We start from the raw sequence: 576,716 nt of genomic DNA on the forward strand, positions 1-576,716 counted from the left end.
GGAAGAGTTGAGCCTACAAGAGAAATCCTTACAAGTGCAGCAAGAAGTTGAGCTAAAGGGGGTCTGGACACCTTCTCATTCAGGATACATTCAGTGTCACTTTAAAGTGGTGTTGGTTGTCAAAACTGCAGGCATTCCTCACCCCAAATTTGCCTTTGGTCAAACAGAGCATAACCTCCCATTTTTAAATGCATCATGGAGTCGCCTGTCCTACAGTAGCTGCCTCGATATTCTTGACGACCAGATTTACACAAAATGTTTGGATCATCTCTGAATCATTAGTCTCATGAATTACTGGCACAAGGAGTTACGCGGGTTGCCTTTCTGGTTGCTCGTGATCAGTTGATACACGGAACAAACATTCCTTAAAGTTTTGAGCGAAACATGAACATCCTGTTGTGCATTGATGGGTTATGCAGAGAAGGCAGGCATTTCCTTTTTCTTGATCATTTGTTTTAATTGGCAAGTAAAAAAAACCAACAAAAAATAAGAACCGACAGATACAGAGTGATCCAGTCTAAGGGTGGCAAAAGGATACTGAAAGTTCTTTTTAGTGAGGCAAGACCTTTACTATTCGCTGGCAGAGTAATCCAGCATTACATTATTTTCACTCCAATTTTAAGGGCATAAGGGGACTTGGTAGATTACGTGGATGCTTCCACTAAGGGTGGCTCACAGAAAGACAACCACTCGCACTTAGAGAAACTGAAAATGTTGTGTGGGGGATATTAGCTTGATAATCCTTCCACTGGAGCACAAGGATACATGATTGCCCCCCCCCCCCCCCCCAGTGTTCGGTATACACAGATAGACACATATCCCAATGGCTAGCAGACATGACACCCTTGCCATGCAGCTCATGCACCACAGTTGCCTGTAAACACCCCCCCCCCCCCAATTAATCGGAATCTCGGCAGCACACTCCATTCCTGGTAAGAGACTCTCCAGGCAGCAAGATATTTGCCAATTTTGAACACAGGAAAAATGACTTTGGGCAATAAGGGGGGGGGGGGGGTGCAGTAGAAAAAGGCAACTGCTGGCTTGCACTATGTGTGGAACTCTTCTGGAGAAAAGCTTGTTCTTTTACATTTAGCATTCATTGTTTATAAGTTAAATAGAAAATAATGGTCTTTGAAATGTCCTGCTGGCCTACACACTATCCGGATTTTCTTAACATGCTGCTCTTGCAGAGAAATGGCCACTGCCATGTCCGAGTTAATGCAAGACTGACAGGGTGGAAGCTATCCTCACGCAAGGATGATTTCAACGTCAGAACCTGGATCAACCCAGAGGAGTTCTGGGGCAGATTGGCCCACCATGGCCTTCCTGGCTGGTGTACCTTCAATCTTACCTCAAAGGGCGTTTGATTTGAACTCTTCGCCAAGAGTGACTCTCAAGATGTGTGGATGGAAGTTCTAGGAGGGCAATTAAATGTGATAATCACAACCAATAAGCTTAAAGCTTGGAATCCTCTCTTGGTTCCAAGTGGGGTCATCAGTCCTAGATAAACCATTCCCGATTATAATGGGACAGTTGCATAGTTTAGGCTGATGTAAGAATGAACTCTCACTAGTCATGCACTAAAGATTTATTGCATTTTGTTTTCAATATAGTCAAGGTTTTCGGAATCCTCAGAGGTCCTTAATGAGAGGTTGATCATAATTGCAGATTCTTCCTCTATGAGGGGCTTAAATGCAGATAACACTCCCAAGGGAGGCTGCAGATCTGCCATGAAACCCCCCTCAACATTGGCTTGATTCAGTAAGAATATGGTGGAGCAGATATTTTGTAACCAAGAAAAGGCAACCGTCTACACTGATTTTTAAGTCTGAGTTTCCTACATTAAATAGGGCACGCAAAAAAGAGTGAAGGTTGTGAAACATTCCATCCTGTTCCCGAGTCTGACAACTGCTCAGAGTTGGGAGATGTTCCAACACAGCGACACACTATATATGTGCTTGTGTAGGGCTAGAAGACTACAGTTTTGAGTAGCAACTTCCTCATATTGGAGGAGCACCAGTAGACTGTAAGGTCCTGTTTAAGGGCAAATCTGCATCTGGCCCACGGAACAGTTAAGCAGAACTTTTGGCAAAATGTAGGTGAGCAGCGCTGCTAGCGCCTTATAAAGCAGAAGATCCTCGAGCATCAGAAGATGCGGTCGGGACACAGACATAATATGGGGCTCTTGAGCTTTAGCTTCGTCAGAGTAATGGGCTGCATGCATACAATGGAAACAGACTACATTAAACATTAAAATAGTTACATTTTGGGACAGCATCCATTTACATTGTTTTGTATGTTATTTAATATGCAATCTCTACATTTTAAAAGCCTACAGTAAAAATAGGAGCACACAAATGCACTGTACAAAAGACACATTCATTTTTATCAGAAGTAAAGACATCCAGTGTTTCAAATTCATCCAAGTATTTTGCAAGGAATAATCACTTGGTTGGAATGCAACATATCCAGTGTAATCAGTTGAATGGAATTCATTGAAGTAATACTATAGCTAAGCAGTTACCAACACAACACATATTGAAATATAAAAACAGTTTCCAGTCGATGAAATTTCACACACATTAAGGCACAAACGTAAAACGGCTTATTCAAGTAATTCTCCCGCTTCATTTTCTTTTTTTACAATTAAAACTGTACATAATGCTAAAAAAATAATAATTTGATATTTAAATATAAAAATACTGACAATGGTTCGTTGTTAACGTTGCACAAAGTCGTTAAGTAGTCAACTGATGCCTGGGTCCAGGTACTCCCCACATCCCTATGATGCCCAGGGTCTGGTTAACACTCAGAGTTCCGTTTTTCAGAGCAACTACATTCGAAAACTTCTAGTTCTATGAAAGGGTTGGAAAGGATTTTTCAGTGTAAAAAACATCAGCTGTGGTTTCAACTTGGCTTTTTCAGGGAAAAGTGCTGCCTCGCATTCTGGAGTTGGAAGCCGCTTCCTGTACACTTCAGGGTAGGATTTCTGAAACTGGAGAAAAGGTTACGTTAGAAACATTGAACTGGTAATATTACAGCTTCGAAGAAATAGGTGGCATGGTACATGCCTACACACAAGTAAGACGAGCCCATCTTAAACCAGATCCCTAGGGTAAATCGCGAGTTGAGGAAAAACAAGCATGAGCAAAGTCAATAGCTTTGGCGTTTGCATGTTGAAACGGTTTCTATGTTTAGAGGTTTTGGATTGTATGGACAGAAACAACCATTTGCATTATATGCCAGGGTAAGATCATCATATGCAAAGTTATCTCATTATACGCTCCGCTCCAAACAGCACATGATGGGTAGTGCTGGCATACCAGGCAATGCATTCATATAATCAATTTGCACCTGGGGAAGGGCCCTCAGCCAATCAGGTGGAAGGAACAGCGGGCGCTAACACCGCCTGCTGTATCCATCCAGGCACCCGAGACCCTTCACCGCGTTGCGCCATCTTGTTTGTGGGGAAGCAACAGAGCCTCTCGCCTGTTGCCTACCCAAGTCCCCCCAATCCTCTTCCACTTACCTGCTGGACTGGAGCTTTGTTCTCTAATCACGGCCCTCCTCCTGCACGCAGCCATAGTAATGAAAAAGGGACTAAGCGATCATACCACAGACAGGTTTTTTTTTTGTGGGGTGGGGGGGGGCTACAGACCGGTAACGGCCCGTAGCCCTTACGAGGTCCTCACTTAGCTCGGGCTGGTGGGCTGTTACTGGTGATGTACGCCGCCCCCCCCCTCGGACTGGGGTGCGTTTGCTACAGTATTCATACAATGGGGCAATTAACGCTATCATTTGCCAAATATGCTTGCATATCTTCCACTTTTTATCACATTTCCGCGATGTTGCTGTTGTAGGGAGAGGTACTTGTACCATTGGATAGATATTGCCAAAAACCTGTCCACTTATTCACACCATTTGCCAGGGTGAGTAAAAGTATTAAAATCACAGAACAATAAATACTGCTGCATGCATTAACAAATTGTTTAAGCTCCTATTAGACAGTAGATCATCCAAGCTTCAAAAAGGGCTTATTCCAGAACAAACAACTAGAATATCCCCTCACACATGACAGGCAGCAGAGAAGCAGGGAACTTCTGGGCTCCAGGGTTCGGTATTGCGAAAGTGCACGTTGACGCATACTATAGGCTACACAACACCGCAAGCACAACAAATGCCACACACACTATCGGATTTCCTAGGATCAGATAGGATGACTTATTCTAGGTATTGCAGGACCATAACATGGCACAAAGTCACCAGAATGCTCAAACGCAGCCCAGTGCACACAACTATAGGCAAGTTACTGTTTGCACGCACAAGCTACTCAAAAGGTTCACAAAACCCAATAGGATGTAAAAACGAGTCCAAGTAACATCTCATCACAATACCTACGCAATTCTATTTTTATTCCATATTGGACTATGTAGTAACCGTCCCTCACCACCCTAACTGGGACAGATACAAAGGGAAACCATTAACATGCACAGCTCCCCTTTACAGCTGCCAGATGGCGTTAGTGGCGCATGCTAGTCCAAAGCGGACTCATTCACTCTTTCTATCACTCTCAAATGGCACCTCTTCAAAATGGCTGCTCCTTGTGGCAGGAGCTTTGTTCCATATTTGTGGTCCTTGTTCCTGCCCTTAATCAGAAATAGCCTCATATTGCCATGCACCTTTGCAAAGCTTTGTGGGTCTGAACTGGGAATTTGGAGTTTCTGGTCCCTATCAACATTGTGTCCTGTTGCAGGGCAGATTGTGACTGGACATCCCCTATACCTTTGAATGTTGCAGGTCTCTTCCATTGGAGGGCTGGGGTGTACCCCAACTTGAAATTGGGATAAAAGCAGAAGATTGATAGACATTTAAATGGGCAACACCAGTATTCAAGCAACATAAGCCCAAGGACAGCCAGAGACCAACCGGAAAAATGCTGTTAGTAAGATTGGCTTAACCAATCACTTTGTTGCAAAGCTCTGCATTCATCTTGACTGGGGAGCCCCGAACCAAATTCCTCCATCCACAGGACTAGTGGGAGACATCTTGTCGGCAGTCCGACACTGCTTTTCTCACCCCTTTGAAGTCAGAAGTCTGCTACTGCCCTGCGCTGCTGCATGGACACCTATCCTTTGTTATGGAAATGTGGCTGGCATCCCTCTGCTCTTCTGGCACCATGCCAGCCTGCTGTTCCTCAGAAAGAGAAAAAGCCTGACTTGGACCGAGGTCTATCCGCTCTGCTCCCGAAAGCTTGCCTGGTCTCCACATCTGCTGCTCCCAAGTGGACCTTCTAGAATCTGAATGCAAGGAGTCTTCCAACTCTGTTGGGTCTCTATGGAGCCTGAAGGAAGCCTTGAACCAGGTAGTCTTCTGCATTCAAACCAATGTTGAGGCTTGTCCCCCATGATTTCCTGTGGCCTGCTATTGTACACAAGTCCTGGTTGGGGTCTCTGATTTCTTTTGTCGATTTAAGGGCCCTAACCCCATTGAAATACAGAGGTCATGAAGATTACCTCTTAGAAAAGCTAGGTAATCAGGCCAAAGGCAGGGGGACTCTGGGTCAGAAGTCCTTCCTAGAGTCTGTCAGGACTGAAGGATTGTTACTTTACATTTTCCTTTGCGGGAAACAGACTTTGGACATCTTACAATTTGAATACTACAGTTACTGGCTTTCAAGTCACTTGCTGTGCACTATTAGTGGAGCCGTAGCTGTGCGTGTGTGAAACACCCTATTTACTTGTGTAACTAGGGTTACTCGCTGGTAGCAAACTGGGAAGCGTAGTGCTGGATATAAGAATTGTTCCAAGTGTTCTGAGTGTCCTGTAAGATTAAACGCTTTTAATGTAAAGAATATCCATCTCCCACTTTATGAACTCTCCAGCATATATGCCTAGCGAACTGTGTTAATAATGAAAGTGGGATGGCACTCATTTTCGGTTACCGAACTGAGTGCATATAGGTTTTATGGTGATGTACTTACCATAGTAGAGTCTTTATCCTTATGCAGCCTGCTAACCAAGCAGAATTGATATTTTCCTGCGTGGGCCTCTGACACTTACCAGCCTTGGCAATTGTTATCTGAAATTCACACCAAGCCCTCTCCTCCAGCTTCTAAGTGTTACTGTTCTGCCACTCTGCCAATGAGAGTGATTAGATTTCAGCATAAACTTTGCTTGACCACTAAGTTGGTTTCCTAGAACCCCTCACCCGAGTAGTTTCTGACAAACCCTCTTCACACTAGGAAAACATATAAACTCTGTGGGTTCGATATAGAATCTGTGCGTTAATGACCACTTTAGATTTGAAAAGTGTTAGCGTTCTGGGCCGGCAGCGAACACCCTATTCCCCAAACACCACCCACTGGAGTTTGAAAATTGTGAAGAAAAATAAAAAAATTGGAAAGGGGGAATCGCGCTCAGGATGTTGTTTCTAAGCATTTAGTTATAAGATAGTTCAAATGGTATACGAATGACAAGTCAATCTGCTGGTGTGTAGGATTCTGCACTGTTAGCCAAAATGATTTCCCATTTGATGGGAATTGATAATTATTTCCATCAAATGGGAAATAGTTTTGGCTAACAGTGCAGATTATATACTGATCATCAGGATGTGATGATTCACCAAGAATGTCGAAGTTCCAAACATTGTTTCTTTTTTTTAATTATTTGATTCGTCTGTTTCCTTCCCTGCTTCTGACCTGAAATGTGGTGTGTTTGGTTTGTTTTACCTATACTTCCATCATTATGTTATCCACCCGATATGTTTTCTTATTGTCTCAATGCGTTATTTGGTGCAATGTTTTCCCCTAACTTTGCCTCTGAATGTAATCCTTTTATGTTACTTGTTAGGTAGCCTTGAGAATGACCAAGACGTCGAAACACGTGTCGGCTGTGCACACCATTTAATAAATCCTACACCCCAGCAGATTGACTGGTCATTTGTATACCATTTGAACTATCTTGATGATTACTAAATGCTTAGAAACAACATCCTGAGCGTGATTCGCCCTTCCCACTTTTTGAATTTTTCCGTCTTCACACTAGGCGATGTTCCTAATTCGTGCTATGTGCGCCCACAACTAATGCAGGATTATTATTTTTTTGGGTGCTTGGTCTACTTTGGAATCCACATTGAGCACCTTTTCCGAGGAGCTGCTTGTCTAGTCATTTCTTCCCCAAAATGGCTACACATGCCAAAGTAACAGTTTTCCTTATCCCACAATTCCAACCTTATGTTGTCTGTGCTCTTTATCTATGAATTGCTCACATATACATTTGTCATATTTATCTCTGAAATGACAGAGCTATGAGGCAAACAACAATCATCCAGCCTTTGCACATTTCCTGCACTCTAATGGCACTGTCTAGTATTACACTTTTCTTTGGTTTATAATGAAAGTAAAATTTTTTTCAATAATGCATCAGCCAATCAGTGTTTTCGCGCCCCCTCCCCTCCTTTATGCTGAGAGGTTAGGCAACCCCCATTCAATTTACCTGCTTTAGTTTTTTCTTTTTGTCCTTAGTTGATAATTTTTTGTTCATTATAATTTCCTCAAGCAATGTTGCAAGTGGTTCTTGAGCGTTGTTCACCTTTTGGTATTCAAATTCATCGGCACTGATTTGGCGGCAGAAGGAGTGCGTAGGAATGGTTGTATCCAAATCAGATCCCGGATATTTGATCTGAAAGAAAATAGTTACAATTTGTTTAACAATCGTTACAACTCATTTGCAATATGATCTGAACATGCCAGAGATACAGGGTCAATCAGAAATACTCTATGTGAAGGAACAAGTTACTTACCTGTAACGGTTGTTCTCCAGCATGGGTCTGGCATGGATTCACATGCTCATGAATATTCCCCGTCGTCAGGCTGGGAATCCTCGGTAAAGAAAAAACCAGTATCAGTTTAGTTTCTGATCTGTCTTTCGTAGTAATAACCAATCGCTGGTCTCTGCGTCATACTGACCACAGCCAATGACTGCCCTCTACCTAAGCACCGCCTCTGGCAGCCATCTTCAGATTTGGAAGCACGTGAAGTGGCAGTATGACCAAGTGAAGAGCCGCAGAGGGGTAGGCGGGAGGGTTCGCATGTGAATCCATGCCAGACCCATGCTGGAGAACAACAGTTACAGGTAAGTAACTTGTTCCTTCTCCAGCATGGGGTCTGGCATGGATTCACATGCTCATGAATAAAGAATACATAGCAGTACACACATGCACAACCACGGGAGGTGGCAAAGGCTCAACATTAAGCATCACATCAACTCAACATTAAGCATCTTACCTCCTCACCAGGCTCACCTCAGGCGAACAGGTTGCGCAGCACTGCTTGGCCGACCCTGGACTCCTCCCTGGAATCCCGGTCGACGCAGTAGAATTTCGTGAAGGTGTGCGTCGACCTCCACGTAGCAGCCCTGCATATGTCCAGCAGGGGCACACCAGATAGGAACGCCGTGGTAGCTGCGATCGCTCTGGTGGAATGGGCTCTCGGACGGCCAGGCAGCGGTCGGTTTGCCAACCGGTGACAGCACATGATACAGCCGGAGAGCCATCTGGAGATGGAAGCCTTCGAGAGAGCCTTCCCCTGATTGACAGGTCCAAAGTTCACAAAGAGTTGTGACGTCTTCCGAAAACCCTTCGTGCGGTCCACGTAGAACTTCAGCGCTCTAGCTACATCCAGCGAGTGCAAAGTCCTCTCAGCCGGCGACGAAGGCGACGGGAAGAACACAGGTAACACCAAGGGTTCGTTGAGATGGAAGTCCGACGGTACCTTGGGCATGAAGGAGGGGTGCGTCCTGAGCACTACCCTCGTGTCGTGGAAAGTCAAGTACGGGGCCTTGCAGGAAAGGGCCTGGATCTCTCCCACTCGTCGTGCGGAGGTGATGGCCACAAGAAAAGCTGTTTTCCACGATAGAAACTTCAACGGGGCCGAGTGCAGAGGCTCGAACGGAGGTCCCATGAGCTTGGTCAGCACCACGTTGAGCTCCCACGCCGGGGCCGGAGCCTTCACCGGCGGGAACGATCTGAACAGTCCCTTCATGAACTCTTTCACCAGACGATGAGACCACAAGGACGTCCGGCCCGTGGTTCTGGTGTATCGGGAGATCACAGCAAGATGAATCTTGATGGACGCATGTGCCAGACCAGCTTTGGCCAGCGTCAGCAGGTACGGCAGTACTTGGGGAGCCGTAATCCGTAGAGGGTTAATCTTCTGTACGTGGCACCAGACAGAGAACCTCTTCCATTTGTGTCCGTAGCATTTAAGAGTCGAGGACGCCCTGGCCTTTGCAAGAACCTCTCTGCAATCGGCCGGTATGTCGTATCCTCCAAACTCTAGTGCTGCAGGAGCCAGGCCTGCAAGTTCAGCGACTTCGGGTCGTGGTGGAGGATGGCGCCTCCTTCCCTGGAGAGTAGATCCGCGTCCGCCGGCAGCTTGATCGGCGGGGACGCTGACAAGTCCAGAAGGTCCGGGAACCATATCTGCCTCGGCCACGCAGGTGCGACGAGGATCATCCTGCACCGTGACCTCTTGAGCTGGTTGACGAGCCGGATTAGCAGAGGCAAGGGAGGGAACGCGTAGAGGAACAGGCCCTCCCAGGGGAACGAGAAAGCATCGCCCATGCTCCTCGTCTGGGGAAACCTGCTGGCGAACCTCCGGCACTTGGTGTTCGTCGCCGTCGCGAACAGGTCGATCTGGGGTGTGCCTCACCGTCGGAAGAGGCGATCCACCAGATCCTGCCGTAGTTCCCACTCGTGGCACGAGCGCAGCTCCCTGCTGAGTGAGTCGGCGATGGTGTTTTTTATCCCTGCCAGATGAAACGGCACCAGAAAAATCCCTTGGGCGACGGCCCAATGCCACAGGTCCTGCGCCTCCTTGGACAGCGCTGGGGACCTGGTTCCGCCCTGTTTCCTGATGTAAAACATGGTGGTGGTGTTGTCGGTGAAGATCCTCACCACCTTGCCCTTGAGGGACGGAAGGAAGGACCTGAGGGCCCAAAACACTGCACGGAGCTCCAGGACGTTGATATGTAGGGACTTCTCCGTCGGGAGCCAGAGTCCCCTTGCGTGCAGATTTTCGGTGTGCGCTCCCCACCCTTCCAGGGAGGCATCCGTGGTCACAGTCTCCTGGTGGGCTGGGGTCTGGAAGTCCATGCCCGCCGTCAGATGCGCGCGGGTGCCCCACCACCGTATCGCTTGTCGGAAACTCTCGTCGAGCTTGATCCTTTCCTCGAAGCTGCCCGTCGTCTGGATCCAGCGCGCATCCAGGAATTCTTGCAACGGGCGCATCCGGAGCCTGCACATGGGAATGAGGTAGATGCAGGAAGACATCATCCCGAGGAGGGACTTGATGGACCTCACTTTGGCCGCGTCGGCCACCAACATCCGTTGCACCTTGCCCAAGATGGTCCTGGTCCTCTCCTCCGACGGGGAGGCCAGAAGGGACACTGTGTCGAGCCTCGCTCCCAGAAACAGTGCGACTTGCGCGGGCACCAGGTGGGATTTGGCGTAGTTCACGGAGAATCCCAGGTCCGTGAGGAGTTGGACGGTCCTTGCCGTGTGGACCACGGCGAGCTCCCTCGTCTTGGCGCGGATGAGCCAGTCGTCCAGGTAGGGGTAGACGTGGATCCCCTCGCGGCGCAGCTGCGCCGCCACCGGTGCAAGGCACTTGGTGAATACCCTGGGTGCCGACCGTAGTCCGAAGGGAAGGGCTTTGAACTGGTAATGACGCCCTTGGACCACGAATCTGAGGAATTTGCGGTGCCCCTTTAGGATGGGAATGTGGAAGTAGGCATCCTCCAAATCCAACGACGATAGGAAGTCTCCTTCCTCCAGCTGACCCAGGACGTGCTGGAGGGTGACCATCCGGAACTTCTGCGCCTTGATGAACTTGTTCAGACGTCGCAGGTCCAGGATGGGGCGCCATCCTCCCGTCTTCTTCTTCACGAGGAAGTATCTCGAGTAGACTCCGGAGCCCCGAAGCCTCTTTGGGACGAGTTCGATGGCGCCCTTTCTGAGCATCGCCTTTACCTCCAGGAGAAGTTGAGGGACGTGAAGTTCTTTCCTGGCCACGGGGGGGACGCGCGGGCACCTTCTTTGAAACTCGAGCGCGTGGCCCCGGGCCAGGGCGTCCAGCACCCAACCGTCGGTGGAGATGGACTCCCACACGCTGACGAAGCCCGCCAGCCGGCCTCCCACCGGGGTGCTTCGGTGGGGGCCCGACCCCAAGGCCGGTTCAATCCTGCTTGGACGCGGCCTTGCCGCCTTGACCTCCTTGGCGGCGACGGCGGGGTCCGCTAGACTTGCCTCGTCCTCTGTAGGCCTCTTGCGACGACGAGCGGGCCGCTTGACGGTAGGAAGCGAAACCGCCGCCGGAACCTTTGGAGGCGCCCTTGCCTCCGCCGCTCCGAAAGGGCGTCCGTCGTTGCAGGACTCCAAGGGCCCGGGCCGTCTCAGTATCCGCCTTGATGGCCTGAAGGGAATCGTCCACTGTCTTCCCAAACAGGTTGTTCCCGTCGAAGGGCATGTCCAGGACTCTGGTCTGGACGTCCTGCCGGAAGTCCGTAGCTTTGAGCCATCCACGACGTCGAAGGCAAACACCGTTGCCCAGCTGGCGGAATCCAGTGTCGGCGATGTCCGTCGCCACGGTGATGGCGTGGTCCGAGGCCACCTCACCTTCCTGCAGGATCTCAAGGGCCTCCGCCCTCTTGTCGTCCGGCAGAAAATCCAGCAGGGGAGCCATCTTGTACCAGAGCTCCCTGTCGTAGCGGGCCACGATAGCCAAGGCGTTGGCCGCTTTAATCGTCGTCGCTGCCGACGAGATGACTCTACGCCCCATAGTATCCAATTTCTTTCCCTCGCCGTCCGGCGGGGAAGTCGATGTGGAGGCCGCACCCCCCCCCGCTTTCTTCCTGGCTGCCGCGGAGACGACGGAGTCCGGGGTAGGCTGCGCCCGGAGGCATAGGGGGGCCGTGTCCGGGACCCGGTACTTTTTCTCGTACCGGTCTCTTCTAGCTGGCGTCGTGGAAGGGTTCTTGAGGAGGGAAAGGCCCTCATCCCAAATGTCGTCCAACAGAGGCACTGCGAGGACCGTATTCCTCTTGGCCTCGCGCCGCTGATAAAGGAAGCCTTCCTTTTTCTTCTCCTCAGGGCAGAGTTGGAAAAGCTCGGAAGCCCTGGAGATCATGGAGTGGAAAGATCCGATCTCGTCGGGCGGAGAGGCCCTGGTGGGAGGCGACGACGGAAAATCCTCGTCGTATGCCTCGTCGTCCGTACCCGTCGCTGCCGTGTCAGTCCCCGTATCATCCCCTCGGGTGGACGGGGAGGAGGGCTGGAAGGGGCGCGACGGTTGAAAAGGAGGTGGTGGATGGATCCTTCTTTTCTTGGTAGGGGGAACACCAGAAGGTCCCGGTTCTGGATCCCCCGACGGGAGAGGTTCCTCCGTCGGTAACGGTAGCCTCGTCCTTATCTCGGAGCATAAGGACTGTATGGCCAACAAAATGGCCGCCGAGTTGTCTTGCGGCGCTGGCAGAGGGGAATCCGACGGGCGAGCAGGGGCCCCGTCGGTATCCTCGACGATGTCGTCGTCACCTGCGTCGGGGTCCATTCCGACGGGCTGGCCTTCTTCCACGCCTAGGCCGTGGCTTAAGACCTCGATCAGCTCCTCTTCTGAGGTTGAGGCCGACTCTACGACGACGCCCTGCCCCCCCTTCTTCTTCCCCACGGAGGGTTTCACGGGGTCCTATCGATGGGCACAAAGGAAGACTCCCTCCGAGGAGGCAGGGAGATTCTGGGCCCTGAGGTCGCCACCACTGGTGCAGCCACCACAGGCTGAGCCAGGGCCGCCGCGACCTTTTCGATAGAGGGCTTGGTCGGATGGATCAAGGCCTTCACCACCTTAGGTGCGCTCACCGCCTTATCCTTGAGGGAGGGGGCACTGCCACGCTCCTCCTCTGCCTTAGAGCTCTACCGGGGCCTCTCCAGGAGCTTCGCCGGGTGCTCGGCCTTCCTCTTACCCGACCCAGAGCGTTGGCTCGTGGTTGATGGTGCCGGGGAGGGTGCGCCCTGCCTGGCGCCCGTAGAGCCCGACCGTTCGGCGCTCCCGGTGCCAGCGGACTCGCGGTGCTTGGCCTTATGTTGGGCCCCCGTCGCCGGGGCGCCCTCAAAGGTCTTAGAAGACCGCTCGGATTTCTTCTTCTTCTCGCCAGACGGGCTCTTACCCTCCAGCCAGTTGGCGAGACGTTGATGGCGGTCCTTCATGGTCCGTTCCGACATGTTGCCGCAAAACGCACAGTCCTTCTCCACGTGCGTCTTGTCCTCATGAAGGCAGTAAAGGCAGAAAGAGTGTTCGTCCTCCTTGAAGACGTTCTGCAGCTGGCATCCAGGGCAGACCCTGAACAGCTTTCCGGGCGTCGAGCTTCCCTTCTCCTGGGCCATCTCCGAGACAGGGCCTGAGAAGCTTCTGGAGTCCTCCGAAGTGTAGCTCGACGAAATCTTCACCCTTGAGGGGCACAGATGAATCCGACACGGGTCCCCGTTGATCGGATGTAGGATCGGTGGAGCTTGAGGCTCTTTTGACCGAAAGAATCGAAGTTTTTTGTAAAAAGCGCAAAAAAATAGCACTAACGCTCGAGAGCAATAGCACGAGGATCCCAACACATGAACGTGCGGTAAAAATCTGAAGATGGCTGCCAGAGGCGGTGCTTAGGTAGAGGGCAGTCATTGGCTGTGGTCAGTATGACGCAGAGACCAGTGATTGGTTATTACTACGAAAGACAGATCAGAAACGAAACTGATACTGGTTTTTTCTTTACCGAGGATTCCCAGCCTGACGACGGGGAATATTCATGAGCATGTGAATCCATGCCAGACCCCATGCTGGAGAACAAAAGAAAGCCTGTCCAAATTTAGTATACAACAATTTTATCTACATTACACCTGTCTCTCCGAAGGAGTCAAGGATTATACTAATAAAATGTGCTAATTTTCTCATGACAGATGTACACGGTCATAGGCTTGGTTGAGGGGCTTCCAATGGTGGTCTGCTTTGCAGTCTCCTCTTCTTGGCTGAAGGATGCTGATGGGAGTTCGAGATAAAACCTTTGGGGATAAATGCACCCTTACAAAACAAGTGGTCATGCCGCCCAAGATTACTGCATATATGAATTGAGGCGGTATAGAGAACTAGAAAAGCCATCCAAAACACATTTGTTACTGCCTGGCCATGGTGAAATGTACAAACCTCTGAATTCTACAATGAAAATCCACAGCCAGTTGTTTGGCTGCAGAATTTCTCTCCACTGGGAAATCTTTTTTGCATATGTGTGTGAAAAATATATATATATATATTTCAATAAAAAAAAATTAAAGGGACGTTTTCGTAGAGGAGCAGGAGGGTGCCTCTTCTCTAGTCCCCACCCCTTCACCACGGTCCTATTGGAGTAGCAGATGAAGAGCTACAACTGGGAATTCATGCACAAGTTTGACATTTCCACTCAGCCAGCCATTCAAAAGACACCGTCCAGTTGAGGCAATGGAACAAAGATACCAAGAAGGATGACCACTGCCAAAGTGCCCGAATGCGACTATGGGAATCATTGACGAACTCTAGAAAAGGTTGACGACAGAAATGTGTCGTCATGAAAAAGAGATTAAGCTGAAATGATATGAAAAAAAACTCAAGAAGGACGATGTAACAGAAGGTTTAAGAGAAACAGGTACCAAAAGAAGAGGTTATCATGAGAGTAAGACGATTAAGTAACTTGTTGACCAACAACTGTAAATACGCTGTAACGCAAAGTAGAAAATGCACATATAAGCTTTCTAAAAAAAGAGGTATATTTATAACGGTTAGGACAGCCATTGAAAGAAAATGGACGAGAGCAGGTCTTAAAGAATTAACCCAGCTCCTCAAATGAAGAAGCTGTTTTCATGTTCAGAATAAAGAAGTATGTTGGTCGGAAGCCAAGGAAGCTATTTCGCTCTCAGAAGTAGAGTCTAGTCTCTGATGTGGCATGAGATGAAGACTCATCAGGTAAACCGAGTCAGTATATCTGTAACAACAACAACAAAAATCATAAAAAGGCTAGCTTTGCGCAAATGTGAAGTCTGACTTTCAGCAGCACAGCCACCACGAGGACATCTTCAAAATGGCCACCGATCCGAAAGCTACATCGGTTGCCTAGCAACGCCGAATCGAGTGAGCAGCTGATTCGCTCACCGGAGGTTTTTGACCCACAACCCCACACCGGAAGGCATAAGCCGGCACCCACCCAAAGGAACAAGTACCTGGCAGGTACCACCGTGGGAAGGTCATTTCCAGCAACAAGCATCGAAGCAGCAGGGTGGGCTGGAGCCCAGCCCATGACTCGCGCTCATAACGCGAGCATCAACACGGATCAGAGGCCCAAGCCGCAACGAGCTGCCGAGCACAGACACCTTTGCAACATCTACTCAAAGCAAGCTCCGGTACCTGCACTCTTCTGCACAGCTGTTTATGCCCACTACTCGTCCTGAGGCCGTGATTGCAGCCATTCCCCACCACGAGGACATCCTCAAAATGGCCGCTGATCCGAAAGCTACATCGGTTGCCTAGCAATGCCGACGCTGCATCGAGTGAGCAGCTGATTCGCTCACCAAAGGTTTTTGACCCACAACCCCACGCCGGAAGGCATAAGCCAGCACCCACCCTAAGGCACACATCACAAGGCACAGGTGACACCATGTCAGTGCCTGTCCGTGCATGGCCAGCATGCCGCATGCCAGGAAATTGGTTTCTTCAAGCCACAATACGCAAGTCCACCGCTATTTACAGCCTATTTGTGCCTGCATTGCTATATCTAAAGAGAACCTTACTACACCATGATGCACACTTGAGGCAACTCCACTATTTCACTATTACCTGCGTTCAAGCGCTCTGACAATCTCTTTCTCTGCCGACATAAAAAGCTTTCAATCCATGCAAGTCTTTTCCGGTCATACGGCGATCTTCATACCTTCACCACCTGTGCATTAGTCGCCAGTAATCTGCCTCGATTGAGTATGTAGTATTAAATTCAATACAGGCATTATACACGGGTATCTTTACATCCTGATGCTGCCACTACTCCATCACCCCTGTTTAAACCAGCACTAAGTCAAAGTTGGTATTTGTGCCTCTGTGTGGACTCCGCATTTAGATGCTGCCACCATCTTACTACTATTGAGTAACCTGCGCTAGGATTAATGACTTTACAAATAAGGATTAGCAAGAATGTCACCCCACCTACTACTTTTCTTAAGCCTCTATAATATCGCCTACGGCTCCAGCCCACCCAATTCAATGGACAACACAATCACGGTCCAACATTCGATCATGAACCACCAACAGTATCCCAACCTTGCACCTTGTATTAAGTTAGCAATGTCATGTAACCTACCTCCTTCAATAGATATCCCACCAACCATGTTCTTAAAACCTTGTGGTAATATGACTCCCCCATTTTACTGAACCCCCCCACTCATCACCAATCACATACACCACAACTCGCCACAGCTAAAATTAACAGCCTAAAACTACTCATAAGGCTCACCCCCATCGAAAATACCAACAGAGCCAACCACAGAAAACCCCACTGCCATCCCACTAAGAAGATTACCAACCCTTGCAACACTACACTACGGAATTGGAGTATAGGATCTAGAACACAACTGCGTTTAGCTTCTAAAACACATGAGAACTACAAAATAGAACACATTCACAAGACCACAGCAGACACACCGACAATTAAACCGACAATCAAAACTAAGTGCCTCACCTCTCCAAACAATGCGAAACCTAATAATCTCAAAGTAGGACTTTTATTAAATGTTAGATCCCTCCAAGCCCATGCACTGGACATATTCGATATGCTAATCGACAACGACCTAGATATCTTCGCACTAACAGAAACCTGGCTAAATCCTACATCAGGCCCAGCCTTAGCATTATCCCTATTTATTCCATCCTCCGAGCTGATAGACTCCAATCAATGCAAATGAGGTGGAGTAGCTATTATTTACAAAACTATGCTAGAACTAAGAATAACGAATAACAGTCACCTTCCATCAGCAGAACTACCGACGGTCAAATTTGCCACCTCTGCCACAACCACCATTACCATGCACCTGATCTACCGACCTCCAGGAGGTGCAACCAACTTTGAAAATGATATTTCACAGCTACTATCCGAAAACACCAAAAGTAAATCCCAAGAGATAGTCCTAGGCGATTTTAACCTAGGTCTTGACGATCCTAAAGATGGCAAAGCCTCCACACTCAAAGACACTATGTCAGAATTGGGGTTTACACATCATATAAATAAACCAACTCACAACAAGGGCCGTACTCTCGACTGGCTAGCAAATCTTAATTGCTCCATTAAGTTAGTGGGAAACACACTGTGCGCTTGGTCAGACCACCACTTAATTACCTTCGCCATTGAACAATCGGTCACCCGCACCTCCCCCGCAAAGACACCAGCTTCAATGCCAAGAAGTAAACGGAACCTCACCCTAGAAAAACTAATACCACTACTACACCCTCTCACGCAAACCAACCCTAGACATAAAGACCCATCTGACCTAGTGAAGTTATATAATGAAACTGACATCAATACACTTGCTCTTTTAAAACTACAGAAAGCTAAACCGCACGCCCATATAAACAAATGGAACACACCTCACCTAAAAACCCTCAGAAAAGAGAAAAGGGCAGCAGAATCAAATTGGAAAAAACACCCATCTGCCCAAAACAAAGATATATTCAGTGCAATCTCACTCAACTACAAATCAGCCATTATCCAAGCTAAGGAAAATAATTACAATGACCGTATAGCAAAAGCTAATTCAGATACAAAGGAATTATTCAATATACTAAAAGAACTTGAGTCTCCTGCCCCCATACCGGACCCATGCATAAAAGACACCCAATGGTGCATCAATATTCAAAATGCGCTCCAAAACAAAATTACAATGTTACTAGAGAAAATCAATACAAAAAAACCTCATCAACAATACTTTACCCTTGAATCTACCTTCGCCATTGTGGGCAACACTGCCACAATTCAACTTTCAACCTCTCTACAGTAAAGAAGTTGAACAGATCATACTTAAACTCAAACCTTAAAACTGCAAGGGCGATATCTGCCCACCCACCTTAGTCAAAGAAGCAGCCTCTGTGCTCTCCCCCTTCATAACAAAGTTCATCAACGCCTCATTTGCTACGGGTTCTGTACCTACGAGCCTTAAATATGCCTGGGTACTCCCACTATTGAAAAAGCCCACGCTAGACCCAAACAACCCATCTAACTACCGGTCGATCACCACAGAACCCTTTCTACTAAAAATACTGGATCGAGCCGCCTATCTACAAATACAGCATTACCTTGAAATTAACAATCTATTAGCCCTAAAACAATCTGGATTCAGACCCAGACATGGGACTGAGACTGCTCTTTTCGATCTCAAAAACCAAATTCAGGCATTAAAAGACAAAGGTAAATCGGCCTTGCTATTACTACTCGACTTATCGGCGGCTTTCGATCTAGTCAACCATGACATACTGTGCAAGCACTTGCCATCCGCTGCACACTTTTCCGACCAAGCTAACACGTGGATTAGATCATTCCTTAATAGATCCATGCGCGTCTTTGCCCCTTCAGCCTCAGCTGCACCATCACCAGTTTCCTGTGGAGTCCCCCAGGGATCATGCGTATAACCTACACTCTATAACGTTTTTACCAAGCCTTTATTCGGCCATCTGGGTGTCGTATACAAACTACGCTGATGACACCCAGATCCTTATTCCCATCACTGGGGACTACATAACAGACAGTAATACCCTGAACAATATCTACAGTATAATACAAGCCTGGATGGCTAATCATGGATTATGTCTAAACGATGACAAAACTGAACTCCTACTACTTGGTTCCCCCAACAAATTAGGCAAACTTGACACTGCCTTCAAAACTTATCGATGGTAACACCATTAATGTAGCACAAAGCGTGAAAACACTGGGTATTCACATCGACGCTGCATTATCCTTCAAGAAACAAACTAATGCACTTGCCTCAGCTACAGCTTATATCTGCAAGCTGATCACAGCATGTCGTCCATACCTATCCACAAACAACTGCCTATAAGTCGCAAGAGCATTAGTGCTATCCAAATTAGACTATTGCAACGCGCTTTACCTAGGCTCATCTAAACAAAACCTAAACAAAATGCAAGTAATGCAGAATAATGCAGTCAGATCAGCAAGCAATATCCTAAGGAATCAACATATTTCCACTATTAGACAAAACCTTAAATGGCCAAACATCAACCAAAGAATTGACCTTAAAGCCCTATCATTAACACACAAATCCCTACACAATCAAGCACCTTCCTACCTTTGCGACACTTTTACTAGGCACACTTCAGCCAGACCTATCGGAACAGCCCATACCCAATGCATAAATACTCTTAGATTCAATCTACAAAGTGCGGGCGGAGTCAGCTTCCCTGTCCTTGCTGCAAAAAAATGAACGCACTCCCCCTCATCAGAGCTGAGCCCTCCTTCATGATCTTTAGGAACAAGGTTAAGTCAGGCTTCTGGAACCAAAATCACATCTAGCCACCCTACCATCCTCTTGGTGCCCGTTTACGCACCTGTATATATGCATATGTTCTATGCTATAATTGCCGCCAGTCTGGCCACACAATACTGTAAATTGTAAATATCCTTATGTACAATGTCAATGTATGCATAACATGTTTGTAAGATATGCGCTCAGCTGCCCCAGGGCCCCGATGCGCAATACAAATAAATAAATAAAAAAAAAAAAGAAGACTGGTCCAATAGAAGAACTATTCGAAATTCAATATGTGAGAGTGTTTGCGAGAGAAGTGGGAATAGGATTTTGGTAGATCCTGAACTGAAGTTATTCATAGACCTTTGAGTAGAGCACGCATCATGTACGCTAAAGAAAAGGTAATTCGGTGCAAATTCTTACACCGGTCATGAATGACAAACCAAACTATACAACTGTCCCATCCAGATCCAATATATGCTCCACAAGCCTGCTGAGCTGTGTCTTGCTTCACAAGGCTTGGAACACAGATGTCTAGTTTAGCAATTTGCTAAATAAATGCACATAACTTCTGAATCAGTCTGCTTCAACCATATCTTCTAGGTATAGTTAAAAAACAAAACCTTAAGGTTGATCACGGTTTGATTTTCTAAAATCTAGCATTGACTTAACATTTTTTTCAACCACCTGGTTTCTTATCTGCATGTACTTGAACCAGTTTTGGACATGCAACCAACAAACCCATGGCATAAATGTCTACATATGCCAAAGTCTTTCAGGCATGTTAAATGACTGAATGCTGCAGGTTTACTATCTCCATTCTATTTGGGCTATCTGCCACTGGACAAAATTTAATAGTTTAATGGTGAAAGATCAATTTTCAGAATACTTAATGTCTTTAATGGCAATTACTACAAAGAATATTGGAGCGCACGTTTCATGCATGGATGTGAAGTGCTTTATTGCTCTGCTCATTCCTTGACACTACTTTATTTTGTTTAATATTTTATATAAAAAAGTTCAAAAAGGGAACTGCACGCAGACAAAAATAAAGGGGCAAACCTATGCACACAAAGTCACCAACGCAATCAATTTAATCTCCACAGGAAACAGGAACCACTTCTAACAGAACAGACTAATGTGTTCATGGGCCGTGAAAGGTATGCAAATTTACTATGTGCTTGGTTGAACTGTCGAACAGTCGAACATCGATCAACATGTGTTAGAAAATCCATCTCAAGTTAAACATAGCAAGTCAAATATTTTCCTCAGAGACTATATTATCAGCCATGTCAGGAAATTGCATTGCTTATCAAAGGCCAGAAAATATGAACATTACAGGGATTACCTGAACTCGTCGCAGATGGGCCACATGATCTTCTACAGCTGTCTGCAGTGAAACAGGAACTTTCAATATCTCTTGGTAATTGTCCATCATAAACGTCACCAGTCTACTAGCCAGGAGCTCATCCAAGTCCACCTCATCCCTTGAGCACAGGATGCAGCGAGAAAATGTCTGTACCATCTTTAAAAAAAAAAAAAGTCTCAATGTGTGAGTGGTATAAACTTATGAGCTGGTTTAAAATGTTTTTATTTATTCAAACGATTCAATCCAAAGAGGTAATATGAAGGAAAAAAAAAAAAACTTTAAAAAAATCGCTAATTATAGAGCAAAGTCAACAATTGGGGAGCAGGCGTGTTCTACAAGATAGGCGTAATTCAACTAAGACTAGTTTCGAGGACATTTCTGATGGAGGAACTTACAACCACAAGTGCACTAAACACTTGAGAACCACCCTTCCTCGTCTTTTGGGAGCTTTTGCTATTAGAAAGACTGTAGAGAATAGACCTTTTGGGCGACTACCAAATTCAAATCGCCATACAATAATGTTGAGAAAGTTCCAGGTAAAGGTAAATACAGAAATGTATCAACTAGGTGCCAAGTTAGGTGGCAATAGTAGCAAACAAAATTAAGATCTTTCTCTTGGAATGAAAATGTATCTGCTGCACCCACAGACCCTTCCTTTCTCCTCCATTCCTGAAATCTGCTGCTTCTTTCTCCCCTCCCCACCCCCATCTAATTTTTCTTTTTTAACTTTGCCATTTAATCACTCTCTCACATACAAACTGCCTTAGACACCACGTCCTTTGCTAGTGCCCTATCTCTTTACAATTTTCAATTATTTATAAGGCGTCAACAGTGAAACACATTCACATTGTGGCGCCACAAGTTGGGAGGGGAAAAAAAGACTTTTGAAGCCTTGGAACATTCAGGTACGGTCAAGTGCCTGTCTGGTGAATGCGGTCAGTAGAGGAGGGTACAATCAGGTAACCCAACATAACCATGGCAATACCACAAAAATAGCAGACATTCAATAAGCGGAAAGGCAAGGTACTCGGACGCAGAAGGTTATCACAGTAATAGAGATCCACATGCAATGGCATGTACCCTATAGCAGCAGGTTACCACAGAAAAGACAGTACAGAGAGTAAAGGATGTAAGGTCACGTACACAGTAGACAACTACCAATGCTGGGGCACAAACCTGAGGCAGGAAAAGCAAGCCAATGCCAACACGCATAAGTTACACTGCGCCTCAAAGTGGGCAAGAGGTCAGGAATAAGACCGTCCAGAAGACCAAGGTGCAGGAAAGGCCACAACCCAAGAGTCAAAGCAATCCTTGAAGAGGAGTCTCTAAAGACATTTACTAAAGTGACTGGCTCTTCTCATTCCTGAGGTGAGAAGAAAGGGCATTTCCCAAGTAAACCCCTGCAACCCCAAAGGTCCTGCTGCCAAAATCTTTACTCTTGGAATAACAGACAAGGAACTTGCAAGAGGATGCCCACAAGGCAGAGGTCTAGAGGATGCCCACAAGGCAGAGGTCTAGAGGATGCCCACAAGGCAGAGGTCTAGAGGATGCCCACAAGGCAGAGGTCTAGAGGATGCCCACAAGGCAGAGGTCTTCAAACTATGCGGCTGGCCACGGTTGAAAACCCAAAGGATGTCGTAAGGGTGCAGAAGTAAGGCTCGGACACAAAGGTGAAATTTTTGGGTAGAAACTTTAATTGCTCAAGAAAGGGATGGACAAATCCTCTTTCCATAATGCTAAGAGGTTTCCTTACCTCAAAGAAAACTAGGGAAATTGTCAGGATGTCCAAAACTAAAAAGTCTTGTCACTGTCGTGTCTCAAAAAGCCTACTTGCGTCACAAACGCTATTAACTTAAATCAAATGTGCAAGGATGGTCTCTTCCTAAAGTAAAGTGTTCATTATAGGTTCAACCAACAGGAAAGTTCCCCGTCTCTTAGGTAAACCAAAATCGATGAAAAAAAAACCATTTTCACAAATGTAACACTCCAAGGCTAGGGGTCTGTCCTTTCCCCTAGACTCCTAGTTCTGTTAGGCTATGTTATGTTAGGAGCACTTATAATGCGTACTTTCATCCGAAGGCATCTTGGCGCAAGGAAAGGTGGAAGTACAGGTCCCAGCAGTGACTAAAAAAAAAAACACAAAATAAAACATGAGGAGGAAAGAAAAGTAGGCAAGGATAGCGATTGGCTACTATCAGTGAGGAATGATGCAAACCAGCCAAGGGCGGACCCCCGAAAGGCCAGCAGTCTGCAGGCAGGATAGCAGGACGGCGTGGTTGACCGTGTCGAATGCCGCCAACAGATCTAATAAAATCAGGGCTCCCACTCCGCCCTGGTCAGCTAATATGGTGAGAACATCGACCACAGACACTAGGACACACTTGGTGCATCGACCTGGGCGAAATACCGATTGAAAGGGGTAAAAGAAAAAAAAAAAAAATTCTATTCCAGAAAGGAGGAAACTAGAGGGGCTATTGGAGACTCCAATAGCTTCATAGAAAAGGGAAGTAGAGAAATAGGATGAAAATTTGCCAACACAACGCTTCCAGTGAAGGCTTTTTAAGGAGCGGGATCACTGTGGCCTGCTTCAACTCAGTTGGCACCCAGCCAGACAGACAAACGGAAGGACAGCCTCCAGGACCCAGGGAAACATATCCGGCAGGATTGTTTTCAAAGTGGCCAGAGGAATGGGGTCCAATGGAGCGGCTGACTTCAGGCACTCCACTGCCTGAGAGACTTCAAAGGCTGAGAATTCAGGAAACCTGTTCCATCCCGTACCCTCAGCAGCCACTGTATCCCAGGAAGTAGTAGTAGCAGTCACCTGCTTACCTCCCGAGATGTTAGCATGGATATCAACTACTTTCCTTTCTTTTAGGCTCATGTGCCCATCATCATTTTAGGTTAATCTTACTGAGTAATTCCCCAAGGATATGCATCTCAGATTCACAGTTCATTGTCCCACCAACCTGACACACTTCCCTACCAAGCGTAGGATTCATTTGTAATTAGTCCTTTACACTTCCAGTATTCTTGACCCACTTATTCAAACACTATCATTATTTAGTCTCTGTGGGTGCAGATCCCAGACTCGCAATATTATGACCGGCTTGGTTTACTTGCCTGCCAAGCAACTGTCTCTCATAGACTGTTTCATTTAGGGCCCCAGACCCTCTTATTCTTCATAACTTTTTAGGCTTTTGTGTCAAACAGGTGCGGATCCTTGACTCGCAATGTAGGGTTGTACCAGCTTGGTTTAGTCCCCTGCCAAGCATACAACTCTTCCTTGTTTGTTTTACAGTAAGGGCCCATGATACTCTTATTTTCTCAGATTCTCATATGGGTGCAGGTCCCAGACTCACAATTCATTATCGTAACTGCTTAGTTCACTCTCCAACAAACATACAATTCCCCTTTCTCTATCTTGGTTATTTTCAGGGTCCCAGACGCTCTTATACTTTGATTTCCATATGGGTGCCAGTCCCCAGACTCACAATCTCTTTTCAGGGACCCGGCCCTTCTGTTCTACATACACTTTTGCTGACTGAATGATATTCACATTTTCTGGCATATAGGTTATCATATGTGTATTGTTTTGTTGAAGAATATCAAAGTCAACTAAAATAAACATGCTGTGGGGCAGTTAACTGTGTACATAAACATGTTATGGTGTTTTCTACATTCAAAGATGTATTTGTTTATCCAGTTGCCACTCTGGGGTCACTAACATGATGTGAGGTTGCCTGGGTAACCTAGAATCTACTAAGTTTCTGAAGCACAGTGTATATAAGTCTGATAACCGGTTTAAAGTCCAGACCCATCTTGGACATGCGGGCATCCTTTTGCATAAATACTTTGAACTTAAGATCCTTAATTAATAACGTATCATGCACGGATGGTATGCAGATTAACTCTTACACCAAATAATAAGATTGACTCAGGAGGTTTGGCAAAAGTCTCATCCGACTGTTTTAATATCAATTGTCTAAAACATGGATTTACAACAGACATCAACGTGCGTTTGCTTAAGTTCTCTGAAACGTTTTACATAAACAGCTTTATGCTAAAAATGCATCATAAGTGACATCATATTACGGGACAAATAAGAAAAACCTATGGGAAGTTGCGGTTGGACTAAGGGGAACATCCAAGTATACTTTCTATATAGGAACGGGTTGCGATTGATTCTCTATAGTCAGGTGGACAACGTATGCCCACCCCTAGTGCAATTCATCCTCAACAGTTAAGTACACAGTATATTATTGACTCTCATACTATTAGGCACTTCGTTATATGGCTCTCTACAATTGGTTGGCACGCCTGCACCCTTATGGAACATTCGATTCACTAGCAGCACGTAAGCTCAGACCCCAGGTGCTCTGCTCGGAGGTGGACTTGACCGTGTCTCCCCTCCCAATTAGCCCTACATCGTTCACCACTCATGCCTTCTGCCACGAAGATTGCCTTTGTACTCGGCCTTCAGTAATTTATCATCTCTGGGAATATAAAGGAATATGGGTACATGCTTATCAAAGTTCTGGTCTGCATGCCAAACTCCTATTTTCGTCATCGGTTCACGTGACAGGAGACCATACTTCAGCCTCATTTTCAGCATTCAATTGTCTCGAATTAATAAACTTGGCACTCATGGTGTTCTCTCTTTGCAACTTAACAATGAGCGATTCCACTTCTCAGGTTTACTGCCTTTGAGAATAGATAACCAGTTCTTGGCTGCCCCCAGCCCTCGACACCGGGCCAGATAGCCCTTCTGAGTCCTTACATGATTTTTAGCTGCTTTTGTTGCTTCGACAGCTTCAGCGCCTGATCCTTCTTTCTCTGTGGACTTGAGCTTACTAGTATTGTGACGAGGTCCAGCTTCTATATAATGGCGACACTGCCTGCAGTCTATTCACTACGTATAGCCAGCCTTTATTAGTCTACTTGCGTTGCTGCATCTGTACAGTTTTTAAATGGCTTGCACTTTCTGCAGAGCTCTTCACACGTGCAATCTTCTTTCCGCACATGAAGGCTTACTTGATTCTTTATTTTGTCATGCATCCTCTTCTTCAGCCAATCTTCTCAGTACGTCACCAGCTCTCTTTTTTCCCCATTTTCATATTCCTTCGGGGACTTCTTCCAAGAGATTGTCATCGCTGCAGGGGTACATCAGATAGGGTTTTCTTAATGGATACCTTCTCTTGAAGACTCAGTGGAATAGGCACAACTACTGCTGTCATGCATAGTACGACTTCTGCCTTCCAACATACAGGCACTAGAGGGGGGGTGGGACTTCCTGCAGGGGTATTTGGCTGCTCCTCTACACTCCCCCTCTGGTTGATACATCAAGCAAACCTTCACTGGTCTCCACATCTTGGAAATTTCTCTTGAAGAAGTGATATGATATGATTGTTTATTTATATAGCGCCTATACACAAGTGCTTTTTCGGTGTCCATATTTTCAGCACTCCTTTCAGGCATCCTGCTGATTTTATATGACTATCAACACTCCAGATCATTTAACTGCACTGTCCATTTGGATTACAACAGACCCATTGTCCAATGTACTTCTTATGGTTCTTTGGATATAGGAACTTTGTTCCTTCAGGTGCTATACTGGTGGCCTTTATGCATTCTCAGATTTCTTCATCAGTCAACTCCTTGGGTCCAAATCCTGATTCGACATCGATCATCATCTTAATTCCTACTGCTTTTTTGGCTGTCTTCTTGCACTGTGAGATTATTATCCTGATCACACAGAATCCAAACATTGTCATCACCAGTACTGCTTCAAGATGCTTGAAGATGTTCGCCATCCACTGTGGAACCCATGAGAAGATAGATGCACACCAACTGTCATCTGCAATATCCTCTATCTCATCATCCATTTTGTTATGGAAGCTTGTCAGCAACGTTATGGCCTCTGTCAAAGTCGCATTCTGATCATGATGAGAAGGTGTGAATGTGCAGCATGATAGGCCAATCTTAGTGTAAACTCCTCCATCCATTGCTGTAATCATATCAAGGACATATCTGTTCTGCAGGGTCATCAGTCTATGGCCCTCAATTCTTCCCCGATAGCATTGAATCCCTTTATGGTGGTGTTGATCGTCTGCAGGAGCTCCCAGTGAGTGATTTGCAACCCCTTCGCATTGGCCATCGTCTGGATCCCAGGCATAAATATAGTCGTGAAGATTGAAGCAGTTTTGCTGAACAGTCTATGCTCATACGGAATAGCATTAATGGCTTCAATTGATTTAGCTGAGAAACAGTTCTACCGCTTTGTTCGATTGAGGAATTCAAGCTATCTTCTCTTTCTCAAATGGGCATCCACTTTTGGAAATTCACCAATGTTCAGATCACTCTGAGGAATAACTAACGTTAGAACATGGATCAATACGAAGGAACACATTCCTCCCCAATCTTTTAGCAGCTTCATGTAGGATCAGGACCCACACACCCAATAATGATCTATTAGGATGGCTGTCCGTTCCTTAATGCCTGATGCATCAAAAATTCGGCCACACAGGTGATTCTCTCCAACCTTCCTTGTACCATTATTTCTGTGTCCCCCCTCTCCCCTTAAATGGTATAATGGGTTCCAGGGATTGCAGGGGTGTCCCCCGCATCCTTTACAGGATTTGGGTGGGATTTTAAGACATGGAACCTTTAGGAGGTAGTATCTGTAATGGTCCTCCTTTGTCGTTGTTCCTCTGATTTGCAAATAACCTCTTTCCCAGCATCTCTGTATCTCTTCTTTAATCTTGCCTTGACAATTTAGCATATTGTCATCATCTTCAACCTTGATTCCAGCTCCATTTGTTCCAGACTGTTCATATCGGATGCCTTGTTTCTGGCTTCTCTCTTGTCTTTAAATCTTGTACATAATTATCTTTTCTTTGAGATGTCTCTTTATGTATCCATACCAAGGATGCTGTTCTGCCTTGGAACTGTCCTCTTGTTTGGCAAAGTGCGAGATGCGTCAGGCAATTTGCTTTTATCACTGGTACTTCTGTAGCTATGAATATCTTGGAGGTTCCCATAGTATACAGTACCGGAATACACATAGCAACTCTCCTTGGATGTTTTCTCTCCTACCATTCTCGTGTGCTGGTACATGTTCTTACCCACGTGTACTGAATTGTCTAGATATGCATTTATCCCATCATTATCTTCTTCTGCACTTCTCCTGCATCTCCCTCTCAAAATGTTAGCAGCCAACTGAAAATTCTAAAGCAGCTCTACTTTGGGGAGATAACACAAAGGGTTTTGGCTCATTGGTAATGGGCAGATATGATATGATAGGTTATTTATAAACGCGCTTAATACCCGAAGGTTTCTAAGTGCGGACCCGGGGATTGAACCTGTGTTGCACCATGTCATCTTGCTTCCAAGGCGAGCACGTTGCCCCTGAGTTATCCTCCCAAGATCAACATTAGTTCCTGGAGTGGGGAGGATTAAAGGGACAGCCGTCTTATCTTGACCAATTAAATAAAGTGCGTGAATGAGGAGAAACAAAGTCAAACATAGAAATTGAGCATGCATATATTATACACCAGAATATTATCCTACGCCATTTATGGCATTATCAAATTTGTTCAGCCTGTCCATCCTCCAAAATCGCATTAACTTCAACATTCCTCACATTTACTGTTTTTCTTTAAGAAAGGAAAAACACTTATTCCTGCAGGTGTATCACCTCCTCTATTATTGCTATGAGCAATCTTTTGATTATAGAGCCATTCTTAGGATCTTGTAAAAAAGAGCAAATATCCACGTTTCTTCTGACAAGAGCAGTATAAGCTTGAATGATAAATACAAAAACAGCAAGCACAAGGTGATGCACATCCCCGTCGGTCAACACCATAGAGCTCAACCAAACAAATATTCAGTGAGAAACGAGTCAGGGTATTGCTCTCGCTTCCAATTATCGGACTCAAAATCCAAAATTGGCATATTCCTGATACATATATGTTTTGCTAAAGTTCATTTTTTTCCGAAAGATTCCTGTGACTCCTGGCAAAGATTACACGCCTGCTATAATGTCTATAACGAGTGTCCCAGTCCAAATGCAATCTGCATTGATCAACCAGTTGATTTATCGTCCTATGTCTGATCGAGTCTGCACACGCTGAAATTCTTCTTCTTGTCTTGCTTCTAAATCAATAGCTGGGGGTGCTGCGGTCTCGCTAGTGTAGCTTTATGTCATTCAAATGAATCCACGCTCATCTGCCTTGGACATTTACTGCTGAGCGAGTAACATTTTCTACAACAAAGGGCCAGTAAAATCTCGGCTTGTGCCACTTCCTAGTGAAGTTTCTTAGTAGCACGGTATCGCCATCAAATAGTCTAGGTACTGGTAGTAGTTCAGGAGATCCGGTTGCTGGATGGTTTTCATCTGTGTTCTGAGACTGAACCCCCCCCCACCCCCGGCGCTTGAGTTGATCTGAAATGAGCGAGGTGTTCTCATTCGCCTCACAGTCACTAGTTCATGGGGTATGAGGTGGTGGTCCAAACAAGGCAGATTTCTTAGGGCATATAAAGCTAAGGGCAGGCAATATAGCCATCCCTTTTTCAACACAGGCTTGAGCTTGGCAATCCTTTAAGGAGGCCGTTGAGAACCTCACATATTCCGTTTGCTTGCGGTGATACACATAACAAAACTTGTGCCTTATGCCAAAAAAAGCCCCATCTGCTCGAATACTTCATTGACAAAATGTGGACCATTACTGGATCTCAGCACTTCACACACAGCCCATCTTGGAAAGACTTTGCGCATTAGAAACTTTGCAGTGCAAGTGGCATCGGGGTGTGTGCACAGACCTGCTTTGATACACCTAGAGAAGGGACACACCACCACTATCAAATACCTGTATCCACTACACACCTGCAGCATATCAACATAGTCAATATGTAAATGCTGAAAAGGACCATTCAGTCGAGGAATACATTAATAGTTACTCACTGTAGTGATTAACGTACTATTAAGTCCATAGTCCCCATTCCTCGATACTGTATGGGCATCCCTCGCGAGGGACAGGAGACTGAACATTTTTCAGCAGAAATAATCTTCTTCCCATTTAAATTTCCAGGATATGATAGATGATATGATAGTTTATTTATATAGCCCCTATACACAATGCATTTTAAAGCGCTTCAAGGCAAGAAAGGGAACCAGGGAAAATACAACATTCTTACAGGCCATGAACAGTAAGGATGAGAAATTAACTATCGTACTCGGCCTGATGACATTTCAGATTGTACAAGTGCTAAAACATAGATAAGGAAGGGAGGGGGAGAGTGGGAAGGAAATAGAAACAGACAGGCGACTACAGTACTAGGCCTGACAACATTTCTGGTAGAGCTGGAGGAAAACAAAAGGTGAGGGAGAGGGGTGCAGAAAGGGAGGGGAGGAACAAAACAAGTGACTATTGTACTAGGCCTGACAACATTTCAGGTAGTGCTAGAGGGAGGGGGCAACAGTAAGGTGATAGGGGAGCGACAGACGAGGTTGCTATCATAGTAGGTCCAGGGACAATTCTGATAGAGTAAGTGCATACAAGAAAGTAAGGGGAGGAGGGGAGGAGATAGGAAAAGGGAGAGGGGAGGGGAGGAGAGAACAGAGAGTAAGCAGTCAGAAAGAGTGGAGAAGCAAGAGAGGAGAGCAAATACAATTGCAGAAGTCAGTAGTAACACATAATGTTGCAAGCCAGGATACAAGATGAAGATGGAACAGCATGATTCAGGGCCACCATGAGTACAAGATGCGAAGTCCAGCATGAGAGTTGAGCAAGGGTGACGCACCGTGAATCAATGAAGTCCATAAAAGTAAAATCCAGCATTGGCCACAAGACGGTGATGGTGAAACCAGAATGTATCAGGACAGACTCCTGTGTGAAGGAAGGGGGGGTGCACAAGGGAACAACATGGGGGACCAGAGAGGGTGGGGGATGGCCTGTTGGGACAGAGGGTGTAAACACATGTTGGTGCATGCTTACCTGCTGTTTTAGCAGGGGGTCGGACCCTGGATCCTCCTGGTCCGAACAGGTCCAAACAGCAATAGCCCTTTTCTTTGACTGCCCTTCACTTTGGATGCCCGGGCGAGAGACGCCCTATATCTAAGAGTTAAGAGCAGGAAGGAAGAGGCAGGGCTAAGAAGGTGGGCGGGGATTAGGCCAGGTGACCTAGATCCACTTACAATAGCTCCCCAGCTGCAAAGGAAACGAGGCTGGAGGGCTCCTCAAGTAGGGAAAAGAGCGGCAAGCAGGAAGGCACCAGGTGGATTGCAGGTCCACGGCCCTGGAAGCATGCGCTCACCTGACTCCGTCCACTGGTGCCAGTCCTCAGTCCCCATTGATGCTTCGACAATATTCAGAATTGCCCAACACCACCAGTATAATTAATGGGGAGGATGGTGGGACGTATGGAGGAAAGGGTGAGTAACTATAGTCACTACGGTGAGTAACTATTGATTACTCTTCCGTCCCGTCCCCTTTCCTCCATACTGTATGGGCGATTACAACTGAATGTAGCCCCAGGGTGGAGAGGAGCCCCTCCTTAAGAAAACATGTTTCTTAGAACCGTCTGACCTAGACGTGGTGTCTAAACAGTAGTATTTACAGAAAGCCGATTTGTGCTGCCCCTCATAGGCCTTCTTGATGGCTGCGACCATCCACCTTGGTATGGAGGCCTGATAACCGGGCCTTGACCCACCGAAAGTGATAACAAGGCGTCAGACTTGTGGAAGTCTGTGGTCCTGTCCAGGCAGTATATCAGCACGCATATGACATCCAGATGGTGCAAGACCCTCCGAGGCTCATCCTTAGGGTCAGCGTAGAAAGTGGGTAAGACTATTTCCTTATGGAGATGGAAGGAGGTGGTCACCTTGGGAAGGAAAGCAGGGTTCGTCCGCAGGACGACCTTGTCCTGGTGAAAAGTGGTAAGGGCTTCTGTGCTGAGGTGAGGCCCATGAGCAAGAGGCTGTCTTTATGGTGACCTGTCTGATGTCCGCGGACGCCCTTAGCTCAAAAGGTTTGTGAGCCAAGGCGCCCAATACAACATTAAGGTCCCACACAGGGTGTGACCTCATTATAGGCCGGTAAAGCCTGTGGAGGCCCGCCAGATGTCCCTTGACCACCTGGTTGGAGGTGGAGAAGAGGCCCTCCTCCGAATTCCTTTAAGCCCCTATGGCTGTCCGATAGGTGCGGCATGTATCTAACTTCACACCGGAGTCGGCGAGGTGTGCTGAAAAGGAAAGCACATTGTCCAAGGTGCACTTAAGAGGGTCGATCTCCCTAGAGCCGGCCCAAAGACAGCATCTAGACTAGTTACTCTAATATTGGCTCCTACTAGCCTTGTTTCGAGCACCCTGGATGCACCCTGGATGATCTCCAGGTTAGCCTGAAATAGGCTTAAGTGTCTCAGCGTGAGGAACAAAGCTGCGAGGGCTAGTTTGTGAGGTGTAGGGTAGAGTACTCTGCCGCCCTGCTGGGCCAGTAGAGGAGCTGGGGCCATCGGTAGGTGAATGGCTGGTCTGTCAGATAGGTTGAGAAGCTCGGAGAACCACGGTCTGGCCGGCCACCAGAGAGCCTTCAAAATGATGCTGAAGTGCAGGGACTTTCTATTCACAGTGACAACCCTGCAGTTATGGCTGGTGGCAGTTGACATATTCTACCAACTATTCCCCTATTTTTTTTTTTTACCCCATACTATATTCACAGTCCCGGTTGTGCACAATAGGGTCACCTATGTTCTAACATGGTGACTTTCCTTTTCTGACATTTCTCATGTGGTTGTTCTTTGTTAGCCCTTCTTCTACCATTCTGAAATCAGGTGGTCTGTGCAAGTGTTTTGCCTTTGGTGGGAACCCTTGGGTGTCCCGGTCAAGGCTCCAGTGTTTGTGCAAAGGCAGGAAGCAAGGAGGGTGGGGGCCGAGTTTAACACTCCCCTGTCCTTTGTCTGCCAGAGTGCCTGAATGGAACCAGTTACCACTGGTAGGCTGACTGTCCTGATTGGACAACCATCCGCACCCTTCTGTAAAATGCTGAGAGTTTATGGAGGAGTGAGTGGGAAATCCGAAAAATAAGCAAAGGTTCCTGAGGTAGAATGCAAGTCGACTACTGGAACAGAAGATCCGAAGCAGAAGACAATAGATGTCTGCAGACCGTGCCAGTAACCGTGAAGCAACCACTGCTGTCCGGATGCTGTTTTCTTATCAAGAGAGGAGCTCTGAAGAGAACGCCTTCCCTTTAGCTGGTGGACCAACCAGCCCCACGGCAAAGTACAAATCGAGCCATATCCCGAGGTGCTGTGACCTTCCAGGGCTGAAAACCGAGAATACCAGTAGACATCTGACCCTTTTGCAGTGAAACGTCTTGCCCTGGACAAATCTGCTCAGAACTTTGGTGAGCTCCAGAGGCAAGAACCCACTCATCCAAGTCCCGTCACCAGAGTGCAGAACTGAAGAACCAAGGAAGATCGACCAGGTGATAACAGTCTTTTGTTGGAGCTAATAAAAAGGTGCCAAATCTGCAGAAAGGCAATAGAGACCAAAGTAATCCAAGCGGAGGGCCCTTTCTCATGACTGCTACCATGACATCCCATTCAGAGTCCTTCCTTTCATCACCAGACAGAGGGATCAGGACACTGGTACTGTCGCTGCTGCACATGAAAGAATCCAGCTGCACTTCTTCTAACCAAAAGGTACTGTGGGACTAAAGGTAGAACTTCCCTTAAGCTGAAGAGTCGCTCCAGTGTGACTGGAGTGAGTTACACAGTGTTAGGGTGTCCCCTGTGAGAAACCTGAAGGTGTCTCCCTAGCTAGACCCTGGAGATCTGTCATCCAGGTGGCCAGGACATGGTCATCGCTATTGGATCCAGTTTTGGGGGTGAGAAGTATCCCCCTTCTTTCAACACCTTTTCCCCATCCTACCACATAGGGCATTCCATGACATTGCACCCCCCCTTTTTCCACACGAAAACTTTCATACAACACGAAAGACAACAGACTAACCAAGGCCGTTTCCCTGACGTGTCAATGCCAGGATCAGGCAAAATCAGACAATAGACCGGAATCACGCACACCTGACGGCCCTTTCCCTTCCCCACAGGGATAAAAGGTGGAGCATAAGAGCACGATACAAGCAAGGCAGTCTGCACGACTTAAGATAAATCAGCACGGCAGTTCAAGAAGAGGAGAAAGACGGCGCCGACCAAGGGGGTGACAAGGAGATAAATGACCTTTCCGTTTCTGAGCCAGGCCCATGAAACCATAGCAAACGGAAACATAAGACCGCAAACCAAGACCAACGTGTGTTGCAGCAGATTTCTACGGTGCGCGAGACCCTCGTCTGCTGATAACCAAGCCGAGGAAGGAAGTCGGTCTCAGTGGTACCAACCTTGACTCAAAGGATAGGCAGGCAGTTCATCACAGCCGGTGTATCGAGGGGAGAATCGATAAGAAACCGAACATGTCTTGAACGAAAAGTAGCCAACGGCTACATTTGTAATTTGAGAAGCTAAAGATGGGGGAAACCAGCAACAGAGGAGGCCGGCACCATGTGGGTGCTCAGGCAGGAAACTCTGGGTGATTACCCAATGATAAAAAGACTACCGTAACCGGAAGCCCTTGGGAAGAGGAAAAAGAAGTCAAAGTGGTCAGTACCGTCGAAAGTGCTTGACCGGCAGATGATTGTGAAAGCAAAGGGAAGCGAATCTTGCATGGTGAAAAGTTAATACATGAACTGTATATCGGAAAAAGTTGGCAAGAGTGAACCCGGCAGAGGCAAACCGACGAGGGGCAAAGCCCGAAACCCTGTTTAAAAAGACAGTAAGATTTGTGAAAGCAAGAAGTATTGCAAGACAAGGGGAAGGGAAGTGCCCTCCTTGTCATTTGGGATCAGAGCCCAGCCAAGGGAGATCTAGGGGTGGAAAACTATCATCAAAGTTCACTGAGAAGGGAACAATTACTGAGTGGTTTGCGCCCACAAGAGGGGGACCCAGGAGTAAAGCTGTCACCCAAAGTATACCCGAAGCAGAACTTTGTGTTTGTTTCTTGTGGAATACATCAGGGCCTCGAGGGAAAGAGACTTTTATTGACTTTACCATCGAAGAACCTGATAGCTGGAAAGGAACTGTCGGCTCGTGCTGAGAAAGCTAGAGCGTGTGCTGTGCCAGCTGAAGGGAACTGTCAACTCGTCCTGGGAAGGCTCGAGCGTGTGCTGTGCCACCGTTGCTCGCTCAGGAGGGTAGGAGCCGCCTGCATCAGCTGCTACTACCAGGAAGAAAGATTTCCAGCGCCGAACATGAAGTCCGGCATCCACTACCTAAGGGTAAGCGTGCCCTCACCTCACCCAGGCAATATCCCGCTGCCTGCATTTCCAGTTGACCCACCTGCCCATTTACCATTAACCAGCAGGCCAACCACACTGAAATCGACTTGCACGCCACGAGGATCTAGAAAATGGGAGCCGTGATATTTGTTTATTTGTTGCTAAGCAACATGCAGTGATCCCGATAGGCTTCACTGCTCTACTTCCGTGATACATGATCACCGGAAGGCGAGAGCCGGGCTCACCAGTGAGGGCTACAGCCTGTCTATGCCAGTTCGGGCCTCTACGGAACCCCAATCTGCCAGTTGTTTCCCCATCTCACGTCCCAATTATGACCAACGGTCCCCCTCCTACACAATCGATACGGATGAAAACAATCACCTCATGGACCTTGGAAACCTGCCTACTGCTTATCCGACCTGGTAAGCGTGCCACTTTGCAGGTACACCTACTAACTATGTTCTACTCTAAATACAATGTAACAAAGCCATAAAAGGACTATGATAATCGATATCCCCAAAGGATGGTACTTTTATTTGCTCATTCATCCTCACCTCAATCAACCATTGTGATTATATTATGCCATGTTAATATTTTACACGTATATCTTGTTGTCACTGATATTCCACTAATCAAACTGTACTGTGCCACACCTTGCTTTATATCGTTTAAAACATAGCCTGAGTTGTCCAGCTGCCCTCCTTTCTCTTTACAGTCACCATGTTATTTTGAATAGTACTACCATAATACTGTGTGCATAGATTATCTCACCTTTATCAAGTGCCTTCCAAATCTTGAAACCCGTTTCGCTTGTATGCCCGTCACCAATGTTAGCATCGTCATCAGATCTCCCTTGACATCTAACTTGCTAAAGCCTCGGATGGCTAGTGTTTAACTCGCAATTGCCTTATCCACGATTTGAAATTAGCAATAGTTACTGTGCCTCCCCGTTGTTCTTTCACACTCAACATTATATGCATTGCTCCCATTAGGCGTACCTATCCTTTGCTGAGACCATACTTGTTACTAGCTCCTTATCACTATTGCGGTTCCACCACTTTGATAGCCAGTTCCGTACTAGCACTCCAAAGGCATGGTACTAGCCCATCGGCTGCTCAAGGCCAGTACTTGTCCTGTGATATAGGATCGCTACCTACTGTGACTACACGGCTATCGTGTTACTTACGTACTAAATCAATTAGCCAAATTGCCACATCGCTGAATAGCACATCACTTAATGTTTAATTGTCCTATCTTACTAGATCTGCCGATTACTGCCTCTAGCCCTTCTAGGATACTGCCACTCGATGGCTCCCGCTTCTAACTGACATGACCAAGTAAAGCCTGTGCCACGTCATTTGTAAGTAATGCCTATAAGTAATGCCTGTGTCGCGGCAACTGTGTTACGTAATGCTATACTGAGAATACGGTTATACAGACCAGCACTATAAACCTAGATATACGGCTGCACCTAATTACATTACCTGAACCCAGTGATAACCATAGTACGTAGTTACGCTCTACCACCTCTCCTAGCCACTCTGGTCATCAGTGCAGTGATCACCATCTTACTGCACACTGCTAGCATTATGTATGCCTTTAAGTTCGTACTGGTAAAAATATTATATGCCTTACTAACGTTGAGATCAGATGTGTACACACCTACTCCAAATAATAGTGACTACCTAAAGACAGATAGAATAGGTAAAGATAACCATATCACTTTAGTAACGACGCCCACTAATCTGCATCCTCAGCTCATAGGTGGCTGCCCACCCCTTACCTTCCAACACCCTTACGCCCTACCTCTGCTGACCACTACCACACAGTCAGGAAACACCATTAGCCTGGTCTTTACCCACATCCCCCCTATCCTCACGACTTATCTACCTACTATTCAGTCAGGAACTCTAGACTCCGAGCCAGACTATCCAAGCTCCACGAACCACCATCTAAATCCACCATCCAAACCAACCACACCCTTAACAGCAACAATATCATAACAAAAACTCGCATCCACACAAAAAAAACTACCCACTTGCCACTCATATCCCTTCACCCAAAATATACCACGTTACTTCGCCTCCCACCACTATTGCTACCATCCACCCCCACACTAAAACACCATTGAACATCATACAGGAAGCTACCAAGCACCCAGACATTAAAGGTGCCCTAATTAATGCCATATCCCTAGTAGCACACCCTACAAAGATAGCAGATCTGATCACTGGTGAGGACTACGACTTCCTAGGTATAAACAAATCCTGGCTTCATGCTGCCCACCTCCTAGCTATAACAGACAATTATGAAATCATAAGTGCTGACAGAACCGACTCCAGAGGTGGCAGCATTGCTTTCATTGACAAATCTGACCTGGCCCCGAGAATCATACCGTCTCCTGCCACTAGCTTATGTGAACTACTCGCAGCTAAATTCCCAATCTCCGATAATTACACTTTAACAATCTATCTTGAGTGGAGCAATGGTATCAAGGGCTTTCTTCATGGCTTTACATAGGCATGTATTAAGTTGTCTGGACTAATTGAGTTGGCAAGTAGGTCAAAAGTTGGCAAGATAAGCGGAATCATCTGCAGTGATGTTCTTTTTATAGCTTGTGGGGAGGGATGGTGTGATGGGAATAACCTTAGGTTTAGAGGTAATGGCTGGCACAGTAAATTATATCAGACAGTGATCTGTCCAGGCTAGAGGTGATATCAATGTGATGGAGGCACGCAGTTGTAGTCTGCTACCCAGTCAAGGGTTCTCCCTTTGTTGTGAGTGGCTTGGGCCACTCTTTGGGTAAGCCCCTGTTCTGTTAGTACATTATCAATGGCCCAAGGCTTGGTGATCATTAGGGTCATTATATGCTAGATAAGTCTCCGAACAGGAGTATTTTGGAGGTCAGTTTGGTATTCTTGGAGAGGATGGCAGAGAGGTCCTCTTCAAATGATCCAATTGGTCCTCTCCAAAACCCTAGGATTATATCTAGACTCTGCCCTCATAGTTAGTCAGCGCCATGGCATCCGCCACAGCCTACACATGTAAACTGATTGGGGCATGCAGGCCATTCTTGTTGAAGGAAAGCTGCACTACCCTAGCGAGAGCACTTATCTTATCCAAGTTGGATTATTGTAATGCCATTTATCTAGGAGCCAACAAATGCCTCATCAAGAAAACCCAAACTTTGCAAAATAACGCCTTAAGAGCTGCTCTTGGTATACCCATGAGAGAACACATTTCACATCTGAGGAGACAGATCAAATGGCTCAATGCCAAAGATAAAATCATGCTCAAAACCTTATCCAACGCATAAATGCCTCAACCGTGCAGCCCCTACATAACTCTCTGAGAGAATCACTAAACAATCCTCGACCTGCCCTACTAGGACCATCAACTCGGCACGCCTAGCTGTGCCCAGATTTAAGCTAAATAAGGCAGGGGGAACTAGCTTCCCTGTCATGGCAGCCCAGGTTTAGAATGCCTTACCCACCTCACTGAGAGCAGACCAACCCTTCTATATGTTCAGGCGCAACATTATAAACTTGCTCATCACCAATGACATCCATGGTCAGCCTTGGTCATGTACATATTAGAACTAAGACTATCCGGTCGGATTCTAACCACCTTCCTAGGCTGACAATGAAGTTGTTGCCTCATTCTGTATAATGTCACCTTTAAAAAGTATTGTGAATAATTCCTGTGTGTTTCGGTTAGTCTGAAAGAGTATTTACTCGCCTGCCTTGTGTATATAAAATAAGTATGTTTTAATATAACTTTGTGTTTAAGAGTTTCCTTAGACTAGACTATTGCATTGACTGGGTTCAATGTACTTACTTACAAGCTCACATCCTCCTCATAAGATAAATCTACCTGCTCTGCCATTCTATCAAGATCTTTGGGTAGCACAGACCTATATTAAGAGTTGAGGACCTGTATGCCAAGGGATACTTTTATAGAGTCTTACCTCCAAGTGGACCTTAGGAAAACTCCTACAGCCATCTAGAGGTTCCAAAAGAAACATATTAGGGAAACATGCACAATGGACACGGCCAAAGGCTGTGGCCACGGTCCATGGCCATGGCTAGTAGCCTGGTAGTGTTTTAAAGTATACAGGAGGCCCTGGCTAGTGGGCTCGAAAGACATATATAGTGGTCACAGCCCGAAGGCCATAACCACCTAGTGGGTCCAAAAGCAAATCATATGGGGGAAGCGGGTACAGTGGACACGGCACACCGTCGATGGCCGAAGGCCATGGCTAGTGGCCCGTAAAAGAACAAGTTACTTAGCAACTGGTAACGTTCTTTCGATTGGATGTTCCTCCAATGTATTCCACATCTTTGATATGTAATGTCCACAGCTGTGTACTTCGGAAACTTTCAGCAGAGGGCGTCCTGCGTCGATGGCCTCGAGTCGATGTCCCTTGAAGGAGATGTCACCGGATGATATAAATAGGACGCATGGCGCCTGTTGCCTCAGTTTATGTTTTTCCCCCCATAACGTGTGGCACCAATTCAATGCCTGCTTGACTGCACATAGCCCTGCAGAAACGTAAGCTGTAATCGCATTGGAAAATTTCCAGAGGGGCAGGCTGGGAGGGCGATGTGGAATACGTTGAAGGAACATCCAATCGAAAGAACTTTACAAGTTGTCAAGTAATTTGTTCTTCGAATGGATTGTGTCCTCCAACATATTCCACATCTTTGACAGACTCCCAAAGCAGTACCAGAAAATGGAGTGGGAACAGAATTTAGAGTAATCAATCAGATGGCAGAATAAAGAACCGCCTTACCAAAGGCCATATCCTGACCATGGATCGTATCCAGGGAATAGTGTTTAACAAAGGTGTGGATATAAGCCCATGTGGCTGCATCACAAATATTCCTAATAGGACCTCCCCGTTTTAGGGCTGTGAAAGTAGCCACGCCCCTAGTGGAATGAGCTTGCAACCCTTCAGGAGGGTCCTTACCTGCCAATCGGTAACATTCAGTAATAGGGAGGATAATCCACCTGGACATGGTCTGTTTGGTAACTGCCTGGCCCAATTGGTGTCCAGCATATCCACCAAAGAGTTGATCATCCACTCTGACCCTGGACATCCTAGAGATATAAATGCTCAGCCCTCATAGGATCCAGCACATGGAGTCACTCGTCTTCCTTACCAGGATGAGGAGGATAGAAAGAAGGAAGAACCACATTCTGGCTCAAATGAAATTCAGAAACTACATTAGGTAGAAAGGAAGGATGTACCCTCAGTACAATCCTGTCCTTGTGGAACACAGTAAAGGGTGGCTTAGATGAAAGTGCCTGCAATTCACTCACTCTGCAAGCGGAAGTAACCGCAACCAAGAACACTGTCTTGAAGGACAATCTCAAAGGACAAGAGTGCAAAGGTTCAAACGGAGCACCCATTAGAAATTTCAAAACCAAATTCAAATCCCAAACCGGCACCTGGAAAGGGGATGGCGGGAACACAGTCAGACCTTTACGAAATTGAGAAATCAAGGGAATCTTAAAGTAAGAGCATTCTTCAGACGAGCACTTAAATATAGACAGCGCCGCCAGGTAACCTTTAATGGTACCTACTTGAAGGCCCTTGTGGGACAAAGAAAGTAAGAAAGACAAAACCATAGGAATGGAACACTGAAAAGGATCAACATTTGGTCCTCTGCACCAGTCGCGAAACTTACGGCAGCGGTACAGGGATTTTGTCGCTGGCCTTCTGGCTGAAGGCAACACCTCCATCACATCATCCGGGAGGTCCCAATCCTTACATCTCAACCTTTCAGATACCAAGCGTGAAGGTTGAGAGTCCTGACCTCTGGATGGAGAACCTGACCCCCCTCTCGCGAGAGCAGATCCTCTTATTAGGTCAGACAGCATGGAGGGCAGACGGAAATTTCTAGAAGGCCCGGGTACCACACTCTCCTGGCCCAATCCGGAGCAATGAGGATCATATGAGATCCGAACCCCCGTAACACTTGAGGAATGACGTGGACTGGAGGAAACACGTACAGCAGTGGAAATGACCAATCCACTACGAATGCGTCTAAGGCTCCTCTTGGAGGAAATTCCCTTGAGCAGAATCTCTCGCACTTCCGGTTGGTACTGCTTGCAGAGAGATCCACTTGTGGGGTTACCCAAAGGGCGAAGATCTCCAGAAGGACTTCCTGAGCCAACTCCCACTAGTGAGAGACTGTGCTCTGCCTGCTCAGAGCGTCCGCCGCCTTATTTTCATCTCCGGCCAGATGAACTGCCGAGATCAAAAATTCCCTACTGGATGGCCCAGAACTAGAGCTGCATTGCCTCTCTGCACAACGGGAGTTTTCCTACCCTCTCCCCTTTTAGTTGAGGTAATGCATGGCCACTGTGTTGTCTGTCTTGATCAGGACACTCTTCCCCCGCACAGACGGCAGGAAAGCCTTCAGGGCTAGCCTGAAGGCCCTCAGCTCTAACAGGTTGATGTGGCGTTCGGACTCTGACGGAGACCAATGACGGTCAAGTCATCTGCATGAGTGCCCCATCCTGTGAGGGAAGCATCCATCACTAAAGTCACCTCCGGCCATGGTTGCCAAACGGCTTCCCCTTCATCAGGTTCCCTTCGTTGGCCCACCACAGAAGATCCTGGGAGACCGAGAGTGGAATCTGAACTGGATCCAACATCTTGCCTAAGAACTGTGACTACTGCATCCTGAGGACCCATTGCAAGGATCTCATCCTCAGCCTGGCCTCTGAAAAATGCAGGAAGCCATGAGGCCCAGCAACCTTACGAATTCGAAAACCGGGATACTCTGTGCAGATGGTGGACAAGTTTCAACATGCACAATGTGATGAGCCCTCACCTTGGGAGGCGAGCACTTCCAATGACGTGTCCAACACAGACCCGATGTACTGGAGCTATTGGGAAGGTGTCAGATGCGACTTCTTGAAATTGAGGGAGAAGCCCTGCCTGTGGAGAGAGCGGCAGGTGAGACCGAGGTGATCCAATGCTTGCTTGGGAGAACGCGCACAGATCAGCCAGTCGTCCAGGTAAGGGTAGACGTGAACCCCCCCACCCTCGCCTGAGATATGCTGCCACCACCACCATTAGCTTTGTGAAGACCCTCGGGCGGAGGTCAATCCGAATGGCAGGACCCGAAACTGAAAGTGCAAGTCGCCAGCCGCAAACCTCAGGTACTTTCTGTGCTTGGGATGAATCGGCACATGAAAGTAAGCATCCTGTAGGTCCAGAGACACCAACCAATCCTGAAGTTGAAGGGCCTGGAGGACTTGAGAAAGAGTGACCATCTTGAACTTGTCCTTCCTGAGAAGTTTGTTCAACCAACGCAAGTCCAGGATGGGTCTCAATCCCCAGTCTTTCTTTGAGATCACAAAATAAGGGGAATACCATCCCTTTTTTCTCTCTGCTACAGGCACCAGATCTATAGTGCCTTTCTCTAGCAGGGTCAAGATTTCCTGCAAAAGGAGCGGATCCGGAAGCTTCAAAGAGAGATTCTCTGGTGGATTGTCATGAGGCCTCTTTAGGAAGGGTAAGGCAGTTGATGTGGGCGATTGTATCCAGCACCCACGCATCCGAAGTAATGGCTTGCCACTCTTCGAGATGCTGAGACAGTCTGCCCCCCCCCACCCCAACCAGCGAACCATGGGACACGGCCTCATGACTGTTTTGGAGCGGCTGCGGCAGTGCCTGAAGGCAAAGGCAGCTGCCTGAGCGACTTTGGCAACTCCATTTCCCTGACCATCACAGGTACTTTTACGCTGACCCCTTTGACTGGCGGCCCCTCTTGTTCTACCAAAGGAGGAGTAGTAACGAAAAGAACCTTTCCCCCAAGACCAAAAGGCGGAGGTTGATGCACAGCTGCACTCAAAGATTTAGCAGCAGCTTTTGTGGTCTGCACCCTCTCAAGGCTCTCGTCAGCCTTGCTGCCAAACAAATGTGCGCCAACAAAGGGCATGTTCAAAAGACGGCTTTGCACATCTGGAGCAAAACCCGACTTCCGGAAACATGCAAATCTGCGTATAACGGTCTCGCAGCCATGGACTGGCTAACACCGTCGGCCGTGTCCAAACCAAACTGAAGGGATTCACACATGGCATCCTTGCCATCTTGCACGAGAGCAAGGAACCCATCCCTTTCTTCCCCTTCGGGAATATGCCCAGCCGCTAGAGAAACACAATTCCACAGTGTGTGAAAAACTTGCCAAGGCGCAAGTGGAGTTGGCAGACTTCAACGCCATATTCCCCGCAGAAAACATCTTGCGTGCCCAACCGTTGAAGCGTTTGTCGCCCCTATCATGAGGGATAGAAGGGTACGCCGCCTGCCTCGAGGTGGCTGTAGCCACCTGAACCACCAAACTCTTGGGAGTGGGGTGAGACGAAAGGTAGCTGGCGTCGCTACCGGAAGGGCAGTATTTTTTGGATAACGATTTAACAGCCGGAAGAGATTCCAGTGACTGCCAAGCAGCCCCTTTTCTGTAAAGTCAGATGAAAAGGTAACAACGGTTCAGAACATGGACCTTGATCTAAAATGTGTTAGATCATCTTGCACAAAAACTTCGGGAGGACTGGACCAGCCCAGATACTCCGTGACCCTAGCAATGAGCCTCCTGTAGAACGACTCAGCATGAACCCCAGGCTCATGCCTACCAAATTCCACTTACGGAGAAGTGTCCAAACCAGTGGGATCATGAAGAGTTTGCCTCAACTCATCCAATTGACTGTCTCCAGAAAAGACAGGAGCCACATTAGGCTCAATATCAAAGTCTGACCATTCCTCCTCCTCATATGTCACCCAGAGGGAGGGAAAAGCCCTGCCTCGGGACAGATGAGGGTGTGGAGTCCACCAAAGGCCCCTCAGACTTATATGTAGCCTTCCTTGGAGGATCCACAGTATCAGGGATCTCCACCAGTACATTTGGGGCAAAAAGCCCCGAGGGCGTCGAAGGCTTTAGCGTCGAGAGCGCTGATGGCTTCAGCATCAAAAACGGTGCTGATGGCTGGAACGAAGGCAAAGCTTCGACGTCTGTATCCGACGGAAATGGCATCTACTCGGACCGAGACCTGGAAGCATGTCTCTTACGGCTATCCTGAGCCTTGTCCAAACAGGACCTCGAAGGTTCCCGATGAGCGTCGTGTTGAGGACCCGAGCCAGAAGGCGTGCGTACCACGGTACGAGACCGTTCCTTGTCGGCTTCATCAGAAGGCGCGGACAGAACTATGCCCTGCGATTGAAAAATCACTAACATCTGCTCTCGAAAGGCAGCCCATTCCTCCGAAGTCGAGGACTTCGTTGGGCAACCACTTCCCTCCCGGCTCCATCCTCCGAGGAGGCCTGGAAATGCAACCGGTGACGGTGCTTCCTAGAATGCTTAGATGAGGACGAAGAATGGCGGAAACCACTCCGGGACCGAGATCCCCGGGACTCCTCCCTTGAAATCCACTAAAAGAAATGTAGTGGCAGGGACATTAAGTTGACAAATGCTTTGTACCAAAACCTTTCAAATTCAGGGAAAAAAACTTTAGTTGCAGAGACATTAAGGTGAAAATGTAACAAAAACCTGAATTTCGGCTGACAATGTAGACAACGCCACCTTAACTTCACGCTCCCAGTTGCGCAGCAATGGACTACAAATATCCCTGAATATTTTGAAATTTTACCAGTTTTTATAGGTGTGACGTATAAAACCCCAGACGTAAAAAAATAAACCAGAATATGAAAATGTACGGGTTCTCATCCCGATTCCTGCTCCAAAAGGCATTTTTCTACTTTGTTTTCAGATAACCCCGAATATCACCCCGAGTATTCGTAAAAGTCTCTCGCATCAAACAAGACAAATGGAAACTTTATCCTTTCAGAAAAGCCTCTCTGCTGCAAAGCACCATGGGAGATATCCTTGAGAGAAGGGGTAACCCTCTTCTCCAGAATATTTTGTCTTGCGCACTTTCGTCGGAGTAAGTCTATGGAACTACATTTGTAGATTCCACTTTAGCAGGTCAAGTGGCACAGCGACTAGAGCGCTTGCTTTGACATCCCTTCAGAGACTGTTAACACAGGTTCGAATCCCGGCGGGGCCAAACTCAGCCTTTCATCCTTCCGAGGTCGATAAATGAACACCACACACCGTGGGTAATAATAAGCAGCGCTCAGATAGCTGAGGGTTCGTAGCGCTATATAAATGCCTAATTATTATTATTAAGATATAGGTTTACTTACTGTACATATATTCATGGGTGCAAGCTTTTGATTTTTGCTTTGGGGGCAAAAGTACCTGGGCATATGTTATTCTTGCACCCAGTCATTTTTTTCCCTGTTTCCATGCTGCTTAAATGTGCTTAGTTGGGGCTGTGTGATGTATCTCAACAGTCACCAAGAGACCGGCCAGAAAACAAGGGGCACAGGACAGGAAATTTCGGCACAGCCAGTTAGGCGCATGTGGTTATGGTGCAACCATTCGTTGCAGGTCCTGTTTGGGCGCGCCAGTTAGAGGCAGCCAGATGGGCACAGGGACCTCTCGGCGCAAGGATGTTTTGGCGCGAGAGGTCGCAATTGGCACTGCATGAACCTGGAAGCACTTTGCATTTTGTTATATGGATTTTGTAAAATGGATAAAATGTGAAAAACGTGAATTTACTGCAACATTATAAAACAGGATGGGACATGTATTACACAGTTATTGCAGCATTCAACAAGTATTAAACATGAAACATTTATTTACTGCAACATTATAAAACAGAATGGCACATGTATTACATAGTCTTTGGACAACATTATAAAACAGAAAAAACAAAATAAAAAGACATTTGTGGTGAACGCTGCCTCCAAGAACCCTGGCCTGCAGGAGTTTGAGACGCAGCACTTAGCCAGAATGCTACAATGATATTATTGTTTGGATTCTCAGAAGTTTCATACTTAGGCTTTCACAATTGGACACATTGAATTGCAAGCGAAATATGAAATGTATCCACCATGAAGCAATAAGCAATTGTGCTTAGAGGTTGAATGCTGGTCCTTACTCTGGCAGACCAGGGTTCAAGATTTTCCTTTTTTTAAATTTAAAACAGTATATTTTGATATTCCGGACTGTCTAGTTGTAACAGGCATGCCTTGGAACCATGTGGCCTTTTTGGAAATGTTAATCCAATCACCATGATTTTAAGAAGGTCTTTTGAGAGGCACTACCAATGTGTTAATAGTTGTGTGTCTTCCATTGCAGATGAGACAGCGCAAACAAGACTTCCTTGCAGCTCAAGGGAGGGGCTTGACACACAGTTCCATTATCCCCTTAATATATTGCGCTACTTTTAGACTTTGAAAACAGCCGGGGCAAGTAGACACTACTCCTCTCCAGCCCCTTATTCTCACTTTCCCCAGCTGAAAAAAACATTTTACTTTCCCTCCCACCTCTGATTCTACACTACGTACCTCCTCCAACAACTTAGATACCATACTGCCCTTCAACCCAAAGAAATAGAGGTGCATGACAAATCATGAATATAGCAAAGTTACATGTGTGGTATATACGGTTGTATGCCACACGTGCCTTGTTATTTGGAAGATGATCATTCAGATTTCCTTTACATTTTGAGACTTGTAGTACAGGACCCTTGATGGACAAACCACTACAAGTCACAAAATACAAAATAAACAACTGGATGGGCATCTTCCAAATTACATGTAGACATACAAACACACACTGAAAACTCACACTCTACGTATCACAATGCTCATATGCACACACGCGTGCGCACACACCAACACTCGCCATCACGGAGCAAATGCACACTGCACGCACAATCCCTCACACACACCTTCACACCACGTACACATCAAAAACACACACATTGCATGCACACCCTCCACACATTCCCGCCCTACACTGCACATTTATTCAAAAAGAGGACTAAATCGTCTCTGGGCAACATTATAAAAGAAACAAATGAAATGTAAAAAAAAGAAGGAAAGAAATACACTGTAATTGGAGAACCCTGGCCTGCAGGAGTTTCAGATGCATTAACCATTATGCTACAATTGTTATTGTTTGGATTCTTACACGTTTCATATTTAGCCTTTTATCATTGAACATGGAACAAGTTACTTACCTGTAAATGTTTTTCTCCAGCATGGGTCTGGCATGGATTCACATGCTCATTAATATTTCCTGTCAAGCTGAGAATCCTAGGTAAATAAAGACTGTCTTTCCCTTATAAACCAATCACTGAGCTCTTGCTCTTACTGCCCCCAGCCAATGACTGTCCTCTACCCAAGCCCCTCCTCTAGCAGCCATCTTCAGATTTGGTAGCACGTAAAGTGGCAGTGGGATCAAGAGAAAAGCAGCAGAGGGGCAGGCGGGAGGGTTTGCATGTGAATCCATGCCAGACCCATGCTGGAGAACAACATTTACAGGTAAGTAACTTGTTCCTTCTCCAGCATGGGGTCTGGCATGGATTCACATGCTCATGAATACATAATACATAGCAGTACATACATGCACAACCATGGGAGTTGGCAAGGCTCAACCGAAGCAATCTCTTACCTCCTCACCAGGCTAATCTTCAAGCTAACAGGTTGCACAGTAATGTTTGGCCGACTCCGGACTCCTCACTGGAATCCCTGTTGATGCAGTAGAATATTGTGAAGGTGTGCGTCAACCTCCACGGGGCAGCCCTGCAAATGCACAGCAGAAGCCCACCAAACAGGAACGCCATTGTAGCAGCGATCGCTCTGATAGAATGGGCTCGGACGGCCAGTCAACTGTCGGTTTGCCAACCTGTGACAGTGAGCGATACAGCCGGAGAGCCACCTGGAAATTGAAGCCTTGGACAGGGCCTTCCCATGGTTCACAAAAAGTTGAAAGGTTGTCCAGAAACTGTGTGGGCCACATAAAACGTCAGCGCACTAGCCACATCCAGCGAGTGCAAAGTCCTTTCAGCTGGCGACAAAGGTGTCGGAAAAAACACAGGAAACACCAAGGACTCGTTGAGATGAAATTCCGACGGCACCTTGGGCATGAAGGAGGGGTGCTTCCGCAGCACCACCCTGGTCTCGTGGAAAGTCAAGTAGGGCTGCTTGCATGACTGGGCCTTCATCTCACTCACTCGTCGCGCAGAGGTGATAGCCACGAGGAACGCTGTCTTCCATGACAGAAACTTGAGCGGGGCCAGGGTCTTCACCGGTGAGAACGAGCGGAACAGTCCCTTGAAGAACTCTTTGACTAGACGGTGCAATCACATCGACTACCGTCCTGGAGATCTGGTGTAGCGGGAGATAGCCGCCAGATGTACCTTGATGGACGTGTGAGCCAGTCCCGATTTGGCCAATGATGGTAAATACGGAAGTACTTGAGGGGCTGTGGCCCCGAGAGGGTTAATCTTCTGCGACCAACACCATGTTGCAAAGCGATTCCACTTGTGTCCGTAGCCATCAACTTAGACAAAGCCCTGGCCTTGGCAAGGACCTCCTTGCAGTCTGCCTGAAGATCGTAGACACCGAACTCTAATGCTGCAGGAGCTAGGCCTTCAGGTTCAGAGACCCCGGGTCGTGGTGAAGAATTGTGCCTCCTTCCCTGGCAAGAAGATCCGCGACCACTGGCAGCTTGACTGGAGGGGACGCTGACATGCTGAGAAGGTCTGGGTACCAGATCTGCCTTGGCCACGCTGGTGCGACGAGGATCATCCTGCACCAGTACCATCTGAGTTGACTGATGACTCGAAGTAGCAGCAGCAACGAAGGGAACGCATACAGAAACAGGCCTTCTCAAGGGAATGAGAATGCGTTCCCCATGCTCTCAGCTGGGGGAATCTGCTGGCGAACCTCGGGCACTTGGTGTTCAACGCTGTCGCAAACAGATTTGGAGTGCCCCATTTGAGGAAAAGATTGTCTACGTCATCCTGCCAGAGCTCCCACTCGTGGCACGAGCGCAGCTCTCTGCCGAGGGAGTCGGCGACGGTGTTCTTTACCCCTGACAGGTGAAACGGAGTGAGGAACATTCTCTCGGCGACGACCCAGGGCAACAAGTACTGCGCCTCCTTGGAGAGCGCTAGGGATCTGGTGCCCCCCTGTTTCCGGTTGTAAAACATTGTGGTGGTATTGTCCATGAAGAGGGAAGGCAGAAACTACTTGAGGGCCCAAAACACAGCCCATAGTTCCAATACGTTGATGTGTACAGTCTACTCCTCCGGCAGCCACAGGCCTCTTGCGTGAAGATGTCCGATGTGGGCTCCCCATCCTTACAGGGAAGCATCCGTTGTGACCGTTTCTTGGTACGGGTGGCTCTGGAAATCCGTGCCTTCTGTGATATTGGAGCACACTCCTAACAAACTCAAGAGAGACTAGAGGAGATATTTATCTGGACCTCGTTAACAGCCCTCTACAAAAACGTTACAATATATTCACAGGGTCACTTGCTTCCCCAGGACCATTCGGGTTTGCCCCTTTTGTGTGTATTCACATTCATTAAATTATCACATACAATTTAAATTTGTATCAAAAATATCAATTTATTTATTCTTTATATAAAGTGTTTATTGAAACTTTCTCATCTACAATTATATAGATTGTTTGTACACAATTCTAAAAACAAATATTTCACATTAGAACTCAATTCTACTGTAGACCAGCAATGTTATGTGGTACTCCAGTTTATCAACAATTCATATCACAAGAGTAACTTTTCAATTAGGATCTGCTGATTGCTACCCTCTATCATTAGAGAAGCACACCCCAGTCCATACAATTGTTAACTATCCGTGCTCATGTCACTCATTCCATCTCTCATACAATAGTCATACCATACCAGATTGGTTTCTTTCCTTTACACTGTCATGCTTATAGCTAATAAATTCTTCAGGTGTTATGTACCACATTCATTACAAATGTACACTTATGTTTTATCTTCTTTGGATTCGTTGGGGGTATAATTCGAACTGTCCTCCCTCTTAATCCTTTCTTCGGGCCAAATCTCTGAGCGGATATCTGTGGGAAGCAAGTACAGGATATTCGAATTTTAATTATCGAAAGATCCTCATTGTAGTTATTACAACTGGCTGAACTAAATGTCACAGCAGAAGGGAATCATTAACTTGGTAAACTCCATTTCATCTGCTTAAAAATCATTTTTCTTGGGACTTGGTTCACGTTTCACATGAACTAGTCGTTTAATATCTTTTAATCACCTTTCTGTTTTCAAGTGGATCTATTTTGACGAAGTATATTGAGGAAGGAATTTGTATGTTCGAACTGGGCAATGTCTCTTTACCTTAAATCAGTCTCTCAATTTCTTTTTCTTTCTTTGACCTGTTAATGTTCTGGCTACACCTCCAAGTCAGTGTAGTGGGCCATGTCTCCTCACAACGACTATCAGTCAGTGGAAACCGCCCCTGTGCAGAAAGTGTGTGCACGATGAAACTTTTGTCAATTTGGTTGTTTTAGCAATCATTGCATATAGCCTTAGTAAACTGTTCTATTAGGTCGTATTACCCAGGCTACAAAGATGCTATTTCCGGAGTTTCATTCAGCTGTTCTAATGGGCCCTTTCATCCTTACCACCAACAATTGCACCTTTCATCCTTACCACCAACTCAATGCCTGGTGGCTTGTTTCAATTCTGTCTACGGATCGCAAAATGTTCTTATACTGGCGTTCTGATACCCTCAGTTGATGGACTAGGTGGAGAGAAAATCCTACGCTCTGTCTGTAGGGGACAAAATATAGTGGCAAAAAAAAACTTAATCTCACCCTTCTCATTGTATCGGACTATGTCTGTTTGCCTGTCATGCTAAGCTTCAGCCTTCTCCAGTTGCCTGCCCTTCTAGTCTTACCTGGGGTTGCTTTTACAGGCATGCCTCTTCTGGGGTTCGGGTTGTCCTAATCCGACTCCTAACTTGATCATCCGAATACCACGCCATCTGCTGTTCCGCCTCTATCCTCGCCGGTCGCTTGTTTATCCATCGCTGAACTTGCTTTTTATTTGTTCGGACCGTCACATAACTACAATGTCACGTGATCCTCTCCCTCATCGGGTGCTTTTTTTCAAAAAAACTATTTCAGCCCAATTGGCCATGTCCTGCCTTCGGCCCACCCCGATGGTGCAGGACTCCACAAACACGCCGGCTGCGTACGGCAAAACAACGCGCCTCGGACCGCCATTGTTAACCGCACGTCCCGCATCTGGTGCACACTCCACCACCTTATCGCTTGACGGAACTCCTCACTGAGCGTGATCCTGTCATGGAAGCCTCCAGACACCTGGACCCAACGGGCGTCAAGGAATTCCTGAAGCATGCACATCTGCAACCGGCAGAGCCGAATCAGGTATATACACATGACAACATCATGCCGAGTAGAGAACCGACGGTGCTTACCGTGGCGATCTTCAGTGCTAACAGCCGTTGTTGCACTTTGCCCAGGATGGCCGATATCCGTTCCTCTAACGGTGACACCAGGCATGACGCTGTGTTGAGTCTGGATCCCAGGAATAGCGTGTCCTGCGGTGGAGCCAAGCAGGACTTTGCATAATTCACTGAGAACCCCAGTTCCGACAACAGCTGGACATTCCTTGCTGTGTGGTCGACGGGAATGTCCTTTGACCTGGCCCGGATGAGTCAGTTGTGCAGGTAAAGGTACACATGGATCCCTTGCAGTTGTAGATGGGCCGCCACTGGTGCCAAGCACTTGGTGAAGGCTCTGGGCACTGACTTCAGCCCAAGGGAAGAGCCTTGACCAACAAGCGCAGAAATATTCGATGTCCTTTGTGTATGGGGACGTGGAAATACGCGTCCTCTAGATCCAACGACGACAGAAAATACCCCTCCTCCAGCTGGCCGACCACGTGCTGCTGCGTGACCATACTGAATGTCTGGGGCTTTAATTGTTGAGTTGTTGTAGGTCGAGAATGGACTTCCAGCCCCCGGTCTTCTTTCTTAGGAGAAAGTATCTTAAGTAGACTCCAGAGCCCCGGAGTCGCCGTGGAACCAGATCTATTGTCCCTTTTCGTAACATGGCCCGAGCCTCCAGCAGCAGCTGAGGGATGAGATTTCCCTGGCAGGCCACATGTGGTATCATTGGAGATGGTCTACACACTGTGACGAAGTTCGCCAGCCGGCCTCCCACCGGGGTGAGTCGGTGGGGGCCTGACCTCCTGGCCGGTTCAATCTTGCTTGGAGGTCGGACCACCTTGGGGCCCTTGACGGCGGCGGCCACCTCTGAAGACCTTGGATCCTGGGTCAAAGATCAGGAGGGTTGGCTGTAAGAGGATGAGCCCCTGCTAAAACCCTTCGAAGACCTGCTGAACTTCACTCCTGAGGAATGAATGGACTGCCGGTGTTGCTGCAGGATGCCCAAAGCACGGCCGTCTCCGTGTCAGTCTTGATGGCCTGGAAAGATATCGATGGCCTTCCCGAACAGGTTGTCTGCGTCGAACGGCATGTCCAGGACCCTTGTCTGGACCTCCTGCCTGAAGTTGCTGGCTTTGAGCCAGCCACAACGGCGAAGGGAAACCCTGTTGCCCATCGGGCAGAAAAACCTGTGTCCGCAATGTCCAGTGCCACCTTGGAGGCATCTCCAAAGCCTCAACCTGCTTGTCATGAGGGAGGAACTCCAGGAGCAGAGCCATCTTGTACCAAAGTTCCCGGTCGTATCCGGCCACTAACGCCAGGGCGTTGGCCGCTTTCACCCTAGTTGCCGCCGAGTAGATTACCTTTCTACCCATGGAATCCAATTTCTTCCCCTCGTTGTCCGGGGGTACAGATGAAGACAAACTTGCCGTCTTCTTCCTGGCAGCTGCCGAGACCATTGAGTCCAGCAACGTTTGAGACCGCAAGACCTTGGGCGCATACTCCTGCGCCCAGTACTTTTTCTCAAGCCGGTTTCTCTTCGCTGGAGCTGAAGCTGGGTTCTTATGCAGACGCCAGCCCGTCATCCCAGACGTCCAGGAGCGGTACCGACAGGATAGTCTTCCTCTTCGCCTCCCGGCATTGGTACATGAAGCCCTTTTTCTCTGGGGTGAGCTGTCTGACGCCCGGGCAATCATGGAATGAAAAGATCCCACTACGTTCGGTGGAGAGGCTCTCGGCGCCAGCGATTCGGGGTCTCCCAGCCCTGCTTCATCATCCGTGTCAGTCGCTGCCATCCCCGCCGGGGGTGGAGGGGCAGCGGCGGTTAGAATGAAGGCATAGGGTGTCTCCTCCTCGTCTTCGCCAGTGGCTGCCCTGATGTCAATAGGGTCATCGGTGGTGCCATCGGCAATCTCCTCTGAATCTCAAACACCATCGCGTGGAGTGTTAAGAGGATGCCCTGCGGCAAATCCCTAGGGGACACCTGGAGAACAGGGTCACTGGGCCCCGCACCCATGCCATCCCTGTTGACAGTATAGACGTTGTCGTTGCCACCGGTCATCTCTTCAACGTTTCCATCGTCCTCATCCACCACCAAGGATGGGGTGGATGGAAAGAATCTCATCGGATGAAGAAATGTCCATGCCCTGCAGATCTTCACCCTCCCACCTCAGGAGTCGGTATCGGGCTGAGGTCCGGCATTCTCTTCTCCAGGGTCATTTCTATTGGCTTGAACGAAGACTCTCTCCTGGCCGGGAGAGAGACTCTAGCTGCCGTCGGGGAACCCTGGTCGGGGTCAGCCCCTTTTGCCTTCGAAAAGGAGGCCACGACCAACTCGATCGAGGAGGATGATGATGATTTGGCCTGGCCCACCTGATCCTTCACAGGCAGGCCGGCCATCTTGACTTCCTTCACGGGCAGCTCAGACCCCTTGTCCTGCTTGGCCTTCTCCTTCAAGGGCGTTTCGGACACTTTACCCAGTTTGGCCTTATCCAGCGTTTTCCTGCAGCTTCCCTGGGTTAGCTGACTTCCGCTTGGATGAAGAGATTGAGCAGTGGCTGGAAATGGAGGCCGATGGAGATGACGAATGCGTCCTGACTGCCGCAGGACCTGCTGGAGCAGCGACCCCAACGGGAGCGGACTTGCAGTGCTTGTCCTTGTGTTGAGCCTTCACGGATGGAGCGCCCTCAAAGGACTTGGAAGCCTGCTCAGGTTGGCTGGATCCAGGAGAGGCATGCCCCTGAGAATCACCTGGGGTAGAGGTCTTGGTGGTCTTGAGCCACGCCGCCAATCGGGTGTGTCGATCCTTCGTTGTGCGCTTGGTAAAGCCATGAAAGATCTCACAATCTTCTTTATGCGCCGGGTGTAGACAATACAGGCACTGGGAATGCTGGTCATCTGAAAAATCATTCCGCAAACCGCAGCTGGTGCACAGCTTGAAGAGGGAAACTCCGTCCTTCTCCTCCGACATGATCCGGTGCAGTGTTGGCTTGAAGACTTCTGGAAGTTCTGGAAGCTTCCAAGAAGAACACTTGACGATTTCTGCACTTGAGGGGCGATGAAAGATGTCAAAAAATGGGTCCCCGTTAATCGGAAGGATGAATGATGGAGCACAAGGGCTCGATTGAACGGAAAATAGAATCCTCTAGTACAAAAAGCAAAACACGCAGAAAAGCTCGAAGAACGTGCAGTAAAAATCTGAAGATGGCTGCTAGAGGAGGGGCTTAGGGTAGCGGGCAGTCATTGGCTGGGGGCAGTATGACCCAGAGCTCAGTGATTGGTTTATAGGAGAAAGTTTAGAAACTAAACAAACTGTTTTCTTTTACTGAGGATTCCCAGCCTGACAAGGAATATTCATGAGCATCACTGCCAGACCCCATGCTGGAGAAATTAAATAGGCCAAGCATGAAGTGTATGCCCTGTGAAGCAGCAAGTCATTGTGGCTAGTGTGTAAATGCTGGGCCTTGAACTCTGGCAGATCAGGGTTCAAGGCTGTTTTAAAAAAATGTTTTTACTTCACTAATTTAATTACAAGAAAAGCAAAGCAACTGAGAGGTGTAGTCCTGTGAGCTTATGTGGCCTGAGGGTGTTTAGACGTGGCTGCAATTTCAGCCGCGTCCAAACATCCTGTTCACCAAAAAAACAGTGTTGGAATGGCTTCCGTCCCAAAAAGGGTGCACCGAAATGGGCACTGCGGCAGAATGGCACTGCTTAATTGGCGCACAGCCAAATGACGGGTGCATGGCAAATAATTTAGCCTCACTGCGCATTTCCTAAAAACATTGTGAGTTCTGAAAACCAGCAATCCAAAGGCCATGGCTACTGGTCTGGTAGCATTTTAAAATGCACTGTGGGCACACTGACCATGGTTGAAGACCATGCTACTGGTCTGGAAGCATTCTAAAAATCTATGGAATAACAAAACCCTTGCAATTCAAGGAAAACACTTTAGTTGCAGGGACGCTAATGTGAGAATTTAAAAGCAACAATTCAGCTAAAGCCACCTTAACTTTGTGCACCCTGTTGCGCAGCCTATGAAGACAATGACACCACAGATGGCATCACTGATGCCATAACTAACAATAATGACAGACTATAACTGATTATATCAATAATGGAATTAGATATAACATTTATAAGTTAGTTCACGAAAAGGTGGCTTTAGCTGAATTTCAAGGGTTTTGTTGCCTTCAGTTCTCGCCTTAACATCCCTGCAACTAAAGTCTTTTCCATATATATATTGACAATGAGAATTTCCAAAGTTTAAAAGGTGATATATATCTAAACATTAACCTTTTTATATGTTCTTAAAGTACTTTACTTAAGGTTTGATCTCAGCTCATGGTGCACATACATGGGGCAATAAGCAGGCTTCAAACACTATTTGTATACATGAAGATACACTTCAATGTTATTAACATTTTCTGGTGATGCGGTTTCTTTCTTCCTTACTTTAGTTTCCCAGTATGTGCCTCTGATTTGTATGCATTGTGGGTTTTCAGATCCATAGTTTGTACTAGCACAAGTGTGTAGAAAAACTTGAGTTAGCTAGTTATTACTAGCATAACATTACTCAAAACTCTGATAAGGTAGCCTTAATTATTTTACTATCCAGAATTACAAGATTATAAAATATTTTATTTCTATGGTGCATGCTGCTGCCAGTGCCTATGTTTATGTACGAACAACACTCCCCATATAATGTTTTGTATAGAGGAGTACGTTATTTAATAGTAGTTAATGGTGGGTCTCCCGATCACCCCTGACATCTTGTTACCAACATTATAAACACAACCCCTTGTAGGGACTTGTCATCAAAATTAATTTCATATGTGACGTCATCAGTGATGTCCTCGATGCAGTACACAGTGGAGGCACGAGTTAGCTTACCATAACTGGTGAATTCGGTTTTACTTGTAACCATAACGTCCCTTTAACAAAGACTTTTCAGTGAATTTTATGGGTGTTTACTAGTGCATGCTAATTTCTTACAACTTACTAAATCTTATACATACCGCAATATAGCAACATTTCTCCAATGTACACATTTTCACCTTAAAACTTTGCCGTTTCCCACCTTTTAGCATCATTTTTAACACTTCAATACACTTTTTCCACAGTTTTTTCATCTGTCGATGTTCGCGAACGTCTCACTTCCTCGCAGAGCTTCCGGACAGTAACGTGACCATTCGCTCATTTGCGAAATGATTACGTGGCCACACTTCGCGATCGGGTCCATGTTTCATGGACAGTTCAGGACTGCACTTTCTACTGATCTAGGAACTTTCAAACTCCAAATGTTCCCCTTGCACAGCTCCCACACCTATTCATACTCATTACCCATGAACAATCAATCTAGTTAGTACACAGCACATACTTTGAGAAATATAAGCAAAACTGCTATTTATCAGCTATTGCCATCCCTCCTCCCCAAGAGCCACCACAAGTTGGAGGACCTACGTAACAAAAAAAGCAGAGTACTTCCAAAGACAATGAAGAGGACCAAGAAGATGAGGTAGAGTAATTGCTTACCTCTAGCACCTAGAGCGAATCATGGGTGTGGCAGTTCTTAACCACTGTTGTGAATATACCAAAGGCTAAAGCTACCAAAGTGAATGCACTGAGGGCACCATTTAACTCAGTCGCGGACTACCTGTACGGTACACCTACGGGACCACCTCAAAGCGCCACCACACCCAATCCAACCACTGCAATGCTCTCAGCAAGGCTGTTCCTTTCTTAGCAAGTAGTAGGCTGTCTTCCTCCAACTCATCTTCCTCAACCGGTACTGTAGTACTGTAACCACACAGCCTACTTCTGTGTGACACAAAATCGCACCAGCTACCTTCAAGCAATAAAGAGGCTGTTGATCCATATCTTTTATATATACTGCAACACAACACTCTGCAGGTGGAGCAATTTCGAAGTGCGTTTGAAGCTTTAATCAAGGAGCATGAGAAACACTGACCCCTACCTTAGATGAAACACTTGCGCAACATCTACCCCTGTCCACCTGCCCCTCTATATTATTGTTTAGTGCCTCTTGCCTCATTTCCCTCCCCACCTTATGTTCTAACCTCTCCGGCAAAAGAAAAAAAAGGATCCTTTAGAACCACCTTTCACAGGTAAAAAACTAAAACAAATATCTTAGACTCCATCTACTTTACATTTCTCAGTAAAGTACATAAACTCAATAAGATTGTCCAAAATTCCCATTAGCATTTCGGGTTATGCTAATGGAAATAATGTGGCGTTCATCCCCCGTTCCAGGGACTGGAACGCGGGATAACGGCCCGCTAACCCAAGTTATCAGCCCAAGCAAAGCGAGGGCGGATAACGAAGGCTCTGCACCGGTATCAACTGTTCCAGCCCTTGCAATGAGGGATGAAGGACATAAGCATTGCCAAAGTAGTAACCCGGGTGCTTAAAATAAATTTAAAAAAATTTAAAAAAGGATTTTTCTTCCTACACTGCAGCGTTCCACTGTAGGAAGGAAAATCCTTTTCCACAATGGCCACCATGGAAAGGGAAGGCAGGGCTCCGTACAGAGCCCCTCTTCCCTGTCCATGGCAGACTTCAGAAGGCAAAGAGACCTATATGACCATATTACCACAACCACATTTTTTCCCCCTTTCAAAACTATCCCAATTTCGAAAATCTTTACCACATAGCCGGTCCCTGGTGGACATGGCCACTTTATCCCCATTGGTCGTAGTCATGGCTAGTAGCCAGAATGTCTAGGTGATGACGTTATGCCATGACCCTGACAATCTGGCCACTGTCCATCACCACAGGCTATAGCTCAGTCATCAAAGGTCTATCACTATTTTTTGTAGCTCATTATGACTTGTCAAAAAATAAAACAGACCTATTTGCAAAACCATGCTTTCAGGACCTTGCCAATGCTCCATACACAAGTTTGCTGAAAATCCGCCCATGTTTTATTTTTTCAAAAGTGTCAAAATGTACATACAATAGTCATATAACTTAGTCCCTGCTTGACAAAATCCATTCAGACTTTTCACAAACATTCAAGGGTGGTTCTAGAATCTTTCTGAAAATGTCCACAGTTGTCAAACAGCAACAAAGTTATAAGCCATCTAAACAGTTTGCAAACTTTAGTGCAGATTTGTCAAATGGGACCACAGTTTCATTGAGTGGAGCCAAAGTTATAAGCCATCCAAAAACTGCTTTTCACCAACCCTGTAATGCACAAATAAGCATTGATGCCCCCGAACATCCAATATGTTCGCAGACATCACAGGACATCACAGGACTGCCCCCCAGGCTTTTTAATGCCATATCCCATCCCCTCCTCATCACCTCTCACCGCCTCAGAGATTGTTTCATTAGTTTGACAAGTGCAATGTTGTGTTTATTGTTTGTTACCACTATGTTGGCAGACTCTCCGCAAATACAGCGTGTGGGTGTTTTCAAAACTCTGACGCACCCCATGTTTTTTATTGACCAATCAGGTGTTGCATCCGATGTCCGCGGACAGCACGTCACCCTTTAGACCAATCGGATGCCCGTCCATGGACCCAACAGGGAAGTGAGTCCGCGGACCAAACCCAGATATCACTAATTTTTGTGTACCTACTTTTTGGTCGTATTTTTTTAAAAACTACTGGACGGATTTACACCAAATTTACAAAGACATGCTTTGGGGACCAAGCCGCCGCTCCTGCCGCATATTCGGTGAAAATCCATCCAGCAGTTTGCACACATTTCTTTTCCATTGTGTCTATGGGAAAAGCCACAAATTTTGGGACCCCCCCTATAACTTTGCCCCCCCCCCCTTAATGAAACCTCGCCAAACTTTGCAGGATCAATCTAACGGGCCATACACCGATTTTGCAACGTTTTTTGAGGATTCGTTCAGTGAGAGTTGGGGGGGGGGGGGGGGGGTGAAGTAATAAGCCACACTAAAAGTGCTCTTCATATGGGTTAAGCAGGCCCTGTTATATAAATGTGTGTGTTTTAAGTGCTTAATAAGTTAGTATATTTTTGTTCTTTGTGGACTCTTCTATTTGATTGAACTGCACTATTCCGATACGTCAACTTACTACTCATTCTAGATTGCCTGGATAGGGTTTGGCTAAACCAACTGTCAAATACTGTGTTCACTAGCTAGGATGGCCTTCCCACACCCTCCCACATGACCGTTTCTGGAAATCGATCTTTACAGTTATGTTCCACAAAAATACTGCAATCAGCATTGCACAATAGACAGAAGGCCACCTGGGTTTATTTATTTATTGTCATTTATAAAGCGCACAACAGCCCTCAGGAATCGTGGCGCTGTTACAGAATATTCACTTAGGTACATGTTACATAAATACAACTCTCACGGTTATGAGACAAAAAAACAGTATTCGTGTTCCATGGTTACAGGGGAACGGAAGTAAAGGAGCAGTTTAGTTGAATAGTTTCGTTTTCAGGGCTTTTCTGAAGGCCATAAGCAAGGTTTCTGTTCTGAGTTTGAGTGGTAGTGAGTTCCAAGCTTTTGGTGCTATCACTTTGAAACTGGACCCCCCCCACCCCGTTTACTGTTGAGCATTGCCAAATCCAATATCATGTGCGTCTTTACCCTTCTGCTAGACTGCCCACTGGGCCCATCTGTTGAGCATTGGCAAATCCACTAGCAAATGTATCTGTAGCCTCCAGTTGTATGGCCTTGACTGCAGGGTGCAAAATTCTAAACTTACCCCGGACCAGTAATGGGCCACGCTGCAACCATCAGACCAGCTGCTCCGGTGAGGTGCTGAGAAACCTGCAAATTAAAAAGGTGTTTGTACAGGAGATGGGCCACAATCCTGGGTTCCCGATATTCAATCATGCACAGTACACCGAAGGGGGAGTTTTTTGCCCTCACAGGCTTTTATATAAAAAAAAAAAGTATTTTGTTCAATACCTGCCACAGTTCAGATTCTCATTCAATGTTTGTTGATCCATTTATCAGAGTACTAGATACCTTAGCACAAACCCTGCTCTGTATGAACTTTAAGTTCCTATTCACCCATTTTTTGGGGCGCCATATTCTCAATCCCAACTAAATGCACTACTTCTCCCACTGCACATTCCATGATATTCTCCTCAATACTTTTGGCAGCTGCAGTCTGCCCTGACTGGTTAATTATCCACTTGTCAGTCAGGTTTACTAACTATCATGCCCGTAAAACACAGTACCTTACTATCAGGTGTGTTTATGTCAGTCCGAGTCCTTTGGCACTTGGCATATGCCCCTCTCTGTCGCGAGTGGCTGGCATGGCATGGACTGCCCCTCCAAAAGGGCAGTTTGCCAAGTATAAAGTTATTTTTTCCTGTGTGGCAGTGGGTTCATTAAAAGGGAGGTCAGCCCTGAGATTCTGGGGCTTATGTCAGCCCTGTTTATTTTCTCTGTGGCAGTGCCTACATTCTCGGGGCCTTGTGAGCACACCACTTTCCCTCCGTGGCAGTGCTCTGCCATTGTTTTCATGTTTTACAGCCTTGGGAGCCATTTGTTAATTTTCTCTGTGGCAGCACTTACTACTGGACGGGGAAGTACCTGTTGGGCTCCGCCCGTGTCCCGCCCACCTGGACAGAGCCTCCGATGACTACTGCACACACTGCGATGAGCTCAGGCAGCATACGACATATCTGGGTAAGTCCTCATTTGGTCCTTTGGTTGTGCTTCGGCTCCAGGGCATGCCGCTGGTGCCGTCAAGGTTTCATACTCTTCAACACCCGCCTTGTCTGACCGCAGGGCGGGTGGGCTTCTCCACCGGGTAATACTGGCTCCATCTGCACCACATGGCCCAGGACTGTCGCTCCTTTTGGTCCACCCGGACATGGACTGCCCATTTGGGCGGGACAAAGACCGATATGCAAATAGATATTTCCCATCTGTGAAAGGTACAGTGAGCTAAAGTGTGGCTGCGGACTCTCGAGTGGGTACCTTCCTAAAGAACAGGTCTGTGTTCGTTCTTGCAGAGGGGCTCCAATGGACTATTTCTTCATGTCAAAAGTAGTCACCAAGCATCTGAGCCAACACTGGACCCATTCTTTAACTCAAATGCAACATTTACAGCTAACTAAAGCCCAAAGAGCGCTGAACAAAATCAACGCCTCATAACCAAGAACAGAAATAATATCTAGTACATCCTTTAAACAACTAGGGTTTGTCAGTTGCACAGTATTAAGAGAACACAATCAAGACAAAGAATGAGATCACGTTTGTCTACATCTGGCTTAACAGCAGGTCATGTGGAGCATGGTGTCCAGGCAAAGCTTCCAGCTTGGAGGATGACCATGGGAGAGGCAGGGGCTGCAGGTGCCAAGTGTCTGATGGCGTTTTCCAAACCTTGTCCGATAGATCCAGAAAATGTTTGTGCATCCAGGAAATGTTACAGGGGTGAACATCATATTCTAATACAGCAAATTGTCTCACACCCACCACAGCTGCCATACAGTAGAAAGAATTCCACCTCTTATTCTAAGAATCATGTTGTATCGGTAAAGGTCACCAAGTTGAAACCTCCCAAAAAGCTCAGAGGTGTCACCCAAGTACTCAATTGCACAGAACAAGCAAACAAAAAGTAAAATGGCAAGGGCACAGTGGTAATGATAGTGGTCCAACACACTCACTGTCAGAACTCAGGCACTTCATAAGTCAAATATCAGTCCTCACATGATATGGTGTCCAGAGGCACATTCATTGAAAAGTAGTAAAGCAGTTTTAATTACAATTTGAGCTGTCCAAAAGCTGCAACTGTAGGCTCCTCTTACATTGACATTCCCTCCTGAAAAAGTAAAGTCAATACAATGTTTATATAGTATTAGTACCCGGCAGGGTGGTGCTGCCTCCCAGCCAATGAGGAGGCTCAGAATGTGGGTCAGGGGAGGGGAAATCCCCCCGCTCCAAGCCTCCTCACGGCTGGAAGACGCCATCTTCCGCTGCCCAGCAATCAAGTAAGTGTTCTGCTCCCCTCTCCCTACCACCTCCAACGATTTCCCTTCTGCCCCTCACTTACCTGCTTTTTGCTCCTCGCTGGGATCACTTCTGTCCCCAGAGCTTCCGCTCCCGATCTGCGACACGCTGCCATGGAAAGGAAGAAGGGACTTTTTGCCTTTCCATGGCAGCCATATTTTTAAATTTATTTTTACCATTTACAATGGCCTCAATAGAAACTGAGAACTGGCTATGTTTGCCCTTATTTGGCGCCCATTTTATTTACTTTGCTGCATAGAGTCCGAGCCAATGCTAGTCAGCAGATAATTACCAAGCACGCCAAAACAGGTGCCCACGTGGTCACCAAGCCACCCCTTGAATCATTACCCACCCTTATTTGCAACCCTAGTGGTGCAAGATATTGGGACTGGATGCTGGATTCATTTCCACAACCTTGCAGCAATGACTGGCCCACACTCCATATGCTTTAAGAAAGACTCTAGAGAGTCGAATTTTGCATCAGCTGACTTCTAACAAGAAATACAGCATCATGGTTTTGAAGACTGATTCATTACGACAACAGTTACTTATTGAACAACCCAGTGCTGAGGTGAACAGGGCTCACTCTCCTATTCGAAACCTAACACTTGAAGAAGGGCACCTTCACAAAAGAACCCCAGTAGCAGGGTAATCTGTTTAAAATGCTAGATGAAGTGCAGTTATCTACCCATTCCACTGCCCTGCAATTACTTGATAATCATGTATTCTGATTTGATTATTGTGGAATGCAGCATGGCTGAACCCTAGGTTTGAATGGGAAGAAATAATTGGCTTCGGCTACAGCCTGGAGTGCTGTACTGAATGACAACAAACCTGCATGAGGAGCATCAGCAAGGACCTGAAAGCATGGCTTTGCAAATGTTTTATTTTTCCAAAGTGTCCAAATGTAAGCACAAACAATAGTGATATAAGTTTGGTGCATGGACAATGGACTTGGTCCTCAGCAAGGACATGTCTACTCTGATTTGCCTATTGGGGTATGCTCAGCTGATAACGAATTGCAAAAAATATGTAAGTTAAAGGAGGTTTATAGTGCTTTCATATATGTTAAAAGAGTAATTATTAATACCATATATACAGTTGTTAAGCAAGATTGTGTGTAGTACCCTTTGGGTGCACTATAACAACCCTGTCCTCCTGGCAATAGGAACCCAACCTTTGGTATAAGTCTGTAGTACACAGGTTGGTAGCGTGTCGAGCAGCGAGGCTCATCTCAAGAGGGCTCAATGTGAGCTGTATGGGAGTTACATAGAGATTTACAGTGACAAGTATTCAAATAAACTTACACACAAGGTTTCTTGATTAAACAATTATTCATTAATGTAACAGTCAGTTTGAGTAAGCCTTCCTCAGAAGGGGCAACATAATAGTAACACACACATACATACACTCCAAAATACCCACTCTTAGTTTCTCTAAATCAGCAAATAGCCATTTGGGATGGCACACAGACAATTCCTACACCCTCAGGTGACAAATAACTAGGAAGAGTGGGTAGGCAAACCTTGCTGAGTAGTGGTGCTGGAGATTGGTTTTAACCATCGATTTCTTGCTTCTGGGTTGTTGAAATAAGGTTGTGACTTGATTTGTCATATTTGAAGGTTTAATGAAAGTTTAATGTTGTTCCAGTCAAACCAGTTGGCCTAGCAAGATGTGCTAGGTGCATGTGAGAAGGCTCCCTTACAACCAATCTCCAGCACCTCTACTCAACAAGGTTTGCCTACCCACCTTTCCTAAAACCATTTGGGAATCTTGGAGATTTTGGTTCACAGACAAACCATGTTATAGGCTGCAGGATATATCTTACCAACAAATCAACCACTAGATAGCGTAGGGGTCCACTTTTCCTCTAAAATCCAGCCAAACATATCTACTTAAAAAACTAGGATACTGTAGACATTAATATATCACTGTTGTATTTAGAGCAATACTTAGGAGTAGGTCAAATAAAAAGATTAGAATAAAACAAGAGATCTCACAAATGAAGCAGGTAAGTACTTTTGGTAACCCCCAATGCAAAGTAAGTTAACCCTTCCTGGAAGGAAGACAAAACACAATGTCAGAGGGAAGAAGAGTCATTCAGGGAGCCAGGCCAGGCCAAAATCACTTGGGCAAAAGTCTAGGTGAGCTGAAGCAATTCTTGTAGGTAGGTAAACGTCTTGCACAATGTTTTAGAAGTCTTTGTAGAAAAGAAGAAATCAAAGTAGGGCCACAAGCTGATTAGGCTTGTGAGGTAAAGAAGCTGTTAGCAACTCTACAGAAACAACCAAGATAAGTCTCCACTGAGAACAAGTGAGGTTACACAAGAGTTAAATTCTCTTAGACTTTACAGTACCTTTGGTTGGAAGAAAAACGGTTCCAGCTGGCTTCTGTTCCTGTGCAGCTCTGTAGATCCTGTGTTCCTGGGCCTCAGTCGTGAGGACAAGAGGGATGACTCCTGCACTGCAACGGGACGGTCGGCGACAGAAAAGGGCCAACTTCTATTCAGGTGCACGTTGTGTTTCAGCTCCTCACGTCACAGCAAATAGCACCACCGTGGACACTTGGCTGTTCAGATGGGCTTTCCTTGCATCTGGGGTCCAGCACTCTGTTGAGGTGGCTCAGGCTCGGTCAGTCCTGCTTCCTGGGAGTCCGGAGGATCTTCCTGGAGGTCTTGGCAAACTTAAAAGCAATGCACATGATCTGGTGTTCCTCTCCATGGCTCTTTGGTTTCCAGCAGCGACTGCACTGGAAATGCAACCAGCTTCGAGAGGATGTCCAGCTGACTTACTTTGGAGTTGATTGGTCCTACCAGCTCAAGGGGAAAAGTCGTCCTTGCAGGGCTTCTCTAGTGGAGGCGAATTCGAGCTTCAGCACAGCAGCAGGGCTTCACTAGGAAAACCAATGGTCCAGGAGTTGTAGTAGGCGTCTCTTCCAAGTTCTTCTTCAGATTCCTTCGTCCAGTGGTCGACTCTGCCTTCCAAGCCAAAAAGCCTTGCCTTTTATGCAGGTTTCTCCCATTCACTCCAGCCTAGCTGTCAGTCACCCAGCAGGGTGGCTGTCCTTGCCGCACAGCCAGCCGGCCAATCACCTAGGAGTGCATTCCTGTCTCCTAGGAGACTAAGCACAGAGTTTTCGGGCACCTTCCTCGCTTTCTGCCCCCGCCAGACACCCTGGAGCCAGAGGCAGGCTTCACATGTGAATCCCGCCAAAGACAAAACAAACAAAGGGCCCAAACCTGGTTTGGCACGCAGAGTAAATCTCAAGGACTTTTCTGCAAAGAATTGGCAAAAAAAAAAAAAGAGGACTGGGACCAATTTGACAAAAATGGCCCTCTTGGGTGCTTTACTGCAGCTGCAAACGCAGCCCGCGGTAAAAGCACATCACGGTAGTTAAAAGTAAACCACTGCCACCAGCCATTGATCGAGAAAAGGGTAACATAAAAACGTTACATAAGACGCCTGGACAAAGGGGATACTAAGTAACCCCTCCAGCACCCTATTGTAAGATTGTGTGTGCTGGGTCTAGAAAGTTACAAATGTAAGTAAAGTCAATTTCACTTCACTGCTCTTGGAAACAGTAGTTTATCCAAGAGAAGGTTTTTAAACTTTTGGGAAATCTGAAAGACTTCCCTGTGCCACTGCACTGAGGGTGCTGTGTGACACAATGTAAAGTGGATGCCTATGGAGTTTGTCAGACTCCATACTCGACAAAGAAACAGTTCAAATTACAAGTGGGGAAAAGGGTCTCAATCTCTCCAGGTTAAAAATTAAAAGTCCTAAAATCCAGCAAAGTTGCTGAGGGTCTCTATAAGTTAGAGTGGAATTAGCACATTTCTGAGAATTCTCCCCAACAGTGATTTAACATTATGAAACATTTTCACTTCTAAAAACCTATTCAATTGACACAAAATACTTAAGGGACGTTAGTTAAGTTGTACCCCACCCTTTGGACTCCTCTGCCCCAGCAGTTATCCAGGTTTTCTAGTAAGGCATGGGCTAGACGGGAATGCGGAGACTGGATAGTTCTAAACTGAAATGGATTACGGTATTTATTGTATGCTAGAGAAGAATTCGACAGAAATCTCTTTGTGCTTTTTTCTTTAGTATACAATTGTCCATTATTTGCATTAGCATAGTAGAATATGCTAAGGGAATGTTGGAGAATCTTATTGAATAGAACTACTTTACTGAAAAGTCTAAAATAGATGGTTAATAAGCTTTTTTTTTAATTCTGTTTTAACTGTGAAAGGTGGTTCATAAAAGAACCGTTTTTATGTCTATTCATTTTTATTATTTATTTTTTGCATGAGAGGCCAGAAAGTAAGGTGGGGGGTGAGGGAAGGGGCACCAACCACACATTTAGGGGCAGGTGGCAGGGGAAGATGTTGTGCGTGTGTTAAATCTAAGGTAGAGGGCTGTGTTTCTAATGCTCCTTGATTACAGCTTCAAAAACACTTCAAAATTGCTCCACCCTGCAGAGTACTGTTTTCTAAAGATATGGATCAACATCCTCTTATCGCTTGAAAGGTAGCTGGTGGGATTTTGTGTCCCACAGAAGTAGGCTGTGTGGTTACAGCACTGGTTAAGGGAGATAAGGTAGAGCTAGACAGCCTACTAAACGGGTGTCATTAGGCAATGTTAATCTTTTGTCGACATGTCTGTGGGGACTGAGGTGTGGCGCCGGAGGGCGGAGTGGCGTTGCATGGTGGTGGTCCCAACTGCACTAACATAGCCAGAGCCATCACTGGATCCAGGCTTGACTATTACAATGTACTCTTTCTAGGCACCTCCAACAGAAACCTAGAGAGGTTGCAAATCATTCAGAATAGTGCTCTCCGGGCAGCCCTAGGCATTGCCAAAAGGGAACACATCTCGGAGGCCAGAAAGCTAGCACACTGGCTCCCAATAAAAGAACGAATCATCTTCAAGACACTGACACTGACCCACAAGTGCATTCACCTCACTGCCCCTGACTACCTCTCCCAGAGGATCCACCCCGTCTCTTCCACGAGGCCAACCAGATCACCATATACTAACATGCTCTCTGTGCCATTAGTAAAAAAAGTCAGAGCGGGCGGATCCAGCTTCCCATATCTCGCACCCACGCACTGGAACGCCCTACCTCCCACAATCAGAGGCGAGTCCTCCCTCAGCACCTTCCGCAAAACCTTGAAAACAATCTTATTCACATAAGATGCGTTGCACCAGTCGAATACATCTCATATATTCCTAATGCATAAACTGTACTGTAATGACATACTGTACCAACCAAAATGTCAGCTCTATGCTTTGTCGAACTCATACTGTACCTATGAATGACTATATGCCTGTAACTAAGATTTTTGCAAGTAACAGCGCCTCAATGCCTGTGGGTTAGTTGCGCGCTATATAAATATAAATAAATAAATAAATAAATAGATAGGAGTACTGTCCAGGTTGTCCGCGACTGAGTACAACGTTGCACTCAGTGCATTTCACTTTGGTAGCTTTAGCTTTAAGTACATTTCCAAAAGGGGTAAAGAACTGCCACACCTGTGTTAGGGGAGTTTTCCTAAAGTCTTACTTGCAATGGTTTGTAGCTCCCCAACTCTTAGCAGAAGTCTGAACTAGCTCAGTATTGTGGCAGAGCAGTCAGGCTTACCTTAAAAGGAAGATGTGCGCTGCAGGTTAAGTACACTGAATCTTAGCTAGACAGGCACAACAAAAAAAGCACTTACACATTTATATAAAAAGGTATATATTTATTATATTTACACCAGAATCACGTTAAATACGTCAGACGTTTACAATAGAACACTTAGGAATACACTTCAAAATTTGTTCATGGTAACATTTGTACCAACGTTAGAAAGGGAAAAGGCAATTTCATCGTATTATCGGTTATTGCGCACTCATGAGGTTTTCAACAGGTTATACAGTAATATATTAACTCTGCAAACACATATAGAAAAGTCACTTAAAGGGAGGAAAAAAAAGTGGTTAGTGCAACATGAACTTAGTTCAAGGTTCTAGATTCTGTTTTACGTCTGGCAAGTCAAGTCCAAAAACACAACCCTAGCTAGAGGCATTTCAGAGAAGGCTTGAAGTCTTGACCAACAGCAAATTATGAAGAGTTCCTGTGGATTTCTTCCAGTGTCTAAAGTTATTGAAGCAGCATGTTAGCAGCTAACAAAGGAGACCTTAAAATGTGCACTCCAATGATCTGCAGCAACTTCTTGGATTCCGGTAAGCAATACCTTTATCCCCCACAGTACCTTTGGTTTGAAGACCGTGTTTGTGGTGGTTTATCTGCGATGTGGCAGTTCTGGACCAGACCTCCAGATTCCTTGGTCCGATGACAAAAGGCAGGACAATGGATTGTGTCTCTCAGCAGCAGTCTCAAGGGAGGAGCTGTAGCACGACTTTCAGCAACTTCTTGGTTCACTCTGCAGTTTGAGCCTTTTCAGCAGCACCAACAAAGGACACAGATTGCGGGTCAATCTTCTTTGCTTCCTGCAGTCCCACATTCTGGTGAGAGGGTCTGGCCGAGTTGGATCGGATCTCTGAAGTGTCCTTACGGGTTCAGCAAAGATTTGTATGGATTCGCCCTTTCCACGATGATGCACTCGAAATGGGCAGCAGGTCTCCTGGTATTGGGGTTCAGCAGCTCAGGAACCTTCTAGGACCTCGGGAGATGGCTCATTTCAAAGTTCCTCTTGGGACTGGTTGTTCCCACCAGTCAAAGGGAAGGAGTCTTCTTCGGCGCTCCTCTGTCGCATAAAAAACGGGGTCAGGATAGCAGTAGTCACTTCACGGTCTTGCAAAGGTTCTATGCTCGTCTTCTTCGGTTACTTATGTTTCCTGTGGTCAAAATTGCTTTACCCTCCAGAAGCCTCACCTTTTATACAGTTCCAGCACATACTACTCTGGAGCCTAGGCGGGGTTACATACTGGGAAAAAAAAAATACACACACTCGGCCTCCCAGAATGGCAGAGGAAAGGCTAACAAAGAACAACCATACTAGAAAAAAGAAGGGAGGTACTTGGGTGCCCCTATTCTGCACTACTGAGGCTATGGACATAGCCTGCGGTATTGAAAAAAAACACAATAGTTGGTAGAATACGTCCACTGCCACCAGCCGTAACTCGATTGCTCCTGTGACTTTTTTGGCACAGAGAGAAGGGGGATACAAAGTATCCGTTTGGCACGCCACTGAAGGTGGTGTGTACCAATCTCTCAGACTATAGTGTTGCGAGATTTACGAAGTATTTCTCTATCTTTAGGAACTGTAGTTAATTGAGGATATAGACATACGTTTCTCACCGTAGTGACTAATGTACTCTCAGTCATTAGTAGCCTTTCCTCCATAATGCAAGGGTGTCCCTTCCAAGGGACGGAAAACAGAACCTTTTTCACCAGACAAACTTCTTCCCCTTTAAATTTAGAGGCACGCAGGGGTGCGGCCCTGGGAGCATGCGCTGCCCCGACTCCGCTCTCCGGCGCCACACCTCAGTCCCCACAGACGTGTCGACAATAGATTAACATTGCCTAATGACACCAGTTTTATTAGGGGGGAGGCTGGTGGGATGTATGGAGGAAAGGGGACTAAAAGTATGTTAGTCACTATGGTGAGTAACTTGCCAGGGGACATGCCGCTGGAAAACGATGGCCGTTGCCTTGGCTCTAAATGCGTGGGTGTGCATGTTGGCCGGCAGTGGCTTGTGCTGTCCCTCGTAAGCTTCTTATTTGATGGCCGAGACCATCCAACGGGATATGGAGGCCTTAAAGGCCCGATACCCTGGTCTTGATTCGCCGAAGGTAACAAAAAGTGTGTCTGACTTGCAAAGCCCTTGGTCCTGTCCAAGTAGAATTTCAGGGCGCGCCTGACATCAAGGCAGTGCAGAACTCAGTGCCTAAATGCGGCAAGTGCCCACCTGCACGCCTGAGAGGGCGAGGTGCGCCGAGAAGGAGAGCACGCAGTCCAAGGTACATGGAAGGGGGTGGATACCCTTAGAGTCTGCCCAGTGGCAGAACATGGTCCACTTGCTCTTATACTGGGCCCTGGTAGACTTGCTCCTGGCGCCCTGTATGATCTCTAGGTTAGCCTGGGAAAGGCTGAGGTGACCTAGTGTGACCTATTCAGGAACCACGCTGTGAGGGCTAGTTTCTGTGGTGAGGGTTGGATGACCCTGCCCCCCTGCTGCGGCTAGAAGATGTGCTGGGTCCGTCGGGAGGCAAATGGGTGGCCTCTCCGAGAGGCTGACCAGCTCTGTTTCGGGGGAGGTGGGATCTGGTAGTTCCCGGCTTGTTGACATAGAACATGCTGGTCGAGTTGTCGGTCTCAATGAGGACGACCTTGCCCACGAAAACCAGAAGGAAGGCTCTGAGCGCCAGCCAGATAGCCTTCAGTTCCAGCCAACTGATGTGGTACTCCTGCTCCTGCCGGGTCCAGGTGCCATGGACGCAGTGGTTGACCAGTGGGCCACCAACCCTGGAGAGAGGAGACCGTGGTGATGATGACCTGCGGGGTAGGTTGCCGGAAAGGCTTGCCCAGCCGTAGATTGCAGTCCCTGGACCACAATGTGAGGTCCGGGTGAAGTGATGGAGGAACGTTGATCTCTGACTGAGAGCCTCGCTCCTAGTTCCAAGAGGCTGCAAAGTGCAGCTGCATCCTCCTCATCCCGAATCTCGTGTGGGGGACTGCCAAGAGGACTGCTGTCATGATACCCAGTAGGTGTTGGTACCACCAGGCCGAGGTCACTTCTCTGCTGAGGAAGTGCACGGTGGCCCTCTTGAGGGCTGTGATCTTGTCCTCGGAGTGAAAAACTGAGCATGTGTTCCAAATGAGACCCAAAAAGGTAAGTCTCTTTGTGGGCTGCAGCTGCTTCTTGGATGTGGAGTGAAAACCCCAGCTTGTGCAGTGTGTTCATAAAAGCATGGGAAGTATGGTGCACTGCTTCCGGAGAGGTCGCCCTGACGAGCCAGTCGTTGAGGTACGGGTAGATGTGGTGGCCCTGCGACCTGAGGAGGGCCGCCACTGTGTTCATCAGCCTGGTAAAGACCCTGGTAGCCCATGTGATGCCAAAAGGAAGCACCTTGTATTGGACATGGTAGCCTATGATCATGAATCGTAGAAAAGAATGAGGATGCTGCCAGATCGGGCCATGTGGGTACGCGCCCTTCAGATCCAGAGCGCACATCCAGTCCCCCATGCACAATGTCTTCGCTATCAAAGCTGGCGTAACCAGTTTGAATCTTTGTATAGGTAGGGAGAAGTTGGGGTGGAAAGGTCCAGCACAATTCTCAGGCACACCTGGTTCTTCTTCTGAATGGTGAAAATCCTGGAGTAAGAGCCCAAGCCTCGCTGCGAGGCTGGGACTTCTTCTGCTGCCTGGCTCTCGACGAGCGACTGGATCTCCGCCAGAAGAGTTGCTGTCCCAACCTGTGGGAGGGGAGGGGAGGCTGGGATAGGGAGTCAGTACCCAGTGGAGACTACAGAGGATCCAGGGGTCCGCGAAATTCTGCTGCCAGAAATATGCATTGAGAGCAAGCCTGCCCGCCGGCCCTCCCTACCCCCCCACTGGAAACACGTGGACCTTGAGGGGCGTGTCATGCCTTCTTTCCCTCTGAGGCCATTGCGGAGAAGTGGGACTGGAAAAAGCCGTTACTCCTCCAACCCCCTTTTTGTTGTTTACGCCAATGTTGAGTCAGCGAACGGTCAGGCTACCTGGACCTCCGGTCTTGGAAGCCGCAGAACCCTCCATATGTATGCCCCTTCTCCGAGCGATGCTGTGACTGGGTGTACGTTTTGGACGTGGTCTTTGTAAGGATGGATAAAGACTTGGCCGTTTGTGAGCTGTTTTTCTTTTTGTCCAGCTCCTCGTCCGTTGTGGCATGGAAGAGGTCACCCCCTTCGATCGGAAGATCTTGGATGCGTTCCAGGACATCCGGGCTGAATTTCGTAGCACAGAGCCAGGCCGTCCTTCTCATGTCCATGGCAATGCTGATGGCACAGCCAGAGTTGTAAATGAGGGCCACGATGGACTCAATGATGTCCTGTGCCACCATCTTGGCCTCTACCAATCCCGCCTTGAATCATGATTGGCTCTGTGCCGGAAGTTCTGGGAGGCAATCCGCAATTTCCCGCCAGAGCCTCTGGTTAACGGCTGCCAGCATGGCATCCGCGTTGGCTTGACGAAGGTGCACGGACGCGTTGAAACACAGCTTCTTCCCTACGCTTCTAAGATCATCTGCTCCTTGCCTAGCAGCGCCGCAGAGGAGGAGGACGACTGAGGCTTGGAGTATAGTGATGCCGCAGCGATCACTGATGACTGTATTTGAGGATAGGCCAATAGCAAGAGAGCAACCCCCCTCCATCTGCCTGTACTTGGCGTCCAGGCATTTATTGGTGGGAGCACGTCCCCGATGGTGTCCCTGAGGATGACCCCCATCCGAGGAGATTTCATGAGCCAGAGGAACCGTTCAAATAACCTGTCCTCGTAAGCCAGAGTGGTGGTAGGCGATATTGACGAGGTATCGACCATATGGACGCAGCAGGAACCTGCCTTGCGCGAAGGAAGGGTAAGCTGTAGGCCACATACCTGGTTGACACCAGTCCCACCTTGATACACGTTCCTCCACCTGCTGCCTTCCTTGGAGTGGCGTTGGCCGGATGTCTGGATTTTCTGGCACAGCAGCCATTTTGTCACGCTGCCTTCCACGTGTTTGCGTCGTGTTGCTCCGCTCACTGGGCGTGGATCATGAGGCCTACTCTGTTCCTCAGGCCGAGGCCCGGTAGGCATTGCACCCTCGGCGGATCTGCCGGTAGAACTGCATATACCGTACTAGGGCATAGCCCCTCGGGTGAAGACCTGGTAAAAGAACCTTCCGGTCCCTCAGCGCTGTCACCGGAAGGATCCCCCTCGCCCTGTCTGCCAGTAGCTTATTCAGCCTCGGTACTTGTGCTGTTACTAGGACCTGGGCAGTCCCTCCTGCACGGGCGAGTCCTTGGGAACGAGTCTCCCTTGCGGGGTGCAATGGAAAAGAACGGCCATACCGTGGGCCTGGATCGACGATAGACAAAATCCTTTAGGTCCTTTGGAGGCAATCTCTGAAAGAGCTCCCTGCGCATTGCACGCGGTACAAGCTTGCCAGCCGTGGTCTGGGCCAATGCACTGTAGGAGGATGGCGTCTTTAGTCAAGAAGAGCCTGTCACCGGATGGACACTGTCTGAACCCTGTAGAAGATAACATGCACCGGGGAGGAGCGCAACGCCTGATGACAGAGTACCTGAATGATAAAAAGACAGAAGAGAAGAAGTATCCGCGCGTGGAATTACATGGCCGAAGCTAAACCAGGAGCGCTGGTGAATTCGGCCCGTTCCAGTCGACGCGGAAAAGGGGACTGAGGTGTGGCGCTGGAGGGCGGAGTCAGGGATGCTCGTGGTCTCAGTGCCGCACCCCCACGCGCCTCTAAATTTAAAAGGGAAGAAAGTTTTTTCTTGTGAAAAAGGTTCCGTCTCCCGTCCCTTGGAAGGGACACCCTTGCAGTATAGAGGAGAGGGGATGGGACGTAAGAGTAAAAGAATCTTAAAGGAGGACCCTAAGGGTCCCTAGCAACACTGCCCATAAGGAGCTTTGTGCTGCTGCAGTAGTAAACCACAGATGCCTTTAAGAGCTATGGAGCAGACAGACACCATAGTACCGGTTGCATACAAAGAATAGAGTTCCAAAAGAGAGCCCACAAGAATGAATGTGTGGAAAAAGGCTCCACTCATTCAGGATTGAAAGAAAAGTTCCATAAGTCCAGCAAAAAGTGCTAGGGGTCTCACTAGGAGAGGGGATGGAGCATACAAATGATAAATCTCCCCAACCCCCCATGATTCTCTCTAGGTGCTAGAGGTAGGCACTTAAACTACTTAATCTTCCTGGTCTTCTTCATTGTCTTTTGAAGTATTGCGCTTCTTTTGTTGTGTAGGTCCTCCAGCTGGTGGTGGTGGCTCTTGGGGAGGAGGGATGGCTTTTAAGCTAAATAGCAGCAGTTTTCCTAATATTCTATTCTATATAATATTCCTAATATTCTACCAAGTATGGGCGGACGTCGGCGAACACAAAACAGTGGGAAAAGTTGAAAAGTGTATAGAAGTTTATAAATTATGCTAGAAGGTGGGGAATGGCAAGGTTTTAAGGTGAAACTTTTAAAATTGGAGAAAAATGTTGCTATATTGAGATAAGTATGTTATTAGTAAATTGTAGCAAATTAGGGTGCACTGGTAAAAACCCATGAAATTCCCTGAAAAAACATTAAAAAGGGACGTTATGGTTAAGTTGCACTAATAAAAAAGATATGAAATTCAATGAAAAACTATTAAAAAGGGACGTTCTGGTTACAGGTAATGCCAAAAAAAAAGAAAACGCCAGAAATGTGCCAGTTATGGTAAGCTAAGCAACCATAGCTCGCACCACCACCGTGCAATGCTAAGACAAACGCTCAGTACATGAAAGAGGACATCACAAATGTCATTGATTACCATATGGCATAGTACCATTGATGTCAAGCACCCGGTCAAGATCAGATTCCAGGAGATTTGTATAAAAGTGGACCTAATATTTGGACCCCTTTAACAAAATGATTATTAATCCCATCATAATCCGATTTTGTAAAAGGGAGATCACTCTGATCCAGCACGCCATCAACTAATTTCATTAATAAACTCCTCGTACGGCAAGGTGCTACTAGGTCAATTGATGATGTACAGGCTGGTTTTAGAAAAGTTATTTCTACAGCTGATCCCGTTTTTAGGTTATTTTATCAATTCAAAAATGTGTGGTGCTACAAACAAATTAGTATATTTATCAAATGTTATTGAATTTGGAACATACAACAAAATATACACAAATTAGGAAAGTGATATCCCTGTAAATTTAGAGAAAAAAAACACAAATGAGTAATGACCGAATTGTGTTGACAGAAAAACATTGTTTTAATTTTTTTTTTTAAATAATGCAGCGATGTCCGCTGCTCCCCAACCCCCTGAAACTCCCTACCCTAACGTATACCCTTACCCCACCTATTATTTACTATACATATACTAAAGTACCTACCATTTTCGGTCCCAAAAATGCAGTCATTTCTCCTTCGTTTTTTGCATTTGTTTATTTCTACAGATTCGTAGAAAAAGCAACAGAGACGACAAAACATATATAGCTAAAACTGTGACTAGTTCTCTTTAAGCTATTGCAATGCAACATCTATAAAACAGGACCAAATCTCTTCAAAGAGGTTCAATTTCTTACTCTTTTTCCACAGAACCCTCTTCATCAATGACATCCTGCACGTCTCCTACACCCAAGCAGATTAAGGGAGTTGTCTTCCAATGCCCCATGATCCTCATCCTCAATCTGAGAGGGTCCCCCTTAGGATTTGAGTCTCAAATGTTAACTCTATTGTCAGTCCTTAAAATATTGTTCATTGTTGCAGTGACATTCCTCCAGAAGGAACAAGTTACTTACCTGTAACTGTTGCTCTCCAGCATGGGTCTGGCATGGATTCACATGCTCATGAATATTCCCCGTCGTCAGGCTGGGAATGCTCGGTAAAGAAAAAAAAAAATCAGTATCAGTTTTGTTTCTGATCTGTCTTTCTCAGTAGTAACCAATCACTGGTCTCTGGGTCATACTTCCCCCAGCCAATGACTGCCCTCTCCCTAAGCCCCGCCTCTGGCAGCCATCCTCAGATTTGGTAGCACGTAAAGTGGTAGTATGACCAAGTGGAGAGCCGCAGAGGGGTAGGAGGGAGGGTTCGCATGTGAATCCATGCCAGACCCATGCTGGAGAACAACATTTACAGGTAAGTAACTTGTTCCTTTTCCAGCATGGGGTCTGGCATGGATTCACATGCTCATGAATATAAGAATACATAGCAGTACACACATGCACAAACACGGGAGGTGGCAAAGGCTCAACATTAAGCATTACATCAAAACTCAACATTAAGCATTTCTTACCTCCTCACCAGGCTCACCTTAAGCGAACAGGTTGCGCAGCACTGCTTGGCCGACCCCGGAAACCTCCCTGGAATCCCGGTCGACACAGTAGAATCTCGGGAAGGTGTGCTTCGACCTCCACGTAGCAGCCCTGCAGATGTCCAGCAGGGGCACACCAGACAGGAACGCCGCGGTAGCAGCGACCATTCTGGTCGAATGGGCTCTCGGACGGCCGGGCAACGGTCGGTTTGCCAACCGATGACAGTGCATGATGCAGCCGGAGAGCTATCTGGAAATGGAAGCCTTCGAGAGAGCCTTCCCTTGGTTCACAGGTCCAAAGTTCACAAACAGCTGTGACGTCCTCCGAAAACTCTTTGTTCGGTCCAAGTAGAACTTCAGCGCTCTAGCTACATCCAGCGAGTGCAAAGTCCTCTCGGCCGGCGACAAAGGCGACGAGAAAAAGACTGGTAGCACCAAGTGCTCGTTGAGATGGAAGTCCGACGGAACCTTGGGCATGAAGGAGGGGTGCGTCCTCAGCACTACCCTCGTATCGTGAAAAGTCAGGTATGGAGGTTTGCAGGATAGTGCCTGGATCTCTCCCACACGTCGTGCGGAGGTGATGGCCACCAGGAACGCTGTTTTCCACGACAGAAACTTCAACGGGGCCGAATGCAATGGTTCGAATGGCGGACCCATGAGCCTGGTCAGCACCACGTTGAGTTCCCACACCGGGGCTGGCGCCTTCACCGGCGGGAATGATCGAAACAGTCCCTTCATAAATTCCTTAACCAGGCGATGAGACCACAGGGATGACCGCCCTGTAGTCCTGGTGTATCGGGAAATCGCTGCCAGGTGTATCTTGATTGAAGCATGAGATAGTCCAGCTTTGGCTACCGACAGTAGGTATGGCAATACTTGAGGGGCCGTATTCGGCAGAGGGTTAATCTTCTGTGCCCGGCACCAGATAGAGAACCTCTTCCACCTATGTCCGTAGCACGAGAGTTGAGGAAGCCCTGGCCTTCGCAAGAACCTCTCTGCAGTCAGCCGGGATATCATATCCTCCAAACTCTAGTGCTGCAGAAGCCAGGCCTGCAAGTTCAGCGACTCTGGGACATGATGAAGATTTGCGCCTCCTTCTCTGGAGAGAAGATCTGCATCCGTCGACAGCTTGACTGGTGGGGACGCTGACAAGTCCAGAAGGTCCGGGAACCAGATCTGTCTTGGCCACGCCGGTGCGACGAGGATCCTTCTGAACCGGGACCTCTTGAGCTGGTTGATGAGTCAGAGCAGCAACGGGGGGGGGGGGGGGGGGGGAACGCATATAGGAACAGGCCGTCCCAGGGGAACGAGAAAGCATCGCCCATGCTCCTCGGTTGGGGAAACCTGCTGGCGAACCTCTGGCACTTGATTTGTCGCCGTCCCGAAGAGGTCGATCTGGGGTTTGCCCCATCACTGAGTCGGTCCACTTGATCCTGGCATAGTTCCCACTCGTGGCACGAGCGTAGCCCTCTGTTGAGTGAGTCGGCGATGGTGTTTTTTATCCCTGCCAGATGAAACGGCACGAGAAACATCCCTTGAGCAACGGCCCAATGCCACAGATCCTGGGCTTCCTTGGATAGGGCTGGGGATCTGGTTCCGCCCTGCTTCCGGATGTAAAACATTGTGGTGGTGTTGTCGGTGAAGATCCTCACTACCTTGCCCTTGAGGGATGGGAGAAAGGACCCGAGGGTCCAGAACACTGCCCGGAGCCCCAGTATGTTGATGTGGAGAGGCTTCTCCTCCGGGAGCCAAAGGCCTCTCGCGTGAAGATCTCCGGTATGCACACCCCCACCCCTCCAGGGAGGCATCCGTCGTCACCGTCACCTGGTGGGCGAGGGTCTGAAAGTCTGTTCCTGCCGCCAGATGAGCGCGGGTGCCCCACCACTGGATCACTCGACGAAAGGTCTCGTTGAGAGGGATCCTGTCTTCGAAGCTGCCCGTTGCTTGTATCCAGCGGGTGTCGAACTCCTGTAGAGGGCGCATCCGAAGCCTGGACAGGCGCACGAAATATATGCAAGAGGACATCATCCCGAGGAGGGACTTGATGGACCTCACCTTGGTCACGTCCGTGGACAGCAGACGCTGCACCTTGCCTAGGATGGCCTTTGTTCTCTCCTCCGACGGTGAGGCCAGAGGTGTCACAGTGTCGAGCTTGGCTCCAAGAAACAGTGCGACTTGCGAGGGGACCAGGTGGGACTTGGGGAAGTTGATGGAGAACCCCAGGTCCGTGAGTAGCTGGACGGTCTTCGCTGTATGTTCCACGGCGAGCTCCCTTGTCCTTGCGCGGATGAGCCAATCGTCCAGGTAGGGGTAGACGTGGATTCCCTGTAGGCGCAGCCACGCCGCCACTGGAGCGAGGCACTTGGTGAAAACCCTGGCTGCCAACTTCAGTCCGAACGGGAGGGCATTGAACTGGTAGTGCCGCCCTTGGACCACAAACCGGAGGAACTTTCGGTGTCCTTTTAAAATGGGGATGTGAAAGTATGCATCCTCCAAATCCAATGACGACAGGAAATCGCCCTCCTCCAGCTGTCCCAGCACATGCTGGAGGGTGACCATCTGGAACTTCTGTGCCTTGATGTACTTGTTCAGTCGTCGCAGGTCCAGGAAGGGTCACCATCCTCCGGTCTTCTTTTTCGCGAGGAAGTAGCTTGAGTATACTCCGGAGCCCCGGAGCCTCTTCGGGACGAGCTCGATGGCACCTTTCTTGTGCATCGCCCTTACCTCCAACAGCAGCTCAGGGACGTGATTTTCCTTCCTGACCACGGGTGGTATGCGGGGGCACTTTTTTTTTTTAGAAATTCGAGGGCGTGCCCCTGGCCCAGGGCATCCAGCACCCAACGGTCGGTGGAGATGGACTCCCACACGCTGACGAACTTCGCCAGCCGGCCTCCCACCGGGGTGCTTCAGTGGGGGCCTGTTGCCACGGTCGGTTCAATCTTGCTTGGAGGACGCCTTGCTGCCTTGGCCTCCCTGGCGACGATGGCGGGGTCCACCCGACTTGCCTCATCCTCTTATAGGCTTCTTGCGACGAGGAGCGGGCCGCTTGGCGGTACGTGGGAGGAGCCACCGCCGAATCCCTTGGAGGCACCCTGCTTGCCACCGGAGCTCCGATAGGACGGCCTTCGTTGCCGGAGAACGCCTAGGGCCTTAGCTGTCTCCGTGTCTGCCTGATGGCTTGGAGGGACTCATCCACTGTTTTCCCAAACAGGTTGTTCCCGTCGAACGGCATGTCCAAAACCTTGGCTTGTATGTCCTGGCAGAAATCCGTCGCCTTGAGCCACCCTCGTCGTCTAAGGCAAACGCTGTTGCCTAGCTGGCGGAAACCGGTGTCGGCAATGTCGGTTGCCACCGTTATGGCGTGGTCCGACGCCACCTCGCCTTCTTGCAAGATCTCCAGGGCCTCGGCCCTCTTGTCGTCCGGCAGGAAGTCCAACAGGGGGGCGATCCTGTACCATAACTCCCTGTCGTATCGGGCCACGATCGCGACGGCGTTGGCCGCCTTAATCGTTGTTGCCGCTGACGAGATAACTCGTCGTCCCATTGCGTCCAGCTTCTTTCCTTCGCCGTCCGGCGGGGAAGTTGACGTTAAGGCTGATGCCCCCCCACGCTTTCTTCTTGGCCGCCATTGAGACGACCGAGTCAGGGGTCGGTTGTGCCCTAAGGCACAAAGGGGCCGCGTCGGGGACCCAGTACTTCTTCTCGTACCGATCCCTCTTGGCAGGTGTCTTAGACGGGTTGTTGAGAAGGGTGAGACCCTCGTCCCAGATGTCATCCAGCAGAGGCACGGCAAGGACTGTCTTCCTCTTGGCCTTGCGTCGTTGGTAAAGGAAACCTTCTTTCTTCTCTTCGGGGCAGAGCTGAAAAAGCTTGGATGCCCTGGCGTTCATTGCATGGAAAGATCCGATCTCGTCGGGCGGGGAGGGCCGGGCTGGAGGCAATGGGAGCTCCATCCCGTCGTCACCGCCGCCGTCGTCGTCAGTACCCGTCGTGGCCGTGTCCGTTCCCGTGTCATCCCCAGGGACGGGGGACATGGGCAAAGGTTGAGTAGGCCGCGAGGGCTGAAAAGGCAGGGCTGGATGGGTCCGTCTTCTCTTGTTTGGGGGAATTCCCGACGGGCCTGGCTCTGGTTCCTCAGTCGGGCCTGGTTCCGGCTCCTCCGTCAGTGGTAGGGGCAATCTCGTCCTTATCTCCGATCATAAGGATTGTATTGCCAACAAAATTGCCGCCGAGTTGTCCTGCGGCTCCGGAAGCGACAGGCAACTAGTACCCTCCCTGGTACCGCCATCGCTCTCTTCGTCCTCTTAGTCGGGATCCCTCCCGTGGGACCGGGCCTCTTCGATGCCCTCGTCGAGGCCCTCCAAGACTTCAACCAGTTCCTCCTCGGAGGCTGTGTCGGTGTCCACAATAGAAACCGGCCCCCCCCTCTTTTTCCGCCGGGGTCTTCACAGGGGTCTTCTCGATGGGTCTGAAAGAGGCTTCCCTCCCTAGACGCTCCCCGAGGTAACCTCCACTAGTTTAGCCTCAACAGGCTGCACCAGGGCCACCACGACTTCCTCGATAGAGGCCTTGGCTGGGTGAATCAAGGCCTTTACCACCTTCTGTGGGCCTGTAGCCTTCACCTTGGGGGGAGGGTCACCGCCTCGCTCCCCCTCGGCCGGATCCTTCGAGCTCGACCGGGGCCTCTCCAGAAGCTTCGCCGGGTTCTCGGCCTTCCTCTTCCCTGAGCCAGAGCGTTGGCTTGTGGTCGATGGCGCTGGAGAGGATGCGCCCTGCTGGCAGCCGAGGAGCCCGACCGTTCGGCGCTCCCGGTGCCCGCGGACTTGCAGTGCTTTGCCTTCTGTTGGGGCCCCCGTCGCCGGGGCGCCCTCACAGGACTTACAAGACCGCTCGGACGACTTCTTCTCACCGGACAGGCTCTTTCCTTCTAGCCAGTTGGAGAGACGAAGGTGTCGGTCCTTGATGTCCGTTCCGACATGTTCCTGCAAAACGCACAGTCCTTCTCCACGTGCGTTTTGTCCTCATGAAGGCAGTAGAGACATTTCGAGTGCTCGTTCTCCTTGAACACATTCTGCAGCTGGCATCCAGGGCAAACCCTGAACAGCTTTCCGGGCGTCGAGCTTCCTTTCTCCTGGGCCATGTCCGGGTAGGCCGCAGAAACTCCTGGACTCCTCCAAGAAGTGTAACTCGACGAAATCCTCACCCTTGAGGGGTGTAGAAGAATCCGAAACGGATCCTCGTTAATCGGATGTAGAGACGGTGGCGCTCGAGGCTCTTTTTGACCAAAAAATGAGAAAATCTCTGAAAAAAGCGTGAAAACGCAGCAAAAGCTCGAGAGCTAAACACGAGGATTCCCAACACTTGAGCGTGCGGTAAAAATCCGAGGATGGCTGCCAGAGGGGGGGCTTAGGGAGAGGGCAGTCATTGGCTGGGGGCAGTATGACGCAGAGACCAGTGATTGGTTACTACTGAGAAAGACAGATTAGAAACGAAACTGATACCGATTTTTTTTTTACCGAGGATTCCCAGCCTGACGACAGGGAATATTCATGAGCATGTGAATCCATGCAAGACCCCATGCTGGAGAAAGGACTTAAACGCCTACATTCCCACAAAATATATTCAATTGTTCCCCGCCCTTGTCTGCAGTCCTAACAATCAGAGGTGCACATTCCTTTATCAGTCATACAAGCAGGTGTTCAGAAAACCCAGTTAAGTAACTTGAGCTGTATCGCTCCGTCGCCCCAGTTTAGTGATGAAAGCACTACAATCTTACAGTACTCACTCCACTCATCAGCAATTACTCTTTCCAGAACTTTAGACCATTGTTTAGCAAATTATTATTTCTTCCTCCTATGCGCTGAAATAGAGAATATGCCGCTTAGGCCACATGCCTATGTTTTTCCAACTATATCAATTAATCTTCCAAAGCATTGGTTTCACATTTACGCTTCAAAATTCTCAGCCTTTTAAATTATCCTTTTTAATATCTTCTAATCTTGGAATGTGCAATCCTCCAACTTCCTTTAACAAAAATGTGAAGGGAATCCAACTCCTGTCGGCTATCAAGTCATCAATACAATGTATCCCTGACATATGCCATGCAGGCCAGTACAGCGTCTTTATTACAATGAATCTGTGGACTGAACCAAATTGAGGCATAGCCCATCACATATGGGTCTGATGCTTATTTAAAAAACGACATCTCCTTTGAACACCATCTTAAATAATCTGTTGGTTCACCCAATTTATCCTTCCTTTTGGCGACTGTCGAAAATAATGCATGTGGTGCTAGAGGGCCCTAGTTTTTCAACATGGCTCTGACCCAGGGCGCTGTGTCTTCACCCAGGAAAGGCAAAAGGTGGAGGGGCAGAAAGGCTAGATGTTATGTCTCCAAGTTAGGCACATTCATCCCTACTTCTGTGTCAGCAGTTGAGTTTCCACAATGCCAATCTCGCTCGCTTCCCATCCAACAGGAATCATTTTATCATCCTGTCCATTTCTTTGAAAGGTCCTTGCGCAGGAAAGAATGATATCATTGAAAGAATGTAATTAATCTTGGGAACAGCAGCAGACATCTTAACAGCATTTACATTGCCAAAAAGCATTGATTTCAACTCTCCGGTTCTGATTTCTAACTAGATGTAGCCTTAGCTATATTGACCATCTCACTTGGATGGCTTGTGAGCCAAACAGAAAGATATTCCCTCCTAGCCACTAGTCTTTGTGCTAGCTACGGAACCTCTGGCAAAGTGATGAGAAAATACATGCCATTAGCTGTGGAGGAATGGAACAAAAAAATATGGTGGATGACTTACTACTGGTGTTCCAAGATCTGGCAAGTACCTTACCAGTTCTGATGGGGAAGATAAATGTATTCAGAGAAATAAAGTCAATAGGTCTAAATCTGTTACGCTTACCTGGCATCCACAGGGACGCCACCCAGCGGGGTTACTCACTGGCATACTTCTCAGCTTTGCCCAGATGTTGTCTGCGGGGAAGGTTCTGCCTTGTGGTAGAGTTAGGCGTGCTCTCCGTCCTGCCTTCTTTTCAGGGGCGCGTTGTCTTTTGTGGGCGTGTGCGGTCCAGTTACTTCACTGACGACGGCCCGTTTGATATTGTTCAGGTAGGTCTTATTGCTGTTCTTTAGTACTGTTGCTATCCTGCATGCCTTTCTTTGTTTAAAATGTCTCTTTTTCTCCCTTAGGTATGCAGAGCTTCAGGGTGGCGAACTGGCATGGTTGAGCCCCGCTGGTAAATGATGGCGCATTAAGAGCGCTATGATGCGGTAAGTAAGCGCTATGCGCAGCGCTGCAAAGTCTTGCCTTTGCTAACCTGCGTTTTCCTTCCTTCTAGGTCGCGGTGTTCTTCAGCACGAGTGGAATGTCCAGAGTGGTGGCAGCCGAGAGGCGACCAGCCAGGTAAAGCTTTTTGAGCAGTTCGTAATTTGCAAATGTCTCTACTGCTTTCTTTAATGTTGCCTCCATCTTCCTCTTTCAGGTCGTTCTGTCCGGGAGGCGTGCAGATTCGAGGAAGCTGTTCCCAGGAGCTGCGAGTGGATAAAGATGAAGACTGCAGGTAAGATGCTGCTGCTAATGATGTTCCTTTTGTCTCCTTGCAGGTTCTGCTTGTCCGAGGTTCGGGGGGGGAATAGCTGGACACGGTGAGCGTCACAGTGCAAGATGGAAAGTAACACGAAGCGTGTTGTCTTGCTTAGGTGTGGTTTAAATAGCCCCAACAAAATCGTCCAGGTTAAGTAGTCCCTAGGTTACCTACCACGTCCAAAACACTAGACCGCATAGCTTGGTTCCAAGGAACCAAACTATGTGGATGCCTCCATGTTGGCTGACAATAAAATAAAGCAGTTCCCAAGCACAGTGTTTTTCATGGTGTATGAGCCTGGCGCCATAGGCGCCAGTACTGGCCCCATGAGGGCTTTTGAAGAGGACGCCAGGCTCTAGAGGCCCAAGTCCTGACTCCACCTGGCCAATGGGTTTGCCAGAGGGGCTTTGGGCGAGGGTCGTGACAAATCAGAATCTCTGCCCCTTACAAACTTTTGCTGCAGTATATTTTGTTTATTGGCTTGAAGACCGCTTTTGACAGTGTCCATCGAATGTAAATGTGGAGAGAACAACAAGTTACTTACCAACTGGTAACGTTCTTTCGATTGGATGTTCCTCTAAAGTATTTCACATCTTTGACATGTAATGTCCATAGCTGTGTACTTCGGAAACTTTTTTGGCAGAGGGCGTCCTGTGTCAATGGTGTCAGGTCATGTCCCTCGAAGGCCTACGTCGAGGGCGACGTCACCAGATGTTATAAATAGGACGCACGGCGCCCATACCCTCAGTTTATGTAAGCTGCAATAGCATATGAAATTCTCCAGAGGGACAGGTGGGGAGGGCGATGTGGGGTACGTTGGAGGAACATCCAATCGAAAGAACGTTACCAGTTGATAAGTAACTTGTTCTTCGAATGGATTGTGTCCTCCAACGTATTCCACATCTTTGACAGACTCCCCAAGCAGTACAAGAAAATGGAGGAGGGTAAGGAATTTAGAGTACCCAATCAGATGGCAGAATAAAGAACCGCCTTACCAAAGGCCATATCATGACCATGGAGCGTATCCAGGCAGTAATGTTTGACAAAGGTGTGGATAGAAGCCTGTGTGGCTGCATCACAAATATTCCTAATAGGAACTCCCCTCTGCAGGGCTGTGGAAGTAGCCACGCCCGTAGTGGAAAAAGCTTGCAACCCTTCAGATGGGTCCTTGCCCGCCAATCGGTAACATTCAGTAATGGTGAGGATAATCCACCTGGACAAGGTCGGTTTGGTTACACCCTGGCCCAATCGGTGTCCAGCATACTCCACAAAGAGTTGATCGTCCACTCTGACCCTGGACATCCTAGAAATATAAAAGCTCAGATCTCTCCTCGGGTCCAACCTATGGAGTCGCTCCTCTTCCTTATCATGAGGAGGAGGAAGAGGATAGAAAGACGGAAGAACCACTTTCTGGCTCAAATGAAATTCAGACACTACCTTTGGTAGAAAGGAAGGACGTACCCTCAGCACAACCCTATCCTTGTGGAACATAGTAAAGGGCGGCTTAGATGAAAGTGCCTGCAATCCACTCACTCTGTGAGCGGAAGTAACCGCAACCAAGAACACCGTCTTGAAAGACAATAGTCACAAAGGACAAGAGTGCAAAGGTTCAAACTGAGCACCCATCAGGAATTTCAAGACCAAATTCAGATCCCAAACCGGCACCTGGAATGGGGATGGTGGGAACACATTAGTGAGCCCTAAGAACATTCCTCAGACGAGCGCTTGAAGATAGACAGCGCCGCCAGGTAACCCTAAATGTTACCTACTTGAAGGCCCCTGTGGGCCAAAGAAAGCAAGAAAGACTGAACCACGGGAATGGAACACTTCAAAAAAGGATCAACATTTTGTCCTATGCACCAGTTGCAAAACTTAAGCCAATGTCAGCAGTACAGGGATTTGGTTGCCGGCCGCCTGCCCGAAAGCAACACTTCCATCACGTCATCCTGGAAGTCCCAATCCCTATACTTCAACCTTTCAGATACCAAGCGTGAAGGTTGAGAGTTTTCACCTCTGGATGGAGAACCGAACCCCTCCCGCCCCCACACAGGCGCACGAGAACAGATCCTCTCAGTAAGGAAGACCGCATGGAGGGCAGATGGATGTTTCTAGAAGGTCCAGGTACCACGCTCGCTTGGCCTAATCCGGAGCAATGAGGATCATGTAGGAGCCGAACCTCCATAACCTCCTTAACACTGGAAGAATGACGGGGACCAAAGGAAACGTGTACAGAAGTGGGAATGACCAATCCACTACGAATGCATCACATAAGGCTCCCCTCTGAGAAAATTCCCTTTAGCAGAATCTCTTGCACTTCCGGTTGGCACTGGTGGAGAAGAGATCCACTTGTGGGGTTCCCCAACGGGCAAAGATCTCCAGAAGGACTTCCTGAGCCAACTCCACTTGTGAGAGATCATTCTCTGCCAGCTCAGAGCATCCGCCGCCGCATTGTCCTCTCCGGCCAGATGAACTGCCGAGAGATGAAATTCCCTTCTGGATTGCCCAGAACCAGAGCTGTATTGCCTCTCTGCACAACAGGAGTGACCCTACCCACCCCATCCCTTTTTTGTTGAGGTAATGCATGGCCACTGTGTTGTCCGTCAGGATCAGGACACACTTCCCCCGCACAGACGGCAGAACCTTCAGGGCCAGCCTGATGGCCCTCAGCTCTAACAGGTTGATGTGGAGTTTGGACTCAGATGGAGACCAACGACCACTGGCAGTCAAATCATTGGCATGAGCTCCCCATCCTGTGAGGGAAGCATCCGTCACTACAGTCGCCTCTGGCCACGGTTGCCAAAACGGCTCCCCCTTCATCAGGTTCCCCTCCTTGGCACACCACAGAAGATCCGAGATGATCCGTTGCTTGCTCGGGAGAACGCGCACGGATCAGCCAGTCGTCCAGGTACGGGTAGACTTGAATCCCCCATCGCCTGAGATACGCTGCCACCACCACCATGAGCTTGGTGAAGACCCTCGGGGTGGAGGTCAATCCGAATGGCAGGACCCGAAACTGAAAGTGCGAGCCGCCAGCTGCAAACCTCAGGTATGCTGTGCTTTGAATGAATCAGCAAATGAAAGTAAGCTTCCTGTAGGTCCAGAGACACCAACCAATCCTGGAGACGAAGGGCCTGGAGGACTTGAGAGAGTGACCATCTTGAACTTGTCCTTCCTGAGAAGTTTGTTCAACCAATGCAAGTCCAACATGGGTCTCAATCCCCTGTCCTTCTTGGGAATCAAAAAATATGGGGAATACCATCCCTTGTTCCTCCCCATTACAGGCACCAGTTCTATAGTGCCTTTCCCCAGCAGGGTGAGGATTGGGTGAGCACAAGCAGAAGATCTGGAAGCTTTAAAGAGATTCCCCGGTGGATTGTCATGAGGCCGCTTTAGGAAGGGAAGGCAGTAGCCATGGGCTATGGTATCCAGAACCGACACATCCAAAGTAATAGGTCGCCATTCTTCGAGATGCTGAGACAGTCTGCCACCAACCGGCGAACCATGGAACATGGCCTCATGACTGTTTTGGAGCATTGCGGCAGTGCCTGAAGGCAACAGGGCAGCTGCCCGAGCAGCTTTGGTACCCCTATTTCCCCGACCACCACGGGTACTTTTTTTTTCAATTACCCCTTTGACTGGCAGCTCCTCTCGTCCTACCAAAGGAGTAGCAACAAAAAGGAACCTCCCCTCCACTGCCGTCCCCTAGGACAAAAAGGCAGAGTGTGACGCACAGCTGCGCTCAAAGATTTCGGCGAAGCTTTTGAGGTCTGCAACCTCTAAAGGCTCTCGTCAGCCTTGTTGCCAAACAAATGCGCGCCATCAAAGGGCATGTTCAAAAGATGGGCTTGCACATCTGGAGCAAAACCAGACTTCCGCAACCACGCAAATCTGCGTGTAACGCTGCTCGCAGCCATTGACCGGCTAACACGGTCAGCTGTGTCCAAAACTGACTGAAGGGATTCACACATGGCATCCTTGCCATCTTGCACAAGAGCAAGGAACCCATCCCGGTCTTCCCCTTCGGGAATATGCTCAGTCACAAGAGAAACAATTCCAGAGTGTGTGAAAATCTTGCCAAGGCACAAGTGGAGTTGGCTGATTTCAGCGCCATACTTCCCGCAGAAAATACCTTACGTGCCCAACCGTCGAAGCGTTGGTCGTCCCCATCAGGAGGGATGGTAGGGTACGCCGCCTGCCTCGAGGTGGCTGTAGCCGCCAGAACCACCAAACTCTCGGGAGTGGGAAGAGATGAAAGGTAGCTGGAAGGGCAGTATTATTTTAGTTAATGATCTGTTAACTGCCGGAAGAGATTCCAGTGTCTGCCAAGCACCCGCCACCCTTTTTTTCAACGTCAAATGAAAAGGTAACACCGGGTCAGAGAACGGACCTTGATCCAAAATAACTTAAGTTATCCTGAATAAAAGCTTTAGGAAGACTGGATCAACCAAGATACTCAGTGACCCTAGCCATCAGTCTCCTGTAGGATGACACAGCATGAGCCCCAGGCTCAGGCCTGCCAAACTCCACCTCAGCAGAAGTGTCCCAGCCAGTGGCATCATGAAGCGATTGCCTTAACTCTTGCCATTGACTGTCCCTGGAGAAGACGGGAGCCAAATCAGGCTCAACAGGGTCAAAATCTACATCAGACCTTTCCTCATCCTCATAGATGTCATCAAGAGGGAGGTAAAAGCCCAGCCTCGGGACAAACAAGCGTCTGGATTCCTTAACAGGCCTCACAGACTTGGAAGTAGCCTTCCTAGGAGGATCCACAGTACCAGGGATCTCCATCTGCAAATTCCAGCCAAAAGGCCCTGAAGGCGTCGAGAGCGCAGATGGCTTTGGCGTCGACAACGGCGCCGAGGGCCGGTGCGAAGGAAAAACATCAACGTCCGTATCCATTGGACACAGCGCCGATGGATTCTAAGCCGACCCCAGGTTTCTGCGGTCTCGCTGGGGACAAGGAACGAGACCTGGAAGCAAGTCTCTTGCGACCATCCTGAGCCTTGTCCAAACGGGACCTCTAAGGTTCCCGATGAGAATTGCGCCGAGGACCCGAGCCCAAAGGCACATAAGCCACAGATTGAGACCGTTCCTTGCCAGCTTCTTCTGAAGGCATGGACGGAACTGTGCCCTGGGATTGGAAAATCATCAGCATCTGCTCCCTGAAGCCAGCCCATTCCTCAGGAGTCGAGGACTTAGTTGGACAAGCCACTTTCCTCGTGGCTCCATCCTCCGAGGAGGACGAGGAAGGCGACCAGTGACGGCACTTCCTGGAATGCTGAGACGAGAACGACGAATGGTGGGAACCACTCCGGGACTCGAATCGTCGGTGGACATCCCCTTAGAAGTTTCACGGGATTTACTGGGTTTAGAACCCCTACCTACCTGGAGCTTCCCCTTACGCTCCCGCAAGGCTTTAGCAGTCAGTGACTGGCATTTTGAACAGTCGTTTGTGTCATGACTCTCGCCCAGGCACCACAAACAAATGCGATGCGGGTCGGTAATCAACATCTTAGACTTTCAGTCCCGGCAAGTCTTGAAGCTACACCGTGGAGTCGGAGAAGACGACATTCACGAGGAATACACAGGGAGCGCCGAGTCTCCGAAGCAACACTTTTGTGGAAGAAACAGAACTGAGGCTACAGGTGCTGTGCGTCCTATTTATAACATCCGGTGACGTCGCCCTTGACGGAGGCCTTCGAGGGACATCGACCCGACGCCATAGATGCAGGACGCCCTCTGCCGAAAAAGTTTCCAAGGTACACAGCTGTGGACATTAGATGTCAAAGATGTGGAAAACGTTGGAGGACACAATACATTAGAAATAGCAGATCTGGGTGTCCCGTCTTCCCAGATATTGGCAGGACACGTTTAAAATGATCATACTGCCAGAGTTGAATTTAGTCCAGAAGTAGCGTATATGTAAACCTTTCAGGTGGAACAACGGGTCAGGCAGGGCAGTGTGCTGGCACGTTTTTTGTTTTTATTATATACAATATCCCTTGCTGAAGACAAATCTTCTGGCAGCTGAAAAGCCATATATTGAAGGAAAGAAAAACGTTATACTTTTATTTGCGGATGAGATTTTAATCTCTAAATCCCTGTCTGGCCTTCAAACACAGCTGAAGGTTTTTAAAAAGTGATGCAAGGAGAAAAGGTTGTTAATTTAGAAGTGGACTTGGTGAGGATCGATAAAGATTTCGCTGTCTGCAAGCCATTTTATTTTTTCTCTTATCGAGTTCCTTGTTCGTTGTCAAATGGAACCACCCCCACCCCCGCCTCGAAAGGCAGGTCAAGTATGCGTTCCTGCACATCTGAATTGAATTTTGTCGCCCTCAGCCAAGCAATCATGTCGGTGGCAATGCAAATGGCCCGAACTGAAGTGTCAATGAGGGCCGCTGTGGACTTCATTATGTCTGGTGCCAATATTTTGGCCTCAGCCACCCCAGCCTTGAAGCGAGCCTGGCTGTGGGTAGGGAGCTCAGGGAGGAAATCAGCGATCTCCTGCCATAGCTTCTAGTCGACAGCCACCAACAAGGCATCTGCGTTGGCCTGGTGCAGGTGGAGAGTGGTGTTGGAATAAATTTTCTACCCAAATGCCTCCAATATCCTTTCCTCCATGCCAAGGAGTGCAGAGGCCAAAGTCGCCAAAGATGATTGTGGCTTGGAGTACAATGATGCTGCCGTCATCACAGAGGAATGTGGTTGGGGGTGCGCTGACGATAAGAGGGGGGTCCCCGGCCATTTGCCTGTATTTAGCATTGAAACACCTATTGGTAGGCTGGGTAGAGTGTGGCTTGAGCCACCCTTTTTTGGCAAGCGCTACAGCGTCTTTCTAAAGTGGGATTCCTGTTCTAGCAGTAGGGCGTAGCGTGAACTTCAGCCAGTACCCCCCGTCTCCGTTTGTTCCACCTGTGGCTGCAGGATTCCTAGGTATTCAGTCAGGCCCCCGAGCTGCGCGTGAAAAGCTTTGGCTGAAGGTGGAGTATCCGGGTTGTCGTCCTCATCTGTGTCCACTGTTGTGTCCTGCAGATCGGTGGGAGCTGGAGAAATGCTGGGGGCAGGCAGCTGTGGCGTGCAGAGTATCAGTGCCAGAGGCTGCTGAGGTGGCACAGACGTGGCTGCTGTGACTGGTACAGGCCTGGGGGCCAGGGCAGCCATGAATGGTACAGGCATGGGCGCCAGGGACTGAGCTGGACTTCGGGGTGGTGTGTCCATGGGTGCTTGCAGTTGAGCAGGAGGGAACATGTCCCTGATCACGTCCCTGACGATAGTACCCATCTGTGGTGATCTCGTGAGTGCAAGGAACTTCTCGAAGAACCGGTCTTCACAGGCCGGAGGAGTGCCTGATGGTATAAGCATAGGGTTTGGGCCCTGCGGCTGTGTCCCAGGTGTGCCCTGTCTCACTGCATAGGTCAAAGTATGCCTGCCCTGAGAAGTGTGAGAAGTGGATTGATAGAATGAGAACCAAGTGACAGGGGTTGACCAATCCCACCTGGAAGCTCTTTCCCCTGCCTGGTCTCCGAAGGGAACAGGCTTCTGGTGACCTGCAATTTTGTCAGGCCCGGTGCCCATTTTGTTTTGCTCCATGCCATGTGCCTGCGTCGTGGAACTTACTGAGCTGGGACAGGCCTCCACCAGTACGCTGATCGGTGGTGGTGGAGGCCTACCCTGCACCTCAGGTCGGGGCCTGGTAGGCAGAGTGCCCTCAGCTGTGGTGCCGGTAGTGCTGTGGGCAGGCACCCCCTCAGACATGGGTCCGATGCTAGGGCATAGCCACTCAGGGTGGGACCCAGTAATGGAGCCTTGCAGCCCCTCAGCGGTAGCATTGGTAGGATCTTGCAACCCCCTCGGCCGGTAGCTGGTGCAGCCTCAGTTTTGTTGCTGGTCTTAGGACCCGATAGGTCCCTCCCGCTTGGGCACTTCTTTGGGAAAGAGTCACTCTTGCAGGGGGCGGAGGAGAAAAGGGCACCTACCTTGGGCCTGGTCTTCTGCTTCACAAACGCTTTGATGTCCCCTGGAGGCGATCTTCGGAAGAGCTCCTGCACCTGGCTTGTCGGTTCTTGAGCACCTGTGGAGTCAAGGCGGTGCACGCGGTACATCCGTACCAGCTGTGGTCTGGGCCAAGGCACCAGAGGCAGAGGGCGTGGGGGTCGGACGTTGGGAAGGGACCCTCGAAAGCTGGTCACCTTCTTAAGTCTGCCATCGTTGACATGCACTGGGGAGGAGCGTGGTGCCACAGGGCAAAGCAGTACCTGATAATTGAAAAGTAAAAAAGGGGGGCGCTGTTGAGCAGCCAGGAAGATGGCTGCCTAGTCTGGGAGCTCTGGCCCCACGCAATCCTTAATTCGAATGAATCCTGCAAATATCCACTATTCGGACGTTTCGATGGTTGCCGTGTGAATTGGAAGGCGTGTAGCACTTGCAGCCTGTGGGTGGAGTGAGGAGCGATGCCAAACTGAGCCGGCTCTAAGAGCGGCGAGGAGTAGGTGTCATACCCTTGTGTGCCATCTGCCTGAGCTACATGACTCCTTTCCAGGTGCTGCCAGAGGAGATCTACATGAGGGAAAGTGCCCGTGGCTGTGGCCGGTCAGTGATCCCTTCGTCAGCCTACACAGATTGTGACCCGGCTTGTGAGCTGCGGCTGGCGTAGAGGATGTGCCTCGGTCCCCCATCCAGAGCCTGCAGTCCTACCACCTGTGGCATCAGACTATGGCCGATATAGGAGTGATTCAGTTAATGCGGTCAGGGCCAGATATAACCCTGTAGAGGAATGCCCAGTCTGGGCGGTACGTGTAGCCCCGGCGGAAGCCGTAGCGCCTTATCCCACCAGGCCCCATGCTGCTGTGGGCCTCCCTTTCGGCCTGAATGTCCATCTGGTTGCTGCCTGATTAGAGGAAGAGATCCTGAAGCTGCCGCACCGAACCGGGGGTTACCCGTGTTATGTTGTATGCTTGTGACTGGCCTATGCTATGGAGTCACTGCCGTGGGCACTAGGAATACAATTGGACAAGCCAACATTGCTGACCGCCGTGGTACATTTCTGGTGGTTCCTACCCTGCTGCGATGTACCCTGTGTACTACGTGGACTGGAGATATAACATAAGGGACAACACCAAATCTACTTTGTTGACCTCCGTATTACGCCTGTGTGCGGACAGAGACCCAGCACCGTTTGTAACCCTCATTCCCTCAGCTGCCGGGCGGGGTGCATGCTGTTGTGGGGTCTGCCCGACCCCTCCCCCATCCTTTTTCTTCCTCATCTCTGGCGATAGGGCGACACCATCTGGTATAGGGGAGACGTCGAGTGGATCCCATTCCCCTCACCTGCAACGACTGGGGACGCCAGCTGCTGCAGTGAGTGACTGAGTGTGACACGCCACAACCCCCTTGTGCGACACTGCTGGCCTGGCCTTGGTAGGAGCTGCTTACATATTGGATTTGGAGGCCCTGCATAGTCACCTGCTATTCTGACTATGCCTCACAGCTGGGTGCCCATGGTACTCTGCAAGCAACTTACATTGCTTACAATCATCCATTAGCCTGACACTTGGGAATACGGCAGCATCGCTCACGGTGGCCGGTCCTGCTGTTGGCCCACTGCCTGCTCAGGAAGGGGCAACCACCTTGTACATATGCCAGTGGTGCAGAGAGATATTGGAGCAGCTTTAAATTCCTGGTATAGCACACCAATACCCACGCTGGGGCGTGCTGGTAACCTTACACGACTGGATTCTACATAGGCGTCCATTGTAACCCATACTGGGTCCAGAGGGTTTGCTGGTGTGCGCGGCTGTGGGCTATATACTGACGAAACTACATCATACTGGGCACTTCTGGCTGGCTGCTTGAGTGATTTTCAGGAGGCACCCTGTCCCGTATAACACCTCCCTCGGCCTTGAGAATCTAGCTATAAAGCTGTTCAGGCTCTAAATCAAACTCTGTGGAGTGAACAGTGCCTCCACTACTTGTGGGACTGACTGTGGGACTCCATCAATCACGCTCCAGTGGATATTGTGCCAAAGAAGTGGATAGGTTGACCTTCTACTGGTAGATAATTGCGTTATGACCACTCCCGACACAGATCCTTCTATAATTTCCTCCGGAACTCGCTATCGCCTCTGTCCATACAGTGCATCTCGCTCAGACTTCACAGGGAGGCAGAATGACGAAAGGCTATGAGAGCAAGAAAAAAGGTCCAATGGACTTCTACACTAACTCTCGCGCCAAATCCGCTGGAGTCGCTGAGCCGGTGGCCCTTGATGACCAGCCCTTGGCTTCCGTTGCTACTAGAGATAACCATTTGCTGGCGGCAATGCAAAATGGATGACGGTCAACATGAAACTGGACGATATCATATCCACAATTGGCTCCCCGAAATCTAAATTGGAGAAGGAGGGCGCGCGCATAACTGTGGCAGAGACGCAGATTGGCGACACAGAGGACAAGGTCGACTAGCATGATCGCGATATAGCTCAGTTGCAAGAAGAGGTCAACAAGATCTGCAATAAATGTGAAGACTTGGAATCACGCTCCAAGCGCAATATCCGCATTATCGGGATCCCAGAGGCAGCCTGCAAGGGCCCAATGGAACCCTTCATCGAAAAATTGCTGAAATCAATGCCTGAACCTTCAAAATTCTCCCAGCACTTCCTTGTGGAGAGGGCGCATCGTGTACTGGCTCCGGTTCCCAAGCTGGTGGCTCCCCCTCGCACTACCCTGGCTAAACTACTCAACTATCAGGACAGAGATCTCATCTTGCGCTTGGCCAGGGAAAAGGGTGCACTGCGATTCAAGTACTCCGATATACACATACCTGGACTTCTCAGCCAATGTGCAAGCTAAACGTAAATCGTGCGATCCAGTTAAAAGGCTGCTACGCATGAGACAAGTCCCCTACTACTGTATCCGGCCAAGCTGCGCATCCAACATGGTGGGCGCGAACACTTCCAGAATCCAGCAGATTCTACAACCTACATTAGAAGCCTCCATTTCATCTCCACTTCCGAGGCAGGAAGGTGGGGGTGGCCGCAGCCCCCCCATCCCCTACAAACAATGATCCTGATATAATGGACAATGACTGATTAACAAAGGCATTGTAATATTTGTAATATGCTTCATAGTGCTGAAAATGGATACACAATCCCCCTCTTTCCGGGGCCGGCTGTGGATACTGCAGCCTTCTGAATGGTAGCAGTGCCTGCTCAATGCGCAGCCCAAGTGATTTCAAACTAGTTTTTGTTTTCTAATGGAGGTCCATCCTCAAGTTGGGGGTGATGACGTGGGAAGTGGGATGGAAGTGTGTTGAGTTGGGGGGAAACGACACACAAGCAAGTCAACGGTTGCAGGGGTTCAAATGTTTTTTTTGTGCTATTATGTTCCTCACTAAAAATCAATGCAGACTGTCCCTCGATTGCACACCGCAGTATTATCCTTTGTTTTTCTTCATGTGTGTTTGGGCTTTCACTTAATACAATCATGTCGCTATAGACAATAAGATATCATTCATGACCTGGAACATCCGGGGCCTAAACCATCCTATTAAGTTGCGCAAGGTGGTTGCGTACATTAGCTGCCAGGCCCCAAAAGTGGTGATGCTCCAGGAGACACAGGCCCAAGGGACGCTTAATGAAAGGTTTGCCAGGAGCTGGGGATCGCAACGCTCTTATACCAACTACTCTTTGCATGCTAGAGGGGTGATGACATTGATACACTGCTCACTTCCCTTTCAGGATTCCAAGCGCTGCGCAGACCCACAAGGGAGGTACGTGATCTTATGGGGTAAATTGGCTGGCCTCGACACAACACTTGTCAATACATATGGCCCCAACCTAGATGACCGAGTTCTATGGCCAAGCGCTGGGCATCCTGATAGGGGGAGCTTCACTGCTCCAGAGCTACCCAGTGCGATTTGACGAACACTGGCCACACAATTCTGCATATTATGCAACAACTCAACCTGGTAGACGCATGGAGAGATAACTCTGGTACACGAGAATACACCTAATACTCGTCGGCACATGATGGCTCAGTTTAGGATTGACTATTGGCAGGTTCCGGCCATGCTCATGGCACAGGTGCAGGACTGTAGGATTCACCCTCGAAAAATCGGATCATTCTCCTGGTACACTGACAGTACTCTGGGATGGGCCTGGCTTCCCCCTCGTCCCCCCGACCGTCCATGGCGCATTCCCTCCACAGGTTTACTAGACTCTGTCTTTTTGGAAACACTCTGTAAAGGGGTCAAAGACTTTTTTTCATAGAAATGAGGTTTCTGTACGGCACCGTTCCACAGTTTGGGAGGCCTTTAAGGTGGGGGTTAAGAGGGGAGGTGATCTCTATAACCTCGGGTTCTCTGAAAGAAACAAGACGTAACTTGGGTAGGGTCGAGAAGGACCTGAGAAAACTGAAGAATGAATATGGCACCACACACAACAGAGCACTACTGGGTCCCACATAAGGAAACTTGCTGACATTTAGGGAACTGGCTGACAGGGAGGTTGCCTGATGTATTACCCCATTAAGTCAAGAAGTTCTGGGGAGGCGAATAGACAGGGACAGTTTCTTGCCGACACCATTAGACCTGAGAAAGGTGTGCAACATATCACAGGTATTAAGGGGCCGTCTGGACTTCTCATCGCTGCACCAGGAGCAATCAACAGTGAATTCCTTCAATACTACAAGACTCTATATTCTGCTTCCGATGGGTGCACTGGTGCGGAACTGGAGAGCTATGTGAACGAGATCCCACTCCCTATGGTGCCACAGGAAGCGCAACTGGCACTGAATCAACCTCTAACTCTTGAGGAGATCACTGAGGCAATCAAGGCACTCCCTTCTGGTAAGGCCCCTGGCTCTGGTGGTCTAGGCATTGAATTCTATGAGGAGCTCTGTGATATCCTCGCCCCCAGGCTACTGAAGGTGTGGGAGGAATCTCTCCAACTCGGTCGGCTACTCCTTTCGCTCTAAGAGGCAGTAATTACAGTATTACTAAAGCCCAACAGATTAGCCTCTTAGATGGCCTCATACAAATCATTATGCTTACTCAATTCGGACACCAAGATATTTGCTAAATTACTGTCCACCCGTCTCCTGCCCTGCAGGTCGTCCCTGGTCCACCCAGACGAGTCTAAGGGTGTATTCTCAGCCGCTCTATGGCATTCAATCTCCACAGGTTATTTAGCATTATCTCTTAAATTGACCCACATGCACAGGCCGTGGCTGCATCGCTTGATGCCGAGGAGGCTTTTAATTCAGTCTCCTGGCAGTTTCTCTTTGTGGCTTTCCAGCAGAGGCTATTAGGAGGTCTCTTTATACAGTTTATTCATCTGCTATATGCTTTCCCGGCTGCAAGGGTCCACACTGGCGGCAAACTCACCAATCTTTGTTACGAGTCATGATACACGACAGGGCTGCCCTCTGTCCCCTTTACCTTTCACGCTGACAATTGAGCCCCTGGAATGCATAATATGACTTAAAAACCCTCACAGAGGCTTTCATATAGCTCGCCCGCCACAAATAATCTCTTTATGCCAATGATACACTGTTGTATATTCGATTTCGAAATCCGGCACAAAATTTCCACGAGTACTCTATTCATTCAGGGTATCGAATTAGCAAATCTAAATCGGAACAGTTCCCGCTGACCAACGCCACCTGCACCAAGTCAGACCTGCTAGGATTTAGGTGGGTCCCACATAAATTTAAATATTTGTATATGTAGGTTTTGCGCACACATCGCTTTTTGCTGGCAAATAACCGTGAAGTATACTTATTGGCACTGGCGTACAAGCTGGGACTCTGGGCTAGATTCCCCCATCTCACTATATGGCAGACTCTTTCTATACTGAAGATGGAAGTGGTCCCTAAACTATTGTACTATTTCAACATCCCCGTCTGACCGGGACGCACGTTCTTTGATAAATTACGATCCTTGGCTATTTGTTGTGTGGGGGGAGCTGGAGCCCAGCGGATGAAGTGGGAGGGACTGACCAGGCCGTTCAAACAAGGTGGCCTACAAACCCCTGATTTTGAACTATACTAACTATACAAACTATATCCCGCTAACAGGCAATCACGAACAAGACTCACTACTCATCAACCAAATATACTCATTTATACAAAACTGGATGGCGAATAATCGCCTTTGCCTCAATGATGACAAAACACAGATACTCATAAAAGGTTCTACCTCCACAATCGACTTACTACAGCCCACTTATAAATCATTTATCATCGATGGCACATCAATCCCAGTACTCAAACAAGAAAAGACACTGGGTGTCTACTTAGACGCTTCCTTAACTATGTCTCAAGTAAACACACTAGCCTCCTCCACATCCAAACTCATCTCCCTAAGCCGTAAATTTCTCTCACCCAACAATTGCGTTACGTTAGCAAGAGCACTTATACTATCTAAGCTCGACTATTGTAACATCCTCTTCCTTGGCACCTCTAAAACCAACATAGCCAAACTTCAGCTCCTGCAGAACAAAGCCCTCCAAGCCGTTCTAGGTATTGAAAAATCTGAACACGACAATCACTGGCTCCCTATACAAGTTAGGATACTATTCAAAACGCTAAGCATCATGCACAAATGCATTGCCAACAAAGCTCCCAAATAACTTATCAACACAGTCAATAAGAAAGCTCAAACCAGACTTCTAAGATCTAATAACTCTCACCTCGATATCCCATGATATAAAAGAGAGAAAGCAGGGGGCAGCGGCTTCAAAGTCCTTGCGCCTAGAACCTGGAACTCATTACCCACCAACATCAAGACTGAAACCTCTTTTCCACAATTTAAAAAAGCATTGAAAACCTGGTTATTCAACCAATACTAAGATTAGCCTAGATCCCATCAGCCGCCTGTATATATACTGTAAATAATAATATCACTGTTTTCCTTTGTATTCCTATGTTTTATCATCATGTTTTATTATCAAAATGTAATTAACCACTGTCTGTAACTACACTGATACCTCTGGGTCTGGCCGTATAACAAATGTAATAAATAAAATAATATATTGTTTCGCAGGAACGGTTCGCCAGCCATTGTTATTCCTCTCAGGAGTTCCCGATCCATAGGGCCCTGGAGAGGTACAGTGCCTCCCCCTTGAGCCTGAAATCCATTGTCCTTGCTAACAAGCATGTTGATACTTGTATGTTTGATCCGGTCCGCATAACTGTCAACGCGTAGGCAAGATTATTTAAAAAACTGAGTGATAGCTCCATACTGTGGGGCACTTCCACTATGGAACTGCCCTGACCTTCCCCCAACGTATGCCAGGGACATTCAGAGAACATGGGCCCCAGGGGAGATGCCGACCTTACACAACCTTTTCCCAGATGGGTCTTGTCAGCCATTAGGTCTTCTCTTAAGAACTGGGCAACAACCCAATAAAGTTGTTGCAGTACTTCAGAATGAGAACAGCGGTCCAGAGGCGATGGCCCTCGTTCCCAGATAACTCCACAACTGTGAACCACTGGGGATGGTGGTGTCCAGCAGGGACCCCAGAAGGCTGGTATCCAGACTGTACAAGACATGTCAGGATGCTCAAACGTTTACTCACAATGCTAGAGGGAAATGGGAAACAGATTTCAATAGCGCAGTTGACGACAGAACATGGTTACGGTGGTGCCGACTGACGAGTGAGGTCTCAATAAATGCTAGGTTCAAGCCTATACAATTTAATGTACTAAATCAGCTACATTACACACTTGCACATGTGGTTAGGTTTGCACCCACATCCAATAGTGAATGCGCCAAAGGTGGTGCTGATGCAGCGGACTTTATACACATGTATAGAAGCTGCCCACGGATTGCCCAGTTTTGGCAATCAGTTGCAGGCACTTTGTATGAGATCACTGACATCCCCCTACACTCTCGCCCCCCAAATACCTGTTTGGAGACATTCGAAAGGTACTTGTTAAGATACGCTGCCTCTAATTCCGGTTGTCCGATTGCCAAAAAATGTATATTGAAAGATTGGAAATCGAAAGCTGCACCAGATATAACTGTATGGCTCAAAGAACTGACATACGCCAACGAAAGGGAGGAGGGCTACTTTTCATTGGTGATATCCAGCTGTATGCCCAAGGACATATGGGAACCATTCCGGGAGTATCAACGGAGGGTGAGGTCTGCTCAATAGCTGTACCATGAGATTATATGCCTAACATTTTATGTTGATTTTGCATAGCTTATTTGATTGCTTATTATTGTGCTCAAACGCGATTGTAACAAACTAGTATATTCATGTGATTCGAGGTTGTATGTCTGAAACTGCACTAAATAAAGTTTTAAAAAAGAAAAGAAAAAAGCCGACATGAATAGGGAAGAGCACGTGGGATTACTAGGCCAGAGGCCTAAGCCAGAATCGCAGGTGAAAGCGGTCCGTTCCCGTCGACGTGGAAGAGAGGACTGGGGAATGGCACCAGTGGGCGGAGTCTGGGGACTGCATGCTCCCAGGACCGCGCATCTAAATTTGAAGAGTAAGATGATTTTTCTTGTGAAAAAGATTACGTCTCCAGTCCCTAGCGAGGGACGACCATACAGTATGGAGGAAAGGGGACAGGACGTAGGAGTATGGATAGGACTCCCATTGCGTACAGGTTTAACCCCACAGCCAAGACCTATCTCACTGTGAATGCATGTGTATATTTCACAGCCAGGTTTTGGAGGGCCTGGATGCCCCCATCACCTTTGTACTCAGGACGTTGGGAGCCAGTGAGAATGATTAAATCACTGAAAAGGAGGCCTTAGCATGTTGCTGCACACCATGTACTTGAGGGCATTTGTGGAGGCCCCCCTTATGCTGTATACCACAGCCACAAGTTCTTTTTTTTTTTATCTTTATCTTCTCCCCATGCAGGAGTCAGGTTTAGCCACTACTGCATATCAAAGTGATTAGTGAGCATGTAGGAGAATAACCTTTCTGTGGTTAATGTGCCCGGGAAGCAGAATCCCTTGACAGATTGCTGATGCAGTCCCCTGATAGGAATGTTGAGCACTGCTATGATGTGAGGTAGCAATGGGAATCCGCTATTGTAAACAGGATGACTGGATGAACAAATTATCAAAAGATGATAAAGGAGGAGCTTGCCGAAATCTTGGGGTGTCTAAAGTGGTTGGCTCATTGAAAGCTTAGGGAATGTGAGCATTTGAGACAAAATCATGAACGTAGAATGGAGTTAAAGAAACGTATTCTTCAGGGAGAGTGTGAGCTTGGACAATGACCAACTGTGCTTTTTACAGGTACTGGCTTCCATATTAGTTTATAAACTTTGAGGAAGGAGACTTTGTTATCACAAATTAGAGAAACAGCACAATTTTAAGATTTCCCACGATTACAGGTATGTCCCTCAGAAGAGTGAAAGTGGTGATGTGCGAAAAGCAAGTAAACTGTATGAACGCTGGAAGCGCACCAAGTCCTGAAAAAGCTTGGCATACATTGAGAAGTAGCATATCGTGAGCAAATGTATACCAAACTGGATAATGTACAGACCAGCATCCGTGTTCCAACAGATTCACAGAGAGGTGGAATTTCTCGGTTTAAGCTGATCTTTGCCATCATTCTCATCAACAGCTGCAGCTTCCTTCGATTTTCCGGTGGCAAAAGAAGGCAGCAAACCTGAAGAGCTTCAACAGCTACTTGCTTTTTCTGTAGCAAACCTGTATCAAAATGTAGAATAAGTTTCAAATGCTTATATAATTGTGCATTTCATTTGTTTACTATTGCCAGCTACACTAGAGCAATTCAACTGAAAACCTAAGTACATTGACAGTATGTTTAAAATACACAATACATTTTCGTAACGTAAAACTCCAGATAGTGAAACGGCAGAGTGAATACAAAATGTAAATCAATGCACAGCATTACGTGCTATGAAAAGGCAGGGGTATGTTAAGGGGGTGAAGCATAAGCATATTATGAAGCTTTACTTGTTCTGCAAACTGAAGTTGGGACTGAAAAAGTTTCAAAGTGCCCAACCGAAGCAAACCGGCATCCAATGCATACGCAAATATGGGTTAATTGGTTGCCTGCACACGTATGCTGCGCCGTGGGAATAACGCCAAGTAAAGGGAGCCGAAGCATAAGAACGCAAAGAGCTACCAGTAAGCCCAGATAAACCAGATGGATTACCGGGTTGCCTGGCAGTGTGCCACCTCATGGAAACTGAACAAGAGATACAAAGGGAAAAGTTACAGTATTTTAAGAACCAACATATGAATGCGTTATTGAACCCATAAGAGTGAAAGCAACAAAGTGAAGTGCTCACGAAAAAGGGACAAAGAACCATTTGATGAAAAAGGTAGTGAATATTGAATAGAACTGTGTGAAACAAGAGTGGATAAGCCACAGATGGGCTAAAGTAATTTCATGCTTAAAAGGAAAATTCATAGCATAAAGTCCTAGCAGGAGAGTATACCAGGTGAAGCTGAAGCATGTGAACTGTTAATCTGGAAAAGAGAATCTCAAGGAAAACCATGCCCTTTAGATGGAGAACAGAGATTTGGAATGGATGTACAATTTAGTCATAAGATGGGTCTAGTGTATGTATACAAAAACAGCAAACATCAATGAAGACATGTCTCACCATATCTGCTAACAGGGTGTGACACTAGCTAGTGATAGATCCTATACATAGGATAAATGGGTGGCAAATTGGGGGGTGGACAAGGGAACCTAGACACAGTGAAACATTACATTAACAGTCATGATTGGTACCCACATTGCCAAAGAAACCATGAAAACAGTAGTATTGCCTCTTTCAGGAAGCACCTCAAGACCTTCCTCTTTTCTTCTGCCTTTGCTCCCCCTCTCCGCTGCTGATCTGTTCTCTCGGCATCGTGCACCTGGTCACCCTCTGTCCTCCGGGCCCAGGCACCTGCTCACCCTCTCGCACTGCCTCCGGGCCACCCCTTGCACTTGGATCTGCATCTGTACCCATACAGCAACCACCCTTTTCTTCCTGCACTTATCAGACCTACCCTGTCTGCTGCCCTAAAACTAGCACTTGCAAATCGATGGCTGCACTACCACTATTTATTGCCTATATTATTTATTTATTATTTATCTGTTTCTCCTTTGCTTTGCACTTTCCACTTCTCCCCCCTTCCAGGCACTTTTCCCCTCTCCCTCTCCCATCACTTGCGTGTTCTCAATGTCACTGGGCCTAGTAAGATCGCTATTTTGTTCTCCCCTGTTCCCCTACCTTGCCACGCTCTGAAACACTTGTGTATGAACGTCATAGAAACAAAATATCAATATCAATACTACAAAAGGTATACTCTTTACCACGTGCACACTACACAGTAAATATTTAGAGCAATAAGGGAGATAAAAACAGAAACAAGAATAGTTTAGATTTGCAGGACTCCTTGCGCTCCCTGGGAAGGCACAGATTGATGTAACTAGTGACAGGAGTGCCACACCAGGTCATAATAAAACCACCGGGTAGTGCTACTAACTAGGACGTATTCCACTCTTAGGGCAGACTGTAGCCACAAGAGTAAAAAAAGCATTTCCTAATACCATTCATTGAAAAATCCACCGCCATCAACACATTCATTGACAAAATCAGCAAGATCCTCCAGCACAGACACCAACTCTGCATCCACAGAATGACCTTGAGTCCCTCCTCGCAAAATCTCCACACACTGAACAACATTCAAGACACTCGACAGAGGACCTGGTAGAAACCCTAGCCACCGTCAAAGCCACATCGTATACAGATAACATCCTCCCAGCATACATCCTGAAGACCCTCCCCACAGAAGCTCTCCTTCCCTACATGGAGATCATCAACAGCTCCCTAACTCAAGGCACCCTCCCATAGAGCCTAAAAATAGGACATAACATCCCTCTACTAAAGAAAAGCACTTTGAATCCAAACAACCTAGCTAACTATCACCACCTCACCCATCTTCCCTACCTAGGAAAGATCGAGAAGCAGTAGCCACACAACTGCAGCAACACATCGACACCAACAATCTCCCCCAAACCTACCAACCTGAGTTCAGTCACCTTTGAAGTTCCACAGGGTTCCATACTCTCCCCAGTGATCTTCAATCTTTACATGGAGCTGCTGGGAGCCCCCCCCCCTATTCACACAACATCCACCAATACACTGATGTCCCACAGCTATACCTCAAAATTGACCTCCATAGACTCAAAACCAGCCTCGCTCTGATCCAGTCTTGGATGACCAGTGCATACTGGAAGCTCAACGTCTCCAAGACCGAATTCCAACTCCTCACCAACAACCCTCAACACGCAGACATGCATACATACATGCATGCATATCAACCACGAACTGGGCTTCGCACCAGAGCTCACCTCCTGCGCCAAATATCCCGGGATCCACAGACAAACACCTCTCCTTCAAGCTACACATAGCTAAGAAAAATCAGACAAACCCTTCCTCCTTCCTGACAGCTTTAGGTCCTATCCCGCCTGGATGGGGGCAATGCACTTCTCAAAGGCCTCCTGTCATCCTCCTTTGTACCCCTGAGAAGTTTCTTAAATGCAGCTGCCCGCCTCATTGAGGGTCTACGCAGATACAACATCAGCCCAGCCCTCATCAACCTTCACCGAATCCCACTGAAAGCATGAATCACCTTCAAATCTTGCTGCCTCATCTGTAAGGCACTCGCCCTCAAGTCACCCAGCTACCTAGCGTAGAAACTCAGCATCTCCGGCAGACAGCGCAGCACCAGAAGCCAGCAGACGTGCAGACTCGAAATCTGCTGTTGCAAAATGAAAGGAACAGTAAGCAAACCTTCTCTGCCTACGCCTCAAGACTATGGAACCTCCTACCTGTCAGCATCAGACGCGTCCCCATGCTCCTACAATTCAGAAACAAACAAGACCCACCTCTTCAAGGAATCTCTCCTCCTCAACACTAGGCCATCATGTTGTCCCTTGCACAACCTAACTAGCTATATGCCGGTACAGCTGTACCCCTCATTTGGGCCCCTCTGTATCCTACCCATGCTGTATATCTGTTCTGTTACCTCTAAAAAGCACTCCATTATGCATCTGTACTTTTGTATACACTTCTGTAAAGTGCTTAGTTGCTTCTCAAAGCTAGATACGCGCTCAAATTATAAAATAATAATAACTTAATGCAATGCAGGCATTTACAAATTGAGAGAAAGTCCAGAGCACCAGCTAACATTCCAATCTTTAGACCTAAACTCCAGAGACCAAGAGAGAACCCAGGAAAAATGTCACTGTCCAGTTAAGTACCTGTAGCAGTCACTTCCAGAAGTGTTTAATTCAAGTGTTTTAATGTGGCCAAGGAATACAGCACAAAGTCATTTAATCAGTAGGAGGTTTGGCCAGCTATGGTAGTGAAAAGCTAGGTAAATCCATTTCTCTCCACAGGTGCATAGATGGTGCCAAACAGGAGGCCCCAGTTAAGTTCCCAGTGAAGAGATCCAGGGCCAGGTGGGAAACCCAGAAGCCCCAAAACAAGATGCAGCACAGCAAGATTTGTTCCCCCCAATTTGAGTCAATGAGAAGAACAAGTTACTTACCAACTGGTAACGTTCTTTTGACTGGATGTTCCTCCAACGTATTCCTCATCTTTGACATGTAATGTCCACAGCTTGGCTGTTTCGGAAATATTTCTGCAGTGGGTGCCCTGCGTCGAGTCAATGTCCCTCAAAGGCCTCCGTCGAGGGTGACGTCATCGGATGTTATAAGTAGAACGCACGGCGCCCATTGCCTCAGTTCATGTTTTTCTCCACCTCCCACTCATGTGGGCCCAACCAGCGCAGACTGCATTCAGCCTTGTTGGAACACAAGCTGCAACAGCACAGGAAATTCTTCAGAGTGGTAGGCTGCGAGGGCGATAAGGAATACTTTGGAGGAACCTCTAGTCGAAAGAACGTTACCAGTTGGTAAGTAACTTGTTCTTCGAATGGATTGTGTCCTCCAATGAATTCCTCATCTTTGACAGACTCCCAAAGCAGTAACCAAAGGTGGAGGAGGCAGAAGAATGTAGAAATACCCAATTAAATGGCAGAGTAAAGCACAGCCTTCCCAAAGGCCACATCCTGAATGTGTGAAGTATCTAGGGAATAATGCTTAACAAACATGTGGATGGAAGACCACGTTGCAGTATCACAGATGTTCTTAACAGGAACACCCCTCTGTAGGGCTGTCGATGTAGCAATGCCCCTGGTGGAATGAGCCCTCAAGCGGGTCTTTGCCCGCAAGTCTACAGCACTCAGAAATCGTGAGGATGATCCACTGAGACAAGGTCTGTTTAGAAACAGCCTTGCCCAACCTGTGACCACTGTACCCCACAGAGAGCTGGTTGTCCACTCTTACCTTGGACGATCTGGAAAGATAGAAGCTTAACGCTCTCCTCAGGTCCAACCTATATAGCCGTTCCTCTTCCATACTAGGATGTGGAGGAGGATAGAAAGCAGGTAGCACAACCTTCTGACTTAAGTGAAAGTCAGAGACTACCTTAGGGAGGAAGGAAGGACGTACTCTCAATACAACTGTCCTTGTGGAACACAGTAAAGGGTGGCTTAGAAGACAGTGCCTGCAATTCGTTCACTCTTCTAGCAGATGTTATTGCAACCAAGAAAACAGTCTTAAAGGTCAACAACCTCAATGGACAGGAGTGCAAAGGTACAACTGGAGCACCCATCAAAAACTTTAAGACCAGATTAAGGTCCCAGACCAGCACCTGAAAAGGAGACCGCAACACTTCCATTACATCATCCGGAAAGTCCCAATCCTTATATCTCAACCTTCCAGCAACCATGCGTGAAGGTTGAGAGTCTTGTCCTCTGGTTGGAGAACATGACCATCCTCTCGCGAGAGAAGATCCACTGTTTGGGGAAGACTTATGAGAGGACAGATGGACATGTCTAGAAGGTCTGGGTAACGCGCTCGCTTTCCTGGCCCAATCCGGAACAATGAGGATCATGTGGGACCCGAACCTCCGTAACCTCCTTAGAACTTGAGGAACAACAGGGATCGGAGGAAACACTTACAGAAGCAGTAATGACCAATCCATGACAAACGTGTGTCCTAGAGCTCCTCTCTGAGGAAATTCACTTGAGCAGTAGCTCTGGCACTTCCAGTTGGCACTGGTCACGAACAGGTCCACCTGTGGGTTTTCCCAAAGGGCGCACATCTCCTGAAGGAATTCCCGAGCTATCGCCCACACGTGGGAAACCCTGCTCTGCCTGCTTAGAACGTCTGCCACCGTGTTCTCCTCTGCTGCTAGATACACTGCAACTAGGAGATTACCTCTTGTATTGCCCAGAACCAGAGCTGCATCACCTCTCTGCACAGTACCCTACACCACTGTTTTTGTTGAGGTAATGCATGGCCACCGTGTTGTCCGTCATCATCAGGACATTCTTCCCCGTACAGATGCCAGGAAAGCCTTCAGTGCTAGACTGATTGCTCTCAGCTCCAAAAGATTGATGTGTAGTTTGGCCTCTGATGGAAACCAACGCCCGCTGATGGTCAGATCGTTGGCGTGAACCCCCTCATCCCCCCCAACCAGTGAGGGAAGCGTCCATCACTACGGTTACCCTCTGGCCACGGTTGCCAAAAAGGTTCTCCTTTCATGAGAATTCCTTCGCAGGCCCATCACAGAAGATCCTGCGAGACCCGGAATGGAATCTGAATGAGATCCGACATCTTGCCTGAGAATTGAGACCATTGCATCCTGAGTGCCCATTGAAGGGACCTCATTCTCAGTCGGCCTCTGGCACCAGAAGCAGGACACCATGAGGCCGAGCAACCATAAGAATTGGAAAGCCAGAAGACACTGGGCATGTTGACATTTGGTGACCATCTGGAGAATATGTTGAGTCCTCACCTTGGGTGGCGAGCACTTCCCCAAGGAAGTGTCCAACACAGCCCTGATGCACTGGAGCTGTTGGGACGGTGTCATGTGACTTATTGAAATTGAGGGAGAAGCCCAGTTTGTGAAAGGAGTGGCAGGTAACGCTGAGATGATCCAAGGCCTGTTTGGGAGAACGTGCCCACGTGCCCTGATCAGCCAATCGTCCAGGTAGGGGTAGAATTAAATCCCCCCTCTCCTGAGATGCACTGCCACCATCATGAGCTTGAAGATGCTCAGGGGAGGTCAACCCGAATGGCAGGACCCGAAACCGATCGAGCGACCCGCCAACTGCAAACCTCAGGTATTTCCTGTGCTTGAGATGGATCCGCACATGAAAATAAGTATCCTGCCGGTCCAATGACGTAAACCAATTCTGAAGCTGGAGGGCCTGAAGGATCTGAGAGAGAGTGACCATCTTGAACATGTCTTCCTGAGGAACTTGTTCAAGCACTGTAAATCCAAGATGGGTCTCAGTCCTCTGTCCTTTTTGGGAATCAAAACACACAGGGAATACCAACCATTGTGCCTCTCCGCCACAGGCACTGGTTCTATGGCGTCTTTCTCCAGAAGGGTAAATATTTCCTGCACAAGGAGAGGATCCAGACTCTTCAAAGAGTGCTTCCCCGGGGGATTGTCATGAGGCTGTCGAAGAAAAGGTAGGCAGTAGCCGTGGGCAATTGTTTCCAGAGCCCACTCATCCGAAGTAATGGCTCGCTACTCTTCTACATACTGAGACAGCCTGCCCTCTACCGGTGAAGTGTGACTCAAGGCTTCAGAGTGGTTTTGAAGCGGCTGCTGCAATGCCTGATGGCTAAGAGGCTGCAGCTTGAGCGACTTTGGCATCCCTACCTCGTCCACCATGGGAAAACTTACATTGGCCCCTTAGAATGGCCATTCCTCTCACCCTTCCAATTGAGGAGTAGAAACGAAAGGAACAACCCCTCCACTGCTGTCCCCTAGGACGAAAAGGCTGAGGTTGCCTAACAACAGCACCCAAAGACTTGGCAGCTGGCTTCGAGGTCTGCAACTTCTCAAAGCTCTCGTCAGCCTTGGTGCCAAACAGATAAGACCCGTCAAAGGGCATGTTGAGAAGACGAGCCTGCACATCAGGTGCAAAACCAGACTTCCTCAACCACGTAAACCTGCGCATCATGGTGCTCGTAACCACGGACCTTCTCATGCTATCCACAGTATCCAACCCAGACTGAAGGGATTCACACATGGCATCCTTGTCATCCTGAATAGCCAAAAAAACCATCCCTTTCTTCCCCTTCGGGAATATGCATAGCCCCTAACGAAACGCAATTCCATAGAGAGTGTGAAAATATTGCTAAGGCACAAGTAGAGTTGGTCGATTTTAATTCCATAGTCCCAGCAGAAAAAACCTTGCATGCCCATCCATCCACATGCTTATCCTCCCCATCAGGAGGGATTGTAGATTACAACGCCTACTTGGAGGTAGCCGTAGCTTACTGGAGCACCAAACTCTACGGGGTGGCGTGAGTGGACAGGTAGCAGGGGTCACTACTGGATGGGGTATTTTTTCGTCAGAGACACATTCACCGCCAGAGTAGCTTCCAGGGTGCACCAATTTGCAGCCACCCTTTTCTGAAGAGCCATATGAAAAGGCAACACAGGGTTGGTATCAAGATATCCGTAAGGTCATCTAGCTCAAAGTGCACAGAATGCCTGGACCTAGACATGAGCCTGCGATATGAGGACTCGGCATGCTCGCCTGGATCCGGCTTGCCAAACTCCAGCTCAGGGGAAGCGTCAATACCACTGGCATTGTGCAAGGTTTGACAAAGATCCTCCATACGACTCTCCTCTGAAATGAGGCAGTCAGGAGAATTAGGGGTCCCATACTGGAGGCCAAACGGGACAACATCCTCATCAGACTGCTCCTCCTAAAAAGTCCTTCCTCGGGAGAGGAGTGAATCTCTTATCATCAGGTGTATGCCTTCCTTGGAGGGTCCACAAGCACAGGGACATTCACTGGTAAAATTGGCCCAGCCGGCACCGATGCCGTCGGAGCCATCAACACCATCGACAATGGCATTGAGGGCCTGACCGGGGTTGAGGACCCGACGGGCATGGCGCCGATGACTTCAAGGGCTTCGAGGGCGTCGAAGGCTTCGCCATTTTTGCCGGAGACGAAGACCATTACTTGGCACGAATCGGGTGACGTTTGCAGAAAAAACGGAACTGAGGGTACGGGCGCTCTGCGTGCTACTTATAACATCCGAAGAAGTCACCCTCAATGAAGGCCTTCGAGGGACATCGATCTGAAGAAATCAAAGCTGGGCGCTCTCTGCTGAAAAATTTCCAAAGCAGCTGAGCTGTGGACATTACATGTCTAAGAAAGATGAGGAATAAGTTGGAGAACACAATCCATTCAAAAGCATGGTTTGAAAATACCTGCAGAGAACTACCACAGCGACCTCTCACGAGGAGTATAAAGAATAAGCCACCAACAAAGGGCCCATCGGTAAGTACTCATGGAAATGAATCATGAAAATATGGTTCCAGTAAGGTAAAACAACCCGGTAAGATCAACTCTTCTTTTACAAGGTGAGATGAACAATCATGTCACCCAGGGACTTCAACAATGAGTAAACAACCCAGGCGGCCCAAAAGAACAACTGGTCTTCCTACTAGTTGGACCCACTATGTAGAAGACAAAGTAGCAACTTAAGTGGCTCCAGGAAGATGAAAGAACCAGACCAGGGTACATTCTCCTGGCATGTACAATGGAAGTCATCCTCCCAGCAGAAACAGTCCCAGCACAAAGACGATGCGGCAGATGACCCATGACAACTCAGCGGACCAGATGAGGCTTTGTGTTGAGGACATAAAACCCTTGCAAACAGGGTTAGCAACATCCAGCAGCAATGCAGGAAGCTCTAGCAGTAAGTGACAGCAGCAGTAAAGCAGCAGTAAAACAGCATAGACCACCATCCCAAGGTGTAAGGCATGGCCAAAGCAGATAAGGAGGACCAGGAAGGAACCCCAGCAGCCGGAACCCTGGACCAGAGATTAGCCCAGGATGCAGGGTCCAGATTTGGTCCTAGAAATTAAACAGCTGCACAAAAAGCAAAATAATTCTTCAGCCGGCCAAGTAAACCTGCTTTCCTTCTGAAAATCTGTTCAACCACTATAGAAGGTACATGGCTGGGCTCACAAATAGCCCACATGTTCATGCCTGCCTCGTGGTTTGACTGAACCAAGGAAGACCACAAAACTAAATTTGTGGGTATTTTGACGAATAAAAAAAAATAATACATTGGCACCCCAATGGCTACCATAAAGGAACATTAAACTATGCAGTAATTTGGCTTGTTCCCTTGGTGAAGCGAAGACTAAAGCATAGATGTCACAAGCCTACTCCGAAAACCAGCGTAGGGATATATGACGACATTTGAGCAGAAATAGGGTGCTTTAAAAGCATCGCTTGTCTCCAACGCTGTACCATATACTCAAAAAGGGGCGCAGTGTCAGGGGGACATCTACCGACCACAGAAATAGGTCAGAGATCCAAAAAAAAAATAATGCCCAGGAAAAAGCAAAACGTTTCGGGGACCTCAAAAAAGTCGGCAGACCACCATAAATAGAATTCTGCATTAACAAGGACAAATCTAGCATGAAGATCTATATACAAAGCGAAAATAAAAAGGTGTGAGTGTTGTAGGGAGGGGAGTGGAGTGGAAGAGGCCAAGAGAGAAAAAGAAAAAGAGCAAGAGATGTGCCACACTTCATTATAAAAGTCTAGTGACTTGCAGGGTCAAAGAAAACTTGGAAGCAAATATGGTATTATCCATTCCAATATAGGACAATTCAGTAATATATCTGCCTGCATAAGTGAACACCGATAATGCAGCCATTCACTCGCTACAATGTATTGCTACATGCTGCAGCTCAAAGGAAAAAGCAAACTGAATTGAAACCATTTACTGAGCAGACACACCGGTAAAGTCATTGTACAATCTTTCTTAGCAGCCTGTAAAGATTCTGCATTAGTTAAGATGGAAAAGCCAATAAAAGGCACATCGGAGAAGCAAATTGTTATCGAACTGGAGCATTCTTGTATTCTTTCGCCATACTGTAATGCAAAACACAAGTGGAAAAGACCTACACAGATGAGGCAGCATGTTAACAAAAGAAGCTCTGAAAAGCAACATTCAATAACATGTTCCCCAACTGACCGTTCACTAGCTTATACAAAATGGTTGGCACTAACAGAGTTGATCGACATTCTGTGGTGGTGGTTGATTGTAAAAGGGTGTTTTATGTGCGTCTTGGGTGTGGTGGAGAGTAGGTAGAGTGCTTGTAATTTGTGTGTGATTTTTGTGGCAGAGGTATGCGTCGGGTTTCTTCAGTGTTGGAGGGTGGGTATGCAGAGTGTGAGTTTTTAGAAGGATTCGTCAGCTGTCATTAGCCTTTATGTGCGCGTTGTGTTCATCTTATTTTACGGTGTTTGGGGTTGTTTTATTACTCCGGTTGATCCAGTTTCAGAGTTCTTTATTGTGATGTGTTGGTGTTTTTCCTTCAATGTTCCCTCTTTAGCTTGGTGAGGTAAAGAGCCATGTATTGTAACAGTTTCCTGAATTTTAGGTGATCTTCTGTTGTTCGTATTTCCTTTGGGAGCGAGTTCCAAAGTCTCACTGCTAAGCATGAAAATGCTGATCCCTGAATGTGTGTTATGTATCGTTTCAGTTAGATATAAAAAAGGGGAACTAGTCAGGGATGCCCTTTATACCCCTCCACCTTGTATTTTGGCAATGGAACCGATCGAAGTTGCAATCTAACAAAATTACCAGGTTACTTACCGTAGTGACCACCTTACTCCTAGTCCATAGTCCCCTTTCCTCCATACTTAATGGGACATCTCTCCATCCTGTGGGACGGGACCGGAGCACTTTCTAAAAAGCATCCACATTTTTTTCAAAAATGTGTCCCTCCTCTCTTTCCTGCGCGGGGCCCGGCACGCGGCCGTAACCCCGCCCACCTTGGCTCCGCCCCATGCATCGGCCATCAGTCCTTTTCTATCGCAGGGTCGGAGACCCATTAGCAATAACAGAGGAACCTTATTAGAGGGGACGGCGGGCGGGCGTATGGAGAAAAGGGGACTATGGACTAGGAGTAAGGTGGTCACTACGGTGAGTAACCTGGTAATACTCCTACATCCCGTCCCCTTTCCTCCATACTTATGGGAGATTCCCAAGCACTCCTTACAGGAACTATGGGTGGATGGAAATACCCCTTACTGAAACAGGTTCTTCAGCACAGCCACGCCGAACTGAGCATTGGCCCTAGAGCTCATATCGAGGCAGTAATGCTTACAGAAAGCAGATGGGGAGGCCCAGGTAGCCGCTCTAGCGATGGACTCCCAGGGTACATACATCTGAAAAGCAACCGCAGCTGCCTTGCCTCGCACCTGATGCGTATGAATACCCTTAGGTGGTTTCAGCTTTTGGCCGGTGAAAGATTCCGTGATACAGGCAGCAATCCATCTGGAAATGGATGCCTTAGACGCCGGCCTGCCCTGGGGTTTACAGAAGGTCACAGTTGGGAAGAGCTCCGAAGCTCGGCAGTCCTGTCCAGGTAGAACTTAAGAGCTCTTCGGACATCCAGGCAGTGTAGAACCCTTTCCACCACCGAGGCAGGGTTCGGAAAAAAGACCAGAAGGGAAATCGACTGATTCAGATGGAATTCAGGCACTACTTTTGGTAGGAAAGCTGGATTCGTCCGAAGGACCACCTTGTCCTTGTGAAAAACCAAGAAAGGATGCTCCACCGACAATGCCTGGAGCTCACTCACTCTCCTCGCTGACGTAACAGCGACCAGAAAGGACACTTTCCAGGACACGTACTTGAGGTCAACCATAGCCATTGGCTCGAAAGGTTTATGGCACAGCGCCATCAGGACTACGTTTAAGTCCCAGGGCGGGTGCAGAGTACGAACCGGAGGGTAGATGCATGTCAAACCAGCAAAATGTCTTCACCACCAGGTTAGTTAATGAATAAGAACACCGGCCTGTAGAGAGGTAGGCAGAAATCGCCGAGAGATAAGTCCTGCAGGACAAGACATGAACCCCAGACTCTGCTAGGGAGTAGACAAAGGACAGCACTGTGTCAATCGTCGCCACCCTCGGATCCAATTCTTTCTTCAAACACCAATGACAGAACCTGAGCCATTTATTCTTGTATTGGGATCTGGTTGAGGGTTTCCTGGCTGCCTGGATAATGCGCATGTTATCCGCAGACAAACCCAAAGGCTCTAGCGTCGTGAACTCAGGCACCACGCGCCAAGTTGAGCGATTGTGGGGAGGGGTGCCACATCTGCTGTTCCCCTTGGTGAAGAAGATCGGGAGTTACTGGTAACCTGATCGGCGGACATGTCGACAGGTGTTGAAGTTCTGAGAACCAAAACCTGGCTGGCCACCACAGAGCTATCAGTAGAAGTGCACAGTTGACAGAACTTTTCAACTTCCAAATTGCTGGATGAACCAAAAGAGGAAGCGGGAAGGCGTAAGCTCTCATGTTGTGCCATGGGATCTCGAGTGCGTCCCCCAGAGAGGAGGCTCCCAGCCCCCCTCTGGAGGCATACTGAGGAAGCTTCTTGTTCATCGCCGTGGCGAAGAGGTCCACCTCCGGTGCGCCCCAACGTGAGAAAATCCATGATAGGATCTCTGCCTTCAACTCCCACTCGTAGCTGACCACTGTCCGCCGGCTGAGGGCATCCGCGGTGACATTCAGCCGGCCCGGGATGTGCACTGCAAGCAGCCAGACCCCATGAAGCACGGCCTACTCCCAAATCTGAATGGCCAGATCCACGAGAGGGGGAGACTTTGTTCCCCCCTGCTTGTTTATGTAGTACATTGACATCACATTGTCCGTTCTTATGCGGACCACCTTGTTGACAATGCTCTCATTGTTGACAATGCTCTCGTCTGAACGCCTTGAGCGCCGGAAAAATCGCTAGAAGCTCCAATTGATTTATGTGCAGGAGCTTGTCCTTAGGTGACCAGAGGTCCGAGACCTGAAGAAGATCTAACGTCGCACCCCACCCGAAAAGGGAGGAGTCTGTCATGATCGTCACCATGGGGCTTGGGTCCTGGAACCCGACGCCCACTGACAGGTTGCTGAGAGAGGACCACCAGTCCAGGTCCACTCTCATGGAATCCGGAATCATTATCCGTTTGGAATCCGGATCCACAGCCTGACGCCAGGAACTCAAAAGAGACATCTGGGTCCGCCTCATTTTGAGACGAGCAAGAGGAAGAGCCAGCACACACGAGGCCATGAGGCCCAGAAGCCTTTGGAACCACCAGGCCGACATGCTCTCCGACTGCGTAAACATCTGACACGTGGCCAACAGATCTGCCATTCTGTCCCCGGTCAGATACACACAGCAGTCTATCGTGTTCCAACGAAAACCCAGGAAAGTCAGGTCCTGTGAGACCGTCATGGAGGATTTCCGCCAGTTCCCCGACAGCCCAAGATGGAACAGGAGCTGAAGGAGAGACTGGAGGTTGCCCGCTGCTGCCAACGGGCAAGGGCTGCTTAGAAGCCAGTCGTCCAAATAGGGATACACATGGATACCCTGGAGATGAAGATGGGCCGCGATCACCGACATCTTCCTGAAGACACGCAGCGCCGAACTGAGGCCAAAATGAAGCACCCGAAATTGGAAGTGCTCCTCTCCCAGAGAGAAACAGAGATGTCTCCTGTGTGGGTTCCAAATCAGGATATGCATGTACGCATCCTGAAGATCCACCACGCGGAGCCAATCGCCAGCCTGCAAAGAGGAGCGAATTTGGCTGGGCGTGATCATCTTGAATTTCTCTTGGGGTAGGGAAAGATTGAACTGGGAAAGGTCTAGGATGGTGCGCAGGCCAGCCTGGTTGGGTTTGGGCACCGTAAACAGCCGGGAGTAGAAGCCCTCCCGTCGCTCCCCGAGGGGAACGGGTTCCACAGCTCTGAGGAGCAGAAGTTTCTGAACCTCGGCCTTGAGGGAGGGTGAGCCCGACAGCTGAAAAGGAGGGTTGAGGGGTGGGGTAGGGGGTAAAGGTAAGTGGAAGCCCACTCGAGCGACTGACAAGACCCATCTGTCCTCTGTGATGGTCTGCCACGCCTCCCAATGAGACGCAATGCATCTTCCCACCGGGGTCTCGTGCGAGTGCTGAAAACCCTAATTTGGCAGGTTTATCGGTGGCGGTGCCACCTGAACCTGATGAGGAGGCTGAGGAGCGGGAGAAATACCGCGTACGCTGTTGTCTACGGCAGTTATCCCCCGCTGGAGTATCCACTCTGCGATGTTTGCGGTCGAGGAAGCCCCTAAAACCAGAGGAAGGTCGACATTGTGACAACGGCCTTTGAGTCTTGAAGGGAGGTTTAACCAGAACAGACAAAGATTTAGCCGTCTGAGTGCTGTCTTTGGTTTTGGTGAGCTCTACATCAGCAGAAGAGTGAAAAAGCTCCTTACCATCAAATGGAAGGTCCAGGACCTTGTCTTGCACCTCCTTCGAGAACTTAGTGGCATGCAGCCATGCTTGCCGCGAGGTATCAACCCCTAACATCAGACCCCGAGTCGAGGTGTCTACGTGATGAGCCGCAGCCTCCAGGAGATCCTGGGCCAAGACCCTGGCATCGGAAAGGCCTCCTCTGAAATCCTCCAGCTTCTCGACCGGGATATGCTCCTCAAACTCCGACAGACGTCTCCACATCCGCATGATAGCTCCCGCCAAAATCAATTTTGCAATGGCTGCCTGAGCTGCAAGGCCGAATTGGCAAAGATTTTCCTCCCTAGGGAGTCCAGGAGCTTGTCCTCCTTCCCAAAGACCTGAGTCGCCGTCGCGGAGGAGGAAGATGCAGGTCTGGATTGCAACGTGGCCACAGCCACCACTGTGGAGGAGGGAGGCGGACAAGACGACAAGGCCACTTCTTCCGAGGAATGTTGACTGTACCTCGCGTCAATCTTTTTATTGACAAAAAGTCCCGAGTGTGGCTTTTCCCAAACTTTTTGCACCTCGACCAGAACATCCTTCTGCAAGAACAGGCCGGTACGCTCCAAAGGAGACAAGGTGAATGCCCCAGAAAGCACACCCTCCTGCAGAGCAGGTGCCTCGGGCACCCGAACATCCAAGAAGCTCATGTCCAGCACCCGGTCATGGAAAGCTCTGGTAGAGCGGGGCAGGTCCTCGTTGTCCTGATCGCCTTGAGGGTCATCTGACAGGTCCGGCTCCTGCTGAGCAGAGTCAGGCACTGCCTTGTCCACTGGGGACAATGGGGACAATGGCGGCACAGGCGGAAGCGCAGGGGGAGGCGCCACGGGCAAGGGAGGCGCCGGAGGAACCACCGACGGAACGGTTGGAGCCGGAGGCGCGGGTGGACATATCTCCTTGAAAAGCCCCTTGAAATATTCCCTCATGGGGTCGGTGCGCATAAGCGCTTGAAACTTACCGAAAAAGGCGTCCTCAGAAGATTGTTTCGGAACCTGAGGAGGCCTCTCATGAGGTGGACAAATCCAGGGACGCAACGGGAAGAGCGCCACACAGGCCCCTCCGCCGACGTATCCACATAAATCAAGGGAGCCGCCCCTGCGGGCCACGAAACATTGTGCGGAAGAGGCATCCGGGCGTTCCAATCATAAACCGGCCAGTAAGGATGCGCACAAGGGACCTTAGGTTCACCCGAAGGACCAAACCCTACACCAGGGGCCGATGACGTAGTTGTAGGGGTAGTACCTAAAATGGCCGCCGTGGTCGTGGCGGGAACGGGCGCCATTTTGTCCTCATCTGAGGGGAACTGCGGCACGTGAGGAAGTGAGGCAGGGGTCCCTGTCGATGGATCAGGGGTCTTAATTTTTGCCTCAACGTAAGGAACCTCGGCAGAGCCGGTACTAAGAGGCCTGGAATATTTCTGCGACATGCCAACCGCCAACTGAGCCTTCGAAGGAAGAGCCTCGGCACTGCCGGTAAAAGAAGAAACTTTCTTCTTTGCCCCCTCAACAGATCTGGCGTCACCACAAGAGGGGGAACGGTGCGCTGTCACCGACAGTGCCGTGCCCGGCCCCTCAGAACTGTTGGTAGCCTTAGCCTCTGTACGAGGGACCTCGGACCTAGACCCGGTAGAAGCCTTATCGGCACGGGCCTCGAACATGCGTTCGGTAACCGCAAGCCCAGCCAAGACCTCGGGGCGTACCCCAGTTTTGTTTTTGAGGGAAGCCGAAAGAACGGCCTCAGAGCAAGCACCGGTACCCCACGACTCAGTGGAACTGGGTCTACACACAGCCCCCACAGGAGGGGCCTCGGAGTGTACTCCGGTGAACAGAGGCCCCTTACGGAGACCCTCGGAGAAAACTCCGGTAGAATTATTAGGCCCAACAGGCACCTCAGGGCGAACCCCGGTAACAGAGCGATCGACGCCCCTCCCGGCTCGAGAGGAACCCAGGAAGGTATCCCCGGCCCTTTTTTCTTCTCGTCGATGAACGCCTGAAAATGCGAAGGAGGAGTCCGACCGAATACCTCCTCCCACCGCTCCAACTGACGTTGAAGAGCCCGGACCGAAAGGGAGTCACAGTAAAAACAGGAGTCCCAATGGTGATCCGGACCCAAACACTCTAAACAGAGAGGATGGGGATCCGCCCTCGCAAAGCGACGGTGACACGATGAACAGTCTGGAAAATCTAGTTTAAAAGACATAGACAGACTAGTAAACGAACGCTAGCGAGAGCCAGAGAGGGAAAAACGGAAGAAAATCTTCCGAGGATGCAAGTGCGTCCGGCCCCGATCGTGCAGAGTAAAGGACTGATGGGCGATGCACGGGGCGGAGCCAAGGTGGGCGGGGTTACGGCCGCGTGCCAGGCCCCGCGCAGGAAAGAGAGGAGGGACACATTTTTGAAAAAAATGTGGATGCTTTTTACAAAGTGCTCTGGTCCCGTCCCACAGGACAGAGAGATGTCCAATAAGTATGGAGGAAAGGGGATGGGACGTAGGAGTATGTTCATATTCGAGGCATAATGCTTCAAAAGAGGAAGGTGAAAATAAAAGCACATGACAATATTTTTGTAATGCTTACTGAATATGCCAGTGGATACCTGCACTAATGCGGACGAGCAAACTAATTTTTCAGGATGTAAAATAAATTGGCAAAAATGTGAGCCAACCTCCTTTTTCAGTGCGACAACTGAAGTGAATATACATGGTTACCCACTAAGTGGCCCCACACATAATGCAATTCCTACGGATAAAATTGGCCGCCTGTCTATCCAATAAAGTTTGAGACAATGTATCCCCTTCTATAGAATGCACGTTCTGCAGATAAGTTTATCTATGTTTTTAGTACGCTTCAGTTAAAACTGGAAAAGTTATGGTCGTCTTTGGTTATCAAAGAGTAACAATTTTGTTTAGCTTTCCGTATGTCCTACGGTTAGCTTGGTTATGTTTTTTGCTAAGACTACTTCAGGAAGTAGGACATTACAGAATGTTCAACTATACATTTTATCCTTTCATATAGTACTATACACAACAATGTTTTCTGGGGCCAAATATAAAGTACAAAGGTTTAATACTGAAGCCCATGAGGATCCGATTCAACTAATATATGCAAAAACAATTACATAAAAGCAACCTTATGTTATCCTGCATCAGGGTTGGAAGAAAGCACATAAATAGCTAAGAAAAGATTCATAGTTACACAGCGAAACACTTCATGCCACAATCATAGGATGAGAATCGCGGGGTGCGCGGGGTGCGCGATTTACATGCAGGGTAGGGCAGTCAAGGGTATCAAATCTCAATGGAATGGTCTACATCCCAAATTTCTAGATACGGATGAATGGAGATACCTAGAATTATTAGTTTACAGTCAACAAGATCTCTTTTTGGAATGCTTACTTTGTCTAGACTACAGGATGCAAAAACTGTTTTTTTAGGAAATGTGTCAATTTTGTTGCTTAGCTTTTCTTTTCATGGCTGGTGTGCTGGATCAAGAGATATGTACACACTAGATGTTTAGGCCTCTAGTTAGGTTGTATTAGTTCCATTTTATTTTCTTATTTTTGCAACACGACTGGTTAGAGTATGCAGCCACGATTACTGGATGGTAAACTCAAGAGATCTACGAAGCAAAGAGAAATTATGTAATTTTGTCCAGTGCTTACCATTGACTGTTTTTACAATATAAACAATATGTTCCAGTAATTTCATGGATGGGATTTATTAAATTGCTGTAGTACTCCGCTTTGAGCTTTACTGCTATGAATACATGTTGGTATGTATGCCATTACAACTTCAATGCTGAATGTGCTAACAGTGAAGACTTACCAGTACTCATTGCAATTATGCAAGTTTATCAATATTGACCTAATTTTTGTTGATCTATGTAGAAGATGTTTCAATAAAAATGGAACATTAAAAACACGCAGTGAGTATCTTATTAGAACCCAGGGTGCATACAAATGATTCAGACTTGTGTGTCTAGGTCAAAGTCAACACTTTAGCTCAGACTAGTATACATTTTGGAAATCCGTATCCGGTTAAATCAAGGACAGAACTTGGTAAGAGAATGGGGGCGCGGTGGCAATTACACTTCCAATATAAATTTACTAAGCAACTGGTCAGGATTTGTTATTGGAGGTGCACAGTACTTACTTTTAAAAGTTGGTGCCAATTTAGATGGCATTTGAAAAAAAAGAAAACTTGAGAGGTTGTTAGCCCACTTGAAAATTATTCTGCATTCCGCAGTGGACTAAAAACACATTTGCCAAGGTTCATGTGTGCATTACATTATTCTATTGTGTCCAAATTATTGTTTGTGCGTGTACTGCTAAAGTGTCTTATCTCAACTGAGAAGGAGAGTGCCAGTTCTGCTGTCACTTTGCAAATGCTAAGGCATGGCATAGCAAAAGAGTGCTGGGTGCTCGGTTTACTTATTTTTTTTTATCTTCTAGGGCTTAATTTCCAAAGAGCCAGAAATGCAGGTAGATTTAGGCCTGGAACTCCCAAATTGACAATTTGCAACTTCTGCCATCAACTAGGTGAAACCTCAAGTAATTTTGAGGCAAAAGAGCAGTGTGCAATAAACCCATTTCAGTGAATTCCTCCATGAATCTCGGGTACCTTCTGTGAAACTGCCAGATTGGGGGAAGAAAAAAATAAAACTGCAAAACTATCTCAGAGTAAATGCTACAAGGTATGCAAAACTATCTATAAATGTTTCAGCAGGAGATGATATACAAAGTGTCTCGATCCTCCCAGTTCCCCCATCTCTGAGACAAACAGTACTACTGGTCCTAGGCACAGGCAGGTATCTACTTCCGTCAGAGCCCCTTACCTTTGTACAAAGAGTGGAAGAAGGGGACCATTAACGATCATCAAAAGGACATGCGTATTTTCATGTAAAAAAGTATGGTGGCAAAATACTTTGTCTCCATCCACATCTTGCTTTTCCCCAGCCCCTGTACTGATGCAAAACCAAAAGCCATACTATGTAAAGCCTGCAGAGGGTGAAGAGAAGTCTTTATCGAGTACTTGAGGGACATTGTTCTCAGAATGCTGAAAGTATTACAATTCCCCATCATTTCTGTGCGAGTTGGTGATTTGCAGATCTCCTCCGTATGTGAGAGTGTGCATCTCTGCCCTGGGAAGTTGGCTGTCTTTATGTGTGGCCAAACTACCCCCTTTTCCCACACTAGTCACAACCAAACTACATCTAGCCTCCACTATGTGCACTACACATAAGTTGCCCCCTGTGCCTATAGCCTCAACCGCCTCCCCTCCTGACATCTCTTAGCATAACGAGAGACTAACCAGCAGATTACTGTCCAGCAGGCACTCAGCAGTAGAACATACCCATAAGCTTATACGCTCAGATCGCCCTGGATGCTCCGTCAATCGCAGGCGCAAAAAGAAAAAGGTGTACAGCCCCACTGAACAACCCAGGGGACATTAGCCCCAGTCTACCAATGAAGATCCCACAAACACACCCCACTTACTGAATGTCAGGTCATTGGTAGCACACGCAACTGAGATTGCCGACATTATTGTGAACAATAACCTTGATTTCCTTGTAATGACAGAAACCTGGCTGCATGAGGCAGCAGGCCCTTCTATTGCCCTAGCCGTACCAGATAACTACTCCATTCTCCGTGTAGACAGACCCACGGCTCGCGGAGGAGGAATAGCCATTATCTTTAAAGCCACTCTCAATATAAGACTAGCCACACCTACGTCGCTGGCATCATGTGAACTCCTCTCAGTTAAGTTCCAAACCTCACCTAACAACACTATCACACTACACATCATTTACAGGCCTCCAGGACCCCCTGGCTCCTTCGAAGAAGATATCACAGCCCTAGCAGCTGACACCACTAACCCACGGCGCAAAATATCATCTTAGGGGATTTTAACCTCGGTTAGAAGGACACTAGCAACCCACATGCCATCTCTCTAGCCTCTGCACTACTAGAACAAGGCTATACTCAAATTAGCACCAAACCCACCCACGAAAAAGGAAGGATACTTGACTGGGTTGCGGTTCTCAATTGCACCATCACCCTACTAGATCCGACTCCACTAGTATGGTCAGACCACCACCTTATCACCTTTGAATTGCATATCAACAACTTGGAAAAGAAAAAGCCCATTATTGCCCCCCCCCCCGCCTCACAAGGAATAAACGTATCACAGATGATGCTCCAATTCCTTTGGTAGCCCCCCGACTCAATGCACTACCGGACACCAATGATCCTAACAGTCTAACATCTACAAAGAGACCACGACCAAAGCCATCGATGCTATTGCCCCGCTTAAACTACGAAAAAGCAAACCCACAGCCCATCTCAACTCGTGGTTCACTCCAGAGCTAAAAACACTCCGTACTGAAATAAGAAAATGGGAATCACGCTGGAAATCATCCCCTACACCTGAAAACAAAACTAACCTTGCCATTATCACTGCCACCTACAAAAATAAGATAATCCAGGCCAAAAAAGAAACGTATAATGACAGAATAGCCCAAGCCAGCTCCAGTACTAAATAATTATTCAACATTCTAAGAGAACTAGAAAACCCCAACCCACCTCCAGACACATGCACTAAGGATAAAGCCTGGTGCACCAGCATTCAAAATGCCCTCTCCAATAAAATTAAAGGACTGCAAACCAAAACAGCCGACAAAAGATCCCAACTAACAGTCATTACACCAGCACCTACCCCTACCCCTCACATTAACTCAGATTTCAAATTAAAAAAAAAAAGTCACCATTCCTGAAGTCCACAAAATCATTGCGTCTCTTAAACCATCTAACTGTAAGGGCGACAGCTGCCCAGCTCAGATTATAAAAGATGCAGCCAGAGACCTTGCCCCATTCATTACTAAACTTGTAAATGCCTCCTTCTCTTACAACTCGGTCCCAAGTAACCTCAAACAGTCCTGGGTTCTACCACTATTAAAAAAACAGACCGTTGACCCGGCTATACCCACTAACTACAGACCAATTACGACGGTCCCCCTTCTACTGAAAATTTTGGACAGAATAGCCTACTTGCAAATACAAGATTATCTTGAAGCTCACAAATTACTCGGTACCCGTCAATCTGGCTTCAGACCCCAGCATAGAACAGAAACCGCACTTGTCGACCTCAAAAGCCAGATCGATGAATTGAAAGACAAAGGAAAAATGGCCATCCTACTTCTACTCGACCTCTCCGCGGCTTTTGACCTGGTGGATCACTCCATACTTTGTAACCACCTATCCTCAGCGGCCCATTTCTCCAGTTCTGCAGTTGCCTGGATCCAATCTTTCCTCGCTAACAGACTATGCGTGTGTTCTCACCTTCAGCAGCTGCTGACCCCATCACCTGTGGAGTCCCTCAAGGATCCTGCGTCTCGACAACTTTGTACAACATTTTTACAAAGCCACCATTTGACAAACTGGACCGTCTGGGTGTCACCTGCACAAATTATGCGGGTGACGCCCAAATACTCCTATCCCTCTCAGGAACCTATGATATAGATGTTGCGCGGATTAACGAAGTCTACATCATCATTCAGGCATGGATGGCCACACTGGCCTCTGCCTGAATGATAAGACAGAATTACTCCTAGTCGGATCATCTAACAACCTTCTCAAACTAAGACCTCACTACACAAATATCCTCATCGATTGGGAACAGTATACCCATTGTCAAACATGTAAAAACTTTAGGTTTTTACCTCAATGCCCAGTCTAACTTAACTAAGCAGATTAACATGACCTCATCGGCCACAGCCTACACCGGCAAGTTGATCAGAGCCTGTAGACCTTTACTTTCCCCCACCAGCTGCCTCACTCTGGCGAGAGCGCTCATACAAACTAAATTGGATTATTGCAACAGCCTTTATCTAGGAGCAAACAAAACCATCTTAAATAAACGACAGATCATGCAAAACAACGCGCTCAGTGCAGCGTTGAATATTCCCAAAAGAGAGCACATATCAGAAACTAGAAGGCACCACAGGTGGCGCTCGATACATGACAAAATTGTCCTAAAAACTATCTCACTCACAAAGCGCTTAACTACCAAGCCCCACCCTATCTCACAGACAAATTCACATGGAAGGTATCCAATAGATTCACTAGATCATCCAACATACCATGTCTGGCACTGCCTAGCTACAATCTAAAAAGAGCCGGAGGTTCTAGCTTCCCGGTATTAGCCGCCCAGCTTTGGAACACTCTCCCTCAGAATATTCAAACTATTCAAACCTTGAACAAATTCAGAAGCCATGTTATCACATGGATACTGAACAAAAACAGCTCTTTATACCACTAACCGCTAGGTGGTCTGTACAACTAGCATACATTTCATCCATCCTATAATACTGCTATAACCCATTGTATAATATGTATAATGTTTAATATGCATATATGTACCATTGTAATTTTACCTTGAATGTTCAAACTGTATTCATGCACACAACTGTCTATACTATGCCATGTAACCATTACTATCCTCTAGCGCCCAATTACCTCTGGGTCAGGTGCGCGATATAAATAAAATAAACAAACCTCTTCCAGCCCCATCAGAGGTTTCTCTGGTTCATGACCAGGACACTGCATTGGGAGTACAGAGATTTCCCTTTGGGCAATACTTGGCACCGTGCAACTATAAAGAAAATAAATATTGTGGGAAGCTACCTGTGATGAGAAAGGATCCACTTCTATCCTTACTGAGACTAATGATGGCTTAGAAAAGGCCACCACAGGAATTAGAACCACAAGTCAACAGTCCAATCCTGGCATGCCCATAAACGAAGCCAAGCCTTCCCCAAATAGCATCAGAACTTGATTGTAATCCAAAATAAAATTCATTGGTAGGGACAAAATGTCTTGGCTCTGGATAAGTAGAGACCAGCCACCATTGTGTGGCATTTTTGGGGTCCACTTGAAGGTTTCCACAATGGTTTCGAAAGCAATTTATGGATAGATTGTTTCCACGCTTGATGGGAATGACAAGAACCCTACGTTGTGTCCACACAAAAAGGTGTCTAGATCTAGGAGGTGTGCCTGACCGAAAACTGGAATGAGGACACCAGACAGGGAGAGGGCCGACTATAGGCGACCGACAAGATGCAGCCTTTCCTCCATTCTTGAAGAAAGCATCATCCCACAGCGGAGTTAAAGGCAATATCCTTTGCCATCAAAGCCTAGAAGATGGCCCTGATACCATAGCAATGGTTCCATGTATATAAGCAGAATGTAGACCATTGCTTCTGTAGAGCAATGGGTTTTGTTTAGGAAAAAAGGCAAGGAGATACTTCAGGAAGACATCTGCTAGATAACTAGAATTTGGATCGACTAAATTATACTGTGTAAAGAAGCCAGTGTAACTGCTCGTCGGCAATGGGGATCAATGAGGCACGAAAGACACTAATAAATGCATCATCTATGTATCCAGGAGAAAAGACCATGTCAGAATTTGGGATGTCCTTCACCCAAAAGGGAAAGGGGTTACAAATGCTTTGCAATCTCATTTATTTCAAGGCATCAACAGCCCCACACAAACAATTGTTTGAACAGATGAAAAGTGGGTAACTAATCACTGAAAGAAAGTGCAATTGAAGCACTCATGCCTTTACAAATGTTAGCTTATAAGCAGATAACACTACTTACAGAGTAATAAACAGATGGTCATAGAGCAAAGAGGAGAGGACCACAACACACGACTAGAGGCTTGCACTTTGGCATCATCTAAAATCAAACAAACCTACTGTTTTGTTTTCATGGCCTCCCAGCGAGAGGGGTCATGTAGCTTCTCAAAATAGTTTTGAGAGAACATTTGAACAAGCCCAAGGACAAATACAATAGCAACATCATATGCACTCCGCCACCATATTCAGCCATAAGCAATGCCAGGAACATTACTTCCATGCACCCCGGCTGATCAGTAGCATATTCCTCATGCAATGCGCATGCCAGTTATTGCAAATTAGGTTTGTTTTATTTTTAAAATCTCCCCTCCAGCCAATAATTGCAGTTAAAGCTAAAGAAATTTTAAAGCAGATGATTTCAAGTAATCATCAGTAAAAGGGGACTTCTTACTTGGCATGCTGGAGCACTTGTGCATGGACTTAGATCCAGCATGTCGGTTCACGATATTCCTGTTGTCGAGGCTACCGACTGAAAAAGGATCCAGTGAAATTGTTCTGCCATCCTTAAGTGTGTTCTTCAAGGCATCGATCTGAAACTTATTTGGAACAATAGATCCAGAGTTAGAGACAGGTAATGGAGTCAAAGAGCCTGCTCTTTCAGAATGCCAGGAAGGGCACCGTTTGGCATGCCCAGTTGCAGAAGTGTCTGCATTTAAAGAAACCATGGACATGAACCCTCTGCAGTGATCCTCTTTGCAAGCCTTGCAATTAGAGGACGGGACTACAGAAGTTGGACTAGATATTTCGTGCAACGTTGGCAGGTAACGTGCAGACTGTGTCCTTTTCCATACTTCTGCAGAGGAACGAGCCTTGGCTTCGGCCTTCATCGGGAAGCTGCCAACAGAAGGAGAACGTAAAACATACTTTTGCTCTAGGTCATCTACTGCCGGAAGGTTATCAATTGAAAAATAACGGTAGGTTGAGACCCAAGGATTTGCTGTTGTACTTCTAAACTCTCTAAGACTTTGAAGACTACCACCAGGATGACTTTTACAAAATTCATTTTCCTTTCCACTTTCAGGTTCTGTTCCATCAGTACTGCATACAGGGAATTGTGCTGACTGATAGTGTCTTTCACGTTGCAGAGAACAAAATGGATGTGTTGACTTTGAAGGTGGGTGCAGACCTTTTGTTCCTCTTCTCTCCAAATGACCTTGGTTGGAACGTACTTGTGGGTGTAGGGATCTATCGGCTGGACGGCATACGTGTGATGTCTTGCTGGATAGACTTAGCATAAGATTTTCAATCGATGAAGTGGAACTTAGCAAGGATGCCGTTGTATTTCCATCGGGGATTTGCTGTATATGAGGAGCATGTTTTTTATTCAGATTCCTTTTTGAGGTTTGCAGTGGCATTGAAACAAAGCCTGAAAGTGCTGCATGAAGTAAATAAGATGAAAAGTAACAGTGAAAAACAGAACTGCCTGAGTTGAGAGAAAAAGCAGCCAAAAGTTGAAACCAAACACCAACGCAAGCATGCAATTGTCCAAATGTAAAGAAAAGGATGCACATTGGCCACTACAAATTAAAGTCTGGTCAAATCTAGACAAATACAACACTAGGTTGTACGTTTAACCATTGAGTAACTTTAGGCTTTCAAGTCTGAAAGCTTGACATACAAAGATGAGGTCTTACTTTAACGCTGCATGACAACAATGGGCCTTAATATACCTTGGCTTGTAGGACCATAAAAACTGCAGTGAGCAGTATGTCCGAGCACTGTGTGGCCGTACAGTGTTAGATTTACATGTTACTCACCATAGCAACTAATGTACTCCTAATCCGGTCTCCATTCCACTATACTTGTGGGACATTACGCTCTTTGCAGTCAGGACCAGAGCATGTAATGAAGCAGCATAATAGAAAAAGAATACCATGATGCCAAGGTCTGCATGTGTTCACACCCCTGTGTGGCGCCTTACTCGTACATGCTCCCAGTCTCCAACAGCCAGTCCTTTCATTAGCATGGTCCAACTGAAATTTTTAAGGGAGGTGGTAGGGAGGAATGAGGACTATGGACTCGAAGTACAGTAGCCAATTAAGTGGATAAAGTTTCAACTTTATACTAGGTTCAGGGAGGGCGTTGCTTTTCTTTCACATTCATCGGAGATTCTAAAGCTCCCATTAATTGGGAATATGGATCAACCCCTGAATATGCAGATCAAACGCTCACAAGGGAGTCGGGGGGGGGGGGGGAGGGAGGGAGGGGAGGAGCGCACCTACAAGCCAAGAGCAGTAACGCCAAAATCATCATGTAGGATGGCGTCACAACGCACGTATATTACACCTACATAACACAGTGCGCCACACATAAAGGAGCAGGGCACTGCGCAGGGAAGAACATATGTGAAAACACAGAACCTGTGTGTGCTTAACTAGTAGGTAACTAGGGATAGGTAAGAACGGCTGCCGCAAAGGTAAGTACATGTGCAGCACCAGTAATATTTGTAGGTCTTTCCTGGTTTGTTTCTTTTAGGGGCACAATTATGCACACTTGGTGTATGTGCAAACAGGTCTTTTTACAAGTTTTCTTTTCATTAGTATAGGTGGAGCAGAGCTGTTTTAAGGTTTTATTCATTATTTGTTTTAACGCACAACGGCAAATTGAATTACATTATTATATCGAGGTAGGGTTAGGAGTAACTTGGAAGTGTAATGCATTTAGGGATTAGATATATTAACAACAGTTTGGCAATAGTTCAGTAGGCCTAGGACAGACCAGACAGAAGCCATTATTACTTACTTGAAAGGCCACATCTCACAGTAGAATTGAAGTTTTGCTGTCTTGCAGAAACACTAGATTAGCTCACCAAGGGTGAGACACCACGAGGCCCACAGTATCTAAGTAAGTATTGCGTTAGGAAATGTTTTTCAAGGTAAGAGAACTGCAGCCAGACGCCAGGTGTAGTCCCACACAATAATTTGAAGGACATCATGCTGGGTACCAAGGGATCCCGAGGTGAGCACAGTAGAAAAAGTGAATTAAATAGTAGAAATTCTGTTTCATCAACAGTGTCATCCACAAGGGTCACTGACGTCCAAGGGATGTGGAGGGTGGTGTTTCAGAAAATATTTCTATGCAATCAGAACATGTAATGCATAAGATTGTATAGGGGACCCGCAACAACCTTCCAATTAAAACCGCAAAATTGAACAAATTGACAAATTATGCTAATAAGTGATTTTCTTATATAAATACTGTAGCCCTTCTGGGCTGCGTTTGAGAATGTATTACAGTTCAGGTCCACAGAGCCATTTGTTCTCCCAATCGACTGTTCAATAAATCTAGGGGGCTTTCTTGCATGGTGTACACTTCTTTTGGATTACTTCTGTATTTTTCTTGGATCGCCCAGAGGACTCCTGGTCTACAAACCATTAACCTGAATGCTGAATCTGAAAAGAAAGGGCTTACCAGAAATGTTTAAGAACTGCCTGCCCAAATTCAACATCAACCCTAGTGTTGGAGTCCACACAGTAATGTTTACAAGCATGGGACCTGGCCCATATCGCTACTTTGCAGATATCTTTGGGAAGTACAAGACTCGGTAGGTCACTGACCTTGCCTTGGTTCTCATCAAGTTAGCATGTAAAATGTTTGGGGTATCCCCTTTCTTTAAGCATAGTACTCTGGAGTCACAAGTCAACCAAACAAGAGAATGCACCTACCTTTGTTCATGAGAGAGAATCCACACAGTCTTCCTGATTGGACTGCCGAACATGTTTCTATGTCATCACATGAAACCTTTATATCAGGCATTGACATGAAAGACTGTTAAAGACGTTTATCCTGTACTGCTGTCCAGCCATTGGTGGCCTTTGAAAGTGTCCCTGGGATGCCACCAGGGGGCGCGGAGATGAAGTAGTCTCTGTGTTCAGCTCCGCTCCCAAGGGCTGTATAGTGGGTGGAGCCCCCACGCACAAAGCCCAAATTTGAGGAACCTCCCCTGCCCCCTCCCTGCAAAGGGTGTGTGAATCCCAGGAGCACCCTCCGGTCCAGCTCCCATGTCAATAGGTGCAGGGAAACCGGAGAAACGAGCAACGGGAGCTGCAGCGGGAAGTGCTGAGTCTCCGAGCTTCAGGAGGCTTAACGAGCAGAGCGCTGGCTGAAAGCAGCCTGGACAGTCAGTGCAGTTCACCAGGCTCACTGTATGGCTTAGACAAAAAAGTGGACAGTATGGATGATCACATACAAGAAATCAAAGCCAACTGGACATCTGTGGACCTAATTGAAACAGAAATTGACACGAGACTCAGTGTTGGAGAGGAGAGAGAAAACATGCTTTAAAAATTGACTATTTTGAAAATCGTGAGCGCCGCAATAACCCAAGGTTCTTCAGATTCCCAGAGCAAGAGGGAGAAACCCAGAATGACAACATCAATGCTATAAATGCAGTGGTCAGTAAGCTCTTTAACCAAGGCAAGACAAATGAACCTTCCATTGACAGAGCGGGGGAGAGTTCTAGGGGTCCAAGATCAATCTCCGCACGATTTCACTACTTCTCGGAGAAATCAAAGATTCTGGAATTGGCAAGGAAAAGGGGCTCGATAGAATGGGGCAACTCACAAATAATTGTATATCAGGACTCCGCCTTCACCCTGACAAGGAGGAGGCTTTGAGGACCTCTAACAAAGTGGCTCAGTGCCAAAGGAGATCGATACAGATGGGGATTCCCCTTTTCCCTCCCCTTAGAGTATGAGGGGTACAAATACAGCCTCATAACAGAGGACGACATCCACAGAGTGACCGAGGAGCTGTTGAGCCACCCCACTGTGCCGCCCCCTTCAGAGCCCCGAGGAGGAGAACTGAGTGAATCGCAGAAGACCAATGTATTTGTGGACAGGTGCCGGGTTTGAGGCCATAGGAAATTCAAGAAGCTAAACCCAGTGTCCCCGCCCATCCCGGTGTGGCGTGGGAGAATCCCTGGTAGCTTCTAAAGGGGGCAACACAGCTATCCACTTTTGGTTGTCCCGGAGGCCCTGTGCAGCGGAGATTACTCCCGAACCGGTAAAACAGAACTGTCAAGGCGGGCCTTGTGAGAGGCTGTGGTTCATCCAGGCCCCGGACTTTGACCCTGGTGGTGAGACGCTACCCCCAGGGGCTGTTCATCTCTTTTTGGTGAGGGCAATAATGCTCTGGTGAACCACAGAGGGGAGGGGGTGTTTGGGTATTTTTAGTATGATCGGGCTATCTATGGGGGCTCGGGGTGTTCTCTTGATTCATATAGGCCCAAAGGACGGAGTGGAAATTGGTGGCCTGTCCCAGCGACACGTTAAATGTCGCAAGTAGTCCAGGTGCCGCGGGGGATGGGGACGACTGTTAGGGGTTTTGTAATGTTTGGATGGGAATTTCAAGGTTTGCAAGCTACCACGGTCTTGCTCTGCTCATAACCTATTAGACTAGAGGGAACGAAGCCTGGGGTGGAGCGTACATTGGGGCGCTAACCCTGGGAGATATAAGAGGGACTCCCCCTCCTGATGGATGACACAACAACTACTGGTGTCGAGCAAGCTACCCTTCAACCTTAAGGCTCCTTTAAAGACCCAGATGGCAACTTTGTGATGGTGAAGGGGTTGATCATGGGGTCACATGTTCACAATGGTGTCCACTTACTGCCCAAATGATGCTCAGGCCCAGTACTGGGAAAACGGGTCATGGAAAAAATCCAAACCTTTGTGGAAGGCACACGGATAATAGGAAGTGACTTAATATAGTTTTGTATCCAGAGCATGACGGGAAGAGAGCAGGTCCCCACACCACATCCCACTCACAACAGAGGTTGCCTTCCTGCTTCTGGAAAGTTAACTTGGAGTTGGGAGTAGCAGACTCACATGAGGGAACAGGGTCGTGACCCCCTATTTAGACACTAATCAAAGGTGCATGGCACGTTTTCAAGGATAGACTATATCTTAGTTGATGCCCCCTTAATGTAACGTGTGAATCAGCAGTTGAGGTGATACCGTGGTCTGATCAGGATTTGGTGAATGCTAGAAGGGGTGTACCTCCCCCACACGCCAAACCACCGAGTGCAGCGCAACACTAGGTCGTCATGCAATGACCAATTGCTGCGGGATAAATAACTCACCCAGGTACTACGAAAACGATCACAATTCTTTGAGATTAAGGACAACGGGGAAGCTTTCAAGGCGACGATTAGGGGAGTCCTGATTGGAATAGACATAAGGAGAGGGGGGAAAGGGTGCTTCAGGAGAGCGATCTCAGGGGCGAGGGGGGGAAATTGAGTCCCTTAAGTTGGAGGGTGGGGGGGACTGAAAACCCAAATGTTCCCAAGGAAATGGGCCAAACTACAAGCATACAAAGCCAAGTTGAAAGCCCTTATGCTCGGCCAGACAGAGGAAACTGGCATTTTTAAAACAAAAATACATGGAAAGAGGGGAAAAAGCTGAAAAGATTCTGGCTTGGGGGCTTAGGGAACAGAGAAAAAGTAGAAGAGTGGAAGCGATCTGTCCGACAGGTGGTGAAAATCTCCTTGAGGACCAGGCAGCTGAGGAGTTTCGATTTTATGAAAAACTCTACACCTTAGAACATAGTGGGGACGAGTCGGATATAGACCAGTTCCTATCTTCCAGCAGGTAAGGTAGAACCCCTAGAAGCTCCCATTACTGCCCAGGAGGTGGTAGACACCGTTAGTGGTATGGAGGGGGCGGGGGGTACTACCCCGGGGGAAGATGGCTTTATGGTACTTTTCTATAAAAGATTCTGCTCTGCCCCCTTTTTCGGCCAAACTGTTCAACAATGCACTTGAGACGGGCTCCCTCCCTCAATCCAGGCTCGCGGCTTTGAGAGTAGTAATTCCGAAGGAAGGGAAGGACCCTGCCCAGTGCCAATCTTACAGACCCATCTCACTGCTGAACATAAACTTGAAAATAATGGCGAAATTGTTGGCCAACAGACTCGGTCTCCAGATGACGTCACTGGTCCATGGAGATCAGGTGGGATTTATCCCGGGTAGGCAGGGAGCAGATCTCTTTAGGCGTTGATCTCTGCTTTATACAATGGCCCCACAGCAAAAGTGGCAGTGAATGGCTCCATCTCTACCCACATCCATTTCACTACCGGGACGAGGCAGGGCTGTCCCATTTCCCCCTTTCTATATGCCCTGGCCATGGAGCCCCTGGCAATTGCTATCAGGGAAAACCAGGGAATAATGGATATCCGGTGTGGAGATGTAGACTTTAAGCTTTCCTTGTTTGCCGGTGACATCCTCTGTTATTTGATAAACCTCACAGATTACCTCTCCGAGCTGTTAACCTTATTGAGTCCTTCGGCAGGTTCTCAGGTGTGAAAATTAACCTCCCCAAATCCAGTGTGATGCCAATAGGGAAGGATGACGCTACATCCAGAGGCAAGAAGACAGTAGGTGGATTGAGGACTCGTTCTCGCCTTACCTGGGCATTCACTTCCCCAGAGACCCGACTAGATTAGTAGAGCTGAACTACGCGCCCATTCTAGACAAATTAAGGTCAGCTCTTCGCTGGGTGCCTCTCCTGGTGTGGACGAATGGTATCAGTGAAAATTAACATTCTTCCCCACCTCATGTATCTGAACACAATCCTTCACTCACCCCTGCCGGAGACTTTTTTTTTTTTTAAACGAAACTGCAGGCCATGGTAAACCAATTCATATAGAAAAGGAAGAGGCCTAGAATTAAATATGCCACATTGACGCTCCCCAGAGATTTCGGGGGTTTTGGCCTCCCAGACTTCAGATTATATTATAAGGAAGCCCAGCTCCGAGTTATGGTAGAACATTTGCAGGATGACATGGGCACTTACTGAACGTACGTTGAGGACATAAATACCCACCCTAAAAAAGTCAGAGACCTTATGTGGGAACACGCTAATGAGATCCTGCTACACGTCAGACTCCACCGTACTTTAGCAACTCTATGGGGCCTGTGGAAAAACAAAGCTAATACATGCCTATCCTCCTGGCACTCTCCCCTGAGCTTGCTGTGGGGCGCCCCGCTAGTCATGGGAAACTAGGGCTTCCGACATACGCAGCAGTGGTCAGACAAGGGCCTGGACAGAGTGGCTCAACTATTTATGGGGAATGGCTTTATTGAATGCGACGCTGTCTCAAGGGGCCTGGTAGCCAATACAATTAATATCCTTGAATACCTCCGCCTGAAGGGCATACTGACTGACCCCAAGTGGCACTCTCATACCTCCTGTGTCTTCACGTCCTTTCAGAAAATCCTCTAGGAATCATCTACGAGGAAGGGTGCACTCTAGCATATACAGGGTATTGGTTACAGCAGAACTGGAGAAAAGGCAAAATGTTAGGCAATGCTGGGAGGTATGGGAGGAGATAAAAGGACACATGGGGGAAACTATAAGTTAATGTGTGCTGGCAATCTTTACACGTCAGCCATGGAGCACAATTTTAAAATCCTTCACGACTGGCAACTGCCCCCTGTGAGACGGAACACAATGTTCATTTGATCCTCCCCTTCATGCCCAAGGGAATGTGGGCAACTGGGAACGTGGTACCATATGTGGTGGGAGTGTCCCTCTGTTCGAATATACTGGACCTAAGTCCTTAGTTGTATCAAAGACCTGGTCGGTGTGTTCCCTCACTGTGTCCCCTCCAGGTCTTGCTGGGTGTCCAAGACTCCAAACTCTGCCTCCCCCAGGCGTCCAAAATGTGTTGAAGCAATGCTAAGAGCGGGTAGGGTAGTGGTAGCCCAGAAATGGAAAGACAAAACTGCCCCATCGAAGAAAGAGCTGTCAACCAAGTTGTGGGACATCTTTACGTACGATAAGTTGACTGCGATGGTAAATAAGATGGGAATCTTTACGACCGAGTGGGGTACATTCTTGTTGAAAGAGGGATGTGAAAAGCTTAATCTATAAGCTGAAATGTATGAAGGGAGTTGAGGACCCGCTGGACAGTCCATTGGAGTGGGACAGCAGAGGTGCCCAAGCACAACACTCAGAACCTGCATCGCCACAAAAATTGAACTTACAAACCCAACCATTGACTGCAACGTCCCAATGGTGGATGGTCATGGCAGCACATGAGTTGGGTGGGTTAGACAGAGGGGGTGGTGGGTGGTAAGAAAGGTTTTTAATATTACTATGGTTGTATGTAAATGACTGCATTGCTTAACAAAAACATTATAAAATCAAAGTTGAAAAAGAAAGTGTGCCTGGAGGCCCGACACTTGGCAGATCTCTTCCTTGTGGGATTAGAACCTTGTTGCCTGCTGCAGATGCTCGTCACATAGAAGAGGGGCCTGCCTGTAGACAGAGTTCTAGTGTCTGCAAGATCAGAGCATGCTGGACCATGAAAAGGGTCAATCCACTAACTACCTGCACCTGCAAAATACTGGTGGAGGTCATCTGGAGTCTGTAGTCATCTTTCAACATAGTCTCTGGAGCCCAGGTTGTGGATCCATTAAACTGTACCTTATTCCAGACATCTGAACCGCTGCAAGCTAGACGAAAAACAGAAACCGAAAGACTTCTGTACCATGACCATTGCAAAACCGGCAGCTAGACCAAAGGCACAAGTACTTGGCCCCATCGATTCTTACTTACCTTGGTTGGTCTTTTCACAAACTTGAGTTCATGAACCGCGTGTACTGATCACATTTGGGCCACTCCAGCCCCCCAACTCCCTATAGAAATTCAATAGGCATAGCGTTCAATCCCTGTGACTATTCTTACCTAATCCGAGGCAGTGGAGTTCTGGTCAGGAAATACTTCCCGAGGACCCATCAGTGAGCTGCAATTGGGAACCTGTCCTCAGAAAAAGCGGTTTCCAGCTTAGTGTCTCTTTACTCTTTAAAAAAAAATGTACATGTTAACTTTAGCCATGTCTTGTTGCAGGGGGGCTTTTGGAATTACTTTTGGGCTATCCCGGTACTTACCGGTTGATTTACCAAATGAGAACATGGATACTTTTTTGTGTGCAATATAGTTAAAGATTGCAACATTTCCACAAAGATAAAAACAATGTACAGTACATATACATTTAAGAAATACTTTAAAAATCTCCAATACCATAATTAATAGAAATATTAAATAAATTATAAGTTTCTCAACATAGTGACTAACATACTCTTAGTCCTCCATACTGCATGGGTGTCCCTTCCAAGGGACGGGAGACGGAACCTTTTTCACTAGAAAAAAACCTTCCCTTTAAATTTAGAGGCGCGCAGGGGTGCAGCCCTCGGCGCCACACCACAGTCCCCATTGGCGCGTTGACAATAGATTTACCATCGTCTAATGGCACCAGTATTAGGGGGGAGGATGGTGGGACGTATGGAGGAAAGGGGACTAAGGACTAAGAGTACATTAGTCACTACGGTGAGCAACTTATAATTACTCTTACATCCCGTCCCCTTTCCTCCATACTGCATGGGCAATTACAACTGAATGTAGCCCAAAGGTGGAGAGGAAATTCTCTTTAAGCAAATAGGTTCCTGAGAACCGCCTGTCCGAAAAGCCGCATCAGATCTAGAGGCGGCATCCAAACAGTAATGCTTGCAGAAAGCTGAGAGAGTGGCCCAAGTGGCCGCCATGCTTATGACTTGCCAATGGACATGGCACTGGAATGCAATGGCCGTTGCCTTGGCCCTGACTGCGTGGGCGTGCATGTTGGCCGGAAGCGGCTTGTGCTTGCCCTCGTATGGCCGAGACCATCCAGCGGGATATGGAGGCCTTGGAGGCCCGATAGCCTGGTCTTGCGCCTCTGAAAGTGACCGAGTGTCCGATTTGCGGAAGCCCTTGGTCCTGTCCAAGTAGAATTTCAGGGCACGCCCGACATCCAGGTAGTGCAGCACTCTCTGTGCTTCGTCCTTAGGATCGGAAAAAGAACATAGGAAGGACTATTTCCTCGTTTAAGTGGAAAGCAGACGGCACCTTGGGAAGAAATGATGGGTGTGTCTGCAGGACTACTTTGTCCCTGTGGTGAAAGTTAGTATATGGTTCCGAGCCGACCAACGCCTGAATTTCGCTGACTCTGCGAGCGGGGAGGCCGACCAGTAAGGCCGTCTTGATGGTGACTAGCCTGATGTCCGCGGACACCATTGGCTCTAACGGCTTGTGCGCCTGTCAGCCAACAGGTTGGATTTCCCCGGCAGGTGGACTGCCGTGAGGTAGATGTTTTCCAGGGCCCATTCTCACATGCTGACTGCCAGTCAGCACAGCGGAGGGGACCTGCTTGTTGACATAGAACATGCTGGTCGAGTTGTCTGTCTGAATGAGGACGACAATTCGCCATCGATAACCGGAAGGAAGGCTCTGAGCGCTAGCCAGATAGCCCTCAGTTCCATCAAATTGATGTGGTATTCTTGCTCCTGCTGTGTCCAGTTGCCATGGACGCAATATTTGTCCAAGGTGGCCCCCCATCCCTCGCAAGAGGAGTCCGTGGTGATGGTGACCTGTGGGGTAGGGTACCAGAAGGGCTTGCCCGTCTGCTGGTTGCAGTCCTTGGACCACCAAGTGAGGTCCGGGTGAAGAGAAGGAGGAACGAATATCATCTCCGCCTGAGAGCTCCGTTCCTGGTTCCACAATGCCGCGAAGTGCAGCTGTACGAGTCAATTATCTTTGGCTGAATGCCATCTGTTAGGCAGAATCCTGTGCAGTTCCCTTAAGGAGCACTACAGAAGATTAAGACTACAGGTATGAGCAATAAATCCCCTTTGGTATCAGTCTGTACCACAAAGATTTAGTTGGTTGCTGTGGCTGAGCAGTCGGACTTACCTCAAGAGGGAAATGAGCAGTATTCAGGGTTTACACAATAGGACTACAGTACTATGGCACAAGGAAACACTGATCAAAGCTTTGTATTAAAAAGAATATATATTTATTTTACACACTTCTAGTTCAACACATTAATCACAGTTATTAAAGCAAGTTAAAATCAGTCAAGAAAAGTATACACAACTCCCTAGTTAAATTGTAGACAAGTTTGAGCAAGAGTGAAAACTGAGCAAAATGGCACAGTGAAAACCAAACAAATGGCACCATCAATTTCTCACAAGGGGGGGAAAGAACAAGTTATACAGGAATATACTCTTAGTCACCCTAGAAACACTTCCCAAAAAGACTGTAAACAAGTTTAGGCAAGGCAGGACTTTAGTATGTATAATACTTCTTAGGTGAAAACCGAGCAAAATGGCAATTCACAAGTTTAAAAAATGGGAAGAAAAAGGTGGTTATAAGAGTTAGGTGCACCAACACATTTCTAGGTGAGAAGCAATTTAGAGAAGGCAGTTGTAACAGATTTAGCCAGAGTCAATAGGCCTGTGCCAGAGTCAGTGGTACAGGGCAAAGTGCCCAGGAGCAAAATGTCCTTGTAGCTGCAGTCAAGTCTTTGTTAAACGATTAGAAAAGGTGGTTGCAGAGGTTAGGGGCCGCCAACTCAACAGGTAGGTAAAGGATTTAAAACACCTTTAGCAGTACCAAACGAAAAGGGCAGCCTGGCGGAACAAAGTACCTTAAGATGAAGAGGCTCCTGCGGTGGCGGTTGTTCCTGGCAGTTCCTGCAGTTCGGGAGATCCAGCAGAGGAAGAGAGACTCTCGTCTTGGAGGAAGGTTCGAGTTACTGCACTGCCCAGGGATGAATCCAGCTACGGTGCTGCCAAATGAAATAAAAGTTACGGTCCTTTAAATCGCGGTCCGGGTGGACGGGTGCCTGGCTATCCGGTCTCCGAGTGCAGGGCACTGGCGATTCGACCAAGGCAGACCTGGAAGGCGATTGGCAAACTGGTTGGCCCCACCAGCTCAAGGGAAGCAGGCTCTTGCAGATGAAGATCTTCTCTTGTTGTGTGGAGAAAAGTGGTGAGACGCAGCAGCAGGGCTTCACCGGTGGTTCAGTTGATGCAGATGTCTTTGGCTTCACTCCTCTTCGGCTTCTTAGTTCAAGTGGCAACGTCTTGCTCTTCCAATCCTCAGGACCCTGCTTTTATGCAAAAAGATCCCCATTCATACAGCCTAGCTGTAACTCACACAGGAGTGGTCATCCTGCCGGGGGACTCTTCAGCCTATCAGGGTAGAGTGCGACATGGGTTGCTGAGGCAACCCTGTCCAGAGGTCCTACTCCCCCCTCCCACACAATGGATCCACCCCAGACTCAGTGGCGCCAAAAGGAGGGCTTCTTGGCAGAAGCCCGCCAAAAGGACGAACAAAGGATCCCCGACCTGGGTTAGGATCTTAGAGAAAGACACAAGAAAGAATTTATATAAATGTTCTGGCAAATGAAATCTACCGGAGTAAAGTTAATATAAAAATAAACCAAGGATATGTTAAGAGGCTGTCAGTAAATGTGGTAGCCTCGAACAATGGGAAACTCCCATAGAAAAATATTTGCGGTCGAATATTTTTGGTAGTAACCACTGCCACCAGCCAGAAACTTTTGAGAGAGGGACTGTACGTTACCCTCAAGGAAAGGAACATAAGAGAAAAAATATTAACCCTTTCCAGTACCTCCATAGTAAGATGGGTTGTACTGGTTTTGTTCCTAAAGAAGGACTAGTAAAGTCAATGGGGACTTTACATGCCCTGGGAGACAGTAGTCAGTCCCAGGGTATGAAGTCTATGTTTGGGGTAGCTACGACACACCTGTGTCACTGCATGGAGGGTGCTGTTTAACACATGTGGATAAAAATGGTTCCTATGAGGGTGAGATAAACCCCCCTAGACATTAAACAAAAAAATATAGCCTAGAACACACGTAGCAAATATGCCTAAGAGTGGGAAAAAGAGTCTCACTCTTAGCAGGAGAAAAAAACAAAACCTTCAAATCCAGCAAAGCTAATGGGGGACTCTATAGGTAAGGGAAATTAGCCACAGAATGAGAATTCAACCTAACACCAGCAAGGCGGAGATCCTCCTCATCGGCACACCTTCACCATCCTTTCCCCTCACTCGCTGGCCAGCCGGCCTCCCTTGGCCCTCCTCCTATCGCCACCTGCGAGGCTAAGAACCTCGGGGTCATCTTTGACTCCACCCTTTCCTACTCCACCCACATCTCAGAGGTCTCTAAAAAGTCAAATTTCCTACTGCACCAACTCAGAGATACTCTTCCTTTCCTCTCCTTCCCCCAGAAGCTCATGGTATCCCAAGCTCTGGTTCTCTCTAGCTTGGACTATTGTAACAGCCTCTTTCTAAATCTACCTGCCTCTACCCTCCGCCCTCTGCAACTAATCCAGAACAGGACTTCGAGATTTGTCCTTCGCCTCAAGCCCTGGGATCATCTCTCCAGCTCTGAAATCTTTCCATTGGCTCCCAGTGGATGCAAGGATAAAATTCAAAACCCTCTGCATTGTCCACAAGGCTTGCTGGGGCCTGGGTCCAAAACACCTTCAGCTATCCCTCCACAAATACCTCCCCTCTCGAGCTCTTCGTTCCTCTACCTCCAACTCCCTCAGCGTCAGTCGTTTTTCAAAAAAACGAGCTTGGGGTAGATCTCCGTCTTCGGCTGGGGCCTCCCTCTGGAACAGCCTCCCTGCCACTAAAACTTGAGGAGAACCATCTCCGGTTCCGGAAGCACCTCAAGACCTTCCTCTTTTCTTCTGCCTTCGCTCCCCCTCTCCCCTGCTGATCGGTTCTCTCTTGGCCCGGGCACCTGGCCACCCTCTGTCCTGCGGGCACAGGTACCTGCTTTCCCTGCCACCCTCCCGCACTGCCTCCGGGCCACCCCTTGCACTGGGGTCTGTATCTGTACCCAGCCCTACAGGTGTGTATCTTGCCTTTATACGCATGTAATTATAGCCATTACGGAGCATTTAAATTTTCTTTTGCTTACCGTTTACGCTGTATTTATTTTCATTAAAAAGCATACTTTCCTCCAGTAGTTGGCATTAGAGGGCAATAATCTCCATATCTGAGTGTATTACACAACTTCTTTTATTAAATCACTGAAAGTACAGTGGGGTTAACTAGATTATTGGGACTTCTAGTTTACCATTCAGGCTTAAAATGTTGATATAAGGATTTACATGTTGCCTGTTCGGGAGAATTCTCTTATAAGGCTAATTTCCCAAACCTAGTGAGTCCCCCAGCAGGTTTGCTGGATTTTTGGGGTGTGTGTTTTTTCTCCTGCTAAGAGTGAGACTCTTTTCCTCCCACTCTTAGGCATAATTTGAGTTATGTCTTTGACTCTGTGTGTGCTTAGGGGCTATGGGGTTTTCTTTTTACTCCATAGGGTATCATCTATCTTTTATGTGTGTGTTACACAGCACCCTCAGTGCAGTAACATAGGGGTGTCATAGTGACCCCCAAACATAGACTCCATAACCTGCGACTGACTACTGTCTCCCAGTGCATGTAAAGTCACCATTGACTTTACTAGTCCTAAATTGTGAACAGAACCAGTACAAACCATCATATTGTGGAAGTACTGGAAGGGGTTAATTATATTGCCCCTGGATCTGTTTTCAAGGGGGCACTGTCCAGTCCCCCCTTGTCGAGTTTCTGGCTGGTGGCAGTGGTTACCACACGAAATATTCCACCAGAATATTCTCTATGGGATTTTCCCATAGATTTTCAACGCACCACTTTTTGGTGCAATGTTAAAGATACCGCCGGTTTATTTATTCAATATTAAATTAACGGTTCGGTCTTTTTGCCAGAACTCTTTTCTAAAATGGCGTTTGTGTCCGTCTCTGTAACTCTGACCAAGGTTGTGCCCTTTGTTCCACTTTTTGGCGGGCTTCTGCACAGAAGCCCTCCAAATGGTGCCACTCTGTCTGGGTTCCACAGGATGGGTGGGGAGGGGAATTGGCACCCTGGACTGAGTTGCCTTAGCAATACAAGTCGCACTCTATTCTGATTGGCCCAGTGGTGAGCCGCCCGGCTCACCACTTAGCATGTTTGAGTGACAGCTAGGCTGTTGAATGGGGGTTTTTCTGCATAAAAGCAGTGCCTTTGGGACTGGAACTTCAGAGGTCGCCACAGGACCTAAGAATCTGAAGAGGGAAGAAGCTGAGACATCTGCAACGACACCACCGGTGAAGCCCTGCTGCAACTACCTCACCACTTTCCCGATAACAAGAGAAGATCTTCTCCTGGACGAGTCTTCTTCCTCTGAGCTGGTGGGACCAACCAGTTCAACCCTTCGCCTTCCAAAGACGTCTCTTGGTCGAATCGCCCGTGCCAAGCACTCCGGCAGCCGGATAGCCAAGCCTCACCACTTTGACCGCAAATAAAAGGAACGCACTTTTTATTGACGAACTCTGTGTCTGGTTTCATCCCTGTGCAGTGCAACGACTCCACGTTTCCTCCTCGACGAGATCCTCTCTTCCCCTGGTCGGAACAACCAACTGCAACCACTGCCAGGAACAACTGCCACCGCTGGAGCTTCCTCTCTCTTTAAGGTACTGTGTCCTGCCTGGCCTCCCTTTCTTCGGTTTGCCCAAGGTGACCCTTAAATCCTTGGCTTTCCAACTGGGTTGCCCCCAGACCTTCTAACTTTACCTTCTTGAATCGCCCCAACCTCTTTTGAACATTCTGCAAAGACTTTTAGTGCATTTTAAACCGTGTGATCCTGGGCACATTTCGCTTTGCTCCATTTAAAGTGGGCCTAGCCTATGAACTTTGTCTCTACAGTATATACTGCCTTTATTCCCTTGCTGAGAACTCATAAAAGTGTTGGGACCTGTTTTATTTCTATGCTCTGCCTTTTTCTCTCCCTTTAACTGAACTATTGGAGTACCATCAGGTTAAACGCTCACATCTGTTTAACAAATCGTGGTGTTTTAACTCTGACTTGTCTAATAGTTATCAAGAGAGGTGTGTATACTTTACCTGACTGTTTTAATTTGCTTTTGATTTAGAGTGCTAGTATATTGCCTAAAGTGTGTTTTAAATAAATTATTATACACTTTTTATACAAAGCTCTGGTCAGTGTTTGTTTGCTCTACTGTGTTTTTAGCCCTATTGTGTATGCTCTATATACTGCCCTACTCTTCTTGAGAGAAGTCTGACTGCTCAGCCACAGCTACCAGGTAAATCTGGGTTGTGCAGACTGCTACCTATTGGGTTTACTGCTTACTCCTGTAGTCTTAATCTTTTTGCAGTGTTCGCCCAAGGGAACTGTACAGGATTCTGCCCAACATTGACATGTGGTGTTATTATGCAATTCGTGTTTTTGGAAGTAAACTCTTTAAGACATCATTACTGTAGGCCTTGAAATCCAAACTATTTGTACTGAGTAACGCTTGGAAGGTATGTGTTCAAATTTGCAGAGTGGATTAAAATCCCTGCTTCACTGTTCAGCCAAGGTTTGTGATCCTGGTCCCCTGTCCCCATACTCAACCCTGCCTCCCACCCCATCTGTCCGGCCATCCTACTCCCTCCTTTTTGGATGCAACCAGAGGACCACTAGTTCCTTTTTTCCACTTCGACCACTGATGTGATTAGCGGTCATGGGCTGAATTTGCTGTGGTGCGTGTTATGTCCGAGATGCTGATTCTTGGCTTTCTAGGAGGAAACCTATCGGGCAATCAAGACTGCTCTCCTAGGATGGAAGAAGGTACAGACAAGTCTTTAATACTCAAGGAGCTCATGTGAAGTTATATTAAACAAGCAGCAAGGAGTAAGTCAAGAGACAAACTGTCATGTGCATTATATAAATGGTCACTACTATTAATGCTACAGGTCGAACAGTGGAACAGAGGCCAGTCAGACTTTTTTTTAGTAGTAACTAGCTGGAAATAAATCACTTGTAGAAGCAATTTCTATTTTTGCTAAAAAAACAGTGGCAAAAGTATTTGTCCAGGATCACACACTTTAGTGTTGAAGTAGGGCTTTGGGACCAGTCTTCAACTTATGGACTTGCCTGCATTGCCTCCTAACTATAGTAGTTCTTAACAGAGTTTCTAGGCTCTAGAATTTTGAAAATGAAGCTGTGCAAGTACCAGGTACTTTTAAGTTATTTTATGGCAGAATATTTTCCACACGTGTAATAGAATGGTTAAAGCCAAGCCAACTTTGATCTACAACTCTTTTGGGCTACAGGTCTGATTTACGTATGCATTGGATGTATGTTGGATACTTTTTACTCTCTTGCAGAGGAGAAAACTCATTTTTACTCTCTTGAAATTGTATTTACGCTCTAATTTGAAAAATCATGCGTAAAAATCTTATCTGGAACACTGTCTGTACCCACACAGCACCCCCTTTTTCTTCCTGCCCTTATCAGACCTACCCTGTCTGCTGCCTTAAACCTAGCACTTGCAAATTGCTGGCTGCACTACCACGGTTTGTTACCTTCTGCTTTGCACTTTCCACTTCTCCCCGCTTCCATGCACTTTTCCCCTCCCCCTCTCCCATGCACTTGCGTGTTCTCAATGTCACTGGGCCTAGTAAGATCGCCGTTTTCTTCTCCCCTGTTCCCCTCCCTTGCCTTGTCGCTCTCTGTAACACTTGTGTACAAGTGCGATAGAAATAAAATATCAATATCAATGTATCGTCATCCTGAGTCTTGTGTGGGGGACAGCCAATAGGACCTCTGCCATGAAACCCAGTAGGTGTTGGTACCACCAGGCCGAAGTCACTTCTCTGCTGAGGAAGTGCGCATTGGCCCTCTTGATGGCCATGATCTTGTCCTCCGAAGGAAAAACTATCTCGGAGCCTGTGTCCCAGATGAGCCCCAAGAAGGTAAGAGTCTGCATAGGCTGCAGCTGCGTCTTCTTGAGATTGAGCGAAAAGCCCAGATCGTGAAGTGTGTTCATGGGGGTGTGAGGTGCGGTGCACCGCTTCCGGAGATGAAGACCTGATGAGCCAGTCGTCAAGGTACGGATAGATGTGGTGGCCCTGAGCCCTGTGGAGGGCCGCCACAGAATTTATCAGCCTGGTAAAGACTCTGGGGTATGAGTTGAGGCCAAAGGGAAGCACCTTGTATTGGAAATGGTAGCCCATGATCCTGAATCGTAGAAAAGAATGGTGTGGCTGCCAGATAGGGACGTGTGTACGCGTACTTCAGATCAAGGGAGCACATCAAGTCTCCCCTGCACAATGTCTCAGCTATTAAAGCTGGCATAACCATCTTGAATTTTTTTAGAGGTAGGGAGAGGTTGAGGATGGAAAGTTCCAGCACAACTCTCAGGCACACCTGATTCTTTTTCTGAATGGCGAAAATCCTGGAGTAGAAGCACAAGCCTCCCTGGGAGGCTGGGATTTCCTCCACTGCCTGGCTCTCGACGAGTGACCGGATCTCTTCTAAAATAAGTTGCTGTCCCAAACTGTGGGAGTGAAGGGGCAGAGGGAGGAGAGGCTGGGATGGGTAGGCGGTACCCCGTGGATACTACCGAGAAGATCCAGGGGTCTGCAAAATTCTGGTGCCAGAACTGTGCATGGAGAGCAAGCCTGCCCCCCCACTGGAGACACGTGGACCCGGAGGGACGTGTCATGCCTTCTTTCCCTGTGAGACTATTGCGGAGGAGGGGGACTGGAAAAAGCCCTTACTCCCCTCACCCCCTTTTTTGTTGTTTGCACCTATGTTGGATCGGCGAACTGTCTGGCTGCATGGACCTCCACTCTTGGAAGCTGTAGAACCCTCCATATGTACGCCCCTTGTCCGAGCGCTGTGAATGGGTGTATGTTTTGGGCGTGGTCTTTGTAAGGATGGATAAAGACTTGGCCGTTTGTGAGCGATTTATTTTTTGTCCAGCTCCTCGTCCATGGTGGAGTGGAAGAGGTCACCCCCTTCGAACGGAAGGTCTAATATGCGTTCCTGGACATCCGGGTTGAATTTAGTAACACAGAGCCAGGTTGTTCTTCTCATGTCTGTGGCAATGCAGATGGCCCGGGGGAGAGTTGTCAATGTGGGCCACGGTGGACTCCATGAGGTCTTGTGCCACCAACTTGGCCTCTCCCAATCCCTCCTTCAATCACGATTGGCTCTGCCCCGGAAGCTCTGGTGAGGAAATCGGCAATTTCCCACCAAAGCCTCTGGTTAACAGCTGCCAGCATGGCATCTGCGTTGGCTTGAAGATGCAGGGATGCATTCGAATACAGCTTCTTCCCATACGCCTCCAAGATCTTCTCCTCCTTGCCTAGCAGCGCGGCAGAGGAAGAGGCCGAGGACGACTGAGGCTAGGAGTATAGCGATGCCGCAGCGATCACCGAATAGCGCGGCTGAGGGTGGGCCGATAGCAAGAGTGTATCCACCTCCGTCTGCCTATACTTGGTGTCCAGGCGTCGATTGACCGGCTGAACAGAGTAGGGCTTGAGCCAGCCCTTTATGGCCAAGGCGACTACGTCCTTCTGCAAAGGGATCCCTGTTCTCACTGCGGGACATAGCGTGAGGACTTCGGCGGGGACCCCCTCTGATGGTTGCTCAACCTCAGGTTGAGGAAGGCCCAAGTACTCTGCAAGCCCCGCAAGACGTTCATATAAGGCCTTGGCTGATGAAGGCGTTTCGGGGTCCTCCTCCTCATCTGTGTCCATCTGAGGGTCCTGTTGGTCCAGCACCGGTGGAGGGTCCTTGGAGCAGAAGGCTGGGGACTGGAGACCGGAGGCTGGTACGGAACCACCTGCAATATCGGTTGGAGGGCCGGCAGAGGCTGAACAGGGACCAGGGCTGCCTGTACTGGGGCCTACGGCGCAGGAGCCATTCATGGGAGCATGTTCCTGATGGCGTCCTAGAGGATGACCCCCATCTGAGGGCATTTCATGAGCCATAGGAACCTCTCGAAAAACCGGTCCTCACAGGCCTGAGGGGTGGTAGGAGATACTGACGGGGTAGCGGGCGGCTGCTGGAGCCGTTGCGTATCCTGCCAATATGGATGCAGCGGAAACCTGCCCTGCGCAAAGGAAGGGTAGGCTGTAGGCCACATACCTGGTTGACATAAGTCCCACCTTGACACACGTTCCTCCACCTGCTCCCTGTCTTGGTGCAGTATCGGGCGGATGTCAGAAATGTCTTGCACAGCAGCCATTTTCTGGAGCCGCCTTCCGCGTGCCTGTGTCGTGTTGCTTGGCTCACTGGGGCCAGCCCCATCCAGGACTTTGAGTGTGGATCATGGTGCCTACCATGTTCCTCAGGCCGAGGCCTGGTAGGTGTTTTGCCCTTGGCAGATCTGCCGGTAGAACTGCATAAAGGTGCCCCCTGGGACATGTTGCCAGTGCTAGGGCGTGGCCCCTCGGGTAATGATCCAGTAAAAGAACCTTCCGGTCCCTCAGCAACTTCACCGGGAGAATCAACTGACCCCTCTGCCTGCCGGCTGGTAGCCGATAGAGCCTAGGTGCTCGCGCTGGTATGAGGACCCGAGAGGTCCCTCCCGTGTGGGCGATTCCTTGGTAAGGAGTCTCCCTTGCGTTGTGCGCTGGAAAAGCGCAGCCCTATCTTGGATCGATGATAGACGAAGTCCATTAGGTCCTCAGGAGGCGATCTCTGGAAGAGCTCCCTCCACCTGGCTAGTCTGTTCTTCAGAGACCTCGAGGAGAGCACGTTGCACGCGGTTCAAGCTTGCCAGCCGTGATCTGGGCCAAGGCAACGTAGGCAGAGGGCGTGAGGTCTTTAGTTGGAAAGAGCATGTCGCAGGAGGGACACCTGCTGAACCCTGTAAAAGTCGACATGCGCCGGGGAGGAGAGTGATGCCTGAGGACCGAGTACCTGAATGATATGAAGACAAAAAGACAGAAGAGAAGTATCCGCACGTGGAATTACATGGCCGAAGCCAAACCCAGGAGCTCTGGTGAATTCAGTCCGTTCCCGTCGATGCAGAAAAGGGGACTGATGTGTGGCGGCGGTGTCAAGGCAGAGCATGCTCCCAGGGCCGCAGCGCCGTTTCTTTATCAGTGGAGTGATCCAGGCTTGTTTGAAGGTCCTTAACCACAGAATCAATCAGTTTGACACTTGGTTTCTCGGGCTCCCTCAAAATGACAAAAAGCTCTTTGGAGTCTGACACAGCCCGACTAATACGGTTAATCAAATGTCTCTTTTTAGCTTGCATAACCAATCTCTTATAATTGCTAGCAATAAAGAGATAAGACTGTTTCAATTAGTGACTTTTGCCAAATTCGATATGCTTTATTTGTGTTAGACTGTAAATTCCTCAGTTCCTGTGTTTACCAGGTTTGCAGTGGCCATTCCACTTTGGTGGATTTACACATTTTTGATGGGCCAATAGCATGAAGAGCTAAATACAATTTCTGATTATAGTATGCTGCACGATCCTCGGGCAAAGAGCAGGAGCATGGGGAGTCATTGTGGACCTCCAGAAAAGGTTTAAGCGAGTATGGCGTTATTTTATGTAAGCTGTGCTTAATCACCACCTCCTACGGTTAAGACTGCGGTAGTAAGCTATAGGTACCCATCTTAAATAGGATAACGTGGTCAGACCATGGGCAAGCTAAGGCCTCGGGAGACTTGCCTGCAATACCAGAGGTACACAGCCAGTCCAGAGTGTGACCATCTTTTTGTTTAGGGGGGCGTGGCGGGCAGCCTGAATATGAGCACATAGCTCTCTGTAGCTCCTGATCTGCACGTAAACAAATCCTGCTTGAATCTGCTTTTTGAACCAATATTATTGACCAGAACTGAGCACTGACCTAGGAGACCATGGGGGCACGGTTTGGTCAGCTGGAGGCGCGAAAGGTACTCAGTAGAACCTCTGGCAATGAGTGCTGGGTCTCGCTGGTAATATGGGACGCAAGGCCACACATGGACAGCGGCACTGGGAGGTACTGAAGAGGCTTCCGATGTATAGCCCGTATCAGGTAACCACAGCAGTGAGGGATCCACCTTACAAGCGGAGCGGCAGAAAGATAAAACCCGCCGGGGGAGAAGGCGAGCAGTGCAATTGAGCCACAGGCTGCTGCGGCAGAGGAGACAGTGCGGAGCTGTACACCTGTTTAAGGTCTCGAGAGGGGAAAGTCGGGGCCTTATGACTAAACCACTGGGAGTAGGAAGGGATTGCAGCGGCTGCAGAGCTTCCGTCGCCTGGTCCGGACTGCTGGGTGGCAGCTGAAGAGACAGCTGACTGGCAGCCAGCTCAAGGAGACAGGCAAGTGCGGTGCTGCCCCAGGATAAGGGGGGTGAGGTAGCAGAGACGTGCCCGGTGTCGGCCGAAGTATCAAAGTGGTGCAGCAATATCAGGGGCATGGAGAGGAGGGCTGTGGATGTCTCGCCCCACCCCTGTGGAGTATTGGCTAACAGTAGGGACCGTGGCCAGTAAAGGGGATTAGCCATTGGATAGAAGCCATCAAGGCAGGCTGATGAGGCTGGTGCACGCGTGAAGGGGGCAGAAGCACACCAGCGGTGGTGAGGAGGCCCACTGGGGCACTCTGGAGTGAGGGTGTGCAGTGCCCTGGGGTGGATCCACCAAATACTACTATAAAGAGTGGGGACTGGAGATTGGAAAGAGTACATCCTGTTTGAAATCCACCATCTAAAAGGATCCCATAGATGCAGGGAGACATTTGGAACGTTAGCACCAGAGGAACAGCTGGGAAACCCAGGAAGTTTGAGGCCTGGGGGGCTGCACCAGATCAGGTGGGGTGAAGCTGTAGAGTGGAATGGTGCTCCTTCACAGGGGAACCCTGAAGTGTATTGTGCAATAGGCTCGGAGGAGTGTTGCTGGGCCACACAGCACCCACAGGATAGTGGAAGCCCAGAGAGAAAGGGGCCATTTGACACAGCGCTGAGGATGGAGGAGGAGAACCCTAAGAGGGTAGGGACATAGGCCTAGAGCCAAAAGAATAGAGACATGCCACGATGGTCTAAGGCCAAAAGAAAATTGACAAATACACAGAAACCAAAAGCAGGCAGCAGAAACATAAGGACGTGGGCCAAGTGTCCGAGGGAGTGACACTGGAAACTCTAATGGAGGCCCTTCAAGCTATGAAGCCCTCCCTGTAGGGGAGCATTAAAGAAGAAGTGGGTGGATGCATCCCTTGTAAAAGCGGACAAAAGGAAAGTGTGTGAAAGGGTCACGGAAGTGGAGCAGAGTGTAAGCACTGAGGAGGATGACCTGCAATATCTTAAAAACCAGGCAGCTGGCCTAATGGGGGCAACAAGGACATTGGAAACTAGGGCGGAGGACGCAGAAGGTGGATAATGGAGCTTCAATATCTGATTGGCGGGGTTCCCGGAGAGGGAGGAAGGGGAGGAGCTTTCTGTGGAAAGGCTTATTTTGAACACTGTCGTGAAGGGGCTCAAATTCTTTTTACAGTTGAGCGAGCACACATGGTGCTAGGCAGGGCCCCACCACCTGGGGCACAGCCGAGCCGAGAGTGATAGTGGCCAAGATTTTAAACTTTTAGGACATGGACGGTATCCTGCAGGAGTCCCCAAGGGTTGGCTACTACTGGTGGGTAATGCGAAACGCTGCATCTTCCCAGACTTCACGATGGAGCTGAAACGGCAGCAGAGGACCTATGATGAAGTGAGACGGTGCCTTTGAGAGCTGAACATGAAGTACATGATGTTTTTCCCAGCCAAGTTTAGGATCATAGCAGATGGCAAATCCTGGATTTATGCGTCAACCCCAGGAGGTGTGGAATTGGTTGAACTCGCCAGCAGGTGCAAGGGTTTTCTGAGACGACATGGGATCCAATTGGCCATGCTCCACAAAGCACATATGGTGCAGAAGGACCTGGACTCCCTTAGGAAGAGGTTTGGGGCTGGCGGGGGGTAATATTGAAAGGGAACATCATACTCCTTATTTGGGTTGCGGCAGGGGTACCAATCCAAGTGGATAAAGTTTTGCCAGATGATGTGGGAAGGACTTTGGTGCTGGTGGGTACACTTGAGGGGAGGCACATCTGTGTGGTTAATTCTTACGCACCAAATGCGTACCATAAAGACTATTTCCCCATTGGTGATAAGCCTGGCAGGGGAATACAGGGAAGGTATGTTTGTCTGGGGAGACGGGGGGGATTTTTATTGCCTCCTAGACCCACACCTAGATAGTACAGGGAGGTCTAATCACCCTAAACAGCAGGCAGCGAAATCCCAGAGGGAGGTGGTGGGGGACTTAGACCTGGTGGAATTGTGGCGGGAGTCGCACTGAGATTTTTTTTTCGGGGGTCCATGGATCCTATTCCCGGCTGGATTATAAGTTTGTGGGGGCGGAGGATTGTCATTCTTTTGAAATATTTGTGGAGTGTCATTTCAGACCATTGTTAGGCAGAATTATATGCAGTACTCTTTGGGAACACCACACACAATTAAGACTACAAGTGACAGTACAAATTCACCTTTGGTACAAGCCTGTACTACACAGTTAAAGTGGTAGTGATGGCTGAGCAGCCAGATTTATCTCAAGAGTAAGTGAGCAGTATCAAATAGTTACACAAAGGACAGCAATTACTATGATTCAAACAAACACTGACTCAAGGTTTTCAAGTAAAAGAATATACATTTATTTTACTCTTCAGTTGTATAACATTTCACTATAATAAAGCAGTTTAAAAAAAATCACACTCTTAATACACCACACCACTCCCAATATGTTCCAGATAAGTTAAGCTCATACAATGAAGTGGGAGCAAAATGGCACTCCAGCAATTTAAAAGGGAGGCAAAGACAAAATTAATAGAAATTGAACCACAACAATAGGTAAGTACTCAGGGCAATTGAGCAAGAGGAACTACAGTGATAGAATCAGGTAAAAAAGGCTTAGGGCCAAAGTCACTAGGTCAAAAGTATTTTGCTCAAGATCACACCGTTCAGGGTAGTTTGCGGTAAAGTTTGTGCCACGAGCTCCGGACGGAGTTGGTCAACAGAAAAGTTAGTTCAAAGAGAAGAGGAGGACAAGCCCTCGGATTGGAGAAAGATTTCACACACTTTCCCTGCGGCTGGACGAAACAACAACTGGATTTGCACAGTACCTTAAAATGGAGAAGGAGCTGTAGCTAAGGTGGACGTTCCTGGTAGTTCCTGCAGGCTCACGGTTCCTGAAGCGACTGTCGGACTGAAAAGAAGTAGGAAGACTGGAGGGTCCTGCACTACCCAGGGAAGAAACCAGCAGCAGAGCAAAGCAACGAATAAAAGGTGCGCTCCTTAAAACCCAAGCCTTCCTGGCTATCCGGCCCACTGTAGCTCCGTACAGCGAATTCGACCATGGGTATGGCTTAAAGTGTGAGCGAACTGGTTGGTCCCACCAGCTCAAGGGAAGAAGATTCCTGGAGGATCCTCTCTTGTCGTCGGATTGTGAAGATTCGGACCTGCAGCAGCGCTTCACCGGGCGGTTCAGTCTTTGTAGGGGTCCTCTTATGTCAGCTACTCGTCGGTTCTTTCGTTCCAGTGGCGACTCTGCCTTTCCAGTCCCAGAGACCTACTTTTTATGCAGTTTTCCCCCATTCATACAGCCTGGCTGTCAATCACACAGCAGGGTGGCTGTCCTGGCAAGGAGAGTCACCCAGCCAATCAAATAGGAGTGTGACTTGGGTTACCAAGGGAACCCATGGCAGGGGTCCTAAGACCCCTCCCTCACGTCCTGCCTACCCAGACTTTCAGGCGCCTTGAGGGCTTCTATGCAGAAGCCCGCGAAAAGACGGCGAACAAAGGGACCAAACCTGGTTTGGCGAGCAGAGAAAAACACGAGAAAGACTTACAAAAAGAAATGGCGAATAAACCCATCAGGAGCCGAAATGAAATATATTTGGTCAAGCGGGTTTATGTTCGAGGCTAATAAAATAGCCTAAAACAATCCCATGGTTATTTAAGATAACCGCGGTATAAAAAATAGGGTAGTTACCACTGCCACCAGCCAAGTCTTGAGGAAAAGGGAGCAAAACAGTGCTCCAAGAGAAACAGACAAAAAGGGATAAGAGTTAACCCTTTCCAATACGCCATGTATGATGGGGTGTACTGGGTCTGTGCTTTAAAGAGACAACATAAAGTTAATGGCAACTTTATATGTTTCTGGGAGACAGTAGTCAGTTCCAGAATAATGGAGTCAGTGGGAAGTCTGAAAGACAACCCTGTGTCACTGCACTGAAGGTGCTGTGTAACACAAAAAAAGGATGCCCATGGAGTAGGTGAGGCTCCAGAGCCCAAAATCACACAAATGGTAAAAACACACAGCAAAACACATGTAAAAGTGGGAAAAATGCTCAGACTCTTACCATGTGAAAAAAAGAAACCCTAGAAATCCAGCAAAGCTGCTGAGGGACTCCGTAGCTAAGGGAAATTAGCCATTTTGGAGAATTCTTCCTAACAACCATTCACCCTCGTCACGCAGCTGCAGGATTGACAGCAACTTCCACCAGTGAGGGTGTGGCAGCTATCTGCCGAGTCCCTGGAGGATGTGTTCACGGGTACACTACGGTTCTTTGAAGTTAATGAGGGGGTCAGTAGAATCAGTTTGGTTCTTTGAAGTTAATGAGGTCAGTGGAATCAGCTGGGACTTTGTGGGAGGCCTTTAAGGCAACAATCAGAGGGTCTGCATTTCCTAGATGACTGGGGAGCGACAGGTCCTACAAGATCAATTAAGAGAAACTGAGAGGGCGGTGTCTGTACTGGAGAAAAATCTGGCGGACGGCAAGCCGGTGGGGAAGGATCTGGCAGAGGGACTAGCTTCTCACCATGATAGGCAGTCTTGGCTGTCCCATTTTGATGGAAGAGGGCTGGATGTCTGGATCCAGGGGGAGGGTGGGTAAGGCTGGATGGCTATTGGCTCATCTGATCCAGCGGTAGCAGCCCCGTAGCACCATCAGGCAGGTCAGGCAGGAATCTGGAGAACTGATTAGTACCCAGGAAGTATCCAACTCTTTTACCAGTCCTTGTATACTAGCTAGGGTACCTATTGAAGGGGGATCTGGGAGAGGAGCCCACTGAAGAGAGACATGATAGGATATGGCATTTATAACGCACATATACACAAGTGTTTCAAGGCGCGACGAGGCAAGGGATGGGGAACAGAGGGAAGACAGGCAATCTTACTAGGCCAGGTGTCATTCAGATTGCGCAAGTGCATGGGAAGGGATAAAGGGAAAAGTGCAGGGGGGGTGGGAAGGAAAGTGCAGTACATGGGATAATAGAATAAATAAGTTTAATAACAAAACGGCCAACTGGTGGCAAGTGCAAGGTAAGTGCTGGTAGGGGAACTGTAGGGATACAGAAAACAGTCCCCAGGTGTAGGGGTTGCCAGGGAGGCAGTGCAGGTCTGAACTGGCGGGGCCTGGGCCCGAGTTCAGAAGGGTGGTCAGGTAACCAGTGCAGTTTCAGTTTCAGCCAGGAATTCAGCAGGGGAGAGGGGGAGCGAAAGCAGAAGCAAAGAGGAAGGTTTTAAGGTACTTCCAGAACCAGAGATGGCTCTCTTCCAAGTTTCAGGGAGGCAGGGAGGCTGTTCCAGAGGGAGGCCCCAGCCGAAGAGAGCGATCTACCACCAACTTGTTGCTTGGAGAAGCGACTGACCCAGAGGGAGTTGGAGGCAGATGAACGAAGAGCTCAAGAAGGAAGACATTTAGGAAGAGAGTTGAAGGTATTGAGGCCCCAGGCCCCGGAAGGCCTTGTGGACAATGCAGAGGGATTTGAACTTCATCATCCAAGATTTCAGTCCTGAAGAGATACGATCCCTGGGCCAATCTTGTTTTCAATGGCATTGGAACCTCTGGCGGGGTTTCTCGGGAAGGAGAAGGAAGAACCAGGGATACTCGCGGGGGGAGGGGAGGCATATGGTCTCCCTTTATGCAGATGACTTGCTACTCTGTGTAGCAAGTCCACTAGAGAATATGCCATGGTTGTTAGAGATTCTGGGTAATTTCTGCATGCTGTCAGGCTTTCACGTCAATAAAGTGACGTCTGTATTGCTCCCATTGGGGGCATGCGTGGCCCCGATTTACATACCCTCCGGGACAGCGGGGTTAAGAAGGGAGGGGGAAGAATTTAAATACTTGGGAATTACAGTTTTCCATGATGTGGAGGAGACATTTGTGTACAATACCGGAAGAGCACTGTCTGGGATCGGAGACTCTGTCCAATTTTGGAAAAAGTTGCCGATATCATTGATGGGGAGGGTGGCACTATGCAAAATGGTTATACTCCCAAGGCTTCCTTACTATTTCTCTATCATACCATATGGCATTAAGAAATTATTTTTTATAACGCTGAATGAGAAGGTGGGGAGCTGGTATGCGGTACAGGGAGGCGGAGAGTACCTGGCAACTTGAGACGCCCGTGGTTGGAGGGGGGCCTTACCTTGCGGATCATGAGCTCTTCATTTCGCAGTTGCAGGCATCATTGGTGTGGACATACCCAATGGGTGAAGCGCTGACAAGGTTGCTGGTGACCCTTCCGACTCACAGGAAGGGGACAGAGCTGCTGTGGGGCACGATAGGAGGGATGGGGCCACCAATGTATTCCAGGTGGTGTGAATGCTCTGGAGGAAGCTCCTGAGGAAATTTCCGATATCTGGTCTCTATAGTGCAGACTTACCATGATGTATGGACCCGGGACTCTTAGGGATGTCTGGCTTCGGACATAGACAATGGGGGACCAGTTTGAAGATGGGAGGTTAGGAATGGTGTAGCCACTATGGACTGGCGAAGGTTTTTTTTTTTTAAACATATGGTATGGTGACCAGGCACTGGGCCGCCATGTCGAGGGGGATCCCGGGTCTCTCGGATCTACCAGGTATTGGGAAGTACAGTCCCCACAAAGGAATTCGTGGTTCAGAGCAAATGGGAGGAAAGCATGGGTAGTCCGATTTCAGAGGGGGCACGGGCAAAAATCTGGCAGCAGGTTTGCAAAGTTTCGCGGAATGCAAGGTTCCAGCTAATCCAGTTTAATATCATCTATACAATGTACGTGCCTCCAGCCAAACTGCATAAGATGCATGGCGCTTAGAGTTGGGACTGGTCGTGTTGCGCGATGGGGCCGGCAGGGATATGGCACATGCTCTGGTAGTGTTCAGTTGTAGAACATTATTAGCAGGCAGTGATAGTGAAAATGTATTAACTACTTGGCTCTAGTTCACAGTACTCCCCAAGGGTGTGCTTGTGGGGTTTACTCCCATGGGTGGAACAAACGGAAAATGAGAAGTCGGATGGCCCAGTTTATGCTGGTACTAGCAAGGAGGAGAGCGGCCATTGCCTGGAAAAAAACCCAGAGTCCATCATTGATGCATTCGCAAGGGGGATATCCTCAGATGGGGGATGGCAGAGTTAGATATGCCGTGCAAGATCAGGGACCCCTGCGATGGAAGAAGGGGTGACGGTGGAATGGTGCCAGTTGTTAGAGGAATTACAGTTTTCTGCAAATTTGAACCCCACCCCCCCCCTCGATCCCAACCCCGAAAGAGCAGAATGAGTGGTCTGAATGTACGAGGCTGTGTATGTGTGGGATACTGGTGGGATTGGGAGGCCATCAAAGGGGGACGGCTGTTATGTGAGCTATTGTACCCTAATTTTACTGTTTGACAAGACACTACTGTTAACAGCCATGTATAAAGTGTTATATTGTTTTGTTTACAATAAAACTCAAACACTTTTTTTAAAAAAAACAATGGTCTTAAAACCAAGGGCAGTGAGGGATTGGTCCATAGAAGTAGCCCTATGATCCTGCAAGTCGTGTAACTATAACTTAAAATCTCCAAGAATACTGACCTTGGCAGCAGATTTAACAAACAAGTGTAATAGTAATACACATTATTCTTCAAAGATGGAAAAAATATCAGGCGATTTATACAACAGAATAAAACTATAGGGCATGCGAGGATTAACCAATAGTTTAACAAGGAGTAGTTGAGTACACTTTGGCACTTACACATCAACCTGTTGACTGTACAGTGATTCACGATAAATAGCAGCAGCTGCACCAAAAATTCTATCCACGTTAATAATTAAATATCTTGAATCCCATTTAGTACAAACCCAACTATTAGCACACAACACTAAGGACACCAGGCCAAACCAATACAGACATACGCTCCAGCTTCTGCTGCTTTGGAATTCTTTTCGACAGGGGACATTGTGTGCCAATCTCGTATAAGTATGGTAAATAGCGCACTCAGCGCCGTTGGCTTAAGTTCCGTTTTTCAGAGCGAATGCTTCGAGAGAATTACGGCACGCTTTGGTTCCTCTGTGAAATCTATAGTTCTTTTTGTTTGAAAAAAGGCTTCTTCGTCTGCACCATCAAAGCCTAAATCGGGCTTCAAAAAGTACCAAGACGGGATCGAAGATATCGATGACCGACCCCCACCGCGTAGGTCTATGGTGTCTTGGTTCCGAGCACCGTACCTCCGACTGTGGCTCCCGTCAGGCGATGACTGAAGAGGCTCTCTGGGAGCGTAAAGGTAAATTGGCGGTGGCGAGGTTGCCTTCAAAGAGTTCCAAAAAACCTGATGAGTCGAGGGATTCGACGTAAAAAAAAAATCTTTGTGGTCTCGATAAAGAAGTCGATCACGCCATTCTTTGTCTTCTTCGAATGCATCCAAGAAACTGCATCATAGGTCGCCTTCAATCGAATTCCTCAGCTAAGGTAATCAGGTGTCCAACTAAATCAGACTCACCTGCTAAATGGGATGCATTTCGTAGTGAAATGCCTAAAAATATTGATAATGCGGCCTTGACAAGCAGAAAGCCCATGCGCCCCTGTTGGTCTGCAGAAAGACGACAAAGGGAAGTCGAAGACAAAATCTTCGAAACCGAGCCTTAAACCTGTTCTACACCGAGGAACATCTCGATCCGATGAAAAATCGTCGAGGGCTTCGACGTGTCAGGAACCCAGCCATCAAAGGTTGCATCGAAGAAGCACAAGAAGTCAACAACGTTGACTCCTTCACTGACTCAGTCGGCGTCGTAGCCGACACTGGTATCGAAGTTGATGCCGGCTTATGCGATCCCAACTTCAAAGTAATTGTCGACAATTACTTTGAAAAGGTCGAAGCCAATGGTGGCCCAGGAAAAGGTTTTCAAACCCCAGCCTAAAAATGACTAAGTCTTTATCGGCCATCTATGAGGAAGATCAACCTTCTGATAACACACCACACCTTTTGGGCTACAAATCGGCACCCCTAATGTGCCAGAAGAGCACATTTCTGATGACTCCTGATTAACGGATTTATATGACAACATACAGTCAGCCAGTGGGTTAGATACCCCTCCAGAGATAGAGTTTGGCAAGCCAGATCCAACTGAACATGCCGACTCATCTTATAGTAAACTAATGGGTAAGGTTATAGACTTTTTAGGCTGGAGCAGGCCTACTCCCTCTTTTGAACAAGAGGACATGACCGACATCTTGAAACACGGTCCCCAGAAAGATCCAATTTTGCCTTGTTACACTGCATTACAGAAAGGGTCTCTGCAAATTGGGAGACACAAAAAACTGCGGCTGCGGTAAATAAAAATGTGGCCAAAAAATACAGACCATCCAGCAGCGACCCAGAATATCGGACTAAACCTGAAACACCAGAAAGTTAGGTTGTTCAGGCTGCTTACCCTTCCATCCCTCCTGATGGGGAGGATGCAGTTTCCCTGTGATTGCGGCTAAACAATGGAATGCACTGCCCTTAGCGATGAGATCAGATCCCTCCCTCTGGTCTTTCTGCAAAGGCCTCAAAATCTGGCTCTTCTCCCAAGACATCTAGAAGAACCATAGCCTTATTCAGAACTATGTACAAGCAATCCTCCTGTACTTGCATCATACCTTATCGACTAGGTCCTAACTTTTATGTATTTTACTGTATAACTGCTCTCTCATGCCATGTAACCTAATGTAACTTGTAACAACTTACCTAATGCAATATGTAACTACTGTAACCACCACTCTTATGGAACCAGCGCCCAGATGCCTCCGGGTTAGGTGCTCTCAACAAATGTCAAAATTAATAAATAAATGATGAGAGTGGATGCCTGGGCGAGAAGGGTTTTTACGGCTGGCAGTATGGGATTAAAATCAACTAATACAACTTGTACCTTGTCAAGGTTTACATGTACCCTGTGGGACTGCTTAGCTGTGGCGGCTGACCTCATCCAGGAAGGAGAGGAAAGACGGCTTCCTGGCAATCATCAAGGAGGGTAAGGAGGCAATGGGTGAAGGTCTCCAGTCAGGTCTGAAGACAGCATTATCAGATCCATGCCAGCTAGCACAGTGTTTCGCAGAGTTGCGTGGTTGAGGAAGTCCGGGTTTGCACCAGATGGTAATGTTCTTTCGATTGGCTGTTCCTCCCACGTATTCCTCATCGCCCGTCCCAGCCTACCCTGCTGTACAATTAACGTGTTCTTACACTTTACGTTTTAAGTGAGCCTGCAGTCTATAGTACGCCTAGCAATTCCTCTTCAGGAGGGGGGAAAAAACAGAACTGAAACCAACGGGCGCTGTGTGCGCTACTTATGCTGATGACGTTGAACGGAGGCCCTCGAGGGACATAGACTCGATGAGAACGGCACACAGCACCCCTGTTGAGCAGCCGGGGAGATGATCATCATAAGATGAGGAATAAATCGGAGGAACTGCAAGTTCCCTACGTGCGTTGGCGGTATTAAAGCATCAATTTGATAGTTGCTACGAGCTAAACACAATAAAAGCACAATACAGGCAGCGTGCTCACAAACACAAAATAACATCTCACATACTCCAAACGTGAACAAGTCACCAGAAACGAGCGTACACCTCTATAAACGCACCTGCTGGGCAAATATATACCAGCCCAGCCTAAATAGTTTGGGAAATGTAGTTTCTAGCAAATGTTACAAAAAAAAAAAATCACAATACACACACCTGCAAGTTCCATATGTGCAGTGGGGGTATGAAAGCATCAATGTGATAGTTGCTATGAGCTAAACACAAGGGCACAATACAGGCAGCGTCCTCTGATACACCAAGCAGCTCACAAACTCCAAACGCGACCAAAAGTAAAACCTTTAGTCAGATATTGTCACACTTACTATAAAACATATATACACACATTCACCATTAGAAGAAAAAGCATATACCTTAATAACCAGAGAGACACAGACAAGTACCTATATGCATGAAAGTCAGCAAAGACATTAGACTAACCACAGAATAGCTACCCAAGCCTTAATGAATCCAACCATAAGCTAGTTTGGGGGCTTGTGCCCTAAACACATCAGTTGCAAAGTGATACATCACAGGAAGGTTAATTAAGAGATTTGGACGATGCCAGTGGTTATGAGTAAACTAACTCAATCCCAGTCACTAGAATAGGACTAAGAAGGGATCGTTGACCAGGCCGCCACTGAACAAAGTCAAGAAAAAGTAGTTTAGGAACAGGACTTTAAGCCCATGTAACCCTATGGTGAATGGGGTGTAGGGGAGAAGAAACAGGTAGGTTAACTTATCACAACTCATTTCTCAATAGACCACTGTTGAGGTTCCAGAACCTGTTGGGGACATGGTCTACTGTGCTTGGTCTGGTCGAGGAAGGCCCAGGGGTAACTTTCAGACAAAGCATTTACTCTCTGTAGAACGCAGTGTTTAGGATTCAGTTCCAGACATCTTCCGGCTGAACACCAAAACGAAAGAAAGATTGATACTTCTGCAGTGCAGATGACTTTTGGACACCTCTAGGATGCGAAGACCACCAATTACCATGGGAGTCACCATGTTCAGGTACATCACATTGCATTTCTTTCTTCATACACCATATACCGTGAGCTTTATTACAGTTTTCGGCAAAGCTCTTCCCTTTTTGAAAGGCATTAAAAAAAGAAAACTGTCTGCCATGATGTAAATCCTAATGTGCTTAGGCCTGAGGGGCAAAGCATCGGAAAAAAAATGCATGCATTAAAAACATATGGTAATACAAATACTAGAGCAAGGGAAGGTTGCAGACTTGGGTCAACATAGTAGAACATATGTGAACTAAATAAACGGTGCAATTGATAAAGCAAAGCCACAAAGAAAGACTTCCAATCCTTCACTCAAAGGATTCTATCCTCGCCAAAATATAGGACATGCCCTCCAAAGGCAGCTGAACGCAGTGGTCGTATGCCTCTGATCCAGATCCTGATGTTCAAACCACCAGGCAGTCCCCCAAAAATAGCCAAATCAAAAATTGATCAGTTACCACACTTGAAGCATCATGTACCAGGGACTCATACCCCCTCACATAGGCATGAGTAAGCTTACTACAGCTAGTTAAAATGTGGCGACTAGACTCCACTTGTAAACCACAATCTACACATTCTATCCTTATATGGCAGACCACTCCAAGCACAGTCACTTCCATGGTTGGAAGATGGTTCAATCGCAGCCTAACCATAAAATCCTGTACATCTTTTCTTTTAGTAAACACCAAATATTTAAGTAGTAAAGTTGAAACCTTTCCCCAACATATTCTTCACATTTTATTTTAGAGGCAAGATAGTCAATGGTTCTACATTTGTCCCGTTCAAATGCCTTGGGACCAAGCTCTGATCGCAACACCTAGTATAATCAGGAGATCCATCTTAAAATCAATGGCCTTAACAAATTCTAGCACTTCATCTTGGAATTCAAATAGTGTTTTTTTTTCCTTCGTTTTTTGCCATAAGAGAAAAACAAGTTAATATTGTTATATCATGTGACATATTCAGCAGTTTGAAATAAGTTAACTTTGGTAATTTTTTTTTTTTCTGGTGAGCAGAGAAAGCAATCCCAATTCACACCTTATGGCTTCTATCGGAACACATTGAGGTAGTCCCAAAATAAAACACCAGATTTTACCCTCTAGTTTGGATAGCCATTTTACCTCTTTTTCGAAATAATGTTCCGGCCATACAGGATTACAGGTACCGTTCTTGCTTTGTAAAGCTTCACCATAGTAGGGATGGAGAAGCTACCTTCATGGGCTACAAAGGATCTAATCTCACACACTTTTTTTTTTTCTTTTTCCACTTTGTATTTATTGAAACTTTTCCAATGACAACAATACTATCGAGAGCAAAATAACCCACCACAACAAAATCAATTGCCACAAGAGCCCACCCCTCCTCCCCAACCAACCCACCCTCTACCCCCCCCAACCGAGAGCTACAGAGGAATCAACAACTGTTAAAGAAAGATTACAAGGTTACAAAAGTGCACAAGAGAAAGAGCCACAGCATTATACTAGCACAGGCTAACAGCAATCTCTTTCTGTCAGTGAGGTCCTCAACAACAGCGTAAACATATATCTCAACCACTGATTGACCCCCCCCTCCTCGGCTGTCGCACACATTTTTAAAGCTTTTACAAAGTACACGATCATGCAGTATATCCACTTGCAGTTTAGCATGAATTGGGACTCCTATGTATAAATATTTCTCTACCACTTCAGTAACATACCCTTCCATTCGCCATACAAACTTCTTAGTACCGCCACCTATTTGAGACCACTGTAATGTTCTCTGTCTTCGCAACATTAGTTATCAGACCATTCGAATATACAGCAAGTGGATCTAGGCTTCTCTAGGTTCCTCTGCAGCCCCACCACCGTAATATCAAAGAGACTGTCATTTGCACAAGCAAACTAGCTCAGTGGATTTATGACAATATTTGGAGGGGCATTGCTGCAATTCACAAAGCATTGGGGCATATCGGACACAAATAAATTGTATAAAAAAGGGGGCCAACACACCCCTGTTTTAGTCTACAATTTGTAACCAAACCTGTATGATGTAATCGTGAACATACATTTGTGTCACAGTAGAATTGCCTGACCGGATGTAAGATAGACCCATTACTATTACATCTGGCTTTCAACATTTTTCCCAACAATTTCTTGGACACTTTGTCGAATACCTTTTTGTAATCAATAAAGCACATATACAATTTACTTCCAGTTTCCTTAAGGCAATTTCTTATCATATATGGCAGTACAAATATATGAAATACTGCACCCATGCCACTTCTGAATCCTGTTTGTGGTGGGACAATATTGTAGATGCTTTTAACAAGGCATTCAATGTTTTAAGTAGACAAGTGGCAAACATTTTGGCAATTTGATCTGATGGTGCTAGCATCCTATAATTAATTGGATCTGCATAAGTTCCTTTTTTGAAAATGGGGACTACAATAGCCTTTTTCAATGAGGCTGAGATAATTCCACACTTAGCAACTTATTTAAATGGACAAAACAATATTGGGGCCCACAGTTCGTGTTTTTTAATTATCATATTTGGTATTCCATCAGGCCCAGGAGCTCTGGGCATTTTAAGGTTCTTCGTGATATATACTATGTCCTCCGCATCAAACGTGAACCAACTGTCTTTATAACCCAAATACAAGGATTCATTTAGTATTCCACCCTTGCACATATCATTGAAACTCAACATTTCTTTTTAAAGATCTAAGCCTTCCACTGGAGCAATCACATTAATTCTCCAAAATCGTGTTAATTTCACTAACTTTGTTCATATTTTTGCCATTTACCAGATACCAAAATGTCTTGCTATCATTAGAGAATAATGCCTCAGATATTACATTCCAATGGGCATTGAATTGGGATAATGTATAGGATTGAATCTAATTTTTGAATTTTTATGTTTTGGGGTCACTTTGGCAATCAATCCCCTCCATCAACAGGCTATCAACATTGTATTTCCAATGTTGACATCAAAATTATCCTTGAATACTTTAGTGACAGGATTACACCTGCCCCATCACCACTTACCCATTGCTTTGCCTTCTCTAAGCAGTCAATAACTGATACCCTTCTCCGGATTAAAGTGACAATTTACATAATGCAGGTCTGTTTTCTCCCAATATTTATACACACAGAAATTAAACCTCATAGTATTTCCAGGCGTCCACTTTAACCTGTTACCCTGTATATTGGTTGAAACATAGCCAAGTCCAGAATTATAACTAACACCCTGATACATCCTTAAGTTTACCTTCAACATTGCATGGTCACTAGCGTTAGTGAAAACAGTTTAATAGGCTTCCATTGACTCTGCCAAAGGTTGAGAAACAAATATATAGTCGATTCTGGATTTAGACTCACCCCTGAACCATGTGGCCAATTCTTTAGCATTTTCCATATTATCCTTCATATCTTCAAAGTCAATAAATTGCATATGCCAAGTATCAAGAAAGCAGGCCCAGGATCTAGCGTTCCCAGCTTTAGATCTCTCACCTCTATCAGCAGACGAACAAAATTTACAGCAGGTTTCATTGATGTCCCCCATAATCAAATAGTTTACCATTGTACTGGATTACCCAGTGGCTAATATTGTGTTATACAACTGGATTTCCTTGCTCATAACTCAACCTGGAGGATCATAAACATTGATCAACAGTAATTTGAATCTACAATCCTTAGTCCAATATTTCAGCTGGGATGCTAATGCATATTTTTCAAAGAGGGCAGATATTCTACCGGATTCAGATATGTTTTTATACCAGTTATAAGCCCTCATGAGGGAGCCCAATTACTATTGTGAGTGAGTACATAAAAGAGAAAGTAGTAAGACCTCCACGTTCATTCCACCCAAGCGGGGAGTAAGGGTGGTTGCATGTGAATCTAAGAAGATACGATCATCAGAAATGCTGTTACGGTGAGTAATGCATGCCTTCTGATGCTTGTTAATCTGCTTAGAATCACATGCTGTGCATAGACTAGCAAGCAGTACCCGGAGTTGGAGGTGGGTTGTGAGAAGGAACAGTAGTGAAAAGATGTCTTAATACAGCTTGTCCCACCTGAGAATCAGACCTAGAATGAGAGCCTAGGCAATAGTGTTTTGGAAAGGTTTGTACAGAACTCCAGGTTGCCGCTTTGCAAATGGACTCTAGGAAACATGTGCAATGAAAGCTATGGAAGCCCCAGTGCCTCGAGTAGAATGTGCACTAGGCTTGAAGGGCACTTCTCTCTTAGCAAGAATGTAACAGAGTGTGATGCATTAGACAATCCACCTTGAGATGGCCGATTTAGAGACAGGGTCCCCTTCTCTACCAGCTGCCACTGAAACGTAAAATGTGTTGGTTTTTCTCAGTGGTCTAGTTCTTTCCAGGTAAAACATGACTGCCCTGCGCACATCTAACGTGTGTAGGCTTCTTGAGGCCACGTTAGTGGGATTCTGGAAGAAAGTAAGCAGTTCTATCGATTGGTTCACATGGAAATAAATGTAGGTGCAAATCGAGGGCGAGTGCGCAGAACCACCTTATCTCTATGTACTGTAACGAAAGGGTCTAGAACTGAAAGGGCCTGTCGTTCACCAACTCTCTTTAGAGACGTGATAGTCACTAAGAAGGCTGTTTTATAGGTAAGATCTTTGAGAATTGCCTTTTGCATAGGCTCAAAAGGAGACCCCATATGTCTAGTCAAAACCACATTTAGGTCCAATCCGGGAGCCAGGTTAGAAATGGAGGGGGGTATATCCCTTTAACCCCTTCCATGAAAGCCTTAATAACTGGTATTTTCCACCACATCACCTTCTGTTGGGACGTAGTGTAAGCTGAGAGAGCAGTTAAGTGAACCTTAGGGGAATTAAAAACCAGGTATGAGTCTAGTAGGTGAGTCAGGTACAATACAATGTGAGTAGGAAAGCAGTCAATAGGATTGACGCCCTTTGAATTGCACCAGATAAAGCGCTTCCATTTACTGGAGTAGCAGTATCTGGTGTTAGATTTTCTCGCCTCCCTTAGTATGTCCATGCATCTGTGAAGGAGTCGTAGGTGCTCTAACTCTATGACATCAGGAGCTAAGCCGCTAAATTTAGGGTTTGCGGGCATGGATGAAGAGTCTCCCCCTTGTCTTGAGAGAACATGCCGTACAGGCAAGGCAGTTTCATTGGAGGAGCTAGGGACATCTCCATCAGATGGGAGAACCAGGGTTGGCGGGCCCACATGGGGGCCACCAATATTATGGCGACTGGTTCCTGGTGCACCTTGTGCACCATCTTGTTGAGTAGGGGGTTGGGGGTGTAGCGTAAATTAATTTCCCTAACCATGTTATCCAGAGACCGTTCCCCTTGGATCGGTTCTGGGGGTACCTGGAGGCATAATCTTGGCATTGAGCGTTCTCCAGAATTGCAAACAAGTCGATCTCTGGGAAACCAAATTGTGCGAAAACGTCAGAGACTACATCTTCGTGTAGTCGCCATTGGTACTCTACTGGCAGTGGGAAGTCTCTGCTGAGCATGTCCGCTAGAAGATCGAGTTCCCCTGGAACGCCATAATTCCCAACAGTCGCATGGCTTTGTGTACCATCACCTCTCGACCAGCTACATATTGAGGGATCTGAAAGAGCATGTTATGAACCCTCTCGTTGGAGGGGAAGACTAGGCCGTCATCGGTCTGAATTAGAGCCCCTTGGAACTGTTTGACCTGACTGGGGTCTAGGCTGGACCTCTTCTCGTTGATGGAGAATCCCAGGCTGAATAAGAGGTCTATCGTCTTTTGGGTGTTCAACAGGCATGTTCCATAGGAATCACCTGTTTTGAACCAGTTGTCACAGATTCTCTGCGCAGGTGCGCTGCTGCCACTGCCAGTACCTTCGTAAACACCCTTGGCGCTGAGGCAATGCCGAAGGGGATTACTTTGAACTGATGGTGTTTGCCCTCTATCATGAACCTTGGGTATTTTCTGTGTGCCAGCAACATTGCAATATGAAAGTATGCATCTTTCATATCCAGTGTTGCCATGTAATCCCCCCGTTTCAGCAGAGGGATTACCTCCTGCAATGTGACCATACAAAACTTTTGAGGTTTAAAAAATGTGTACGCTGGGCGCAAGTCAAGCACACGGGCATGGTGAGATCCTTTTTGGGTACAAGAAGTACACTGAATAAATACCCTTGTTTACCTGTAGAAGAGGGACGATTTCTATGGTGCCCTTTTCCTGCAGGATGCGTAGGTGTTCTGGCATCAGGCATCTTGATTTTGGCGGTCTGAATTGAGGTGGTTGGTAAAATTCTATGTAGTACCCATGGGCGACAGTCTTTAGCACCCACTGGTCTGTTATCCCCTCCGATGCATGAAGGAATGATGTTCGACATCCCCCAACCAGGGAGGCATGGAAGGGGACCTTGATTGGAGGGTCATTTCTGACTTGAGGCCGGGGAGCCTCTGGGAGTGGAATTCCAGCCTCTACCCTTTCTATGGCTTTGTCCTCTAGGTGGATACGTGGTGGTGGTGTTGTATCCTTGTCCTGAAGACCAGTCGTTTCCTGACCCATACTGGTTTTGAGGGGAGCGAGATTGCCCGCGAAAGGAGCGAGAAGTGCCACCTCTTTGTTGTGATGGCCTTTGGGTAATCTGGTTTAAGGTTTTGAGAGTCTCATGCTCCTTCTTAGCTGTCACAAGCGCTTCGTCCACGGCATTGCCAAACAAGTTGGTCTCCTCAACCGGCTCGTTTATTAAGGCTGCTTGGGTTTCAGGCTTAAAACCAGAGTTCCTCAACCAGGCATGCCAATTAAGTAGTGTACCCTGGGCCAAGGTCCTTCCCGCTGTTTCAGCAGCGTCCAAAGTGTTCTTCAGAAAGTTGATTTGCTTGCCTTCCGATACAATCACGAGCGGTTTAGCCCACATTGGTTCTGGAACCTCTTGAAGGCCCCCTTGAAATTCCACTGTACATCCGAGTAGGTAGCCAACAGAGTGGTTTGTTGACTATTCGGGTGGAGAATGCAGCAGCAGTCGTGACCCTTTATCCCAGTCCATACAACTTTTTGCCTTCTTAATCAGGTGGTGCATCCTCTGTAGACAGGACGACACCTGCCCTCTTTCTTGTAGTCGTAACTACCAGGGAATCTGGAGTGGCATGCCCTTTTGATTTAAAGGGGGTTGTTAGGAGAAGGGCGAAACTACTTCTCTACCCTGGGATTAACCGCCCTGGTCTGGGCTTAACAATAAAGGTACTAGGCATTTCTTAGAGTTCAGTAAGGGAATGGCCTGACTGGCAGAAGGCTTTTGCTTCGGTATGTCCTATACAAAATCCAAATCCTGCACAGCCACCTATGTCACGATTTGAAAATGTTCAGCCGCCTTTTTTACAATGGCGTTGAACGCCATTTGATCGTCCTCAGGTGAGGCCTGACGAACTGCAGTGGAATCCATAGATAGAACATCAGTCCCGGGGTAGGAGTAGGGGATGCCCAAGGTTGATCATCAACTGGATGGCTGTCTTTCCAGTTGTCCATGGGATCAGAAGGATCATCCATAGGGTCCCCATAGGTATCATCCCGTTTGTAGGATTTGATAGGCACCTCATCCGAAAGGTCACAAACATCCTGTTCGTGAGGATCCTCAAAAGGTCCTCTGAAACTTAGCAATAGGCATAAAAGGAAGTTCCTCACGAGGCCTCTTGGGAGCAAACCTCTCTGAAAATTCAACAAACTCCTCCAGCTCATTCATGCACCCCTCAAAATTCTCCCTGGTCGACGATGATGAACCATAGGAGTCCAGGGGTGGAAAGGGATCTTCTTGACAAATTTCCTCTTCAGAACGTCAAGATTTTCCTTCTAAGGTCATGGATAAAGAGAGAGGCCTCTCAGAGTACCCTTTTTGGGGCTCCGGGCATTGTGACGTGTCTTTAGACGCATCTTTAGGCCGCTCTTTCTGTTTTGACGTATGTTTCGACAGTTACCCGCCGAAGCAACCCTCTCGATACTATCGCTGATGCTCGGGGCTTCAGGGAGGTGTGGCGGTTGGGCCTGTGGCTGTGCGGTGCATTTTGGTGCCACTGGGGCCTTAAGCGGTGTCGGAGCCTTCTTCTGAAGCATCCCGACGGCCGCATGTGACTTGGTGCTAGCACCCTTACTTTTGGATTGCCCGGACGCATGCCACTGATGCGGTTGTGGGGAGGGCTGCTGATCAGCGGGCACCGCCGAAGTATCTGACGTGCCCATTGGCGCTTTGGAGCGCTTCGACTAGGACGCCGAAGCAGAACCGTGGGTTGTGTGCTTAGTGTGGGAATCAAGTGCGTCCCTGTCGCCGGGAAGTATCTTCCCCATAGCAGGACTCATGTCGTGCCTATCGGGCCGGGGACAGACGCTGCGGAACGAGAACTTTCTGCGGTAATGTAAAAGTATATTTTGCATGACTACCATCTGATAGTAAACATTGGCCTAAGCACATTCGCATCGCACTATAAAATCGCATTGGAATGAACCTGAAATAGGCGGATTACGCCGCCATTTTAAGTTATCCGCCATTTTGATTAACTCCTGCTCTCTGTTCCATGTTAGAATTTGTGTTTTCGGCTCCAGCAGAGCAAAATTAACTTTGTACTTTGTCAATGTAGATAAACATGCTGAAGCAGCTAAGGTGGATTGTTTGTCCTGCACTAAGGAAACCTTGGAGTTAAACAAGAGCCGAGCTAATCAGTAATTTAGATGCCATCTGTACTAACAGTGTTTTACCCGTTCAAATAGTGAAACGGGATGATGAATAGCTGAACATGTGCTTTTGTAGAAATCTTTGTTTTTGCACCTTGAAACTAAGCTGACTTTAAACTTAAGAACAAATGGTAGAGAAATATAAGTAAATGAAATGAGGACTGTCACCTTTGCGTCCAATGTTTGAAAAACACATGAAGTGTTTAACAGAAAACAACAAACTATTCAAAGAATGTTTATACATGTATTAGTTATGTGGAAAGGCTATGTACCTTAGCTAAATGTGTTACACGAAGAGGGGCTGGACGATATGTCCGGGATTGTGAGAAAAACGTATAAATACTCATGTTTTTGAAATGTCCAGCACTCTCTCATCTCACGGTGTCTGCTTACACACATTGCGGGGTGTTGAGCCGGACATCTATTCTGCTAAAATAAAGTGTACTTGTACCTTAGTACTCTTGACTGGCGTATTTCTATTATGTGGTATTAAGCCTCGATATTCTTTTAATCTTTCAGATGGCGCCAGAATAGGGACCCTCAGGATTGATGTCACATCGATAGACGAAGACGAGGCTGCTGGACCGGGATCGGAGAGTGCTGAGGACCCCTGCAAAGTGAGACTCAATACCTCCGCAGTAGGGCACGCCCGATCCCTGGACCGCAAGCAGCGTTTAGTAGGACATCACGACTAGGGTCCCCGTATCGAGGCCAGCCAACGACTATTTGTAATCCGATCGGAACCCTTTGAAATTTGAAATCAGGCGAGTCGTGCCCAAATTCTTAAAAGTCCAGATATTGGTTGCAGTTTTGCAAAAGATATATCCTCAGGATTTTCATACAGATGAGTTACTTAACAAATTACTGAATAAACGTAGAACTGTCAACTGCAACACCTCCTTATGTGACTCCTCTTCCGATTGTTGTTCCGCTTCCTCCCGTTGTTGTTCCCGTCCTCCTGCACCTCCACCCTTGCCGACAGTTGCCGTTCCCATAGCTCCGTCTGCAACACCAGCGGTATTGCCTCCAGTATCTTTGCCAGGGGGTTCTGCTCCACCTGTAGTGGTTGAAGGGAAGGAGCTGATCCAAGAATAGTGACTTGTGGCACAGTATCTAAAAGCAGAAAGAGAGAATTGTATACGTGGGCTAAAAAGTACATAGAAGAGGGTGATGAATAATCGGTTTTAGTTGCGATTCCTGACCAAGGGGGTATTCCTGAACAGAATATTTTGATAGAACGGATCGGAAAGTATTTGCTTGAGGGATGTTCTGACCCACTAGGCTCTGCCCTGCAACATCACTCTGTGCTGCTTTCATCAGAAACAACAGGATGGCCGCCAAAAAGCTCTATGCGCTAAAAATCTCTGAGAAGTGCGCAGGGAAACCTGAAAAATAGGCCGCCAATTCATTTTGCCTGCGTCAGTGGTGGAACCGGTGACCACACTACCAAAACCTGTCACAGGGCTGCCCAAAGAGTGAAATGGAATTATGTGAAAAGGCAGTGTTGCATTCCAAGGAAAACCCAGAAGTGTTTTAAAATCCGTTTTTCCTTGGCTGTTGAAAGTGCAAAATCATGGTTCCCAAACAGCAGAGAAGATCCAACATACTTTTTGGGTGTTAAACATCACTTTATTTAAAGAATCCACCTAAGCACAATGTCAGGAGAAGCACATTTTATCACAAGAAAATCCACATTCAAAAAGGTGCTTGCCTGGAAAAATCTGTCAGATATGGGCGCAGTACCGCCGCTCGCCTGTGTCAGAGCTGTCATTTACTTATACTGTTATATAAACTTGTACATTAAGATCAAATTGTGGAAAAGAAGAGACTGGTCATCAAAAGCAATATAGGTTGCTACAATTCAATCTCTATGTTTGAAAAAGACTGGAATTATGAGACCTGTGTGTATATCTGTTGAAAATGTAAAGTTTATTTTAGAAAAGACAATTTCGAACAGTGTTTTAAAAGTGAACTAATGTTAGCCACAGTACTTCAAAATGCACATTCCACAGTTTGCCCCAAACAAAGGCATCTTCCCCCTGCTCTCTGCGCAGGAACTGTCATTGAGTTGCTAATGGAGGTGGGAGGAGATTTTGGCCTGTTGCTCTGAGGAGAGACAAAAGACTCCCTTGATTGAAAAGATACACAGATTCACCCATCAACTGATTTACTGGTGAAGCGCTCTGCAGGAGAATCCAGATCAAAGACTCCAGAACTCGGAAAGCAGAGGGCCCAATTCCAAAGCTGAACCTTTCTCAGCTGGCCTTTAAAATCTTGAAACCTGATTTTAACCCCAGACTTCCAAGGTACACAACAAAAATTGAACAGCCTGGCTGTGCTGTTTCTGCTTCTTGCCAAGAACTCTTACTAGAGCCCAGAGACCCAAACCAGTAGAGCAGAGCTGTAACCAGATAGCTGTCCCCCAGAACAAACCTGTCAGATCCAGTTCAGAGGCTGTGCAGAGGCCAGAGTGCCGTGCTGAGTGCAGAACCTGGTGCGTGAATCCTGTCCGGTGGGCTAGCAGAATTTCAGTCCAAAACCTTTGACCAGATCTTTGACGGGCCCATTCCAAACCATAATTGTGAGTATCTAGCATAGAATTGTCCCTAGCCAATCTCTTATCTTAAGTAATCCAATCCAACCCATTCTATCATATCCAGAACTGCATTGTAGAACCTCTCTTGTTTTTTCTGAATCTTTCCCTCATCCATATAGTCCTTTGTTAATGGTAGTGATAAATACATCTTTGCACTAATATATTTGCTGAAGAAAGACAAGTGTCTTGGCGGGCAAAAGTCAGCAGAGGTGCCGCTGTTCTGGTGGCTGTCCGTTGGGTATCTAGCATCTTCATAGCCTCCCGAAGTGTAAAGAAAAATCCTTGTTTGTAATTTCAAAAGCGCATCCTTCATTTGAAAATCTTTACTCTTTCTGAGAAAAATCGACCTCTACTAAAACCCTCATAACGTCTGAACCGTACATGCTAGAAACTGCAATTTAAGTGTCAAATTGAAGCCAACATCTTCAGCTTTCAAACAAATCTAAAACCACATTCCAACTCCTTATAGTTCTTCTGTAATCGCAGTAAATCTGCATTTAGCTCAATTTCATTGCATGCAACCTCAGAATTCAGTTTCCAATCTGCTAGTCGTTCAACCATCATTGCTAGTGTTTACCTGAAGCAATACAAAGCAGCTCCCACTAGATTTGAATCCCATTTAGTGATGTAAATCAATTTTTCACTATTTTTCCCATTCATTACAAACCACATTCAAAAGCATTTGAACTGTTTTGAAATCATTCCCGTTTCTCTCTGCTTGCTGGGAGGAATTGGGATTGAACTGTATTTGTTGAGTGTATATTTCCTGAACCCTGTTTTCTCTCCCATCGCTATATTGCATATTAGGGGGGATTGAGTAGTATCAGGGGGAAAGAGTGACATTGCAACTGATTGAACCCATATCAAGTATTTTATGCTGCATTGTTTCCCTATCCATATCAAGTATTATTCTGTGCTGCATTATTTTCCTTATCCATACTCCTCCTTATTAAAGAGATTGTTGATTGTTGTGACATCACCCAATGGTGATCATTATATAAATAGTAATAGTGTGATATACATATTGTTCAAATTTATAAAAAAGTGAGATATATATCTTGTTCAAATTCATAAAAATAAATCTTAACTTTGCAAAACAGCCTGCTTCCTGGTTCAGTGAGACTGTGGCGATTCAAAGAGGGCATGTTATAAGGGTACATCATTCAGAAATAAAAGAACATAGACAAAAATATATAATGAAGGGTTCCAACTGTGCATCACACGCTAGGCATTGACTTAGGTGGAGTGCCGGGTTGAAATCACTTACATAGTTGATATATGGAGTAATTTAACAGACACAAATGTCCCACACCGGTTGAGGGATTTGAATGTCCTTGCCCGCTCAAGGGACACTGCAGAGAAAGTATGAGCATGTAGAGAAGGTATTTTGAGTTTAAAGGGGAGCTAGATCGATTACAAGAAGATGAAATGGATGGTAGTGAACGGCAAGCTTCATATGTGCAGAAGCAATTTCTTCCTCTACTGAAAGCAATGAGTGTAGAAATGCGAATTTGCCCAAGGGACGCTCTTAGATTCATTTCGGATGTTTCAATTTCTCCCATTGAAGTGCATGACATGTTTAGTCAGTATGTTCCGGCAATGCAAAGGAAAGTGTTACAGGTGATGGTAGAGTATCTACAAGATGAATTTATGAAGCGAAAGGAATGATGTCCCGCAGATTTGATGGTTATTTATAAAAGAGCATTTTCACCCGACACTGCGCTGACTACTTTGTCACTTGATTTAACCTTGTTGCTTAATACATGTTCGGATTTGCCTACTTTACAATTGCTAATGAGGGAGGTACCTCTGACATTTGTTCCAAAGGTAGAGATTCCAGCTAATGCTGCAGCAGGAACAACTGCAACTACTATTGAAGCACATTCTGTCTCACACTTTGTCCATGTTCCATTTTCTAGACAGGAAGTGAATACCATTAGGCAATCAATTCCAGATATTAGGAAGAATCCAAGAGGATTTTTAATAAAGAAATGGAATCTGTTTTGCATTTGTCCGTTTTCACGCTGGGTGATATAGATTTGTTGTTTCCTGTGATCCTTCCTGGTGATTTGTGGAAGCAGATTAGAACTGTAGACGATCAAGCAGGGATGGGCGATACATTGGATGCCTTAGTATGAGTAGATGGGGAAAGGAATGCTGGTGAGAAACTGCCACAGGCGATACTGATGTTGCTAGACACAATAGTGCCTAAATTGAAAACTCTGGATCCTGAAAAAAGAAACATACGGGATAAGCTTAGGGCTTGCATGCAATTGAAGTCAGAGGGTGCAACTGAGTATTTTAACAGATTTGAGCAAGTCTTTTTCGGATTTTAGTGGTCAAGACTAAAGTACAGAGCCAGGAAAGAGGCTGTTCGTTGATAAGTTTGTGCATGGATTGTTGCCTGAAATAAAATCACAGATCATGACTTCTGAGAGTACATGGCAAGCGAAATCACAATCTGAAGTGTTACACATGGCTCAGTACTATGAAAATAGGGTTAATACAGAGAAGGAGAAGGTGGAAAAGAAGAAGGGAGACCTGAAAACTAGAGTGGCATTGCAGCAAATAGCTAGAGGAGCCAGAGGTGGGAATACACAGTTCAGAGGCAAATTTACACCACAGGGTAGCGCACAACTGGGTCCTGTAGATATGAACCAGTGTGCATATTGTAGACAGGAGGGTCATTGGCGAGCACAATGTCTGATCCTTCAGCAGAGATCAAACAGCACATATGGTGCCATGGGTAGACGATCCAGAGGCTGTCCTGGGATAGGGGGTCCTGGTACAAGTCAGTCTGCACAGAATCAACAGACACCATCACAAGATAATCAGCAACAGAGTGTTAGTAGTGGGAATATTTTTGATAATTCTTCGATTGTCTATTTTTCTGATGATCTTGGACGATATACTGTTTCTTTTAGGACAGCCCGAAGCAGGGTCTGGAACGGATACCTATTCCCATCGAACAGAAAGGGCCCTACCTTGAAATGAAGGTGGGGAATCGGGAACATCTCTTTTTGATAAATAAAGTATCGCAGAAGTGTTCTATTGATCATTCACAGGTTCTAGATATTCCACTGTCGGGTCAGGACAACATTTCTGTAGGGTTCTCTGGTACACCAGTGGTAAGTCTGGTCTCTCTGCCGGTACCAATTTCACTGGGACCATTCACTGATTCTTGTCCATTTCTATCGACGACAAATTGTGGCGAAAATTTGTTGAGATTGCATTTATTAAAAGGAATTGAATGCTGTGATTTACTGTTCTCCAGATGGTGTACTTAACAATTTCCCCCCAACAAACTTCCGTTCCACAATTGTCATCTATGCCTTTACCAATTGAATAAGGTTCCAACATGTTTATGGGCAGTCAATGATAATTACGTTGGAATTTTACAAATTGAACCTGTTAAAATTGTTTTGAAAGCAGGAGTGGAATTGCAGCGTATTCCACAGTATAAGATTTCGGTTGAAGGTGAAAAGGCTTTGAAGAGTATTATTTCTGATTTTGTACACAGAGGTGTAATTGAGGAAATTGCAGGAAGTGTGTGTAATAGTCCGATTTTACCAGTTTACAAGAAAGGGGATAATGTGATTCCTTTTCGTTTTATTATTGATTTGCGTGCAATTAATAAGGTTGTTGCTCCACAGTTTCCGATTGTGCCTGATGTTATCACAATTCTGACTATGATTTCAGCCACGGCTACACATTTTAGTGTTGTGGATTTGAAAAACGCTTTCTTTAGTATCCCTTTGCATGTTGATAGCAGATATTTGTTCGCGTTCACCCTAGGGGGGACGGTCTTTCATATTAACTCATGTGCCCCAAGTGTACACTGAATTCAAGCATCTATAGTAGAGCATTGAAAGAACAGCTTGATACGTTTGAGTTACCTTCCACATGCACATTGTTGCAATATGTTGATGATCTGCTTCTAGCTGCTGATTCTGAAGTTGCTTGCAAAGAAGGCACAGTGTTGCTGCTTATTCATTTAGCAGAGTATGGGCATAATGCTTTGTTGAAGTTTCAATATTGTCGACAGGAGGTTGCCTATTGGGGCTATCTCCTGTCGAAGGAGGGAAGAAGACTGACACCTGAACGGATACAAAGCATCTCCGATATGTCTGTTCCAAATACACAGAAAGAGGGCAGAGCTTTAATAGGCATGTCCTCATATTGTAGAAAGTGGAACCAAATTTTTCTTTGTTGAGACTGACAAAGAAGGACATTTCTTTGCCTTTACCGTGGAACATGGATTGCCAGAACGCTTTTGATCTGCTTAAGGCTGCGCTGTGTTCAGCACCAGTTTTGGGCACACCAAATTACAAAAAAAAGGCTTTGTTTTGTATGTGAATGAACGTGATGGATGGGCTTTGGCTGTTTAGACACAGTAACATGGGGCAAGAATAGGCCGTGCAGCTATTTTTCCGCCACGTTAGACCCTGTTGCATGCGCTTTGCCAAGATGTTTGAGAGCTGTAGCTGCTGCATCCGTAAAACAAAGTGAGGGTATGGTTTTAGGTCATTCTTTAAACGTGATGGTACCCCACTCCATAGACGTTCTATTAAACAGAACGCAGACGCAACATCTCAATCCGGCCAAATTATTTCCTTCTCCACAAGAGAAGGATTGCAGTGACGAAATGTCACATGATTGCCTCTATTAAAGAAGAAACTAAGGGCAGAATTGATTTAATTGAACACCCTTAAAGAATCCGCAAGGGGAGCTATTCTGTGATGGCTCCCGTTTTAAACTTCCGGATGGTACATCCACCGCTGCTTTTGCAATCACCACATTAAGCACTATTGGGAGACTAAACAAATTCCACATAATTCTACGCAGGCAGCAGAGATTACTGCACTAACCAGAGCTTGTGAAATTTCTGAAGGGCATAGTGTAAATATATATACAGATAGTCAGTACGCATTTGGGGTGGTTCTTAATTTTGGTCGACTATGGGCTGAGCGAGGATTCTTGACCTCCCATGGAACAAAAATTTAACATGCCACTCCTAGTCCGGTTGCTGTCAGCACTTGGCTTCCTACTCAATTAGCAATAATGAAGTGTGCCGCACACCAGAAAGTGACGGACGATTTAGGAAAAGGGACTCCTTATGCTGACAGAATAGCCAAACAGACTGCTATTGATTTGCACTCAAAGATGTATGTGCTCGATCCAACAAGAAAAAATGTCAATGGCAAAGACCATGCTTAAGGAATATTTTCCTAGGTTTGGCTTGCCAAGACTAATTTGGGCCGATAATGGTCCACATTTTATCGCTGCTGTCATCCTGCAAGTATGTGCAGGATTACAGAAGGATAAACGGATCCACTCGGCCAGACATGCTCAGAGTGCTGGCCTTCTGGAACACCATAACGGAATTCTAAAGAACAAAACTGCAAAAATTGCCAATGCGTGTGCGCAAAGCAATCTGAAAGGACCTGACGCTTTGCCAGTAGCCTTACTATCAATGCGGACGACCGCACAATCAAAGACAGGGCTCTCCCCCAATGAGATTATCATGGGGAGACCAGTCAATGTATGGAATGCACCGAGGTCCAAGCAGTTGAAAGAATTTGAGTGCCCGCTTTTGTCTGACTATTGTTATCAGTTGACTCCATACTGGTGAAGAATTTCGAGAGGTGCACCTGCCTTGCACCTCGGTGGAAAGGACCACACCAGATCCTTTTGGCTACGCAAACCGCAGTACGAGTGACCAGAAAGAAAGACTGGATCCACGCGACACATGTGAAGTGGATTCCTTTTCCTCTGCCCTATAACGAAGGGGAGGAAAAGGGAATTGATGACACTGATGCTCACGACGAGCCTGCTTTGATCGACACCAAGGGTGTCCCGAAAGTCCTTCCAGAGCCTGTGGGCCCTGGGGAGATTGCCGATTCTTCATTTTCTTCTTCACCGATCGATCTGGTTTCTGCTTCATCTTCAGGAAACACTGCTTTGTTCACCGATCATTCAGTACCTGGAGTTGTAAGGTACAATCTGCGATCACGGAACAGGATGTAGATTTAGGGCCTACTGACATTAGATTAATGTAAATAGAACAGGAAAGTACAGCTAGGATTCTGTGCCCAAAAGAAACCACCATTGAGCCAGTCCCTCATCATTCCTCTGCTGCATACACAGGCAGGGATCGGCAAAGTTAACTTCAATCAACCACGTGGTCAAGTGCCACCCACAGATGAACCAAAAGAGCCCAATAGTGAGGCTTCTTAACGGACGCTGAGAAACTATGCCTATTTTAGGGACCACTCGTACTGAAAAGGATCATTATCATTTTGCTGATAATGAGTCTGCCCATTGAGGGTCATGGTCCCTGAGGACCAAATGGATACTGATCACAATAACAGCTTGTATTGTAATTACATTGACATTCTGGTTTTGGTATCTGGAGAGTGTACATCCGTTTGATGTTTTACTGCCAACTGCAAGTGTCTCCGCCATCTCTCCATCTTATGTGCATTTGCACACTCATCGTCTTCGAGACCTCCAGCATAGAGGGGGTTATAATAACAAACACCCTCTTGATGATCATGAATGCAACCCATGCCATTCTGAATAAGACCAATTGTTGGATATGTTCACATCTGCCACAACATGGGGAAAAGGGATTGAGTTGGTATATAAATCCTCTCCCTCTAACTACTGCACGGTATGCTTCGCTTAGCGCATTATTCTTTGGCTGATGGAACAATTATGTCACTGGGAATTTTGATGGGACTAATCTAAATGAGTTTGAAAAACGAGTTTTAGCACCTTTAGGATGTTCTCTGTTTGCGAATAGGAACAAGCTAAATGTTGCTTCCATTAGGACCTCCGATAGACTATCCAGACCTTTCCAGTGGCTCCCATAGGTAATAGGGATGCCATGCCTCCTTCCTATACTGTTAACCATAGTCTAAACTCTGTTCCATTTGCATACGAAAAGAGGATTCCCAACCAATGGGTACATTTGAGGGATGTACGAACGTTGCTGTGCTAACTAGTGAAGATAGACCTCTATATGTAGGAGATCCGGTTTACTTTGTTTGCGGTAATGAGGCAAATCCTTGGTTCCCAAGAGATTGGGAGGGTACTTGTTATTTAGGTATACTATTACCAGGCGTATATGTTGCCACCACTGCTGAAGTTTCTAGAACTCGTTCCAGGCGGGATGAGGATGGTGACACTACCTCACAGATTCTGGGTGGCGTTGCTAAATCCTTTGTGCCATTTTGGGGACAGATAATAAACTCCCAAGATATTAGAAAATTGGTGAGGGTTTTAGAGAAAACCCATCAATGAAACCACTGACGTCCTATACAACATGAAACTAGAGCAAAGGCTATTAGATCAGTGGCTCTTCAAAATAGAATGGTGCTAGACATCATTCTAGCCGAGCGTGTTGGGGTGTGCAAAATGGTGGGATCTGCACGTTGTATTTTTTTGTAGCAGATTCCTCCCCCACCATATTTAAGTAAATTAAGAAATTGCACACCTCAAGTACTGAAGTAAACATTCCAGAGGGAAACTGGGATATTGGCACATGGTTCTGGGACTTGTTACGATCTTCTGGTTGGAAAACTTTGCAGTTCTAATGGTGATCCTTGGCATGGTACTGTTTTGCTGCTGTTGCATACAGTGTCTTCCTGTAATTTGTTATATGATAGGGGGGAAGTTGTGCACAAGCGGTTGGTAAACTAGAACATAAGACACATATGCCTGGAAAGATTACGAATGCCTTGGTAATGCAGGACATCGCTATAAAGGAGTTAATGGCGATCAATGTTTTTGAGGATAGCGATTCAGGATGTTCCCACTATGATGCATGGTTTTCGGATGATCCTAATGCTCTCGGCTTAGGCCAACAGGAGGGTTTGTAAAAGTATATTTGCATGAATACCGTCTGATAGTACACACTGGCCTAAGCACATTCGCATCGCACTGTAAATCATATTGGAATGAACCTGAAATAAGCTGACTACGCCACCATATTAAGTTATCCGCCATTTTCTGTCCCATGTTAGAATTGGCGTTTTCGGCTCCAGCAGCGCAAAATTAACTTTGTACTGTGTCAACGTAGATCAACATGCTGAAGCTACTAAGGTCGATGGTTTGTCCTGCACTAAAGAAACCTTGAAGTTAAACAAGAGCCATGCTAATCAGTAATTTAGATGCCATCTGTACCAACAGTGTCTTCCCCGTTCAAATTGTGAAACAGAATGAATAGCTGAACATGTGCTTTTGCAGAAATCTTTATTTTCGCTCCTTGAAACTAAGCTGACTTTAAACTTAAGAACAAATGGTAGACAAGTATAAGTAAATGAAATGAGGACTGTTACCTTTGTGTCCAATGTTTGAAAAACATATGAAGTGTTTAACAGAAAACAACAAACTATTCAAAGAATGTTTAAACATGTATTAGTTATGTGGAAAGGCGATGTACCCTAGGTAAATGTGTTACACGAAGAGGGGCTGGACGATGTGCCCGGGCTGGATGATGTGTCAGGGAGTGTGAGAAAAATGTATAAATACTCATGTTTTTGAAATGTACAGCACTCACTCATCTCACAGTGTCTGCATGCACACATTGCGGGGTGTTGAGAGCCATACAGCTGTTCTGCTAAAATAAAGTGTACTTGTACCTTTGTACTCATGAATTGCGTATTTCGATTATGTGGTATTAAGCCTCGATAATTTTGTAATCTTTCAGTAAGGTCAATAGTCTCCGAAGTGGAGCCTTGGTCATCGCTAATCCCTTCGTCACACTCGGCGGCTGGGGAATTACTTTCGGCCTGCGACATACCGTATGCCACCCACCGCTTCAAACGGCGCTCCTTAAGAGGCTTAGGCCGTAGGAGTTTGCAGGCCGCCTCGTTGTGGTCGAGGGGAAGACAATTGGTGCACCGACGGTGCTAGTTTTTCCACGGGTATTTCGCCTTACAGTAAGGACAAAATCTAAATGGAGTCCTGTCCATAGCGCAGTATTGTGCTAGCGACAACAAACCCAAGGAAACAAAGAGGGGAAAAGGAAAGGCATTCTTGAAAAGAATATGACCACCCTGACCCCACTTCTCCCTACTGTAAAGGCCGGCCCGAAGGCCCGGCCACAAGGTCAGCAGCGCCGCCCGGATCAACACTCGTCGAAATTCTGTCGTCGGCAGTCTTCAGCGGTGGCAAAGGAATCTAAGGGAGGGACCATGAGAATAAACAACGAAAGGTCCCGAAATATAACAATAACGCAATGTTTTATGAAGAGTACTGCATTAAGGCGACCAGATAGCTGGGGGGAAAAAAAACAATCTGAGGGAGCTCGAACGCGTGAGGGATTTTGGTACACAAGTCACGTTAGGGATATTGTTACAGGCACGCCCATGTCGAAGTCCACCTTCGATTCTTGAAAGACAAGATGCAATACTCTGCAGTTACCACTGTATGTCGGACTATATGCACAGCATGTGATTCTAAGCAGATTAACAAGCATCAGAAAGGCCCTTATCGCAGAGAAATTAACAATATCCACGCAAATTGCAAGAAATAAATTAATTACTTATTTTTCTAATATCAAAAGTTCATTCACACAACTTCATTGTTTCAGAGACATATGTTTACCCAATGTGTCATCTAGTGCTATCTTAAAGGCCTCTAGCTTCAATTCCCATTGCAAAATATCTTTAACCAGGTCCATCTTCACTATCTCTAAATGACTTGGCTTTAATTCCCAATTGAAATCTGGTTCCATGTTAGCCATAATTGTCTGCATGGGGATTACCACAAAGCCATTAAGTTTAAACATTGCAGCCTGGGGCAACACCTATTCCACGAACAAAGGTGAAGAAAAGTACAATATGGACCAGTTTGGCTCTTCCACAATATCAGGTAGCTCAACCAGTAATGTATCACTGGACGAGATTAATGACAATTGTGCAATACTTTGTAAAGCCTTCAACACACTAATTCTATTCAGAAATGGGCTGAGGTTAGTTGCCTCATTTTCGAATATTTTAAGCTTGGAAACATCAAGTTTGTTGAGTTTAACTGAACCTACCACCATCTCGCTACTTACGCCAGTTCTTTTAATTTGTGTATCAGTAACAATTTCCTTACTGTCCTTAATCTCACTTGGCTATTTCACTATCTGGTAGTTTATCATAGCTATTATCTAAACATTGTACAATTATAGTCCCTGCAGCCTTATTACCCCCTCAGCATGGGGCTTCCTTAGTCAGGTTCTTTATACAGTCCGTTATCGCTGCATTGGGTACATTTTTCTTTGATGTCATAATTCCAACCTCATTATGTAGAACTGCATCTTCATCTTCTGTCAAGAAATGCTTTTCTGTTCGAAGCCCATTTCGCTTTCCCGTTCTTTGCAACCTCTTTTTTCCCCACTTTTCTTTTGGGATGTTCAAGTATAGTCAATGCTCTCCGTTTCAATAGCAGCGAGATTTCCTTTATTCAAATCCTTAGCCAAGTCTTTACGTTTGCTGGGGTCCAGAGATTCCAACTCAGGTTCCAGCAAAATAAGATCTGCTTCACCAGATTTCCAGTAGCTTCATTCAAATGTGTAGGGGTATGTAAGATAATTATAGTTTTGCCCTCAGGATTTGAGCCACTGTTAAGCTTTACAATATCAACTATTTTTCCAGAAATAAACAGCAGTTCCTTTTGGACTGCAGCCTTTTTTTGCAAAGTAGCATTAAAGCCTCACACTTTGGTGACAGCATGATTACTTCATTCTAAAGAGGCATAGTATTCTGCAAATGAATAAAGGATTCAAATCCGCTATGTACGCTAAACATATCTGTTTCTCTAATGCTTTCACTCGCATAGTTCTCCATTGTATGGGATTTAGACAGTCTGTCCTGTGTCACTAGAGGAGGAATACTCTGCAGTATGGGAACCTTATTTATTTCTGAAACACCCCCTTTCCCACATAAAGATTCCCTCTGCACTGTATAGCATAAATTGAGCAAGGATTTATCACCTATGGATTGTGAGGATACAGAACTAAAGTTTGTTAATTGTATAAAGCGCACTGGGGATGAAGAACAAACAATAGTACGTTTTGGAATGAGTTTGGGATCAGCAGCAGGTGGACAATCTGTCATTTTTGAAGGGAGACCATTAGTGCTCTTATTTGCCAATTGTGGAATCATTACAATTGGCGAGACCACTTTTTCAAACACCATATGGTTAACCGCCGTGTTCTTTACAGAATATGGCTTTGCTTGTTCTTTTCGCGTCACACTTTTTACACTGCCCTTTCTCGTTGTGACCGGCATTATAAAGAAAGATGTTGAGAGTAATTACCAGTGACGACTCACTTCGGGGGGGGGCGGTGGCTGGGGGGGGTTGCAAGTAAACAATACCTACACCTTCAACAGACACCAGAACAGTGAAACACTCAACGCACTGGTGCTTATATCGGTTTCCAGGGCGGGACTGGGTTTACATAGTATTCAGTGGGGTTAAGATGTTCAGCAGAGTTCTGAAATATATAAAAAAGGTATGGCGAAATAAGGTCAGTCTTTATCTTCAGAGATAACAATCCATGACTTCAGTACATTCACGTCTTAAGTACTTCAGGTCACAGGAAATGTTTCACCTCAGAAGGCACATCGAAACAGCACTCAGAGCACTCGTTCAATGGATCTCTTTTCCTTAAATCACTGAATTGCTGGCTTGAAATTTGATTTGGGCACTTTACTCATTTTAAAAGTCTGAGCGGGCACACTATTCAAGTCAAAATTCAGGGAAATTGATTTTTCTTTTATCAATGTTCAAAATGTAGGGCTGGCTCAACTACATAAACCTATAACACTAAAGTAACATCCAATCATGTTAGTTTCAGCCACATATGCATTATGTAGGCTTTATGCACACACATCAATAAACCTGCACGCGAGTATGAAATTTATAGCACCCAACTAACCATACTAAAAACTCAATATTCTGCATTCTCATAACCCTACCTCTACCGCACACACCTCACACCACTCAACATGAAACCAAACAAGCACACAAAACACCCATGCACAATCATACCCCAACACCAAATGAATGCTATCAACCAATTACACCCAAACGCAGTGACCAGTTTTTCAAAACTGAAGCCTCTCCATCACCTTAACAACCCTCCAAACCCCGCCCCCTTCCATTGCAGATCTGCCAGAGCGCCAAGAGACCACACAAGTGGCAGAATACAAGCACACAAGACCACATAAAGTACAATGCAAATTTACCACTAAAAAAGATGTAACCTGAGAATATGAGGTGAAGTCTTCATTTAGACAGACCAATGAATTAGCTGGTAAAGCTGTAGGCTGTACGCAGTTAGGTGTTGGCCTCAAACCCACGACACGCAAAATGCAATCAAAGTTTATGGCGGCAAAGAAGAGTTACTTTGCATGCAGAACCTTACCGAGAATGTTGACAAAGACATCAAATAGCTGGAACGTGAGAAGCGGTTCTTTCATTTCACTGTGGTAATCGGCTATTGTTTTAAAAACATCTTTTTCAAATCCCAAATACATGGGCCGATTTAAATCTGTGGAGCTGGGCCCTGAAAGACACACAAACATAAGATCAGCACATATATATCAAGCCGCTATATGAATACCAAATTATTATTTCAGATTGTCAAAAAATAAGTCAATAAAACATATCTGATTCAACAAGCATATGTATCATGCAGGGGTCTAATACAGGTTTAGTTCTACTGTACCTTATGATGACCTGTTTTGCTTTCATTTTCAACACTAAATTAGTATGTCTCCATGTAGGTCCACCAAACTTGGCCGGGCTTTTGTAGAGGGCATACAGGTACCCTTTTGCACTGCACCGGTTGACAGTGCACAAGGGCAAGGAGGCTACGACAACACCAGGATCACCACACTACGGACACCAAAAGGCTAGAATCAACTGACACTAGGCAACACTGATCATGGTAAAGGAAAACACAATTTCCGTTCCTTTAGCATAATGTTAGACTCTTAGTTCCTTTCTTGTAATAATGTTGTTTATAGGCTGCTCGTGGAAGGCTGGCCGAAACCTGTGATGTGTGTAAGGGTGTTGTGCAAGGCAAGGGACAGTTGCCCAAAGACCACTGGGCAGATCAAGCTTTATAATTGTTCTTTTATAACATGCTTAATACCGGTGACAAGTTTCTAAGCGAGAGGGTTGCTATACGTGGTCTCGTTTCCAAGACAAATGCCGAAATTGTGGGCTATGTTGATTTGATCTGGCTGGCCTACAGGGCCGTAGCCGGACAGGACACAGAATAAACGGTGCTAGCTGCTGCACAGTTAATAAAGGCACACAATTCTATTACAAGACCAGAGGCGAGCATTATGCTTTTACTTATTTAATTACTGCTCAACAGCAATTCAAAACTTACTTTTCAAACTTTTTTTTTTATTTTTTTTAATTTTTTTTTAGAACATGTGCCCAACTGGCTTAAAAAACAAACCTAAACAAAAACAAACAAAAGCATGAGGACAAGAACTATCCTTCCCAAGAATCCTAGGGACTCTGTAGTCCTAGCCTCCTTTCTGTCCACCAATGGTAGTCCTTTGTCTGGTATAAACTCCTCTGACTCTAGGTCCCTTCCTCTTCTTTTTTTGCTGGCTCGACAGTTAAGTGTTCCATTTATTTAGCTAAGCATTTCATGTTATGATAATGTGAGGTTTTCTATTAAGGCTAATGTGTTCACAGCTGACGTATTGTGTAGCGCGTAGGGTGCTTATTTGATACTGCGAGCGCAGCGTATTAAAACGAGTAGCGCGTAGGGTGTGTATTCGCGAGCGCAGCATATTAATACGAGCGCGGCCGTGTGCGTCGCGCATCAGCGCCCGATTTCGTGAGCGACAGGGCGCATTGAGGGAACGGGTATCCCGCGAGTGATCTTGCTCGCCTAAGGGAGGCCGTTCCCTCTGTGACGACTAAGGCGCGAAAAGCGCGTAGGTTCGCAGCCGCGGAACTGAAAGCAGGCACATTGGAGCTTCCGCGCATGCGCGCGAGGAGACCGCGGCTCTGGCAACGTTCCTTACTCGAACGTTCTGTGTGGTGAGTAGCGGTAGGACGGTCGAATACGCGGAGCATTTTGGTCTGATACGAGCGTACGGAGAGGAAAAAAAAAAAAAAAGATATTTAATCCACACGCTCGTGAGCTGCACTGTTACAAAGGCAGTTTAAGCTACCCATAAACAGCTCTTGACAAGACCTACCGTCAGACAGTGATGGCCTGTGACAGAGGAGAGGAGTACTGGGAAGAGTACTCAGAACATGAGCAGGAGTTAACTGAGGAAGAATTCAACCTCTCCCAGAGTTTCAAAAAGGTATTAGGGGATTCCCTTGTGAGAGCAGTAGCTCAAGGGGTCCAGCCTATTCAGGACAGATTACAAGTCCTTGAAGATATTTTGGGCACAAAAGCTGGCAGAGTTGAAGACCCAGGGGAGGGGACCTCCACCACTGAGCCTCTACATAAAGAAAAAGGGTGAGTAAAGCAGCCCAGAAGAGAAAGCACTCTTCTACCCCCCCGGGCTTAGACATGGGGAAGAGAGAGAAGTCCATAGAGGCAGCTGACGCCTTCGACAGGCTCAAGGACGCGTTCCTTTCCAGGTCAGCAGAGCCCAGCCTCGTACCCCCTACCCCAGGGGCAAAAAACATAGGGGTCACACCGTCTTCCTCAGATGAATATGAGGAACAGGAGGAAGACGCGAGAAGTCTGTCGGAGAGCATTGTAGAAAAAGAGAGACCGACGAGAAAAGATGCCAGCATGGTGGAAGGAAACCCCGAAGAGGACATGTCTGATATGTTTGAGCCTGATGCCATCAGGCATCCAAGGTCCACATATTGGGCGCCATCCCCAAGAGTGGCGCTATACATGTCCCAGAAACTCAGAAAGCCTCTGGAGAAGGAGATCAGGTTCAGATTAAAATCAGAGTGTCCCAGGCCAAAGCTCACGGGGAAGGTGGCGGAGACCCCGGAACTAGACCCCAAAATGTTGACCTTCATTACAAGGGCCGCTAAGGACACGCACAGAGGAATGGATCGCGCATGGGGGTCCTGTCAGGATAAAGTGTTGGATCTGACAGGCCCAATAGCAAAAATCATGGACCTCTCTGAGAGGGCCAAGGACAATGGGGAGCCAGTAGACCCGTACACGCTGGCTGGATGGGCTCAGAGAGCCGTTTGCCTCTTAGGAAACGCAAATACCGCGATTACGACAGACACGTAGGTCTGCACTGTTGAAAGTGGACAACAAATTGGGAGACCTAGCATCATACGAAGCGGAAGAAGGAGCATAGGGTCTCCTATTTGGCGACACGTTCGTCAAGGAGATGAACAGATTTGTAGGGACCTACACCGCTCTCGGGAGAGCCCAGGCATCAATCAGGAAGGTTTTCCCTTCTCGGGTTTTTGCAGGGGCCGGTCACAGCAGAGGTCGTTCGTCCGGCCCCCTCAACTCCAACAGAAGACCTCAAGGGCCCAGGGCCCAATGCTGGGAATCACGCCAACAGGATGCATTCTTCCCGAGCCGGGGAAGAGGTTCCAGAGGGCGCCGAGGACAAGGATACTTCAGGCACCAGAATAGCCCCACAGGTGAGAGTGGGAGCCGCAAGTTATCCCCCAGTGGGAGGGAGAACGCTGTTTTTTATAGACAACTGGCGCGACAGTCCAGGGTTTCCAACTAGATTTCATGCAGGAGCCATGGCCTCCCCAGCGCATGCATTCCTCGGCAGAAGAGAAAGTTCTCTTAGATGCAGAATTAGAGGCGCTAGCGCAGCAGCAAGCAATAGAGAGGGCACAGACTCAGGCGCAGGGATTTCTGAGCAACATGCTTTTGGTTCACTGCAAAGGGAAGGTAAGACCAGTTATCAATCTGAAGGAACTGAACGGATGGTTAGAGTACAGGCACTTCAAGTTGGAGGGGATACACTTATTGGGGGACCTCCTAAGGAAAGACGATTGACTAGCCCGTCTAGATTTGAAAGACGCATACCCGACAGTTCCAGTCGCTCCCCTGTTCAGGCGTTTTCTGCGTTTCAGGTGGAAAGAGAGGACCTGGCAGTTCAAGACCTTGCCGTTCGGACTGGCTTCAGCGCCTTGGGCGTTCACGAAACTGATGAGGCCGGTAGCCACCGCAATGCGAGAGCAAGGCATAAGGATGATCATATATTTGGACGACATCCTTCTGATGGCAGAGAGCAAGGAAAGACTGCAGAGACAGGTGCAGTGGTCGACCGTCTTCATCTCCAGCCTCGGTTTCTTGATCAGCGAGGAGAAGTCGGTGCTCGTCCCGAGCAGGAGCCTGGAGTTCCTAGGCTTCGACATAGATACAAGAAAGGCCACGCTAGCGCTCCCGCCCGCCAAAATAAAGTCCACCAAGAAGGAGCTGAGATCAGCTCTGGGGAGACAGCTTATTTCGCTTCGGAATCTAGCCAGGATAGTGGGTCTTCTGGCGGCCTCGATCCAGGCTCTCTTCCCCGGACCGTTACACTATCGAGCCCTTCAGAGGCTCAAGATCAAATACCTGCAGAAAGGATGGAGATACCATCATCAGGTCCCTTTGGACAAGGACAGCAGGTCAGAGCTTTGTTGGTGGCTGAGCAATATGGAAGCGTGGAACGGCAGAGCCATTTCCGGGGACAGACCAGAACTTATAATAGAGTCAGACGCCAGCAGGTCGGGCTGGGGAGCCAGGTGCGGAAGCACAAACAGGCGGAAAGTGGTCCCCAGAAGAGCTGGAACTGCATATCAATTGTTTGGAGCTCCTGGCAGGATCCTTCGCGGTGAGGGCGTTCGAGAGACAAAGCTCAATGCTGCATTCTGCTAGGCATGGACAATATCTCAGCGGTGAGATATATCAACAAGCTCGAGGGGACGAAGTCCAAGATGCTAGTGGAGATAGCCAATGACTTCTGGCACTTCTGCCTGAGCAGGAATATAGCGATCAAAGCGGAATATCTTCCGGTAGCAAAGAATTTTGTTGCCGATGGGAATTCTCGCTATCTAGTGGACTCCAGCGACTGGAGGCTACACGAATCAGTGTTCAACAATTTGCCACGCAAATGGGGGCCGCTGCATACGGATCTGTTCGCCTCCAGACTAAACGCGCACCTGCAGAATTACTTCAGCTGGAGGCTAGACCCCGAAGCGTTGGGGACGGACGCTTTCCTTCAGTGTTGGGGACAGAACGTCCATTACGCGTTTCCCCCCCTTCGCGATGATAGCCAGAACACTAGCAAAGGTGCGCAGAGACAAGGCCGAGCTAGTGATAGTAACTCCGGAATGGAGTTCTCAGGCCTGGTTCCCGATTCTGATGGAACTTTCCATGGATTTCCCTCAGAGGATCTCACACCGAGAGGATCTCCTACTAGATCCAGCAGGAGAGCCTCACCCTTTGGTCAGGGATCAGACCTTGAAGCTGTTGGCTTGCAGAATTTCAGGCGGAGATGGCGCTTGCCAGGGCTTTCAGAGGAAGCTACAGAGCTCATCGATGTATCATGGGCCCCCTCGACAGTTAGGAGCTATAATTCTGCTTGCCAGGCCTGGGAATTATGGTGCAGGGAGAGGAGTATTCCTCCCATTTCAGCTCCTATAACTCAAGTTATACATTTTCTAGCAGCACTAAGCGCGGAGGGTAAAGCTTTCAGGACGATAGGAGTGTACAGGTCGGCCATTTCGGCGGGCCATGATCTAGTGGAAGGAGTACCCGCGTGAGAACATCCAGCGGTGAAAAGACTCCTCAAGGGCATTAAGGTGAGCAAGCCTCCGCGGCCTAGATATTCAGTATTATGGGACGTTACAAAGGTACTGAGCATGCTAGAACAATGGCCAAGAAACGAGCTGCTGTCAGATAAGCACGTGTCTGGAAAGCTAGCTATGTTATTATGTTTAGTGTCATGCAGGCGCATTTCTGATGTTAAGGCTCTCGAGATTGACCGGAAGATTTTCTATCCGGAAGAAGTAGCGTTCAACATAGCCAAGCGTACCAAGACTAATTCCAAGATAATTACTTATCCGTATTTTCCAGGCAATACTAAGCTCTGCGTAGCACAATGCTTAAAGAGATATGAGACAGTGACAGCCGCTGTGAGACCTGCAGGAGTGACTCAGCACCTTATTGCGCGTAGAAAGCCATTTAAAGCAGTAGCAGTAGCGACCATAGCGAGATGAGTGAAAGAAGTCATGCAATTAGCAGGAATAGACATATCGAGTTTCGGGGCTCACTCAGCTAGGGGAGCCATGGCTTCAGGAGCTTTTGCAGCCGGAGCTCCACTGCAGGAGATCATGAAAGCCGCAGACTGGGCCAGTGATTCAGTATTTAGGACTTTCTACTTTAAGCCAGTCACTAATATTACAGCGGCAGTGATTCAAAGCTTTGAACAAGCATAATGCTCGCCTCCGGTCTTGTAATAGAATACAGATTGCCCATGCGATAAGCGCAGGAAGTCTTGATTCTATTAAAGACACGGAGGCGAGCATTATCCCGCCCATCTGAAGTTCAAATCATGTTCTACTGCATTGTATTTAAACTGTGTAAAAGATTTCCCGGCCCTGATGATGATGCCCTTATCTTTGTTTTAGGGGACGAGCAGAAAAATAACAGGGACTGATGGAAAGAAAGAGGTCTACACTGCGAAGCGCAGCAGAGTGATTACAATGGTTAAATTTGGATCTGTTTAGCAGTTACAAGACTAGACAGCGAGACAGGATGAAAAAAGAAGAGGAAGCAACCTAGATTCAGAGGAGTTTATACCAGACAAAGGACTACCATTGGTGGACAGAAAGGAGGCTAGGACTACAGAGTCTCTAGGATTCTTGGGAAAGATAGTTCTTGTCCTCATGCTTATGTTTAGGTTTGTTTTATAAGCCAGTTGGGCACATGTTCTAAAAAAATAAAAATAAAAAAACAGTTTGAAAAGTAAGTTTTGAATTGCTGTTGAGCAGTAATTAAAGAAGTAAAAGCATAATACTCGCCTCCATGTCTTTAATAGAATCAAGACTTCCTACCCTTATCGCATGGGCAATCTGTATTATTGATCTAAAGCCGTCACTGTTAGTACCTGCATTCGTATGCATATAGATTTTTAGGCAATTTTAATTGTCATGCGGTGTTAGCACTTGCTAAGTCAGGAGAGTGATTGGAAGGTAAGGGGGGCAGGAGACATCGCATTCTCACAGCAGCTCTTGTGTGGTTTCAGACGTGAAGGGGAGAGAGTTAACTGCGTGTAACATTGAAGTTGCACAAAGTTAATGCAACTATTAGTAAACACAGCAGTTCCAGGCGTGCTAACACTCTGCTCTTAGATAGGCTAATCTAGAATCGGTGGGGATGTGCTAGTCATTAGCAGACTTTCTTTTGTACTCTGTGGCTAAGGGCCCCAAGGCAAAAGGCAGCTCCAACAGAGACTGCCCCAGATCGTGTCTGCAGGGGAAACCAGAGGCCAGCCGTCAACCAGCAAAGACAAATAAGGTATAGGTCAGACAGGGTGAGGAGTAGAATAATCACTCTATTCTGGAAGCCCTCCCACATAACAAACCCACTTGCATTGTCACAGTAGCGGGATTAACAACATAGGCCATCTGTGTGTGTTTAGTCTTGTACACAAATTGCATTGTTAGGTAGCCGGGTTTAGTCTTGTACACAAATTGCATTGTCAGGTGTAGGCCTCTCTCCCACTATACAGGATTCTCAAATCTGGCCGTGTTCAGTCTTGTACACACATTAGACTAGACAGAAATTGTGTATTTGTGTTCAGCCATGTACAATAAATTGCATTTTTAGGTGTAGACCTCTCTTCCATTATACTGGACTCTCAAATCTAGCGCGGTTTAGTCTTGTACACCAATTGCATTGCTACGTAGCTGTGTTTAGTCTTGTACACAAATTGTCTTGTTAGGAGTAGCCCCTTTCCCACTACATAGTAATCACAAACCCTGGCAGTGTCTTGTTTCGCACACAAAAGGTAGGCCTGTTCTACCTTGCACGCAATCCTGCAAACTCAGTCCTCAATCGGTAACAGTCATCGAGGCACCATGTCACTCACCGGCCACAACCTTGCTGCTCACTGGCACACCACTAGCCCCACTGAAACCCTCAGTAGTCGCTCCCTATCCCCTCTACTACACAGTTCACTCTCCTTCCACAGCACACATCCAACTGTTATCGCTCCCCCCACCCTTTGCCCCGGCCCCTTTCTTACCCTCCTGCCTCAAACTGTAACTCTCTCCCCTACCCGTAGATCCTGATCTGCACAATTGAGAGCAGCAAGATGAAGAGACGGATCAGATGGCTCACAACCACGGAACACACAATCCCCGACACAGTCCACTCACATCCACCCCCAACCATCTACAGGCCCTGCCCAATTGCCACTTCCCCTCGCGCAGCAAGAGAAGCTCTAGCCAACACCCCCCTCACCAGCGAACCACCCACTCTCTCCCACATCGCCTTTACCGCATACAAGGCAAGGAAAGGGCGACACCGCAGTCGCCTAATGTGCCCCCTAGCATCTCCCATTCTCTGAGACAGTACTCAACCACTGCCACCCCAATACAGGAGTGAAACCTCACCTTCTGCCCCAACCCAGTCCTAGCTCTCGTCCCCTTCCTCCCACTTAACCAAACTACTCCTGCATCCCCACACTACACCCCTCCTTCCCCTCCACTGCCTCTCCCCAATACAGACCCCACTCTCGCCCCCATGGAACACCCACCCTCCACCCACAATGGCATCCCTCCAAATATCCCGCACCCTCATCAATGCCAGGTCTGTTTTAAAAAACAAACTGCACATCTACAACCTCATCACAGAAGAAAACCCAGACATCCTCTTCATTACTGAGACCTGGTTCTCGGATGACTATAAACCTCTCGCTCACGAGACCTTCCCACCTGGTTACACTCTCACCATTCGGAACAGATCTCGTAGGGGAGGTGGGCTAGCAATATTACACAAAGACCAAGCACCACCGCCCACAGCACACCTACAAACCCCACCCCGATCACATTCTTCTTTTGACTCCTCTCCCATCACACGCCAAGAATTTCTGTCGCTGGTAGTGGCCAGCTGCCAGTCAGGTTCGTCAGAAGACCCAGGCCTACCCACATTGCTCAAGAAAATACTAACTGCCACCTGCGCATGTAACGTCGCCCATGCAATCCTGAACCACTGACTCACCTCAGGATCCTTCCCGAAAGCCCTAAAAACATCCTACACCAACCACATCCTCAAAAAACCGACGCTTGACCCACTTCTTCCCCAAAACTACCAACCCATGTCCAATACGCATTTCAGCGCCAAACTGATTGATTGCATGGCCTACAAGCAGCTCAATTTGCTGAATCCAATAACCTTGAAGACCCAGCACAACAATCAGTTTTCCTACCACAAAGGGGAACAGAAGCCTCCATAGTCTCCATCTGGGATGACCTAAAAAGAACAGCTGATGCAGACAGTTGCGCTGTTCTCGTCCTTCTAGACCTCTCCACAGCTTTAGATACCATCAATCACATGATTCTCTGACAGATTACAAACACTAGGAATCACAAGCACAGCCCTCTCGTGGATCTCCTCCTTCATCTCTAAACGGTCCCAAATCATGCAACTTGACCAATTCACATCCATATCACGTCCAATTTGCAAAGGGTTCCCCCAAGGAGCATGCACGTCACTGCTAATTTTCAATTTCTACATACAACCCATCCCCGAAATCATCCATTCGTACAACCTTACCTGCTACACCTACGCAGATGATACCCAGATCATCCTTCAAATCCCAAATCCTGAAGGACCTGGACGCGTCATCATGCCGCTCCGATATTGATCACTGGATGACGACCAACCATCTCATCCTCAACCCTGGGAAAACCGAAATCCTACATAGTGGGAAAACATCTCTCATTCCCCAACCAATCCCGTGGCCCAATTCACTAGGACAAGCACCAGCACCATCTAACATGGTTAAAAATCTTGGATGTCAACTAGACTCAGATCTATCCCTCACCCAACACACCACCAGCGTATCCAAAACATGTTTCTTTCACTTACATATTCCCAGGAGGATTTTCCCATACCTCACCTATCCGCACCGTTTCTCGGCCATCAACTCCATCCTCCTCTCCCGCCTGGACTACACAAACTGGCTCTACCTAGGAGTCCTGCATCCCAACAACGGAAACTCGAAAGAATCCAAAACGCAGTAGCACGCCTTCTCATTAACCTGCCCGCAAGGGAGCACATCAGCTCTACTCAGTCCTCCACTGGCTCCCTATTGCTCGACGCACCACCTTCAAAGCCATGTATATCACCCATTGCGCAATCCACAACACGGGCCCTGAATTCCTACGAGACAAAATGGTCCCTTACCGACCTACCAAGAACCTCAGAACTCACAAAGCATTTCGTCTAGTGATTCCACTGCACAACTCGACAAGGCTTGGCAGCGTGTCCTTGTCTGTCCAAGCGCCAATCATCTGGAATTCCATCCCCTTACACATTCACAACATAAAAACAACTTGAAATTCAGGAAGGCCAATAAAACCTGGCTCTTATCAAATCCTCTAAGCCACTACACCCTGTGAATATACCATTAATAAAATCCACCGCTTTCGACCATATTTCAGGGGCTGGCAGCTTTTGCAGTGGTTTCACCTGACACCACCACCCGACGCTCAACAACATGCCTCCCTACTAGAACTCCAGGTACGCCAGCAGCTTTCGTTTGGCATTCCTGATCCATCACTTCTGCCTTCCTCCTCTGGACTTATGGGACTAACCAGTCTAAAGCCCTGCTCTGTATTAATCACTTTTTTTGAGGTCTGACTCATCACCAGCTGTGCATTTGGCCTGCACCTGCTTGGACCTGGACTGCACTACTGCACAGGCCACTCCCGGCCGCATCACTGGAACCTTACTAAAGTCCATTTTTTTCCACTTAGTAGTCCGTGCAATTTTGACTTGCTTTCCTGGTTTGGAAGAACAAGTTATTCTCTTACCTGGTAACGTTCTTTCGATGGGATGGTCCGACCACGTATTCCATATCTATGACAGTAATCACCACAGCTGTGCTGCTTCGGAAAATCTTCGGCGTCTGTGCCCTGCGTCGATGACATCGATATGCTGCCCGCGAGGACCTCCTCCGATGGCCGACGTCACTGGATGTTATAAGTAGGACGCACGACGCCCGTAGCCTCAGTTGTAGTTTTTTCCCTAGAACGTGTGCCACCAGTCTTCTGCCAGTCTGACACACAAAGCATTGCGGAAACGTAAATTGCAATCGCATAATAAATTCTGTAGCGGGGAGGGAGCGATATGTAATACGTCATCGGACCATCTCATCGAAAGAATCTTACCAGGTAAGAGAGTAACTTGTTCTTCGAGGAGATTGGGTCCTCCGACATATTCCATATCTATGACAGACTCCCAAAGCATTACCAATGCAAAGAGGTGGAAAAAGAATTTAGAAAACAGAAATTTAGCAGGCCCAATCAAATTGCGGAGTAAAGGACTGCCTTGCCAAAGTCCAGATCCTGCCCCCGGAAGGAATCGAGGGAATAGTTACATACAAAAAGTATGTACCGAAGCCCAGGTGGCTGCATCACAGATATTACAAATAGGAACACCCCTCTGCAGGGCAGTAGAGGCGCCCATACCCCTGGTAGAATGGGCCCATAAGCCGACCAGCGAGACAAAGTCTGTTTCGTCATAGCTTGTCCCAAACGCTTTCCAGCGTAACCAATGAAGAGCTGATCGTCCACCCTGACCCGGGACATGCGTGAAATATAAAAGCTTAACGCTCTGTTAGGATCAAGCCTAGGGAACCTCTCCTCTTACTTACAAAGATGTGGAGGAAAATAAAATGCCGGAAGAACAACCTTCTGGCCTAAATGAAATTCCGACACCACCTTCGGAAGAAAACAAGGACGAACTCTAAGGACAACCCTGTCGCAGAACTTCCTCCAACAGCAACGGTACAGGGACTTTGTTGCGGGCCTTCTGGCCAAAAGCAACACCACCATCACGTCTTCAGGGAGGTCCCAATCCTTATACCTCAACCTTTCAGAAACCAAGCGTGAAGGTTGAGGGATCTGACCTCTGGATGGAGAACCTGTCCCCCCTCCCGTGAGAGCAGATTGTCTCGGTAGGGAAGACGACGTGGAGGGCAGATGGACAAGTCGAGAAGGTCCAGGTACCTCATCCTCTGGGCCCAAGCCAGAGCAATGAGGATCATCCGGGAACCGAACCTCCGTAGTACTTGCGGGATGACGGAGACTGGAGGAAATGCGTACAGCAGCGGGAATGACCACTCCACCACGAACGTGTCTCCTAAGGCTTCGTTTGGAGGAAATTCCCACGAGCAGAACCTCTCGCACTTCCGGTTGACACTGGAGGCGAAAAGATCCACTTGAGGGGTCCCCCAAAGGGCGAAGATCTCCAGGAGAATCTCCTGAGCCAACTCCCACTCGTGAGAGATCGCACTCTGCCTGCTCAGAGCGTCCGCAGTCTCGTTTTCGTCTCCTGCCAGATGAACTGCCGAGATCGAAACTTCCTGCTGGATTGCCCAGAACCAGAGCTGCATCGCCTCCCTGCACTAAGGAAGTGACCCTGCCCCCCACCTCCTTTTTGTTGAGGTTGTACATGGCCACCGTGTTGTCCGTCAGGATCAGGACATTCTTTCCTCGCACGGTCGGCAGAAAAGCCTTCAGGGCTAGCCTGACGGCCCTGAGCTCCAACAGATCGATATGGAGTCTGGACTCCGACAGAGACCAACGACCGCTGATTGTCAACTCGTTGGTTTGAGCTCCCCATCCCGTGAGGGATGCATCCGTCACAATCGTCACCTCCGGCAAGGGCAGCCAAAATGGAGCCCCCCTCATCAGATTGCCTTTGTCGGCCCACCACAGAAGGTCCTGGGCGACCGAAGACTGCACCTGAACAGGGTCCGACATCCTGACAGAGGACAGACCACTGGAGCTTGAGTGCCCATTGCAAAGATCTCATCCGCAATCTGGCCTCTGGCACCAGAAGAATGAAGGATGCCATGAGGCCGAGCAGTCTCAAGAACTCGAACGCTGGGAGAGTCTGGGCAAGTTGAAATTTGTGCTCCATCTGCTGAATGTGATGAGCCCTCACCCGGGGAGGAAAAAACCCCCAGGGACGTGTCAAGCACTGCTCCGATGTACTGGAGTCTCTGAGTTGGTGTCAAATGAGACTTCTTTAAGTTGAGGGAGAAGCCCAGCTTGTGGAGGGAGTGGCAGGTGACTGACAGATGATCGCGCCCTGATCAACCAATCGTCCAGGTAGGGGTAGACATGAATCCCCCCTTTCCTGAGGTGCGCTGCCACCACTAGCATGAGCTTGGTGAAGACCCTCGGGGCGGTGGTCAATCCGAACGGTACGACCCGAAATTGAAAGTGCGAGTCGCCAACCGCGAACCTCGGGTACTTCTTGCGCTTTGGATGGATCGGCACATGAAAATAAGCGTCCTTGATGTCGAGAGACACCAACCAGTCCTGAAGTTGAAGGGCCTGGAGGACTTGAGAGAGAGTAACCATCTTGAACTTGTCCGTCCTGAGGAGTTTGTTCAAACCGCGCAAGTCCATGATGGGTCTCAATCCCCCGTCTTTCTTGGAAATCAAAAAATAAGGGGAATACTATCCCTTGTTGCTCTCTGCTACAGGCACCAGTTCTATGGTGCCTTTCTCCAGCAGGGATTGAATTTCCTGCGCAAGGAGCAGATCCGGACTCTTAAAAGAGAGATTTCCCGGTGGATTGTCTTGAGGCCTCTGCCGGAAAGGAAGACAGTAGTTGTGGGTTATGATCTCCAGAACCCACACATCTGAAGTAATGGCTCGTCACTCTGCAAGATGCTGCGCCAGCCTTGCCCCCAACCGGCGAACCATGGGACATGGCCTCATGACTGAGCTGAAGCGGCTGCGGAATTGCCTGAGGGCAAAGAGGCAACAGCCCGAGAGGCCTTGGCACCTCGAGCACCTTGTTTTCCACCTCTGGCACTCCTACGGTGGCCCCTTTGACTAGCAGCTCCTTTCGCTTTACCAAAGGATGAGTAATAACGAAAGGAACCTCCCCTCCTTTGCTGTCCCCTAGGACGAAAAGGCGGAGGTTGTCGAACTGCAGCACCCAACGACTTCGCTGCAGCCCTTGAGGTCTGCAACCTCTCAAGGCTCTTGTCAGCCTTGCTGCCAAAAAGATGTTCCCCGTCAAAGGGCATGTTGAGGAGCCGGGCCTGCACATCAGGAGCAAACCCCAACTTCCGCAACCACGCAAACCTGCGTATCACGTTGCTCGTCGCCATGGACCGGCTGACGCAATCTGCCATGTCCAAACCCGACTGAACGGCCTCTCACATGGAATATGTTCAGTCGCCAAGGAAACAGTTCCAGAGTGTGCGTGAAACGTGAAAAGGCACATATGGAGTTGGCCGCCTGAAGCGCCATACCACCTGAAGAAAACAGTTTCTTCGCCCAGCTGTCAAAACGCTTGTCGTCCCTATCAGGAGGGATGGTAGGGTACGAGGCCTGCTTTGCCGGGGCCGTAGCCGCCTGCACCACCAAACTCTCCGGAGTAGTGCTGGAACAAGTAGCAGTGGTCACTACTGGCTGGGCGGTATTTTCGCGGCAAAGACTTGCCCACTGCCGGGAGACTCTCCGGAGCAGTGCAAGCCGCCGCCACCCTCGCTGTAGAGCCATATGAAACGGCAGTACTGGGTCAGTTGGTGTGACCAATGTCGAGGATATCCGTACGGTCAACGTGAACAAACTCCCCCAGGAGAGCAGACCATCCTAAGTACTCAGTGACCCTTGACATAAGGCGCTGGTACGAAGAATCGGCATGAGTGCCAGGCTCAGGCCTACATAACTCCACCTCCGGAGAGGTGTCCAGCCCACTAGCATCATGCAGGGACTGCCTCAAGTCCTCAAACTGGCTATGGCCCGCGAGAATCTCGTCAGGCACCATATTAGGAACCATGCCATCATCAGAGCCTTCATCCACCTCTGAAATAAACTCAGGATGGCGGTATGAAGGCACAGAATTTGAACCAAAGCCATGCTTGACCTAGGCCAGAGCCTTTCCAGGTGGTTCCCCCGTCGACACAGCCTCGAAAGGTGTCGAGTGAATCGGCTTTCATGATGCCTACCCCCGGAGCACCAGGCCAGGCCCAGCACCCCTGGGAGCAGGCATCACGCCCCCGGGTAAAAGCCCAGCGGCCCTTTATAGGGGCTCTTTGGACTCTGTCCTGGCGCCATTGGCGCCAGGCTCATGTTGGACATCAGTCCTGGCGCCATAGGCGCCAGGCTCATAAGGGGAAGTGTTTGGTGCACTTACCTGAAGCAGACCATGCTGCACACTCACCTGATGCAGACCATGCTGCATGAAGAACCAAGCCAAATGAGGCTTAGGAGGGACTATTTTTCTTAAGGAACTATTTTGTTACTTGGGTGGGGCTGTGGAAGAATACTCACCTGAAACTTCTTCCAAGGCTATTTAAGCCACGCCCGGACAGCCACACGTGCTTCGCGTTGTTCTGCATCCCAGCAGCTGAACGCTCACCATGTCAGCTCCTGCATCTGGACTCCAGCCACGCCCCCCTCAAACCTGGAACACCTGTAAGGGGAATAAGAGAAGAGAAAGGTGAAAACCAAGAACTTATTCAACCTTCTTACCTGCATCCGGAATCTTCACGCCAGCATTCCTGAAGGAAGACTTCCATTTAAAAGCAACGCGTTGCTCGCTGCAGCGCCGCGCTTCACTCACCTGTTCCCGAGACGCCGCCCGGCTCCATCGCGGCTCTCAGCACCGGTCGCCACATCTCTGCACCTAGAGGAGAGAAGAAGAGACAAAAGGTGAGCAAGGGAACACAAGAGGAAAGCCGAATTTTCAGCCATATTACTTACCGGCTTTCCTTGGTGAACCATTCCACATTTCGGGTCGGCGCCGCATCTTTGGCAGGTACCGCACCCCGGCCCCTATGGGGAAAGGATAAAAGACATTACTGGGGAATTATAAAGACATTTAGAGGGGTCGCCCTCATCACTAACTCACCTGATTTTACCACCGGCAATTTAACCCCTCAACGCATCGCCTTCGTTCTGCACCTGAAATAAAGGACAGAAAAGACAACATAAAAGGAGGCTCACACTTCACTTTTGCATCTTCATACTTACGGCGTATCGCTCAGAAAAGTCAAGTGGATTTGCCAGCGCCATTCTGAAAACCAGTGAAGTAACTGGACTAATGCGCGCCCATGCACCAGAAGCAGGATGGAGAGTTCATCCTTCCAAACCATAAGAAGGATATTCCTACTGGCCAGACAAGCAAGATTTGGGGGTCCTGTTCAATCGGTGGTCCAAATTCTGCGCATCACGCTTGAAGAGGCCACAGCAACCCAGACCAGCGCCTCCGTGGGAGCCAGGTGAGCGTTACAGAACGCGAAGCCTTCCTACAAATTCCCACCCAGGCGCTATTGGAAACTTCCAAGATTGACCAGTTTGCCCAACTACTGGGGGAATTACGGGCCGAAGTACACGCCGCTCGTCAAGAGACTAATGCTCTCAGGAGGGAAGTGATTGTAACAAAGGAAAGAGCTGATGACCTGGCTAGACAGCTTTTGCAAGGTCAAGCTGGACAAACTCCTTTACCCGGTTCCGGAGGGAACCCTGCTCCTGTGCTTTCCAGTAACCCGGTGCAGATTAATCTACCTGGAAACATGCCGCTGGCCCCACCCGAACGCTTTGCGGGGGACCCCAAATGATTTGCCGTATTCATGAATCAGTGTCGTTTGCATTTCCTGTGCAGACCTGGGGCCTTCCCTAATGACCAGACCAAGGTAGCCTTTGTATTGTCATATCTCAGCGGCAGTGCTGCCGATTGGTCAGTTCCACTGGTAACTCAAGATGACCAGATTCTTCGTGATTTTCAAGGATTTCAAGCATGCATGGAAAGTTTATTTGCTCGTCACTCCCAGGGGCAGGCTCTAGATGACAAACTTCTATCTCTGCGACAGGGCAATCAAGACCTCCTTTCCTACATTGCAACCTTTAATAGACTAGTTGTGGAAACTGGGTGGCCAGAGGATAAAAGAATCACGTTATTTTATCGAGGTCTACGCGGAGAACTTAAAGATGTCCTGGCCCAAGTTGTAAATCCGCCCCAAGAATGCTCAGAATATATAGACTTAGTGGTCCAATTGGATCACAGACTGCAAAACAGAAAAGCAGATCGGTCCAAGTTTGAGACCCGGGTGTTAGTCAAGACCCACACTAACCTCAAGGGGGCTGAAGCCTCTGAGCCAATGCAAATCGGAGGAGTTAAAGGACCTTTAATGCAAAAGGAACGTGAAAGAAGACGGCAAATGCACTTATGTCTTTATTGTGGATCCTCTGGACACTTTCTATGAGATTGCCCGGCAAGGCCGCTCAGGAAGGTGGTAGGAGCCGCTGATAAAATCCATGAAACCTCTGTATCGGGAAACGACACCGCCCGACAAGTGTAGGGGTTCGCTTGCCGAGCTTGAAAACAAACTCTCAGACCTCGCATTTCACGGTGCCAATGGTCCTCGTAGACCCGGAACAGCAAAAGCGGTTGCATGCAATAAAGGCATACATCGATAGTGGGGCTATAGGAAACTACGTGGATCGTATATTGGTCTCCAGGATTAACCTTCCCCTGCGTCCTAAAACCAACAAAGATGTCATCACCACAGTTGATGGAACCGAAATTGCCTCGGGACCAGTAACGCATTCCACAGCGGAGGTGACACTTGTAGGTCCGGACGGCCATCGGGAGGCAGTTGTGTTTGATGTAATCAAGGCTCCACAGTTTCAGGTTATTCTCGGAATCCCTTGGTTAGAGACACATAATCCTCGAATTGATTGGCGAGCGAACAGAATAACCTTTCCGGAGTGTGCACGAACCTGCTACCCAGAAAATCTGAAGATCAGTCTAGCATCAGTAACCTCTGTCTCCATGCAACTACCTCCGGAATACCAAGATTTTCAGGACGTCTTCCAAAAGGAACAGGCCAACACGTTACCTCCTCACAGATCGTACCATTGCCAAATCGATCTGGTGCCCGGTGCACAACCCCCTTGTAGCAGGATTTATGCCCTTACTGAGCCGGAGAATCTGCATTTGAGACAATATTTAGATCAATACCTAGCCAATGGTTTCATTCGCCCGTCAAAGTCTCTGGCATCCTCGGCTTTGTTCTTCGTGCCAAAAAAAGAAGGCGACCTTAGAACTTGTATCGATTACCGCGCATTGAACCAAATAACTTAAAAATCGTTACCCTCTGCCTTTGATCCCTGAACTCCTTGACCAGGTGAAGGATGCTTGCATATACACCAAGTTGGATCTCCGGGGGGCTTATCATCTGGTACGAGTAAAAGAAGGCGACGAATGGAAAACGGCCTTCCGTACAAAATATGGACTATTTGAATACCAGGTGATGCCTTTCGGGTTGTGCAACGCGCCTGCTGCCTTCCAATTCTTCATGAACGATGTCCTTCGGGAACTCATCGATGTCTGTGTTGTCGTGTATATCGATGACATTCTGGTGTACTCCTCTTCGGAATCTGATCACAGAAAACATGTCAGGGCCGTCCTCGAGAAATTGCGCCAGCACAAACTGTTTGCAAAGCTGGAAAAATGCGTTTTCCATACCACCGAGGTTGAGTTTCTTGGATTCATCCTGACACCTAAAGGGGTCCGAATGGACTCACGGAAAGTGGATGCCATCCTCAAATGGCCATCACCTAGTTCGGTGAAAGGTGTCCAAAGCATGCTTGGTTTTGCCAATTTTTATCGCAGGTTTATCCCGGAAATTTTCACGGGTGGTGCAACCCATCACTGCACTCTTGCGGAAGAATAAACGTTTTGAATGGACCGAGGAAGCTGAACAGGCCTTTCAGGAATTAAAAGCTAAATTTACGTCCGCACCTATTTTGAAACACCTGCGTCCTGATCTCCCGTATATAGTCGAAAATGACGCATCCAGCTTAGCCATGGGAGCTGTCCTGTCTCAGAGAGACCCCGAAACCAACCAACTGCACCCCGTAGCATTTTGGTCCAGAAAATTTTCGCCGCCGGAGATAGATTATGCAATCACCGATAAGGAATTATTAGCCATTAAGTCCGCCTTTAAGGCTTGGCGGCATTATCTTCTTGGGAGCCAGGTGAGCGTTACATCGGCGTTGACAGCATCGACGGTGCCGACAGTCCTTGAGGCCGGGGCCCAGAGCGTGTCCTTCGACGGCCGGGACACCGATGGCGTCGACGACTTCTTCGAAGGCAAGCCTTCGAAAGAGTCCATCGATGACTTTGGCGCCATCGGCGTCTACGTCTTCTGTGAAGACACCACAGGTTCACACGGTCTCGAGCGCGTCGAGGACCGGGACCTGGACCGCGCATGCCGCGAATGATTCTTCTTGTCTGAGCGGGACCTTTCCCGCGAATCGTGATGACCGCCCGAAAGCATGCGAGCGGTGTTTCTCGGCTGATCACGACCGACCCCACTCGGAGGCACGGACGGACCAGTGCCCTGCGATTCGAGAATCGCCAACATTTTCTTCCCAAAGGAAGCCCATTCCTCCGTTGTCGCATGCTTGGTGGGGTAAGCGACCCGCCGACGGGCAGAGTCCTCGGATGAGGACGGGGAAGGTGACTGATGACGGCGCTTCCGGGAGTGCCTCGAAGAGGCAGAGGAGTGGCGAGACCGACTCCGGGACCGAGACCCACTGGACTTCCGACGACGACGCGGAGAGTCACCATCATCGCCGCAGGATGCAGACGCCGAAGATTTTCCGAAGCAGCACAGCTGTGGTGATTACTGTCATAGATATGGAATACGTTGGAGGACCCAATCAACAAATTTGTTTTTTCAGCCAGCCAGGATTAATCCAAAGCCAGAAAGTGTGGTGCTCTGGCTCCGCTTTAAGAGACTATGTCCTTATGACTTAAGGCAGCGGTACCCCCAAAAGTCAGACAGAGTCCCAGAAAAGAAACTCCTTCTCTATTAGACATGTGGCTAGACTGGTGGTGGATTTTCAACCTGTGTAAAATGGTTCCACTGACAGGGCCCTTTTCGGACCCCTTCCCACCATTCACAATAAATGAGTTAGTCTTGGTTTGCCTCGAAGACCCAAGGGGTCAAAGGACTATGCCTTGCACCTCTGTATGTGAGAGGAGGTGACTACTAAATGTGTATCTCAGGACTGTGGACTGTAGTTAACCTGAATCCAGTTCTGACTGGCATATACGGATGGCTGCTTGGGATATTAGAAGTTACTCACCGTAGTGACGAACGTACTTTTAGTCCATAGTCTCCTTTCCTCCATACTGCATGGGCGTCCCTTCCAAGGGACAGGAGACGGACCCTTTTTCACCAGAAAAAACCTTCCCCTTTAAATTTAGAGGCGCGCAGGGGTGCGGGCAAGGGAGCATGCGCTGCACTGACTCCGCCCTCCAGGACCACACCTCAGTCCCCGTTGATGCGTCGACAATAGATCTAACATTGCCTAATGACACCAGTATTATAGGGGGGAGGTTGGTGGGACGTATGGAGGAAAGGGGACTAAGAGTACGTTAGTCACTACAGTGAGTAACTTCTAATTACTCTTACGTCCCATCCCCTTTCCTCCATACTGCATGGGCCATTATGTAGCCCCAGGGTGGAGAGGTGACCCTCTTTAAGCAAATAGGTTCATGAGAACCACCTGTCCGAAAGCCGCATTAGATCTAGAGCCAGCATCCAAACAGTAAAGCTTGCAGAAAGCCGAGGGAGAGGCCCAAGTGGCCGCAATGCTTATGACTTGCCAAGGGACATGGCGCTGGAATGCGATGGCTGTTGCCTTGGCCCGAATGCGTGAGAATGCATGTTGGCCAGGAGCGGCTTGTGCTGGCCCTTATACGCTTCCTTGATGGCAGAGACCATCCAGCGGGATATGGAAGCCTTAGAGGCCCGATAGCCTGGTCTTGAGCCTCTGAAAGTGACAAACAGGGTGTCCGATTTGCAGAAGCCCTTGGTCTTGTCCGAGTAGAATTTCAGGGCACGCCTGATATCCAGGCAGTACAGCACTCTGTGCTTTGTCATTGGGATCAAGAAAAACATAGGAAGTACCATTTCCTTGTCAAGTGGAAAGCAGATGGGACCTTGGACAGAAATGTCAGGTGTATCCGCAGGACTACTTTGTCCTTGTGAAAGGTAGTATATGGTTCTGAGGCGACCAGCGCGTAGATTTCGCCGATTCGACGAGCCGAGGTGAGGCAGACTAGTAAGGCTGTCTTGATGGTGACCAGCCTGATGTCCAAGGACGCCATTGGCTCAAACTGTTTGTGCGCCTGAGGGCCCAAGACTATGTTAAAGTCCCACACATGGTGCAGTCTCTTGACGGACGGGTAGAGCCTTGCGAGTCCCGTCAGGTGTTTCTTGACGATACAATTGGAGGAGGAGAAGATGTCTTCCTCAAAGTTCCTGTAAGCCCCAATGGCTGCAAGGTATGTGTGTGGCAGGTGTCCAGGTGCGCCTAGAAGGAGCGCACGTCATCCAAGGTGCATGCCAGGAGATCGATTTGCTTGGAGTCTGCCCAGTGGCAGAATCTGGTCCATTTGCTTTTGTACTGGGATCTGGTAGCCTTGCTCCTGGCGCCATGTATGATATCCAGATTGTCCTGTGAGAGGCTGAGGTGCCGCAGCGTTACCTGCTCAGGTACCACTCTGAGGGCTAGTTTCCCTTGCGGAGGGTGGATGACTGCCCACCTGCTGAGCCAGACGATGTGCTGGGCCCATCGGAAGATGAATCGGGGGCACTTCCGAGAGACTGAGCAGCTCCGAAACCCATGGCCTGGCCGGCCACCATGGAGCTATTAGAATGATGGAGTTGGGGAGACTCCTTGATTTTGCAAATTACTCTGTGAATCAGAGGTGTGGGAGGAAAAGCAAAGGCTGTCATGCCGGTCGTCTGGAGGTGAAATGCGTCGCCCAGAGAGCCGGGGCCCTCACCTTACAACGATGCAAACTGGGGACACTTCTTGTTGTGCCAGGTGGCAAAGAGATCCACCTGGGGGTGACCCCACCTGTTGAAGATCTCCTGAATAACAAGGTCGTTTAGCTGCCACTCATAATTGTCCGCTCCCAGCCTGCTGAGCCTGTCCGCTTCCAGGTTGGATTCCCACAGGAGGTGGACTGCCGTGAGGTAAATGTCATTTTGCAGGGCCCATTCCCACATGCTGATCGCCAGTCTGTACAGAGGAGGGTACCTGGTGCCTCCGTTTGTTGACATAGTACATGCTGGTCGAGTTGTCCGTCTGGATAAGGACAGCCCTGCCCCTGAGAAGTGGTAGGAATGCCCTGAACGCCAGCCAGATGGCATTCAGATCTAGCCAATTGATGTGGTATCCCTGCTCCTGTCAAGTCCAGTTGCCATGGACAGAGAAATAGTCCAGGGTGGCTCCCCAGCCCTCGAAAGAGGAATCCGTGGCGACGGTGGCCTGCGGCGTAGGCGGTCGAAAGAGCTTGCCCGTCCGTAGTTTCCAGTTTCTGGACCATCAAGTTAGGTCTGGGTGGAGAAATGGAGGAACGTTGAACATCTCGGATTGAGATCCCTGCTCTTGGTTCAATGAGGCCGCAAAGTGCAGCTGAATCCTCCTCATGCTTAGTCTCGTGTGTGGGACGGCTAATAGGAACACTGCCATTAGACCCACGAGATGTTGGTACCACCATGCCGGGTCCACTTCTCTGTTGAGGAAGAGGGTGGTGGCCCACTTGATAACCAAGATTTTGTCCACCGAACGAAATTCCTTCTGGGAGCATGTGTCCCAGATGAGGCCCAAAAATGTCAGTCTGCGTGGGTTGCAGCTGCGACTTCTTCAGATTGAGCAAAAAGGCCAGATTGTGCTGAGTGTTCATAAGGGCATGGGAAGAGTGATGAACGGATTCCGGAGATGTAGCCCTGAAGAGCCAGTCATCGATGTATGGGTAGATGTGGCTGCCCTGCGCTCTGAGGGCGACCGCCACCGAATGAGTCTGGTAAAGACCCTGGGGGCCGAGTTGAGGGCAAAAGGGAGGACCTTGTATTGAAAATGGTAGCCCATGATCCTGAACCGTAGGAAAGAACGATGGCGCAGCCAAATAGGGACGTGTAGGTACGAGTCCTTCAGATCCAGGGAGCACAACCAGTCTCCCCTGTCCAATGTCTCCGCTATGAAAGCAGACGTAACCATCTTGAATTTTTGCAGGGGTAAGGGTGGAAAGGTCCAGCACAACTCTCAGGTTCGCCTGGTTCTTCTTCTGAATGGCAAAAATCCTGGCATAAAAGCCAAAGCCTCACCGGGAGGCTAGGACTTCCTCCACTGCCTGTCTCTCTACGAGCAACTGGATCTCTGCCAAAAGAGTTGCTGTCCTAACCTGTGGGAATGGAGGGGAGGAGGGAGGAGAGGCTGGGATAGGAAGGCGGTACACTGCCCCCCACCAGAGACACGTGGACCTGAAGGGGGGTGTCATGCCTTCTTTCCCTCGGAGGCTGTCGTGGAGGAGGGGGACTGGAAAAAGCCCTTAATCCCCCCCTTTTTGTTGCTTGCGCCAGTTCTGTGACGGCGAGTGGTCCGGCTGCCTGGATCTACGTTCCTGGAAGCCTCGGAACCCTCCATACGTACGACCCCTCTCAGAGCACTGCTGAGATTGGGTGTACGCTTTGGGCGTTGTCTTTGTAAGGATGGATAAAGACTTGGCCGTTTGTGATCCGTTTTTCTTTTTGTCCCGCAACTCGTACGTGGATGAGTGGAACTACCACACTCCCCCCTCGAACGGTATATCTAGTATGCGTTCCTGGACGTCTGGATTGAATTTTGTTGCCCGGAGCCAGGCTGTCCTTTTAATGTCCATGGCAATGCAGATGGCACTGCCAGAGGTGTCAATATAGGCCACTGTGGATTACATGAGATCATGCGCCACCAGTTTAGCCTCGGCTAGCCCCGCCTTAAAAACGTGATTGGCTCTGAGCGGGGAGTTCCGGAAGGAAGTCCACAATTTTTCCCGCCATAATCTTTAGTCGGCGGCAGCTAGCATGGCATCTGCGTTGGCCTGACGAAGATGCAAGGATGCGATGGAATAGTGTTTCTTGCTGAACGTCTCCAAGATCTTCTCCTCCTTGCCGAGCAGCGGCGCAAAGGAGGCGGCCGAGGACGACTGAGGCTTGGAGTACAGTGATGCTGCAGCGATCACTGAGGAGTGCAGGCTGAAGATGGGCCGAGAGCAAGAGTGTATCCCCATCCATCTGCCTGTACTTGGCGTTCAGGTGTCGATTGACCGGCTGGGCCGAGAGGGGTTTGAGCCAGCCCTTCTTGGCCAGGGAAACTACAATGATCCGCATAGGAATCCCCGATTTGGCGGAGGGGCGTTGTGTGAGGACTTCCACCAGAACCCCCCTCTGCCGGCTGCTCGACCTCAGGTTGGGGTAGGCCCAGATACTCTGCCAGACAAGCAAGACGTTCGTGGAAGGCCCTGGCTGAGGATGGCGTGTCCGGATCCTCCTCTCCTCATCCGTACCCTACGGATCTGGGTGATCCTGTGGTGGAGGAGGAGTAGTTGGCACTAGAGGCTGGGGTACAGGGACTGCGGCTGGAGGCTGAGTAAGCAGCTGAGGTTGAGGAGTCAGCTGGGAAGCTGGAGAAGGCAGCTGCGCCAGGACCTGGGGCGCCGACGGAGGAGTCTGTGGTGTCACTAGCATGGTGGGAATAACTTCCCTGATGCCGTCTTTGAGCCAAACGCCCATCCGAGGTGACTTCATGAGGCAGAGGAACCTCTCGAAGAAAACCTCACTGACTGAAGTGGTGGCAGGGGGTGCTGACGGGGTAGTGGGAGGCTGCTGTGGTCGCAGCATATCCTGTCCATACCGACGCAAATGGGATATGCCCTGCACATTAGAGGGGTAGGCTGTGAGCCACGTAGCTGGTTAAAGCCAGTCCCACCATGACACTCGTCTTCGCCGAATTCCGGGAATGGCACGGACGGGTGCCTCTTTCTGACGTGACAGCCATTTTGTTGGGCTGCCTGCCACGTGTTGCCCGGCCGGGCCTCCTCCAAGACTCTTGCGTCTGGATCACGCGGCTTACCCTGCTCCTCGGGCCTAGGCCCGGTAGGTGCGACACCCTCAACCCGGGGATCGGTAGAGCTGCATTTAGACACCCCCTCGGACATATTGCCGGTGTTAGGGCATAGCCCCTCGGCCATGGTGCCGGTATAAGGGCAGAGCCCCTCGGGTGAAGACCCGGTAAAATAACTTTTCGGTCCCTCAACACGAACACGGGAGGATCCACAGATCCCTCAGCCCAGGGGCCGGTAGCTGTAGCAGCCACAGTGACTGTGCTGATAGAAGGACCCGAGCGGTTCCTCCCGTGCAGGCGAGTCCCTGGGAAGGAGTCTCCCTTGTGGGGTGCGATGGAGAATATCAGCCCTAACTTAGGCCTGTTTCGATGGTTCACGAAGTTCTTGAAGTCATCTGGAGGCGATCTCTGGAAAAGCTCCCTCCACTTGGCTAGTCTGTTCTTCAGCGCTTTTGAGCACAGCGAGTCACACGCTGATCAAGATTGGCACCCGTGGTAGGCAGATGGTGTGGTGGTCTGAGGTAGGGAAGAGCCCGTCCCAGGATGGACACCTGCTAACCCTGGAGAAGTCGACATGCGCCGGGGAGGAGCGCGACACTTGAGGACCGAGGACCTAAATGATAAAAAGACAAAAAAAGACGACAAAGAAGTATCCGCACATGGAATTACATGGTCGAAGCCAAACCCAGGAGCGCTGGTGAATTCGGCCCGTTCCCGTCGACGCGGAAAAGGGGACTGAGGTGTGGCGCCGGAGGGCAGAGTCACGGCAGCGCATGCTCCCTGGGCCGCACCCCTGCGCGCCTCTAAATGTGAAGGGGAAGAAGGTTTTTTCTGGTGAAAAAGGTTCCGTCTCATGTCCCTTGGAAGGGACGCCCATGCACTATGGAGGAAAGGGTAAGGGACGTAAGAGTAAGTGCGGTTTCATTCCTTAGTGCAAGCAGCTCTTCCAGAATGCATTGATGTGCATAGAGGGATGAGCTACCATTAGCTGACCACTCCTCTCTCTGAATGATACTTGGTGTGCAATAGTGCGCTGTGTTCAATCACTCGCTTCTGACTGGATAGAAGACCGCCCTTATCCTCTCTAGATGACCAGAAGGAACCCTCTGCAGTGCTGCTGTCCTCAAATTCAGACAACTGGCTATCAGATCCTTCTCCCCCTATGTTCCGGACCGTGCATGCATCGTCAGACCAAGAAAGAGGTACCCTGTCCCTGCTAGGACTCCAATGACTCCATGCTGAACTGAACAGAGAATCTTTATCCCTGGACATCAGGCAAGCATCATACCTCCTGTTCATTCTAACATGGCTTGCTCCTCTACCGGGGGAATGCAACTTTTTGTTAATATTCTTTCTTCTATTAGCATGTATACAAGCCAACCCTATCAAAAGCAGAACCTTATGCCAGAGGGAAACTAGAACCAACAGCAGCAGACTAGTCTTTCCAACCCTCTGGATCTGACCCTCGACTAAAACTTCAATAAACATCATTCCAAAATGTCTTGGTAATCCCTCCTGCACCAGTATGTTTTCACTGCAACACTCAGTGGTTGAACAACATGCACAGCAACCGCCGGCTGCAGAAAGGTTTTTCAGCCTCGGGGTACAGCTCTCCTGACTACAGCACTACTAGCAAGCATTTCCTTCATCTCCGGGCCCTTTCTCATCAAGGATATTTTGTGGAACTCACTTCACTGGAACGTCACATGTGTCCCGTTGGGACACTTTAGCATGAAGTTAACTCTTTCCCGCCAAACACTGACTGAATCCGCAAAAGTGGTCTGTCTTGGTCTCTTCAAAATGTCTGCCCTAGTGAAGGCAAGTCTCTTTACGCTCATGCCAGAAATCATACAACCCTCAAGAGAAAAAAGGACAAGAGATTGCTTGCAAGGATAACAAGTTTTAATTGTACAAAAGACAAGGGTGTCAGCAGAGGACTCTGCTGCCCAAGAAAGTTCTGGTTGAATTATCATGAACAGTACATTATAAGTCTGCTGCAATGTGTTTAGGAGTAGTACAACTGCTCAAAAGCTGTGTGTGCTGCAGTTCCACAGGCGTAACCACTTTTCCAGTGCATTGTTGCCACCACAAGAGGTCAGTTGGAGACTGTATTCACCCATGCTTGAGGCCGATCTTGTGTTCTTCCTGCGGTGCCCTACAATGAAGCTCTATTATCTGCGCTATGGGCAATGCTGTGTATGGGTGTGTGCATGGCCTCGTGGTGGTGGCGGCTGTGATGACAGTCGGCAGGTGTGGGTACCGGGAGATCTGCTGCTGTGTCAGCGACTACGTTTCCCAATGAAATTTCATTTGTGTTATTCGTGTGGGATGCACATTTGACGACCGCTGCCACAGATGGCTGCCGTGGCGAAGACCAGGGTGTCAAGTAGTGCTGGTGAACCGTCTGAAGTCCCTTCTTTTCCAGCATGAAGGACTGAAATACCTGCATGCACAATTGCAGAGTCTGAATAAATGGTGGCATGATAGGATATATGATATGATAGTTTATTTATATAGGGCCTATACACAATGTGTTTCAAAGTGCTCCAAGGCAAGGGAGGGAACAATAACACCCTTTTGACGCCCGAAGCGCTTCAATTAGTGCTATGAGTTATGCCGCTTGTGTTGAGTAAGGCATGGGTAATGTTTTCATTATTAGCGTTTCATACTCACCCCCTGTGGTAAGAGTGGACTTGGTTTGTTCTATGGTAGCAAACACTGAGCGTTCAACATACGCCACTGAGCACCCCATCACAATTGTTGAGCTCATCTCAATGGCAAAGGCACCTGCAGCGAGGGCTATTTTGCAAACAAATTGTCCCTGCATCACTGAGTCTAGTGTTCCGCTAGAATAGGCCAGTGGTTTATGGCCCATTTGTTAGGGAGAACTCTCTGTATAGGCTAATTTCCCAAACCTTGTTTCTCCTGCTAAGAGTGAGACTCTTTTTCTCCCACTCTTAGACATGATTTGAGATATCCTTTGACTTTGTAATGTGTTTTATGGGCTATGGGGTCGTTTACTCCATAGGGCTTCATGTGTTTTTGGTATGTGTGTTGCACAGCACCCTCCGTGCAGTAACACAGGGGTGTCATAGTGACCCCAAAACATAGACTCCGCACCCTGGGACTGACTACCGTCTCCCAGGGCATGTAAAGTCACCATTGGCTTTACTAGTCCTAAATTGTGAACAGAACCAGTACAAACCATCATATTGTGGACATACTGGTAGGGGTAGGGGCAATTCGGTTACCCCTGGGTCTGTTGTTCGAGGGGGCACGGTCCAGTCCCCCCTGATCGAGTTTTGGCTGGTGGCCTTGGATACTACTTTTTATATTCGACCGCAAATATATTCCCATGGGATTTTCCCATTGTTCGAGGCTACCACTTTTTAGTATAGCCTCAAACATACAGCCGGTTTATTAAATTATTAATTCACTGGTTGGGATTTTTTGCCAGAACTCAGTGCCACAATGGCGTCCGTGTTCGCTTTTGTAACTCTAACCCAAGTCGAGCCCTTTGTTCCACTTTTTGGCTGGCTTCTGCACAGAAGCCACCAAAAGTGGTGCCACTCTGTCTGGGTCTACAGGATGTGTGGGAGGGGGGTTTAGGCACCCTGGACTGAGTTGCCTCGGCAACTCAATTCGCACTCTTGTGCGATTGGCCCAGTGGTGAGCCGCCTGGCTCACCACTTATCATGTTTGAGTGACAGCTAGGACTGATGAATGGGGGTTTTCTGCATAAAAGCAGGGCTTTGGGGACTGGAACTTCAGAAGTCGCCACAGGACCAAAGAATCCGAAGAGGGAGAAGCTGAGCCGACCTGCAACGATGACACCACCCGTGGAGCCCTGCTGAACCGCCTCACCACTTCCCGAAGACAGAGAAGATCTTCATCCAGGAGAGTCTTCTTCCTTTGAACTGGTGGGGATAACCAGTTCGCCCTCCTTTTTCGCCTTCCTGGATCGTCTCGTGGTCGAATCGCCCGTGCAAAGCACCCCGGCGGCCGGATAGCCACGCTTCACCACTACCGCGAATAAAAGGGTAGTAACCTTTTAACCGGGAAACTCCGCTGCTGGTCTCTTCCTTGGCAGTGCAACGACCTCCAGCTTTCCTCCACGTCGAGATCTTCTCTTCCCCTGGACGAAGCACCGACTTGCACCCGCTGCCAGGAACAACTGCCCCCGCTGGAGCTTTCTCACCATTCCAGGTACTGAGTCCCGCCTGGTCTCCCTTGCAACAGACTGTTCAAGGTGTCCTGTAAATCCTTGACTCTCTATCCTGGGGTGACCTAGGGCCTGTTAACTAACTTTTTCTGAATTGCTCCAACTCTTTTTGAACTATCTGCAAAGACTTTTAAAGTATCATTCAACTGAGTGATCTTGGACACATTCCGCCTTGCCCTCTCGAAGAGTGGGCCTGGCCTATGAACATTCTTGCTCTACAGTAGACTCTGCCTTTTCTGACTTGCTGTGGTTCTTCTAAAAGTGTTGGTATTGCGTGCTTTCCTAATTCTGCCTTTTCCCTCCCTTTTTAATTAACTTATTGGAGTGCCATCTTAGGTGAAGCGCTCACCTGTCTGCAAATAAGTGGTGTTTTAACTAAGACTTGTTCAAAAAGTAATCAGGGATGTATATATATTGATCGTGACTGTGTTTGAACTTGCTTGCCATATTAGTGTATTTTTATAAGTGTGTTTTTAAATAAATAATTATATACTTTTATACCAAAGCTCTGGTCAGTGTTTGCTTGTGCTACTGTATTTTGGTACCTATTTTGTATACTCTATATACTGTCTAACTCTTCTTGAGAGATGTCGGACTGCTCAGCCACAGCTACCAGGTAAATCTGGGTGGTGCAGACTGTTACCAATTGGGTTTACTGCCAACACCTGTAGTCCTAAGCCTTTTGCAGTGGTCCCCAAGGGAACTGCACAGGTTTCTGCCTAACACCATTGTGCTCTTTTGCGTCATACGTCTACTGCTGTCATAAATGGACCATATGAATGTGAAAATATGTAGCACTCCAGCATGTTGTTTGGGGTGGCAAGAACGAGGGCTGTTGAAATCACTCCTTTTAGAAAATTGAAACTGAAACATAGTTGCGGTTCACTCTACTTTACTGCTCTCCTTTTGTGCTTCCACAAGGCCCTGTAAGAGTGGCCTAGTGTATGCTGCATAGTGCAGAATCCAAGCCCTGCAATAGTTGTATAACCACAAGAATTTCTGCATGTCCTTTACTGTAACTGGTATGGGCGTGGCACGCACTGTCGCTACCCTGTCGGGGATAATTCTTTTGCCGTCCGCAGAAAGGAGCTGTCCTAGATAGATTACTTCATGCTGGCAGTACTGTAGCTTGGCCTTATCAAACTTGTACCCCTTACGGGCTAACAGTTGCAATAGGGCAATGGAGTCTCTGCAACAGTTCTGTTCACGGTCACTGCACAACAATAAATGGTCTACGTACTAAATTACTGTGCTGGGTACCTGAATGTTGCCTAAGTCTTTGTCCAGTATCCTGTTAAATATGCTGGGACTCTTGCAGTACCCTTGGGGAAAACAAGTATGTTCATGGCGCTTTCCGCCATGTGTGAATGCTGTGAGGTACTGTGAGTCTGGGTGCAGGGGTACCGAAAAGAAGGCATTCTTTAAAATCGACCACCGTGAAGTGAATTGTTTCCTTGGGGGTACTGCCCAAAATGGGGAACGGGATTGGAAGAAGTGGACATTTTTTCTGCACTACGTCATTGAGGAGGCAGATATCTTGGATCATCCTCCAACTGCCCCCAAAACATTTTTAATGGGGTATATGGCTGTATTGTATGGTGATGGAGGGTTCTATGATCCCTTGGTGTAGTAAGGCTTGTATCGTGTCTCTGATCCCCTCTGCCTCCCTGGATAATGGATATGGTTTCACCCGGGTAACACTGCCCACCCTTTAGTGTGATTCTTATTGGGGTCACTTCTTTCAGAATCCCTACATCGTGTGGGTTGGTTGTCCATAACTGTGTGGGGACCAAGTCTGCTTGGCTGAACGAGGCTAGCGTGACAACAGCCATTAGGGGACGCTGGACCCTTCGGTACCGTACCATGATTTCACAGGGGATGCATATTTTGAGTATTATTTCCCTGTCGTCATTGTTGTCCTCAAATAGTTCAGCATCTGTCAACTACTTGAGGGGTACAGTGGGATCAATGCATAAAACTGTGTGCCACTGGCATCCTTGAGTATCGTTAGGCAGACACCAGCACCCCTCTAGATCGAGGGATAGTATAATTCCTGCCACTACCGGCTGAAAAATGTAATCAGTTCGTACTCTCCAGCAAGTTTTGGTAATCTGGTGCATAGTTTCTGCGAGCACTGTAATGCCGTAAATGAACATGTCTGGGCTGACAGAGATGCCTCGTACCACCACTTCACGTGCAATGGCATGTATCGTGAGCATTGCCCTCATCGGGCACATGCCAGGTGTAGCGCAGATGATACCGTTGTCTGTGAATGAGATAGTCATGTTCAGCTTGCTAAGCAGATACCTGCGGAGCAAGTTCACAGGTGAGCTCTCAGAATACAAGAGGGGGCTCTTACAACCTCCCCCCACCTTAACAGCTAAATCTTTAGTGTAAGGAACCATTTAAACACCCCCAGAGAATCCCTGCATGTCGAGAGTTTTTCCGGATAACAGGAAGTCACCTTCGCTAATGCATGACATCTCGGCTCCTGAGTCCACCATAAAGATTGTTTGTTCCCCATCTCTGCCCCCACCAAGGGTTCCTCTTATGAGTTTAGGGTCATTGACAGGACTGGGCATGCAAGTGCTCTCTGTGGGCTGTCCTAGTCAGGGTATGTGTCTTCCGGGGAACGAAAAAGGGTTTCCCCCTACCACTGTAGCGCCTTGAAACATGGCCACTGCCATTGGGCGTGCTGCAGAAGGAGTTCATGTTCCCCACTTGCTGCATGTTGGGGTGGTGCAGATAATGATGTACTGCCTGTTGCGGGTGATGCAATGGAGGGGGGGGGGGTCGGGAATCTGTGGGGGATATCTGCGTGCAGGCTTGATGGATCCCATATGGTATTGAGTTCATCCTGGAGGGTGGCCCTAGGGGGGGTCCCTTGTGGTGGGGGGGGCATCATTGTGGTGATTGTAGTTATACCCCATACCAGTCTACTCCAACATTCTCTCAAAAAATATCCCCACCACCTGCATGTCCAACACTGCCCCATTCCTCCTCCTCCTCCTCCTCCTCCTCCTGGCCCAATCCCCCCCCCCCAAACCCACCTCCTCTCAATCTTCGAAACCCACCCCGGCCTCTTTGCTGTCCTCCTTGCCACTGTGGACCAGAGAATTGCAGGTTTCCGTTTCACTGTCCTTACCCTCCTTCAGCCCACACTGCAGCTATTCTTGCACTCGCAGCATTGGGGCATACCTTCCCTTCCTCTGCCTGTAGCCTCTGAATCGTTTCTTTTTCATGCTCTTTTATTCTTCTACAATGGTGAACTATAATGCTTTGAATTTCGGACCACACTTTCGCTTTGATTCCTGCTATTTTAGCGAGTGCTTCCTGTACTTCCTTGGGTAGGCCCTGTTTCACTATAAAATAGAATAAGGGGGTTGATTGGTCCCAGGCGTTGTACGTTTCTGCCCTTCACATCTCTTGGACCCCAAGAATAAAATTGTGCGGCGTCATTGTACATTGCATAATGGACTGTAAATCTGGGATGTCTGGAAAGCTTGCTGCAGCGCAGCCCATTCCCTGGCTCTAATCTTGTTCAACAAGGCTCCATTATGGGAGTTGTTACTCAGTGTTACTTCCAGGTACCCCGCTTTCAAGCACACATCTGCAGCTTGGTACCCAACTGTGGCCTCCAATAAGCTTTTAATGTCTCCTATTGCCAAGGGTACTCCTGCTGTATTATTTTCAAAAGCGTATATCCATTTCTCTGCACCCGCCGTGAGTGGCAGGAGTGCCTGAAGGAGGTTATTCTTGCCCATCTGTGCCCATGGTACATATTGTGGCCTCTCTGCTCCTTTGCGTATCAGTGGCATTTGCATTCTCATCTTGCTTTTTCCGCCCTTAGTTACACTTCCCTTTTTCCTTGCTAATGTTATTCTGATTAACCTCTCCCTCAATCTTCTGTCCCACAAACTTTCCACCCTAGGAGTGCGTTAAGGCGCCTGCTCTGCGTCCTTCCTCATCGTCCTCAAACTCATCAAATTCACTCCACTCTTCTTCCTCTCCCCTCCGTGCCGCTACATTCTAGTGACCCAAGCGGGCTCTCCATCAGGCTCTACGTGGACTGTTCTTATGGCTGCGTTGTCTATTCTAAATAAGAAGTATCCTGACTTCCTCTAATCCCCTGTTGGTTGCACTGGTGTGTCAGTCTTTGTTACGTCACATGCCACCCGTAGTCTGGCTGTTTGTGGCGATGCCAGTGCTACTTCTAGGTCTCTTGCGCTCACCCATTTGTGTGTAGTGACCTCCGAAGGAGAAACAGAAGGTGGAAGTGGGGCAGTAGCTGGTGTTGCTACAGTCGTGCCGGCCGATACATAGGTTGGGTTTGTGTACCCCTCCGAAGGGCATGTTGCTAGAGAATATTTTCCCTTTCTCCCCATTATGTCCTTCCCGTTCTCTTTCGGGCCTGTATCTTTATTACTGTTGCATGTCACCCCTCCCCCATTGGGATCCTCTGTATCCTCGAACATTTTGCAGAGGTTCAATACGTCCCTTCTATTCTGCAACAGTCTTCCCTAATACTTCACTGTAAGAAAGGTAGACGTATGTTCTAACAGACTTCTGTCAAAGGAGCCTTGATCTGGTCAGGAGCCTACCATCCCCAAGTCCCCTTGTCTCGATCACCCACTGGTTGTGATACTTCTTCTCCCAATACAATGGCAGGGCCTTGCACATATGTTCTTTGGGCGTCCCTCCCCCCCCATGGGCACGTCTCGCATGTGTCTAGTAGTAGGACTACTACCATGCTGCTGCGCTACAGTTAAATAGTTTGTCCACAAAACGCAGTTCACCTTCTTCAACAATGCAACTTAATGTCATCGGAAATCTCAGGTTCAATCCCCCCTCCCCTCTACTCCCCGTTAGGGCTTTTTATATACACACGCACACATCACGCTCTCCTCACATGCCCATACACAAATCACACCACCTCCTGTGCCGCCTCTCTACACCATAAAATACACTAATAAAACAAACTAAAATAAACTAAAACAACAACCACTACTATTCCCGAGCTCTCGACTTATACAGAGTTCCTATGTATTTCCTCTTTTCAAGTATTGTTTAAATAATAGTTGTAGCGCCACCTTTCTCCTCACTCGGGGAGATTCTCTCTTCAGTTTTCCTTTTCCTCCTTATCCTTAAAAAATGTATTAAAGAAACAAAGAACTAACATGCCACAGGCATGCCACACTCCCAATTTCAGTCGCTGCATGTTCAGACTGTTCCATCCTTCCAACCTCACTTCATTATCCCTTACAGGCCATACTCGCATGCCTGTGTTTACCCGAACTCCCCCGTACACAGGGTTCCAACACCAGCCTGCACCTCTCCTTGGGGCCGCACCCTGCTCCAAAGAGCAGGCAGGATCCTGCCAAGATGGCTCCTGCACGGCCCCTGGGGAATACGCGTTTTGGGGCTGGTCACTGTAGGTGGGTGCGGCCCTTCCGGAGAAGTCACCTGGATACCTCGGGGAGTAAGGAATACAACTATGCTGATCCACAATTTCTGTGCTCTGTCTATATCACACTCCTCGCACCTAAGGCTTCCACCCTCGTTTTGATCTAGAATGTATCCCTCCCTGTACTTCGTACTACAAAAGGTGTATTCATAGAAGAGGTGAAATTGTCATGCATGTTCAGAACTTTAATGACCATTGGTTTTATCGCTGGTGGGCTGGGGTAACTCACTATCGTGGAATACGGGGGGGGGGGGGTATTGGGCAGGGTCAGTGGTGGGCGTCATGACTCCTGGTGGGATGGGTGGGGGTTAGAGGTCTGCTGTTGGCCTGGCTGTGATTAACATGCTGAGAGGAGCCTGGCGCAGTCGCATGGCCTTGCAGGATGCATTCCTATCTGCGACCGCCCAAAGAAATGCAACCAAACGCTGCCTCATGCTGGGTGTGCGAGCAAAAGGAAATTGCTCATTAGAAATCTGTCTTTCTCCTGAGACTTTTAGAAAGAGGTTTTTTCACATAGAACCCTAGAGATGCTGTTTCCTTAAGGTATCTATACGATAGCGGTCTTACTCCGTTAATGAAGACCTAACATTTTCTTGATTTTCTATCAACATGGATTACAATGAATAACAATAAAATATACCACATATTAGTACCCGGCGAGGGAGAATCAGAATGAAAGAACCATTCTGATTGGCCCTCGCCGGGGCATTAACCAGCCAGGAATCCCTCGGATTAAGGCGCTCGCTTCGCTCGAGCCTATAACTATGGGCCCCGGGGCATTACCTGACTATGTAATGCCCCCGCCGCTCAAGGCACATTGCTTAAATATATTAACACTCTGAAAATGTCTTCCTTTACTCACTTTGGCCTGCATACACAGACTTTCACACTAGTATAAACATATTGAATGATGATGCATAATGGGAAAGTTGTTGAAGTTAGTCTTGCGTACGTAACTTCAATTGTGGTGCGCTGTCCACTCACCCCAGGCTCCCCAGTAAAAGCCTCTGCCTACTGGGTGATGCCCAACACCCAGGAGCTGGATTTCCCTCATGTTCTTCTAATCTTAATTTCTAATCATGGAACTCTACACAACTTTAATTGAAATACTGACTGACCTGATAAATTGTCTCATCTTTTGTTTCACAAAAGTAATTATGGATCTCTTTGCCTTTTCTTGTATAAAGATCTAAAAGTGTGTGAACGACTGAGTGTGTGTGTGTGTGCACGACTCTGGCTCAAATTTCCATCACCATCCAACCAAACCTCATATTTCTCTTACCATTCTCTTAATGACTCATGCCTTGCCTCTGCTAAACGTTCATATTACTCCAACCTCATCCACACTCAAGCCCCTCACCCTCGCTGCATTTTCCAAACCCTCTCTCGTCTTCTCTCCCCACCTACTCCTGACCCTTCAGCCTCTTCTACCCTTTCTCCTTCTGACTTTGCGAACTACTTCTCCTCCAAGATTCTTTCTCTTCGTCAAAAAATGTACTGCTCTTCCTACTCGCCCCCTTCCCCCTCCCTATTCCCCCTCATTATGCATGTCTGACTTTTCGCCTGTCTCCCATTCTGACGTCTCCCTTCTCCTGTCCAAAGCCCATCCTACGTCTGCCCCTTCTGACTCTCCCCTCCCTTTTTATCCCCAAGATCTACTCTCTTCTTATTCCTTACTTAACTTCCTTCTTCAACTCCTGCCTTTCCTCAGCCACCTTCCCCTCTGCATTTAAGCATGCCACTATCATCCCTATCCTGAAGAAACCTTCTGCTGATCCCCTTCTTACCTCTAACTTCTGTCCAATCTCTTCTCCCATTCCTCTCTAAACTAATTGAACGCCTTGCTTATTCCCAGCTCTCAGCCTTTGTCACCAATCTTTCTCTCCTACCCCCCTCTCAATCTGGTTTCAGACCTAAACACTCTCCCGAAACTGCCCTCACTTATATCCTTAACTCCCTTCTTTCCGCTCGATACTCTTAGCAATCCTCTGTCCCTATCCTCCATGACCTATCTGCTGCTTTTAATAATGTTGATCACCCCCCTACTTCTCAATACTCTGTCTTCCTTTGGTTTCAAAGGCTCTGTTCTTAACTGGCTCTCCTCTTACCTCTCCTCCCGCTCATTCACTGTCTCCTGGGGTGGCCGTTCCTCGCCTCCCCTCTCCTTGTAATACGGTGTACCCCAAGGTTCGGTTCTTGGCCCTTTCCTATCCTCTCTCTGCACCTCTCTCCTTGCCCCCATTATCTCTTCATTCGGTATCTCTCACCATTTATATGCTGATGACACCCAACTCTTCCTCTCTTTCTCTTCCTTCTCCTCTGATCTCCACCTTAAACTCTTCTGGTCTTACTGCCATTAAAAACTGGATGTCATCCCGTTTTCTTTCTCTCAATACTGATAAGACTGAAGTCCTGTTCTTTCCCTCCAATACTCTTCCCCCTCCCTCTCCTCCACATTTCATTCACTTTCCCCCCTCAAATCTTCCTATCTCTGCCCATGCTTGCAATCTAGGCATTCACTTGGACTATTTCCTCTCCTTTGCCCATCATATTTCTCTTACCTCTCGCAACCACCTCTTCAATATTCACAAGGTCTGCTCCTCTCACCTTCCACGCAACAAAACGTCTAATCTCCTCCCTTATCTTCTCTCGCCTCTTCTACTGCTCCTCCCTACTCTTTGGACTACCTACCTCTCATCTTGCTCCCTTCATATCTATCTACCACCCAGCTATCCGTCGGTCTCCTTGCCCCGCATGACTCCATTTCCTCTTCGCTCTCCTCTCTTGGCTGGCTTCCCTTTCACTCCCAACTTAAATTTAATTTCCTCTGTCTAGTCTTTAAATCTCTCCATGACCTGGCTCCCCCTTATTTCTCCTCTCTTGCTATAATCCCTCCCACTCCCTCCATTCAGCTGACCACGTCCTTCTCTCGGTTTCCCATTCCCCATGTGCCTCCTCCCGCTTCCGCTCCTTTCAGCTCCTAGCCCCCCCCTCCACTGGAACTCCTTACCTCTCTCGATCTGCTCCACACCCACCTTTTCCTCCTTTCGCAGTTCCCTGAAATCTCTCCTCCTCCATTTCCCGCCTTGAAACCTTCCCCACCCCTCATCCTCTCCCCTTCCCTCAAATCCTCCCTATGATCCTCTCCTCCCTCCCCCTTATCCTCACTCACTTCACCCTTATATCCCTTCTGTTCACCCACTCCCCCGTTCCCCTCCTCTCCCCTTCCCTCACTGATGAATTGCTCTTACTGTTTTTATTGGTTAGATTCATTGTACATTATTTGTTATGTTATAATGTTCTTTGTATTCTATTGTAATGTAAGCACTTTGGATGAAAGCGCTATATAAACAAATACAAACATTCAATCATTGGGTATGAATTAAAAGTATGTATTTTCTTATTTGTATATTGTTACAAAACAATGACAAAAATGAATTCCATTCCAAATTAATTACTTCAGCTTCATTAAACATTTTAAATTACGCCAAAGGAAAAAGGAAAAATGTAAAGTAAAATCACAGAGATAAAACACAATATACATTACTTAAAATTACTGTCTTAAAAAGGAGAATAACGCTCCACTCCAGAGGTTTTAATGTCTGCTTCTCAGTTTTCTCACATATTGCACACAATTTTTGAGCGACCTCCCACTCCCCACTCCCCCTCCCCCCCCAATTTGGAGAGCCCCTCTCCAGTGTGCACAAAATTCAAACGAATCCTAAGGAAATGTTGTCTAGCTCTCCAATCAGGGACTTTCTCAAGATATCTTGGAACACTCCCCCAACTTCTTGTCTAGCCCCGAGAACGAATTTGCCAGGGCAGCACTGTTAAGCAGAATCCTATGCAGTTCCCTTAGGGAGCACTACAGAAGATTAAGACTACAGGTATGAGCAAGAAAAAATCCCCTTTGGTATCAGTCCGTACCACAAAGATTTAGTTGGTAGCTGTGGCTAAGCAGTCATACTTATCTCAAGAGGGAGATGAGCAGTATTCAGGGTTTACACAATAGGTATCACAGTACTATGGCACAACGAAACACTGACCACAGCTTTGTATCAAAAAGAGAATATATATATTTATTTTATACACATCTAGTTCAACACCTAAATCACAGTTGATAAAACAAGTTAAGGTTAGTCAAGGAAAGTATATACAACTCCAAAATGGTAGACAAGTTTGCGGTAGAGTGAAAACTGAGCAAAAAACAGCACAGAGAAAACAAACTACAAATGGCACTCTAGCAATTTAGCGAAAGGGAGGGAAAGTACAAGTTAAACCGAAATATCTTCAGACACCCCCTAGCAACACTTCCCTGAAGTTTTGTGAACAAGTAATGCACAGTAATACTTTAGCAGAAAGATAAGTAATTGAAAACTGAGCAAAATGGCACTTCACAAGTTAAAACAGTAGGAAGGAAGAGGTGTTTAGAAGATTCAGGTGCATCAACACATTTCTCATTGAGAATCAATCTAGCGAGAGCAGATCTAACAAATCAGCCAGAGTCAATGGGCCTGAGCCAGAGTCAGTGGTACAGGACCAAGAGCTTAGGAGCAAAAATGTTCTTGTAGCTGCAGTCAAGTCTTTGGTTAACGAATATTGAAAAGGTAGATGCAAGACGAAAGACAATGTTAGACGAAAGGGGGGCCAACCCAACAAGTAGCTAAAGGATTTAAAACACCTTTAGGGCTACCGCGCAGAAAGGGAGGCCTGGCGGAACAAAGTACCTTTGTGAATGAAGAAGTGGCCCCTGCGGTGGCAGTTGTTCCTGGTAGTTCCTGCAGTTCGGGGGATCCAGGAGAGGAAGAGAGGCTCCCGTGGAGGAAGATTCGAGTTACTGCACTACCCAGGGATGAAACCAGCCACGGTGCTGCCCAACCAAAAAAAGGTACGCTCCTTTAAAATCGCGATCCGGGTCGATGGCTGCCTGGCTATCCGGCCTCCAAGTGCTGGGCACTGGCAATTCGACCAAGGCAGGTCTGAGGAAGCGATTGGTGAACTGGTTGGTCCCACCAGCTCAAGGGAAGAAGGCTCTTGCGAAGAAGATCTCCTCTCGTCGTGTGGAAGAAAAGTGGTGAGACGCTGCAGCAGGGCTTCACTGGTGGTGCAAGTGCTGAAGGTGTCAGTGGCTTCTCTCCCCTTCAGTTCCTTAGTTCCAGTGGCGATGTCTTGCCCTTCCAGTCCTCAAGACCCTGCTTTTATGCAAAAAGAACCCCATTCATACAGCCTAGCTGTCACTCACACAGTGGAGTGGCCATCTTGTTGGGAGACCCTCCAGCCTATCAGGATAGAGTGCGACATGGGTTGCAGAGGCAACCCTGTCCAGGGGGCCTACTCCCCCTCCCACACAATGGACCCACCCCAGACTCCGTGGCACCGAAAGGAGGGCTTCTTGGCAGAAGCCCGCCAAAAAGACAAACAAAGGATCCCCGACCTGGGTTAGGAGTTTAGAGTAAGACACGAGAAAGAATTTATATTAAAGTTCTGGCAAATAAAACCTACCGGAGTAAAGTTAATCATAAAATAAACCGGCGGTACGTTAAGAGGCTGTCAGAAAAAGTGGCAGCCTCGAACAATGGTAATATCCCATAGGAAAATATATGCGGTCGAATATTTATGGTAGTAACCACTGCCACCAGCCAGAAACTTGAGGGACTTAACGGTACCCCCTCGAAAATGAACCTAAGGGAAAAACTATTAACCATTTCCAGTACATCCATAGTAAGATGGGTTGTACTGGTTAAGTTCATAAGATTTGACTAGTAAAGTCAATGGGGACTTTACATGCCCTGTGAGACAGTAGTCTGTCCCATGGTATGGAGTCTTTGTTTTGGGGTCGCTACGACACTCCTGTGTCACTGCACTGAGGGTGCTGTGTAACATGTGAATAAAGATGGTTCCTATGGGGGAGAGAAAATCCCATAGGCATTAAACACAAAAATAGCCTAGAACACACATAGCAAAAGTGCCTAAGAGTGGGGAAAAAAGAGTCTCACTCTTAGCAGGAAAAAAGAAACAAACCCTTCAAATCCAGCAAAGCTGCTGGGGGACTCTATAGGTAAGGGAATGTAGCCATAGAATGAGAATTCTGCCTAACAAGCACCACGCATGGCTTTGATTGTTTTAATTCACTGCATCCATTCTAGTGTTTTTTTAGTTTAAGGGATTAGCAACCAGTGTCTCGAAATCTGTGTCTGCTCTCAAGAGAATCTCACTCACCCTCGAATCCTGATCAGTTATTATAATTGATTTGGAGTGTTCAAGATGGTCTTTAATGTCTGCATTTAATGTATGCGGTCGTGAATTCTTGATCAACCGAAAGAGAGAAACCAGCTTCCAATCTGCTAAGGATCCCAAAGGTTTCAACTCCAATTCATATCTTAAACAGGGACCTTGTGGAAGACCAAGGACCCTCTTCCAAATTAATCCCTCCAATTTTTGCCAGTTTGCCAGTTTGTCTTCCAGAGTAAGGGTGTATAGCCTCTAACCCGTACAAGATCACTGGGATTACCAAGGCCACATAATATTTAAATAATTAATATTTATTAAGGCGATTAATGAAAATTTGCAATATTTAGCAGAGACTTTTTTTCATTTGCATGATTTTTCCATCTACATCCATTTCCACTTTCCCAATTGATGGTGATGTGTACACTATATAGCCCAGGTAAACAACTTCCTCCACTCTTGGTATTATTTGACCATCCAATGACCATTACAAATAGTGCACCCTCCTCCTTGCTTGTCTGAACACCACTACTTTTGATTTCCCTGGGTTGATGGAAAGTCTGTTAAGCTTAGCACAATCGCCCAGTTTGTCCAATAGGCATTGAAACCCCACTGCTGTTTTGTCTAGTAAGACAAAATCATCAGCATAGGCCAACCAATATATTTTACTGTCATTCATTTTTGGGCTGGCCAATGCTGATGACTCAAATGATGTTCCCATGTCTGCCAAGTAAAGGTTAAAAAAAGGAGGGGCGCCCATACAACCTTTTCTAATGCCTCTTTCTACCTTAATAAAATCTGACATGTGGCCTTGTTTGTCTAGTCTCACTATTATTGGGGTGTCTCAATGTAGCTCTACTAGTATTGCCAGGATGTGCTCCGGAACCCCTCATCTTGATAACTTATTCCATTCCATAGGCGATCTCTATTTACCTGATCAAATGCTTTGGAGAGGTCTATCCAAGCCAAATACAATGGGGAATAACCCTTTCCCCTGGCTTTCTTGCTGATAACATTCAGATCTAACCCATTAAGCACAGTGGAGAGACCTCTCCTAAAGCATGTCTGGAGTTTGGACAAGATGTGTGCATCTTCAGGCCAGCTTTCCAGTTCTTTTAGCAGCAACTTCATAAATAGTTTATTCTTGATATTAAGTAGGGCGATGGGGCGATAATTTGACGGATTCACCCAATCCGCCCCAGCCCCTCTTGAAAAATGGGATATTTATAGCGGTTCTGCAGGAAGGGGGGGGGGGGGACACTTTCCTTCTCTGGATGTCCTTAAAGAGCCAATTTAGTAGCCTGGACCAAAGATCCACATTATTTTTTAGAACATGGTATGTCAGCCCATTTGAGCCGGCCGCTCTAGACAAAGATGTTTTGGTTATGAGTTGCGCTATTTCATGTTCATCAAAATTCAACAGCCAATGGGCGTCTACACACTTAGGTTTTAGTATAAGGATTCTCAAAATGGTGTGAAAGATATTCAATCCACTTAGATTCTGCCACTAGGTTGCATTGGATGCTGCAATGGTGTTCGATTAATGATTGCAAAAATAATTCGGTAGATTTTTGGGCAAACTGTGTTCAACATCAGCTCGCCATCTTTTTGGAGACGTATATACAGTACCCGCTAACCTCGCTCCACCCCGAGAATTAGGGCTGAACTGCTAGGCTACTACCATCCCTCAGAGAGCCTGGTGAGCTTAAAGGAATCACTAACAGTACCCAAGTACGGAATATAGATCTAAAGACACTGGACACTAAAACCACAGGACTTTCGAACACTTTGAAGGTATTCTCCGAGCCATGCTGGGGCCTCACCAACCTGCTGGTGTCATCTCACCACGAGAAAGGGCAAGCTAGCACACACAGTCGGACTGCACTGCTGAGAGCCTGTCGACACAGTCCTGGGTCCCAATCCAGCCTGCTGCTCCCGAGAGGTCCTCTGTGCTGCTTGAACCAAAATCCAGCAAAGTCTTCACACTGGCCAGGGATCTCTGCAAGGGCCTGACAACAGTTGAAGGTAGCCTTAAACCCCCAGCATCTGAAACTTCAGCTACTTTATCCACAGCAAGCCATATTGTCCCCACAACTAAAGTCCTGTGATATCGGACATCACAAGTGAGTCAGGATCGCTGACATCTATTTGCGCACCCCTTTCCATTGGGCCTAAAGCCCTCAATTGAAAAGTAGCTACCTTACCAAACTCTGGACGGTGGAGCTCGGGTCAGGTGACCTACCAGCCCCCAGCCACCCCTGATCCTAAAATGTTAATCAACCCTCTTCAAATCTGGATGTTTAACTTTGACTTTCTAGAGCGATGGTTTACACTACCCACCTGCATGTAACAACTGAACTCTGGAAATTGAGGGGTTGCTCTTCCTAAGCAACTTTCTTATATGTTAAGGTATTCGAACCATTTTTGGAGTTGTGAAACTACTCAGCCTGATTTCTCCCCCTACCACTTTAGCCATTTACAGGTTGCTTTTCTAGGCCTGTTCCATCCTAAAGTGTTTGGGAACTCAACTCTGGTTTTATATATGTTTTATGGCGTTTTCAGTTACCAGGAGTGTGTTCAACTTGATGTTTGCTTATGTTCAACAAAGAACATGTTTGTATTTGCCTGTTTGGGGCACTATTCCTTAACAGACGTGGCTCATAACTGTACAGCTCACCAAGCCTCCCTCCTGCCGAGTCCAAGGACGACTGCTCAAACTCCGCTATTGAGCGATTAGCGAAAGGTTAGTGTGAAACTGTTTGCACCTTCTCACTTCCCCTCACCAGAGTATGATATGATATGATATGATATGATATGGTATTTGTAACGCGCCTATACACAAGTGTTTCAAGGCGCGACGAGGCAGGGAGGGGGGGAAACGAGGGGAAGACAGACAAACGATCCTACTAGGCCAGGTGTCATTCAGATCGCGCAAGTGCAGAGGTAAGGGGAAAAGGAGAAAGTGCAGGGGGAGGAGGTGGGGGGGAAAGTGCAGTACAAGGTAAGTAGCGTAATAAAATAATAAATAATAATAAAAGGGCCAGCTGGTGGCAAGTGCGAGGTAAGTGCAGAGCAAGTGCTGGGAAGGGGGCTGTAGGGATGCAGTGACAGTCCCACAGTGCAGGGGGAGCCAGGGAGGCAGTGCAAGTGGAGAGTGGCTGGGCCCTGGACCGAGGTCACAGAGTGGCCCAGATGCAGGTTTAGTGCAAACTTCAGTGGGGAGTTTAGCAGGTTTAGCAGGGGAGAGGGAGAGAGAAGGCAGAAGCGAAGAGGAAGGTTTTGAGGTGCTTCCGGAACCGGAGATGGTTCTCCTCAAGTTTCAGGGAGGCAGGAAGGCTGTTCCAGAGGGAGGCCCCTGCTGCGGAGAGAGATCTACCCCCAGCTCGTTGCTTCGAGAAGCGGCTGACCATGAGGGAGTTGGAGACGGATGAGCGAAGGGCTCGTGAAGGCAGATATTTAGGAAGAGAGAGTTGAAGGTATTGTGGCCCCAGGCCCCAGAAGGCCTTGTGGACAATGCAGAGGGTTTTGAACTTAATCCTCGCAGCCACTGGGAGCCAGTGAAGTAGGTTCTGTAAATTCTGTAAATTCCTCTTAACCATTAGGGGTTTCCAAAAATCACTGCAGTGGCACCAGCCCTCTAATCATAACCCTGGCATCTTATTTTTTGCACTTTTGTATGGCGCCTATACACACACGTGTTTCCAGGCGTAATAAGACAAGATGGAGGAGTAGAGGGGCAGGGGAATCAAAATGTAAACACAAATAACAAAATGGTTGCGTTTGCCTTGTGACAATCCTACTGTGAAGTGCATGACAAAGTGGTAAGTGCAAGGGGCCTGGGTGGTGTTGGGGGGGGGGATACGAGGGTGTGTATAGGGAGAAGTGCAGGATTTGAGTAACCCTAAGGGTGGAGGCGGGCAAGGGCTGGGCAGGCCAAGGCTGCAAGTGCCAGGGTAGAGGGAAGGAAGGAGGGGAAGAGGGAGAGAGTGGAGGATGAGTGCGGGGCGTGGGGGCCAGGTTGGGATAGTCCCGGGAAGAAAGTCAGAGAGTCAGAGAGAAAGTGCTGGCAAAGGATGCTGGGAGGGGGGGGGGAATGGTAGGGGGTGGTCTGGCCCCTGTACGACTCTGAAGGGACCAGGCCCCAGTCACAGCGGCAGATGGAGAGTTAACAAGGGAGGGGGAGAGGCAAAGAAGAGGGGAAGAGGAAAGTCTTGAGAAGTTTACGGAATTTAAGAAGATCCGGCTCAAGACTGAAGGGGGAGGGTAGGTTAGGCCGTTCCAGAGGGAGTAGCCAGCCGAGGAAATGGATCTACCTCCCACTTTCTGCTTGGAGAAAAGTTTGACCTGCAGAGAGTTGGAGCCAGAGGACTGAAGGACGCTGGTCAGGAGGTATTTAGGGAGGGAAAGTGGATCTTCAACACATTTGGCAGGCTCCCAATCAGTGGGTGCTGTCTCACTTGTTTTGAAGGCAAAAACTAAGGGACATGCATTGAATTGTCTAGCAAGCTCTCACCCAGGTAGAACTAGATTCCATTCAGTCAGGCAAGACTGAGCTCTGACTCAGAACTCCCCTAAGTAACTGGCCAAAGATGTCATTCTTGCCATGAAACACTGAAGGACAACAAAAGGTAGCCCAATTAGGATGGCTATGCCACGGTGCAGCCTTTCCTAAAAACCAGGAGTGCAACTGCAATAGTAGACTTGAGGGCTTCTAAATAAAAAGCTCAAAAAGCATGAGTTGAACTCACGTGGGGAAAAATCTGGACAAATAAAAGCTTGCAAAGAAACGATGGGCTACCAAAATTTGTCAAAATGAATTTTTGACCCAACACACACACTCTTGCTTCTACGCGCTGTAATAACGTGAACGGTGCTCAGTCGTCTTCAGAAGGATGCACTCACTGGGCCCTGCAGTGCTCAAACGTGAAGGCTCGTCCCATCTATGAGAAAAGGTGATTCACTCGTAAACTATACACCAGGAGATGATGCAGTCGTGCGGTCTCCTCCCCCTTAGTGCGACTCTCGCATGACAGACAGCCGCTGCCTTGCGAGAGGGGTTGCCGCATCAGCTTCCATGCCTCTGGGTTAAGGCAGTAGTGACGGCCTATCCCTTCTAGAGCGCATCTTAATCCGCACTGCGGTCTGCCAATAAGCAAGCGGGCCGCCATGTGTGCGATCCTGAGTAATCACAATATTGGAGGGTCATTCACGTGTCAGCTATTTGACCTTAAGGGTATCTGAGTAAATACAAGCAAATGCAGTCAATAGTTAAAAAAAAACAAACGAGATAAAAAATACACGACGTGTAAAGGTAACTGGAAAATACAACTGGAAAGATTCCAAAAATAAACCCTACAACCATGAGCCTTACATAGAACCATAACAAAATCAACATGTACTTACAGTTTGCCAAGCACTTCATTGCTGACAGCACCCAATGAGGAAGCTCTTCTGCAGACAGAAAAATAAACATGTTAGTATTAGTATCCGAGGTCAGCTTCTGGCGCCTCCCAAACAGTATCGGGATAAAAGGTCAAAGCTCAACAGAGGTCCATGCCCCTTAGAAATAGACAGAAGGATAGGTTGGTCAAGAGGGTCGAACAGAACTTCTTTCCAAAACTTAACATGCTCCGTTTCCTCAAGTGAAATGCGCATGATAATCCTCAACATGGACAGAGTAGAACTACGCTCATGTTAGATCTACATTGTTCTTTGAGACCACGCTGGAGACCACAGGCAAGTTGTGGGTGTCTTTATTCCAGCTCTAGTTGTGTACTACATGTCCAAGTGTAAACACACAGACACATCCACACACCAAGCCAGCTACCCTCCAACTACCACTCGCAGAACACTCACTCTAACCAGACAGCAGCATTCCAAGCTACCATTCCATACATATATTCTGTAGCCCTAATGCCCTAGTAAGCACATTGGCACCCCTAGTAAGCACATTGGCACCCTGGCGGGGGGGGGGGGGGGGGTGCTAGCCAATCAGGTGGCTAGGAACGTGGGCTTGAGCCACCGGTGAAAGCCTGCGTTCCATGCTGCCAGACAGCCAGTTCACCCTGCCGCCACCTGATCCCATGACCCTCCCCCGCCCCCCCGCCCCCCCGCCCCAACACTCCGTCCCCTTTTTTGCCCCAAAGTACTTCTGGAGCAGCCTATGTCTTGGGTAGATGAAACAAATGAAGCTCACTCCAAGGGCCAAGCTAAAACTACGAAAAAGGCTGCCTTCCAGACAACCAGCACAATAATTCAAATGGTACAAAATTATTAATAGTGCTAAGCAGAAAATGCCCTCATCACGAGAATTCCCTCATCGCAAGAAAGCGTGAAGGGACTATAGAGTGTATTGTAATTGGTTATTTATAATGCGTTTAATACCCAAAGGTTTCTAAGCACGGACCCAGGGATCGAGCCTGTGTTGCTCTGCATCATCTTATTGCCAAGGCGAGCGCGTTGCCCCTCAGCTATCCTCCCCAGACAGATGGGTTATGAAAATAGTTTCTTTTTGAAGCCTTCCCCACATCTTTCATTGGTACACCCAGCAGATCTGCAGTAGGTTTGTTTGATGCTGGACATTTTCCAGGAAAAATGTGGAAAATGGAATTCCATCCGCTAAGGGGGAATCTCCTAATTCTAGGATCTTTAGTAATCGATTCTGCCATGAAAGGCAGATCGGCTAAATAGAGACTGCCTTTTAGACGACACGCTTTGTTTTACAAACTGCTGTTGGATTTGTACACAGATGTGCATGCTGACCATTGGGTTCATTATTGAACTCCTCAAAATCCATATACCAGACGCCCCACCTCCCTTTTACCTGCCTGCTCGTGGAATGAGGAACTGGCATGCCAGCAGCATGGTCAGCTGCAATGGGGCTCCTGTTTTAGAATGAGCCAAACCGGTTTGCTCACTAAAGGTGAATAACATTAATTGGGTTGCCAAATCTGCTACCAAAAGTGGCAGAAGTCAGTTTGGAGGGAGCATTCATGACTACACCATTAATATGTACTCAAAAGGATTGCTAGCTGGCATGTGTACCACTCGTTATATTCATTTTCTCAATTTATTTTTGCAAACAAAAACGAGACATCCCATGAAAGTAAATAACCAGTTCAAAACATATGCCACTTAATGGGCCCAGACGTCTGGTGGCAGATTAATTTAGAATTCTAAGCCATGACTGGTTTTAAAATGTTAACTGCTGGGATCATTATACAGCCACAATCAAGAGATGTCAAGTTATCATCAGCGTGGCTACTTGTGACCTTCCTGGTCAAGGGCTCCTGTGTATTCACTGCCTAGGGATGAGTTTCACTTCAGCTTCGCTGGGAAAGAGTTGTGACCTTCCAGGAAGACAAACTGCCCGCACTGGATAGTGCTTCAAATACCCTGCCAGGAGGAGGGGACCCACATTGGAGGACGGGCTTCCTCTGTGGCCGCGGCTCAATTGTGGAACAACCTGCCTCCCAAGATTAGCGCTATCTCCAACCACCTAGCCTTCAGAAAATCTGGGAAGACCTTGCTATTCTAACTCTGCATGGCCTTATTGGTTCCTCACTCTCTTCGTAGCGCCAAGATACCTTTGGTGAAAGTGCTCTTTAAAAAGTTTACAAAACATAACAGGGTAGTAATCGCTGAAGTCCTTTTGAGGAAGGTAGACCAAGGGAGGGGACAGACTCAGAGTAGCTGAGAACCACAATCCACAGAAGGGTCCACCATCTTGGATTTTGCTAGGGCTCCCAAACTTGCTGTCTCCCGCCCCATTTCCTGCAGACACAGCACTCTGGTTAGGCCATCACCAGGCAGATGATTCGGAACACAGCAGCCATGATTTGACTCATTGGAGACAGCTGGAAGGGAACCAATCTGCTACAATCTTTTGTGTCAAGAGGACGGATTGGGATAGGCCCTCCAATTCACAGAATCACCTTTGACCTTCTGAGGGAGGATTCACCTGGAGCCTGCTCAAGAGTTCAGTCTGCTCCAAAGTCCTCTACCATAAAGGTCAAGTCCTCTACCCTAAGAGCCGAAAACTCACACATGGCCTTCTGCAGAGCTGTCAAGACCCTACTCTTCACCTAATCACCACCATACGCTACCTGTATACAACGTTCTTATTACCTGCAATTTATAATGTATGCATCTAATCTGTATTCACTCCAAAGGCCACTCAGATGCTTCATGTAACTAATCACATGTAACAGCACCTCGATGCCCAAGGGCTGTTTGCGTGCTATATACATTTAAATAAATAAAAAGAAGCAGGTGAAGAATCTTCACTGAAGGGTCAAAGGCATTAGTACCTACTGCTCTTGCCTATTGGAATAGGCAGGCACTTAAGTGCTCTGGCAATATTCATGGCTAGGAAGGGCAGAATAAGGGCTCACCTTATCCTTTTGGACCCTGGGCTGGGTCTTGCAGCAACCCAGGGCCAAAGGAACATATATTCTATGGTTCCTACCTCGCACCGCTTGTTAGCCACACCAACACGTACATTGCCTGCCTGTCCCAAACCTAATGTGCAGTGCCATTGGCGCTTGTGAACCACACATTCGACCCAGCTCACCAACCCTGTGATGAATTACCCTGACTCCCAAATGAATGCTGTCGAACTCAAAGAACAAGAGTGAAAAGTATTTGAATTGTTTCATCCCCTGGCATGCCTTATATTGCCCTGGTGCCATTAGGACCAGACTCATTAACTTTTTAATGTATCTCTCAGTGTACTTGTACATTTCTACTGACATTCCTGCACGTTTGACCCATGTTTTTAAATGCAGTGTCCCTTCCAAAGTGTACATTCTCTGTATTTTCCACTACAGGGGTAGGCAATTAGTAATTTATTAGTTGATTATTTTTTGTTTAATTCAAGAATTGTATTTTATAGAAACTGGATTGGACATTCATGTTGGTATCACAGTGCTTTATGTGCTGGCTCACATCCCAGTGAGTATAGCCTGCCCTTGGCCCGTGCTACTCTAAGAGGTGAAGGAAGTATACCATTTATGGTGTGCCTGGTTTCACCTTTATGATTAGGTTAACTACTGGTTTAGTAGTAACTTAAGCCTGCCCCAACCCCCCTTGTAGGACTATGGTAAAGTATCAATAGATCCCATAGGGCTAATAGTGCAGGGGAAACTCTCCTCCCCTTTTCTACACCAGAAAGGCAGGTAACAGTGTGAGCTTATTTTTAAAATCACTTGAATTGCACTCCTGTGAACCATTTCTTTATTAGATCACCACAGCCGTTTCTGCAACAAGGTGCCCACAATGGCTGGCCGCGAGGTGTCCGCCCTGTCTTTGCATGGAAGCAATACAGCTATTGCGTCAGGTAAGTGCAGAGTTTGGATGTCCTGTTTTCCAGCATTGGAATCTTTCACAGATTCACATTCTGTGAATATTCCCTGTAGTTAGGCTGGGAATTCTCAGTAACCAAGCAGTTTAACATTAAACTGAAATTGCAAGTAACTTTTGTGCTCCAATGTGGTCACTTTTGGGTTATACTGCCCACAGATCATTGGAAAGGCTCCCTTACCTCCAGCCCTGGTGGCCATCTTCAGATTTTGGCAAAAGTCACGTAAGTGGAAGTTTGAGCCAAGAAGAAGAGCCAAGTGAGACACGGTATCCCCAGTTTTCATTATAAAGACCAATCTAACCCTTCACCGGCCTTTATAAGCAATTTGCAACACATCTCTCTACATTTACCAGAAGGGAAGCCTGTTTGTGAGGAGGCCTTCGATATGGGACGAGCAGGAGAGACAGGACGCCGGCAGAAGGAGACCCCAATGGACTGTGGAGCACAGGAGTCAAGGGGCTACGAGAGAAACCCAATTGGGGAGACTTCAATGGTCCAAGGTGCACTGCTGGAGCAGCGCGCATAGTGAGAGGAGGGTGAGTGACCGACGGCATCTGCGGAAGAACAGCAGAGCTGGCAGCCATGTGCAGAGCAATCCGAAGTCCGAGTTGGCTCACGAATGAAAAAAAACGTGCAGGCGGCAGCAAGGTACACAGCTACCCGGTGGAGTCACCAAGAACCAGTGAGTGCAGAGGAAAGCCACTTGAGCCGAGGCATGCCTGGAGCTGTAAGGAAAACCCGAAATGGAAGCTGAATGAATGAAATACATGCATATGAGAAACCTAAGCGAAGAATATATTAAAAGTCATTTAACCTGCAAGCGGCCGAGTGAAAGATTGTGTAGATTCAATATCCAACTAAATGAAAGCTTTTGGGCAAAACGATGAGTCTATGACAAATGCGTATGAACTACAGAGCCTGCCCATTTTTTTTATGAAAGCCAAATATAAAATTGTATGCAGTACGCAAGAAAGCAGAGATGGGGGATTGAAAGTGAACAGAAGAACAAAGTGGTAAAGAAACAATGTCACCATAAAGTGAAATGTAAGCAAGAATACAATGTGAAAAGGCCAAAGACTGGTACGGGAGTTGCAACACTGTTAGCCAAGAGGCTAACAAGGAGAACCTAGGGTTCCTGGTTGCCCGACCTGTAGTGGGTGGACCGTGCATTCTGACAACTGCCTCTAGACCAGGGAGCTCCAACTGTGAGAAGAAAAAGGGTAAGCGTGAATCCTGATACAGACACAAACACTGAAGAACCTATGTGGGCCAGACAGCCTAGGGCTCCTGGTTTTGCAACCTGTAGTGGGTGGAACATGCGGTCTGACAATTGCGCCTAGACCAAGGAGCCCCAACTGTGAAGAGCCAGTAGGTTGCTGAAACAAACCAAGGGAAAGCAACCTGATGAACTGGTAAGAAAACCAAAGCAGTATAAAGTTGATCTGGAACTAATCTTGAATTTAAGAGATTGAAAACAAGTACAAGGTGCCCGTTTGAACTTGGAAAAGGGAACTCCAAGGTGTCATGGAACTGTCTTGATCTTGGGGAAGGGAACCCTGAGGTCTTGTGGAACTGCTTGAAATACTGAGACGTTGATAGAACTTTCTTGAACTTGGGGAAGGGGAGCTGAAGATTAAGCCAGGAGCTAGAAAGAGCTCAGAACATTATTTTGAACACTTTCTTTCATCATTAACATTTTAACATCTCTACACATTGTTAATCTTTAGATGTGAGGGCAAGTATAGGTTTTGGACACGGACAGAATTCGGATGAACCTTCTGACTCAGACTTTCCTTAGTTTCTATATATATAGCGAAACCCCACCTTAGGATAGGGCAAGTTAGGCAAGTCCACCATCCGGACATTTGAGTTTATAAAACCTATTTGTTTGAATCTGAAACATGTTGTCTAGGTCTTCATGATGCTTTCACAAGATACACATAGTTATGTGCCAATAGGTCAATTACGTATGTTGAAAGACATTGCGTCTTTAAGGTGTAATTGGGTTTTGCTTTCCCTGCTTTGCTTGGTGCATTCTAAAATAGTTCATACTTATCAAGTAGAGTGAGGACCCTCCAGAAAGTATACGAGTTGTTTTACTAGCTATGAACGGAGTTCTAAAAAGTAATGTTGTAAGGTATATACTTGTAACCGGGTTAGTTGATTAAGTGATTTCATAACCTGCAGGGACAACTGCCCTTGAAATATGGATTGTATTCTAAAAGGTATATCTAACCAGGTTATATTAACCAAGAATGGTATATTATCACCCCTGATGATAGAGTTAAAGACAAACAGGCCTATACCCCCCCCCCCCCCCCCAATCATGGACATTGAATAGTCACTATCTCGGATTCCATGAATTTGTCGATCACATACAGGGTAAGACCACTGAATATTTTTAAATTAACTCTCCCACGGTCGATAACCCCACCGTCATATGGGAAGACTACAAAACGGTGCTACGGGGGGTGGGGGGGATTGGGGGGTGGTCAATGTTCTCCTGGACATCATCCAAAAAGAAGGAAGAATTACGGAAAGTGAAAGAAGCAGAGAAAATGGCAAATGACAGGGAGGCACGCTACATACTTCATGACACTCCAGACATACAATGATCCCTCCTGAAGGGTAAAGAATGTCTCCGGAACTTAGCGCTCAATAATGCCAGACATGCACACGAAGTGGTGAAGGTGCGCATGTACGAACAAGGAGACAAGGCAGGCAAGCTGCAGGACTGTCTGAAAAAGAGAGACGAGGGTAATAGACATATTAGGGGAATTAAAACTGCACAACATGCACTGGTACTCCAAGACTCTGAAATAGCGGAAGCATTCGCAGACTATGCAGCGCTCTACAGGGGTCCAACGGATCCGGTAGACCTCTCCATACTGAACAACATTGAGATCCCTCAGCTGTCAGACACAACAGATCCAATTGGACATAGATCTTACTGACTCTGAGATAGCGGACGCCATAGCCCAACTGCACTCCAGGAGCACGCCGGGCCCAAATGGCTTCCCGGTGGAAACCTGGAAGAGGCTGGGTGGAAGAAACGTGGCAATCCCCCTTCTGGAGATGTTTATACACAGCAGAGATCAAGCGGTCCTCCCCCTCCCGATCTGCGAAGAGCAGCATAGTGGTAATTCCGAAGCCAGGCAAACCCCAGAAACAGTGTGCCTCATATTGGCCAATCTCGCTGATTAATGGTGAAGCCAAAATCCTTGCAAAAATCCTGGCTACCAGATTGCAGGCAGTTATGCCCTTGTTGGTCCACCCCGACCACTGCGGTTTCATACTGGGTAAATCCACATACATGAACATACGGCGACTCCACCTGCACGGCCCCCGATCCTAGACACTCCCCTCGCCCTTCTGGCGATTGACTTCAAGAAGGCGTTTGATTCTGTAATCTGGTAGAGCGTCTGGGAGACCATGCGTAGGATGGGTTTCGAGGAGACCTTTCTAAACTGGGTGAAACTACTCTACAATGCCCCAAACGCTGAAGTTAGGGTCAATGGGTGGCCTTCTAGGTCCTTCCCACTGGGCAGGGGGATACGCCAGGGGTTCCCCTTGTCCCCACTCCTGTTCGCCCTAGCTATAGAGCCCCTGGCATGCTGGCTTTGTCAGACCGACAATTGGCGGGGGTTCTGCTGGCCGGAGGGAGGAGAGGACAAACTCTCCCTATACGCTGACAACCTCCTAATATATTTGAGCCACCCTGCCTGCTCTTGCCCGGTGGTCACGGACATGCTGGCACGTTTCTAAAAGTTTAGTCGAATGAGGGTCAATTGGGGGAAATCTATCTTCTTCCCGGTGAAAGGAGGAGAATATGCTGTGCCACCAGAATGCCCATACCTGATTGAGCGGGACAGCTTCCACTATCTGGGAATCCAGATCTCACAGGACATTGTGAATTATGTCCCCGATAACCTACACCAGATTGTCAACCGGTTTGTCAATGATGTCCGACAATGGATGCTTCTTCTATGACACGACTAGGTAGGGCAATGCTATTCAAAATCTGACGGCTCCCACGGTTCATATACAGCTTGCAAAACGCCCCGCCCTCAACTCGTTACAGAGGTCATATTTCACGGGGATCGAGAACTACCCCACATCAAAGCAGAAATGAGGGGACTAAAAAATATGACAGAGGGAATGGCCTCTCCAACCCCTCCCAAACCCCCCCCACCCACCCCGAACAATGGCAGTACACAAGTATGATATGGAAGAGGGCACATAAATATATCGGGTGGGAAGGAAGGGTGACACAGATGTAACCCTTGTGGAATTACATGAACCCCTCAGAATTTTGACAAATTGCTGAGGTGACCAAAATGGGCTGAGGCCCAGATTGCACTGATTGGGAACATCCTACTCGAGGGTGGCATAGTCCCTTTTGGAGACACTGCAGACAATATATAGGCTTCCAGACACTGAGCTGTACCACTACATGCAAATGACCCACGCACTGCACAGATACCTGTCCTCACTCACGGACGTGCCCCAGAATACTCCTCTGGAGTGTAATCTTTGGGTGGAGCGTGTACTCACTAAAGTCACATCCACTCTATACTCTGCAATCACGGCCTTCGCCACCCCGGAACTAACCAATCAGAAACTGAAATGGGAAATAGATGTGGGCAGTATCGAACCAGAGGATTGGGTATTAGCCTTAATGCACCCAGGGGTAATGGAGATTAGCTCCAGGCTCCGTATAATACAACTACAGATTTTGCACAGGGTATATTACCATAGGGTGGCATTACACAGGTGGAACCGTGACCCAGATCTGAACTGCTTGCGGTGTTGGATGGAAGAGGGCACCTTTATACACATCTTGTGGGAGTGTCCTAGGATCCAAGCCTTCTGGCAGCAATGATGTAAACAACTGACCGATATTATGGGGAAAATAGTGCCCTTGGACCCCAAGCTGCTGTTACTGGGTATCCCGGGCGAGGACCTCAATGCCCGCTGGGAAAAAAGTGTTTCTATCCACTGCAACGGACCTAATGAAACATAGCACAGCGATGGGGCTCGCCTGAGGGTCCGGCCTTGGCTCAATGGACTGCAGACATGGACATGTGTGCGGCAATGGCACATCGAATCTATGCCGCGCAGGGCTGCCCAGCCAAGGCCATAAAAATTTGGGGCAAGTGGGAGGAGGAAAACTGATCTACTGTGGACAATTTGAGAATGCTGCCATATGGGAAGTGTGCAATATTGTACTTTGACATGGAATGCATAAACGGCTGTCATGCCGCCGTCCCTAGGCGGGAGAGACAGTTGTAAGAAAGTGAATGCTGGGATATTCTTTGCTCTTGTGTTTGTATTTGTTCTTGTGTTTTTAAAAACAAAAAGATTTATTAAAACATTGAAAAAAAGAATGGTATATTACTATCCCGAATGTATAACCTTAGGTTTGACTCCGCTTGACTTGCTACTTGCTTCTCTACATAAGGTTATACCTTGGTTTACATACCATAGGTATTGAGTGGATTTTTAGGATTGTGTTAATATGATGATAGTGCTTACCTTTCCCAAGATTTATCTTAGTCTACTTGTACAGTCATCCACCAATCTAAGGAAATGTCAAGTGCTACAAAACAATTCAGTGCACATTGTTAATAAACTCACTAGATGGGAGAATGTCTCAACCCACAGAAGGAAACTACATTGGCTACCCATTCGGGATTGTATTAATTTCAAAGGAGGTTCCATAACCCACAAATGTGTGTATGGAGCTGCCCCCGACTACTTGAAAGCTCTGACACTGCTGTATTGTCCTACAACAGCTCCTCGGTCCACCATAAAAATGCAGATCATATGTCAGAAGTGCAAGCGTGAAAGCGGCTTGGGAAGATCTTTCAAAGTCAAAGCAGCCAAATTCTGGAATGCTCTTCCCATTTCAATGACATGGGAACACAATTCCAGTACCTTAAGAAAAGCCTTAAAAATCCTACTGTTCAAGTAACTCCCTCTCTCTGTAATTCTCTTTACTTGTCCCGTTTTTTTCGTTTTTTCCTTGTGTATGTTTTGCGCCCCGATGCCGGAAGGCTTTTGGTGCATTAGAAATAAAATGAATACATTCAAATAAACCCTTTATTTTTACAATACATGGTGTTTGAGTGTTTCTTTGTTCCCCATGTATGCTAGAATTTCTTTTTACCAAGCTACAGCCCTCACTACCGCCTAAGATAAGCCTGGCTGCTCTGTCTATGCTACCAAATGTTCTCGAGTGGTACGGCTACTAAGAGTGGATTTATGTACTGCCTCAGATGTATAGTTTTATGAAGCCCTTAGATTTTATAGAAATACGACCCATTACCTGCTGATATATGCCATTCTGTTTGTTCTTTCCTATCCCTTTCTAAAATGCATGAAAAGGTAACACTTTACTTAATGTGCAATGGTTGTATACAATGTGCTTATGCGAGAGGATTGAAGGGCACCTGCCTCGAGTTCCTTTGATGCCAACAAACCCAGTCAATCAATAATACCATAGTAGCAGATCATAAAATAGTATTCTACACAGTTGGATATTCGTCTTCTGGGGTCTGAGCCAAAAACCATTTGTTACTGTGTTGCATGAAAAGCTGTTAGGCCTTACGGTGGGGGGACCGGGGGAGGGAGCCTCCTCCCCTTTAAAGACCAGGATTCTTAAGTCTAGCCCGGAAGTTCTAAGGAACTCGCAAGAACCTGGCTGACTCTAGACTTTGCACCCGAATCCCTGTTGATTCAGTTAAACTTCTCCATGTCACTGCCCTGCAGATGTCCATAAGTGCGACGCCAGAAAGGAATGCCATAGCTGCAGCCACCAATCTGATGGAGTGAGCCCTTGTCCTGCCAGGGAGAGGCATGGCAGCTTTTTGATGGTAGAAAGAAATGCAGGAGGAAATCCGTTTAGCAAGGTTTAGACAGTGCTTTCCCAATTCCAGACAGACCAAACGTCACAAAAAGCTGTGAAGTCTGCTGCAAGGGTTTGGTGCGGGACACTTAGTATTTTAAAACTCGCTCAATGTCTAAAGTTTGCGAAGAGCGCTCTGCCGGGGTAGCTGGCGATCCAAAGAACACTGGCAACACCACAGGTTAATTGAGATGAAATGTGGATGGTAGCTCACAAACGAGGGGTTGTGGTGCATAGAACCACCATGGATTCGCACCACCTTAGTGTTGACTCTTGGAAGGAAAGACTTTAGCACCCAAAAGACCGCACGGCGCACCAAGAAATTGATATGCAGAGCTTTCTCTTCTGTACAAAGGACTTTTGCATGTAGGTTGTCCGAACGTGTGCCCCAGCACTCCAAGGAAGCATCCGTTGCGACTGGCTTGGTGAAGGGGAAGCCAAAAGGGGGCACCCTGGACCAGATGAGCCTTGCAGGGCCACCAGCAGAGATTTTCTGAAGCGTTGGGTCAGCTTCTTTTGACCCTGAAGCCTCCTTCCAGCAAGCATCGAGGAACTCCTGCAGGGACTGTATGTGGAGCCTGAAGTGAGGCAGGGATGCAGGAGAACATCATGCCCAACAAGCAATTGTAGCTGCGGACAGATTCTGCTGGTGATACCGAGAGGTGTTGTACTTGGGCAAGGAGGGTTAGCACCCTTTCCCTTGATTTGGGTCGCTTTGCAAGATAGTGGGTCGAGATGTGCACCCACGTACAGCACCTGCTGCGAGGGAACAAGGTAGGATTTTGGGTAGTTGACGGCAAAACACAGGGATTGCAGACAATGAATGGTCAGAGCAGTGCTGTGTGTCGCCTTGGTATAAGGTGTCCCCCTCACCAGGTAGGCGTGAGTGCCCACCTGGCGGAGATGTGCTACCACTGGTGCAAAGTATTTGGTAAAAGCCTGCAGGGCAGACTGCACTCCGAAGGGTAGAGCCTTGAACTGGTAATGTTGACCTGCTACTACAAAGCACAAGTAGCAACGGTGTGTCTGATGAATAGGAATGTGAAAATAGGTGTCTTCTAGATCTAGAGACGACAGGAAATCTCTGTGCTGCAGCTGTGATAATACCTGCTGTAGTGTGACCACCCCAAAAGTTTGAGCCTTTAGATATTTGTTTAACACTCCGATCACAAATAGGTCTCAGACCCTCTCCCACCCCCCCCTGTCTTTTTTCTTACCAGTACGGCCATGTGAACAGACGTGCTCGTTGTGGGGCTGCTGGGGATCCAACAATCATCCGTTGAAAAAGTGCAGTTGCACTGGCCTGGTGAACATGGAAACATAAGCATCAGCTTATGAAAACATAGGGAACACTCGTTGTTAGTCTGGAGCCTGCATGACTTTTGGAACAGCAGATAGAGGTGCGCGAAATCCAGGGGAGATTAAGACCTGAGGAATAAAAATTGCGACCTTCCGAGACAAAGAAGGAAAAATGGGCAGATTGATGGAGGCACCTACTGTGTGATTGACTCTGGGGCAAGCGGATCCTAGTGAACGTGCACCCTGCGGCGTGCCATCGACGCGCACAAGTGCTCCGGTCAGCTCTGAGTCGGGTGAAAAAGCCCTGGAGACAGCGCGAGGCGGAGGGGCGGCCGGCGCTAGGACCGCGCCAGAGTCGTGAAGAACAAAGCGGACCCCGCTCCGAACAGTAGAAGCGCCCTGAAGTATCTGGTGGGCAGGGGGGAGGGACGGGCTCCGACCCTAAGCGGACCGCTGGGAGCCAGGACTGTGGCGCTGGGATTGAGGCGCCCGCCCACGGGCTCTTTCCAGCCCATGTACTGGAGTTCATGTGGAGCAAAGGACCGTGACGGGCATCGGCCCAGTCGGATGGTGCAGAGCCTGCGTGTGGGGCACAATTAAGCAGCTGGGCAACAGAGTGGCCATAGCGCCCCACATCGTGAGTGGGAGGGCGGAGGGATCCGGCCGTATTAAGCTGCAGAGGCATATGTTGACATGAAATCAAATGGGCAGCGCACAGAATAAATGCACGCTTGCATGTAATAACTAGAATAAGCTGCATTCAGACGGCCACTATTGGGTCCGCGAATTGGACTATAGAAACCTGCACCGTATCATAATACCTCCTGGCACAACCACAGTACATTCAATGGTGCAAATGCTATGGCCAGATGCATGACCATCACTGGCATACTGGCACTGCCCCAACAGCAGTGAAGGGAGAGCAGACCAGCAGGCCACTGCAGGCCGCCCAATACAGGTTGAGGGGGAGGCTGGATGAGCCTTTGTGGTGCTGGTGTCCCCGTGCCTGGGTGGCGCTGGCGACATTGGCACTAAGTGTGCGTCCCCCCCACCCTGATGTGAAGCGAAGCGCGCTGGCCGGCCTGCAAGCCCAGTGGATGGTAGACTCAGGATGCAAATGGAGGCTGCAAGGCCCATGGGTATGGCCTGACAACTGAAATCGGGGACCTTCAATTGCAGTAGTCACCCGCTGGTGATCCAGACACGAATTATAGGGCATCCCCGAGGATGCACAGAGGAGGTGAAGAGGGGATCATACGGTTACGTGGGAGAGCACAATCCATTGCGGCGAACAAGAGCTAGGCTTGGGACACTTCTGAGGCGGCCCCTTTGAGCACGGGCAACTACAGCCGGTTGCCCCCGCTGGAACTGCAGACCACGAGTGGTGGGGCTGACCTACGACCTATAGCTGCAGCACCATGTCCAACAAACCTCCAAGACTGAAGGGCAAGCAGCCTATGCTTGACGAATACGCCAGGACACCACCTGGCCCGGAAAGTGCCAAGAGCAAGGACAGGCCCCCTGCTGGGAGCATGGCCGTCATGGGCACGAACCAGGCGGTCCTAGCTGCGATTGCAGACCGGAAGGTGGCTTGGGAGGCCAAGCTTGAACTGGCTGTGACTGAACTGAAAACAGCGTTGGACCTCAAGGTGGGAGAGGTGCAGGAAGAGGATGTAAGGTCACTGGCGGAGCGCACTGAACCTCGAGAAAGGTGAGCCCGAACACAGCGGACTGTGCTTCACACAAGTCGGAGCTACACGCCCTGGTGCAGCGTGTGGGCAATTTGCAGAATAGGGCAGAGGAAGCAGAAGGATGCGCCCCGAGGAATAATATCCGCATTGTTGGCTTGCCGGAGGGAGCATAGGGCCACAACCCCACAGAGTTTATTGAATCCATGTTGTTGCAGGAGATACCTGGAGGAGTTCTGTCTCAGGGGTTCGCGGTTGAAAGGGCGCATAGGGAAGCCGCCGCCGGGCAATCCACCTAGGCCAGTGATAGCCAAGATCCTTAACTACCGGGATCGAGAAAGGATATTGGAACACTTCCGCAAAGGTGGATGTTAGGCAGAAACCTCTGCAGTTCCCTTAGGGACCACTGCAAAAGATTTAGGACTACAGGTGGTTGGCAGTAAACCCAATTGGTAGCAATCTGTACCACCCAGATTTACCTGGAAGCTGTGGCTGAGCAGTCAGACTTCTCTCAAGATGAGTTAGGCAGTATATAGAGTATACACAATAGGTACAGAGATACAGTAGCACAAGCAAACACTGACCAGAGCTTTGGTTTAAAAGTATATAATTATTTAAAGACACACTTGTGATTTACACTAGCACAAAGAGGTAAATAAATTCAACACAGTCACTATTATATATATACAACCTTAATTACTTATTAGACAAGTCTTAGTGAGAAATACCACATATTTTCAGACAGAGGTGAGCGCTTAACATAAGATGGCACTCTAATAAGTTATTAAAAAGGGAGGGAAAAGGGCAGGGTTATATAAGCACACACATTTCAATACTTTTCAAAGAACCACAGTGAGGCAGATTAGGCAAAGTCTACTGGAGAGCAAGGAAGTTCAAATGCCAGACCCACTCTTAGAGAGAGCAAGCGAAATGTTTCCAGGATCACACAGTGGGGTTATGCCCAAAGAGTCTTTGTAGAAAGTTCACAAAAGATTGAGATCAAGTCAGGAAAAGTTAGTTAACAGGTCCCAGGCTAGCCCAGGTTAGAAAGTCGAGGATTTACTGTCACCCGAACGATCTGTCGCAAGGGAAGCCAGGCGGGACACAGTACCTGAGAGTGGGAAGAACGCTCCAGCAGGGGCAGTTGTTCCTGGCAGCGGGTGCAAGTCGGTGTTTAGTCCAGAGGAAGAGGAGGTCTCGACGTGGAGGAAAGCTTAAGGTCGTTGCACTGCCAGGGAAGAAACCAGCCGCAGAGTTTCACGGTTACAAGGTACCACCCTTTTCTTCGCGGTAGTGGTAAATCGTGGTATTCCGGTTGCTGGGGTGCTTGGCATGGGCAAGGCGGCCACGAGATGGTCCAGGGAGGCGAAAAGACGGGCAAACTGGTTATCCCCACCAGTCAAAGGAAGAAGACACTCCAGACTGGAGATCTCCTCTGTCGTCGGTAAAAGTGGTGAGACGGTTCAGCAGGGCTCCACCGGTGGTGTCGTCGTTCCAGGTCGGCTCAGCTTCTCCCTCGGATTCTTTAGGTCCTTTGGCGACTTCTGAAGTTCCAGTCCCCAAAGCCCTGCTTTTATGCAGAAAACCCCCATTCATTCAGCCTAACTGTCACTCAAACATGCTAAGTGGTGAGCCGGGCGGCTCACCACTTGGGCCAATCACACAAGAGTGCGACTTGAGTTGCCGAGGCAACTCAGTCCAGGGTGCCTAAAACCCCTCCCACACCCCCGTGGTACCCAAACAGAGTGGAACAACTTTTGGAGGCTTCTGTGGCGAAGCCTGCCAAAAAGTGGAACAAAGGGCTCGACTTGGGTTGGAGTCACAGAAGCGAACACAAACGCCATTTTGGAACCAAGTTTCGGCACAAAATACCAACCAGTGAATTTATATTAATTTAATAAACCGGCGGTATGTTCGAGGCTATGTTAAAAAGTGGTATCCTCGAACACTGGGAAAATCCCATAGGAATATATTAGCGCTCGAATATAAAAAGTAGTATCCACCGCCACCAGCCAAAACTCGGTCGGGGGGGGACTGGACAGTGCCCCCTCGAACAGCAGACCCCGGGGCAATCGAATTGCCCCGACCAGTAAGTCCATAATAGGATGGTTTGTACTGGTTCTGTTCACAATTTGAGACTAGTAAAGCCAATGGTGACTTTACATGCCCTGGGAGACAGTCAGTCCCAGGGTATGGAGTCTATGTTTGGGGGTCGCTACAACACCCCTGGGTTACGGCACGGAGGGTGCGGTGTAACCCACATACCAAAAACACATGAAGCCCTATGGGGTAAAGGACCCCATAGCCCATAAAACACATACAAAGTGAAAGGGACACCTCAAATCATGTCTAAGAGTGGGAGGAAAAGAGTCTCACTCTGAGCAGGAGAAAAAAAATAAACCCCAAAAATCCAGCAAAGCTGCTGGGGGACTCACTAGGTTTGGGAAATTAGCCTTTACAGAGATTTCTCCCTAACAGTGGAACAATTCAAAGGGGGACGGCAAATATAATGGCCTACCCGGACTATACCCAGATGGTGCAGCGGAGTCGAATTAACTTCTGGGCTGTCAAGAGGAGATTGCGGGAAGCAGGCCATAAGTATATGTTGCTTTACCCGGCGAAATTAAAAGACTTTCACAAAAATAGAACTTTGTTTTTTGAAACTCCAGAGGATGCCATGGGATGGCTCGACACGCAAGGCTTCCCCCAGGAGTCGGACATCCGGAGGAGATGGAGGCGAAGTAATGCGCAGTGGGGCACCTGAAGGTGGTGCGGCTTAGGACTATGGGACTTGACTATAGTCATTGATGCGGCCCGTGGGCCGGTAGGACCAGATTGGAAAAGAAAATGATGCGCAAGCACTGTGACTATTGCTTCATTAAGGAGCCTTGCAGAGCTAGTGTTTACACCCCCATCTAGAGTCTAGTTAGGTCACCAATAGTGTGGTGACACCCTGCTGGGGTCTTGGCCTGGGGTTCCAGGGTAGGTCCAAACGCGGGGGAGCCTGAGATCCAGGGATGGAGCTGGGCATTTTTTGGGGCAGGGCGAGTAGGGGGAGGGAAGGGGTTGTGTGCAGTGGTTTGTTGTAGTTGAGAAAAAGGAAGCAGAAGGGAGATGGGAAGGGGTGTTTGGAGTGTTTGTAGTTATAGGAAGTTTGAACTGGGAAACGAGCCTAGGTAGACTGAGACGGAAGTGGGATCTGCACTGCACCGCTGGGAGGAGGAAGGGAACTCTCATGGACCATGGGGGATCTTAAAATAATCACGTGGAATGTCAGGGGACTTAATAGTTATCTGAAAAGGAACAAGGTTATGTTGTACCTGCGCAGGCAAAAGATAGATATTGCACTGTTGCAGGAGACTCATCTGACACGGGAAAAGATGGAGATGATTGTGAAGATATGGAAAGCGGTTGTGGGGGGCTCAACATACTCTGCTTACGCTAGAGGGGTACTCATCTGGGTGGCACCGCACGTCCCGTTTCAACTGTTGCAGCAAGTGGCGGAAACGGATGGGAGGATGGTAATATTGCGGGGATTATTGGAGAATAAGGACATAAGTATTGTAAATACATATGCCCCCCATCAGAATATGGCAGCGTATTTCAGAACTCTATGCACCAACCTTAGCATGTGCGTGGGTAGTGCGGTGTTTTGGGGAGGGGATTTTAACTGTGTACTAAACCCCAGGGTAGATAGATTGGATGGCAAGTTTGATAGACCCGCCCCAGTGGCAAAAGCACTGCAGACACTGCTAGATGAATTTGGTGTGGCAGATGTATGGAGAACGAAACACCCCCAAGAAAGGCAATATTCACACTACTCCTCGCCGCAGCAGTTACATACGAGGCTGGACTATGTCTTTGCCACAACGGAGGTAATAACAGAGATTACTCAGGCAGAATATAAGGCGAAGGTCCTCTCAGGCCACTCGCCCCTGGTTCTCGGGTGGCAATATTGCCCTCCGAGAGCAAGGATTCCGACATGGCACCTCCGGGCAGAGGCGCTTAAGGATCCTGTTTTTAGGAAGGATATAAGGGAGGAGATTATAAATTACTTTGAGATGAATATGGGTAGCGTTGACTCGGCGAGCACATTATGGGACGCCTTCAAGGTAGTGATGTGAGGGGTAGCCACAGCTAAATCAAAAGGCCTGCAAGGTGGGATTGTGGCTGACCTACAAGAAACAGAAAGGGAACTAGAAAAGGCATTAAATAAAGAGGGCGAAGACATGGAGCTGATACTCAAACTGCAACAGAAATGTGCGGAACAATGGGAAAGACTGTGCAACCTCAACTATAAAAAAATATATAGAGAGACCGCATGCGCGAGGGGATAAAACAGGAAGGCTTTTGGCATGGTTATACAAGAGTGAAACCCCCAGACCCACGATAATTAGAGAAGATGGTAGTGTAGCGGAGGGAGGGAGTTAACCAGGAGTTCGCAGATTATTATAAATTGCTATATGGGGATGAGGAGGGAAGCAGTCATGGGGAAATAACTGAAACACTAGAAGACATAGGACTGCCTAGGATAAGTGTTGAGGAAAGAGAAGAGCTGGATGCAGCGATTACCTTGGAAGAGTTAGAAGAAGTGGTGAGGCAGCTGCCTACGAGTAAGACTCCGGGGGCGGACGGGTTCCCTAGCGAATTCTACAAAGTTTATAGGGAGGAAGTGCTCCCCCCAATGTTAGAAATGTTAAATGAGGCGTTTGAGGTGGGACGGTTGCCGGAGTCACTTAGAGAAGCGATCATAATACTGCTTCCCAAACCCAACAAGCCGGGGCATAGTTGTGGCTCTTACAGACTGTTGTCGATGTTGAACCAAGACACCAAGATATTGACGGCTGTTTTGGCAAACAGACTGCAGAGAGTTATTGACAAACTTATACACCCCGATCAGACGGGCTATGTCCCGAACAGAAATATAACAACCATAGACGACTCAATCGAGTTGTCGAGTGGGGAAGTAAGAACGAAGACGAAATGGCCATTGTGTCCCTAGACGCGGTAAAGGCTTTCGATTCGGTCAAGTGGCCATGGCTGCTGGCAGCCCTGGCGGGTTACGGAATGGGGCCTGGATACGTAAGGTGGGCGAAGATGCTATATAGTGAACCGCTGGCGAGAGTTAGAACAGGATCAGTGATATCCGAAAGATGGCAACTCAGTAGAGGCACCAGACAGGGGTGCCCATGGTCCCCAATGCTCTATATACTAGCCCTAGAGCCCCTAGCAATATACCTTAGACAGCAATACGACACTATAGGTATCGCGGTGGGAGGGGGAACGACACTTGATCTCCTTATATGCGGATGACTTGTTGCTGTACTTGAGGCACCCGGAGGAAAATCTCCAAAATATCCTGGAGGTGATGGAGAGATATGCGGGGCTGTCTGGGATAGCAGTGAATCCTCAAAAATCTAGTATTTTCCCATAAGGCAGTTATAAGGGAACCCCTGGGGGGCGGCTGCCGGTGCTACAAATACCATGGGCGGTTAGTACTTTTCGGTACCTTGGGATAGACGTGTACCATATGGTTGAGGAAGAACATAGGCACAATACTGAGGTAGCCATTGTGAAAATCTAGAAGTGTATGAAATTCTGGGCGAAGTTGCCTCTAGCAATGATGGGACGAGGGGCAATGCTGAAGATGGTGGTCCGACCTAGGCTCTTGCATTATTTTGGGAACATTCCATACCTGATACCCAAGAAGTTTTTCACTAAACTGAACAGCATGTGTAGGGATTTCCTGTGGCATGGTACCCAGAACAGGGTGGCGCTAAGGAAGCTGCAGAACTTTTACGAAAAAGGGGAATAAAACAGCCTAATTATGAGGTTTATTATGTAGCGAGCCAGCAGCAATATATTGCCAAATGGCTCTCGGATGAAGTGGCCCCCGAATCTAGGCTGTTTGGACATGATTGTGCCCTATTTTATTTAAGAGACATGATCTGGCTGCCCAAGACAGAAATGGGAGAGCGCCCTAAGATGATGATGCTTGGGTGGAAGATGTGGCGCCGGGCATGCCGGTGTCATGATCTCTGCTTCCAAAAGGTCAGGGTTTTCCCAACTCCCTTGGAAGCAGATCCATAACCCAGGTTCCGAGTGCCAACCAGTCCCAATTGGGACCTTTTGGACCCAGTCCTGGCGCCAGTGGCACCAGGCTCATAAATATGCCCAGTCCCAGCGCTGGAAGCGCCGGGCTCATAATGCTTGGGTGGACTTACCTGCAGCAGACCATGCTGCTTACTTGCCTGCCAGTTGAGCCTCTGATCCTCTTCTGTTTGGAACTACTTTTCCTGTTGGGTGGGGCAGGAGCCACTCCCTAGATTCAGAACACTGGAACTCTTCTGGAAAGCAGGAACTCTTTTCTTACCTAGGCGTGGCTGTGGAAGGAGAGACCTAAGCACTACAGGAGGCTATTTAAACCACACCCGATGGATGAATCTTGCTTTGCGTTATTCTGCATCCTCTGCAGCAGAACGTTCATCGTGTCTTCTGCATCTGATCCTGGGCCTAAGGAAAAAGGCTTACCATCCTGAATCCAGTCTTCAGCAACACCTAAAAAGACAACAGGTTAGCATTACGGTCTTCAGTGACAGCTCTTCACTTACCTGATCCATCGGCTGTCACCAACGCCTCGCGCTGCATTCCGGCATCTGAAAGACAAAAGCTTACCTACTCTTCGTGCGCTCCGGAGGTCTTCACACTGCATTCCGGCATCTGAAAGACAAAAGCTTACCAACTCTTCGCGCGCTCCGGAGGCCTTCGGCGCTGCATCCCGCATCTGAAAGACAAAACAAGGTGCGTTTAAAGACATTGGGGAACTTTAATACTCACGTGCCATTACTCCTTTCCACATCTAACCCAGTGGGTATTCCGGCACCCTGCAGCCGCTCCGAACTTGTACCTGCAAAATAAAAAGACAGTTAGAGCGCATCGTGAAGCAGGCAACAAGCGCTTACTTACGTGCTTCCAGGCGCTTCTATTCATCACACGGGCTCCATCTTCAACTCACTTCAGCCCGTCATCCGCCATCGCCGGAACCCTGCAAAACAAGAAACATCATTACTAAAGACTTTAAAGACATTAGAATTACTCGAAACTTACCGTTCGTGCAGTAAACGACGGACAGCAGTCCTCTGAAGTCAAGAGGCCTGCTCCCCTTATCCAGTGAAGAAACTGGTTACAGCACCCTGCCCCGAGGCAGATGGAGAGCACGGCGTTCACTTACCTAAGGTGAGAGCGTTAACCTTTGGGGTTCTACAGGAGAAGAGAAAGGGAAGAAGAGAGAGACATTCAATAACCCAGTTCCTTAATCCCATATTTTCTATCTGCAGACATCTTACCCTTCAAGTCAGACATACAGTGCACAGAGGTCCAGCCCAAAGAGCCAGCCGTGTGTTACACATCACCTTTGCAGATACGGTATACGCCCAGTCAAGACCGGCGCCTCTACGGGAATCAGGTGAGCGTTACAGAACGCAAAGCCTACCACAAAACTCCCGTCCAGGCGCTATGGAAACCTCGGATACCGACCAGCTAGCCCAGTTACTTGGGGAACTAAGGGCAGAAGTGCATGCAGCCCGTCAGGAAACGAACGCTCTAAGAAGGGAACTGATTATTTCCAAGGAGCGAACAGATGATCTCGCTAGACAATTGCTACAGTCACAAGCCGGACAGACCCCGTTACCCGCATCTGGGGGAAATCTTCCTTCTACATCCTCTATGAATCCAGTGCAGATCAACCTACCTGGGAATGTACCTCTGGCTCCGCCCGAACGATTTTCTGGTGACCCAAAGAGGTTTGCAGTATTTATCAATCAGTGCCGGTTGCATTTCTTATGCCGGCCAGCTGCCTTTCCAACTGATCAAGCTAAAGTAGCTTTCGTGCTTTCGTACCTTAGTGGCAATGCGGCAGACTGGTCGATCCCTCTAGTAAATCAAGATGATCCGGTCCTCCATGATTTTCAAGCTTTTCAGCTCAGTATGGAAAAACTGTTCACAAGACATTCACAGGGGCAGGCCTTGGACAATGAGCTTCTTTCGTTGCGACAAGGTAATCAAGACCTTTTGGCTTATATTGCGTCTTTCAACAGACTGATAGTGGAAACTCAATGGCCTGAGGACAAAAGGATTACGCTGTTTTATAGAGGTCTACGTGGAGAGCTCAAAGATGTGTTAGCCCAAGTAGTGAATCCCCCACAAGATTGTTCGGACTATATAGACTTTTTCGTTCAAATAGATCACAGACTGCAGAACAGGAAGGCCTATCGTTCCAAGTTTGATGCTCGAGTATTTTCCAAACCGCCAACTCCTTCCAAAGGAGTAGACCCCGGGGAACCCATGCAAATAGGGGGTCTGAAAGGTCCTCTAACACAAAAGGAGTGGGAAAGGAGAAAACAGTTGCAATTATGCCTCTATTGCGGAAACTCAGGGCACTTTCTTCGAGACTGTCCGGTGAAACCTGCCAAGAAGGCAGTAGGAGCTGCAGTTACCAAAGTTACAAACTCTGAGCAGGGAAACGACCTCGCCCGACAAGAATAGAGGTCCTCTTGCCGAGCGTGAAAACCAGTTCCGTGACCTCGCATTTCGTGATACCTATGGTCCTCATTAGCCCTGATAATCCGGATCGATTACATGCAATTGAAGCTTACGTCGACAGCGGTGCCATCGGCAATTATGTGGATCATGAAATGGTTTTGAGGATGAATCTAACTCTTTGTCCCAAGGCTGTAAAGGACGTCATTACTACGGTGGATGGTACGGAGATAGCCTCCGGGCCAGTAACGCATACCACTCAAGAGGTGACGCTAGTAAGTCAAGATGGACACCATGAGAAGATCGTGTTCGATGTGATCAAGGCCCCTCAGTTTCAGATTATACTAGGAATACCTTGGTTAGAGAAACACAATCCTCTGATCGATTGGCGAGCAAGAACGGTCCAGTTTCCAGAATGTGTCTCTACTTGTCACCCTCCACCTGGTGTTGCACTGGCAGCAATTTCTTCAGAGACTCCCCAGTTACCTCCCGAATACCTAGAATACCAAGATGTTTTCCGGAAGGATCAGGCTAACTCTCTACCTCCTCCTAGGTCTTATGACTGCCAGATAGACCTGATACCTGGATCTACTCCTCCTTGTAGTAGAATTTATGCCCTCACCGAGCCTGAGAACCTTCACCTTCGACAATACCTGGATCAATACCTGGCAAATGGGTTTATTCGTCCTTCCAAGTCCCCTGCTTCTTCAGCTTTGTTCTTCGTTCCAAAAAAGGAAGGAGACCTTAGAACTTGTATAGATTATCGCTCCCTGAACCAGATCACCGTTAAGAATAGATATCCGTTACCTTTGATCCCTGAACTCCTGGACCAAGTCAGAAAAGCATGCATATATACAAAGCTGGATCTTAGAGGAGCTTACCACTTGGTACGAGTAAAAGAGGGCGATGAATGGAAGACGGCCTTCCGCACCAAGTATGGACTATTTGAATATCAGGTCATGCCCTTCGGACTTTGCAATGCCCCGGCCGCCTTTCAATATTTTATGAACGATGTCCTCAGAGAGCTCATAGATGTGTGTGTTGTTGTTTACATTGACGACATCCTCGTTTATTCTTCATCGGAATCTGAACATCGGAAACACGTGAACATGGTCCTCGAAAGATTGCGTCAACACAAACTTTTCGCTAAGTTGGAAAAATGTGTTTTCAACGTGACTGAAGTTGAATTCTTGGGATTCATATTATCACCTGGCGGAGTGCGTATGGATTCAAAGAAGGTCGATGCAGTTCTCAAATGGCCATCACCATCCTCCGTAAAAGGTGTGCAAAGCATGTTAGGCTTCGCTAACTTTTACCGCAGGTTTATCCCCGAATTCTCTCGAATAGTCCAGCCCATCACTGCCTTGTTAAAGAAAAACAAACGTTTTGAATGGTCTACCGAGGCGGAACAAGCTTTCCAGGATTTGAAGACTAAATTTATCTCTGCACCAATCTTAAAACACCCTCGCCCCGAACTCCCCTACATCGTGGAAACTGATGCTTCAAGCCTTGCCATGGGGGCAGTTCTATCACAAAAGGACCCGGTAACCAATCAGTTGCATCCCGTGGCATTTTGGTCCCGCAAATTCTCGCCTCCTGAAATCAATTACACGATTACTGACAAGGAACTTCTGGCTATCAAGTCTGCCTTTAAGGCTTGGCGGCATTATCTGCTGGGGGCCCGACACACCGTTACTGTGATTACGGATCACCGAAACCTGCAATATTTGAAAACCGCAAAAGCCCAATCCTCTAGACAACTCCGTTGGGCACTATTCTTTGCCGAGTTTGACTTCATAATTACCTATCGACCTGGTACAAAGAACGGTAAAGCTGATGCCCTTTCTCGGATGGGAGTGGAAGAACACTTGATCAACCCTAAACCTGTACCAATCATTCCCGAACAAAGAATTCTGGGTGTAATCGCCACAGACTCCATAGAGGAAGTTAAGGATAAGGCCAGGCAACTTGTAACTCCAGAAGACATACAGAATTGGCATCTGCAGGGAAAGGACTTTGCAGTAAAGGACAACTTATTGTATTTCCAAGAACGATTATACCTACCCAGCACAGATTTACAGAAAAAAGTAATCTCTTGTTATCACGATTCTTTAATGGAAGGACATCCCGGTATGGCCAAGACCTCAGAAAAGATCAAGCGCTACTTCTGGTGGCCGTCTTGGAAAAAAGATATCAGAGACTTTATAATGTCCTGTGGAGTATGCGCCCAAAACAAGAGTCAAAAGGAAAGACCAGCAGGCCTCTTACGCCCTATTGACATCCCACCTCGCCCTTGGCATACGCTTTCTATGGACTTCATCACCGATCTACCTCCATGCTCCGGATACAATACGATTCTAGTAATCGTGGACTTATTCTCCAAGATGGCGCATTTCATTCCGCTCAAAGGCTTGCCAACAGCAGCAACTCTGGCCCGAGAATTTCTCGAAAACATCGTCCGACTGCACGGTTTTCCTTCGGTTCTAATTTCGGATCGAGGTAGTCAATTTATTTCGCATTTTTGGCGAAGTTGCTGTCGGTCGGCTCAAATTGATGTGAGACTATCGACCAGTCACCACCCTCAGACCGACGGACAAACCGAGAGGACCAATCAAACTCTGGAACAGTATTTACGCTGCATGCTGCAACAAACTGAAAAAACTTGGAAAGACATCCTTTGGATAGCCGAATATGCCTACAATAACTCTGTTCATTCGGGAACTGGGAAAACCCCGTTTTTTCTTTTGTACGGCAGTCACCCTCGAACCTCGGAGTTGGATCCCCTCCAAGATCTTGAAACACCAGCAGTAGACTACCTGCATTCTACAATCACCCAAGCCTTTAAGGAAGCTGTTTCTCACCTTCAAAGGGCTAAAGAACAATACAAGAAAGGAGCAGATCAACATTGGAAGGAAGCCCCTCAATATCAAGTAGGGGATCAAGTCTGGTTATCCACCAAATATCTACCTCTAAAAGGGCCACGCACATTCAACCCAAGATACCTTGGTCCCTATTCCATCACTACCATAGTAAACCCAGTAGCGGTCAAGTTGGACTTGCCCCCGCACATGAAGATACATCCGGTCTTCCACGTCTCTCTATTAAAACCCGTGCAACCTCAAACCCGACTAACTAAATCTCCAAAACCTATCCTAGTTGATGGAGAACTCGAGTTTGAAGTCAAAAGCATTCTGGACTCCAAGATCTCCAAATCTAAACTATTTTACCTAATTGACTGGAAAGGCTACGGCCCCCAAGAGAGATCCTGGGAACCTGCTGAATATGTCCACGCTCCTCGCCTAATCAAAAGATTTCACCGAACATTTCCTGACAAGCCAAAACCCCCGGAGAAGCCCGGTTTGGGAGGGGCCTTGAGGGGGGGTACTGTCATGATCTCTGCTTCCAAAAGGTCAGGGTTTTCCCAACTCCCTTGGAAGCAGATCCATAACCCAGGTTCCGAGTGCCAACCAGTCCCAATTGGGACCTTTTGGACCCAGTCCTGGCGCCAGTGGCACCAGGCTCATAAATATGCCCAGTCCCAGCGCTGGAAGCGCCGGGCTCATAATGCTTGGGTGAACTTACCTGCAGCAGACCATGCTGCTTACTTGCCTGCCAGTTGAGCCTCTGATCCTCTTCTGTTTGGAACTACTTTTCCTGTTGGGTGGGGCAGGAGCCACTCCCTAGATTCAGAACACTGGAACTCTTCTGGAAAGCAGGAACTCTTTTCTTACCTAGGCGTGGCTGTGGAAGGAGACACCTAAGCACTACAGGAGGCTATTTAAACCACACCCGATGGATGAATCTTGCTTTGCGTTATTCTGCATCCTCTGCAGCAGAACGTTCATCGTGTCTTCTGCATCTGATCCTGGGCCTAAGGAAAAAGGCTTACCATCCTGAATCCAGTCTTCAGCAACACCTAAAAAGACAAGAAAGAACAGGTTAGCATTACGGTCTTCAGTGACAGCTCTTCACTTACCTGATCCATCGGCTGTCACCAACGCCTCGCGCTGCATTCCGGCATCTGAAAGAAAGGCTTACCTACTCTTCGCGCGCTCCGGAGGCCTTCGGCGCTGCATCCCGCATCTGAAAGACAAAACAAGGTGCGTTTAAAGACATTGGGGAACTTTAATACTCACGTGCCATTACTCCTTTCCACATCTAACCCAGTGGGTATTCCGGCACCCTGCAGCCGCTCCGAACTTGTACCTGCAAAATAAAAAGACAGTTGGAGCGCATCGTGAAGCAGGCAACAAGCGCTTACTTACGTGCTTCCAGGCGCTTCTATTCATCACACGGGCTCCATCTTCAACTCACTTCAGCCCGTCATCCGCCATCGCCGGAACCCTGCAAAACAAGAAACATCATTACTAAAGACTTTAAAGACATTAGAATTACTCGAAACTTACCGTTCGTGCAGTAAACGACGGACAGCAGTCCTCTGAAGTCAAGAGGCCTGCTCCCCTTATCCAGTGAAGAAACTGGTTACAGCACCCTGCCCCGAGGCAGATGGAGAGCACGGCGTTCACTTACCTAAGGTGAGAGCGTTAACCTTTGGGGTTCTACAGGAGAAGAGAAAGGGAAGAAGAGAGAGACATTCAATAACCCAGTTCCTTAATCCCATATTTTCTATCTGCAGACATCTTACCCTTCAAGTCAGACATACAGTGCACAAAGGTCCAGCCCAAAGAGCCAGCCGTGTGTTACACATCACCTTTGCAGATACGGTATATGCCCAGTCAAGACCGGCGCCTCTACGGGAATCAGGTGAGCGTTACAGCCGGATGATGGAGAACCCATTCCCATGCTCCCTGCAGATGCCGCTAGCTACACTGGCAGGGGGAGATAAGCAATTAAGGATGATAATTAGGACCCATTGGGAATCGGTGGGGTTGGTAACAATGGGAGATATCTGGCGAGAGGGGACTATTATGGATTTTGAAGTGCTAGGGGAGGAGACGGGGTTACATACGGGCCAGTATATCACATATCACGGAATGGTGCAGAGAATTAGGAAAACATGGCCCGAAACAGTACTGGAAGAAGAACCAGATGCTATCATAGATGTAATATATGATATAACGGAAGGGGGACATGAGATTTCTAGACTGTACGAGATGATGATGTCTAAGGTCGGGAAAGAATTAACACAATTGAGACTAGACTGGGAAGCGGAAGTGGGGGCCTCGATAGAGGATGGGATGTGGGAGCGTGCCCTCGGATACCACAAGAAGGTGTCAAGGAATGCCAGACTGAAACAGATACAACTGTATATTACGCATAAGGCATATATGACACCTCAGAAAATATCTAGGTTTGATAACGCTGGACGACAGGCATGTCCCAAATGTGACGAAGAAAATGCTGACATGGTACACATGTTTTGGTCATGCCCAGTAATTTAGCGTTTCTGGGGTGAAGTAGCACAGAAACTAGCGGAAAAGGGGGTCACGATGATCAAAGATAAAGCCTGGGCCTGCTAGCTAGGGAGGGTTCCCCAGAGCACAGAAACTTAAGCATGTTAGTAAACTGAAAGATCTAGCATATGTGCTCGCAAAAAGAAAGATTGCCATGGGATGGAAGACATGTCACAAGCCACGGGTGGAAGTGTGGTGGAAAGAGCTGCAGAAGTGGGCGGAGGCAGAAACCATGGTCTGGCAAGAGGCAAGCAATGTAGGGGGAGATGAAGAGGCGGGATGCCTGATGGCGTGGAAATCATTAATAGCGGAATTTTTTGGAACGATACAAGATCTGACAGAATCCACGGAAAGTGTGACCCCACCACGTGCGGCAGATAGAGTGTGTGTGGAATAAATAGGCTCGTATATGGGGTGGGATATGGGGAGCAGTGACCAGAATCAAACGAACAATTGAACTGTTGATATATGCACTGCGTGTTTGGTTTGTATTGTTGTTGGTTTGAATAAATTAATACATTTTTTTTAAAAAGTATGTGGAGTACACTCCTTGGCCTCGATATGTGGGAGAAACTCTGTATGGCTCCATTGCACAGCAGCAATCAGACTTCCTGTTACAACAGATGATGGAACTTCTCTGCCTTTTTGACTGGAAGGCTGGCAGGTGGTCGCTTGATAAACTGAGGCGTATGGCCCTGCTGGATGAGGGATGGCACCCATTCCTCAGTGGTGCTGTTTCTCCACTCCTGGATGAATGGCAATAGTCTTACTCCCAGTGGGGTGCTGAAGTGGGAGGGTACTACCCTGTCCAGGAGAGAACATTTCTTGGCTTTGAACAAAGATTCTGATTGTCGGTAGTGCAGCCAAACCCAAGACACTGGGCCCTGAATATGAAGTATTCCAGGTTGGAGGATCTTGCATCCAGGTATCCAGCCACCTAAAAACACTTGGGAGTGATCTTTGACTGCAACCTCAACTTTAACAAGCACGTCGCCACTGTAAGCTCTAGCTGTACCTACACAACTGACTCACTTTGGCAGCTTCAACTGTATCTTTCAGAAGCCGATAGGATGGTAATAGCAACAGCAACTATCAATTCTAGGTTGGATTACTGTCACAGACTACTTGTTGGCGCGACAGCTGAAACCTAAAAAAGCTGCCGACAAACCAAAATGGGGCAGTCAGATCTGTAGGTGGTATGGGACGCACGTATCAAATGCCCGGAGGAATTTACATTGGCTCCCTGTCCAGCAAAGGGTCCAATTTAAGGCATCCTGCCTTGTATTTAAGTGCCTTGGTGGCACTGCTCTAAAGTATTTGCAATCACACATCAAGAAATTACCACAAAAACGAACACTACGATTGAATGATAAGGACCTTTTGTCCTTACCACGCTTTAAACTCAAGAAATATGGAGACTTAAGTTTCAGGGCATGGGAACGAAGGACTTGGGACAATCTCCCATTGCCCATCAGACAGCTGCCATCCGCTATCCAGTTTAGGAAGGCGCTTAAGACCAATCTGTTTGATGGAGGACGAATGTAGCTTCTTCTATGCTCTCCTCCATCGATACAGACTTCCTTTGATGCAGAGTATATCGTGCACCCAACCGCCTCTGGCGGCCTAGGTTTCCTGTCTGTACGTCATGTGAGCGCTCTGAGGCCTGCAGGCAAGTTGGCGCTATACAAAAAAGCTATAGAATAGAATACGGCTGTTTGGATGACTGGCCCCTGGACTGAGAGGAGCTATGCCGTTTTCCTCAGTAGGACTGGGATTTATTTCTTTAAGGGTCTGATGCGGCATAGGCTCGTGCATTGTAGGACAGCAACTGGTAGGCGAGGCAGTATTCCCGCAAAGTCCTCACGTCAGAGGGGTGGTCCTTCTTGGAGATCCTGGTGGCAGCCCTTAGGGCATTGTTTTGAACCAGTTGGAGCTTGGCAATGTTTTTGCCAGAGGTCCCTACAAGGATGGCATTACAGTAATCCAATCTTGATCAGATTATTGCCTTACCAATGGTGAGGCAGTTCTGTAGAGATAAGAATCGTCTTGCTGCATTAAGCAATTTGGAGTAGTAAGCCGAGGAGGAGGCAATGGCATTAACCGGTCTATTCATAGTCTGATTAGAGTCCAAATAGACACGCAGGGTATTGACTGTTGGGACACTGATATGTTTATCATCAATGGTGAAAGCTGTATTGTTCGTCCAAAATTACTCAGAGTGGTCAGTGATCCAATTAACAGAAGTTTGGTTTTCTCGCCGTTAAGGCTGTTTCACGTTTTGGTGGCCCTGTGAGCTTTGTTTTGAAAGTGTTAACCCCCTTATCCTCCAATGTATAGTACATACCACCAGGCAGTGGGCATGCATTTAGTTTAGAAGTGTAAAGCCTGGGGGTCTTTAGGGCCTTCACTTTTTTTAATACATACACTGTTAGTATGTGTTGTGTAACCCAAAGGTCTTATTTGGTCCAACAGACATAATGTGTGTGATTGTACAATAAAGTTGCTAAACATACAACACAATTCTGCTAGCTCGCCCTACGCTCCTAACCCCATAACTGTGGAATGTATGGACCCACTTTTGCTCTGTTATGCTGCATCACTGTTATGGTGGGGCCAGAAAAAGCAAAATAGCCGCAAACCCATTGTGCGTGCCAAAACCTCTGAAAATCACGCTTTTGAACGCACAAAAAGAGGGCTGCCCAATCTGCCACGCCTGTTGTCAGTGGTGAAACAGAGCTCTCACTACTGAAATGTGTCACTGGGCTCCACAACAATTGAAAGTGGAGTGCAGAAGGAAAAAGCAGTGCTTTGCTAAATGAAACTCCAATATGGCTTTAAATTACCTTTTCTTTGCTGCTGAAACTGCAGAATGCTGGTGCAGAACACCTTTCAAATATTCAAAATTCTCGCTGGATGCTACAATTCACTTAGTTTAAAGAATTACTGTGAACTTAAAAGGTCCTGAAAGGCTAAGAGCATAAAAGAAGATTTCCACAGCAAAAGTGGCATGTCTGTGAATCTGTAATAAAATCTGTGCAGCAGAGGGCTATCTGTGATGACGGCTGTCAGGGGCATTCTTGATTAAACTTTAACATGTTATAAACTGAAAGTCAAATCTTCGCAATATAAGAGGCCTGTTACTGATACTCACCCCATATTATAGTTGTGTCTTTGATCCCACAGGTTTAAAATCTTGAATGAGAATTCTATTTGTCATTTGATACAACAAGTTTGTTTTGTGCTAAGGAAAAGCCAAAAGAATTTAACAATTAAATTAAACCTGGCTGAAGCTGCAAAACCAGAATAGCAGGTTTTTCTCGCAGAAGGAAGGCCTTTCCTCAGCAGGAACTCACGGGGAAGTGTTAATTGCTAGGTTGGGACAGAATTTGGTCTACAAAGGGGAAAAAGAACAATGACAAGCTGCAGCTCAGGAACCTCAAAGTGTGAAGAGGGTCGTAAATGGCCTCTGCGAGGAACAAACAAGGAGGAGCCTGCTCCTGGACTGCAGGGAGACAAAAAGAGGCAGACCCAAACAACCATATGTGGCTGAACATTAACAAAGAACACTTGATAAAAGACTTATAACTTGCTAGTCAAAATGGTGAAAAATATAAAAATGACAGTTTTTCATTTAATTTCTGGCTGCACGTTTTAAGAGGCGGCAAAACCGCGTGGCATGTTCTGGAAAGGAATGGCAAGACATGTGATTTAACGCAAAATGCATGGCTGGTAGAATTGTGAAAATGTACATGCATGTCCCCATGTTAAACACGCATATTTGTGGAAAGTTGCAGAGAAATTGAAAAGTGTGTTCATAGTAAAAAGGGCAAAATTCTGTGGAGAGCGGAGACAAGATCCCACAGCTATGGGGTTTTGAGGAATAGCTGCTATGCAAAATATGGCATCTGTATGTGTCATTTGTATAAAAGTGAGTGACTAATGTAGAAATGTGTGTTTAAGGTCAAATCCAATTTTGAGACCAGTGGCTTAAGGGAGGTCTCTGAGGATTGTAAAGCAAATCATAAAACCTGCCTTGAGCCACTCACTCAAATTGCAAGGCGGAGATGAAGTATTTAGCCTATCCCAGCACAAAGGGGCAAGCTTAGATAAGCCGGCCCACAACCCCCTGTATGATGTCATTTCATAGCATAGAGACAGCTCACCAGACATAAGACAGACAGACAGATCCACTCACCCTCCTGATGCTGGCGGAGCACCCTGCTGCTGAAATCTACATCTTTGTTGTTCCAGACTCCAGAAACTTTGCAAAGCAAAGGCCAATTGCATAGCTGAACCATTCTCAGCTAGGCCCCAAATTCTAGAACAGAACCCCAAAAGCCTAGGGGAAGCATCATAGTACAGCCGGGCTATGCTGTTACTGCTTGCCTACTGAGTTGAAAAATCCTCAGCACCAGGAAGGGCAGATCCCGTCCAGTCCTGTGCCGTGCTGTGACCAGAGTGCCTTGCTGACCCTGCCCAGTCCGATGTGCCCAGCCGTCAGTCCCTGATAGGTCCAGAATCCTGACGGTCTCATTTAAAAACGTATCCAGTGAGTATAAATAGGAAGAACTGTGTCATATAGCGTATGTACTTTGCATAGTCTTATCACTAGTTTATACCCATCCTATCTTTCATTTAGAACCAGTATTGTCAGAACTATCTTTGCACAGACTCTTCTCTCACATGTGTTCCTAAACTCTAACTTCTTAATGATTAAGAAAATAATTCCCAAACCAAACAGAAAGCAGAGTATCACACCTGAACTGTTATGATCGGCCGTAAATGACCTTCCTGTGTGACATTCTACTTTGTGGTAGTCTTTAACATAGTGTAAGCAAACCCATTTGTCATTTTTAAAAGTGCATTTCCGTTTTCATTTTCGCATCTATTTTACAAAAAAAATGACCTTCACTAAAACCTCTATAACTCCCTCAGATTTTATGATAGCTACAAGTAGGAGTTGAAATTTTGTTTCCAACATCTGTACATATCCATAGAACTCAAAACCGTATTTCAGCTATGTGTGATTCTCCTGTTATCGCGAATATCGCACACTGAAAAGTTTGCCGTGAATTTTCATCTTGAGAAATTTTTACACGTGTAAAATAGCTCTAAACTGCTTGCAACTTGGATTTTAAGATTTCAAATGTTTTCTTTGCATTAAATCATTGCTTGCGTTTGCGTGCAACTATTCGAAGCGGCTCCCATAAGAATGTAGAGAAATTTAAGTATTTTAGACCATATTTGGTGTTTTTGCCCAGTCTATTCTAAAGATTTTAAAAGTCATTTCATAGTGAACTTTTTTCTTTCCACCATGTTCGATTTGTTCTGTGTTTAAATATGTGCACAGGCTTCAAGACCTAATGACAAGAAGAAAGTAACTCTCTCGTCACGGGTAATATAGCTCAGTGGCAATGCGCTTGTCTTGGAAGCAAGACGACTCAGCAACATGTTTCGAATCACGGGTCTGAGCTTGGAAACCTATTCTTCGGTAATAAGCACTTTAGTAAAAACTGGATACTTATAAGTGGTTTTTTAGGAGTGCTTTTTTAGGATACCACATTGAAGCTTAGTTGCACAAAAAGTAGATTTGTTTTGCAATCCCAATGGTGTTTTGTATACCTTCAAAAAACTTTATACCGAAAGCATAAGATTGCAATGTCTGGGGGAGTAACATCCAAAATATGTCTTGTGCAAATCTACAAATGGGTACAGGCAGGCACAGATAACTAGTTATCGGCAAGACAAGCTATGTAAACTGCAATGCCATGATGTTTTTCAAATTCTTCATTTGAGTCCGTTTAGCTATACTAACAGACATGAATGAATCTGAAACCAGCCTGTTGGTGAATCCAGAGCAGGTTAAAAGGATATTATACAATCTAGACTGGATAGAGACATTAAAGAGCAGGAGAAATTCGAAGATCTACGGGATCAATTTCCCAGACATACGGGCTAAGGGCACGGTTGCAACTTCTGTCAAGATTCCCTAGCAGGTACCTTTGTGCCCAATTCATGCGCTTAAGCAGATGCCAAACAGTTACGGAAGTAAGAAAGGAAAAAGAACTGCTAGATTTTTAACGTAGATTGTGTAAATCCAAAAAAGAGTCCTTGTTCCATCTAACACGGACAAGTCCTGGTCTGATCGATCCAAGGTCAAAGTGGCTGGTGAGGTTTTACCATTCCTCAACAATGCTTTCGGCAGAAGACTGGTGGACTCAATGCTAAAACGCATCTCCTTAACGCTGGCTTTATTAGCCTTTCTGAAAGAACCATTTGTGGTTATTATGGAGCTAAACTAGCGGCAACCAGAATCTGCTGGTGTATGACGGATTCCCAGCTGCAGCTCTGGTAAAGCCAATTTTGAAATATCATTACATGTGAGGCATGGGGGTTTCCCCAGCTTAATTGGTTTGCAAAGTGAGAATATCTTTAAAAATAAAAATAGTAAATTGTTTTGTAGTTAAAAGGTTTGATTTTAAAACCAAATGCTAAAAAAAGAAAAGAAAGGAACAAGTTACTTACCTGTAACTGTTGTTCTCCAGCATGGGTCTGGCATGGATTCACATGCTCATGAATATTCCCCGTCAGGCTGGGAATCCTCGGTAAAGAAAATATCAGTATCAGTTTAGTTTCTGATCTGTCTTTCGTAGTAGTAACCAATCATTAATCTCTGGTTCATACTGACCACAGCCAATGACTGCCATCTCCCTAAGACCCGCCTCTGGCAGCCATCTTCAGATTTGGTAGCACGTGAAGTGGCAGTATGACCAAGTGAAGAGCCGCAGAGGGGTAGGCGGGAGGGTTCGCATGTGAATCCATGCCAGACCCATGCTGGAGAACAACAGTTACAGGTAAGTAACTTGTTCCTTCTTCAGCATGGGGTCTGGCATGGATTCACATGCTCATGAATAAAAGAATACATAGCAGTACACACATGCACAACCACGGGAGGTGGCAAAGGCTCAACATTAAGCATTACATCCAAAACACAACATTAAGCAATTCTTACCGCCTCACCAGGCTCACCTTAGGCGAACAGGTTGCGCAGCACTGCTTGGCCGACCCTGGACTCCTCCCTGGAATCCCGATCGACGCAGTAGAATTTCGTGAAGGTGTGCGTCGACCTCCACGTAGCAGCCCTGCAGATGCCCAGCAAGGGAACACCAGATAGGAACGCCGTGGTAGCTGCGATCGCTCTGGTGGAATGGGCTCTCGGACGGCCAGGCAGCGGTCGGTTTGCCAACCGATGACAGTACATGATACAGCCGGAGAGCCATCTGGAAATGGAAGCCTTCGAGAGAGCCTTCCCCTGATCGACAGGTCCAAAGTTCACAAAAAGTTGTGACGTCTTCCGAAAACTCTTTGTGCGGTCCACGTAGAACTTCAGCGCTCTAGCCACATCCAGCGAGTGCAAAGTCCTTTCAGCCGGCGACGAAGGCGACGGGAAGAAAACAGGCAACACCAAGGGTTCGTTGAGGTGGAAGTCCGACGGCACCTTGGGCATGAAGGAGGGGTGCGTCCTGAGCACTACCCTCGTGTCATGAAAAGTCAAGTACGGGGGCTTGCAGGAAAGGGCCTGGATCTCTCCCACCCGTCGTGCGGAGGGGATGGCCACAAGAAACGCTGTTTTCCACGACAAGAACTTCAACGGAGCTGAGTGCAGAGGCTCGAACGGAAGTCCCATGAGCTTGGTCAGCACCACGTTGAGCTCCCACGCTGGGGCCGGGGCCTTCACCGGCGGGAACGATCTGAACAGTCCCTTCATGAATTCTTTCACCAGACGATGAGACCACAAAGACGTCCGTCCCGTGGTTCTGGTGTATCGGTAGATAGCAGCAAGATGAATCTTGATGGAAGCGTGCGCCAGTCCAGCCTTGGCCAGTGTCAGCAGGTACGGCAGTACTTGAGGAGCCGTAATCCGTAGAGGGTTAATCTTCTGTGCGTGGCACCAGACAGAGAACCTCTTCCATTTGTGTCCGTAGCATTTAAGAGTTGCGGACGCCCTGGCCTTTGCAAGAACCTCTCTGCAGTCGGCCGGTATGTCGTATCTTCCAAACTCTAACGCTGCAGGAGCCAGGCCTGCAAGTTCAGCGACTTCGGGTCGTGATGGAGGATGGCGCCTCCTTCCCTGGAGAGAAGATCGGCGTCCACTGGCAGCTTGATTGACTGGGACGCTGACAAGTCCAGAAGGTCCGGGAACCATATCTGCCTCGGCCACGCAGGTGCGACGAGGATCATCCTGCACCGTGACCTCTTGAGCTGGTTGATGAGCCGGATCAGCTGCGGCAAAGGAGGGAATGCATATAGGAACAGGCCCTCCAAGGGGAACGAGAAAGCATCGCCCATGCTCCTCGGCTGGGGAAACCTGCTGGCGAACCTCCGGCACTTGGAGTTCGTCGCCGTCGCGAACAGATCGATCTGGGGTGTGCCCCACCGTCGGAAGAGGCGGTCCACTAGATCCTGTCGTAGTTCCCACTCGTGGCACGAGCACAGCTCTCTGCTGAGCGAGTCGGCGATGGTGTTTTTTATTCCTGCCAGATGAAACGGCACCAGAAACATGGCTGGGGATCTGGTACCGCCCTGCTTCCTGATGTAGAACATGGTGGTGGTGTTGTCGGTGAAGATCCTCAACACCTTGCCCTTGAGGGACGGAAGAAAGGACCTGAGGACCCAAAACACTGCACGGAGTTCCAGGACGTTGATATGGAGGGACTTCTCCGTCGGCAGCCAAAGGCCCCTCGCGTGCAGATTTTCGGTGTGCGCTCCCCACCCTTCCAGGGAGGCATCCGTGGTCACTGTCTTCTGGTGTCCCAGGGTATGGAAGTCCATGCCTGCTCGTCGGAAGCTCTCGTCGAGTGTGATCCTGTCCTCGAAGCTGCCCGTCGTCTGGATCCAGCGAGCGTCCAGGAACTCCTGTAACTGGCGCATCCGAAACCTGCACAGGCGGATGAGAAATGCAAGAAGACATCATTCCGAGGAGGGACTTGATGGACCTCACCCTGGCCGCGTCCGCAACCAGCATCCGCTGCACCTTGCCCAAGATGGCCCTCGTCCTTTCCTCCGACGGAGAGGCTAGAAGCGCCACTGTGTCGAGCTTCGCTCCCAGAAACAGTGCGTCTTGCGCGGGAACCCGGTGGGACTTGGCGTCGTTTATGGAGAATCCCAGGTCCGTGAGTAGTTGGACGGTCCTCGCCGTGTGCTCCGCGGCGAGCTCCTTTGTCTTTGCTCGGATGAGCCAGTCGTCCAGGTAGGGGTAGACGTGGATCCCCTCCAGGCGCAGCCGCGCCGCCACCGGTGCGAGGCACTTGGTGAACACGCTGGGTGCCGACCTCAATCCGAAGGGAAGGGCTCTGAACTGGTAGTGACGCCCTTGGACCACGAATCGGAGAAACTTTCGGTGTCCCTTTAGGATGGGGATATGGAAGTAGGCATCCTCCAAATCCAACGACGACAGGAAATCGCCCTCCTCCAGTTGACCCAGGACGTGCTGGAGGGTGACCATCCAGAACTTCTGTGCCTTGATGAATTTGTTCAGTCGTCGTAGGTCCAGGATGGGACGCCATCCTCCCGTCTTCTTCTTCACGAGGAAGTATCTTGAGTAAACTCCGGAGTCCCGAAGCCTCTTTGGGACGAGCTCGATGGCGCCTTTCTTGAGCATCGCCTTTACCTCCAAGAGAAGTTGAGGGACGTGATGTGGCCACGGGGGGGGGGACGCGCGGGCACTTCTTTAGAAACTCGAGCGTGTGACCCTGGGCCAGAGCGTCCAGCACCCAACGGTCGGTGGAGATGGACTCCCACACGCTGACGAAGCTCGCCAGCCGGCCTCCCACCGGGGTGCTTCGGTGGGGGCCAGACCCCACGGCCGGTTCAGTCCTGCTTCGACGAGGCTTTGCCGCCTTGTCCTCCTTGGCGACTAGGGCGGGGTCCGCCCGACTTGCCTCGTCCTCTGTAGGCTTCCTGTGACAAGGAACGGGCCGCTTGACGATAGGTGGAAAATCCGCCGCCGGAACCTTTGGAGGCACCCTGCTTGCCTCCGCCGCTCCGAAAGGGCGGCCGTCGTTGCTGGAGAACACCAAGAGCCCGGGCCGTCTCTGTGTCCGTCTTGATGGTTTGTAGGGAATCGTCCACTGTTTTCCCAAACAGGTTGCCCCCGTCGAACGGCATGTCCAAGACTCTGGTCTGCACGTCCTGACGGAAGTCAGTTGCCTTGAGCCATCCACGCCGTCTAAGGCACACGCCGTTGCCCAACTGGTGAAATCCAGTGTCAGCGATGTCCGTCGCTATCGTAACGACGTGGTCCGACGCCACTACTCCTTCCTGCAAGATCTCTAGGGCTCCGCCCTCTTGTCGTCTGGTAAGAAGTCCAGCAGGGGGGCAATTTTGTACCACAACTCCCCGTCGTAGCGGGCTACGATAGCCAAGGCGTTGGCAGCCTTAATCGTCGTCGCTGCCGATGAGATGACTCTGCGTCCCATCGTGTCCAATTTCTTTCCCTCGCCGTCCGGCGGGGAGGTTGACGTAGAGGCCGAGGCCCCCCCCGCTTTCTTTCTGGCTGCCACGGAGACGACCAAGTCCAGGGTCGGCTGTGCCCGAAGGCACAAGGGGGCCGCGTCCGGGACCCGGTACTTCTTCTCGTACCGATCCCTTCTCGCAGGCGTTGTGGATGGGTTCTTGAGGAGGGCGAGACCCTCATCTCAGATATCGTCCGGTAGAGGTACAGCGAGGACCGTCTTCCTCTTGGTCTCACGCCGTTGATAAAGGAAACCTTCCTTCTTCTCTTCCGGGCAGAGCTGGAAAAGCTTGGATGCCCTGGCGATCATGGCATGAAACGATCCAATCTCGTCGGGCGGGGAAGCCCGGGGAGGAGGTGACGGGAGATCCTCGTCGTAAACCTCATCGTCTGTACCCGTCGCGGCCGTGTCAGTCCCCGTATCATCCCCACGGGTCGTGGACGGGCAGGAGGGCTGAGCAGGGCGCGATGGTTGAAAAGGAGGTGGAGGATGAATCCTCCTTCTCTTAGGAGGAGGGCTCCCAGAAGGGCCTGGCTCCGGGTCCCCCGTCGGGAGCGGTTCCTCCGTTGGTGGTAACGGCAATCTCGTCCTTATCTCCGAGCATAAGGACTGTATAGCCAACAAAATGGCCGCCGAGTTGTCTTGCGGCACTGGTTGAGGGGATTCCGACGGGCGGTCAGGAGCCCCGTCGGCACCCTCGATGTTCTCGTTGTCTCCTACGTCGGGGTCCCTCCCGACGGGCTGGTCTTCTTCCACGCCAACGCCGTGGCTTAAGACTTCGATCAGCTCCTCCTCAGAGATTGAGGCCGAATCCACGACGACCTCGTGCCCCCCCTTTTTCTTCTCCTTCGGAGGTTTCACGGGGGTCCTGTCGATGGGCATGAAAGAGGACTCCCTCCGCGGTGGCAGGGAGACTCTGGGCCCCGAGGTCGCCCCCACTGGTGCAGCCTCCACAGGCTGAGCCAGGGCCGCCGCAACTGTCTCGATAGAGGCCTTGGCCGGGTGTATCAAGGCTTTCACCACCTTAGGTGCGCTCACTGCCTTCTCCTTGGGGGGAGGGTCACCGCCTCGCTCCCCCTCCGATGGGGCCTTTGAGCTCGGCCTTCCTCTTACCGAGCCAGAGCGTTGGCTCGTGGTTGATGGCGCCGGGGAGGATGCGCCCTGCCTGGCACCCGTAGAGCCCGACCGTTCGGCGCTCCCGGTGCCAGCGGACTCGCGGTTCTTGGCCTTCTGTTGGACCCCCTTCGCCGGGGCGCCCTTAAAGGTCTTAGAAGACCGCTCGGACTTCTTCTTCTTCTCGCCTGACGGGCTCTTCCCTTCCCTTCCAGCCAGTTGGCGAGACGCAGACGGCAGTCCTTCATGGTCCGCTCCGACATATTGCCGCAAAACGCACAGTCCTTCTCCACGTGAGTCTTGTCCTCATGCAGGCAGTAGCGGCAAAGGGAGTGTTCGTCCTCCTTAAAGACATTCTGAAGCTGGCATCCAGGGCAGACCCTGAACAGCTTTCCGGGCGTCGAGCTTCCCTTCTCCTGGGCCATGATCGAGATGGGCCTGAGTAACTTCTGGAGTCCTCCAAAAGCGTGGCTCGACGAAATCTTCACCCTTGAGGGGCGTAGAAGAATCCGACACGGGTCCCCGTTGATTGGATAAAGAAACGGTGGAGCTTGAGGCTCTTTTGACCGAAAAAGAGAAAATGTTCCTAAGAAAAAGTGCGAAAAAAGCACTAAAGCTCGAGAGCAATAGCACGAGGATCCCAACACTTGAACGTGCGGTAAAAATCTGAAGATGGCTGCCAGAGGCGGGGCTTAGGGAGATGGCAGTCATTGGCTGTGGTCAGTATGACGCAGAGATCAGTGATTGGTTACTACTACGAAAGACAGATCAGAAACTAAACTGATACTGATTTTTCTTTACCGAGGATTCCCAGCCTGACGGCGGGGAATATTCATGAACATGTGAATCCATGCCAGACCCCATGCTGGAGAAAAAAAACCTTCACTTCATCTCTGCCTGAGGAAGTGGGGACATTCACGAAAGCTTGTAAAATGAATGACTGTTAGCCTAATTAAGGTATCGACTTGTTGTTTTCTTCTGGATCAGCATTCTATTCACCCCTTGGCTAACAGTACAAGCAAACTGAACTTTAAAAAAAAAATAATGATTTAGCTGATGGCTATGGTAGCAGTACTACTTCGGCTCTGAATCCTCCGGGGAAGCTCTTCACTACCCCTAGGCACCGTTCATAGGAATTCAAATTTCGTGAGCAGACCCAGCACATGGAGCCATCTTCCTTTTCTTTAGTAGGGGTTGGTGGGAAGAGGCTTCATTTCTATGACCTTGGGTTGTTTAAATTAGTTGTGCTGTGAGCCGTAGTTCTCTTTCAAGTTATGTGATCCTCATTTGAGGGTGGGTAGGAGGGGGGGGACAGAGGTAGGGTAAGAGTTGTACAACACAGATATTCTTGAGACTTTAGTGTGTGCAGTGTTCCACTTAAACAGGTTAGTGTTTGTGGGGGAAATTACTGAGCATCTTCAAGGAAAATACCTAGATCCTGCCTATGATTTTGACAGAATCTGGGAAGACTGTAGTAGGTTTAGGCTCCTCAATTAAAGATACTTGGAAGCCAATCCACTTTGTGGCTTGTCAGTCTGCTGAGGTTTCAATAGGTACGACTTCAACACCCACTAGTGCACTACTGAATAGTGGGTCCCTGGACTTCTACTTTTTGGACACTGAGCACCACAGGTTCATTTCCTGGTCTGCGCTTACAAACCTCTGGGTATTAAACGCATTATAAATAACCTATCATAGCCACACCACCCCTCAAACTGCTGCTATATACAGTGAGCCTCTTGATTATACCCATTCATGTTGGTGCCTCCCACTTCTCTGTACACTAAAGGCTACTACATCTAGTAGCCTCCTACGACTTTTCCTATGTGAACGATCAAGTGGAGTAGGGTGGTCGTAGTAAGAAGTCCAGACTTATCAGCTCACACATTAGTGCCCTGCATCGGAATCCCTTAACGGTAGTTCCTACAAGAGTGGCTTTACAATTAGTAAAGATGCTTAAAAGGGCTAATATTAGGTTTTGGTTTTTCCAGAAAATATGCCGTCAATGTCCCTTACTAATTGAAGAATTGCCATCCTTTGAGTTTTTATTCTTGGAGCTCTACTTGAGCCTTCCGCTGACTTTCACCTACTCCCCATCTCTCGCATGTGGACCATGCTCTAGCTGCTGTCTGATTCTTTTTCATTCTCGAAGTCGACCGAGGCAGCCTGATCAACATAGGGCTTGGTACATTTATCTAAGCATCTGCCCGCTGTGATGCAGGCTTCTGACCCTCCAGTTTGTAAGCAGTTCTTCCATCGGTCATATTTGCTGGTCTGAGGGAATTGGCAAATTCATAAGCTGTTCTGTTGATGTCTGTGAATCTGTAAAGATGAGGGTGTGGGTGATCAGTTGGGTAAACACTATTGTATGGCTGGTGGCACACCGGAAACCAGTTTGCTTCCAGCCCAGCTTAACATTTCTCCCAGAACACCAAACACTCTTGCAACCTCCTCAATTTGTTCTATGCATACGTTCAGACATGCACACAGACAGCTGCAATTGCATGCTGTCCCAGTATGCGTACACTGTCCTGATGGCCACCACACCATCCAATTCTTTAACAATAATGAAACACGGAATGAATACCAAGTCAAAGACCACCTTAACAATGAGAATAGAAAAGGATATATTCATGTTGCAAGGCGTAGTCTTTAAACTTGTCTGGAAGCCTCTGTATTCTGTGATGACTTGGTACAGCTCACGAAGTTTATTGCTTAATTGGCTTGTTCTCTGTGGTAGGAGACTCAGCTGGTGGAAGTGTAGGTGGGGTCTGGATGTTGCCTGGTGGGCGAGTGAAGGCCTGAGACATGGGTTGTAAACTAACCGTTGATCTTTCTGCTGACATTCAACATTAAATTAGCGCTTTAAACAACTTCAATCGGAAATTAATAACTTTTTCTGGCCTCCCCATTGTGGTAATCTGCAGAGCTGCTGGTCTGCGAGGTATAATTGATACCATGAATAGCTAACACCCATCAATTTCTGAATGTACAAATAGTGAAAGGAAACAGTAATTTGTGTTTGTATTAGGTGTATAAATCAATGAAAACAGAAACCTTGGAGCCCTAGTTATGAGATAAGGGAGGGTCCTTGAGAATAGCCCTCTGTGCCGTAGCTCCCACCCTGCAGCTCCTTCTTGGCCAGTGAAGCCATAACCAATAGTTGCTCTGCTCACACACTTGAAATTCCACCAGTGTTCATCCTGTACCTTCAAGCAATTAGTACCCGTGCCACTGAATTGTGACTTGCCATTGACAATAGAAGATGGCGGTATGATCTTAACAAGTATCCTACCTTTTGTGAGGTGACCATATGGGAAGATCGAATTAAGATCATGAAAGACAAATCAAAGTCTGATTACGATGACATGTCTAGTACCCCCTAGAACTCTGAGGCTTAAGACCGTCTATGCTCTCCTGGCAAACTACAGCCTCACAAGGATAATTTGTTCCTGGGCTTTCCTCCGAGCTTCAGCTCAAAGGCAGTGATGCCTGTTTGAGGGGCGAGTCCAAATCCTTTGCTGCACCTAGCGCAGGAAATTTGTATTCACAGCCTACTGCACACATTCATTTAGAACTGTCTCTAGATCTGACCCTTGGACTGAGGGTGGTAAATGGCATTCCTGCCGTGCTCCATACCGCAAAATTGGTGTCCATCTCCCCCTCCAGAGCTTGTATGGGTAGGAGTGGTGTATGCGGAGGCAGTTGGGACCAGTCTGATTGGCAGACTCTGCATCTAAGCAAGTGTTGGTGGATTTCCCTCTTTAGCTGCATGTTGGGAGACATTTCTTTTGGCACCTTTCCCTCCATAGTTTCTATGGACCCCCCCCGCAATCTTTTTGCTTTGTTTTGGATTGTTAGGGGGGAAGTGGAGCTGAAGTAAAGCCTTCAGCTTCACGTTTCCCTGCTTTTGCTCATTTATTATAGTGAAACTGGTCAGTCCTTCATACTATCAGTACTGGGAACCTATGTTTCTTTCTGTTTGTAACATTTTAACATTGCACACCGCATATTACAATGCAGTGCAATGGAGATACTTATGTATCGCCCTCGTTTTTTACACTTGGGATTTTGGTTACTTTAATATGTGCCTAAAGACAAGTTGGTGGCAGCAATTATATTTTGTCCTTTCTAGTGTGCACATTTGTGTTTACTGCATATGGCTACAAATTGTGGCTTATTGCCTAAAATTGCCATACCACAAGATTTTCATATGTTCTTTGGCCATATTGTTGTTTGGCCTGCTTCCTGCCTTGCCAGGTCAGGAAATGCCATGCATTTGCCCGAGAATCCTGCTGCTTTCGCGGGCTAGTGATGCCTTTGTGTTTGGCTTCAGAAGGAGGTGGGACGGTCTGGTCCCATTCCGTATTTCTGGAGCCAGAGAGTCTAGGTGTAGGGCATGAGTGAAACCAATAGTTGTCCCTGATTGGACAACTACTGTCTGTTTGAATGGTGCAGACCCACCATTGGCAGGCTGGCTTTTGGATAAGACTCCTGCAGTGATTTCTTTAGATCAGCTTTGGAGCCAAGAATTCCTCTTGGAAGGACTGAAGATCAGACTTCCGAAGAGGCCCGACATCCCTTCCTGCTTCTGGCCCAGTGAAGCTCTGTTGGATTACCTGATCTTCAAAGGCTCTATGGTGCTACCAGTCCAGGAGTTTGGGCACAGCAACCAGTCTCAAAGCGTTCGAGGATCCAGCCGTCCTGAGACTTTGGAAGTGTCCGTGGATCGCCCGGTGGACTGACTGGCGTCTCTGTTAAAGTGTGCCACAATAGGGTCGATGTGTTAAAGCTGAACTTAGAAAGTGCGCCCCTATAGCATTATTAAGCTTGCAGCAGATTGTGATTTCTTGTGATTGTTAGCATACGCCACTCTTGATTGGAATTGTGAATGTTAGCACGTCCCACTCTTGGCTGAACGGTGATTGATGGCATGCTCCACTCTTAGTTTAATTGTGAATGATAGCATGTGCCCCAATAGCGTCAATGTGTTAAAACTGAATCTAGAAAGTATGCCCTAATAGCATCACTGTGCCAATATGGAAGCTGGACAGTATTCCCAACATCATTGAGTGTGCCCAATGACAGTGTGTTAAAGTTGAATCAAGAAAGTGTCACCATGTGAAAGCTGAATCTAAAAGTGTGCCCTAATAGCGTCACAGTGTTAGAGCTGAACTTAGAAAGCGTACCTTAATTAGCGTCACTGTGTCAATGTTAAATCTAGAAGATATTCCCAACATCAATGTGTTTGCCCTAATAGCGTAATTATCTTAAAGTTGAATCTAGAAAGTGTGCCCTAATAGCGTCACTGTGTTAAAGCTGAACTTAGAAAGCGTGCACTTATGGCATCTCTGTGTTAATATTGAAGCTAGACGGTATTCCCAACATCATTGAGTGTGCCCCAATAGCGTCACCTTGTTAAAGTTGAATCTAATAAGTGTGCCTTAAAAATCGTCACTATGTTAATGTTGAATCTAGAGAGTGTGCCCTAATTGCGTCACTGTGTTAAAGTTGAACTTAGAAGGCATACCGAATAGCGTCGCTGTGTTAAAGTTGAACTTAGAAAGCATACCGTAATTAGCGTCACTGTGTCAATGTTGAATCTAGATGGTATTCCCAACATCATTGAGTGTGCCCGAATAGCATCGCTGTATTAAACTTGAACTTAGAAAGTGTACCCTAATTAGCGTCACTGTGCCAATGTTAAATCTAGAAGATATTCCCAACATCAATGTGTGTGCCCTAATAGCGTCATTATCTTAAAGTTGAATCTAGAAAGTGTACCTAATAGCGTCACTGTGTTAAAGTGGAACTTACAAAGCGCACCCTTGTAGCATCTCTGTGTTAATGGTGAACCTAGACGGTATTCCCAACTTCGAGTGTGCGCCATTAGCGTCACTGTGTTAAAGTTCAACCTAGAAGCATCCCCTATTAGAGTGACTGTATTAGAGTTTAATTAAGATAGTATCACCAACAACATTGAATGTACCCTAAAAGCGTCACTGTGATAAAAGTTACATTTGGTAGGTAATTGCATACACTTCACAGATTACCACAATATTACACTACTACGCTTACTCTCTCCTATACACCAGCATTCAACTCGAACACAGCAGTACTATGACACATTCTGTAAAGCTGTTCTCATACTAACATGACCCATCAAACCAACCATCATCCTAATAAATCACAGCTAGCTAGCACACACCGGCTAGCTTGGGCGTCTCCTCTGGCCTAACGCAGCCATAACTTAGTCTGGTGTCAACCCTCCAGACTGAACACATTCAACTGATCTCAGCACCACACCTACCTCTAAGAAGCAGCTATCATGCAACAACCACACCGGCTGCACACATACCTGATGCGCCCATGCACTTTATGACTCTCTCTCTCAACTGACTTGAACTGCGGTTCCCGAGGGCGTTCCACCTACCAGCGCCTTAAGATCATACCAATGGTACATAAGGCGCTATAAAAATGCAAAATAACATAATGTGGTGTATTTTATGATTAACTATTGGGAATATCTGTACTTCAATGGCAGCCTACCACCTCCCCTGCCTGCCATAGCTACTACTTTAGAGAGTTTGGAGGGCTTGTCTTTTTGGCTGGAAACCCTGCTATGGCTTTAGGTTAGATTGCGGAAACATCCTGCTAACAACAGTCTCATGAATATAAATTGTAAACAGCTACAGCGAGGGAGAAACAGGTTAAGAGTAGTTTCACAGGTCCAAAAAGGGCTAGTATGCCTTAATACATAACAACTATGCTTAGAATGTCGATCCCTACTATTTACAGAGTTCAATCCGTTCCAAACTAGGTATCTTCTCAAGTAGATTTTTTTATTAAATAGAAAAAGTAACTATAGAAAGGTCCCATTTTGTCTAATCTCTCAATAGATGGACTACCAGTCTCTAAGCCGTAGATGGCCAAAGGACTCCTGATCCAGGCTCAATCGCTGTAAGGCCAGAAATGTCGCTACTTTTTGGACAAGTGCTTTACACCAAATAGTAATATTGGCACATGAAATAGAAGTTATCTTGACCGCCCCCTCACACTTGAAACATTAGAGACCATGTTAAAGGGAATCGGTGGGAACAATAGGGCCTGCAACGGATTAATGGTCATAGGCTGCGTGTTTAACAATTCTTCAGACAGTTATGAATGGCCCTTGTAAAGAGCTGTGGCCAGATTGAAGAAGTCTCTATTTTGGTCCCAGGAGCAGCAGATATGGGAAGAGGCTGGTGCGACTCAAGGAAGGCTCTGAAGCAGAGCAGTCAGTCTTCATGTTTCAGCAGGCCCTTCCTCGTGCTGAGACGGCAGCAGCACCTTGGCGATTTCCCAACAGAGCTCAGAGGATGACTGGAAAATGTCCAAATACGTGAGAGAAAGGGGTCCGTGCAAAGCTGCAGTCCATTTCCAGGCATCTACAGACCAAATTCAGACACAGTGAGGACTCTGATCTTGGAAAGGAAACTAATGCAGTGATAGAACTTTAAAAAAGGGTTGCTAAAATAATTTCAAATGCTATCTGGGATTTAATGGATTACCAGGGGAAAAAAAAAAAGTCAAAATCCTGGGGCTTAGGCACTCACTTTGTGTCTATACCGACTATACACAAGGACACAATGACCTCAGACAGCTCTGTCAGGTAGGCTCTCACTCCAGTCTGTGCACCTGCTGCAAAATCCCCCTCATATAATCTAGTCCCACTTTGGGAAGGGCCTCTGCATGCAAGGCAATCTGAAAAAGGCCCTTATAAAAAGAATTCCCCCATCAGCTACAACCATCAGTTCACCAACTCCACCCATCACCTGTGGAATCTCCTAAAGGATCCATCCTGTCCCCTGTGATCCTCAATCTTTACATGGAGCTGGTTAGAACCCCCCTCGCTCCACACAACATCCACATTCACCAATATGGAGAGGACACACAGATCGACCTCAAGAAATCCTATATCAATGACAGCTACAGGCTAAAGGTCAGCCTCACATGGATCCAGTCTTGGATGTTAAGTGCTTACCAGAAGCTCAACCCCTCCAAGACTGAATTCCTACTGCTGACCAACACAGAACACCCCGACATTCACAAGAGAGGCTTCATGATTGGGCTCAAAGTAGCTCATATTTGCCCAGTGGCCATTTTAGGCTTAACCCAAAAAAAAATGAAAAAAAAAAAATGGCTGAGCAGTTAGAAACGATCCTTCGAAATTAGATTATTGCCTTATTCAAGCAGACGATGAAAATAGACTCGCATTGCATTTAAAATGAGCATCTCCTCCTAATACTCCTCCTACAACACATTAAGTAGTCGGTGCTGAGTTTGATTTTAAGTTAACAAATAATTACATTCCCATTACAAAATGAACAGATTAAACGTGCCGGTGCGGGAAGAAGGCTGTTCACAAAGTCAAGAAGCACAGAACAGCAAAGGCAAGCATAAAACACACAGTTTAGCCAATGTGGACCACCAGGTTGGTAACATGTCCATCATGTAGTAAAAATATACAGGAGCATGGAATTGTATCCTGTCGTCACCTGTTTCCAGTGTTGTACTGGAAAGTAGCATACAATGAAAATAAAAAGGGAATCAAGGTTTCTCTGCAGCATTCAGCTCTTAAATGGGATGCAGAGGACACCCTGTAGTGGCAGCTATCAGAATTTGCCACGACCCCCAAACAACTGAATTGAGCCACTGCGTGAATTTGAAAATCTGCACATATTCTAGGTGACTCGTCCCACTGAAATAGTTGGAAACGTTTCAACAAGGAAAGGTCCCATAAGAACGAGCATATAACGTTGCATTACTCTTCTGCTTTGTCCGGCTTGCATCATGTACAATAGCCAAGTTACCTACTTACTTGATTTTTCTTCTAAAACAACAACTCCCTGTTTGTTGGTGTTGTACACATTGTAGATGATATGCTTGGGGTTCACATACTTTGAATCCAGCACACCGTCCATGGAATGCAGGCCTAAGATTTTCTGTAAACTGTTGAGGGGAAAAAAAAAAAAAACACAAACATCTCAAACTTCGGAATACTACATCAAATTCTATACAGATTTTAGCCAAGTGTCAATTGATTTAAAAGGTGTACTGCTCAGCATCCAGAACCGCGCCTCCCATAAACGAACTGGACCACAAGCAGTCATGTGCAGTACGTGTCTCCATATTTAACCCATTCGCAGAACAACACAAGCGGAATTCCAGACATTTTTACTCCCTGAAAATCAGGCAAAAAACAAGCAAGGAGTAAAAAAAAAAAATAATAAAAAAATAACAAATTCATACAAAAAAATTTGAAATAACAAATAGTAACCCATCGCCTCTGCCAACACGGCTCCACAAATCAGCGGGAACATGCCTTAATATTACTGCCTGTTCAGAATAGGAACTTTAACAAAATGGTTAAATTAAACTTTTACAATGGCAAAAAAAGAAATTACAACAAGGTTTTATTATTAAATAGATATTTAAATCGCCCAAAGAATGCTGTTGGGAACGGGATCGATTTACTTCCTAAAAACATTTTTACATCAAACTGAATAAAGGGAGAACAGAACTCCCACTTCAAACCTTTTCCCACTTGTAAATGAACTTCTATTTCAAATCCATTGTTAGAAGCACAAATTATGGTTGCAATCATTATATGGAAACAGCAACTGACCAACACAAGTCCAACCACAAAAAACAATGGTCTGGAGGGTTGCCCAGAGCAGGGTCAGTGGCTATGAATGATTTGAAACCTTCCATCCATCACCTTTCTGTTTTGCTTATTTGATAAGTAACCCACCTTTTTTTTGTTAGATGGGAGATGGAGGCGAAGGATGTGCTGCAGGTCACAGTAATTTCAGGGTTTTTTTTTATTTTAAAATGTAAACAGCAGCTGCTCCATGACATCACCCCTAGGAAAGACCCATTTTATTATTTTCTTTGGTCTTTTATATATTGCTTAATGCCAACCTCCTCCAGCTTTGAAGAGTTACGCTCATGCAGTGCTGCTCTTGCCCATTCCCAGCTAGCTAGGCCTAGCCCCCATGCCCTTCCTGTTGCTACAGTATTGGGTATGAGCTGCACAGACAGCCCTGCCTCGGAATCCAAACATTCAGCATTCTTCACTAATGGACGCCAACCTGTTAGTGGTGGTTGCTTTATGGTTTTTCCAGCCGCTCTGTTATTTCTCCAGCTAACGAGATCTAGATTCCAGGTGAAAAAAAAAAAAGTAGTGGCACATTTAGGTGCATTACAACCGCCTTTTTCAGATACAACACAGATATCTGCTCTTGGCACTGCCTCTTTGTCCAGTGGCTTTATTAAAGGCTGAAAACCTCTAACACAAAAAACCCTCTCTCACTCGGTCAGAGGGTGACCTAACAGATGTATCAAAGGGGAGAAAGGGTATTCCAAACCAATTATCTGTTTACCCAATTAACTGATGTAAACTAGACTAGGTATGTGAAACTGGGCCTCACTATACTAATAGTCTTGAAAAAATAGACTAAGTATAACTCCAATGTTTCCAAAAAGTTTTTTTTATAAAAAAAAGATTTAATAATGGTTAAGAGAACACAATACTCATTAAGAACTACTTTCAGAAAAATAGATTTTTGACCCAAACATTACATACATGATGAAAGAAACGAGTATACACAAAGTAACTACACTTCAATTACAACATTGAAACAAAACAGTACAAAAGATACACTCATTGAGTATATCACTCAAATGACTTAAAACAATCCCGACATGTTTCAGTTCTTCCAGGCTGTCATTGCATGAACTTTCTTCAGGGGATTTTCTTGAAAAACATCATGCATTCCAGGGCCACATGTCGGTAATTCCACAACACGAAGCACACATTGCTCCTTGTTAGTAGTTAAGTTGCTGATGCCTTCAATTCATGCACCACTAGCTTCAAAATTCCTCTGCTCACTTTCCTTGTTGAACAGTGACTAATGTAGTAAGTGTATCCATATCTGCAATAACATCTGTCTGCCCTTCCAGCATCGATTTAGGTTTCTGTTGTAGCAAAAAACCTTTTTAAATCGCAATCTGCGTACAAAACTGTCCAGATCTAATCTTGTCTGCACATAATCATAGCCTGCCAGGGGACAGAAATTCAGTCCTAGTTTGAAAGTTTTTATATATTCTGGTGTCAGAACATGTTTGGATAGGTTGACAATTTGTTGCTCATTTAGACTTTGCTCAATGTTTTGATTCATTATGCAAGTCAGACATATGAAACAGATTAAAGGAAATGTTTAAACAGTGTATTTTATTAATAATGCCTCCTCTAGACCCCACTTCCAGGATGGGATCCCCTACTCTTATAAAAAATAAAAATGAGCGCTTTTCAGGACATTTTTACAAAGAAATATCTGGCTTCCATCAAATCCTATGCTATCCGAACATCTGCCCTACCACTATGAAAGGAAAAGACAAAATTAGTTTTAGCTTTGGATAGGGTTACTCTCCCTTAGGTAAATTATTGGTAGCTTGTTTTCTGATGCCACCCCCCCCCACCAAAGAGATCTACAAGTCTTGTCCAGCCTATTGTAGTAGTCCCCAAAAAATAAAAAAAAGGCACACAAAAAAGTCCCTCAGCTTTCATCTGAGCCAAACCAACGGCCTCGTCAGCCAGCACAAACAGTTCCTACTTTATGCCACCTTCTGGGATGCATTATCCTTGTTAGACATAACAGGTTCTCTGGTCCTGGTAGCTTGGCATTCACAGAAACCAAAGTTTATTTTCCCCTCTCATGGGGTAGTTATACTTTCAGCCTTGCGTGTGCTACAGGCCTGCTCGGCCGAGCCCAGCTTTGGTTGTCATTTCTTTCACCCCGCTCATGGGGCATTTAGATTCTAAGGCCGGCGCGAGATATGGTCTGCTCAGCCCTGTTTTGGTTCTTGCTTCGCTCACCCCCTTGTGGGATATTGGGATTCTCAGACGGGTGTGGCCTATGGGCCTTTTCAGCCCTGGTTTGGTTCTCGCTTCCATCACTCGCTTAAGGGATATTCAGATTTTTATCCTGACATGGGCTACATGACTGTTGTAACCTGGTTTTCTTGCTGCATCTTTCCCCCCTCATGGGGCATTCGCAATTTCAGACTAGCATGGGCTATGGGCCTTCATAGCCCTGTTTGGGTTGTTTCTTTTGTGGCGACAAGGAAGAGACTGACAAAGTGATGCCATGATGATTGCTTTAAACCTTTATTCAAAAGAAAGATGCGCCTATCTGTCCACAACTCTAATGAGATTTCCCTACCAAAACTAAAGAAACTCAGCTGCTCGTCAGGAAGTCGTTGCAAGTCCAAATCAAAAGTCACCATCCCGTTAAAAAAGGCTCTTATGTTATCCCTGCCACTACAATAAACAAAGTTCTGGTTCTGCTCGTGACCCGGGAGAATGACTCCCTTCTACTGGATCTAAAGTGTCCAAAGACAGCAAGTTCTCAAAATAAAAATTCCAGAAAGTTCTAGGCTTTTTGCGACACACAAACAAAACAGTTCTACTGGATCCTCGTAGGGCTAGAAGAATGACTCCCTACTCCTAGCTGTTTCCCCAATGTTCCATATAGTGCTCAGTAAAATTTATAATACTTTACAGAGGTCTCCACACATCCGTAATTCATTATTCTACCCCCACAGCGACGAAGAATATCTCCCTAGGTCCCGACACTCCAGTACCACACTATTGTGGAACTGTCCAGGGAATTGTGCTATAAAGTGATTCACTACGTAATCTACTGCTTCATGGCGTACAGTCTCAAATCTTCCCGCCCCCATCCCTGACATGTGTGTAGCGGTTACCTTTTCCCGGAGAACTGTTCACGGTTTTGCCACAAGACCACTTTCTCAACTTCAACAACTTCTTCCAGACTAATACTGCAGCCTGCTTCTCTCAATGACCAGTTACTGCTGGCGGTCTCGGCACAGTTGTTAGACCCTCTGTCCACTCACGACAGGTCACGCCATCAATGCAGTCTCTTGCACTCTCCACACATTTGCCTACTCATCTCTGCTGTAGACTACGGTAGGCGTTCTCGGGACAGTCATCGGACCGGATGGTCCACCCACTACAGGTCGCCACCACTTTTCTACCTCTCAGTTTTACTGTGCTGGTACCCCAACCGACTCGTCGAATGCTTCTCGGGCATCCCGCCGCTTGTCTCTTCAATGTTGTAGACATGCTTTGCCACAGAAGCTCAAGTTCAGCATTGTGGTTTTCGCTGCAAGACTCTCCCCCACGCCCCAGAGCTTGCCTGGTTCTCCTTCTGGATGTACAAAAGCTCTCTGCATACCAAAACCACACGAGCCACTGTCGGATGGGTAAGAATATTAAGACCACAGTCCATCTTTGCTGTTAAGTTTAAATAGCGGGGAGAGCCCCAGTGTAACGTCAGTCCAATTGACAGCAGTTCGAGAATTGGTCCCGCTACATTGTAGCATTCAAGCTCTTCCTTGTCCCTGACCTAGGATATCAAGATGGTTTGATATTTTGCAATACCAGTTTGACGTCCTTATCCCCAGAAGAGGATTCCCTCGCCATGAGGTCTTCCCGCAAGTTACCACACCTAGGGTGGCCATTGGTTAGCAGCCTCACCTCCCTAGTCTCATGGAAACGGGCTCCTGTCTGGGGAGAAGTGACCTTCTCTGAAGGATTGTCACTTCTCTGCCCCCTCAAGGGGTATTCAGATACTAAGCCCAGCATGGGCTATGGGCCTTCTCATCGCTGCTTTGGATGTCAGTTGTTTCAACTCTGGGTGGGGTATTCGGGTTTTCAGCCCCAACAAGGACTACAGCCCTGATCAGCCCAGCTTTGGTGATCAGATCCTTCCCCCTTTCGTGAGGTGTGGAGAAGTTCAGCCCAGCATCGGCTCGGTTGTGGCCTCAGAGCCCTCATTCAAGGTTGCCTACCTTCTGTCCTGTGGCAGTTGTAGTTAATGGGGGTGGTCTTTATTGGTCAGTGCTGAGTAAATTAAAATAAATAGTGATCTCACGGTTCAGTCCTGCCTCGCTTCCAGATTGTGTCCGCGGATGCCCCTGGACCAATAAGAGGGAATGTGCAATGTTTGTGGACATTGTGTAAAGGGACAGATGGTCAATTGAGACATTTGCCGTGAATCAATGGTACGGTTTCGTTAAGGGGGCCCAAAGTTATAGGTGGGTCCCAAAAATTTCAAAATTTGTATCGACCCAAGACATTTTTGTTGCACATATAGCCCAAACTGGACAGATTTTTCATCAAACTTGCACAAGCATTCTTTTGTAAATTTGGTGTTAAGTGCCCAAATGTACAAGAAACAGTGGTGCCTGTGGTATAGCTCTGGACACTGGCCATTGCGAACAGCGACTGGCTATGGGGGTTAAAGTGAGCACTGGGCCTGTCCTGTGAAAAGGCCCAATGCCTACTCGGAGATGCTTAGCGGGGCCTGCAATACGACTAAAGTACATGCCCTGGGAATTGTGGCAAATAGCCATGGCAGCTAGTCATGTACATGGCCAGCGGTCCCATTATGGGGGTATATTGGCCACTCAGCCAGACTGCAGGCCATGCCCAATGTTTACTTTCAGCTGATTCATGAGGCAGGAAACATGGCTGAATCTAATGCTCCTGGGAGTGTGGCCATTGCCCATTGCCACAAACCACGGACAGAGTCCTACAATAGGGTTATCGTAACCACCGGACCAGGTCACAGGCCAGGCACAATCTTTACTGTGGGTTGCTTCTCAGGGCCTGCAACATGGCTGAAGCCCATGCCCCAGTGCTTGTGGCCACGGTCACAAGAAAAGGACAGTGTCCCACCATCCCATTACCATATAGTGGGCACTGTACCAGGCTGCAGGCTAGATCCAGTCACTATTGTGGGTGGCTTGGTTGGGCCCCAAGACATGGCAAAAGCTCTTGCCCCAGGCACTTCAGCCATAACTTGCATCCCCAGCATGCACTGATTAAAGTGACACAAATCAATGTACATTGCCAAATCTATGTTAAAAGGAACTTTATAGTTGATATATCTATTTTATTTTTAAAACTTACACTTTGCTGGAACAGAATGAAAAATGTTCAGTTATAACAAAAAAAAAAACATAAAATTCACCAGAATCTTTTTTCATTTTATTTTAAAGGGGCATTCTAGTTAAGTTGCCCTACCCAATTTCTACTGCAGATTGGTTGTGGGGGGCCTGCAATATGGCTTAAAGTAATTCCCCAGGGATTGCAGATACTGGCCATGGCCCCAAACATAGACAGTCGCTCACAGCCCCACTATGCAGGGATGGGTGGGGTATAGTGGGCACAGGACCAAACCACAGACCAAGTCCAGTGAATATTTAGGGTGGTTTGGTTAGGACGCAGTCATGGCTGAGCCTTATGACAGAGGCAATTCAGCCATAACCTGCATCCCCAAAATGTGCTGCTCAAAGTAACTCACAATTATGCGCTGCATAAAAATAGGTTGTTAAAGGTGCATTATAGTTCTTTCACATATGTTAAGAGAAATTCCTAAAAACGTACATACAGTGCTCAGGGGCAGAGGCAGTTTGGGCTCCGATTCTTTAGGATGTCTCAGCAGCCTTTGAAACTGTTGACCACTCCCTCCTGCTTGGCCGCCTATCCGCCACCGAACTCTCTAGCTCTGTCCTGTGCTGGTTCACCCCTTTCCTGGCCGGTAGGGGCCAGGTTCCTGCACACTCTCTCTCCATTGTTTCTCTCAGATTCTTTCATATGGGGTCCCCCAGGGCTCGGCCTTGTCCCCATTGTTTACATTCAGCCCTTGGACCAACTCATCCATCCTTCGGATTGCGCTGCTACTCCTATGCTGATACACAAATCATTGTCCGGCTTAATTCATCTTCGCCCGACATGGTGTCTCAGTTTAGGGGCTGCTTGGTGGCTGTCAGATGGAGGAGTGGCAATTGGCTCAGATAGAATGGGGACAAGACCAACATACTGGTGGTTGGCTCCCCTCCGTCTCGTTTCTTCTTCTCTCTGAACCTCCTCTTTCTGGCCTCCGGAACTTGGACCCTTCACCCAATCCTATATCAGTGGTGAAAAGTCTTGGCTTTAAAATCTCTGCCTCTTTTTCCACCGAGGCGCAAGTCAGTTCCATCCACCAGGGCTGGTAATTTCAATTTTAAAGTTCTTCGAAAGGTCCTCTGTTTTCTTCCTTCCCACCTTTGCGCTCCAGTCATCGCTGCCATTGTTCTGAGTCGCATAGACTACTGTATTTGTTTCTTGTTCATCCTCTATCTTACCCAACGTCTTGTTAAGTATTTCAATCAGGCGATGATACAGCCTGGTCTCAGCCTAGTATGCAGCACGCAGCTGAAATGCTTATTTTATTATGTCTATAGGTTGAATATTCTGAGTGATATACCACTCATATCACACCCCTTCTCAAAATACCCCAGGTCACAATGGACCAGGAATCAGGCTGGTTGGTAAAGGTAATATGTATTTATTTATTTAAAATTCAAATTAAACAATACTTTGTAATAGGGAACAGCAATCACCAATGTGGTGGCAATAACAAATAAAAAGGTATGTAAGGCACTTAAATTCACTCTTTAGCACACAGAAGGAAAACACCAGAGAAAGGAACACTTTTGGCTTGTTTAGAATGATAGCACTTATGTTAGGATTTCCCCCTGCAACATTCCTCAACTCACAAATAAGCAATTCTAAATATATAAGGATGCAGCAAGTATTCAGGAATAAAGAACAGTAAACAGAATTTAGATACAACCGTCCCTCCCCAAACAAGAGAGAAAAACGGGTTGGACATCTTACACTTTTAAAATGACATTCGAAAATGGCTGTGTGAAACAATGAATGTGTGCAAAAGTTCTTAAATCAATACAAATTTCTATGGGAGCAACATTGACAAGATGCTACCAATCATGAGCTATAATCTGAGCAAAATTACTCACTTTGAATCTTAATGGAAGTTTGAAATTAATTGAAAATCACACGTGTAAAACTTTGCAGAAAAGCGGATTCCTGCCAAAAATTCACTAAACGGTTTTTAAGAAAAACGGGTGAAATATACCGATTTTAGTGTGTTGGGATGTAGCTACAGGTTTTATGTATATGCCAGAGTTGAAATGAAGTCTCCAGCAATTAAACTGAGGAAGATATGCATGGTTGAATGAGGGGAGTTTTTAGAAGAAAAATCGGGCAGTGAAAACAGAAAAGAACTCAGTTTGGACAAGAAAATATTTACTATATAGTGTTAGTCTATGACTAGAGCATTCCGGCTAGGATAACAAGGAGGGACAAAATAAGCTCTGGAGTCGATTCACGACTTCAACACCAAATCCCCAGTGTCCTCTCCTGGCGGAACCAGTCGGATCAGTTGAGGTAGGATGGATAACAAGATTTACACAAGATAAAAATGACTAAAGAAATGGCGCTTGGCACAATAAATCAATAATAGGACATCATCAGTAAGGATTCGGACAAGGTTACAAGTTATTAAGGTAATGATAGGGGGGTTTAGAGATTGGGATGGAACAAAACAAGGCATGCTATGATTTTTCTATGCTTCCTAATAATACTTGGTCAACTTTAATTTAGGATTTTGGACCGTCAAGGGTTCTGGTCATCACACGGATCAGTCCAACCAAGGACAGCAGGGCACATCTGGCGGGATAGGGTCAGCTGGGCGGTTCTGGTCACCTGGACTGCACTGGACTGGATTGGCCCTTCTGGTTACTGTACTGGTCACTGGAGAATGGGGGGGGAAATCAGTGGGATGGCGAGTTTGTGGCAGGCATGCATTTAGTAGTAGCAAGCCAAACTGGACCAAGATGCTTCCCTGGGGTTTTGGGATTGGTTTATGCATTTTGAGGCCTAGCTGAAAATGGGTTTAGCAATGCTTAAACCTTGGCTTGGCAATCAAAATCAGGAATCGGGAACAAAGATGAAGAAATTAGGAACCAGACGCCACGTAGAAATCAGGAGGAAGTCAGGAATCAGTGTGTCCTGTGTGCTGTCAGGTTCCCTTATTTATCATGCCAAATGACATCACTAAATTATATGCCAGTGGCAGTCTTCCTGTCCACACCCCTGATGCTAAGATGGGGCATGAGCATAGTTTTCACCTTCCTCTTTGCTGGTTTGATAACAGAAAAAGCTGTCATGTTGTATGGTGTTACTTTTACAATGTCTAGGAACCTCCCCTAGGTCCTAGAACCAAAATCTAATTTTCCCACAAATACATATTTATACATTTATGACCTCTGAGAAAATCAAATGCACAGGTTACATATTTTTTGGGTCACATTTCAATCCAAATCCCCAGTCTGTGGGACCTGGTTTAGGCTTGCAGCGTCATTTTGGCAATTTTAACCATGAACGATTTGGCCTAAAATTTCCCAATTCCGTACATAGATGTACATTTACCCCTATAATGTGTACAAAATGTCATGTGCGCAAATTGAACACTTTCCCCACAAACAGTTATTCTTCACAACCTCTGTTCCTTATGCAGTACTGGGTACAATCACATCTTCAAAGAAAGAGCATAAAATTAGATTTAAAACTTTCAACTTTCAGATTTTTCCTCATTCTTGTGGCAAAGTTAAATGTCTTTAAAGTTCAGTTACGAATAGGCATTTAAACAACAAATGTCCTTAGCAGGTTTTTTTTTTCTTTTCTTCCAACTGGCAGCATCTGTCAAATTCCTTTGAAACAGGATGAGGGGCCCCTTTCCTTTGATTGAAGTTTCCTGCCTTTCACACTTGACAGGTGAGTCTTAGCCTGCTATTGTCTCAGCCTTAGGCAAAGAAATGTCTGATGCACTGGGGAACACACATTGTACTGGAATTCAAAGCCCCCATGCTAGCAATTAGCATTTCCTGCTCCAGAGGTTTATGAGGGGTCACCCTTTCTCAGGGCTAGCACTCTGGGATAACAGTTTTTTTTCTTTGACATAGTTTGCCATTCAGCCTGGGTTTTTGCTTTGATATATACTTTTAAATCTTATCTTTTAAACATATAGAATTAAACAGTTTATATGTGTATTTCTAATAGTAGCAAATCCTTTTACATTCTTGAATAATCATGTCTTTACACAATAATATACTTTTAAAATAGGTGATTTTGCTCTTCATTCAGGAAAAAGCACATTTAACTTATTTATTTTAAATTCGGTTTTCCTCTGCAGCAAATACACACGTTGGGCAGCTCTAGTCCTTTCCTTGAGTGCTGTAGTTGTTTGCAGCCTGGATACATGTATCATGCCTTTGTTTAGAGTCTCTCTGGACAGCTGATTCTTGATACTTGTTGCAAAGAAATAGCTGCATTTCCCGTGAAAATGAACACCGTCCCTGGTTTGCTTTTAAAAAGATACTTTTTCCTGGAGCTGTCATTCAAATGAGGCCTGGTTCCTCAGACTCAAGACTGATCCTGGGCATCGCAGAGCCTTTTTGATCACAGTGGATTATGAGAAATTATTGTATTTAGCTCCAAAACAGCACTTTGATGGTTGAAAGGATGACATTTTAAAAGAGGCATTTTGGGTTTTCAGCACAATGATGCTGCCTCTTCCTTTTGCTCCATGTAAAATGTTCCAGAGCCCACTGGCTTGCTCCTGCAGGGAGGACTCTGTTTTCACCCCACCTGAAATGTGTGTGGCAGCGAAGAGCAGCCTTTTTCTGGTTGTGATAAAAACGCAATTTTAAAGATCTTGGCGGGCACAGGAGTCAGCGTGGTCATTTTGGGCTGTTTCTTTCACCATTGCAGTAAAGAGATGTAGTGAGGCACATCTGAGTGGGTCAAAATATCTCACAGTTTTCAACTGCTAAATTTGGCAGTATGTGTTGCTGCTCTTATTCCTTATGGTTTCCAGATGACATTCAGTTTCCGCTCACTGCACTGTTTGACATTTTCAAAGTGTATTTATAAAAGTATTTGCAGTATCTAATAAACTAATCCTGAACTTGTTCTGTTCAATACTGCCTACTAGTTAAGGTTTTGTTCCACTAGCTTAGCTTGAACAATTAATTCGTCTTCTCGTCTGTTCATTGGGGTTGCAGCACATGCAGAATGCCATTATGTAGTAATTCAATTGCATTGCATAGAATTTGAGGGCAATTTTAGCTCAATTTATATATGTATTATTGATGCACTGGTGATCTTAATTTGTATGGGATAAGGTTATGAAAATAGTTTGACTCAGACCACGTATTGCTATCGCTTTATTTTAGCCTGAAAGAGTACAGTATCCGTGGCTCAGTATTTTTAAGGAGACCATCAATGTCTTCGTAGTTCAGCCAGCTCACAAAGTGTGCTGCAGCAATAATTAATCGACAGCACTGTTTGTCTGCCATTTGGCTCTGGGAGGAGTCGGTTCCTGGAGGTGATCCTGTGTGCAAATCAAGTACTTTTACAAGTTTCTCCCACTACATGCATGTTGCTAGTATGGTGTACTAGTGCATTTAGGAGGACAATGGGTGACTGTGGAGGAGTTCTCTTTGAGCCCAATTATTGCACTACTAGTACTGCCATCTAAGCTTTTGCCTTGCATGGTAGCTATTCGCGATTTCAATCAATGTATATCTAATTTTTTAAAAAGGAAATTTGTGTTGGCTACCTCCTGCATTTAGTTGGACATTGGGGAGGAGAGACGGACTAAGTCGGCTCCTCAAGCCATCGGGTGTTCCCAAGGCAGTGCAAACATAATATAGCTATCTTTTTAAATCTATGCTATAGTGATTCTGAAATCTGTTATATGTTATAGATATTTTAATTATATTGCTTTCCTTCCCAGCCCGTATATTCTTTTTTAAAATCTTATTAGAGGCTGCAAGTTGAACTCTCCTCATTTTTCTTACTTGAGGGGAGCGCTCCCGTATAATTAAATTATTCAAATATGCCTGCACTTAGAAGCAGGTTTGAAACTGTTGAGAATCAAGAGAATAATATAGAAGTTCAAGCGGACTCTCCGATACAATGTGAGGCGCCTGTTAATATAGATGGAAAATAAGGCTGCTTCTAATGTATCTGCTGAAATTAACAATGAAAAGTCTAGTCACACAACGGAAGCGAGTGAGGTGGCACCACCCATTAACGATTCTGCAGCTTTGGAGATCCAAGCTCCTACGGGGGGAAATTTAGACATATTAGACATAGGGGGGACTGGGGCCCATGGGGAGATGTTGGATTTTAGACAGGAACTTACAGACGAAGAATGTCTTCAACAAAGTCTATTGAGTACTAAAAGGGTGGTAAGTTTTCATGCATCTACTCCACTTCAGAAGATGTTTTTAAATGGAAAAATGCAAGCAGGGGAAGTAACGGATCAGATTTATCCAAATTGAATATAATGGGAAATAACAAGGGTAAATACCCATTTGGCATTAAGCATTCCACCCACATCTCGCCAGCAGTGTATTTTTGGGAGGGGTGAACAGGACGAGATGCAATGTGCTACTAGCCCTACCCAGTCTAAATATGCCAATTGGGGAGAACAATTTAAAGGGACACCGATCTGTCCTAATCATAATCTTAATCTACCTATCGGGGGGGGCTTTGGATGATTCCTTTCTCCTTGTGGCAGATGCTACGGGTGACTTGCTCAAAGAAATTATTGATTTGGAGATACCGAAAGGCAGATTTTTATCCAAAGGAGGAGCCTATCTGAGGGGGCTCTGAGTGGTACTATTAGAGATACTACTATGATGGGGAATCAACAAGAGGGCAAGCAACTAACTCCTATTTTACCGGTAGTAAAGACACCTCAAACTTGTATACATAGGAAGACAGCCTGTACTCAAAACAGATAAGGAACGGTACCATCGACCTACAACAGTGGATAGTGCCACTGAACCCCATCAAACAATATTGGAAAGTCATTCTGTAGCTAAGGACAAATACGAAATACCCTCTTCGGGTAGGGAGGATAGAGTAGATTATCTTCTGCCCCTCCTATCTAACCTACATATTAGTCTAAATTTGGCTCTGAAAACTATGGGTGAGTCCCAAGAGATGCTCGGTGGCTCCATGGTAGGACAACAAGCTGGCTTTAACCAATTAGTCACTCGCTTGGCATTTTTTGGAGGGTCTAGTGGAGGGCAAGACCCATAATGATCACAAAAGTAAAGAACAGAATAATTACAATAAATATAGAGAGGAACAAGATCTTAGGTTACAAACTATGAATGCAAAAATCACCACTTTGTTGGAATTTATACTTTCAGGGGATCGCCCTACCTCTTCTGGTAAAGGGATAGTGGACCCTGACCTCATTGACCAAGGAGGCAAAAAATCCAACAATAATAAATATGGAAATGAATTGAGCGGTCCAGATAGTCCTTCTGTCCTTTTGATGCTATTGTAAGAGGAGCAGGGGGTCCTACTCAAGAACAGTTTTTGGAAAACTCTAGAGCCCAGGAACATGGGAGTGAACTATCTAAGGAGGGGGAATGTTTGAATATCAGTAGTGAAGAAGCAATAATTATTCAACTTACTCCACCTAAAAAGGGGAAAAAATTTGAACAAAACAAAAAACAGAGAAAAAAAACTAGCAGATCCAGCACTAGAAACGGGTGGAATGACGAACCCTGATGAAATAGGTCCCGATAACAACTTGGACTACGATATCAATGAGATACCCCAATCTCCAGTGTATAGACGTAAAAAAGCAAAACAGGCTAGGATGCCCAAAAAAATTAAAAATATGCCTAATACTAAAATAAAAGGCAGAAATTCCAATCTTAAAGCAATTAGGAATATCCCTGTTCAAGGAAAGTGTGACGATAGTGGGTTAATGAATAGCCCTAACAGGGAGGAGAGTAAGGGACGGAGGGAGGTTTCTAACAAAGGCTCTTCAGTCGGGGGAGAAAAAAATACCAACCTTAATATGGATGAGAGTAATTTACTGAAAATTGGACAAGACCGCCCCCAAACTAAACAAACTAAAATGACAGCCTTTGGTAAAATAACCAGCACCAAACATGCCAGAACATCAATAGGCACGCAACAAATTAAACTTGTCTCTGGGGCCCAAGTTATAACGCCGATAGCACGCTCCAATACTCCCTCCCCTAATGGGCCGATTGCCATGGCTGAGAGTGGGAGTGATTGTATTACTAATAATATGGGGGAAAGCCCCCTAGATACTCAGTCTGTTAACATCCAGGACTCTCAAGGAAATGCATTGCCTAAACCTACAGTTGATAACACAAAGATGCAATCTATTTTGGGCCAGCCCCGTTCAAAGATCCATACAGGTAAGATCCTGGGTTGGATTAATAATAATAAAACGGACTCTCAGGCTAGTTTAAATCGAACACATCTTTTAAATTTGTTCAAAAAAATTCCTCTATTGCGGGCTATAACAACAGACGATTTAGATGCTATCTCTTTACCCAATCATAATAACATCGCATGGTAAGTTGCTTCCACTCGGTGATGGTGGCAGACATGGAACGTGCCCAAGAAAAAAAATCTTAATTCCTTGGGATATGATTTAAAGACATTAGAAGATGATAAAGAGGCTGATAATTTCCTTCAATATAAGGAATTGATTAACATTCAAACGCAACAAATCGCACAAGTGGATAATAAAAAAGCAGAAAATTCAGATCCAGGGATGGCTATAATTTCCAGCCTTCTCAATAGTGGCCAAGATTGGTCACGGTTGCAACCAGTGCTTAAAACTTTAGAGACCCTTACACAAGGTTAGAGGTGCTCCTAACAGCTTTAATATAGATGTCATTTCCTGGAATTCATGTGGTGGACTACACTTGAATACATTCTTGACTAAAGGTAAAACTTACACCTGTCCCCGTATCCATTTCTTCCAGGAAACCATGATGTTGTCTGATATTTATATAGAAGGATTCTATACCTTCTCTTTAGCATCTAGGGGGCTAGCTGGTCGACCTAGTGGCAGTTTGATTACTGCTGTTGATCGTAATTTGGGGTTTCATGGCAATGTTATTTTTAGGAGTGATTGGCTTCTGGGTGTTGTCCTATCACCAGAGAATAATGTAGATCCGATACTCCTGTTGAACTTATATTGGAATCCATTAAAAGTTACCATCGATACAGTAGAAGACTCTCTTGGAGAAATTTTGGGAGGTTGGTTTGATAAGGGGTTTGGAAGGAACAAGTTACTTACCTGTAACTGTTGTTCTCCAGCATGGGTCTGGCATGGATTCACATGCTCATCAATATTCCCCGTCGTCAGGCTGGGAATCCTCGGTAAAGAAAAAATCAGTATCAGTTTCGTTTCTGATCTGTCTTTCGTAGTAGTAACCAATCACTGATCTCTGCCTCATACTGACCACAGCCAATGACTGCCATCTCCCTAAGACCCGCCTCTGGCAGCCATCTTCAGATTTGGTAGCACGTGAAGTGGCAGTATGACCAAGTGAAGAGCGGCAGAGGGGTAGGCGGGAGGGTTCGCATGTGAATCCATGCCAGACCCACGCTGGAGAACAACAGTTACAGGTAAGTAACTTGTTCCTTCTCCAGCATGGGGTCTGGCATGGATTCACATGCTCATGAATAAAAGAATACATAGCAGTACACACATGCACAACCACGGGAGGTGGCAACAGGCTCAACATTAAGCAATACAACAACTCAACATTAAGCATCTCTTACCTTCTCACCAGGCTCACCTTAGGCGAACAGGTTGCGCAGCACTGCTTAGCAGACCCTGGACTCCTCCCTGGAATCCCGGTCGACGCAGTAGAATTTCGTGAAGGTGTGCGTCGACCTCCACGTAGCAGCCCTGCAGATGTCCAGCAGGGGTACACCAGATAGGAACGCCGTGGTAGCTGCGATCGCTCTGGTGGAATGGGCTCTCGGACGGCCGGGCAGCGGTCGGTTTGCCAACCAATGACAGTACATGATACAGCCGGAGAGCCATCTGGAAATGGAAGCCTTTGAGAGAGCCTTCCCCCTGATTGACAGGCCCAAAGTTCACAAAAAGTTGTGCCGTCTTCCGAAAACTCTTCGTGCGGTCTACGTAGAACTTCAGCGCTCTAGCCACATCCAGCGAGTGCAAAGTCCTTTCAGCCGGCGACGAAGGCGACGGGAAGAAAACAGGCAACACCAAGGGTTCGTTGAGGTGGAAGTCCGACGGCACCTTGGGCATGAAGGAGGGGTGCGTCCTGAGCACCACCCTCGTGTCGTGAAAAGTCAAGTACGGGGGCTTGCAGGAAAGGGCCTGTATCTCTCCCACCCGTCGTGCAGAGGTGATGGCCACAAGAAATGCTGTTTTCCACGACAAGAACTTGAACGGAGCTGAGTGCAGAGGCTCGAACGGAGGTCCCATGAGCTTGGTCAGCACCACGTTGAGCTCCCAAGCCGGGGCCGGAGCCTTCACCGGCGGGAACGATCTGAACAGTCCCTCCATGAATTCTTTCACCAGACGATGAGACCACAAAGACGTCCGTCCCGTGGTTCTGGTGTATCGGGAGATCGCAGCAAGATGAATCTTGATGGAAGCGTGCGCCAGTCCAGCCTTGGCCAGCGTCAGAAGGTACGGCAGTACCTGGGGAGCCGTAATCCGTAGAGGGTTAATCTTCTGTGCGTGGCACCAGACAGAGAACCTCTTCCATTTGTGCCCGTAGCATTTAATAGTTGAGGACGCCCTGGCCGGTATGTCGTATCCTCCAAACTCTAACGCTGCAGGAGCCAGGCCTGCAAGTTCAGCGACTTCAGGTCGTGATGGAGGATGGCGCCTCCTTCCCTGGAGAGAAGATCCGCGTCCACTGGCAGCTTGATTGACGGGGACGCTGACAAGTCCAGAAGGTCCGGGAACCATATCTGCCTCGGCCACGCAGGTGCGACGAGGATCATCCTGCACCGTGACCTCTTGAGCTGGTTGATGAGCCGGATCAGCAACGGCAATGGGGGGGGGGAACGCATATAGAAACAGGCCCACCCAGGGGAACGAGAAAGCATCGCCCATGCTCCTCAGCTGGGGAAACCTGCTGGCGAACCTCCGGCACTTCGAGTTTGTCGCCGTCGCAAACAGATCGATCTGGGGTGTGCTCCGCCGTCGGAAGAGGCGGTCCACTAGATCCTGTCGTAGTTCCCACTCGTGGCACGAGCGCAGCTCTCTGCTGAGCGAGTCGGCGATGGTGTTTTTTATTCCTGCCAGATGAAACGGCACCAGAAACATCCCTTGGGCGACGGCCCAATGCCACAGATCCTGCGCCTCCTTGGACAGGGCTGGGGATCTGGTACCGCCCTGCTTCCTGATGTAGAACATGGTGGTGGTGTTGTCGGTGAAGATCCTCACCACCTTGCCCTTGAGGGACGGAAGAAAGGACCCGAGGGCCCAAAACACTGCACGGAGCTCCAGGATGTTGATATGGAGGGACTTCTCCGTCGGAAGCCAAAGGCCTCTCGCGTGCAGATTTTCGGTGTGCGCTCCCCACCCTTCCAGGGAGGCATCCGTGATCACGGTCTTCTGGTGGCCCGGGGTCTGGAAGTCCATGCCCGCTGTCAGATGCACGCGGGTGCCCCACCACCGGATTGCTCGTCGGAAGCTCTCGTCGAGTGTGATCCTGTCCTCGAAGCTGCCCGTCGTCTGGATCCAGTGAGCATCCAGGAACTCCTGTAACGGGCGCATCCGAAGCCTGCACAGTCGGATGAGATAAATGCAAGAAGACATCATTCCGAGGAGCATCTGCTGCACCTTGCCCAAGATGACTCTCGTCCTTTCCTCCGACGGAGAGGCCAGAAGCGCCACTGTGTCGAGTTTCGCTCCCAGAAACAGTGCGTCTTGCGCGGGCACCATGTGGGACTTGGCGTAGTTTATGGAGAATCCCAGGTCCGTGAGTAGTTGGACGCTCTGCGGCGAGCTCCCTTTGCCTTTGCTCGGATGAGCCAGTCGTCCAGGTAGGGGTAGACGTGGATCCCCTCCAGGCGCAGCCGCGCCGCCACGGGTGCGAGGCACTTGGTGAACACCCTGGGTGCCAACCTCAATCCGAAGGGAAGGGCTCTGAACTGGTAGTGACGCCCTTGGACCACGAACCTGAGAAACTTTCGGTGTCCCTTTAGGATGGGGATATGGAAGTAAGCCTCCTCCAAATCCAACGACGACAGGAAATCGCCCTCCTCCAGCTGACCCAGGACGTGCTGGAGGGTGACCATCCGGAACTTCTGTGCCTTGATGAATTTGTTCAGTCGTCGTAGGTCCAGGATGGGACGCCATCCTCCTGTCTACTTCTTCACGAGGAAGTATCTTGAGTAAACTCCGGAGCCCCGAAGCCTCTTGTGACGAGCTCGATGGCGCCTTTCTTGAGCATCGCCTTTACCTCCAAGAGAAGCTGAGGGATGTGATGTTCCTTCCTGGCCACGGGGAGGACGCGCGGGCACTTCTTTAGAAAATCGAGCGCGTGACCCTGGGCCAGGGTGTCCAGCACCCAACGGTCGGTGGAGATGGACTCCCACACGCTGACGAAGTTCGCCAGCCGGCCTCCCACCAGGATGCTTCGGTGGGGGCCTGACCCCACGGCCGGTTCAGTCCTGCTTCGACGAGGCTTTGCCACCTTGTCCTCCCTGGCGACGACGGCGGGGTCCACCCGACTTGCCTCGTCCCCTGTAGGCTTCCTGCGACGACGAACGGGCCGCTTGACGGTAGGTGGAATATCCGCCGCCGGAACCTTTGGAGGCACCCTGCTTGCCTCCGGCGCTCCGAAAGGGCGGCCGTCGCTGGAGAACACCAAAAGCCCGAGCCGTCTCCGTGTCCGTCTTGATGGCTTGTAGGGAATCGTCCACTGTTTTCCCAAACAGGTTGCTCCCGTCGAACGGCATGTCCAAAACTCTGGTCTGCACGTCCTGCCGGAAGTCCGTTGCCTTGAGCCATCTACGCCGTCTAAGGCACACGCCGTTGCCCAACTGGCGAAACCCAGTGTCAGCGATGTCCGTCGCTATCGTAATGGCGTGGTCCGACGCCACTTCTCCTTCCTGCAAGATCTCTAGGGCCTCCGCCCTCTTGTTATCCGGTAGGAAGTCCAGCAGGGGGCAATCTTGTACCACAACTCCCTGTTGTAGTGGGCTACGATAGCCAAGGCGTTGGCAGCCTTAATCGTCGTCGAGATGACTCTGCGTCCCATCGTGTCCAATTTCTTTCCCTCACCGTCCGGGGGGGAGGTTGACGTAGAGGCCAAAGCCTCCCCTGCTTTCTTCCTGGCCGCTGCGGAGACGACCGAGTCCGGGTGGGCTGTGCCCCGAAGGCACAAGGGGGCCGCGTCCGGGACCCGGTACTTCTTCTCGTACCGATCCCTTCTCGCAGGCGTTGTGGATGGGTTCTTGAGGAGGGCGAGACCCTCATCCCAGATATCGTCCAGTAGAGGTACAGCGAGGACCGTCTTCCTCTTGGTCTCGCGCCGCTGATAAAGGAAACCTTCCTTCTTCTCTTCCGGGCAGAGCTGGAAAAGCTCGGATGCCCTGGTGATCATGGCATGAAACGATCCAATCTCGTCGGGCGGGGAAGCCCGGGGAGGAGGTGACGACGGAAGATCCTCGTCCTAAACTTCGTCGTCTGTACCCGTCGCAGCCATGTCCGTCCCCGTATCATCCCCACGGGTCGTGGACGGGGAGGAGGGCTGAGCAGGGCGCGATGGTTGAAAAGGAGGTGGAGGATTAATCCTTCTTCTCTTAGGAGGAGGGCTCCCAGAAGGGCCTGGCTCCGGGTCCCCCTTCGGGAGCGATTCCTCCGTTGGTGGTAACGGCAATCTCATCCTTATCTCTGAGCATAAGGACTGTATAGCCAACGAAATGGCAGCAGAGTTGTCTTGCGGCACTGGTTGAGGGGATTCCGACGGGCTGTCAGGAGCCTCGTCGGCACCCTCGACGTTCTCGTCGTCTATGTCGGGGTCCTTCCTGACGGACTGGTCTTCCATGCCAATGCCGTGGCTTAAGACTTCGATCAGCTCCTCTTCAGAGGTTGAGGCCGAATCCATGACGACCTCCTGCCCCCCCTTGTTCTTCTCCGTCGGAGGTTTCACGGGGGTCCTGTCGATGGGCTTGAAAGAGGACTCCCTCCGCGGTGGCACGGAGACTCTGGGCCCAGAGGTCGCCTCCACTGGTGTAGCCTCCACAGGCTGAGCCAGGGCCGCCGCGACTGTCTCGATAGAGGCCTTGGCACGGTGGATCAAGGCTTTCACCACCTTAGGTGCGCTCACCACCTTCTCCTTGGGGGGGGGGGGGTCACCGCCTCGCTCCCCCTCCGATGGGGCCTTCAAGCTCAACCGGGGCCTCTCCAGAAGCTTTGCCGGGTGCTCGGACTTCCTCTTACCCGAGCCAGAGCGTTGGCTCATGGTTGATGGCGCCGGGGAGGTTGCTCCCTGCCTGGCAACCGAAGAGCCCGACCGTTCGGCGCTCCCGGTGTCAGCGGACTCGCGGTGCTTGGCCTTCAGTTGGGCCCCCGTCGCCGGGGCGCCCTCAAAGGTCTTAGAAGACCACTCGGACTTCTTCTTTTTCTCGCCCGACGGGCTCTTCTCTTCCAGCAGTTGGCGAGACGCAGATGGCGGTCCTTCATGGTCCGCTCCGACATGTTGCCGCAAAACGCACAGTCCTTCTCCACGTGCGTCTTGTCCTCATGCAGGCAGTAGAGGAAAAGGGAGTGTTCGTCCTCCTTAAAGACATTCTGAAGCTGGCATCCAGTGCAGACCCTGAACAGCTTTCCGGGCGTCGAGCTTCCCTTCTCCTGGGCCATGTACGAGATGGGCCTGAGTAACTTCTGGAGTCCTCCAAAAGCGTGGCTCGACGAAATCTTCACCCTTGAGGGGCGTAGAAGAATCCGACACGGGTCCCCGTTGATCGGATAAAGAAACGGTGGAGCTTGAGGCTCTTGACCGAAAGAGAATTTTCCTATGAAAAAGCGCGAAAACGCACTAAAGCTCGAGAGCAATAGCACGAGGATCCCAACACTTGAACGTGCGGTAAAAATCTGAAGATGGCTGCCAGAGGCAGGGCTTAGGGAGATGGCAGTCATTGTATGACACAGAGATCAGTGATTGGTTACTACTACGAAAGACAGATCAGAAACTAAACTGATACTGATTTTTCTTTACCGAGGATTCCCAGCCTGACGACGGGGAATATTCATGAGCATGTGAATCCATGCCAGACCCCATGCTGGAGAAATCGCATTATCTTGGGAGGTGATTTTAATTCGGCCTGTGCTGAGGGCTATATGCTAAATGAAAGAGGGGTGATCTTTAAACTGCTCCACCCTAGTCTTAAGAGAGATATATGGTGGGATAAGTTCCTTGACCATTGGGATTTGGGGCTTTTAGAACACGCCTCGGATTGGAATTTACCCAAAAATACCTGGAAAAGAGGAAGTAACAGCTCCAGAATCTATTTCTTCTATGTATCTAATAGTTGGATGCAAGCATGCAGAAAATTGACTCTCATGAAGGTAGAGTTGGGTGACCACATTCCCCTATGCTTTTCTTTATCAATTCCTAATTTTGGCAACAACATTAATTCTATGTTTTTTGGCCCAAAGGTGGCAAATAATGGACGAAGGATTATATGGAATAAGAAAACGATTAGGAAATTCAATACCTTGGTTATGGAGAACCTGACCCTATTGTCACATCAAATTAGTAGTGAAGAGGTTATTGTAGTGGGGGGATCTTACTACAATAATATTCTATTGTCATGTGTCTATAAAATCAGTAGGACAAGTAATGTGGAGGTGCGGAAATTTAGGGGTAAGGTTTGTGATTCCAGGATCCAAAAATCCAAGTGTACTAAATATAGGGATCTAAAAAATCTAAAGAAATTACCCATATCCTTTTCGGAATTTCAACTTAGAAAGAAAATAATTATCCTGAAACATAAAAATTTGATTAAGTCCCTGAGAATGGATCAATATCTAGAAGCAGACCAATTGATGATGTATAATCTCTGCAAGATGTATAATCTCTGCAAAGGCATAGATATTACATTTTGGGCTACAGTCAACAATACACTCACTCCAGTAAAAGATAGACTTGATTGCCCTATTCAAGCAAACGCATGGTGTGCCTATTACAAGGATAAATTTGCATTGCCTTCAGCATTCACTAGGGAACAGGATTTGGACTTAGGTCCTCCAGTGGTGGGTGATTGCTGGTGGGATATTGAAGATATCAAGTGGGCTATCAATAAACTTAAACCATCTAGAGCACCGGGCCCCGATGGCATGCCTCCCTTTGTCATAAAGGCGGCCCCTGAACTGTGGGCCGTGTTGCTAAAACCCATTTTTGATATCTTTAAAAATCATATCATACCTAAAACTTGGGCTCAAAGTAATATTGTACCAATATTTTAAAAAGGTGATGTACTCAACCCCCAGAATTATCGCCCCATAGCACTTTTAGATGCAGCTAGTAAGGTTTTCGGTATTCTACTTTTAAGGGATCTTAATAAAGTGATTAGAAGGAACGCTTGCTTTAGTAAATTCCAGGTGGGCTTTAGAGAGGGGTTGGGAACTGATTTGAATGGTTATATTTTGGCCCACTTAAGAGATACAGTCCATCAATCCAACATGGGTGAAGTCTTTATGGCCTCATTAGACCTCTCCAATGCTTTTGACGGGGTAATCAGAGCAAGATTGTGGACTAAAATGTTAGCAATGAACTTTCCGCGAAATATTGTCCAACTCTTGGCTCCGTTGCATACGAACACCTCTGTCAGGGTCCGCTTGACTCAGGAAGGCCTGCTTTCTGATGCCATTGACACTAAGGTTGGGGTCAAGCAGGGCTGTTCACTTGCACCCACGCCCTTCAACCTATACGTTAGCGATGTGGAGGACATGTGGCAGGGTCCTTCCATTGCCCCGGTTAGGTTGGGGAGTTTGGCTATTGAATGGATGGCCTTTGCTGATTTTATTTTATTTGACCGCACTCCACGTGGCCTTCGTAGAAAGATGGATATTTTCTTTCAATATGCAATGGTGAACAATCTCTCCCATAATGCTTCCAAATCTCAAACGATTGTGATTACTAAGAAAAGAATTAGTAAATCATATATTTGGAAGATGGGAGACGATTTGGTGGAACAGGTCCAGGCTATAACTTATTTAGGCTATAACTTTACTAATAAATCTAGCCTCAAGATGTGGAAACTGAGCCTAATAGAAAAAGTGTCTAAATTAAAGATTCAAGTGAAATTTTTGCAGGTTAGGTTATGTACATTTTCCCCTCTTACCGATCAGACACTTATCTTGCGAAATGTATGCCGGTTCTTCTGTATGGTCTAGACATTTGTACCTATGATATGAGTTCATACCCGAATGTGGTTCAGGGGAAAATGTGGTATTGGGCCTATCCATGGCAGTCCCCAACGCCATTATCCGCCATGAGTTGTGTCTAATTTCTCTGAAAGCAAGATACCTATGGAGACAATTATCTTTGTTTAGAAAGATGAATGATCCACTAGTAAACACCCTATATGAGTTGCTAAATAAGGTCGTCAAATCCAGGTCAGTAAAATCTATTCGAGGATTCTGTAATAAAATGAATCTTCTATTAGATACCCTAGGTCTTCGTTTAGAGGACCTGGTACAACGACCGGGATTAGTCAAGAGACTTCTATTTAAGGCAGATTGGGTGGACACAGTAAATGGCATAGAGTCTTACTCCTCTTAGAAGGAGTATGCTAAATTTGGACAAGCAAGGGAATGTATTCCCCTTTATATACAAAGATTCCCTTGTTATAGGGCGAGATTAACATTCATGCGTTTTAGACTGAGATGCCGACTTTGGAAAGGATTCGGCACTGGGGACATAAAGAAGAGGTGCCTAATCCAGTTCAAATTAGCTTCACATGTTGCTTCTGTGGAGGAGCGGACATGTTAGAAACACCCAAGCACCTGGTCTTAACTTGTACCCATTTTGAGTCTAAACGAGCGCTCTATTTTAAAGACAGATTTAACAGGGATCTTGAAATGTCTAGCCATCTGTTTTGGAGCCGCTGTATGTGGGGTGTAAATATTTCTTTAATTCTTGCATTGAATTTATTGCTTCAAAATATAATGGAGGAATTGGAAAAAAAGAACTTTATATGCAAGGTCTCTAAAGAGGAATAACAGGAAGGGAAAGAAAATGGAAAATAAATGGAATATTATTACATTACTAATTAAGGGCTGGGAGAGATATTTTAGGAAAAATGTTATGATGTTTGTGATGAAATTTCTACTTAATTTTATATGTAGTTTTATAATTTGTACTGTGTGCAAAATGTTGTATAAGGTTTAATGTAAACTAACAATGCAACAATAAAAAATAAAAAAAATAATAATCTGCCCTTTCAATTAGGGTTCAGTTTCTCATTACTATTGTCTGGTATTTCTAGAGGACAATGAAATGACTGCTAGCAATACAAAATGGAAGACCATATTAAACAGCACATTACAATAGGATGGGAACTTCAATCTTTAGCAAAAGTTCCCACTTTTTTTGGGTACATTTGAATATCAATTCCTTTAGGCTCTCATCTGTTAGTAAATGTTACAATAGGCAGGGTTGTTTTCTTTGGTATTCGATTGCGGGACACAGGGCCACTGGAAGAAACCAAGATGGACATGCAGATTACAGTGCTGAAAAACTTAGAAGACTACGATTGTCTCTACTCACCATTGTCAGTGTTATGCAACAAACAAAAACAGTCAAGTGGTAGTGCACAAGGTTTGGTCAATCATCACACCCTTTTTTCACTGCACCCATTGTACACCCGTCCTACCAGCCCCCACTCATCCATTGATCTATCCATCATTGTGCCCAGATAAGGATTATAATTCTGGCATCAACACTTCAGCAAAACAGTCGGATATTGGCCAAATCAGAGTCCATGTGCATCAAATCCGATAGATTCAGAGGCACCTGCACAACTGTGTTTACGTTGAGAAATCTGGGAAAAGAGTGTGTCTCTTACATTAACACATTACCCTTTTAAATTCTGAAATGCAAACTTAAGTTGTCAGTACTGTGAAGGCCTCATGAAGCAAGACACAGACAATAGATTCACTTTTCTTAAAGACCAATAAAGTATTTTTTTTATTGTCAGGCTGGCCTAATGCCTTACTCCTACGTCCCGTCCCCTTTCCTCCATACTGTATGGGCGTCCCTCACTAGGGACGGGAGACGGAACCTTTATCACCAGAAATAACATTGTCCCCTTTAAATTTAGATGCGTGCAGGGGCGCAGTACTGGGCGCCTGCGCTCCCCTGACTGCCCACCAGCGCCACTCCCCAGTTGTCTTTTCCACATCTACGGGAATGGACTGCTTTCACCAGTGCTCCAGAGTTAGGCCTTTGGCCTAGTAATTTCATGCAATCTTCTCCGGAGAAGAACTGGTCTTTTTCTTCTCTTTCAATCAGGTACCGCTCTGTCCTCTGGTGCCATGCTCCTCCCCGACGCAGGTGGACGTCTGCAGGCTTCAGCCGGTGTCCAGCCTGCGAGTGTCTCTTCCCTACGTCCGACACCCACGCTCTCTGCTTCTGCTGCCTTGGCACCCCTGACAACGGCTGGGAAGGCTGTACCGCGTGTGATGCGCTCACAACGCGCCTTCGGAAGAACAGATTAGCCAGGTGGAGAGAGCTCTTCGGGAAGTCGCCTCCAGAGGCCTAAAGGCGTTAGTTAAGCAGAAGACCAGGCCCAAGGTAGGTACACTGTTCTCCTCCGCACCCCTCAAAGGAGACTCCTTCCCCAGGAAGCGCACAAGCGGGAAAGACCTAGCAGGTCCTAGTACCAGCACACGTACCGATGCTGCTTCAGCCACCGGCCTCCAGGTCGCAGGATCCTACCGGTGAGTCAACCGAGGGATCGCAAGGTTCTATTAGTGGGTCTCAACCCGAAAACCGGACTGATACCTGAGGGGGCGCCTGTATGCAGCACTACCGGCACCACAGCCAAGGGCACTCCACCTACCAAGTCCCGTCCTGAGGTGCAGGGTAGGCCTCAACCTCCACCGCTCCGCATCCTGGAGGAAGCCGGGCCCAGCACGGCAAGCGCCACGACACATGCACGTGGAATGCAGCGGGACAAAATGGTGCATCGCCCGACACCATCGCCCTTTGGGGGCCAGGTAGGGGAACAAGTTTCCAGGTGGGACTTGTCATCGCCTGGCCCTTGGCCCATGGCATATCCATCAACGTCCCAAGGCAGATACACCTCGCCACAGACAGCAAGACAGGGTACACCCAGATCCCAGCAACCTCAGGGCCCCACGCTTATCCCGGCTCCACCAAGCACTCTTCCAGTCTGTGAAGACAGGTTCTTTGACAAGTTCCTTGATCTCATGAGGTCCCCGCAGATGGGCTTTATCCTTGGGTATGTTCTCAGGGACATGCTCTCTCTGGCACAGCCGCTAGCACACACCGCAACCCTACACTTGGGTCCAGCTCCTCTGAGTCCAACGCGGTCCCAGCAGCCCGCGCCAGTGCTTTCGACACCAGCTCCCATGCCTGTGCAAGTCACAGCAGCCTTTTATCCGCTTCCGCAGCAGCCTCTGACGCCTATCAGTACACAACAGCTCTCTGCCCCCAGCACTCCTCCAGCTACACCGGACCAGCAGGACACATTGGTGGACACAGATGAAGAGGAGGATCCCGACACCCCATCTTCGGCCAAGGCCTTTCACGAACCGCTAGCGGGCCTGGCGGAGTATTTGGGGATCCCACAACTAGAGATGGAGCAACCAGAGCTGGTGGTACTGGCAGAGGCTCACGCTACGCCCCATGGATAGAACGAAAATCCCAATGCAGAAGGACGTGATGGCGCATGCCAAAAAGGATGGCTCAAACCACACTCTACACAGCCTACCAAATGGGCACCTCAACGCCAAGAATAGTAGCGCAGGACATAACTGAGTCCACTGTGGCTCACAGACACCTCAGGGCATGCCAAATGTATTGCTACTGACATGAGGAGGACCTGGCTAAGGGCGACGAAGTTCAACCCTGATGTCCAGGAGCGTATTCTAGACCTTCCTTTCCAGGGGGGGCGATCTGTTCCATTCTACTACGGATGAGGAATTCGATTAAAAGAATAGTATGCAGACTGCCAAGTCCTTATCGATACTCACTAAGTCCACCCCCCAAGGCATATAGCCAGGCGCACCAGCGCTCAGACAAGGGTCGGTCCTTCAGAGGCTTAAGGGGCTTCCGGGAGAGACCGTACAGACAACCGGAAAGATCCCAGAGCCAGTACAGTCTCCGGTGGGAGGTAGGCTTGCCCTTCACACTCAAAGCTGGCAGACAAGGTTCAAGGACCTATGGTTCCTCTCGGTAGTATCCACAGGCTTCCATCTCCCTATCCCTCCTTCTCCTCTCTCCTCCACTCCCCCCTCCCCTCCGCTCCGCTCCCACAGATTGGTAAAGCAAATCTGTTGGCGGAAATTCGCTCGCTCATAGAGAGTCCAGCAGTGGAGGAAGTCCCAGCTTCTCAGCGGGGTCTGGGCTTCTATTCACAGATTTTCGCCATACAGAAGAAGAACCAGGCTGGCCTGAGAATTGTGTTGGACATTTCCCCCTTAAACCTTTCTGTTCCTCTTCAAATGTTCAGGATGGTTAGACAGCACTTATAGCAGAGCCATTGTGTTCATGAGACTGGGTGTGCTCCCTGGACCTAATGGATGACTACCTACACGTCCCGATCTGGCAACTCCATCAGTCGTTTCTGAGGTTCAGGTTCCAATACAAGGTTCTGTACTTTGGCCTCAATTCAGCCCCAGGACCTTTACAATACTGATGAATGCAGTGGCAGCCCTGCTCAAGGCTCAGGGTCACCACATCTACCCATACGTAGATGACTAGCTTGTCAGAGGGGAAGGTCTCTGGAGACAGTCCATCACACCACCTCCGCCCCCACGAATACACCGCACAAGCTGGGATTTTCCATCAATCTCAAAGTCACAGTTGGAGCCCATGCAGGTTCCAACCTTCCTGGGCCTTATCTGGAATACAAGCTCCGAGAGGATTTTCCCCTCAGAGGACAAGATCCCAGCCATCACGAGGGCCACAAGGCATTTTCTCAGCAGAGCGGTGACCTCTGCATGGTGGTACCAACACTTCATTGGCATCATGGCAGCATGTCTCCTAGCAGTGCTGCATATCAGGCACAAAATGAGGCGATTGCAGTTGCACTTCGGAGCCTCCTGGAGTCAGGAGAAGGGTTCCCAGACGGAGATGGTCAGTATCCCACATCATCTCCACCAGGACCTAGTCTGGTTAAGCATGGAGGACAACCTTCCGATAGGCAGGCCCTTATGTCACCTCACCATCACCACAGACTAATCCCTAGAGTGCTGGGGAGCTACCTTGGGCAGTCACAGTGTCCACAGAGTATGGTCCCGTCAGGGGCAGGCAGCCCACATGAACTGGCTCGACTTGATGGCCATCTGGCTCGCTCTCAATGCGTTCCTCCCGATGATCAGCAGCAGGGCTATCCTCATTCAGACAGACAGCTCCACCAGCATGTACTACAACAAGCAGGGTGGCACCAGGTCTCATCCCCTCTGCACTCTGGCAGTGACCATTTGGGGATGGGCTCTGCTAAACGAAATGCATCTGGCAGGAATACCCCTCCCGGGGGAGTCCAACCTGGAGGCGGACAGGCTCAGCAGGCTGGGTGCGGACAACTACGAATGGGAGCTTGGCATAAAAGTACTTTAGAGGATCTTCGACAGGTGGGGTCATACTCCGGTGGATCTCTTTGCCACCTTGTCCAACAGGAGGTGCCCCCAGTTTGCATCCTGACAGGGCAGGGGCTCGCTGGCCGACGCAACGCAGATCCAGTGGAACAACAGGAACGAGTGTGCCTCCCCCCCCACTCTCCTAGTGCACAGGGTAGTCTGCAAGATCAGAGAGGCCCGGCAGCTGCGGCTCATCCAGATAGCTCTGTGGTGGCCAGCAAGGCCATGATTCTTGGAACTACTCAACCTGTCGGATCAGGCCCCTGTGCACCTTCCGCTGGGCCCAGCACAACTACTCTCTCAGTAGGGCGGCATGGTCATCCACCACGCCCACCAGAAGTTAGCCCTTGCAGCATGGTTACTGAAAAGGTCACACAGATATCTGCATCTATCACAAGCTAATCTAGACATTAAACAAGGAGCTAGAAGCAAAGCTACCAGGAGCCAGTACAAAAGCAAGTGGACAAGATTTTGACACTGGGCAAAATCAAAAGGAGGTTGATCCTCCGACCTGCACGTTGAATGAAACGCGATCCTTTTCTGCGCACCTTGCACACTCGGGGTTGCAGGTAGACACATGCGGCACCTACCTAGCAGCCATTGGAGCCTACAGGAACTCTGAGGAGGAGGTATTCTCATCCTCTAATCCAGTGGTTAAAAGACACTTGGCAGGCCTGACTAGGCATCATCTGCCTATCAACTAACCACACACGGTGTTGGACCTAAATGTGGTCTTGGGCGCCATGGCGAATAAACCAGGCTAGACACCATTAAGACTGCCCTTCTGGTGGGCCTTTACTCAGCACGCCTGATCAGTGAAATCCAGGCGCTGTTGGCTTCAGAGCCATATACTACTTTTCATAGGGACAAGGTGGTGCTTACAACGCACCCCATATTCTTACTCAAAGTCGTCTCCTCTTTTCACCTAAATGAGGAGAATACTACCAACATTCTTTGCAGACTCCAAGGATGACGCTCAGAGGGTATTACACTGTCTGGACATCAGGCGTGCGTCGAGATACTACCGAGACAGGACCAAGAGCTTCCGATGCCACTTTTGTCACCTTTGGTGGATCAAAGCCTGGCTGTCAGGCCTCCAAATCCTCAATAGCATAATGGATGGTTGAGCCATCAAGAAGGCGTACAAGGGGCAGCACAAATCACTTCCGGCAAATATGCATGCCCACGCTATCAGAGCCAAAGCCACGGCTGTTGCTTTCCAGAGGCACATCCTGTGGCAGGTTATCAGCAGGGCGGCCACATGGGCCACGCCCTCGGCCTTCTGTAAGCACTACTGCTTGGATGCCGGGTACAAGGCGAAGGCAGCATTTGGTCAGGCAGTGTTAAGGAACTTCACCCTGGGGCTACATTCAGTTGTAATCGCCCATACAGTATGGAGGAAAGGGGACGGGACGTAGGAGTAATTATAAATTACTCACCGTTATGACTGACTTACTCCTAGTCCATAATCCCCTTTCCTCCATACATCCCACCATCCTCCCCCCTAATAAAACTGATGTCATTAGGCAATGTTAAAATGGTCGGCGCGTCAAAGGGGACTGCAGAGTGGCGCCGGTGGGTGGAGTTAGGGGAGCGCATGCTCACAGGGCCGCACCCAAGCGTGCATCTAAATTTAAAGAGGGGTGGGGGGGGTCGATGATTTTTCTGGTCAAAAAGGTACCGTCTCCCGTCCCTAGCGAGGGACGCCCATACTATATGGAGGAAAGGGGACTATGGGCTAGGAGTACATTAGTCACTTCAATCAGTAACTTATAATAACTTGCCCTAAACTGAGATGGGATCTCCTGATCTAAATAAACCAAGGGCAGTCTGTGTCATCAAGTTTAACTCAAAAACCTGTCTGAGTCCAAAACCTATACTTGCCCTCACAACTAAAGCTATACAATGTGCAAGGATGTTAGCACCAAAAGAAACAGTGTTCAAAGTAAAAGTTCTGAGCTTCTTCCAGCTCTGGCTTGTCTTCAATACCATCTTTCCTAAATTCAAAAATAGTTCCAAAAGGTCTCGGGGCTCCCTTCCCCATGTTCAACACAGTTCACAAAGTCTCAGGATTCAGTCAGAAGTCGGTATTACAATTTACCGGGACAACCTGTGGGACAATGATTTTGGAACCATTTTGTGGTTGAAATACTACTTGGCCACAAGAGCTGGCAAAAATGCTGAAGAGATCTGAAAAGAATCTACAATAGGACGGGCCCATCTCCAGAATATTGGTACCATTATCACTCTGCGAGGACTGTTAGACTCCAAAGGCTGGCCTGCGGCAATCTTCAGAACCAAGAGGCGATAGGCAAGCTTATCCAGCTAGATCTCTAGGCTTGCGAACTCACCTGATCGGATTTTGTTTTCTTCCTTAAAACAACCTATATGAGCATGAAAACATTGAGAAGAAAAACCCAAAACAGGCCCTAAGGCTCAGGGATGTGGTCCTCCTTTATCTTTTTCAATATTTTACTAAAAGCAGTTAGTTCAGTTACAAATGGCCCAGATACATATGAGGCCAAAAGTTTTTGTATTGATACCTTATAATTACGAATGATTATTTGTATTCTGATTCCTCCCATTTTACGGTGCGCTTTATGGTAAGCAGTGTAGATGGTGGGTGTGAGGGAGTTGATACAGACGCTCAGCAGGCTCACTCAAAGCGGCAGTACTGACATAGTCCCCCAGGTTTAACTCTCAGGAGGTGGAGTGGTTGAAAGGTACACAACACATTATTTAGCTAATACCAAGAAAGACTTCCCCCCACAATATATTTTCATAAAAATGCAATATGCCTGTAAGAAAAGAGTGAGAAATACACTCACTTTGAAAACCTTTCAAAACAGAGGAGGACACAATGTAGTGTATCCGTTTGTAAGTAAGTTTGTTAGAATCAATAGACAGTCCCGCCAAGTAATGAAAGTGCAGTTATAAATATGTAAACGCTTTCCTATATGGGCTGGTATGTTCAAACAAGACCAGTAGAGGGAATAGAGACCATCTTTGGCAGGAAAGTTTTACCTTTGTGGGAAAGCACCCCAAGGTTTTCCTGGATGATGAAGGGTAGGTCCAGTGTTTAAGAACTGTAGAGTGAAAACTCTCTCCAGAAATGGTGAGTCAAGATAGCCATACCATGGAAAAAAAAAAAAAGAAAAGCAGTTCCGCACTATCCGGTCAGTGGTTTCCTGGTGCTGTTGCTGTTCAGGAACAGACAAGAGTGCCTCTACAACACCAGTGGAGGAGAGATTCCCCCCTGGCCCTCCCCCGGGCCTTTGGGCAGATCAATTATTTGCGATCCAGTGTTTCCCTAGGTAGGGGTAGAGGAGCGGAGACGCAAGTATGCTCAAGTCAGTTGTAGTCGATGTGGGTTTCCCACAACCACCTCTAGCACAGGATTTGGCTGCAAAGAATTGGGTCGGCTTGGAAAGCCCTCCCTTTAGCCCAAAGTAAGAACGACTCAAGCCATGGAAGCAGGACTGATAAGGATAGTTTGGCGGGGTGGATGGAGGAACAGAAACGGGCCCCGGTAGCTTCCTACCAGGGGGAATGGAACCATGGAGCTTGCTTGATGCCCTGGTATAAATAATCTGTCAAATTTGCATAGAGAGACTTTGGAGCCCTATCAGCAAAGGAGCATCTGCTTAACTGTCTGTGATGCAGGCACAGTCAGAAGCTACAGGGAGACCAGGCCTTCCAACGGGAGCTGTGATCCAGTGGTCATTGCCAGACCACCGTAAAGGAGCGCTGCTGTGAGCTCCTTCTAGTCATGCTGGAGAGGCAGAGATCCACTGTTCGATTCTTCAGAATGTCAAATGATGCTGCAGCAGCTTCAGTTGTTCCTCAAGAAAGAGTTTGTAATTCTAGTTGTTAATGCAAGTGGGCAAGCAGTCTGATCTTCGACCCCTCGGGAGGCTGCGAGTGAACACAACACCAAACAACAAACCAAGTGGCCAGATGTCCCTGCCAGGTATGTTACCCTTGTAGCAAGGAAGGTTTAGCAATTTCTTAGACTGCATATCAGCTAATTAGTTGCCCAAGGAGGTCCCATTCTTTTTTTCCAATCGAATGAAGAGGAAAAAGACGACCACGTTTGTTTATTAGTGGTTTTCAATGTAAAGTCAACTCCTAGGGGTCAGCAACCTTTGGCCCTACCAAGTATAATACATGGTATGGGATAATAGACGCTATAGTTATTGTTATTGTTATTTTGCATTTGTATAGCGCCTTTTATACCATTGGTATGGTCTGAAGGCGCTGGTAGGTTGAACGCCCTTGGGAACCGAAGTTCGGGTCAGTGGAAAGATTAGAGAGAGTCCAAAGGTGCGTGTGCGCACCGGTATGTGTGCAGCTGGTGCAGAATTCATGTGGTAGCTGCTTCTTAGCGGTAGGTGTGGTGGTTGAGAGATCAGGGATATGTGTTCGGTCTGGCTGGAATTATCCAGACCGAGTGTGGCGGCGTTAGGCCTGAGGAGATACGCCTGGCTGGGGGTGTGAGACCAGCCATGTTTACTTAGAGTGATGGGGGGTGAGCGGCAGATGTTGATATGAGAACAGTTATACCGAATGGTGTCATAGTATCTCTGTGTTCTAGTTGAATGGTGGTGTAAGGAGAGAGTAAGCGTGGGGTGTGATATGCAGTATGCTCTTTCAAAGATTCTTTGCATTCCAAAACAAAATAAGCACGTCGCGCAATTCTGAGCGGTCAGGTCCGTTCTATCTTCACATCCGCTCTATGCACTATTCACCCATAACTCATTATTTCCATGCGTTCGTTCGTTCGCTCTCCGTACCCTCGGCCGCACTCCGTACCCTCGGCCGCACTCCGTACCCTCGGCCGCACTCCGTACATTCGGCCGCACTCCGTACATTCGGCCGCACTCCGTACATTCGGCCGCACTCCGTACATTCGGCCGCACTCCGTACATTCGGCCGCACTCCGTACATTCGGCCGCTCTCCACATTCGGCCGCTCTCCACATTCGGCCGCTCTCCACATTCGGCCGCTCTCCACATTCGGCCGCTCTGCACGCGCCTCCGCTCTGCACGCACCTCCGCTCTGCACGCGCCTCTGATCTGGACACTTCAGCTCTCCACGCTCCTCGCCTCTCTGCACTCAACCTCTCTCTTCACTCATGTGCTCTCCACATTCATCTGTCTTCCACATTCATTTGCTCTTCATATTCGTCCGCTCATTACTCTCAGCTAACCTCCACACTCATCCGCGCTCCACACTCGTCCGCTCATCTACACTCATCTATATTCATTCGGTCTCCTATTCAGCTCTCTCATCCTCCGCACTCATCCGCCCTCCTCATTTATCTGTTCTCGACACTCACCCGCTCTCGACACTCACCCGCTCTCGACACTCACCCGCTCTCGACACTCACCCGCTCTCGACACTCACCCGCTCTCGACACTCACCCGCTCTCGACACTCACCCGCTCTCGACACTCACCCGCTCTCGACACTTACCTGCCCTTGACATTCATCCGCTCTCATACTCATCCGCTCTCATACTCATCCGCTCTCCATACGCATCTGCTCTCTACATTCTTCCGCTTTCTGCACTCATCCGCTTTCTACACTCATCCGTTCCCCCCACTCAGTCGCTCCCCCACTTAGTCGCTCTCCCCACCGTTCTGCACACTCAACCGCTCTCCCCACTCAGTCGCTCTCCCCATTCAGTCGCTCCCCCCATTCAGTCGCTCTCATGCTTCTCTGCTCTCCACGCGCCTCCGCTATCTACACTCCTTCACTCTGCGCGTTCCTCCGCTCTGCACGCTCTTCCGTTCTCCACGTGCCTCCGCTCTCTGCACATAGCCGCTCTCCACACTCGACTGTTCTCTACACTCGACGGCTCTCCACACTCTTCCGTCCTCCACATTGATTTGCTCTTCAAATTCATCCGCTCTCCACACTCATCCGCCAATAGTATTCATCCTCCTACACTCTTCTACAACTCATCTATGCTTATCCACACTCATCCTTACTCATTCGCTCTCCCCACTCATCTGCTCACGTCCTCCACACTCATCCGCTCTCCACAGTCAGCCGCTCTCCACGCTTGTCGGGTCTCCACGCTCATCCGCTCTCCACGCTCCTCCGCTCTCTACACTCAACCGCTCTGTACATTCATGAGCTCTCAACATTCATCCGTCTTCCACATTCTTTTGCTCTTCGTCTTCGTCCGCTCTTTACACTCAACCGACCTACACACTCAGCTGCCCCCCACACTCACCCGCCGACAGCATTCATCCTCCACACTCATCTATACTCATCACAGTCATTCGTACTCCCCACTCGTCCAATCACGCCCTCCACACTCTTCTGCTCTCCACGCTCGTCCGGTCTCAAAGTTCATCCGCTCTCTGCACTTTCTACATTCCTAGTGATTTATTCCTATTGTCCACTTCGCTGTTTTCGATCTCCATTGCTCGTTTTAGTTCTGTTTGTCATTGTAGGTTACAGTCTGGTTAGTTTAGCTGTATTTTATTTATTTATTTATTTATTTTGTGGTTTGCTGGGTCGGTGTTATTGTGATGATTGGTGTTGCTGGTTTGGAACCGGTTGGTTTTAGGGAAAGAGCCAGGTTTTTAGTAGTTTGCGGAATGCCGTTAAGTCCTTAGTTAGGCGGATGTGGGGAGGGAGCGAGTTCCATAGGGTTGGGGCCAAGGCTGAGAATGATGCTCCGCCTAACCTGACTGAGTTTGTCTTGGGAATTACTAGGAGGCCGGCTGAGCTTGATCTAAGGGTGCGAGTGGGGTGATAAGGTATTAACTTCTCTTGAAGATATTGCGGTCCAGTTTTATGTAGTGCTCGATGGGTGAGGCATAAGGTTTTGAAGGCCACTCTACGGGCTACTGGAAGCCAGTGCAGTGTCTTGAGGGCTGGGGATACGTGGTCTCTTGGACCGAGCGCGAGTAGCACTTTGGCCGCCGCGTTTTGTGCTCTTTGGAGTTTATTCAGTTGGTAGGCATGAATTCCGAGGTATAGGGGGTTTCCGTAGTCCAGTCTTGATATGACGATTGATTGGACCGCGGAAACTCTGTTTGGAAATGAGAGATATGGAAAGATGCGCCTAAGGTTTTTGAGGTGGTAGTGGCAGGACTTTGAGACATTATTGACTTGGCGCGAGAGTGTTAGGTCGGAGTCAAGGGTGCATCCAAGATTTTTCACTGTGTTGGAGGGTGTCGGTGAGTTGCCCATGGCGGGTGGCCAGGGTAGTGGGTGCGGTAGAAGATCAGAGTTGCCGCAAACCATGATTTCTGTTTTGGATGGGTTTAACAAGAGGTGGCTTTGGGTCATCCAGCGTTCTATGTTCAGGAGGCAGGATGCAATATCCGGTCGGGAGTTGGGTTTTGCGTTCAGGATTTTTAGAATTAGTTGAGTGTCGTCGGCGTAATTGTAACACAGGATGTTGTGTGAACGAATTATTGGTGGGAGGGTGATCAGGTAGAGATTGAACAGGAGGGCGGATAGACATGCTCCTTGTGGGACTCCTGTGTCGACTGGTTGGGCTTGGGAGGTAAAGTCGGAGAGTGTCGTTATTTTGTGCCTGTCTTTGAGGAACGAAGCTATCCATTTAAGGGCGGTTCCACGTATCCCTAGGGAGTGGAGGCGGTCCAGGAGGATTGCGTGATTGATCGTGTCAAAGGCGGCCGATAGGTCGAGAAGGATTAGTGCGGCGCATCCCGCGGAGTCGGCTGTCATTTTAAGGTCATCCCAGATCGAGGTTAGGGTGGTTTCAGTTCCATGACGGGTTCTGAATCCTGATTGGGCGGGGTCCAGGAGATTGTTGGCTTCAACAAAGGCATTAAGTTGGGAGTAGGCGGTTCAGTCAATGAGTTTGGCAAGGAACCTTGTGTTTGAGATGGGGCGGTAGTTTTTGGGCTCGAGCGAAGGTTTTTTAATTAGAGGTTTGACGTGCACCAATTTGAATGCGTCTGGAAAGATACCGGCGGAATGGGAGGCATTTATGATAGATCTTGCGTGTTCTCCTGCGCAGGTGGAGGTAAAGATTTCTTTTAGGGTTGTGGCAGGGCAGGGGTCCAATACTGATCCAGATGGTTTGCGGGCGGATAGGAGTTTGAGAAATTGTTCTGGTGATATTGGACTGAAGGAATCGAACGTTGGTTGCGTAGAGGTCGCAGCTGATGGGCTGGCCGGTACGGGCGGAGGATTGCCAGGTGGCTGTAAGAGAGCCAGTTTGGTGGTTAGAGTATTTGTCCTTTTGATAGCCGTGGAGTAAAAGTGGAGGGAGAGAGAGTCACACAGTGATTGTGACGCGGTCGGGATAGTTGTGTTACAAGCCGGATTGGTGAATTCGGAGATAATTTTGTGAAGTTCTTTGCTTTGGTTTTTGCAGTTTAGGATTCGGGAGTTGGTTTTTTTTTTCCGGATTTCGGCTTTGTACCGATACAGGTGTCGGGCTAAGGAGGTCTTGCTCTCATGGGTTTTCTCTTTCTGCCATTTGCGTTCTAGGTATTTGTATTGTCGTTTAGTGGTCTTCAGCTCAGGGGTGAACCATCTGGGGAAAGGGCCACGGCGGGTTGATGGTTTGCACAAGGGGGTGAGCCGCATCAGAGATGCGTTGAGCCATGAATCAAAGGCCTCAGGGGTTAGTTGGTTGTTGAGATAGGTAGGTGGAGGAGACTGGAGGAGTGCCTCGGCTAGGTCTGGGATGATTATTAGTTTCTTCCAGCATTTGCGTATGTTTGGAGGTTCAGATGTGAGTACGGGAAGGGGTTCGGGTGAGTGGATGGCGAACGAGAGAATGAAGTGATCAGACCAGATGACAGGGGTGGGCGGCATTAGATGGGTCAGGGAGTTGGAGCTAAAGATGGCATCAAGGGTGTGTCCTTTATAGTGAGTCGGGCCGTTTGTGTGGGGTTGGAGATTAATTGCATCTAAACCGTCAATCAGGGAGTATGTCATAGGGTTGGTGGGGATGTCGAGCCATATGTTGAAGTCTCCAAGAAGGATGAGGTTGGGATGGTTTAGTTGGAGGGTGGCAATAGAATCGCAAAGGTTGTTTGCGAAGTGTCTATCGTAGCCAGGGGGGCTGTAGATTATTAGGAAGGTGTGTGAGAGCGACGGGGAGAGGGATAGTTTAACGAGGAGAGATTCGCAGGATGGAATGGAGGGTTGCTTGTCGATGATTGAGGCGCGGAAGAGAGATTTGAAGACGAATGCTATCCCCCGTCCCCTGGACGGACGGTTCAGTGGGATGAGGGAGTAGTCAGGCGGGAAGGCTTCATTAGCGATTGGGCCGAAGTCGTCAGAGAACCAGGTTTCAGTAATGAAAACTAGGTCTGGTTTGATTGAGGCGAGGAGATCAAAGATGCAATGTCTGTTTTTTGCCACAGATCGGGCGTTAAATAGGATGCAGTTCACATCGGCAGTCAAGGATGGTCTTGGTGCTGGAGCGGGATGGGGCGGTGGAGAAGAGGGTGGACGGAGGGGGGTAGGGTGGGTGATGATAGATGGGAATAGTGGGCGAGCAGAGAGATTGGCCGGCTTCGGGTGGGGTTGGAAGGCTGCGTGTGATAGGATGATCGGGTTTGGGTTGGGGGATTTGAAGGAGGGGTGTTGGCGGTTAGGGGTTTCAGTTGCAGGTGATGTGAAATCGAGGGAGAGGGGTTTCAGGCAGGGAGAAGCCATGGGGGAAGGAGGAGATTGCGGGATAGAGGTGATGGGTCGAGACAAGGGAGGTGAGGAGTGCTGAGAGATTGAAGGGGACAAGGAACGTTTCCTCTTTAGCTTCTTTGTTGCGACTGGTGTGTGGGAGAGAGTAGGGGGGTCGGAGGGGGGAGAGGGATGCAGCTTCAGTTCTTGCTAGGGCTAGGCGTGCAGTTTTTAGGGAGGGGAAAGGGTGTGGTTGGGGGGGCAGGGTGGCAGGGGTACGAGGGGAGGGTGGGAGGTGGGAGAATACAGGGTGGGGTGTGCCAGGAATTATAGTGAGGGGAGCGGGTATGGGTAATGCTGGTGGGTCGGGGGTGGGGTTCAGGGGATGAGTGGTCTTGGGGTGAGTGGCTCGCCATCGTGCCCCCCTGGCTTGGTGTTTGGAGAGGGGAAAGGCAGGGGGTGCGAAGGAGGTTGGAGAGATTTGGGAGGGGGGGGCGGCAGGGAAGACAGATCGGAGAGTGGGGGTGGTCCACTGGGTTCGTTTCTGGCTGACTCTTGAGGAGTGGGTGCACTCATGATTGGTGCGAGCTTTTAGGTTGATTTAGGAGGGCTTTCTGATTGTAGTTCTGAGGCGCGGTGGTGGTGATACGCTTTTAGGCACACCTTAGGTTCAATTGCTTGAAGATGATACTAGACTATTGGTGGTTTTCTAGATAGAATAGTAAACAGAGGTGATTTTAGTTTATTGGGTACACTTCTAAGTTCACCTGTACACAGAGAAGATATTCGGTCAGACTCTAGATTCAATTTGCTTAGAGGGGGTATTAGATTATTAGTGACAGTTTTGGATTCTATTACACAGATATACTGTTAGTTATACTGTTGGGATTGAATAGGGCACGGTAGTGGTGGACTTCTTTCAATTCACCTTTATACAAGGAGGGTATTAGGCATGGATCTAAATCAACTTTGTAGATAGATTATTAGTCACTGTTTTAGATTCTACATTACATAGCTATGCTGTTAGTTATTTCTAAATCAGAGTTTCACAGGGAGGTTGATTGGGCACAGATTTAGAATCTATATTACACAACTATGTTTTTAGTTATACTAATAGGATTGAATAGAGCATGGTGGTGGTGGACTTCTTTCAATTCATCTTTATGCAGGGAGGGTATTAGGCATGGATATAAATCAACTTTGTAGATTAGTCATCGATTTAGGTTCTACATTACACAGCTATACCGTTGGTTATTTCTAAATCTGAGTTTCACAGACAGGTTGTTGAGCACACTTCTAAATTCAACTATCACCGATAGTCAGTTGGGTTCACTTATAGATGAATAGATAGGCTATTGGGCACACTTCTAAATGTAACTTTCGGGGTGGGTAACTTTCTAAAGTCAACTTTCACAGAGAGGCAAGTTGGGCACACAACTAAACGGACTTCTCGCGTTCTGTTCACTTCTAAATGCAACTTCTAAATGCACTTCTGAATTCAACTTTCATATAGAGGCTATTGTGCATACTTCTAAATGAGTTTCTTAATTCAACTTTTCACAGAGAGGCTGTTGGGCACACTTCTAAATTCACAATTAGTCTATGGGTACACTTCTACTTTTGACTTTCCACAGGGAGGCTATTGGGCGCACTTCTAATGCAACTTCTAAATGCACTTCTTAATTCAACTTTTTACAGGTAGGGACTTGGGTACATTTCTAAATGCAGAGAGAGGCAATTGGGCACACTTCTAAGAGCACTTTTAAATTCAACTTTTCACAGAGGGGCAAATGGGTACAGTACTAAGTTCACAGCGAGGCTATTGGGAAGACTTCTAAGTGCACTTCTAAAATCAACTTTCACAGAGAGGCAATTGGGCACACTTCTAAATTTACGGCGCGGCTATTGGGCACACTTCTAGATTCAGCGAGGCTGTTGGGCACATTTCTAAATGCACCTCTTAATTCAACATTTCATAGAGAGGGAGATTGGGCACACTTCTAAATGGACTTCTCGCGTTCTGTTCACTTCTAAAATGCAACTTCTAAATGCACTTCTAAATTCAACTTTCACATAGAGGCAAATTGGGCACACTTCTAAATGCACTTCTTAATTCAACTTTTCACAGAGAGGCAACTTGGGCACACTTCTAATTGAGCTTCTTAATTCAACTTTTCACAGAGAGGCAAATTGGGCACACTTCTAAAAGCACTTCTAAATTCAACTTTCCACAGAGAGGCAAATTGGGTACACTTCTAAATGCACTTCTAAATTCAACTTTTCACAGAGGCAAATTGGGCACACTTCTAAATGCACTTCTAAATTCAACTTTCACATAGAGGCAAATTGGGCACACTTCTAAATGCACTTCTAAATTCAACTTTTCACAGAGAGGCAAATTGGGCACACTTCTAAATGCCCTTCTAAATTCAACTTTCACATAGGGGCTATTGGGCACACTTCTAAATGAACTTCTTAATTCAACTTTTCACAGGGAGGCAAATTGGGCACACTTCTAAATTCACAATTAGTCTATTGGGTACACTTCTGCTTTTGACTTTCCACAGGGAGGCTATTGGGCACACTTCTAATGCAACTTCTAAATGCACTTCCTAATTCAACTTTTTACAGGTAGAGGCTTGGGTACATTTCTAAATGCACAGAGAGGCAATTGGGCACACTTCTAGATTTAGCGAGGCAATTGGGCACACTTCTAAGAGCACTTTTAAATTCAATTTTTCATAGAGAGGCAAATGGGTACACTTCTAAGTTCACAGCGAGGCTATTGGAAAGACTTCTAAGTGCACTTCTAAAATCAACTTTCACAGAGAGGCAATTGGGCACACTTCTGAATTTACGGCGCGGCTATTGGGCACACTTCTAGATTCAGCGAGGCTGTTGGGCACATTTCTAAATGCACTTCTTAATTCAACATTTCATAGAGAGGGAAATTGGGCACACTTCTAAATGAACTTCTTAATTCAAACTTTTCACAGAGGAGAGGCAAATTGGGCACACTTCTAAATGCACTTCTAAATTCAACTTTCACATAGAGGCTATTGGGCACACTTCTAAATGGACTTCTAAATTCAACTTTTCACAGAGAGGCAAATTAGGCACACTTCTAAATGCCCTTCTAAATTCAACTTTCACATAGAGGCAAATTGGGCACACTTCTAAATGCACTTCTTAAATTCAACATTTCATTGAGAGGGAAATTGGGCACACTTCTAAATGAACTTCTTAATTCAAACTTTTCACAGAGAGGCAGGTTGGGCACACATCTAAATGGACTTCTCGCGTTCTTTTCACTTCTAAATGCACTTCTAAATTCAACTTTCACATAGAGGCTATTGGGCACACTTCTAAATGGACTTCTCGCGTTCTGTTCACTTCTAAAATGCAACTTCTAAATGCACTTCTAAATTCAACTTTTCACAGAGAGGCAGCTTGGGCACACTTCTAAATGGACTTCTCGCGTTCTGTTCACTTCTAAAATGCAACTTCTAAATGCACTTAGTCCAAAATATCTGGAGAGACGCAGGTTGTTGGCCTGTTTCAACCGATACCCCCTCCCCCCTGCCCCGCAGGGGTCCAACAACAGTCCGAGTCAGAGCTGTATTGCAGTGACTTTCATTCTACATCAGTGATGTTAAATGTTAAAGGTATTTGTGCCACGCACCATCACCAACGGAGTTGGTCCCCAAGCGCTCTGGCGGATCTGCAAGCAAGAAGGTGGGATGGGTTAGTAGGTGAAGCAGGAGTAGGATAGTGAGAGGAGTGGTGTTCTGTTGGCAGCTTCAACACAGTATACACCGGGTGGTGAGCTTTGGTGCGAATATCGGATCAATGTCAGTCCTCGTGTGCTGTTGGTGCGGCTTGTGTTGTTGCGGTGTTGTGAAGTGCGTGCGGGTTGTTGTGCGAAAGATTGTTGTGTGAGATTTTTGAGTGAGATAAGTCTGCAGAAATGCCGAGTTTGTTGTTAGTGGGTTATATGATTTTTAACATGTTACATTCAAAACTCGGTTCGAGTGTGGCGCTCACTAATCCTCCCAATCTCATCAGGATGGGCGAAGGGGTTACGCCTGGCAGGGTTTTAGATTTGTGTGAGGCGCTCCCAGTGCTGTTCTAACACACTCTGTAAGTGTTCCAATTCTGATGGAGGGGGTGTTGTGGATTGGGTTTCAGTTGGTGCAATGCGCTCGCCCTTCTATTCTAGCCAGCTCTGTAGGTGTTCTCATTCTGATGGATTGATTAATCTGGGTTGGGTGTCTATTCTCCTCCTTGGGTGTTGGAGAAGGTGTTGTGGTCTCCTCTTACAAACATTCTATCTAGATGTGTCTGCTGGGAGTTTGGCTATGGTACTGCCGGGTGGCACTGGATGAGTCATTTAAGGGCTTTCGTCTCGGTCTGATTTAAGTGATCAGTCTATTGTGACCTCCTTTTGTGGTTTCCCATAATATCTTATGGTCTGTTGTGGGGACCGTTCTTTGGGTTCTGTGTACGTCCATTTTGGGAGTGACCGAGGTTGGTGTTTTTATTCATCATTGTTTAACAGGGTGGGCATTCTTGTGCGCCGCTGTTGTAGTTACGCTGTGAAGAGCCATGATTTGAGGAGTTTCCTGAATGCTAGGTGGTTTGCTGTACTCCGTATTCAGTGATCAGTTTGCAATTGTGACCCTTTAAGCTAAAGGATGCAATGGTAAGTGTTAGGGGAGGTTTTCCTAAAGTCTACCTGCGGGAAGACTTTATAAAACTATCCCTTGGAATACAGGCCCCAACTTCTAGTACAAGTCTGTACTACTCAAGGTTCTGGGAGTATGGCAGAGCAGCCAGGCTCATTTTAGGAGGGAAATGTGGGCTGTAGGTAAGTACATTGAACTCAGTTAATACATGAGCCCAAAGAAACTCTCACACTTGTGATTACAGTTAAAATGTTATGTACTTTATATACACAAGGTTAAAGTTCAATCTCAGGTAAGTACGTTTCTATTTCAAACATAGTAACAATATCAATTCAAAGCAAGAGTAAACCATAAGTTAAGAATTATACAGGTAACTAAACACAGTTCAAATGCGAGTAAAATCACTTGTTATAGCAACTCAGAAAAGGTTCTGTTGCAGAAGAAAATGGATAAGAAACACAAGCAATAGTAGGTCAGTACTTTAACCCCTTAAGTGCCAAGGACAAGGTATCTCGTCCTTGACATTACCTCCGGGTTGCCAAGGACGACATAGCTTGTCCATTTTGGCACTTTGTTTTGAGCGATCCCTGAAAAGCAGGGATCGCTCAAAACAGTAATCCAACCCCCGGGCTATTTGAGAGGGAGGTCCATCCTCACTGCCCGGGGGATGGATTACCTTCAGTTTCCAGTCGGCGTACGTAACGCATGCAGACGTGAAAGTGAAAGCATTTTCACAGCGGCAGCCATTTTCGGCTGCCGCAGTGAAAACACAAGGCGAGTCTCCACCTTGCTCTGCCTGGATGTCTGGCTGTATTTCAAGCAAGGGGAGATTTTCCTTTTTCCAACGACACCTTTTGTGTAAGCATTGCTGGGCGCGGATCGGGTGCAGAGCGCTCAATCCGCGCTCAGCAATGCCACTAGACCACCAGGCCCCAAAGCATGGGGCCACATGTATGAGACCCCTGGGGCATATGGAAAAAATAAATCCCAAAAAATCAAATGCAATGGGAAGGTGGGAGGGGGTTGGGGACCACTAGCCACGACAGATTTTTTTTTAGGACATGAAAGGGTGGTGGCACTCTCCCTCCTACCTCAAGTGAAAAGGGGAGGGCCCTTGTCACCTTCCCTGGGGGGGCAGATTTCTCACCCCAGGGAGGAGTACATGAGGTGCCCCCCCATCCAATGGGGGGAGGGAAGGGCCACCAGGAAAGTGTGGGCAGGCCCCTCAAACGATGGGGCCTGCAGGGTAGGGCCCCCCCGGAGCAGATGGGAGCCCATCTGCCTCTAGGGAATGGAGGAATGGAGGTAAAGAAAAACCAAAACAAAGTCATGGCTGGTGTTGGGGGGAGTGTCACCCCCCATTACATTAGAAAATTAACTGGCTGTTTAGGGTGCCCCTCAGCCCCCTAAAGTGCAGTGTACCATTTTCGTTTTATTTCTGTGTACACCAAACTTCCCTTGGCACAGATGGGCACATTGGAGTGCCAATCTGCCCCCAGGGTGCCCAAACCCTACTGTCCCCATCCAATGGGGGGGCTATCCAGAATTTTGGGGTGGGCTTCTCCCCCACCCCAAATGGAGTGGGGGGGCACGTCATGCAGCCCTCCCTGGGGGCGGGCAGATATCTGCCTGTAGGAAGGGGCAAATGTGTTTTCACTGGGGGTGGTGGGGGGGGGGTAGTTCAGTAGACCACCAAGGACGGCTTGCAAGAGGAGGCATGCTTGGAAAGTATGAGTGTAGATTTGCTTTTGCTGGGGTGACCGTAGGTAACATGTTTTTTGTTTTGTTTACAGCTTTTTCGACACGAGCAGTAGCAACGTTATGAGAGTACTGTTTTTTATTATTCTATGGTTAGGGCCGAATGTCAGTGGGGTGGGTGAGACTGGGGCTGGATTGTTGGTGGTGTTGGTGGGAATGAGCCGTCTGGGCAGATATTTTGGTGGGCTGGGACACAATTGCAAAGGCAGGCCACAAATTTCCCCCCATGCCAGCAGAACATTGGCGTTTCCCTGGGAGCGGATGCCTCCCATGTGGGTTGTCCGTCTGCAAGCCCAGGCTGCACCTCTGGCTGTGCTACGTCACAGGTGTCACCTCCGGGGAGGAATGGGGATCCTGCCGGGTCTCCCTGGAGCTGCCGCTGTGCTTAGGGGACGGTACACCCACATGGTACATGGATGTCCAAGGCCGGGGACATCACCTCCAACCATCCTGGAGTTGCGGCTGGGCTGCATTACAGCTTTTCCCTTTGGGGAGGTATTGGCACACTGCCGGGACTCCCTGGTGGGGAGAAGCTGTAACGCAGCCGATCCAGAGCTCCAGCAAAGTCGGCGGCAATGTCCCTGGCCTTGCGCACCCTTCTCCCATGTGGGTCTTTGGCGGGGCTTGTGGGTAATACATTCTGGGGAGATTTGCACAAGTCGGACATCTTTGGATTCCCACGGGTGTCTTCTTTTCAGAAATGCATGGGGTTCCCCGTTTTCCTTGGTGGCTTGGACACCCTAGGTCCTTTTCTGTATGGTGTACACTTCTGAAAAAATCCTGAAATGCAGCGGTCGGAAAAGACTTGGGGTTAGCCGTGTTTTAGGCTTTCCCCCTTGGCTCCCAGGTAGGTGCACCCACACCTGTGAGGTACCGTTTTCGTCGCGACACCTGCTGGAACACGGGAAGGTATGACATTTGTTGGGTTTACGTGGTTTTCATAACGTTTCGACCCATTTGCTGGTGCCCTTTGTCACACAACCCTTTCATTTCCCAAATGGGCCCTACATTTAGTCGCTGCTTTAGGCACCATACACTTTTATAACCAGCACAAGTCACCTACTGTTGAAAAGGTCTGCTTGTGCTCTTTCAAAAAATGTATGCTGTCGTTCCTCACCACATTGGTTTTCCTGATTTACACATGCCAAGTACGTCTGTTCAGGCCGCAAGCATAAAATTCTTGTGTACCATGGCTCTGTTTTTGGCGTGTGGCATTGCTTGTTTTGTGCCCATTTCACTTAAAGGGTTAAAAAACTTATATTACTTTTCAGAGGCCTTAAGGCTATAGCGGTCCATCCTCATCTAGATAGGAGTTCAAAATCAGATTGGAGCTAAAGCAGATAAGGCAACGATGCAGAAAAGGTAAAGTTTCTAAGGATTCTTCAAAAATTAAAGTAAAGGGCTTTTTTTGTTCAAACAGATTATAGGGATCTTGGGAAAGGCTCCCTATGGGCGAACAAGCGTTAGGCCTGGGTGAACAGTATGGGCAAACACTCAAACACTGGAATCAGCACTCCAGCAACAAAGGAGCGACAGAATGACTCAAGGCATGTACTACCACGAGTCCCACAGTACCCAAGCAGTTATGAAGACGATTCTGCTAGATTATTAACGGGTGCGGCAGCGGCAAACCCGGTCCCCTGTTCCTTAGCCCTGGTGATGAAAGGAGGGACTCCGGAAGAGATGTTGCAGCAGCAGCCGAGAGAAAGGACTCTCAAAGGATTCTTCGTGCTCCAATGTCGGTCATCAGTTTTGGCACCTTTTCACAGGTTCCAAGGATGAACGTTTGATGTCTGGTCAATCTGCCTCGATTCTTCGGTCCAGCACTGTTGAGGAGGGGGATCCTGGCTCTGGAAGTCCAACAGGAGCCCACCAAAGTTCTGGGAGGATTCGGTCACAGGAAGACTATGCACTGTAATATGGTCAGAGGGCCCATGGTATTGGCGATTTGCAGCCCAGAAAGGTCACAGCACGGCGTGGAATGGCTGGTCTTGTAGGTCATCTTATGGCTGATTAGTCCCACAAGTGAAGGGAAGGAAGCGTCCTCTTCAGAGCTCCTCTGTCTATTAGAATACAGGGTCAGGACAGCAGTTGTCTCTTCCCTGTTGCCTGAGGGGGCTGCAGGCATCTCTGGTCGTCTTCGGTTCCAGTGGTCAACTTGTCTTTTGCCTCAGCATCCTCACCTTTCATCAATAACCCACACTCATCCTTTGCAAACTGTCACTGCAGGTTACAGAAAGGGGCAGGTGGCTGTCCAATTAGGACAGCCAGCCCTCCAGTGGGAACTGTTTTCCCTCAGACACACCAGAAGACAAAGGACAGCAGTGTTTCGGGATCCTTCCCCATTTCTTGTTCTCGCAGACCCAATTGGGCCTCGGCAGGCTTCACAAGGGATTCCCAACGAAGACAAAACTCAAATCCGGGCCTCCCTCACCGAGAATGGCAGAAGGAACAAGAACAGAGGGGACACAGGAAATGGTGATAAAAGAAAGAAGCCACCATTTTGGTTCAATGGTGACCCTTCTGTGCATAACCGCAGCTGTGGCGACAGCCTGCGAGTAGAAATTGCCCAAAAGTCGGTAGAACGCTTCCACTTCCACCAGCCATAAATGTATGCTCATCACGAACAGAAATGTTACAGGAAGGGTAGTGGGTGCCGATCTCACAAAAGGTAAAGCTAAGAAGGATAAAAAGTATCACTTTAACCTTTATAACAATAGTCTTATGGAAAATATAATAGAAAAAGGAGAGGCCAAAGGCCTCCCAGTAACACTGCACAAAAGGTGCTGTGTGCTCCAAAAGTGAAACCCAGATGCATTTAGAAAGTATGGAGGAAAACAAGACTCCATGAAACAAAGTAAAAACATAATGAACAGTGTTTCCCATGGTCGGAGCAAAAAGAATGACTGGGAAGAAAAAGCCCGTGCTCATTCAGGAGAACAAGAAATATGTCCAGCAAAAAGTGCTGGGGGTCTGAAGTAGAGGGGATTTGGCATTACAATTAAAACCCTCCCTAACAGAAAGGAAAGCCAATGCATTGCATAATACACAGAACAATTCCTGAGATATTCAACAGGAACACCTCACATTGCTTATGCTGTGCATCTCGGTTGCTTTTCACAAGTAACCGAGTTCAAAAGATCAAGTAACGCAAGGTAGCATTAGAACATGATAAAAAGGAGCAAATAACGTATTGGGAGCTGATAAAAAGAATGGCAAAAACAAATCACATACTGTGTCAAGGTCATGGTCTTCCATAGATCTTCCACATTAGCATCTGTTAATGCTCTGCGCTGTACAAGTCTGCATGCTGGCACTTCTCCGATAGCAATGCTATGGCGTTTATACCACATCTCCGAATTCTATAGGAAGGTAAACATTTGCATTTTGAGAATCGGTGACAAGAAACAAGTGGACAAAAATGCATATCACAGCAATAAACCACTGTTTAAAGGAACATGCATCAACCATGTTCATTACCAAAAGGGTAAAACATGCATCTGCACAAACCCAAAGACATTAACAGAATGTAGTATTCAGGGCCCATTAATAACCTGCAACGAAGTCCCCAGCCCCTGTGGGCGGGGTCGGATAGAGAGATCACGGGAGCATCTCCCACCAGGATACAGTAATCATCAAACGCATCATTACCTTGGACCTCTCCTCTATAGTTGGAATCGATCACCCAGCCTTTTACATCTATTAAGTGTAAGACGGCTAGGCTGGATTTTAGCGCCGTTCTCCTGTAAGTACGCGTGGGAGGATGTATCGCTAACATCAGTGTTAACACTCCTACCTCCCACCATAATTACCTTTCGTTCAATGCTATGTAGGCAAAGGCCCAGTGAGGCTTCAATCATCCTGGACAACTTCTCTCTCCAGGGTTGAACTGCTTCCATCCTGCCTTCCCCAATCCCTTTCTAGCTCATCATGGCCTTCCTCCTGGCATATTCATGCCCGCATTCTTCATTTCAGGGACAACCCCTTGTGTCACGGGAGTGTGGACATGCACATCTACTGCCCACTTTTTACAGTTGCTAGTGTGGGGCTCATTGACGGATATTGCCCGCATAGGGTATTCCCCCTTTCTGTTTTGAACACCAAGTACTGATTAATGAATGCCTAAGGACTCCAATTCCTCTCATTATTAGTTTATTGAAGGCTTTGTATTCAATTATTATTGTGGGACCTCCATTTCCTTTAATTAGGTCCAACAATGTTTCAAAGGTGCCCTTAGTGCCAACGTGGACCTCCTTGCACCAGGGTACATAGCTCTGTGGCACCCCGCAGTCTCTCTGCTCTGCCGGTGGTCATGCTGCAGAATGAGCTCTAGAGCACAAAGTCTGCCGTCCTTCCTTCCTTCACTTATCCATAGTATTAAAAACATTATTTTTCCTTTGAACCCTGCAGATTCCAGCAAGTAATTTCCTTCACAGTAACAATTTTTTATTTTAAATAGCGGACCTAGCTTGAGAGCAACAGGTTTTGTTGCACCAGTCCTCGGACAGGAGGAGCATGGATCCTCCAGGCCATTATCACAAAGTATTGCCTCTGTAACTGTTTACCTGAGCAAATAGTTTTACAGTGTAGGAGGTTGCAGGGATGACAAACTATTCCTTTGCTGGCATTTGTGGGTCAAGATTAGGACTGTAAATGCATTTTACTATTGTCTAAGGTCTCCTTTTACTCCCCAACCCTTTCGGTGCATGTATAAAGTTCACCGCTGGGCATAGGTCATACAGTTAGAATAGGAGTGCGATGGATCTGCCTAGGCACTGGTAGGCAAGAGTGCATGCAGTAACCCTACTACTGCGGGAGACTACACCAGTCTTGTCCTCTTGGTATTGGTTAACCAACCTATTGGTATAGGTCTGTACTACACAAGTTGGTAGACTAACTGAGCAGCCAGACTTTTCAATAAAGGTAAATGTGAGCTGTAGAGCTGTAGCATCGAAATCCACACATACAAGTATAACCACTGACACTCAAGGATTTCTAGTAAAAATTATTTATCCGTCAATTTTAAATGAGCCTTCTTTAAAAAGAGGCAATATGCAACAATAAAAATACACTTCACAACACTTCCTCAGATTTAGAATAAGCAAGTAGATACTCGTTAAAAATGCTAGTTGGTCCCACCAACCACAGGGAAGAATTAGTCCTTTCTGGGGCTTCTCTAGTCGATTAGGAGTTGGAGCTTCAGCACTGCAACAGGGCTGTTCAACGGTCCAGGAGGATGCAGCAAGCTTCTTTTCACGATTCCTTTGTTGGGTGTTTCGTCCAGTAGACAACCGTCTTGAGTCCAAGAAGCCTCACCTTTTATGCAGGTTTCTCCCATTCATGCAAAGCCTAACTGTCACTCACACAGCAGGGTGGCTGTCCAGCCAGCCAATCAGCACTGGGTGCATTCAGGTAACCAAGGAGACTAAAGACATGGAGTTTCGGGCACCTCCCTCACTTCCTGCCCTGCCAGACACACTGGAGCCAGAGGTGGGTTTCAGCACTGAAGCCTGCCAAAGGCAAAACTAACAAAAGTGTTAAACCTGGTTTGGCGCACAGAGTAAAACCCAAGAAAGACCTCACAGGCAGGAAATGGTGAGAAAAATAAGGCCGGCCATTTTGACAAAATGGGCACCCCATGGGTGCACTACTGCAGCTGAGGGTTCAGCCTGCGGTAGAAACACACAATGGTAGGAAAATAAAACCACTGCCACCAGCCATTAAACGTAGTAAGTGTAACATAAGACATGTTACATGAGTAGGTAGGAAAAGGGGCTAAGTAACCCCCAGCACTTACACATAAAATGGGGTGTACTGGACCTACATAGGAAACACAGGCAAGTAAAGCCAATTTCACTTCACTACTCTTGGGAACAGTAGTACACCCAAGAGAAGGTATTTAAACCTCATGAGAAATTCAAGGGACTTCTTGTGACACTGCACTGAAGCTGCTGTGCGTCACAATACAAAAGTAGATGCCCATCGAGTTAGTCAGACTTCAAAAACAAAGAAACACAGAGTCCAAATCAGATGAAAAATACATGAGTGTGAGAAAAAGGTCTCACTCCAGGATGAAAATTAAAAGTCCTAGTCCAGCAAAAGAGCTGCGGGTCTCCAAGGTTGAAGAGAATTATCACAGAAATTAGAATTCTCCCTAACAGGCCCTTTACTGTTTTTATATTGCACTAGTCTACCGTTTGTGTTCCGTCTAACCCAAAGCATGTATTTGAACTGATGGTTGCTTTATGTAATTCTAGGTTGATGTATGTGTAATACTAAATGGAGTATATTTTTCACCCTACCTGTGTAGTGTATTGGAGGGGTTTTCTTGGGACGACCCGTATCTATCCAAAAGTATTGTTTCCGCCATTGAGTGGTACCCGACTGATCTGCCATTGCTACACATAAGAGAAATGGTTTAACTTGTGGTTGGCCCCATAACTTTCCATTAGGATAAGAAATTTCACACAGCTCACCAGAGGGCTGTGGAAAAATCTCCCTTACAGTGACCTTGCCAACCAATGGCCTAATGTGCTTCTGTACTTTGTTAAGTTAATCAGATGTGGAGGAAGCTGTACTGTGAGATGACGTAGCTCCCACTGGCATCACAATCAAACACAAACTTCCAGAACACCTTAAATAAGGATAAGGCGGGCAGTATGTATTGCATGCATGCTCATTCTAATAGGGCAGAAACCGTCAGTAAACTGTTGTGTCTTGTGTTCCCTGCCTTGATCCTGCACGAATGCTTGAGAGAATGCCTGGTGGAATGCATGCTTGTGGAATGTTGTGGTGAGAGTGCCCCTGTAACTTCCATAAATATCAGTTGGAGTATAGCAACCTGTGAGAGTGGAGACCAGTGGATGTCTCTTGTGTACCTTCCTACTTACTTATTCTTGGACATACCTGATGTATATACATGGTCACTGGAACTTGAATAAAGAAGTTCACTTCCCTTACCTGCAGTACCAGACTTTCATTTCACTCTGCTACATAAACCGATAAACGCTATAAGAACAGATCACTCACCTGTGCTAGGGCATCTTCAGATCACAGTGGTAATATGAACCCCCACCCCAATTCCCCAACAATGTGATCAGGTATTCAGTGATTAAGAAGGCTGGAGAGCAGGCAGTGACAGACCATTAAACCAATGACACCAACCAAAAGAGGTCATGGTACTTCCCCCAAAGGTGGGGAGGACTGAGGGGTAACGGAAGGGAGAAAGGACAGCAGAAAGGCAGAAGCAGTGATGACCTGGATGAGGCACAAAGTAGGCAGTTTTGCAAGTCTTGAGGCGAGCTGGCGCTGAGTGCTATGAAGAGAGGCATTCCAACTTTGCGGTTGCTGGACCCAGGTGGAGAACTACAGAAGAGAAACCATTTTGTTGGAGGGGTTTTGAAACTTAAAACCAGTGGATGGAAGCTGATCGTCCAGTACAGAGTGTTGCCCAAATAGCCAGACACCGGAAACTCCACCCCAGCAGTGAGGAAATTCAGACATTACATGCATGACATTTGGAAAGAGAAAATGTGCTGCAACAAGACTATGAGAAGTAAATTGATGAGCTGCAGGGCTTAACAAAGGCGACGTTAAACAAACAGACATGGCTATGAATTGTAGGAAAGTTAGTGAAAATATCAAAAGCACCCAAACAATATTTTAAGAGTGGCAAGATGCAGCATCTTCTAAAAGAATCACCAAGAGAAGATCAAAAGAAGAGGCACTCTGAATGCATAAAGTTGCAAAAATAATTCCGTGTTCAGAGACTCTTTCATCGATATGCAGCGATTATAACGAATAACAAAATAACTAATCCCATTACAACGAACCGAAAATAACTAATTCCAAAACAACAAATTAGGAGAAAAACGGGTTGTTATTTCATTTATTGAGCGCCAAAGCCTGGGGGCATCCAGGCACTATACAGATAGAAAGCACACAATAACACAGCGTAGAGGTGCTTTCATTCGAACAGTCTAGTTTTTAACAATGTTCTAAAAACCAAGAGATCTTCCTCCTTGTGAAGACTCTCCGGCAGGTTGTTCCAAATCCTTGCTGCCTGAAACGGAAACGCCCGGCCATTTCTTTTTTTTTTTTTTTTTAATTCGGTCAACTTTGAGGTAGGAGGCCTGGGTCGATCGGAGATTTCTGTTTGGCTTGTGGGTACTTACCTTTTCTTTAAGGTATTGGGGGGCAAAGCCAAAGATGCATTTATGACAGACCGTCATAGGGGGACATAGTTGGGAGTGGGATTAGTGGTTTTGGGGGTGGGGAAGTATTCGGCACAAAATAAAGGGGGTGCTTGGGTCTGAGGTGAGGGGGACTGCCAAAAACTACGAAAACAATGTTATTTTGGAATTCGTTATTTTGGAATTCATTGTAATGGTATTAGTTAATTCCAATTCATTAACAATCACATGTAACCCGTGGCGCTGTTGCGCACGAGAGAAGATGGCGGCTCTCGTGTGAGCTCCAGCTAGACCCAGGGCCGCAAAGCCAGAAAAGACAATTTGCAGACTCCGGTTACCAGCGATTTTTGCAGAGGACGGGTAACAATATCTTCAGATAGCTCACACGAAATTTCAGACTGATCGGTGCGGGGGTTCCAGAGATAGAGGCCCGGATGATCTGCGGGTGGCCCAGAGGTCGGCGACCGGCCGGAAGAGAGAGGAGCCCCGCCCCGGCGGCATCGGGCCGCTCCTGCCATCCATCCAGCGTGAGGAAGCCGCGGCTGCCCCGGATATCGTGCACCGCCCGCTGGCCCCCCTGCCGCCTTCTTCGCATGGGAGCCTGAGAGGCCCGGACGGGTGAAGGCCTGCTCTGTGGTCGGACCACACTTGAAGAGGTAGGCCACCCTCGCCTCATAACCAGCACGCCACCCAGCTATCCCCGGCAAGCTCGGGGGACTGCGGGACAGGCGGTTAATAAATGTATCTTGTTGTGAGCCTGGTGCCTCGCATGCCCGCGGGCCGCGGAGGGGGCCTCCCCGCACCGCCTACGCAGGCCACCATCCCCCAGGGACGGATAACTGTATGTGCACCGAAACTAGCGCTCCATTCGTCCATATGACAGTGAGAAACGTCTGCCCCTTCTAATAAAGCTGCGACGGGGCACGGATTCCACCACCGCAGGCAGATATAGCGCAGAGCGAATCGTGGTGGAACCAACACGGCCTTCCCATTGAGCGCCTGGATAATCCACATCTCCCATTCCGTAGACGATGCCCAAGAACTTTGGCCCGAAGAAAGGCAGAGGAACCATCGACAAATTCACGACCGCGATGCAGAGGGAAGCAGGGCCCGAGACAGACCAGGAAACGCCGGTGCAGGAGAAGCAGGCGACCCCGGCTACAATGATGGACCCCCAGGCCGTTTTTCAGGAGATGCAACAGGGCTTCGCTACACTCGCGGACAAATTAGATGGGATCACGGCAAGTGTCGCCAATATTAAGACACAACTTGACAAGACAACCATGCGCATGACGGAGGCGGAATCTAGGATATCTGGCACTGAGTACGCTTTAGAGGCCCTGAAAACCACGGTATCCACAATGGCTATCGAACTTGGAACGGTGAAGTCCAAATGTGCAGATTTGGAGGCGAGATCTAGGAGAAACAACATCCGCATTATTGGCGTGCCAGAAGGCGCCATGAAAGGATCAATGGAGAAGGCAGTGGAAGATCTCCTCCGCACACTATTGGGTGATCCCGGATGGTCACCGATGTTCATAGTCGAGAGGGCGCACAGATCACTAGCCCTGAAACCGAAACCCGGGGCATACCCCAGGCCCATCATAGCGTGCATGTTAAACTACAGGGATAGAGATCTGATCCTTAAAACTGCCAGGGAAAAACAAGAGCTCAAATGGGAAGCAAATGTTATCCGCATCTTTCCGGACTTTACCCTGGCGGTCCAACAGGAAAGGAAGCTCTTTACAGGAGTCAAGCAAATGCTACGCGAACGGCAAGTTCAATACGCAATGCTCTACCCCGCCAGGCTCAAAATCCAGCATCAAAACAAGTCCTACTTTTTCACATTTCCCGAAGAAGCGGCAACCTTTATAGAAACGATTATCCCTCCGAACACGGGACAGACTTAAAGTGTGGGCGATTTGAACAAGACTGAGACCTAAATATTCTCATCCCGTTCTTGAAGTTAAAAGGAACAGCAACGTCTGAAGCCTCCACCCTGGAGGCCCACATCTGGGACACTAAAGTCGAATGTTCATGAACTAATCGGCTATAGAAACACCGTCCCAGAAGCCAGTAGGATGTGCGAGAGAAAACGTGCGTAAACCAGACACGATACCTATAAGTGAAGCTGGCTTGGGCTCTGGAGACGCTGCAGCCCCCCCCTGTAGCAGGTGCTTGAAATGTTGTTGGGTGGGGAGGGATGGATATCTAATGGCACAGTTGAAGTTTAGGGAACTGTGAGGGTGGGGGGGGAGAGACTTACATGGGAGTTGCAGGGTTTTGTTATAAAACAAAAAGCACACAGATGTCAGACATGTCGTATATTCCATCTCATAATGGCAGATTATAAGAAGCCACAAGGCTTTGAACACCCCATAGACAATGGCTAGCTTAGACAAAATCAATATGCTTAGCTGGAATGTAAGGGGCCTGGGATCTAGGATTAAGAGGAGGAAGATACTGGCCTACCTCAATAGACACGCGGCCAGAGTGATCTTCTTACAGGGAACGCATTCTGGTCCGCGACAAGGAGGACAATTGATGCCTAACTGGGGCTCACATCAGTATTTCACGACATACTCCAGCCGGGAAAGAGGGGTAGCAATTCTGATTCACAAAATACTGTCCTTTGAATGTATTGATGTTGAGTGTGACCCGGGGGGAAGATGTGTCATGCTTCATGGCAACCTATATGGTAAAGAATTTGTCTTTCTGAACGTGTACGGTCCGAACATCGACCAACCAGACTTTTATGCCTCAGTGTTTGAAAAAATTGGCAAGATACCCGACAGCCCGGGTGATTTGTGGCGGGGACTTTAACACAATATTAGATGTACATCTTGATCGCACATCTACGCAAGCTAGAACACTGACTAAAGCCGCGCAAGCAATACACCTACATATGGCTGATCTGCAACTAAAAGATGCCTGGAGAACCTTGAACCCGATCAGTAGGGAATACACCTATTACTCCACAGTCCATGACATGCACTCCAGGATAGATTTATGGCTCATAGATGGGGGCAGCATGGCATGGGTCACAGACTCCCATATACACCCAAGAACGTACTCAGACCACTCACCGATACAGCTAACACTAAGAATCCCTGGTCGGGTCCTCTCCAGACCACCTTGGAGATTCAAGCCGGCAGCCCTGAAAGATCTGGTTTATAACACCTCGATGAAACAATATATACAGGACAACTTCGATAACAACGAACACTCTGTCTCGACCCAGTCTATACTATGACAGGCGTTCAAAATCTGCATCAGAGGTCACTCAATATCCGTAGAGGGTGGAATCCTTAAAGACATTAGGAATAGGTTAATTAGGCTAGAATCTCAAATAGCATCCCTGCAATCACAGTATGCATCCTCCACGTCACCCCAAATCAGCTCTGAACTAAAGACCAAACTAGACGAATACACCGAGACCGCAGAACAAGAGGTCAGATACTTTGATCGACCAGCTGCAGCCCGTAGATATGGGGAAGGGGAACGCCCGGGGAAATTATTAGCTAGAACAGTACGCGTAGAGAATGGCCCCACAACCATACCATGCATACATATGCCTGATGGCGCGGTAACCACCGACCAGGACAAAATGAAGGAGACCTTCTATGCTTATTACAAAGACCTATACTCCCCGCAAAGCACTGCGACAGATGATGAGATTGAGAGCTACCTAGCCCAGATACCCACAACCCTTTTAGCGGATACCACTAGGGAATCACTTGAGCTACCCATCACTGAACCTGAAATACTCGATGCAATAAAAGCTCTCCCCAACAGGAAAGCGCCGGGTTCAGACGGGCTAAGTGCTGAGTTCTATAAAGAGTTTAGTAGTGACCTGGCTCCCAGGCTCCACGCTGTATGGATGGAGGCATTGGACACAGGGGAACTCCCCGAAACCACCAGGGGAGCTAGAATTACTCTCCTGCTGAAATCGGGGAAGCCCCCTGGGGACTGTAGGTCAGACCGACCTTTATCGCTAATAAACACTGATGCCAAAATCCTGGCCAAAATAATAGCAACTAGGCTTACACCACCGATGCCATATATGATACACGAAGATCAGGCTGGGTTTATATTAGGCAGATCTACGGCAACAAATATAAGGAGATGCCCCAAATCATTGCCACGATATTCCCAGAAACCCAAGGAATAGCGGTCTCCTTAGATATGAGGAAAGCATTTGACACCGTCTCATGGCCGTTCCTGTTCGGGGCGTTACGAAACTATGAATTTGGCCCAAACTTCATAAGGTGGATCCGAATACTTTACACGCGACCATACGCTAAGATCAGAATTAATGGATCTTTCACAGACATACTTGAACTACTGGGGGGCACTAGGCAGGGCTGCCCACTCTCCCCACTACTCTTCGCCCTGGTTATTGAACCCCTTGCGGACATACTCAGATTCCGTTATAGCACAATCGGGATATGGCTAGAAGGTAAGCCACATATTATAACGCTTTATGCGGATGATATCTTATACCTGAAAAACCCAGACCGCACATTGGGCAAGGTGCTGGCTGCAGTGAAAGAGTTCGGAGAATATTCAGGTCTTTGCCTAAATCCCAATAAATCGGAGATATTCCCGCTCACAGATGCCACCATGCAGCCCCAGAACCTCCACGGCCTTATATGGAGCCCATTACACATTGTTTATCTAGGTGCGGCAGTCGCCAGATCCACTCAACTCTCCCGAACACTAAACTACAGCTCATTGGCAGACACACTTTGCATCAAAATAAAGCGCTGGAATGCCCTTCCAATATCAATGATGGGTAGGATAGCATTAATTAAAATGATCATTCTGCCTAAGCTTTTCTATCTGTTCAGTACAGTACCGGTGTGGCCGGGTCGCACACTATTTTCCAAAATTAATAGTGCATGCATAGCGTTTGTATGGGGAGGCCACTCGAGGCTGAGCTGGAGGGTGCTAACACATACGTATCCCAGAGGCGGCCTAATGGCTCCCGACGTGGATTGTATTACCTGGCAGCGCAGGCACATTATGCTGCCGTCTGGGCTACATGCTTCCTCAACCCTGGCCCCCCACCCCGTCCCACGAGGGTACAGGAAGCGATACTTGCCCTACAGAAAATCACTAGACCCACACCTAAACGATATAACAGTATGCATCCATCCAATGTCACAATCACTGCATGGGCCAAAATAAATTATATGTTTGGAGCCGGCAAACTATACCACCCGAGCATGCCAATATGGGGCGACCCCCACACACCCTTCCCTTTAGACAGTGCGGTGGCAATGAACTGGACTGCCAAAGGACTGCCAAAGGAATCACACAATGGGGACAGATGTTTCTGGATAAACGATTTTTGGAGTGGGATGAGATTAAAGACAGGGTAGGAAACACAGACGCACATAGACAGCAATTCGACAAGGTTGCAACAACCACACAACGGATCTACCCATCATTCCCGAACGAACCCGAAATAAACATGGGTCTTGGTTACATATTCACGGGGGGTACTCAGAAGGTTACGGCCTCCACTCTCTACAAAACTATAATGCAAACACGCCCGAAAACACCCCACACCGCAAAGGCCGGTTGGGAGCGAGATCTGGACCAGCCGATAGAAGAACAGGATTGGTCCCAGATCTGTGTACCGGTTAAGCTGGTATCCTGCAACTCTAGATTCAAATTGATACACTATAAAATTATCCATAGAACCCACTACACGCCAGCGAAACTGAAGCGTCTATATCCTACTCTCTCTGGCAACTGCCCAAGATGCAATTCTGAAAATGCTATTATATACCATAGGCTGTGGGACTGTGTAGAACTAAGTCAATACTGGGCCGGGGTCTGTGGAGCTCTAGATAAGATGGCGGACCAACCGGTCGAATGGACACCGCAGTTGTGTATATTGGGGGCGATTGGGAAAATGAACCCAACTTGGCAAAAACTGCTCAATTTAAGTCTGCTGTTAGCAAAAAGGGTCATTCTGATGAGGTGGAAAAACGCTCGCCCGCCAACAGTAGAGGACTGGAACAGAGACATGTTGTGGGCTAATGACACCGAAGAACTGTATATAGACTCAGTAATGACCCCCTCTAGACACAGAAATATATGGACACGGTACAAACAGTATCTAGCAGAGCTACCACCCCCTGAGGTCGTAAATGTAATGTAAAATCGGCCAATACATGTATTATGATCACTGAAATTGATTGTCACAAATGTAACTGCTTAATCTGTGTGCAAAGTTAAATAAAGTTTTTTTTAAAAAAAACAATCACAAGTAACCCTTTCATTAGTTTCCCGCAAATGAACACTCCAAAAGGTGTGGTGCCTCCCATTTGGATGAAAACTAGAGGAACCATCATGCCGGTCCATGTAATTTAACTTTGCCTGCAGAGGTACCTATATCAGCATGAAGTTTCTTCACAATGTGAGCCTTACGAACGCTTTGTTTCTTTGCAACCTTTTGTGCTACATTTGTTTCTTATGCAGATCCGCCATTCCAAGATGGCCGTGTCCAAAGTCTGCACTTGAGTGCTGGGTATGGTGCTGCTTGGGGTCTGATTGGCTGTTACCTTCAACATCTGGGCCAATGGTAAGGCTGGTAGGCTTGGACGGCCCTCCTCACAAGGCCCACTCCTCAAGCCCCCGTCTGCTCCCGGTCCACTACAGGTACGCTTCCCATCCCACGTGATGTATTGCTGTATCCCCCCAACGCCCCCCTCTGGTCCCCTGTGATGTGTTGCTGTACCTCCCACCCCCCTCTGGTCCCCAGGTTTGCCTTGAGGAGCGCTCACCCCCCTGCTGTTCCTCGGTGCCCCCCGCCTTCTGCAGGAGCTATCTTGATATACTTTGGTCATCACTTTCAACTTTCATGCTGGACTTCCACTTCATCTCGTACTCATGGGGGCCTTGAATCATGCTGTGAAATTCCTGATCTGGGAATCCTGGTTTGCATTTGAGTATTCTCTTGCAATATTATGTGTTATTTCTGACTCCTGCAACTGTATTCTCTACCTCTTGTTTCTCCACCTCTCTCTACCCAACCCTCTTGTCCCCCGAGATGTCTCTGTGCCCCCCCCCTTCCCCCATTTGCTGGCATGGGATGTCTGCCGATTTGAATTCCCTCTTATTGTTTTCCTACCATCTCCCCCCCCCGCTTTATCCTTAGCACTTATGCTTTTCAAATAGGTCGCCTGAAAATCTGTATTTCTGAAACAATTTCATCTTTATCCTGTCTAATGTGATCCACTAAGGCTTTTAAGTGTACCAATTCTTGCTCACTGTCTTCAAACTGTTTCTTGCTTTTGGACAACTGAATATCAAAATCTCTGCATTTTAATTGCATGTCTTTTTGGCATCCTTCTAATTCTGTTCTTAACATCTCCTCTTTTTTACTTGCCCCATCTAAGTCAGTCTTTAACCTGTTAATTAGCTGGGTATCATTTTCTTGCATATACAGGGACCTATTCAAAATAAATCATATTTTGGCGCATAGCCGTATTAAACAGTCTTTCTCTGCACTTTTATCGGCTGCATTCAATAACCTTGTAAGGCAGACCTGAATTATGCTGCCTTCACTGTAGAAGAAAAATGCCAAACATTTGCAATGATTGACACTGACACACAGGTCGCAATTATGTCCAAGGAGCTGGTAAAGTGTATGAATGAAGGGAGATCCCCACGGAATCAAATCACAGTGAAGGAAAACCAAGGTCCAGTGCATAACTTTAATGGGGAGGAGGGGCCTATTATAGGTATAACTGAGGTTGATATAAAAATAGGAAAACACAGAATGAAACAAGGAGGTATTGATCACATCTATTTGTGAAATTCCATTTCTGATGGGGACAGATTGCCTGAAAAGATTGTCTCCTCTCATAGATGGGGTGAATGGAGTGCTGTGGTCCTTAACCAAAAAACCATTGAGACCTAAAATTAAAATCACAAAACAGCAACATAAATGAATGTCACACCGTTGCCAAAACAAATGATGCTGTGGAGGTATATCTCCAGAATAGCTGCATACCTAGTGTCACTGTTATATTAATGTGTCAAGACAAAATGCAGAGCGACAATGAAAAACTACCTGTACAAATATACTTGGACCCAAGGAAAAATTGACAGACCGCCATAGATGAGCACACATTACGTTTTTATTTAAAAGAAAAGATATGCAAACAAAATATTAATCCTAAAGCAGATTCAGAAAAACACATTACCACTCTTGCTGAAATACACATGGAAGATGAGCAACCATGGGTTCATGTTGGTATAAATGACTGTTTTAAAACAATAAAAGCCACTTTAGCGCTTGAGCAGGAGAGGAGCTTCATTAATGAGAAATTGTTGCAAATAATAATGGAGACGGAGGAAATCCCGAAGTTTAGGATTAAAAACCAATATGTTTCTGGGTTGGACAGTCCAGATTTTGAAAACCGAATTGCAGGCAGATGCATGCTTAAAATTAGCATTGGGCAGAAAACAATTTACCATAATGTATGGATAGTGAGTGGAGCACAAAATGATTTTTACATGGGCAATGACATAATGCACAGAATGTGTATGGTGTTAGATACTACTATTCCTGCATTTACAAAACAGTTTGAAATAACACTGAAATGCAAAAATGGACAGCAGATGAAAGACTCTGATGCATTTGTGTGCCTGAATGAATCCATAAAACAGCAAGGCCTGGATTATGAATACATTCCTTGGTAGATATTGGTGAAGGGCCTGTAAGAATGATGGTAAATAATAAGGGTTGTCAAGATATTCACTTAGAGGAAAACTCCCCATTAGGAATGGCCATACAAAAATCACATTATACTGCAGATCTAAATAACATGGCGATTGGAAATATCCCTGAAAAGTATGTAGATGCCAAGGGTGAGTTGCCAGAATACCTTGACTCTCAGCCCAAAGGAATATTTAAAATTCATTCTGTGTACCCTTATGATTCAAGTGAAACAGTGTGCTGTTATATCAAGAGAGTTGTATAACATTTGATTTAAGTGAAAATGAAATGGAAAATCAGCCCATTGAAATGGAAACTGACATGCCAAAACATTTAAAAGTGGCAGCTTTACAAAGAGAGACAGCCACACAGCGAGAGGAAAGAGCCGAGATTCCACTACCAGAACATTTTCCAGAATTTTCCAAAATGGTAGAAGAGCAGATCTCCTTAGCGGATGCGTGTGACAACGATGAGGATAGAAACGAATTGAGGAAGATATTTATGGAATTTAAAGATGTATTTGCCAAAGATGCCTATGATTGCGGGTTAACTAATTTACATGTGGCCACACTTCTGGAAGGGTGTAGCAGAAGTGCAGTATTTATACGCCAGTATAGACTACCGCTGGCATGTTCAGAATCATTGGCAGAGATTATTAAAAATTTAGAATCGTGAGGAATTATCAGGCCTATCCATAGCACATCCAATACGCCCATTTTAGGTGTGTTAAAGCCAAATGGTCAATGGCGGCTATGTGCAGATTTTAGGGAGTTAAATAAAAGAGTACCAGTGTCCAGATGGCCACTGCCATTCATTGATCAGGGCCTAGCTCAGGTACATGGTTCAAAAGTGTTTACCACATTAGATCTCACCTCTGGATATTGGTGCGTGCCATTGACAGAGGAGATACAGAATTTATTTTCCTTTACATATGACAGGACTCAATACGCATGGGTTAGAACTCCGTTCGGGTACGTTAATAGTGGGAGTGAATTTGGAATATTTTTGAGGAAGGCCATGCCTGATGCAGCGGAAAGAGGAACCATAGTTTATGTGGATGATGTCCTGATAAAAAATGAAAGCTTAAAAAACCATTTTGATGAAATAAGACATGTTCTTGGCCAATTGCCGAAAGCAGGCGCCAAAGTACCTTTACAAAAAGCACAATGGTGCAAGAAAAAAGTGAATTTTCTAGGCCATGAAATAACTGAACATGGACTAAATCCACAAAAGAATAAAATCGAGGCCATACAAAAACTAAAAGACCCTAAAAATGTGAAAGGGGTGAAAAGTTTATTAGGAATGACAGGCTATAACAGAAAGTTCATTGAAAATTATGATGAAATCACTCAACAATTGACTAAACTGCTAAAACTAAATACGACCTGGAAATTGGAGAAAGAGCAGTCTGAGGCAGTAGCCAAATTGAAGGAATGTCTTGTAAAGGCACCATGTTTAGAATACCCCATAAAGGACAGGGATTTCTTTATAGAAATAGGTTTCTCTGAACATTTTATGTCACCAGTGTTATCACAAAAACATGATGTGAATCACAAAACCATTGCCTATGCAAGTAAAGCATTTTCCCAAGTTGAAATGAAATTCAATGAATGTAAAAAGGCCCTATTAACCACTGTGTGGGTGCTACACCATTTCCGCCCCATTGTTCAGGGAGAAAAGATATTGAAACAAATCATCAACCTTTGCAATTCTTAGAGAGTAAAAGAATTAGGTCAGGTAATCTAGCACAGTCCAGAATCACTTCATGGACGCTAGCATTACAAGGTTTTCCTGTAGAAGTGAGATATGGCCAAAATAAAAAGAGCCCAATTGCTCAAGGTTTAGCAGATTTACATGACTGTGCAGCTGTAAAAGCATCAAACGAAATGGAAATAGAACCTAATTTACAGGAGTTTGAACAATCACCACACAAAGCTTTTGATGAAAAAACATGCAAGGACTTGCCAACTGTATATGTTGATGGTTGTGCTTTTCACATTGAAAATGACAGTAACAAACAATTAGTGTCAGGAATAGGAAATGTCTGGTTGAAATGTGAAGGCGTCCCCAGCATAGGGATGAGGATTGGAGCTAGGAGCAGTCAAGTAACGGAATTGGCAGCCATTTATAAAGCAATTGATAATAAATTCAGTGAAATTGTCCTGGTGACTGATTCTGACTATGCACGAAACAGCTTTGTGGAATATCTACCTGGCTGGAAAGCAAGAGGCATGATTACATACAACAAAAAGCCACTTAAGCATGGAAAAATGATACAAGCCATAGACAAACTAGTGTCAGAAAATAATTTGCCAATATACTGGAGAAAAATTTGTGGGCATTTAAAAACTCCAGGAGAGGATAAAGAGGGGAATGATAAGGCTGACCACCTGGCTAAAATTGGGGCTGTGATGGGAGAATTGCTACCTATTGAACATTTACTGGATGAAATACAGATTGATGCAGTAACACGTTCTAAAGCACCAAAGGAGACATAACAATCAGTGGTACAGTGGAGTTACAACACCCAGACCAAGATTTGATTGAGGCACAAAAGAATGATCGAATTTTGGGAATCTATTATAACCATTTGATAGATCCTGGACAAAACCCTTTACAGAAGAGGCACTGGTCTTCCTTCCGAGTGAGTACACCTAATTCTAACAGTATTAGTCTAAAAATTTAATCATGTTTGAGAACAAATCTCTACAATCCACTTTTGTACATTTTTATCATACAGATTGATCCCGGTTGTTGATACGTACACAGGAATGAGGTTAGTTTTACTTTTTCATTGAGAGCGACCTATGAAATCTCTCGACTGACATTAAAGTCTAATTAGGTTGTCCTTCCCTTTTGTAGGAATTAATGAACAATTTGAAACTTTAACACATCCCACCCTGAAGAAGGATTGTTGCGTAATCCGAAACGCGTCGGTAAACATGGTTGTGTTTAGGAGATTCGGAGCAGAAAGAATTGTACTGCCCAGATGGACAATTGTGTTAAATAATTCAATGTTTAAATGTGTTACTTCACGAATAATGTTTTGAGAACATTTGGATGTTTTTGAGGACTGGGATTCAGCTCAGAATATTGTCATTGTTCAAATGTATAACCACTTTTGTTTCTAATGATTACCACGCTATGAGTTAATAGTGTGGGTGTAATATTGGAACGCACTTTTTGTGAAATTGATTTGCCTATATATATAAAAATACTTTATCTGTCTAAAACTGTTTTGTGTCAGCTTGGTGGTGCTTCTCTGTAGACAAGCAGAGAGACAGATGCTACTTATATCTTGTTTATCATATGAACATTTTTTGAGTACAGTGAAGGCTTTCTTGCATTGTAATCTAATAGACAGTAGGGTCTCTCGTGACTTAAGACTTCTCCTTGTTGGAGTCGGATTGGGTTCACGTGATACTGAAAATAACCTTGGGGACTTGTCTCCCCATCAGGAGTGCAGCATAGGGTTATCAGCTGGCAACAGCTGGTGTGTGTTTGGTGTTTCAGATTTGCAAATAGACTATGTAGGGCCTTTAAAAAGGTTGAGCAGAGGAAACCGTTATATTTTGAGTGTGGTATGTTTGATGTCAAAGTGGATTGAATGTATTCCTGCACCAGATTGTAGTGCGCAAACAGCAGCCAAATTGCTAGTGAATCACGTGTTCTCAAGGTTTGGGTTGCCACAAAGAATTGAGTCAGACAGAGGAAGTCATTTCACAAGTGCTCTAATGAGCAAGGTATGGCAAATACTGGGTGTGAAAAGGAAACTACATATCGCATATCGGGCGGCTTCTTCAGGTGGAGTTGAACGGGGTAATAGGTCTGTTGTGGACATTTTAAAGAAATTTGTAGCTGAAGCAGGTTCCAGCTGGGATTTACGTTTACCGTTGGTTTTGATGGCAATCAGATCAACTCCTGCCAAAGCAACAGGTATTAGCCCACATGAGGTCTGGACAGGTAGGAAAATGGTGTTGCCGCAACACCTGCTATACAGAACACATGAGCAAACACTTGTAAGCGCATCTACAGTTCATGAATACATTGATGAGCTGAGGAAGCATTTACAACATGCATTTGCTTTTGTACAGAGAAATCTGGAAAGGGCTGCTGACGGTGCTAAAACATATGATAAAAACTCAACAGTAAAGGAATAGTGTGTAAGGGATCAGGTGTATAAATTTTATTTTGGAAAAAGTAAACAGAAAAATTCCAAATTCCTAGCAGCCTGGCAGGGGCCATTCGAATTATAGATAAAGTCTCTCCTGTAGTTTATAAAATTTTAAGGACTGAAGGTGAAACAGCAACAGAACAGTTTGTGCATGTAAACCAAATCAAGCCATGTCATCCAAGACATGAGATAAAAAATCTGGAGCGTGTAGAAACAGATAAAGTCCCTTGAACACAAAAAGGTAAAATAAATGGGTACAGTCAGGAGGCAGTGACAGAGAAGTTAAATAAAGATGGTTGATTATAATGGCACCTAAACACTAATATATATATATACATATATATATATATTATAAAAAAATAGAAGCTGAAGTTTATGGAGTTGGTGTGCAGAATGAAAATGTATTAAATATTGAATGCTGTTTTATGTATGATTGTTTTCTTTTTAACCTGTGCTTAATTTCAGAAGGCGAAAGAAAAAGGGCGAAATGTTTTACAAAGCATGTTTTATTTTTGGCAAAAGGGTGAAGTTAGTATTGTGCTATATACTTAATCTGTTTCTTTTCTATTTGGTTTAGAATATTAACATATTTGTACCGGAGGTCATGAGAGACGATGGAGTCCTGGAGTCCCCTGGATGAAGATCGAATGATGCCTGCCTCTGGGTGGAGGTGAAGACAAAATAACCGGAATGCCAAAGAAAAGATGACTTCTATAGAAAAGGATCCAAGAGTACCAAGATGGAAGAACACCCGAATGAACCAAATGATGTGACATCGCTGGTCCGGACATATCAGAGGCAGACAAGTGTCGTATGGAGTTCCACGTATTTATTATTTTAATTAATTATTTTAATCTGTTATGTTAATTCTTTGTTTTAGTTATTTGTTTTATCTTTTTGTTTTTGATTGACTTCAAGTATAAGATTGAAGCACTGGACTATGGACACTTCCATTGGGAAGGAACATATGGACCCAAAGATGAATTTTGATATTATGTTGGACAGTGGTTTTTCAATTTTTTTGTTTTTGGATATGAATATTCATTTTGTTGGATTGCTACATTTTAAAAGAAGGAAGGGAGCAAGTTGATTTTCCTCTAATTATGGCTTGGACTGCCAAATTCTCAGAAAAAAGGAGGGAATATGTAAGAGTATTTAGCATTTTTTTTTCATGCAGCACCACTGCATGGGTTTGGTGCATTGCTATAATGCGGTACAGCAAGGCATGTGTTGCCAGTGTGATATGGACATGTAAATGAAAACAGGCTATTCAGTCAAAAACGATTCTACATCTAAAATGCAAATAATTTTTTTCACAGTTAAAAGCATATATATTTTTTTTCTCATCTGAAATTCCTGTTGCAGGAGACACATTTGAGGATTAATGAACTAACCTCATTAACAATACTAACATGATTCCAACTCATTAATAATATAATGTGTTCTCCAGTGCAAAATGAGATGGAAAATGACAGGCTCTGAAAATCATTTTAAACATGCATCCAGATTTTTTCTCTTTACTTCTATCTGTGATCTGTCCACAGTATTTGCAGGAAGCAAAGACTCGAATAAGCAGGAATCAGTTTTGTTACAGTTGCAACTGTATAAGCCAAGCCATTGTTCGAGAGAAGGAGGGTAGGACATGATTGAATTTCATTGGTTGAACTCGTTTGGTAGGCTGTAACAGCTTTTCTAATGAACCTCGGGGAAGAAGAGAGGGAGAAGACATTTTTTTACACAGCTCGGAGAAAGACCGTTTCCTGATTGAAAAAGCAGATCCCAGTGCACTGCTGCATAGACTGGGAGTTCCAGTCAGTAAGCCCCAGTTTGAGTGACGGCAGATGCTCGTCCTTGCTGGGGTGATTTAAGAGGGAGCATTAAGCCACTTCCAGAAGGTGACCAGCTGAAGAATTTCACATGCTGGACAGGCTTGGTAATTATATTACAGTGTGTATGTGTGCGAAACTATTCAGTCAGAGTAGAAGAGGGAATTCCAGTGTTTTATCAACATGTTTAATGTTGCAAATTGAATATGTTCTCGCCGCTCTCTTCTCATTTTGTTACAGATAATGTTGTTACTGTGCAATTTCCATTTATTTCTGTAAAAAGATTAAGATCGTGTTGAAATACAATTTTTTATAATACACAAAAATATCAAGCAGATGGGTAGTGTGTTTTATTTTTCTCTTTTCTTTGTGCATCTACCATTACAGTACTGATAATATGGGGAGATGTTTAGACAGTGCAATTGTCATTTTTAAAGTAGCTAAAAATAAGACTTGGCGGTAGCTGTGTGCACGAGTCCATTCAGTATATACGTGTGCGTTTTCTGAACGGAACATAATAATAACAATGAAATAGCCTGCTGCTGGAGGTACATGGGTCAGCAGAAAGAGAGGCCCTGGACATAGTTCACTGATGTAGATAAGTTGGTGATGAATACCACATGTTAGCTCGCTGTCGTAGATAAGTCAGTGAGGACAGCCCATGGTGGCACTCCAAATGAAAATGTGGTGTTCCTGAAATGTAAGCCTGAGGCCTCTCTAGTGATCACACGAACAAACTAAACAAAAATAAGGGGTTCTGGATATTGGGGCCACATATAAAATAAAGAAATTATGCTCACCAGCAATACCACCAATAATGCCTACCAACATAAAGTATACCACTAAATGTATCTGTGTGCTGAAATAATGTATGTATACGGTAGTACTATATACCAAACCTAATCTGAATGCAAAGAGTGATTATTACTGAATTATTTTCATTTTGGCAGTAAGAAAATACCGCTAGGCCCCAAATCTATACAAAATACCAAACAGATGTCTGCCGATTTGAATTCCCTCTTCTTGTTTTCCAACCATCTCCTCCCCCCCCCGCTTTATCCTTAGCACTTATGCTTTTCAAGTAGGTCGCCTGACCTGTTTGGTTAGCTGCTTGTTCGTCCCCTTTCATGCCCCACCCCTATTTCTTTTCTCCTACCTTGCTCCCTCCAGCACCATTAGAAATGTCTTCAGGCCTAGTACAATAGTTGCTTTTTGTTATTCTCCTTCTCCAAGCCCCTCTACCCTCGCCCACCCCCCTCCTCTTGTTCAATTCCCGCACTACCTCAATTGTCGTCATGCATGGTAATGTAGCCGCTTGTCGGTCTCATTCTCCCTACCACACCCCCCCCTTCCCTCCTCATCACCGTCTACAGCACTTGTACTATCTGTGGGATGTATTTACCCATGCATCCGAGCCCTACCTCAAAACTGTGCAGTATTGACATGGAAAACATCATGATGGCCAGAGCTTCCCAGAAAATGCACAGGGAAATGCATGAAGAATAGGCTGCCACTCATTTTTGCCGATGTTATGGGCACAGAAGGACGCTGCCTAAAACCACCATTGGACTACCCACACAGTAGTCTGAAACCATTGGGAGTGGCAATGCTGATTGCCAAAAGCAAACCCATAACTGTTGGGAATTCATTTTCTTAAATCCCAAAAAGGGGTGCAGCAGTACCAGTACTCACCACTATCCAAAAGCCGGCGTTTTAAAACCACCAGATTTTGTAGAAAACTGAATAAATGAACCCAAAGAAAGACTTACTGAGAGGTGGATCCAATGTAAAGTTATATTCTGAAGTGACTTGAAGGTTTATAACAAGACTGGCTGAGCTGTGGATTTCAGCAGTTTAAGTAAATTTGGACTGAAAGACACTAAAAAATCTAAATGTTTAAATTGACTGAGTGACCTACTTTTGTGTGTCACATAGGTTTCAATTGTTTAAATGTCATAGTTTTAAACTTAGAATCAGCATCCTAGCTGCATATGTAAAAAAATGTCTTGACTTAAACTGGGGAACAGAAATGGCATGTAGCTAAAAACTGGCTTAAAGAGATGCCAATTTTGACTGGCAACTACCCCCCATCAGGAGTGAAACTTGAGTCACAGCTGTGTTCCCAGGCCTATCTGCCTTTTGCTGGCCACACTAAGGATATGCCATCTCTCTGATAATTGAATTAAGGGGAGCCCCCACAGAATACAGGAGCTCTGAACAAAGCCCTGTCCTGACTCAGGCAAATGTTTTATTGGCGGGAGTCGTAAATGGAGCTTCCTCTTGGCAGAAGCTGGGAGGGGCAGGGTCTCTGAGCTTGGCAGAAACTGGAAAGACTGGTTTCTGTACCATGTGACATGAAAAGACACACCTCTATAGCCAGAATATGGTTTTAGAAAAAGATGAATAACTCATAGAGCAGACTTGTGAAAATTATTTAAATGACACCATAATTCTTGTGATTTTTCTGCCCACATTTTAAGAGGTTTTTAGAACCGGTGGCATGTTCAGGGGGGTTTTAGCGGAAAAGAGGATATTACTCAAAATGTGTGCATGTGAAAAATCTGACACTTCATCAACTAATGTCCATACTCCTTGCGCACATGTGTGTAAATTTGGGGTAATGTCCGGTATTGCAAACCAGTTAAAAAGTGCAAAATATTGCCATTTCTGAATGCAAGCCCCCAGGAAGAGCAGAGTTTGAACAGGGTATACCTCCTGTGATATGTGATGGGTGCATGTAATTTCAAACCACTGTGTAGCTATGTATTTGGTTCAAATCTAGATTTGTGTGCAAGTTGACAGGAGGAGTGGACTTTCTGCAGGCTGTAAAATGACATCACTCTGACACAACTTAGCTCCCCCAATCAGGGGAGAAATGAAAGCTTGGCCAATGATAAGTGGAGAGGGGCTGGCTAGTGATGCTGCTCACACACACCCATTTTAAAAACACATAAAAGCAGAGAGACAGGACAGATAGGGACCTTCAAATCCATTTGCAGCTGGAAGCTCTGCCGGGAAAATCCATACTTTACCTCCATCAACCTTCAGAGAGCAGACAGAGACTTCAAATCCCTCAATCTCCAGAGAAAGTTGTGCAGAAAGACCCAGAGAAAGCAGAGCAGTATCCAAAACCAGAGAAAGCTGAACCGGAGTCCAGTCTAAAACCTGACCAGATCCGTGGCGAGGCCCATTTAACTCAAGAATAAACTGTGCAGAACCAATCTCTTAGTTAAAATAATATAATCCAAGCTATTTTAATCTAAGTAGAACTGCCTCCTAACTGTCACCTGTCATTTGTAAAGCTGTCACCTGTGATTTGCTAGTTGCAAGCTGCACTTGTCTTTTTGAACTTTAAAATTTCAAATCTGAAAAACGACCTTTATTTAATCGCTCATATCTCCGTGACCGTTTGTGCTAGAGACTTGCAGTAACTTTCATCTGGAAGCTGAGATCCTAGGCTTTTCTAGGACCCCAACACGATATTGCTAGCCCTTGTAGTTCCTCTGTAATCGCACCAGACGCATTCGCGAATTTTGCCGCGATTTGCAAATTTCTTCACGTGTAAAAATCTGCTGCTGCTTGCCTTCCATTTGCCAGAAATTCGTTTAACCTGCTAATTATCCCAGAATCATTGCTAGTGTGAGCCTGGACTAATATTAACTAGATACCACTCACCCTGAACCTCTAGAGGGAATTAAAAGCATTTTAACATATTTTCACTCCATTGCCAGCACATATCAAAGCATTTTGCCTGTGTTTTAAACTTCTGTAGTCTAAGTTGCTGGGTGAACTGAATTACATTTGAATTGCATTTCTGAGAATTGTGTGCCTTCCTTCCATTTCCCTGCATTGCATAAAAGGGGGGGGGGGTGAATTGTACAAGAAAGTGATTACATTGTCTTTGCTGAAATCCTATCAAGTTATTTTCTTTACTGCATTTCATTCCACATTGCATCCATTTGAAACCATAAAAGTATTGTTGCTATCTTATCCATTTCATGTCAACTCCTTAGTGATTATCAAGAAGTGTGCTAGTGCCAGATTCTCCGTTGTTAATCTTTATCATATCAGATTAAGTGTGCTATTCAATTATTAATTTATTCTAAAGTGTGATATATACCTATTGTTTAAACTATCAAATAAACCTTTTAACTTGCAAAACAGAACTACTTCTTGGCTCAGTGGGGTCAGGAGGATTCCAAGAGAGGGGTGTTATATAGGGGTAGTCATCCAGAACGCATGAACTGGACATAAAGATATATCAATAAGGGTTTTCATTCAGTATTATAGACTAGGCGTTGACTTAGCTGTAGTGTTGAATTGAATCCTCTTACAAATTGGGGGCTCGTGCCGGACGTTTGGATTAGATCTATCACTTGTGCAGATTAATACAGCGTGCCAGCTGACCAGATACACATATCCGGTCGGAGCACACGCTGTGTTACGCTGTAAAGCACTTCTCAAAGGAACGCTCTAAGAAAAAGGTCTGTTTTGCAAAAATAAAATACAAACTTCTGTAAGTCAGGACAGAGACCAATCTCTAGAATGACGACCTTAGTAGACATGAAAATAGCCAGAGAGCACTTCTTACATAAGTTATTTGTGAGAGGTGAGTGGACTCACCAGGACCAAACAGTCTGGTTGCAGGCCATCACACCCCAAATCACGGAAACAGGGTCAGATATATGGAGAGACCAGGGTCCCTTACATGTGGCCCTGAGTGAACTATATATGTCCTCTAAGGCCAAGGATGAGCACAACAAGATTGCCAGGGTAGCGGCATATTTATATTTACATATGGGAGCCATGCAGGACAAATCTGCTGAAGGCCAAGATTTGGTGAGTAGGCAACTGCTGGCATTACAGAAGGCCCAATCTGATCTGGACTCTTCTGAGCAGAGGCTGCAGAGGAGCCAGGAGTCAGAAAATGATAGTAGGCAGTATATCATTAAAATAAAAGAGGACATGGATATACTGCAACAGGAAAAGGCTGACCAGGATACTAGATTTCTGGCCCTGCAGAAGGAGCACCAAGACAGTTTGGACTCCTTACTGCAGAGCCAGAAAAAGCTGGAGCAACAATTAGACTTTAACAGGGCATGCACGGAGCAGGTAGCCACCCTGCAAAGTCATCTAGATAGAGTGAAGGTAGAGAGCAACAAGCTGATTATGAAAGACCTGGATACCCAGGCAGAGTTTGATGAAGAACGCCAGAAAGCTGGTGCCTTCCAAAGGCAAAGGGACGACCTGGCGGCACAAATGCAGGCTCTTAGTCAGGAAAGAGACGCCTTAGGCCAGGAAGTCTGCCATTTAAAAAGAAAAATGGAAGAAAATCACCTGGCCCACCAGGGACTGGGTGACCTCCAAAAAGAACACCAGAACTTGTTAGAGCACACCAGGAGGGTGGAGGATGCTCTAGCAAGAAAGGAGCAGGCCAATAGGGACACAGCTCAGGAGGTAACCCTCCTGCAGCAAAGACTGGCCCAGTGCTCCAGGACCAATCAGGAAACACAGAGAGAGAATGAGGCTCTCTGCCAGCACAATGATAGGCTCCAGCAACAGGTAGCGATGCAGGAGAGACTGATAGAGTCTAGTAAGGCCTTAACTGAGGAACTGAAGACACAAATGCCGGCTCTTGCATTGCAACAGGGAGCAGGGGCGGATAGAGATGAGGTTCGCTGGGAAAGGGAAGCTCCGGAGCATAACCTCAGGAGCCCTAGTACCAGAGGCCCTCCTCATACCTCTCAGTCACTGGACTCTGCCACCCCCATATTCCCTGGCGCACATGAGCACCGGGCCACAGGGATGGCAGACTACTATCCAGACAAAAGTATGGGGCTCATAGGCCAGTACCACCCAGGTATGGAGGGGCGGGCATCCGGGTGTGGGCACCCCAGCACAGTGCAATTTAATGGGGAACCCCAGGAGAGTAGGCCCATTAAGGGCATCCTGAAAACCTCTGCCCAGTTAGGTCAGTGGGGGGGGTACCCATCAAATCCTGGCAGCAAGGAGGAATCTGAAGACTCCTCTGAACTGCGCAGGACACAGGAGACCAGGTCCCCACATTCGGCCAGCCATTCCCAGGCTCGCAGAATCCGGGAAAACCTGGAAGAGCAGACAGGAACCTCTGGGAGCAGTGCCTCTGAGTCAGAGGATGAATGGACAAGGGTTACCCGAACCAAAAAGGCCAATAAGGCCTTGCTTAAGGACCCCTTAAAGCAGATTAAGGCGATCAGGAGCGTCATCACGCCTTACCATAAGAACGCTAAGTATTCTGTTTGGGAGCACTTAGAGTTGTTTGAGCAAATGATGGAGACTTTCCATTTGAAGGACAGCCAAAGCTGTATTCAATATGTAAAGTGGACCTTGTCCCCGGAATACTCCAGTTTCTTTGCGGGGCTGGAGGACCAAAATCATTTAAGATGGTCCACCTATAAGGCGGCCATCTTGAAACATTTTTCTGTTCACAGAAATCCTCAAGAGGCTCGCAAGGCAGCCTACAATTTGCAATGTGGGGAGGATCAGGCCCCACAAGAATTTGTGCAAGAACTGAAACGTGCTTTTGCGCAGACCACCAGAAGGGTGCGCACAGACAGTAGAGAATTCATTAATACATTTTTTCATGCCTTGCCCAAATACATAATGACCCAGCTCGTGAGGGATTTTCACGAGAAAAGATCTTTAGACTGGGTCATTAAACAGGCTACCCGGATCTATGAGGTGCAGAAACCGGTAGATAGCAAAAGTAATGCCCAGAAAAACCCCAAAGCCAACAGCACCCCTGCTGCTGCCAAGGTGGCAGAGGTAAAGGTCACCCCCGTTTTGGATTTGGAGATGGGGGGGCCTAAAAACCTACCTGCACCTAATAATGCTAGGCCCAGGATGTCCTCGGCCAGTCACAGACAGGGAGCCAGGGAGGCAGCCCCACAAATGGGGTCCCTCGCTCTCCTGATTATGTAAGTCCCCGTTACAAGGGAAATCGACCCATCCTGGGTTATGTGTGGACTCCTCCAGCCCAAGGGGGGGGATCCAGCCAAGCACCTAACCCAGGGAACTTCCCTCCCAACTTCCCACAGGAGGGCAGAAATTCTCCAAATCCTGGGCAGAACTTTTTCCCCAGGTATCCACCCAATTTCCAACCCCAAAATCATCCATCCTTCTTTCCCCAATTCCCTGAGCCCAGACAACCTTATCCGGGAGAGGGGAGGCCAAGGGTGGAGGGGTACCCAAATCTTCCCAATCCAGGGTATTACCAGAGAAGGGACAGCTACCCTTCCCGGGATCAGCCCAGGGGAGAAAACAGGGCCCCGTATCAGCCTGAGCGGGTTTCCCAGTTAGAGCGCCAGGTTCAAAACATGGCACGGGATCTGGGTCACATACTGAGGGCTCAGCAGAACCCCCAGATGGGCGTGCCGGCGCAGAACGCACCCAACTCTGGACCTGGTGCCCCAGAACATTGACGGGGGCAGCACCCCGATAACTCACCGGTTCCCAGGGAGGAGGCACAAAGGGAAGGGGGGTGTAAAGCCTTGGAGGAAGCTTCCTTCCTCACTTGTAAACAGCCCCTGGAAACCCAGGAACCGGAAACAAAATCTCTTGCCCCTGAAAGTCTGCCTCCTAAGGAGCAGAGGGGGGGTAGGAGAAACAAAAGACCCAAACAGACTCAGTTTGAGGAGGAGGTACAGATCTTCCAATTTGAGGGAGAGGGATCCTCAGAGGATCCTGGGAAAAGGATCTTCTCCTTCAGAGAGGGGGGAACTCCTCCCAAAGAAAAATGGGTCCCTAGGGATGCAAATCCAGACTGGGGAGATGTGGAGACTGAGCTACCGCCGCCCACCATCTCATCCCAGAACCAACAGCAAGAAAATCCCCTGGTTCAGACCCATCCTGGTGACTGCCTCCAAAAAGGGGGGGCGGCCCGGAACCGGAGCCAGGGGAACCCACAATGGCTCTGATCTCCAGTTGCCAACTTTTTCTTTCAGATTCCCAAGGCTCTCCACAGAATTCTGCCCAAATCTCTTCGCTAGCGATGTCCAAAACCAGAAAGTTAGCCCACCAGTGGTCCAAAAATGTGCATTATCTGTGCCCCCTTGAGGAGAAGGAGGGAAGATACTATGCCCCGGTACAAGTACAGGGGCAGGGTACAATTTTGGCACTGGTGGACACTGGATCTCAAGCTACCCTTCTGTCCAGAAGGGCCTTTGACAAACTGAATGCAGGAAGGGGAGAGAATTACCAAATTCCTCTCACCTCACTTCCTGGACAACTCCAGAACTTTAACGGGAAGGAAATTCCCGTTGAGGGGACTGCAGATTTGGACATTAAAATTGGGCGACACAAGTTGAAACACCCGGTCATAGTTGTGACCCCAGAGGGCACCCCTTGTTTACTGGGGAATGACCTCCTGAGAAGGTTGTCACCCCTAATAGATTGTGTAAACAAGGTCCTCTGGACCTAGACTAGCCGACCAATAAAATTAAAACAGAGTGTCAACCATGTTAGTTTAAACGGCACCTGCCACATGGTTGAACAAAAATCTGACCAAGTAGAATTTCACTTCAAGAATAGCCAAATTCCAGACGTGACAGTAATAGCAGTAGGACAACAGACTGGTGATGGGGGGTCCTCTCTATTTCTGAAAATCAACCTTCCTTCCAGTCTAAAGTGGTACTCCACGCTGGAAGGAAACACTGAGATTCTATACTAATCCACAATCAGAAACTCCCACTCCTATAGTCCAGGAAGATGTGAAATCAGCTCAGAGCCTGGCTGATATTCAGCAAATTGGAGAGCAGTTGTTCATCCCTGTTCAGTTAAATGATGGGAAGGACTCTGTTCTCGCTCGAGTGTGTGTGAACAACGGTAAGAGCTTCAACAGCGAAGCCATGTTCCGCCAACTCCCAAAAGATCCAGCCATTCCCACATTCAAACTGATAGACAAATGGGAAATGGACCTGGAAGCGCCTAATTCCAAACATCTCCTGCCAAGCAGGTGTATGCTCAAAATCTCCATTGGCAACAAGAGCATAGTCCATAACTGTTGGGTCGTGCGAGACGTCACTGCCGCCTTTTACTTAGGCAGTGACATTCTCAATCGCTTTGCCATTAGTTTGGACCTAATAAACTTCAAAGCTTGGTCCCGATTAGCGGATAATCCCATGGGCTTTGATGATCCAGAAAAAGCATTTAGGTCAGCTCAATTGCTACCTTATGCAGTTGAAATTCAGATTAAAGAGGAAGTCACCATCCCAGAAAGGACCCGACAATTCTCCCTGGAAGTGAAAGCTAAAAGAGGACAATATTTGCAAAACCCTGATGCTTACATACATCTAAACGCTTCTCTCCAACAGCAAGGGTTGGGGGTAAACCCAACTCCATTAGTCAACATAGAACATGACACCATTCTAATAGAGGTGGATAACAGCGACTTAAAGAGTATTACTCTAGCCGCAGGCACCATTATTGGAATGGCGGTTGATGACCGACATTTCTCCACTGATCTTGGAAATGAACTGTTAGGACCAATCCCCAAGGACTGTTTTGACAGTGACAGTAATGACAACGCAACACCAGACAGGATTTTTACCCGGCATGGGGGGAACCTCCTGGTGTACACTTCCTGCCCCTATGGTAAGGAAGATGTGACTTGTGACTTCAGGAGGGATGAGGTGATTTTCCAGGTCCATGAGGGCTGCCTTTCCCACCTGAAGCCTCCGGTCCAAATCAGCACTCTGACTAGGGACTTCTCCACCCAGCTGGAGGAGGCCGCGGAGATAGCCAAACCAGAAGTCTTTCCAGGCTTCAGGCAGATGGTGGAAGAGAGAGTCAACCTAGCCGACGCCTGTGTGACTCTGGAACAAAAGCAAAAGTTGAAACAAGTTTTCTTGGATTTCCAAGATCTCTTTGCGGTAGACTCATATGACTGTGGCCGCACCGACATCCACACAACAACAATCCCCACGGACCCTGGCATGACTCCTGTGTTTGTGAAGCAATATCGCTTGCCTCTCGCATCAATGGAGTCCCTTACTGAAATAATTAAGAACCTTGAGTCCAGGGGAATAATCCGTCCAGTCCACAGCACCTTCAATAATCCGGTGCTGGGAATATTGAAGCCAAACGGCCAGTGGAGACTCTGTGCTGACCTCAGGGAGCTCAACAAATGGGTCCATACTTCCCGATGGCCTCTGCCCTACATTGACCAAGGGCTGGCCCAGATCCAGGGGTCACAGGTATTCACAGCAATAGACCTGACCAATGGATACTGGACCGTGCCTGTCAGTAGGGAGGACCAATACAAGCTGGCTTTTACCTTTGGGGGCCAGCAGTATACATGGACCCTGACTCCCTTCTAATTATCCCTGAATCATTGCTAGTGTGAGCCTGGACTAATATTAACTAGATACCACTCACCCTGAACCTCTAGAGGGAATTAAAAGCATTTTAACATATTTTCACTCCATTGCCAGCACATATCAAAGCATTTTGCCTGCGTTTTAAACTTCTGTAGTCTAAGTTGCTGGGTGAACTGAATTACATTTGAATTGCATTTCTGAGAATTGTGTGCCTTCCTTCCATTTCCCTGCATTGCATAAAAGGGGGGGGGTGAATTGTACAAGAAAGTGATTACATTGTCTTTGCTGAAATCCTATCAAGTTATTTTCTTTACTGCATTTCATTCCACATTGCATCCATTTGAAACCATAAAAGTATTGTTGCTATCTTATCCATTTCATGTCAACTCCTTAGTGATTATCAAGAAGTGTGCTAGTGCCAGATTCTCCGTTGTTAATCTTTATCATATCAGATTAAGTGTGCTATTCAATTATTAATTTATTCTAAAGTGTGATATATACCTATTGTTTAAACTATCAAATAAACCTTTTAACTTGCAAAACAGAACTACTTCTTGGCTCAGTGGGGTCAGGAGGATTCCACGAGAGGGGTGTTATATAGGGGTAGTCATCCAGAACGCATGAACTGGACATAAAGATATATCAATAAGGGTTTTCATTCAGTATTATAGACTAGGCGTTGACTTAGCTGTAGTGTTGAATTGAATCCTCTTACATATCTGAAATGTCACCAGGCTGATGATAGTTAATTCTCTCATTCTGAATGTATCAATGACTTGTAAGAATGTCACTGTATTTTCTCCATGTTCCCTCCCTGCCTTGAAGAGCTTTGAAACACATTGTTTATTTATATAGCGCCTATGCACAATCAATCCTGTGTCCTGGCTTGAAATCCCCATAATCACATTTGTCAGATATTAACTAATCTTTTATAACACTGCTCATACCAGAGACTAGTCTCCAAGAGTGGGACCAGGATACAAACCTGTTTTGCTCTCTGCTGTCTTGCTTCTAAGACAAACGTGTTGCCCCGGAGCTATCCTCCCGGCCCATTGATATCTACATGGATGTTTGGTCATCCTTCTGGAGCAACTCCACGATGGCAGAAAGGACTTTCCACAAGTCTGCTACCCATCTATGGAGGGGTCAACAACTGTAGCTTGTTGAAATGAGAACTCAAAACTTTCCTCAAGCTTTGGAATGAGTTTGGTTCTCATCCGCTAGGCATGGCAGTGAACTTTCTAGACAAGACATGTGACATGAGCCGCAGTGTTCAATGTGACAAGCCACTGGCTGAAGACTATCATGCAGGAGTTGCTCCACTTCAGAGATGTATGTAAAGCAGTACTCGCTTATTAGTGGCTAGGTGTTCTGCAGTCATAAATGGCATCATATTACATGTAGCTATGGTAGCATCAACATTCGCTTGTCTTGGAACGCTACTCAGGCAGATTGTAGTCCCTGTGCCATCCATTTACTCCATTCCCATGGGATAGAAGGTAGCTGAAGAGGAGGAAGAATGCCCGACATTGGAATAAGGCTACAATTCCAGAGCAGACTGAGCCAGAGGATTTGACGGTGGAAATCTCATCCACCAGAGGACTGAACTATGCTATAACCTGCATCGTGAGAGGCGCTTCACACATTTCTTTCACCTCCCTGAATAGGTCTGGCTGTGAAAGTATGCCAAGCTTCTCTTCCTTGGAGAAAATCGCTCCTAGATGAAGCAAGTGTCAAGGAAGATCTGGGCACAGAACCGGAATGAAACCTCTCAATCTGGCCACACTTTTAAAGCAGCATTAGCAAAGCTTATTGACCGACCAACAAAATTGCAACTAGTTTATGGGGACATTAAAAGAGAAAAAGGGTTCCGAAAACCTACCAATAGGATTTTATAGCAACCTACTAAAAGCAATGCACACCATTTAGTTAAAATGACAACAATCTGCTCTTAAACCCTTACCATCACAATGGGTTTCATAGAGGTGTGCGGATTGGATGTTACCGCTTCATATTCACTCCAATCTGGAAATCTAATAACGTCAGCCCGATAATGCGGCCTTTTTGGATATGGCTTCAAAGGCGAGGTTGGAGGAAATCTAAAACGACCAAAAGATAAAAATGTGTAAGAACACTCCTTTGCATAGTTCTTTCAAGCAAAAATCATTAATTTGCATCAGGCATTCACGCAAGTTCGAACTCTGCAGATATACTGATCAACAACTAAAGATATTATGGGCAGGCGTTCTATGGCAAGTTCTACTTCTCCTGGCCCGTAAAGTCCACCCCCATGCTTTCCTCACAATTCCCTCTTTAAGGCTCTGTTCGGATTGTCATATTTTTCCCTCTCTCCCTCCCTCCCTCCCTCCACAGGTTTTCTTACTCCTCTGATCTCATATCTATCCGTCATTCCTATGCAGAGGACCCCGATCCTCCCATCTTTCTCCTCCTCCTTTGTTGGTTCACTCCACTCTTTTCAGATGCCTTTTTGAAGTTCAGACCTAACTGCACTTGCACTTTCTCCACCTGAACCCAACCAACACCAACGCTCATTTTCTTGCTTCAATTCCAAATCATATTTCTAACCCCTTTTGTGTCTTCTGTCCCACCCGGCATCCTATCTGGACATCTGCCTGGAATCTGGATGTCCTATTCAACTTATTCTTCACAATCTTCTTGCATCTGAAATACTGCCAGCACATGTTGCTTCTACATCATAAAGCCTGCCCCTTCCATCTTTCCATTAAGTTGATGCTTTCCATTTTGTTATGCCTTAGCTATGGTTTCGCCCATGACTTTCTGCCCGTGAACTCATGGCCCTTTATTATATATCAGTAGTATGGCTTCTCTTTCTCCAAGCACTTCCATTTACCTCTTCGTTCCATCTGTAGGCACCATTTAGATTCTCAGCTTTTGTTTCCCTTCCTTTGCATGGTCTTCAAAAGGCACTCATGTACTTGCACACACCCTACCGCTCCTCCTTGGTTTCATGTTACTTGCCCTTCTCGCACTCACTACCTCTTGCGCCCATTTTCTCCTCACAGCCCCTAAACCTCCCCATGCACAATCTTTCTCCTTTTCACTCCTGGAACGCTATTCCTTTTGGCATCCATGTTTCTCCTTCCATAGCTACTTTCGCTTAAGTCTTAAATCTTATCTTCTTTCTTGCCTGTTCCAACTAAAGCGTTGTATACTAAAGTGTTGTATTTTTCTGCCAATGTCCATCATACCTTTTGTACAGTATGTTAGGCAGAAACCTGTGCAGTTCCCTCTGGGACCACTGCAAAAGATTTAAGACTACAGGTAGTTGGCAGTAAACCCAATTGGTAGCAGTCTGTACCACCCAGATTTACCTGGTAGCTGTTGCTGAGCAGTCAGACTTCTCTCAAGAAGAGTTAGGCAGTATACAGAGTATTCACAATAGGTCAAAAGAACACAGTAGAACAAGCAAACACTGACCAGAGCTTGGTGTAAAAGAGATATAATTATTTATTTAAAAGCACATCTAATAAACACACTAAGTTTTAAGCAGTTCAGAAACACGGTCACTAAAAGATATACACTCCCTTCAACGATTAATAGACAACTATTAGTTAAAGCAACACTTATTTTCAGACAGCGGTGAGCGCTTAACGCAGATGACCCTCTATTCAATCAGTAAAAAAGGGAGAGAAAGGCAGAGCAAAGATAGAAAAAGATCCCAACACTTTTAGAAGAACAGTATAGGAGGCAAAGGCAGATTAAAACCGTAGAGTCAAAGTTCAAAAAGGCCAGACCCACTTTAAGAGGCTCCGGTCGAAATGTGTCCAAGGTCACACAGTTGAAAGTGCACAAAGAAGTCTCGCAAAAGGTTCATAAAAGAGTTGGACCAAAGAAAGGGAGCAGTTAGATGGTCAAGGCAGCCAGCCCAGTCCAGAAGGTTAAGAGATTATTATTACCATGTAGCAATCTTTAGAAAGGGAGGCCTTGCGGACACGGTACCTTAGAATGGTGAGAACGCTCCAGCGGGGGCAGTTGTTCCTGGCAGCAGGTGCAAGTCGGTGCTTCGTCCGGGGGAAGAGAGGATCTCGTCGTGCAGGAAAACAGGAGTCAGTTGCACTGCCAGGGAAGAAACCAGCCGCTGGTTCTCAATTAAAAGGAGTGGTCCTTTTATCCGCGGTACAGGGGTACGTAGCTATCCGGCTGCCGGGGTGCTTGGCACGGGCAATTCGACCACTGGACGTCCTGGGATGCGAAGAAGAAAGCAAACTGGTTGTGCCCACCAGTCAAGGGAAGAAGACTCTCCAGCAGGGAGATCTCCTCTGTTGTTGGGAAGTGGCGAGTCCATTCAGCAAGGCTCCACCGGTGGTGTCGTCGTAGCAGGTCGGCTCAGCTTCTCCCTCTTCGGATTATCAGGTCCTGTGGCGACTTCTGAAGTTCCAGTCCCCAAAGCCCTGATTTTATGCAGAAACCCCCAGTCATTCAGCCTAGCTGTCAATCAAACATGCTAAGTGGTGAGCGGGGTGGCTCACCACTTGGGCCAATCACACAAGAGTGTGACCCGAGTTGGCAAGGCAACCTGGTCCAAGGTGCCTCAACCCCCTCCCACACCCCCTGTGGTACCCAGACAGAGTGGCACCACTTTGGAGGGCTTCTGTGCAAAAGCTCGCCAAAAGTGGAACAAAAGGGATCGACCTTTGGTTTGGAGTTACAGAGGCGAACACAAAACGCCATTTTAAAACAGAGTTTTGGCAGAAAATACCAACCGGTGAATTAATATTAAATAAATAAACCAGCAGTATGTTAGCGGCTATGTTAAAAAGTATTAGCCTCGAACAATGGGAAAATCCCATAGAGATATATAAAAAGTAGTATCCACTGCCACCAGCCAAAACTCGACGAGGGGGGACGGGACAGTGCCCCCTCGAACAACAGACCCAGGGGCAATCGAATTGCCCCTACCAGTACGCCCACAATATGATGGTTTGTAATGGTTCTGTTAGTCATTTGGGACTAATAAAGCCAATGGTGACTTTACATACCCTGGGAGACAGTAGTCAGTCCGAGGGTATGGAGTCTATGGTGGGGGGTCACTATGACACCCCTGTGTTACTGCACAGAGGGCGCTGTGTAACACACATAGTAAAAACACATGAGACGCTATGGAGTAAAAGACCCCATAGCCCATAAAACACATTAACATTCAAAGGAACACCACAAATCATGTCCAAGAATGGGAGAAAAAGAGTCTCACTCTTGGCAGGAGAAAAAACACAAACTCCAGAAATCCAGCAAAGCTGCTGGGGAACTCATTAGGTTAGGAAATTCAGCCTAAACAGAGAATTCTCCCTAACAGCAATGCTTACACAGGGAAGACACAAATATTTTGCCCCTCCCCCCCAATTGGCTGGCCCTACAAATTGTCAAAGACTCAAGTCCACCCATGCAAGGCATGTACTGGGCGTGTCAGATGCAGAAAAACAGGTTAGGCAAGTTAAACCGCTTTTGAGAGTGCAGGGCTGGGCGCGGAGAAAGCCCACATCAGCACAATTGCGATTTAGGCCTGCCACGTCCAAAAGGATGGGACCACAAAAAAAAGAAACAGCCACGAGTAGGACCAAAAAAGAAATGCATTTCTACCCCAATGCATAAAAATTGCTGCGCCCTTGGCAAAGCCAAAGTTAAATTACAGTTGCCACCAACCTACTCCACAACTCACTTGTAAGATCAGCCCGGGGCCAAAAAGGGGTTGCTTAAAAAACACACCTTTCCCAGAGCTGTAGGAGAGTTAAAATGACAGGGAGGGCTTGTGTAGAGGTCTCCATGGTCAAATCATCAAGTGAAAGATTCAAGAAAACCAGCAGGCGAAAAACACAAATTCAGGGGTCTCCATAAAATGGGACAAGAGCACTCCAGGAACGAAATTCTGCCCCAATTTAGAAAGCACTGCCATCTTCCATAAACCCTTGCCCTCAAGAACTAATTAAAGAGCTTACACTCCCATGAGTGGATTCCAATTTCACGTTCCCCTGCACTTTCTTTGCTCATCACCACATTGGCAATATTGTTTGCAGAGTTGGCATCTTAAATTAATTGAATTAAATGCAAAAATCCAAAAAATAAACTACAGTGGAAAAAGTCTAACAAGGATGAGGGCAATCAGTTATTTGCAAAAAAAGTTAAAAGCTATCTGCAAATGATCATCCTGTGCAAAATCAAAACTGAATTATTAACTAAAAAGCAAGGATCGCAATTGGTGGGAGCTGTTTAGGTCCTGCTTGTAGCCAAGAGCAGTTTGGTTATATTAAGACCAACAGCAAGCAGCAGCTCTTGTCCAGGCTGCCACACATCTACCCAGGCAGCCAACAAATAGGCCTATACATTGCCAAAAGCAAAGACACCTGCACTGCTCCAAGGGGTCTTTATAACTAGGTGTGTGGGCTAGTCTCGTGCAACGAGATGCAACGGTCTACCTCTGGTGGCTCATGGCAAAAGCCACCAAGAGCAGGGAGGGAGGCTACCACAGGGACTGCAATTAGCAAGGAGGCAGTACGTGCGACCCCCAACGTGCGCACTGGAAACAAGAAAGCTCTGCATGAAAGTGGTGTGCTCAAGACTGAGCTTAGCATCGTTTGCCCGAGCTGCTGATCAAGTGAACTGTCCTGTACTTCAGCCCAGTGCAGAAAATCATGAGAGTCTGCAAGCTACAATGCAGGCGGTAAGATCAATCAGGTCACCGGTGCAGACACATAAGTGAAGCAAGTCATATGCACGGTGTGAAGAAAAACGAGCACGTGTCTTTTACCCGGGAATGCTAGGCGAAGGCAAAGACTGCGCATAGCCCAAGGCAAATCACGATTCTCTGCATGCTGCTGAACAGCGCACACTACACTCTAGTCAGAAGGGATGAAGCACATATTCCATTTAGGTGATCATGTTACAGACGTACACATGAAGTGTATGTGTGTGGCGTACACATCGAGGGAAAAGAGTATGCAACGTGGACGGTGTAATAACGCCTAACAGTAACAAAACAAGAGCAAACACAGAGCACAAATATCCAGTGAGCCAAATCAAGGGCATATTAAAAGAATTAGCACGTGTGAATAAGTGGCGAACAAACCAAAACCAAGCATTTGCGACTCAAACTGTAGATGCCAAAGCGGCCTCCAATGCCTTTCTTGCACTTCACAATACTATTTCACAACTACACCAACCCTCACTCGTTTTTTCTAAGCTACACCAACCCATCAATATCCGATGTGCGTTTGCATACTGTGCGATGACCAATAACAAAGCTTCACCTTTAACTCCTGCTCATCATATTTTATTTTGATGCTTACAAGTTGGTGGGGACATAGATATCACTAGACTAAACACGGTCGGGCACGAACTTAATCTGTCCCCCTTTCTTTTAACCAGGCGTGAAGGCCACACTTATGCAGTAATGTATTACAGAGAAGGCACTTATTTGAATAGCTGATAAAACACGTACTGACACCGAATACCAACAACTGATACTAAAGCAATTATGGGGTCACTGGATATTTTCGCCAAAAAATATTCCTGCAGAGAGCCATGTAAAAAATACCTGTACAAATAACCGTTGTCTTCAAAATCTTCGTGGCCCCACCGTCCTTTCACATCTTCAATGACATGATTTTTCTTAAATTTCTTTAGCAGCTGAATAGTTTGGTGGCGCGTTACATCTGGCCCAAAATTTTGGTTGTCTCTAAGCAAGTTATGCAAGCAGTCTATAGCTTCTAGGGCAGCAAAGCAGTTGTCATAAGTCTTGAAATGGATACGGTGTCTCCGCAATGGCATCCTTGCACGAAAAAGTTCAATTGTTTCATTCCACTAAAAAGAAAAGAAGAATACACATGTAAATGCAGTAATATAATCCTAGTAGCAGGTCAGTCAGCTAGAAATGAAAACATCAAACAACAATAACAAAACACTAAGTAACACATTACTAAAGATAAAGAATGTTCTTTCTGATGTATGTATCAACTTATGAAATCCAGCCCGACTGAATCTGCTTTGGAAATTGAATAGCCTTCAAGTGTTGCAGTGTGGCTCCAAGGTGAGCCTGGTCACAGCTGCTTGGCGCCTTGCACCAGAAACGACATCTCCCCTACACATGCACACTCTTAAGCCGCCATTGCCGTTTCCATCAGTTCCAACATTTTCTGATCCCGGCATTGGCAAGATGTCCATTTATTTAAACAAAAAAATAAAATAAAAAAGGCAAAAATCGCAGTTTGCAGACTGAATTTAGCAGGGTATGATGCGAGGTAGTTGAGGAATCTGTGGGAGGAATCAAGTTATCCATCAGAAGGAACATCACCGAAAGGAAGTAATTTCTTCTACTGATGGATGTATTGCTCCCATGGATTCCTCATCCGAGGAGGTGGAATGTTATGAGATCTTTACTTTTTTTTATCCAGTGAAATCCATAAGAGGTTGTTAGTGTAAACTATATTCTTTGGATCTCAAAACAAAAAATGGGAGTGCAGTGTTCGAAATAAGTTTTGATGAGCAGGATCTATAACCAGCTACTGGGCATCAGGTATCACCTAATAGGCAGGCGCTACCTTTGTGGAACCAGGAGGCAGTTTTCAGCGGACTGCAAATTTAACTTACATGCTTGATTCATTCTATTTAAATATGTACTATAATGTCCTAATTCTTCTTTACTTGCATTCGCGAATACTCCAATTTAATGTCATATATGCATGTATAAGAGGCACGGATTGGCCTGGGTAGTCAAAAACAGCTCCTGGTAGTTGTTTATTTCAAGCTAACCAGGCTCTACTAGGCTAGAAGCAGGAGCCAATAGCTCCCAGCTGCCCCCCATTTCAAACCCTGGAGTGCCTTACAAGGATGCAAGCTATAAAATCTCTCCACCACCTTGAATGAGAGAAAGGAGTTATAAGCTAGAAAATTGCTGGCGATGGGATTCCAAGACCATCTTGTAAGAACAGGATGGGCTTACTCGCAGAGTGACATTCTCCTTGGATAACTGCAAGATTGGTGGATAAAACGGACAAGGCATGCAACTCTGCTCTTTTCGCAGAACTAACAGCTATTAGAAAGGCAACCTTAAATGACAAAGCACTAGAGTGCATGGGCTCAAACAGAGCAACCATCAATTATATAAGCACCAAGTTACGATCCAACAACTAGGAGTGATGGGGGCCCCTTTTCTTACCCCACTACCCTCTGCCCCATCTTCCTATGTGTCTGGAAGGGCACGCCCTCGCCGGAGCAGTATCCAGGAAAGATGGCAAGTCATACAAGCTTTAAAGTCGGATTCAGGTGACACTTTTGAAAAAGAAAAACAAAACAAACCCACTGCAAAGGTTTCTGCTAATGAGGAAAAAACAGAGGGAAATGGCAACAAGTGTGTGTTGGGCAGAATCCTGTGCAGTTCCCTTGGGGAACACTGCAAAAAGATTAAGACTACAGCAGTAAGCAGTAAACCCAATTGGTAGCAGTCTGCACCACCCAGATTTACCTGGTAGCTGTGACTGAGCAGTCAGTCCTCTCTCAAGAAGAGTAGGGCAGTATATAGACGACATTTTTTGATCTGGAACGATTCACAAGAAACTTTAACTTGTTTTTGATATATATCAACTCAATTGACACCAGGATCCAATTCACGTTTGAGATTGGACATCCGAGTATACATTTTCTGGATGTTTTAGCGACCCCTCAAGTACCCACATTTAACACCAACGTATATCACAAACCAACGGACAAAAACAACCTTTTACATAGAAAGAGTTTTCATCCTCCGGCCACAATAAAAAGTTTACCATATAGCCAATTACTTCGGATAAAGAGAATCATTAACACAGATGGTCAATATGAACAAGAGAAAGAGACAATGCTGAACAAATTCAAACAACGTGGATACAAAGATGATGAACTAACAGCTGCATCAGACAAAGTAAGGGCGCAGGACAGATCTACTCTGCTGGCTACTAAAACTAAAACCACCACAGAAAATCCACTAGTATATGTGAGTAGATATAGCATCCAGTCTCCTAAAATCAAGAGAGTCATACTCAAAAATTGGCCCATATTGACTTGTGACGACAAGCTCCAAAATCTATTTGAAGAAAGACCGGTTTTTGCCAACAAAAGAAGTAGCAATTTAAGAGATTTGCTGGTCAAAACCAAACCAAAGAAAAATACAAGTTACATTTCAAAGAAGCAAGGAACTTTTCCCAGTATGTCATGCAGCAACTGCAATAATATCATTAAAGGCAACACTGTGACGTATCCCAGAACGGGACAAAAGATCAGCATCAAAAGCTATTCAACGTGCATGACAGAAAAGTTATATATTGCATTAAATGCCCCTGTGGCTTGTTGTACATTGGTCAAACAAGCAGAAAAGCGCGAGTTAGATGGAACAAGCATAAATCAAACATAAGAACCAAAAATCAGCAGTCTCCAGTTGCTAGACATTTCAATCAAGCAAACCACCAAGTTTCACAAATGCGTTTTCAAATTTTGGAAGCCATCGATGTTTCAAACAATGGGATAAGCATAACCAAGAAACTACAACAACGTGAAGCATATTGGAAAGAGAGACTAGACACAGTCTCCCCTCTGGGATTGAACGAAGAACTGGATCTTCATTGCTTTATTTAATTCACCTGGTGGAACAGGACTTGTATGCTATATGGTCAAAAGAAACAGGCAAAGTGCAACATGCCTGAGAGTGGACTTTAGCAGCACTGATTAGAATAACACTGCAGTATACGGATTTGTATTTTTGATACTTATTGTTGTTTTCATGAATTAGGTACAGCCATGTTTTGATACATGCTAACATAACTCATTTTTCTTGAGCAATGTAGGGTTGTAGTCGTTAGTCAATTTTGTAGCTGTGTGAAATAAACAGCAGAAAGTGAATGCACACGATTAATTTCACGCACTTTAAAGGTAAGCATGAGTAGACAATGTATTGAGGAGAGCGGTGTTTTCTACAAGTAATCATAAACATTCAAAAGTTTTTATAATTGTGCTTCTAAAGAATTGGTATGGACCTGTAGCCACACATTAATCAGTATTGCTTGACACGCATGATCATGCACTCTAAGCTCAACCTAGCCAATTAATTTGCTTATCATAGCAAATGATATTCTTTACCACCCATTCACGATCGCTTAAATGCTTTTTCACAGCGCATTGCTGCAGTGTTGTTGGAATTTCCGGACGACCTGCACTAGCGCTAACAGCACCCAGGTTGCCTTGGCAACCAGCAGCGTTGACCGCGTCACAACGCACACGTACGCTACGTTGCTTATATCTGCGTTACCTTGGTAACGCGTAGTTTTTGGAACTGCCGACATCGCGGCAACAGAACGCATTGAGACGCGCTACGCGTTGCAGCTGCAAGATACAGGTGAGCGATCACAGCAGAGTTAACTTTTATCTGGTCCCCCACAAATATTGATTGATCCGAGCACTAACTTATAGTCTTGTACAACGCAGGTCCCACATACATGAGAGCAGATGCGCCAGACACACGCTCTGCACTTCAAATCCACCACGGTTATCACCGCGCTACATAAACTTATGGTATAAGTTTAACTACTTTCATGACAAGGTATGAGGATACATTATTAGTATGCATATGTTTGAATCATCTAATCTGTTTACAGTTTAATGATACACCGTATGTATTGGGTAATTAGAAAGGAATTGTTTTCTAATTACTCCTGCAGAATTCGCAACTGTAAGGATAGTCACATGTAGACTGGATTTGATGAATGGGATCGCACCTTGGACTCCCTTAAGCAGGACAAAATTATCTTCAGTGGCCGCATCAAGAAACACTGCCCAAGTTCATCTATACGCAGGTACTGGTGCTACAATTAATCATATAGATTGCAAAATTGAACGTAAGGGTTTGGTTGAGCCAAGAGGCATGCACTAAGATTCAATATATGTGAATTAACATGTTTAACAACTTAAGATGTATGTGACTCAGTTACCAAAGCACAATGTATGTAATATTGCTATTGGATACACCCGTTGACTAAAATAGGTACTTTGTTTGTTTTTGTTAAATAGAATTCGCCCTGAAGAAGGACCAAAGGTTGGGTCCGAAATGCATTGGCAATTAGCATGAATTCTGCCTCCTCATTTTAAGATGAACCTCTAACATTAAAAGACATTAATTGCAGCATTGGCAAGTTATTTATTTAGCCAGTTGAATGGCAATCAATGGACTATTTTTTCAACAGTATATTACTTTGATTTAATTCTGCAGTAGTCTTTACTACACCATTGGCAACCCAAGGTCTTATGGAAGATTGTTCATTGGACATTATTTTTTTCTTTCAGTTTTCTCCAGTGTAAGTGTACACAGGTTGTGTTGGGTCTCGCCATTAACTTCCTAAGGAAAACTTAACTACATGTCTAACCTGAATTAACCAGCAGTGCCCGCCCACACCTCTTGATAGGGCAGTATATATAGCATACACAATAGGGCTAAAAACACAGTAGAGCAAACAAACACTGACCAGAGCTTTGTATAAAAAGTATATAATGATTTATTTAAAACACACTTTAGGCAATATACTAGCACTTTAAATCAAAAGCAAGTTAAAACACAGTCAGGTAAAGTATACACACCTCCCTGAATAACTATTAGACAAGTCAGAATTAAAACACCACAATTTGTTAAACAGATGTGAGCGCATAATCTGATGGCACTCCAATAGTTCAGTTAAAGGGAGAGAAAAAGGCAGAGCATAGAAATAAAATAGGTCTCAACACTTTTAGGAGTTCTCAGCGAGGGAATAAAGGCAGTACAGATTCTAGAGCCAAAGTTCATAGGACAGGCCAACTTTTAAGGGAGCGAAGCGAAATGTGCCCAGGATCACACGGTTTAAAATGCACTAAAATGTCTTTGCAGAATGTTCAAAAGAGGTTGGGGTGATTCAAGAAGGTACATTTAGAAGCTCTGGGGCCAACCCAGTTGGCAAGTAAAGGATTTAAGGGTCACCTTGGGCAAACCGAAGAAAGGGAGGCCAGGCAGGACACAGTACCTTGAACAGAGAGGAAGCTCCAGCGGTGGCAGTTGTTCCTGGCAGTGGTTGCAGTTCGTTGTTTCGACCAGGGGAAGAGAGGATCTCGTCGAGGAGGAAACGTGGAGTCGTTGCACTGCACAGGGATGAAACCAGCCGCGGAGTTAGTCAATAAAAGGAGCGTGGTGAAGCTTGGCTATCCGGCCGCCGGCTGCTTGGCACAGGTGATGCGACCAAGAGACTACTTTGGAAGGCGAAAAGGGCGAACTGGTTGGTCCCACCAGCTCAGAGGAAGAAGACTCGTCCAGCAGAAGATCTTCTCTCGTCGTCGGGAAAGTGGTGAGGTTGTTGCAGCAGGGCTCCACCAGTGGTGTCGTTGTTGCAGATGGCTCAGCTTCTTCCCTCTTCGGATACTTAGGCCCTGTGGCAACTTCTGAAGTTCCAGTCCCAAAGGCCCTGCTTTTATGCAGAGAAACCCCCACTCATCAGCCTACCTGTCAATCACACATGACAAGTGGTGAGCCGGGCGGCTCACCACTGGGCCAATTAGAGTAGAGTGTGACTTGGGTTGCCGAGGCAACACAGTCCATGTTGCCAACTCCCCCCTCCATCCCTCCTGTGGAACCCAGACAGAGTGGCACCATTTGGAGGGCTTCTGTGGAGAAGCCCGCCAAAATAGTGGAACAAAGGGCTCGACCTTGGTCAGAGTTACAGAGACGGACACAAACACCATTTTAGAAAAGAGTTCTGGCAAAAAGACCCAACCGGCGATTTAATATTAAATAAATATTCCAGCGGTATCTAACATTGCACCAAAAAGTGGTGCGTTTAAAATCACTGGGAAAATCCCATAGAAAATATTCTGGTGGAATATTTTGCGTGGTAACCACTGCCACCAGCCAGAAACTCGACAAGGGGGGACTGGACAGTGCCCCCTTGAAAACAGACCCAGGGGTAATATAATTAACCCCTTCCAGTACTTCCACAATATGATGGTTTGTACTGGTTCTGTTCACAATTTAGGACTAGTAAAGTCAATGGTGACTTTACATGCCCTGGGAGACAGTAGTCAGTCCCAGGGTATGGAGTCTATGTTTGGGGGTCACTATGACACCCCTGTGTTACTGCACTGAGGGTGCTGTGTAACACGTACACAAAAAATAGATGATACCCTATGGAGTAAAAAGAAAACCCCATAGCCCATAAGCACACAGAGTCAAAGACACTCAAATCATGCCTAAGAGTGGGAAAAAAAAAAAAGAGTCTCACTCCTAGCAGGAGAAAAAAACAAACCCCCAAAAAATCCAGCAAAGCTGCAGGGGGACTCACTAAGTTTGGGAAATTAGCCTTATAAGAGAATTCTCCCCAACAGTGTGTTTTCTTTTTGCCGCTTTCCTCCCTTAGGCTTCTATGGGACAACCTTTCTTTTTGCTTGGACTACACCCCTGACTTTGAGGTAAGTAGTGTTGGGGAGGAGCTAGCGCCTTCCTGCACCCTCAAGGGCTTTACAATTAGGCAAGACTTCTCTAAGCGCTATAGCACTGAGAAAGCTTTTTTCATGCAAAAATAATCACACACGGGCGTGGCCAGGCACTAAATGAAAATAGTTAGTATTTAAATAAGGTGCAAATAACTATTAGTTGAATGAATTTGTAAAAATGTTACATTGTATTTAGTTTTCTCAGAGCACGGTAAAGAGCAGAATCCTCTGTTCCAAAAGGAATGTAGCCTATGTTAATAGACAGTGGAGTAAAAAAACTTCTCTGGAACCACAGTCTGAGGCTTCTGAGCTGACTTGGACTTAGCCACTGCCTTCTTAGGCAGTTCCACCGGTGCCAGGGGCTGTGCCGGTAAAATTGGCCTCGACAGCGCTGATGGCATCAGCAACGGCTCAGAAGGCATTGAGGGTCTGATCGGGGTGGAGGGACCAACAGGCACTATAGGCAGACGTAGCGCCAAATGGTGTGGACGGCTTCGATGGAGACGAAGACCACACCCTCTCATCACGTCTCGAGCGATCCTTAAGAACCTTGTCAAAACGAGGCCTCGAAGGCTCCAGATGATCGAGCCATTTACCCGGGCTCGAGGGCGCGTGAGGATCCGATCGAGAACAGTCCCTGCCGGCTTCACCAGAAGGCGCGGACTGGGATTTGCCCAGTTTGTCGAAAATATAAAGCATTTTCACCCGGAAAGCTTCCCACTCTGCGGGCGTTTAACGTTTGGATGGGCAACTCACTCTCTCGGGGGTGCCACATGAAGCAAACGAGGAAGGCGACCGGCAGTGCCTTCTCCTCGAGTACTTAGATGAAGAGGAGTGGCGGGATCCACTCCTGGACCTTGAGCGCTTGGCCTTCTTCCTCTGAGGGGAGTCACCTCTCAATTCATCGGTCGAAGGCCCAGCAGGTCGTGACCTATGGGGCTTGGACACCTTGCCAACCTGGAGTTTCCCCTTTCGTTCCCTCAAGACCTTTCCAGTCATCGACTGGCACTTGGAGCACATATCAGTGTCATGGCCCCCGCCGAGGCACCATAGACAGACAATGCAAATCCGTGAGGGACATCTCGGATCCGCAGTCCCGGCAGTTCTTGACCTCGGACCGAGGTGTCGTCGGATTGGAAGACATATTGAAGAAAATCATCACAGCAACAGTAGAAAATACGAGGCACGCAGAGTTTCACGAAGCAAAAACATTTGCAGAAAAAACGGAACTGAGGCTAAGGGCGCCATGCTATAAAATCCTATGACGTCACCCTCGATGGAGGCCTTCGAGGGACATCGATCCGACGCCATCAACGCAGGGTGCCCTCTGCCGAAAAATGTCCAAAGCAGCGAGCTGTGGATAGGACATGTCAAAGATGAGGAATATGTTGGAGGATACAATCCATTCGGAATTTGAGTTCTGTGATGAATCTTCCGATGAGATCACTCCCTTCCGAGGAGTTATCGTGGAGGAGATACGCCGGACGAGACATGGTATGCCCCTTTCCCTTAGAATATGATGACCCCTCTAGCCAATACCACAGTCCTTTATGGCATATTGTAATGTTACCTTAGAACATCCAAGATTGACTAATAACCACATTTCTGCTTTTCCTTAGTTTAAAACATGGCAATTAAATGTGCCAAAGAAAAGGACTAGGAGCATAGTCATCACTTCTACAGGGACGGGTCAAGTCTTTCTCCCTCATTGACCGGCTGCAGGAAATAAAAAAAAATAAAAAAAAAGGGGCTGTGCAAAACCAAGAATTAGAGAAACCACATCCAGTAAAGTAGTAGGGGAGATGCAGAGCAGCCAAGCATGGAAGCCCAGCTGAGGACGCAGCGGACGGAGTCTGGCTGGAGCAAGAGCCGATCAAGGAGGCGGGCCGCCCTGAAACATTACCCAACCGTTAGGCAGTCCCATGTCTGGGCTACCACAAGAGAATTCCCATTCCGCAAAGAGGGCAGACCGAGAAGCCATCCATGAGAAAGGGAGATCAAATTAAGGGCAAGAGGCAAGGACAACGCCAGACACAAGCAGCACAGCGCGAGAAGGCATCCACACACCTGACGTACTCGGGGAAAGTTCTGTAGAGGCTGTAACCCAGAGATTGAACAGCTGAGGGAGCTGGAAAATCCACCAAGGACCGGGTGCCTGACAAAGAAGGCTGCTGAGTGGGGGGAGAACCGCAACTGACTGAGAAACATCCATACCGAGTAGGGGAGGTTGGAAACCCAGAAGAACTGGTGAGCCCACGGGAAGAGAGTTGGGACAGGCAAAGCCCGAAGGGCCCAACACAGGAACATGGCTGTGGGACGCACAGCATGATCCTGGAGAGAGCCTAAAGGAAGGCGACGACTCAAGGGAAGATCCATGCCCCATGATGGAGCGAACTGAATTTTGAAAGAGAGATACATGGTAAAGAGTCCAGGCAGGAGAGTATATTAGGCACTTGCGAGTCTGTGACCCTGCACCCAATTGAACATTCAATCAGAAAGCCCTGGCAGGAGAGTACACCAGGCAACGAGGTTGCGAGTCTGGGAGCTGCACCCAAATCCAAAGTGAACACAGAGGGACCAATAAAGCATGTATTTTTAAACCCTGTACGTACTCCCAGACGTTCTTCACACACAAAGTACAGGTAGAGCTTCCCGATTGGGTAAAATTACTACCAATTCATAGCCTATTTGGCCCTCCAACCGTTACTAACTTTCCCCACAGTGGTGTTCTATTCCTAGGCCTCAGTGATGTGCCGCCCGTCTCGGGTGAGGGGATAGAAGAAGGCTGACCACATTTTAAACTGTAATATGTACTCGTTAAAAAATCCAGAGAATCAAACAAGGAGTACCCGGATTAAGAGTTTAAGCAGGAAGAATATATTACTTTAATATTCCTGCTTTTGTAATTCAAATTTGGAATATTTAAAACCACAAACTAACAATACACTTAACTTGGAAAAGTGTCACCAGTTATTGGTTGGGCATCCATTCTTCTCCCTATGACCGGTTTCAATGGCTTATCTAGGTGTTGCCACTTTCTTCAGGACCTTAAAAAACATTCTGGTCATTCCCTCATCCTCAGGGTTTTTGCTACTCAGGATGGTTGGCTGTACTCAGACGAAGAGCAGGGTGGCATCATCGAATTCAGGATTACTCGATTCACCTCCGAAAATTGGGTCAGTTCACAGATACGGATGTGGACGTAAGCATCTGAAACTGCTGCGGCAGAGTATACCAGGCATGTGAAAGTTGCAAAAGCATGGCAGGGGACTACACCAGGCAATGTGAATGTACTGTTAGAATTGGAAGAGGAACAGTGACCTTTTAAGATTGTGAAAACTTTAGGGGGAAGGGAACCATACACTCCATGGACAAGAAACTTGAATACATTGTGTAAGCAAGGAGCGACAGGAAGATCCTTCAGTGGGTAAAATCCCGTGAAAGAGCCGTACCCCCTGGATTGGAGAACTGTATATGATATTTTATTTCTATTGCGCTCATAGACAAGTGTTTCAGAGCGCGGAAGGGGAACAGGGGAGAACAAAACAACAATCTTACTATACCCAGTGACATTGAGAACGCGCAACTGCATGGGGAAGGGAAAGAAGTGCTTGGAAAGGGGGAGAAAAGGAGAGTGCGGAGCAAGGAGAAAACAGATACATAATAAAAATTAATAAATAATAAAGGCAACAAACCGTGGTAGTGCAGCCAGCAAGTGGCAAGTGCTGGGTATAAGGCAGCACACTGGGTAGGTCTGATAAGTGCAGGAAGAAAAAGGGGGAATGGGGGGGGGGGGTCGGGGGAGGAGGAGACTGTATGGGTACAGATACAGACCCCAGTGCAAGCGGTGGCCTGGAGGCAGTGCAGGAGAGTGGCGGGGTGAGCAGGTACCTGGGCCCGGAGGACAGAGGGTGGCCAGGTGCACAGTGCCAAAGGAGAACAGAATCAGCAGGGGAGAGGGGGAGGTGAAGGCAGAAGCAAAGCAAAAGGTCATGAGGTGCTTAAGGAACCGGAGATGATGCTCCTCAAGTTTTAGAGTGGCAGAGAGGCTGTTCCAGAGGGAGGCCTCAGCCGAAGATAGATCTGCCCTCAGCTCATTTCTTTGAAAACCGGGTGACCCTGAGCGAGTTAGAGATAGAGGAGCAGAGAGCTCGAGAGGGGAGATATTTGCAGAGGGATAGCTGAAGGTATGTTGGACCGCGGCCCCAGAAAGCCTTGTGGACAATGCAGAGGGTTTTGAATGTAATCCTTGCATCCACTGGGAGCCAATAGAGAGATTTCTGGGCTGGAGAGATACGATCCCAGGGCTTGATGCCAAGGACAAGTCTTGCAGTCCTGTTCTGGATAAGTTACAAAGGGCAAAGAGTAGAGGCAGGTAGCTTTAAAAAAGGAGGCTTCTCAACCTAGAGAGAACCAGAGCTTTGGAGACAGTGAGCTTCTGGGGGAAGGAGAGGAAAGGCAGAGTACCTCTGATGAGGTGCAGTCGGAGGGCCAAGGGAGGCCAGCCATAGAGTGAGGGGAAAGGATGGTGATGGTGTGCCGATGGGGAGGATCTCAGTCTTGCTCTGCATTCAGACAAAGATAGTTGGCAGCACACCAATCTTGAATGGCAGCTAGGCAATCGGAGATGAGAGCGGTAGAGGAAGTGGCCAAGGGCAGCCTGAAAATGAGTCGAGTGTCCTCATAGCACTGGAAGTTTGAGCAGAAAATGGCAATGCAGTAGGCAAGAGTTGACATGCATTGGTTGAAAATCCAGGGCGAGTGGTTAGACCCCTGGGGACCACCACAGGTGGAGAGGAAGATGGATGATAGGAAGGACCCAAGTTGGACATGGGAGGGTTGATCCGAGAGGAAAGAGGCCAGCCAGGCCATAGCCTGATCAGCGATACCCAGGTTATCACAGAGACGTTTGAGCAGGATGGTATGGTGGATGGTATGGTTGACCGTGTCGAAGGCAGAGGAGGGAATGCTAGAGTCAAGGTTGGAGAGCAGATCCTCGCAGATGTTTTTGTGCTTCTACCAGCTCTGAAGCCAGACTGATGGTCATGGAGACAGCCAACAGAATCGGAATGAAGGTTACGCTGAGAGATGGCCAGTTTTTCCAGGAATTTGCCCAGAAAGGGAGTAATGGATATTGGCCGATAGTTGGCCGGACAAGCAGGATCAGCTGTGGGTTTCTTGAGAAGAGGATGCACAAAGGAGGGCTTAAGAGGGGAGGGGAAGGATCCTGAGGCAAAGGAGTGGTTGCACGTATCGGCAAGGTCCGGAGTGAGGGTTATCAATGTGGTCCTTAATAGCTTTAGAGGAGCAGGGATAGATGGACCTGTTTAGATGAGGCTTTCATAGATCAGACTTGCATCAGGGTAGAAAAGATGAAAGTAAGAGAAGGAGGGTGGGGGATGGCTGACGGAGGGTCAGCAAGTACAGACGGAGAGAGGAGAGGGAGGAAGGGATGTCCTGGGTTTTTTAGATAAAGTGAGAGGCAAGGGCATTGCAAAGAGCCTGGGAGGAAACAGGATGGGTAGAGACTGCAGCAGGGTTGGCTAGCTCCTTGTAGATTTTAAAGAGTTCGGCCGAGTGGTTAGATGCCGCAGAGACATAGGCTTGAATGTGGACTCTCTTTGTACGGACAGAGAGTCGATATTGCCTTTGGAGTAGGAGACAGGCCAATGTCATGATGCCTACTCCCAGGCATCCAGACCAAGTCCATCAACCCTGGAAGCAGGCATCATGTTACCTGTAGCAAACCCAGCAACCCCTGTTAGGGGCTATCTGGGTACAGTCCTGGTGCCTATGGCGCCAAGCTCATATGGGACATCAGTCCTGGCGCCATAGGCGCCGGGCTCATATGTTAAAACTTACCTGATGCAGACCATGCTGCAAGGGATCCAAGCATCCAAGGCCATGTGAGGCTTGAAGGGACTATTTTATCTTAGGGACTATTTTGTTACTCGGGTGTGGCTGTGGAGGAATACTTACTTGGGACTACTTTGAAGGCTATTTAAACCACGCCCGAAGAGCAGCACATGCTTCGCGTTATTCTGCATCCAGCAGCGTAACGCTCACTGTGTCTGCAGTCAGCATCCAGCATCCTGCCACGCCTGCCTCGAGTCCAGAGCGCCTAGAAAGAAGGGAAAGAAGAAGAAAGGTTAGAACAAGAACTTTACTGGATTACTTACCTGATTTCGGATTCAGCGCATCTTCGAACCAGAAACAGACTTCATTTTAAACGCTTTGCATGCCAGCAGCAGCGCCACGCCATACTCACCGTTCCTCGCAGCATCTCTACGATCCGCTGCTGTCTCCATCATCTGGTTGTCGCATTCCAGCGCCTAAGGGGGACAAGAAAACAACAAGGTGAGCCAAGGGAACAAACAAGGACAATCTCTTGCCACCATATGCTTACCTGATTTTACCGCAGGAGGTATTATCCACCAGCACGCCAAATCTTCCTACGCTGCACCTGCAAGAAAAGAGGAAGCAGCGAGTTAAACCTTGGCATCTTTTACCGGACAGTGTTACAAAAACCTGAACGCTTTCAGCTGCCACAAGACGATGATCTTTTGGGTCTAAGCTGCAAAAGAAACAAGGAATTGGACAAGAGTGATTAATCAGACATTTTGAACTCATTAGAACTATATACTTACAGCCTTTCGACCGGAGGTTTGGAGCCAAGATTTGTCCAGAACTCTTCCAATATCCTCAAGCCAGTGAAGTAACTGGCCATCAATGCGCCCCTGCATTCTTCGCAGGATGGAGAGCTATCACACAAAACTATAAGGAGACTACTTCTACGGGTCAAGCAGACGAAGCTAGGTGGGCCAGTCCAGTCAGTCATCTCTGCACTACGCATCACGTTGGTGGATACCGTGGCTGTCCAGTTCCGCTCGACACCCCTGTGGGAGCCAGGTGAGCGTAACAGCCAGTTTTTGTCGGAGGATGATCAGGAATCCCTCCATTTTCTCTCAGCCGCCCTACACTTACCTTAAAGTGTAGGTAGGTCGGGAGTCATACCAGGAATTTCACTTGGCTTTGGACTTCAAGCGGATCCTCATGACAGGGGCAAGAGTATCAGAAATAGAAGCGTAGAGAAGAGACAGGGCTGCGTCAGGGTGTGAGTCAGCCAGAGGATGTGGGGGGGGGGGGGGGCTGAGGAGGAGGTGGCAGAGAAGGCTGCAACTGACGTTCTGGCTGGACCCCTTTGCAATGGTGCAGACGGGCTAAAAAACGGTGGTGTGGAAGGTTGCCGAGAGTAATGCCAGTGGTCCAGATTAATTTAAACCAAAAAAGTGATGGGTGGAAGGTTTGGAGTTTGTCTGCCTATGTGAGAGAGGGTATGCTCAGACGTGGGTCCCTTGCTCGCTGCTCCATAGGGAACCAAGCTGCTCCTCACTGAGGAGGCCCAACAAGGCCGAAACATGGCTGGGGTTGCTTGTGTTTCCGTGCAGAGGGGACCTGGCCTAGCAGTTCGGGCAGGGCTGCTCCCATTGGTGGCAGTACCTGACTGATTTGCATATGGCTGGACCCCTTTGCAATGGCGCAGACGGGCTAAAAAACAGTGGTGTGGAAGGTTGCAGTGGTCCAGATTAATTCAAAACCTTCCACCTATTACTATTTTGGTTTCAGTGTTCTCCATTTCTACTCGTCTCAGTTAAATGGAGGTTTCTCCTTCGAGACAGATTCTCTTTCTGGTTTGTGATGACATTGTGGTTTTGTCTTCAGCTAAATCTCTAGATTTCATAATGTTCTTTATATCTAATAGTCCAATGTGTGCCATTTTTAGGGAGTTCTTGACAGGAACGGAGTCCTTGCCCCCAAAGGGGGAGTCTCTACTGGAAAGGTGGCACTTGCCTCTTCCCCTATGGAGGGTGTTGCAGAACAGGCTCACCTCCCTAGCCTCAACAAAGGGTCGGGGGGCTTCCCCCTGAGGAGAAGGGACACATTTCCTGGATTTGTCACACATCTTTGTAGACAATCACCAAGTATTTAGTCATGGACTTGCACTCTGACAAGGCCATAAAAAGGACTCCCAAAGCCATGTCACAGGTGGGAAAAGGACGAGTGTGTAATTAAAAATAAGAAACATTTTAGAACTGACCAAATCACCTTTGCATTCTCATCAGGTGACATGAGCTCTGGTCACCAACAGTCACTAGACTAAATTGTGTCAAGTTAATTGCTTTTATGGAATGGACTTTGGAAATTAAGTCAACCAATCGTAAAACTACCAAACTATTAAATTTCAGAACACAGTACACATCAGTAAATTTTCTCAAGAAACTGTTGCAGAATCTTCAACCAGAGTAGCAGTAGATTTCATAAAATTATTCAAAACCCAAGGAGTTTTCCCATCAAAGTGGTGAGGCAGAGAGATTTTTCAGTAAAGTAGCAGAAAAAGCTCTTAAACCGCAGTTACAGATAGCTGCATGGAAAAAAGATGGCCACAAATATTAGAGCATGAGAACATAGTTACTGGAGTAGCCTACTTTAACTGCAACAAATGAATATCTAGAACGTTCAACAGATCCCTCCCCTTATATTTTGCTCTCATCTGAGCAAGATGGATGAGACTGCTGAGGCTCAGGTGAAGGAGCCAGCACCCCAACTGGGAGGGCAGATCCTACCACGCCAGGAAATGGGAAAGAAAACAGATTGATTGATTGAGGAGCTCTGGGTGCCAATCTAGGGCAATCAAGGTCAAAGGTGAGGATGAGCAACCAGTGCTGGTAGAGCTTTCACTTGTGGGAGAACAAAGGCTTACTACTCAAGGCAGAAGCATACATATTCCCTGTCCATGCAAGAAAACAGCTAACCTACTGTCTCCAGTGCCCAGAACCGTAATTCATGGCCTGTTCATCACGGTCAGGACATTTGCCGCACATGGAAAGTATGAAAGTACGATGGCCCATAGTTCCAGCATCTGGAGAAGGTCCCTTGTTATGGCACTCAGTGTCTAATCACCATTAGACCATCATGGTGAGTACCCCAAACATTCAGGGAGGTTTGTGTGAAAATGGACATGCAAATGCCAAAATACTCAATTATCGCACTGTGTCCCAGGGCTCACCACAGGAGATGCTATGACACGGAGACCTCAAACAGATCATTTATATTTCTCTGAGACTGACAGCAAAGCAACAACTAAAGCAATTTAATGCACACTTAATGCACAAATTGCATTAAAAAGGTTATCCAAAGATCAAGAGAGGCAGAGACTGAACATAATGTGTATGGAAGACTTGTCCTATTGGCAATATGCTCGCCACCCCATACCTCAGTTGGGAAGGCCCTGCTTTAATGCATGCCTAGAAGCTTCCCTACGAACTGGAGCAGCTGTTAATGGGACTTAAAGTTCAGGAAAAAGCCCAAGGTGTGCAGGAGCACACCAGAACTGGGGTGGAATGCTGAATGAGTCAGTTGCCCGGGTAAGGCAAGACTTGAATCTTCACTCTCCAGAGATGTTTCATGTGGTGGATACACATCTTGTGAAAAACCCTTTGGGCAGATCACACCGAAGGGCAGGACCCTACACCAATAACAGACCAACTACGAACCTCTGGCGCTTACTGTGCTTTTGGAGGAACAACACAACATGGAAGCGGGAGTCCAGATAGTCGGGTAATAGCAGTCACCTGCAGTTCATAGGCCTGGTGAATTTGTGCCAAGGTAACTAACTTGAATTTGTACTTCTGTAGGTACAAATAGCCCTGTTGCCAGGCATCAAAGAGAGCATAGATTAATTATGGGTACCAAAAGAATAAAAGTGAGCACAAACCCTTTCCCCCTTTATAAGGAATAAAGCATGCTTGTTTTGACCTAGTCCCATCATTTAGCTGTGGCACACAGCTTTGTAAGGAAATACGGCTCTGACCCTTACCTAGCAGAGGCCAGAGAGACTGCACCCTTTTTAGGCCAAACTGCTGCACATTTTGAGGAATCAACACTACACCATCTTTTTGGATCCTTGTTTCATCAGGTCAAACCTCTTGCATGGTTGCAGCATCACTGATACCGAACTCCTGGTGCCGGGTCAGAATCTGGCAATTCTGGCCGAGGGACGGAGTGGATGAAATATGGGGCAGACATTTTTCATTTTGGACTATGTGAGAATAGTTTGGCGCTTATGGGAGACAGGAGGGTAGGCCTCTGGGAGAAACAAGCAGGGATTTTGGCCTAACCAACACCTGACAAACACCTTACCACAATGGTCCCTGCCTTAAACAGGAAAAAGTCCAAGCAGACCACAGATTACAGCACCTGAGCATGTGCGGTAAGAGTCATCTCTCAGCCTGCCAACCAACATAACAAAAGGTGAACTGGGTGTCTGCTGCCCTCACATTTCAAGCAGCCTTTCCTCTGAAGCAGAGGTTATTGCTTCCCATAACCATAAGCAGGTAGATCATGTTAATGTGTGTAGAATCCACACTGGCCCTTCCCCTTATCTGCCAACTTGAAGATGGAACAAGTTACTTACCTGGATTCACATGCTCATGAATATTCCCCGTCAGGCTGGTAATCATCAGTTAATAAATAAATAAATAATAAAAAATAAAAAAAACTTTGTTCCTAAACTGTCTTTCTCCTAAAAATCAATCACTGTCTGGGTCATACTGGCCCCAGCCAAGGACTGCCCTCTACCCAAGTCCATCCTCTGGCAGCCATCTTCAGATTTGGTAGCACGTAAAGTGGCAGTAGGACCAAGAGAAGAGCCGCAACGGGGCAGGCGGAAGTGTTCGCATGTGATTCCATGCAAGACCCATGCTGGAGAACAGTTACAGGTAAGTATCTTGTTCGTTCATTCTCCAGCATGAGGTTCTCGCATGGATTCACATGCTCATGAAGAATACACAGCAGTACATAATTACACTACCACGGGAGGTGGCAAGGCTCAACAGAAGCAATCTCTTACCTCCTCACCAGGCTCACCTTCAAGCAAACAGTTGCGCAGCACTGCTTGGTCGACTATGGACTCCTCGCTGGAATCCCGGTGAACGCAGTAGAATTTCATGAAGGTGTGCATCGACCTCCAAGTAGCAACCCTACAAATTTCCAGCAGGGGCACACCAGACGAACACCGTTGTTGCAGCGATCGCTCTGGTAGCCGAGAGATGAATATGCGGTCATCTTTTCCGGTGTGAAGCCTTATTACTGCCGGCATAAAGACCAGGAATGATCAAAATAACCAAGTGACATTAATGCTGGGGAATATATATGTTTTCTTTTTTTCAAACTCGGGAGGGTGGGGGTTTGAGGGTTGACGTGGGGGGGGGGGCGAGGAGCACACTCTGGTTCCCAGCTCAGTAACCTTCCACAGTCCAGGTGATCTTCTCCTTCAAGTGCATATGTCACCGGGGTGACATATGCCCCACTCTGGAGCCACACTGCTGCCCTCCGCCCCCCAACTGTGGGACTTGCACTGTGTAATTGGGGGGAGAGTTGGTTCAAGGCTACCTGCATGGACTCTGGCAACCAGACTCCCCTGAGGCCATATTTGGTACATATTTGGTACTAACAAGGAACACCTGAACAGACTGCCTCCCCGATGAGTGCAAGAGGCATGAACGCGCTTGGAGAAGACTGGACTGTGGAAGGTTACTGAGCTGATATGATAGGTTATTTAAAATGCACTTAATACCCAGAGGTTTCTAAGCGCAGACCCGGGGATCGAACCGGTGTTGCTCCATGACGTCTTGCTTCCAAGGCGAGAACCTTGCCCCTGAGCCATCCTCCCGAGGCAGCCAGAGGGCGCCCCCAGACCCGCTTGTTGATATATATATACACACACACACACACACACTCTTAATGCCTTTATTGTGGTGAACAATGCCTACCAACAGCCGGTGCTTGCTTATAGGGTTGAAGGCTAACCTTTCCAATGTCCAAAAAAGTTTTGCTAATTGCCACTGTAACTTGATCAAAAAACAGTTTTCTTAGCAAAAACAAACTCACAAAGCAGTCAATCCAACTATTTCAGTGCAAATAGCTTTATTATATTAAAAAATATCATCATTAATATATTGACCAGCATGGACTTTAAAAAAATTGGCATTTAAAAGTCAAAACACTCGTCTGTTTGCGCCACGCGTTCCACCCCAATGCACAGACTTCCTCAGGTGAAGGGAATCAATTTATTTGCTGCAAACCTTCTTATAATCTTTTTTGGGAACTCATGTGATCAAAGTCATGTGACTTATTTTGGAGATAAGCCTCTACCTAGCTGAAATGCTAGCGGCCATCTTGGAAATGTATAGTTATACTAATCCATATGGACAAACATGTGATATATATTCACTAACAAAAGCATTACGTTTCTTTAGCATAGCGATTTCTGTAAAGATTATAGGAATTTGGTACGGCAACATAACGTCCCGTTAACAAAGGTTTGTTACTGATTCCTTGGCTGCCCTCATCATAAACATGTGGAAAGGGCAAATGGTGTATGTATCCATTTGCGCTACCCCGTACTTTTCCGAATACTGTTGGTGTATCGTAGCAATTACAGATGTACATAGTCAACGTTGTTTAGTGTGTCAGTAGGCTCTCTTTTTTTTATTTTTATTAACAGTGCATTATAAATCTGTGCCGCACATTACTGGCCGAGATGACTACAGAGGAGCAATATGGATGTTTCCTAGGGAGACTGCACCTGGTTGGCGTTTGTGCAATCAGACTGCAAGTATTCGTAGGACTCCATTAGTGACCGCGGGTCAAACTAAGGTTTTATTAGGATTAGTTTACAACAACCTTCCATGATACCCAATTACCCCCAAAAATATTTCTACAGTAGGGCTGTGTTGGATTTGTCACAGAATTAGTTAAGTGCATTACGTGACATACAGTAGTGTGGAGAGGTGACGTAAAGTAGTGTGAAGAGGGTATCTCAAATGTGAAAGGCGAGTCAACTATGGCACGTCCTCTTTGGCCATCTGGGACAGTGAGGCATAGTGCATTCTGGGATATGCAGTTCTGAATGGACATCTCTGGGCATTGATATAAAGAGCATTCTGAACATGAAGCCCCTGCCCCTGCATAAGATCAGGCAGACAGCCGTGAGTGACTGTGAGGCAGGCATAATTATTGGGAATGAATGAGACATGTGGCGCATAAGGGCAAAATATTTCCAAGTGGCATATGATGGAAGCACCTAGGCATGCAAGACTGTGCCTAGCATGTGAAGGTGTATTTAGCATTTGAGCTGCACCTGGGTAGAGTAATCTGGCATGCAAGGCTGTGCACTTGGCCTATCACCGGCACCTGGACAAATGATGGCAATAAAAGGCATTTGGTGTTGGATCTGTTCTGCTGCATTATATCAGTACCAGCGCATTTGACACCGATGTGCCATATGATGGCAGTAACTGGTAATATGACGGCTGTCCCGGATACACAGAGGGGGCTAGATCTGGAGGGTATAGAGTTGGATGTGCTTTATCTGCACAGCACAGGGGTTAGAAAAGCGGATGGAGAGAGTACATTTTACAGGGGTTGAAGACTGGGACGACACCAGATCCAAATGGATTGCCACCAGTTGAATGCTATGTGCAATTCCAAGAACTTATGGTACTACCCTTCTGCACTGTATACAACAAGATAGACTGGGTTAAGCCAACCTTGATAGAGCAAGTCCTGATTTCAGGTATTCCAAGAGAGGATATGGACAAGGTTAAGTGTGGTAATTACCACCCAATGTTGCAATTCAACTGGGACATTAAAACCATGGCCAAAATCATGGCAGACCTCTCATGGGCAAACTGGTGCATCACATGTATACTGGATTTACTAAGGAAGAGAGGGGCCCTCCAATATCAAATCCTTTCTAGATCTACTAGAACTAAATGACAAAAGATGATGGTGGCTATACGCTTAGATGAGGAAAAGGAAAACTAGACCTTTTTAAAAGAAAATTCCAGTAAAGATCAGATTCGTCAACTCAGTCACAGATTTTGTAAATCCAACATATGCCAATCCAAGAGTGCAGGTGGTCACAAAGGGCCAGGTTTCTGCAGACACTAACGTACTGAGGGGTTAGGAGGAAGGGCTGTCCCGCTGTTCTATGGATTTCTCTCTCAAGTTGTTCCCGTTGGGGGCAGGTGCTGCAAGTTACTCGCCTATGCCGACAACACATTGTGGTGTTGTCAGACCCAGCAGGTTCTAAACAAAGACTTTTGAAAGCAATTTGAAGTAATGTGAAGGTATTGGGATACAAACTGAAGGTCAAAAAGACAACGGCCATGCCTGCATGTCAGATGTCAAAATGAGCAAATTGACTCGACGATTAAATAAAAATAAATAAAAACATATGGGGACTGATGGCATTGCACGATTATAAAACACTTCCATGAAACAGGCACATGGTGTGCATGAGGAGAATTGAGGGGGAAAGTGACTATTCCTGGCTGGTAGCTTGGAACTTGAAATCTTTACCTTATTGCTTCATCACTGGGGTTATCTGGAGGATTATTGATTACGGGGGTGCAACAATGGTCAATGCCTTGGGGTCAAACAGTGGCAAGAAAAGTAAATGGCGCAACACAACCGATATAGTGTCAGTGAGAAGGTGAAGGTATAATCTGTGAGATGGTCAGCGATCAATCTCAATCACTTGGGAGGGGGGGGGGGGACATGATAACCAGGGCAGTGCTGTGTGATGAATCCAGAGAATTCATCCTTCTCCTCAAGGTGGAGCCACGCCTTTTTAGGCAAGCCTGCTAATCTTCACATCCCCTAGGGAACAGGGCAAGCAAGATCCGACCTTATTGGACAAGCCTTGTATTCATCCTCCCTCATGTGAAAAGTCCCATTTACTGGTTGGCTATACGGCTGGGGTAGTTTCTGATTCTTTGGTACAACACTCTTTACTGGAACCACAGAATCACTGGCGCGACAGCAAGGGGAAAGGATAGAGAAGAGGAAATCCAGCTGAACCAGCGCAAAGAGAAGGAACTCCCGCAGACCGAGCAGTAGGACGAGACGCCCTATTGGAGGGTAGAGTCCAGAGACCACCCCTGGCACATGGCATGCAGAGCTCAGGAGCTCCAGGTCCCACGTAACGCTGCTCTCCCCTATGCGGTCTCCAGTCAGCGGAACTTGACTGTGCTTGGAGAGGGGACTCAACCACACAATAGGTGGTTTTCTGGTGCCTGCAACCGATGACACAGAGGACCCGTTGAGCACAGACAGGACGAGCAGAACCCGAAGGGACCCAAAAGGCCAAGGAGGAACCAGAGCCATGGTTCCGCATCCATCTAGTGGACTGCCTTATCAGAGGAAGGCTGCCAGAGCAACCAAGGTATGAGGTTATTGCAAGGAGCCTGGAAGAGGGCATTGAGGACTGGCCAAACCCCAAGCAGGGTAAAGAGAAAAGAAGCCCTAAGCCAGGATGAGAATCAAGCAGCCCCAAACCGGATTGAGGGAAGAGAACTCCCACAAGGGGGTAAGAAATTAAAAGCCCCAGCACCAAAACATGGAGAGAGAGGGAGCGAGTACCCCAAGCCAGGGTGGAAGCCCAGAGACCCAAAGATTTGTTGAGAAATACTTTACCCCAAGCGGAGGCCTGGGGGGGGGGGATTTGGGGAGAACCGCAGTAACCCAAGATGGACCATTGGAAAGCAAATCCCAAGACAGGGAGGAAGACAACGACCACAACACAAGGAATGGCACAAGACACCAAACCACAAGAATGAGAACTGAGGAACCCGAATCGGGAGCAAGAGTGACAATACCTAAAGCCTGGGGAAAACCACGCAATCACAAGTTTGGATGATAAACGGAGCCCACGAAGGGGTGAGAATCAAGAGCACCCAAGGGGGGAGATTCAGAGAAACAAAGAACGGGCAGGACGCAAGATATCAGTACCAGTGCATTTGACAGCAATGTGCCATATGATGGCTAACTGGTAATATGACAGCTGTCCCAGATACACAGAGGGGGCTAGATAAAATTGGGGTGCGAGAAGGCAAGGTGTGAACAAAAAGCCTCCCAGGGAGAAGGAATAGATACCCCATGACAGGATGAAAGACAATATAGTACAGGTCTGAGAAATGACAGGACAACCCACAGCAACAGATCTTGTTAGCAGAGGAGGAGAGAAATAATACAGAGACATTGGGCAAAACTGAAGTATGAACTGTACAACCTGGACGACTCTCTAGGAGAAGATGACATACATTACTCACCGTATTCGAATTTCTGGTGCTTGTATCGGCTCAGATTCACATGCTGTGAATATAGTCCAGGAAACCTTGCTTTGAGATTTAGTGTAAGCAGAAAGGGCAGCAAGGAGGGCCTTTATTGAGTTAAAAACGAGTTCTCAGTGTAAGAGGCACGTTCGATAAAGGACAATGTGGGTGCTTGAACAGTCAATTGGATTGATGTTGGGAGTACTGCACCAAATGACAAAGCATTCCCACTTAATAGAATAACAGTGGTTGGGACTAGGCTTCCGTGCCTCCCTAAGAATATCCACACACCTTTGAGGCAGCTAGATATTCCTAAACTCTATGGCTTCAGGAGCCATGCTGCCAGGATGAGAGTTTGAGGGCATGGGTGCAGTGTTGTCCCCTGACAGCATGTTGTAGGGGGCAAGGCAGCTTCACCAGAGAGCAAAAGGAGATTCTCACGAGATGCAAGAACCACAGCTAACAAGCCCACATTGGTGTTATCAGGATTAGTCTATCTTGTGAATTATCCTGTTGAGAAGAGGAAGTGGGGGATGAGCGTAGTCAAATCTCCCGACCTTGTGATCCAGAGACAGTTCCCTGTGGCATTTTTTGGGGATTCCTGGAGGCGTAGTTTGGGCATTGTACGTTCTCCGATGTTACAAAGAGGTTGATGTCTGAATGGCCGCATTCTGCCTGAGTTCTATGGGTAGCTGCATGTCTCTGCCGAGCACGTCTGCCAGAAGATTGTGTTCCCCTGGAACGTGTTGCGACAGGATGAACATGTTATGTTTGAGTGCCCATTTCCAAATGCTCTATGACAGATTGGACATCATTGGAGAGCGAGTGCCTCGCTGTTTGTTCAGGTAATACATGGCGGGGTGCTGCCTGTAGGAACCAGAACAGTCTTCCCTTTGAGTTGTGTCTCAAAGGCATTTAGGGCTTTGAATACAGCAACTAGCTCTAACAGTTTGATATGTTTGTTCACTTATTGTGACCACGTGCTGTGCACTGCCTGGTGTAGAAGGTGAGCTCACCACCCAGACAGGGATGCGTCCGTGGTGAGACGGACTTCCCACTGCGGGGGTGGGGAAGGGTTTTCCCATTAGAAGGTTTTCCTTCGACAACCACTGCAGAGACAGAATCAGGGCTTTCGAGACAACCACTAGCTAGTCCCACTGACTAGCTTGCATGACACCATTGGTTCAAGAGCCACTCATGCATAGGACGCATGGGCAGACGGGCGTGTGGAACCAGGAAAATGCAGGATGTAATCATTCCCAACAGCCACATGGCTTTCCGTATGTTTATCTGATGACCAGCTACATACTGAGGGATTTGCAAAAACATTATGGACCCCCTCTTTCGAGGGGAAGAACAACCAGTCTTTTGTCTGAATAAGCCACCCCATAAATTGTTTGACTTGGCAGGGGACAAGACTACCTTTCTCATTGATGGAGAACCCCAGTTGGAAAAGTAGGTCTATAGTCTTTTGGGTCTTCTCAAGCCACGCTTGATGCGTCTCTCCAGTTATGAGCTAGTTATCTAGATAGGGGTACACTGGAACGGACTGTCTGTGCAGGCGAGCTGCTGCCATTGCCAGTACCTTGGTAAAAACCCTCAGGGCTGAGGCAATGCCTTTGAATTGATGGGGAGTGTTCTCCATCTTGAACTTTAGGTACTTACTGTGTACTGGCCACATTGAAATATGAAAGTATGCATCCTTCATATCCAAGGTGGTCATGTAATCTCTGTGCTTGAGCAACGGAATTGCCTCCTGAGGAGCGTCATCCTGAACTTTTGCAGCTGGACATACTTGTTTGCAAGGCGCACGTCTAAAAAAGGGTGCATGGTTAGATCCTTTTTGGGTACAAGGAAGTATATTGAATAAATACCCTTGTCCGCCTGATGATCTGAGTTTGATCGCTCCCTTTTGCAGCAGGGTCTGCGCTTCTTCTTGATGGATGAGGAGACAGTCGTCTGTTCTTTGGCAGGTTGTATTGAGGTGTTTGAAGAAACTCAATGCAATAACAGTCATCTACAGGATTGAGCACCCACTCGTCTGAAGTAATCCCTTCCGATGCATAGGTGAAGCATGTTATCCCACCACCTACTGGAGAGGCATGGGAGGAGACCCGAATCGTAGACTCCTTTGCTGGCAGGGGGACGATGAGCCTTTGGATGTTGCATTTCTACCCGTTCCTTGGTCACACCGACATCCCCGCTGTTGAGGGGTCTGATAATCGAGGGACGTTCCTAGGCCAGAATACAAGGGCGATACGCTTGTTCCATATGAATCTTGAGCGTTGCGGGAGAAGGATTACCCACGAAAGGAGCAGTGGGTATTACATAACGCACGCTGCAATACGGCTTGCTAGAGTTTTGATTGAGAGATTTCAATGTCTCATGCCCTATCTTTGCCGCCTCAAGTGTGTCGTCCACTCCTTTTCCGAAGAGAGCAGACTCCTCAATGGGCTTGTTTATGAGAGGCCTGCATCTCAGGTTTAAACCCAGAGTTTTTAAGCCATGCATTGAGTTCCAAAAGAGTTCCCGCTGCTAACACTCTCACTGCCAAGTGACCCGATGTCCTTGTACAATCGCAAGTAGTTGTGATTTAGCTGGTTGGGGAGCATTTTGGAGGCCCTCCTGTACTAGGCCGCACTGGACATCACCAAAGCTGGCAAGCAAATGGCATTGTTTGCAATGTGAGTGCTGTAGGTCACAGAAGAAGTAATTATCTTGCCCATGGTGTAGAGTACACTACACCTCACAATAGGGATAGTATTACAGGCTTGATGTCCCTTTGAAGAAAAAAAATGCAATACTCTGCAATTACCACTATATGACAGAATGTATGTACAGCATGTGATTCTAAGCAGATTCACAAGCATCAAAAACAAAGATATTTGGGTGGGGGCCAGGATCAAGCACCAACAGGAGAAGGGGAGGACTAAAAGGACATTCTCAACTGTGTAATCAGGCACGTTATCCGACAGAGATTCGAGAGCTATTGGTTGGGGGTCAGCAACCAGCCACCAATACCAAAGTTAAGGGACAATAGCTTAGACATTTCTTGTTGAGTTGCATGTTACTTTTACATATTAGTGGTAGGGACGGACCATGGACAGATGAGTGAATTTGATTGCAAGACATCCTGACAAGCACCCTTTTCTAATGACAAGGCAAATTAACTATCATAGAGGCAGTAAACGGATTGTCCTAATTTATTTTGATAAATTTCAAGTTACACATATGACCTCTTGTCCAGCTCCCGAGTCTAATTTAGCAAGTTTGAGCATTCTTTATATGTTCAGGTGCATTTCAAACGGAGTAAGTAAATAATTGCTGAAGACGCTTCAGAAAGATGGTCTGCTTTCCATGTGAGGGTTCGGCGGGCAGGGGTAGAAAGACTACATGGTTGTGGTTGATTCCGAGGTTTAGTTTATTATTTGTAGAGCGCACCAAGCCCTGAGCTATCTGGGCGCTTGAGCTTAGTAAAATTGTTACAGGTACATACAGAGACAGTTGAGGGCACGTTTGTTGGCATAAGTTACAAGTTAGTCAACGAGCCAACATAAAAAAAATAGGTTGCAATAGTATAGGAGCAATTCACAAATATCAGTGGTGGAAGCGGTAGGAGTCAGATTTAATGTTGCGGAGCAAGGAGCCATGCTTTCACTTTAGATATAAAGTTCCAAAAATAAGGTTCAGCCCGGATGGCTTAGGTGAGAGTTCCAGCATTTTATGGCTAGCACAGGGAAACTGGACCCGCCTGTTTTCAATTTGTACATAGGGATGTTGAGACAGTGCGAGTAGAATTATCTTGTAGGTCTGGATGGTTGGTTCCTGGTGAATTTGTCAGCCAAATATTTAGGGTCCGTTTTTGAGAGGCATTTATGAGTGATGACTGAAGTATGCAGTGAGATTCTGTCCTGCACTGGGAGCCAGCGTACGTCCAGTCTAGTGGCAGAGATGTGATACGAGCGTGGAATATTTAAAGCAGATCTGAGCGCATTGTTCTGGAGAACTTGTAATTTATTCAGATTGCATTTGCAAGATTCTACGAATAATGTGTTGCAGTAGTCCAATTTGGATAAAATCAATGCCCTGGCGAGCGTAAGGCAACTATTAGTGGTCAAGTAATTAGAGATCAATGCGTTTTGGCTTTCCAGATGTCAAGCTATATCAAGAAGCCAGATTCCTGACACAGTGCACTAAAGAAACACTTTGCAAGAAAGTGATGAATCTCCGACACTGCTTCTCTTTAATAGAGGAATCCCTATATGGAAAAAATGCTCTTAACCTACAAAGAACAGCATTAGAACGTGGCTTGATATAGTGGGGATAGGCGTTAGAACAAATTGCTGAGACTCCTATATGGTTTTGGGTAATACATTTAAGATGAAATATTGGGCTGGATAAAAAAAAAAAGACTATGACCAAATGATAGTATTAAAAACAGGGGAGGCTGCACACTATTACAATTTGGAGGCCCCTACAATCCTGGTGTCGTTTTTCTATTTCTATTCAAGGTTTAGGTATGCAGCCTGTTGCCCCTTACTGCATAGAAAGAACACTTTTGAGAGATGGTAATGTATGTTTATATACATTGAACACCCTTTGACTACTTTATTTTTTGTACAAATGCATTGTAAAAATAAAGGTTTTAAAATAATTTCATGAAACTAACACTTGTTTCTCTCTAAGTGAACTTCATCAAGGCCTAATCTGTAACAATGTTAATGGCAATTGTTGCCACGGATCTAAATTATGAAAAGGGGTTTAAAACTGAAATAAAGTCTTTGAACATTAACCTCAGGTGCATTTTTGATGTGTGCAGCAACAAGAAAGAGAGACCATGTTTATATAAACCAACATTTCTGTGCATTTTACTTTTTCCAAATGCTGCGACACACCTATGCTACTAGCTAAGCCTAGTGCATGAAACATCCTTCCATTTAAACAATCACTACATTTGCAGGTTAACCTATCAAACCAGATGTTAGGACAGTTATGCCAAATTGTTTCAGCAGTGTCTGCTATTTGACTATTGTACTGTTTTAAGAAGGTTGAGGGCTGTGCCCATGTTGCTGCCGGCAGATGTCTCACATGTAGTGTCCTCAGTGTGCCCAATAAGCAGAAACTCCCTGGTGGGTCTTGCTTGAGTGGTTTCTTGCAGAACTGCGCAAGAAGATTTGAAGAATAGAGAAATTGCAAAATTGAGCTATCACGATTGGTTTATGGCCTGGACCAAAAAGGTGACAACCAAGTAGTTTAGTCTTTCTGAAAGAGTATTCAGTTGAGGTACATGGCTCTAGAAATGTCCTGTGTGGAAGTGAATTCACTCAGTGGTAGATGAAAGCAAACAGGAAGGATCACTTCTTGGGAACTGTCAAGGCATGACATTTTTTGGTATGAAATTATCAAGACGACCGACAACTTGCTGTTGAAAGAACTGGTGGTTTGAGACTTGGGTGGTGTGGGGGATGGGGGGGCGGAGGAGATGCAAGCCCAGCACACCTAACCGCCTTGTGAAAGGGATTGCAACAAGAACAAAAACTTGTCAACAAGCCCAAGTGGGCAGGGCGCAAGCCCACCTGGTGCCTTGCTGCTTGCCGCTCTTTTCTCTACTTAAGGAGCCCTCCAGCCTATTTTCCTTTGCAGCTGGGAAGCAGGTTTAAGTGGATCTAGGTCACCTAGCCTAAGCCCCGCCTACCTTCTTATCCCGGTCTCTTCCTTCCTGCTCTTAACCCTTGGATCAAGGGCATCTCTCGCCCAGGCATCCAAAGCGAAGGGCAGTCAAAGAAAAGGGCAACTCCTGTTCGGACCAGGAGGATCTAGGGTCGACCCCCTGTTAAGACAGCAGGTAAGCATGTACCAACATGTGTTTACACCCTCTGTCCCCAGAGGCCATCCCCACCCTCTCTGGTCCCCCCCCCCCCCGTGTTGTGTCCTTGTGCCCCCCCCCCCCCCCCCCCCACCCACACACAGGAGTCTGTCATGATACATTCGGGTTTCACCATAACCGTCTTGTGGCCAATGTTGGATTTTACTTTTATGGACTTAATTGATTCACGGTGCATCATCCTTTCTCAATTCTCATGCTGGACTTCCTTTGCATCTTGTACTCATGGTGACCCCGAATCATGCTGTTGCCATCTTCATTTTGTATCCTGGCTTACAACTGTTACTACTGACTTCTACAATTGTATTCGCTTCGCTCTCCCCTCTTGCTTCTCCACTCTTTTTGACTGTTTACTCTCTGTTCTCTCCTCCCCTCTCCCTTTTTCCTATCTCCTCCCCTTACTTTTTTCTATGCACTTACTCTATCAGAATTGTCCCTGAAACTAGTATGATAGCAACCTCGTCTGTCGCTCCCCCAGCCCCTTGCTGTCCCCCCCTCCCTCCTTCCCTCCCTCCTTCCCTCCCTCCCTCCCTCCCTCAAGCACTATCTGAAATGTCGCCAGGCCGAGTAAGATAGTTAATTTCACATCCTTACTGTTTATGGCCTGCAAGAATGTCGTATTTTCCCTCGTTTCCTCCCTTGCCTTGAAGCGCTTTGAAACACATTGTGTATAGGCGCTACTAAATAAACTATCATATCATAACAGATCTTTGAGGGGAAGGGTGCCCAGGATCTCAGAGGATGTCTTGCAGGGCCCTCAAAACCAAAACAAGATCCCAGAAAGGATCCAACTCTTAAGCCACACACTCTAGTCTGGAGATAGCAACGTTTTGGAGGGGCCCCATTGCCAACTTTCAAAAGTCCTCAAATCCACCTTTGCCCAGCTGAAACCTCCTCACCACTATCCCCTGCACCCAAAGCAGAATAGAGAGGCCCAACAAGAACCTCTTGAAGTAAGGGGATGATTTCGGATCATGAAGTGTATAGAGTATAGGTTTCCGATTGACCACCACTTAACAAATGTGATATGGTTTTTATTACTAACTACAGTGGGGCTCCTTCTCCTGGAAATCTATACTGTGCATGACATTAAAGGTGTAGCCTCAATACCCAGGCAGACAGGTGCAGACCGTGCAATTTTCATTTCTTCCCCTAAAGGGTTCCCGGTTTGGGCTGGAGACAGGTGGAAAGGAAGATGGCTTAGCATCAAGACAGAATTGGTGCAGAAGGAGAAACCACGTTCTCCTGTGCCAATAACAGCATTTACCCTCCTAGTAGTCAGTCTCTTAGTCTTCTCTAACCCCTTAAAAATCAGAAGTATGGAGGATCTTAGAGCGTCCCACCACCCAGGCCTTTGCATCCCTGTCTGATGCAATAGTGTCATCTTCCCTTTGCATAGGGGCAGTTCTATAGATAAGGAGCTTATTGGACACTTTTACACCCTACAAATAGGCAACTACTCCTGAAAAATAAAAATGGGGAGTAAAAATAATCCCAACAAAATATTTGTAAACAGACACGTAGAACCATGTGCTCCTGCTTTCACCCACACAGCTCAATGGTCAGGTTTGGACCAGTAGTGCATTTAGTACCACAGGAAGAAGTAACTATTATTGATGTATGATCGGAAGAAGTAAACATGCATCTTCGAATGTGCATGAATAGCCAGGTGCAAAGAAATCAGTTCAACCAAAACATTTCCGTTTTCCAGTTAAAATATATTTTGACTCACTTCTAAAATACTTTCATTGGGAATTGGACTTGCATTTCAACTTCCTAAAACATAATTTGACTGCCAATTTTCAAACATACAGAGTGCAATACTCCAACTTCCAATCTGTAACACTGCCTAGTGACAAAAGGAAATCCAACCACAGGAAACCCTGAACTGTTCGAACCATTTGGAATGCTTCCCGAGTAAGGACATGTCTTGAAAAACACACTGATTAGGGAATCGGCTGTCCTGCTCTCACTGCCTGGCAGATGTGGTGCCCTGAGGAGGATGCCACTGAATTAAGTTGATAGCACATGGGTGCCCCGTTTATGTGATGACATTTTCAGAAGGGCCAGGAATATTGCTCTCAGTTCACCCCAATTGAAATAACAGGATACTTCATTCCTCATTGCCCCCTGTGCAGTCATTTTCAGGTAAGGTGCATCACACCTTTTTAACCACCTAAATGTTGTGGATTACAATTTGTTTTCCATGCATATCATTTAAGCAGGATACCCACAGCAGACCCCCCCATAAATCATGTAGCGCACTTCCAACAACCAACTGGAATTAGTCATGATCTGTTTATAACACACTTCTCTGTTGAGAATCTACACGGAAAATACTTTTATATTGTTGGTAAAGTCGTAAACTGCTCAGTCTAAGAGAATGGAGATTGCCTGGCAATAAAAAGGGAATGTTGTCACCATTAAGGCATTTTCCATCACAAACATGCAGTTTGCATGCTTTAGGACAGTTTACTCGGAGGCTGCATTTGTTTTGTTTTCCTCTGTCATTTCCATTGTCTTAAAATAGGAGGCAGCTCAGTTGTAGCAAGATTATTTATTTATTTCATTTGTATAGCGCACAACCACCCTTGGGCATTGAGGCGCTGTTACTTGAGGGGGACTTGGTTACAGGGAGAGGACACATGGGGAGAAACCGATAAATAATGAGCAAGTTTCAAGAATACATTTGGATACATGTAATATACATATAGGCATAGGTGAGTCGCATTTATGTGGTAAACAGGTAGAATATGGCTGTAGATTGTGGCATATTTCAGGTGAAGAGCATCGTTTTCATGGCTTTGCGAAAGGTCATGAGGGAGGCCTCACCTCGTATAGTGGGAGGTAGGGCATTCCAATGTGCTGGTGCTAGGTAGGGGAAGCTGGAGCCACCTGCTCTCACTCTTCTTACCAAAGGCACACAGAGCATGTTGGCGTAGGGTGTCCTGGTTGGCCCTGTCGAGGAGGAGGGGTGAATCCTTTGCGAGAGGTATTGTCCAGGTTTGCAATGTACAAATTTGATGCAGGCTCCATAAAACAGTGAATTTCCATGGCCATTTCGGATTAAGTTTTCTCGGTTTTAAAAGCACACCTGTGTCATTTAATGGCTTGAGATTTTGGATGTTCTGGACTTCTGGGAGGACCGCTCAACAAGCAGCTGCTTTTAGCTTTTGTGATTAGGAAAAGCCTTTGGTGTCAAAAACAAAAAGATGGGTTTTGTATAGTTTGTGTGCATGAATGGGCAAGGTCAATCGTTAGTAGTCTCAGTAGACAGCAAAGAATGCCTGGAAATGTAATCTGAAGTCCCCCCAACCAAAGTATGGCACACAGGTAGGCAGTGTGAAAATCTACCAGCATTTATTTGATGGGCTTTCATACTTCTAATGGAACAGTAGCAACCTTTTGCATTAAGGCTGATAAGAAGTACTGGTGTGTAGCCTAACAGTGCAGCTATATATTTGGGCACAGCACGCTAATTTCTCAGGGTAGCTACCAACCCTTTTCATTGAACAATGTGAATGATTCACAGCAGAGCGAAAGGATATTATCCTGCATCAAACTCACATTTCTAAGCAGAATAGCTATTTTTGGACAGTATCTGAATTTCACAAAGCTTCTATAATTTCCCAGTGCAAACATGTTGCAACATGGGGTAAACGTTCTGAACAAGAGTCTGAGCTCTTCTCTCCATAACTAATGCGATACACACTGGTGGAGAGTGTGAGAAGAATGGATGGATTCAACCCATCCTAATCTCACGCTTTTCAAGAATTCTCCCTTTACCATGTCTGGCTGGTGTGGGACACTGCCAAACGCCTACCAAATTGTAGAGGCACCATCCTCATTATACATCTCCTGATTCACTTGGAGGTCAGTCTATTCAAACAGACAGGGATGGGATTAGCCAGTCAAACCAGGTAAGCCTTATAGGAAAAGGCCAGTGCCTCCACCGTTTAGGAACATTTAGAGTCAACAGCACGTCAGGGCATTTCGCTTAGTGAGTTAGGAACAAGTTACTTACCTGTAACTGTTGTTCTCCAGCATGGGTCTGGCATGGATTCACATGCTCATGAATATTCCCCGTCGTCAGGCTGGGAATCCTCGGTAAAGAAAAAAATCAGTATCAGTTTCGTTTCTGATCTGTCTTTCGTAGTAGTAACCAATCACTGATCTCTGCGTCATACTGACCACAGCCAATGACTGCCCTCTACCTAAGCCCCACCTCTGGCAGCCATCTTCAGATTTGGTAGCATGTGAAGTGGCAGTATGACCAAGTGAAGAGCCGCAGAGGGGTAGGCGGGAGGGTTCGCATGTGAATCCATGCCAGACCCATACTGGAGAACAACAGTTACAGGTAAGTAACTTTTTCCTTCTCCAGCATGGGGTCTGGCATGGATTCACATGCTCATGAATATAAGAATACATAGCAGTACACACATGCACAACCACGGGAGGTGGCAAAGGCTCAACATTAAGCATTACATCAAACTCAAAATTAAGCAATTCTTACCTCCTCACCAGGCTCACCTTAGGCGAACAGATTGCGCAGCACTGCTTGGCCGACCCTGGACTCCTCCCTGGAATCCCGATCGACGCAGTAGAATTTCGTGAAGGTGTGCGTCGACCTCCACGTAGCAGCCCTGCAGATGTCCAGCAAGGGCACACCAGATAGGAACGCCGTGGTAGCTGCGATCGCTCTGGTGGAATGGGCTCTCGGACGGCCAGGCAGCGGTCGGTTTGCCAACCGATGACAGTACATGATACAGCCGGAGAGCCATCTGGAAATGGAGGCCTTTGAGAGAGCCTTCCCCTGATTGACAGGTCCAAAGTTCACAAAAAGTTGTGACGTCTCCCGAAAACACTTTGTGCGGTCCACGTAAAACTTCAGCGCTCTAGCCACATCCAGCGAGTGCAAAGTCCTTTCGGCCGACGACGAAGGCGACGGGAAGAAAACAGGCAACACCAAGGGTTCGTTGAGGTGGAAGTCCGACGGCACCTTGGGTATGAAGGAGGGGTGCGTCCTGAGCACTACCCTCGTGTCGTGAAAAGTCAAGTACGGGGGTTTGCAGGAAAGGGCCTGGATCTCTCCCACTCTTCGTGCGGAGGTGATGGCCACAAGAAACGCTGTTTTCCACGACAAGAACTTCAACGGGGCCGAGTGCAGAGGCTCGAACGGAGGTCCCATGAGCTTGGTCAGCACCACGTTGAGCTCCCACGCCGGGGCCGGAGCCTTCACCGGCGGGAACGATCGGAACAGTCCCTTCATGAATTCTTTCACCAGACGATGAGACCACAAAGACGTCCGCCCCGTGGTTCTGGTGTATCGGGAGATCGCAGAAAGATGAATCCGTAGAGGTTAATCTTCTGTGCGTGGCACCAGACAGAGAACCTCTTCCATTTGTGTCCATAGCATTTAAGAGTTGAGGACGCCCTGGCCTTTGCAAGAACCTCTCTGCAGTCGGCCGGTATGTCGTATCTTCCAAACTCTAACGCTGCAGGAGCCAGGCCTGCAAGTTCAGCGACTTCGGGTTGTGATGGAGGATGGCGCCTCCTTCCCTGGAGAGAAGATCCGCGTCCACTGGCAGCTTGATTGACGGGGACGCTGACAAGTCCAGAAAGTCCGGGAACCATATCTGCCTCAGCCACGCAGGTGCGACAAGGATCATCCTGCACCGTGACCTCTTGAGCTGGTTGATGAGCGGATCAGCAATGGCAATGGAGGGAACGCGTATAGAAACAGGCCCTCCCAGGGGAACGAGAAAGCATCGCCCATGCTCCTCGGCTGGGGAAACCTGCTGGCGAACCTCCGGCACTTGGAGTTCATCGCCGTCGCGAACAGATCGATCTGGGGTGTGCCCCACCGTCGGAAGAGGCGGTCCACTAGATCCTGTCGTAGTTCCCACTCGTGGCACGAGCGCAGCTCTCTGCTGAGCGAGTCGGCGATAGTGTTTTTATCCCTGCCAGATGAAACAGCACCAGAAACATCCCTTGGGCGACGGCCCAATGCCACAGATCCTGCGCCTCCTTGGACAGGGCTGGGGATCTGGTACCGCCCTGCTTCCTGATGTAGAATATGGTGGTGTTGTCGGTGAAGATCCTCACCACCTTGCCCTTGAGGGACGGAAGAAAGGACCTGAGGGCCCAAAACACTGCACGGAGCTCCAGGACGTTGATATGGAGGGACTTCTCCGTCGGAAGCCAAAGGCCTCTCGCGTGCAGATTTTCGGTGTGCGCTCCCCACCCTTCCAGGGAGGCATCCGTGGTCACTGTCTCCTGGTGGCCGGGGGTCTGGAAGTCCATGCCCGCCATCAGATGCGCGCGGGTGCCCCACCACCGGATCGCTCGTCGGAAACTCTCGTCGAATGTGATCCTCTCCTCGAAGCTGCCCGTCGTCTGGATCCAGCGCGCATCCAGGAACTCCTGTAACGGGCGCATCCGGAGCCTGCACAGGCGGATGAGATAAATGCAAGAAGACATCATTCCGAGGAGGGACTTGATGGACCTCACCCTGGCCGCGTCAGCAACCAGCATCCGCTGCACCTTGCCCAAGATGGCCCTCGTCCTTTCCACTGACGGAGAGGCCAGAAGCAACACTGTGTCGAGCTTCGCTCCCAGAAACAGAGCGTCTTGCGCGGGCACCAGGTGGGACTTGGCGTAGTTTATGGAGAATCCCAGGTCCGTGAGTAGTTGGACGGTCCTTGCCGTGTGCTCCACGGCGAGCTCCTTCGTCTTTGCTCGGATGAGCCAGTCGTCCAGGTAGGGGTAGACGTGGATCCCCTCTCGGCGCAGCTGCGCCGCCACCGGTGCAAGACACTTGGTGAACACCCTGGGTGCCGACCTCAATCCGAAGGGAAGGGCTCTGAACTGGTAGTGACGCCCTTGGAACACGAACCTGAGAAACTTTCGGTGTCCCTTTAGGATGGGTATATGGAAGTAGGCATCCTCCAAACCCAACGACGACAGGAAATCGCCCTCCTCCAGTTGACCCAGGACGTGTTGGAGGGTGACCATCCGGAACTTCTGTGCCTTGATGAATTTGTTCAGTAGTCGTAGGTCCAGGATGGGACGCCATCCTCCCGTCGTCTTCTTCACGAGGAAGTATCTTGAGTAAACTCCGGAGCCCCGAAGCCTCTTTGGGACGAGCTCGATGGCGCCCTTCTTGAGCATCGCCTTTACCTCCAAGAGAAGTTGAGGGACGTGATGTTCTTTCCTGGCCACAGAGGGGGACGCGCGGGCACCTCTTTAGAAACTCGAGCACGTGACCCTGAGCTAGGGCGTCCAGCACCCAACGGTCAGTGGAGATGGACTCCCACACGCTGACGAAGCTCGCCAGCCGGCCTCCCACCGGGGTGCTTCGGTGGCGGCCCGACCCCAGGGCCGGTTCAGTCCTGCTTCGACGAGGCTTTGCCGCCTTGTCCTCCTTGGCGACGACGGCGGGGTCCGCCTGACTTGCCTAGTCCCCTGTAAGCTTCCTGTGACGACGAACGGGCCGCTTGACGGTAGGTGGAAAATCCGCTGCTGGAACCTTTGGAGGCACCCTGTTTGCCTCCGCCGCTCCGAAAGGGCGGCCGCTGTTGCTGGAGAACCCCAAGAGCCCGGGCCGCCTCCGTGTCCGCCTTGATGGCTTGAAGGGAATCGTCCACTGTTTTCCCAAACAGGTTGTTTCCGTCGAACGGCATGTCCAAGACTCTGGTTTGCACGTCCTGACGGAAGTCAGTAGCCTTGAGCCATCCACGCCGCCTAAGGCACACGCCGTTGCCCAACTGGCGAAATCCAGTGTCAGCGATGTCCGTCGCAATCGTAATGGCATGGTCCGACGCCACCTCTCCTTCCTGCAAGATCTCTAGGGCTTCCGCCCTCTTGTCTGGTAGGAAGTCCAGCAGGGGGGCGATTTTGTACCTCAACTCCCTGTCGTAGCGGGCTACGATAGCCAAGGCGTTGTCCGCCTTAATCGTCGTCGTTGCCAACGAGATGACTCTGCGTCCCATCGTGTCTAATTTCTTTCCCTCGCTGTCTGGCGGGGAGGTTGACGTAGAGGCCGCGCCCCCCGCTTTCTTCCTGGCCGCCACGGAGACGACCGAGTCCGGGGTCGGCTGTGCCCGAAGGCACAAGGGGGCCGCGTCCGGGAACCGGTACTTCTTCTCGTACCGATCCCTTCTAGCCGGCGTCGTGGATGGGTTCTTGAGGAGGGCGAGGCCCTCATCCCAAATATCGTCTAGTAGAGGTACAGCGAGGACCGTCTTTCTCTTGGTCTCGCGCCGTTGATAAAGGAAACCTTCCTTCTTCTCTTCCGGGCAGAGCTGGAAAAGCTCGGATGCCCTGGCGATCATGGAGTGAAACGATCCAATCTCGTTGGGCGGGGAAGCCCGGGTGGGAGGTGACGACGGGAGATCCTCATCGTAAACCTCGTCGTCCGTACCCGTCGCGGCCGTGTCAGTCCCCGTATCATCCCCACGTGTCGTGGACGGGGAGGAGGGCTGAACAGGGCGCGATGGCTGAAAAGGAGGTGGAGGATGAATCCTTCTCTTAGGGGGGAGGGCTCCCAGAAGGGCCTGGCTCCGGGTCCCCCATCGGGAGCGGTTCCTCCGTTGGTGGTAACGGCAGTCTCGTCCTTAACTCCGAGCATAAGGACTGTATAGCCAACAAAATGGCTGCCGAGTTGTCTTGCGGCACTGGTTGAGGGAGATCCGACGGACGATCAGGAGCCCCGTCGGCATCCTCGACGCCCTCGTCGTCTTCCACGTCGGGGTCCCTCCCGACAGGATGGCCTTCTTCCACGCCAGAGCCGTGGCCTAAGACTTCGATCAGCTCCTCCTCAGAGGTTGAGGCCGAGTCCACGACGACCTCCTGCCCCCCCCTTTTTCTTCTCTGTCGGAGGTTTCACGGGGGTCCTGTCGATGGGCATGAAAGAGGACTCCCTCCGCGGTGGCAGGGAGATTCTGGGCCCCGGGGTCGCCACCACTGGTGTAGCCTCCACAGGCTGAGCCAGGGCCGCCACGACTGTCTCGATAGAGGCCTTGGCTGGATGGATCAAGGCTTTCACCACCTTAGGTGCGCTCACCTCCTTCTCCTTGGGGGGAGGGTCACCACCTCGCTCCCCCTCCGATGGGGCCTGAGGGCACGACCGGGGTCTCTCCAGGATCGCCGGGTGCTCGGCCTTTCTCTTACCCGAGCCACAGCGTTGGCTCGTGCTTGATGGCGCCGGGGAGGATGCGCCCTGCCTGGCGCCCGTAGAGCCCGACCGTTCGGCGCTCCCGGTGCCAGCGGACTCGCGGTGCTTGGCCTTCTGTTGGACCCCCGTCGCCGGGGCGCCCTCAAAGGTCTTAGAAGACCGCTCGGAGTTCTTCTTCTTCTCGCCTGACGGGCTCTTTCCTTCCAGCCATTTGGCAAGACGTTGATGGCGGTCCTTCATGGTCCGCTCCGACATATTGCCGCAAAACGCACAGTCCTTCTCCACGTGCGCCTTGTCCTCATGTAGGCAGTAAAGGCAAAGGGAGTGTTCGTCCTCCTTAAAGACATTCTGAAGCTGGCATCCAGGGCAGACCCTGAACAGCTTTCCGGGCGTCGAGCTTCCTTTTTCCTGGGCCATGTTCGAGATGGGCCTGAGAAACTTCTGGAGTCCTCCAAAAGCGCGGCTCGACGAAATCTTCACCCTTGTGGGGCGTAGACGAATCCGACACGGGTCCCCGTTGATCGGATGAAGAAACGGTGGAGCTTGAGGCTCTTCTGACCGAAAAAAAGAGAAATGTTTCTGAGAAAAAAACATGAAAAATAGCACTAACGCTCGAGAGCAATAGCACGAGGATCCCAACACTTGAACGTGCAGTAAAAATCTGAAGATGGCTGCCAGAGGCGGGGCTTAGGTAGAGGGCAGTCATTGGCTGTGGTCAGTATGACGCAGAGATCAGTGATTGGTTACTACTACGAAAGACAGATCAGAAACGAAACTGATACTGATTTTTTTCTTTACCGAGGATTCCCAGCCTGACGACGGGGAATATTCATGAGCATGTGAATCCATGCCAGACCCCATGCTGGAGAAATAAACTTACTACATGGCTAGGTTTTGGGCCTGCTGGGTCCAATCGTGTTGAGTTGATAAAAGGACTGAAGAGATGCTGGGTTCAAAATCGCTGGGAGACATCTAGAGCCTAGGAGAACCTGGTTAGCTTAAAACCAGGAGCATCTCTTGGCTCCCGATGCCAACTGGTGCCTTCTAAAACATGCATATGAGACCTAATATTTGATTATGTAAATAAACAAGATTTAGAACACATTTATATAATGGATAATGCATAATCAGCAAACAGTTAAGTGTGGATCTTATGTGGTAGTTGCAGTTCGCTGTGTACTCGCTCCTGGTTTCCCAGAGGTAGCTCCCCTACTGGGTGATGCCCGACACGCAGGAGCACGTTTTTGACCCTGCTCATACAATCTTAATTTTGAACCGTGGAGAGGTCTTAGCAAACATTTCATCAAGGCTGCTACACTAGCAATGGCCTACACTGCAGGTAAAGTATCTGCATGGACACATGCAGTATGAGCTGGGACAAATATCGAATTGTTTAATTTCCAGGAGAGCTCCCAAAAGCAGGTTCAGACACATTTCAAAAGGACCCCTCAAATTTGAAGAGGATCTACATCTGTATAGGAAAAATGTGTTTTAATATGTTGTAATACGTATTATTGCCATGGCATAATCCAAATAGAAGATCATCATGAGGAAGAGCTACTCTGAACGTAAGAAAGGGGGGCAGCAAAACAGACCATGTAGTCAATGTGCTAAAACAGAAGGCAAACACCAAGGAGGGGAAAAAAGGGGGAGGGGGAACAGCAGCAGTAAGCGCGATGTATAGAAGCAGAGCATGAAAGAAAGGGCAATAGGAACCAGATCAATAGTGGGTAGGGGCAGTCCTCCACATAAGGTGCGTTCAAGGCCTTTTTTTTTTTTAAACGCCTGAAAAGTTTGTAAATACGACCCCTTTATTATTTTCCGGTGTACATTTACACACAAGTTTAGATCAGAGGGCAGTGCAAAGGTCTGGTTACTTGACAGAAACTAGAAAGCTTCTTTTGATTTTTATCTACACGAATGTAATTGCAAGCAATGAATAAAAGCCTCTGAAACAGAATGCATTTCTCTGTACCCTTTCAAAAAAAGAAACTGCACACTGATAAAGGAAGGGTTGAATTTCATTCAGCTTCAGCTCAGTTGTTGCTCCTGGAGCAAACAGAACCACTGTAAACATTTATTTTCCTAGCATTTCCGGACAAAAAAAAATTATATGGAAAACTAAGTTGCAATTGAGAATTAATATTTTGTAACCAATTATGCTTTTTTTCTCCACAGTGAAAGCAAACCAGTATTGCACAATTGTATTTTTCAGAGATCCTGTGCTGTGTGCATAATCATGCAGAAGCAGATATACACTTCTAATTTAATTCTCGAATTATAAAAACAGTGTGTACAATTAAGACTATGCACGGTCTAGTTTACATCCATTCAACCTTGCGGTCAATGGGGTACATTAGTATAAATGGTCAGTGGCAGCAGAGCCTTTGTTCAAGGGTGAGTGATTGTCATTACACCAATCACATGTGTTAGCCTCTCAAACCTTCAAGACTAAAATTAAAACATCTAAAACCTGACTCTCCAAGAAGTGCAAGCGCTGTTCAAAAACAAACAAATGAAAGTTACATTTGTAATTGAAATAGAAACTCAGCAAAAACTGTCCATGTGATAATCCAGATCGGTATTTAACTTTATGTAGCGCTTCATACATGGTTCATCCAACATCTAGGCACTGTGATTATTATACCTCAGACGATACTCTGTTAACCGACCTCTGAAGGATGTTGGCCAGTAAGAGAGCTCAGCCGGTTGAGCACTCGTTGCTGCGATCTGTGAATGATCTGTAGGTTAAAGTTTTGAATCCCGGCAAGGCCAACTCGGCCATTCATCCTTTTAAGGTCGATAAAGGAGTACCGATTTCGGTTTGGTGATAATTGTGATAAATATGTACTATTTACAGTGCTTTGCCAAAAACGCTATATAAATAACCATTTGACTCTGAGATTAGATATAGAATTTAGCATGGATCCCTTGCCCCTCTGCACTGTTGCATCATAACATTGGCATACCATTAGGTAGTAATGGCTGCAGGAAATTAGAACTTTCATTAAACATCAAAAGACAATTCAGCTATCGAACCTCAAAACAAAATTTATGCTTGCTTTACTATGTAATTGGCTAGGTTTTTGTGTTTTCAACATTTAACTATATACTGGAGAGATAGAATGGCCAGAATTTAGGGAAATCATGGAAGCTGTATTCTGTCACAATGCAGAAAGCTGCTGCATAGTAATGATTTCCCTACAGTTTATGCACACGTCGGCTGGATGTCACATACATTTTACTCTTGCAAAGGAGAAAAGACATTGCAACCAATTGGAAGATGGGCTATTAGCATGTATATAGGTGGCAGCCAGTGTGGATGAGGGATAAACACTGTATATAGAGTGCGTCATAAATGACGAGTTATACGTTTATAAGATCGCCTCCATTTTGGAGGGGCCAGAGCTCTGTGGCAGTGGATCTGTAATACCCTGTCGCCCATTCCTATTTGTATACAAAACAAAGCTCTCGTTCTTCTCGAAAAAGGGTGCAGCAAGTTTTTTTCCATAGTGGGTTGTTTTACTTGGTCTGGTTGTTGGAGTTAACCTACATTATTGGTGACCCGCAACATGACCCCCACACTCCCTCGATACGGCTGAGGATTCCTGGCAGCACATCCACCTGCAGCAACTAGTCCCCTTTGTGCACACCTTTGAGAGGTTTACAGGAGCCATGGTATCAGAATTCCTGTCTGTTCTTTGAAGCGGGGTGCTGTCCCTCAGACTGTGCAGGCCATTAACAGGACCCGTGACAGAAGACTTCGGGTGAGCACGCAGACGCAAGTGCACCTTCTTCGGAGAAAAACAAGTGGGGCTCGGGAAGGGAGTACAAGTGTGAGTGCGAAATGTCCATGTGTGCGAGTATTGAATCAATAGGTTGAAAATGTATATGGTGTTGATACATTAAGCAGTATATATATATATATATATATATATATATATATATATATATATATATATATATATATATATATATATATATGATTGTGGTGTAACGGGACCCTTTCATATGGTACATGGGAAGAAGACTGCTGTACAACAGAATAAAGGGCACTGATAAAGACCCAGTTTATGTAGTGGGTCTGGGATCTCTCTGCCCAGTATAAGAGGCGTGAGAATGAGAAGTAATTGTGGCAGAGACCTTTGCTCGCATGGGATCTCCTCACCCAATGTATGGTGGCGTTGGAACGAACATCAGATGTTTATCATGATTTTGTTGTAGGTCATTTTTTGTGGTGGTTAGTAGAGGCTGAGAGAAGTCCTATTGTGTTGAGAAATAGGATGTTTGCGAGAAGTGTGCGCGTGCGTGCAGGGGAAGTGTGAAAGGGAGGAAGTATTGAGGGGAGGGGTGGGTGTTGACTGGGGAAGAGTTTTAAAAAAACAGGGCGTTAGGGAGGAGTACAGGTTGGGGGATTGGGGCAAGGGTGTTGGTTGTACTGTAAAATAACGACACAGGGACGGTTATGATGGAGCTGGTAACCCCATTGGAATATATGTGTAAGGCCCTCCCTTCATTCCGAGACAACATTCTCAAGTATCATAAGGAATGGCTAGCGGCAATGAAGGGAGGAATATTTAAGCCATGACAAAAACAGGGGACAAATAATAGAGACATATTAAGTCATATGTACACATTTTTTGTCAGCCAAATATATTGGGAAAAAATTTTTAAAAAGAAAGGAAGCATTAGAATTATGGAAGATGTTGAAAGATTTGGAAGACGGGTCTGTAGATTTTCAAAGGATTTGTTAATTGCTCACTCTGCGCACCAAATACCACTGCGGTTACCGTTCCGAGTGCCCTTGTGGCCCCTACAGACACAGCCAATTGTCTCCCGTTTGGATATCATCCTACACGTGCAGCGTTGAGATCCACGAAACCTACATACATACATCCCCTTGCCTGCCACAGCTCCGCCACCACCAACACCGGCTCAATATCATAATCTCCCTAACCGCACAGCATCAAGGTATCAGAGGGAGATGACACGAAACCACAGAAGAAGTTGGTAGATGCATTAAAGAAGGTGGAAGGTGAATTTGCAGGATTCAAAATAGAAATGCGATATGGACAATGAATATCTGTAGGGACAGATGAATGGAGGATATTTTGTTTCAGATTGATAGTACGGCCATTAAAGATGTGCACATAAAAAAGGAAAGGGATGAACGAAGGAAGCAAGAGAGAAAGTATGGATTATGGTACGGTACAATCAGATGAATAGGACCGTACGCGAGGGGAAGAAAAGGAGTGGGATTCTGTAGACTAGGATGAGCAGCCCCATGTGATTTCCCCAGGAGTAGAACGTTTGTGCGGCCCTAGATTACAGAATAGGGTCAATGGCGGGAAGAAAGAAGGTGGGGAAAGGGATAGGAGCACAGTTTCCATTATTACACAAGGGACCAGGGATAACGCATGTGGCCCATGTGGATGAAAGAAAATCTTAAGGCACTCCAGTCTCTTACTGCTGGAGCGTGGATATATGCTTTTGAGAAACAAAAAGCTGGCACGTACTTGTCTGTAGGAGATTTGTTTCGAAACTGGGAGATCAGGCTGACAACATAGGTTAAAACTGGGTATGCAGGTGGGTGACGATCGTCATGATGGGGCACATTTTAATCTTATTGGGCCTCAAGTTTGGGGGGGTGCATATATCCAGACACACCTGACCTCCAATCGATTATGCAGAGGACAATGTGAGATGATGAGGATCCCGCTCAGTTTATATTACATATACAGGAGATGTGGAGGGTAGAAACAGGAGATTCTTGAGATCAATTGTGAGCAATTCCATTCTTCAATTTGTCAAAAGGGGACTTCCAAAATAAGTACAGAAAGCCCTCAATAAGTTAATGGTGACTGAGGCAAAGGACTGAGTGGAAATTCAGTCCATTATTATACACCATTGTAAACGGTTGAAAGAAAAGGAGACGGAAGCAACACAGCAGGCGCAAGCAGAGGAAGCAAAACTAGTTAAAAAGAAGTTAGGCAAGGTTGCGTTGAAGGGGTCTGTAGCAACAGTGCAGACCGAGGGACCAGCAGAGTTCCTGGCAGCTCAAACAGATGTGCGAACAGCACCAGTGTGTTGAGGTCAAAACAATTGGGCAGGTGGGTATCAACCTCAGTACCAGGGGGCGAGGGGAGAGGGATTCAGCAATGTCAAAGGGTCTTTTCGTGGCCACAGGGAGGACGCAGGGGTTTAGGAGGAATGGAGCCTCGGGGAGGAGGAGCAGGTCAGTGTTGGACATGCAGGCGAATGTGTCATTTTTCAAGAGTATAAAAGCAGACAATCATTTGCGTACCCCCAACAACAGATGTATCCATTTCCCCAGGGCGGTCCATCCTCATACCCTCAAAAGGTATGGGCAGCAACCCCCGGCAGTCTCTTATGGGGCGCCATTGCCTTTTGCCCTCCCTGCCGTCATTACCGCAGTTGTCAGCTCCAGATTCTAGCAACATGCCGCTGTATGCAGTACAGCAAGGGTTCCTAGTCATTGAATTGAATGCCAAACCATCGAATGCCATACCATAGAAATAAATGCATCGGGAAAAAAAAAATCATCAAATGCACCCCAAATACCCTTTTTTAACCTTTAAAACCCATTTTTATTAAACTAAACCCTTTACCATTTTTAAAAAAAATGCATTTGATGCTTTTTTTGGATGAATTTATTCTATGGTATGGCATTCCATGGTTTGGCATTCGATGCAATGACCAGATAGCACAGCAAGGGCAGCAGGAGGGTCCTCAGATACCAAATAGTAATGCGGTGGCGAAGGTACAGTGACGCATTACCAGGGGGCCAGAGAAACCCATTTGTAAACCAATTTGTTTCTCCAGGGACAAACGGATATCCAGATTAGGACAGCCCACAGAGAGCCTCACAGTGCCCAGTCCCATCGGTCACCGCCGACCCAGAAGAGAAACCCTTGGTGGAAGTGGAGACAGACCATTTATTTTCATGGTAGACACAGGTGTGACAAAATCATATATCAGCGAGGGAGGATTTCCCTTTTTCAGGCGAGGACATGGATTTGCAAGGCTTCTCTGGGGCAATTCACTCAGTTACTTTTAAAAAGAAATTACCCATTAAGGTAGGGGGCAGAGTGGAGTGGGCCCTCTTGTACTCACTTGCGACCCCAAACAATCTGTTGGGAACAGGGCATTCTCAACAAGCTCAACATGACCATTTCTTTCACTGAAAGGGTTATGGTAAGTTCGATGCCCGACATGTGTGCCATGAGGGCAATGTGGACTTTACACGCTTTGGGCATGGAGTCCACAGCCAGAGGAACACCAGCAGCCCCCGATTTGTGCATATATGGTATTACAATATTACTCCATGCAGTGCCACAAGTGACTAATAAATATTGGCGAGTATCTTCGGAATTTTTGTTCAGGCCTTCCCACCCTCAGGAAGTAGATGCAGCCGTTCGATATAAAAGGGTTTCTGGTGTCGGAGAACAGGATTGTGTTGTAGCAGTTGATTCGGATGAAAAGGGGAATGGCTTACAGTTTTCTGTATATGGACCTTACAATACCAATGAAAAATGTTTTAGACGAGGATCTTTGAGAACAGAGAAAATAAGGCAGAAATAATATTGGAAGTGTGTGTTCCTTGTGAGATTATGATACAATAAAGGCATGTGGACTTGTTCCATGTTATTGGCAGGGACTGCTCCCTCCTTTGCTTCAGAGGATTTGTCTCAGGTGCCCAACAAGCTGTGGACTAGTAATCCACATGAGCTTGGGATCTTGTGCAGTGTCGTGCCAATACGTTTCACCTTAACACCTGGCATTGTGTAGCCCCGAGTGAAGCAATATTCCTTGTCAAGGGCAGCGGAGGAAGTAATTTATGACACCATCATGGCCCTTGCGCATTAAGATATCATGGTGCCATCTAATTCACTGTGTAACACAGCCATTTACCCCGTGAAGAAATCGAAGGGGGCTAGTTGGAGGACGAGCCAGGATTTACGCCCACTAAATGATTTTGTACAGGCAGAATTTCGAGTGGTTCCAAACCCTGCTACACTATCATGTAACATACCTGTTGAGGAGACCCACTTCACTGTGATGGATTTGAAGACAGCCTTTTTCTCAGTGCCTACATCCATCAAAATATCTCACTGCATTTATGGTTGCCGGGATAACACACTAGGCTTCCCCAGGGGTATTGGGAGTCCCCAATTATCTTTACTAGAGTGTTACATGAAGATCTAGGAAACAGTTGTTCCCAATACCATCATTCAATATGTGGATGATTTGCTGGTGTGCAATATACTGAGGACTCTATTGCCTATTTGCAATTGTTGGCTGACAAAGGATACAAGGGTTGAAGACTGTTAGCAAGAAGTGTTATATTTTGGGTCAATTAATTTCGGTGAATGGTAAATAAGTGACTCCAGAATGCACTGTGGCAGTGCACGCTACCCTTCAGCCAGTGACGGACAAGGACATGCAGATCTATCTTGGTCTGTGTAATTATTGTAGCGCATGGATTTTTGATTAAATGTCATACTAAACCATTACTGTAGGCCCTTAATGGAAGCACAACGGACGTAAAATACTTATCTGGACTGAAGAAATGGTTACTAAGTTCCAGGAGCTTAAAGATGTGTTTTGCACTGCTCCTGCATCGGCAGCTCTGGTATACAAAAGAGTTTCATCGTTGTTTGCATTCTAATGGTCAGATGTTGACTGCTTTGTTGACACAGCACAGAACAATGGATCATAAACCGTCGGCCTATTACAGTGGCATGTTAGACACTGCCATGAAAAGACAGTTCCTGTGCAAACAAGTGTTGGCTGCTGTTGCCTTTGCTATTGAGAAATCTGCAACGATCGCCATGGGTGCTCATTGACACTAAGTGCAACATGCTGTTTTTGCGATATTAGTGAGATCCAATTCTACATTGACCACGCAAAGGGCTTCCACATATCAAACGATTCTCTCAAGCCCATCTAATCATATAGTTCGTCGTAAACAGTGAATCCAGCCACTTTTCTGACTGAGCCCATTATCGACGATGACTAGGTGCATTACTGTTACTTATGAATGCCAAGAGGACGACATTCCAATAGGCACGCGATTATGCTTTAGATGATGGAGAAACAGGTTTTGTTGATGGTTCCTCAACTATTGACTATCAGGATGAGCACATGGACCAGCATAAGTAAACGGAGGATAGCACAGGGGCAACATGCCGGTCTTGGAAGCAAGACCATGCAGAGCAACAAAGGTTTGCATCCCTGATCCCTGCTTAGAAACCGAACTAGGTAAGGTATTAGGCACTATAAAAAAAACAATTAAATAAAATTAAAAAACAACAATTGACGAGGAGACAGGCCAGCAACATACTGGGGCAGCAGTGGTGCGTCTAGCTGATGGGCAGCAGGAGGTTTTCCTGCAGTGTAGACTACCAGATCATTAGTCAGCACAGGCAGCAGAGTTGGTTGTGCTTATTGAAGCTCTCGAGGCAGCACAAGGGTGCCGAGTAACGATTTAGTCTGATTCGGCTTATGTTACGACAACAGTTCATTCAGAGTTGTCTAAATGGATGAGAAGAGGGTTTCATAGAGCAGATGGATTTCTGGGCGGTTTGATCCATGCTCGCTCACAACCTATGCTTGCCGCAGTCGTCAAGTGTGCCACCCACACAAGTGGTGCAGACTTGGTTTCTCTAGGCAACAAATCAGCGGACAGCAGCAAAACAGGTCGAATATTTGACAATACCAGATATTCCTAAGCATCCAGTGTTTGTAAACATGCAGTTACAGTTGCAGGTACCATATACAGCACTTCCTGTTGCTGAGATTGAGATACAAGGCCAAGTGCCACAAAGTGAGAAGCTGGTATTGCAGATAAGAGGGTGTGCGCAATCCCTGACTGATTTAGTGTTGAGACAAACAAATACAGGAAAAGTAGTGATGCCCCACGCTTTGGCTTTAGTGGCATTTGACCAGCTCCACTCCCCCACCCATGTGCCGAAACAGCATATCGCCGCAGACAAAGAAGAGGATTGGTATGTGCCCAATATCCAAGAATTGTCTATGTGTACGTCAAATTGTACAGTTTGCCAGACATACAGCACAGGGAAAACTCTGAAAACATTGAGGGGTACTCTGCCACATCCCACTTTGGGACCTCCATATCGACTTTGATGAGATGGTCGAGAGATGTAATTCATTCTGTTACCTCATAGTTGTGGTATGTCCCCTCTCCTGTTGATTGAGACTGGTCCAAGTGAACATCCTTGATGCCAAGTCGGCCACCAGGTTTTGTGGTGACTAAAGTGTTTCCCCGATGGGGGAGTATGCAAGATGCTTAAAAGTTATAACGCCCACACTTCCTAAATTAGCTGTTTAAGAAGAATGCAGCCCTTTTTGGAATAAAGCACAAGTTGGGCTCCATTTATCACCCTCGGGCCAACAGCGCTACAGAAAGGATGAATGGGTTGCTGAAAAATAAGTCGTCCACATTTTGTGCCACGCTGAAAAGTAAATGGGTGCACCGTCTCCCTTTGGCCTTGTTCAGCTTGAGGAGTCAGCCATGTAAGGATCATACCCTCTCTCAGCATGAAATAGTGATGGTGAGACTCATTCACACACCATTATCTCCGGTGCATAGTGCTCCTGATGCTCACAGGGCTGCGTCAATTTTGGGAAGACTAGTTTCATTCGTATTTGACTCATTTAACAAATAGTTTTAAATACCTTTCTCAACAGATTGCTCCACGATGGTCAGAAGAAGGTGAAAACAGTGCTGCACCAGAATCTGAGAGCTCGCCACCATTAAAATGTGTTCTTGGCGACAGGATTTATGTCAACAATTTTGTCCACAGGTGGAGCGAGTCTCGTTACAACTGTCCTTATACTGTGGTGTATGCTACTCCCCTTGCGGTCAAAGTAAAAGAATTCCGGTATTGGGTGCATTTATCTGATGTTAGGAAGGCACCACAAATTTTGCCTCTGGCAGTAACTATTTTACCATAATGTTTTTAATAGTGCGATTTCCATACCTGCAAAGAAAATGAAAAGAAAATAATTGCTTCATTTTATTGTATTTTGTTGTTGAGCATTTTTGCATTTTCTGGAATGTTTAGCGTTTTTGTTGTGCACGATTTTTAAAATAACTTAATATATATTTACAAAATGTTGCATTTCCTAGTAGTACTAATGGTATATGCATTAAGCAGTTTTGTAGAATAGTACTGGATCCTCATGTGTGGCTTTGCTTTTGGTTTATTTTTGTATGTTTCTAGTGAGTTTATATGGTTAGGTCATATCATTGTGTCCTGAATTCCTGAGGCACTGGAGCCCTGGAGCCCCCTGCCACTGCTGGAGCAGTGCCCCTGCTCTTCAGGTGAGGCCAGGGATATATCCCCTTGAAATCCATGCTGCTGATCATATTTCTACGAATTTCGCCATGCACAGAAAAATCGGAAATCTGTTTTATTGCCCATTGTGATTCCTGAATTGATCAGGTAAAGGGAAAGCCCTGTGTTGCCCCTCTGCCACCATCACAAGCCACGAGGTTTGTCCACTCAAAGATGGCTGCCCGCAACATTTTGCCTGCACCCAGTGCTTGATCCAGGCATAGATTGACGTGATTGGATGCAAGCTCCTATTTCCATCCAATCCCTTCGCCAGTAGGTGAACGCCATCCCACCCACTAAGGCACACACAACAAGAGAGCTTCCTGTCCTGAGCCTGTTCAGAGCTGACAGATGCCAGGGCCAGGATTTCTGCCCGTTCGGTTCACTATTTAATAAGCATGCCCACACTCAGGTTGCCTGGACTCCCTCTACGTGGTAAGCTTGCTGTTGGCTAATCAGCAGGTCTTTACTTGTAACGCTGAACTTACTGTTTAAAATCGTATCCTCATTAACATGAGCCTTAACGCCCACTTCTGCCTTAGCCTCATGGCACTGCCACATTATAAGTAGTTGCACATCATTGCTCAGGCCTGACCGTCATCGTACTCTGCGCCATTTCCTGTGCATACAAACTGTGTATACACGTTATATCTTGCCTGTTACTCATAGCACCCATATGATCTGTTCAAATATTGCCCTGTCTGATACTTGCACCTATATGCCTACATTGTTATTACCACCTGCCTAGCTCTGTAATTACACCGACCGCTACCCCTATTGTGCTTGATTCATGCTCCCAGCTCATAACGCGGCAGCAAAGTGCCCTCTGCATTCTGAAGGCCGATTTGTGTTACTGGCCGTTTACTTTTCCGCTTAAACTTATCTGAGACACTGTTTACCTCTGCATCTCTAGAAGCCATTTCATGCTTTTACCTATTTGCCTATCAGTGCAACTTGAATGCCCATTTGTGTCACTGCCTGACTACTGCTTTTCTAAACTCTAGCCTACAGCTCAAGTGGGCCCATTGCTTCAGCCAACAGTTGAAGTGTGCCCATTATTTTAGCTTACAGTTGAAGTGTGGCCACTGATTCTTATCCCTATCAAACATGCAAACCATCACCTACAGCTTGCACACTCTCACCACCTTATTCATTACTAGTCTCCTTGAGTATTTTGACTGGCTCCCTCCCCCTGGTGCTCTAGCTCCACCCAACATAACCATAATGTCATTAGATGCCCTCTTATCTGGGGCCAATCTAACTATTCAACTATATCAAGAATACATGCAAGCAGCCCTTGCACTATAAAATCATAGTAACTCTAGACTCCAATCTAGACTAACCAAACTGTATAAATCCCTCACGAGATCTCACCCCCTTATTAACAAGAGAATTAACAAGAAACTTTTCACCTGTGAGAAGGGCATTCATGCCAATATGGCCAACCACAACCACACTAGCCACACTATCTCTCCTATCTCGCATGAAACAGCATACTGTGCACAAACTAACTACCCCAATCCCTGCTTCAGTCACTATTGATGCTCACTGTATCAAAGGAGCCTTTATAAATGCTAAGTCCTTGATTGCCTATGCAACAGACATCGCTGACCTTATACTGGCAGATAAAAACTTGGACTTCCTGGCCCTCTCGGAATCATGGCTACATGATGCGGCAGGACCACTGTTATCGCCAGCTGTCCCAGACGGCTACACAATATCCAGACAGGACAGAGATAAAACACGAGGTGGAGTAATTGGCATTATATCTAAAACAAGCCTCGCTCCGAGACCTGCTCCCCCACAAATTATGCAATCTTGCTAAGTGCTTACCATTAAACTCCCTCTAATCAATTCTCAGTCCCTCACCATCCACCTAATCTATAGACCTCCTGGCCCATTGGGAACATTTTAGGACGAGTTCTACAATCTATATTTAATAATCTGAAAACGACCAAACAACTACTACTAGGCGACCTCAATATAGGATTTAATGACACTAGATAAACACGCCCTAAGCATAGCCAATACTCTGTCCGAACTTGGACTTTCCCAAGAAATTAAACAAACCTACCCACAACAAAGGGCAAACTCTTGATTGGGTGGCTGACTACAATTGTACAGCCAACATCACTTCCATCTCCCCCCCACCCCCCCAATTGTGGACAGACCACTTCTTCATGTCATTCACACTGTCCACCATTAGACCACTCCCGTTGGTCACTCTGATTGCCCCACCTTGTTTAACAAGGAACAAAAAGAATATTACAGTTGACAATGTGTTCCCAGCCATTCTGCCAACCCTTAACTCATTGGCAGACTACTTGGCTCCAAGTACATTGGTCAACGGGCATAATAGAGTTATGTTTACTTCACTTGACAAAATTGCTCCACTCAAACACAGACCTAGTAAGCCCAAACTTCACTTAAACAAGTGGTTTACCCGCCTTCCCCCAATTAAGGGGCCTACGATTATTAAAGAGGAACAGCGAAACCACCTGGAGACTACTCCCGTCAGAAGACAAGTCCAAACTAACCAAAATATCAGCCCAATACAAAAAGGAAATATGCCTGGTTAAACACAATTCTTACAACAAACGTATATCTAATGCAAATTCCAGTATGAAGGAATTGTTCACCATACTAAAGGAATTAGAATCACCTATTCCCAAACCTGATATCTGCATCAAAAACAATAATATGGTGCTCAGAAATCCAACAGGCATTGCCCAATAAAGAACCACTCTACAGAACAAAATAGCCAAAAGAAAAGCTTCCCTTAACTTATTACCAGAGCTGAATAACTCAGCCCCCTGCTCCATTGAGACACCACCTGACCAACTGGCTAGATTCTACTTTACTAAAACTACTACACTTGAGGTAGAAAAAGTTATTATATCGCTGAAGCCCTCCGATTGCCAGGGTGACCTTTGCCCAGCACAGATCATAAAAGACGCTGAAAGAGATCTTGCTCCTTTTATTTCCAAACCTGTCAATGCCTCCTTCTCCTCGGGCATCATTCCCACCAACTTAAAACAATCTTGGTTGCTCCCATTGCTAAAGGAGCAAACATTAGACCCTTTTTATTCCCACCAACAACCGTCCCATCACAATGGTACCCTTCTTGCTCAAAATATTGGATAAGACTGCCTAGACTCCGATCCAAAATTATTTGGAACTCCACAATCTCCCGGAGCAAGACAATCAGGCTTGCGCCCCCTGCATGGAACAGAAACCATCCTCATCGACTTGAAATCGCAGATTGATGAGCTAAGAGACAAAGGCAAAATGGCTCTCCTCCTATTACTAGACCCCTCAGCCGCATTCGACCTCGTGGACCATAAGGTTCTATGTGGACACCTGGACTCGGTGGCCCACTTTTCCACAGTGGCCACCAAATGGATAGAATCATTCCTGAGCAACAGAACCATGAGGGTCTTCTCCCCGTCAGCAGCGGCGGACCATATTTCCCATCAGGTGCGGTGTCCCCTAGGGCTCTTGTCTCCCCTACATTATACAATATATTCACCAAGCCCCCGTTTGATGATTCAGACCTTCTGGGTATCACCTACACTAACTATGCAGATGATACTCAGATTCTCCTCCCACTTTCTGGGAATTACAAAGGATTTGGCGTTGGTGAATGGAGTGCATCTCATCATCCAGGCATGGATGGCTACTCACAGTCTATGCCTGAATGATGACAAGACTAATCTCCTTACCTTGGGCACCCACTCCAACCTAAAGAAATTAGGCCAGGAGTATTCATCTTTCACTATTGATGGGAACCTCATCAAGGTGGCCAAGGAGGTAAAGACCCTCGGCTTCTACCTTGACTCTACCCTCTCCTTTGACAAACAGGTGAAGTCAATGTCCTCGGCCACCGCTTACACCTGTAAGCTCATTAGGACAGGCAAACCCTTTTTGTCGAACGACAATTGCATGATCTTAGCCAGAGCCTTGGTACTTTCTAGGCTAGATTATTGCAACGCCCTTTACATTGGTGCGAAAAAAAATCAATCATTCAGAGGATATAAATTCTCCAAAATAACGCCCCAAGAGCTGCACTTGTGTGACCAGAAGATCACATATCTCAGTGACTAGGCGCCAAAATAACTTGTTCTCGACACAAAACAAAATTCTCCTAAAAACTGCTTCCCGCACCCATAAAGCACTCAACAATGCTGCCCCCAGCTATCTCATGGATAGATTCCACAGGAGAACATCCATCAGACTGTTGAGACTTGGTAACAGGAACTGCCTCACCATTCCCAGATTCAGACTCACTAAAGTAGGTGGCAATAGCTTTCCTGTGAAAGCTGCCAAACTCTGGAACTCTCTGCCACATCCACTCAGGGAAGATCAACCATACCTGAATTTTTTTAGAGGCAACTACATCAACTGGCTCAAATCTAGCGACCTGTAGGCCTGGCTACTCCTCGGTATTCTAAATGTATAGTCAAATATCCTTACCCTAAGGTCTGCTGTATATAGATTTCTCTCTGTGTATAATCTGATCATTTGCCGTACTCTTGCCTATATCCTGTTCTATTGTTTAATTTGTACATATGTTGTAGGCTTGCCTATGTTTTGTAACAGATAATTTAAGCTTTGCATCTGTCGTAATATGCTACGCCCTGATACCCCTGGGTCTGGTGCGTATTAAAAATGAATAAACAAACATATGAAGGGGATGTAGTACAAGGGGATGTAAAAACAATCAATTTTCGGACACATTTTTTGAAGCCACACTACCAAGTGATGAATATATAACCACAGTAGTGAATTAAGAGAATGAGGATACAAGATACTGTATTGTGGAACTTCAAGATGCAGGTTAAAAGTGGTTTAGATGAAGATAACTAGTACAACCAGTGTAAAGGTGTAGTGTTTGATACAATGTCTGATGTGAACCACCCAGAATTTAACAACATGTGGTACATCCATATAAACTTGGTAGGGAAACAGATATAAATGCTAATACCCCAAGAAATATTGCCCTTAGAGGCCCAGTGTTTGGTACACTTAGTGCTGTGACTGGTCCGCAGTTTCTTCCAAGGCACAAGGTACAAGTTGTATTAGTGGAAAAGGATGGAGAGAAATGTGCAAAGGACAGTGCCCCAATGTAAGCCACGGCCCATGTTAGCATTGGATGGAATGTTGTTTGTGTCAAACAGGTGGGAGACGGTAGTGGTAAGCTGTGCAGCAGAGGGGTTGGCAGGGTTCGGAAAAGAAGTTATATGAACATCGAAAAGAAGGATATGGACTGCATAGATAATCAAATTAACATGGATTGCAGCACGTGAAATGGGATAAAAGTTCAGCAGGCATATGAATATCAGTTTTGCTTGAGGGCATGGGACCTTTCCTGTAGGCACAATACCAAGTTCAATAACACTATGTTCATTCCAGATCTTGCAAAAGAAAGAGCGGCAATGATGGATGTGCATTGGGTATGTTGCCAACACGCATACCTGCACCTTGCACTTTCCTGGTGAGGCACGTGTGCATCAACAGCATTGCACTCGGCTATCTTTATAGTACACTTGACAATAGCCTCTAAGCATGGGATTTTGCATTCTATCCCGGCCTCCATACAACACCCCAAAATAAGGAGGAAGAAGCGGTTGGTAAAGTTGAGAAGGAAGATTGAATTATCCAAACTGCTCAAAGCAATTCCAGAATCGGTTGTACACCCAGACAAAGTGTTTTTTTGCATCTCCTTTAACACCAGGCTCCAAGCTGCAGCGAACGCAAAGTATTGCAGATTGTTCGGTGGGAAGTGATCCAGTTGGCGAATGACACTGAAAAAGGTCTAAAAGCCATCAAGAGTGAGAGGAGGGTGATTCGGTTGATGATACTTCAAAAGCAGTATGTTTGGATCTCTGGATGGCGATTGAAGGGGGCATGTGCAAAAAGATAGGGTTGTCCTGCTGTACGTACATACCCCCAAATGATGCAGAGAATGGGCCCCTGACCCACATCATGAGGGGGCCCTACACAAGTTAAAGACTGGCATGGAAAGTGAAGCAGGCGTGCAGGCCTAAGATTGCTTTGATGCATTGTTTTTATGGGCGCCATCCTGGCTTGGGGCACTGGTGAAGATAGCAGTTCCGATCGTGGTGCTCCTGTTGGTGGTGTTTTGCATGTGCCAGATGATGAACAATGTTGTGCCAAAACTATTCCGAACAGTGCAAGAAATCATTCAGGTTACTATTGTGGCAGGAATGGCTCTCCCGGGCACAAAAGATGGGGAGGCTCAAAGTGAGGACCCAAATAAACCATGCATAGTCAGGATTGAACAACCTATCCACCCCACAGGGACATTAACTTCACCCCCACCAGATCCATAAAACTACACTGAGCACTGGGTAGACTTAGCGGGTGGTGGGGATTGCATAGATCTTACATGCACCCCAGAGAAGTATGCACAGGATGGGGATGTTTGCACCATATGTGCACGGAATGGGTTGGAAAATATTAAAATATAGAGAATGCGGAAAAGGGTGGTGTAGGGGGCAGGGGTGTGCTTTACGAGTGAAAGCATCTGATGCAAGTGGGAAGTTATATAGGACGGAACCAACCATTTGCTTTGCAATAGAGTTACGTAGAATATATTGCATATGCGCAGTAGCTATGATAAGAACCAATGCTGCAGTAGGCCCGAATCCTCGCAGGCCGTGTTGGAGACACAGAACAACGAGGCCACATCTATTGCCAGATCACCACATCTTGCTTCCCAGGCACAGCACGGAACACACATGTACACTCACACAAATGTATTCAGACAGGGCTTTGAACAATTAGGCAGGAATGTGTGCAACTGAAGAGGGGAGGGCCTGTGGCCCAGCACGAAGGTCATACTCTTGAGAGTCAAGGCAGGAGTCTAGGGTTGCCAAACATGAACTAAGATTCAAGATAATAGTACCTCCCAGAAGGATGGTCATTCTATTGGAACTACTAGATATATAGGAAAATGGGCCTTAAATCCTTCGTGAACTGGATTGATTAGTGGGACGGTAGGTTTACCTCTTGGGAGGAGAACCGATACAGGGGGGAGCAGAGAAATACATGATCTGTGATTTGTACCAGGTAGAGCCAAGGGTGAAGCCCATACAGTGGGGAGGCATGAAGGAGAAGACTGCGTGTCTGGGATGAGAAAATGATTGCTTTGTTCGCAAAGGACCAATCTGACCTCAAAGTTATCTGACGAGTTCATGTTGACAACCAGGTGCACAAAAAGTGACTAAGAAGAACGATAGGGTGGTGCCATTCGAGTCCGACCAATTGCCTTGTAGCACATCAAGATGGAAGAGGTTGTTACCCACGTGTAATGAAGATGGAGAAGACATTGCAACCAATTGGAAGATGGGCTATATGAAACAATTAGCATGGATATAGGCGGAAGCCAATGCGGGTGGTGGATGAACACTGTATATCTAGTGTGTCATGAATGACGAGTTGTACGTTTATTTTGGAGGAGGCCAGAACTCTGTAGCAGTGGATCTGTAATACCCTGTTGCCCATTCCTTTTTGTATACAAAATAAAGCTCTTGTTCTTCTCGAAAAAAGGTGCACAAAGGTTTGTACCCCTAGTGGGTTGTTCCTTGATCTGGTTGTTGGAGGGTTACCCTACAATAGTTATAACTATCTGCAGGAGTTGCTCGAAGTCATTTATCTTAAGAGGCATTCTGCTGACGCCTGACCCAGTCATTTTATGCGACAGAAGACTGGCGTGAGATCCTAGATGGATTGGTTTGTCTGTCGCCAGTCGAAGGCCACCCCCCCCCACCCCCCGAGAACCAGGTCTGTCTGGGCCAGTACGGGGCTACCAGGATTATGCTGCAGTGATATTTGGATATCATCTGTATTGTATTCCTGATGAGAGGGAATGCACTGCTTATTGCTCCGAGTTGTGACAAGGTCCAGAGGAGGATGGCGCCATGGCGAGAAGAGGGTTGTTGTGTAGTTGCCATTCGTGGGACTGTGTCTAATCCCCAACGAGTGTATTTGCTCGTTTGTTTTGTATTCCCTGGAGGTGAAATACTTTAAGCATAACCTTGTTGTGAATGGCCCAGTGCGAAATGGTCTGTGCTTCTTGGGACAGGGTGTTTGACTGCGTTCCACCTTCTTTTCTTGGATAAAACATTGTGCTTGTGGTGTCCGTGAGGACTCGTACGACAACATTTTTGATTAGAGGATGGACGTATTGCTTAGCCCAATCCTACGCCCGTAGTTCCACCACATTTATCTGAAGGACGGATTCTTCGGAAGTCCACAGGCCGACTTGGTGCTTGTCCAGGTGAGCTCCCGATCCCGCCAGGGAGGCGTCGGTCACAATCGTTAGATGGTCGTTGGGTTCCACAAGGGGCATCCCCTTTGCGATGCTGAAGGGGTCAGTCCACCATTTTAGCACAGTTGAGAGAGTCTGAGTGATGGCGATTTGGTCTGACCAGGACCCCTGGGTTTGGGACCATCTGGTGGCTAGAAACCTTTGCACTTGCTGCACATGTAAACAGCAATGGGGGATTAGGGGAATGTAGGAGGACATGGTCCCTAGCAGAGCCATGTATGTGTGCACTGTGATTCGCTGGTCTGAAGTGAAGGACTTTGCAAGGGTTATCAATTTATTTACCCTGTCTGAAGAGGGCCTAGTGGTCTGTGAGGAACTGAGCACCCAGAAACACCAAACTTTTTGAAGTAACTGTGCAAGATTTGGTGTAATTTATTGAAAATCCCAATTGTTGGAAAGAGCTTCTGTTTGTCACAGAGAAAAAAAAAATGGTCTGATGATATGTTGGACCTCAAACCAACCAGTCGTCTAGATATATGTGGGTAGGCGCGATGGCTCCGCTTTCTGAGAAAAGCTGCTACTGGTGCCAAGCATTTTGTGAACATCCTGGGTGCTGATTTTAGGCCGAATGGAAGTACTCGAAACTAATAGTGGCTTTTGCCGACCTTCAACCTGAGATACTTCTGGTGTCTTGGATGTATTGGAATGAGGAAATATGAATCCTTGAGGTCCAACGCCACCAGATATTCACAAAGTTGTATGGCCTTTATGACGTCCTGAAGTCTCACCATCTTGAACTTCAGCTTTTTGATGCTACTTCCCATCTGGCTTCTTGACGACGAAGTACCTGGAGTATACTCCTTTTCCCTTTGCCGAATGAGGTACCCTTTCGATTGCCTGTTTCTTTAACATCTGACGCAACTCCTTTTGTAGAATTTGAAGGTGCGGGTGACATACATTTATGGGAGGTAACAGGATTTGAGGGCGTTTGAATTACAACAAGTGGCTGTGCTGGATGGCATATAGCACCCACCTGTCCTTTGTTCTTGCTTGCCACTTGCTGAGGAAAAATGCCACATTTCACCCAACCCGTCTGCCCCTGAGGCAGCCATTGTTAGGACTTGTTCAGCCTACCTCTTTGAGATGTGGCTGATCTGCTTTGTTGTCCTTGGTGATACTCCATGCTGCGCTGGGAGGACTGAATTTTAATTGTAGCCCTGAGAATAGTATCCAGATCTGTTGTAATTCTTGTTCTCTGGAGGACGAGAATCTAGAATTACCTGAGGCTCCACAAAAGGACCAAAAGGACCACCTGCCCCGTAGGGAAGTAAGATCTAGGAGTGTCAGAGTCTGGTGAAAAGATTGATGAGGCCCTCAAAGCCATGAAAGCAAACCGATGTTCTCCTTCAAACATCATGTCGACCACCTTGTGCTGAACTTCTTGCCAAAAATCAGTGGAACGTAGCCATCCTTACCTTCGAAGACCAGCCCATTGCCAATTTGTTTAAACCCTGTTTCAGCAAGATCTACAGCGATAATGATGCTGTGGTTTGAGGCTTCTTCCCCTTCACGCACCACCGTCATGGTTTCCTTCCTCTGTTGCTCTAAGGGTTCTAATATAGGAGCCAACTGATGCCACATTTCTAGATTGCATCGAGCAACTATAGATAGGGCATTTGTTGCTTTGACAGTTCTTGTACCAATGGCGAGCACCTTTTTACTGAAGGCATCAATTTTCATGCCTTCATTGCCTGGGGGAGTGGTACATTTGTGCTGCGTACAAGCCTTGCGACTCGCTGCCGCTGTCACCACCGACTCTGGGGTGGGTTGTGAGGTGAGACATTTTGGTGTTGTTTCAAGTGCCTTATTTATCCAGTCTCGCTTTAATTGCCGGCTCTGTAAATGGATGTTTAAGTGTGCGAAGACCCTCCTGCCAAACATGATCCATGATGGGTTTGTAAAACACTGCCTTCCCATGTGGTCAAAAAAGGAAACAGTCTTTCTTCTTCAGGGATTAAGACAAATTCCTGGCACGCCTTAGAAACCATGGAGTGGAAAGCCCCAATGTCATCTGGAGGCCAGGGTTGAGCAGGACTACCCTGCATATCTTTGTCCGTGTCGGCTCTGCGAGGAGACGAAGAGGTGGTGGAGCCTTCCTCTTCTTGCTCGCGTATACGGGGAATATGTCCTCATGTAAGTGGAGGTCTAGGAGGGGATTGAGCTAGTAGAGGTTTGCCTTGGTACCTAGGAGGGATGGCTTGAATCCCGTTGATGCTGCTGCCCTGGTCTTTTCCACATACATGAACTAGCTTTGGTTGCGGGGGTGGAAGCCTGGCATTGAGCTGTCAATAGTGACTAGTATAGAAAGCACTTGCAGGGAGAGCAAGGATTGCGGTGTTCAGGAGGAGGTATTGCGGATTCATACCTCCCCTTCCCGATGGTGTGTAGGTGCGTCTTCTACTCTTGACGGTAGGCGAGCAGAGTGTTGGTCCTGGGAGGTTGGGAAGTAACCTCCTCCGGATCATTCAGTGTCAGTGACCCCTGTATGCTCTTTTGGGGGAGGCTGAAAATCAGAAGTGATTTCATGCTGTAAAATGTCCTCAGGCATGATGTCTGGGTAGTTTATCAGAGATATTGCTAAAGGAACATTCTCATGTTCTACTGTGTCCCTTGTCTGGGTTTTTAAATATACTCGTGGAGGACGATATATTGTCCTGTACAGTGGTCGACAGGGTTGAAGGTTGTGCCGGCTTACTCCCAGGCAATGTATGTTTTGGTCTTCGACGAGTGACGTCCTGTTGTCATCAGAGTTGATGACAATTTGGTCGTCGGTGGGTCCTCGAGGATGACTCTTGCCCAGGGGAGGCTTTGCGAGACTCGGAGCAAGAATGAGGTTTCTTTTTTGCAGACGACGAAGAGGAAGTCTTCGTGGCAGATTTGGATCCATGCTGGTCCGTCGTAAGAGAGGATCCTTGACGAAACAGACTTGGGTTTTGTCGACAGGTGTGAGCTTTTATTACCTCGGTTTTTTCTGATGGAGTCTTCATCTACGGGACCTTGGACAAGTGTTTAGATCCGGTATGGGACCCCTCACTGCTACCTGGTGTTTTCTTTAACCGAAGAAGAGTGTTTGGCCTTATCGTGACCCGTGGACGATTTTGGCTCACCTTTTTCTTTTGTTTTTTCACCAACGGTTCTTCAGACTTGATCTCGGACGTGATGGCGACCTTGTCAGAGGGAGTGGTAGCTCTCCCGCTCCTTGACAAGCTTTCTACGCCGGGTATGCTCCTTTATTGAGCCAACAAATTAGGTGACAGTTTCTGTCCTTAAAAGGAATGGTGTGCTCAGAAATGATAATTGGTAAAATGATTGGCAACAGTCTAAAACGTTTAGAGATATTTTGAATGGAAGTTCCTATGTAAACAATTTGAGAAAACGAGGCTCAAAGTTGGGAGCATCCATTTTGTGATTTCAGGCAGCCTCCTCAGCTCTGCCCTAGCGGCACTAAACAAGCAGCAAAAGCCCCCTACTGGGAGCTTTTGCTTACTGCAGCCTGAGCAGAGCTCAGGAGGCTGCCTTCACTTTTCATTTTACGTTTTCTGTGCTCCCCAAACCCAGGGAAGCACAGAAAATGTAAAATGAAGGCAAAAAGCTGAGGCGCACCAATTAAAAATATAACGTTGTTGTATTTGTGATTGCCCTGGTTGGAAAACCACAGTAATCACAGATACAACAACGTTGTTATTCTGACAGTGGCAGCTTTCGCGTAGTCTCCTGGGCTCCCGCAACCCCGAGTCCATCCAGGAGACTCCCAGCTTAAGCTGCCGCATTTCAGAATAACAACGTTTTTGGATTTGTAAATACTGCAGCACTTACAAATCCAAAAACGTATTTCTCACTGTGGCAGCTTTCGCTTGGATTCCCCTGGACTCCCTCAGGGTTGGGGGAGCCCAGGAGACTCCACGCGAAAGCTGCCGCAGTGAGAAGCACTGCACACCCGTGTTGTGTTTCTGCCTACAGCAGCTTTCACTTTGGAGCTCTCTGACTCCCCCCCGAGAGGCCCAAAGTGAAAGCTGCTGTAGGCAGAAACACAACCACGTTGCGTTTCTGCCTGCCTTGGCTTTCACTTTGGGTCTCCGGTGCTCCCCTTAGTGTTATCACACTAAGGGCCACTGATGCAAGAGGAGGATTTCAATTCAGTAACATTTTGCACGCATCAGCTGGATGTCACATTTGTACTCTGTTGCGAAGGGGAAAATAAATGTTTACTCCCTTGAAATTGCATTTACTTTCAAAGTCTAAAAATCGGGAGTAAGCCACTCCCACCATAATATCTTATCAGGAGCGCTGGAAGTTCTCGCTTTCGTGAAGTAATCCAAAACCACTACACAAGCTGCTGTATATGATTCCACACTACTTGACCAAAAGTAATCGAACTTGGATTGACAGCAAATTCACAAAACTTGTTTAACAGGGCAATGAAATCAAAGATTAGCAGCTAGGTGCAGGGTTTATAGGAAAGACAAGAGGGTATCTGCAACCATAGGAGTGGGCATCGAATCCCTGGGCATTAACATATGAAGCAGAAAATTGATGAAGACCTCTCTTGGCACTCTCGAACTTGATCCACACTGGAACATATACAGGCCTCAAAATGTGCACTCGACACTAGCCATAGATTAGTAGCAATTAACTTATCGCTAAAGCTAGCAAAGAAAAATATGGTGTGCTCTGTGTATTTACAGAACTGAGTGGGCCAAATGACTATATGCCTGGACAGCAGATTGCAACTTGAAAATGTTATCACCCAAAGACTCACCCACTGATGGGACCCATCCTTTTAGGTCCTAAACCGGATAATCTTTATTTCCATAGTAGTTGCCCACTTGCCATTGACAATTTATCTGCCTTGCACGCAAATAACGGCTTCTCTACATGCAAGGAAATGGACTAAAATGCTACATGTTTATTTCCAGGAACAAAATAGTTCCATTCCAAAAGTCTAAAACCATACACAGTATTGGGAAGGAATTGGCGGCAGAAAAAGAAGTGATCAAAAGGATCCTCCAATCTTCCACTCAACATCAGCACAGACCGGTTTGGGCAGCAGCCCAGCCAAGAAAGTGAAATCTAAGAAAATTGAGCCAATTACCATCTTTGGGACGCCGGATGCAGATGAATGATGGCTTGATACTTTTAATAGAAGAGTAATGACTCTTCTGCATCACATCGCATTTCTGCGCTCAATAACTACAGATGACATTCGAGTTGTTGAGTTTGTTAAAGAATCAAGGATGGACTGGGTGCTGCTGCACTTAAAAACAAGCCTAATAAAAAACACTGGGAGGCAGCCAATATGTTCCTGCCATTAGGGTATGGTGAGGAGGCTTTCTCGGAGTCGGATCCAAAAACAAGGATTGAGCTGTCTGCAGATCCTAGGCTAAAGATCGAATGGCCCAGTAATCTGCCTCAGACCTCCAATTCCCCCAAGCAAGGCAACTCCACCAGGTCCCAAGACCCAATTAATCACTATAGGAATGCTGGCCCACTGAGTCACCTTCTCAACGATAGGAGGGTTGAACACGCCCAAACTATGCCCGGGGTAAACAAAAAGGAGAAGATTAATCATGGATCCAGAAGGCCTTAGGGCCTAGGCAAAATGAATAGCGCAACGCCATGGATGAGAATAACCCTCTTCGGATTGGTTTATGGAACAAGGGGATTCACTCACCACCTCAACGACAAGAACATGAATTTGACAGCTTTTGACATTCTGTGTTTCCAAGAAACTTGGTTTAGACAGGTGCCGACATACGTGGACTATCTCCCGTTCCTAACACTAATAAAAACCTGTCAGGGAATGAAAATCCAAAATCATCGTTCTCCGAACCCATGAACTCAAAGGTTGGTGATTTTAATAGCCCATGGCAAAGCGGCCTTGAACTCCAGGCCAACTTAAAATTAGGTCCGGAGGAATTTATTACCCGTGTATTGGATCAGACAGCTCAAGGCCCGGGTACACTTCGCCAATCCCTCTATTATACTTTGCGGATACCTTAACATCAGGTGCATTGAGCTAGAAGACTCCCACTGCTAACCTTCACGGTGAGCCAGGCCCTCCTAAAGGGCTGCAAGCTTAGAGATGGAAGTGAGGGAATTCCTAATGCTTAATGATACGAGAGGTGATATCCCAGTCAAATTTTATTGGAAGGATAACCAATCTAAGGCCATTCTAGACTACTTCTTTGTCTCAGATAATGTCCATAGGGGAGTGAACTCTTTGGAGGTAATCGATAGGGAAGCCAGCGATCACAGGCTTCTGAAACTGGCCCGACAAGAGAAAAGCAGAACGGAAAGCGCATGGATGTTCAGATCTTCCAAGGTACCAATTCACTATGCATGGAGCTGGGGATGTATTAGATGTGGTGACGAACTTCAAGAACCAAGTGGAACAGAACGATTCGACATTAAACTATGTGCCCCTTCTAACTAAATTCCAGCAAGTGGATAAGAGTGGGGGGGGGGGGAACAGACTTTTTACCAAAGACATAGGTATAATAAAAAGCAGGTTGAAGAACACAAGTAGTAAGTTCAGGGCAGAAATTAAAGCTCTTAAAAATTTGTGCTGCAGGTATGCAAGAACAGGGGGAGGGCATGCTCAAAGTCCTTAACATGGGAATGGATTAATAAGGTGGGCACCCCATAAAAAGCCTTACAAACAGTTACGGTAGATGAGCAACAGTGGGTGGAATACGTTGGATCGCTCTTCAACCTTATAGAAGAACAAAAAAACTAATGCCGCCGTGTGGTCCTGGCAGATAGACTAGCAGGACATCCTGGACTCAATCCAAGTTAGGTACCTTTAGAGACCGAGTTCGGATGGCCTGTCGAACAACACTTTAAAGCAGGCCCCAGTAGAATGGGTTGACTTTGCTTATATGCTGGTTGCCTAAATTATGATGAGTCCCCTTGTCATGGAAGAAGGCCCCGATTATACCCATTTATAAGAAGGGAGTAAGAACTGACCAAGAATTATCGGCCGTCGCCCTACTAGATATCCTAGAGAAAGTGGTGGTCTCTCTTATCCTTAAACACATAAACTGGGTAATGGAATGAGGTCAGCAAGATCCCCGCCAGACAGGTTTTGTTAAGGGAATAGGTACCTCCCTCAATCTTTTCCTGTTGAATCTGCTTAAACTCCAGGCCACTTAAGAAAAAACAAAATTGCATATTGCATTCGTTGACCTGGAGCAAGCTTTTGACAGCGTCAGAGAACAATTGTGGTCAAAACTGAAGGAGTGGGAATGCCCCCTGCACCTTATTGAAGCTATGAGAGAATTATACACTGGGACAACTATGCTGGTCAGAATAAATCCACAGGGCTTGTTATCTGAAAGTATGAAGACCAATCAGGGACTACAGCAACACTGTTCCCTGGCGCCAATTCTATTTAATCTATACATTAACTCACACCTTGAAACACGTGTATAGGCACGTTATAAATGCCATATCGCATATCGGACCTAGCAGTATCCATAAACCGAGGGAGCGTCTTCCCTCCCAAGATCATTGGGACTCTGGTGCCTTGGATCTTGTATATAGTTCTAAAAGAACTTTTACTAAATATAATTCAGTTTATCTACCATTTCAAAATTTCAAATGTTGCAAATACAATTACATGATCGCTTTTAATTTCAGTTTTAACTTTAACCTTTAACACACAGTCATCATATTCTTCTAAATCATCCCAAAAGGGCCATACATAAGAAATTCACACTTAATAGTAGAGCTGAATCGTGACTGGGATCAAATCAATTTTTAAAAACACCAAATGTTGAAAGTCATATTGGGAAATATGTATACTAAATTTGGGTCCTTTCACAAGTGGCCTAGTACAGCTGGTCAGTCATAAAACTATCCATAAAAGAATAAATAAGGTACATAATTAAAAAAAAAACAAAAAAAAAAACACAAAATCTCTAAATTCACTTAATGGAACTACATTTCTAAAATCAAATTATTTAATCGGGTGGCATCCGTTCGCTTCTAGTGCACCATCATCGATAAAGTGTAGGTTGGAAGCGGATTAATTTGTAGGCATAATCGAAAGCACTGTACCGATAAATTTGGGTATTGTCCAAAATAGCTCTGAGGCTTTGGGTATTTGTGCACCACCACAGTTACTGAACAATGCCTTCTAATAGTAGCCAAGTGGGCATAGTTTTTAACCCAGTCCCACCGTTTAGTTTTGTACTTGACAATATGCTTTAAACATTGAAAGCTTGTCCCTCTAGAGAAATCTGGGCATCAACCAATATCCTCGCATATGCTGGTGTCCAGGGCATCAAACTGGCCTGCTCTGCCCCCGTGTAAAGAGTTGCCACCTGTCCCCAACAGTGAGAGGAGCCGGCATTTGGGGTGTGTATACATTTTAACATGAAGTATACCTCTTCTAATAAGCAACTCACTCTTGAGCGACATCAACCCCAGCTCTAACCCAGTATATTCCATAGGGGTAGATTTACTCATCTTCAATATACATTTCCAGAAAGCTCCTATTTGGCTCAGCCACCGTAGGTCTCTCATAGTCAACGCCTGTAGCCCATAAACGACGATGGAGCAAAAGTATTGTTTGTAGAGGGTAAGAGTTCCCTCCATGGAGAATCCCGCAGTGTTTCGTGCAGAATTACAGATTCGCTGGGTCATACGCACAGCTTTAGCATTCTTAGTGGGCACTATATATGCATAAATCCTACTACCACTCATGCCTAGTCCCAAATAGGGATAGGACAGAACATAGTCAACCTTAGCAAGAGTGGTCTGGAAATCAAGTAGTTTCACTTTTTTTAGATAAGACAACCAGTATCATGGTCTTCCCCATATTTATACACATCTCATTTACAGTAGCATAGCTAATCAAAGAGTCAAACATAGCTTTTGCTCCCATGTACTGTAAATACAGAAATACGACAGCATCCCTATGATGAGGTCCTGCAATCGGCCCTTCCGCGGAAGCTCTGTCTTGATTGCAATAAATGATTGTTAAACTCACTTGCGAGTGTGTTTATTTGACAGAGACCTCCGCCTGGTGAATTAAATTGGGCGAAAGTACTTGGCAGGCAAGCACCCCGTCCCAAATCCTAGAGATGGCCAAATATTACGAACGGCAGGAGGAAGAAGAAATGGAAGGTAAAAGACAGGCTGACAGGAATTTAAAAAACAAAGTGTCAATGCGACAATTGGTACAGACACCTTATAATAAACCAAAGGACCAGAGATCCCAGGTAAGAAACCCCACCGGTAACGCTCCGCAATGGACACCCCCACGAATAGATCAGTGCTCATTTTGCAGGCAGACAGGACATTGGAAAAACAATTGTCCCACATTAATGGCACGGGGTAGTCAAACGGCAGGTGGGAGAGGAAGAGGTCGAGGTGGACCCCCTGCGGGGCCACCCCAAGGACGAGGAAAGTTTATAAACCCTGAACATAATGTATTCTCAGCTGGCGCGGCGCAGCAACAAATGGTTTAAGTGAATGGCAATGGGTTTGTGGAAGACGAATTGAGTGGAATAATGTTTTTTGATAATACAGCAGCAATGAGTTGAAACACCCCTGGTGAACCCGAGGAGGTGGTGTCTGTTCCTATAGACCAGAAAGGACTGTATGTTACATTGCAAGTAGGACAGCACCCCACCGTTAAATGCTTGAATGATACCGGAGCAGGTAACAGCTCGGTTGATGCCAAGACCGTCCCCCCAGTTCCACTATCGGGTGAAAATAAGGTTTCTGTAGGGTTTGGCGGGGAACCCATATGTACTCCAGTGTCCCAGAGAGTTGAGACACCCATATGTGGAGTGAAATTGACAAACAAATGGTTACTCACCAACATGTGTCCTGAGAATCTTCTTGGGTTGGATCTTTTGAAATCTTTGAAAACAACTATTTATTGTTCCCCAACAGGTGTTCGCATGACTATATGTAAATCCACAATAGGTGGCTGTTATCTAGCTGAACCATTGCCACCAGAGTTACAGGTATTGCCCGCAGAGCTTTGAGCAGTTGGCAGTAATGATGTAGGTGTCCTGAACATTCCCCCTGTTGTGATCAAAGTGAAACATGGGGTCTCTCTACCCCGGACCCCGCAATACAGAATATCACCAGAAGGGGAAGCAGCATTGGTTAGGATTGTACAGGACTTGATACGACTTGGGGTTGTTGAGGAGTGTGATGACAGCCCATGTAACTCTCCATTGCTTCCAGGTCATAAGAAAGGAGATGAAGTGACCCCGTACAGCTTTCTTATTGATCTCAGAAGAATTAACAAGGTTGTGGACCCCAGGTATCCAGTTGTCCCCAGTGTGACCAGTATTCTCACTATGGTTCCCTCCCACAGCCACTTATTTTAGTGTCGTGGATTTGAAAAATGCTCTCTTTTCCATACCCATAGCTGAAGAATCTAGATACCTTTTCTCCTTTGTATTAGCACAACGACAATACAGGTTTTGTCGAGCACCCCAAGGTTACACAGAGAGCCCGGACATTTTTAGCCAAGCATTAAAACAATTGGATGAGATTCGGTTAACCCTTGGAGCGATGCTCATCCAGTACGTGGATGACATCCTCATTTGTGGAGATACCGAATGGAGTTTTAAAGAAGGTACCCCGATTGTGCTACAGCATTTGGCATGTCGTCGCCACAAAGTGTCACTTAAGAAAATGCAATATGTACAGCCAAAGGTTGATTATTTGGGATATGTCCTCACTGCAGAGGGTCGGTCACCGTCACCTGAAAGGGTACGGTTAATGCAAGATATGGCCTATCCCAGTACCTTTAAAGAATTGAAACGACTGTTGGGTATCACCTCATATTGCCGTCATTGGGTCCCAGAGTTCTCCTTGCTAGCTAAGCCCCTGCTACAATGTTTGAAAACAGAAAAAGATCAGATATCCTTCATTTGCACACAAGAAATGAGAGGCCTGCGACGCTCTGAAAAGTGCCTTGTGTAGCGCCCCGGGGCTTGGGAAACCCAATTACGGCAAACCATTTACCCTTTTTGTACATGAACAGAAAGGTTGTGCCCTATCTGTATTAACACAGGAACAAAATGGAAGGCAAAGGCCTTATGCTTATTTCTCTGGCACTTTGGACAGTGTGGCTGCAGCGCTTCCCCTATGTATGCGATCAGTTGCTGCAGCAGCGGTAGCTCTTAAACAAAGCGCTGGTTTGGTGTTGGGAACTGCCACAATTGTAAGAGTCCCCCATGCTGTGGATGTGTTGCTCAATAGAACTCAGACTCAGCATCTCACGGCAGCCCGCCTAACACAGTATGAATTGACATTGTTTGCACCAAATGTAACTATCTTGAGATATAACACTTTGCACCCAGCTTCCCTTTTGCCCTTGCCGAGTGAGGAGGGAGATCAAGACATGCACGATTGCCTAATACGCACTGATGAACAGACCCGAGGTAGGGTCGACCTGAGTGACCTTCCCTTGGAGGGAGGTGATGGAGTTCTATTTTGTGATGGCTCATGTTACAAATTGGAAAGTGGGGAGACAGTGGCTGGGTACGCGATAACAACTGAAAGTGAAATTGTCCACATGGAACGCATACCCGAGTTATCAGCGCAAGCTGCAGAATTAAGGTCATTAACAAAGTCTCTGGAATTAAGCAAGGACTTAGCTGTAACCATCTACACGGATTCAGCCTATGCACATGGTGTCCTTTAATTTTGGCCTGCTATGGAAAGAAAGAGGGTTTCTCACCTCACACGGTACCAAAATAAAACACAGTAATTTGATAGGTAAATTATTAGCAGCATTGGCTGAACCCGCTCAGGTGGCTATAGTGAAGTGCTCCGCCCATAAAAAGATAGATTTTGTGGGGCAGGGAAACGATTTAGCAGACCAGGTGGCTAAATATGCCGCGGAACACTGTAAATTGCCCCTTCCAGAATGCAACATGATACAGAGGGATGTGGAAGGGAAGGGGACTGGTGAACTGGGAAGAGAGATTGAAGAAGTAGTGAGAGACATTCAAAAAGAAGCAGCAGATTGCGAAGTTAAAGCATGGACTAAGGACAGAAAAAATGAACAAACTTCCAAGAGCGTGTGGTTGGACAGAATCAAAATGAGGTGGTTGCTCCCCGACAGTTATTTACCCATGGTAGTAGATATGGCACATGGGAATGCCCATGTTAATGCAAGTGCAATGGAGGATATTTTGAGCAAGGTGTGGAAGAACCGGAAAATTGGATCATACTGCAGGAGGTGGGCAGCACAGTGCGCCATCTGCCTCCAGCAAAATGTGGGTAAATCTGTAAAAGTTCCAGCAGGGTATAGCAGGCTCCCAACACAACCCTTCGAAGTGGTGTATATGGAATTTATACAAATGGAACCAGTTGCTAAATTAAAATATTGTCTTGTGATGAGGTGTGGGTTCTCCGGCTTGGCAGATGCCTACCCCGTGAGAGGTAACACTGCTATTTCCACAGCTAAATGTATTTTGAAGTACTGGGTGCCCCAGTACACTGTGCCCAGCCTCTTGTATTCCGACAACGGAGTGCAGGTTGTGAAATATTTTTGTACTGCTTTAGGAATCGATCAAAAATTCCATTCAATATATCATCCAAAGGCTGCCAGGATTTTTGAACGTGCTAATTCTGTGGTGAAAAACAAGCTGGCAAAGATCTGTGCCTCCACAAACCCGAAATGGCCAGATGCCCTTCCTTTGGCATTGCTTAGCACGAGGACCACTCGAAGAGGGACGCACAAATTGTCCCCTTTTGAAATTGTGATGGCCCCCCCCAACCCCCTGCCGCGCCCACCCCACGCCACCCCACCCCCCGCAACCTCCCCCGCCACCCCCATGCGCCACCCCCCCCGCCATCACCCCCCACCCCCAAGTGCCTGGTCTATCCCTAAACTGAAAGCTATTGGTAACATTGAGCAGCCACTGTTTAGGGATTACTGTGCTGAACTCGCGCATAAACTCTCTATTATCCATCAACACGTGAAAGAAGCAGCTCAGTCGGCCCTAGAAGGAGAGGACCATTCCATCAAACCTGGGGAGTATGTCCTCGTGAAGAGCTTTGACCGGACCAATTGCTTGCAGGCCCGATGGAAGGGGCCTTACTTGGTCCTATTGGCGACACAGACGGCAGTGAAGATAGCTGGTCAGAAGACTTGAAACCACGCAAATAATCTCAAGAAAGCGCCACCTCAGATAGTCCACCCCCCGACCAAGGACACAGACCACTTTGCAGCCGAACCAACAGAGGACACTCCAATGTATAATCTGCACCCTAGGAAGCAACATTGATTGCCTATGTTTGAACTCTGACACCTGGCTGAGAAAGGACTTGGTAAAGAGTCGGAACAAGCAAGGACAATTGAACATACAGACGAAGTGGCCTCAGCAGCCCCTCCTGGGTAGGAAGTAGCCCCACCGAGACGTGGCAAGGTAGGTGCCAGAAGCGGTGACAGCAGAACGGGTTATACTGTGCAACCCTTGCAATCTAGTGCATAAACGGACGGCACCGTTAGGGTAATTGTTAGGGATTTTGTACTTTTTGTGTAAATATATACTGTATGTAACGTGTGACATTTGACAGTCAAGTTCCGGAACTCAGCCATCTGGTATCAGACCTGAGCGAGGGAACAAAGCAGGTTGTTACAATGGATAACAAGGGTGCAGGACAAAAGCGTCCACGAGTTAAAAGGTATGCATGCACCCCAAAAGAGAAAATTACATCCATAGCTTGTATCTTTATAGCAGTGGGGTTCGCTATATTCTTTTGGTACCTTGAACACCACGATATTTATGTTGCTCGTAACCTGTTACCCGCCACAATGCAGCTCCCAACACCAGAACTGGTAACTATTCCCCACATAGATCAGGAGTATCGGAAGAAATACCCCAGGAATAGCATCCTGACATGGATGAATGATACATACCAGATCCTAAATAAGACCAACTGTTACATATGCACGTATGTTCCCCATAGCCACCAAAGCGGACCCGGCTGATGTGCAAGTCCCGCTAATGATACATGTGTGCCCCTATGAGATTTTATCTTGCGTTCCTCCAATAACCTTACCCAACCCTGTAGCGCACACCTAGTGCAATCCGGTTTATAAACAAATCCACTCCTTGCCCAGCCAAAGACACAGACATTAATCTGGGCATGCTTGATCTGTACATGGCACGACAGGGAGAAAGGGTGATACAAGAGAAATTACCACTCCCAATTCCAATCCCAGTACATAATATAGTCTGGAAGGCCCCCTTTTGCTATCAATGAAACAAAACGTATAACGAAAGCATGTTTCCTGAAAAAGGCAAAACTGGGATTATACCCCTATCTAATGTCGAATGGAAAAGCATGTTTATGGGTATACACAACTGTCAATTTACCATAGATCTGAATGATATGCCCAGCGCCTTCAGACCTCCAAAAGGGCAATGTTTATTTGTGGACAAAACACTTCTTTGGTTGCCCCGCTATTGGAAAGGCAGATGTACGGTTGGGTATATAATGTTAGGTTTGCATTATAAACCTTTGGAGGCAGTGAACTTAAAACAAGAAACAAGGAGAACAAAATTGAAGATAGGGAATTACGGGCGAAGGAAAAGAGGTGTTATTACTGAAGACACCACCTGGGACAAATGTTTTGATTTTCTAAAGCGTATAGCGATGCCAATGGGAATAGTTATGAACTCCTGGAGTATTAGGCATTTGGCTAGATTAGTGGAAAAGGAACTGAATGTGACCAGCGAACTACTCACTAATATTACCAAGGAAGTACAGGCAGTTTGGATGGTTGCACTACAAAATCGCCTGGTATTGGATACTATGCTGGCCAAGGTAGGAGGAGCTTGTAAAATAATTAGAACTTCCTGTTGTACCTTCATACCCGATTATAGCACCAACATCTTTAAAGGGATCGACGAAACGCATGAAATGGCAGCTCAAATACATTCTGAATTTGGGCACGGGTGTGGGACATCCTGGTTCTGGGATCTATTACGGAGCTGGGATTGGAAGCTTCTTACCCCTCTCCTTGTCATAGGAGGATTGATAGCTGCTTGCTGCTGTTGCATTCAGTGCTTTCCCTTATGTATATCTGTCAAAGGAGATTGTTGCAGGAAAATGATGGGGGCACTGGCATCCAAACCCACTAATGCCATGGCAACCAATGAGATAAATTTGGAAGAGGCAATAGAAGGGTTACAAAAGATTGATGCATCTGACAATGAAAGTAAAAAGAGGGAAACATTCAAGCCAAAATATGTAACGTATACTGAACCAACAGAGAGCCGCAGTTGGGCTCTGTCCAGTGCCCGACAGAGAGCCACAGCCAGCACCTATTAAAAGAATGAATAAATACTAGGCAAACCAAGTTGATTATTGATATAGTCTTGCTGACGCAAAAGGGTTGTTTGTAAATACAGAAATCATTTCTCCTAAAAGCTGGCATGTTAAGTTTGCTTCAGCAAGACTAAACCATTGTTCACATTATAGATTTACATGTTAAACCAACTGTTTTGTGTCCGCACGCAGCCCTGGTGTTTTGCCTTGAGCACATATTAGTCATACATTTAGGAATGTCCCCTTGCTCGCCTTTCCTGTAAATGCGTACATAATAGCATCTGTTAGCACTCTCGTTTCCCTTCCCACAGTGTGCGGCCTGCAACCCTTGGGACTCTTTCATGAATAATGATTGTTCAGCAGCTGCGCTCTTTCCCGCAAACATAAGCATAAACCCGTCTATCTTTGGAGTTTTTATTTCCTGGAATATGTGTAAAAAGGGAGTTTGTCAGACACTCGTGCGTCACCCTGTAGAATGTGTGTCCTGCTTTTGTTTAACAGCCCATAGAAGGACATTATTATTGCAGCCTTAGTAAAATATGCGTTGGTTTGCAAAATTCCCCACTGTATCAAGTTTGATGAGATGCTTGTTTTGCACGACCATGCATGTCAAAGGTCACTTCTGCATCCTGAGCGTATTATGACTTGCCCAGATAAGTCATATGAATAATAGCCATTAGCAATGTCTGGCCTTTGTGTCTCTCACCGAAATGTCTAGGATTGCAGCCAAAAGTGTTCTGGCAGGAAATTGTATGTCTGGAAGTGTCTTGTTTTCCTGCAAGCCATAGAGCTGAATGTTACCATTTTTCTATAAATTGTATCGATTCTGTAATGTCATCAGCTCACTCACGACAGCATCCCTATGATGATGTCCTGCAGTCGGCCCTTCCGCGGAAGCTTTGTCTTGATTGCAATAAATGATTGTTAAACTCACTTGCAAGTGCGTTTATTTGACGGAGACCTCCGCCTGGTGAATTTTAGAATTTACAGTATGTATAATTCAGCATCACCAAGTCATACACAGGCTTGAGGATTGAAATGCAATCCTCTCAACACATTAGCAATCCGTTCCCGCCAGCCACAGTCAATCAGCTTTTCCCACAGCATTGTACAGTTAACTCCGTCAAATGCTGCTTGGAAGTCCACAAACATGATATATAGCCCTCAACAATCCAAAGTCCCTATAATCAATGCGTCCAGTATTCTTAAATTATGGGTGGTACTGCAGCCAGGTCGAAACCCGGTCTGCATAAAGTGGAGTAAGTTAGCCTCATCTGCCCAGGACTGAAGCTCCCTTAACCAAGGTTGAGAAACTTTTCCCAGTAACATCTAATAGTGAAAGAAGCCTATAATTGTTGCACATAAGCCAGTAACCTTTCTTATACACCGGCAATAAGATGGACTGCTGCCACAGAATATTTTGTGTTAGGCACCAGTTCTTAGTAAGGATCATATATATTTGCTTATGAAACCTAAGTAACAAAGGCCATTCGCAAGGCAGGTGTATGGGATGGGAGGCCTGTGTGGTATGCCCACTTTGCCTTTTTAACATGATCCAGCCAATCAGCTTCTCGTATGGGATTTAATAAGCGTTTCCTTTTATTCGCTTTGGCCTTTGCTAGAATATCCCATATTTTCCTGTGGTCAGCAGTACCTAATGCAATGAACTTTTCCTGCCAACAGGCGTTGAGGGCAGAATGCTTCCATCTCCCAAGTCATCCTTGGTACTGGTTCTTGGTGATGTAAATGCGCCTGGCCAACAGTTGGGCAGTCAGCCCAGAGCTGTGTGCCAGACATATTTCCTTTCGGATGGCTCTCTTTGCATCTCTGATGGCAACGTCCCATGTTAATGTTAAAGGACATTTGTCCTGCGCAGTATCAGCACCTGAGTGGTCCCCTGGCGCTCTGGCGTATCTGAAATAAAGCCATTCGATTAGGCGTGTTAGTAGGACAAAGTTTGGAGAAGGGCAAGGGAGCTTTGAAGTACTGTTGGCAGCTTCAGTTTGGTTAACACACCGTATTGGTGTGGTATTCGGTTCAGAGTCCGTCGGGTGCGGTTGTGTGGAGGTATGTGTGGTGTGTGTATTTGTTGGTGTGGTGCAGTGCGTGCAGGTTGCTGCGGTTTTAAAAGGTGCTGTTGTGTTTGGTTAAAGTGCGAGAGGTGTGCGGAGTGGTGAGGTTTTATGGGGTGGTTAGTAGACTTGTTAGGAGAAATGCACACTCCAATTGTGTCTCCTTTGTGATTTAGAGAAGGTTGTTTCCTTTCGGTGATTAAGTTTCAGCGTGAGAAGGCCGTCTCATCTCTCTGTCATTATGCAAAGTCAGCTACTCTTCGTGTTTCCATCTTTGTATTTGGCCACCCATTTTCTCCCAGTTTGCCGTTGCTGCAACCTAGTCCTTTTGGATCGATTTACTTGTGAACTATGCCCATACCCTATGCCCTTTCTGAGTAGGTAAGGTTGTTGGTAGTGTTAGGCATCTTTGCTATTTTTCGGTCCTCATGGGGTGGTCGCTTGCGTTCTGTTCCACCTAGCATCGTCTCTCTTGTTCTTGTAGGAGTTTTCCCCTTGGTCGGTCCAAGGTGTTGTCTGTGACATCATATATTCTGTCAGTCTGTTCTTTGTGTTTCCAGTTTGGCTGTTTTAGGTTGTTTCAATTTGGTTCCGAGGTGCCAGGTTCTTAGAGGTTTTCTCAATTCTAGGTGTTTCTCATTTCTTTCGGGAGGTTGTTTCAGGTTTTTGCGGATAGGTGGGAGAAAGAGGAGCCCCCTAGTTTTTTTCCAGGCGTATAGTTTTGGTAACAGGCAGATTTCATTGCTTGATCTCAGGAGTCTCGTTGGCTTGTAGATTGTTATTTTCGTTTGTAGGAATTCTGCTCCCTGTCTGCTGATTGCCCTGTGTGTAATGCACATTGTTTTGAGCAGAATACGATGTTTGATTGGGGGCCAATGCAGTATTCTTAGTGCTGGAGTGGAGTGGTCTCTTCTGGATATTTTGAGGAGGAGTCTAGCTGCTGCATTTTGAATGTGTAATTTCTTCAAGTGGTGTTCAGGCATCCCGAGTTAAAGGCTGTTTGCGTAGTTTATTCTCGACATGATGATGGTGACGCTCGTCGGTGTTTTGTGGGTGAAGGAGAGGAAAGGTAGGATTCAGTGAAGGAGGAAGAAGCATATCTGAATTATCGTGTTTGTGGTTCTAAGGTTAGAGCGTTGTCCATTAGGACTCCCAGGTTTTTTACTACCTTAGATGGTGTGGGCGCGGTTCCCAGTTCCGTCGGTAGGGAATGTAGGGAATGTAGGTGTTCTCTTGGTTTTTGGATATAATCATGATTTATGTCTTTGCTGGGTTGATTTGTAAGTTGTTGGCATTCATGCACTCGTAGATTTCTTTTAGACATTCCGCTAGTGTTGAATGATCGGCTTGTGTATCTTCAATTTTGATTTTGTGTCGTCTGCGTAGTTGTAGCACGTAATGCTGCATTTCAAAATCCCAATTAACGGAGTCTGGTAGATGTTGAAGTAAAGTGGTGATAGTGAGGATCCTTGTGGTACTCCAATCGTTAACTTGTGGAGTAGATTTGAAGGGTTTTTATCCATACAGTTTCTGTTCTGTCTGCTAGGAATGATGTAATCCAGAGTAGTGTCATGTCTGTTATACGTATATCTTCTAATCTTTTGATTAGGGTATCATGGTTTACAGTGTCGAAAGCTGCCGAGACGTCGAGCAGAATCAGAGCCGAGGTTGTGTTGGAGTATGCATTTGTTTTTAGGTCGTCCTAGATGGATAGTAGTGCCGATTCTGTTCCTCTTGCCGGTCTGAAGCAGACTTGTGCTTGGTCTAGCAACTGGGGTTTGTCTACATGTTCTTGGTTCAGTTTCTATACGTATGTTTCTACGTTTTTTGCCAGGTAAGGAATGTTTGAAATCGGTCTGTAGTTTGAGAGGTCTTCCACGTCGCCACTTGTGTTTTTTAGAAGTGATTTAATATATGCCAATTTGAAGGATTGCGGTAAAGTCCGTGTTGCGAGCGACAGATTTAAGAGATTTCTGTAATATTCTAATGGCGTTCCTTGTGCGAGGATTGATTTGTAGATGTCAGCGGGGGGCAGGGATCCATGGGTAATCCTGCTTTCTTGCTGTGTTTTACCAGCTTGACTAATGTCTACTGATATTTCCGGGAAGTTTTGGAGTTTATGCTTTGGCTCCTCTTCAGGTCCGGTTGGTTGGTCTGTTTTGTATGATTTGTCGGATGTCGTTGATTTTGTTTTTTAAGTTGTCCGCCAAGTTGCTGCATAGTATCTGTGAGGGTACTGAAGTGTCCCAACCTGGAGGGTTTCTCATTTCGTTTATGATGTTGAACATTTCTTTTTGTGTGTTGGTGGCATTGCAGATTCTGTCATCATAATGCCTTTTCTTAGCCTTTTGAATTTCCTGCTTATATGATCGGATTTGTCTCAGGTACTGTGTTCTCTTATCTTAGTCGTATTCTTTCCTCCATTCTAATTCCAGCTTCTTCTTCTTTATGGTGCTTGGTAGTGGGGTGAACCATTTTGCCATTGCTCCTTTTCTTGAGGGGGTAAGTGGTTTTTCCGGACGAGATGTTTTCGATTGGATCAGCAATGCATTTGTGGAGTAGCTCCATTTTCCCATCTTGGTGCAGTTCTGCTGTTGAAGGTTTAGTCATCTACAGTTCTATTAGGTTGTTTGCTGACGGTTTTGTGGGGGTTGGGAGCTCGAGGGCCTGGGTGCTGACTTTGGTTGGCAGTGTGATCACGAATGGAAGGATGACATGGTCGCTCCAAAGTATTTGTATCGGTGGTGCAGTGGCGATACGTTTTTTCTTGGCGAATATTGCGTCATGGGTGTGTCCTGCAGAGTGTGTTGCCTCCTTGACCAGCTGTTGTAGTTTTGTGGTTGTTAGCTGCCCGATTAGCGAGTTAGAGTTGGCGTGTTTTTCTTCGGACCAAATGCTGAAGTCCCCCAGGATTATCAGATGCTCATGTTGGATGGCTATGTTGATGATGGCTTCTATTAAGTTGTCGACGAAGGTTGCATCGTAGGTCAGTGGTCTGTAAACCAGTATGAATTTAATGTTTGTTTTTGGATTTGCTGAGGTGTGTGAACATGGATTCGGAGTTCATGATGTTTAGAGGTTCGTCTGTTTTTACTTTCAGGTGGTCTTTGAATGCTATTATGAGGAGGCCTCCTTTTTTTTTTTTTATGTTTAACTGAAGGCATTTGAAGTTGGTGGGGAGGAAGCTTCGGAGTGTGATTTTGTAGTTCCATGTTTCTGTGATGAATAGGATGTCGATACCGTTGTCACAGAGACGGTCGAAGATCTATGTTGAGCGCTTTTGGAGCTTACATTTATTAAGCTGCAGTGGATTTTTAAAAGGTATAGCTTGGTTTGTGCTTTATTGTCACTGTGGTTTTCTGACTGGTGTTTGGGTTTCCTTCCAAGGTCGATCTCTAGTTGAGGTGTTGGAACAGTTGCGTCTGTCGTCGAAAAGCTCTTCTAGGTTCAGTCTTGGGATTTTGTTTTCGTCAGGTTCCTCTTCTAAAGTTTGTGGGTGATGGAGGGTCCTCTTGTTTTGGTGATATAAGAGGTTAGGGCATCGATTGTGTTCGTTACCTCTAGCTTTGTCCGTTCTTCTTCTGCGTGGTTGTGTTTGGTTGTTGGTCGTTCTTGATTTGTACGTTGGGTCGGTTTGTTCCGGTGAGTGGTTATTATGGTGTTAGGTATAGGGATTTCTCTCAGCGCTGGTTCGGTTATCGTTCTTGTCAGTGGGAGTCTGTTCTGTAGTTGGGAGTCTTCAGTGTGCAATGGCTGATCACATATAGGGCCCTGGCTTTCATTAATAACAACGGCCGTTTCAAATGTCAGTGTACTGATCCACTTTTCAATTTTGTCACTACACATTACTCCCAATGCAATATAGTCTTGGTCCCTCAATTCAGATAACCAATTGTCCATTTTCTGTAGATGCTTTGCTGTCCAACTAATACTATTACCAGGGTGGTTAATGTGGACATCAGTGCAGCTACTTTCAGTAAATCTGGTATGTTGAAGGTGGATACACAACAATACAATATTATGGTCACTGAAATCGATAGGAAGGAACCTTAATTCATTGGTCACAAGTAAACATGCGTTGTTTCCAAAACCCCTATTGGCTTGCAGAAGAGGTTAGACGCCCTACAAGCGTACACAAACAAAACGTGTCGTCAAAAAATATAAAATCATGGTACTGAATTCAAATAAAGGGAGCCAAAAATCTTACATTTAAATGGTTTGTGGGAAAAGAGCGATTGGAATCCATCTGCTCGATGATATACTTGGGGACTCTTGTCAACGAAAGTTCGGTGTATTCACGATGGGCCATATTGAGATCAAAAGTCAAAAACCTGGCTGCGAAAGGAACGATCCTGGAAATTGACAACGATTCCCCTGCTTACTTTCTATAGTCAGAAAGTTAGTCCCATCCTTTCGTATGGGGCGGAGGCGGGTCTTAACGTGCCGTGGAAAATATGGGAAATTCTAGCAAGGGCCTTCTGGAAGATTCTCTTGCGGCTTCCTAAAAGCTTACCGATGGCCTGCATTTCTTTTGAATTAGGGTTTCAATAGCTATATTCTGTATCATTATGGAAATTTGCTGACTTTAAGGAAATCCCTCATAGGCCATACCGCCCCACAATTGACCATCTTGGGCAATAGACCAGTAGCAGTAGGCGATGGTCTGTTAGACCTGTGGAAAGAGAAATGCTCTCTGTCTGGCGGGATTAGACTCTTCTGTGCATCTCCTGGTATCCAACCCCATGGCTGTGAAAAGGAAATTGCAGCAGCATGTTTGGATTGTGACCCAAGAGAAAAGCAAACAGGTATCCCTCCTGAAGGCCTATCGGGGTGAATGCAGAGCTATAAAAACAATTCCCAACTATTTGAGGATGTTCCCCAATCCTTCTCAGAGTGTCCTTTATTAGAGTACGCCTGAATCTCTAGCTGACTAAAGAGATCTTGGTTGCACGGACACACGTGAACAAGCAGTCTAGCACCTGCAGGCCCGGTTTGAAAGAAGGTGAAGTAACAACATTGAAGCACCCGATAATGTGTATTGGGCTAACAGCTCAGAGAATGTACTATCTAGGTGAATTTGTCGACAACGCAAACACCATCAGCTGACGACTGGTGGAGTCGGATTTTACTAGGTGGAAACCACTCGGTTTTCAGTGGTAACATTTTTAAATGAATTATTTTAAGATTTATATATGATTTGAGAACAGAGTGGAGGAGCTGTAAGTTAGTATAATGGCAGAAAAAGGGGCAAACTGACTCCTCTCTCCCTCCTCTTTTCATCAGTCCTTTTTATATTATGGATTGGAATGTCTGATGTGGAGGAATTATGTAATTTGTTAAAGGTTTGAAATAAACTGAAAAAAATCAAATTAAAAAGAAATGCTAATAAATATTGGTGAAGGATATACAATTAAACAAATGTAACCAAGTGCCATTCAAACAAAGCTGAGATGCCCCCCCCCCTCCGATCCCCCGCCTAGTCATACGAGCCAGGTGCTCAAATCCTAGATAGAGGATATGGCAAAGTACAAGGTGTACCAGATAACCGGAGTAGAAATACCCCCCAATAAATAAAATAGTCCACAGCAGACAGATGGAAGGATGTCTCTTGCTTCCAACCACAGCTCCACTGATTTATTCCCCCTGCCACAGGAAGGTGCCCCAATATTGGTACAGTCTCACCTGAAATGCAACTTTAAAGTCATACGAGTTTTTAACATATATGAATGACTAAAACCAATTAAGTTTTGATTACAAAAATATAGCCAGCCCCTTTGGGAATGGGAATGCATTGTGTTTTTTTTTTATCCAGGGTAAAAGAAACACCCACTTCAACACGTGAACTGGAGCACTGAGGGACACAAACTAAAAAAGGCACCACACAATTCAGAAAAGAGATGCAAAAATAAATAAATTGAAAACACAAACCTGGGTTATCACTTAGAGCAGCAGGCTTGCTAATATGTTAGATGAACACAAGTTCTCCTTCTAGTTAATATTTTACATGACAGTTTTGCCCATGGTTCAAACAAGTCCCAAAAGATGTGTGTGTGCCAAACTGCAGGCACTGTTCCTTCACATTGAAAGGCTGGCAGCTAGAAAATAGCTTGCAGTCAAAATAGCATGCTCAAATACCAGATGATGGTGACCCCTGCCCGAGTACCTCAGACTAAAGATAGAAAGAAACACATGTTAAGTATCCCCAGAACTAAAGATTGTAAGTCAGAGAGCACTAGCGAAACATATGTCGTCGCCTCTCTCCGCTCGAGTGCTTTGTCTGATGTCAATAAAATATGTGACTGTTATTCAGTGAAGGTGTCTCAATCTTTGTTTATGTTCCAGGTAGGAAAAACCTTTGAGGGGCTCACAGTCTTACTCCAATTTGCACCTTTGAGCAAACGGCACCATGCAGGTTGGACCTCGTCAGTAATAAATACAGATGGACAGTGTACCGCGGTTGAGAAAAGGCGACAGATGAATGACCATGAAGCGCACTGCAGCCATGGTCCAAGTCTGACCTCGCCAGATTTCCTGGCACTTCGATTTACCCTGGACAAGATCGTTGACTGGAACAGCATTTTGCTTTAGAGGCACCGGCACAGACTGGACGAACAAAAGGGAGAACTGCAAAATAACCAGTGAGAATGGTTCTGATTGAAGAAAATCGTAGGAATACATGCTATATATTTTTCTTCTACTTAGCCCTTAATGTATAAATGGACAATCTGCAACCCCCTTGAGCATTGAGTTGCTCAGATTCGACTTTGCCCACTACCCTGCAGCATTTGCAGCGCCTAAAGCATGAGGTTTGCCATTCGAAAATGGCCGCTCTCCCTCAGTAAGGTGCTCCTCACTGCTGAAGCCCAGTCTCTACAAGGCCGCCTAGGATTGGTCATCCCACTTCACTGTGATCCAATTCGCCGGCAGGCGAAAAGCCGGCCTGCCCCCGAAGGCATGACCTCCAAGGCTGTGCCACCTGTCCTGAGCCTGTCACGAGAGAGCAGAGCCCAGGGCCAATCTCCATGCCCAATACAAACTTACAAGGACCCATAACGCGCTTTCCGTATTGCCTAGCAAGGGACATGGTAAGTCAGCAAGATTGTATGACTGCTGCATTCCGACTACCCATTGACAACATGCCGTGTAGCTGAACTTCCTCTCCTTATAAGCTGCACTGGCTCCCTATCCCTACCATACCATACCTACCAACTAGTCATAAGGTTCACCTGGTGCACCTTATGGCACTGTGTATGCACTGCTAAATGCACTAGTAGCACTTGCTATCCTGAATGCATGAAATTCTATTGCCCTTAGACGTTAAACGGTAACCCCTGCCTTCGCCTTGCCCATGTCGTTGCCTGTGTTGCAGACATCGTACTTTTGCCGATTTCTGCCCACTGTGCCCATTTCAAATCTAGTCATTGCAGTCTACGCCTATGCCATTTGTAATTTAGACATTGTAGCCCACTGTGCCTATGCCATTTGAAATTTAGTCATTGCAGTCTATGCTATTTCGCAATTTAGTCATTGCAGCCTGTGCCTATGCTATTTGTAATTTAGTCATTGTAGCCCACTGTGCCAATACTACTTGAAGTCCAGTCATTGCAGTCTATGCCCATGCCATTTGAAATCTAGTCAGTGCAGTCTATGCCTATGCTATGTGGAATTTAGTCATTGTAGCCCACTGTGACTAGGTCAAATTCTGCCCGCTGCATCTATTCAAAATTAGTCATAGTACACAGCGTCTTTCCTGAATTTTGCCCACTGCGCCTTCTTGAAGGTCAGCCAGTGTAGCCCACTGTGCCTGCCTATGCTGAAACTCTATCCACGGTGTTTATGCTGTATTCTACTCACTGTGCCCATTTGAATTAGCATTCTCAGTTCACTGTGCCTACCTGATTTCAGCCTCTACATCATGAGTAGCACATCCTGTAGCCTGCTAATGTATTTACTTCTTCTAATCATCACCAACCAGAGAGCGTACAGTAGCCTCCCCACAGCGCTCACCAGAGTCCTAAACAAGTCCACCACTATCCCCCCCCCAGCCATTTGCTTCACTATGGAACACCCGGCTCTGAATCCCTCAATTGAATATCGAAGCAAGCCTTGTAGTCTACTCCTTAGAAACTCCAGACTCCGGGCAAGACTCACGAGTCTTCATGAACCTCTAACCAGAAGCCTACCTCCTACCAACAAAAGATCCAACATCCAGAAGACTAATATCCTGCACCTCAACAGCTTAAGACCTCTCTCCACCCGTACCAAAACGGAACCTATCCAACCCACTGCCCCCCCTCAAAGGAGGTTTAATAAATGTCAGATCCCTGACTGCACACGCCACAGATATCTGCGACCTGATACTGCTCGATAACTTGGACTTCCTCGCCATCACAGAGACATGGCTGCACGACGCAGCAGGACCCCTCCTCTCCCTAGCAATCCCAGAGGACTATAAACATATTTAGACAAGATAGGACTAATATGCGCGGAGGCGGCATTGCTATCATTGCTAAGACTAACTTAGGCATGAGAATTATGCCCAACATAGTATCCTAATCATGTGAAACGCTCACCATCAAACTGCCTCTAGCTTGCTCCCAAACACTGACCATCCACCTCATCTATATACCACCTGGACCTATAGGAACATTTGAGGAGGATATCAATAATTTACTTTCCAATAACCTTAAAACCTCATCCCAGCTACCTGTCGTAGGGGACTTCAATCTGGGTTTCAATGACCCTCCAGACAAGAATGCTACCACCATTGCCAACTCTCCCTCTGATCTGGGCAGAACACAAAACAATTCTAGAACCCACTCACAACAAAGGGAGAACCCTCGACTGGCTAGCAGAATACAAATGCACTGCCAACATCAAATCTATTGTCCCTCAACACTGGACAAACCACTTATTTTTGTCCTTTGAATTATCTACCTCCAGACCACCTCCGCAATTATCTACTCTGGCCCCACCACGCCTAACAAGAAATAAAAAGAGCATCACCAGAGATAAAGTGATCCCGGCGATCCTACCCACCCTTAACCGACTAGAGGATCATCTAGACCCCGAAACATTAGTCACCGAATATAACAAGATCATGTTAACCACCCTTGACAACGCCCCTCTGAAACTCAGACCAAGTAAACCTAAATCTCACCTAAACAAATGGTTTACCCCTGAACTAAAGGACTTGCGACTACTTAAGAGGAGTTGTGAAACAGCATGGAGGCTTACCCCCTCTGAAGATCACAAAATGAAACTAATAGAAATCTCCTCCCAATATAAAAAAGAAATTAACTTGGCCAAGCAGAACTCATTCAACAAGCGCACATCCAATGCCAATTCAAGTATGAGGGAATTGTTCACCATCCTCAAGGAACTAGAATCACCCACCCCCATTCTGGACACATGCTCCAAAGATAAAACTTAGTGCTCTGACATTCAACAAGCACTATCAAATAAAATTACCCTACTCCAAAAGAAAATAGCCAAGAAAAATGCCTCCCTCGTTCAAACTCCCCAGACCAACAAGTCGATTATAGACCGTGCTTCAGAGGAACAGCACCCAGTGGTACGATTTACGTTCTCCAAAACATCTATCCTGGAGGTGGAGAAAGTCATCCTCTCTCTCTCAAGCCCTCCAACTGCCAGGGCGACACCTGCCCAGCTCATAAAAAATGCCGCCAGGGATCTTTCCCCATTTATTTCTAAACTGGTCAATTCCTCATTCACATCCGGCATTGTGCCTACCAATTTAAAACAATCCTGGGTACTACCCCTGCTCAAAAAGCAAAGCTTAGACCCACTTATACCTACGAACTACCGGCCCATCACGACAGTTCCTTTTCTACTCAAAATCCTGGACAAGATGGTCTATAACCAAATCCAAAATTTTCTGGAACAACATAAGCTCTTAGGAGCACAGCAATCAGGATTCCGCCCCCAACACGGTACAGAGACTGCCCTCATTGACTTGAAGGTACAAATAGATGACCTAAGAGATAAGGGGAAAATGGCTCTCCTTTTACTGTTGGACCTCTCAGCGGCATTTGACCTTGTGGACCACGGGTACTCTGCAGCCACTTAGGTTCAGCCGCACACTCTAGAGAAGCAATATCCTGGATTGAATCCTTTCTCAGTGACAGGACCACGAGGGTGTTCTCCCCATCGGCAGCGGCTGACCCGATTCCCATCTTGCGTGGAGTCCCTCAGAGCTCCTGTGTCTCCCCTACCCTATACAACATATTTACCAAGCCCCTTTTCGACAATCTGGACCTTCTTGGTACCACCTACACTAACTATGCAGATGATACCCAGATTCTCCTCCCACTTTCTGGGGATTATCATAAGGATTTGGCCTTGGTGAATAGGGTGTATATCATCATCCAGGCATGGAGGCAACCCACGGTCTATGCCTGAATGATGATAAAACAGAGCTCATCATCCTAGGGACTCACTCCAACCTCAAGAAGTTAAGCCAGGACTACAACTCATTCGAGATTGATGGCAATAGCATCAAGGTGTCCAAGGAGGTGAAGAAGCTCGGCTTCTATCTGGACACCACCCTCTCTTTTGACAAACAGGTGAAGTCTCTGGCATCTGCCACCGCTTACACATGTAAGCTCATCAGAGCTGGCAAAACACTTCCTGTCTGACAATAACTGCCCTATCTTAGCGAGAGCCTTAAGCCTCTCGAGGCTCGACTATTTAACGCCCTCTACATTGGAGCCAATCAAGCCATCACCCGTCGTATTCAAATCCTACAAAATAATGCCCTGCGAGCTGCCCTTGGTGTGTCTAAAAGATTGAACATTTCAAAGATTAGGCGGCAAAACAACTGGCTGTCTACTGAAAATAAAATCCACTTAAAAGTGGCATCCCTTGTTCACGAAGCCTTGAACAATGCTGCTTCGAGCTATCTTGCAGACAAATTCATAAAAAGAAGCTCTGCACGTCCAGCTAGAACCTCTAATGCCAATAGCCTCATTATACCAAGATTTAGGCTAACTAAGGTGGGGGGAGGGGGGCAGCTTCAGGTCTGAGCGGCCCAATTATGTAACTCACTGCCTCACCCTCTACGCAAGGAGCAGCCCTTCCCAAAATTCAGATCCAACTACATTAACCTCCTAAAGTCTGCCTATGACTAGTCCTCTAGCTTAGACTCCTCCTCACGAGACCCGTAATTCTGACACGCTTCTGACCGGCCTATTTGTTGCTTTTGTGGACATTTTTACTCCGCCCATCTAACCAATCAGTTAATGTCCACTTAGTGCCTGTACACATACTATACTGTCCTTTTTGCATTGTATTGTGTATCCACTATGTATGTATGTAATGTACAATTGCCTTTCTATTTGTAAATATATTGTATTTCTATGTAACCTATGGCCCTACCCTGTAACTTAAGCCGCGCATTTTCTGTACTGCTGCGCCCGGATACCTTCGGGTCTGGTGCGCATTACAAGTGAATAAAACAAACAAACAGTATTGCAATATTTGGGGACCACTGTTTTAAATGAACGTAGACCTATTGTAACCTTGTGATGACGGTTGTATTGATGCACATGAAATATGGTGGATGCAATGACCAAATGTGGGTGTATAAAAACGCTTAAATAAACTTAAATAGCATGTTCCAACTCCCAAAGAAGGGACCCCAGGTTGGGAATTAATGGAGGAAAAAAAAAAAAAAGAAACTTGGGTGTTATTATTTTTGAAGGAATGGCACAGATGTACTACGGGCAATCTCAATTTACAAATTCCAGTGCATGAGACATTCGACTTTAAAATTAGGGTGCCTCAGGGAAAGGTGGTCAGCAAAGGGACCCAAGGAAATTAAAATACTTCAGTGGGAGTCTTATAAAATACATGGGAAGATTACGCCAGGCAGAAAGCAATGAGGGAAGCACAGCTAAACAGACTCAAAAAAAAGATACGGCTAGAGTATATGATCAAAAGACTGGCAACATGATGACAGAGAAACACTCATGCAAGAAAAAAAAAAAGGCTTAGGTTGTCCTCGTGCCACAGAAAGAGGCTTCTACACCCTACGAGTATTCAGAGGAAGACCCATTGTTGGAACATTTGACTAAACTACCTCTTTGGCCTCCATATAATATGGATAAGATCGACACAATGGTGAAGATGACAAGGGACCATCTACTCTGGTTTCCGTACTTCCAGAAACTCTGGCACAAACTGAATCATGGTTGGGAAGAATGGATTAGGGCAGGAATGAAGGGACCAGCCCTTGCCTCTAAAGTCATGAAACCTCAGTCCCTACAGACAAAGAATATTGTGCATGTGTTATCTGGACTAGTGTTTGAGAAATATAAAAAAAAACAAAGCAGGGATTGCAAAATCTACTAGCTCACTCGCATGGATGAGGAGATTTCTTGAAGGGCGAGTGCCCTCTGCAGGGTACTCCACCTTGCTGGCGAGTATGGGGATGTTCGAGAATATTTATTTTTTACTTTTATGGAAAACAAACTTTGTTTGTAGTAAATGACAAATAAAAGGTTTCACTGTGCATGCCTAGCCTTTGGGTGGCAGCATTACACCGAATTAGAAGTGTGCTTTTGGTGACAAGCAACCTTTCAAAGAAATCAGGAGGTCAATATTTTCTCAGCCATTGCCATGGGGCGAGTGAATTTCTCTTGGGGAGAGTATATAAATTAAGGAACTAGAAACGGAATTGCAGGTCTAGTGGGATGTTTAAGAATTTGCAAGGCCTGTAATGGCAGTCAGAACGTGTCTCTTGAGGAGTAGCCTTTGCATGCACCAGTGTGAAGATAAAGACTGCAAAAGTAAGTGCTTTAACTTAAGTGAATTGGAGTTGCATCTTACTTGAGTGGCTTGCAAAAGCACAGTCTCCACTCATCAGGCCCCTATGGGGCAGGTTCTGTGGTTTAGCCCAGACCATCCGACTCACCATGTACATGCCTTTTACCAAAGATTTTCCTCACATGAGACAGAACCCTTTATTATCAGACTAACAAAATTATACGCACAGGCCCATTAACATTAGAGGAGATTGACCAACTTTTTTCATGCATATTACCTCCCTGACATATGGAGACAGTGTAGGAAACAGAATAGTGAAGAACCGTCAATCAAGTGGGAGGGTTTGGAAATGAGGGAAGTAGCGAATTTAGATGGGAAGCAGGGCAATTGCATGAGGACATGTTGGCCCATCTCAGGGCTGCTATCAAAAGAATTTAGCAAATAGTCCCCGGAAACAAATGAACTAGGATAAATTAAATGATTGGCCTGTAGACAGAACAAAGGCGATGGAAGAACTGCTCCCACACTTAAGAAATTACATACAAACATGAATCAACATGCCCATGCAGACTGCGGGTCAAATTTTGAATATGGCCAGATATTATGCGAATAGGCATACAAAAAAAAAAGTGTGAAAAGGAAAGAAAATTAAAAGATAAAGTATTAATGCAGCAAGCATTTGCAGAACGAGGCAGAGGGAGAGGTATGTCAGAAGGAAGAGGAATGTATAGAGGGGTAAGTGCTCCTCCAGCATACAGGAGGAGGAATAGAGGATGATGGATGACATTGCAAGAGCCCAGATCATTGGATTCGGGAATGTCACACGTCGACTGGGGAAGAGGAAAGTCTATGGGACGAGGAATATTAAGAGGGAGCGAGAGTCATTTTGATGGTAACAATGCGGAAAATCATGGCCAAGGACAGTCCAATTATTATGATCCAAGGCAGGGACAGTAGTATTCTGCCAGGGACTATTATGAAAACCAACCATATCCAATTATGCAACCTAGGGTTGCCCAGGGGAGGGGAAAGGCAGTGTACATATGTGGAACTTTGCATTACTGTAAAGAAGCAGATGTTCCTTTTAGATACAGGAGCAAACAATACTTCTTCCCACAAACTAATGCCTACAATACCCTTCTCTGGGAAAATTAACACTTCGGAGTGGATCATTAGAAAATCCCACTGGAGTCCACTATCGGAGCACATTCGCTTTTAGATAGTACAAAATGAGCCATGCAGGATATTGGGCCCAACATATAAATGTGCTTTAAATCTTTCAGGCACAGCATTATTGAAATGCTTGAATGCAAATATTTACTGTTTGCTGAATGAAGTCTACCTCAGTTGCTCTGCTGAATCTTCGCTAAACGTTATGTTTCCAGGGGGGCGTGGCTAACTAGCCATGGTGTAGGACGTGCCTTAAAGAAGCTGCTCCCAATGATCTGCCATTGATCCAAAGATGCGCGCCAAAAAATGACCCACATACTCTATAAATGACAGTACAGACGTTGGAAGAGGTGCCCTATAATAACTGAAGGAGGCATGGTGATTGGAGGAGGCAGACCGGAGAATTAGAACTTTCAGGGCTGTGGCTCCGCGGGAGCGAAGGTATGCAAAATAGACAACAAAGGACCGAAGCTGCGACCATAGAAGCAGCCAAGCCGCACTGTGGAGATTGAGAGGGAGACTGGCCTCGGACACTCGCGCGGTGCCGCTCCTTGGTGCCTGATCAGTTTCAGTACTGTGAGCAATGTGTGCTTGAGGAACCCACCGCTGAGTTACATTGTAGAAAAATACAGGACCAGGCGCAGTGGATCGAACAGTGCAGCGGATACAGTAGCCGCGTTTAAGAACTTTGTGTTACAGCAGGCGGTGAGCCTCCAGATACGGATGGGAAGCTCTGGGTGACCGCAAAGCTGAAGAAAAGGACACAGTGCCGCTTCATACGAACGACAAAGGAGGAGCCGCGCTGTTTGTGGAGCCAGCGCGACTTGCTGTATACAAGCTTGCCTGCAATTACACACGGAGGCAAGACACTGAAGGAAACTGCTCCCAGCCATTGTCCACGAAAGCAATCCGCGGATTGACCCGTGCGACGGACGCAGTGGCTGTGCCAAGTGAACTTGCAGCCACATTAAATAGAAAACCCTCAGACACGGGCAGCATGCCCAAGACGATCGCAGAGTTAATGAGAGGGATACAGTGATATTACATACAAACAGCAGCGTAGGAACCGTGCCAAGGAAGAGGAGCCAGCGTGGCCCACTGGATACATTTTCACCCATAATTACGCATGCAACCTGTGGCGAGACACTGAATGTGACGGCTTCCAGCCACTGGGTCCGTCAAATAAGCACCCTCCACAAACTGAACCCTACTATGGTGCCCAAAGAACAAGGGTGCTAGATGCCAGGGAAGAAGAAAGGGTCTTCCCACTCTGCTGGAGACATATGCCTAAGTGGCTGCCCTAGGATGCCCTATAGAGTAAACAGGCGCATGGAGCCACGCACCACATGAACCTTGAGGCACAATGGAGGTAAAGTTAGAAATGCATCTAATGGCCCAAGGGAACGAATGCGCTGGCCATTGACTGTCACGGCTAGGGAAAGTGGCATGTGGGGTCGAACCAAATCACTGGTAGAACTTGCGAGACCTGTGTGACCATTCACACGAGCGTGCAGAGCTTAGCGCGCCCAGAATACAGATGCCCTGCCGGCAGTCAGGAGAGGCCTATAGGAAGTAATAGAAACGGCCATAGACGTGGGGGAACACAACCCACTTGAAAATACACCTGGACGCATATGAACACATACAGCAGCCCTTCAAGGGTAACGACCCCAGTCCTGGATTATGCCGAGGTGGCACGGAGGAGCAAGGGGACTGAACTGGCACACTATGAATAAGCCAAGACCAGACAGACGGGATTCCAGGATGTCGGTGAAAGGAGCTAGGGCCAAGAGTAAGAAACCCACGATGGAAGCCTTCGCTAAGACACAGCAGACTCCTACTGCAGCAGTACAAAGGGCTGCAACTGCATCAGTGGAAGACACTCCGGCAATAGAGAACCACTTGCTCCTAACGGCTATAACAGAGTTGAAAACCACATGGGAGATAACAATGGTGGAACTACGAACTTCCCTGGAGGCCAAAATAGATGCAGTGGGTATAGAGGTCACCCTGCTGCGACAAGATGTCAGGGCGATGGCAGACAGAATAAGCAGTCTTGAAAGTACAGTGAACACTAACACACAAACCCAGCACCAGTAACGCAAAAGGAGGTCCACATACCAAAGCAGCAGGTGGCTAACCTCGAGAACCGGGCAGAGGAAGCGGAAGGAAGGGCGAGACGGAACAACATCCGCGTGGTCGGCCTGCCGGAGGGGGAAGAAGGCCAGGACCCCACGGACTATGTGGAGAACATGATCCTGCAAGAAATAGGGGTTGACAAACTTTCACAAGGATTTACAGTGGAGCGAACACACAGGGCCCTGAAGAGGAAACCGCAAACCGGCCCCCCCCCCCCCTTCGAGCAATAATCGCAAAGAGTCTGAATTACAAAGACAGAGAGAAGATCTTGGAGTACTTTCGTAAAGGTGGAACAATAGAGAGGGCATCGGCGACCGTCACAGCGTATCCTGACTACACAATGCTAGTGCAGAGACAGCGTTACAACTATGTGGCGATCAAGAGAAGACTACGCACGGCAGGAATCAAATATATGCTTTTGTACCCCGCAAAGTTAAAAGTCTTGCACAAGAGCAGGGTGTTCTTCTTTGATATCCCAGAGGAAGCGGCGGCATGGTTGGACTTACAGGGCTGCCCGGAACGAGAGGAGGTGCAGGCCCACGAGAAGCACGATAAGTGATGGGGATATTTTATGCATAATGAAAGGATATATGGGGGGGGTATCCCAGTAGAGACTATGATATAGATAACAGTGGCAGGGAGCAGATGGCTAACGCCCGAAAACGCAAAATGTGTTGGACTAGAATATAGAGCATAAAGCACATAAGTAAATTGGGTAGCATTGGCTGTGGTGAATTTGAAACGAATAGGAGCAGCAGGACGAAGGCATCATACCCGAGAAGTAGTATCAAGACAGCCATTAGGGCGACTTTACCCTGCTGAGCTGCGAGTACAGGCTATTACCAGAAAGGGCTAGATGCGGGGGTGCCCGAGATCAGGGATGGAGCTGGGCATTGTTGGGGCAGGGAAAGAAAAGTGGGGGCAGGGGGCTGGGGTGTTTGATATGTTGTTAAGGGGGACTAGGGAGGGAAGGAGGGCAAGGGGAAGTTGAAGAGTTGGGGAGTGTGATGGGGCTGGGAAGGGAGGAGGGGGGGGGCGGGGAGTTGGGGTAGAGTTAGCAGTTGAGAGACGTTTGTATTGGGGAACAAGCCTACATAAAATAAAGGAATATCTGAGAGTCGATGGAACTGGAGGTTACCTGGGGAAGGAGATGAGACCCGAACATACTATGGGAGACCTTAAAGTAGTCGCCTGGAATGAGAGAGGGCTCAATAGCTACTTAAAAAGAAATAAGGTTATGATGTATTTGCGAAGATAGAAAGTAGACATAGCCTTACTGCAAGAGACGCACCTGACGAAAGATAAATTGGAAGGGGTCAGGAAGAAGTGGAGAGGGCCTGTGGTGGGGGCAACATACTCGGCGTATGCTAGGGGGGGTAATCACCTGGGTGGCGCCGCACGTACCGTTTCAACTATTGCAATCTACGGTAGAGGCAGACGAGAGTATGGTAATATTAAAGGGATTGGTGGAAAATAAAGAGATATGTGATTAACACCTATGCCCCGAATCAAGATACGGCAGCATACTTCAGAACCCTATACACTAAACTCAGCGCGAGCCTGGGAGGGGCGGTGATTTGGGGAGAAGATTTTAATTGCGTAATAGACCCAAGGATAGACGGATCAGACTCCAAAATAGATAGACCGACCCCTGCAGCTAGGATACTGAAGTCCTTGATAACAGACTTTAGGTTGGAGGGCGCATGGAGAACACACTATCCGCAAGATCGCCAATATTCGCATTATTCAGCTCCCCAGAATCTACACACTAGATTAGACTATGTGTTTGTCACACATGCGCTGACGACAGAGATAGCACAAATAGAATACAAGGCGAGGGTCCTATCGGACCATTCACCGCTTATACTGACATGGCAGTATCGACCTCCGAGAGCGAAAATACCGACATAGTGTCTCAGAGCGGAAGCGCTAGAGGACAACATTTTCAGGGAAGACATGAGGGAGGAATTAATAAGCTACTTTGAGATCAATACGGGTAGTGTGAAGTCGGCGGGGGTTCTCTGGGAAGCCTTTAAACTAGTAGTGAGAGGGATAGCAATAGCCAAGTCCAAAGGGCTACAAGGAGGGATAGTAGCGGACTTAGAAGAAGCTGAAAAGGAGCTAGAAGAAGCGTTGAAAGGGGGAGGTGGCACCAAAGATGATGATAAAGCAATGTTTAGGTTACAACAGAAATGCGCGGGATATTGGGAAAGACTGTGCAATCTGAACTATAAAAAAAATATATAGAGAGACAGCATGCGGGGGGAGATAAACCAGGAAGAGTTTTGGCATGGATATACAAAAATGAGACTCCCAGACCAGTAATCAGGACGATAGTGAAAGAAAATGGGAGTATAGCAGATACCCAGGAGAACGTGAATCTAGAATTTGAATCTAGAATTTTCAAACTATTACCATGCCTTGTATAGGGACGTGGAGGGAAGTGACAGTAAAGCAATAAGCACCATTTTAGAGGATATAGGATTGCCGTAGATCAGCGCTGAAGAACGAGAGAAGCTAGACGCGCCAATCACTCTAGAAGAACTGGAGGAGGTGGGGAGGCAGCTACCCACTTGTAAGACCCCCGGGGCTGACGGAATCCCCAGAGAATTCAACAAGATGTATAAAAATGAGGTGCTCCCACCACAACTGGAAATGCTCAACGAAATCATACGAAGTCGGAAAGTTCCCAGAATCCTTGAGGGAAGCGATAATTGTGCCGCTCCCGAAACCCAATAAGCCTTGTGGTGAGTGCAGATTCTATAGACCCCTGTCGATGCGGAATCAGGACAGAAAAGTACTGACGGCTGTCCTGGCAAACAGAATGAGGAGAGTTATTACAAAACTAATACATCCTGATCAAACTGGTTATGTCCCCGATAGGAACATATCCAACAATCTTAGGTGACTCCATCGAGTCATTGAATATGCTAACGAAGAGACAAATGAAATGGCAATTGTGTCACTGGAGGCAATTAAGGCCTTTGACTTGGTCAAATGGCCATGGTTGATTGCTGCCTTGACAAAACATGGAATAGGGCCGGGGTATTTGAGATGGGCCAAATTGCTATATAGTGAACCGCTGGCCAGAGTGAAGACAGCGTCAGTTATATCGGAGAGGTTGCAGCTTGGTAGGGGTACCAGACAGGGTTGCCCGTGGTCCCCCATGCTGTATATCCTGGCCTTAGAACCTTTGGCGATATATATTTGAGGCAGCAATATGACACAATAGGCATTGTCATTAAAGGAGAATTGCATTTAATGTCCCTATATGCTGATGACATGTTGCTGTACCCGCGCTACCCAGAAGAAAATCTACAGTATGTCCGGGAAGTGCTGTACCAATTTGCAGGGCTCTCAGGTATAGCAGTGAACCCCAAAAAGTCATGTGTGTTCCCATTGCGAAGGTATAAAGGAATCCCACTAGAGCAATTACCGATCCTTCAGATACCATGGGAGGTCAACACGTTTCGATACTTGGGAATAGACATATGCTATACGGTAGAAGTAGAGCACAGGCACAATACTGAGAAGGCTGTACGGAACATAGAAAATAGTATGAGCTTTTGGGTGAAACTCCCCCTGGCGATGATGGGCAGAGGGGCAATGCTTAAAATGGTGGTCCTGCCAAGACTGGTGCATTACTTTGTAAATATCCCATACTTGATATCCAAGAGATTCTTTGCTAGCAGGGGACAAGGAACCGGATGGCCCTTTGGTAACTGCAAAACTCATACGAGAGAAGGGAGGAATCAAACTACCCAATTATGAGATCTATTATATAGCAAGCCAACTCAGTACGTAGATAAATGGCTTTCTCGGAGACTAGGTTGTTCCGGCAAGATTGTGCCCCGTTCTTCCTTAAAGAGATGATGTGGTTACCCAAAGTAGACATGAAGGGACGCCCGAGGATGATGGTGCTTGGGTGGGAGATATGTCGAAGAGCTTATAAAATGATGGAGTACACTTATCCATGCTCCCTGCAGGTACCACTGGTTGCTTTGGCAGGAAAAGAAATACAACTCAGATTAATGATCAGGAGGCACTGGGAGTCTGTGGGGATAGCGACTTTGGGAGACATATGGCAAGAAGGGAATATAAAGGGACTTCGATGGGTTGGTGGAGGAAACAGGGGTACATGTAGGACAGTATATTACACATCATAGGGTGGTGCAGCGGATCAAAGAGACATGGTCAGAAGACAAACTATCGAATGAACCTGATGCCACCATAGACACGATATACAACATAGCAGAGGGGGGCCACGAAATATCAAGACTATATGAGCTGGTGATGACCAAGGTGGGGAGGGCAGTGGTACAACTTAGACAAGACTGGGAAGAAGAAGTGGGGACCCCAATGACTGATGGGATGTTGGAGCGTGCTCAACAGTATCACAAAAGTGACGAGAAATGCTAGGAAACAGCAGATACAGTTATATATCACTCATAGGGCGTATATGATGCCACAAATGATAGCTAAGTTTAGAAATGCAGGGAGACAAGCTTGTCCCAAATGTAATGAAGAAAATGCTGGAATGGTACACATGTTCTGGTCATGCCCAGAAATAGAATGTTTTGGGGGGGGAGGGCGAAGTAGCACACAGGATGGAAGTAAGTTAAAAGGATCAAGGTAGAGATAGACACAGCATGGGCATGCCTACTGGGAGGCTTTACTAGACCATACAAGCTAAAGCATGTGAGCAAACTGAAAGACCTGGTGTATGTACTAGCGAAGAGGAAAATTGTAATGAGATGGAAAGCATGTCACAGACCAAGAATAGAAATGTGGTGGAAGGATCTACAAAAATGGGCAGAGGCGGAAACAACAGTATGGCAAGAGGCGAGTAGTGTTTGGGGGGGGAGGGGAGGAAGCAGGAACCTTTATGGCCTGGAAACAACTAATTGCAGAATTATTTGGGCCCACAAATGACGGGGATAGTGACCGGGACCCACCAGAAGTAAACGACACAGAGATCCTACCACAGGATGAAGAAACGATACAGGAAGGAAAGTAGGCTTGAGGGGAGGGTGGAAAGGGGTGATAGTGGGCAAGACAAAAATGATGTGTATTAATATTGTTATGAACGCTGTAAGTTTGGTTTGTGTTGGTTGTTGAAATAAAATAAAAATTGTTTAAAAAAAATAAAAGAAAATGTAAAAAGTTTTGTTTCCACCACTAACACTTTACCACTCGAATTTGAGAAAATAGATAAAAGGGTGTGGGCATCAGGTAAAAATGATCTAGGATGTACAGCAGTAGATCCAATTCAAATTCACTTTCAGGCTAATGCCATACTGCCAAAGATACCCCAATACAAAATTTCCCAGGAAGTATTATGGGGAGTGATTCAAGTTTTACTAGCTAAAATGGATAGTTAAAGAAATAGCAGAAAGACCATGTCAACAAAACAATTTTGCCAGTTCAGAAAAAAGAGGTACGGCAAGGATGGCTCACTTATTGGAGAATGGTAGTTGATTTTTGCACTATGAATAAAATTGTGGTGCCCCAGTGCCCAGTTGTTCCAGATATGACATCACTTTTTACCATGGTACCTCCCTCCGCACAATACTTTACAGTTGTGGACCGAATGAACGTATTTTTCAGCATTCCAATACATGAGGACAGCCATTACCTTTTTGCCTTTACTATATGCGGTCCCGCTTACACATTTTGCAGAGCAACCCACAGATAGAGCACCCCAAAAATACAAAGAGAGACCAAGCATTTACAGCCAGGCATTAAAAACACAATTGAACACCATTACCCCATCTCCAGGCACTGTTATTGCTGTACGGCGATGTCCCACTTATACAGTTAGATAACAAGTGAGGGTGTGTTGACTGCACCACATGCATGCTAGAGTTTTTAGCTTCCATAGGACAGAAGGTTTGCTCAAATAAGCTACAATTTGGTCAGCAGCAGGGCACCTATCGGGGAGAGAGAAGATTGGATGCTCAACGAATACAAATGATACTTAACATGCCAGTACAAAGCAAGACGTTAGATGATTTTTGGGGAGGGCTTCATTCTGTAGACAATGGATTCTGAACTTTTCTTTGTTAGGTAAGCCCTTCCTGAAACGTGTGACTTAACACTACTCCTGTACCCCTCTCCTGGACTCTGTCGCATCAGTAAAGCTTGGAGGCACTCAAGTCTGTGCTTTGCAATTCTCCTGCGTTAGGAACACCAACTATTCTCGGTTTGTGCATGAACTAAAAAGGATGTGCCTTGTCCGTACCAACTCAACCGCAAAGGGAGAAAAAGAGGCCATGTGCCTATTTTTTGACCACTCTAGACCCAGTGGCTAAAGGGTAGCCAAATTGCTGCTGCTGCTGCCCTTTCTGTGAAACAAGCAGAAACCATAGTATTGGGTCATTCTTTAACTGTTGCCGTTCCCCATGCAATAGAGATAGTCTCCTGAACAAAACACGAATGCAGCATTTAACCAATGCAAGGCTCACTAGGTGGGAGTTGGCCCTGTTCACACGCAACATTACTTTGCGAAGATGTAATACCCTGAACCCTGCCACCTTGTTGCCCCTCCCTTCTAATGACCTTGATGTCTTGCATGATTGTATACTAATAACAGATGAGACGAGTTGATTTGACTGATGTTCCATTAGAAAAGCCTGACAGCATTTTATAGGTTGATGGCTCTTGTTTCAAACTACCTGATGGCTTGTCCACCGCAGTTTACGCCATAACTACGTTAAAAACAGTTGTGGAAAATTGTGAAATACCTCAGCATTCAGCACGAGCGGCTGAAATTATAGCGCTAACCAGGGCTCAACTCTGGACTTGCAGTGAACATTTACACTGATAGCCAGTATGCATTTGGGGTTTCGATCATTTTGGGAGGCTCTGGATGGAAGGCCAAATGGACCCCTCCATAAACCTCCCTCATCGTGGCATCCAGTTTCGATCCGTAGGGTCCCTAAGAGAATCGTCAGAGGCCAAGGACGACCACCTATCTACCAGAACCACCCGCGGCAGGGCCATCTCTTCCCCCTGCAAGATACAGCTGGGCAAGGAACCTGGGGACAGCTGACTTATCCAATCAACCCACTCCCTCAAAATCTCAGTCTTCATGTCTGAAAGAAGCGGGAGTCCCTTATGGGGAGTGCACTTGAACTGGAGCACAAGGGGTCAATCCCCTCCTCTCCCCCCAGCCAGAGCAGATTGGGGCTCGGAAACCCCACTTAAAGGGAGACCTGAAGAAGAACATCCGCTGTGGCTTCCTTATCCAGGTACTTGCCCTTGAAGTCAGTGGACCTCGGGGGAATCGTCCAGCTTGTTGTTAGAGGCGTCTGAGCAGGAGGAAGAGGAAGGGGGCTCCCCTTGCTATGATCAGCCTGGATCCCCCCCCTCCTGCAGGGCCTTCCTAAAAATGAGCATGTGCTTGTCCTCTGGCACCCTACTCCCCCCCCCCTCCGCCCCTTAGGAGGAAGGGAACAGGAAGAAGATGAAGAGGACGGCGAAGGAAAGGGAGGCTCCAAATTCCATGGAAGTGCGCCCCTCCCCACCTGCTTTCCTCCGTCCGAGGTGCGATCACGCTAGGCCATGGAAATTGCCAGGCGAGCCGCTGCGCAACGCACCCCAGACCCCGCCCACAACTGGGGCAGGCTTCCTCTACCACCACCCCCAGCTTTACCGTCAGCGGGAGGAGGGTCCGTCACCCCGCCCGACACTCATCAGGGGGTCCCGCTCAGCAGGGACCCTGCGCCCCCCCCAGAGAACATCCGCCAACCTGAGCGTGCCCCTACTCAGCAAGGGTCCCTTGAGGCAGAGGGAAAACAGAATGAATACCCTCTCCCCTGGTTGGGGGGGGTGGGATGAACAGAAGCGTACAGAGCCCTGCCCAAAGGCAGGAAAACAAACTAACTGTTGGGTCTTGGGGAAGGCGGGCTGTTATGCCCAGTGGCAGGAGGTGGAGGGGGCAGTCCAGAATTAATTAGAAGTAGATAGAGGGTTCCTGTGAATAGGTGATACACCTCATTGATAGGCATTGTGACGAGGAGCAGTGGATGTGGAGGTAATGCCCATCACATTACAAGACAAAAGGAGGGTAGGGTGGGGTCAAGAGCAGTATGAGCTCCAAGCAGGCAACAGAGCTGGTAAAAGCTGCTCGAGAACAACCACTCAAACTTAATCAACGGTCACCTGTGCAGGAACGTGCATTTGAAAGATGCGACAATGCGGATCTCGCCACCAGCCAGGTGCTAATTAGAGTGCTCTGAATGTTTTATTGCAGGTGCTCTGTACTGTACTGTACTAAATCACCACCATATCAGTCTGAGCTTGCGTGAATTGTGCCTTCGTTACAGGTTTCCAGAGCGTACTCCACAAGCAAAGATTATGGAGGGAGTAGTGGAAAATAAGCAGGGTAACAAAAGAAAACTAAGGAGGCAAATAGTAAGAACGCAGTGGGGTAACGTTTGCAAATGTTCTGGTGCATGATGCTCGAAGAAGCTTCGAACATGAAAAGAATTACGCAGAAAAATTAGGATAAACCTTTTTGTAAATGAGGGAGAACTTAATATAGAATAATACATTGCAGTCTATGGCTGCATGATGGAATCAAGTAGTACTCAAACTGCCCCTTGAAAGCTGGAGGCATTTGTGGTATGAGAATGCAATTCACGTCACAGACTAATTTCCTCACTAATAATACTGGGACTGGGACTGCCAAGCCGAGAGGCCAGGAGCAGCATGGTCCATGGTGGACTGTGTGAATGTCAATGGAAAAGAGCACTTTCTGGATGCAGTGAGCCTTAGCAAACAAATTGTGTGAAATGTTTCATGACACTAATATGTGGATCTTGCATTGGGTAGTCAAGTGAGGTAGGTTGACTAAAGAATACCCATATGGCGAGTATGACTGCTTTCTTTGTGGTCATGAAATTATTAATAACCACAAAGATGCGGGTGTAGGGGAGTAGTAGTCTTTGCAAGAGTTCCTGCTTGGAGGGAGAGCCATTCCGCTTCCCTCCAGTAAGATGAGGGACGCAATTATAGTTTGGGAAAACTTTCCGTACCCCCAAACATATAATTATGTAACTGGCCTCAAACCAAAATAGTAAATTGGATAATTTAAAGGATACAAAATCTACAAGCACATAAAAAGTGGAGTTTAAAGTTTCCCAAAACTGGCATAGGCTTCTAACTACACTAGTGATACAAGTCTCAAAGAAACGCACAGGCCCATCATGTGGCCTCATTGGACGAGGTGCCCTCCCATATCATTTGTTACACATTCATGCAAGGCAGATTCGTCCGAATGTGGTTTGAACTTTCCCCAACTATCGCCAATCACACATGAAAGCAGTAAAACATTAAAAAAAAGGAATAAGGTACTAAAACAGGTTGTTTATATAAAGCAGTATGCCGCACCCAAACGCTGTGTTGCCTAGTAATATGTATGGGCACATGTTACCTGGTCTGTATTTATTAACTAAGCTTGTAATATTGATTTCAACAAAAATGCAACAATCCTTAATATTTCAGAATTTGACTCGAGTGAAATTATGTAAACTGGCGCTTCAAACCAGTGCACGTCTGCCTATAGTTTCCCCTAATGATTAGCTGCAATCCCCGGTCCTAAAGCAAGCCTATACAAGTAGAATGCTCCCCATATTGGCTCAGCCACCACTCCACCAATGGTGGGGTGTGCTGCGTGTACATACGACAGCAGAGAAATGGTCCGCAGCTGCGTGGTGCGCAATACTCGGCCAAGCTATTCCCTGCGCACAGGGAGGTGTAGGGATAAAACAAAAAAAAAAGATAGACACATGGGCATTCTCTGACCTTGCACAGACGGTGCATTGCTTATATCCCACTATTTGTAAACACTGGATGTTAAACAAAACATTACCCATAGTTCTCAACTCACACGCTTTTGGCGGGTGTCACCCGCCTTGTAAGCAGCTGACTCACCCGCCAAGCCTCCTGCACGCCCATTCGTTTCGATGGGCCTCTCATGCGCCAAAAATAAAATTGGGCGTTTTCACCCGCCTTTGCGACATAAATGGTTGAGAGCTATGACATTACTATGTGAGCTGAATCCAAGGTTAAAGGTCAAAGTTCTGAGCAAGTTGTTGCCTTCTCCAACTGGCCCCATGCCCCGCTACCCCCTACAATTTACCAAGAGCTAAAGTTGCCACTGAAATGCCTAGTAAGAACGCCCCTTTCCTGTTCATCAGTTTATTCTATGTAACTTTGTTTACATGTTCCTTCCCGTTTGCCCTGTGGGCACTTCGAAACAATTTCTTGATATACAAGTGCCTTACAAGTGCACAATAAACGGAATAAATAAAACATAAAAGTTAACAGTTTAGGAACTCTTCCAGAGCCCCTTTCCCGTTTTCCTAGTAAAAAAAGCATATGGCAAGCATTGCCACAAACCACACAAAACGACACGTTCCTGCGACCTTTCAATGAAGGGCTCCTCGGCGGGGCCCCCCTTAGTGCCGACGCCCTCATGAGGCACAGCGGGAAGTGGAGTCTGGGGGGGTCGGAGCTAGGTAGGTTACCACCCAGAAGGGGGCAGGGGATGGGGCATGCCATTGTCACGAGCGACGCAAAGCAAACGCGCACCAGCCGGAGACACCTATATAAGGCCCCGCCACAAGGATATGGGCCTCTTCTCAGTCGACCCCTGGGAATTTTAACCTCCCACCCGCCCTTTTATTGTTTGTATTTATGTTTGATGTTTTTTCTTGCAGACACGCCCAGCGGATGTTACATGGTGTTCCCTGTTAGGTAAGCACTGGCAGATACCACAAGGGAACTGCAGAGCCATCGGTTTATTATGAACGGTGCCCAGGAGTAAGGGAAGAGCAGCGTTGGAAACAAAAATGGAGAGCAACAATGAAGTCAGCAAGGGGGCGGGGTGGGGGGGGAGAATTAAAGATTTTACAGTAAGCAGGGCTCTGGCAAAGTAGGTTGGGAAAACTGGGGGGGGCCCACGTGGGATTAGGGGTTGGTGGGGTGAGGTGGTAAGAGAAATGGGGCATTTGCGATTGACAGCTCAATGAGAACTGAAGAAACACTTGGGAGGGAGGTCCTTGGAACGCGGTGGGAAGTGGCCCGAGAGGAGCAGGGGGGTTAGTTGGGGAGGACCCCGTCGTGAAAAGCCTGTAGGCGCTTGCAGTAACCTGCACTTGCCTTAACCTACCGAGCTATCTTGCGTGTATTTAGAGCTTATTCGAAGCGTCGAGGAAAACGCTGAACCAGCCAGGCCTCTCGCACTGAGTGAGCCGGCATGCTTGCGAGGGGTTAACTGCGAAGGCCCTTCAAGACAAACATTTAGTTTTGCATGATGCCCTGCACAGCTTGTAGGAGCCAGGCACAGCCAGTCTCTTCTGCGCTCTGCGAAGTCAGGTGCACTGATAACACAGGACTGTAGAAAAGGCGCTTCCCACAACAACGTACACTTGAGCCGGAGACAGTAACTTTCCAGTGAAAAACATATTTTGCTGCCTCGAAGGTTGAGCCAAATAAAGATTCCCGAAGAGATGGTACGTCATAGTGATTGACGTGCAGCCCCTAATAAGAGAACTTTACCTGGGCCAGTTAGGGAGGACTCTTCCTGGGCTGTTCGTGAGACACGCACACAGAGAGAAACAGCGCCTGGACAACCAGCCGTGCACTAGAGGGCAGAGGCTCCTGACATCACATTCCCGCCTTGAGTGCAGGCCTTCGGGGGACTTGGTCAGTCCCTGAACGGCGCCAGGCATACTGAATGGCGTGGGTCCTGGGTGTGATTCAATCGTACCTCTATCTACAATTCCTTGGAGCGTAAGATTCATAATTGCATTTTCATCTGTGACTGATACTCTATTATTCAGCTTGCACTTTAATTCCCATATTACTGAAAACTGCTGCTTGTTTATAATTAGTGTATGTAGTAAATAAATGCAAGCATCAAATCTTCTGTGTGATTGGCTTTCCTCCAGACCGAGTTCATTGTGCTTCGCATAGATTCTTACTTGTGTGGGAGAGTGATTAGGAGTGATTTATTGCACCAAGGGCTGGCCCCAGGGGGGGGGGGGTGCGGGTTCCCCTTTTCACTACAACCACTCTTTAGCGATAGGTAAGGGGAGGATGATGGGGAAATTAAGGCTGTTGGTCTCTGGGGTGAAGGTAGCTTTGGATGGGGCTCTTGAGAACAGGAGGGTGCGAAGGGGAAGGAGGAGTCCGAGGGAATGGGACAACCAAGGCAGTGGGAGCTAAGGCAGCTCGGCGGAAGGGAGTGAGGGGGGAAGATTCCTGGCAGGACAGGCTAAGGGAAGATCTTTGGGGGAAGAGGGAAATTTGGCAAGGAATAGGGAGCAAACAAGGGGAAGTGGGAAGAAGAGAATCCAGGGGTAAAGGGAAGCAAAAGGGGGGATCGTGATGCATCCTTAAAATAAGGAGCCAAAGCGGACAATGGAGAATGAAAAGAAATTAAGACATTGAAAGAAAATGCACTTAAATAGAGATGGGAAAAGATGTAAAAGAAATGAAAAAAAAACACATCAAAAGAAAGTAATGGCCAAAGGGTAGAAAGGGACTGTTAAGGAGGGACGGGGCACGCAACGGGTCCACAAGGACCCGCAGGGGTGGGTGTGGGGGGGGAGGGGGAAAAAAATGCTATTGCTCAGCGCAGAATCCTGAGGGTAGCGGCGAAACAGAACACCTGTAAAATAACCCTGACTTTATGTATGTAATAAAGTTTGCTGTGGCAATTTTCTCCCACTCAATCAACTGGTCATGCCTTTCATTTGGGCTATAGGGGGGTTGGGCTCTGATGGAGGAGGGTAGCGGGTAAGTAATGGGGGCAGGACGGGGACGTTGGGAGCAGGGGATGAAGACGTGCCCCCACTGAGAGTGTTGGCGCTAAGAAACCAATGGTACGCTGGATGTTATTCAAGGGTTGGCGGGCCATACTGGGGGATAACATTAATCGACATTAAAAGCCGGTGCTAAACCTGCGTAACTTGGGGCGGAGGGTCGTTAACAGTTAGCACTTCCTGCCACTCTCAGCATTATTGCCAACATGGCCGCACAACAGAGCAGTGTCTCTATGCCCCCATGAAGATCCTAAAAGGTTGCACAAGGAATCCCACATGCTCCCAAGTGAAAAGAAACAGGCATTTTGCTGCCATGCAACCTTTTCCCTCAGCTGCTGCCTCTGCAAAACTCATCAGGCAGCCACATCAAGTGTTGGAAAGCACAACTGCAGTTCGAGACCGTGTCACACAAAACACACATGTACAGAAGCCTTCGTCAAATTGCGCAACCGGGTGGGTGTATGTTATTTGTGGCCTGAAGGGAGGCTTCAAGTGGCGTGCAAAAGACGGACCTTGCAGCAGGCGGTCTCCGTGGCTGCCTTCTGCAAAGTGCATCTTTTGCTTGCAGGGTTTAGACCCCAAACCAGAGAGTGTTGGTTCTTGCCGCAGGTCTCCTGAACCTCAAATCCTGTATTATTCACATTGTTCCCACATATGCACTTCTAATGGGCTGCAATGTGATTAATGTTAGAAGACGACAGTCAACATCCAAAGAGTATTCCATTCCTCTCAAAATATCAGCTTTGCTCAAGTGTTAACGTGGATTGTTTGACGTGCAGACGTTGCGCACATTATACATATCAGGATGCATGCCTTTGTCAAATGATGTACAGATATGTTTATCATAAAGGGGCCCGATTCATGGAATGATTTGCGCCAAAAAAATTGAGATTTGTGCGCCATTCTGCCCGCAAATCCCCATTTGTTAAACAGGGATTTGCGGGCAGAATGGCGCATAAATCCGTTTTTTTCGGCGCAAATAATTCCATGAATCAGCCCCAAAGTCTCTTCTGTGTTTGTCTAAGTCTTGAACTTATTAAGTCATATAGAACAGCTTGTGGAGATCTCAAGTTGTCCCAGTTCTGGTGTGAAATAATCAACCACTGCTGAATTACGTTGCATTTTGGTACTTGCAATCAAGTATTTCAGAAGTATACAAAACAGTCTATCAGTACAGATGACAAGAATAAAATGTTTAAAAACCATACAAATTACCAGGTCATAAAATATTTAGCAACCATACAAATCCTCAGGTTATACTCCTAAGCATACACTCTAATATAATGGGCGGATTTCAAAAAGGTTAGAAGAGACCAACTCGCACGTGGAGATTCCGCCCATAGTAAACAGAACAAGGCAGGCTGATATCGAGCAAAGCCCAGTTCACAAAACAAAGGTCGTAACACAGAGCCTCTAACTCTTACATACGCGGGACAAAGCAAATTTGTAATGGGCAAGAACCTCATATGGGGTGTCGCACAAAGGGCAAGACGGATTAGCACCATCCACAGATCGTACTGCCACCACCGCCCAGAGCAACACACAGTCAAACCATGCCCTTATGAGGAGGACACTGTCTGCTGGGGACCCCGCCCACAATAAATACTGTATGCCAGGAAGACATAATGGTCATTAGCCCTCTGTTCTTGGGTTTCAACATCTCTGTACTTGCGTTTAACGCAACATGATCTAAAAGTAGCTGTCACCTCGAGATAAGACATAAGGAGGTGAAAACAAATGTGTATTGTTAAATTCCATCATCTGTTGCCTAATGCGACACAGCCACGCAACCTTCCCACAGATATCGCTAGCAATCATTACGTTGATCAGCTAGTGGGTAACTATTGCTTTCTCGTTACCCCATAGCCTGAGCCAGTGAAGAGCGGGCTGCAAAGAGATCGCATCACCAATCAGCCTACAACCCAATTCTAAGTGTAAACCAAAATTCAGAGCAGAGGACTACAAGCCCCAAATGTTCTTGAAATTGATTAATGCACTGCTTGAATGGAGTTAACATTGGTGTATCCCCACAAGTCCATCCCAAATCTAGCGGCCGAGGCTACTTTGCCATTGTACAATTTCAGCAACAGGTCAATTGATGACCCCTCTCATTGCCTGCTTAAACCGGGCAGCCCGTTTGCTCACGTGGGAGGTAGGGCCGAAGTTAAAGGACAGTCTGACCACCAAATAGTCGACTCTGGGGAATCACAGCACTCTTACAGTAAATTTCACAGCAGGACATAAATTAGTTTTCAAAATTTGATAAGCAGAGTTAGCTAATTAATATTTTCTTGATTAGCAAACAAACCCATTTGATTAGCAATGTTGTACTAATATTTTTAATGTCCCCAGAAGGTTTTTGTAGCCAGGACAAATGGGCATCAATACAATACAGCATGTGTTTGTACCCCTGAGTTAAGACATAAGTGAGACGAGTCAGGCAAAATCTTTAGCATTCCACTAGACCTGCAGGTCGAGCAATTTAGTTTACCTACCCGACCTAAGAGAAATGCACTCGACCCATGGCAACGGATGACAAAATGTGCAAATGTGCTTTCTGTAAAATGGCGCATGTCACCACAAACCCACTTTGTTTGGCACTTTGCTGCCACCCAGAGGTCAGCCATGCACAGTGAAACCTTTATTTGACATTTACTTCAAAGTAAATGTTAAATTACATTTTCAAACATCCTCTGCAAATGGTGTTCGCCCCTCATAAAATCTACTCATCTAAGTAAGTGGGCAAGTAGACTTCACAAGCCCAGGATGAGTGTCTGCAAAATGTAAAAGGTTAGCTGCATGAATGGGCACAGATACGATAAAAGGCTCTGAAAACAGTTTAGCCAGCTCTCTCCCCACAGTGTTAATATATAATGCAATCACAATCATAAAGCAAAGAAAGCTCTGGAGGCCAACTACACTGTATAGTATTGCAGTAGATTTACAGACTGGATGGAACTATTGATCACTACTTTGCGCAAACATCTGGTTAGCGCTGTGCATTCATTATGCAAGAGGAGAGAAAGTAAGAGACTAATGAGAATGGATGGAGTAGCAGAACGAACTGGACAAACTAGGTAGAATATTGTAGTTTGCAGCCATCTCACTTTCAGGGTAGCTGGTATAAATCAACAGGGTGATAAGAGAGAATATCAAGGGGACTGGGTTCGGCTGATGGGTTGAGCACAAGTTGCGCACAAGTTGCACAGATGTATGCATTCAGCAGGTCACAGAACTAGGTTTGCCATCAAAAGAATTTGACTGTGTGATAATGTAAATTTTCAAAAGTGTTCACTCAATGGGATGCATCTTCCCCACCAAAACGAAACCTTGTTGCCACTGAGATTTGGATACACTAACCTAAACTTTACTGTAAAGCATGGAGACAATGCAGCGTTTTACAGTTGCAATACTGCAATTATGCATTATTTAAACAACTTAAATGTGTTGGACCGTTTCAAAAGAAAGTTAGCACATACTGGTCTTTGCCAAAAAGGATATAGTGTGCTTGATAAAATCATCATCCGTTTACTTCTGGTTTTCAAATTATTTGAAAAACAAAAACAAATTCGTACCTAGCATTCCCAAACAGGCCTTTGGGCAGTTTACAGTGGAGGAGAGGATTACTGCTGCACTCTCTCCATTAGCCCCATTGCACTGGCAATGAACAGAACGTGGAGAGAGCCCCAACAGAAAAATGGAATGCAGGGTGAGCTGTGCTTTCACTGAACATAGCAACTTAAAATAGCTAGCTTTGCTACAAAAGTGGCAATTTAAATAGCAAACCTACAGAATTGCCCTGCGACACTGCCTATTTCATGCCTTGCCCAGTGCGCCTCCCCCTACAGCTGGTCATCACAGCTGACTTCTCGGCATTTACCACCAGATGCAGGGTGACCATAATACAAAATCAAAAATGAGCCTCTGCAAAGCTCTCGGGTACACGCCATCAAAATTGTATCATGTGCATATATGAAGACGGGCCACCCATCCTAAGAACATCGGGTGATGATCTTAGTAGATGTTCATGCAAACCACTGATGCACAGACAGAAGAGAAGGGGGCCAGGACACGCCCTGGCACACCCCTAACTCCACTGCAAAAGGACCCGTGCAACACCCATTGGTGCCACTCCCGACACTGGCCCGTGTCGAGTCATGCAGTCTGGTCAGGAGACTCGTAAGAGCAGAGGGACAGTTCATGGATCTGAGTACGTTCGTAACTTGACACAGTGACCTTATCAAAAGCAGTGCTCAAATCCATGAGAGCCAAATGAATTGGCTCCTTTTTTATATAGATGGAATGAGCAATTACCAAATAGAGATCAAGGGAATGCTCAGTCGAACCCAGACACAGCTGAAATCCCAACTGCACCAATGAGAGAACTCCAGTGTCGCACCCCACTCCTCTAGCCTAGCAAGAAAAGCACGGCCAAAATTATGAAAACGGAGTCCAATAACTATACAGGCCTATATGAGGCAGGAGCTTCCTGTGGTCCTTTTTTATATATCGGCTAGATGATGGCACGAGACCAGGAAGAGGATACTGCACCCGCAGGAACAGGTAGCATTAAAACCCTGGGCCAGGACCAGGGACAACAGATCCGGAGTCATGACAGACAATTCAGCTGGAACATTGTTGGGTCCAGGTGCCCTGTTGCAGCGCTGACAGCTAGTGTCTTTAATTATTTCATCCACTGTGAAAAGAAATCCTTGCAGGGTAGCAGGGCTACAATACACTTTCCCACGACATACACAATATAGAGATGAGAAATGATCCAACCAAGCCTTATTCGATACATTGGAGACCAGGACTTTTAAATGTATAAAGCGGACCACGAGTCGCAATATCCCAGAAGAGTTTTGTGTCGTCATCCTTAGACGATCTAACCCATGTGTCCCATGCCTCATCTTCTATGGTCCCTTTTCCCCTGGCCAGGACCTTCTTATAAAGAGACCTAGCACAAGTGGCCAGTGCACTCCTCAATACAGACAGTACTAAGCTACATTGATGCAGCGAGTGAGGACATGTATTCTTACAGTGGCATGGCATTTTATACTGCAGGGTTCTAAATCGAGGGGAGCTGGGAGCCATTTAGCTACTGCTTCTAGCCTAAGGGAGCCTGGTTAGCCTGAAAGCAACAGCTGCCTGGAGCTACCTTTGGCACCCCAGGTCAGTTGGTGCCTTACAAGCATGCATAGGTGATAAAAGTATTTGAGAATGCTCAGAATTAGGATACATCTCCTACACATTTAAACACAATGAATCTACATTATGTGCAAAAAGTTAAATTCATTGTGCGCCGAGTACTCGCTCCTGGTTCCCCAGCGGTAGCTCCTGCCTCCTTGGTGATGCCCGATACCCAGGGGTTGGTTTTAGCTCCTGCTCATCATATCTCAATTTCGAACCCTGTACTGGCATGTGGGCATAGCCAACAGATGTGCTTGTGGAGATACTGGCATACATTGGCAGGGACATCTTATTATTGCACTATAGGCAAAGCAAACATGAATATGTTCTTATGTGAGAATGCACGCATACATTGGTGCAGCAGACATCATGCAAAGGTTTTTTACACTAGCATAAAACGGGCATATGTTGTGGGAAAATGTTCCTGTGCACAGTTGGTGACTTGGCATCTACTGGATTTATTAATGCGTTACCCTATAAAACCAATAGTAAACTGTGTGGATTTTTAGCCAGTTTTTCACTGGAAGTGTGCTGTAAAAATACACCATTTTAACCCATTATTTAACAATGTTACCAGGGAGAACTCCTTCCCCCCCTCCTTCGCTGTCAGACAGCACCCACATATTCATGGAAAAAGATCTACTCCCCTCCAATCAAAACAGTCAAGAGACACCACTGGTAGTTTTAGGTGAGGAAAGCGGGCAGTGGTATGTCAAGATTTTTTTTATTAGCTTTAGTGGGTTTTAGAATCCTCATATTGAGAAGTTGATTTGCACGTAGACATGTACATTACTTGTGTGTGGTTGGAATGAAAACAATTACCTCTTCTAACCAAGGGGGTTTATCCCATGGGGCCTGGTAAACGTATGTACAGGTTAGAATTCTATGTCAAGACCGGAGGCGAGCATTATGCTTCAACTTCTTTATTACTACTCTTCAGCAGTTTCAACAAAAATAACTGAAAATGATCTCTTTTACACATTCTCTTTTTACTATGTTTGAACTACATTTCCCTCGGTTCTCACTACTCCTGTAGTCCTTGGCCTTCCTGCCTTGTCCATATGTCACTTCCTGTCCTTCACTCCTCTTCGGCATCAGAGCATTGTCATGTGCATACAACATAGCATTTTAAGTTAGCTTAACAACGTAACACTAAGAAATGCAGTAACAAATTCATGTGTGTGCTTGGAGCTATGTTTAATTATGGAACGCGATGCCGGCATGCATATATACGCGATAAAGTAATCGCCTTACACACGATGGAGGGAAGACAGGCAGGGCGCAACGACAGGAGATGGCAGCCGTGTGAGTGACAGGAAAGAAGCAGAGGTAGACCAGGCAAGGGTTTAGCCAAAAGAGTTGCGTCACTCTGCGTGGCACGCGCAGCGCCTGACAGCAATCTCTGAGAGCTGTCAAAGAACCCAGGCAATGCAGTGAATGTAAGAACATATTTTGATAAACTCAAGCAACCGTATAACGCTGGGACAAATCAGCGGAACTTGCGAGCGACAACACAAGCTCAGCACGTAAACAGCAGCAGACAGGACTCCGATAAAGGAGTCGAGGGAGTACACATCACATAAATTCACACACACAGATCAAAGAAAAGCAAGGACCTACTGCCAAAAGCAACACACAAGAGGGAGCAACAAATCGCAGCAGTGGACATGCACTTCAGCCTGCTAGTTCAGGTATTGGCACAGAGCACCCAGACATTATATGAATGTCAGAGTATGAAGGGAGCAAAGAAGAGCAGGCGTAGGACCTGGCATACAGCTTCAAAGAGGTGCTAGGAAGCTCGTTGGTAGATGCAATGGCGCAAGGGTTGAAACCCTTACAAGACAGACTGGCTATATTAGAAGGCATCCTAAGCCAGGCACAGAAGAGCACCTAGAGGAATAAAAGCACTTCCACCAAGACCTCAGAGAGTGATCTTCAGGGGAGTAACTAGACCCGCAAGAGGAAGGCCTCTACTGACCCCCCGGGTCGCAACTACGGGGTACACAATGAAGCCCCAGAGGCGGATGACGCTTTTGGAAATGTGAGGAACGCTTTCCTACAGAAATCAGCTGTGCCAAGCCTCATGAGAGGGAGACCTGGACTCGGAAGAAGAGTCACCGGAAGTCACATTCTCCTCACAAGATGAAGATTGGGTGAAGCCCACCGGAGGCAAAAGAGCCGGAAGGAGGAACACCTAGAAGGTGATGGGGAAGAGATAACAGACATGGTTAACCCAGAGAATATCAGAAATCCCAGATCGTCAGACTGGCAGCCAGCCCCCAGAGTGTCCAAATACATGACAGAGACTTAGGAAGGCGCTAGACAGACACAAGACAGCGCATGAAGGCTGAATGCCCACGCCCAAACCCGCCAGGCAAAGTGGAAGATGTGCATGAATTAGATCCCAAAATGCTAGCATTCATCACCAAGATGGCTTAAGACCCTCGCAAAAGGTATTGACAGGTCTTGGAGAAGCTGTGAAGAGAAGGTGCTAGACCTCGCAGGCCCATTAGCAAAGATCATGGGCCTAGCGGAACGAGCCAAAGACACAGGAGAAAGGAAGACGCAGACACGTTAGCAAACTGGGCGCAGAGAGCAGTAGGTCTGCTCAGTAATGCAAACTGCGCAATAACATCAGAGAGGAGAGGACTCCTACTGAAAATAGACGCAAAGCTGGGTGACCTAGCCACCTACGAAGCAGGCGAGGCAGCGCAGAGTCTCCTCTTCGGAGAGACCTTCTGTAAGGAAATGGGGAGGTTTGTAGGGACCTACACATACCTTGAAAAAGCACAAGCCTCTATTAGGAAAATCTTCCCGAGCAGAGTTTTTGCCGGGACCAGCCATTACAGAGGTTGAGCAGCTGGTCGATTCAAAGCAGCGAGGAGGCCTCAGAACAGCAGAGCTCACTACTGGGAGAACAAATAGCAAGACTCCTTCCCCTCCACAGGACGATTCCCCAAAGGTCGCAGGAGCAGAGGCACAGGAAGAGCGCAAGCCCCTACTATCGGTGAGCCGTTATATATCCACCATTGGGAGGGAGAATGTTACAATGTTGCCAGAACTGGTGCACGCTTTCAGCGATGCTTGGGTGCTACAGACACCAGGGGGGCTGTAATTATAATGTATTCAAGAGCAAAAACAAGAGATCAAGCCACAGGAAATACTTATGTCCCTGACAGAGAGGGAAAAGCCTGTACAAAGAGCTGAGACAGCTAGACAGCTCAAGCAAAAAGAAGCTACCAAACTATGCACAGCAATCCCAAGATATATAAGCAATATGTTCCTGGTTCACAGAAAAGAGAAAGTGAGACCAGTTATACACTTGAAGGAATTAAACAGCTGGGTAGTATACTGCCACTTCAAGATGGAACGCAGCAGCAACGCTGGAACTGCCGATCGGAAAGATCCAAGACATCAAGAGAGAGATCAATGCATGTCTCAACAAACAAGTGATATATCTTTAAGAGCCCTAGCGAGAGTAGTAAGGCTTCTAGAGTAGTCAATTCAAGCCATATTTCCGGGGCCTCTACATTACCGGGCCCCACAGAGACTGAAAATCAGACACCTCCAGCAAGGGCTGAGATACCATCAGACAATGTCCTCAGACTGCGATTCGATCAGAGCTAGAATGTTGGTGGCAGAATATGGATACTAGGAATAGGCGAGTCATCTTCGGAGAGCGCGCCCCGAACTAGTGATAGAGTCAAATGCTGAGGTATACCTTAAAAGAAAGAGACTGGTTAACAAAGATTGGCCTAAAGAATGCCCCATCCAAGAACATTTCCAGACTTACCCAGCATTCATCTGGGACAAGCAGTTGGGGCAGTTCAAAACAATGCCATTCGGGCTAGCATCAGCGCCATGGGCTTTCACCAAGCTCATGAGACCAGTAGCAGCAGCAGCAGCAGCAGCAATCAGAGAGAAAGGAATACGCATGATCATATATTTAGATGACATACTGCTATTAGCAAATGCCAGAGAAACTCCGATCTATCAGACAATGTGGGTGAAGAAACTCCTCACAACCTTAGGATTCCAAGTGAACCAAGAGAAATCGGACATGACTCAGACGAGCACGATAGACTTTCTCGGCTTCATAGTAGACACCAGAGCAGCGACACTGGAACTGCTGACCAGAAAGATCCAAGACATTAAGAGAGAGATCAAAGCCTATCTCGACTAACAAGTGAGAGCCCTATTGAGAGAAGTAGGGTTTCTAGCATGGTCAATTCAAGCCATATTTCCGGGGCCTCTACATTACCAGGGCCTACAGAGACTGAAAATCAGACCCCTCCAGCAAGGGTTGAGATACCATCAGACAATCTCCTTTGACCACGATTCCCGAACTAGTGATAGAGTCAGGCGCCTGCAGAGTAGGCTGGGGAGCACAGCGTGGCTCGCTAAGAACAGGGGCAAATAAAGTACAGAGGAGTTACAGATGCCCATAAATTGTTTATAATGACTAGCTGGAACCTTTGTGATCAAAGCATTTATGAAAAGGCAAGGTGTACTTGTGCATTCTGCTGAAAACTGACAACATTTCAGCAATCAAGTACATCAATCACCTAGGAGGTTTGAAATCCAAACTCCTTGCGCAGCTAGGAAAGGTCTTTTGGCATTACTGCCTGCAATCAGAGACCTTGCTGAGCTCACTCATTGTGGTGGCAGACTGGAATTCCCAGTACCTAGCAGACTCCAGCTACTAGAAACAGGTGTTTCAGCAGCTGGAACTGCAATGCACACAGACGGGGTATCTGGTCATTGCATCTAATGCCATTCCATCTAGTTTTCGCCATCTAAATGCATGTTTTTGGGGGGTAAAGGGTTAATTTTTGGACAGGAGTATTTTAAAGGGTAAAAAAAAATAAACAGGGGTTTTGGGGGAGGAGGGGATTCCCACCCCCCGCCCCCAAAATAAAAATAAAATGCATTTGATGCATTGAATTTTTTCCATCTAAAAAATGTGCAACTGCATTTAGATGCAAGGAATTCGATGCAATGACCATAAACCGTTTGCGGCCAGGCTAAACGCACAGAAGAGCAGCTACTTCAGCTGGATACTAGATCCAACAGCCCAGGGCACAGATGCATTTCTCCAGGACTGGAGATGGGAATTGCACTATGCTTTCCCCCCCATTCATAATGCTGAGTAGAGTTCTGGCAAAGGCACACAGAGAGGTCGACACTTATTTAAGTGACCACGGTCTGGAAATTACAAATGTGGTTCCCGACTCTAATGGAGGTTGCCACAGATGTTCTGTGGATTCTCCCATCAGGAGAATACGTACTCACGGACCCAGCTGGGTCGTTTCATCCTCCGAGAGTGAAAGGGACTTTCCCGCTGATGGTGTGCAGGATATCAGGAAACATTGGGCACGGCCAGGCATTTCGAAACAAGCTGACAAGCTAATTGCAGAGTCCTGGGCACCTTCTACACGGATGAGCTATGACGCAGCTTGGAGTAAATGGTCGAGTTGGTGCAGAAGGAGACATTTTCATCCCGTTTCTGCCCCTGTAGTAGTCGTCCTCAATTTCCTAGCCTGTTACAAGACCGAAAAGCATTCAGGGCCGTAGAGGTTTCTAGATCAGCAATCTCAGCGGGCCACCTGCCCGTGGACTGAACACCGATAGAAGAAAACGTGGCGGTAATAAGACTCATAAAAAGGAGTTATGGAACGTCACAGTAGTGTTGCACTTCTTAACAAACTGGACTACCAACAAATACCTATCCTTGAAGCAATGGTCAGGTAAACTAGCTATGTTTCTATACCTAGTTTTGTGCAAATGTGTAGGCCCTAGATCCCACCAAGGCCCTAGATCTGAACAGAAAAGTAGTTGGACTGATTTTTCACACTCGCTAGGAGGACAAAGTGTAACTCTGCGTCTATCCCTTACCCCTATCTACCAGAGCACCGGAAATGGTGCCCATCAGCTTGTATAAGGGAGTATGAAAACATAACAGTGGCAATGAGTCCAGCAAGCGTTAATCAGCCCTTAATAGCACGTAGTAACAAATACAGAGGGGTAGCGACAGCCACCATTGCCAGATGTGTTCGGGAGATCATACAGTTAGCAGGGATTGACTTGAAGTTTGGGGTGCATTCAGTTAAAGGCGCTATGGCCTCGAAAGCGTTTGCAGCTGGAGTGACGCTACAGGATATCTTACAGGCAGCAGACTGGGCCAGCGATAGTGCATTTAAGACATTCTACTTTAAGTCGATTCAATCATTGGCGACAGCAATAGTGGGTAGCTTTGAACAAGCATAATGCTCGCCTCTGGTCTTGACATAGAATGAAGTTTACCGCTGCATGTTGCGCAAGGTGTCTTGGTCCCAACCTGTGCATGCATTATAATTGTGATGTAATGAACAGTGCAATTGCCCCCACTTGGGTGACAATTCCCTCGTCTGCTCCCCAGGAGAGGACCAGAAGACAGGTTGACCAAGGGATGAGAAAGGACTGCTACACAGCATGTCAAGAGCGGAAGCGCATGGAAAGCTAGCATTGTATCCAAGGAAGTTGGGAGGACAGAAAGTTGTAGGAATTCTTTCGTTTGGTTTAAAGTTACCGTTGAGGATCGGTTCCGAGCATGCAAAGAAGAGGCGTGAAGGACAGGAAGTGACATATGGACAAGGAAGGAAGGCCAAGGACTACCAGAGTAGTGGTAAAAGAGGGAAATGCAGTTCAAAGTTATGTTAAATGTTAAAGGACATTTGTACCGTGCACTATCACCACTGGAGTGGTTCTCTGGCGCTCTGAAAGAGGGGAGGTTGAGTTAGTGGGAGGAGGCAGGAAAAGTGCAAGAGAGCAGTGATGTGCTGTTGGCGGCCTCAGCCCGGTGGGTCCGTTGGCTGGGCCTGGGGTGTTTGCGGCCGGTAGTCGTCGTGTAATGTTGTGCATGACTATGTGTGTTTTTTGTTTTGTTGTTGAAATGTAGAGAAGTTTGTGTGGTTTATGTGCTGTAGATTTTGGTTGTGTTTGGAGTTTGAGAGGTGTATGCAGAAAGGGAAATTGTTAGTAGGGTTGGTTAGTTTGCATCTCTATCCTGAATTCAGGCGCTCGGCTTGCGCAGTCTCCCCTGGTGCGGCTCTGTCCTGACCTGGGTCCGACTGGCATACAAGGTTCCTTACTTCACTGGCCCCCACCTCTAACATGCTCTCTCATAGCTCCCCATATCCTCTCTTCATACTCCTGTGGCCAGTGCACCTGCCAATGTCAACCTCTCAGGTAGAGTGGTGATTGCCAATATCTCGACTATTCCACACCACTGTGGTACCTGGTGGTAACTAAGGGACGGGCGAAAGTGTTGGTGGGATTGTCTGGGGGAGTTGGCTCAATCTGTGTTCCAGTCTATCCGTTGTCACCCGTCCAGGTGTAAAAAAGAGAAAATGTGTAAAAGGGGTCATTTTCAGTTATGTCTTTACTTTTTGTTGAAACTGCTGAAAAGTAGTAATAAAGAAGTGGAACAGAATGCTTGCCTCCGTCTTTAATAGAATTTAGACTCACTGCACAACATGCAGGGGCAACCATTCTGGCAGGGTGGTCTCTGCACTTTCGTGATAATACCACCTACTGTTCTATAAAACAAGCGAATCATGTGATGCCTATTACAAATCAGAAGACTTTTACAGCATAAAAGCTAAAGATTCGGTATGTTCACTTTTTGTTTTTAAAGTCACCCCGTAGGATAAATCATAAATCGGCACCCCCGATTGCCAAAGAATGCGTCGATGCCAGCTGCATTACAATCAGCTGCAAATCACACAGGGGTCAATGACATATGGAACTGTACCCAGAAAACCATCTCCATATCAAGACAAAATATAAATCCGCTTTTTTTTGCCCTACATTCTTGGACTTTTAGTCCTAGATAAGCAGAAATAAAAGTACAAAAAATCGGGTGACAAAACCAGAACCGGGTCTTCTCGCAGCTAACATTAGACCATTTTACTTCAGGTAGGACCGCCAGATCCAAGCATGCAATGAGTCGAGCACTACTCACATCCTCGAATGCACATAGGAAGCAAGTGTATAGGTCGAAATACCAGCTTCCTCGTCATGCATCCGGGCGGATCGAAGCTGTCCCCTAACTGCTGCTCACCACTCACCAGCTTTGTAGCTCGGTAGGGTCCAGGGCCAATAATCTTATGCTCCATGGCTTGCCTCCGCTGTACGGACCCCTAATCCAGGCTACAGCTCCCCCTGTGCTTCCCATCAAACAGAACCCGTCGCCCCCGGAGACGGTCACGGGCACACAGCAGCAGTCACATTACCGCAGGAGTAATGCCAGTTAGTTTGAATCAAGTGCCCGCAGAATGCACTGCAGCAATTGGATGCTCTGATGTCCACGTGACCTACTCATTTCCATTCACAAAGGTGTTTTGCTCCAGGCTTAGCTGGAACACCGACGACACAGATTATCCCAGTCTTTCCTTTATTTCTACAGCTGTTTTTACGACAACTATGCAATGGGTTACATTTTTGCAAGGTGTGCCCGTGCCTTGCTGTGACTGTAAATCAGAGCCGGTACCATACTCTGCAGTGACTCCGCTGCGTTTGCTTTGGGGTAACGGTAACCCATTCGAGGAGTGGGGTGGGTGGAACATATTGCGTTAAACGGCAACAGTGTTTTCATTCATTTACGTGATGTTCGAAGAATTACTCTAATGTTTTGACGAAAACCTAATTTCCCCCACTGTTTTGATGGTTTGGTTTCGCTTTTTAAATGGAAACGTTTCTCAAAGATTTCTTTTTTACTGTAATTGTTCAGTTTATAGATGCATGTATAGTTTATGCAATGGCAAGAAAGTAACATTTTTATTTTTGGCTATTAGGTGCTGAAAAAGCGCCACCTATAAACCGAAATTATGCCATTGCAGAGTACAGTCCAGCTAGGATGGAGACGGGATATGAGGACAGGACTCACAGGAGGGACATAAACCCTGTCCGTGTTCACTGATGTTTGGCTATTCAGCCACCTATTGAGTGCCCCTGTGAATCCCTATAGCATTTCCCACTCACTTCACTTCCTGCCCCTCCCAGATGTTGCGTAGTACGCAATCTGTGTGAACATGCGCAAGCCTCATTCCGGCTCATGCATGCGCTTTGTTAATAAAGGAGGTCCTGGTCGCCAGCAACACGCGTCCCGTCTCGGTCATTGACTGGATGCGTGTGCTTGTGTGTGCGGGGGTCCTGGGGGTCACACGCCTCATCCAACACTGGCGACGAGGATCTGCCACGGAGGGGAACGCGACATTCCTCCGGCTGAGTTTGTTGGAGAAAGTGTTTCTCCCCACGCGGTCAAGGACCTATGCAGTTGGCCGGCGGCCATTTTAGAAGCATGCGGATCACAGCAGTTACGGCCCACATGGGTGCTCGTGCGCCGGCCGTGATCCAGCCTTCATAATTCAATTTTTGGACACTCCATGGCCCTAAAACAAAAGGGCCGTGGTTTTTCAACTTGGGAAAACCCAAAGGCTTCACCTGCTGCAGTTGCAAGCCCACTCCATCAGCAACCTGGGCCATCTGATCCTGTGCACCTCTCAAATTCCAGAGAAGGTTAGTGAGGAACATCCCTGGGCTGACCCTGCTGACACACTCTCACCCCAAACACCACCCTGGGTGAAGAGGATGGAGAAGAGGGGGCCCCCATGCCAGCCCCACCCAGGATGCACAGCACCTTGGCACCCATGCCTGAGTTTGACACTTCAGGTCCGCCATCCAAACTGGGGCCGAAGTGGCTACTGTGGGTGAAGAAACTGGAGATGTTCTTCAGGGCCTCAGGTGAGACTGATGATGATGCAAGGGTGGCCACGATGGTGTAATCAGCTAGCACAGAGGTCCACCGGATTTTTGACTTGCTAAACCTCCAGGTGGTCACCTACGATGCAGTGAAACAGGCCCTCCAGGAATACTTCCTCCCCATGGCGAATGTCGACTTCGACAGATTCGTGATGTGTGCCAAGAAGCAACAAGGGGAGGAATCTTTGGACCAGTTCTGTGCAAGGTTGAGGCACCTCGCAAGCACCTGCAGGTGGGCGAATGAGGAGGAGATGGTGCAGAACCAGTTAATACAGGGGTGCAGCTCCGGGAAATTGCAGAGGCAAGTGCTTGGGTAACCAGGCCTGACGCTGGCACAAATCCTGGACACTGGGCGCGCATATGAACTGGTGGAGTCTAGAGGCGCGAAGATGGACGCGGCGGTGCATCTTGGGAAAAGTGAGGATGCCTTTGCCATTGAGTGCTCTGCCCCAGGGAGGTTGCGGTGGGGTCCCAAGAGAGCGGACGGTCCCTCGACGCCCGGTAACCCGCAGTCCTGCCCATACTGTGGGTACGACCTGCCACATGCTGGGGATTGCCCTGCAAAGACAAGGGTCTACGCCAGGACACTACGCAAGGGTGTGTAGGGCCACGACCCCAGTAGCTGCATTTGGCCTGGCAAGAGCAGACAGGGGTAACCCCAGACGTTTGAGAAGTGTGTCTACGATCGAGTAAGGGGTGCAGGATTTGGACATTGCCGAAGAGGTGGAAGATGCAGAGGAAATCTTTTTCATCTCTAGCATTCCCACTGGAGCGAAGCAGAGCAGGCAACTGACATGGACAGTGAACATTGGAGATGTGCCCACTCCCGTCTTGATCGACACAGGAGCGTCGGTCTGGGTCCTAGCAGCTGAACACTACGAGGCTCTCCCAGGCCCCCCCAAGCTGGAAGAGTCCAAAGCTCAGATATACTCCTTTGGTGGGGACACGCCCCTGCCAATTCAGGGGGTCTTCGTGGCCCCAGTGTCACATGGGCTGAACAAAATCAAGGCCAGGTTCTTTGTGACTCATGTAAGCCTGCACTCCCTGCTGAGCTGCGCTGCCTTCGAAGCCCTGGACATTATACATTTCACTCTGGCAGTATACAATGCAGACATTGATCGCCTGCTGCATCGGTTCGAAAGCATCTTCGAGGGCATGGGCAAGTCGAAAGGCAACCCTATTAGGCTCCACATTGATGTATCAGTGAGGCTGACGGCCCTCAAGCACCGAAGGATTCCATTTCATCTGAGGGCGCAGGTGGAAAAGGAACTCCAATCACTCATTGACCTGGACATCATTGAGAGGGTGGAGGGCCCAACTCTGTGGGTCTCCCCCATAGTGGTGGCACCAAAGCCCAAGCAACCAGGGGCTGTCCGCATCTGTGTGGACATGAGACTGCCAAATGATGCCATAAAGAGGGAGCGTCACCTCACGCCTACGCTGGATGATATAGTGGGAGAGCTGCAGGAGGCAAAAGTCTTTTCCAAGCTTGATCTGAGGTCTGGGACTCCACCCGGAGTCACGTTACATTACTACATTTACGACCCACGAAGGGCTGTACCAGTTGAAAAGGCTCAGTTTTGGCGTCTCGTCAGCGGCAGAAGTCTTTAAGAATGTCAACCGTGGAGTCCCGTCAGGACTAAAAGGCATCATTAACATGTCTGATGACATTCTGGTCTTTGCCCAGTCGGAGTCTGAACACCTGAAGAAGCTGGAACGAGCGCTGGAAAGACTCAAAAGTCTAGGGCTGACACTACACCGAAAGAAATGTGAGTTCCTTAAGGACCGGATAGAGTTCTTCGGGTTTGTATTCCATGCAGGAGGCATCTTGCCCGACCCAGAGAAGGTGAGAGACATACGCGAGGCGGCCCCCCTGTAGTCACCGGCCGAGATAAGAAGCTTTCTTGGCATGGTGAACTACTGCGGGCGGTTCATTCGTGATTTGGCATCGCTGTCAGAGCCCTTGCGTGCACTGACTAGGAACGATGTGGCATGGGTTTGGACACTCAAGGAACAAAGGGCATTCGATGAGATCAAGAATGCTCTGTCGGGTCAGGAAACCATGGCATATTTTAGCCCGGACAGGGAGCCGGAGATAGTCGTGGATTCTAGCCCGGTCGGGCTAGGCGCAGTGCTGTGGCAGGCGGACTCACAAGGACTTATGCGCCCAATAGCGTATGCCAGCAAGGCGCTCACAGAAACGGAGAAAAGGTACGCGCAGATTGAGCGGGAGGCCCTGGCTATTCTGTGGGGCTGCAAGCACTTTAGGATATACATCTTAGGAAAGCCTGTTGTGGTAATCACTGACCACAAGCCACTCATTCCGATCATGGCGGGCGCCTCCTCCAAGCCACCTCCACGCATCGAACAGTGGATGCTGTCGCTGATTGAATATGGCGTCAAATTGCAGTATCGCCGGGGCACCCATAACCCGGCAGACTACGTGTCCAGACATCCAGGGGCCCGGCGCCCCAGGGACACCGCTGAAGAAGTGGACTGCATTGAGATGGTGCACAATGTTGTGGAGGCCGCCCTGGCACGCCAGGAAATTGTGGATGCTTCAAAAGAAGATGACATTTTCCTGGTTATCATGGAAGCAATGGACAGCGGTGAATAGGGAGAAGTGCTCGCCAACAACGCCAGACGGGAGGCCGGAGCTCAAAAGGACCTCCAAGCACTGTGGAAGGTGCGCAACGAGCTCTCGGTAACGGAGGACGGCCTTCTGTTGCGAGGCCGCCAGATCGTCATACCGAGAACATTGGTGACCAAGGTGCTACATTTGGCGCACAAGGGAAATCAGGGAGCCGCCAAGACTAAGGCGCGCCTAAGACTGAAGGTGTGGTTCCCTGACCTGGAGCAAAGGGTGGACGAATTTGTGCGCACATGCATTCCGTGCCAGGCAGCCAGTCCGGCGGAAAGGGGTCCACCAATCAGAGCCATGGAAAGGAGTGAGCAGCGGTGGGGGCATTGTGCATGACGACTTTGGCTCCATGGGTTGAGGCCTGTACTTTCTGGCGGTTGTGGACCAGTGGTCATGGTATCCAGAGGTCGAGCTGGTAGAGTCTACAGCTAGCAACCACACCATCTTGGCAATGGAGAAGATGTTTGCCACCAACGGGTTCCGCACAGAGTTATGCTCGGACAATGGCCCACCGTTCCGGGGGCAGCAGTTCGCCAGGTACTGTGAGGAGAGAGGGATCCAGCACCGGAAAGTTACTCTGCTCTGGCCCAGGGCGAACGGTGAGGCCGAGCGCTTCATGTGAACACTCAACAAGATCTTCAGAATCTCGCTGGATGGGGGAGGGGAACTGCGTCAGAACTTCTTTGAGTTCCTGCGTGAGTATCGGACAACCCCCCATCAGTCCACCGGGGTTGCGCCGGCCGAAACACTATTTAACCGATGCCCCAGAGGGCTGTTGCCTGAGGTAGAAGGGCGCTGCCCGGGGTGATCGACAACAATCGCGTACGCCAAGAGCGAAGGATCAAGAACGAATGGGAAAGTGCACGCCGTAACCTGCAGGAGAAGACGATCGAAGTAAGGGACACTGTACTGGTCCGAAACAAGCATCCGGAAGGGAAGCTATCCCTCACGTATGAGGCCCAGCCACTAGGAGTGACACATGTCAAAGGGTCGATGGTTACAGCGGCCAACGAGAGGGGAACGATCACGAGAAACATATCCTACTTCAAGAGGATCGAGGCAGCCCCGCAGGAGGCCCCACTAGGGGCGCAGCCAGGGGCGTCCTCCCCAGGGCCACGACCAGTGGCACCGCCCGCCGGTGGACTAAGGGCCTCCAGAGGTCCTGGGGACACCGAGACCACCTGGAGAGGACGGCAGAAGGTACCCGAGCCGGGAGGGGCGCCAGCGCCCATCGAGGTTCCAAGACTTCATCATGGACCCGTTCTCGTAAGAGGTCGAGAACTGTTTCTGTGCATCCAGGTTTTGTTTTTATTGTTATGGTTTAAACATGTTCATTGTTTGGGGGAAAAGGAGGGATGTTGCGTAGTAAGCAAACTGTGTGAGCATGTGTGAGCCTCGTTCCCGCTCGCGCCTGCGCTTTGTTTATAAAGGAGGTCCCGGTCGCCAGTTGCAGCCGGGACCCCGTACCAGCAACACGCGTCCCGTGTCTGTCCTTGACTGAATGCGTGTGCGTGTGCTCGGGTGTGCGGGGCCCGGGGGTCACACGCCGCATCCAACACCAACTAAAACACATCCTCCTGCGATCTATTCGAGATTTTTGTATTAAGCAATATCATCGACTTTACACTGTAAGTGCCTGCCAGTGTTATTTCAAAGCAATTCCATGCATGCCAACATTCTGGGAGTCAGATTTCATCAGAGAAATCTGTAGAAATTAATTTTCCCATGGGAATGCAATGAGGTTATTATTTTAGGCAGGGGAATACAGATTTTCCACACATTTGTTACAGAAAGTCATGATTCTATTAAAGACTTTGCGGCGAAAGATTATGCTCTGATCTTCTCTTTACTTCCCGAGGAGCAAAGTATAAACAAACAATTATGTAAAACAATGTAACATAAAAAAACGACAATTCCCAAAAACTGCAGTGAATTCGTAGTTCCTTTTTCATAAATCCACAAAAACCATGAGACCTTTCCAGTCCAATCACATTTCACTTTCCCCTATAAACACTGCATATTCCAAAGTCCTTCCTCTTTCTGCCGCTGATCGAACAACTTATTAACTTGCGCCCCAACCGGTAGACGACGTCTTTATTCTTTACTTTGATCCCTCTTCACAACGTCATTGTCTTATGCTCTGCCCCTGTCAAAAAATATAAATTCCATGACATATCTCCTCCTGAACGGGTGGGCAATCGCATAATAGCAAACATTACAATACCATTTACAAATTATTATATTCTTCAAAACAATATTTTTGCAATCATTCATCCATTATAGCGATTGAATTGGGTGGAATAATCTTTCGCCTCTGAGTCTTTAATAAAATCATGACTTTCTGTAACGAATGTGTGGAAAATCTGTATTCTATGTCAAGACTCGGAGGCTCGGAGGCTCAGATTATGCTTGTTTAAAGCTTACTTACCACCAATGACGCTATCTGTTCTACTGGTCTAAAATAAAAATTCTTAAACGTTGTCTCATTAGACCAGTCTGCCGCCTTCAAAATATCTTCCAGGCGAGCCCCTGACATAAAGGCTGATGACGCCATAGCACCTCTAGTCGAATGTGCTCCAAACTGTCCTATGTCAATGCCTGCTTCTGCCATGCGCCATCTCACCCATCTAGCCAAAGTGGCTGAAGCTACTACTTTAAAAGGCTTCCTGATCGCTATTAACAGCTGTTATTCCCCGATTGGTCTCACCATATCTGCCTTATTTTCATAAACCTTCAGACACCTAACTGGACATAATCTGGGCTTTTCAGGAAGCGCCATGTATTCTACAGTCTTAATACCTGTTTTCGTCCTTTTTTCAATGTAAAATATAACACCTGTAGGAGAAAAAGACTTCCTGTTCGTCTCTAACGCCTTCACATCTGACACTCTTTTGCAGGAAATTAAACATAACAAATTGGTTAATTTCGCCCAGGGAGCTTTCCTAGAAAGATTCTCATTCTCCAGCCAGTCCTCAAACATCCTCAAGACCACACTCATGTCCCAAAGACACTAATACCTAGGTGTAGGTGGTCTCGATCACTTGACACCTTTCAATAATCTGCATATTAATGGCTGTTCACCCACTGGTTTCCCTTCAATGTACTCATGTCCTGCAGATATCACAGATCTGTATGTGTTAATAGTTCTGTATGCTTTAGCCTGAGCTGCCTGTGCCGCCATGAAATTCACTACGTGAATTACATCAGTTCGTATGGGATTAACTTCTCTCTCCATACACCAATTATTCCTTCTTCGCAATGCCACTCTATAGGCCTTCCCTGTTCCCGGGGCCCATGACTCTTTGATAAATTCCTGAGCTGTCCCCGAAAGACCTGGCTTGGCCCAGGCCTTCCTGAAATCGCCCATGCTATCAGGTTCAGGTTCCCTGATTGTACCAATGGGTGAGTTTCTCCCGTTGGAAATAAGACTATGTCTCTTCTGTGTGGCAATAGAATTGGAAAATCGTATGACATCTCTAGTAGGTCTGGGTACCATGCTTGACCCCTCCAATCGGGTGTCACTAAAATTACGTTGCTTCCTGTCTCCTGACCTGTGCCACAGTACGTGCAATCATGGCGAAAGGTGGGAAAGTGTATTCCTTCGCTGGTCCCCATACCTGGAGAAATGCATCCGTTCCCGCCGCCTCTGGATGCGGCCACCAGCTGAAGAATCTGGAGATCTTCCTGTTCAACCTCGAGGCCAACAGATCCGTCTGACACGGACCTCTCCGATGCATGATCTCCTGGAATACTGAATTCTCCAGTTGCCAATCACTGGAGTCCCTGAGGTGTCTCGAATTCCAGACTGCCACCTGATTGTATTTTCCCAGCAGATGTTCTGCCTTCACGCTGACTCCTCTCTGGAGACATAAGTACCAAAACTGCTTGGCTATCTCTGGCAGCATTCTGGATCTCGTCCCACCCAGTCGGTTTATGTACCTAACTGCTGTCCATCTTGAGTAATATGTCACATTTCGCTTCCTCCTGTGTCCAACACCGGACTGTGAAGGATCCCGCTAGGAGCTCGAGGCAATTGATATGTAGACCCAATTCCTCGCTCGACCATCTCCCCCCGTTTGTCTGGTCTCTGCACCTGGCTCCCCATCCCTATTGGCTGGTGTCCAATTCCATCTCCAGGTCCGGGGAGGAGCCAAATATCGCCTTGCCATTCCATGCTTCCATGTGGTAATACCACCATTCTAGTTCTGCCCTCGCTTCCTGCGAAATGAGTACTTTCTGTTTGTACGATAGCCTTTCCTGATAAGATCTATCTTCAACCTCTGCAATGCTCTGTAATGCAGAGGTCCTGTAAATATTGCTTGTATCAATGATGACAGACTGCCTACCAACCTCGCTATCTCCCTCTTAGAAATCATCTAGCTTGTCATCAAATTCTTTCTTTCTTTATGGAGTTCACCTTCTCCAACGGTAGTCTGAGAATACCCTGAACTGTCTCTAGGATGAACCCCAGAAATTCTATAGACTGTGTTGGTTCTAGCCCTGACTTCTCCCAGTTTATCAAAAATCCCAAATGTTGAAGTAATTCTGTTGTACTCCGAATCTGGTCTATTAAAATCTCTCTGTCCTGGCACATCAGGCAGATGTTGTCCAGGTATATAATCAGTCTCATTCCCTGTTCTCTGAGGTGACCTACAACTGGCTTCAATAGTTTGGTGAAACACCAGGGAGCAGATGCCAGACCGAATGGTAGGCGCGTGAATTCTCATTTCTCTCTTCTCCAGATAAACTTCAGAAATCTCCTCTGGTTCTGCTGAATCGGAATTGTTAAATAGGCGTCCTTGAGGTCTATTCTCGCTAACCAATCCCCTCTCTGTAGGATGTCCCTTAAGAGGTGAATCCCTTCCATTCTGAAGTGTCTGTATATTAGGAAATAATTCAGACCCCTGAGATTTATCACTGGTCTTAGCTTATGTTTGCCTTTTACTAAGAACAGATTGCTTATAAAACTTCCCTGTCCTTCTGTGGCTGGGCTGATTGCTTTTTTTATTTTTAGAAATTCTATTTCCTTGTCTAGTAAGGCCTTGTCTTGCTTGCATAGCCTTATCTGTTGGGGTATGGTCTCTTATGACAGTTCTTGCCAGAAATCTAGTTGAACCCCCCGAACCGTCTGCATCACTCGCGCATCTGAGGATATCGCTCCCCATTTTTGTAAATGCATCCTCACTCTCCCTCCTACTGGAGGTATGTGAGTTTCCATCCCTATCACCAGCGTGGTTATTTTTCTCACCTGTTGTATTCTGGTGTTATGGGCCGCTGCCTCTCCAGCCTCTACCCCTGCTTCTTCCTCTGGAAGGGAAGACAGGGTACATCCTCCTGTTCCTTCCAGTGGTATCTGTCGCTGTAGGACCTGTTATATTGATATCGGCTGGACGAGGAGCGGCCCTTTCCTCTTCCAGCCCTGTCAAAAATCTTCTTTCCGAAGTTCTTTTTGAGTGATGACTGGGCCCTGTCCATGGATGCATAAGTGTTGGCGAATTTTGCCATGTCTTTGATTAACAATTCGTCAAACAGTTTACCCATAGCTGCCACAGCCTGTTCTGATGATGCCAATTCTCCCAGTCGGGAATCCATCTCCAGGAATGTAAGAATTCTCTCATCAATCTCTGGCATGTCTGCTACCCCGTCCGGCACTCTAGGCCGGGGGCATTCATCTCTTAACTTATTCCTAGCCTGCTTGCTCAGGGGGGTCCTGAGTCTTCTCTTTATGTATTCAGCTATTTTCTCTGAGGGTTGCCATTCATTTGACCTCGGGTGCACTAGCTCATCCGGGTCGAATTACTCTTTTCGAGACTCTTCATCCTCCTTCCTGCCTCTTTTGTTTCTGGGCTCCCACCCTTCACTTTCTGAGGAGGTTTGATATCCTGACGCACTATGCTCGTCAGACTTACTATTGCTTCTGCAATATTCGTCCGATGACTCATCTGAGCAAAAATTATATTTGTCACGAGACCTCACCTTTTTCTTGTCAGTTCTACTTCTGTGCTGCGAACCCAGGGGGGTCTGGATGCTATATGCCCTGCGGGTCTTTCTCTTCCTTCCCCCTTTGTCCCTGCACTCTTTGCCTAGATCTGAGATGCTCTGAGACAAAGCAGCCAGGTCCTGCATTATGAAAAAGAGGATTTGGCTTTTTTCACAGCTGGTCTACTAGGCGACTCATTTATCAACCTAATTCTCTTGATAACCATAGCGTCCAATTAATGAATCTAAAAGATTTTTTGGGATTAATTAGGTGAATGTAAAAGTTGTCGCAATTCACTGGAGTTCAACGGTATAAAGCCTAACCCGTTATGTAATTGCTTAAAAAGAGAAACTCCAGGACTCTGCGCCAATTAATCAAAATTGATGTACTTTATTCAAATAGGTGCCCATGATGATATTATACCCCTTTCATCTCTATGTGGTCTTCTGGCACTATCCATTTTCTGCACTGCTTGGCTCATGCGCAGTCCACTAACACGTGGACCCTCCAAATCATCCGAATATCCGCTCATTGTGCAGCTGTACAGTATATTTTATATATCAGTTTTCTTGGGTTGCCCCCGTCAATCTCAATGTACTTTTATTTGTAGCTTGGCAGGTCTCTTTATATTTTTAGGTTTGCTTGGGACTGCCCCCGTCTTTATGAATTTAATAATTCTTAATATGCTCCTTAATAGGTTAAACTTCCTCTTTCTGGCAGATGTGAGGGGTCTGAAATTAGTTTAGCTTGGGACTGTGCCCGTCACTTACTGTACTGCAGCAGTGGCTAAAACAGCCTGCGGTGCTGATTCTTGGCCAGCAGGTGGCGTCTGTTCTCTCACCAGCTCTGCACGTCTGTAACTCGATCGAATCAGAACGTGCCGTGCAAATCGGACTGTAAATCCCTTTAACCTTCAAAAATCAGTAGTAATGCGCTCGTATAAATTCCTCGTAATCTCTCTACACGTAAGTTCTCCCCGGCGCGAGAACCCCAGAAGTCCCGTTGTGCCGGGGACTTCCGCGGAGGAGTGCCTCCTAACAAGGTGTATCAACGCCAGAGTCAGAAGCCCCGTTGCATTCCTACCTCTAATGTGGATATGCTCCACCGGGTCTCTCCCCTCGCGCTAAGCGTTTGACAACAAACAATACCCATACATGTTAATTACACCAATACACATTCATACGTTACTTAAAATAAAATAATGATATGAAAAGTACTTAGCTAGGCTGCTCGAGCAGCAAAGAAAGAGGAATGACTTTGGAATATGCATTGTTCTAGGGGAAAATGAAATGTGATTGGACTGGAAAGGTCACATGGTTTTCGTGGACTTATGAAAAACAAACTACGAATTCATTGCAGTTTTGCAGAATTGTAGTTTTTTATGTTACATTTTTGTGATGGTGTGGGGCGATGGCAGGCCCCACCTGTAGGCGCACACACACACACACACACACACACAGCGCGCGCTAAGAGACACGCCGGAGACGTGTTGCTGCTCTGGTCTCCGGCGCGAACTGCCGACCGGGACCGTCTTTATTTCCAACACGCATGCGCGAGCCTCGTTATGGGCTGCGCATGCGTAGAACCGCGTACTACTATGCAACATCCCTCCTTTTTCCCCAAACAACGAACAGTGATCAACAGTATAACTTAACAACATGTTCTTCAACCATAAATGTTCCAATACAACCTAGATGCCTAGGCAGGGTCCATGATAAAGCCTTGGAACCTCTGCGGCGGCTTGCGCCCCACCCGGCTCGGGTACCTGCGTGCCTCGGCCAGAGGCATCTCTTGTGTCCCTTGAGTCTCGGCCAGTCCATCAGGTCTCGGGCGGTTCATCGCTCGGCTCAGGTGCCGGAGGGTCGACTTCATCAGTTTCGGCAGACCCCACTCGCTTGAAAAACGAGACATTCCGGGTGACAGTTCCACATGCGTTGGCCGCTGTGACCATCGAGCCCTTCACATGTGTCACCCCCAAGGGCTGGGTTTCGTAGGTTAACGACAACTTCCATCTCTCTATTCTAGGCGGTGGTTTGGATGACGTTCCGGACAAGTAGAGGACCTTTCTTGGCAGCGTCAGTGGGGAAGTGTACAGAAAAAGAACGGAACAGCCTAAAAGGGGGTACTTTAACCTGGGAAGTAACGGTGTGAGGGGGTACTACAGGTAAAGTCGAGGAAACTATGTACTTCGTCAGCGAACACTCGTCGGGTGGGGCCATGCAGGTCTATACTCCACTCCACGCCAGCGCCTCCCTCTTGGGTCGCTTTGTCCGTCGCTCCTCGCAGACTTTCCCTGTCCCCCCCACCAATCCCCGCCCAGACTCACCGACACACAGAAAGAGCAGTGCCGTGCAGGGCAGCGGGACAGCCACTGTGATGGTGTGGGGCGATGGCAGGCTCCACCTGTAGGCGCGCACACACACACACACACAGCGCGCGCTAAGAGACACGCCGGAGACGTGTTGCTGCTCTGGTCTCCGGCACGAACTGCCGACCGGGACCGTCTTTATTTCCAACACGCATGCGCGAGCCTCGTTATGGGCCGCGCATGCGTAGAACCGCGTACTACTACGCAACATCCGTCCTTTTCCCCCAAACAACGAACAGTGATCAACAGTATAACTTAACAACATATTCTTCAACCATAAATGTTCCAATACAACCTAGATGCCTAGGCAGGGTCCATGATAAAGTCTTGGAACCTCTGCGGCGGCTTGCGCCCTGCCCGGCTCGGGTACCTGCGTGCCTCGGCCGGAGGCATCTCTTGCATCCCATCCTCGTCGCCAGAGTGATGGTGTGGGGCGATGGCAGGCCCCACCTGTAGGCGCACACACACACACACACACACAGCGCGCGCTAAGAGACACGCCGGAGACGTGTTGCTGCTCTGGTCTCCGGCGCGAACTGCCGACCGGGACCGTCTTTATATCCAACACGCATGCGCGAGCCTCGTTATGGGCCGCGCATGCGTAGAACCGCGTACTACTACGCAACAATTGTTTTTCATAATTGTTTGTTTATACTTTGCTGCTCAGGAAGTAAAGAGAAGATCAGAGCATAATCTGAGCCTCTGAGTCTTGACATAGAATGTGAAATATACAACAATTTGAATTGAAAAATCAGGAGTCTACCGCTTCAATCAGAAGGGTTGGCATTTATAGTCTTCTGTGAGTAAATGGTTTAATGGGAGATGTAAATGTTTTACTGGCGTAATAAAAATGGATTAGCAAAGTGTTCCTTCAGCCACTTGGTTTAAAGCAGTATACTTTCTAAAACCTTTATTCGTCACACAGTCATGAGGTTGCAATACATTACAAAATAGGTAAAACATACATAAAGTAATCTTACAGTTAAATTGCCACAGCACTAAAAACAGTTGTAACAACACAAGACCTCAATTATCACAAACAAGTAGGCATTACCATACCCAACAGCAGTTAGGGCCCAGGGAGAGCAATACTCTCAGCCTGGAGCCCGGTTAAAGTGCTGCCTTCCTTCTCAGCAACCATGCGCTGGGCAAGTAGCTGGCCACCGAGCATGCCGTTAAGGGGTTGGTGCTTTGGCCCAAAAATTCTTAGGCGTGACCCGCTGTCTTAATACATGCCTCCAGCAGTACAGTTCTCAGATATAACCACCTTAGCCACTGGTAGGGCGTGCAAAATGAAAGGAAGTGTGCATTATAGTCTCCTCGGTGGCAATGCACAATGGACAACTGGCTGAATCAGGGCCCTTCCATTTGTAAGCAGTAATTGGCAGGATCCCTAATCTAAGCCTCATGTATATTGATCGAGCATAGGCAGGCCTGATCTGACCCAGATAGGCTTTAAAACCCTCTATGTGTCTCTTATGCAGATAGTCTGGACCCAACTTTAGCTTTGAAGCTTCGAGGAGGAGCAGGTCCCTTGCTCTCTGTCCTATAAGTGGCTTAAATCTGCTCCAGCTCGATGCACAAAGGCGTCCAGGGTCATTCCAAAACTCACCCAAGTTCAGACAGAATAATATATATTTTTTTGATAGGGGAGAGCCATTTCATGCTGCTGGCTCCCTCAAGGGGCATGATATGTGAAAGTGCGTCCCTGCATGGTTCCAGAGCTTGTTTTGACCGGACTCTGACCCATAGCGAGACAGACTGAAACATAATATCAGTGCTCAGAGTGAGGGTGCCGTATTCCAAATACACAAAAGCGGTCGGAGCACTAGGTGGTAATAATAACAACTTTTTCAAGAAGTTGTTTTCCCTTCTAAGAAGCGACTCAACATCCTCAAACCCCCATAGCTCTTAACCATAAAGGGCAGCTGAAACCGCCTGCCTTTGGTAAAGTTCTAATGCGGGTGAAATTACACCACTTCCATGATAGGTGAAAAGGGTTAAAATAGCCCCACTAAATGTATTCCGCATAACGGCAGCCCTATTTATCTGATGGGCCCATCCTGGACTTGCCTGAAATCTCATGCCTAAATAGTAAAAGCTATCAACCTGTTCAATTAAAATATCATCGATCTTTATTTGGAGCAAAACATTCTTTCCATATTTCGGCTTTATGACCATCGACTTGGTTTTGCAGCATTTTCTTGCAGCATTGATTCGATGGGTATTTGGCTGTAGATAGTTTAGGGCAGTTCTGGCCCCTCTCGTCAATAATCTCCTCTATGTAGAGGTTAACACACAGAGCCACCTGAAAGAATGTTGTTTGATCATGCCCCATATTACAGCGTACACAGGACACAGTATTTGAATAGAGTAATGATATAATACTAATCAAATACTCTGGAACTTTACACTTTGCCAGCACCTGCCATAGCTGTTCTCAGAGTCCAGAATTGAATGCTGACCTGAGGTCCACAAACAATGCATACAGATGTCTTTTCTGTAGGACTGAGGTTTTGAACAATGAGAGATAGCATGAGACATTGATCCACTGTACCACAACCATTTTGGAACCCTGCCTGATGGACATTAATCACCCTATTTTGTTTGACCCATAATTGGAGGTGATTCAGAATGGTTTTTCCAAACAACTTCCCAGCCCTATCTAGCAGAGAGATTGGTCTAAAATTGGCGGGACTGTCCCTACCACCCTTCGTATATACCGGGATGATAACCACCCTACGCCATGAGTGGGATCCTGCCCAAAAGGAATACTGCGTTAAAAACCCGGCACCATATTAGTGGGCCCAGATGAGAGCCTTGTCCTTGTAAAGATCCGACAGAATTAAGTCTGGACCTACCACCTTGCCATTTTTTGTAGAAGCTGTTGCGTCCTCTACATCCAGAAGGGTGATTCACGGGTTGTTAGAGCTTGTAAAGTAGTATACTTGAAGTCCTGTTAAAAGAAAGCATTGGCAAAGCCAACAATTATGGCTTGTGTTTAAATATTAAATAGACATTTGCCAAGTACTGCTTTATATGCTGAGGTACTTGCACGATTTTGCCACTGCTATCATTAATGGAACGGAATTGCCTGGCAAATGCCTATCCCATGCTGTAGTGGTTTCACACAAGACTCTGCACAGATTGATGATTAAAGGTGGGGATTTATTTGCGCAGACATAAATCACAGTGGAAATGACAATCAGTCTATTGCCCAGCAAGTCCTGTTTAATGTCCTGCAGTTACTTCACTGCCAATAGGCCCAGTGCTTAAATGACGGTACAGTGAGCCATGCTTCTCTTATTACACTGGAGCTCCAGTCAGAAATAGGAGTGTCGGGGAGCATCTCCTCGGTTCCTCTGTCCGCTCATGTCTCGTTTGTGTGCCGAGCCACACTCGACGTACACTGGTCTTGCGAGATCTCGTGCAGGCAGAGATCTCGCGAGATTACATCTCTACACATGCCTACACAAAATCCAAAACTGTTTGCATTGTCAATGTTTGTTTTTGCATGTATTGTGCCAAAAAATGTGGCGGCACTCCTACTATTGGGTTTGTACTAGAAGACCATTAGCTCCACATTCCTTGTACTCGTCCCAGTTTGTATGTGTGAGGTGACCCACCTTGCTAACAGGAACCCTTCTTAATTTCTACTTTTGATGCAGTGCTAGCCCTGCCCCTTGTTAGGCAGAATTGTGTGCAGTACCCTCTGAGGCCACTACAAACAACTAGGACTACAGGTGTAAGCAAAACCAACCTTTGGTATAAGGCTGTACTACACAGTTTTGGGTAGCAGAGCTGAGCAGCCAGGCTTATCTCAAGAGGGAATGTGAGCAGTAAATGATGTTGCACGGAGGTCTTACAATCACAGTGGTTCAAGTAAACACTTGCACTCAAGGTTTCTTGGTAAAACACTTATTAATTTATTTCACAGTCAGTTAGAAAACATTCAGTAGAAGGAGGAAACAAAATATTATACACAAATACACGTCAGTACAAATCACTAAGTTTCTGAGACAGTTTAGGCTCCCCTGAAGTAGGAGCAAAATGGTATTTTAGTTACTTTGAAGTGAGCAAAAAGGCACAAGTTAATGAAGATAGATCACACATACTCTTGAGACAGTGTAAATAGTTTCAGTTCACCAGAAGAGTCAATTAAATTCAATAGGCCTGGGCCAAAGTCAATGGGATAGTGTCTTGGATAGGTAAAAACAGTTCTGGTAGCAAACAGTAAAGTCTTTGCCAAAGTTCTCAGAAGTAGTTTGTACGAAAAAGAATCATATGCTGGGTCACAAGCTGATTAGGCCTGCAAGTTGGGAAAGTTTCAAGCACTCTCACCATGAGAGGTAAGTACTCTCAATCGGGTTTTCACAGTACCTTAATATGAAGAAAAAGATGCAGCTGAAGATGTCTGTTCCTGGCAGTTCCTGCAGATCTCGCTGTTCCTGAGCCTCAGTCGTGGGGACAGGAGGGAGGACGTCAGTGGACTCCTGCACTGCACGGGGACTGGTCAAAAAGCTGGCAAATGGCAAATCTTCAGTTTGAGTAGCTGTCGTCAAGCACAAAAACTGGTGTCCCTCTCACTGGTTAACCTTAACCGGCTCCGAGATGAGCATCCAGGTGGCTTAGTGTCGAGTTGATTGGTCACACCAACTCAAAGGGAGAAGTCGTCCTTGAAGGGCCTTCTCTGTCGAGATGAAATTGGCAATTCGGACCTGCAGCAGGACCTCACCGGGTAAACCAACGGTCCAGGAGTTGCAGCAGCCGTCCTCTTCCAGCTCGTCTTCGGGTCTTTCGGTCCAGTGGTCGACTCTGCCTTCCAAGCCAAGAGACTCGCCTTTTATTTGGTTCTCTCCCTTTCATTCCAGCCTAGCTGTCACTCACCCAGCAGGGTGGCTATCCTTGCCGGACAGTCAGCCAGCCATCACGCAAGAGTGCATTTGGGTCTCCTAGGAGACTAAGCACAGGGAGTTTCGGGCACCTCCCTCACTTCCTGCCCACCCCAGACAATCAGGCACCAGTGCCGGTCTTCAGTCCTGAAGCCCGCCAAAGGCATAGGAACAAACGGACCAAACCTTTCCAGAAAGAAATGGCGAAAAAAGAAAACCGGGACCTGTTTTTACAGAGGAGACTCAGACGCCATCTTGAAAAACATGGCTCCCGCGATTTAACGCTACCGTTGTTCGCGGTCGGGAAAAATCATGGTAGTTCATTGTAAAACCACTGCCACCAGCCATTTCGATAGGAAAGGGTAGCATTTGACTGCTACATGAGTTTCCAGACACAGGGGATACTGGGTAACCCCTCCAGCACTCTATTGTAAGATAGTGGGTGCTGGGTCTAAGAATTTGAAAAGACTAGTAAAGTCAATTTCAATTAACATTCTCTGGGAAACAGTAGTTTATTCCAGAGAATGTATTTAAACCTTGGAAAGTCTAAAAGACATCCCTGTGCCACTGCACTGAAGGTGCATTGTGACACACATGAAAATATGATGCCTATGGAGTTGTCTAAAACTCCATAATGAAAGAACACAAGAGTAAAACACACATCAAAATACATGAGAGATTGGGGAAAAAGGCTCACACTCTCTCCAGGTAAAACAATCAAGTCCTCAAAATCCAGCAAAGTTGCTGGGGGTCTCTAAGGTAAAGGGAATTACACATTTATGAGAATTCCCCCTAACACCCCTCCCTTGGGATGACAATACACCCAGTATCCGAGCATACCACAGTTCTACAATTTCCTGCCTTTAGCTTCGACCCGGGAAGGCACAGGAGCAACGATGAACACTGTTCATCCTGTGGCCTGCTGGACCTGGAGTTGCACTGTGGATTTAGTCCCATTTAGGTACTATGTTGAGCTTGGCTGCGGGGTCAAGTGCCAATGTTTGGATCTTTCTTTCAGGGACCCATCGGGGTGCAGGTCAGCTGACTGAATAGGATAGCTGGCTGCATTTGCCGGTTCAAGGGTAAGATGATTGCAGATAGTGGAAACAACGCCATGAGAGCGCTGTTCCATCAGAAGGGCCCCATGCAGCGGTCGGGTGGAGGTAAACATGTGTAAACTGGTTGGCGATGTGGCTATGGCCGTGTTGGGAAGAGTGTTCACAGTCATTTGGCAGACTTGTATTCCTCTTCCAGGTCATGGAAGACATCAAGTAGTTAAGTGCTGCATTGTTAAAGTATCAGTTGGCGTCGTAGCTCACACAACAAATGTTGTCACATGCTGCTCTCAAAGGGGACCCCAAGACGCCAGGCCCGATTTTTGGTTCCTCGCTTCAATTTTCTCACCTCGATACCCGCTCCCTTCGAGCACATGGAGAGGAGGTTGAGGATCTCCTTATTTATTTATTTATTACATTTATATAGCGCACAAACAGCCCAGGGGCATCGAGGCACTGTTACTTGCAGGGAACTTAGTTACAGAGGTGGTACAGTTGTGAGATGCATTTGCGGGTTGGTGCATCCAATACAATAGTACAGTTTAAGAAATGCATCAAGGGTTAGTCAGCCTGAGCTGATAATAATTGATGAAAACATTATGTAAAGAGAAGAGTTTTCATAGCCTTTCGGAAGGAAATGAGGGAAGCCTCTCTCCAGAGGGTAGGAGGTAGGGCATTCCAATATGAGGGTCCGAGATATGGGAAGCTGAGCCACCTGCTCTGGTTCTTTTTACCAGCAGTACACAGAGCATATTAGTGTATGGTGATCTGGTTGCTCTTGTAGAGGTGGCGGGGTGGATCCTTTGTGAAAGGTAATCGGGTGCAGTGCAATGGATGCACTTGTGGGTCAGTGTTAGAGCTTTGAATATGATTCTTTCCTTTATTGGGAGCCAGTGAGCTGATTTTCTGGCCTCTGAGATGTGTTCTCTTTTGGAGATGCTTTGGGCTGCATAGAGTGCATTGTTCTGGATGACTTGGAGCCTCTCCAGGTTTTTTGTGGAAGTCCCTAGGAAGAGTACAGAGTACGTTGCAGTAGTCTAGCCTTGAGCCAGTGATGGCTCTAGCTATCTTAGTGCAGTTCTCTTTGGAGAGAATGGGCCCTTGCTGCGTTGATCAGTTTGGCATGATAGGCAGCGGAGTAGGCAATTGCACTGATTTGTCTATCCATGGATAGGTTGGAGTCCAAATAGACTCCAAGGGTTTTAACTGAGTCCGAGACTGGTATTTTGATGGGGTCAATGGTGAAGTGACTAAATTGACAGTCCACATTTTTTAGCGTGTCGGGGGAGCCTTCCAAGAGAAGTTCGGTGTTTTCAGAGTTGAGGCATAGTCCATTGTCTGCCATCCATGCCTGGATGGTGTTGTAGATGTTGTTGGGAGTCGTGGTGTCTGTGTCATAGTTGCCAGTGAGAGTGAGGAGGATCCTTATGACATTTTGCCCTGATTTTTTGGCCATCACAGAGTCTTGGCTAAATGAAGCCATCTCTTCTGAAGTGCTTCTTGCCATTTCTTACAATTACCACATCCTCAGGGCGGACCATAAAGATGGTCAGAGGGTGGGGCGGACCTTTTCGTAAAAAAACACTCTACAATGTCATCTGGTTCCCCATGAGGCCCCTGATGACTGTGAAAGTTTGATAATAAAATAAAAAATCTCTGATAATACCTCAATCTCTATTGTTGCTCTCACCCCTTTTGAAGAACAGTTTATTTGCATTCTAAATAGGATCAGTAGGACCAACACCCCGGTCCTTGTGTTTGGTGATTTTAATAATTGGTCTGAGGATTCTGCCGATACCCTTACCGCCTCTCTATTGGGCTCTCTTGGGGATATTGGCTTTATGCAATGGATCTCAGACCCCACACACTCTGCTGGGCATCTCTCTCATTTTCTTACTTTTGCCAATCTCGCTGTCTCCCCCTGTGTCTGGTCTGATCACCATCTGATCTCCTTTCACGTTAACATCCCAGGGCCTCCTGCCCGGCTTAATTCTAATCCTAGACTAGTTATTAATACCAGGAACTGGAAAAAAGTCTCCCTGGAAAAACTATCTTTTTTGCTTAGTGCTTAACGGGGCTCACTAGATAATTTTGAGAGGGCAGATATACTAGCCAGCAACCTCACCACCACTTTGGAAAGCATTGTTAATATCCTTGCTCCCATTAGTTAAGCAAGTTAAGAGTGAAACTTTGAATAAAAGTTGGTTTAACAACAGTATCCTTCTTCATAGACAAAAGAAACGGTTTGCTGAACGCTGCTGGTGCAATAACCCCTTCTTCATCCACCCTGGCTACTTATAAACTTCTAAATAAGCAATCCAAAGTAGCTATTATAGAGGCTAAATCTGCTGTATACAATGAGAGGATTCTCTAAGCTAAGTCCAATTCTAAAGAATTATTCGCCATTCTTAATGAATTTAAGAATAAGCCTTGTGCAGCCCCATGTCCAGTAAAGAATGCCGATTGTTGTCAATCCATTCATAATGCCTTTTTTAATAAGGTTATATCTCATCAGAATGCTATTTAGTCATCTAAGATCTCTTTTAACTATGCTAAAGAGCCCTCTTCGGTCTCTTCTGAACTAGCTTCTCCCACAATTGCCGAGTCTTCTATTTTTGCCTTCTCCCCTTGCACTGAGACTTTTATTTCACAGATTGTTTCACATATGAAACCTACCTCCTATTGGGCTGACATCTGCCCTTCAAACCTTTTCATCAGATGTATCGATGTACTCTGTCCTTGAGCAAATTTGTCAATCTTTAATTTGCAGAGAGATGTGTCCCCCCTCTTCTCAAAGAGGCTTGGATCACCCCTCTCATAAAGAAGGATGTTCTTGACCCCCTAGTGACAGAAAACTATCGCCCCATTACCAATGTCCTGTTTTTACTTAAGATTCTCGATAAAGTAGCCTACTCACAATTCCAGTGTTTCCTGGAACAGAATGACATCCTGGGACTCACCAATCTGGCTTCAGGGCCTGTCATGGCACGGAGACGGCCATGCTTCATCTCAGGGCCAATTTGCTTAACATTGTGTACCAGGGCCAACCGGCAATTTTGATGCTCTTGGACCTCACTTCCACCTTTGATCTTGTGGATCATGCAATTCTGGTGGAATGATTACAATCTCTAGTGGCCTGTTCCAGTTTGGCCTCTCAAACGATTTCTTCTTTTCTTGGTCCACGATCGGCTAGAGCTTTTAGTGGAGATGCCCAATCTAGGTCCGCTCCTATATCATGTGGAGTTCCTCAGGGGTCGTGTATTTCACCTTCCCTGTTTAACATTTACATTATTCCCCTTCTGAGATTGTTGGACGACCTGGGTGTCCAGTATACAAACTACGCTGACGACACTCATGTTGTTTTGAAACTCACTGGGCAGTACGCTGCGGATCTAGCCAATCTCAATAAAATGTACAGTGCTATCCTTGAGTGGATGGCCTTTAACTCTCTAGCACTAAGCACAAAAAGACTGAACTTCTCATTGTGGCTACTGCCCCAAAGCTCAAAATCTTGCCCCGGCAGTATGGCAGCTATACTATTCTCAATGCTCTTATCCCCGTGGCTAAAAAGGTGGAAACGCTCGGTGCCATTCTTGATTGTGAGCTAACAATGAAGCAGCATGTTGCACAGGTTTGGAGCTCCTGTGGCCTTGTTAATAAATTGTTTGGTAATATCCAGCCTTTTGCATCACTTGAGAATGCTGCCATCTTTGCCACGGCTCTCGTAAATTCTCGCCTGGATAATTGTAATAGTCTTCTGAGTGGCTGCTTGCAGACCATTCTATCCTCTCTCCAGGTTACCCAGAATGGTGCGGGTCATGCTACTGGTCTCTCTAAACATGCTCATGTTACAGCCGCAAGACAAGACTTACATTGGCTTCCTGTTAAGCACAGAGTGACTCATAAGCTCTTCACCTTGACACATAAATATATTCTGAACTCGGCTCCCAAATATCTCTCTGCTCGCCTTCGACACTATACCCCTTCGTGTACCCTCAGATCCACGAACAAACAGAGACTCGTACAGCCCCGGTTCAGATTGGCAAAAGCAGGTGACCGTATCTTTGATATACTAAGCCCCACCATGTGAAATGTACTGCCAATTACTCTCAGAACCATTAATACGACCACTGATTTTAAAAAAGGGCTGAAGACTCTACTTTTTAACTGTTCACCTGACTAAGTGTCAGGCTAAATGATGTCACCCCCATGCAACCGTGACCTGAACTTTGTGTTACCTATCTGAGTCCGTCCTGTCTTCTGTCTTTGTGTGCGCCCTGAGGCCCTCGGGTATGTGGCGCGGTATATAAAAATTCTAAGATAAATAAGTGACTGCCTCTCATCAAGAGAATGCAGTTTTTTTTCCAAACCATGAGTCGGGCATCCATCGAGTATAGTGAACAGGGCCACAGCCGGTCCTTCCAGTGCATCAGGTACGCACTGTGATAATATACCTATATTGACCCCAACCACTTTACAAAAATGAATGTGTTAGATCTAAATATTGCATCCCCACCAATGCCTACTAAATATAGTGGAGACATCCGAGACATCTGAGATTTTAGTACACAAAGTTAAGTTGCAGACGAGGCACATATTGTATTCGTCTTGTTGACTATTGAGAAAATCGCCTTAGCCTGGGCTGCACATTTTGTTGAAAATAATGACCCTATTCTATCTAACTTTGACAATTTATATGATGCCTTCCAATCTACATTTTATTGACAATATGCTTTTCAAACAGTCAATAATGAATTGATGGATATCCGCCCCGGTAATAGGGATCTACTCTGACATTTTGTCTGTTTCTGTAGCCTTGCAGCCCGAACCATATGGGCTGAAGATGTACAAATAACTCTCTTTTACAGAGGTTTATAACATGAGCTAAGGGATGCAGTGAGCCAACTGGATTCCCCACCCATAATGTGTCTCGGAATACATGTCTTTAGTTGTACGCATTGTGAGCAATCTGAGGGTGGCCTCACTTCTTTCCCCAATATATCCTCCTTCCAGGTGGCTAGGGAAAGGCAGTCGCTATCGGATCCTGACCCTGGGGGTGGATATGCAAGGGAGGATCCTCTGGGTGGAGGAGACTTCGGGAGTGGGGATGAGGCACCCTTATGTAAGACATTGTATTGCCCATTTCCCTTTCACCATGAGTCCAATGTCCCCCAAGCCTTTATAGGCTGTTGTCAATCCCTTCCTTACTTTTCCTGTAAATCATTCCCTAATACACACCAGTTATATTCTGGAGAATAAACTGGATTGCGTTGTGGGATTACACATCGCGCACTGAACAAAGATTTGAGCAAAAACTCTCTAAAATCCACAAATTAAGATCTTTAAGATATCCGAGGTATGTATTCTTGAAGGAATAGATACAAAGTCCTTAAAGCTTGAAATAGCCTATTGAATTGTTTCTCAAACAACAGCCAACACATGTTTTAACCATCCCAGTCGTTCTCAAGGCCAAACAATGTTTATTTGATATACTTCCTTTGTCTGAGGGACTAGACTAGAGTGCCCCAGGATCATAATTGCATTGAAGTATCTGCTACTGGATGATCCCAAAAATGTGCCATTGTCTGTGTCAAACCATTGTTCAAGAGATCATGCTTGTAAAGTCTGCTGTGATCAGTATCATTCAAAAAGAATGCTGTAGAATCGCCTGTTGTCCCTGGGTTAGATCCCAAAACCAAAGATAACTCGGAAGCCTGTAATGGCATACGCAGGAATAACAAGGCTTGTTACTCTTGCGTACGCCATTACAGGCTTCTAAGTTGTCCCTTGAACAATCGTTTGACACAGACAATGGGAAATCTTTTGGGCTCACCCGGTAGCAGATATTTCAACGCAATTTTGATCCTGGGACACTCTAGTCCCTCAGACAAAGGAAGTATATCAAATAAACATTGTTTGACCTTGAGAACGACCGGGATGGTCGAAACACGTGTCAGCTGTTGTTTGAGAAACTGTCATGAGCAGATCACGGACGTGGTCGTTATGGCGCCGTTGGCGTCACATTCACAACACATCTTTCCCTTCTACCAAGATGGCGGCAAAAGGGCGAGTCAACAGTCTAGTGCTTAGGATGGAGCCAAAAGGGGTGACTCCGCCCCTTCTATGGGAACGAGTATTTCTGAACAGGAATCCAGAGCGGCGTTGCGTTGCTACTGCTTACAGACGCTGCGCTCAGTGAGTTAGTTATTCCTCGTCTGTTACTAGGCTGAAATACTTTCATTCACTAACTTTCTTTCCCATCTCTGCTCATTTAGCCTTCTCTCTGACATACGCGAACCCGCTCACTTTGTTTCCGGTCCACCCCCGAACGAAACACCTCCGAGATTCGGCAATTCAAGTAAGCGATTCCCTCATTGAGTCTCTTCCTTTATTTGGGGATTCCCACTGAATTCAATATCTTTTACGTTCCCTCTCATCAGTTCCCCGACACTTGATTCCACGTTCGGACCTCCCTAACCAGCATACACCTCACCTCTCCCGAGGAACAGTTCTCCTTTGACAACGAGACATCCTGTTCAAGGGCTGGTAGGTTACACTTTCACTTTCGACATAACACCTGTTATCACTGCTGAACTAGCTACTAAACAGGTCTTGTCTTTTAAGGTTTCATTCCCGTTCATTCCATGAAAGCCAACATTCTGTATTGAGCCTCCACGATTTCCAAGATAGGTACATCGCATCATATGAGCAATTTACACCTTGCACTCTCTTGCTTTCTCTAATCCTGCTGTTTATCATTCTGCAGTGAATTCCGGAAGCTTACCTGATCCACAGAGAGTCCTCCCTCTTCTTCCGGTCTACGCTTCCTAAACATTTGAAGCAAGTGTGTCCCGCGCTGCAGGATTTTCTTCACCTGGAGGGTTTCCCTGGCGTTTTCTCTCCGAGCCAGGTTTTACGTTGGCGAGTTGAGAGAACATCAGGTGAATTACTCCATTATTCAATCTTACCAGAAGAACAGGTCAGTGGACTGCATTTCTATTGTTTGCGGGTTGAGGACTGTTTGTGTCACTTTAATACTCTTGGAGGTCCTGTTTACTTCTGTTTATTGCAAACCTCTTACAAATCAAAGGAGTTATTGTACAGAAACAATTAAACAGGCTATTTCAAGTTTTAAGGACTTTGTATCTATTCCTTCAAGATTACATACCTCAGATATCTTAAAGATCCTAATTTGTGGATTTTGGAGAAATTTTGCTTAAATCTTTTTTCAGTGCGCGAGGTGTAATCCCACAACGCAATCCAGTTCATTCTACATTATATTAACCCAAGTGGGTGGGTTTTTTGTGTTGGGACCCTCGCAGCCGGAACTTCACCTTTTATTTTTCCTTCTAGCATAGTATGGTAACTAGCGCACAGTACTTGTATCAAACCCACTAATCTTAAATTCATTGTTTAACAGTTATATACTGAGATGAGGAAGAGACTAACTAGAGACACACAGCCTCTCTTTATTGATACACACACATACAAACACCAGTTCAGTACTGGGATGAGGAGGAGGAAACCAAGAGTAATACAGAACTCTCAAACCAGCATTGAGCGGCCCAGTCTTTTTTTAACCAATCAGCGTGGTGGGAGGTTTAAAAAGGAGGGACATTGAAGAACGTGGAGTCAGCTGTGGAAGCAGGTCTCCTAAATGCCGTGTGAGAGCAGACCTTTCCAGGAAGGCGGCATGGCAAACGGAATACTCGAGAAAACAGAGAAGATGCAGAGTGTATGCAGCGGGAAGTGCAGCTCAAGGAAGCTGGAGGCCGATGGCAGAGTATGGAAGAAGAACCAGCGTGAGCAGGAGAAGCTGCTGAGTGAGGCCCGAGCTGTGAGAGATGCATCAATGGTGGGAGCGAAGCCACGGAGAGCCGCTGTGGAAACGAAGCGAGGAGCTGCACGAGAGAGAGAGAGAGTGACAGCCGGAAGCATCGCTGGAACGCCGTTAGCAGCGACCGGTGAGTCAGCCTAGAGAAGGGGACACCCAGACACCAGGCGAGCATGTCAGAATTATAAGAAAGTTAATGAATACCGATTTAAATGAAAGCAAGCACTTTGATGAAAATAAGTATTTTCAATACCGATTTACATGAAAGTAGGTACTTTGAACTTTGAATAGTGATTTGAATGAAAGCAAGCACAGTTAAATGCCGTTATGAATGAAAGCTGTTTGAAGGAATCGCATGAGTTAAAGGAACTGTGCAAGTATTAGCAAGAGCCACAAGGATATAATTGCGACTGTGCAGATTAAGAGAACAAGCATTGGCAAGAGTCATACGGATATAAAGGAACTGAGCAGCTTGAGAGAACAAGCATTGGCAAGAGCCATATTGAATATGTGAAAGTGCAACAAGCTGTCATGAACCGTCATCTACGTCCTTTCTGGACCTCCTGGTGCCTGACTCACAGGGGATTGCATGCAGTTATCCTTCCAACATGGCCGCCCGGAACAGAATGCTCCAGATCAGTCTATGCGTTCCACGCTGCTCATCCTACAAAAGAGGCACGCCCCCGCGGCTCTGTGTATCTCAACGCTACTGCTACCTGTAGTCGGATGTGCTTAGCCGGAGTTCGATCGGGGCTCTCGCTTGATTCCTTGTTCCCAGTCCCTTGAATTCCCTCCTGTTCCCTTTCATCCCCAATCTCCTGGAAAACGTTCCGCGCTCGATTCACGGTCCTCCGTGCCTCCGAGCATACCTTAATTACTTCCTGTAATTACCCTGGACTTTTGGAACGCTCCCGGAAACTGAACCGCTACTCTCACACTGGACACCGAAAATCGGCGTTCGGGTCTATACAAATCCCAGACCGTAAAGAAGAAGAAATCCCAGAAGGTCGCAAGTACACAACAGAAACAGGTTAGAAGGTGAGAGACTTGTGACAGATTGAGACGCCTTAAAAACGATACAGATTCAGAGATGGAAGTCGCCGTTCAAGACCTCATGCGAGGCATGCAGGAATTAACAACGGAGGTACAGAACCTCAAGGCAGAACACGCTGCATTAAAGCAGCCAGTTCGATCACGTGATTCCGCAACCAAAGAAAATGTAATATTGGGTGGAATAGTGGACAAGTATGACGGTTCTTCCAAGACTCTCTGCGCTTTCCTTGATTCGTGTTTAGTTCACTTCACTTTCAAGCCCTACTACATCTCCACTCCTAGAGCAAAGGTGGGTTTTATGTTCTCCCACCTCACTGGAAATGCATTGACTTGGGCAACCCCCCTAGTCAATACAAGCGACGCTCTCCTGGATGACTATGATGGCTTTGTGGGAGCCGTTAAGGAAATGTTTGATCGCCCAGAGCAGGTGTATAGTGCTCAAGAAAGACTACTCGAGTTTCAACAAGGGTCCCAGGATATGCTCACCTATGTTACTCGTTTCAAACAACTTGTGAAAGAAGCAGACTGATCTCCAGAAGCTAGTTTTAGATTCTTCCGAAGGGGGCTGAAGGAAGAAATAAAAGATGAGCTCGCTAGGGTGGCCCGCCCAAGCTCCTTCCAGGCTCTTATGGATCTATCCTTACAGATAGATTTCCAAATCCAAGAAAGAAGAGCAGAGAAGAGGAAGTCTAAGGCAAGTATCCAAAAGACCATCACGGAACATGGCCCTAGAGCAGAGTCTACTGTTCCTTCTACCCCGGACCCAGAACCTATGCAACTAGGAGCCTTTCGTGGACCCATTACCCCTCAGGAAAGGATGCGATGAATCAATACTGGTCTATGCATGTATTGCGCCTCGGATAAACGTCTTGTGAGAGAATGTCCCATTGCTCCTCCACGGTGTTCAGGAAATGCCAGCTCCCGATCCTAGATGGAGCACAGTGTCGGGAGAGAGATGTTTGCTCCACATCAATTCCATCCTTGAACTCTCCTGGACAAAATAACCTTGTGGTTCTTCAGGCCCTACTATCGCCTTCCAAGACAGAATCCTACCCCATCCTGGCATTAGTTGACTGCAGAGCTATGGGCGTATTTCTAGATCAAGATTGGGTCACTGCTCATAACATTCCACATGAAAGTCGAGTTACAATGCAACCAGTAGAGGCAATTGATGGAAGGCCTCTTTCCTCAGGACCCATTACCCTTCAGACTAAAGAGATTCTACATTCTATTAATCACCATCAAGAGAGAATCAAATTTGACCTCATTAAATCAGCCCATTATCCGATTGTTCTTGGAATGCCCTGCTGCAGAGGCACAATCCTTACATCAACTGGGCAGCCGGCTCACTGTTTCTTGGATCTGAATATTGTATTGCTTACTGCCTATCCCTGGATACCTTACCAAAGCCTTCTAGAGACTTTCAAGAGAACCAACAAAGTCCAGTCACCGTTTCTAACATCATCCAGATTCCCAGGGCCTACCAAGCCTTTTCTGATATCTTTTCGACCGCGATAGTCCAAGCTCTCCCTCCTCACAGGCCAGAGGATTGTGCCATCGATACCGAACCCATAGCTGTGATTCCTTTCGGCAGAATGTTTATATTATCTGAACCTGAAAAGAAGGCTCTCCGAGAATACCTGGATACTAACCTGGAAAATGGCACCATACGCCCGTCCAAATCTCCAGCGGGTGCTTCATTGTTCTTCGTTCCAAAGAAAGATACCAAAGAACTCAGACCATGTCTGGACTACCGTGGTCTAAATCAGTGCACTCTCTAGGACCGTTAACCTCTACCCCTCATCTCGGATATCCTGGAAGCAGTCGGAGGTGCAGTAATCTTCACAAAATTAGACCTAAGGGGTGCTTACCATCTCATTCGTATAAAGGAAGGTGACGAATGGAAAACAGCCTTTAGAACTCCCTTCGGCCATTTTGAATATCTGGTCATGCCCTTTGGACTTGCTAATGCCCCAGCAGTTTTTCAACGTTTCATGGATAGGGTGTTCTCGGACATGCTGTTCCTCTTCGTTATCGTCTACCTGGATGACATCTTGATCTACTCCAAGGACCTTCTAAGGCATGTAGAGCATGTTAAGGCATTCTTACAACGATTACGTGAACACAAACTCCTAGCTAAACCCGAGAAATGCCTGTTTCACGTCACTTCTGTTAATTACCTAGGATTTGTCCTTAGTCCAGAAGGAATTGGAATGGATCCTTCAAAGGTAAAGGCCATACTATCTTGGCCGGCTCCCACATCCGTGAAACAGATTCAATCTTTCCTGGGACTTGCCAATTTTTACCGAAAGTTCATACCGTCCTTCTCTGAAATTGTTCAACCGATCATTGCTCTCTTGAAGAAAGATGCTCCATTTCTCTGGTCTACAGATCAAGACAAGGCATTCCAACGATTAAAGACAGAGTTTACTCAATCCCCCATCCTGGGTCAACCCGATATTAACCGGCCATTCCTAGTGGAGACGGATGCATTCAATTACCCCATAGGAGCAGTACTAACACACGAATTTGAGGACAAATTGGAGCACCCCATTGCTTACCTTTCACGAACCCTGATGCCCAGTGAGACTCATTATTCCGTCTTGGAAAAGGAACTGCTAGCCATCCGCCATGCCTTCACAGAATGGCGACATCTACTCCTGGGAGCTAGGCATCCAGTCCAGGTCCGTACGGACCATCAAAATCTTCAATTCTACAATCTTTGGAGTGTAGGAACAGTCGTCAGGCCCGTTGGGCCTTCTTCTTTGCCCAGTACCAGTTCCACATCCATCATGTCCCTGGATACAAAACATAATTGCTGATGCCCTTTCCAGATGTCCTGACTATGAAAACTCTGAGGATCGGACCTTTGCAAAGATGTTTCCTCACACGATCTTTGTTGCCCAATCACTCACCCTCCTGAAGAATATCCAAGGCCAAACTTAACTTTCGGACCTCTAGAAGGAGCACAAGAGAAATAACAGATGGAATCTCACAGCTAAGGACGGGTATCTATTCAAAGATAATCGCTTAGTCATTCCCACTCCTGGACTGAGACAAAGGATCACAAGTCTATGTCATGATACCTTACATTCGGGACATCGTGGGATAACCAACACTCTCCATCTAGTACAAAGACAGTTTTGGCGGCCCAAGATCAAGGATGATATTAGGATCCAGGTCCAAACATGCACAGTTTGCAATCAGAACAAACACGATAATAAGAAGCCAGCCGGACTCTTACTCCAACCAGCAATACCAACAAGACCCTGGGAATTCATCGCCACTGATTTTATCGTGGAATTACCACCCTCTAGAGGCTACACAACAATCATGGTCACTATTGATTTATTTACTCGTATGGCTCATTTTACACCCTTATCCAAACTACCTTCCTCATCAGACCTTGCCGGAATTTTCCTGGAACACATATTCCGACTTCATGGGTTGCCTTCCAAGATCATTTCAGACCGAGGACCTCAGTACATAGCTCAGTTTTGGAAGCAAGTATGTCGTATTCTGGGAATCCAACGTGCCTTATCCTCTGGCTACCATCCACAAACCAATGGAGCCACGGAGCGTGTGAACCAGACTCTCGAACAATATCTACGATGCTTCGCCACCAAAGTTCAGGACGATTGGTCACTCCTAATACCTATGGCTTAATTCGCCTATAACAATTCAGATCATTCAGCTATCAAGACCAGTCCCTTCTTCTGCAGCCAAGGATTCCATCCATCGGTTCTACCCTCCGTACTCCCACATCCTACTCCAGTACCTGCGGTAGACTCCTGGATCGAAAACCTCATCACAGTACATAAGGAGGTTAAGGAATACCTAGAACGGGCCCGAGAAGATGTCAAACGTTATGCTGACTCTAAAAGAAGACCTGGACCTTCCTATTCAGTAGGAGATAAGGTTTGGTTATCCTCGAAGCTCCTTCCTCGACACCTGCGCCCCAATAAACTGGCTCCCAGATACTACGGTCCCTTTTCCATACAAGAAATCATCAACCCAGTGGCATTTCAACTTCGGTTACCTGAATCTTGGAAAAGAATCCATCCAGTCTTTCACACTTCTCTGTTAAAAACATACATCCCGAACAGCTCTTTGATCTACCCCTGTTATTGTAAATGATCAACTGGAATACGAGGTTTCCAGGATTTGTGACTCAAGATATCGACGTGGTCAACTACAATATCTGGTTGAGTGGAAAGGGTACCCTTCCAGTGAGCGTACCTGGGAACCCGTGTCAAACATGAATGCTCCCAGATTGGTTCGACGATTTCATCTGATCCACCCGGGCAAACCCGGAGGAGCTGGTTTCCAGAGGAGGCATACTGCCATGAACCGTCGTCTATGTCCTTTCTGGACCTCCTGGTCCCTGACTCGCAAGGGATTGCATGCAGTTATCCTTCCAACATGGCCGCCCGGAACAGAATGCTCTGGATCAGTCTATGCGTTCCACGCTGCTCATCCTACAAAAGAGACACGCCCCCGCGGCTCTGCGCGTCTCAACGGTACCGCTACCTGTAGTCGGACGTGCTTAGCCAGAGTTCGATCGGGGCTCTCGCTTGATTCCTTGTTCCCAGACCCCTCCTGTTCCCTTTCCTCCCCAATCTCCGGGAAAACCTTCTGCGCTCGATTCACGGTCCTCCGTGCCTCCGAGTGTACCTTAATTACTTCCTGGAATTACCTTGGACTTTTGGAACGCTCCCGGAAACTGAACCGCTACTCTCATGCTGGACGCCGAAGATCGGCATTTGGGTCTATACAAATCGCGGACCATAAAGAAGAAGAAATCCCAGAAGGTCGCAAGTACACAACAGAAACAGGTGAGAAGGGGAGAGACTTGTGACACAAGCGAATGGTGGCAAAACAAGCAACAGTAAAGCATTATAAGGATGTGGAATGAGAATAAGTCAAAATAGCACTGTAGATATGAAACATTGGCAACATGCCTATCAAGAAGGAGCAAGTAAGGTGTGTCGGTTGTGTGACCTGTAATGGGCGGACCGTGTGGTCCAGCAACTGCACCTAGACCGGGAACATCCCTTTATGGAAAAGCCACTTAAAGTAACACAAACAAGCTTGTGATTGAGTCTAAAAGGAAACCTTGTGTAATTTGAAAGTAAGGAGTTGAACACTATGAAATTGGTGAAAGATAACCAAGACTGAAAAGCTGGGAAGGATCCCAAGGAATTGTTTAGTTTAGTTTAGTTTAGTTTATGTATTTGTAGAGCACACCTAACCCTGAGGTATCTAGGCGCTTGTGCTTGAACAAGGTTATATGCACAAAGGTTACATACACAAAGGCTACATACACAATAACAAAAATGCGCGCAAATGACTGGTGTTACTTATCCGGTCAGCTGGCAAGAGGTAAGTTAAGACAAGCGGGAGAAGACTGCAAAAAGGTAGCATATCACCAGCATTAACAAAGGGAAACAGACAAATAGAGAGCAACAGTGAGCGTGAGTCTGGTTATAATGCCAGGCAGAGGCTCAGTATGTATGACATCGACTAGCAAAGGTGGACAGGCCTGGCAAGATTAATAAAGTTTTGGTTTTCTGGTCAAAAAGCCATTCTTTTACTCTGTTTCTAAAGGCTCCGAAGGAAGGTTCAGCTCTGAGTGCATTAGGGGGGGGTTCCATAGCTTGGCAGCTAACACGGGAAGCTGGTCCGACTGGCTTTTAGGAGTTTGTACTTAGGAATGTAGAGGCAGTGTGAGTAGCTAGTTCTGGTTGGTCTGGACGATTGGTTTCTAGTATATTTGTCGACCAGGTATTTTGGTGCTGTATTGGATAGACATTTGTGGGTAATTACTAGTGTTCGCAACAATATTCTGTCATGCACTGGGAGCCAATGTGTATCTCGTCTGATTGCAGATATATGGCAGGATCTCGGGATACTTAGAGCTGATCTGAGTGCATTATTCTGAAGCACTTGTAAGTTGTTAAAGTTACGTACATTAGAGCCTAAGTATAGAAGTTTGCAGTAGTCGAGCTTGGAAAGGATCAATGCTCTAGCTAGGGTGATGCGGCTCTGAGTGGAGAGATAGGGTTTACAGGCGTTAATCAGCTTGGTAGTGTAAGCCGTAGCTGAGACTGCAGCATTGACTTGCCTAGTAAGTGAAAGGGTGGAATCGAGATAGATACCAAGAGTTTTTACCTCGCTGGAGACCTTGATGATGTTGCCATCGATGATGAATGAATTGTAGAGTTTATATAACTTTAGAAGACGAGGTTGAGAGCCTATGATAAGAAGCTCAGTCTTATCATCGTTTATGCATAGGCCATGTGCAGCCATCCAGGCTTGGATCTGCAGGTAGATTTTATTTAGGATTTTTGCGTCTTTGTCATAGCAGCCCATGCGAGTGATGAGGACTTGGGTGTCATCTGCATAGTTAGTGTAGGTGACACCCAGTCCGTCAAGGTGGTCAAAAAGAAGCACGAACCCTGTAAAGGGTTGGCGAGACGCACAAACCATGTGGGACTTCGCAAGATATTGTTACTGGTTCGGCAGAAGCTGAGGGAGCAAAAACCCTCATGGTTCTGTTTGCAAGAAATGATTCAATCCAAGTGGCAGCATTATGGGAAAAGTGGGCTGCTGTGGTTAGATGTTTGGAAAGGATCTGGTGGTCAACAAGGTCAAAAGTCACAGAGAGGTCCAACAGCAAGAGGATGGTAAGGTTTCCTTTGTCTTTTGATTCATCCATTTGGAGTTTAAGATCAAGCATGGCTGTTTCCGTGCCTTGTCTAGGTCTAAAACCGGATTGACGTAGGCCTAAGAGATTGTTATCTTCTAAGTGCTTTTGTATTTGTAAGTATGCTGCTCTAGCAATGATTTTCAGGAGGAATGGCACTGTGGTTATGGGTCTGTAATTGTACGGAGTATTTGGGTCTAGGTTTATTTTTTTAAGGAAAGGCATGACCCATGCCTCCTTAAGATTGTTCGGTACAGTGCAGGTTTCAAAGGATGCATTGATCAAGGCTGTGATAAATGGCACGTGATCCTTGGCTCCTTCTTTAATAGCCATAGCTGGACCGATGTCCCCTTAGCATCGAGATGGTTTCAGACTAGTTATGATGTCTTCTACTTCTTTGGTCGTGACTGGGTAAAATTGGAATGAGTGACATGGTGTCGACTGTGGCTCTTGCCGATTGTTAAAGTTAGTGTTGATAGTAAGACTTTGCTTTTTCGCGTCATTTTTTGATTGTAAAATGGCTATTTTGTCCAAAAGGGCTTTTTGGATATTCGTGCACCACATGGTGTGTTTGATACAAGATTCTGTGGGTGGAACAGGGGTTTCCAATTCCCTTAGGATAGTGAACAGTTCTTTGGCTCTTGAATTGGCATTTTGAATTCTGGTGTTGTAGATTTTTCTTTTGGTATTTAGAATGGCTGCTTTGTAAGTGTTGTCTGTAATTAAGAAGTTTTCCTTGTTTAGGACAGTGGGAGATCTTTTCCAGACAGCTTCAGAGCTTCTTTTAGAGCTACGTAATGCTTTTAGGTCTAAATTGGGCCATTGTTAAGGTGGGCTGTAGGTTTGGCTTTTCTAAGTTTTAAAGGGGCAATTTGGTTTAGGGCTTGGTGCAAGTTGTGATTATACAAATCCACTAGTACGGAAGGGTCATTATTAGGGCTGTTGGTGAGAGTGGTGATAGGCTGAAGAAATGGCCTTAGATTGTCAGCAGTGATGTTACGATTGTTTCTAGACATGATTTGAGGGGCAAGGGTAGTGCTAAGGGAAGGGCACGGAGTGCCTTGCATGGAGAAGGAGATGCAATGGTGATCTGACCAAGCACAGGGGGAGTTAGCAAGCATTGTGGTTGTGCAATTTAGGTCAGCCATCCAGTCCAAATTTCTTTCCTTATTGTGAGTAGGGCCACTGATGCAGTGCTCAATTCCAAGCTGAGAAATGGCATTTACTATGGCTGCTGCATTGGTGTCCGTCGCATCGTGAAATCCTAAGTTAAAGTCACCTAACAGTACAATTTGGGAGTTAGGTTTGGTGTTGCAGCTGAGGAGGAAAGTGATGTCTTCCTCGAACGATGATAACGGACCCGGGGGTCGTTATATAAGGTGAAGTAGCAAGGTGCAAGAGGCATTTAGAGGGAGTTTAACTGAGATGAGTTCTGCAGATGGGAAATAATAATTTGAGAATTCTCTAAGGCCAAGATGGGTTTTGGATATGAAGACCACTCCTCCAGTGTCTCTGTCTGCTCTGATAATGGTGTAGATCTCAGGGAGGGCTAGGGATAATGAAGGCCCGCAGCAGGGTGTAACCATGTTTCCATTATTGCCAGGAAGTTGAGTTGGTAATCTGAGATACAATCTGACACATCTAGGGCATGGCTGTGAGAGACCTTGCATTAATAAGTGTTCCTTTAATAGTAGGGATGTCAAGGGTAGGCTCTTTAGGAGCCTCTGTTCCCGAGGCGTGAGGAAGTGGGTTTAAGGTGGGCTGATTAGGATAGGTAGAGGTTTGGAGCCTGTCGTGCTGATGTGTTTGTGCCTAGTCAACGGTCGACATGGTCGGTTAAACATCTTATTACAGTTAAGGCGAGATACTAATCTGGCGTTCCTGATGCTAAGTGAATATGTGAAGGTACGTGTATGTGGGAATGCATAAAGGTGTATCCATTGAGCATGGGTGATAGCGGGGGCATAGTCAGCAGTGGTGATGCTGGAGCTAGACCAAAGTCATTTCGGCTTGAGTAAGGCAGGAATCTGGTAGGTGCTATGGTGTTCAATAGGGGGAGGAGGGTAGTCATGGAAATAATGTTATGCAAAAGAAATATGTTCAAGAAATGATATGTCGGGATATTCAAGCCGTTGGCTTCCTTTACCCACGTTTTCAGCACAGACAAGGCAGAACACTGGAGCTTAGCACAGTCTCTGGTTTCTCTAGCACGAGGCTGCAGTTCAAAACCTCAACCTCATGGCCATCTGTGCCAAGGTCTCTTTGCCATTCAAAAGTCTCTTCTTTCAGAGGGCCTGATGCAACAAAAAAACAATAAAGTTCCTTTCCTTAATGTATTTCACATATACACAATTTTCATAGGTGATTTACTATTCACCTCGGAGCCCCCTCCGCTGGCTCAGATCCACTTTAACACAATGTTCTCAGGATTCTCACGTATCCAATTTCTCGGTGTATTTAACGATTCATCCCGGATACCCATCGGCGGGGCTCAGATCCACTTTGACACAAAACCTTCAATCAGTCTCCCTCCGCCGGGCTTGGACCAATTTATCTACTTTAACACAAACCTGCTTTAACACAAAGTTTTTAATTGATCTCCCCTTTATCTACTTTGCCATCAACTTTCTTTACTGTATCAACATCGATGACCTTCCACTGTGCACAGGATTTTGCTTAACCTGTTGCAGGACCACTTCAATTCCCAATCCTTTGCCACTCTTTCATTTACTCTCAGCTGGATACGTTACAGAGACCTGACTGAGCACACACATTGTGCAGAACGACTTTGTCAAAGGTATCATATCTTGGTTTCAAAGTTCAATCACTCATCTGCAGTTCAACTTTACACGGGTTGGTTATCACACGCGTTTCATACAATGTTCGTTCCAGCACTCGCCATACAATGTTGCTGCTTGCAACCTTGGCTTCAACACAGATCAGAGTTGAATTGGTCTCCCCGGCGGTGTTGATTTCACTGATGCTGCTTTGTTGTTGGAGACAAGGTCAGTACCACGGCAGCTGGCAATTCTCCCGCCTTGGTTATCGACGCAGCAGGGCCCCGGGTACCTCCGACACAGAATGCAGGATTCCACAGCCTGGTTTCCTGGTCTTATGCTTTCTATTCCCAAGGCTTTGTGAAAGTAACAGTTCCTTATCAAAAAAGTCAAGAGAACTTCCCTCCTTTGCGATCCCCTTCTGTTTCACCATCTTTCTCCTTGTGTTAAACTGCCTTCTTGGAACTGCTCTGCCCCGCTCAGAGTGTGTTCTCGTGCTCTGCCTTTTATCCGTGTGGAGAAGTGTAATGGAAGTCAGGTGTGTGTGATGGTCCGTAATTGCCTGACCTTGCCTGACCATTGTATTGGGACACATCAGGATTACGGCTCTGGTGTTAGTCCATTTTGTTGCATCATGGGCTGTCTGTGATAAAGTGCTTGTGTTGTAAAAGTGGGGGGGGTTGAGTTGCTAAATATCCTACCTGGTCGGACGGGGTAAAGGTGTTACGGAGAAGGGGCTACCACGTCTCACCATCTGGTGTCCCACTACCCGAAGACCCCTCACAGAGGTGAACCTCCTGCTCTGGTCCACCCCCAGGAAATCGATCTAAAAGCGATGGCCGTTTCCTGGCCACCTTGATGACAGATACCCTGGGACTAGTGAGTGAGACACTTTCTGGTTTCTCACAAAACCTATCCGCTTACTGGCCATACCACTTATCAAAACGTAACAAAAATAGTTGGAGTACCTTGTACTCTTGGGCTTCTTGAAAAAGTATTTCCAGGTATTCCAGTGACCTTTCCCTGGATCAAGTTCCAGTGTTCTAATCGTCTAACATTTCTTACTTAATATACAGTTCTCGTCAATCACTCCATGATTCCCAAAGTTCTTCACAACTCCATACACCACAAAAAGTCTGATGTTCCTGAGAAAACAAAATGTCTAAGAATGTTTAGTTGAAGGGATATTTCCCTGATACCTCTTCTCCATGTATCTCAGCTTTTGATCACATTCAGAAATTGGGAGCCTCTATGCTTCCCATTTATCTACTTCTCATGTCCTTCCTGAGGATCTATTGGTTCACTTGGCTAATGCTTCCTTTTCTCCCCCACTGGCTTTCTCTACTTTCCAAGTCTCTAGGGCCTGGACAACCTACATACCTTGTATCTTGAAGGGTTTGTCTCAGGAAACGTGGCACTCTTCAGGGAGGTTCCCCATGGCATTTCGCTTGCCTTCTGTGGTTACAAGTGGTTGTTGCTCTCCGCTTGTCTGGACGTTCTCAATCCCCTTTGCATTCTCTCTGGGAAGTAAGAAGTCACTTTGTTCTGTTCTGCAGTTCAGCGCAGCATTCATATCTGCTCCATGAGTGAAGGAGTCGATCCGCTCTCTTCCCCTGGTCTCAGTTGCTGTTTGTGGGCTCCTGACCCACCACATTTGTGGTGTGGTTACGCCTCCAGGTAGGTGTCGGCTTGCTTCAACGTTCCTTCTCTGATCTGGCCCCACTCCGGGTCTGCATGGTCTTCAACCGACACTCGCTTCCTTCTGCACCACTGGTGGCTGCACGGTGCAGCCTGGCTCTGGTCCTCGTTGGGGTTGCTATCTCAGAGCATTGTGTCCGAGTGTTTTCTCTCCTCCTCTGCCCCAGTATCACCGACTCTTTATTCTCGTAGCTAAAACGAGAGTGGGCGGTTAGTTTGTCACGTCATATTAAACGCATAGAAAGTTTCAATTTTTTTAAAAAGTAAAAGACGTAGTGGTTTCATCCACATAAGCTACTCCCATGTAAGCAGATAATATCTTTTCTGTAGAGAGTTCCACATAGGAATGGGAGTCCCTGTCTAGCGGGGAGTCTCTCCCAGTGAGGTCCCACTTTCCAAAATCCCTAGGTAGGGTTTTACTTAGCAGGCTCACCTCCCCAGCATTAATGGTGGTGGCTCCCCCTAGTGAAGAAGGGACAAAGTGTCCAGATTCGTTACATACCTCTCCATTTAAGCAAGAGGCCTCGCTTTAGACAATAAGAAGGAAACGGCTGAGGAAATCCACATTCCCTTGTTCTTGTCCTTTCCGATGTTCCACCAAAAAAGAAAAAGGTTGTTGATCCAAAAACCATCTCATAACCCAGGCCTTGGAATCTTTTCGCAGGCTCACCAGCCTACATTTTCTTCCAGTTAGATAATGGCAAAGGGTGACACCTGCCCATTTGATATCCAAAGCGTCCAACTCGATAATGGCAGAGGACTGTTCTCTTGGAAATAATGTTCTGCTTGTAAATATAATGGGCTGTTCTAGTTCGCCAATCACCCAGGAAAGCACTGCCCCCAAGCCCACTTTGGAAGCATCTGTTTGAATAATAAACTCCCAGTTAACGTCGGGCATTTTTAACACCGGCCCCTAACAGTATCCGTTACAGGCTTTCAAAATTTCCTTGGTCTGCCTTCCCCCAGATAAGCTTTTGTAGCTGGGAGTTAATTTTATTTGTGAAACTAGCGCCTAACGTGAATTAGTTGGGGATACACCTGCAATAATATCCTGTCTGTCCCAGGAACGCTCTGAGATCCTGTTTTGCCTTGGGAACAGTGGTGGCTTGTACGGCTTTTACTTTCCCAGTCTGAGGTTGGATTAGCCCATTTCCTAAAAGTATCCAAGAGACTTCACTGCTGATTGCGCTAGGTGACCTTTTGAGGGAATTTCTTGCAGATCTGCTTTCTGCAAGCTCGAGTGATTTCATGTAAGTGGCACAGATGTTCTGTTCAGCTGTTGCTGTGTATAACAATGTCATCTAGGTGCGCCCCTGTGAAGTCTGTATAAGGTCTCAGCACTCTGTCCATTATCGTTGGAAACGGGTTGTGGCCCTGTGCAACCCAAAGGTAAGGACTTTAAAATGAAATAACCCCTGGGATGTGGAAAAAGCAGTTTTCTCCTTTTCAGTTGGGTTTAAGAGGACTTGCCCACATCCCTTTGTCAAGTGTAGGGTGGATATATATCAAGCTGACCCTAGTTTCACAATGAGTTTGTCTATCCTAGACATGGGCTAATTATCGAAACTTGAGATCGAATTGAGTTTTTGAAAATATATGCAGAACCTCAAGCTTTTATCAGACTTTGCTACCAAAACTATAGGTGAGCACCAATAACTCTGTGAGGGTTCTATTATATCCACCTTCAGCATTGAGGAGAATTCCTCCTTGATAATCTTTCTGTTCGTCCAGGTGGACGACGGATTTAATGGAAGAAGTTGCATACCCGACCGGGTTCATTGGAAAAGACCTTCGGAAATTGTACAAGCAAATCATGGAGGGCTTTCTGCTGCTGAAGTGGTCAATTTGTGGGGATTAACTGGACCTATCATTCTTGGTCTGTCAGTAGAATGACCATAGTAATGGTACTGTTTTCTACTGCATCATTATTCCAAGATTTTAGTAGTTTCACATGGTATATTTGAGTTTGATGCCGGTCTGGCTGGGTGACCATATAGTTTAGGGTATCTTCGTTTTCCATAATCTTGTAGGGACCATCCCATTTAGAGTATTTCCTGAGATAGGAAAAAGCACAATAAAAGAATCTCCTACAGAGAAGGAGTAGGTCCCAGTCTGTCTGTAGGATAGGGCCTTTTTTTTCATGTTTGTGGGCGTGATATTTGACAAATTATCGGACTACGATCATATGAGACTTGAGCTTTTGGGCTTCTAAGAAATGGGTAGGGTAGCTTACTCCTTCTTTTCCTCCCAAATCTCCTTGTTACGGCCATCGGTTACCACTAATTTGTGGAGGACCCTCTTGAAAGTCTGATTCAATTGCTCCACAAGCCCATCTGTCTGCGGGCGATAGACCGAGGTGTGCAAGGTCTTAATTTGTAGTATTTCTTTCACATCTTGCATGAGCTTAGACATGAATGTTGGACCTTGATTTGTGAGGACCTCCTACCACCAGGGAAAGAAAAAGTAGTAGGTGTTTGAGGATTTGTTGACTGTTGTTATTCCTTAACAGAAACACTTCAGGATGCTGAGTAGCATAGTCAACTATGGCCAATATAAGTTTATTTCCCAATTTGGATGTTTCTAATGGTCCTACAGTGTCCATCCCTATTCAGGAGAATGGGACCTCAGTAATTAGTAGTCGTTTAATGTGGCCTGGAGTATCGTAGTAGTTGCTGTTTTTTGGCAGATATCACAACCGGAATGTATTTCTTTAGATCCAAGTATACCCTGGACCAAAAAAATCAGGACACCACCTGTCTTTGCTATCACCTGATGAGTGGACGTGAGGTGTCAGTGGGCCAGTTCTAAAACTATGCAGCAATAACTCCAGGGGACTACTATTTGGGTTCTGGGAAGGCTGTCTTTCTCAGTATCCTCTGATAGAGTAGCCCATATTCAATAAAGAAGGATGGCTAAGGCCTGACTGCGGCCCTGGTCTTCGTAAATTAGCCTCTCAAAATCTTCAGAAAGGACCGATCATTCCGTTGGGCAAAGGCCAACTGAGGTAAAAGGGAGGGTCATCAGATTCTGATCTACCGGGCCTTACATGGACAATGTCGGCCATCCCAAATTCTAGGGATCTTCTTACTGTTTCTGTAACTCCTAAACCTCTTGAGGAATCAGAAGTATGGCTTGTTCTAATATAGCCTGGGAAATGCTAGCACCAGTAGGTATTAAGCGGTGTTGACTAGGAGGTATGTGCGTGGGTCTCGTCAACACAAACTAGGTTAAACCCCCAAGATTGGGATGTAGCCTGTTTTGGAATTTTTGAAATCGGCCATAGACTCCTAATTTTCATGGGAGCCATCCTTATATCAGGTGGTACTAATACTAATTCTAACACCATATGTGGTAAGACAGAAGTAGTAACCGGACCAGAGGACATAGGTTTCAAGTCTTTTTTTCTTTCTTTTACCAAGTATCTTTTTTTTGGCATTTGTACATGCAAGCTTGACAATACAGCAACAGACTGGAATTACTCGGTGCAGGCATGTGGATGCAAAGAGAATTGACAAAGGAAGGGAAAATTAAAAAGAAAGGAGGAAGGACATAACAATTCAATAACCAGCAGTGTCTTTAGGGGAAAGAGAGACAGGAGGGCACATGGTGAGGGGGGAGCGAGGGAACAGGTGCTTTCCATGCTAGGGTAGTCTCAGGAGTGGGCCGTCGCTGCGACCTGGATGCCAGCTTCATCGAGGGCAGGGCCCCTCCAGAGTTTGGGATCAGGGGAGACGGCCACCCTTTAGCCAGAGGCCCTGCGCTGGTTGCGCAAGTCCGATATGACGCGCGCTTCTCAGCTTGTGAGTTTCAGTCCGGAATTCCCATCCAACGCAGGCTGGGAGGCTGTCTCGCCAGCCCCCGATATTGTCATATGTAGTCCAAGAAGGGAGCCCAGGTTTGGTCAAATTTGGATGTGTTGCCAAATCTAAAGGCTGTAATTTTTTCGTCCGCCGCTGTTTCCCAGCATTTGGACCACCACATTTGTATGGCTAGGCCTTCAGGGTTTTTGCAGGGTCTGACAAGGGCAATCTTTGCGACAGTTAGGAGCTGGGTGCAAAGGTCTGCCATGCCGCCCGTGAGCGGAAATTGGCCCTCGCCCGTGGCTCCTAGGAGGACCATTCCCAGGTCCCATGGGATTGAGAGGCCCGTGATCTCTTTGATTTGCTCTAGGACAGCTCTCCAGAATTGGGTAGATTTCAGGCAGGACCAGAGTAAATGAAACAGTGAGCCCGTATCGAGACAGCCCCTCAAGCACAGCGGGGATATGGGCGGGTTAAATTTGATTATAACCTCAGGGGTGCGGTACCATCTGTAGCACACTTTGTAGGCGCCTTCTCTGTTCGTCGTGCATTTTGAGCTCTTGTGGGCGCGGGACCAGATCCGATTCCATTCCTCGGGCTGATGGTTCTACCAACATCTTTTTCCCACTTGAGCATGCAGGACTCTTTTTTTGGTCGGGTCCGTTCTGTCCAGCAGTTTGGATAGTATCGATCTTTTCCCCTTAGGGGGCTCATGGTGAGTGTTCGCTCAAGGGCACGAGTGCTCTGCTGCCGAGCTTCTTGGCCTTTCTGCTGGATAGCCAGTGCCTGAGTTGGGTATATCTGAAATTTGGCTTTGCAGCAGGTTCCCGCTTTCGTAAAAGTCTGCCATGGCCCTCAGCCCACCTTCCAGCCATTTGGTGAAGCTATTCGGAGCAATCCCGGGGGAGAATTCTGGGTTGTCCCAGATTGGAGTGAGTGGACCTGTCGGGCTCTTGCATTTCCAGAGGCGCGCCGCCTTTTTCCAACTTGTCACTGTGTTCCAAGTTGCCGGATGTGGGCTTGAGCTCTGGTTACCTCTTCCGTCTTTCAAATGGGGTAGTGCGCCGATCATTGGTGGTGCTCCAATCTTTTTCTAGTTTAGGCCATCTAGGCCGGTTGGTGGTTGTCTTCCAGGCGAAGGCGTGCGAGAGCTAGACCTGGGCAGCAAGGCAGTACCTGGCCACGTCTGGAACACCTAGTCTGCCCAGCGTGGGTCCTCGGAGCATGATGTGTCTCGGCATTTGCGGTTTCTTCCCTTCCCAGACAAATTTCAGGATTTCTCTCTGCAGCTTTTGGAGCGCTTTTTTTCTAAAGGTTATTGGAAGGGCCAGGCAGAGGTACAGCAGCCTCGGGAGCAGGTTCATTTTCAGCGCTGTGATGCGGCCGGACCTGAAGATTTCCTCCTTTCGCCATCGTCCCAATTCGCCTCTGAGTTCTTTGAACAGCTGGGGGACGTTCGCTTTGTAGATGTTCTCAGACCTGTTTGTGATCTGCACACCCAAGTAGCTAATCCGTGACTCAGCCCAAGGGATTGGGAATTTGGCTTGCAAGTCTCTCCGGCACATTGATGCCCATGGCTGTGGACTTTGCGATATTTATCGTGAACCCGGAGGCTTCTCTGAACTCCTCCAGCTCCTGCCATAGGGCCTGCATGGATCCCCCTGCTTGGGTGAGTGTGAGTAACACACTGTCCGCCTATAGGGACGTCTTATAGGATTCCCCCTTGAGCACAAGACCCTGGATTGCTGGATTACCTCGGATTCTGCTGGCAAAGGACTCCATACAGAGCGCAAATATGAGCAGTGAGAACAGGCATCTTTGTCTGGTGCCTCTGGTGATGTTGATTTTCTTTGATCTGGTCCCGTTCAGTCTCAAGTGGGTAGATGGGTGCTGGTAATTAGCTAGTGCCCATTTCATGAAGTTTATCCAAATCTGTAGTGGCGAAACGTTTTCTCAAACATATCAAACGCCTTGTGTGCGTCCAATGATAGGACGACCAGAGGGGAGCCCATCCTGTTTGCGGACCCGATGATGTTAATGGTTCTCTGGATGTTGTCCTAGGTATTTCGGGCCGGGATGAAACCCGTCCGGTCCGGGTGGATGATATCCGGGAGGATCGGGGCCAGTCTGTTAGCCAGGAGTTTAGCAAATAATTTGGTGTTGTTGTTGAACAACGTGATAGGTCTATACGACGAGCACTGTGTGCGGTCCTTGCCTGGCTTCGGGATAAGGACCGTAGTTGACTCCTCCATGGATGGTGTGGTAGAACCCGCCACCAAGAATTAGTTGAACAGGCCATCCAGTTGCGTAGCCAGGATTTGAGTGAACTTCTTGTAAAATTTCACTGAGAACCCGTCTGGTCCTGGAGTAGTATTTTTCAGGGAGCAGATCGTGTTGATTACTTCCTCTGCCGTGATTAGTTGCTCCAGAGCTTCCAGCGATGGGTGTGGAAGCAGCTTTGGGGTTGCAGCCAGGAATTGAGTTAGAACCGGGACAGCTGTCTGGGGCCCCGACATAATGCCTTTGTGGTGCTGAATCTCTAAGTCACGTTTTTCCAGTTCTGTGTGGTGTAGGATTCCGGCCTTATCCACCAGGCATTGGATATAGTTCCTTGATTGCAGTTTCTTCAGCTTATGTGCCAGCAGACGATTAGCTTTATTGCTGTTGAGATAGTAAAATTCTTTGGTATATGTCAGAGCTCTGGCCGCCCGGTCAGCTTGGTGCATCTCCAGCGCTGCCTTTGCTCTTTTGAGGTCTTGTCCGATGGCTTTGTCAGGGCACTTTTTGAAGCTGCTCTCCAGCTCCACAACCTTCTTTTCCAGTTTAGTTTGTTGCACCTGGTTTAGCCTGCGAAATCTGACAGTGGCATCCATAACTGCCCATCGGATGACTGGCTTCATTGCGTACCAGACGGTTGCTGTAGAGGACAGAGGGAGAGTTTTCTTGGAAGTAGTTTGTGAGCATTTCCGCGAGTTCAGCACTGATGGCTATGTCCGCCAGGATCTGATCTTGGAATTTCCATGGTCTATGGAGGGGCTTCGAGAACCTCTGTGCCCGTAAGCTCAGGGTAACAGGTGCATGGTCTGAGATAGTGATGTGCCCAATGCAGACTTCTTCTGTGCAGCGAGCAAGAGAGCTAGCGGCTAGCAGCAGGTCATGTAACGCTCACCTGACTCCCACGGAGGCGCTGGCCTGGTTCGCGCTGCTGTGACCTCTTCTGAGGTGATGCGCAGGGTTCGGAAGACGGACTGGACCGGGCCCCCAAATCTGACTTGTCCGGCTCGCAGAAGTATCCTTCTGTAGGTGAAAATAGGGGATTAACTATCTGCGGGGTAATGCAATCGGCCTCCCACTTTCCCCTCTCACCCTCCTCGAAACCCTTCTGTGATTCCTCGTAGCGTTTCACCCTAGGGTCTGGAAGGACGAGCTCTCCATCCTGCTTCTGATGCAGGGGCGCGTTGGTATTCAGTTACTTAACTGGATTTTCGGATTGGTGAGAACCAAACTTGCTTGGCTTCCAGGTAAGTTTTTTGATAAGAGGTTCCCCTTGTGTCCATGCATTAATGTACTAATGCTAGTGTCTTTTTCCCCATAGGGGCCGGGGTACGGAATGCCGGGGAACAGGCACCGACCCGAGATGAGAGGTGAAATGCTTGTAGAAATCAGGTAAGTCTTTAATGAGCGTTTTTTGGTAATGTCTTTTCATTCGCTCATTAACGCTGATGTCTCTTTTTCCCCTTAGGGGCTGGGGTCCGGAAATGCCAGGTTGCGGCGCGGACCCGAAATGAAGAGGGAATGAATCAACAGGTAAGTCTTTTTTTTTTTTAAATTTCTTTATTGGTTTTAAACAACAACAAAACAACAAAAAACAAAACACAAAACGTACCATCTGGTATGACACAGCATCACTGGCGCGTTAGGATGTTCCTCGGAGCCTGCCATACTTCCGCAGCCTCAGGGATCTCAGGCGACCGTACCCTTCATGTCTACCACCTTTGTTGGGTCTACCGCTGAGTTCTATACAGAGGTGTCTCGCCACAGCGCTCGTGCCGGGTAACCTCATTCTTGCTCGTTATTCTGCCGTCCCCACGGGGTCCTCATTATCTCCCTCTTCTCTCATGTCGAATAAGTCCTGCATCAAGGAGTTCCAAGCGGCCAACTTGTGTACTGTTTCCCCTTCCCCTCTTTTCACCGCTCTTACCCACACCACAGACTCTGTCTGCGCCCACTTTCGGAGATCTGACCACGATGCATCTATGTTCGGGCCCTCCTTTGACTTCCATGACATTGCTATTCTTCTTTTAGCCAAGATGCATATTAGGTCCTTCATTTTTGCTTGGTGCGATTCGTGTCTGCTTCCTCTCGGGAAGAGGCCTAGTAGGTATCTCTCTGGATGCTCTGCTTGTAGTTGAAGTCTGCCTGGTGCTATCTTGATTCTGATTCTGTCCCAGAAAGTCTGTATTACCGGGCATGTCCAGAACATATGGAGCACGTCAGCGTCCTCGGCCAGGCAGCGTGGGCACCTGTTTTGGTTCTCCGTCCGCATCTTGTGCATCCTCTTGGGGGTGAGGTATGTTCGGTGTGTGATGTATAGCTGTGCCTGCCTGAACCGTGCATTCCTTGAGACCTTTTTTGGGTATCTTAGCACCCTAGCCCATTCTTGATCACTAAATGGTCTCTGGAGTTCCTCCTCCCAACGTCGCCTCGTATTTGATCCTTGCGGGTCTGCTGCTTGTAGCAATTGTTCATATAACCTGGAGGTTGTGTGGGTTCCCTCTGAGATGTCGTACCATACGTCTAGCTCTATCATCTCCTCCTCCTCCGGATCTATCCATTCCGGCCATCTTTTCTTGATATTTCGTATTATGCAGTTATAAAGGATGAATTGGCCTTCGTGTATCTCGTGGTCATCTACTATTTCTCGAAAGTCTGCCCACCTCTCTCCCCTCCTCAGGTCTCCAATTTGTGCTACACCTTTGGCCTCCCAGTGCACTCGGTACATCGCCAGCATGTTCGTGTTCCCTCCTAGGAGGCCCGCCAAAGGGATCTGTGTCGAGCATGGGTCCTTCGTACCCTGGAGTTTCCATGCCCTTTTCCATAGCCCCACTGCGATCTTAAGCATGTTTGGCAGGGTCCTGAGCTGGGGTGTGTCAAGCCACAAGATCTCTCTCAGATAGTATCGTTTCAGTGCTGGCTGAAAGACGATTGTGTCTATCGTTTCATCCTCTCCTAGCCACTTGACTGCGAACTGCAGTTGTCCTGCTAAGTAGTATTTTTCGAAATCCGGTAGCCTAATGCCACCATCCTCGTAGCCTTTCTGGAGAGTCTCCATTGCAATTCTGTTCCTCCCTCCTCCCCATAGGAAATTCCGTGTTATCGGGTTTAATCTGTTGAAGAAGGCTCTGGGAATGGCGTGTGGGATGTTTGTGAAGTAATATAGTAGGCGCGGTAGCACCACCATTTTCAGGCGGGCCGCCCTCCCCATCATCCCCAGTGGGAGTGTTCCCCAAAAGACCATTGATTTCTGTGTTTTTTCCAGTGCCGCCAGTGTGTTCATCCTATGGGTGTCAGCAGTGTCGTATTGTATTTCTATTCCGAGATATTTAAAGGAGTTTCGTGCCCATGTCAGGCCCAGGTCCGGGAGGCTGCCCGGGGGAACTTGCCTTAGCCCCGCCAGAGGGAATACCAGGGATTTATCCTTGTTAATTGCTATGCCCGATAGTCTGGTGTATGCTCCGATCGCCTCTAGGAGGCATGGTAGATTGGCGGTCGGACTTTCTACATATAACAGCATATTGTCCGCGTACAACGAGATTTGGTGGAGCACCCCGTTTATGTTTATCCCGGTATCCCCATATTCCGCTCTAAGGAAGGCCGTGAGCGGCTCTAGGGCCAGAATATATAATAATGGCGACAGTGGGCATCCCTGCTTGGTGCCCCTGGTTATTCTCCACTCCCTTGAGATGACTCGCCCCGTCTTCACCCTCGCTCTAGGTTCGTTGTATAGCAGTTTGATCCATCGGAGGAATCCCTCACCAATGCCGAAGTGGGCGAGTACGCTCACCAGCCACTCCCAACGAACCGAATCAAACGCTTTGACAGCGTCCAAGGACACTATTGCGCTCTCGCTTAGTCTTTGATTTGTCTCTTCTAGTACATGGTGCAATCTGCGAAGGTTCCACGACGTGTTCCTCCCCGGGACGTAACCCGTTTGGTCCGAGTGGATCAAGGTGGGCACAACTCGTTTCGGGCGGTTGGCTAACACTGCTGTCAGAATTTTAGCGTCCTGATTGATCAGGGAGATTGGCCTATAGGAGGCACATTGCCTGGGCGGCTTCCCCGGTTTTAGGATCGGACTATCGTCGATTCGGACATGCTGGGTGGCAGCCGATTGCTCTAGTATGCACCATGATACGCATCAAGTAGCTTCTGGGAGATGGTACTCTTTAATGTTTTATAAAACTCCCCCGGGATTCCGCCCGGGGTTTTCCCTGTGGGGAGCTCCATAATCACGCCCTCTATTTCCTCTACCGTGATAGGTGCATCCAACGACTGGGCCTGTTCTTCCGCCAATTTTGGTAATCTAATTTCTGCTAGTGCGCCCACTATGTCCTCTGAATCTATCTCTGGGTTCGGGGCATATAGTCGCTCGTAGAACTGGGCAAATAGGTCGTTAATATGTTCCTGATTTCTGATCTCTTTCCCTGTGTGATCTTCTAACACTGTTATGGGGTCCCTTTTGTTTTCCTGTCTAGTGAGCCATGCTAAAAGTCTACTGGGTTTATCCCCTTCCGCATGTAGGCGTTGTAGATATCTCCCGTAGTTCAACCTTCCCAGTTTTTCCCAAAGTACCATACAGTCTGACCTCAATTCCACTAGCTCTCGGGACTCACTCCCTCCCGTTCCCGCTCGCCGCTCTTCCTTTTCTATCACCTTCTCAAGTTCGCCGAGCTCTTTCATAGCTGCTCCCGTTAACCCCCCTGTCCTGCCTATGGCCGCCCCCCTTATCACCACTTTGAACGCGTCCATAGTGTAGAACTACTTTCCACGCTACCTTCATTCTGCTCGAAGTAATCCTCTATGGACTCTTGGAGGTGTTCCTCCAGCTCTCCCTCTTTTAGGGCCTCTGCCCGGAGCCGCCAGGTAGGTATCGGGGCTTTTCTATGGGTGTGTGCCCATGTTGCTAATACTGGGGCGTGATCAGAGAGTGTGCGTGCTTTGATAGTGATTTCTGTGAAGTCATGTAATGATTCACTGCCCGTGAATATGTAGTCTAACCGTGTAAATGTCCCATGCGGTGCACTGTAATGTGTGTACCCCCTCCCCTCTCCATGTACCTGTCTCCAGATGTCGACCAGTTGTAATCCCTCTAAGGTCCTATGCAGTTCCTTCGCCGGGGGCGCTGGCTTCCTGTGCCTGTCGTCCGACCTGTCCAGCAACGTGTTTAAGGTGCAGTTGAAGTCGCCGGCCCAGATGAACGTCGCTTCCCTGTACTGGGCCAGCCTGGGTGCCAACTTTTTAAAGAAGTCTGCTGCGTCACAATTCGGGGCATAGGTGTTGATCAGGCACACTTCCTTATGTTCCAGCATTCCGTGCACCAACCCCATCCTTCCCTCCGAGTCCGACTCCTGCCGGAGCATTTGAAACTGTACCCCCGGGGCAATCCATATCAATACTCCCCGTGCATAGTTCGAGTACGTGGCGCTGTATGTTTGTCCTCCCCATTTCTTGGTCACCTTGGCCTGCTTTTGTGAGGTTAGGTGTGTTTCCTGGAGCACCGCTATTTTGACCTTCATTCGATTTAGCTATGCATAGACCCTAAGTCTCTTGATATACGCACTGAGGCCTCGCACGTTCCAGGTGACTATTGATGCGCTGTCTTGCCCCATTGTACTTTTTTGCGGTCCGGCTTCCTTATCCCACAGCCGGGTCTCTGTGTCGTTCTCTCGACTCTCCTTGTGTGGGAGTCTCCTGCGGTTCCTGTTGCGGGGCCCCCGCATCTGGTGCGGCCATGACTTGCCGTATATACCTCTGGTCACTTTCTGCTCGTATCTTCCCTTCATCCTTTGCGGTCGTTTTCCCGTTGCCTGCCCCATGTGCTGTCCATTCACCACACTCAACATTTTTAACCCAAACAAAAACTAATAAACAAACGCCCAGCCACCCTTCTCCTGCTCGGGCTCCACCGCTTCCCTCCTCGTACTCCCTTGGAAGGGGCCGATTTGCAGCGGCGTGATGCCTTAAAACTGGCATCTAAACTTGTGCGGGGGCGTCGCCTTTCTCAGCCGACCTTGACTAGAGTGAGGTTGATCGCTCCTTCATACTTGTCTTCCGGCTTAGTTGCTTATCAATTGTTTGGTAACATTGCGCGTGACTGCGTTTTCTCTCCCTCGTTTCGCATTATCAGGGTCTTTTTGTATTGTTGTTGGCACTTCTCTGCCTTAGCTGGGGGATGCCCTGCGCGTCCATCCACCTGTGGGCCTCCTCCGCCGAATCAAAGAAGCATGATTTGTCCTGGTGTATCACCTTGAGTTTGGCGGGGAACAACAGCATGTATCTCACCCCTGCACACCTAAGTCGATCTTTCGTTGGGCCAAACTGTGCTCTCTGCTTCTGGACCAAGCCTGTATAGTCCGGGTAAATTGTAATCTTAGAGGAGTGTCTAACAATCCCCCCCCCCTCTTGAGAACGCCAGTATTTTGTCTCTGTCTTTGTAGTTCATGATCCTGGCAATTATCGGTCTCGGAGGGGCACCCGGTTGGGGTCTTTTTGTCAGTGCTCTGTGTGCTCTCTCCACCACAAAGCCCTGAGACAACTTCCCGGCCCCTACCTCCTGTAGAAGCATGTTTTCTATGTACTCCGTAGGGTCGTTGCCTTCTTCGCCTTCCGGAAGTCCGATTACACGGATGTTGTTCCTCCTAGCTCTGCCCTCCGCGTCCTCTGCTCTCCGTTCCAGGGCCTTGACTCTTTGTAGTACTTCCGTTAATTGCGTCCGTGTTGTGGCGACTCCTGCCGTGTTTTGCTGCACCTGTTGCTCTGTCGCCCCTACCCTCTCCGCCAGGTTCCTCGTATCTTGACGAAGGAGGCCCACATCCACCATCACTGCATCCAGTTTGTTTTCTAGCAACACCTTTAGGGCCCCTATTGTTGCGTCCATTTTGTTTTCAAGAGATGCCTTCATGGCGGCTATTGCTCCTATGATTGCGCCGTCATTTGTATCTTCTGTCGGTTGAGGTGCAGCCATTTCCATGTCTGTTGGCGTTGTCTGTTTTTGCCCTGGTGTCTTGGTGTAGGTGTCCATGGTGCTCTGCTTGACCTTCCCTTCGTTTTTCTTATTTGGCATGGTGCCTCTGCGTGTCCGTCCGCCCTCGGTCCCGTGGACAGCTGGGCCGAGGGTGGGGGACGGCGTTTCCAAGGCGGGATGTTAGTACCGAGTCCTGATAATTTCGTCTCAATTCTTCCGACCCGGCTCCTCCTCTATCTTCTGCGGGTCTTGCACTGTAGCCCTTCACCTTATTGCCTGGGCGCCACGTTGGTCCATCAGGGGCCCAGATTTGTCTTGGTGGTGTGATGGCGGCAGTTAGGCAGTCCCGCCTGGTGCGTGTTGGTGTCGCTCCGGCGCCGGGAGGCCTGTCCCCTATGCTGCTCAGTCAGTGACCTGGAGCCGGGGGTCTTACCGCTTCATCCGGCGTGCGCTGCCCGGCGTCTCCCCCACGGGCCCTGGCTCGTTCACCATCAGAAGTCCGCTGCACGGCGACCTTCCTTCCGCTGTCCGTGCCCGTCGGCCTCCCCACGGGGTCCGTCTCCTATGGGTCGCTCCTTCCCCCGGTGAGGTGCCCACGTCCTTTTCTCGCCAAGCCTGTTTCTTGTTTTTCGCTCCACGAGGGGGTGTCGGCTGCCGCAGGATCGCTGGCTGGTCTGCTCCTTGGCCCAGTCGGATTTGCCCTTCACTTCGAGGTCGCGGCTCCATCCGCCATCTTGGATTTTCGCCGGGCTTTCTTACCGTCGGGCGTTTTACTATGTAAACGCTCCGTTTTTTCTCGGGATTTCGCTCAGATGTTGCAGGAATACTTCTTCCTCCTTTCCCTGTGCTCGGGCCGCTGCAGCGTGACCCAGGATGTCTCTAAGTCGGATATGTGCGCGGATCGTAGCGGGAGCTCTGTCTCAAGACGACCTCACTCCATGGGCTCAGGCCAATCAACAGGTAAGTCTTAACATGGAGATTTAGCTTTCCTTATTCCCTTCTCTCTCTTACCTTTTGTTCTGGTCTTTTTCTCCCTAGGCGCTGGGGCGTGACTGCGAATCCGGATGATCGCTGCTGAACATGGAGGCGCCCTGTAAAGGTGAGTGGAATGCGGCGCTGCAGCGATCGACGCGATGAGCTTTTAAATAAAAGTCTTCCTTTTCGGGATTGTCGGCGAAATGTCTCCAGGATGCGGATTTAGCAGGTAAGGACTTTTCCTTCTTCTGTTCTCTTCTTCTCTTCCTTTGCAGGTGATCCAGGATGCTGGCAGGCGTGGCAGAAGTCAGGATGCAGGAGCAGACACGGTGAGCGTCCAGCTGCTAGATGCAGAACAACGCGAAGCACGTGTGGCTGTTCGGGTGGGGTTTAAATAGCCTTGGAAGAAGTTCCAGGTATGTATCCTTCCTCCAATCAGGTATGTATCCTTCCCCGACCACGCCCGGATGGTAAATTAGTCCCACAGGTAAAGTAGTTCCTTTCAGGCCTCAAGGAGGCCGGGATCCTGCAGCATGGTCTGCATCAGGTAAGTGCACCCAAGCACTCCCATAATGAGCCTGGCGCCTATGGCGCCAGGACTGATGTCTTTTATGAGCCTGGCGCCACAGGCGCCAGGACACTGTCCAAAGGACCCCTATATGGGGTTGCTGGGTCCTTCCTTGGGGACTGGATGTCAGCTTTCGGGGACGCAGGGCTTGAACCGGCTCCCCGGGAGTGGGCATCATGACAGCACTCCCCCCCAAGGCCCCTCCCAAGGTTGTTCCCTCCGGGGGTTTTGGTTTGTCTGGGAAGAGTCGGTGGAATTTCCTGACTAATCGCATGCACATGGTCGCTGGGTTCCCACGACCTCCCCTGAGGTCCGTACCCCTTCCAATCAATTAGGTAGAACAGTTTTGACCTAAACATTTTTGAGTCTAAAATGTTCTTCACTTCGAATTCAGGCTCCCCATCTATTAGAATAGGTTCTGGAGGTTTGAGTAGTCGGGTTCCGGGTACCACTGGTTTCAGAAGCGACACATGAAAAACAGGGTGAATTCGCATACTAGCTGGTAAATCAAGTTTAACAGCCACTGGGTTAATTATTGCCGTAATAGAATAAGGTCACAGATATTTTGGGTTAAAAGTTTGAGGCCCTTTGAGTGGTAAATGTCTGGTAGCTAACCACACTTGATCCCCAATCTGATACGGAGGTGCTTCACTCCGATGTAGATCAGCATTCTCCTTGTATTTTCTCTTGGCTTGTTGTAAATGCATAGTTGCCTCTTTGAAGGCTTGGGTAATTGTAGAATGCAGATGTTCTACTGCAGGCATTCCGAGGTTCTGAGGTGAGTCAAGGTTTGAGGTTCGAGGGTGATGCCCAAACAAAGTATAAAAAGGACTGTGGCCAGTTCCAGGGTGTACCAAATTATTATATGCGTATTCGGCTATCCAAAGAATGTCTTTCCAGTTGCTTTCAGATTGCTGTAACATACACCGTATGTACTGCTCAAGGGTCTGATTTGTCCTCTCGGTCTGACCATCAGTCTGAGGGTGGTGACGGGTCGATAATCTTACGTCGATCTGCGCCATTTGACAACATTTGCGCCAGAAGTGGGAAAATAATTGGCTTCCCCGGTCAGAGATTAGTATAGATGGGAATCCATGTAGCCGAACAATATTTTTGAGGAATTCTTTGGCTAGGACAGAAGCTGAAGGTAAACCTTTCAAAGGAATAAAGTGGGCCATTTTGGAAAACAAATCCACAATTACCAGAATAGCATTGTACCCCGAACAAGGAGGCAGGTCCGTAATAAAATCCATTGATAGGGTGTGCCAGGGTGCTGGCGGTATGTCTAGAGGTTGAAGGAGACCGGCTGGTCTTTTCTTTTGACTTTTATTTTGGGCGCAAACACCACAGGACATCACAAAAGATTTAACATCTTTTCGCCAAGTGGGCCACCAAAATTGTCGTTTCACCTTTTCCTCTGTCTTGGCAATACCGGGGTGTCCCTCTATTAATGTATCATGATAACCGGAAATAACTAGTTCGTGTAATTCCTTATGTGGCAGGAATAAGCGTCCTTGGAAATAAGGTAAACCATTATCTATGGTAAAGTCTGATCCCGTTTGTATCCAATCCTGTAAGGTTGTAGGGTCCAGGAGTTGTTTCACTCTGGCTTGAATGTCTTCAAGCGTCTGTAACGAAGTCATGCCTAGAATCCTCTGTTCGGGAATTATTGGTACTGGTTCTGAGTTTGTATCAGATTCTCCCATTCCAATTCGGGATAAGGCGTCTGCTTTGCCATTCTTGCAGCCAGGTCGATAGGTAATCACGAAATCAAATTCAGCGAAAAACAAAGCCCATCGGAGCTGCCGTGATGACTGAGCCTTGGCGGTTTTCAAATACTGTAAATTCCGGTGATCAGTGATCACTGTGATGGTATGTCGAGCGCCAAGCAGATAATGCCGCCAGGCTTTAAAAGTGGACTTAATGGCTAACAGTTCTTTGTCCGTGATTGCATAATTAACCTCGGGTGCCGAGAATTTTCTGGACCAAAATGCTACGGGATGCAGTTGGTTGGTTTCGGGATCTCTTTGGGACAGGACAGCTCCCATGGCTAGGCTGGATGCGTCAGTCTCGACAACATAAGGGAGATCTGGACGCGGATGTTTCAATATAGGTGCAGAGGTAAACTTAGCTTTTAAATCCTGAAAGGCCTGCTCGGCTTCTTCAGACCATTCAAAACGTTTATTTTTCCTCAAGAGTGCAGTAATGGGTTGTACCACGCGTGAAAATTCCGGGATAAACCTGCGATAGAAATTGGCAAAGTCGAGCATGCTTTGAACCCCTTTTACAGAGCTAGGTGATGGCCGTTTGAGGATGGCATCCACTTTTCTTGAGTCCATTCGGACTCCTTTGGGTGTCAGGATGAAACCTAGAAACTCGACTTCTATGGTATGGAAAACACATTTCTCCAATTTAGCAAATAGTTTGTGTTGGCGCAGTTTTTCAAGTACTGCCCTGACATGTTTTCTGTGATCAGATTCCAAAGAGGAGTACACCAGAATGTCATCGATATATACGACAACACAAACATTGATGAGTTCCCGAAGGACATCATTCATGAAGTATTGGAAGGCAACCGACGCGTTACACAATCCGAAAGGCATCACCTGGTACTCGAATAATCCGTATTTAGTACGGAAGGCAGTTTTCCATTCGTCGCCTTCTTTAACTCGTACCAGATGATAAGCCCCCCGGAGATCTAACTTGGTGTATATGCAAGCGTCCTTCACCTGGTGAAGGAGTTCAGGGATCAGAGGCAGAGGATAACGGTTTTTAACCGTTATCTGGTTCAATGCGCGGTAATCGATACAAGTTCTAAGGTTGCCTTCTTTTTTGGGCACGAAGAACAAAGCCGAGGATGCCGGGGACTTTGACAGGCGAATAAAACCATTAGCTAGGTATTGATCCAAATATTGTCTCAAATGCAGGTTCTCAGGTTCGGTAAGGGCATAAATCCTGCTACAAGGGGGTTGTGCACCGGGCACCAGATTGATTTGGCAATCGTACGATCTGTGAGGAGGTAACATGTTGGCCTGTTCCTTTTGGAAGACGTCCTGAAAGTCTTGGTATTCCGGAGGTAGTTGCATGGAGGCAGAGGTTACAGATGCTAGATTACTCTTCAGGTTTTCTGGGTAGCAGGTTTGTGTACAATCCGGGAAGGTTATTCTCTTAGCTCGCCAATCAATTCGAGGATTATGTGTCTCTAACTAAGGGATTCCAAGAATAACCTGAAACTGTGGAGCCTTGATTACATCAAACACAACACCCTCCCGATGGCCGTCGGGACCAATAAGAGTCACCTCAGTAGTGGAATGTGTTACCGGTGCAGAGGCAATTTCGGTTCCATCGACTGTGGTGATGACTACTTTGCTGGTTTTAGGACGGAGAGGGAGGTTAATCCTAGAGACCAATTCACGATCCACATAGTTTCCAATAGCCCCACTATCGATGTATGCCTTTATTGCATGCAACCGCTTAGGCTGTTCTGGTTCTATGAGAACCATTGGCACAATGAAATGCGAGGTCTGAGAGTTAGTTTTCAAGCTCGGCAAGTGGACCCCTACACTTGTCGGGCGGAGTCGTTTCCCGAAACAGAGTTTTCATGGTTTTTATCAGCGGCTCCTACCGCCTTTCGGGGCGGTTTTGCCAGGCAATCTCGTAGAAAGTGTCCAGAATTCCCACAATAAAGACATAATTTTAACTGCCGCCTCCTTTCACGTTCCTTTTGAGTTAAAGGTCCTTTAACCCCTCCAATTTGCATAGGCTCAGAGACATCAACTCCCTTGGGATTAGCATGGGTCTTGACCAACCCCCGGGTCTGAAACCTGGACCGATCTGCTTTTCTGTTTTGAAGTCTGTGATCCAATTGGACCACTAAGTCTATATACTCTGTGCATTCTTGGGGCGGATTTACAACTTGGGCCAAGACATCTTTAAGTTCTCCTCATAGGCCTCGATAAAACAACGTGACTCTTTTATCCTCTGGCCATCCCGTTTCCACAATTAGTCTATTAAAGGTTGCAATATAGGATAGGAGGTCCTGATTGCCCTGTCGCAGGGATAGAAGTTTGTCATCCAGAGCCTGCCCCTGAGAGTGTCGAGCAAATAACCTTTCCATGCTTGCTTGAAACCTTTGAAAATCACGGAAAATCGGGTCATCAGTTCTTTCCTTTGATATTATTAATTCCCTCCTGAGGGCATTAGTCGCTTGACGAGCGGCATGTACTTCGGCCCGTAATTCCCCCAGTAATTGGGCCAACTGAACTTTCCATAGAGCCTGGGTGGGAATTTGTAGGAAGGCTTCGCGTACTGTAACGCTCACCTGACTCCCACGGAGGCGCTGGCCTGGTTCGCGCTGCTGTGACCTCCTCTAAGGTGATGCGCAGGGTTCGGAAGACGGACTGGACCGGGCCCCCAAATCTGACTTGTCCGGATCGCAGAAGTATCCTTCTGTAGGCGAAAATAGGGGATTAACTATCTGCGGGGTAATGCAATCGGCCTCCCACTTTCCCCTCTCACCCTCCTCGAAACCCTTCTGTGATTCCTCGTAGCGTCTCACCTTAGGGTCTGGAAGGATGAGCTCTCCATCCTGCTTCTGATGCAGGGGCGCGTTGGTATCCAGTTACTTCACTGGATTTTCAGATTGGTGAGAACCAAACTTGCTTGGCTTCCAGGTAAGTTTTTTGATAAGAAGTTCCCCTTGTGTCCATGCATTAATGTACTAATGCTATTGTCTTTTTCCCCATAGGGGCCGGGGTACGGAATGCCGGGGAACAGGCACCGACCCGAGATGAGAGGTGAAATGCTTGTAGAAATCAGGTAAGTCTTTAATGAGCGTTTTTTGGTAATGTCTTTTCATTCGCTCATTAACGCTGATGTCTCTTTTTCCCCCTAGGGGCCGGGGTCCGGAAATGCCAGGATGCGGCCCGGACCCGAAATGAAGAGGGAATGAATCAACAGGTAAGTCTTAACATGGAGATTTAGCTTTCCTTATTCCCTTCTCTCTCTCACCTTTTGTTCTGGTCTTTTTCTCCCTAGGCGCTGGGGCGTGACTGCGAATTTATGATCGCTGCTGAACATGGAGGCGCCCTGTAAAGGTGAGTGGAATGCGGCGCTGCAGCGATCGAACCGATGAGCTTTTAAATAAAAGTCTTCCTTTTCAGGATTGTCGGCGAGATGTCTCCGGGATGGGGAATTTAGCAGGTAAGGACTTTTCCTTCTTCTGTTCTCTTCTTCTCTTCCTTTGCAGGTGATTCAGGATGCTGGCAGGCGTGGCAGAAGTCAGGATGCAGGAGCAGACACGGTGAGCGTCCAGCTGCTAGATGCAGAACAACGCGAAGCACGTGTGGCTGTTCGGGTGGGGTTTAAATAGCCTTGGAAGAAGTTCCAGGTATGTATCCTTCCTCCAATCACGTATGTATCCTTCCCTGACCACGCCCGGATGGTAAATTAGTCCCACAGGTAAAGTAGTTCCTTTCAGGCCTCAAGGAGGCCGGGATCCTGCAGCATGGTCTGCATCAGGTAAGTGCACCCAAGCACTCCCATAATGAGCCTGGCGCCTATGGCGCCAGGATTGATGTCTTTTATGAGCCTTGCGCCATAGGCGCCAGGACACTGTCCAAAGGGCCCCTACATGGGGTTTCTGGGTCCTTCCTTGGGGACTGGATGTCCGCTTTCGGGGACGCAGGGCTTGAACCGGCTCCCCGGGAGCGGGCATCATGACAGGTCAATCCTTGAGTATCTTTTGTGGACATGCGAGTAAAATGTATAGTCCCTTGCTCCTTGGTTGTGTAGTGTCCATATATCGATGGTTTCCATTTCTCTTAGAAATTCGACCATGGCCGGTGGCAGGTTGAGGTTGCCCCCAATCAACAGGTGGCCTTTGGCGTAGGAGGCTATGATTGGTAGGAGCTTGCGGAGGAAGAAGCTTTGATCCTTCTTAGGACTGTAGATTGCAAGTAAGGTAATAGGCAGTTCCACCAGGAGACCCCTGAGCAGCAAGTATCGGCCTTCAGGATCCTTCTTGGTGGTGATCTGGATCAGGAGCAGGTTGCTGCTGAGAAGAATCGCTACCCCTCTTTTGTTTTGTTTTGCCAAGGCAAAAAAGCTTCTCGCGTAACGTCAGAAGTTTATGCGCTTCTCGTCGGGCTCAATGAGGTGAGTTTTTTGGAGGTAGACGATGTCGAACCCGAGTTGGGCTAGTCTATGTTCCACTAGTTTCCGTTTTCTGGAGACATTCAGGCCTAGTACGTTCCAGGTTGTTACAGTAAGAATTTTATCGTGGGTACTTATCTGTTGCTCCAATGATAGGGTGGATTAATGTCTCCCCTTGTGTATCGCTCGTCTTGCCTTGTCTGCTTTTCTTCTGTATTGTTCCCCCTCCCCAGAGTCCACTCCCAAACAACCCCTCACCCCTCCCACCCAGAAAGAACTTCCAGACCAGCCTTCAGCCAACTGGGCAAGCGGCCGGTCCAACGCCCCAATTTACAGAGAGGTGGCCTCGCCTCATGTATCACCAGTGAAACCGAAGTGTACCACGAGAGCGAGAGGCCCCTGACAGGCCCATAGAGTCAGAGCTTGCTCTGTAGTACTTTAAGACGAGATAGCTGCACCTTGAGGTGGATGGGGTGTAGGATTTCTTACTGCAACACCAAACAATAAGGACAACTCAATGGTTTGGCAAAGGGGAGACCGTTTAATGACAAGTACAAAAAACAGGGAAACATTGAAATCAACAGTGGTGCGATAGCCCGCCTTCAACTCCCCGCGACTTCATGCAAACAGTAACAGTTATACCCAAAATTCGTCATCATTGACGTGTAACACTCAAAAGTTTGTCATGCAATTCTATTGGTTGGAAAAGGTAACTTAAATATAGGTGCTATATCTGTATATGGTAACGGGGTGTGAGGATTGGATAAACATCATTAGGTGGGCGTCTAAGCCCTTCCTTCAAAAATGACTACGGTGGACGTCACTAAAAGTACAACGTCCCATTGGTTCTACTATCTTTAGGACCCTCGATGATTTGGTCCACTATGATTGGGTTGGCTTCAACCCCATGCATAAATCTCCACTTTAATTAGAAACACGCAGAATGGTCAACCAGGTGCAGGATGCCCTAAGATTCACCCGGCATCCCTTCCATCAATCAGTACTTTAGTGCTATGTGTCAATTAGTTGGCTGTGGTCGGCCTCGAAACTGTAGCTTCTTGTCAGGAAAAGTTACGGTATCTTCTGTTTGGGAGACAGCAGGTGTAGGTGCCTCTTCTCGCTTGGCTGGTCATGTGCTAGCACACCGTGAATCTGCTTAGTTTTCCTTCTATTTGTGCATTTAATTCTTTATTCGGCTTGCCGCCTGTCTGGGCCTCCTTAACTCGACCTTCACGGGGCAGACGGCTCTGTTCTTAAGTTTCGATTCTCTGAAGCTACTGTCCGCCTACCTCTCTCGGTCTGACCTCGACTTCCCAGGCACGAGCTGCTCTTGCTGAGTTTCAATTCCGCCGTCTCTTTTTCATTTGTGCTGGAGTACGAATCCTATCCCGTTTGACCCCTAGTAACCTGAGTTAATTCTGCTTTTGTGTAAAGTGGACTTGCACTTTTATAGTGTGCTTCGTTGAGGCAGATATATATTTGGCGCTTGCCACTCTATTCTTCTACTAAGCATAGCAAGCCACACTATTTTCATAGCTTCTTGCGGTTACAAGCATATGTACAGATGTTAGCTGGTTGAATAGCTTCATCCTGCTTTACAATTTAAGTTTCTTTATATTTCAACATCATCTCTCCTTCTAAGGCACCTTCCTGTCTGCCCCTCAGCCTACTCCTAAGCATCAGCCGGGCTGGAGCCCCTCCGCACCAGCAGCCGTGCCTGCGCACCCCTTCACAGCTAGAGGCTGTATTTCATCGAGCAGCGTAACACGACGAAGCTCCCTCGCCGCATCATGGTCACCGACTACCTTCAAAAGTAAGCCTCTTACACTTTTCATGGTGGCTCTACATTATTGCTGCACTGCCTTGTGGCTTTTTCCCCAGGGCAGTTGCCCCACAGACACACGAGGGACCGCCGCCGAAGCCGCAACATTCTCAGTTCCTAAAATAGCGCTGCACCCTAAGCGTGCCTTTTGTTTACTTTGGTTGCTAGGCAACCTGATCACACGCGTGCCTATAGGCCCAGAGGCAAGCCGGAGGCGGAAGCCGGCCCACCTCCTCTAAGGCACACCGGCTCCAAGGCACCTTCCTGTCTGCCCCTCAGCCTACTCCTAACCATCAGCTGGGCTGGAGCCCCTCTGCACCAGCAGCCGTGCCTGCGCACCCCTTCACAGCCGGAGGCTGTATTTCGTCGAGCAGCGTAACACGACGAAGCTGCCTCGCCACATCATGATCACTGACTGCCTTCAAAAGTAAGCCTCTTACACTTTTCATGGTGGCTCTACATTATTGCTGCACTGCCTCGTGGCTTTTTCCCCAGGGCAGTTTCCCCACAGACCCACGAGGAACCGCTGCCGAAGCCGCAACATTCTCAGTTCCTAAAATGGCCGCTGCATCCTAAGCGCGCCTTTTGTTTACTTTGGTTGCTAGGCAAACTGATCACACGCGTGCCTATAGGCCCGGAGGCAAGCCAGAGGCGGAAGCCGGCCCACCTCCTCTAAGGCACACCGACTCCAAGGCACCTTCCTGTCTGCCCCTGTCAGCACCGGTATGCTGCGGCGCTGGATACTGCTCCTCAGCACCTCCTCCTCAATACTCACATTCCCAGCTGCGGTCGCGCACCTGTCTTCAGAACACGTTCGATCCATACTCGAGCTACAACAAACGTGGTAAGACTTTTCGCTGCCCTAATCCAGCCGAGCCTAGCATGGGGGATGTCTCCGTGCCTGATGTCCCTGACCCCCGCACCGGCTAATAAGACACTCCACTCTGGAACGTATCCTCCAATTGGCCATCATGTATATATTATCATTTAGGTCACAATTCTTTGCCTTTCTTTCTCAATTTACTCATATGCATGACGCACTGTGCATTACATGCAACTACCTGCATAGCCGCGATGTCTATCCATCTATTCGCAACTTGTTTCACTCACCTAGTCGGCCTAGCTGAACCATTGCCTTTGAGTCATTGATTGCATTTTTGCACATGTACTTTACCTTATTGGCCTAGCTGAACCATTGCCTTTAAGTCATTGATTGCATTTTTGCACATGCACTTACCTAGTCGGCCTAGCTGAACCATTGCCTTTGAGTCATTGATTGCATTTTTGCACATGTACTTACCTAGTCGGCCTAGCTGAACCATTGCCTTTGAGTCATTGATTGCATTTTTGCACATGTACTTACCTAGTCGGCCTAGCTGAACCATTACCGTTGAGTCATTGATTGCATTTTTACACATGTACTTACCTAGTCGGCCTAGCTGAACCATTGCCTTTGAGTCATTGATTGCATTTTTGGACATGTACTTACCCAGTCGGCCTAGCTGAACCAGAGCCTTTGAGTCATTGATTGCATTTTTGCACATGTACTTACCTAGTAAGCCGCAGCACCTGGCCAACTCCACTTCTGCCTAGAGCGGAACCTCACCGCGTACCCTTCAGTGCACTCACACCTCACCCCACAGATGGCTAGGACACCGGGATCATGACATGCCACTGCCAACTGTCAGCTACCTTATTTGCGCTATCATAGCAGGTCTCACCATTACCACATCCTTTTGTTCCCCTACTTCTTGCATTGCCAAGGTCCACCCCCATTACTCCACCTCACACTATCCCACAATGCTCATCAGCAACCCATATCTCAATGACCTCGCCTTATGGCTCCAACACTTCGCCACCAAAACTACACCTAATCAACCTTGCACTTTCAAAGATGGGAATCTCCGACTAGACTGCCTCGTGCCCCTCGTGCCCCTGGGACTCAGCGTATCCACACCACCACTACCTTCCCCACCACGCAGAAGCCACCACCCTCCCATAGCGTCATCTCCACCAAAGAACGCAAGGGCGCCATCATTAATGCCAGATCTATCACGGCCCACACGCTGGATATCTCTGACCTTATCACTGCTCAAAACCTTGATTTTGTGGCCATCACTGAAACTTGGTTACATGCAGCCTCTGGCCCACTTCTTGCCCTCGTCATCCCCAACGGATACTCGATTATTAGAGCTGACCGACAATCAACCTCCAAAGGAGGTGGAGTCGCATTCATACATAGAAATAACATTACACTCAGAACTATCCCTAATACTGAGCTTAGCTATGCAGAATCCCTCTCTGTGAAACTTACCCTTTCCCCAACCAACACTGCTACTCTCCACCTCATCTATAGACCGCCAGGACCTCTTGGCTCCTTCATAGATGAGATCACGGCCATTCTGACCATCAATACCAAACCCAACTCTCATGTCCTTCTTTTAGGTGACCTTAACCTTGGGCTATCTGACGCTAAGGACCACCTGGCCTCTGAGGTCGCTACTACACTAGCTAACTTAGGCTTCCAGCAACGCATCGACAAACCTACCCATATTAAGGGCAGAACGCTCGACTGGATCACTGATCTTAATTGCAACACCACCATAAGTGCCAATTATGCCTGCGCCTGGTCTGACCATCACACCATCATCTTCCACCTACCAGCGACCAACCCGCACACCATTCCTACGATAGCACCTGCTGTCCCCACAAGGAATAAAAAAGACATCACCAGGGATAAACTACTCCCACTCATCCTCCCCATCTTGAATGACTGCGTGTTCCATTGCAATGACCCCACAGTCCTAGTAGATATCTTCAATCAAACACTGCTTAAAGCCATTGACAATATAGCACCGCTCAAACTACGGAAAGCTAAACAACAAGCCCACCTGAACTCCCAGTTCACCCCGCAGTTACGAACCTTACACAAAGAAAAATGTAAATGTCACGCTATCCTCTCATTCCGTCCCTATTTCACAAGCATCTAGGACAGGCAATACTCACACTGTATCTAGGATAGGTAACACTCACAATGCCTCAGTTACCCCAGCCAGGTTCCCATTTCCTGCCTGCTACATTACAGCGCTTCATGAATGAGATATTTAGTGATATTCTAGATGTATTCATGGTGGTCTATCTAGATAACATTCTCATTTTTTCACATTCTCAAGAGGAACACGTCCTACACGTAAGGGAGGTACTAAAACGTTTACGCATGTTCTCCCTTTTTGCAAAACCCGAAAAATGCCAGTTTCACACCGACAACATTGAGTTTTTAGATTTCCACATCACCCCTGACGGCCTCACTATGAACCATGCCAAAGTCAAGGCAGTATTGGAATGGCCGGTTCCCACCAATCTTAAAGCATTGCAGTCTTTTTTGTAATTGTAATTATACGGTGTAATTATACGGTGACGAAAAATAACTTCTAGCTGTTAAAGAAGCCTTCCAAGTTTGGCGTCACCATCTCCTGCGGGCAAAACACTGGGTGACGGTCTTCTCGGACCATCAGAATCTTCGCGATTTAGCATCATTAAAGTGCTCAAATAGCAGACATGTCTGGTGGCACCTGTTCTTTGCTGCTTACGATTTCATCATGCATCGTCCCTGTACCGTTCATGGAAAGGCGGATGCTTTGTCTCGCTCTCCTGGGGGGGTTTCATTGCCAGTCTATCCCGAAACCTTGCTAGATAGGAAACATGTCATCTGTCTTTGTACCCCTTCTCTGACTCTGCTGGATATGGTCCGCACGTGGGTTTCCACTCATCCGCCCTTACTTCCAGATTGGGATTTAGTATTACAAGACGGTCTTCCCTTCTTCCAGAACAAGTTGTTTCTACCTACCACTGATGTACGCAATCTGGCTCTTGAATGGTCCCATGATCTCCCTGTTCATGCACATCCTGGTCAGCGAAGAACACTCTCGCTTCTACAACGCTGGTGTTGGTGGCCTTCCATGCGAAGGGATGTAGAATGCTATGTTAACACCTGCTCTGTTTGTGCCCAATCCAAACATCAGAAAGGGCGCCCGTTGGGTCTCCTGCAGCCCCTACCCATACCCCTGAAGCCTTGGCATACCTTCACGATGGATTTTGTGACGGATCTCCCCAGAGTTCAGGGTTTTGATTCCATCTGGGTTGTGGTAGACTTGTTCACCAAAATGGCACGGTTTATCCCATGCTCAGGCATTCCCTCTGCTCCTGTCCTGGCGGGATTATTTTTTAAGTCCATCGTCTGCCTTTTCGGTTTGCCGTCAGTGTTGGTGTCCGACAGGTGTCCTCAATTCACTTCTCGTTTCTGGCATGCCTTGACTAAATTAGTGGGGATCGAGTCACATTACTCATATGGCTGAATTTGCCTACAACAACGCGGTGCAATCCTCCACTGGTTTCTCTCCCTTCTATGTCTTGTATGGTCAGCACCCTAAGATCCTGCCCATCCCTGATTTCTCACTTTCTGGTAACCCGGCTGCCTCTTCCTGCATCAGAGACGTCTCGGCTGTCCACGCGCAGACCTTGCTGCATCTCAAAGAAGCCCAGGATTTGATGAAGGCTGCCGCGGACCGGAAGCGTTCTGTTGCCCCTTCGTTTGCTGTGGGGGATAGAGTTTGGCTTTCTTCTCGCCATCTACATCTACAGGGTTGCCGCAAGCAGTTGCCCCGTTTCGTTGGTCCTTTTATGGTCTCCCGGGTGATCAACCCTGTGGCCTATCACCTTCGAGTCCCGGTTTTGTGGCGGCTTCACCCTGTCTTTCATGTCTCTCTTCTCAAACCTTGCCCTGGTCCTACCCATCTTTGTTCCCCTGGGGCCCCGGTTTCCCCTTCTTCCCCGGATGTGTTTGAGGTGTCTGCTATTCTGGGTTCCCGTTTCTTCAGGGTGAGTTTGCAGTACCTAGTGGATTGGAAGGGTTATGGCCCGGATGAACGGTTGTGGATTCCCGCAGGTGATGTTCATGCATGCCCCTTGTTTGGTTTCACGTTTCCATAGGGACAATCCATTATGCCCACGGGGTCGTGGGCCTTTGGGGGAGGGGCTCTGTCACGCTATCCTCTCATTCCGTCCCTATTTCACAAGCATCTAGGACAGGCAATACTCACACTGTATCTAGGATAGGACACTCACAATGCCTCAGTTACCCCAGCCAGGTTCCCATTTCCTGTCATTCACAGTGGACGGGTGTCACGTGAGCAGGTTTACCCCAAGGGCCACATACGCAGACTCGGGGGGTTCCCCGTTCCTTCACTGGCGTCTGCAGGAGGGAGGGAGCAGACGGCGGCTGCAGGACGCTGCGCGCAGAAAGTCATTTCCGCAATCATTGAGGTCATTGAGATCTAAACAACGCTCACGTGTCGCGCTTGCGGATCACATGACGTGTTTATCCGTCTCACTCACGGATCATGTGACGCGGAAGCACCCACTACTTAAGCGCTGAACTTCCGCACTTCCACGCTTCACAGCTGTTATTTGGAGGACTCTGTACGGCGTTCGGATACTTTGTGTTTCACGGCTCTTGACTCTTGGACTGTTATTCGGATTTGCTTTGCTCACAACCTTTGGCTCTGTTTGCTGGATCATTGAACTCGGAACGCCTTTTGGACTATCTTGGATTACCCTGAATGGACTTGGCATTTTTCCTCTTCACTCGTTACCAAGTACTTTGGATTTTGGTCCTTTCTTTTCATCAGTTACAGGAGGGCAGGTTGGGTCTATACCCAGTCTACAGTTCTTCTCCCTATTGTCATCGGGGAAACCAGCTCACGTGCCCCTCCACGGAATTATCACCCATCATAGGATTCTGGGCTCCATAACCCATCAGCTTAGGTAAGCACTGCTCTTTATCCTGCTTGTTTGCTTGTACTGTACTCATTTGATTGCTAATAAAGGTTTTCCTTTACAGCTGCCTTGGGTTTCGACATTCCGTGGTTCCGGGCTTCAAGAACTACCCACCTGTGGCCTCAATGATCGCATAGGGAGTAATCTTGTATTCTCTCACTGTGGTACTTGGGGACGGAGGTGTCATACTCTTCACGACAATCAAGCAACCTGACAGTAAAGCAGAATCACTCTGGAAGAGCCACCCATGCGATTCGAACAAAGATTGCCTCATTATCCCCACCCGCAACTACAAGGCTGCAATCCTACAAGCCAACAAGGAGACTTACAACCTACGTATCTCCCGAGCGGAATCCAACACTAAGGAGCTATTTAAAATCCTTAAAGAATTGGAATCCCCTTCCCCTGCTCCTGATGCGTGCATTAAAGACAGTAATTGGTGCAATAACATCCAAAACGCTCTCCTCAACAAAATCACCACCCTGCAATCTAAAATTAACGCCAAACAAACCACCTTACTCCCCAAACCCCCCCTACCAAACCTTCCATAACCCCCACAACCTCCTTTTCTCACACCCCTTTTAGCTTTGCCCAACTCACCATCCTCGAGGTCGAAAACATCATTCGCAACTTAAAACCATCTAACTGCCAAGGTGACTCCTGCCCAGCACCTATTATTAAGGAAGCGGCACATGACCTCGCTCCTTTTATAACCACCTTCATTAACTCTTCATTCTTAACTGGAACGGTACCTAATAACTTAAAGGACGCATGGGTTATCCCTCTCCTAAAAAAAACGACTTTAGACCCCGAAACACCAACCAACTACAAACCTATCACTGCTGTACCGTTCTTACTCAAAATACTTGACAGAGCAGCATACCTGCAGATTCAGAACTATTTGGAAACTAACAACCTCCTCGGCTCAAGACAACCTGGCTTCAGACCCAAGCACGGGACTGAAACGGCTCTTTTAGACCTCAAAACTCAAATTGAGGACATTAAAGACAACGGCAAACTGGCCCTTCTACTACTATTGGACTTATCCGCGGCCTTCGATTTGGTCAATCACCAAATACTATGTCGGCATCTGAAATTCGCCGCCCACTTTTCCGACAATGCATCCAATTGGATCAGGTCATTCCTTGACAACAGGCACATGAGAGTTTTCTCTCCGTCCTCATCGGCTGGTCCCACACCAGTCCCTTGTGGAGTCCCTCAAGGGTCTTGTCTCTCCCCAACTCTCTACAATGTCTTCACCAAACCACTATTTGATGTGCTTGACTATCTGGACGTCACCTACACAAATTACGCCGATGACACCCAGATACTCATTCCCATCACTGGTGACTACACTGCTGACTCCAAAGCCCTCAATGACATCTACCTTGTCATCCAAGCATGGATGGCCCAACACGAGCTGTGCCTCAACGATGACAAGACTGAGCTTCTCATCCTAGGTACGCAACAGAGACTCAACAAACTGAGTTCTCTGTTCGGCTCCTTTAATATTGACGGTAACCTAATTAAAGTATCCAAAGATACTAAAACTTTGGGTATTTATCTGGACTCCTCCTTGACTCTCACTAGGCAAACCAATGCAGTAGCCACCGCATCTGCTTACATTTGCAAATTGATCTCAGCCTGTCGCCCATTCCTTACCACTCAGAACTGCATCACCCTGGCCAGGACCTTGGTTATGTCCAAACTGGACTACTGCAATGCTCTGTACCAAGGCACCAACCAGGGCAATCTTAATAAACTTCAGATTACCAAAATAATGCCATCAGAGCGGCCCTCAATATCCCCCATTCTGCTCACATCTCAGAAACCAGAAATAACCTCAATTGTCTCTCAGTCGGCCAAAGAATCTCACTCAAAGCACTGGCCCCCACATACAAATGCGTAAACCATCAGGCCCCAAAGTACCTTGCCTCACGATTTACACAGCATATTCCATTGCAAGGTCTCCGATCTGCACAATCCCAAGGTCTTGCGATCCCTAGATTCAAGCTCCAATCTGCGGGGGGTGCCAGCTTCCCAGTCCTGGCGGCCAAGCTCTGGAACATCGTACCTCTCTCTATCAGAACCCTACCTTCATTCAACCTATCCAAACACAAAGCCAAGCTCTGGCTAGCCACATCTCACTAACAACCGTTCTTCTGATCCTGGTTGGCCCAATGGGTCCCTGATATGCTCTGCTCCTTCACTACTGCTCTGTTTGTTGTTCTGAACTGTAACGTCAATTGTATATTTTGTTCACAATTTATTGTGACCACTGTAACTATATGTCATGTCTGTAACGTTCTTCTAAGATATGCGCCTGATTGCCCTTGGGCCTGGTTTGCGCTATATAAATAAAACAGATACAAATACAAATAAGTTCATGATGTCCTTATTCATGACGTTTTGTCTCTTTGTGTCATCTTTTGATTGTCGTTTCTTTCATTTGTGAGTCTGTCCGGGCCCTCGTGACGTCACCATTCGTCTTCAATTAAGGCCTTTTGAGTTTCTTCTGGGACAGTGTTTAAGCAATCTTCATTTCTTGTCATTTGCTGGTAGGGTTGTCTCAATGGATACCTTACTGCCCATGGTTGTCTGGTTATTGGTACTTCACTAGGTATTGTTCTTCTGATAGGCACTGGGCAGAGCCCTAATGCAGCTCTCTGCTGGTTTATTTGCTCATCATACGTTACATATCTCGGTGTGAACGTTCTTGGTACTTCAAAATGGGCGACTGGAGTGCAGGCTATATTTGGGACCAGCTCTACACTCCCCCCGCTGGTCGGTTCATCGATCACTTCCGCTTCCACTTTTGGATTCATCTTACTTGGTTCTTCTGTATCCATTTCTTCTTCATCGTCTGGGTTTGTACATGATGGTTTGAAGGAGTGTCTTTTTGGAGTCCATATTTTTATCACTCCTTTTAGGCTTCCTGCTGTCTTTACATGTTCGTCTTTGTTCCAAGTCATTAGCTGACATTGTCCATTTGGGCTGCAATAGATCCATTTTCCTTCATAATTTCTGCATTTGCTGGGGTAAGGAAACTTTGTACCTTCTGGCGCATGCTTGCTGGCCTTCACAAAGTCTCTTATTTCATCATCAGTTAGATCTCTGGGCTTCCATCCTGGTTTGACATCAATCATGATCTTCATCCCTATGGCCTTCTTCACAGTTTTCTGGCATTGCAAGATTATTATCTTGACAATGCAAAACCCTAGTAATATCATTACTAGCAGGGCTCCTAGGAACTTGAATGCATCCGCCATCCATTGTAGAACATATGAAAACAGTGATCCAAGCCAGATCTCATCATCAACTTTGTCGGTTTCATTGATCATCTGGTTCTGCAGGTTTGTCAGCATACCTATAGCTTCTGTTAAGTTCCATTTTCCTCGTTGTGAGAAGGTGTAAATGTGCAACATGATTCTCCAATTTTTGCACAAACTCCTCCATCCATAGCTGTGATCATGTCAAGTACATATCTGTTCTGGAGAGTCATCAGTCGGATGGCTCTTAACTCTTCCTTGATCGCTTTGAATCCTTTTATTGTCGAGTTGATGGTTTGCAGTAACTCCCATATGGTTATCTGCAACCATTTAGTATTTGCTCCAACTTGGAATCTTGGCATGAGGATTATCGCGAACACTGATGAGGTGAGGCTGAACAGCCTGTGTTCATATAGGATTGCATGAAATGCTTCTTCAGATTTGGCAGAGAAATAATTTTCTCTCTTCATCGAGTTGTCAGTTCCACAGATCTCTTCTTCCTCAGGTGAGCATCTGCTTTCGGGAAACTATCAATATTCAGGTCATTTTTCGGGATCACTAGTGTTGGAACGCGGACATTCACTATTGTGCATATGCCTCCCCAGTTTTTCGGCAGTCTGATGTATGCTTTGGATCCACATGCCCAATAATGATCCATGATTACTGCAGTCCCATGAGTCATTCATGGAGCTTCAAAAATTCGTCTGCAGTTCTGATTCTCTCCCATCTTCCTTGTGCCATTGTCCTGAAGCACAATTTTGGGCTTTCTAGTGGCACTATCTGCAAGGGTCCTCCTCTGTCTTCGACCCATGTCAGTAATCTTGTAAGCTTTGGCCATAGTGGTTTGCACAGTCTCTGTGAGTTTTCTATTGCTTCCTTGCAGGCTCCAAGGACCATCCATGCTCGGCAGATCACTACTCCTTCTTCCCATACGTTTGGTGAAAGCACTGTTCCCCAAATCTGCATTTTGCCTCTGTTTTTTCAAATTTTATCTTCTTCTGGAGTTTTTCCTTGGACATTTAGTCTCGGGTTTACTTCCCATCTCATTCCTGCTCCTTTAACTTCAGGTTTCTCGTACCTGATCACATGATTTATAGTATGGGCTCTATTTGTCGTCTTAGTGTCCTGAACATAATCATCTTCATCGGGATAATCTGTTTCAGTTGCCCATATCAATGAGGCATCACTTCCCAAGAACTGAACTCTGGTGTTGCACATTGCTATGTGTGACAGACACTGTGCTGTCGGGACATCAATTTCTACAGCCACGAAGATCTTGGATTTCCTCATGCTATACGGTAGAAGTGCACAAATGAAGCATTCTCCTTCTGAATTTCGTCTTCCAACTTCTTTCATGTGCTGGTGTTGTTCCCTAGTTGTGCTGTGCTGTCCAGGTAATCGTTTAGTTCATTATTATCTTCATGTAGGCTTCTCTTGATTCTTAATGTTTTCCTGTAGTTTGCTATAACTACATCTCTGAGTGCCTCTGTATGGCTTTTTCTTGCTGGAGGGTTCTCAGGTATCCTGGTCGATAGTGCAGGCTTCTTCATCTGCACCATTTGAGTGGACAAGAGTCTGGCAGCTCTTTCCTGGTCCTCATGCATCTTTTCTCTGCAGCGTGCAAGTGCCCATGTTAACCAGCCTAACACTTGGTCCGTTATATGGCTGTATTGTAGGCCTGATACTTGACTTTTGTGTTGGAGTATGCGTGCTGGGTAATACAGTCTCTGTCGTTTTGTTCTTCAGTTCCTCTTGTTGTTTACTCGCTCTGGTTATGTGTGGAAATAGAAGGTCTACTAACATCTGTGTCCTTGCTGAGAGTTTTTCTGAGGCCGCTTCTGTTTTCTTAAGGGCTTCTGACACGACTGCTTCTGTTGGCCTTTCTCTTAATTCTTCTCGTTTTTTCTCACTATCTCCTGTGAAAGTTTTTGCGGTGGGCAGTCTCATCTTCTCTGCTGCTTTCGTTTGAGGGTCTTTAGTCATTGACGCTAAGCCTAGTTCGTTTGCATTTAGTGTGTGTGTGTGTGTGCAGTTGTCAGTGCTCTTTCTTCATTCTTTTTGTGCCGACTCTGTCTCTGGTTCTCCTGCTCAATAGTTACCATACGTGTATCTATATCACTGTTAATCACGTTCATTTCAAGTTCATTTACTCTACCATCAGATTTTCTAGGGACTGGAATGACTATATAAGGTCTGGGTGCTTTTGTGGGTTTCATGCATGTATCATCAGGTGGGTGCACTGAAATCAGAACGCTTCGAGCACCAATAAAAAATGCAGTTCTGATCGTTAATGACACCAAAACAATGATAAATACAATGCATAAATACATTATAGTTTGATATGTAAGGCAACAGCATTTTCTTCCAGAGAAGCGGGGGTGCCTCTCTGCTTGTGGGAGGACCAGGTTACTGCTCTGGGCCCCCATCTCGATCATTTGCCAAATATCAATGTTATTCTTTTCCCACCCAATATCATTCTTTGAGTTCTGTGTCAAAACGTGTCTGGTGCTTCACAAGTGTCCCCCCTCTTGCGAGTGACAACTGTCTCTTTATACAGGATACAGTTCCTTTGCTAAACTATGGGAAAAATAGATTAAAATAATACTTCGATGAGACACCTTTACTGTGCATGTTCAAAGTGTGTGAGCTCCCAGTCCACTCCTCGAATCTGCTTCAGTCCTGAGGACATGTTGGACACTGGTCAGTATGGAAAAATAAGGAAAAAATGACAACAAATATAACAAATAAGGTTCTTCACTCTGCTCCCTCGATCTGTTCCGCGGTGGAAAGTTTCTTCAAAATCTCCTCATATAATCTCTCTGATGGTTGGAAAGTTCTACTTGGAGTATTATTCCATGCAGGAGCATTCCCATCTGTGCGATATTGGCTGGATCTCTGATGAAGGTGAGGACGTCAACCTCGATAGGTCTCCCCACTAATTCCGGAAAGTCAGTAACTAGGCGTAAAAGGACATTGTGCGCCAATCTGCTGTCTTCTGGTGACAGGGACATTTGTCCAGTCTTTGTTGAGATTCAGGATTATATGTTCTTTCCTTGACGTAAACAATGTTTGCACTGTCCGATCGAGTGGAGTGCGAACAAGATAATAATCTTATTCAAAAGATGGCCTAAATGTTCAGTGTTAGCTGGATCTCGAAGGAATGTTAACATATCAGTTGTTCTCCCGACAATAGATGGAGAGTCTCGAATATGCGAAAGAAAAGTGTATTGATGAGTTCATCTATTTCCGCCTGTGGTGGAAGCATTTGTTTCCTTCACACTGTACTCAGGGAGTACGATACATTTTTCAGCAATGACAGTAAGCAGTAGTCTTATTATTTTTTAATTTTCAGGATCTTGGAGAAAGTCTGTGACACTGGTGAGCCTCCGTACCAGTGACGGTTATGATCTTAACACTAGGTTGAAATATGTGACCACGTCCTTTGTGATGTCTCTACTGTGGGACACCATAAGTGCTTCCAAACAAAGTCTTGGTTTTGGATGAATCGGGATGCTGTATCTGTTTCCAATGTAAATATCCTTGATTAAAGTTTGTCATGGTCCTTTTCTCTTCACGGCTTGAGAGTGTCTTCGTTCAAAAGTTCAAGTCAACACAACATGTTATGGCGCATACGCGCAATTATTTTCTTCACCCTGCAACTAGGATGCACAGAATGTCCGTTTTTATGTCCTTATCCCCTTTTTTGCTTAGAGGAAGTGTCCAGGTTAAGCCACAACTTGCAAAAGTTCTTTGTCTTTACTTTGCTGGTCATGCGTCCTTCTTCCTCGTCATGGATCTTGTCTGCAGGTGCTGTGGTTCTTCCCCGTTGTCTGTAGTCTCTTCGCGGTGGGGTGCAGGCAGGGGGGTTCCTCTGATGTACGGCTTGATATCACCCAGGAAGATCCAAGCTATTCTTCCTTGCAGCTTGACTGCAGATGGAGTCACGTCTTCAACAGTGAATGGTCTGTTAAACCTTGGCTCGTCCCACTTTTTCCTTGTGTGATTCCTCACCAAGACAGTGTCTCCAGGGAAGACGGGTGGAACACATAGACCTTGAGCTGAGTCTGGTGTAGTGTCTCTTTCTGTGCTCTGTGCTGCACTGCACCCTGTTTGTCGTCGCTGCAGTTGGTCTGAAATTACAGTAAGGCAAGATGTTATGCAGTTCAGATAATTTTGCATTTCAGATCCTAGAACCTCTCCTGTCGACTGGGCGTCAGATCTAGCTCTATCTCAGGGTGTGAGGGGAGTTCTCATTCTTCTTCCTGTGGCTATCTCGTGTGGCGTAAGATGATGGTCGGAGCCAGGTTGGTTCCGAAGAGCATAAAATGCCAGAGGAAGGCAGTGCAACCATCCCCTCTTTAGAGTAAGCTTCAACTTGGCTATCCTTTCCTTTAACAAGCCGTTGATCCTTTCACAGATTCCATTACCTTATGGATGATACACCGACGAGAATTTGTGCTTTATACCAAGTAGCAATCTAATCTGCTCAAAGACTGCATTTACAAAATGAGCCCTATTATCTGATCTCATCACTTCACACCCCCCCCCACCTGGGGAACACTTCCCTTACTAAAAATGTGGCTGCACAGGTAGAGTTTGGGTGTGTACATGGACCTGCTTCTATCCATCTAGAGAATGGACACACCACGACAATTAAATATCTGTACCCGTTGCATGCTTGAATCATGTTGACAAAATCGATATGCAAGTGCTGAAAAGGCCCATTTGGCCTGGGGATGACTCCTCTCATTACTTTTAATGTGTGCCCAGCGGTGAATTGCTGGCAGATTATGCAGTTCACCATAAAGAATGCAACATCCTCAGCTACATTTGGTATGAACCAGTCTTCTGCAAGCGTTGCTGCTAGATTCTCCTTTGTCATGTGCGTCGGGTAATGCAACTGTTCCAGCGCTATTTTTAGTAGGGCTACAGGCATTACTAGTTTACCAGTGCTGTCTTCTCGCCACAAGCTGTCAGAGGGGTTTAAAGAACACCCTCCATGTTTCCACAAGTTTTTTTCTTCCTGTGGTGCCTCCCCTTGGAGCTCCATTAGTTGCGTTTGCCCAAGATCGTTATAGGCTTCCGGTGTGGTTCGTGCAACCATCATTCTTTCATGGGTGCACGCCACTTCTACTTCCATAACCGTCTCACTTTTGGATGCTATACACTTGGCTTCCGTGTCTGCTGTGTGATTTCCGTGTGAGACAAAATCTGTCCCTTTCGCGTGGGCGGCACATTTTACGACCACAATGCCCACTGGGAGCTGTAGTGCCTTTATCAGCCTGTCCAATAAGGCTGCATGCTCTACTGGGGTGCTGTCCGCTCGGAGGTAACCCCTCCTTTTCCAGCGCGCTAAGCCTGCGTGCACCGTTGACGTCACATAGGCGGAATCACTATACACCGTTACTTCGCGGTCTGCATGATTCTCAATGGCGAGTACCAACGCCAATAATTCTGCAGCCTGGGCCGAACAATGAGATGGTATTCAAGCGCTAAGAAGAACTTGAAACTCTCAATTCGCTGTGTGCTTTATCACAGCAACGCCTGTGTATCTTTGTCCATCACCTTGGTCGATCCTCAAAGACCAGTCAATAAAGACAATCTCTCCTCCTGCCAAGGCATTTTCTTTTACCCTGGGGATTTCATCATAGAATTCTTTATAATTCGTGCAGTCATGTATCGGCTCTCCTTCAGTGACTGGCTTTGCTATAAACATAGCTGTGTTCACTATCTTACATCGGACTATTTTAATCGATGGGTTTCATATAATCACTTCATAGGCAGACGCTCTGTGAGATGTCAATGTGCCCTTTGGTTTCTCTAAAATGGCAAATAATGAGTGCTCGACGTATAACGTCATGGAACATCCCATTACAATGGTTGTCGATTTCTCTATGGCGAACGCTGCAGCAGCTAAACTTCGTTCGCATGGGAAGTGGCCTTTCATTACTGGGTCCAGGTTACCACTGTAATATGCTAAGGGCTTGTACCCCAGCGAGGTTCTTTGAGCGAGCACTGCCGTCATAACGCTGCCATCTGTGTGCGAAAACAGGTAAAATTCCTCTGCATAATTGGGAATTCCGAGAATTGGAGCTGTACAAATCGCTCTCTTGAGTTCAGTAAACCCTTTCTCCATTGTCTCAGAACATTCAATCTTTTCTTTTGTCACTTTGGCCTTCTTTAGGGCCTGAAGTAAAGGCTTAGTATAAGAGCTGTAATCGAAAACCCATGCCCTAATATAGTTGCACAGGCCTAGAAAGCTCTGCGTTTGCTTTATCGTGTGTGGCTTAGCCGTGTTCAGTATGGCTTTAGCCCTTTCTGGGGTCACCTTCTTGCCTTCATGTGAGATTAGCTGGCCTATATATAGCACTTCCTGTTGACAATATTTTAACTTTTCCTTGTCAACCTTATAACCCTTCTCAGCCAATATAGTCAGTAGCTGAACAGAATCGTGCCTGCACTGTTCTTCTGTGGTGCTGCAGATTAGGATGTCATCCACATACTGCAAGACGTTACTTTATAATGCAATATTGCTTAAGTACATCTGCAGGACTCTGTTGAAAATAGACGGAGATTCACAGTACCCCTGTGGCAGCCTCGTGCTTTTCAGACGCATTTGTCTGAACGTGAATGATGTCAGATATTGTGAGTCATGATGCAACGGGATTGAGAAAAAGGCATTTTTCAAGTCAATCACTGTGAAATATTTTGCCTCGACAGGTATATTACATAGAATTGTAGATGGATTAGGGACTAGAGGGAACTCGGCCTCAACAATATCGTTTATTGCTCATAAATCCTGAATCACACCAAGACCCCCCCTTTGATTTCTTGACAGGATAAACTGCCATATTACATGGTGACTCAGACGTCACTTAGATGCCCTAGTCCATCATAGCAGAAATTGTCTTAAAAATCCCTTCATCGTCCACTATGGACTTGGGATATTGCCGGACTCTCTGTAAAATTGCTCCTGGTTTTAGTTTAATTTTCACTTCTCCCACCCGCTTCAAGAGGCCTACGTCATAGGGTCCTGTAGTCCACACTGAGACAGGCACTTTAGCTATATTACCATCAAAATGCTCCGGACACTTTAGCGCCAACATCATTCTCTGAGGCAATTTCGCTTTTGATCATTTTTACCCAAAAGATGAGACTTACTTCCACCATTGTTTCTCTCATGTCTGATTGTTCTTCAAACAGATCATCATCGGTGACGTCAGTCATTCGATACCCTTCTTCAATGGCGATAATTGCACACCATTGTCTGCCTTCATCATCGTACCCATCAACCAATGCTACTTTCCCTCGCATTGTTGCTGTATGTATCATCAAGGGAAATACTTGTCCCTCCGCCTCATGTATAAGTATCCATGGTCTAAATAAAAACTAATTAGGGGTTCTCATGGTTCTGTCTGCAAGGCCTGGCAATCCTGCCATAAGCACACGCATGCCATATGCGAACATTTCTGGCTCCAATGGTATGGCCCTCATGGCTATGTGTCCTGAGTATGCTCTAATCATTTCGCATACATTTGAATAGTGCATTCCTGGAGTGGAGCATACTATGCCCTTCTCCGTGAACAAAATTGTCATGTTCAACTTTGTCATTAAGTCTCGACCCAAAATGTTTACTGGGGTCTGACGCGAACATGATAAAGGTACATTCATTTTGCACTCTACTATGGAGACTGGGAGTGCGTCTGTAAAGGGAACTTGACTGTGGGCTCCTGTAAAACTGAGTATCTATGGCCTCGCCGGACAAGGAAAACTTGCCTTCACGTATGCACAAGCGTGTTGCACCCATGTCCACTAGGAAGAAATGTTCTTTACCCCCTATAACAACATCCACCCTAGGTTCCCTATGAGAGTCTGGTGTCACTGATAGGATAGAGCACATCAGGGGTCCCAGTGAGCTGTCCTAGTTTATATATAAGTTTGGCCCACTGTGCACCTGCAGATTTTCCCCATTCCTAGTGTTGCTTCCCCTTCCAGAATTCTGGGTCTGTGGTATTTGCAGCGGTGCCTGTTGGGAGTGTCCTTGTGGAAAATTCCCCATGTTTTGTGGTTGCGCACCTTGTTGCGCTCTCCTGGCACTTGTTGCGGCACCGTGTCATTCTGTGCTACGCCCTGTCGTAAAACTGCAGGTGGATTCGCCATGCCTGCTCCCATTCCTTGCCTTGACATCTGCACGTGCGCGCCCAATGCCCTTTCATTCCACACAGCCAACATACTAGCGGTGGTCGGATGATTTGTCCATTTGACATATCTGGGTTACCATTTTGCACATTTTGAAAGCCTCCTTGATTATTTTGGAAACCTCCCTGATTGCTCTGCCATTCTCTTCCTCTAAATGCTCTTCCCGTGGGTAAAACCCTACGATACCCTGGTTATTTTGTTGTGGATTAGCCAACTGCTGCATGTTTTATTCAGCTTTGTTAGTTAGCATAGCTCCTTCAAGAGCATACTTTGATAATTTCTTTTGCACCAGCTTCGCTTCCTCACCCTTTCGAGTTGCATCCTTTTTGCGATTCATTTCTTGCAACAGTCTACAGTAATGTGCGATAGTCAACTGTATTTCAGCCCAAGACTTAGCCTCAACCCCTACCAATTTCTTGAGTTGTTTCTGCACTGGTTCTGGCAACCCTTGGCACAATATATGGTAAAACACAGGTATTGATTTCGTCCAAGATTCATGCGTTTCGAGCACCCACGCATCTTGGAAATTCTGTATATAAATTAACAGATCTTCTGACTCCTTCATTTTTCTAGTCATTATAGCTCCCATATAGGAAGTGTCTGGGTAAAGCACTCGTAGCGCTTTCCATACTGATTCTCTGCAATTGTTAAATGGCGCTCCATCATGCGCGGTGTTGATTGTGGTTACACCAGGGTACCCTGCCAGTGTCCACACATCGTCTGCTCTCTCACCAAGTATGGCGATCAGGAGACCTTTAATGTCCCCTATAGCTAGCGTGTTTCCTCCTGTCATTTATTCTAACTCGTGTATCCATTTTCCGGCTCCCGATGTCAACATTAGAAGCTTGTTTTTCAAGTTTTCTCGATCCATGTGTGGCCATGGACTATATTGTGGTCTTGCTTACCCCTTTTCTAGTAGCGGAAATTGGAATGCGCAGCCCTCTTTCTCTTCTCTCATAGTTCTCCTGTCTATTGCAGGGGTAATATTCCTGCATCGCCGTCTACCTGGCAATGTCCTCAATCTGTCTACATAGGGCGGAGATAACACCCCCTCTGACCATGAGGTACTCATTCATGTCGTTCAGACTGTGCAGCTGACTCTGATGCCCTCGGTGCAGACTCGCTAGTGTCTGACCATCGTATTCCTCTTTCCCTTGGGAGTTGTCTTTCGCGCCATCTCCCTTCCTTGTTTGCCTCGTGCTCCTCCCCTTTGGAGTCCGACATTGTTTGTCCCCAATTCACGCAACTTCTTGTGTCTTCATCGGCTCTACTGATTTCTACTCTGTCCATGGAAAGTTTCCTATTCCCACTACTTCGGGTGACATCCTCAGTGTCACACAGCTGAGTGCTTTCCAAGTGCACGTCCTCCCCCTCTCCTTGGGGTATTTGTTCTAGCCCCATTTCATCATATACTCTATCGATCGTTTCCCTGATGCTTCTGGTGTCGAAGTCATCTTCAATATTTGCCCTAGAGGTGCCTGGTACTGAATCGTATGCAGAAAATAATTCTTCAATGTCTTCCCAGTCTACAACTGGATCGGGCTTTTTAACTTCCCTCTCCAAATATTCGAGATCGCGTGCCCTCTGTCTTCGCTTACGTTCGATATCGTCATCAAATTCTTTGCGCTTCCTCGCCTCTTCTCTGACCCTATCTTCTTCCCTTCTCTTTTCATTTCTAGGTTCATCTGCCCTTCGAATTTCCTCATCTATTCGTCTCCTTATCCTTTTTTCACATACTCTTTGCTCTTCTTCTAACCTTTGCTGTTTCTGTCTGTCTTGATCATAGGCTGCTCTTGGGTTGCGATCAAGCTGTTTTTCTTGCTCCTCGCGATACAGCTGTTCTCGCCTTAGTCTGTCTTTCCTTCTTATCCTTTCTTCTCTTAACTCCTTCTCTTTCTCCTTTCTCTGTGCCTCATCTAACCTCTCCTTTGGTCTCACGTCATCACTTCCTTTCCCATCGAGTTTTAATAAGATTTGTCCTCCCATCCACTTGTCTTTTTTGCGAATGCTATCTCATCAGTTCTGTCTTCACTTCCTTTCTATTTCTTTCCCTCTCTCTCCTTGTCGAGAGATGCACTTGTCTGTGCCTGATTCTTTCTTTCATCATCGCGTCTCCCTTTGTCCCTTGGGACTGCAGAGGTAAATTTCTTGTCCTTATCCTTCCCTTGATTTTCATCACTACTATATGTAGGTGACTCATATGCGGGGTTGCTGTACCCCGTGGCTGCTTTAAGCTCCCTTAACGGGTATAATCCCTCTTCCTTACCTTCTTCCGTTTTTGTTTCGGGCGGGGCAGGTGGTGCGATAGGCGTCTCATCCCCCTCTTTGCATACATTTAGTATCCAATCTGCTGGTGGCTTTTCCACCTTCGTCTGTTCGTACACCTTCCAAAGTTCTAGGACAGCATGGCGTTTTTTTAGCTTCTTGCATGTATATGTGGCATGCAAGTATGTCGTCATGTGTTGTAAGACGGCTTTAGATAAAGACCCATTTTGTGGCCATGGCATAAACATCTTGTGGGCAATACGTTTGACCCACTCGGTGCTAGACTTCTTTAGCTTGGGTGCATGTTTTGGCAACTGCTTGCATAAGTGTGCTAATGGAGTTATGTCTTCCATGTTTAAATCTGTTCCCTTTCCTCCTATATAACACTTGTTAATTATTTCGTGTGGTTCAAACACTTTGTGACAATATGAGCGAGCACCAAACACTGCAAACTCCAATCCAAATTTTCCACAATTTCTTTTTTTATATTACCAATTTACTCAAAAAACATCAATTCATGTGCGATTCTGTCTCATCTATCGAATCGTGCAAAAAAATGTTTTTAATCAGTTCTCTTTACAAAAAATTTCAGCTATGACGTCACAACAAAACATGTAAGACAGACACTTAACAGACTAGACGGACACCAGCTGAACACAGATATCTCTGCCTCTAATCATTACCCCTTCATGCAATCTAAACAAACCCCTTTCACAACGTTTTTAAACGTGGTGGTAGTCTAATTGTTCGCCATTATGTGGGACTCTGGGTACACGTTTCTTCTGGCCACTATATTAAAATGCAGGAATAAGGCGAATCCTCTCACTTCTCAAGTGTCCGCCCTGGTAACCTCTCTCTTCTCAGGTGTCCACCCCGGTAACCTCTATTTATTCAATTATTCTTGAGTCGTTGTCACCTTATATATATATATATACAGTCTTCTCTACTTCTGACTATTTAGTTTTTCCTCCTCCTTCCGTTACCTTTTCCCTTTATTTGTTCTTAAGGCGTACACTGTTTGCCAAAGCACTCCATTTTTTCTTCACTCACCGTTCTCATGGTTCCTCTCTGGACCCTCGGGATCACCGCCTTCGTTACCGCCTCCTTCCGATTTTTGCCCGATCAGCTGCCCGTAGGAATGGGAAGGGATGTGTTGGGAAAACGGGTCCCTTCAGGCCCTGACTGCAGTCTCTTGCTTAAGCTACCATTGTCTACGGGGAGCTTCACGGTCTACTTCAGCAAATGGCAAAGGACTTGTGATATTGCCGAAGACCTAGAGTTACTTTATGTCGACGGTCAATAGGTGTCTTATTTTAAACAATAATCAATAATTGATGGTCACCAACCATCCTCTGCTACCAAGTGTACTACGAGAGCGAGAGACTGTGACCAGTCCATAGAGTCAGAGCTTGCTCTGTAGTACTTTAAGACGAGATAGCGGCACCTTGAGGTGGATGGGGTGTAGGATTTCTTACTCCAACACCAATAAATAAGGACAACTCAATGGTTTGGCAAAGGGGAGTCCGTTTAATGACAAGTACAAAAAACGGGGAAACGTTGAAATCAACAGTGATGCGATAGCCTGTCTCGCTTCAACTCCCCACGACTTCATGCAAACATTAACAGTTATACCCAAAATTCGTCATCATTGACGTGTAAGACTCAAAAGTTTGTCATGCAATTCTATTGGCTGGAAAAGGTAACTTAAATATAGGTGCTATATCTGTATATGGTAACAGAGTGTGAGGATTGGATAAACATCATTAGGTGGACGCCTAAGCCCTTCCTTCAAAAATGACTACGCTGGACATCACTAAAAGTACAACGTTTCATTGGTTCTACTATCTATAGGCCCCTAGATTATTTGGTCCACTATGATTGGGTTGGCTTCAACCTCATGCATAAATCTTCACTTTAATTAGCAGCATGCAGAATGGTCAACCAGGTGCAGGATGCCCCAAGATTCACCCGGCCTCCCTTCAAACAATCAGTACCTTAGTGCTATGTGTCAATTAGTTGGCTGTGGTCGGCCTCAAAACTGTAGCTTCTTGTCAGGAAAAGTTATGGTATCTTCTTTTTGGGAGACAGCCAGATGTAGGTGCCTCTTCTCGCTTGGCTGGTCACGTGGTAGCACACCGTGAATCTGCTTAGTTTTTCTTCTATTTGTGCATTTAATTCTTTATTCGGCTTGCCATCTGCCCGGGCATCTTTATTTCGACCTTCATGGGGCAGGCTGCTCTGTTCTTAAGTTTCGATTCTCTGAAGCTACTGTCCGCCTCCCTCTCTTGGTCTGACCTCGACTTCCCTGGCACAAGCTGCTCTTGCTGAGTTTCGATTCCACCGTCTCTTTTTCCTTTTAGCTGGAGTACGAATCCTGTCCCGTTTGACCCCTAGTAACCTGAGTTAATCTGCTTTTGTGTAAAGTGGTCTCGCACTTATATAGAGTGCTTTGTAGAGGTAGATATATAGTTGGTGCTTGCCACTCTATTCTGCTACTAAGCATAGCAAGCCGCACTGTTTTCTTAGCTTCTTGCGGTTACAAGCATATGTACAGACGTTAGCTGGTTGAATAGCTAAATCCTGCTTTACAGTTTAAGGCTCTTTATATTTCAACATCGTCTCTCCTTCTAAGTTTACGATGTCCTTATTCATGATGTTTCGTCTCTGTGTGTCATCTTTTGATTGTCATTTCTTTCATTTGTGAGTCTGTCCGGACCCTCGTGACGTCACCATTCGTCTTTAATTAAGGCCCGTTGAGTTTCTTTTGGGACAGTGTTTAAGAAATCTTCATTTTGTGTCATTTGCTGGTAGGGTTGTCTCAATGGATACCTTACTGCCCATGATTGTCTGGTTATTGGTACTTCACTAGGTATTGTTCTTCTGATAGGCACTGGGCAGAGCCCTAATGCGTCTCTCTGCTGGCTTATTTACTCATCATACGTCACATATCTCGACGTGAACATTCTTGGTACTTCAAAATGGGCGACTGGAGTGCAGGCTATATTTGGGACCTCCTCTACAGAAGGGAATTGTAACTTGATTTGTTCTGGCTTGCTGGGCCACTAGGGAGCTACTGGGCCTCCCGAATACCTCAGGCTGCCGAAGTGTGTCGTGGAGACCTCTGCTTTGTATGGGAGTCGAAATTGCGGGAGGCTAAAGGGCTCAGTGGATCGCAGAACCTCTTAAGATAGTCCACATGCTCAGCTGCTGTTGTTCTTCTTATTTTTAGTTGGGGGCCTCGTTGTCTGCATCGCCTCTCGACACAGGTCCAGGACTTTAGAGGCTCGCGTAGTCTCCCTTCCATGTCCTGTGCAGGTTTTTCGGATGTCTCTGGCTCTTTCTCCGGGTTCATGAAACACGCTGCTTCTCTGGGGGAGAGGATGTGTCAAGGTTTGCCCTCCCATGTAAAGGAAAGGGCCGTGGGGAATCCCCAACGGTATGTGGTCTTTCTTTCACAGAGCCATTCAGTCAGTGGTTTCAAGGCTTTCCTCTTAGCTAGTGTGACTGCCGCTAGGTCTTGGTACAAGGATATTACAGCGTCCCGGAAGAGTATGCGGGGTGAACCTTTGGACTTGCGCATAATATCTTCCTTGATTATATAAAAGTGCACTCTCACCAAGACGTCGGGAGGGGAAGCGTTGCTTTGCTTAGCCCTAGTTCTGTGCACTCTGTCGAGTTCCAAAGGGGCCCCATCTGGGAGAGTCAGGATGAAGAGCAGGAGGTCATTGACGTAGGCCCCCAGTTCCTCATCGGTGACCGAGGTGGGGATTCCTCGCAGGCGGATGTTGTTGCGCCTAGATCTGTTTTCGGCGTCTTCTTCTTCTTCTTCAAGGGCCTCGCTCCTGCTTCTAGTGCCGCGATTCTGTCCGCCCCATCGCCAATTTCAAAGTTTTACTCAATTATGGTAGTTTATATTTCCTCAGTTTTAGACTCGATTTCCTCCATCCGTTTGTCCATTGGTGAGATCTTTTTTTTAATTTCTTTTTTTTATATTGCTTGGTTATTGCAGAGAGAAGTTCTTGGATATCGCCCTTTGTAATTCCCTGCACAGCTTGGTCGGGGCTGGGTTCAGTATGTGCCCCTGAGCTAGGTTCTTCATTGCGCTCGCCTTGTCTAGATTTCCAGTCTCCCCCCAGTTATCGCTTGTCCGGTCAGCGGGCACCCCCCCACCCTGCCCTGGGAGGCGAGATGTGGGCACAGAGTTGAGTGAGAGCCCTCGGCTTTGATGGGTGTGGCCGGGTGCTGAAGTGGATTGATGGGAGCAGTGTCCACAGCTGGCCGTAGCCCTCCGAGCAGCAGGGGCTTGAGGAAGAGGGCAGGGCTTCCGATGCCAGGGTCTTTGCTTCAAGGGAGGGCAAGAGCTGGCTGTCAGGGGGGGTCCCCCATGGCTCAAGGGACCGCCAGATCCCTACCCCGGAGTCCACTGACAAGGCACCTAGACTGTCGCTTTCCAGGGAGGCCAAGCGAGAGAGGTGGGAAGAAAGGCCTGTTCGCCTCTCACCCAGCCTCCAGTGAGTGTCACATGCATCGTAGCAGTGCTAGCCGGGATGTGGTGGGTATCCCTCCCCCCCTGGAAGGTGCCCTCAACTGGTGTATGCGGATGAGCCAGTCCGGGTGGCTGGGCGGGATCCCCCAAGTAATACAGTTCATGGGATGGAGCCTCCAGGAGGGATGACCTTGGAGCCAGCAGGGAGGGAGAGCAGCTCAAGCCCCGGGCGACAGGGGGCTTACAATTGTGTGTGCAGCAGGTGCTGCCCTACCTCGGCCTGCAGCCCCAGTTAGTTGAGAGTATCAGCAAAGCCCCGGACCGTCAACAGCAGTCCATGGCCACCGCATGCGTAGGTTGTGGGTCAGCAGGCGTAGCAGCTGTAGCTGTAGCCGGGAGGAGGAGGCAAGCGTTGGAACAGTAAAGAGTCTCTGTGGGGCCGATCCCAGCTCCAGAGCACATGCGGCCCACCGGACCATGGAAGTTCCTCGGATTGCAGAGCGGGATGTCAGGGCAGCTCCGAAGAGATCCGGCCGGATGGCAGTCAGGTTCCTGGGGGAGCCCCAGCTCGAAGGGAACCAGCAGTAGGAGTCGGGGCTGGGTCTCTCCACTCCCTCCACAGATGACCACGCTACGGGCCCCGCTCCACTCGGGTTCCGGGCCGCAGGAGCGGAGGGGTGCAAATGCCAGCCGCAGAGAAGTGAGTGGCTAATGCAGGGGCTGTCGTGGCGAGGGTTGGCTCAGAGCCGGGGCTGGTGCAGGTTCTGGAGCTTCGAGGGACTCAGACCCCGGAGCAAGCTGTCACTAACCCCTGATGAGGTGGAGTGGTAGCCAGATCAGCGATGGTGTAGTAGTGGGTGATTAGCCTGCAGTGGGATCGAGGATAGAATGCCTCAAAGCTCACTCGTTGGTGCTGCATTCGCCATTTTGGGTTTGAGGAGGGCACCGTAGTCCCCGTTCAGGAGGACCTCAGCGAAATCATGGGCTGCAGGCGGTTCCAAGGTCTACGAGCTGGCCATCATGTGCAGCAGCCCTTCGCCACCGGGGACGCGGTTCAGATCAGCTGCGAAGTCATTTCACTGGGGCATATCTCCTTAGGCGCGTGGACACGACCGAGAGCTCTTAGAGAGCAGGACCGACCATCATGGTGCCAAGCCACGCCCCCAGGTTTCAAGTCTTTTTATTTAACTGAGAGAACATCTCTTGCTAACCCTTTTGCTAGAGGGAGATTCCCTGCCAAACAAACTAAACTAAAGTGCTTGTTGTTAGTCCAAATGAAAATAGTCCCCCGTCCAAACCTATCAGCTAACTGAATTTTCATCAGAGAAATCGATAGAAATTAATTTTACTGTAGGAATGAATTGGGGTTATTATTATTTTAAGTGGGAGAAAGTGAAAAATAGCAACATGTTTAATTGAAAACTCAGGAGTCTCCCCTATAAATTGGCAGGGTTGGCATTTGTGATCTTCTGTGAGGAAATCGCATAATTGAAGCTGTAAATGCACTACTGTTGTAATATACAGGTATTAGCCAAGTGTTCCTTCATTTACTTGGTTTAAAAACACTATTTGTGAAGTCCTGTTAAAAGAAAGCATTGGCAAAGCCAACAATTTTGACTTGTTTTTAAGTATTAGGTGTTACGAACGATTTCCTTTTATGTGTAATTTTCCCTCTGGTTGTGAACCCCCAACTTTTTGCTTTTGTCTGACCATCCTAGCCTGAATTTTACCTGTGGAGCCCAGCCTTCTGCTGTACTCCACTGGGTTTTTGCTCATTTTGTTAAGGGGAAACTGACATGCCCTTCCGACTGGCAGTACTGGGAGACTTTGTTTCCCTTAGTCTTTCAATTTGTTGCCATTTCTAGGTAACTTTTTTATCAGTGCACAATGTACCTTCCAGAACAGTGCGCTGGTGTCTCTTTTTCATTATTAAGGCCCTAGAGACCCTCAAAGGATTTTTGGTGAATGTACAAGTGTGCCCAGGACGGAGCTGGAGGCAGCAGTTACTTTTAATAGCATTTTGACTCTTTTCAATGGTCATACCGTGTTTACCGCAGGACGGTGGCCAGTGCCTAAAATGGCCATGTCACAAAGTCACTTCTGTCCTTTGGCCATTTTTTCCCTTAGCCTTCCCCAGGTCGAGCAGACCCGGGAATTTCCTTATTTGGCCATGCAGGCTCCCGCACAAGCCGAGGCTTTCGCAGGCTTCTGCATGCCTTGTGTGTGTGCACCCAGGATCTGGGCTGGAGCGGTCTAGTTCCGATACACCTCCTGGGTGCCAGGATGTCTAGTGAGTAGGGATGTCTGGGACCACTGTGGTCCATGATTGGTCCACGTCTGGAATGGTTGAATGTGAGCAGATCTCCCATTGGATGCCGTTCGTTTTGGTGCTAAGCAAACTTTGGATAAGAGAAGGCACTCTAAACCCATTCCAGGTCGATCTTCTGAGTTCTCACTGAACTTGGTAAAGGAGCCAAGTATCCTGAACTGAAGAAACCAATCCGTGTAACCGCTGGTGACCCACTGGAAGGTTAGGCACCCTGACCCCACTGCTGTCTCATTGGAGCCACTGTTTCTCATCGATCACAGAAGTCCTGCAAGGGCGCTTCAACCCTTTGGAGTAGTGGGAACAACTACTCTCGCCACCTCCTGCTCAACCTGCAATCGAGCACCTTCGGAAGTGTCGCTGGACCGCCCAGTGAACTGACCAGCTTGTGCAGGACCTTTGCTTTGGAATCGCCGCCATCTCGAGTCTTGACTTGAGACTTTGGGAACCAAAAGCTCTTGATAGAAGGCGCTCTCCCACCGACTTTTCTACACCTAGTATTCCTAGATCTGGAACTAGGAGAGTCTGCCGGAACCCGAGCCTATGCAGTACCCATGTCGCCCCGCTGTGGTGACGAGCTTTGTGGGTGCCTTGCTGGTATGCCACCCTGTGCCTTAAGATGAGCTGTAGTAGAACTGACCCAATTCCTTCCCAAGAAGCAGAGAAAAGGCCACTGTCCCGCCATGGACTAAAGTCCTGGTATGTAGCCCCTGAAAGCCAGAGGGACGCACAACTGCGGGACTCGAACCTGGAAGCGAACTGGACTTGACTGGAGAAGTTTGGTCCAGACTGCATTGAGGGTCGATGAGTACTTGGAGAACACTTATCGGTGGTTCCTGGCGCATCCATAGTCTTTTATGCACAAGTGTCCCCCAAGGGCCATCCACCTTAGTTAGGGTATCCTGAGCTACCATCCTATTTCCGATTCGTGGAAATGACTCTGCCCTCTTGTGGAGACCCTCCTAGAATAGTGGAACTCTATTATTCATCGCCTCACTCCCCTTCCTGAAACGCTACAGCCCCTTTAAAGAGACCCGTTTTGGTCCTTAACGCACGATCGAGCGCTGCCGCGCTAAACTTACTTTTGAGCACAAGGCTTCACACTTCGTAATCACCAAAAACAAAAACAAATCAACATAAAGACTATCATGGTCATTCTTAATCAACAAAGGCAGTACACATATCATCAGTGGTCGAAAGTCTTTCCTAGTACATATATTGGAGTGAAGTACATAGTACCCATTGCATGCTCCCCAGCATGTAGGAGGAAGTCTTAGGTCGCTTCTTCTTCCCATCTATCCCAAATTTTCGAGGCTTTGTTGGGACAGCCCCTTGCTAAGTAGATCCTATGCTCCATAATGGCGCACACGTCCATATCCAGTTTCCATTGATCCAGTGTCGGGGAGTCAGGGGCTCCCCATTTCTGCGCTATATTACGCTTAATCAGTCCCGTTGCCGTATGTAGGAGCAATCTCTCCCACTTGTTAGCCCCAATTTCGTTAGGTACACCCAGGAGTAGGGCCTTTGGGTCCAGTGGTATGGTACGGGCCAGAACTCTGGAGAGCTCCCTACAGCATGCATTCCAAAAGGTTTGTATCCGGGGACATGCCCACAAGATCTGAATGAAGGTTCCCTCCTCCTCCCCGCATCAGAGAAAATTTGGGTTTGGGGCCCATTTCCAGCCGTATAGGCGCGTCCTAGGGTAATATACCCGGTGCAGTATTTTCAGCTGCAGCAGTCGGAGCCTAGAGCAGATAGCGATTTCTCGGGGATGCATGAGGACTTGTATCCAGTCCTCTGGATCTATTTCCCCCACATCCGCTTCCCATTTTGCCTTCAGCTCGTTCAATTCGGGGGTGGCAAAGGAGGATATGGCATTATATAGGATGGAAGTGCATTTAGTGGGAATATACGCTGGCAGGATGTTACGCTCTATGGGGGTGTAGTCCGGTACCCTTGTGTCTGCTGTTAAGTGGGTTATTAAGGCGTGGGCCAGTTGTATGTAATGATACCGTTCCGTGTTTGGGATCTGGAATTGTAATTGCAAATCGTCAAATGAGGTCAGTTTCCCATCTGTGAGCATATCCCCAACTCTCGTGACCCCTGCTTTCACCCATTTGGGCCATGGCTCAAATTTCCGGATTTCAGCTAGGTTATCATTTTGCCAAAGAGGTTGTGCGATAGTAACTTTATTTTCCCACCCAATGAATCGGTGTGCTTGTCTCCAGACCATAATGAGGTGTGTTGTGGTTGTGGGTGGGGGAGTTCTCGGAAGGGGTTGATAAAGGAGGGTCAGTGGGTCTGTGTTCTGTATAGTAGCTATCTCAGCGCGTATATGAGGTAGGTCTCGATTTCCGTGGAGAAGATCATTAACCACTGCCAGTTGCTATTGCCAATAGTAAGTTTGGAGACGGGGGACTCCCACTCCTCCCTCCCAGATCAATCTCTGGCGTGTGGTTAGCGCTATTCGTGGTTGACCTCCCCCCATATGAGGTCTCTGAGAAGTGTCTCCACTTGGTGAAACTCTGAGTCTGGGATTTTGAGTGGGGCGTTCTAAAGGATGTAAAGGAATCTGAGAAGGGTCATCATTTTAAAGAGTGACGCTCTACCCATAAGAGTCAGGGGGAGAAGTTTCCAGTGTTGGATATCGATAATATAGCGGTCTATGATCGGTCGGAGATTGTGTTCTATATAACTTGTCAAGTTCACGGATATCCAGATTCCCAGATATCGGAAGCCCTGTCGTTCAACTCGGTACGGGCACTCCTGGGGGATGGCCTGCTCTCCGCCCTTTACAGGAAAGAAAACTGATTTATCCCAGTTGATTCTGAGTCCGCAAAAGTTATCAAAGCGGATGAGCAGCTGTGTTACAATGGGGCAGGACCGAGGCGGGTCTCCCAGGTATATAAGGAGATCATCTGCGTAGAGAGATGTACGATCATCATAGCTCTCTGGCCATCTAAACCCCATCCAGGCAGTATTTTGGCGAAGCCAAAGAGCAAGTGGTTCGGTTGCAAGGGCAAACAGAAGGGGAGAGAGCGGGCCTCCCTGCCGCGTAACTCGGCCCAGAGGGAAGGATCGAGAGGACCATCCATTTACTTTCACCTCCGCCTGGATGTTATTATAGAGTAACTGTACCCATCCCAGAAAGGCTTCTCGGAATCCCATACGGCGCATGATCTCCCAAAGGCTGTCCCATCGAATTGAATCGAATGCCTTTTCGAAATCGATTGCCAGCAGGGCCAAAGGTCCGACTATAATCGGAGATCTCTCCATTGCCAGATGGAGACGGCGTAGATTCATCCGGGTCGATTTGCAGGGCATATATCCACATTGGTTAGGGTGGATCAGGGTGGGTGCGACCAGTTGTAATCGGTTCGCTAGGAGCTTAGCGAGGACCCTGGCCTCCCCATTAATCAGTGATATAGGTCTGTAGGAAGCACATTTGTGTGGAGGTTTGTCAGGTTTGGGAATGACCACGATGGTCGCCTTACACAGATATGGTGGGAGAGTCCCTTGTTCCCGGGCGGCAAGAAACATTCTATGCAGGGGGGCCGCCATTTTGTCTGCCCCTAGCTTTTGCCAGGTTTCAACAGGAAATCCATTTGGGCCCGGCGTCTTTCCCGGTTGGAGCTGAGATAGCGCCTCTGAAATCTTGGCCTCTGATAAGGCAGAGTCCAAATGGTCCCTCTGCTGCACAGAGAGCGTCGGCAACGTTACCGCATCTAAGAGGGAGGGGTCTAGCGGAGAGGTTGGGGCTCGGTACAGGTCTGCGTAAAACGTCAAGAAGGCCTCAGCAATCTCAGCGTCTGAGTGATAGCTGTCGCCCTGTGGTGTAACTATTTCCCGGACATGGCGCTGTCCTTCGTCTCTTCTCTGCAGCCAGGCGAGCAGTTTACCCACCTTGTCCCCCAGCTCGTATACCCTCGCTTTAGCCTGCCAATGGGCCTGCTTAGCGTCATCCATCGTTCTGTTCCGAAGGCGCTCTTGGGCGCGTTGAAGGGATCGATGAGTTTCAGGCGTGGGATCAGAAATGTGTTTAGCCTCCCAGCTGCTCACCTCCCTCTCGGCCTCTAGTATCTTTTGGAGCCGGGTGTTCCTTTTATGTGTCGTCCAGGAGAGAATCTCACCCCTGAGCACTGTTTTATATGCCTCCCATAATGTCACAGGGTTATCTACCGATTCCTCATTAATTTCGAAATATTCGGCGGATACTTCCTCTAGGCGATCTATCAGTTCTGGGAACCCTAGGTAGTAGCCATTAAGTCTCCATGTTCTAGGGGGGAGGGCACCCTGCATACATATTTCCACTGAGAGTGATGAGTGGTCCGAGATGCCCCTAGGGAGCAATTCTGCGGACATTACCTGTAGTGGTCGGTATGTGTTAGAAAGAAATAATCCAGTCTGGACATGTAACCGTGGGCACCGGAGTGGAACGAATATTCCCTAACATCAGGGTGTAGCTCCCTTCATACATCCCGGAGCCCAAGAGCAGATGTGAAGTTGGCTAATCTGGTAGGGGTATCTGGGCTACGATTCCGGAGATGGGAACGGTCAGTGTTGTTATTCATGGTGTCATTGAAATCCCCCCTAGGATGTACGTATCAGGGTGATGTTTCCCTATAAGAGTGGTGAGGTCATCCAGTAATTCCTGTCCCAGACATGGTGGAGAATAGATTGAGGCAATTGCAACACTTTGACCCCAGATCATTCCCAAGATGAACACGTATCGGCCCCTAGGATCCTGTTCTACGGTTTGTTGAATAAATGGTATGCCTTTGTGTATCAGAATGAGGGTGCCCCTGGAGCCCATTGTGTACCCCGCATGAAAGGCAAGGCGATAGTTGGTTCTCTGGAAAAAAGCACAGTTTGACCCAGCCAGGTGGGTTTCTGTCAAGAGGGCCACATCAGGGGAATGTCTATTTAGGAATTGCATGATAAGGCGCCGTTTGATTCCTGACCCCATTCCATTCACATTCCAAGTGAGGAATTTCAAAGATTTAGTGTGCTGCATGAGTGATGTGCGAATTTGTGTAGAGGACATTTACTACGTATGATGGGGATTTTCAGGGTATAGCGATCAGTAAGAGATGGCGGTATAATTCTCGCCTGTACTAAGGGAGCGGGCTTGCCTTGTGGAGTAGTGCAAGGCGTCCCTAACAAGGGACAATGATTACTTCGACCCATGAGCATGTGGCAGTCCTGAAATAACAAACAAAGTTTTGAACTTTCCCAACTCACCCCCACCCTATACTCCACCCCAACACGAAGTACCTGTCGCCCAAACATTGCTGATCCTTCAACTTAAGGTGTCAGCTCAAAAACCAGACCCTTGAATAGGGTCCAAACAAGCAAGAAAGAGAGAGGGGGGGGGAAAGGTTTGACCAGGGGAGGAATCAGATCTTTCCCCAGAGTTCCCACACTTGCGCCCACTGTCGACATCTTCCATGGTGGATAGATTATGCGTCGGAGGCGCGGACGTTGCACGCTCGTATGTCACGGCAGTGCTCTTAGGCCCTCGAGTAGGGGACAACAGTTTGCTCAGTGTTCTTCTTGTTACGCCGCTGGTTCCAGGATCTCCTGTCCCCCCGTTCTGGGTTTGTCCTCGGGGAGGCCCGCCTAGGTCCGGGTCGGGGTCGTCCTCATCGGTCTCCTTGGTCTTGCAGTCCAATTGCCCTCTATGTGAGCCTCTGCCCATTTCCAGGCCTCTTGTGGGTCGTTGAAGTGAACAGTAGTTCCTTTATGATAAATCTTAAGTTGGGCCAGGAAGAGCAGGCCGTATTTCACATTCATTTGTGCAAGTTGTTTCTTGAGTGGGTCAAACGATTGTCATGCCCGCTGCACTTCTCGGGTATAGTCCGGGAAGAAGGCGATTCGGGAGCCGTTATGGGTGATCGTCCCTTGCGAGCGTGACAGTTGCAGGAGGGCATCCCTGTCACAGTAGTTAAGCAAGCGAGCGGTGATAGTCCGGGGCGGAGCGCCCGGGAGTGGTTTGCCCGAAGGCATCCTGTGAGCCCTCTCCACTGAAAAGAATTTTGAGAAGGATTGGGGCTCAAAGATGTCCACGAGCCACTGTTCCAGGAACAATTCCATGGATTGTCCCTCCTCCCCCTCCGGCAGGCCCAGGATGCGGACGTTGTTGCGGCGGGATATTCCCTCTCCATCATCCACTCTCGATTCCAGGGCTTTCAGGCGGTTTAAGGCTTGGGACAGCTGACGATTGATCCCGCAGATGTTGTCCTCCGCTTCGGAGATGCGGTGTTCCGCCGCTCCTGTTCTGGAAGTCAGCTTCTGCAGATCGTGGCGCAGGAAGGAGACATCTGCCGCCATACTGTCTATTTTAGTCTCCATGGAGGAGCGGGAGTTGGCGATGGCCGCCATTACGTCCCGTAAGGAGAGGGAGTCTTCTCCCGTAGGGGAGTTTGGTCGTGTTGCTGGGTCCGCCGGGGCCAGGGTAGTAGCGACGGCAAACTGATCCATGCTGCTTCTGTCTGTCTTTCCCCATATTTCCGGTCGTGGAGCGTCTGCTACGATGGGGCGGCTATTGTTGTTTATGCGCAATTGGAGTGGTCGTACCCCTCAGGTGTGTAGTGTTGCGGCCGTGCAGCGGGTCAGATGGAGGGCTGTGAGTTCCAAGAGCGTCCTCCACTAGGGCCAGGGGGGTTTATATGGCGAAAGTACTTTGAGCGCTTGGGGCCCAGCGCCCTTTGCTGGGCCTTCACAAAACGCGCGGACCTCCGGCGCCTCTATCAGTCCATACAGACAAATAGTGGTCCCCCTTTTGCTTCTGGTGCGGCACGGCCCTCAGCAGGCACCAGGCTCTGTTAACAAGGTTCGATCCGGGGGGAAGAAGGGGGGCCTCACTTACTTCTGCCACGGTCAAGTCGCTGCTGTCCTCCGCAGTCCGGGGGGTGGGGGGGTGTTCGCGGCGTGGTGTCCCAGAGTTAAGACGGGTCAGGAGGTAGAAGCCGCACACCATCGGGACCACAGGAGGGCTTCGCTATCCTTCCCCGACCTCTCTCGCAGATCGGGTCCATCCGGGCGTC

At 47.2% G+C, this 576,716-nt stretch overlaps 1 protein-coding gene across 2 annotated transcripts; it reads right to left on the reverse strand.

Moving 5' to 3' along the window:
- Nucleotides 1-2,287: 2,287 nt before the first annotated feature.
- DEPDC1B (DEP domain containing 1B) lies at nucleotides 2,288-482,229 on the reverse strand. Of its 2 annotated transcripts, XM_069627326.1 has the most exons (12): nucleotides 482,032-482,207; nucleotides 364,510-364,775; nucleotides 358,903-359,038; nucleotides 326,890-327,017; nucleotides 278,786-278,916; nucleotides 230,495-230,542; nucleotides 184,471-184,611; nucleotides 126,660-127,643; nucleotides 101,696-101,862; nucleotides 20,939-21,115; nucleotides 7,494-7,679; nucleotides 2,683-2,995 (listed from the first exon to the last, which is right to left on the reverse strand). In XM_069627326.1, the coding sequence occupies exons 1-12, from the start codon at nucleotides 482,077-482,079 to the stop codon at nucleotides 2,834-2,836; spliced, it is 2,574 nt and encodes an 857-aa protein (XP_069483427.1). In that variant the 5' UTR covers nucleotides 482,080-482,207; the 3' UTR covers nucleotides 2,683-2,833. The 2 variants fall into 2 exon arrangements, with proteins under 2 accessions (XP_069483428.1, XP_069483427.1); XM_069627327.1 differs by lacking the exon at nucleotides 126,660-127,643 and having other exon boundaries at nucleotides 2,288-2,995; nucleotides 482,032-482,229.
- Between the last annotated feature and the right edge of the window lie 94,487 nt (nucleotides 482,230-576,716).

Source organism: Ambystoma mexicanum, chromosome 6p, assembly GCF_040938575.1.
Source record: "Ambystoma mexicanum isolate Mex_15411 chromosome 6p, UKY_AmexF1_1, whole genome shotgun sequence".
Classification (NCBI taxonomy): domain Eukaryota; kingdom Metazoa; phylum Chordata; class Amphibia; order Caudata; family Ambystomatidae; genus Ambystoma; species Ambystoma mexicanum.

What these genes read in the sequence shown, in the direction of transcription:
- DEPDC1B (XM_069627326.1), bottom strand. Translation starts at nt 482,079, where the DNA reads ATGGAGCATAAGATTATTGGCCCTGGACCCTACCGAGCTACAAAGCTG. An exon ending in TGTCTTTGTCAACATTCTCG is followed by an intron (nt 127,644 to 184,470) that starts GTAAGGTTCTGC and finishes TACTTCATGCAG; the next exon opens with CACTTTCAGGCTTTGTTTCA. An exon ending in CCCATCTGCGACGAGTTCAG is followed by an intron (nt 7,680 to 20,938) that starts GTAATCCCTGTA and finishes ATTTTCTTTCAG; the next exon opens with ATCAAATATCCGGGATCTGA.